Here is a 576,716-nt window from a genome sequence, read left to right as displayed (position 1 = left end):
TATCCTTTTAACAACAAAAAAAAAATCTGTGAGGGGGTGACCTAGCTATGAGTCCTCAGAGGTGAGGCATGGGAGCCGTTGAACTTGTGTCACACAGAGTGGCTAAATGCACACGTTGCATGTTGCAAATGTGATTAAATGGTGCCAGTGATGGGGTGAGCCTCCTCTGCATTGGGGGCTTCAGTTTCTCTTGTTTCAAACTTTCTTAGGATTTTCCCCCTCATCAACCCCTTACCAAATGACACGTTCACATGTGACCATAGGTGCTGACTAAACTCCTTTGTAATTCTGTTGAATTCCTTATACGAAATGGATTATGCTTTGGTACTGTATGTGCACAACCAAACCCTCTAACACCCAGTTTCTTTTGTCGGCATCAACCCTAATTTGACTGCCTTTCTTGTGCTAAAAACACAGCCTGATAAAGAGAAGAATTTGGTTTGACTCACATTTGGCTTGAAAACATAATGTTGGTTAAGGACCCCACCTAGGCATGTTTTGTAACAAAGATACCTCTCACTTTGAAGTGACTATTTATTGTGTTCTTTATAAAGGGCAGGAAAAGGAAGAGATGGGAAACTTAGATGCGTCGAGCATTAATTTTGTGCAAATATTTTTCATAGATGCTAACGTATTCAAACCTTGTAAAACCTGCAGTATAAATATTATCCCCTCCTCCCCCCCATTTTAACACAGGAGAAAATTGAGAGTCAGAGAGGTTAAGTAAATTGAACAATAAACTAATAAATAGCAGAGCCCAAATTCAAACACTAGCATGTCTGATATTTATTAGCCAAACTACACCTGGGAGGCCCTTGGGTCAGTTTAATTGCTATCAATGAATATCATGGACATAATGGAACTAGGGCTCCCTTAAAGGGAAAGCTCACTATATAAAGGGCTGTACCCATGTATATATTAAATAGAATCACAAAAGAAATCTTTCCCACCCCTATAGCTTGTGACACTTGAGAAAAGCTACTCACCAAACAACAACAAAAACAAGCCCAAACAAACAAACACTTTAAAAATAATTGAACTGTTTAAAAATCTCTTGCGATAACTGTCAGGAAACCTGAGAGAAAATATGTGTCCTAGGCTCAATTGTTTGGCAGAATCAAACATCTTTTGGATTCATACTTTGTGGGGGAGTAAATTGTAGGAGAATCTGGTGCTGTTAGTCAAAGTATCAGCATCTGGGTAGACTACTTAAAGGAAAATTAGCATTTCGCATTTCTGAGCACTAACCATTTTAGATGGAGCTCTTTTTGCTAGAGGCAAAAAGACCACTTCCAACTCTTAGCATCAATGGATTTAAGTTGCATAAACATTACATTCGCTTGCAATTGTTCCTCAAAAAAACCTCAGAAAAACTGTAAACCTAAAAAAAAAAAGTAGTACTCAGGCCTAATACGGACTCAGGCCAGAAGACAGCACCAGATTGCTGGGCAGCCGGAGGTGAAGTATTTCAGGAGGTGGGAGGAGACCTAGATTCCGCCCTATTAGCATTTCTGCACAGGCTCCAGGGTCACAACCAGCCGTGTGCCTCTGAAAATAATTTTGGAACTTTGAGCAGGCCATCCCTGGCCAGTGCCTGGCTGATGTTCTGCTGAGTGTTCAATTCTAGTATTGAAGCTATTCGTGTTCTCAACAGTAGAGGTCCTCAGTACCATAGCTCTTCAACTAAGGTGGTGAAAAATTATCCCTTGAATTATTTGGCATTCGTGGTCCTTGTAGAGCTCAGTCACTTTATGGATGCAGTTGTCTGTTAATAAATCATTAAATGAAAAATACTTAGGCCTTGTCTAACCTTGGCTTAAAGTTTCACAGTCTTGTGGAAAGCCAAATTAATGCATCAAAAATGAGTTAGCAGTGGGATATTTGAAAAACATATATAAACCATTTTCTGGAAATTTTGGAGTAAAAAGATCATGTTTTAAAAATACTTTAAAGTTTTTTGAGATAAAGGGCAGCAGAGATTTTTGGGGAGGCTTGGGGGTCACTTCTGGTTCTCTAATCACAGCCAACTTATATATTGTGTTTAGAACTATGGATCTACAACATACTTAGGGTGGGTTTTTTGGTGGTGGTGGGTGTTTTTTTTAATTTTCTGTCTATCAACATATTTCACTAAAAACATTTCCACTTGCCCTATCTTTTCACCAGAATCTGACATTGTCCTTAATTCCTCTGTTCCTTACTCTCCATAGCTAAGCAATCACTAAATCTTAACAGTTCTACTTCCTATATATTGATGGTGCCATTTCCCATCTCTTTAGCCCCCATGGCCCTAGTTTAGGCCCTTAACTTAGCTATTGTAATGGTTTTCTGACTAATCTATTTTCAATCTTATCTCCTTCTAAACCATTCCCTGCCTATTTAAAGAATTACCTTTCTAAAATGCCATTTCCCTGCTTAATATTTTCAGTGGTTTACCATCATGACTCAATAAAGCCCAACTTTTCTTAGCATAGCCTGCAAGTTCTTTTATAACTGTGTCCCTAACTACCTCTTCAGCTTTATTGCTTCCTTCTCCCTTCACCACAGCCCTCAAATCTGTGTTCCAACCTACAATGAGCTAGAGTTCCCCAACTACATCAAACTAGTTCAACCTTTCTGTTTTTACATGCTGTTTTTCTCGCTAATATTACTATTAATTCTTCTGTCTCTTCTTGTTCGCCTGTCAAGCACCTTACTCTTCCTTTATAACCCAGGCCCAGTATCTTCTGTTTCTTAAAACCTTTCCTGAACCCCAGGCACGGTTAGCTATTACCCTCTTTGTGCCAATACTACACTGTATATATTTTTCTACTAACACTCTCCATATTAGAGTAGGTATTTCTCCCACTAGATCATGCTATGGGGAGAGAGGGGCAATTTTGCTTATCAGGGGACATTTGACAATGTTTGGAGATATTTTTGATTGTCACACGGGAGTAGAAGCCCTAGTGGGTAGAAGTCAGAGATGCTGCTAAACATCCCGTAATACCCAGGACAGCCTCCCACAACAAAGAATTCAGTCAAAAACGTCAATAGTACCAAGGAGACTCAGATATGGCACCTACCTGCCAGCTCTGTCGGAGGAGGTGAGGAGGAACAATGGCCTCTGCCAGCACTTCTGTCTGGAAGAAAACTGCCCCGTCAGCTCTCAGTGTGAAGCCAGACAATTCAGTTCTTCCCCATGTGGCCTTGGCACCATTTGAGCTGCTGCCCCAGCGCTGGAGCTCAGAGCGAATGAGTCCAATTCCATGGTCCAAACACAGAGAAGAACCCTGGGCCAGCCCCTTTCCATCTCCACCTCCCAGCCCAAGAAGCAAAGGACATCAATGGTGTCTTTCTTTTACAAGATCTCTTGGAAACTGAGGTTCCAAGAGAAACAGGAGCCTCTGAAGAATGTGTTTCTCATCTTGGCAGAAAGAGCCTGGCACCCCAGTGCTAAAAAGTGTCACGTGGCAATGAGAGGCCTGGGAGCCATGGCCTATGAGAACCCCAGCAAGGGGAGAAAGTACAGGAAAATTGTCCTAGACTTGCCAGTGCATGGATTGTATGATCCCACGAGTTCTGAAGCCATCCACGAGAGTATGAAGACTGACCATCATCCAGGGCAAGATCCAAAGGAAGGGTTTGGTCTCCTTTTTCACAGATATCACTCTTCACACCAGGACTCTGTTAGATGCCCAGAATGACAGCCTGAGATGACCAGCCTTGGTCTTGTTTGGGCAATTGGCTGCCTTTCCTGGGTGGAAATGAAAGACATTTTTCACCAGTAAAGTTAAGCAAACTCAAGAGTCCCTCCTGATTCATTTACAGGACAGAAACCCCCAGGTTGCTGAGGCTTGCAAAACTACGTTTCGAGCCTGCTCTCCCTATTGGAGACAAACGAATGAACCCAGCTTCCAGAGTGAAGACCAGCAAAGAAACCCCAAGTTTTGCCCGCAGCTGAGCCACTGTCATCCGGGGCTCCTTCAGGACTTCAACGCAAATGAAATTCTGTAAACAAAGGGCCACAGGGAAAGGTTTCCACACAAGCACATTGCAGGAGGGCTGATAGTCCCCCTCTCCTAACTCCTCAGATGCTTCTGCTTGCCTCTTGTGATTGTAATAGAAAGGGAGATGTTGGGACGGCAATCAGTGGCAAAAATAATACTGCAGAATTGTATGATTATATCCAAAGTAAATCTAAATTGCTTTCACCTAGGCCAGTTTCTCCCCATACAAATTTGATGAGAAGGTACATACTTCCTTTAAAACATTTAAAGTCTGTGTCAACTCAGTACTTATTTCTCAGCTTTCACTTCTCTTCTATTTTTAATTTTATTTTAATGTCTGAGGCTTAGGAGAGTAACTGTTGCCTTAAGTATTTTTTTAATCTGCTATTGATATTTGCCATTTGCTACCGATACCTTTTCTTGGTAAGACATATTTAAAGTTGGTACCAAAAAGGTAGTTTGGAGGGGTAGCTTCAGCTTCTCATAATCTTCAACAGTCATTGTCTCCAAGATCGTTCCAAACAAGAATTAATAAAGAGAATAAAACCTATAAAACGTGTTGAAAAACCTCAGACTGATGGTAACATATGGAATAGTAAGAAGTAACATTTATTGAGAACATATATAATTTATTGAGCACTAAGTGCTGTGCAAGTATGATTTAATACAACAGCCCTATGAGAAAGGTCTGCTTTGTCCTCATTTTATAGATAGAAAGCTAAACTTGCCAAAGATGACCCAATAATCGATGGGACCAGAATTCAAAGCCATATGATCTGGCTTTTGGTGGCCAACATTCAGCCACCACGCAGTACTGCCTTGTTATGGAACAACTGATGGATAGGTTAGAAGTGTAAAAAAATAAAAATAAACAATACCAAGGTTGAGAAACGATGCCAGACTATAAACTTATGCCTTTTTTCCACTTGGGATCCTCAAGACCTAGATAAAAATTTGGGCACAAAATAAATACTGGTTCAATGAATGAAAAATTCTGTAAGATTCTCTGCAGGGAATCCATCCAAAGGTAGACAAATAAGGTCCTTTGAAGAAATAGCCAGAGCTCAGTTCAGTTAAGGTGTAATTTGAAATTTATTTTAAAATGTCCTTCATAATGCATAGAGAGATTGGATTAAAATTACGACCTGATTATGTGCCTACTTCTTCTCCCAAAAAATTATAAAATGCAAGAAAACATATACTAAAAAGAAGGAAAAGTTAACCAGATTACACATTTTGAAGAATCCCTGAAAGAGAACCCAAAGGATAAAAGGAAATAACCCAAGAAATAATAGAAGAAAGTTTCCTAGATCTAAAGGAAAATAGATGCTTTCAGATTGCAGGGACCTATATCAGAATACCAAGGATTAAGAAAAAGCTGAGAACACCGAGGATAAGCTAAGGAAAACAATCTACAAAAGAATAGATATCAACATCGCATTATATGTTTCATTACTAAAGCTAGATGCCAAAAGACAAGGAAACAATATCTCAATATAACCTTGGATGGCCAGACCCAACATTGTAAAGGTGTCAGTTACCCTCAAATTGCCCATAAGTTTAATGCAATTCCAGTCAAAATCCCAGTAAATTCTTTTCATGGAAACTGACTAGCTGATTATCAGTTATTTATTGAAGAAGAACTGAATGAGACCATAAGAGAACTATTTGATATGTGAAGGGAGTATAGCCTTGCCAGATATGAAAATACACTGTGAGCTCGTGATAATTAAAACATTGTGCATTTGAGCAAAAATAGACAGTTCAGTTAAGGGAACAAATACAGAGCTCAGAAACAAAGTAAACAAAATAAAAAATATGTACACAAACATATAAGATAAAATATGTAGAAAAATGGTAAAGAAGGATACATCAAACTATTAATAGTAGTTACATCTTGGAAAGGGAGTAGAATTGAGTGTAGTAAAAGGAAGAAAGGACTTTTTAATATTTATGTTATCAAATTACTTTTAAAAATTTTGTGAGAATATATTTCTTGTATAAATAATTTAAAATTTACATAAATGTTTGTAATGACACCCTTATAAAAGCAGTTATGCTTATTATAGAAAATTTAGAAAATTCTGAGAAGGAAAATAAAATAAAACTTAGCCTATAACCCCAAAAGACTGTTATTAACATTTTGATCTATAACCTGACAATTTTTTATTCACATATATGCATTGTGATCATCTGCTGTAACATAAAAATATTTGTGTACACTATTCCTTTTAAAAGGATATATATTCCTTCATTTGTTCAACACATACTAGGGGTACAATGGTGTAAAAGTATAATGTATTTCATCACTCTTCTATTGTACTTTTAAATTTTCCCCAATATTTTTCAGTGTTGAAATACCTCTATAACAGAATTCTTATTGTGATTATTTCCTGAGACTAGATTCCTAAATTGCTAGAAGTGTTGTTGCTGGGTCAAACATAATGTGCTTTTTCTAGGTCTTTGATAGGTATTTCCAAAAGCCTGTCAGTCAACTATTATTTAATAGCCACCAGCCGCGCTTCAGAGGACCAGTTTCCCAGTGTCCTGACCAACTGTAATTTTTAAAAATATGAATTTGATCAGTAAAGTCGGGCATTCTGTTTTTGTTTATACTTATCAATTCCTTGATTGTGAATAAATTAATATTAAGGATATTAACCCTTTGACAGTATGTTGCAACTTACACATAAGCTTTTTAGCCCTGAGCCATAAAATGAGATTACATTAGATTCCCATTAGAGGCCTCAGTAATACTCCTTACTTAAACATGCTATTAAGCATGTATTGTGCATTGTATGTGTGTGTATGAAATACATCACGTACAAAAAATACCATTACCATCTTTGCTTGTGATTGACTCACAAATCCCTTATTGAAAAATAAATTCATTTTCAATCAATTAATGATGTTTTAAAAATTAAAATATTTTCTGGAAAACTCCATTTTGGAGGAAAGCTTTCTCCATGAGAGATTAAAATCTGCCTTAGACTTTTACATGGATTAAGTTTTAAATTAGCATAGAAGAATAACAATATGAATCAATTTGATCAAAGAAAAAGTGTCACTAATTATTTAAACAAGACACTTATAACAGGGATTTAAAGGCAAAGAAGCGGATTTCCCTTGCATGTGGATCAAATCAGAAGTATCCCATAATTGACTCTTTACAAGACCCTGCTTCGGTATAATGGACTAGATATTAAAGCTCGAAGTATTTAAAGCTAGTTTCCGTCTTTCTCTAAATGGAGGCCCGCCACTAAGAGCTATTTTACAAGTCTGACACATTAGCTGCATCATGGGGAAAGACACAGGCTCTGCTTCTAGGGTCCGGAATTTCAAGTGCTTTCAATAGTTAAATGGTGTGAAATGGGTAACATTGAACCTGTGAGAAGCAATGAGTGCCTAAAAAATAAATTCCAGATGGGAAGTTTGATGGAAAGGGATATAGATACTGTAATGGTTCTTTCAATGAATTAATTCCAAAAAGAACTCATACTTTTTTTGTGTGTGTGTATTTTTAGCCAACTTACTTGTACATGACTTTGGGGGGAAAAAAACTAATTTTCTCCCTTCTATTACTTAACATTGTTTGGAAACAAAGGAGGTTTTGTAAACGATTGCTGTCAGATCAAACACAGGGGCAGAATAAGAGAAGTCATATAAGTATTTTATAACTTTCTTAGAGCAGTAAAGTCAAAGGGTCAAGTCAAGACCACAGCTCTTCCTTACAGTGTAATGTTAAACTAAATAACCAGCTGCTTCATACTTGATTCCCACTACAGGATGGAGGCTTCGGTACCTACCACTGCAGCACGTTATCCAGGGAAACATACCATATTTTAATGTATCCAGATATTTTGATTGCGCAGCATCTTTAGTAGTTCACGTACAAAATAACTCGGAAGAGGCATTAGAGGGTAGTGAAAAGGGTTTTAATGTTTGACTAGGTGTGGATTCAGATCCCAAATTTTTCACCTAGTAAATTCATGATTTGGATCAGATTACTTAATGTTAGGGCCTCAGTTTTCTCATTTATAAAACAGAGATAATAGTCATATTGTTAAAAGTGTTAAGAGGATTACGGAATTCAGGGTCTGAAAAGCACTAAGCGGAGTGGCTAACTTATAAGCCCTCAAAAAATCATAGCTGTTTTTATTCACAGTAAATACTTGAGGAATTAATTTTCTTGTAATTTTTCTTTCCAGTGATCAAAATAAAAGCTAATTTGTACCAAAAAGAGGTCCTATTTTGACACTGGAATACTGGCCATTCTTTCTCTGGTACAGAGTACAGAATATTGGAAAATATATATTTGCTTCTATCATTCAATACATATAAAGAATGGAATCAAGCCAAAGCAAGACCCTCACAGTGGGTTTTTGAAGTTCTAGCTTCATATCTTACCCAACACAACTGCAAAGACCACCAGCTCCAAGGTACTGCAGGCTTCCATTAGAGGGAGTCACCTTGGCGGGAAGAGGGACGCGCTCTGCAGCTCCCACCGCTCCGTTGGCAGTGCAGTAACTACCCATAAGTGAAAGGTGCTGGAAGAGTCAGGCTAGGGATCTGGCTCTGACTCTAACGTTCTCCCTGTTTTCATTACCAACTCTACTTTTATGGTTTAGAGCTTGGCTATAGTAAACTCCAGATTGAATAGACGCCTCAAATATACATCTGAGACCAGCATTTAGCCTTAAATAGCAGTCAAGTTGCCTGCAGATGCATTTTTTTGAAATGGGGCATAGGAAGGGTATTTTTTTTAAATGTCAGGCATCAAGCGGCCTCACAAATCATTTTTACGTGGCTTCCTGGAACGTCGTTTTTAGCAAATCCTTTAACAGGGGATTGACTCATTTGTGTAGTTCTTCAAAGGAAGGATTTTGCAGGTAGCTCTTCATGAGGCCTGCCACCTTCTAGCATTTGGGAGAAAGATCGTTTTAAAAGAGTAGAGATGTTTACTTTTAAGAAGTCATTGTTTGGTACCTGCAGCCATTAGCTCAGTAACTAAACTGCTGGCAATGTGAGGAGTAAAAGTGTGTGTCTGTGGAGTCCTGTACTTCAGCATTTATGGGTTTGAGATCCCAGGATTGAGCTGGCGTCGCCAAACTGTGATGTTTCAGAATCTCATTAGCATTATTAATAAATAGACATGGTTTCCTGTTAACCTAAGAGCTGACTGTGGCTTATTTTATAAGTATGAATTCCCTTGTATGATGTCTGCTTTGAAAGCAAACCATTTAGGCATTCCGAAATTATTTTTTGTCCCTTCATGTTGGCTTTTTGAAATAAAAATATATGTGTAATTTAGATGGCGTGTGCCTCTAACTAAGTTAAAACATAAGCAAATCTACTTAGCCAAAAAGCCAAATTTATTCTCATTTTATTAGGCAGGTGGTGTACATATTAGATGGTTTCCCTCTCGGGTTTTACATTTATTTCGTGTGTTTTTCTCTGAAGAACAGGAGTTATTCTGTCAAAAGTGGGGAGGTGAAACCTCGGTTAAGGGGATACTGCAAATTCTACCCTTTCAACAGAAGTAATTTATAGTTTCATAATATTCCAGAGTTTCTCTTTGTCTTTTACATGACAATTTATGACCAGGGCATTTTCATGTTTCCCTTACTCCTTGCTACAAGCCTGAACAAATAAGCTGTGTGCGCACAGGGTCTGTTTCCCCATGCCGTTGTCCAGCTATCGTTATTTTTTCTTCCCCTGACCTCACGTGACATAAGCTGGATTCTGCATTGCATTACTTTAATCCAGAAGGTACATAATGTGAAACTTAACTAGTGAAAATGAGGTTTTGTGTTATTTTGCCTAACACTATTCTTGAATGCAATGCAGTTGTTAAAAACCCAATCTTCCGAATATAGAGAAAAAGTTCTCAGCTGCCTAGAGAATATATTTATATCGTTGGTACACCTAAAGAATGACTTTTTAGACATTTGCCCTTGGGTTTTTAAAAATTTATTATGACATACAAAACCATGTAAAAAATTATACAATGAACACCTCTACTTACTGCCTAGCTTAAAAAAATGAAACTTAAGCCCGGTCAGAGTGGCTCAGCGGTTGAGCATGGACCTAGGATCCAGGAGATCACAGTTCAGTTCCTGGTCAGGGCACATGCCCGGGTTGCGGGCTCGATCCCCGGTCGGGGACGTGCAGGAGGCAGCTGATCAGTGACTCTCTCATCATTGATGCTTCTCTCTCTCCCTCTCCCTTCCTCTCTCTGAAATCAATAAAGATATTTAAAAAAAAAAACAAGAAACTTAAGAAGTGAAACATCAGCCATGAAATTGAAGCCCTCTGTGTGCCTCCCTCCCCGGTTACATTCTGCTTCCGACCCCCTAAATGAAGGAATCTGGTGTTTATCACTTGCAGGCATTTCTGTATGTTTTTAATACACATGTATGTATCCCTAAACAATACCCAGTAGTACTGTCCATTTTTTAAACTTTATATAAATGTTGTCATACTAGGTGCATTCTAATGAAACTTGCTTTCTCTCTCAACATTTTGTGTCTGAGATTCGTCCACACTGACACACATAGCGCCCACTCATCCATTCTCACTGCTGTGTGGCATGACAGTGCACGCTTATGCCACATTCATGAGTTTCCTGTTGATGGACAGTTAGCCTGTTTGTTTATTTTTTTGCTGTTCCTAACATTGCTACTATGAACATTCTTGTGTGTTTCTATTTGTGCACATGTGCAAGAATTTTCTGGAGCATATCTCAAAAGTAAATGTATATTTACCTTTTCTATTTATTGCCAATTTATTCTCCAAAGTGGTTGAACCAAACTATACTCCAACCACCAGGTTCTGTGTCACTATCTCATCAACACTTAGTATTAATAACACTTTTTTAATTTTTGTTAATCTGATGGATGTGAAATATTTCATTTCCCTGATTACTTAGGGAGGTTTAATATCTATTTGTTGGTTGGCCATTCAGGCTTCATCTTCTGTGAAATATAAGCTTATATCTTTTGTCCTTTTGCGGGATAGAGGGATTATTTGTCTTTTTCATACAGATTTGTAGAAATTCTTTATACATCGTGAACATTTGTCCTTCGTTGGGTCTGTGTATTGCATTTCTTTTTCTAGTTGGTATCCACCCTGTTCACCTTTCCTATGGTGTGTCACTTGATAAAATGAAGTTTTAATATTTAAAATGGTCAAATTTATTATTTTTTTCTGTGTAGTTTATGCCTTTTGTGTCTTAATTGCTATAGCTTTATAACAGATCTGGATTTATGATGGGACAAATTTCTGCACCTTGTTTTTCAAAATTATGCCCTTGGATTTTGAAAGTGTAGTTATTCCTGGCTTTTCTAATAGTATGACTTCACTTTGAATATCAATTTCTAGCCATCTGATGATTTCAACAAATGGGCTGAATATATCTTTCCTGCCTCTACTCCTCCCCTATTCCATCTCCATTTCAGCCTTTCTTCTGCCCTCTCTGGTTTTCAACAAAATGTAAAAAATTATGGTTATCTCTATACAGATTGCCAAATAGATGATCAGTTGCTCTATAAGAAGCCAAGATTCATAAATTTAAAATTGTTAATGCTAAAAGGAATCAGAGATTATTGACTTAAGCATTTTCATAAGTGATAAGATGCGAAATTTTTTTTAACTAAATCAAATTTCTCTAAGCAGTAAAAAAACTAAGCCATGATCAAGTACAAAAAACATATGCTTTGGATTCAGACAGTTCTTTCTCTTGCTAGCTACATTATTCAACTTCTCTAAACTTTGGTTTCCTCATTTATAAAATTATTTCACAAAGTTTTTGTAAGCATTAAATGTTAAATATCCTGCATGATGACTGCAGTCTGGTAGGCACTTAACAATGTGATTCTCTCCTCACCTCTATCCTAACCCTTTCCCTTGATGGTAAGCACAGTGCTATGGGAATACAGTCTTAGGGGATTTGGTAATGCCTCCACTGAAACTTGAAGAATATGTGGTAGTTAAGGGTAGGGAAGGGCCAAGGAACATTCTAGGCCCAAGGAACAACATGTGTTCACAGTCTAGTTTCCTCCATGTAGGCCACAGCTATCTTTTGGCAATTAAGAAAGAAAATTACTTCTGAGGCTTCTTTGCAGGTTATGTACCTTGGTAATGAGTTGGAACAAGGGGGTTGGCCCTCTTAATGAATTTTGGACTTAATGAATTTCTTGCATTTCCCCCCCACACAAAACATTTCAATTGGCCATGGGTGTGTGAAAGCCATGGTGGTATAGAGCAGTGGATCTCAACTTGGAGGGACCCCTGGGAATTCCTACGATCCTTTCAGGGGCCCATAAGTCAAAACTATTTTTTTAAACGATACTAGAACATTATTTGCCCTTTTTACTATGTTGACATTCGCACTGATGATTTGAAAGCAGTGGTAGATAAAACTGTTGTCAAGAACCTGTAGTAGTCATTGCATTCTTCAACACACGCTCACAGTGAAAAGAAACAAAACAAAAACACAACAGCTACAAATACAAACATCCAGTTCCACTTGAGAATATCCTCGATGAAGCAGTAAACATTATTAGTTTTATTAAATCTCAACTCTTGAGTACAGGACCATTTTAATGGTCTATGTAACAAAAAGTCCATAAAGCACTTTTGCTGTAAACCAAAGCACAATAGCTATCGCAAGGAAAATTATCATGCAGTTGTTTGAGTTGCAAGTTGAACTAGTTCCTTTTTTTCTTTTCACAAAACTTAATCTTTACTTGAAAAAATTACTCACAGACAAGTTATGGTTACTCATATTTGGAAGACATTGCCTCAGTGATGAAAAAAGGGAGCCAACGACTAATATAGTGTTTGTGGTCAACAATCAAAGTACAGCTTTCAAGCAAAAATAGAATTTTGGAAAACTAAGACTTTTTTTATATCAATAGTGATTTTAACAAGTGTGAATTTTTGGTTATTGTATAAGGAAATGTACCAACATTTGGAAGCTCTACATAACTCAGTGAACAAATATTTTCCAAATTACCAATGAAGGATGGTACAAAATCATTCATGGGTGAATTATCCATTCAGAATGCATGAGAGACCAATGGTTTTAATGTCATAGAGTACAAAAAGTATATTGATAAGATTCCAGATTCTACCTTGCAGCTAACATTTAAGGAACTACCACTTGTTAATTTTTGGTTTATCATCCAAGAAAAATCGCCACAATTATCTCAAAGGTTACTTGAAACATTTCTCCCTTTTTCAACTACGTGTCTGTACGAGGCTGCTTTTCTTCATATACATCAACCAAATTATTTCACAGCAGTTTATGTGCAGAAGCAGATATCAGAATCCCCTGCTGTCTTCTATTAAACCAAAAAATGTGAGAACTGCAAGTATAGAGGGAGAAAAAACTTCGGGATTTAAAGAATGAAATAACAGACTTTGGAATTATAAAATTAGAATTACAGGTGGAGGTTGAACACCGCAGGTGTTCTAACTATGAATTAGCAGAGTTGATGGAGTGTGTTGAACAAGGGCAGGATTAGAACGCAGTAAAAGATAGCACAGTGTATTTTTTTAAAAATCACTAGAGTCAGAACTGATGTCTCCTAATTCTACTATTAAGCAGCAGTTACTTCAAGTCAAGTAAGAAGTCACTTCCTTTTAAGGTTGACAGATTTAGCAAGTAAAAATAATACAGCACACCCTGTTCAATTTGAATCTCAGACAAACAGTAAATAAGTAGTATTAATATGTCCCTAATATTGTGTGCAATTCAAATCGAACTTGGTGTCCTGTATTTATCTAGCGGCCCTAGTTCGTTTTTCAGGTCTTAATTTTCTCACAAGTAAAATGAAAATGTAGGCTAACCTCCTATATCTTCCCTTCCACTGATGCTGTTCCTTGTGGTAAGAATTAGGAATATGTAGGGTGTTTGTGCTCATGTGTTTACTGAGAAAGACTCTCTTTTATTTTGAGGCTGTTCTTCTACCATAGTAATTCATAGCTTGCGCACCTACCATCTACAGCCCCATTTCTAATTCTGATTTTGTTATTTTGCATTCCACTGCTTTCTTCTCTAGAGCCCAAAGTTTATTCTCCCTCTATACCAGGTGTTATCAAATTTTTTGGTTTCAGGGTGTTATAATACTCCTTTTTTCATGAGATGACAGGTATTGTTTTTCAAATGTCCCTTTTTGGGAAAAATTTCTAGTTCATCCTTAACATTGTTTTGAAATTTTACTTGTATCTGGCATCTAAAACATTGGAAACCACCGCACTAGATGGCGTCTCCGTTTCCCCCCAGCCTTCACAGTCCGCGGACTTGGCCTTTGCAGTCAGGAGGTAGGAGAGGCACATGCACGTCCACCTGACGGCGGCGCGTCTCCAGCATGCTCCCTTCGCCACGCCGCGCTTTCCTTAGTGGGTAACGCGGGGGACTGACTCTTGCTGTCCTCGCCTGTGCTAGTTACTGGGAACATGAATGAAGTCACGCCTGGAGGTGCGCCGAGCTCCTCAGAGCGGCGTGTAGAAGGGCAGTGAGAGGCCATTCCCTTGTACTGGGAAGGATAGTTGAGATTTTAAGACCTGAAAAGCTGAGAGTATATTTAAACTATTGTTTTTGAGTTGCACATCTTCAGTTTGCTCCTTAACAATATGTTTGCTATGATTTCAGGAATTTTGTGATCTTAGTTCAGTGTTGACATTTTACATCCACCCCAGGACTCTAAGTACTCTTTAAGGAATGCATGGCTAATGTAGTAGAGAGAAAAGTCTAAAATCACAGTGTATCTAAGAGCCAAAAATTCCATCCTTTTTTATTGGCTTCCAATATTGGCCTTAAACAATATGACTCATTTTTCTGGAAACACCTGTCAACTTAAAACAAGCAAAAAAGACAAAGCCAGAATCCTCTAGAATTACTGAAAAGTCAGTCATCATTTCTAGTCTTCCACATTTATCATTGATTGTTTTTCTAGACAATTTCTTAGACTAGCCTTTCACCAAAAATTAAAGCTGATCCTGGGTGGCTGAGTTGGCTGGAGTGTCGTCCCATACACCAAAAGGTTGTGGGTTCAGTTCCCAGTCAGGGCACATACCTAGGTTGCAGGTTTGATCCCTGGTCAGGGCATGTAGGGGAGGCAACTGATCGATGTTTCTCTCTCACATGGTTGTTTCTCTCTCTCTCTTCCTCTCTCTCTAAAAATCAATAAAAACATATCCTCGAGTGAGGATTTGAAAAAATAATAAAAGCTAAATATGATGCATTGTGCACCGAGAATTCTTAATCCAAAGCCCCAGAGATTACCTGACTTGATTATTACACATACTCTGTCGTCTCAACCAAAATAGACTTCTTTTGAAAGGGAATCCAATTTCCAATGGGTTTAACCTAGAAAAACAGCAAAAAGCTAATAAAAGTTCAGAGGCTGGTCCAAGGAAAGCATTGTGGCTGCTACACGTTTGGAGGCCTGGCCCAGCGGAGAGGTTTGGGAGAGCTGCCAATTCCTCTAGTGAATTTGCTGTTCTCTGGGATGTGGGATGGGGCACCTGGTAGACTCCTGGCAAATTCTTGCCCAGGAATAAATTATACTAGAGTGCGTTCCTGTATTAGCAGAACTTGGAATAGTTGAGTTACCGGCGTTGTTAACAGACTTAATTTTTTGTAAGAAAGAGGGAGAGAGTAGAGGTAACCTCTCTTGCTTCTTCCTATACCCTCTTCACCACCCAAATTCGGCGTGTGGCCAATTCATATTCTGTGGCCCGTCTGAGAACCAGGTTTCTTCAGAAAAACATTTTAAACACCTAGAGTAATGCTTACTGTTTCTAGCTATTCTCTACCATAATATCCCACAGTAGGGTTTCAGGTATTTTAGCCAAGACATAGAAACTATAATCACTATTCAAACTTGACTTAATTTTTCTGTTATCAGCATCTGGGTAACCTCAGCAAGCACCAGATGGTAATGACCTTTCCTTTTCCCCCCTCATTTCTGAGATCTCTGAATCTGGTGCTCTAAGTTCTATTGTCAGGTTTAGCCCCTTGTGTGTACATATATTGTGTGGCACTGCATGGTAGATTTTACGTCTCCATACAGTGTAGGGTTCTGGTCAGGAATTTCTTCCTTCTGCTGGGTTTCAACCTTGTTTTCTTCGTTCTCAGCTGGATTGGCTAAAGACAAGGAGCTCGTACAAATTTGGCTGTTAAAACTATTAAAATGAGAGGTGTGTTTTTTTCTGGATTACTGCCTAGTATGTCTCAATACTTCTCTGAGTTCCAGGTTTTTTTGGCTGCTTCTCCATATCTTAGAAAAATTGATTGCACACTCTTCTAGGAGGGAAGTTCTGCCTAAGTGAATATAAAGAAAACAATTATAATACATCGTGATCTCCAGGAGGAAAGTAGACATCAACTATAAAATAGTAAACATCACTATGTAAAAAAGTCAGTGAGGCTCAGATTGATTCTGCCATGAGATGTCTCGTTTCTAGTATATTATGCACATGGGATCCTAACATCAGTTTGAGGCTTGGGAGGGCAAAAGCCAAAGAGAGATATTTTTGTGTAAGATGAACTTGGTCTGTTTGGGTATAGTAGGCCTGAACCACTGAGAAAGGCAGTGATTCCAAACCAACTCCCAAAATGACTTCAGAGAACTTGCCTCTCTGCTGCCAGGATGGCTCTCTCAGACTTTTCACGTGGACCATAGAAAAAAAATCAACAACTATTATCATTAAAAGTAAAATCACCTCATTGATTGAGGGCCTACCATGTGCCAGTAATTATGCATATGTTACTCTGTTCTGATAGAGACTGAATTGAATATGTACGAATGGCCAACAAGCACGCGAAAAGATGACCAACATCATTAGCCATCAGGGCAATGCACATCAAACCGCAATGGGACAGATGCCACTTTACATCAGCTAGGACCGCCAGAGTAAAAAAAAGCAATAATAACAAGTGTTGCATAGGCAAGGTGTGTGGATAAATCAAAACCCGTGTACACTGCAGGTGGGAATGTAAAATGGTGCAGCAGCTTTGGCAGACTGGGAGTTTCTCAAACCATATGTTATTATATGACCCAGCAATTCTACTACTAGGTATATGCCCAAGAGAAATGAAAACATATGTCCGCACAGAAATTCGTACTCAAATGTTTATAACAATGTTATTCATAAAAGCCAAAAGGTGGAAACAACCCATACAATGGAATATTATTTGGCCATAAAAGGGATGAAGTACTGATACAACATGGATGATACTTGAAAACATTATGCTAAGTGAAAGAAGCCAGTCACAAAAGACCATACATTGTATGATTGCATTTATATGAAGTGTCCAGAGGAGGCAAATATATAGAGACAGAAAGCAGTTAATGGTTGCCTCTGGCTAGGGTGTGTGGGGAATGTGGGGAATGAGGGAGTGATAGCTAAAGGATACAGGATTTATCTTTGAGCCGATGAAAATATTCTAAGATCGAATATGGTAATAGTTGCACAACTCTATGAATGTATTTAAAATCATTGAGTTGTACTCTTTAAATAGGTGAATTATATGGTTCGTGTATTATATTTTGACAAAGCTGTTAAAAAAATGCATCAGTGGCAGAGAGTACTATCATTAGAGCACTTACTTCTGTTATTAGAAAGCCAAACAAAGAAGCATCAAATAAAAATTCTCCAAATGTTTAAAAAGAAAAAAGAGGAAGCTAAATATAAATGAGCAAACAAAATAGGAACAGACTCACAGATCCAGAGAGCAGACTGATGGTTGCCAGAGGGGAGGCGGGGTAGAGGCCTGGGTGGAAAGGTGAAGGGAGTGAGAAGTGCAGAGTGGTGGTTACAGAACATCCCCGGGATGACAGAACAGCACGGGGACATAGTCGATAGTGCTGTGATAACTGCATGGGGCCGGGTGGGACTGCAAATATCAGGGGCATCGCTTTGTTAAGTATATGGTTGTCTAACCACTATGCCGTACACCTGAAACTAATACAGAATAATATTGAATGTAAACAGTAAGTGAAAAATTGAAAAAAAATTTTTAAGAAAAATAGTTAAGTGAGGTACAAATCTGAAAGTTCACAGAATCAGGACTGGCTAGAATCAAATCACTTAACATCTCATGTGTGGGAGTCTTTCTCTGTATCACAGGAGCTTCCATCGTCAACCTCAAGTCCCGTGTTTCTTTACACTTTAAAAAAAAATTATGACCAAGAGGTAAAGGATTTAGTCAATGATGACAATGAGTGGGGAAGGGGGGAGGGGGGAGGGGACTGGAGAGGGCGATTAAGATCCACAAGCGTTTACTGGGAACCTACTGAGTGTTTTGTGCTAGGCTTGTAAGGGACACAAAGCTGAATAAGGTATGATTTCTCTGGTTCTTGAAGAGTTTGCATCTAGGAAAAATTTGATGGAGTAAGTGACCCAGCTATTTGGGCCGAAGAGATGGAGGGAGGAGAGAATATCCATCCTGGAGTTTCTTGGCAAATGTGTATGTTTCATAAGGTTAAAAACATTGGAAAATGCTGACCTGACTGGTTACGTTCACAACACCGTGTGATACATGACTCTTTTCCACGTCTCTGGTCAGGTCCATCTGAACATTTAGAGTTTAGACCCTCCCACAAATGCAAAAATCTGCTTATATTATATGATTCTCCTTTCCTCTCTCCCTTTTTTCCTTCCTCTTCTCGTGTTGATCTCCCACATCTAAATGGAAGGCTTGAAGTAGAGTTCTTCCTGACCTTAATGATACCCAGCCCTATCTCCTAGGACAATCATAGTTTACCCTCTGGAGCTCCAAATTGGCCACTTGTTGTACAAAAGGCTTCTGTTGCTTTTTTCTTTCTTTCTTTCTTTCTTTTTTAATAGAGCCGGTAATGTTCTGGATGACTCTGCGGTTAACTCTGCCCTGACCCTGCAGCTCAGTGGTTTTATTAGCTGTGTGTTTGGCTCTGGGATCCTCTCTCCATAGCTATTGTCGTTATTGAGTCTCTTTGTGTCTCCAGTGAATCTCGCCTAAATCCCTGGCTGTTATCTGGCCTGGCTATGTGTGTGAGAAGTGAGTGCATTCTTGTCTGAAGTACGTCCTGACTGTCTCTGATAGCAGCCATTTCTGACCTAACTTTACTGGGTACTCAGATTGATATGATTAAGATTAATGAGGCTTACTTCCAGTCATGAACCTATTCAAGGGTAAACTTGTAAATCCAATAAGTTCTGAAGATGACTAGTTATGCTTACCTTTCAACCTTTAGGGGATTTGAGGAATGATTTATAAACACTCCTTTTCCCTCCAACAATATCATTAGAAAGATATCATGAAAGATACGCAGGTCACAGGATTATTCACAAAGTATATCATTTTGTTAATAATAATTCTTAAATTACATTTATGTGTTTGTACAAATTCTAATGAATGGTAGTTCAATAAAGTAATTGCCTGGATTGGAAAAAATAAAATTAAAAAAAATAAAAGTAATTGCCAAGAAGGCATGAAAACACACACCCCAATTAAAAAGTGTGTAGTTCTCATGATTACTATGACAAAATCCTTTCTGAATTGGACTTTCTTCAAAACATCCACTGAAATGACCACGTAAGATCATCTACAAGAAAGAGAGACATGAAAATTACAAACTTGCGCTAATGTAAAGATAAAGTTGGCAAAGGTGTAAGGATCCTGATTCCTAGTAGCTTCTCTGTTACTGTGTCTGCTCGTTCTGGAAAGCTAAGCTTTCCAGGTAACTGGCTGCTTGCCATTTAAGTACACTTTTCCATTAGTTTAACCAATGCAATTTCCCTGGCTTTTTAAATGTTTTAAGTTAATCTTCTTTTAATGCCTCCGAGCCATGCCCATGAATGTGGAGGCAGCATGACAGTAGAAAAAACACAGGCTCTGAAGTCAGCAGACCTGCGTTTGAATACTGGCTCCTGCTCTTAATAACTATGTGACCTTGGACAGAGTTCTTAAAGTTTTTAGTTCCAATTTCTCATCTATAAAAGGGGGATGGTAGAATCAAATGTAACGGTGATGATTTGAGGGTTAAGTGATATAATGCAGTGGTTTCTAAGTATTTTTCACCCAAAATTTTTTTTACAAATGAATTTTATGCAGATCCCCGTTGTGAACAAGAGCAAATGCTCTCTCTGAGTTTTTAAAATCATTGTATCTAGCGCAAAGCCTCACACTAGTAGATACAATTTAAATGACAGCGGTTTGGTGTTTGCATCACTTGATGTGAAGCTTTTATTCATTTTTATGCTTTTATTCTTATATCTGCCTTTTAATGTGGTTTTCTGTCCTCCATCAAACTGTCATTTGTCTCTTCTCACTGTAATCATTGTATTTGCTTCTCCCTTCTTTTAACTTGCTTTTTTCTAACCTACTCTGAATTTAGAAACCCAGGAGCCATGACTTAAAATTATGTGTCAGAGCAACCAAGTTCTGCATGAGGGTTTTAGACTATGCATGTGAGTAAAATACATGATCATGTACTTTGGGCTCAAACTTTGAAACACAAATCTTGGTTATTCAGATACCTTTTCAGAAAATGGTACAGTGGAAAGAATAAGATTTTGGGAGTTAGACAAGTCTGAATCTTAACTCCTCTGCTTGTTAGCTGTGTGGCCTTGGGCAAGTTACTTGATCTCTCTGAACCTCAGATTTCTCATGTCTAAAAAAGAGAAAATAAAACCTGTGTCATAGAATCACAATGATTAAATGAAGAAATATGTATGAAGTATATAATGGAGGCCTAGACACATGGTAGATGGTACATAAAGTTTTATTCTCTTTCTTGACTTTGCCCTTCATCTTTATTTTCTTCCCGATGTTTCTGGATAATTAAGTTACTGTCTCAGGTGAGATATATGCTCTCATGGTATAAATTTTGGAATTTGTTCGGTTAGGAGTAGTGGTGATACCATAGAAGACTGAGACCATGAGAAGCTGAGAGATGATGTCTGAATATAATTTTCCACCTATAAAAGAAAAAGGGAGGAAAAATGCCAAGATGATAAGGCAATTATGTGAGGACTATAGCATAAAAAAGCAATAGTACAGACAGTGGTCAGCCTTAATCAGGCACTATTGTGAGCTATCTATCTTGTTGGCCAGTTTTGACAAAATCTTGACTATATTTGTAAGGTGGAATCCAGTTGTTTTAAGTATCATCAACAGTTAAGGGTTTTGTCTGTTTGAACTTACTTTTAAAAGGATCTTTTGTTAGTGACTATATATTCTGAAATGAACTATATTTTATCAAATAGTTAACTTAAACATAAATCTATAAACACATCCATAGTAATAAAGAACACAGTTCTGACATTAGCAAAGGTGGGATGGCTCTTTGCTGGTCCTGTTCATTGCCTGGTAGTGCACTGTCAGCCCACATTCTGGGCCCCACGGTGTCCTACAGTCCTCACTGTTCTCCCTTGTTCAAATGCTTTTAACTAATTGCAGAGAGTTTTCATCTTCTCTGTCTGCAATTGCTCAAAATTGTCTTTAATTACAGTCTTTGGAACTGTATTTCCACATCTGCTCCTGATGGAACCAGTTAAAGCTATAACACAGGAAGGTCCTCTCTCTTTCACTGTGCACCCTGCAAAATGCAAGCTCCAGCCATCGCTGTCTTGCACAGTTTGATGCCTCTTGCTCTCACTCCCTTGTTTGTATTCTCTCCCTGTCTGTGTCTCTCTGTTTCTTTTTTTTAAGGAAAAGCCTTCTGCACTGTGCAGAAGAATTAATAGCTCCTGTGTCACACCATGTCTTTTTTCTGACTAGTGAACTAGAGTTTTGTTGTTTAGTTACTTCGGGCCCATATCAATGTGGACATCAAATATCTAAGCACACTTTACTGAATTATGAAAATTTTCCTGGCTATTTTTTGTTTGTTTTTATGTGCTTTACTCTATTGTTTCCTAATTAAATTCTGATCATGGACTGAAGGGTTTATAACACAATCTCTGAGGAAAAGGAAATTACTAAATCTAAAATTGGAGAAAGTATAAAAGAAAGAGAAATTAAGTTAGATAACTTGATTTGATTCCATTTTAAAACTTATATGTTCATTTGAACCTGGTTTGTACAAATTCCAAGGTACTTTTCTGGAGCTCTCAGTGATAAAGACATGAGGTAAGCTTTCTTTAGAAAGTGAGTCTTTTTTAAGGTATGAAATCAGCCTTTTAAGTTAAGAAGCCATAAGGTAATGAGGACTCCACCATCACCACCAGCCATTCCTTCTAGCTTCATGCAATCCGTGGAATAGTGAAAAAAGCACCAACCTTAGTATCAGGACATGATTCAAGCCCTGGCTTTTTACTTACTAGCTATATGACCGTGGCCAAGTCATTTAACCTCCCTGAACCTCAGTCTGTAAAATGGAGATAACTTATCTTGTAGGGATAATCTGATTAGTTTGCAAGACCATAAACTGTAAAGCACCATGCCAATAAAATTTTATTTTGAAGTCATCAGTTTCCATCCTCTCCCTTGGGTTCACTCCCGAGCGATCCTTCCAGAGCCAGTCCTCTTGGTTCTGAGCCTACCTCTTGATTCAGGGTAAAAGAGGACTACCCTCACCCAGTACTCCTTCTAGAGAGTGTCAAGCACTTTGCATATGTTACCTCATTCAATCTTCAGATCCTGTGAGTAGTTACTGCGAGGACCGGAATCCAGGCAGTCTGGCAAAGTCAGCCTTCTTAAAGCCACGTTGATTTGAGGTGGCTTTCAGGCAGCCATCAAAACCTGTTACTCTTGCTGCCACGAAGGAAAAGGATTCTGAAGGAGGTTTGCTTTCAGGAGGATGCAAACTCAGCACTAGCCAGAAGCCAGTGATCAATCCAAGGGGGGCCCTGGATACCTCAGGAATGGTGCCCTCCTGCATCCTGGGAAGGATTCACAGGAGGTGGCAGCTGGCCCTATAAAGACAACAGCTCTAGCTTGATGCAGCACCTCTCGGGGCCGCTTGAGGGTTTGAGACCAGGAGGCCTGGTAGACAGCAATCCAGGGCAGCACTAGAGAGCTTTGAAACCAGTGAGGCCTCCAGTCTGGGCTCTGCAGCCAGTCCAGGCCTCACACTGAACATCTCCAGATGGGCCTATATCTGAGCTGCTTTTCCTACCTGGGCCAGGGGAGGCCTGGGGAGATCTGAGAAGAGAAAGGGAGGCCCCAAAGTGAAGAAAGCTGGACAGGAAGTTTCCTAGCACAGCAGAGGCCTGCAGCAGCAACGGGAGAGCACTGCCCCCACCAGCACTCAGTGTTCTACGAAGTGCAAAGATTGTGTCAGCATTTCCATTTTAAACCTCTAATTTCATAGGCTTACAGCTCAAGTTGTAAAAATTCACTCTGGGCTGAAGTTTGGCATCCAGTCCCTTAGCAGTTCTTAAGCTGCATGCTCAAAAATGGAGACATTTCTAGTTTGAGACATTTGGGGACTTCTATAAACACCCCCAAAACTTCATGTGGTAAGAATGGGTTTCTAAGTGGTTGGTCTACAGTGCAGCAAAAGCCTGCCTCTGTAAATTTCTAGAAAATGTATTTTGAAAAAGTAATATTGTTCCTCCACCAGAAATGTGGATTTCCTACCCGCTGAACTTGGGCAGTGGAACTGAGTGGAGTCCAAGTTACTGCAGTCTGAGGAGCATGTCATGTGACCGTCACTGCCACTCACCACCAGGGGCTGAAGCTGTTCTCACCCTAAAAGACACTTGAATTTCCAAGTGGAAGCAGCTTTGGAGAGAGTTGAAGTCAGTAATTAATTCAGGTTTTTACAAGTTATGTGACCTTGACCAATAGGTATTTAAACTTCAATTATACTTTCCATACAGGTTTGCTACAAACAAAAAAGATAAGTCAACACAGCCTGCCATAGAATAGACTTATTGGTAGCTCAGAGAAATGAAAGTGCCCTTAGTAATTCTAACCTCTTCATTTTAAGATCTCCACTCATTCTACACTTCCCCTCACTGGCCACTAAAACTAGGAAAGACATTAAAAATATTAGGTAAACTGAAAAGTTAACCTCCCAAGCGAAAATTCTCAAGAGTGATATTAAAAATCCCCAGTCTGAGAAATCAGACAAGTGACAAGTAGCTAAGAATTCTACAGGCGTGGCAGGGGTCACTGAGAGTCGTGAGAACCTGAGTCAGGAGATTCACTCAGTCACCTGGTCTCCTTATGACATCCTGATCCGAGGGAAGTTTGGAGTCTGGTCTCCTCAAGTGCAGGGACTTTGGCAACTGAGGGAAAGGAGCAATGACAGTAACTCGGGTGTATGCCCCAGCTGAAGGAAGGGCAGAGCAGGAGCTGGGCAGCCACCATATAGGACCTCCCCATCCCAGGCAGAAGGTTGCCCCTGGTTCCCAAATAGTCCAGGAGACTTGGCGAGTCAAGGCTTATCTCAGGGTAGAGAGGCCATGCCTGGCTGTGGCGCCTGGTTTGGGAGCAAGGAGAGGAATCCACGGCTCTGAGCCCCAACCCCAAGCTGCCAACATGATTTCTATCTCTAGAAACAAGGTTTCTTTCTATCAACAAAGGGATTTTCAGAAAAATCTTCATTAATGGGGGCACTACTGAAATGTTCATGGAACATTCAGGGGTCGGGCAAACCTGAAGTTTAACTTTTACTTTTTAAATGTCAAAAGCAAACTGCAGATCTACCGACAGTTAACAATTTTACCTCTGCTGTCTAATCCTTTTATCCACTGTAAATTCCGTTCCAAAGGGAGTCATTAAGGCAAAGTAAAAGTGTCCAATGAATACTAACTGATTAGGGAGGGGAAGCTAGTAAGGTTCCTATGAAAGCAAATGCATTTCTAAGCCCTTAATACTATTTCTTTCTTCATATTTTTAAACCATGCATTCAAAGGAATGCGTATAAAGTATATATGAGGCAGAAGAGTAAGTAGACACTTATGTACCAAAACACAGGCTAGCGAAAAGGCCACCGTCCTACCCCCAAGACCTCTGCGTGCTCCTTCCCCTTTCAGGCTCTGCTCCCTCTTTCTGAATGCTCTGTTTATTACTCCTTACCTTTTCTTTAGCGTGTGGCTCTCCTATGTGAGTACATATCCCTAAACTATACTGCTCAGTTTTTTGCTTGAGCTTTATAAAAATGGTGTCATACTGTATTATTCTGCAGCGTACTTCTTTTATTCACCATGTCAATCTGCATGGCTAATTTCATTTTCACTGCTGTGTAATATTTCACTGTTTGACTGTACTGACCTTTACTTAACCACCGTCCTCTTGATAGACTTTTGGGTTGGTCCCAGTGTTTTGCTGTTACACACTGTTCTGCTTTGAGCATCACTGGACCTGACCCCAGGGAACATGGCAAGAGCTTTTCAGGGGGGTTATTTCTGCTGGGTCACAGAGTTCGCACATCTTCAGTATCCCAGATAATGTCACATTGTTTCCCAACCACCAACAGCGTGTGCTTGTTCCTGTTGTCCCATAGCCTTTCTAATTCTTGGTTCTGTTTGACACTTAAGTTTTGGCAGTCTAAGGAATGTGGAATGCTATCTTTTTCTGATTTTTCATTTCTCTGATTTCCAATAAGGTTAAGCATCTTTTCATGCTTATCAGTCGGTCATATCTGTTCTTTTGTGAGGCATGTGTTCAAGTCTTTTGCCCAGTTATCTATGAAACTGTCTTTTTCTTATTAATCTACGTGTGCTATATCTTTATCACTTGGTGTGTTGCAAATATATTACTGACTTGTCTTTTCAGCTATTTATGCTGACCTTTGATAAGCAAAGCTATTAATATAGTTTGTTACTTCTGTCTTTGCTCTTTTCTTACATAATTGTTTCTCAGAGGAGGGAAAATAAGCTGGAATTCAGTTCATCCTTAGTGAGTGGCTCCCCTCGTGCCTCTTGGATTGTATTGGTTGGGATGAATCTGGAGTTGATTCGGTTTATTTTACACATATTTTTACCCCCAAAGCAGGAGTCTGTCTCTAGAGGCCCTCAAAAAGTACAGGCTTTTGTTGATAACTTTCACCTGTTCTGGGGGAATTCTGCTTAGTGTCAGACAACCATTTGAGTTTCAGAAAGGTTTTTTGTCCCTGAGAGTCCGTAAGAAATTGTAAAAAGGAGTCCTCACGCTTGCTTGGGGCTCATGGTGGTGTAGAAAGATGGAGCTAAGAGCCTGGCACCCGGACCAGGTCTCAACCCTTGTCCACTGTAAGCTCTCAGGTTCTCAGTCTTCCGTCTGTCACATGAGGACACTTGCCTTCTCCCTGTGAGCATCAATAAGATGCTCACACGTGTGCCTGCATGACACACAGCTCTCAACAGTGCTTGTCCCTTTTACCTAAGGAAGGGTAGTCCTTTAACAGCAGTCAGCCTACTCAGCCCTCTGGTCTTTGGCCAAAAACCTTTCCTCTGCCCCTCTCCCCGGACTTGCATCTGCACATTTGGCCTATGTGAAGACTGTAGTAGAGAAATAACTGTTGGCCAGAGCTTCTGATTTTTTCCTTTTCTTTAAATACTCAGGAATATTAATACCATGTGCTTAACCTTTCCAACTCAGCTTACTCATCATGCTCCATATATGTGTCAAATGAAAAGCCAATCTTATTTTTACAGGCATAGAATCTTAGGGAGGATCACTTAGGACAAAGTATAACTGGGCATTCTGATTTTCATTTGGTCAATCACAAAGTTTCACTCACAAATGCCACATAGACTTTCATTCATATCCCCCCTTCTCTCTCCCTCTCTCTCTCTGTTTGTCTCTCACGTGCACACACACACACACACACACACACACTCCTGCACAGTATTTCTTAGTTACTATAATCTACTCAGAGTAGCCAGCTCTGATCAGAATGACTCAGGAACAGTGGTGCGGGCGTTTTGGCTGAAAAGCCTTCAGTCCCACCCTTCCTGCTCTTTGTCAGTCTCAGGAGCTCTCCAGGCCTTTCTCTTTGGCGAGGCTTTCCATCAGCCCTCCTCGCCCTGGCCAGCACCAGCACATGTGCTCTTGGCCGAGTGATGAGCTGCCCCAGCATCTGTACTGCTCATCCTTCTTTTAGTCCAACTTACTTTTCAGTAAACTGCCAACAACCTGGTCACCTAGAACCTCAGGTCATCTTTATAAGCCACTCGGTCCTTCATTTTACAATCTTCCCTGCCTGATCAGTTGCACTGGTACATTTATCACGTTCCCATTCTGAATTACTTCAACAAATTCTTCGTTCATTCATTTAATCAAAAAACATTGTGTTAAGTTGTACTTTTAAAAGTATGCTCTTAATTTACTCTTGCACAAATTATTGTTACAATCTGAGTAAGTCGTAGCACACCTACTGTTTGCTGTTGCATGCACGCTGCTTTTTAGCACATGTACACTCGGATACTTCCTCATGCTCCTTAACATCAACGCCCGCCTTGGATGTGGTGATTTCAATGTTTCTGTTCTCCTGTTTGCACCTCCAGTAGGTCTTTGTATATACAACTCTATGACACAGGTCTTACACTGTTTTGTATCACAGTTATGATTTTACTTGTGTTATTTCCTCCTCTAGACTGTAAGTGCAACCTAAGTGTCTGCCCGCCCCCTTTCAGAGATCACTTTCTCCTGATACCCTTGAGGAAAGGGAGTTGTGTTTCCAGGGTACGGTCTTGAGTTGCCCTTCCTCCACACTGGCCCCAAGGCGGGGCTGGGAGGAGGTTTCATTTCTTCTTATTGTCTGCACCCTTAGTTTCCTCCAACACCATCTAGGCAAGGCTGTCATGGAGAATATATTTTTATGAGACTCATAGGAGAGCTAACAACATAGCGCAGTAAGCAACATGGACATGAGTGTCACTGTCATAGAGTCTTCAGGCCATTCCTGTTACAGAGAATTTCCCCTCCACCCCCCCCCAAAAGAAACTTTCCTTTCTTCAATTCTAGCTTACTGCCATCTTCTTAGGCCCTCTTTTCTCCCTAGTCCTTCCTCATATCTCCAGACATCTCTATCTTATGGTCCCACCCCACCTCTTTCCCACTGATTCTCTACAGAAACCCAAGTCCTGTCCCTCTCTTCCCCAGAGAAATTCAGCTCTCTATCTAGTATATCGAGGCTGTGTTTTTTCCCAGCCAGGAAGTTCCATCAAAGTGTTTTCCTAAACAATAATGTTATCTAACCTGGAAATTAAATTTTCAACTTTCCTATAATAGAAGTGGCTGCAATCAGGTTTTCTTTTTTAATAGCATTTCTTTCTTACCACTGCAAATGTAAAGACCATATTTTATTTCGCATCATTTATAGCGCCTTGCGCACAAGAACTTCTAACTTTGCTGTTTTCACTCTTTTTGGCCTTATTTAACAAAAACACCTGCATTTCAGCATATGGAAAAAGGGGAGGGGCAGAAAAGGAAGGCAACAACATTGACTCCTAGGTGACCAGGTGATGGGTCAATCATCAACTTCTGCTTAGGACACTCAGAAGAAGAAGCTTTTTTTGTGGGGGAAAGAGTTCAGTTTTGAACGTGAAAACTGGAGGTATCCATAGGACCTCAGGTAACAATACCCAGAAGGCAATAGAAATACAGATGTTGATACTCAAAGAGAGAAGTGACTTGTCTCTTGATTTCTGAATCATTAGTGTATAAGGGCCCAAGTTGAGCTCTAACAGGCCTCATGCAGAATTCCAAGGAAGAAAGAAAAACCACAATAAGAGAGAACATGTTAGATGTAGGAGAAAAAACCTGTGTTGAAACATCAGGAGACCCAATGAATGGAGGAATTAGACACACACACCCCAAGAACCTTAGATAACATAATCATTATCATCCAGAGATTATTTTTAAATATGTTTAAGATAATTAAACACATAAAAAGAAGAGATCACAAAAAGAAAAGGCAATATTTCAAAACAAGACTAAACTGAATTGAAAAGGAATCACATTGAATTTCAAGGAATGAGAATGAAACATATTTCTTAAAATTGAGAGTTTTGACTGATTCTGTGAAAGTTGAAGGTCTTAGTTAAAAAATAAAATAAAAGGTTTTAACCCTGGAAGCATAACCATGACCCCTGATTATTACCCTTTCCAACTGCAGGCATCAAGCAACCTTCCATCTTTGGTTGTGACGTGCTTCCTGCCAGCAGACGTGGCATGAGCAGGAAGTGTTCTGAGTGAGCTGGGCATTCCTGTCAGTTCATCTCCAGGGCATTTGTCTCTCCTAAATGTTAAATGTGGCATTTTTAGTGATACACCACCAGGAGAGCAAGGTTCAAAAATGACCCAGTGAAACAGAAATTCAGAGGGAGCTTTCCCAGTAGCTAAGCAGTTAGCCCTGGAGGGTTTTTTTGTTTATTTGTTGTTGTTTTTTAATGCCAACTAAGCAAAATAAGCCTCATTTTGCTGCTTCAGGCTAGGGCTGTGGTGCAGGCAGGTGACATAATTCCCCATATGTAATTTCTGCAAGATGGATAGTGGAACCAGCACAGGTTTGGGGAGTCAGATCTGGATTTAAAGTCTGGTTCCACCAGTTAGTGCTGTATGTGGCCCAGGGTGGGCCTCCAGTCCCTCAGGCATCCCTCCCCTCCCACCTCCAGAACCCTTAACAAAGCCTGAGTACCCACCACAGTTGTACTCTCGCCCAGCTGAGTCCTAAGGACCCTCGTGAAATAGTAATGGCAGCTATTTACAGTCACTTGTGTCAGTCACTGCTCCAGATGTTGTAGGCACATTACTTAAGTTCAACCCTCGCCGTAACCCTGAGATACGTACAGATGTAGATCATTGTCCCCATTTTATTTGCCCAAGATCACTTACTAAATTGTGCTGGAACTGAGATCGGCACCTAAGCCTATTCTAGGTTCTTTCCACGACACTAAGTTGCCTGACTCGTGGTTTATTTCAATACTCTCTACCGTCAGCTTCCTTCGGAACAACATGTTGTCATGAACTCTAAAGGCTCACAAGTACACAGAGGGGCTCGGCTGGTTTTCTTCCCGGTGGCCGCGGTCTTCACTAGAGCCCTGTTTCTTTGCAGGTCTGGCTGCTCCCCTCAGCCCTGCGCTGCTGCCCACTCTTACTAAGCGCCCCTCCAGGACAGGCTTAGCGATGCTGCAGCTGTCGGAGAGGATGGAGGGACCCGGTAAAGGACGGGGTTCTGGGGAGCCATCCCAGGTACAGCTGTGTTTTTATGCCCCGGCACATTTGCGGAGTTGAGAGCACAGAGAAGTTCAGTACTTTGTGTAAACAAGGGAGAGCGCACGTGTCTGAGTGTAATTCCGACGGCATCAAGGTCATTTTAGAGCCGGTGGAGCTCTATTTGTCTTAGGAAATCTCGAAAACTTTTATAGGGAATTCGGAAAATATTTTCAGCCAGCAGGAAAGATAAAATCCCTGCACACAAAGTCCAGGCACGGGCCCAGAGACTGAACAGACAGACTGCTGTAAAACTTCCCGTTTAATAAGGCATTAAAATGCCATCGACCTGGACACATTAAAAAAAAAAGAGCTATGAAAACAAATACCATTCAAATAATTAGGATCTTATGCCTGAGGCCAGCCTTGATGCCAAGCAGGGACTTCCCTGCAGGAATCGGAGCTGAGCTGATCCCCCAAAGGAGGAACCGGCTAAGACAAAGACCACTCTGCGCCCGGGATTTTTCCCAGCCCTTCTCTGTCTCCTGCTCCTTTGCCTAAGGCAGTGCATTTGAAATAGTTTCCCTCCCCGCCAACATCTTGGGTGACTTTACGGTCCAGCAGCTCAAGTGGGCGTTCTGTGCGTGCTCTGGGCTCCGGGCTCCGGGGATTCACCGACTTGCCCTGGGGAAGGGCTGCGAGCACATTCCCTGAGGCCGCCAGAGGGCTGGTAGCCGGAGCTTGGCCTTTCTTCTCCCTAAAGGACCAGGGTGCATTTGAGAGCCCACTCTACTGGGTAAAGTGCCCCCAGTTGGGGTGAGGGTTGGAGAGTGAACTTTTGTTTAAGAGCGTGGCTGTGAGGGGAGGAAAGACGTCTTTTCTCTGGCTCCTGCAAATACGGAAGCTGCTGTAGAGTATTTCCTGCCGCCCGGGCTTCTTAAGAGTCAAGGCCAGGTGCAGGCGGCACATTTCATTACCCCACCTCCCCCTAGGGCTCAGCCCCAGAAACTGGAAAAATAAAGGACTTGCCTTATTATTTCTGGAGTGGTTATCGGTTTGTTTGGGGGCACCAGTGTTGAGCAGAGTTGCCTGTTATGAAGTGATGCTTAGCAGAGCTAACTGAATTTTATCAGATTGTGTCTCCGGTACACGTTGAGAGAACCTGGTATTTTTTGCCTTTTTATTTCTCTTCTTAAAAATTTTCCCATGAATTTGTGTCACTTACCAGTAACTTTCCTTAAAGGAGCCTGTAGAGAAACTTTGACTCTCTGAATGTGTTTCTCATATTTTATTTCTTCTTCCTCCCGTACATTTCCTTTTCTTCCAATAGAGTGTAATCGCCAGCAACGTTTGAAAATGAGAGGGTGGAGAAAGGGAGAGGAAAAGAAGGCGAGAAAGGAAAAAGAATGAAAGAAACATAATTAAAGCCTATGCCTTTTCTGGGGTTAATTTGAATTGGACCAGTTGGTTTCGTTTTGCAACACAAAAGAAAAATTCAGGCCTTGGGGCCTAAAACTTTCATTAAATTCAGCTTTGGTGAGTTCTAATAATGCAGCGGTTTATTAAAAGCGTGAAAACTGTCATTGCCTTCCCTAAGCAGCGGCCTCACGTTGTGGGTATGACTCACGCTTCCTCCAAGGCTGCCCGAGCTGTAAAGTTGTGGGCAGGATATTTAAGGTCCAGGGAACCAGCTTTTTGAATCTTTCTTGCCATTTGGCTGGGATCATGTCCCAATTAGCCGTCTTGCCATCCAGAGCAGTAGCTGGACAGCACAAGCGAGAGAGGCTGGTGCTTAGGGCTGTTGTAAATGATCAGTTCAAAAGAGTGGCATAAAACTTAGAACTTGGTCCGCGGCAGGAGTCTGCTGGAGGAAATGAAAGGATCAACAATCCGAGAGGAGCACTGTGGCCGATTGTTCCCGACCCCAGCCATGGGCTTTTCTGTGTGTGCAGGAAATTGACCTCGTCAAAAGCTGAGGATGCAGGCAGGGCAACGATAATGATGAGGCAGGTGATGCTGCTAAATCATCCACCTCTCGGAGCAGATGAGATTGCTCAGCACCTTGGCAGCCATTCCCCATTTTTAGTCTATAAAATGCAGTGGGGTTTTGCTTTTTTCCCCATGAAAATGCAAAAATGAGCATGGACTGGTACTAATTGGGTCAACAGGAGGCTTCGATTGCAATCCCTCTCATTTCTTACTAAATGTTTTGATGCCAAGCATCTCATCTGGCCCAAGGGCCACGCCTAGGAGGCTGGCAGCACAGATATTACTCATCCCTTTTTATAAATGAGAAAGCTGAAGCCAAGGAAGACGGAGGGACTTGTCCAATGCCTCTGAGAAGCTAGTGGCAGAGTTGGGACTTTCAGCAGTAGATTAATTCCCACTATCACTGAGTTTGGCAATGGGTTTTGGATAGAAGAGTGGAAAACTCAAGCTGTTCCTTCCTGGAGGCACTGGTGAAGATGGCTGGCTTCTCTGTTGGAGGGATACCCTTTCCTAAGTGTCCTTGAATGTTATCCTGAATCCTGGATGAGCCCCAAACCCCTGGAAGTGTGAGGTGCTGGGGGTGCTGGACGAGCCAAGTAGGATTCTTCCCAGCATGCCCCTCCTGCCCCCCTTTGGCATTGTACACCTCACTGCACATAGATCTAGGCTTTGGCATCTGTTAAAGGTGGCTTAACTGTGAGACAGGAGAAGCAATAAAGTCCTGAAAAGCAATAAAAGGAATTTCCCAGGAAAAGACGCCTCACATCTTTTTAGCATCTAAAATAACCTGAGCAGACTGGCATCCCATGTGGGGGAGGGGGCAAAGTGAATTGAGCACTTTCTTACCCCTAATTAACATGAGGAGAGATAGAGGCTCACAGAGATTAGGAAGACTTCTAATGAATGGGTGGTAGAGCGCCAGGCCCAGTCTCTCTCCACTCCCTCACTGTGCTGCTCCATCCAGAGCTCTAGTAAACCTTCTAGAGGAGGCCATGTAGAGCCCAGAGCTTCACAGTGACGTCTCTGTCACCCTGTGGTCTCCATGCCTTTTTAAAAAATCTCAGCTCCCTTCAGCAACAAGCTTTAAAGCACATACTCCCAATATACTATTTATTATTTATAAATTTACTTGTAAGTCATACATATGTACTACTGTACTGATATAGACTTAGCTATTGGAGGATGAGATTAGAATACATAAAGAAGTTCTAGAATTTCCCTCCATTCCCTTACTTTGGAGAGAGTCCTGCTGTAGCTTCAGACAGATCCACCTATTACTAAGAAATTCATGATCGCAGACATTGCTCATGGAATCATAGACCTTTCGTGCTGCAAGGGGCATGAGGACCTGCGAGGAAGAAGGGAAAGGAGGCTCAGAAGCGGGGCAAGTCCCAGGGCTAGCATGTGACAAGACTGGGACTAGGACCCACATCTCCTCACACCCAGCCCCAGGCTCTTTTCACTGCTCTGCACTGATAGCAAAAGAAGCCAAAAGCTCATTCTCTTGGGCTAGAAAATTACAGTTGGGTCTCCAGTGTGATAGGCCAGAGCTGAATGCCCGAGCCTTCATTGCTGTGTCTGGAGTAAATTCAGGTTCATCGACTGCCCTGAAGACACAGCCCTTGGCTGTTCAGTCCGAGCCACAGAGCATGTGGGCCAGGCCATTAGCACGTGGGGTCTAAGGAGAAGGCAGTGCTGTGCTATATTCGATCCTATTAAAAGCAGCTCACATAGTTTCCATCATTCCTAACGGAGCAACGTCATTTTACAGACCCAGCCCTTGCTTCAGGCACCCCAGCTAGGAACTTGTGGTGGAAGGAAAGTGGCTCCAGAATAAGCCTCCCAAGTCCTCCCAGGGAGCACATGTGACCAGGAATTGGGGAGGCAAGGAAAAGACACCCAGCTCTGCTGCCCAAGCCAAGCAGGGTTGGGGGCATCCCCAGAACTGTAAGCAGTTGTTTCGGGGGTACCTGGATTACATACTGACTCCCTAGTTTAAATCAAACTGGCCCAGCCTCAGGGAGAGGATGAGACGGAGTGCAAAGACAGCCCCCTCCTTAACCAGCCTGCCTCGGGGGGGAGGGCAATAACAACCCAAGTTTACACCCCAGTCATGGTGGGTAGTTGTGGGTAGAGGAGGTGATTGTAAATCTGAGCACCACCAATTATTCACTAACTTACATTTAGAGGAATCTCCAATTCCTTAGACCCAAATCTAAAGAAGGTTCAGAGTAGAGCATACTGAGGACCCATCTAGCTCAGTAGCTGGGTGCAGGTAGGCTGGCGGGGGTCATCTGCTGCTCGTCAGGCACCTGACGGAGAGGCGGAGGACCAAGGAGCACCATCATCTCCCAGCATGCACCTGTCCCAGGTGCCTGACATAGGGAGCCATGTGGGGGGCTTCTTGTCTTTGGTTTGGTTTTTCTCTTCTTAAGAGAGAGACAAGGCTAGTCCTATCCTGTCGTAGGCTGAGTGGTCTCCCGTGGAAGGGTTTGAGGGAGGGGACAATTTGGAATCCCTGGAGGAGAAGGAGATGTAGGGACATGGAGGGCAGACGCTGGAAATGGCCCTGATCTAGTATTCCTGCAGCTCATTTGCTCCTAGGAAGTAGCTGGCTAAGACACCAGAGAGCTGTCAGTGTGAGCATCACACTCTGGATGCAGACCTGTAGGGCAGGAGGGGGCTCAGATAGCTTTTCACCCCGGGGGATATAGCCTGCGGCCCTGCGGATGAGCTGCAGCAGCGCCCTGCTTCCTCAGCACGCCCATGGCGGCAGCCACAGCAGAGGGCTGAGGCTGCACCCAGCCGAAAGCGTAGTCGCCGATGCAGGTGGCAGTTTATCCTGAGCAGCCTCCTCAGGCAGTTCCCTGGCTCCACATGTCTGAGCAGCTATCACCCCAGGAGTGACATTTTAGTGCCCAGGAGTGCTGCTCACAGCAGCCTAAACACCAGAGCCTCACACAGCTAACACTAGAGGGCCGGCAGCCCAGCCCAAGGATGTGCCGCTGTGGCAGATGCTGCCGGGCCTGATGGGAGACAGCGAAGGCGTACAGATGTAAGTGCTCTTTAGGCGGTAGAATCTGTGTCATTTGGCACGTGTTGGGGGCGTGCAGGTAGGGAGTGGAGGACGTCCACACGGAAGCTCGGGTTTGACTTGAGCAGCAGGACATTCATTGGCTGGTGGTTCCACTCACCAAGCAGAAAGCAAGGGGAGGCTGGGCGGGGGTGATGGGTTCAGGTTCAAACAGGGTGCACTGGAGATCCTGACATCTCTTTAACAGAAATGTCCAGGAGACAGTCTGAAGAGGGAAAAGGGATGAGACTTGAGGTTCACAGTGTATGCTAGTGAAAGGAGCCACGGGAAGGTGCGGCGTGGCCCAGGGAGAGTAGCTAGTGGGAACAGAAGGCTAAAGCCCAGACCTTGACCCACAGCAGCATTAAAGGCCTGGTGGAAGAAGAGGCGCTTCAGAGGGGGATTCTGAGAGTCAAGAGGAAAGGGAGCAGGGTGAGGGGCCCGGAGTCCGTCTCCTCCACCTGAGCCGGGCGGCCAGCCTTCCCCGGGGTGAGTGCCGCAGTGCCTGGGCGCGGCTCTTCCATCCTTTCTTCTACTTCCGGCACCTGTAGCCTCACAACTTCTTTCCTTTTTTTCTTTAATTAAATCTGTTTGTTTCAGAAGTAATACATGCTCATTGTAACAAGTCGAACAAAGCAGATGTGCGAACTATTGGAACTATCTGAAAACAATTCCTCCTATGTCTTCTCTGTTCCCCTAACGCACAAACTCACACACACTCACATATACACACACACAAATACATGTCATAGGCTCACACATCACTCACGCACATACAGACTCACAGACATACAGACTCACACATCACACATATACCACACAAACATATATGTGCGTGCGCACGCGCACATACACACACAGAGGTTTTGCTTTGTATTTTACATAAATGGGAGACCATACATATTGCTCAGAAATTTTTTTTTACATAATTTATCATGGACATCTGTACTTACAGATTTCAGTCTTTTGTTGATTGCTGTTTAATGATCTGTTGTTTGGCTACACCAATATTTTCTTTTCCTTTTCAAATATTCTAGAGGATATTATGATCCTCTTTTTTCACTCAGTTTTAAATCAGTTCCCCATGTCATTAACTACACTTTGTAAACATAATTTCAATGACTATATCATATTCCAGAATATGAGTATATCATCATTTACTTAACCATAATTTACTTTCTGCCAATTTGGGGCTATGAAAAATAATACCACAATGACTATAATAGAGCATTAAGCTGTGTTCACATTGCTGGTTATTTTCTTTGCGATGTGCACACTTTTAGAGCCTTTGTCTGTACTACCAAATTGCTTTTTCCAGAAAGACTATGACAATCTCAGCAATGACTGATATTCTTAAATGTTCCTAAATCTGTTAGACAAAAGTAGTACTTTATCACTTAATTAGCATTTTAGATTATTAGGTTAGTTTTGTTCAGGTGAATCAACCATTTGTAGTTCTCATAAGAATGATCTGATCACGGACACCCATTGCTCTTGTTTTCTAAGTCCCCTTTCCTCCCTCACCACCAGCCCTGCCCCAGCCCTGAGCCCTCCTGCCCTTGGGCTCCCCCTCCTGTTTCTGGATCCCTTGCCATCTGCTCTCAAGCCTCATCCATTCCCTCCACAGCCCCAACGCTGGTCTCTCTCACTTGCTTCCGTGCTGGTGGGTGCCCCCTTGCCCTGCCTCCCCCAACCCCCTGCACCGGAGAACCAAGCTGGCCGCCAGGGTCCACCATCAGCTGGGTCAGTGCTGACCTGGGGCAGACACAGCAGGGCCCAGTCAGTGGGGGGGGGGGCACAGCTGGGCCCTAACCCTCTGGGACTTTGCACGACTCTGTCTCATCCTCTCTCTTCCCATTATTCTAACTTGGGCTTTAATTTTCACAAATGATACAATTTGGTGGTTTGGGGTTTCTGCAGGAGAATTTCTGTGATCTTCAGAGCACGGGGGCCTGCTTGCCCTTGTTAGAGAACAGGGACTCTGGACGCTCTGCAGACCCCGTCAGGCTGCGGTAATCAGCGGGGGCTGTTTGAGCTGCAAAGTGTAAACCTGGGCCTTCTTAGTGAGACTTTGCAGAAATCCCACTGGAGATTTTTCTGCCCCTGCCCTGTCTACTTTCTTTCATAATGATAAATGGCTGAAAAGAAAACTATCTAATCTCCAAACTGCTTGCTTTTTTTCTACTCTTCCTTCAAGGAGAGAAGGAAGCGCAGTCACATAAAACAGGGTCCTTCATCGCCTGCTTCTCAGGAGACGGCTCTTTCCCTTTTCATCCCGGGCCTGTTTCTGATCTGGGATGGGCTCGCACCGAAAGCTCCAGCCGAGCCCTCTAATCAGCTGCGACAGACGCTGCAGTTGCTTGGGTTGCCCATTGAAAATTGAATTGATTACCTGGCCCCTTTGCTGTTTTGTTCCGCATACAATTGCTTAATAGCTGTCACCTTGGCTCTCTGTCCCAGCCGGCTTGGGGCTGACTGGTTCCCATTACTCAGGATGGCCAGTGCGAGTTCATCACCTCCACAGGATGGCCCTGATTGATTCCGTATGCCTTGGAGACCTGTAATCTATTTGCATAGGAGGGAGGAGGGCGCTGGTGGGGGACAGATCAGAAATCTCTTGGCCGCAGGAGCTGCCAGGTCTTGCTGCGGAGCTCCCCATGCTTGAATCATTACCAGGGCTTCATGTCAGGGGTCTGGCCTCTGCTGACATAGCTGCTAATGAATTTGTAAATTTTTTAAAAATACCAAACACCCAGCCTGTCCTAACCTTCACAGTGGCCACCTGCCGCCTGGGTGGGGGCAGCAAGCAGAAGCCATGGTGCTTTTCTGGCCTGAGCCTGAGCCTGCGCTGGGCTTGGAGATGACAGCCTCGCCCTCCCCGCCCCCTCCCCGGCCCGCCAAGCCGAGGACTGGGCCTTGGAGGGAGACATCTTTCAAGTGAAATCCTTTGCACTGGGAACTACTTCAATTAGACAGCAGGGGGAATGTTAACATGCCCTCCGGCCTTTTAAGTGGGTTTTAATTTTATGTTGTAAGATAAGACACTGCGAGGCCGGGCTGCTGCTCCTCCAGCAGGCTCCATTAGTGGGGCCGGCCGAGGCCTCTTGACCTCTTGAGGCCCGGCAGAGGCTGGAAGTTGGTTTGGTTTTTTAACAATTTGTCAATCTGACCCAGCTTCTCTTCTCATTCTCTGCCGTGGGAGAGCCGTTGGGTGGCTGAGCTGCGGCTCGGAGCCTAGACCAGCTTTCCCTAGCGGCCTGGCCCTGGGCTAGAGAGCAGAGCCCAGGGGCTGCCTGCCTATGGCCTCTCAGATGAATGTGCATCGGGGTTTTTTTTCCCTTCCTAGGCAGGGCACAGCAGAAGCAGACACTTTTCATGTGGCAGGTTTCTGGCCCGATGATGTATGACCTGTTGGCGCTACTGAATAGTGCCCTTTGTTCCAGGGTATCCCATGTGCCCCCTTTTTATTGACTTGTTGATTCAGAGGGGCCGGAAAGTTCCACAAATCCCACTGCAGGCCTTGCTCTAGCCATGCCCAGGTGGGGAAGACCAAGGACCTCCTGCCTCCCAGAAAGCTGAGAGGAAGCTGTGAGCTGCCTAAAGGCAAAATATCCCTTTAGAAGCGGCTTTCTTTACCTGGGACCTAGGCAACTGTGTGTCTGGAGAGAGCCTGGGAACCCACAGCTAGCTCCCAGCCCTCTGCCCGGTTTCTAGAAGGTGTGGAGTATCCCAGAATGCAGTTTTCTCTCACCCAGAAAGAAAAGAGCAGAGCAGGTATGATTAGGAAAAGCCCTCCTTCCCTGTCTCCTGAGCCAAGCTTAGTTCAGTTTTCCTCTCTGATCAGCAAGCCCAAGGTGGGAGCCAAGAGCCAGGGAAGAAGGAGCCTGGCCTCCCTGCAAGAAGTCCAGTCCGAGAGAAGCCCTAGAGCCACAGGGCAGGACTCTGAGGAGACAGGAGATGAGGTTGACTTTTTACCCAGCAGGAATCCTCATCTTAATCCTCTGGAGGACAGGGCTGAAAAGGCACCCTTACCCTGGCCTTCTCTTCTCCTGGCTTCCCCTACCAGCCCGCATTGGAGATGGTGGGTGACAGTGAACAGCTTTGGAAAAGGAGCCATGAGGGGAGGGGCAAGAGGCAAGGGGCTGTGAGGAGAGAGACCCAACAGCACCTTCCGACGCCAGCTTCTCTTCTAGTCTAGTGGGACGAGCCCGCACTGGACTTCCTCTCCTTTCTGGCCGAGGCGTGGGCAAGCGGAGGGCTCCGCCGGGCCTGGACTCCTCCTCTCTGGGTGCAGGTGGCTGATGAGCTCACACATCTGACGGCGCCCAAAAGCCCGTCTCCGCGTGGAAGCTGCTCTTCAGCTCCTTTTCCGAAGCAGCTACACAAACCCCACTAAGAATTCCCTCCATGGGAGACCACCTCCCCCAAATCACCGGGTTGTGTGCTGACTACTAAAAGGTGACAGTTTCTTGTGTGCTGCTGACCCTGCCCTTCTGGAGTCTTTGTGGGCAGGAATCCACACCCATCATCGGAAGAGTAGCAGGAAGTCCACGGTCCAGTGGCTCTGTGGGTCCTCACTTCCCTCTGCACCGAGAGGCTCCGCGGTACGAACTGTTCAGCAGCACTAAGGGCTCCATCTGGCTCTTGAGAAAAAATATGAGCAAAAAGGAGGCAGAGCCCATTGCTGAGCCAAGAAATGACAAGTCAGGAGTAAAGAGCATCCACACACTTCACAGTTGTAAAATGGCTTTATGTTCCGATATGTAAAATAAAACGTCCATGCTATATAACAAAACACTTGAAGTTCCATATCCTGTTAGCTAACGTGTCTGCTAATAAAGTTTAATCTGTACTGTGTGTTTATATATATATTTATTTATTTATTCATTTATATATGTTTTTCTAAACCATTCTTAGTTTTTAACATCAAGTGTGTAATAAAAATTTAAATAGATGTCTTTCCAAATACCCCCTCCAACGTTTCATTTCTTAAAGTTTATTCATTTGTAAAAAGCAAAGCTGAATTTGACATGTGGCCTGCATTTGTGAGATATATATATATATATTTCTTTATTTATTTATATAATATATAAATAGCTATTCAGCATGCAAAGAGTTTAGTGATTTCCCAAATTGGATTGCAGAGTTCACACCGGCCGCGTGGATGGCCTGCTGATGTTCAACGCTAGAGAGCTGGGCTGAGGACTGAGACCCACCTCACTGGGGAAAGTGATCCTTGCTCCTCTGAGCACACTGGCTGGATTTACCGGAAGAAGGGAATGTTTTCTCAATTCTCATTTTTATTTCTGTTGGGCTTTCCTCCAGAGGCAAGGATTTTCTGGGAGCGGAACAGGCTCCGGAGATGCCTGGCGGCAGCCTCAGCACAGTCTCCTGGGGACGCTGCCAGGTGAAGCGTGTTTCATAATTGCCAGTCACAGGATGCAGATGGTGCCTGAGTGGCCGCGTCTTGCACAACAGAGAGAGGGAGCCTGTGCCTCGGGGACCGAGGTGGGGGGCTTTGTGCTTTATAAGAAAACCCGAATGATGACAGAGGTGCCATTGGTTGCATTTTCCCTCCTCTTTGAAGGAAAAAATTTTTTTTCACGCCCATCAGGTGGCACTTAGCACGTGATCCTCTCTGAGGATCAGCCCTCAGCTGTCAGAGCTCTAGGGATCAATTCTAGGCTGCTCACCGAGCAGCCGGCTCCACCCTCAGACTATGCTCTGTGGCTTAGCTAAGCCCACCTCTCGGGTCGTGTCACAGAACCTCCAGAAGCCAAGAGAGTGGGCCTCCGGCTCCCAAGCAAGGTTCTCAGCTCCCCTTGCAAAGAGAAGGTTAGGAATGGACGCTAAGATGTGCACAGAGCCCTCCCACCCCAGCGATGAGAATCCTCCCCCACCTTCTCCATGGGAGAGACCTCACCACCTGGCCCTGAGTAAGTCTAACATTATATTATAAAAATCTCTAAATAACTCACATGAACTCCCCACTGCCATCCCACCCGTGGGCATGTTCAAGATGTCAGAAACAACGGACCCAGTTCCTGCAGCCCAAAGCACTTAGGCAGTTGTGTTTTTCCCCTTGTCATGGCCTCAGATGTAAGGCAGCAGATCGAGGCTCTCCAAATACACGCGTGCACACACACATGCACACAGCCCACCCTTCAGAGTACCTTCCTGCGTTTCTTGGTAGTGCAGGCCACCCACCGAGGTTAGTACTGGGTTAACGTGGTCCTGGGCTGGCGAGGAGACTTGGGAGTCATCCGTCAGTCCAGTTCTCCACGGTCCCCATTCCTGAATGGTACTGTAAGGAAGCTTCCCGGGACAGGGAGAAGCTCTGAGAGTAGAGGAACTCGTTGGCGGCGTTCAGGTGTGGAGAGGGCGGCTTCCTCTCACACACCGCGGGGAGGCCTCGCTCCCTCGGGAAGGTGGCCGGGGGCCCCCGCTCCCGGCCCTGAGACTGGGAGAGCTGATTGTAGACGCTGAAGTGGGTGTTTCCTGGCGGCTGGGCGCTCTGAGCGGAGATGGTGGGCAGCCGAGGCATCATAGTGGTGGCGGTGAAGTGCGTGGGGAAGGACTGGTAAGGCACAGTCTCCATGGTCTGAACGCTGTAGCTGGTGTACGGCGAGACTGACGTCCACATGTTACAGCTCAGGGGGGGTGGCGGCAAGTCGTCCACCCCAGACACGCCGGCAATCTCAGGCCCTGAACCCGAGTACATACAGGCTTCCCTGGGGGTCACCTCACTGCAGTAGGAGGGGCTCAGCATCTGTTGGTCGTAGGGAGGGGGAGAGCGGAAGTAATGATCCTCCCCCACCGCAGAGGGAGCTTCCAGGTAGGAGCGCTTGCAGGGTAGGTCCAGGTGGCGGGCACTATCTGCTGGGAGACAAAAAAACCTTCTGGAAGAGCTGTCTCCACCAGCCCAGGGGTCAGAGTACCCGGCTGGAGGCCAGGACAGCCTACCTTTGTCATTCTGGGCCCGTCCTTGCCCCGTGTTGCCATGGCACTCCCAAAACCACTTTAATCAGGGACAGCTTTCATAAAGTGGCAGCAGCCAAGAAATGGTAAGACTGTGGGTCTTGCCCACAGGCCACGGGGACACTACATCACCAGGTCCTGAGTGATGTGTTTAGCCAGGAGGCCCACAGCTTTGATCCTTTGCCTTGACTCTCGGGGATGGGAAGAGTCCTTAACGTGTGCTGGCATTCTTAGACTAGACCCACCCTGGCCAAGGAAAGTAGACACAACTGCCAGACCAAACCAGGCCCAGAGGCCACATCCATCTGAATTAGCCAGAAAATTAAAGCCGCAACGCCTCTGCCTCGATCCTCAGGTCCAAGGAAGGCCTTAGGAAGCCAAAGCTACTTGCAGGCACATTCCTGTTGCTTTCAGAAGAGGAAATAAACCCTACACATGTTCAAAGACGTCCCATCAAATTGTCATTACACAGATTCCAATAGAGCATTGTTTACGAAGTTAAAGAAGAATGGGTAGGCTAATACGTGGAAGGTGACGTGTGCTTTTGCGCCTAAAGCTATGTGTGTGTCTTTCAACCTCCCCAACCGTGAGGGCTGGACTGTCTGGAGTGGCGCAGGCCCCCTGGGATCCAGGGATGACCCAGGCCCCGGGACTTGGGCAGCAGCCCGCTCCACAAACTTAAAAGCACTTGTCCAGCGGCTTATCTCGGCTTCCCTCCTTTTTTCTCCAGGGATTCATCCTGGGAGCCGTGTGTACACGGGGCAGGGTGGCCTGGAGGAGTGGGCAGGTTTGAAGGCCTGCGCCCACCTCTGCCTGTGTGGAGGCACCTTCCTTGATGAGACACACGCCCCCTCTCTCGCCCAGCTCTCTTCTTCATCCCTCACTCATGCCTCCTCTCCATCTTCAGATTCCTCCTTTCTCTCAAGAGCACTAAGCTCTTAACCTTGGAATGTGGCCCAGTCACTCTAAATCAGGAGTGAGCAAACTTTTTCTGCAAAGGGCCAAATTGTAAATATTTTAGGCTCTGTGGGCCATGTGGAATCTGTCGCAACTACAGGAGGTCTTTGAATAATGTTTCATTCAACATGATTTCATTATGACGTTGATGAGGAAAAGTAATCAATTCTGGGCCAGGGCCACTGTGTGTGGGGTTGGCTCGCTCTCCCCACGTCCCTGTGCGCTTCCTCCCAGGGCTCCAGTCCCCCCCACGCCTCAGAGGTGCGCACGGTAGTTAGATGGTCGTGTCTAAATCGCCCCAGCCCGAGTGAGTGTCTGTGTGCGTGGCCCTGCGATGGAGGGGCGTCCTGTCCAGGGTGGGGTCCCGCCGTGCGCCCTGAGCTGCCGGGATAGGCTCCAGCCACCTGCCACCCTGAACTGGAATAAGCGGGTTGGAAAATCATTCTCTCACTAGTTTTTATTCATCTTTCTTAAATGTATGTATAGCTCACATTTATTTCGTGTTTAATATTGATGTGTTTGGGGGTCTTTATTTAGAAGTTTGGTGATGTTTTCATGACCAGAAATATGCTGTGGGAACTGAGCTCTTATTTATATCAATTAGCCTGTGGTAACACTGGTTTCCTTATGCTTAGTGTTGCTTGATGTCGCAGAGCCTGTCAACGACATTTAAGTGAGGACTTGCTGTGCTCAGCTCTGCTGTCGTCACATGAGGTAAGTAAATATGAATGGCTGTGCTCCAATAAAGCTTTATTTACAGATACTAAAATTTGAATTTCATATAATGTTCACGCATCATGAAATAGTCTTTTGATTTTTTTCGACTATTTAAAAATATAAAAACCATTTTGTATGGCTCACAGGCCAAAACAAAAATAGGCAACAGGCCAAATTTAGTCCAAGGGCCTCAGTTTGCCAGCGCCTGGTCTAGGTCATTAGTTCTAATGGGACTAAGTTCTAGGTGGAAGCTCTGCCTGGCTGGGCTCTAGGAGTTGGACGGAGAGAGCATTCTGAATTGCAAGCAAAAGTCCCCAAACTCATTCCCAAGAAAATCTCAGTGACCCTGTGAAGTCGTCCTGTGTAATAACACTAATTAGCCCTAGTTTATAGATGAAGGAACCAGGACCTGGTTCCAGGCACAACCATGCTGGTTCTAGCTCAGGCTCCACTTCACACAGAAGCCGGCACACACGGCGCTGAGGCCTGTGGTCCTGGCCCCAGCCTACACCCACAATAGCTCATCTCCACTCTCAAAAAGCCTCTGCAGATCCTGGTGTGAGGGGGCAGAGAGCCTGTAGTCATGTCTCTAGGTTATCCCTGTGCTAGGATTGAGGTGGCTTTGAGAAATGACGACCCCAATCCAAAAACCTCTGGGCTGTGGCCCCTCAGCCTCCTCCCGTGTTCGGGGGCACGGCCCAGCTGGTTTCGGGCTGTCTGCCCACCCTGTTCTCAAAAAAGTGGCTGCAGAGCAACACCTGGAACTGGGGAGGGTCTCAGGGTCTGGGGACACCAAGGCCACAAGCTGTCTATGAGGATTCAGGAGGCTGCATTAAAAGCAAGAGCCAACATCCCTGCACTGAGCCTGGCCATGATCCCTCACCCTTCAGGCTTGCTCTCCCAGGCCACGTGTGTGTGTGTGTGTGTGTGTGTGTGTGTGTGTGTGTGTCTGCCCATGCTCCCATGTGTAGTGGGGAGTGTCTGCCAGGAGAGCTTCACCCCTCCTCCGACCCTCTAGGGCTTCTAGTCCAGGAGAGCTACCTCGTCTTTTCAGGCAGTGGTAGAAGAGGCTGGAGTCCCTCTGGGATGGGAAGGTGTTGAGGGGAAGGTCCTGTGGCTCTGCTGCGGCAAACTGCACGTGGGCCCCGTTCTCATACTGGTAGTGCTGGAGCGCCTGGTGCGGGCCGTGCAGGGGGCTGACGTCAGGCTTGGCCGCGAGCTGCGTGGAGACCAGCCTCTGCCTCATGATGCTTTTGGAGATCACCGGGTACTCTTTGCTGGAGCAGCGGGGAGGACAGTCAGAGCGAGACAGGAGAAGAGTGAAGGTACTTCGAGGTTTACCGAGTCCCAGTGCCTGAACCCAGCCTGCCCATCCCACCCCCGAGGGGGGCCCCACCTCTGCAGCCGGGCCACACGCAGGTCACTGTCGTCACTGCCCCGGAATCCCTTGGCAAAAGGGTTGTTCTCGATTTTCAGCTGTGTGATCTGTCAGGAGAGGACGCCGGGTAGCTGCTGGGGTAGAGGCCTGGGCTGGCCTCTGGCCCTCCTCCCCCACCCCAGGCACATTCAGAACTCATCGCAGGGTCTGGTCTGGACAATCACACACCCCAGCCCTGGGCTGGCCAGGAGTCTTGCTGGGTCCTCCTTGGCCTCACCATTCACAGGTTTCTGAGGTCCCCACCCTGGGCCTGCCCCAGCCTCACTGCCTCTGAAGCTGCACCTCTCGCCACCCTGTGGTGCCAGCATAAATGCTGCATGGTGTCGGGGGGGGGGGGGGCAGCAGCTGTACCTTGTGATTCTGGTAGGAGGTCACGGAGATGAAGGAAGTCTCTGGAAACACGTGGGTGCAGAAGGCTGTGTTTTTGGAGCCAAAAGCGTTGTTCTCATCTGCCTTCACAATGTGTAGCCGTGGCTGGTACTTGTGCATGGAGTTGAGGATGATCTGGAAGATAAGGGTCTTGTTCTGAGCTTCAGGTCCTCACCCCCTGGCCCTTGGCCTCTTTCAGCTGGCCCTAGACTGGCTTTCATCTCCTAAAAGCCCAGGTCCCAGCACCTGACTACAGGGACTGAGCCCAGGAAGTTCCTGAAGTTCCCATGTGAAGAACCAGGCCCCTGGGCCCCAAGCTCAACCCCCACAGCCCCTACTTGGCCTCTCTGCTCCAGCACCAATGCCTGACCCCAGGACCTCCCTCATGTTAGATGACTTCACTGTGGCAATGGAGAGCTTAGCAGCTTAAAGTCCCCAGTGAACTCAGCACAGTGTAATAGGTGGAATTCCGAGTTATAGGCAAAAATCCAGAGTGCCACAGACTCACTGTCTGACCTCAGACAAGTCACTGGACGTCTCTGAGCCTCAGTTTTTGTATCTATAAAATGGTATCATAATGCATAACTTACCTCCCTCAGGTTTTCCCCTCCAGATTGACTGTTCCCCTTGCCTCTCCCTCTTTTCTCCCACCTCTTTGCCCTATTGACCCCCTCCCTACTGCTTATGTGTGACCTACCTTCCCTAGAAATGCCCAAAGTGGGGGCTCAGCCCCCTCCTCACATTTGTCAGCAACAAAAGCAGCTTCTCAGCCCAGAAGTCTGTGGAATGGGGGAGGGAGGGAGCTAAGGAGAATGGTGCACTCTGACCTTTGTCATCTAGTCACTCCTTTGTTCATTCCTTCTCAGCTTTCACAGAGGCCTGCTGAGGGTAGCTGGGAGACTCAGCAGTATCCTGTCCTGAGACCTGCCCAAGGCCACTCACAGCCTAGAGGGAAGCTCCATCCCTGGCTGGAGTTCAAGGTACCAAGGTAGGAGACAAGCAAAGTGTTGAAATAACGCCAGAGGAATAATGCCAAAGGAGGCCAAAGGCCCCAGCATGCCGGGGGCGGGGCGGTGGGTCACCCTGATGGCCAAAGCTTATGAAAGAGCCCAGGAGGCGTGGCCCTGGTGCCCCGGGAGTAACACACAGTAGTGGCTGCCCCAAACCTGCTTCGTTCGGCTGTGCCCCACGGTAGCGGCTGCATCATGTGCCATTAAAATGTATTTTTTATCGTTGACATTTGCCAGACACACTCCCCATTGGAGGCAGGACCAGGAATTTGGGGCATTTTATCAGCACGGCTGCTTTTGTTAACCCTTTGGCTCCTGTCCTGGCTAGGCTAGGCTGGCCCTCAGGTCCCAGTCCCCTCTGAGTTCCTGTCTCTCCTTTCCCTCCACCTGGTGCTGAAGCTTTGTGAAAGACTTCACCTTTGAGTTACCAGAGTGCACAGAGAAGGGCCGGGGCCAGGCTCTCCCATGGGAAGTGGGCAGAAGCCTTAGTCTGGGGAGGCTCTACTCTTGTCACCTCCTGGGACAGGGACAGCCCAGAGCACAGGTTTGGCTGAGGAAGTAGGTGGCCAGGAGCTGGGCTGTGGGCTCTGGCCTTCCCTGGGTTCCTTGGTTTTGACCAAGTAGCTCTGTCCATCAGGAACTAGCTTTTCTGCCTCTGCACCGGCTATTACCCCTTAGCCCTCAGTGACAAACCTCTGGACCCTCTTGGGACAAGTACAGAGCTTCCCAAACCCCAAGCCAGGTCCTGTAGCTGGAGACCCACTGCCCGCTGGGGCCTGCTGGACAAGAAACACACAGTGAGACTGAGGACACAAGTCGTGCAGGGACAGCCCTGGTTCATACTCTGAACTGTCTCTTGCGGGGTTTGGGGACAGCCTCCTCCCTGTCTCCATCTACTTCCTCTCCATTTCACCTGTGACACATCTGGTCAGGTCACTCCCTGCTTAGAACCTTGTGGCTCATCCAGGAAGACCATCCATTGCTTGAGAGCAGGGCCCTTTGTATTTCCTCCTCTTGCCTCCATGTCCCCCCACACTCCTGCCAGGATTTAGGGCTCAATAAATGTCTTCTCATCATAATTCCACCTTTGATGGTTCCCTCTTGCCCCTTGGGATAAAGGCCAGACTCCGTAGCCCATTAGACAAAGTCCTTGATTGTCAAATGCATCTTCTACGGAAGGGAACTAGACAGGCTGATGGGGGTCCTGGGAAGAGAGAAACTGCCAGACTTGCAAGGGCAGGTAGGAGCCACTGGGGGTGCGGGGGTTGCAACTCCAGCCACAGAGGGCCTAGAAGCTTCTATGGATCTCTGCAAGTCCTGAGCAAAGCTCTTCCCCTCCAGTCGTCAGAGTCCCATCTATAAAGTGAGGCTTTCAACTAAGTGGTCCCCAAATACCCTCCTGACTCTGACAGTCTGGAACTTGGACAGGTGTCTGGAAGGCAGTCCCATCCATTGAACCGACGCAGATATAAATTGGAGCCTCAGTTCCATCGCCCCGGAGAATGTGAAACGAACTCAGTGACTCGTGCACCTGGCTTCACTTGGAAGTTCCTCCGGCATCACGTTAAACTGCTTTGCCAGAATCTCACATTTTTATTTGTTGCCGAGGATATTAGGCCAAATGGGCCAGCCACGTCAACAAACCCCACTACACGGCTGGTCTCGTCATCAGCGCTGTTTTATAGAAATGGGATTCATTATGTTCTGGCTGCGATTCAGAAGCCTGTTCTATTTTAACAACTGCGATAGCGCCAAACATTCATCTCCTCAAGAGATCGCCGTGGCAAGTTCGGCCAGTGAGGCCCAGATTTATCTATGTTAGCAACATGGAACATTGGGGCGCGGAGGGGCAGACCTTGGAGATCTTTCTAGTCCAACCTCCTCATTTTGCAGATGAGGACCAGGAGGCCTGTGGTGGGGATGTGACTTGCCCAAGGACACCCAGCTGGTTGGAGACAGGATCCTGAGAAGATTCCAGATGGCCTCAGAGAGAGTACACACTGCTCTTGACAAGCTCAGTAAGTGCAGTTGACCCTTGAGCAACACGGCACGAACTGCACAGATCCACTTAGACACGGATTTTTTTTTCAGTTGACAAAGCGGTTCAAACGGTATTATTCAGGGGCAGCAAGCCAGGGGCCCAGAAACTTTCCTGCCTTCTCTCCCAGTCCCAGCAATAAGAGCCAGTGTTTACTGAGCATATCCTGTGTGCCAGGCCCGGTGCTGAGTATTCTACACACATCGTACAATTCATCTTTACAACATCCCTGTACAGTAGGTGATATTATTAGCCCCATTTTATCAGAGGCTCAGGTGGGTCAAATCATTTGCCTAACCTCAGACCGCCAATGGGAGCAGACCCAGACTTGGTACTAATTTCTGAGCCTGAGCTCCTACCTCTCCCTGGCTGGTGAGGGCCAGGCCTGATCTGAAGTCGTGTGGGGCATCTATCTGTATGTCCCAAAGCCCCCAGCAAGGGCTCAGCACATTGTCAGGGCTCAGCAAATAGAGGAGGAAAAGAGGGAGAGCAATAGCTCTGGGTCCCCACTGTCAAGTTAACAGCATAAGCTTTGGGGGGATGCCACCCCTGGTGGAAGAGGTACCTTCTCTGTCTAAATAGCACCCCCTTTAGCTGGTCCAGTCATTCACTTACCGCTGACCAGCACCCACTTTTTGCCAGACACAGTGCCAGGCGCTAGGCCATCCTGGTGATTAAAAACCTCATGGTTTCCTATTTCATGGGAAGTCACACAGACATCCAACATCGAGCAAAAATCAGTGGTGAGAAAATGCAGTGGAATAAAGTCTGCATTTATAGTAGTAACAAGATGAAATACCAAATGAGAAAGGCCTAAGACCTTAGGAAGAAAACGTGAATACACTTTCGGAGACAAAAAGCAGACTCCAGCAAAGAGAAAGGCATTCCTACCAGTTTTCCTAAGTAAATTGATCATTTATACCGAGTCTAATAAATACAGGGAAAGGGGAGGCCAAAGGGGGTAAAAGGGGGCCAAATATATGGTGACGGAAGGGGACAAGACTTTGGGTGGTGAGCACACAGTGGAGTATACAGATGTGGTGTTATAAAGCTGTACACCTGAAACTCCTATGATGTCATTAAACCAGTTAGCCCAAGAAACTTAATTAAAATAAATAAATAAAAATAAGCTTCATTCTTAACACTGCAAGCTTACCCTAACGTTCATTTGAAAAAATACACAAGTCTAGCCCAGAGAACTGGAAAAGAAAAGCAGTGAGGAGAGCAGCCCTGCCAGGCACTAAAACCTATTACAAAGCCTCAGCAGTTAAGGCCCTGGCACCTGAACAGACACAGATTCGCCTGGGGATTTGTCTCCTGAAATAAGCATCTAAAGCAGGGAGGAGAGAGCACTAGTCAATTACTTGGTGTCGGGACAACTGGACAGCTCTCTAGAAAAGAATAAAAAAGTTGGATTCACACCTCCTATCAAATGCCAGAACAAATTCCAAAAGAATCATTGGTTTAAATGTAAAAATAAATCCATAAAACACTAAAAGAAAACAGAAGAAAATTCCCTTGTAAGTAAGAAGTGGGTAAGGGCTTTCGATGACTCACAATGCAGACTGTGTAAGGAAAAGACCAGCGCATTCGATGAAAGACTCCTGTGCAGGAAAACCACTACAGCAAAATCCCGAGACAAGGGACAGACTGGGAAACATATGTGCAACTCATATCACAGAGAGGAGCCAAGTCTTCCCGATTCACAAGAGCTCCTAGAACTGATAAGCAATCAAAAATCTAAGAAAAAAATGAGCCAAGGGTAAGGATAGCAGTTCACAGAGGAGGAAATACATATAAAAAAAGATGCCTAACCTCGCTCATAAAAAAGGAAATACAAATTAAAACTAAAATTGATATCTACATTTCACCCACCAGACTGGCAAAAACTTTTCTCTCCCACTGTGTCGGTGAGGCCACAGCGATGGCAGGAATATACATCAGTGTAACTCCAATGGAGGGCAGAATTACAAATGACAAATCCAAATACCCTTTGAACGGGCACTTTACTGCACAGATATAGTTGGCACAGGCATATAGTGCCACATGCACAAGCTTAATCAAAAGAGCAAAAATAGGGGAAAACACGTCCCTCTGTAAGGCCTGGCTGCATAATTTATGGAACAATCACATGGTGAAATTCTATGCGGCTGTGAAAAAAGGAATGTGACGCTCTGTACAATTGGCACGATCGCCATGATATGCTGGGGTGACAGCAAGGTGCAAAAACAGTGTTTGTGGTGTGCCATCATTCGTGTCCAAAGGAAGGGAGCTGGGATTCTGTATCTGCTTGTACAGGCGGAAAGAATCGCTGAAAAGATCAGTAACATTGGTTACTCGTCGCTGGGACTGGATGAAACTAAGTGGATGGGGGACCTGCATCTCGTTGTAGACATTTCGGTTTATTCCTGGTTTATTTTTAAACCATGTCACTGTATTTTCTATTCCAAAACAAATGTGACAGGTAAGTATACAATTGTCACTGTGGTAAAGACTAGGACGGAAAGGTGCTGGGGGCTCTGAGAGCCCGAGGGGGCCCTGGCCTGTGGCCCTGAGGAGTGGCATTGGAGCTGGGATCCCAAGCTCAGGAGGAACTAGCTAGGTGAACAGGCCTGCGGCCGGAGGAGGAAGCAGTACATGGAGGGGGCTGTGCCCATGGTACTTTGTGGCCAAGGAGCTGCAGCCCCCACCCCCAGCCCGGGATGAACTCGGCCTCTGGAACAGACTCGAAAGTCAAGTTCATGTCAGAAATCATAAACTGACCCTGCCCTCAGGGATCCGGGGGCCCTCCCCACGCGCTGCCGTGGGACCGCCCTACCCAGCGAGGCCTGCGCTTCCCCAAGCAGCGGCCCTCCCGCCCGCGGGGCCTGCTGGGCACAGGTCGGGGCAAGCAGGAAGGGACGGTGGGCACACGGCCCGCACAGCCAGCAGAGCCGTAGAAGTGGAGCCCAAAGGGGGCTGTAAGGCAGCTCGTCCCGCCCCAGCCCCCTGATCCTTTGTGCCCCTGCCGCCTGCCCTGCCCTTGGCCTTGGGCTTTCCTCCAGAACCCAGGGGTCGCACCCAGGACCGACCCCTCAGGAACAGAGGTCTTTCCCGGACTCACAGCAAAAACCCGCAAGGTGTTTTCTAGTCAGAACCCAGCTCTTTTCGGAGCATGTGGCCATGTGGCCTGGGGCTCCCTGCTCCGGAGCCCCCGCCTGCCACGCAGGACAGGCTGCCGGGCCCCAGCTCACCTGAACCGTGGACCCTTCTCCTGGGGGAAGGCTGCAGAGGGGAGGCAGCAGCTAAATGAAGTCCCTGAGGAACGGTGAGAAAAGTCCAAAGTCCATTTGGCTGGAGAAAGGTACTTGAGGTTTGGAAGTTTGTGGGGAAAATTGAAAATGTGGAGGTGAATTAGGCAGAAGAAAGGGCTTGTTGGGGGCAAGTTCACAGTATGAGATGGCGCTTTCCCAGGCTCTTGCACTGAGAAGCCAAGAAGGGTGACCTGGCCACCCCCTGGTCACCACTCCCATGGGCACAGGCCAAGGAGCAGAAAGCCAAGGTCCAAATAGGCCACTCTGCCCCGACGTGTCTAGGAAGTTAGCCCATCCTCCACAGCCCTCACCCGCATGGCCAAAGGCTGCTCCCTCCCCAGGGGTGCTCCAGACAGCTGAAGAGAGGACAGCTCGAGCCCTGGGTACAGAAAGACAGGTGAAGCTGAAAGAGAGCTGGAGCTGAAGTCAGAAAGCATGGGTCCAAGCACTGCTCCCAGCTCCTGAGACAATCACCTCATCTCCCTGAGCCCTGCCACCCGTAGGGGGTGTTAGAACCAATAAACTGCACCTGCTGGGTACATGTGGGGATGGGAAGAAAGAAGATGCTCTGCATCCCAACCCTCTGGAGAGAAAGCCCAGTTACTTAGTGTGGGGAATATCCCTATTGCCAAGGGGAGGTGAGCCCCAGGCAGGCATGGCAATGTAGCCAGGGGCAGCCCAAAATCACTAGCCTATCAAGCAGCCCCATTGGCCCAGACCCAAGACTATATGCAGGCTTAGTGCAAAGCCCTACGGACCCCCACAGAGTCAACAAAGATGCAAGCCAGGCTGGAAAACCCTCCTGCTGGGCTACCAAAGCTAAGTCTGTCTCCCTCTCCTAAAAATCCCAGCTTTTCAGCCATTTGACTCCCTCCCCTTCCACTTCCTGCAGAAGGTAGGAAGGTAGAAGAGTCCTCTCAGGCATCTCTGCAGCTGGGAAGGCTCATGGCAAGCTGTGCATCCAAAATGCTCACCAGAGTTTTGATCCCTGGGTCCCCTGGCCAGTCACCCAAAGATTCAACTCCTGCCAAGCTCTGTGCTCACCCCAGGGGTCTGTTCCCTGGGATCCACATGTGTGTGTGGTTGTGGACAGAGCCGAGCCTCTCAGCTAGGTTCCCAGTCTACACTGCAGAAGCCCAGGCTGGTGCCTCAGCCTGGCCAGAGGCCAGGAGGAGCTGGCTGGGAGCAAAGTGTTGGCCAGGACGGTGCCCAGGAAGACCTGGAAGGCCCCTCTCCCCTCAGTTATAAGGCCCTGTGCTCTGGGAGGCAGGGGCTTGGCTGACCCTTTCTATGGGATCGCTGGCTTGTCTCTGCCCCCACGACAGGTTGGGGCCACAGGAGCACATCCCACTGTGCACACCTGCACGTCTCTGCCACACGCCCAACAGCACCTGCTGCCCTGCATGGGAAGAGCCCGTGCTGCTCGCAAAGCAGGTAAGTCAAGAGTTAGTTATGTTAGCTAAGCATTCTCCTAGTTGCTTGTTTATGGGTCACCGACTCAGAAGAGAATGCAACAGACTGAGAAAATCAAAACGAAGAGCTGCTTGCTAGTTACATACGGGTCAATCAGAACCGCAGCACTGTTGGCGTTTTCCATGGGGAACTATGATTCACAGAATTCTGATTTGCACGCAGATCACCAGAATGAGGCATAAAAGAGGCGCATACCTGCCTGCACGCCCCACCGCGGCTTCCCCCACCACCCTGCACACCTGAGCGCTAGGTGTGCGGCCTGCTAACTGCATGGAGCCGCCTCTAGTGCACCGGCGCCCCCCACCCCCACCCCCACCCTGCACTTCCAGGGTAACCATGGGTAGCCTAGAGGGATAGGGCCTGTGCCCTGGCACATAATACCCCAGACTTCAGTTTGCCCCACGCACTTGAGCTAAAAATTTCCACATAAAAAGTTTTTTGTGGGCCTGCCAGGGCCAGATGGCGAAAGAATAAGCTTTAGCAGCCTGGATGGGGCGTCAACAGCAGCATCCGCAGGGCTTCAGAATCTCTCTTGCGAGAGCCAGGTCCCAGGCAAGGCCAGGAAGGAGCTGCCAGGGAGCCAGGGCGAGGCCTCCCGTCCAGAGGGCAGGCGGCTGCCAGGCCAAGCAGGCGGACACGCCAAAGAGGCTCCAGACTCACTGCGACTCCTTCTCAAGAAGGTTGACTTGTCTTATGCCCCAGCAAGGCCTAATTGGGGGAGACTGAAGCTGGGAGATCCTACCCATCATCGCTGTCATTGTTGTCATAGTTGCCTTTTGTTTAGAGCCTCCTGTGCGCAGGGTGCTCCATGCATATTCTCCATTTAATTCTCACAACCAGGAAAAGTGCATGTGGTCATCTTCCCTCGAAACTAGACAAGGAAACTAAAGTTCCCAAAGGCTAAGGAACTCACCCAAAGTCACCTAGCCAGTCAGTGCTAAGGGAAGGCTGTGGAGCGGTGGGACTGGGACCCTGCTCTCCTGCTGCAAACCGGCCTGACAAGTGCTGAAGCCTAGAGCTGGGTCCACAGAGCGGGTTCTCCGGGTCCCCACCCACCCATCCACCTGCAATGCTGCCCAGGACTCGCCCTCGAGCCCAGGTTGTCCCTTCTTACGTGGCCGAAGGGGTCCAGGTGGTTGTTTGTCAGCTTCAGCTTCTGGAAGGAGACCAGCTGCCGCATCCAGTGGGCCCCGGTGGCAGGAGAATCCGGGTGGACATAGAGCCTTCCTGGCATGGCGGGCTCAGCCTTCCCTGCCACCATCCTGCCAACAGAGCAATCGGGCCACAGCAGGAGATCACCCTGGGGTCTGGGAAGCCCAGAGTCTCTGTCCCCTCTCTGAGAGCAAATCCCCACAGACCTGAAGAGAAAAAATCAATGCTGGTCCTATCACATTGACAATTTAGGACTTTGTGGGTAGCAGGAGGGACAGAAGAGAGAGTGAAAGAGAAAGGGAGATTACAGAGAAATGCCATTACTTACTACAAGGAGTGGGGCGAACCACAAATGTATTATGGGGAGATTTAAGCAGCACTTACCTGTGTTACATAGACAATTTAGAAATGTTACAAATTATATTGTTTGGAGGGAGCTTCTCAGGGGACCTAGACAACTTTCAGGTTGCTTGCCCCCAAAACAATGCTTGCCCCAAAGAAATTCATTGGTAACTGTTCCCTCAGCCAGAGCCTGCGCTGAGTGCGAATCCAGCCACCGAATCCACCTAGCCTCTGCGGGCCCCACAAACCACCCACCATGGAGCCCACATCCTGGGGCTGCGGATTCATTTGATCCCTTGCTCTCCTTGAGTGCTGTCCTGGGCTCTGGGGGCAGAGAGGGCACCAAGGAGGTGGTCTCAGGAAATAGAGCCCATTGTTTATTTACCCAGCCCCAGTCTGGTTTTGCCCTTCAACCCAGCCCTTGCCAAAGGGTCCCACCATCCAACTACCGGGCAGAGGCCCACTGACTCTGAGTGGTGGACACACACTGCAGCCAGACAAAGAGGGAGTGAGTGGAGGAACAGGAGAGACGCCACAGAGCAGGCAGCTGGACCCCCCGGAAAACAGCTCCCGTCCTCCCCACGAAGCACTGCCAGAGCCTAAATCCTGGGGTGGGTGTTCACCTGTCACCCATAGCCCTGTCACCAAACCTGTTTGTCCACAGCTCTGGGGAGAGCACAGACCCTGAAGTCCACCAAACACCCAAACACTGCAGCTCAGTGCAGCCCCAGCCCGCCTGCAGCAGGTGTGCAGACATCTGCTGACCCCCCCGGCTACAGATCTGGACAGTCACTTGGACTAACTGGGGAGTCCATGAAGCAAACATCAGGTGGCGAGGGGGGTGGTGAATGGAAAGAGCAGCGGAGGGAAGGCAGGTAACGTGAGGGCCCCAGGTTCTTACCATTTGTTGTCACAGAACTTGTAGCGGTGGTCATCCGCAGGAACGATGTCAATCAGCAGGATATACTTGGTCTTGGGGTTCATGCCCGTGACTTTTACCTTGTAGCTGGGGAACATCCTCCTGGGGGAAGCCACAGGGTGAGGCGGAGGCATGGACAGAGCACCAGGGAAGAGGGCACAGAGTGAGCCAGGGTGCAGAAGGCCTGAGGGGCACTGCCCCTATAGCAAGAGGTCGTGGCACCAGTCAGAGCTGTGTGACCTTGTGTAAGTCACTTCACTCCCTGGCCTCAGCCCCCCTACACAAGGAGAGGGGTGCACTGCCACACTGGGGGCCAGAGCAGAAGACCTGGATGTCCCTATCAGCCACCTCTGTAATTAATGAGATGTTTCCTCAAGTCATGTTTCTGTGGAAACCCTCAGGCCCCAAACCAACTTGCAGGAGAACAGGAGAGTTCTGCTAGGTCTTTGGATTCCATCGGTGTGTTTAGCAGAAATGTTAACCCTGTGGGCACCTGGACCTGGCTTGCCCATGCTAACTGGGCACCAGGGGAAGTCAGTCCAGGAGCCTCCTAGAGCACAGCATGGATTCTGGAACCACTGTGCCATGGTCCACAGCCTGGCCCGCCATGGATAAGCTGGGAAGCCTTGGGCAACTAGCTCGGCTCTCTCTGTGCCTCGGTTTCCTCATCTCTAAGATGTGGATATTACTGTGTATCTCATGGGTTGCTGTATGGATTAAATGAACCCATGTATGACAATTACATGGACCCTACCGTGCTCCTCTCTCCACAAACCAGTGGGATGACCCACCTCTAAGGAAATGGATTCACCAAGAGACAAAGTTTCCCAGTCCCTGCAGCCCATGCTGAGACTTTCCAGGATCCTGAAGCTCAAAGAACATTCTAGAGCAGAGCTTCCCCAGACCCCCTGGCACACACACACATAAGACAGGATGTACGCACACCTGCAGGGCACAGCCCCGTCCCCTGGCCACCAGGTCCCCAGCACTGGACTTCCCCAGAGGGGCAGACAGAGCCTCCTCACAGTTGTCTCAGATATCCCATCCCTCCTAGATGATCGGCCACAAAAGTGTTCCCTGAGAGAGGCAGGATCCAAACCTAAGTGAAGACATGAAGGGCCACCAGAGCCAAGTCCCCTGAGCTGGGGGCATGCTAACCTGTCCCCTCCAGGAAAGCCAGCAGGTGGTCCTCTGACTCTCACTAAGCTGAGCCAGTCCAGGGACCCTCAAGAGAAGCTGTCCTGGACACCTCAGACGGACGGCTGGCGTCGCCCATTCTGTCAACAGGGGCACCGGCTTACCTGGACAGGGCAAGGCTTCCAGAAGGGGTCAAGAGTTCCATAAGCCGGCAGACCCCACAGCAAGCCCAAGCCAGGACCCTGAGGTGGGGGTCCCATTCCCCTCCCTAGCCCGGCCCGGCCGTGCCCCCTTCTTGCTGGAGGAGAGGCGGCGGGAAGCTGCGGCCGGGATGTGGGAGGCGTGTGCCCATGTGCAGGCACAAGTGCGTATGATTGAGTGGAGGCGCCGTGCGCCTGCGTGCATGTGTGCGTGCCTGGAGGCAGGAGGGAAGTTCTAGCTGCAAGTCTAGGGACTTATAAACCGTGTGGAAGAATTTGTCTCAGATGTCAATTGAAAGCATTTTCAAATGTCCACCCCACCCCCTCCCCAGGAATGGGGGAAGCGCGAGGGCTCAGGAACCCAATCCTGCCTCCTGCTTGCCAGCCCCGCCTGGCCTGGGGGCACAGCTGGAGCCCGCACCACCCTCTTTCCTGGCCCAGCCTCTCCCCTGGTGGGCCTAGCGCTGAGAGAGGGAGGCAGCAGCTGCTCACCTCCCCACCTCCCCGGGGGAGGGCCAAGCACCCCGTCCTTTCCAGGCCACCATTTTGTAACCGCCACGGAAACAGCCACAAAATGGGGCAGCCCTGGCCGCGCGTGGCTGCCCGGTACCAGTGCCCCGCGCGTGGCCGGGGGCTCCTGTGATCACTCCCGGCGGGCACGGCTTCCCCCAGGCTAGTGCCCACAAAGGAGGCCGCAAGAGCAGGCTCGCTGCGGCTTCAACAGCCTTCACCGCCGGGGGCCGGGTCCCTCCTCGCGCTCCGGCTCCCCTCGGCGCTCCTGCCGGCGGCGCAGGGGCCAGGCTGGCTCGGGGCTCAGCCGGCCAGCCCAGCCCGCGCGGGCCGCCAAGGCGGGGCGCTGGTGTCCTGTGACCGGGCTTCTAGGGACTGCCTGCGACCGGCTCCCGGCGGTACCTGTCTGGGGGAGGTCTGTGGGTGCTGGGGCAGGGAAGGAGGGCGTCTCCCCGCCTCTGCCTCCCCGCTCACCGGTTCCCCCCTCTTAGGCAGGATATCTGGTCTGAACGGGGGCTCGGAAGTCCTGGAGAGGCTCCCCTGGGACTCTGAGCTCCGGCCCTCCATGGAGACTATCTCCTCTCCGCAGGTCCCTTTGGTGCCCGCCTCTGGGCCCTGGGGCGCACACCCAGGACCAGGCACAACCGCATCCCCTCTGGGGGCTCCAGAAGGAGGGAGGCTGCCCGGCGTGGGGAACCGGCTGAGTGTGAGGGTGAAACACCCCCCACCCACCCCGCAGGCTGCTGCCCAAGCCGAGCATCTGCCCCTGGCCCCAGGAGTGGCTCGAGTCGGAGCCCAGAGGCGGGTGCGGGAGGAGCCGCAGGTGGGCTGCGCTCGGCCGGGGCCCTGGGCCTGGGGCCTGACTTCCTCCCGGCGCCCCTGCACCGAAAGGTCCTTCTGCTGAAACAGATGAAACGGTGGAGTGAGATGTATATTGTCTCTGTGATTTAGGACGTAAAATATACCTGAAAGCCAACACCTACGGCGGAAATGAGCACCTGGGCGTGGGGAGGGGGTGATGGCTCTGACGGCCGTGCCCACGCAGCCGCCCACCGGCGCCGCGAGCCCAGCCCTGGCTGGGGTCCCCCACCCTGCGCGCCCCACCCCCACCCCCTCCCGGCGCCCGCCCCGCCCCGCCCCGCGCTCCTGGTGCTGCGCCCCTCGGGCTCGGGGACCCGGGCGGAGGGCGTCCCGGGCGCACGGAAACGGCCCCGCCGGGGCATAAACAAGCCGCCTGCCCCGCCGGCCTGGGGAGGAGATGAAAGCCGGGGTTTCCTCCTCTGATCACGAGACAGGCTCTGAAAGGGTGCGGGGCTCAGCCTTTATCTACTTCATACTCGGAAATGGCTTTAGAATGAACTGCTAAGATAAGCTGCCTCGGACGGGGCGACGAGAACGGGTTTCGGGCATTTTGATTTTGGCAACAAACCCTTAAATGCAGCCTGAGCGGGAACAGGCGAGTTACAGCTGGGCTCAGAGAGCCGCCAAGTCCAAGCACCGCCGGGGGGCGGGAGCGCGGGCCGAGGGGCCGCCGGGCTCTCCCCACCTGCGCGGGGCCGCGCCTCTCACCCGCCGCAGCTCCCACTTCCCGGGGGGCATCGGGCACCCCGGGAGCCGCTACCTGTGTTTTTCCTTAAACGCAGGCGCAAAACCAAACTGAAGGGGTGAGAAGTCTGCAGAGAGGCTGCGAGGGGGGGGTGGTGACTGACGGGCACGCAGGGGGGCTCGGCCGGGAATGTTCTGTTTCTTTACCTGGGGGGTGGTTCCCCGGGTGCGTTCACTCTGTGAAAGTCTGTAGAGCCGTACAATTAAGAACTGTTCACTTTTCTGTAGGAATGTTCCACTTCAATAAAATCGACATTAAAAATTACGCACACCCACGAGCGCACGCGCCCCATGCACAGACCCTGGAGCCCAGAGTCTGCAAGGAACGGGCTGCAGACAAAAGGTGGGGGGGAGGGTTCCACAGAAAATCCCACCCATCTTTCCACCCCTAGTATCTGGGCATCTTCAGAAAGAATTCTGGATATGTGGGGAAGAGGCCAGGGCCCAGCAACCGAGGCTGGGTTTGGGGGCTGTTGTAGGACCCAATCTTTTGTAGCCAAATGATTTCTGAGGGCAACGGCACAGCTACATAATTTATTTCCACTTACACACACACACACACACACACACACGGAGTTTTCTAATTCACTCGAAGCATTTTTGAGAAATATTTTCCCTGAGGTGGGGGCAGGAGTGAGGGTGTGTGGAATGGATGCTGTTTTGGAAGGTCAGTTGCTTCTCTTAGATTCTTTTTTTAAAAGACATTTCCTTCTGATAGACTTTTGCTTTCAGAAAATACTTTAGAAAGAGATCAAAGCCCTCTCTCCCCAACCCACTTTCCCAGTGTCTTCAACCCTTACTTCTCTTATCAGCCGCGCCACTGAGCTCTGACGCTCTGTATACAGAGCGAGGGCAATTGGCTTTGAAGGCCCGGATTAGGCCAGGCCAAATCCCTGCCTCAGAAAAACAAACAATACAGGTTCAACAGGAGTTCTCATCGGTAGTTCATTTTTCAAGCGCAAATTCACTGTCACTAACACAAGCAACATTGAACCCAACAGGCTCTGAAGGCTGATAGTGGAGATTTATCTGGTGGCATAACCGTGACCTAGGAGTAGAGCAGTCAGACGGTTAGGAAATTTTCATTTTGGGGAGGTTTATATTTAAATTTTTGTGGAGCTCACTTTTATCTGTGTTTGGGAGAAAAATGCAGTTTCTCACATGGATCAAGCTTGGCAGGGATGTCAGGAGGCAGAGGAAGGGGTCTGTTCTCTGCAGTCAGCAGCAGGAATCTTCCAGTCTCTGGGGCCTGAGAGGGACCTGGCCACCTCTTATCCCGGACATCAGGGGCTCCTGAGCATTCAGAAATTGATGTGCCACGCTGTGGTTGGCATTTTATTCGCCAGATCAAATTGTTTGAGAATTCAAACTCACTCTCGTGGCCTTCAGACCTTCAAAGGCAAGAGGCCAGAGGCTTGTGACCCATGGACTCAAACTGACTTGAGAACATTCTGTTCCCTCTTCTCCAGGACCCGCCCTTCCATCATCCAGACAACAGTTATCACGCCCCTCACCAGCCAGGGCCTCCAGGGCAGAGCAACACCCCCGTTCAAAACACTGAACTGGCCCTATAAATAAGCAACCAAGGAGGCTTCTCAAAGTTGGGGTTTTGTTCTGGGGGTGGAGTAGCATCTGCTTGGCCTGTGTAGACCTGGTCATTGCCTAACTCTGCTTCTATCTGCAAGAGCCAAGTGCATTCTTTCTCTGGGGTCAGGGTTTATGTCCAATTCTAACAGTCTAGGAACCTATGAGTCAAGGTTTAGGAGAAGGGTCCAGGTCATCTGCTGAGAAATGGAAGTTCCCAGGAGGGATGCTGGGTGGCATGGACAGGAGGTTGAAGAGCCACAAGCCGCCTCCTGCGGCTGCCCATGAGACAGAGGCAACCGGGGGGAGGGGACACAGGGATCAGAGCAGTGAAAGTGGTCTCTGAAGTCAGTGGGCAGCTATGCAGGAGGGAAAAGGGTCTGTGAGAACTGGGGGGGAGGGAGGAGGCTAGTGACTTTCTCAAGGACTAGACCTGGTTCAAGAATAACTTTCTGCCAGAGAAATGAAAGACTGTGATGAATCCATAATTTGCCGACATCATCACAACCGTTTTTCAGTTATATCATCAGTCCCTGAGGCCCATCTCTAAGCCTTCATTAGGATCAGGCACAACAGTCTGCCTGGAGTGTCACCTCTGGAAGTGTGAGTGTGTTACACGCGCGCTCAGGCACGCATGTGGGGGGGGGGGAGGACCCAAGCAGATGCAGGAAACCCCCCTGAGAAAAATCACACATGCCTTTTGTTCAAAATGGCAGAGGCCAGGCATGCCCAAAGAACACGCTGGCCATTTATTTTCTAGAGACAAGGTTATTTCTGCTGCCTAAAAATGGAAGCTCTGAATCTTCCTCAGTCATAAATCCTTCCATCCACCACAGCAATTGTGAGAAATAAATCCCCCCTCTTCACACCTGTAATCCGCTCAGCAGCTGACCACGCACTGCTCAGGTGATCCCTGGGTTGAGTCTCACAGTGACGGGAAAAGAAAGGGTGGCAGGTAGATCCACAGCCACCATCTGTTTCCCCTAACACCGCCGAGCCCCAGGAAGTCTAGGGTCTTGCCCAAGTGCACTCAGCTAGGAGGAGGCAGGGCTTGTGATGCGCGGCCCCTACTGTCCTCAGTGACCGTCCCTCGTGGCACCTCTGCCAGGCTCCCCTAATGCAATCTTCTTCCCCAGCCCCCCAATGCAGCAGACTCAGGCCCTGACATCTAACTGCTCCCTCTCCTTAGAGAGAACCTGGGTGGCCAGCCCACTCCCTGACTTAGGCGTGAGGGCAGCCGAGGGCCCAGACCCCCACCCTCAACAAAACAAAAGGAAACCCCACGAGCAAGGCCTGCCAGCACCCCACACGCTGCAAAGCACCAGCTTTTTGTTTCCTTTGAAGAGCCTGAGCCCTTCAACAGAGTTCTCTAAAAAGCAGGGGGGAAACGCTGAGTGGATACCAGACATTTCTCTTAACTATGGTTCACATTATTAGCATTTGTTATATTAATGTTATAGCTGGTGTTTATTGTGTGCTTACATGTGCAGGAGGTGTGCTGAGTGCTCCCCATACAACTGTCTGAAGAAGGACCTATTATTTTACAGCTGGAGCCGAGAGGGGCAGAGACCCTTGCCTGAGGGTTGCCCAGATGGAAGTAGCTGAGCTGAAACCCAAGCCCCTGCCGCCTGACTCCAGAGTCCTGGCCCCCGATGCCTCACCATCTTGGTCTTCAGGAAACCCAGGTATGGGCCCACAGCCAGGCCAAGGGACAGTTTCACACCTAACCTGTCCCCCAAGGATCAAAGTGCAGCGCCAGTATGTGGAGGAGGTGCAGTGGGGAGGGGGGGGTGGGGAGGGGGCTCCTGAACCTGAACTTTCCAGCTTCTCTGTCTGCAGCCGGCTCCCTTCACCTGATAGCCGCTCTCCTCGCTGCCCGCGGCCCCCCACCCGAGACCTGCCCAGCCAGCCCCCCCATCGGGCCCCCCCTGCATCTTCCTCCGCTCCTCCGGGTTCTCTCCCACAGACACCAGCGCATTTTAAAGATGTTTCCACTTTATAAATCATTCCTCTCTGGCAGCCGCCACAGCTGCTCCCCAAACACCACACACAGGGCCCAAGGCTGCCTGGCCCTTGGGGGGGAGGGTGCTGGCCACAGAAAGGGGCGCCTTGGGGATGAGAGACTTGGGGTTCGGCTGATCCCAAAACATTATGGAAATAGGAAGACGTGTTCCTGTCCCCTTCCTCCATGGGTTGAGGGGCATCTCTAGGTGCCCCATCCGAGCAGCCCTGGGGAATCCTGCAGGTTCCCAGAAGGAGGGCAGAGCAACGCCGGGGCCAAACCACCGAGCACAGACTGGCAAGGAGACCCTACCTGCATCATTTACACAGTGCTGCCCACCCTCCTCCTTCCCGGGGTGCGGGGTAGCCCCCTGCGGCTTCCCAGGCCAGGTCCCGTCAGGACGCGGGGCTAAGGCCAGGGCTGTGGAGGGAACTCCGGTTGCTCCCCAGCCGGAGGCCCACAGGACTTCTTTGGGAGCCCCTGGGGATCCCCGCTGCCCCGCCCGCCGGCCCCCCGCCGGTGGCCCGTCAACCTCCGGAGCTGACCTGCCCGCCTTGGTGATGATCATCTCCGTGCCCGCCTCGTGGAACTTCTTCCAGAGCTCCTTCTCGTGCAGGCCCACCTTGATGTTCTCGATGGTCTGGGAGGGAGGCAGGGAGGGGCTTGGGTCGGCGGGCCCGCGGAGCCTCGGGGAGCGCACAGGCCGGGGGCCGCGCAAACCCTGCCCGCCCGGCCCGCCTGGGGCTTCCTTCCACGGAATTGTTCCGTGCCGCTGATGAATTTTTTAAAAATGTGATCAGTGGCGGATCCCCGTCCTTCGGAGCTGCACCTGTAGACGGGCCGGCAGAGGACACAACCCTGCCCCCGCAGCGGTAGGGGACCCACGTGCACACGAACGGAAACGCTCCCGGTGCCCGGGCACAGCCGCAGGCCGGAGGGAGGCGCGGGGACCCCCAGGGCCCGGCCCCAGCGGGACGCGCGCCCCGGACCCCGCGGCACAGCACAGGCCACGGCCCGCGCGCACACCGTCGGGCTCCTTGTCATCAGGTCACCCTGTGACCGTGCAGATGAAGTCCCCGCGGCCTCTGAGCCCCGCTCCCGCGCACACCCGGCCGTCCGGGTGGCTCTTCCCGCTCGGTCCCAGGCTTTCGCCCCCACCCCCTCCCGCCTCGCAGGGCCCTTGGAACTGGACACTTCTCCTGGGCTCCCGTCGCTGTCGCCGGGGTCCCCTCCGCCACCTGCCCCAGAGTCGCTCAGAGGGGTCCAAGTGGAGGCAGGACGGAAGCCCCTGCCCAGGGGAGCCCCGCCGAGCAGACAGCGCAGGACGCAGCCAGGTGCCCCAGGAAGCGAGCCCTGCGCGCCGCGGGGGGACTGGCACAGGCGGCCCTGCGGACGGCCGACGCCGACCTCTGCCCGACGGCGGGCGCGGACCTACCTGCTCGGCGGCGGCGGCGTCGGCCCCGGGGCCCGGGGAGCTGCCGAGCGCGGCTCCGCTGAGGTCGGGCGCGGCCAGCGCGGGCTCAGAGGCGTTGGCGGCGTTGGCCTCGCCGAGCCCGGGGCCCGGGGCCCGAAAGGCCTCCTCGCTCTCCGACAGGCCCTTATCCTGCAGCATCTCCTGCGGGAACAGCACACACCAGTCACATGCCCAGGTCCGCACTGGCCAGAGGCCCCCGTGGTCCTCTCGTGCAGAGCAGGGGGTGGGGGTCGGGGTGTCGTCGGGCCCGGCTGGGGAGGCCGCCCTGGCGCACGTGGACCCCGCCCCCTCCCGAGCTGCGGGAGGGAGAATATGCCAGGGCGGGACCCTCGCCTCCTCCCTCTGGCCTCCTTCTGGGTTCTGGACCTGGGAGGGTCTGCACGCGGCGAGGTCTGCCTGCCCAGGGTGTGGGGCTGTGTGATGAGTAGGTGTGGGGGGGAAGGACCGCCCTCTCGGCATGGCCCCAGCTGTACCCCCACTCGCTCCCTCCTGCCTGGCTCCAGTGGAGCCTAAGGCCTGGGTCTTTTTCAGCTGTTCCCTGGTAACCTGTGTTTAGGCTCAGTTTTGGGCCAGGGCGGACAGGAGAGGAGAACCAGGCCAGGAGGGCAGGACCCAGGCTCCTGGGCTCCACACCTTCAGAAAAGCTGGGCAGCCCCATGTCCCTGCTCACCCATCTGCCTTCACCCACTCAGACAGCAGTCAGGTAGAGACTCAAAGGCTTTTACTCCTGCACCTTCCCACTCCCACAGTCACCTTACGCATCACCCACATTCTCACACCCAGCCACAGCACCCTCCCACAGCCTCCTGGTCCCCCAAGCAGCCCCTCTCCTAAGGCAGGCCCTGAACTCAGCCAGGAGCCTCCCCAGCCTTGACCTCAGTCACCCGCACTGGCTTCCTCACACTTTTAGTTCCAAAGGGCTCAGCTCTGGGGCAAGGGACCCAGGCCCTTCCCAGCTAAGGACCAGGCCATTTGGGTGAGTCCCCTTCACAGGCACAGCCTAGTCCCGCCCCAGGGCACAGCCATCCTTCCCAACTGTCTAGGACTATTCACCAGCCTGCCCACGTGCCCGCTGGTCCTGGGCTATCAGGCTGAGAGCCCAGCCTGCAAGGACCTGCCTGTCCTGCCTCCATCACGGGTGTTAACCTGAATTATCTCCGCTTCTCCCTCTGCCTCCCTGCGCCTCTCCCTTCTTCTGGGTCTGGGCAAGTGCCGGTGGTGCTTTCTGTATGTCCGGCTGCCTCGCTATATGTGTGTCTGTGGCGGGATGTTCCCCCTTTCTCTTCCTACCCTTTTCTGTTCTCCCCTGGATCCCTCTGAGCATTCCAAAGGCCAGGCCCCTCACCCCTCCTGTCCACTGGCCTCCCCATCCCAGGGCCTAGACGTCGGCTCCCAGGGCCTCACAAAGTAAATAAGCCAAGTGCAACAGAGGAGATAAAAAGGGGCCGGGGCCAGTTGGGGCTGGGAAAAGCCCGTAAAGATAAGGCTGACAGCGCCGCTGGTCCCCAGGCCAGGAGCAGCAGGGAGCAAGGCGCACCGCATGGCCAGCGCCGGAACCGCCTTGGGCCACGTGCGGGGTCGGAGGCTTCCACTCGGAAACCCAGGAGCCCCCCGGGCAAGGGGACGCTGCGTGGCCAGGGTAGTTTCCAGCTCTGGAACAAGGCGCTGGGTTCCACTCTACCTGGTGCCAGCCGGGATGGGCGCCCAAGATCGGCTGCTCCAAGGTGCGGCGGCCCGCGCGGGGCCAGGAGGAGGGGCCGCCTGGCGCGATGCTGCCTTGGCCACTAGGTCCTCCCAGGGACACTTGTCACCCCCGGAGCGGTGCAGCGGCGCCCGCCGGCTCGCACCCGGGGCTCTCCGCCCTGCCGGGTGCGGAGCACAGCCGCGGCCCGACTTCCCCGAGGCCAGTCCGCCGCCCCGACTCGGGATGCGGGCTTCCCCGTGCTCTCCTCGGGGTTCAGCTCCTCTCCGGGCCGGGGAGCCGAATCCCGTCAGCTCGCCCACGCTGGGGCGCCCGCTCATTTCCCTCCTTCCCGCCTGGCTGTCCCAGGCGGGGTCCCTGCGGTCGCCTCGGCCCAGGCGCAGCGGGTGGGCGCCCAGCCCGGGCCGCCGCGCGCTCGCCCCTCTGCGGGACCCTCTGCGGCGCGGCCCGCGGCCCCGCGGCCTTGCTTGCAGCCGCCTCGGTTTCCAAGAGCAGCGCTTTTCTTTTCCCTCCGGATTACTGCGGACATTGTTCTTGCACGGGGGGAATTGTTACATTTTAATTATCTCTGTCGTCAGAGCGGTAGTCTGCTCAGTTCAATAACATTAAGAATATTTATCCTATCACATAGGTTATTGGCACTTTTTATTTTTAGTACTTTATGCTTAAAGTACTGGTCTGGTTTATTAATTCATCATTATTAAACATGGGCCCCTTGCTTTCCTGTCAGTGCTCCATCATTCTAGGGCCTGGTGTTCTAATAGGTCGTGTCAATCTAGTGTTATTTTAATTTTTACTCTGTGCCCCTAAAATGTTTCCTCAGCCTCTGTTGTTCTTTGTCACAGTTTCGAAAACTTATTTACCATACTTGTAACATCACTGTTCTTAATATTCACCTTAATTTTCTTCGCATCCTTATAACGCTTCCTGTTATTTTGCCTTTATTTGTTTTCTTAGTATTGTTCATAACACTCCAGGTATTCTTCATCACATTGTCACAATATCCTGTTACTTTGCCATTGTTGGTAATGCTACAGGTCTTAATTCACTAGTGATTTTCATCACATCCTTACTTGTTGCTGTTTTGTCATAATCTGTAATATTGCTACAGCTCTTAATAGCCTGGTTATTTTCATCACATTGGTACAATACTTCTCATTACTATACCATTATTTATACTGTTGTTGGGACGATTAATACCTTGGTCATAAATTGTCATATCACTCCAGCAATTTTACTTGCTGTCTTTATTTGTATTACCATTGCTCATAAGATTTGGGTTAATATTTATTTTAATAATTCATTATAGTATCAACAATAAATTATATGATAGTATTCTGTCAATTCTACTAATATTACAATTTTCCTGAATAGTATTTCTTACTCACAGTTCCCCTACATTTTCATCAATTGTTACACTATTACTATTTCTTATACTATTGCTATTGACTCTAATACATTGGTTCTTATCACATTGTTCCTGTATTTGGAGTTACTTTGTCTATGATTCTTTTAAATTTGTGGTTACAATTTTCACTTGGTTCTGAAAGTGACTATTACTGCATTGTCCTTTTAAAGTCCGGATACTGTATTAGTGAAGCCGCTTAGCCGGTTTCTTTGGTAATTGCTTGCTCACACCCTGATAATTCTTGATCAGCCAGCATTATTTACATAAAATGCTCCTTGCTTTAATTTTGCCGATATTCACCGTTCCTAACCCGGCCCTCTTTCCCGGCCTTTCCTATTCTGCAAACGCCAATTCCAAGGCTACCGCGGCTTAGCCTTGTTGCTTTGGGGTTGGCTCTGTCGCTTCTATGCTCTTGGGTCCCTAGACCCAACCGCCGGGACTTGGGCCGAGGCGGCAGCCAGACCTGAGGCACTTCTCTCCGCCCTCTCGCCTTCACCGTCCCCGAGGTCTCGGTCTCGTTACTCGCCCCTTTCCAGCTAATTCTCCCGACCCCGCAGCTTAACCCTGGGCTCGGGCGGCCCCCGCCCCGCACGCCTGGCTCACCCCGGTCCCCGCCAGAACCCACACTCACCCTAACTGCGCTGCCTCATGCGGAGGCGCCTGCGGCCCGAGTCCACTGCAGGCTCGGGTCCGAGGAACACTGGACAGCCGGGGCTCCGAGTCGGGGCCGCTAGGTCAGGATCCCTCTGCCCGCCGCGCCCTCGAGGCCGGTCACATCCCGGCTCTGGAGCGGGCCCTTGATCTCCGAGGCTGCACTTTGGGGCCTCAGCTCTCTCCTCCTTCCCTCCCGCCCTCCCTCCCTCCCTGCGGGGACGCCCCCCCCTCCACCTCTGACGTCGCTGCTGTCAATCAGTCTGCGCCTGCGGCCCCCGGTGGCGGGGGCCTCAAGGGTCCCCCGGCTCCACCGCCCCAGGACCCCGAGCCCGGAGCGGGCGCCCGCTCCCCCACCGCGCCGCCCGGTGCCCTCCCTGCGGCCACGGGCCCGCCGGCCGGGCCGGGCCGGGCGCCCGCATGGTTTAGATTAGAGGGGCGGGAAGCGCGGGCGACAGGCCCGGCCGCGCCGCGCGGCTCCCCCCGAGGCTCGACACCCGGGACGGCCCGCGCGCGGGCGCTCCGCCGGCTGGGGCCGCGTCCAGCCCGCCGCCCGCCCGAGCCCCGGCCGCGGCTCCCGCCCGCGCGCCCCGTCCCAGCCCGGCTCCCAGCCCCGGTTCCTCCCCGCCCGCGCCCCCGTCGCCGGCGCCCGCGCCGCGGTCGGGCGCTCCGTCTACCGAGCGCGCCGGCACATTCTCACACCTACAGGCTCCGGCCGCGCGCTCCGGCCTGGGGCCCCGCGCACCGCCGCGACGCCCGCACGGCCTGTCTGAGCGCGGCCCCTCCGCTCACCGGACCCTGCTCGTCGGGGCCCGGGGAGGAGCGGGCGCCGGGCCCGGCCTGGCGCTCCTCGGAGTCGGCGCGGAGGTCACGGGTGAGGGCAGGCCCCGCGCCCCGACGGGAGGCGGCCGGAGCGGCGCGGCGGGGAGGTGCTCCGCCAGCCTCCGAATCCGAGCGGAGGCCCAGGCTCCAAGGTGCCAGGCTTGGCAGAGCCTCTTGGGGAAACTGCAGCGAGGACCTGGACTCTGGCAGCAGCTCCCCGAGATCCCAGGGAGCTGAAGAGGAAGCCCAATGCCTGCTCCGGTCTAGGAAGCCCTGCTCGGAGCCAGTCGGCCTCTGGGCCTCAGAAAAAGAGGCTCCATCAGCTGCCTGGACTTCCCCGCACAGCCTCTGGCTCCCACTGGCTCCACTCACTTCTGTTTCGCTCTCTCGCTCTCTCTGCCTCCCCACTGGACCCTTTAGCCCCACAGCAGACAGACCCATGTGGACCTCAGCTCATTCCCAAACCTCCCAGCTGGACCCAGGCCCACAATGCTAGGTCAAGGATAGGCCTGCCCATTCATCTCAAAGGCCCAGAGCCCTCTGTCAATAGGATCCCCTCCCTCCACTGGTGTTCCCAACCTTTCCATCAGCCTCTGTTCCTGTCCAGGTTCTGACCTCAAAATCAGATTGAAGGGGACAGGAGGGAGAATTTCCTTCCCTGGGCGGATCTGTCTCTTTTCTAACGCTAGGAAATGGACAGCCAGCATCGGTGCCTCCCCGACCCCCCTGCACTCAAAGGAGGAAGCAAACCGCCTGTAACCCAGCTCCGCAGTGGGCCCACTGCCCAAGGATCCCTCTCTCCCCAGCAGTACAGACCCTGCTGCCCCATTTTCCCTCCATGACTTGTCTCCTGGAGTCCCAAACCCCAAACCAGGAAGGGGGGGTAAGATCTAAGAGGGGTGGAGAAGCTTAAACCTCCCTGCATCCTGCAGCTTCCCGAAGTGGAGAAAGGGAAGGCCCTGGTGTTTCGGGAGAGGGCAGGAGTCGTGTTTCCTGTGTTACGGAGAACTGGATGACACGCCTCAGCTTCTGCTCCCAAGCCCCCTCCCATGTCCTCTCCAGCAGCCTGTAGGGAAATCCCTTGTAAATAAAGCCGTATACAGACCAACCAACCAACCAACCAACCAACCAACTCCTGCGTGGGAATGGTGCACAGGGAAGGCAGTGAATCTCCAGGTAGCATGTGAAGGCCAGAGTTAGGACAGATCCTGGGAAGATTTTGTTGACAGTGATTGGAGGAAGTTCATAACGAGACCATCTAGTGCGGCTCTTTAGAGAAACGAGTGGAGGCTTTCTGTAAGTGCAAGGCTTTCTGGAGACCCGTGGACTCCTGGTCATGGTCTTTGGACCCATAGTTCAAGTCAATATTTGTTCGTGATGACATGGAGAAATGAGACATGGACGGGCCAGGCAAGGCTCTGGCGATGAAAAGGAAGACGCGAACCAGCCAGCAAGCAACGAAGCGAGAAAGGGAGGCTGTGTGCGCACCTCCATGACTGGAATAGAATATCTTATTTTGTTGATTCTAAGGCACGTTTTTCACTTTTTAAAAATATATCTTTATTGATTTCAGAGAGAAGGAGGGAGAGAGAGAGAGAGAGAGAAACATCAATGATGAGAGAGTCATCGATCAGCTGCCTCCTGCACGCCCCCCACTGGGGATCGAGCCTGCAAACCGGGCATGTACCCTGACCGGGAATTGAACCTCGATCTCCTGGATCCTAGGTCGATGCTCAACACCCGGCTGGGCTCACATTTTTCACATTTTGACATCTCTGAAACTGAGATACATCTTAAAATACACGATGTGTCATTGTTTAGTGTTATTTCTTCTGAGTGGTACGTAAAATAATGGAGTAGCTGACAATTGATGAAGTATAGTATTTGCTGATACATGGCCTGATCACTTATTTTCCAAAACTGATTTGAGGAGTTCAAGGTACAAAAACTCTTCTCAGCTAGGTAAGCAAATAGTCGACCAGGAGATGGAGGTTCAATTCCCTGTCAGGGCACATGTCTGGTTTGCGGGCTCGATCCCCAGTGGGGAGCGTGCAGGAGGCTGGCTTAGGGGAAAGCCCTCAGGTTTGGTGTCAGGCTCACCTTGGTTTTGAAACCTGGCTCTGAGTCCTGGCTCACCATTTAGCAGCTGTGTTACCTTGGGCAAATCCCTTACCACTTACATAAAATGATAATCATACCAATCTACTAGCTTATAGTGAGGTTTGGCTAAGTCAATGCATGTAAATGTCTGGCATGTGGTACATAGTTAATAAAGGTTAGTTCCCAAGTATTTTTAAAATGTATTTTATCCCATCTCTTTCCCAAAAAGGCTTAGGTGGTTTATAACCAAAATAAGCTAATAAAAATAGAAGTAGAAAGACAAAATAGGATAAAGCAAGAAGGAGAAAGGATATATGCCGTCACCAAGTGTTGACAAAGTTGCTATTATTGAGAGGAAAATCTGGCTTATCAGCAGCAGGGCAAATGGTAGTTCTCCATTTCAGAAATATGGAAATTATTTCTTTGGGGAACAAACTTTGTCCTGGCCCTAAATTTTAAAGTAGTTTCTCATGTAAGTTGTTATTCTTACATCTGTACAGAGTATTGCCATTTACAAAGTGGTTTCACAGCTCCTGTCTCATTTGATGCTGTGTTAATTCTATTTTATCTCCATTTCACGGATTCATTTACCCAAAGAAATATTTATCAAGTGCTTACTATGCGCCCGACACATAAACAAGAGGAAAGGCCAACTAACCGTTCCATTAGTTAGCCAATTGCTTGCTTGGCTAACTAGTTACTAACTGCAAATTCATTAATGAATGACCTGCAAACTTAGTGATTAATCACCGTCAGTGCAGAAAGATGGCTCGCCCAGAGCCTCGGGTGGGTTTGGTTGAAGATAACTACTTGAGCTGGCCCCGTAGGATAGTGAAAAGCCGTCACAACTTTTTTAAAAACCTAGGGTTTTTGGAGCATTTGATAAATTCCAATGTCAGGCCACATCCCAAACCAACTGAGTCAGAATCTCTGAGAACAGGAACAAGTTCGAGAACAGCAGCTCTAGGCCTAACGTGGGACTCGCATTTCCTGCCCTCCTCGCCTCCCTTGTGTGAGGCAGGTCATGTGATCCAACGCTGGCCAGCGAGGCCTGCGAGGAAGACTTGAGGGGAGGAAGGCCGGGCAATTTTTTGCTTTCTTGATGAAGACATAGTCTTCTTTTCCCCTGTGGATGAGATTCTTGGACTTCTCACCCGCTAAGACCTTGAGGCAGGAAAGATGAAGGCCAGTCTGCTAAGAGTATCAAAGCAAAAAGAGCCTGGGTTCCCGAGGGCGTCGCTGAGCAGGTAAGCCAGCGCCGGCTGCTGCTGGTAAGGTGAGGGGAAAGCCGTTTCTTGACACAGCTGTTAGTCTGGGTCTCTGTTACTTACTCTGCTGAGAGTAGGTCCCAGCTCAGGGCTGAGCGAGTCCTTAGGTGCCCTGTAGTGAGAGATACTTAGCTGAGCGTCTGTACGTGCCCTTGTACATGGGCACATGCCTTCCCTCTCAAACCCGGGGAACAGGATCCCTCCCCACCGCCTTCCCAGCCATGTTATTCTGCGTGTGCTAAGATACAAGGAAAGGGTGGGTAAGGCAGCAGGGAATTTACCTGCCCCCTGTGGCTTTGCTGTTACCCAGTAGCCCCCGACCTTTGTTCTGGGATCCCCCAGCCCACACCCCATTGGGATTAGCGAGCTCAGGACAATGGGGTGGAGGCAGGAGTCTGAGCTCCTTCTGGAAACCGGAGGGTGGAGCAGGGGGTGGGGAGTAGAGGGCAGCTGCTGCTGCAGGTGCTTCCCTCCTACACAGATGCGGGTCTGTTCACCTGACCTCTCACCCTGGCTCCCAGGCCTTCTCCCACAGAGAGAATTAGGAGAGTCCAGTGAGGAGGAACTGAGGACTGGGCTGGCCTGATCCCTGCCCCGGGTGGGGTGAGGTAGGCCGATCGGAGCCCCCGAAGGACTGAGGGCGAGGCTGTGAGTCACCAACAGCACAGGTGGGTCCCTGCTGTGACTTTCATTTGAGGCACTGCAGACAGGAGGAGCGATGGAACCTGGGATTCCGCAGTCGGGGCGAGCAATCTTGCCCTTCTGCCCCGAGCCCGTATCTGCGGGTGGCCTCTCGGCAGGTCGGACTTTCCCATCACAGGACCCTCCTCCAGCTAAACTCCCCTGAGACTGAGGATGGTGTATCTGTGAGAGCCGAGGAAGGTTGAAAAAAGTAAGTCAGGGGAACTACTTAATTACCCGAACGCCCTTCCCTTTCTCCCCTCTCTCCCCTCCGTTCTGCCTGAGCGTGGAACTGGCTCCTACTGTGGATCCTCAAGGATTTTTTTTTTTTTTTTTTGAGTGAGGGGCTAAAACAAAGTAGAATTCAAGAACGAGAGGGTATCAGAAAGCCCTTGGAGCTCGAATCTAAACCTGAATTCAGGTCCTCAGCAGGCTGTTGGGAGAGGGACCTAAGCCTTGATCAGCTGAAAACCTATGTTTCCTCATCTCTAAGGCGAATTGAATAATAAGGGCCACCTGATAGGGTGGTAGAACAGAGAAAGGATAGCATCGATGAAAGTGCTTTACGGGCTCACCATAATAGCCAACACGTATTGAGCACCTACAATACGCCTGGCGGGTTCCAAGCGTTATCCACATATTCTCTCCTTTCGACCTGACCACCCGCTCAGACGGCACTGTCATAGTCCCCATTTCACAGAGGAGGAAATCGGGCCACATGCCCAGGGTCCGCCAACCAGGATGAAGGGGGACTTGGCCCCCATTAGCCTGGATCTTCAGCGCCCCTACTTTAAATACACCGCTCCACAGCCGCTTAACCCAAGCTGGCTTCCTTCGTGGAACCAGGGGACCAGTGCCTCCCCGACAGGGCTGTCCCCAGACTGTGAGATACCCCCGGACACGAGCAACATTATTGTAAACAGGGCTTGCCCAAGGTCTCGGGGGGAAGAAAGGTGGCCATCGCCCCGATAAGGCTCCAGATCTCAACTAGTCCTGTTCATTTTCTAAGAAATAAAATACTAACCCGGAGACCAGAGACTTAATCACCTCTCTCTCTGTTTAGACTCCCACAGGAGAGACTAGTACATTCTTCCTGTCCCAAGAGCACCATCCCAGCGGCCTCCCCCAGCTGGCCTGGGAAGGGCCGGCAGGACCCGGGAGGCGCTGCGCCCTCGGCAGGGCACCGGCGGTGGAGCAGAGGGCCCTGCGCGGCCTGCAGCGCAGCTCCCCGTGCGCGGAGCTGGCGGTGCTCACGGCCCTTTGCAGCTGCGGCACCGGACTAACCTGGGCCCAGGTGAAGGGATGAAGGCGCTCTCTCCTGGAACCCAGCCCTCTGCCCTTCCCAGCCCGCTCCCTGGCCGGTGCGGGAAGTGCCTCCTGCCGTCTAGCTGCAACCTCTCTTGCTGCAGTCGGCCCTGTCTGTCTCTAAGAAACCGGAGAGACGCGCTGGGGCCCTGTGAACGGGTCGGGCCTCCAGGAAGTTTCCATCCCTCACTCGGCCCCCGGAGCTGGTTGCATGGAGCCGGCCGGAAGCCCCGGGCCCGCGCCGTGCCAGCCCCGACGGCGACGGGCACCGACAGGCACCGACCCGCCCTGGGCCCGGGAGGCAGAGCCCAGCGGGCCCTGGACGGAGGGCAGGACGCCGTCCCGAGGCCCGGCCCTCGCGTCCCTGCATTTTCTGAAGGTTCTCCTTTGAACACGGTCCTTTATTTATTGGGCTTCATTTAACCTCAGCCATGTCCTCCTGGGATCATTTATTTGGAAACTGCCACTCAGCCTGCTCTGGCATTAACCTCATAATCCCACCGATTTCCTCCAAGCGAGTTGGGGGTTTTCTCGACTTCTTCCCGGGCCGGTAGCGGCTGAGTCCCCGGTTCTGGTCATTCCTGAGGAAGAGGCCCCGGGCTCCGAAGGGCCTGCCTGGGGCACCGCCTGGGCTCCCGGCGCCCGCCGGCCCTCCCCAGGCCGCAAGGGACGGACCCGTGAGGCCACCTTGGATACTGTGTGTCAGGTAAGCGGCGGAGGGCCCGCCACCACCGCCAGGAGCTCCCCGAGTGGCCCCTGAGGCCGTCCTTCAGCTCAGAGAGCCTGGGCTTCACCAATCACAGCGCGAGTCGGCCTGCGACCCCGCCCGCTCCGCCATCTTGGATTCCAGGGCAGCGCGGGGGGCCAATCACGGAGTGGGAAGCGGGGGAGGGCGGGGCCGGGCCCGCCGTTCGCGCCCACGTGGCCGCCCGGCCCGCGCTTCCCGCCACCTGCGCCAGAGCCCGGCCCCTGTCGAGCTGCAGCTGCAGCTCCCAGACGCCGCTCCAGCCCGTCGCCAGGGGATTAGTGTCCGTCTGTCGGTTGGGACAGCCTCAGTGGGGGTTGTCCGGGCCCAGACGCGGGCCTCCCCTTCGCCAGGACCACTTCCCCAGAGTCCAGCGTGGGCAGCCGGGATTGTGTTGGGGGGTCCGACGACCTGGGGTGCTGATCGACGCCAGAGCTGAGGTGTGGGGTGTGGGGTGACAGGAGGCCCCCTCCCCACCAAGCCCGAGCCACATGTGCTGGGAAGTTCATTTCCCCTTGTTTTGCAGAACGGGCTCAGGGATTGACCCCAGGAGTGACCCCAGTGTCAGGAGGCATTAATGATCTCCATACGGGCAATAAACAGGCGGCCCGGCCGGCTCGGGGTGGGGGTGCCCGGGAAGGGGCCGCCTTATTAGCCTCCCAGTCGCTCGTGGGCAGAGGCTTCATTAGCGAGGCCCCCACCCGCCGCCCCTCCCCCACATCCTCGCCATGGGAACGGGGTCCGGCCGGTTCCCCTGCTCCTCCTGGGCCTCCTCAGGAGGCAGCCTGTTCGGGGCGCCCCCGGCCGTTTGTCCCCTCTGACAGACTTCTAGCTGGGTCCTGATAACGTCTACTTTTTTTTTTTTTAAAGAAGCGTCCAGAGGCCAAGCCCTCGCACCCTGAGTCCGCTGGCCTTTTTGTCCACAGGAACCAGGGACAAGGCCTTCCTCAGCTCGGACTTAAATCTCTGCTCCTACTGGAGCCCCGCTTTCCCAAAGGGCACAGGGAATACATAGGTGGCCATCAGCCGAGGGGTGGCAGGGGCGTTGCCACCGGCCTTTAGCCACCGCCTAGGCTGCTGAGGTCACGGTCTGATCTGCGCATCTCTCTCCCCAAATCTGCTTCCATCAGGTTGGTTCCTTGCTCTAGGCACAGGCTTCAGTTTCCTTATCTGGACAGTTAGTTCGCTTAAGATTCACCAAACACACCTGCCGGGCACAGTGCTAGGCGCTAGGGGAGCGAAGCCGAGGAAAGCTCAGGCCCGGCTTTAGGGGAGCTCCCAGGCTAGTGCGGGAGAGAGACCTGGGAACACATGCAGCAATAAAACGTGTCCTGGGCTGCGAGCTAAGTCCATATTGGATGTAACGAGACTACAGAAAAAGGGCATAACCAACTCAGGCTGCCGCGTCGAGGACGGTTCTGCGAGGAGCTGGCGGGTGACACCCAGCCCGCCTTTGAAGGACGACTATGCCCGGGATCCTGAGAGACCGAGGCGGTGACAAGGGCACAGAGGCTGCCTGCGGAGCGGTGGGGCCGCGGTGGTGGAAAACGAAGCTTCACGGAAAAGTGAAGTTTGGGAAGGACCTTGTAAACCACGTTAATAACTTTATTGAGACAGCCCTCGCTGTACGTGGAGCTCCACGGAGACAGCCCAGGGCAAGTGAGAGCCAGACAGGCCCTGGGCGACTCCGAGCGCTGCTGAGGAAAAGTAACTAAATATGGGCACAGGAGAGCCTAAGAAGCCGACACGCAAGATATCATCATACACATTGTTTGTGCACACTTGCCAGGGAGAGCACCAGAAGCAGCACCCGGATGCCTCAGGCGACTTCCCAGGGTTTCCTAAGAAGCGTTCAGAGAGGAGGAAGAGCATGTCTGCTGAAGAGAAAGGAACATTTGAAGGCGCGGTGCAGGCCAACGTGGCCCGCTGTGAAAGAGCATGGAGAGGAAGTCCAAGGATCCCCGTGTACCCAGAGGCCTCCTCGGGACTTCTTGTTTTGTTCCAAGTATCGCCCCCAAATCAAAGGGGAACATCTGGGTCTGTGCATCTGAGAAGTTGCGAAGGAGCTGGGAGAGACGTGGAATCAAATCGCACTGCTGCAGGTGACAAGCCTGGAGCAGAAGGCTGCTGGGCTGAAGGAGGAATATGAAACGGATATTGCTGCACACCGAGCTAAAGGAAAGCTGATGTGGCAATAAAATTTAAAAAATAAAATAAAATAAAATAGGAGTTGTCAAAGCTGAAAAAAGCAAGAAAAGGAAGGAAGATGAAGATGATGATTGGCTCTAGCAGTTTTTATTTTTCTTGTCTATAGAACATGTAACCGCCCTGTACACACCTCACTCCTTTTAAAGAAAAAAAAAAATTAAGGCTGTGTAGGATGTGTTTTGAAACTGTACAATGTCTTTTTCAGTAAAGTTAACACAACTGAATGTGTCTTTATCTAGCCCTGTCCTGGTGATATTTCCAGTAGCTACTACTCTTGCCCGGTGCAGTATGGGGTTGCGAGCTGGCCTGGCTAGAAAGTAGGTTCTTGTCGGTGCACAGCACAGCTTAGTTCTCTATGGGGATGAGAGTTTTCTCATCTCCCGTTGTCCCCGATACAGCTTATACGAAATGATTGTTGTTCTGAACACCTCTCTGTAACTAAAAATTAAAAGGTTGCCCCTGTTTTGTTGACACTTTCTGAAGGTCTCTCAGTGAATACAATTTTAAAACAGTGCTATTGTCCTTCTCATAGGCCTGAAATTGTTTTTCTTGATGGGCAGCTGGTCTTTTGCTTTTGGCCACTTTGAGTCACTTGGGTTATTAGTGTTTTTCTTGTCATATAGCGAGCTGATAAAAGACTTACATCTACACACCCTGCGTGTGAGGAGGGTAATAAAAGTTGAATTGAGCCCCCCCCCCAAAAAAAAACTTTGTCTAAGGGCAATGGGAAGCCATAAAGAGCTTTTAGTGGGGAATGGGGCTGGACTGATCACAGTTATGTTTTAGAAGATGACTGGTAGTAGGGTGGGAAGATTTTGGGGTGAAGGGTGGCAGCAAGAAGACCAGTGAGGAAGGCAGGGAAATGATCGAAAAATATTTAGGAGAAGCGGAGTAAGAAAGAGGAGTTAAGAATGTCTTGAGCAGAAATTAGACATTTGTGATTTTGCACCTCTAAGGTCCACTCCCCCTTTTCAGGTTCAGAACCCGTTTCATTTCAGTGTAAAGAATCATTCCCTTTGGGTACAGTTGGATGGGACCGTCAGGGATGGGGCCCTGCCCACTCCCAGCCAAGACCTGCTAGATGCTCTCCTTCTAGAATCCTGACCTTGTGCGTAAGGGCCGGAAGAAAGAACGGATAGGGGTTCAATCGTTGTCTTCAGGCCTGGGCTTCCTTACGCTTGCAGTATAATTAATATTCGACACACATTCCGTGGGACGAGGCATTCTTGAGACACCATGATCTTCAGCGTCCGTTCCCTGAAGGAGCCGCCTGCCTGCACCGACTGCTCGGCACCCCAGCGCTGCTCCCTCCTCCCTCGTTTCTGAGCCTGGGTCTTCAGCCTGGCCTTCGAGTTGATGGCTGTTCTGTCCTTCCAAAAACTGCCCTCAGTGCGCCAGCCAGCCAGCCAGCCAGGTGCGTTTCAACAGCAGAACCCTGTCTGGTCGTGGTGACATTGAGACGAGGCAGTGGGTGTGGCAGAGATGGGACTGGATTGGGAATGTAGGGGCTAAAGGGTGGGAGCACATCGGCGCCTGGCGGGTGCATGCTGGTCGTAGAGGGGGGCGCTCGGGGACAGTTCACAGGAGAGAAGAGGGGGCCGAGAGCAGGGCCTCGGAGGGTGTGAGAGTGTGAGAAAGCATAAAGCAACCCAGCAAAGCGACCCAAGAAAAACTGGTTAAAGTGTCGGCCAAGAGCGAGCACAGCCCTGGCAGAAAAAGAATTTTCTCAGAGCAAAGGAGAGGCCAGCAGAGTAAAACACTGGCACAGGTGGCAAGAAGGAGAGAGTAAATGACAAGGGGAGGGAGGCGGTTAGATGTCACGGGGGACGCCTGGAAGAGCACACTGGTGCAGGGGGGAGAATGGTTTCCCTCCTTCCCAGACAGCAGGAAGGCCAGATGCGCCGGCTGCGGAGAATCCGGGGGGCCAGCAACCGAGAGAGGCTCGAACTCCCATCTCCCTGGGCTTGTGGGAAGAGCGATCTGCTTGCCTCCTGAAGCAGCCTTTTCCCTCATGGACACCGGGCAGGTAGCCCCTGCACTGCCCTGAAGCCCTCACCACCCGAGGGCCTGTCCCGGGAGCTCCGTCTCAGACCCAGGAGGCCCGAGGCCCTGCTCAGGGGCTGAAGGCGGCCCGCTGCTGTCCTGGGCTCCTGCAGTGGGCTCCCCTTGACAGTCCTCCCTTCCCATCCACTGTCACCAGCATCCAAACTCATCCAACTTACAGTCTGATGCTAACGCCCTCCGAGGTTGAGCAGCAAAACCCCTTCCCATCCCAGTCCCACCTGTCAGGCACCAAAGTCCCCTGCACATAAGTCCCCACAATGGCCCCCACAGCCCTGTTTCTGCACCTTGTTCACACGACACCCCCTTCTCTCCTTTGATTTCCTGCCCCTGTGCATATATCACAGTTTCTGAGGAATCTTCACATACCTGAGCTCATAGCAGCCCTAAGGAGTGGAAAGAATACCTATTTTACAAGTAAGGAAACAGGCTTGGGGAAGTAAAGGGACTTCCCCAAGGTCACACCACTAGGCCTCTGCAGACTTCTGGATCCCAAATGCCAGGTCCCAGATTTGTGAAGCTCAGTATATTGTCACCCCCTTGCCAGCATGGGGCAGGCTGTTGGCTACGTGTTATTTGGCCCAGAAGGGCCTGGGGGCAGCATGGTGCAGTGGGGAAGAGCTTGGCCCCTGGAACCGTACAGCTTGGGTGTCACTACCTTGGGCAACTTAGCCTCTCTGAGCCTCAGTTTCCTCCTCTGTAAAATGAGCAAAATAATACTTGTTTACTTCATCAGATCATTAAATATTTGCGGAGCATTTAGGACACTACACCGTAAATAGATTTTCTCAAAAGCAAACAAGTGCCCAGATTTAGGGAAAATGGCTGGTGGTTGAAAAGTCTAGAGCGAACACTCATCCGTTGTTCCGTTGTCTGTGGTGTTGCTTCTGCCTTAGAGTAAAATATCCTCTTTTACAGGATCTGTCGATCACAGCAGGGTGGAAAGGAAACAAGAGAGAGAACCACTGTCATCAGTTTGCCAGATTCCCTTCATTTTTTCTTCACTTTTAAAAAACCATTTTTTAAAAATTATGAAATTAAACAGATCTAGACCAGAAGTCACTCACTGACCTTTCAGATGAGGGATGTTGTCCACCCCTCAGGTGAACCGTTTGACCACCCTTTGTGCATATTTAATCATTGGTGTCGAGCTTTTATAATTTCCCAGGGTTTTCTTTTTTCTTCTGAATTCATATTTAGTCCATTACCTGTGCTCTTGACTACTTGCAAGAGCAAAGAGTTGGAATAACAGAAATGTTACTCAAATTATGGCCGCTTGCCAAATCGTGTGTATGGTGTGATCCAAGTTTTACAAAAAATTCATTATATCTCCGCAGCAATCCACAGCGAGGTGCTGTCCCAGAGAAACACCCAACTGTGGATGTTCTTCTTTGTTTTCTTTGGCTCATCTGTAAATTTTCTGTAATGAGCATGTATCGATTGCTATTTTAATAAGAAAAATAGAAATGGGAACAATAACGATAAATAATAGCTAACCTTAAGTATTTATCATATGTCAGTATGCTACATACTTGGTATAAGTTCCCTTACTGAATGCAACAACATAATAGACACTACATCCACTTTTTAAATAAGCTTTTTATTTTATTTTGGATAGCTTTATAAAAAGGTTGTGAAGATAGCACATAGATTTCCCATACAGTTCACTATAGTCCCCTCGTTGTTAACATCTACATTAATATGGTGTATTTGTCACAACGAATGGATCAATATCGATACAACATTATTAACTGAAGTCCATACATACTTCATTCAGATTTGCTTAGTTTTCCCCTAATGTCCTTTTTGTGTTCCAGGACCCCATCCAGGATCCCACTTCACATTGGGCATCATGTCTCCTCAGGCTCCTCTTGGCTGTGATGGTTTCTCTGATTTTTCTTGTTTTCGATGACCTTGACAGTTTTAAGGAGCGCTGGCCAGGTATTCTGTAGAATGTCCTTTGCTTGGGGTTTGTCTGATGTTTTCTCAGGACTAGATTGGGGTTATAGGTTTGGGGAAGGAAGGCCTCAGAGGCGAAGCACCCTTCTCATCCCATCCTATCAAAGACACGTGTTATCAAGATGATGATATCACTCATGGTGCTGACCTTGACCCGCTGGCTGAGGTAGTGTTTGCCAGGTTTCGACTATGCAGCTACTCCTACCCCCCCCCCCATTCTGCAGAAGTTGGGAGGAAGTCACTGCAGAGCCCACACTTCGGGAGTGGGGAGTTATGCTCCCCTCCTCCGGGGAGGGGTACCTACAGACATCCTTTGGAATTCTTCACAGTAGATTTGTCCATTCTCCACAATTTATTTATTTATTCAACATTTATTTATATCAGTACAACCTCATGGATGTTTATTTTATCCTTTGAGTTAAAGTCCAGCACTATGTGAATTACTTTGTCGCTCAGCTTATTACAGGTTTGGCCACTGGGTGCTCTCAGCTGGCTCCTGTGTCCCTTGGACACACCATGGCTATTACCCGCCTTTTACAAATGGGATGGAAAAGCTGAAGTTGACAGAAGAGGAACCGTAGCCCAAGGGCCTCACTGTTGGTAAGCAGGGGTCCTTTCTAACTTCTGGGTGGCAAGTAGGACTGTTATACTCTCCTGCCTCCCCCCCAAAATTATACAAACATATACATATACATGTATATGTTTTTAGGAATTTAGGAGTTTGGATAAATTTTTCTACTTACAAAAGTTTTCTAATTTTTCTTAATCCATCATCTATGGCTATGCTTTCTTTTCATGCATGTGACTATCTAGTTTGTTCCCACAAATCCTGTTGTTAGGTGTCTAATTTTATTCCAATAAATAACATCGTTAGACACTGTAAGTATTCCAAATTTTTGCTAATGTACACAACGTAGGTCTGTGGTTATACCACCCTGAATGTGCCCAATCTTGCCTAATATACACAATGTAGAGAAGAAATCGTTAACTATGAAAGAATTATAAATTTTTTTTTTTTTTTATATCTTTATTGATTTCAGAGAGAGGAAAGGAGAGGGAGAGAGAGAGACAGAAACATCAATGATGAGAGAGTCATTGATCGAGCCCGCAACCCGGGCATGTGCCCTGACCGGGAATCGAACCCGATCGCCTGGATCCTAGGTCGACGCTCAGCCGCTGAGCCATGCCCGGCCGGGCAGAATTAGAAATTTTAAAGTAGATTTAAAACATCTTGAAAAGATGGATACAAACGCTTAAAGATATCTAAAGGCTGCAAACCCACTTCCTAAGGAACTAAAAATATGAAGACTTTCCAAACATCAGCTGCCGGTGGAAGTGTTCATCACTTCACAACTGCCTGGAGCCCCCTGCAGCACCTGCCTCCCCCAGCCTCCCTCAGGCACCAGCCTGGCCCGCTTTGGACCCCTGCACACCCACGGCTGCCCCTGAGCCTGAGGGCTGCAGGCGGAAGCAGGACCCCCGAAGGGAGGCTCCACCGGCCCCCCGCATCTGGCCGCCGCTCCCCAGCCCTCCTCCCGGACGCTCCAGTCTCGGCGGGCTGAGCGCACCCATGGGCCACACCCCGCTACCTGCACCCACGGTTGGCGCTTGGTGAGTGGCTGCTGCCTGACCTTTGTGCCTTCCAAAGCCCTGTCACATCCTTCATGTCCCCTGGCCCTCCCAGCAGCCCTGTGAGGAAGGAAGGACAGGAACGGTGCCCCCCCCCCCCCCCCCCGCGCCCTCTCAGCCTGGGGAGCGTGTTCGCTAGTTCACCAGGCGAGCTCGAGTTCTCGGGCCAGCGGATAGAGACACGGGCGCATCAGAGGGCTTACATGTGGGGTCCAAGCTGCAGAATCGCTTAATAAAACCTTTATCCTTCTGCAAGGTGGTGGGATCGGGGGAGGCAGAGCTGTTTTTTGGGTTTTCCCAGGATGAACAGCCAGGTCAGGAGCTTCTGAAGGAGCAGAGTGTTAACTAGACGGAGAGACCATCTGGGAATGGAGGGGAGAAGCTGATGGATTCTCCTTGGCCAGAGGCAGGTACACGGACGAGTGACCCTTCACACTCCCTTCCAGTTCCAAGTCCTCTGATGAGCTTTGGGCAGCGATTCCCACCGAGGCCTGCGATGGACACCCGGTCAAGCGCTTTCTCTGCACTTACCTGATGTGAATTTTACCGGGGGCATTTGTGAAAAGCAGAGATTCCTCAGCCCTTTGGGTGATTCTGACTGGGCAGGTCAGAGACCAGCGCAGATGGTTTTAGTATTTGTAACAAGCACCTCAGGCGAGTTTGGAAACACTGAGGAGGCAGATTCAGATTCTCTGCCCTGGGCACGCTTTTCACCCTGGCTCCTGGCTCCTGGCTCCGAGCGCTTGGCAAGTTCTGTTAGGATCCGGGCCTCCTGAGCCCGCAGCCTGCATGACCCACCTCCCGGGGCCAACCAGATGCCTGCACGGGGCTGGCCTTCGATACATACCTGTGGACCAAATAAATTCCCAAGTAGACCGCTTCACATGCAGGACACATATCCTGTTTTTATTAAAGTGGAGGATGCAGTATTTAGGGTCCAGAGTTTTACAGAATTTTCTTTTTCATTAACTTTATTGAGATCTAATGTACATGCAATAAATCACACCCATTTAAAGTATTAATTGGATGAGTTCTGACAAATGTAAACAGTGGTGTAACCACAACCACCATCAAGATACAGAATATTTCCATCCTGCCCAGGAGTCCTCTCCTGTCCCTTTTCAGTCAACCCTCCGTCTACCCCAGCCCCAGCCAACTTCTGGTTCTTTCTGTCGCTACAGATTGCTTTGCACTCTCTAGAGTCACATGGAAATGTGTCAGTACAGTGTGTAGTCTATGTGCCTGGCTTCCTTCATTCGACATAGTAATTTGCAATTCATCCATTTCGGTGGGTAGCCCAGTACTTTTTATTGCTGAGTAGTATTCTGTTGTATGGATGTTACCACAATTTGTATATTCAGTCGCCTGTCCATGGGCATTTCGATCATTTCCAGATTTGGTTATTGCAAATGAGGCCTCTGTAAACATTTGCAGACAAGTCTTTGTGTGGACATATATTTTAGTTTCTCAGGGAATTGTCTAGGACTGGGATAGAGGTGGCCAGGAGTGGAGACATCCATAAAACTCCTCCCTCATCTAAGTCAATAAACATTTATTAGTCAATGATGTGCCAAGCCCGCACTGCAGGCTCGGAAGCCCAGGCAAGCGGGCTCTCTCGACCTTTACGGTGTGGTCAGCGCGGTGGCAGGAATGCCCATGCGGAGTGGCCGGCCCAGCCAGAAGGCCAAGCGCCTCTCACACCTTCGACCACATTCCACCTCAAAGGCTCCATTCGGAATGCAAGTGTGAGGGAAAGTTTTTAAGGGCTCAGAGGGAAACACTTTTGAACTAAATTATCATATCCTTCCCCCCCTACTTAACACCAAGGTAAATTTCCCTGAGAGATGGGAGTTTCCACCGGGAGGAGACCCTTCCCACTGGGACAGACCCTTCCAAGGGAGAGCGAGCTTGGGCAGGGCCTGTGGGCGATCAGAAGGCAAGGTGTACAGTAGTTCACCCATATCCGCAGTTTTGCTTTCCATGGTTTCACTTACCCACAGTCAACCACAGTCTGAAAATAGTCAATGGAAAATTCCAGAAATAAACAATTCATAAATTTTAAATTGCGTACCATTCTGAGAATCATGATGAAACCCCTCAGGGTCCCACTCCACGCCCTTGTCAACACTTGGTTTGCTTTTACCAAAATTCTAGCTGTCCTAGTGGGTGTGAAGTGGTATCTAACTGTGGTTTTAATGTGCTAATAATATTGAACATATATTCATGTGCTTATTGTTTATTTATACATCCTCTTTGGGAAAATGTCTATACAAGGTCCTTTGCCCAGTTTTCAGTTGGGTTGTTTGTCTCTCTCTTGTTGAGTTGTAGGGGTTCCTTATATATTCTGGACATTAAACCCTTATCTGATATGTGATTTGCAGATTTTTTCTGTTGGTTGTTTTTCACTCCCTTAATAGTGTCTTTCGATACACAAAAGTATTTAATTTTCTGAAGTCTAATTTATCTATTTTTTCTTTGGTCTCTTGTGCTTTCAATGCCATGTTTAAGAAAACATTGACAAATTCAAGGTCATGAAGATTTTCCCCTCTGATTTCATCTAAGCGTTTTATAGTTTTAGCTCTTAAATTTAGGTCTTTGCTCTATTTTGAGTTAATTTTTATATACAGTATAAGGTAAGAATCTAACTTCATTTTTTGATATGTGGATATCCAATTTTCCCAGCACCACTTGTTGAAAAGACTGTTCTTTCCCCACTGAATGGTCTTGGCACCTTTGTGGAAAATCAGTTAACCACAGATGTAAAGATTTATTTCGGGACTCTCAATCCTATTCCATTGGTCTATATGTCTATCCTAATGCCAATGCCACACTGTTTGGATTACTGTAGTTTTATAAGATGTTTCACAATTGTGAAAAGTGAGTCTTGTTCTTTTTAAAGATTATTTTGGCTATTTAAGTTTCCTTGAAATTCTGTATAAGTTTTAGGCTGGATTCTTACATTTTTGAAGATAACCCACTGACCCATCACTTTTGATTTTTAAAAAATTCAGCGTCGCATGTTGCAGTGGAGAGAGGTTCTAGCTAAACAGCAGACCTCAGAGGACCAATCTGAGCCAACAGTGCTTTGTGGCTGCCCATAAGCAAGTGATGCTGGGCTCTATTTAAACCAGTGCAGGAGAAGAGAGGCCCCCGTCTTCTGTGCTCTGCCTACTGAGGCCCATGTTTTTCTAGAGAGCTCTTGAGATCATAGATGCTATTTCCAGGGACAGAATACTATATACAGTGAATAAATCTCATTAGTGGGGAGCAGTTGAGGAACTTGGGGAGATGACTGGGTAGGGATAGAGGAAGGGGATGCATAATAACTTTTAAATATTTGGGTGGTCCCACCCTCACCCTTTCTCTCTCTTCTTCCACTTGCAAAGCAAAAGTTTTTCTCTAGAAGAATGAAGACAAATGATCAGGAGCCACACAAACTGCCCTGATTCTAACCATTGGTGCTGTTTGCTAACCATTAGACTAGTTCACACCTGGAACCAGCTGGCCCTTTGTGAAGTGCTGAGTTACCTGCCAGGGGCAGTGTTCAAACAGAGGCCAGGTGATGGACTACTGAGGCAGAACAGCAGCAGGAATCAAGGACCTGAGACTCTTCCAGTCATGGAGCAGGGCTTGTAAAACATCTTGTCTGAGAGTGTGGCCATGACCTCCTCCAGGGCATCCTCTCTGTGACAGCTGCTGCAAGGGAGCTGGAAATGACACGGCTGTCAACAGGAATCTGCTTCTTCAAGTGATGTTTCAGTATCACTCAAAAGGGAGGCAGGGTGATGTTCTGGGAAGAACTGACAGACATAGGTTTGAATCCCAGCTGTGTCTCTAGCTGTATGGCCCCAGCAAGTTAGCTAATCTCTCCAAACCCCGGTTTCCTAATCTGTAAAATGGGAAACCCCCACAGCTCTGTCCCATCCTCTTGCTTGCAGCATGTGGGCATGTGACCTGCCCCCGCCAATATCAGTTGCCCTTCCCCCACCCACTGAGTAGATCTGTGACCATCATAGGAACCAGTCCGTCTCCCCAAGTATTTGCTGTAGAAGAGCAGGCCTTTCTCTTCTCCTGGGGTTGAGGCCTGGGAAGGCCATCTGGGCCTCAGCTGCCTTGGGCATCTTTCCTGCTGTCTGGGGAGAATGTGCCCGAGAGCCCAGCCAATACAGGGGGAGTCAGGCTGAGAGCTGGAGCTAATGAGACACAGCCCAGACCAATCTTACTCCCTGGGCCCAGCTATGGCTGAAGTCCACTCCTGCTTTCATCAATTATGTGAGCAATAAATTCCCTTTTTTGGCTTCAGCTAATTTGAGTTGGGCTCTGCCAGTAAAAACCAAAAGAGCCCTGACCAGTCTATCTTTCTGCAGGGCAGGGAGCGGATGAAAAGTGGTCAGAATGTGAAGTATCTGAACCTTAGAGCACATGAGAGACCAGCAAGCCGGGTTTCCCGCGTAGCCATGTGGACAACAGTGGAGGGTGGGGACAGACTGTCGTGCTGGTTGTGAGAAGTGAGCACGCGGTCCCGGCTGGGCCACCCTGAGTGCTCCCTGCACTGCTCTGAGCGGAGCAGCAGGGCAGGCTCCCTTTCCCCTGGGCCACTGCTGGGTTTCTGTTACCCACAGCTGCCACCAGCAAGCTTCCTGTCCCATGAAGAGGGAATGACAGCTCACAAAGGCAGAGAGTGGAGAGCGGGGGACTTGTGTCCCCGGCCCCAGCTGCCCACACTGCCAAGCACCACAGGGTCCAATGAACTGCTCTTTTTCTTCAGTGTGACTGGGTTTCTGTCCCTGGCCTCTGAGGGATTCCTGACTAATGTGCCCAGAGGCCGGCTGAGGCAAGGCCAAAAAAGAGCCACAGGGACAGGGTTGCTGTGCAGCCGGGACAGTCTGCCCCTCATTCCTGGTGTGGGAAAGACCCATCCGTTCCTGCCAAGCAGCTCTCACAGCCAGTGTCTGGGACAGATGAGTCCTGCAGGGGGACGGACAGGACCAATGCAGGGCACCGATGCCACTCCAATGCCCTCTCCAGCTGCTTTCTTTCAAATCCTTTGACTAGACCCTTGCCTTGTCTATACACAGTGTCCTATCCAGTAGGTGGATCTGTTGTGATGAGCACTATATGGCCCCAGCAAGTTAGCTGATCTCTCCAAACCTCAGTTTCCTAATCTGTAAAATGGGAAAATTATACTGACTAGAGCTGATCATGGCTAACAAGCTTGCTTCTCCCACCTTCTGCCTTGTCCAGGGAGCTGGTTGGTGAGGGTGAGAGCATGAGTGGTCTGGGCTGAGACCCCCGACAGATTCGACAGGTGGAGAAGCACAGGTGGGGAGCCCTCTTGCCTCTGTGTGCCCCCCACAGCCCCTCCGCGTCTTCACTCACCTGTTAGTCACTCAACAAACGTGTGGGGCAGGAGCTCTGGGCCAGGCGCTGTGCCAGGAATCATGGCACCACAATGAACAAAGCAAAGCTCACATTCTAGTGACAGAGACAACAAGTGAAATAAGTAAAAAATACAAAGTGTGTCAGATGTTAGTAATTACAACAACCAGAGGAAGGAGGAAGATGGTGGACAAAGGTGTTACTATGTCACAAAGGATGGCCAACAGCGGCCTCTCCAAGGAAGTGCAGAGAGGAAGGGCATGCCTGGCATGTTCAAGAAATGGCAAGGGCCCAGCCGGTGTGGCTCAGTGGGTTGAGCGTCATCTGTGCACCAAAAGGTCGCCGGTTCGATTCCTGGTCGGGGCACATGTCTCTTCAGGTGAGAATTCTCACTCAGACCCCTCCTGCTTCTGGGGAAAGACGGATGAGCTCTGGGGAGAAAGGGGCACCGTTAGAAGGAACAAGCCCAAGCTCTGTCTTCTGCCTCCCTGGCCTTTTTCTCACTTGTGGAACCTGCGCTGGGCTCTCTGAACCTCAGTTTTCCTTCCTGTCAATGGGGGAGGAGGGACAGCTACCCCTCAGCTTTGGCCCAGGGCCTGATGGAGCAGAGGAGGCAGTGCCTTTGTGTGATGGGGAGGGGATTCTGAGCCTCTGACCTGACACCCTGGGACCCAGGCCAGAGTCCCACCCCCAGTGCTGATGGAAGCTGCAGAGTGGCACCGGGAGGAGGGGACACAGTAAGTCAAATGGGCCTTACCCAGCCTGGCCCGGAGGGAGCCCTGTGAAGGTCAGTGTCCACCAGTGAGATGGGGAAGATTTGGAAAACAGGGCCCAGAAAGACAGGTGCCCCGGGAGCCCTGAGCACCAGGTCGGTGTGCAGGACCAGCGTGAGGTCCTGAGGAGGAGCCACACGCATGCCACACGCCAGCCTGAAGCGCCTGCTCAGCCAGGAGCAGGGCGCAGCCTCGGTGTGAGGAAAGGCAAGTCCAGCATGCAGCTCGGCTCTTCTCAGGAGTATGGCACTGTGGGGGGTCCGTGGGAGGGAAACTGGGGACCCTGTGGGAGGCATTGTGTGGGGGCACTGCAGGGAGCAGAGATGCATCAAACTTAGCCCCTCCTGGGCCCTCCAGGGCAGAGAGAGCACGGCTGTTTGAGGTAAAATACACTGGCTCCTTAAAGCTCATGGCAGCCCGGGCGGGGGCGGGGGCGGGGGGGGCTCCTTCCCACTCACAGGCGAGGGAACCAGCTCTGGTCCGAGAGGCGGAGCCATGTGCCCAAGGTGGGCCAGCTGAGCGGCATCAGAGCCATTCGGAAGCCAGGTACGGGCCCGCAACCCAAAGTCTTTCAACTCTGGCCCCTGGAAAACGGAGCCAGGCAAAGAATTAAAAACTGGCCCAGCAGGGCACACAGGGAGCCGCCCGAACTCCCAGCTCCGTCTCAGGGTTTGGCTCCACTGTTTACCCCCAAGGTGGCAGCTGAGGAGGTGGGGCATGGGGGTGGTTCCATGACCCCCAGAGAGAGGCCGGATTAGTCCCGGACCCTGCCCCCACCGCAGGCCAGACAGGCTGCAGGCGTTGGGTTTGGGGCCCCCGGGAGGCCCTCTAAGGAGTCAGTTCCTCTCCTCCCCAGGCCTCCCAGCCACCTCTACCCCCTGGGCCTGCCCTCCTCTCAGAGCTGCTGGCCCTGAGCAGAGCTCACAGCTTTTCCTGAGCTAGGGCTGGCGCCCCACTTCCCCATGCAACCCAAACCCCCTGCCCCCGGCCTCTGACCTGGCCTCCCATCGTTCCAAGCTCCCTCTCCATGATGCCTTCCTCGTCTTCAGGCAACGTCCCCGCGGGCGCATGAAGCGCCTGCTCTGTGCCAGGAGCTGAACTCAGCCAAGAGTCTGACCCAGGAGCGGGAGCCAGCAGAGAGGGACACATGGGGACTGCGGGGGCCCAGGACTGGAGGGAGGAAGAGCCAGGTAAGGCATGATGATGGAGGACTTTTGACACACACCTTAGAGAACAACGAGGCGTTTCGGGAGACAGGAGGAGGCGCAGCGGGCATTCCGAGCAGAAGGAACGAGGGTTTTCCCTGTCTTGCAGGATGAACAGCCCAAAGCGTCCTTGGGGACCTGCCGTGTTCCAACCCGGCTTGTCTGTGGGCACCCTGAGAGGGGACAGGGCCAGGCTTCCTCGGGACCCCACAGAGCCCTGAGAGCGAGGGGCTTTGCGGGAGTGTTGGATGGGACAAGTGGAGACTCTCCCACACTGAGGTCCTCCTCCTGGGTCAGCCTGTCCTGCTGAGTGCGAGTGGTCAGGACACTGCGCACTACTCTTCGTGGCAATCAGGGTGGCCACGTTTCACCTCCTTGCTCTTTGTGGAATAAAGAGACACGAGTCTGTTTTAAAGATGAGGACACTTGAGGCTCAAGGGTCAAAACCACAGAGCTAGAGATGCAGCTGGGATCTGAACTCAGGTCTCTGGCTGCACAGTCACAGCTCCTATTCACCGCCCTCAGTGTTCTTGTCTGGCAGTAGGACCTAGTCGTAAATTAGGATGGAGGCACAGAGAGCAAGCCTGGGGCCCCCAGAGGTGGCAGCCAGGCAGGCTGGGAACCCCCAGACCTGAAACAGGCCTGAGGCAGGAGGGTCCGGGCCTCCAGAGGAAGCCAAAGCCCAGACTCCGGGGCTAAACAACTCCACATCCCCACCTAGTGGCCAGAGGGAGTCACTGCCGCAGCTCACAGGCGACACTGATCCAGGTCACCTGCAAGCCCCAGCCGGCAGGAAAGCCTCCTCCCTGGGCCAGGGCTCCTCGGAAGAGAGAGGAGGCCCCATCAGTGGGCCTCCACTGGCGTTCATTGCCCTCAGGATTTCTCTGCAGCGATCCAGTCGCCTGTGGGAGCTCTGTTCTCAGCTGCAGACATCCCAACGCCCAGGCCCCTTGGGTCAGCCCCTAGCCTAAACCTCCATGCCTAGGCCAGGTTCCCCAGGCTCAGGGACTTGGCAGCGTGTCATCCCAGATGGCAGGATCCCATTGGCCTGCACTGGCCTCCAGGGCAGGAGGGGCCACCCAGCTCTGGTGGGTTCAACCGGGGCTGCTGCCCAGGGTGGAGGAGAATTTGCCAGCTGGCCCCCAGGCCCCTATCCTTAGGCTCCTCTAGGCTCCTCCAAATGGAGGGGCAGGAAAGCAGCCTTTACTGAGCCAGGAACCCTTATAAACAGCATCTCATTGAATCTTCAAATAACCCCACGAGCTAGGTACACTAGTACCTCCATCTTGAAGAAGCCATGGGGAAGGGTAAAGTAATTGCCTAAGTCACACACTCATTGAATATTAACTACAAACGACATGATCTGCGATAGACACGGGCACCTCCCTCAGGAGGGAAACAGCTGAAGGGAGCTTCCCAGAGACGCGCCCGGTGGGCTGAGCTCAGAAGGAAGCGGACAGGAAGCGATTCCAGGCGGTGGGAAGGGGTGCGAGCTAGAGGCCCAGGGCGAGGTCAGCAAGATGGACCTAAACTCCTGGGCTGGCGGGTGCACAGTGGGTGGGGAGGAGGCAGGACTCCTGCAGGCCCCGCAGCCAGGCGAAGGAGGGTGGCCTGGGCTCCAAGAGCGCGGGAAGCCTTGGAAGGCAGCAAACGGCAGCAAGAGCCCTACCTCACCCATGTTTCAGGGAGGGCTTAGCTGGCGGGAAAGGTCGGTGGGCAGATGTGCTGGGAGGTTCCCAATGGTCCTAGGTGGAGGGGCCCCCCCCGGAGTTGGGGGCAGGGGCAAGGTTGTTGCTCAGGCAGGGCTCAGTGGCAGCAAAGGCTGAGGCCAGAGGACAACAGAGCCCAGAGACTCACCCGGCGTCCCTGCAGATCAGGGTTTGAGGGTTTGAAGGCCTGGTTGTCCGGGGCCCTTAGTCCATTTGGGCTGCTAGGACAAAATTCCACAGACTGGGAAACTTATGAACAACAGGCATTTATTTCTCACAGTTCTGGAGGCTGGAAGTCCGAGCTCAGGGTGACAGCAGGGTGAGGCCCCTCTTCCTTCCAGATCATAGATGCCTCTTGGTGTCCTCACGTGGTAGAAAGGAGAAAGGATCTCTTTATAACAACAAAATCCCATTCAAACGGGCTCTGTCCTTGAGACCTAAGCACCTCCTGAAGGTTCCATCTCCTAATACCATCACCTTGGGAGTTAGGCTTCAATATGAATTTTCAGGGGACACAAACATTCAGACCTCAGCAACCTGGAGGCTTCTCCTACAGAGGCAGGTCCTCAAGCAAGATATCTGCCCTCCATGGCCCTCAGTTCCCCAGGAGAGAGAGGAAGCCCCAGTGGTAGGGACTATGTCCTTGGCCCTCAGGGGTTCTCTGCAGCTGGCTCCAAGTGGACTTGGGAGCAGGGCCTCTGGTCCAGGGCCTAGGATAGCATATTGTGCAGGGACTGGGTGTGGGTCCTGCTTCTGGAGGTAGGAATTCATTCATTCACTCATTCATTCAGCCAGTGCTTTTTGCACTCCTGCCATGTGTTAAGCAGTTTTAGGTCTGGGCACCGAGCAATAAGCAAAACAGACACCAGACTACCTTGAGGGAGCCAACAATCTCCTAGGAGACAGGCCTTAAACAAATATACCTCCTCCCAGAGGAGAGGTGGCAATGCAGAGGAGTGGGGTGGGAAAGGGCGTGGCCCTAGCAAACTTGGGACAGTATGTGTCTGCCTGCATTTGTGTGTCTTAGTGTTTCTCTGTATTGTGTGTGTGTCTGTGTTTGCATGTGGTTAATGAGTGCCTCTATATAAGGGGTGGTCCACATATGTATATATCTGTGTGTCTTTGTGGGGGGGGGTGTTAATGTGCTATGTGTAAGTCTCCATGTGTGTGCTTGTATGTCTCTGGGTGAATCTGTATGTGGGGGTCTGTGTGTAAGTGGTAGGGTGACCTTCTGGGAGACTTGTTCAGAACTACACGGTTTCTCAGAATGTGAGATATCAATACTAAAACCAGAACTGCTGTGGCACACTGGGACAGTCGTGGAAGGCCAGAGCTGGAAGGGTGGACGGTACCTCTGAGAGGGGAGTAAGACCCAAAGTTGGGGCAGGGTCTTAGTCCAGGGCTAAATACATCCAGTCCCACAAGAGCCTGTCACAGGGGGCTGGGCCAAATGCCCAGTGGACAAAGAAGCCCCAGGCCGTAAAGCAGGAGCTCTAAGGGGTCCAGGAAAGAGCACAGGCTTGGCGTCAGCCTGACCTTGGTGTGACCATCATCTGCTTCTTAGCAACTATGTCCTTGGGCAGGTCTGAGCCTTGGTTTTCTCCTCTGCAAAATGGGGATAATCATATCCACTGCCCAGTGCTGAGAATTAAGTAAGAAAATGTATGCCCAGTGTTAAGCACACATTTGGGGTTCCACAGCTCCGCTGGTGAGGCTGAGGAGAAGGCGCCGTGGGGCCAGAGGATATATTCTCTTTGGGATGGAAATCATTAACAAGGAGAGCAAACATGATCTGTGCCTGAGCTAAGCGCTTGCCATGTGACATCTCAGGCAACCCTTCCACACCCGTGCTATTGTTTTACACAGGAGAAGCCCTTGGCAGGCCTTGCGGGGCTGACCAGACTTGAGGCCACCCTGCCCTGTCTCCCAGACTCAGGCTGGGTCAGGCTGCTTCTCCCATGGACCCGCCTCCTGGCCCTGCCAGAAGGGCACCCGCCCACCCCTTTGCCCTTTCCCAGCCGGGAGGCTGACTCTCACCCATCATCACTTCATCAGCTAACATTTGGCAGGGCCGGGCCCATGGGATTGTGAAAGAGCCCTTCCTTTATTTACTGGGTGGCCTGGGGCGCTTCACTTCCGTTCTCTGAACTTCATTGCCGTGTCTGTGAAGGGGGGTTCGTAATCCACACCTTGCCAGGGAGGGTTCAGTGAGACCCCATATGTGAAAGTGCTTTCAACACACAAAGCCTTCCACACAGGTAGGGAATTAGCCCATTGGGTGCCCCCCAGGCCTGGGGCACCCTTAAATATGGGGCCTGCATGTCCCCCATCAGTATTCCCTTCTCTCTTTAGGAAGAAGTCTCAGTCAGGCAACAGGCTGTGGTGCTGGCCGCCTGTCACCCTCCTGTGCCTCTCCTGCAGCTTGCTGGGGGTGAGGGGGGTGAATAAACATCCCACCAGGAGCGGAGGCAGCAGAGTCAGCCAGGTCCCTAAGGGTTTTAGGACCTGGAGTGTGATTTTCTAATTGTGAATTCATCCTGGCCTGTTCCCCAAGAATCTCAGTGACAACAGCCTCGGTCTGTGGATGACTCTGCCAACCCCCAGGCTTAGTTTCTCAAACGTTAAATGAAAGTAGAGTCCCTGCCTCTTACCTGAAGAAGCTGAGGCTGGGGATCACTGGGCACCGGACCAAGGTCGACTGGTCAATCACAGATCAATCTGATTTTAGTCCAAACCATTTATTTTCAGGAGGAGGATTCTGGGGTCCAGAGAAGAAAGTCCCATTGTCCCGGGTCGCATAGCCAGAGCTAGAACTTGACGTGTCCCTGTCCCCCGTGCTTCGGCAGGCGGTGGATGTGTAGATAACCACTGCATTACCAAAGGTTTTGTCCTACCCTGCGTCCTACATGGGAGGGGAAAGCGTTGGAAGCCTAGGGTGGGAAGACACCCCGCTGGGTCCACACAGCAAAGCTGGGGACTGCGCTGCCGTGGAAATGATGGGAGCTGGTGCGGACTGTGTGCCTTTAGTTCATAATTAAGGAGATGATCTCCAAGAAGGCCAGAGCTCACCTGGGAACCTTAGCCGTCCGCTGGAATCAGGCTTCCAAACCCCACCCCCAACCAAACTGGTGCTGGGCCACCAGCCTCACACCCCCAGCACCGCCTTCAAGCCTGACCCAGACCTTGGTGTCCTTTAACCCAAGGGAGGGATTCTCAGGCTGACCCTATGATCTCCCTTTTCCACCTCCTCCCACTGAAACAGCGCAGATCCCAAGCCCCCCCCCCCCCCCAAGGCCCGAGGGCAGGTGAGCGGAGCCAAGGGCTCGCCCCAGGGGCGCCCATCCTGCACGACCCTGAGCTCAATCTTGAAGACCAGGGTGGGGGAGGTGAAGAGCTAGAGAAAGGAGCCTAGTTGGACCTCCCACCCTCCCATCCCTGCACCCCTGCACCCCTGCACCCCTGAGCCGGCGCCTCAGGCCAAAGCAGTTCTCTGGCGAATCCAAGCCCCATCGCCCGCTCCTGAGAAGCCAGGAAGGCCAGGGTTGGGCGGCCTCCTGCCCTGAACGGACCCGAGGACCCCAAGCCCAGCAGGCACACAGAAAACGGCCGGGCAGGGCGTTGGCACCGCAGGGCAGCGCCAGGAGAAGGGAAGGCGCCGCCACCCTGCGCCTCGGGCGCCCTGGTGCACGTGTCCGCAGCCCCATTCCCCTCGGCGGAGCGCCTCCGTCCCTCGGCCGCCTGTGCGGTCCCTGGGCCTGGACCTACGTCAGCCTGTGGGTTTGTCCCGGTGCCCGTCTGGCCGTGGGTCTCTCCGGCCACCTCTGGCTCTCTCCCTGGGCGGGCTGTCCGGCCGCCGGCCGCCCCTGGCCTGGAGCGCCACCTCGTGGGCGCGTGAGGAATTGCCGTTGCCCGCAGTCAGGGCCGCTGCTGGCCGAGCTGCGGAGGGTCCCAAGGAGGGGGCAGGGAAAGAGGGGCTGCCGCAGGCTGCGGGAACTCGGTGCTGGGGCGGGGGGAGGGGCGGGGCGAGCGGATCTACACCTCCAGAGAGCCCAAAAGGAGCTCCAGGAGCAAATCCGAGTCCCAGGCGCGGTTGGGCAGAGACGTCAATGCATTTAGTGAGGGGTGGCCAGGCCGCATTCCCAGAGGGCACCCACAGCTCAGGGTCCTTTCCCTTTGCCCCCTTCCCCGGGCGCTCACAGGTCTCCCCTCTGCTGCCCAGTCCCTGGAGCACGGAGTGTTTGGCCACTCGCTGGACCTCGGCTGCCCTACTGGTGCTCCAAACTTTGGAGCCGAAGACCGCAAAGGAGGGAATGGAGTGGGACTGGGTTTCCCAAAGTGGGGGGCGGAAGGCAGGCTCACAGTTTAAACCTCGGTCACAGGGAGACGGTGTCTCTTGAACCGTCGTAGGGCAGGGAGATTGGGGGTTGGGAGGGGGAGGGGGACGGGCTCTAGCTGGGGCTTTCACCTGTGGGTGTCCTGGGTGTCACCAAGCTAAATGCGCCCCTCTGGATCCAAGGGGTGCCCTGTGTGGGCGTTCGTGTTACGCTGGGGAGGTGGGCCCCAGTGCTGCGCTCTTCCGTAGGGCAGGGCCACGCGGCTAACACTCAAGGTCTCTCCCCCCAGCATTGGTCTGGGAGGTGGGGAATGGGGGAGGGAGGGATGGTTTGAGGGCTCGAGACACTCGGATTAACCGAAGGGGAAATGAGGTCCCCCAGGTCTCGGAATCCTGGCTGCCTAGCCACTAGGGGTCCCACAGAGCCCACACCTCCAGTCTCCAAACTCCCTCTTGACTCGGTCGCAATCCCCCATCTACATGCACAATCCCCTCAGACCGCACAGCCCCAGGCACAGAGCCCCAGTGGGACGCAGCAAGTCACCAACAAGCCTCAGCGGCCCCTCAGTCCCCGTCACCCCTAAACATGCCCTCCGCACAGGTCCGCACGCTGGCGATGCTGCCGTCTAGGGCCCCCGGTGCCAGGCCCTGAAGGGTTAAGGAGGCCTTGGGGCAGGGGAGCTGCGGGATGCCCGGAGCTGGGGCTAACTGAACAAAGGGGGCTGAAAGGACTGGGGCTTAATTGGGCCAGGGGGCCGCCTGGCCTTTGTCTGGGACCAGCTCCCGCCGCCAGCCCGGTTCCCGCAGCCGGGACCCAGTAGAGCAGGGCGGGAGGCGGGGAGGAAAGCAAGGACGAGTCTACACCGCACTCGGGGCGCGGGGCCTCCAGTATCACTTCAGCCGACCCAGACCCTCCCGCAGCGCCCCGCCCCGACTGAGCGGCGACCCTCCGGCGTTGGGTCCCCACTGCGCCCGCGGCCCCGCCCGCGGCTCCAGTCGGGTGCTGCCCCCTGGTGTCAGCGGCGCGCTTCGCAGGCTGCTGTGGACGCGCCGCCTCCTTCCAGACGCACCGACGGCCAGAAACCGAAGGAGCGGACGCACTCCTCCTCTTTGAATCTTACAGGCGTTTCCAGCCCAAAGCCCCCTTGAGCAAGTGCGCTATCGACGAAGGGTTCTATCTGGGCTGGGAAAGGGGTCTCTCCGCCGCGCCCCGTCTTGGGCAGCCCCTTCGCTGCTCTGCCCGCCTGAAGCCCGGAGGGAGGCAGGGAAGCGGGAGCCCGCCGTCTAGGGGCCGGGACAGTCTCCTTCGCCCTCCCGCTCGTTCACCAGCCCAGACCACAGCCAAGTGGAGCGTGGCCAGGGGCCAGCTCCCTCCCGGGAAGAGACCACCAGTTCTCCTTCCTTGCAAATGTGTAGGCTCAGGAAGGTGTCCTGGGAGCTCGGAGGCCAGGACACTGTCAATTCCACCTCCACCTTCACCCTTTCTCCACCAGAATCACCGTCCCCTGGCGTCCCTGGTGAGTCGAAGGCCAGTGCCTGCCACCCTGTCCAAAGTGCAGAGGTGGACAGCCTGCCCGGCAGGGCGTCACGGATCCCTAAGGCTTAAAGAGAGAACTGGGACTCACAGATAGAGACCAGACTGAGGGGTGCCTGGGGGAGGGGTTTGGGGGCTGGATGGGAATGGTGAAGGGATTGAGAAGTACAGGTTTGTGGTCACAAAGCAGTCACGGGGAGGTAGGGCACAGCACAGGGAAGTGATACAGTCAATAATATCTTAACTGTGCGTGGTGCAGGTGGGTACTTGAAGTATCCGGGAACCACTTTGTAAAGTATGACTCACCACTACACTGTACACCTGAAACTAATACAAAATAATATCGAATGTAAAAAAAATATATATATATAAATAAAGTCACAACCAGAGAAAAAAAGGAGAACTGGGACGGAGGTGGAGGGGTCAGTAAGGGGGAGACCTAGGGGTGGGCGGAGGAAGTGGCCGACTGCCCACCTCCCACCCTTCCTGCTAGCGCTGGGGCTGCAGACGCTGTTGGCGGGGAGAAGGGGGGAGGGTGCCCCCGCCCAGCTCTCAGGACGAGGGCCGGGCGCAGTTGTCTTTGCAGGAGCGGGTCTGGGGAAGGGCGGGCCTAAGGGCGGCTGATACAGTGGGACTCCCGGAGACTCCCCAGCCAAGCCCATTATTATATAGGGGGAAACTGAGGCAGGAAAGGGCTAGCCTACCACCCACACTCCCACACCTCCGAGAGAGATTCAGATGAGTTACAAGGAAGAACTTTCGGGCTAAACTTTGCCACTCTAGTCAACAGCCCCGACACGGAGAGGGTGTTTCTTTTTGAGACTCAGGAGGCACAGAGATGGAAGAGTTCTAGGGTCTGCCGTACTGGGGAAGCCAGGCCCAACCCCTCCTTGGAGGGGAGAGAGGGATCACCCACCTTACCAGCCCCCCCCCCCCCCAGAGGCGCTAAAAGGGGACGCGTTTCCACTAGGGTGCCCCAGCAAGGGAGCCGGGAGCCCACGGAGCGGCTGGAGCGGCGGACGGAGGTGAGTGGCCAGCAGAGGGAGCCCGGGCCCCGGCCTGGGGCGCAGCACGCGCTGGGAGCGCGGGGGGCTCGGGGGCTCGACGCCGCCTGGCGCCTACTCGCCGGCCCTGGCCCGCGACGGCGCCGCCCGGCCTCGCAGCTCCGCCCGCCGCCCGGCCTCGCAGCTCCGCCCGCCGCCCCGGGGTGCAGCTGCCGCCGAGCCCTGGGTCCCCGCCTCGGGTCCCTCCTAGTGCGCCTGCTGCGCCCCAGCCCCGCGCGGCCCACAGAGCGCACAGCGCCGGTCACTTCGCATCGTAGCGTTTTATTGTTTTCTCTCATTTTTTGTTTTTGTTTTTGTTTTTCTTTTGTCGTTTCGTCTCGCTCCGGAGCGAAAAGTGAAAACCTGAGGTGGAGCCAGCGGGCCAGGCGAGCAGAGCCCGGGCGGAGGGGCCGAGGGGCTGGGCGGGGGTGGGGGTGGGAGCTCATCCAGGGGCGGGCCTTCTGCAGCCGAGGACGCCCCCCTCAGCCCTGTACAATATAGATGCTCAGGTGAAATGGAAGAAAAATTAAATGCTATGAGTTAATCTCTAAATATTATGTACACAGCAATGTACACCTTTGAATAAATTAATACCAATTTGCATATTCTGGGAATCTTAAAGCTTATTTACACAAATTACCATTTATTTTATAAATATCTTTTTTTTTTTTTCTTCCCTGGGAATCAAGGCAGAAGTGCCACTCCCTCCGCTGACCCAGGGGTGGAAGGGGCGCCTGCCTCTTGGGGACAGGGCTGGGGGGACTGAAAGAACAGGTCCCTCCCGGCTCAAGTCTACACTGACTTGTCTTCATGGACCCCAGCACCCCTCACCCCAGATTCTCATACGGTCCAGGCAGGAGGCCAGGGCCTCTGGGGCTCCCCTCCAAAGCTCCCACCTCTAACCCCTGCACCTTCTGGCTCCTGAAGAGACCGCTGGGCGGGAGATGAGGTCTCCCCACAGCACCGGAGGACCTGGACGATGCCACCTTGACACGAGCAAATCTGGACCGAGTCCAGTGGCCCCAAAGCGACTGTGATCCCGGGAGCGGGGTTCCGTGTGAGGTTCAGGGCAGTGTCCCAGGCCCCCCACCCCACCCCCGCTGGCTGGTCAGGACTCTATTCCGGCTGCTGCAGCCCGCTTTTGCTCCTTTATTTAAATAAATACCCATTCTGTGCTGTACAGGTCCCAAGCAGCAGGCGCAGGCAGCCCGGAGGCCAGCGTGGCGGCGGCGCGGCTGGGCAGCCCCCTCACTTGGGCGACTCCCTGCCGGGGGAGAGGGCTCGCTGGCTCTCCAGCCCACTCACCAGTCTCTGGATGCTCTGCAGTTCGCTGGCCGCCTCTTTGGCCGAGCCGCTGGGCGACAGGGCCCCGCGGGGAGGGGCCCCCACTTTCCGGAGCGCCAGCTCGGGCAGCGGGCTGGGCTCCCGGCTGCCGCCGCCCGCAGCCTTGGAGGCCTCGGCCAGCCCGGCGGCGAGCAGGCCGGCGCCGGGCGGCACGGCCACCGGGATCTGGTAGGGGCTGAAGCGCAGCCGCGGCCGGGCGCCGCCCAGGAACGGGCTCCGGGACAGCGAGCCGGCGGCCGCGGCGGCCGCAGCCGCAGCGCTGGAGGCCGGCAGGGCGGAGGCGGCGGCCGCGGCGGCCGCCATGTAGGTGTAGGGATAGGGGAAGAGGCCTCCAAAAGTGGGCATCGGGATTCCCTGGAAGGAACAGAACGACGCAGGGGTTAGGCATCCTGCCTGGGGTGTTCGGGGTGAGCTGGGGGGGGGGGTGCTGCAAGGAGGACTCCCTGCCCTGGGGTTTCAGGAACAGAGGCCAGAGCTCAGGTAACTACCGCCCCAGGCAGCAGCCAGGCACGAGGCAGTAATGCTATGGCCGACCCAGTTACAAGGGGCGCTCACTTCAGGCTGCCGCAAAGGCCTGGCACCGCCGAGCTCTGTGCCAGCGGGAGTAAGGGGAGGGACATTCCAGGTGGCTAAAGTAGCACAGGCCAAGGCCTAGAGGGAGGACGCGGCCGGCGTGGGGCCAGGTGGCAAGCAGGCAGCTCGGCTGCCTTTGGAAGTCCTGCTCACCTGGAACAGCGGCCTCCCCGGCCCTTCTACCTGCAGGTGCCCCAAAGGGCCGAGGCAGCCCAGGCAGGGAGGAGCTCTGTAAAACTTCCCCGCCTGCCCACCTGCTCAGAGGTCTCTGCCTGGGCCAGGAGAAGGGCGCAGATGCCAGTCAGTTTATAAACTGGCCTGAATATTCTATAAAGAACTCCTGGCGGCACCTCGGTGGCAGCTGAGGAAGGAATGCAGTCTTTGCCTGTGCAGAGCACAGTAGCCAGGAAACCTTGGATAAACACCGCCTGAGTCCGTGAGGCCCGACTTTTGGATTATCTGACCTTTGAAATAATGGCTCACTCCCCAGAGTAAGTGGGTATGGGGAGGAGGGCAGGGAGCTGACTGTGCGGGGCTTCTAGGGAGACGCAGGCCTGGCTCAGGCAGGAAGAAAAAAAGTAGCTTAGTCAGAAATGAAAAAATATCCTTCCTAGAAGGTCAAGGCCTACTGGGCATTCAGATCTGGAATCCCAAGTTGGGAGGAGGGAGGTTGGCATCAGATCTCCCCATTTGGCTCTGCCGGATGGCCAGGGGTGGGCTACCCTGGCTTGGGTAGTTAACCACTAGAAGTGTAGCAAGTGATGCCTCCTGAGTGCTGGGTACTCTCACCCTGGCCTTGCACCTGTTGACCAGGCTGTGTCTAGAAGCCGTCACTTCCCCATGACCTCTACGGTGCCCATGATGGTCACCAGAATTTGTCTGGGGAGGAGGCACTCACATACATACAGAACCAAGGGTTCAGTTTCCACCTCCAGGCCCTGAACTCCATTTTCCAGAAGCTTCCTTGCCAGCTCAGAGCCCTAGGTATGTGATGTTAGTGCCTCGAACACTCACTCCACACCGCCCCTCCCTGAGCTCTGTTTAAAACCTATTTAAACAGAATCTCTTCTCCCCACTTTAAAAATATTTGCTTCTGAACCCAAGGAGCCTTCTCAGACCTGAACTCCTATTTTCCTTCCCGTAAGATACGATCTCAAGGGTTCAATTTGCCAGAAACCTCAGAGGGAAGAAAATGAATGAAGAGAATCCACATCTTTCCACAGGGACTATTCCACCCAAGCAACCAAAGAGGCCGCTCTCCTCACCCGATCTCCTTATTTTGCTGCTGGCCACGGTTTAATAAACTTTCCCCTGGGAGCTCAGAGTTTCAACCTGGGCCTGGGGAACTGAGCTCCTTTTCCCTGAGATGCGTGGCTGGGGGAGTCAGGAGGCCCGAGGTGGGGGAAGGAACAGCCCTGTCCTTTGTCAGGTCAGAGGACTTCCTGGAGGGCCTGAAAAAGACACCTGGACGTGGGTCATTTTGGTGGTCAGTTGCCCAGAAAATATTGCAAAATGTCCTACTGTCTTTGTCCAGCCACCCTGGCCTTTCAGGGACTGACAGTGAGCCAAGGGTTTTTGTTCCCAAGAAAAACGTCCTGAGGCCAGGAAAGTGGAGTTCACAAAAGCCAGGGGCAGCCCCAGTCTGTCAGAGCAGGAAGAACCTAATGGGTGCCTCATTCTATTACGCGGTTATTGGGAAGAAAACGGCCCAGAGAGGGGAAGGGACTTGCCCAAGGTCACACAGGATTCAGGAGCGCCCTGGCCAGACTCCGGACCTACAGTGTTACTATCCCTGCGCCTAGGTGGCCTAGAGAGCGCACACCAGGCCCTCCCAGGCCCCAGGACCGAGTCCTTGCCCGCTACAATCTCAGCACCTGCGGCCCCCTTCAGCTCCCCGCCCCCCCTTGCTCCCCCCCCCCCCCCCCCCGTCGGGACGCCGCCAGGCCGCAGGCCTTACCTGAGATGCCAGCATGTGCTGGGAGAGGTGGAACGGGAAGGGTGCGGCGCTGCTCGCCGCACTGACCGCGGGTCCCAGCCCGCCTGCGTCCAGCCCGGCGGTGGCCCCCGGCCCGCCGCCGCCAGTGCCGCCGCCTGCCACCGAGGCGAGCAGGTGGCCCATGCCCATGGCGGAGAAGGCTCCGGGGCCCATGGCGAACTGTCCCGGGTGCAGGAAGAGCGGCTGGCCGGCCCCCAGCGGCCCGAAAAACTGCTGCCCGTGCAGATGGCCGGAGAGAGCCAGTCCCGGGAGGTGGCCGGCGCCCAGGGGGGACGCACCGTCCGTCTGTACCACCAGCGGCGCCAGGCTGGGCTCCTTGCCCTCACCCGCCTCCTTGCGCCCCTCGTCCTTGCGCCGGGCGTCGGCGCGCTCCTTCTCCAGGCTCCGCGGCCCGAGCGGGCCGTCCCCGCCGCCCTCCGCCGGCTCCCTGCTGGTCTCCGGGCTGCGCCGCTCCCGGGCGCGCTCAGGCTCCGTCAGGCGAGGGGGGCTGCCGTCCGGGGCCGGGCTGCGGCCCAGCGCGGGGCGCGCGCGCTCCTCGCCCAGCCGCTCGGGCTCGGGGTCGCTGTCCGCGGCGAACGCCTTCTCCTCGGCTGCGGGGGGAGGGCGCGGGGTTACAGGGCCCGGGGAGAGGCGGGCGCGAGGGCTCCCCGGGCTCCCGGGGCCTGGGAAGGCCTGCCGTCGGGAGGGCGAGTCCAAGGCTCCTGGGTCCTCGTCGGGCGAGGGGCAGCGGCAGGTCGCCCAACCCGAGACCCCTTATATCCAGCGGGAGAAACCGAGCCCAGCAGCTTCCTTTGCTGCGGGAGGCACACAGCGCCGGGGGCCTAGCTCCGAGTCCAGCGGATCCTCTGGCCACGAGGGGCCGTTACGGGGCGTCCAGGCGGGCAGCCCCATCCCGACGCCCTGCTGCCGCTTCCCCGGCCTTAGGGTTAACCTGACGTTAACCTGGCGGACAGCAAAGGGCCCGCGCCCCGAGGAGACCCTCCCCCCTCCCCCACCTCCGGTCCGACCGCCTGACGCTCACCTCTCGTGCGGTGAAGGCGGAGGGGGCTCGGCGCTGCCCCCGGGGACGGTGGCGGTTCCCGTGCCGCGGGAGGGTCGCAAGACGAGGCGTCCGACTCGGCGCCGTCGCGCTCGGGCTTGCAGTGCTCCTCGTACAGGCGCAGAGAGGGCAGCGTCAGCTGCTTCCTGGGGATGAACCGAGGGAGCGGGTCGGCGGCGCTCGCCCACCCCACATCCTGCCCTCCAGGCGCCCGCCGCGGGACAGGCCGGCCACCCCTCACCTTTTCTCCCTCCTGCCGTTCCCCGTGTCCCTGAAGCCCTTGGCAAACGGATTGTTGTCGATCTTCAGCTGCGTGATCTGCGGGGACCGAGGGAGCGGCGCCAGGTCAGGATGCGGCGCTTCCAAGCCTGGCCTGGGGCATCCCGAGGTCAGCGGCTGCCAGCCCAGAGGAGAGCCCGGGAGTGTCCAGTTGGTACCCTCCCGCCGGGGATGGGCAGCTCTGAGCCCAAATGCGAGGTGAGGCTGGCGGGGCGGGCCTCTAGGAAAGCGACAGGGTCTCTCCTCCGAAGTATTCGAGGCAAAATCGCTCCACTTGCACACACAGGCCCAAAGCTGTGCGCACAGAGTGGAAGTCTGTCCGAGCACGCACACAGGCCCAGGCGCGCACACAGGCCCGGCAGGCACCTGAGCGGGCGCACAGAGACCGAACAACAACAAAGGTCCGTGGACACATAAAGACGGGTCCCACTCACGGCCCGCACACACCAGCACACACGCAAAACAAGCGCCTACAGAGCAAACGAATAAACGTGCCTCCGCGCGTATCTAGGGCGCCCCAAAGGGTGCGCGCGTACGGGAGATGCATCGGTTCACAAAGACAGACAGAACGCCCCTCGGGACACTCAAACATTCTCGTTCACCCGAGAGCGGTGCACGCGGGCACCGACCTAACGGGCGTGGTGCTCTGCCCCTTTAGAGAGAAGGGGTAGAAAGGCAGAAAGCAGGAAAAGCCCTTTGGCTTGAAGGAAACGTCTCTAAGCACCTCCCCAAGAGGTCTGGGGCCCTGGCCCGGCCCAAAGGCTTTGGGGCTCGGCGTCACCTGTCCCGACCTCTGGCTCCCCTAGGAGAGTGAAAACTAGGCCCCAGGTTCTTAGCGTGGGGTTCCTAGCCTAGGGAGAGCCTGGGCACATTGCCTTGGGCACACTCTCTGCATTTAAATTCCCATCCCTGAGCCAAGAAATAAACGAATGAAATGTAAAATTGTCAGTGCTGCCCCGAGTCTCTGCTAATTGCTAAGTAAACATCCCCACCTCAACCAGCGCCCAGCTGTTGCACACCCCAGGGAGCGTGTGTGTACGTGTCGTGGACTTGGGAGGGAGCCTGGGGGGTTTCGGTGGGTGCTGCGCTTACAGATGAAAGACTTGTGCTGGGAGCGGGGTGGGTGCGGGGGGTGGGGTGCCCGCGGATGTGAGTGGGGTATGGGAGCCCGCACGCTGCGGGGGCGTCGGCGCAGGGCCTGGGCCCGCCGCCCACGCCCCGCACCTTGTCGTTCTGGTAAGCAGTGACGGCGATGAAGTCGGTCTCGGGGAACACGTAGGTGCGGAAGGTGCTGTAGGGCAGCTTCAGGATGTCGTTGGCTCTCACGATGTGGAAGCGGGGTTGGTACTTGTGCATGGAGTTCAGGATGGTCTGCGGGGAGGGCGCAGGTCAGCCGGCAGCCCTCGGCCTTTGGCCCGGGCATTTCTAATCTCTGGGGACCCTACCTCTTTCAATTTCTGCCTCTCACATGGTTCTGCTTTCCCTGCTCCCTCCCCCGCCTCCTTTGCTATTTTCTCCTGTCTTTTCTGCTTTTTTTCCTCGTTTATAATTTATTTTATTTTCTCTTTCAATTTTCTTCAGTTTTTCTCTTTCTCTATTTAAAAAATATTTACCCCAGTTGAAAACAGAAATAAAACTAAATAGAAACCCTCCACAACTCCACTCTTAACCTCTCTTCCTGGGCGTATTGCTAAGCCCTAGTAAACCCACGGAGAGAAGACTGGGAACTCTGGGGCTCACCGGCTGCCCTAACTATGAATAGGCAGTCCCTTTTGCCCATGAACTGCCCCATCCCATTCCCTGGGGCCCTGGCTGGGGCCCTGGCTAGGGCAGAAGCCGAGAGAACCCCCAACTCTCTCCTTCCGGTCGGCATCTGCCTGTGGGAGGAGGGAAGGGAGTCTCACAGAGGGTATGGGGAGCTGATTTAATTTTCAAATCTCCTAGTTTGGGGAGAAAAATGGGAACACCGGTCTTGGGGAAGGGTGAGAATAAGCTGAGGTCATGGGCAGGTCTTCCAAGCTCAACGTCTAAAGACCGGTGGCTGCACAGCGGAGTCCCAGGCGCACCTGCATCCCACTGGTCACCAGGAAGGGCTTTTCCAAGGCCTGACCCAAGCCGAGACTGTTAGCAGCTTGGAACTACCCGGCCGTTCCCCCGCTTACAGAGCAGAGCCCTCTGGGCCCAGGCCCAGCCGGCATAAACCACTGGGCAGTGACCTGGGCAGGGCACCAGCGGGCCCCTCTGGGAAATGCCCCTGGTTCACTCTTCAGCCCTGGGCTGCCGTGCTAGGTGCGGTCTCCGGCCCCCCATCCCCAAGCCTGTCCCACACTCACAAAGCCATGTTTGTCGGAGATGTTGTTAGTCAGCTTCAGCTTGTGAAAGGCCACAGGCTTGGCCATCCACTGCTCTCCGGTGGCCGGGCTGTCCGGGTGGATGTACATGCGTTTGGGCATCTCCGGGTCGGCCTTACCGGCCACCATCCAGCGAGAATTATGGAATTTATACCGGCAGTCATCGGCGGCCACAATGTCCATCAGCAGGATGTACTTGGCCTTCTTGTCCAGACCGCTGACTCGCACCTTGAATGGAGGAAACATCCGCCTGCGAGGAAGGGAAAGGGGAAGACTCGTGGGGCCCAGCTCTGTCCCTGGACTCTCTCCCCAGATGCACACCACTGCCTGGAGCCTCCCCGCCGGGGTTTCCCTGGGGCTGCTGTCCTGCCCCCTTACTGCTGCCTGGGAGACTCCCACCTGTGGTGGTTACTCCTGGAAAATCCCATTTCTGCTGCCCAGACCCTCCTACTGTAAGACTTGCCATGGCCCTACGCTCAGATCTGGTGACCCTCTTTCACCCTCATCTGAGAGGAAATGTCCAGGAAAGAAACCCAGACCCTCTGAAAATACAACTGCTTCTCTTGAATCTCCCTGAAATTCGTTCAGGAGGTACACCCACTGGGACGGAAGCGCCCGGAAACAAACTCAGAGGATGTTTGTTTGGGGGACTGGGTTACAGCGCCCAACAAGGACCCTGACCCTGAAGGTCCAGGGAAGCGGGCGAGCCTGAGGCCTGGACTGTCCGCGGCCGGGTGGAAGGGCGGAGGGACGGGGCTGTGGTTTCCTCCCGGCTTCAAGGCCTGGAGGAGTGTGCGCCCGGGGAGCCGCGCGCTCCTGGGCCGGACCAGGCTCCCCGCGGGGTCAGGGCCGCGGCTGGGCCCGCTCCACGCTCGCTGTCGGGAGCGGAGGGGTCGGCGGGGACCCGCGGGCCGGCCCGGGTCTCCCGGGGTGCGGGTCCCATTCTGGGGTCCAGAGTCAGAGGAAAGTCCGGGAGACGCTGGATCTCCCCGGGGCTCCAAGCCGGACTGGGAGGCGAGGGGCAAGGCCGCGGGGCCGGGAAGTTGTAGCGGAGCCCGAGACCCGCCGGGGCCGCGCGCGGGGCCTCCTCGGCTCCGGGACTCGGGACGGTCGGAACTACTCCGGAGGAGCACGTTTTCGTTCTACTTCATTTGGGAGGTTTTGATGTTTCAGGTTCTTAAAATATCGCTCGGTGCCAAACGAGAAAAGTCTCTGGGCGGCCTGTGGGAGCTAAGCGGCACCGGGCCGGAGCCGGGAGCACCGAGCGGAGGCTCGGCGCCGGCCGGTGCTGTCGGGTCCCCCGCCCGCCCGCGCGCTCCGGCCAGCGGGCCGCCCTACCTCCCGGACTTGGTGATGACCATCTCGGTGCCCAGCTTGTGGAACTGGTCCCACAGCTCTTTGGCTTCCAGCGTCACCTTGGGGTCGTCCTCCACCTCGTCCTCGGGCTCCAGGCTCTTAAGCGAGCGCAGATGCGCGGCGGGCGGGTGCGGGCCGAGTGCCGAGACGTGCAGCCCCGCCTCGGCCGCTGCCGCCGCGGCCGCCGCCGCCGCCGCCGCCCCCGCCAGGCCCGGGTCGGGCAGCGGCTTGGCCAGCGCGCCGGGCGGCAGGGCGAGCGCGGGGAAGAAGGAAGGCTGCGCCGCCGCCAGGAAGGCGGACATGGGGAAGTCGGCCGGCCGTGGCGCGTGGAACGGATGGTAAGCCATGGCGCTGGCCGCCAGCGCCGGCTCTCTCATCGGGACATCCGGCCCAGGCGCCTGGGGGCCGGGGCCGGGGGCGCGGGGCTCGGACCCCCGGCCCGGGCGGCGGCGCGCGAGTTGGAAGGGCGACCCGGGTGGCGAGCGCGGCGGCGGCTCCTCCCGCTCCCCGTCCGGCGCACGGCGAGGGGCGCGGGGCTCTGAGCGCGGGGGTGGCGGGGGCTCTGCGCGGGGCTGGGCTGGGCTGGCCCGCTCCGGCGCCGGTGACCACGCGCGACTGGTTAGATCTTGTCGTGATCTCTGGAAAACTGTGACTATCTCACATGTCCTGCCCTGCTCGGATCCCCTGCGCTAACGAGCCAGGCCCCCCTTGATTGCTGATTTTACGCTTTTTGGACCAATTGTGGGTCTCCGGGGGCGGGGTTTTGACAGCTCAGGCCAAGCTCCGGCCGGGAGGGGGGGCCGGGGAGAAGGTGTCGGAAGCCTCAGCAGTAAGAAAACATGTCAACAGAATAAAATATTAACCAATGACGGGCCAGCGGGCCCCGAGACCCCTCCCCCTGCCCCGGCCCCCACCTCGCGCACGGGCTGGAGGCTGCCTGCGCCGGGACTGGGAAGCCCGGCCGGCCGACCCGGCCCGCCGAGCTGGGCCCGAGGCGGGGGCGCCGGGGTCTCAGCGCCCTGAGGACGGACCCCCGGCCGCACGCCGGCCCCAAGTGCAAAGCATTGACACGGCCCCGAGAGGAGAGGGGGCGCCCTCCTCCTGCGCCCGGCAGCCTGGACGCTTTGGCCCGTGCCCCGGCTTGGCCTCCGACCCCGCTCCCGGCCGAGGCGCCGCCCGGGGGCTCAGGAGGCTGCGGGTGCTGGAAAGAGAGGCCGGTGGGCGGGAGAATCGGGAGGCGCGGGCGGCGGAGGTCGCGGAGCGGAACCCAGGTGGCGGGAGCTGGTGAGTGGAGCGGTGGCAGAGCCTTGGTGGGGCCGGCGTGGGCGGGAGCGTGACGCGCGGCCTTGCGTCGGGAAACGCTGGGACCCCCGAGCCCGCGCCGCGCGTTGCAGGAAGACTCGGGAGGAACCCGGAGTTCTGGGCAAGCCGCGAACTCAGCAGGTCTGCGTCCTGACCCAGCTCTGGGCCCTCCGAGGGCCAGGAGATTTGGTTCTCGGGGCCAGGAAGGGAGCGCACCTTTCGCCCAGTATAAGGCGGCAGCGCGCGCGGGCCAGTCCCGGCCCCCAGATTCTTGACCAGCAACCCAACTAATTTTCGTCGCATCCGGTACCAGAGGCACAAGTCTCCCTCATCCTAAACACGGGCATCCTCCACCCGCTCTCTGCCACTTTCCTCGAGTTTCCAGCTCCCCAGCCAGCAGTGCTGAGTAGTGGGGGTCGGAATGCCTGTGCGCACCTGTGGTTGAGCGCTCCCCTCCCCGTGGCTGAACGCACTCTTCCTATGCAGGTTTCCAGTGTTCCCCCACCCCCGGGTGGGGTGTGTGTGTGTGTGTGTGTGTGTGTGTGTGTGTGTGTGTGAGAGACGCCCAGTCCTGGCGGCGCCCTCCGTGCGCAGCGGGAGCGACAACTTCAGGCGTGCTCCTAGGGAGGGAAGCGGCCACACACCTGCCTTGAATTCGCCTCCGGCGCTCAGACTGATTCCTGGCGCTCGCGTCCCGAAGGACAAGACGGACCACTCACTAGACGTGGGTGACTCCTGCCTGCACAACCCATGCAAGTGCGGGTGAGTTCCGCGGCACGCAGGCCCTGTGCCCGCGTGGTGGGCGCGCACAGCCCACATCCGGCGGTGTCCCGGGCAACCCTGCCCATGTGCCGCGCACGCCCAGTCTCAGGGCACTTTGTCGATGCGCACTTGGGTCTGGAATGTAAAGCCCGATCGCCAGGAGCATTTCGGGGTCTGGACCGGCCGGAGCTGTTCGACCTCTGGGACCATTTTTCTATGTTTCCGATCCGGCCCTGGCGCTCTGCACCTCCCCTACCCAGCGTTCACATGGGCGCCGCTCCCACAGGGTTTTTCTTCACGACTCGTTCTTGGGTGGGCTGCGCCTCACTTAGAGCCTCCTCTCTGTCCAGAACGAACATTCGACTCTGCGCTGTGCAGTCTACGCAGCCGGGGCAGGATCCGTTGCAACTTTGAACAGGAAAAGCCCTGTCGGGTCCGTCTTAGGCAGGGTGTGGCCCCTCGGGGAGGGGTGTGTGTGGACAGGTTTGCGCAGTTCCCGAGGTGACCAGATAATAGCCAGGACAGTAGCTTAGCCGCGAACCCAGGTGCGGGCCTGGCCTGGAAATCCGTGAATACCTTTGCAGAGCCGTGTATGTACACGTGCTTTCGTACTTGTAAGAATGTGTGTGCACCTAACTGTGTGCAATTTGGATCTTTTCCTGGGGAAGGTCCGGAGCTGGTCCAGGGGTTCAAGGCCCAGAGAGTTTGGTAGACGCTGGCCTGAGTTATTTGCCCAAGAAACCCAGTGGCAGCGGTGCAGCAGCTGCATCTGGGGACCACGGCCCCACCTAGCCACAGGAACTGGACCACGGACCAGCCCTCCAGCGGCCGCAGGCTCTTTCTGGGCCGGGGCTCCGCCGGCTCTCCTGTCCCGCCCTCCCGCAACGAACCCGAGGTTCTGCTACAGCCACTCTCAAGATTCTGAATCTGCCCCCCCCAGCCCCACCGCCCCCCTCGCCAAACTCTCCAGCGAGGAATATCCTTGGTTCATCGAAAACGCGCGCGGGGGAGGCTGAGGCGGCCCCCCAGCTGCTCGGCGCGCCGCCCCGCTCCCGCTCGGCCCTCCCCCACCCCGTCTACCCCTCTGCCCCGTCCGGGGAACTGGAGCCTCTGGGGGGTCCCCGGGGCTGAGAGTGCCTGTCTCTTTAAGAGGCCCCGGGGGGCGCCTCGCGAGCCGCCCGGGGCTGGAGGGGGAGGGCGCGGGCGGGGGCGGCTGGCGCCAGGCGGCCCGGGCTCCACAACAAAGCTCCGGCCCCTGTCACTTCGCATCGGCCCGGCCCCGCAGACGGGCGGGGGACGCGCGCTCGGCCGCCCCTCCCTCTCCCGAGCCCTCCTGCGCCCCGGCGTCGGGCGGGCGCGGGCCTCCGGCCTCCGGCCCCCGGCCCGCCGCACGCGCCCCGCGCGCTCCGCGCTTCCGCGGGAAGGAAGTCCGGCGGGCGGCCCGGGCCGGGGGTGCCGCGTCCGGAGCCGGGCCGGGCTGCCCGTCGGTCTTGGCCCCTTAACCTTTTGTGGGGTCAAGGGCCACTGCTGGGCCTTCTGGTCCCCGCCTGTGTCTTTAGGCTGCGTGACTGCGCGTGGGCCGCGGAGCCTGCGTGGGGGGCTTGGGGGCGTTCGGCGGTGTGCGGGGAACCGCGCGCCCGCGGCGGGCGTGAGGCCGGGGTCAGGGCGCAGCCGTGCAGGACGGTCCAGGCCGAGCCCTGGCGCTGTGCGTGGCCCTGTGCGTGTCGCCGGCCGCGGAGGCGCCGTGCGGGTCCTCGCGCGTCGTGTGCGTGTGGGATGGGCGGGCACACAGAGTAGCCTCCCGTCCCCGGCGTCCGGGCCGGGCCCGCGCCTCCCGGAGCCTTGGCGCCAGCCAGCCCCGTTCAGCGGCCGGGCCTGGCTCCCCCGCGGTCCCGGGCCTGGCTGGGGCGGGGGCCGAGGCCTCCCTGACCCCGGCCCACAGCCGCCCGGCCTGTCCCGTCCACTTAGACAAATTGCGGCTGACGGGCGCGTAGTCTCTCTGGAGTCGCCGCCCGCCCGTCGCCTCCCTCCCGACCCAATTACCCCGCGCACGGCCGAGCCCCGCGGCTGGGACGGGGCGGGGGACGCGGGAGGCGCGACCTCTTCTCGGCCGCCCTGTGGCACCGGCCTTGGGCCAGGGCGGGCGGCGGGGCCGCTCCTTCCGAGTCGGTCCGGGTTGGCGCCCGGGCAGCCGCGGCCTGTGCGGCCGTGTCCGACCGTCCAGGGACGCGAAGGCGAAGCCCCGGCCTGGCCGCACTGGCCCCGGACAGACCTGGCTCCCAAGGGGCGTCGCCCTGCACCTGAGCCCGCAACGCAGGACGTGTCCCCGCCGGACTGTGGATGACTTTCTAGAGTTTTGGGGATCCCGTAACCCCAGGAGCTCCAGACTGTTAGCTGCTCTGGGGTCGAGGTCCTTGGGTCCCATCTGTCGGGTCGGGAAAAGTGAGGTGCACATATCTGTGAACCTGCGTGTGCGTGGACGTGCAGGCGCATGAGATCGGGGGTGTGGGTGTCTGGGTCGCAACAGCCTGGCCGGGCCATGCCGCCCTGTGGCTGGAGAACGGGGCGAAGCGCAGGAAGGGCCCCTGGGACCAGCCTCTTGCTCAGAGGGGGCGGGGCGGGTCTGCGCGGAGAGCTCTCGAGGCTCTTCATTCGCTTTTGGAAACGCTTTCGCCGGGAGCGGGCCGGGATTCCCTGGCTGCGCACCGCCATCCCAGCTCCAGCTGCCCTGCGCCGCCTCCCCGCTCCCGGCTCCAGAGCTGGCTACCTGGCCTGTGGCACCAGCTCTGGGCCTCGAACCAACCTTTGGCCCCTTTGCCCCGCAGCTTCCACTCTGCTTGCTTCCGCAGTGTTGCTCTTATCCGCAGGGCACGCTCCCCTGTCCTCCTTTACAGATGAGAACCCTGAAGCTCAGAGCAGTGATTTACCCGAAGCCACATAGCTACCGGTGGCAGAGACCCTGGGATCTTAAAAGGGAGCAAGGTTGGTATCCACTCCTTAGAAGGTGCTGATGTCACTGCCGCCCGTAGCTACTCCTGCTCATCCAGGAAGGCAACACAGACTCCAGGGCGCCACCCTCAGGCTGGGCTTTTGCTTTGAATACAAGGCATTCATGACGCTCTGTGTGCCCCCCAGAATTTCCAGTTCCCCGTCTGCAGGAGGGAGGCTGCCTTCCCTTTTACACAGGGACTAGGAGCAGCTTCAGAGTCGGTCAGGGGCCCTGGCTGGTGTGGCTCAGTTGGTTGGAGTATCCATCCCATACAGGGAGCGGTTGTGGATTGGGTTCCTGGTCAGGGCACATACCTAGGTTTTGGAGAGGGGGAGGGGGCTTGTACAGGAGGCAACTGATTCATGGGTCTCTCTCTCTCCCTCTCAAAAATCAATAAACGTATCAGGTGAGGAGCTGGAAGCTTTCAGGGCTAGGGGATGGGGGTGAGTGGATTCAGAGCCTTGGATCTTGAAGGGGCACTGGTCAGCTGAGAACCGGGTCCTCTAAGGGAACCGGCCAGGGCATGTGAGGCAGCAAGGAGTAGATAGGCACCGGCAGATTAGCTGTGTGACTTCGTGACCTTGGGCAAGGCCCTGGCCTTCTCTGGGGCTTAGGCTTCTCTTTGCAAAATGAGAACCAAATAATGCTTCTAGGTGCCTTCTAGTTTAGAGATTCTCTGGTCTGTGAAAATCAGAAAAATCAACATTGAGAAACCATTTCCAGTCCCAGACCGGCAGCTGCCTGCTCTGGCCTCCACTCGCTTCCAGAGGAGCTGACAGAGTGCTTGTGCACCTAAATTTGCCTTGGGACCACTGGGCCCGTTCTCAGGTCAATCCCACACAGTGCCCTCCCTCCTTCAGCTGCCAGCCCAGCTCCCACCAGCCTCCTGGAAGATCATGAAGATGTTATTTTCCTCCATCAAACTGAGAGGATGTCTATAGTAATTTGCCCGTTGAGCAGGTAGTGCTGTGAGAATCAGGGAGGTCACATGGCTTCCTCAAGGTCACAGGGTCAAGCCACAATTAGATGCGTGTTCTGATGGCCTCCTAGGTGATGCCATCGAGGTGGTCTGCTGGGGGTGAGGCAGAGATTGCCCTGGTTGTTATCTCTAGAGAATAGGAGGGTGGTTGTTTTATGGCCATTGGGCAGTGAGGTCCCCCACCCTGGGGCCTAGCTCTCACTTCCAGCTGATTATAGGCTGTGGCAGGGTCCATAACCTCCCCAATTAGTCGGGGGCCAGGCCCAAGGCCTCTCTGATAACCCGAGCTCCAGTGGCAGCCGCTGTGGGGCCAGCTTATCTGGCCTCTCTTATCCCTCCCCTCCCCCCACACACTCAAAGAGTTGCCCTGGCTGTGAGCAGATGAATAACTAGATTGTCCTGCAAGCTCAGCCGGCAAGTCCAGCCCTACACCCACCACTTTCCCTGACTGGAGGAGGCCACAGCTGTTTTGCACCCCCTGGAGGGAAAGGGCTGAGCCAGGGAGGACTCCTGACTCTAAGCTGCCAGGCCGGTCCCTGCTCAGTTGGAGAGAGCTCCTGGCTCTCCATCTTTGCCCCACCCACGTGCCACAGGGTGGCTTCAGAGGGGCTCACCCTTCCTAGAGCTCTGGACTCATCCCGAGGGAGCCAGACCGCGGGTAGGGGTAGTACTCACAGGCAGCCTCGTGGCGCCCCTCCCCCCGCCCCTTTCAACTGAAACACTGCTCTGGCTGGGGGTGGAGGCTGTGCCTGACACATCAGTGTCCCCAGTTCAGCCAAAACGGAAAGGCTGGTGCTTCTCCGGCAGCCCCCACTGGCTGTGCCCAGGCCTCCTGACCTTCCAGCACGCCTCACTCTGCCATGTGACTTCTCACCCTGCAGGTTCCTTGGCAGGAGGGACTGGCTTCAGCCACCCTATGCAGGGCCATGCACTCAGCCTACAGAACCTAGTGTGATTCAGGGCCCCATTCTCCTAACATGCCCAACTGATCGGGTAGAGGGAACTGAAGATTAAATCTCTCCTCAGGTGCCAGGATTGGATGGGGTGGCTGTGAAGGGGGCAGGGGCCCAGGAGCTGCCCCAGCTCCTGCGGGACAGTTAGGGGGAAAGACCTGCTTGTTTGTGAACTCAACTTTTCTGTGGCTGTTACATTAAACTTCACCCCAAACCACACCTGGCTCCGTGGGTTTCCTGCGATCCTCTCTGGGGTCTCAGAGAAGTGGGGACTAGGGCTAGCATAATTCTCCTTCCTGCTCAGCACCCTGTTTTGCTCCCCTTGCTCCTGTCTCCTTCTTGCCTGTCACTTTAGGTCCAGAATTGGGATGAGGTGGGGGAACAAAGGTTCCAGCCAGGTTTCATGAGAGACCCACGTTCACCTGACCATTCTTCAACCTTCTGAGCTTGAAAAGAGAGGCAGTTACCAGGTGCCTGCCCTGAAGATAAGGCCAGAGTCTTCAACAGGCTCTCCCTTCCAGAGCAGCCCACCAGCACATGCCCAGGACCTCACTGTGACTGCCACAGCCAGGGAGTGCCAGGCCTGTGGTGGCCCCAAAACTCACTGGCTCTATAACAGGCAGGAAGGTTGGAGAATGGACTTAAAGCAGGCCCTGCCCAAATTCCAAAGCAAACATCTTCCTGCTTCCGGTCCCCTCGAGACTCCCTCAGTTGCACCATGTGAGGGCCAGGGCCGTTGGGAGCAGGGACACACAGTCAGGCCCACAGGACTCTGCTTGGCACTTGGAGAGGACCCTGACCCCAGCAACTCAGGGATGGACACCAATTGCAGCATGGTTTATTGGACAAGACGTGCACTTTTTGACAGGGCCTCAGTAACCACGGTTTCCTTCACTGAACAGTCCAGGACCAGGGTAAAAGGGCTTATAGACAAGAAAGACAAATCCTTCCCATGAGCCAGAGGGGAAAGAAAAGAGGAAGGGGGGCTTCTCCTTTCTTTCTCCTTCCCTAATACTCTGGGCCTCAGTTCACCCCATTCCAGAGGGAGGTTGACCAAGGGAAGCTGGGCAGTGCGTGCCACAGCCAGGAGTGGGCTGGGGCTGGCCGATCAGGGTCAAAATGCCTGCCCAGGCCATCCACCCTCTCCCCAGCCAGGCCCCCCATGGGTATGGTTAGAAAATACAAAAGCGGATCCAATGCAGGACATCATGTGCAAACAGAGGAGGGGGCAGAGCTTCTGCAGTCTCTCTCGGCCACAGCCCTGCTGACAGGGGTCAGAGTGCACCGAGGTGCTTCAGAGAAGGGTCTCTTCTCAATCCAGGGAGGGTGGGTGGCTGTTGTCACTAAGCTTGGGGAAGGTGGTTTGCGAAAGAGGAGCAGAGACTGAAGGGGAGGGCCGGAGGGGGGCTTTTCCTTCCTCCAGCACGTGAGTGGGCCGGCCAGTCAGAAGCAGGTAGCTGGTACCTAAGAGAAGCCGGTAGGGAAGAGGCTGAGGGGCTGACTCTCGTTGGTGGGCAGTGGAGATCGGTAGCCATCAAAGTTTCTTGGGATGCTGCCACTGGTGGAACCCGAGCTGTTACTCAGAGTCTCGATGCTTCCCTCTCGCTGTAGTTCTGCAAGACAAGAAGAGGGCCAGGCCCGGTCAGAGTGCAGTCTGGTGGGGTGGGGCATACCCTGGGCTGGGCTGCCTGTCTGGAGGCACCCATCTGGGTCCATTTACATCCTTCATGCTCCCCAGAAAGGACAGGTGGCAGCTGGGGTCACAGGGAGGCTCAGTGGAGAAGGGAGAAGCTCCCTTGGCTGGTGGGCTCCAGTTGTTCCCTCCTTGTGGGAACCCCTTCAGGCCAGAAGTATGGCCACCCAGATGATCTGTCTGGACCGCACTGTGGACGTGTGCCCACGCCTGCACACATACTCATGCACAGCCAGCATGCTCCCCCAACTCCAAGAGTGGCTCTTGTCCTGGTCCCGCAGGTCGGGCAGGAGGGGAGGAGCCAGGACACCAGAAGGACTGCAGCTTCCCTCCTGGTCTGGCCCTACCTCTCCTCCCCTGCCGCAGACCTTCCCCCCAGCTCATTCTCACCCACACAGTCTGCCCAATGGCCAGGCCCTGTTTCATCTTTGGCACCTCTTACAAGATGTCCTATTTCCCTGCAGGAGGGAATGCCTGCTTTGAGAGGGGCCTACTCCAGTGGGGAGAGGGTTCCTGCTTGCCTGCGGTGCCTCCTGTCTTTCTTCCTCTTAGCCCCCACGTCTCCTGGAGCCCCCCCCCCAATGTACATGCTCAGTCGACCTGGGAAGCAGGCAGGGAGGCTCCCACCCCCTCCTCCAGCTCTTCCCTGGCCCCGCCTGGCACAGCCATGCTGCCATCTTGGATACAGCATCTGGTCCCATCTCATTTAGCTGTGGGCACCTTCACTGCCCAACCATCTCTTGGCCCAAGACAGGTACGGGGTGGTGGGTTGTGAATAGACTTCCTTGGATGCTCAATGCAAGGAAAGAGAAGTTACTTCTTGGCTTTTGGAAAGTGGCCAGCACCTATCCCCTTTCAGTCCCTCAGAGTGGGCTCTGAGATGTGGTCACACACATCCCTAAGCAGACCCTGAGGGGTGTGGCGACCTGCCACCTCTCCTTCCCCCAGGTACACCTGTCTTGGACTGAGAGGTCTTGTGTGTCCACCTCAGGAGCTCAGGACCTCAAGGCAACCATTTGAAACAGCAAGGTGTGTTCGAATGCTCCACTTATCAGGCCTGGCTTGAGACCTTTACCTCCAGCTCGCCCCCACTCCCAGGCCCCCTGCCACCGCACACACGTAGCACAGCTGGCTTTGGTTAGGGAATGGGTCATGGCCTTTACTCCTTGGCTGGCCAGTACCAGCCAGCCAGGAACTAACCACTGACCCCCACTCGCCGCAGGCTGCCCCGCAGCACTGAGGCTGCCCAAAGGCAGCAGCCACAGCGTGGAGCGGGGCGTCTGTGCTGCTCTCCTTCAGAGCAGACGTGAGGGGCCTTCAGGCTACACCAGCCATGTCTGGAAGGCTGTGCCCTGACACCAGACCCTCTCAGCAGATGGGAGCATGGAAGGAGGGGACACAGGCTGCGGTCCCTGATCTCCAAGAGACACTGGCTTCCCTGTTGGGCCCAATCCTGGGATGAGTAAGAGTTACCTAGATATGGACAGAAAACATGGTTACTGTGTGGGCCCTCCTCCTCCTAGCCCATTCTTCAGTCTCACCCTAACTTGGGAGTATAGGCCATTGTGCCAAGAGAGGGAAAGCAAAGGATAGACCCTGGGATTTCTATATGGAAGCTTCCAACTCCAAGAAAGCTCACTCCATCCCCTTCTTTCCCACAAGCAAGCAGAGGAGTTTGTGAGAGATCTCTGAGGCCCCCATCTGATTTCAGAGCCCTCGCCCTCACGCACAGCCATCCTGGCACTAGGGGGCGCTGACAGCAGGGCCAGGAGGGCAGGAGAGGAGCACGGGCAGTTAAGTAGCAAGAAAGGCAGGGGCTTCCTTAGGATCTGGACACCAGGCCCAAGGAAGAAAGCCCCAGATGAAGGAGCAGGAAAGGCCACTAGGATGGGGAAGGTTGGCCCCTTTCCAGAGCTGGGGGACAGGCCCAACATTCTCGATGCAAAGTGCCGACACATCCACACTGCCAAGGAAGCTGAGGAGACCGGATCCCGGGCCCAAGCGCGGCACCCCCACTGTTCCTTGGCACAGGCCTACAGCAACCCCACCAGCAGCCTCAGTGACCCCACCCCACGAGTCCAAGCGGACGCACCTCATCCCATCGTGTGACCGTGCAGGCACAGAATGAGTTGGCTGCTCTCGGGGGCCAGGTGTAGCCTGAGTGGCCTTGCTCATGTTTTCCCTTCACCACTTAGGCCTGGGTAAGCTGGAAGTGGGCAGGCTTCTCCCTTACCCCATGTCCCAGGGTGAACAAGCTCTCCTGAATTTATCTCCCCTGTGTCTCCCCAGCCTCTCCCCCTCTCTTCCCACTGCCATTGCCTGGCTAGGCCTGCACTTCCCACCTGGATAACACTGATCTCCTGACCTCTAGACGCCCTTCTCAACCCGCCACCACACCAAAGCCAGAGTGGTCTGACTAGGGCACAAACCCCATCTTGCTTTCCCTCTGCTTAAAAACCCTCGACTCCTAACAGTCCCAGGATAAGTTCTAAAATCCTCAGCACTTTAAAAAGGCTTTCCATGGCCTGCCCCAGACCTCACCTCACTAATGTCACTTGTTACTGAATTTGAGGAACAAAAGTAAAGAACTCGAGCAGTTCTTAGATGCTCTCCAGGCTCCCTGGGTCCCCAGAAAGCCTACCCATCCTCCAAAGCTTAGCACAGTGTCCATGGCTCTGTGAAGCCATCCTGTTGCCCTGGCACAGCTGGCCAGGCCCCACCACACTCTGTACTGGCTCCTGCCCCAGGCCCCCTAACATGCTGTGCACACCTGCTCACGTGCGTGTCCCCATCCAGGTGGCGAGCCCTTCGGGGGCCTGTTCTGTGCCTTATCTCTATGTCCCTAGTGCCAACCACAGGGCCCGGAAAATAGCGGGTGTGCAGGAAACATTTCTGGAATGAGTGAATGAGTGATGTGGTGAGGGGAGGTGGGGGTTTCTTCAGCACAAACCAGGGTCTGGCTGGTCTTGGCCTCTTTGCTCCATGCTGTCTGTCAAGCCCCCAAGACAGAACAATGAGCGTGTGTGGGAGCACGTGAAGGAGGGGTGCACACACGTCCCCCCTTCGAGTCAACCCGGCCGCCCAGCCCTAGCAGCAAGCGGCAAATGGAAATGTGTGGCCTTACCTTCCTCCATCCCGAACACATGCTTTGTTACTGTTGGGTTGCTCACGGGCGCTGGGCTGTTGGCATTGTTTTTTTTTTCCTTTTTTTTTCCCTTGTGAAAAGAAAAGCATTGAGGAATCTTTTTGGATAAGATATGGATCAAGAAGTACACGGGTCTCTGCAAGCAGTGGGACAGGGCGTACGGAGGTGTGGGGTGTCACGCTGGGAGGAGGGACAGTGACATGCATGTGTAGGGGTTGGGGGCCAGTCAGACTTGCGGGGGGATCTCAGGAATGGAACTGTTGTGACAGAGCCAAGACCCCTTTCAGCGTGGGGGTGGGGGGGGGAAAGGAGCCACACACGGAGCATGAGGAGCAGCTCTGGGAAGGGGACAGAGGGGCCCTGGCCCATGCAGTGCCGGATGGCGCCCCATGCAGGTGGGTTGCTGGGAGAGGAGACAGAGACAGGCTGCGGAGTTTTCGGGGACGACTCTGGACGCTTTGACTCAGTGGCCCAGCTTTTGGCTGCCCCCCCTCTTCCCCCACTCCCAAGATCCCCAGTTTTGGGCAGCTCTCCTGCGGGTGAGGTGGACCTGTGGGGAAAGCCTCAGAAACCTGCCAGGGCCGCAGGAGAGAGCGCTGGGGCCCTGTGATGGGGAGCTAAGGAAGCATCCCCAGCAGCCTCCCCACTTAGGAAAAGTACAGCAATTCTGGCCGGTGAGGCTGTTCTCCAGGCCTCAAAGCGAGGTCGGCGATGAGGACTAGCTCCCAGGTAAGTGGCTGACCTCAGGCAGAAGATAATCTCATTGTGGCCTCACACCCCCAGTGACTCTGTGCACCTGGGAGGTGGGTGCTGGTCTCCCCGCCTCGCAGACGGCAAAACCAAGGAAGAGTAGGAAGCCACTGGCCCTGGGTGCACAGTCCCCGTGAGAGAGAACGGCTGCTGGTGCAGGTCCCAGGACAGAGAGGGTGCCAACGCCAGGCACCCAGACCGGCTCCCAACGCCACCACTGGCTGTGCTCACCCACTCCCTGCTGGCTTTACTGGAAATGGGCCTGCTACGCCTGGGCCAGAATGGGGTCGGGGGACAATGGAATGAGAGCAACTGAAAAGGAGGGGCCTTGGCTCTCATGAAATAAGCAAAGGCATGAGAAATCTCCATGCCCACGCTGCCCTACCCTCTGCGGAGCTGGCAAAGTTCAAAGGCGTCAGAGAGGCGGCCGACCTCATAGGGAGAAGCAACCCTGGCTACCAGGGCACATAAGCCGACCCAGGGAGGAGTCGTTCTCATCTAGGTGAGGAGGCCTGGGCAAGGCTGGCTGCACACATCCCCCCACTGCTGGGCTGCGCCGTGCAGAATGAGGGAGCCCCTCTGCGTCACCCCTCTCCCCGCGTCCCACAGCGGTACTATGGCCCCTTGGTAAAGGCAGGAGCAACAGAACCTGCCTCCACCTCAGGGAGGCAGAAGACGCCCCTCTCTGTGGCCTTTCCCTCTGGAGGCTGGTCCCCAAGTCTGCTTCAGCCTTGAGGTTCTCCCTGGGGTTGTCCTCTCCCCTGGGTACAGACCCTTCCCTCCCTTGAGGCCACCCCACACCTGCAAGGCAGGGGCTCCTGGGACAGATTAAATGGAGGTCTCTTCATGAATCAGTCACTTCATAAGCACCACAGACTCTATTCCCCAATTCCCTGGGGAGGGGGCAAAACGCTGAGGACACAGGGCCTACGTGAGCTCCGGGGAGAGCTGGAGGAGCACAGGTGGGCAGGAGACCCCAAGGGAGGGTCAGAAGTGAAGTCCTACTTTGGGCTTGACCTCCAGGCCTCTTCGAGGTGGATGGCAGTGGGGGCAGATGGCCAGAGACCCCGAGAGCAGCCCCTTGACTCTGGTGGTGGGGGCATTGGGGAGAGCCTGTCTCAGGACTCAGAGGGAGGCCTGTTTCTGGGACCTAGGGGGGTCCTGAGGGCAGTGCTGCGTGTGTTTGGGAAGAGGGTCCCCGGGACCCCTGGTTCAGTGCCAGGAAGCTCCGGCATTTCCCTCCCCACCAAAGGAGCAGCACCTACTGCCCGGCCCTCTGGTGGGCTCAGTGGCTCCAGCCAGCCTTGCTCTGTGCACTTAGAGCCTCACCATGTTGCTCATTAACGGGATTAGCAGAGCGCTTTTATTGGGCCCTGGCTGCAGTCGCACACCCCAGTCCCAAGCTAACCACCCAAGTGGCCTGGTGGGAGTAGGATGAGACCCCGGGCCAGTCTTACCCTGCACCCACAGCCTGCTCACTTTTGGCAGTGAGAAGGGAAAATGCCCCCGCCCCAGGGCCCAGGAAGCGGGGGGGGGGGGGGGGGGGGGGGGGGAGGCGTCCGCCCAGGTTGGGGAGGCAGTTTAGCAAAGTGGGTGAGAGTACAAGCTCCAGCCCCTGCCGCCTGGGAGACTTTAAGCAAGCTCCTCAACGTTTCTGTGCCTCAGTTTCCTGCATGCGAGGATAACAAGGTCTGTTTCATAGTGCGGCTGTGAGAATTAAATAACGCATGTAGACTGCATCGCAAAGTACAGCTTCCAGTCGGCAAATGTGAGTTCCATTGCTGTTGCAATTGTATTAGTGATGTGGTCATCCGTGGGACCTCAGGGTCCCGCTCCACCTTCCTCCCCAGCAGGTGTCTGCTGTCCAGTCCCCCACCAGCTTGCCCTCTACTGGACCTTGCAAAAGATTCTTTTTAATCAAGAAATGGCCCACGGAGGAAGATGGCAGATATGTGTTTATAGCTTTCTATTTCCCTCCTTGCCTCTTTGTAAATACCCTCTTCCAAGCTGGAAAATAAATTTCCAACCCTGTTGACGTGCATCGATTTTTCCCTCCTGTGTGCGCCTCCCAGTCCTCCTCTGTCAGCAGAGTCTGTGGTTAAACCCCTGGCTTGGGTTGGGCTGAGTGGTACCCCAGGGGAGTGGGTGGTCCCAAGGCATAGAGCAGCCAGCCAAACTGCTCCCTCTTGCCCAGTGCCTGGTTCGGAGGAGGTTTGCAAGCAAAAACAGTCCCAATCCCCTTCTGCTCTGAGGGTTCTTGGCAAGGGACTCAGGTAGGGGTGGGGTCCTCTAAGAAGTTAGGGATTTTCAGCATCTTCCCTGGATGGGATATATGAAGAGGAGACCCGGGGACACAGGACTGCTGCAAGTTCAGCAGATGGATCCAAATGGGGTCTGCTAATGAACTTGGTCAGCAAGGGGCCTGCCGACAGGGCCCAGGATCAACTGTGCAAATTGGAGCTTGCAGAGAGAAGCTGAGGAGGTGGGGCTGGAATGCATCTTGCGGGGCTCAGCAGGATGGGCACCTTCCTGGTGCTGGCCCCAGAAACATGGCCCAGGTGCCAACTAGGAGGTGGCCCTGGTGGACACCAGTCCTGGGCCTGGAAACTGCCACTCTCTCTTGCAGACTGTGGCAGAGGGAGGCAGAGGTCTGTTCAGGGAGACAGAGATGGAGTTGGCTGAGAATGGTTCTAGAAACACTGACAGCCCTGTCAGAGACCACACTCTAGGCTGGAGCCAACCTTAGCCCCAGGGCACTTTTTAGGAGGTTCAAAGGGCAGCAGTTAATGGAGGCAGCCTGTAGGGAGGCCTTGCTTTTCTTACACTCAGACCCCCCTTCCCTGCCACCCCTCTCCACAGGGACACCTCCAGCCGCTGGGCTTGCACAGGGGCCAACAGACCAGAGATCCTCTCTGTCCAGCGTGGAGGGCTTGGGGGATGGGGGCTTGTGCTCCCAAGGATCCATCAGGGGTTTCTGCTCCCTTCCCAGGCAAGCCTGTGGAAGTCCGAAGGAGGGCAGCTTCTTGAAGCTGAGGGGCTGAAGATGAAAAGGCTCCTCCACATTGAGATAATAGGAATGCCGCTTGGGGCTGATGGAATCTGGGAGCAGATGAGAAGCGGGGCCGCTCTGGCCTGGTTATCTCTGGGCTTGACACCTACGTCTGAGCACAGAGCCCTGGCCCGCCGACACCACCTACTTCGCACCGCACACACAGCCTGGTCTGAGCCCCGCAGCCTTCCCACAGGGAAGCACCTTCCTTCCTGGCTGGAGTCTCTTTCAACCCACAGGGCTCCCACAGGGTGCGTCCTTCCTTCCTTCCTTCCTTCCTTCCTTCCTTCCTTCCTTCCTTCCTTCCTTCCTTCCTTCCTTCCTTCCTTCCTTCCTTTCTTCCTCCCTCCCTCCCCTCCCTCCCTCCCTCCCTCCCTCCTTCCTTCCTTCCTCTCTCTCTCTCTTTCTTCTTTCTTTCTTTCTTCTCTCTCTCTTTCTTTCTTTCTTTCTTTCTTTCTTTCTTTCTTTCTTTCTTTCTTTCTTTCTTTCTTTCTTTTCTTTCTTTCTTCTTTCTTTCTCTCTTTCTCTCTCTCTTTCTTTCTCTTTCTTTCTTTCTATTCTTCCTCCCTCCCTCCCTCCCTCCCTCTCTCTTTCTTTCTTTCTTCCTTGCCCAGCTCTTGGTCCTGATCCTGGCAGGTACTGAGTCCCAGAGCATCACAGTATGAGGCCGGACCACACAGCCTGCCCTGCCCTCCATTCCCCCTGCGCCCCCCGACCCCCCGGCCCTCTCTGCTGGACCTGCTGTGTGTGTGTGTGTGTGTGTGTGTGTGTGTGTGTGTGTGTGTGTGTGTTGGGGGCAGGAACGGAGCATTTGAGTTCACAGCCCAGCTCAATTCCTTCACGGCTTTTGAACACCTGATAAGCAATGGCCACAGGTAGGGTATCCGCGGGAGAGGACGCTGGCCTGGTTGCGGCTGGAGCCATTTCTCAGGTCCCTCCTACAACAGCTGTGACGTGACAGCCGTCCCAGACAGGGGGAGACTCAAACCAGAAACGCTGCCGCTCCCGCTCCCGGGAAACCCACACTACCCAGGTTCTCCCGAGTCTTGGCCTGAAAGGAGGAGGGACAAGATCAGCCACTCAGACAACCTGGACCAGCAGCCCCGTGCAGGGACCCTCTCAGTGCCACTTTATCAGTATGACTCAAAGTCCTGACCAAGACGGAGCACATCCTGTCACAACACATTACACACGGGGACAGCAGAGGCTGAGCAGGCCCGGCTCGCGTTTCCCTGGTTCCGAGGTATTCGATAAGTCTGGCTGAGGCCATGCTTAAGATCAGCCAGATGTAGGCGCAGGCCTGAGCTGAAGCTCCCGGTGGACGGCGCGAAGGGGGAGGACTGTGCAGGAGGCAGAGGATTCGCTGGAGCCCCAGTCCTGCCGCAGACGTGCTGAATGACCCGGGCGGGTCACTTCGCTTCTCATCTGCTTCATCATCTGTCAGGCGGGAAGGGAGGGGCCGGTCTGGCAGCCTCACCGGGCGTGTGGGGATCTCGGGGGAAGAAGATGCCAAGGGGCTTTAAGAAGCAGAACACACAGGAAACACGCGTAAAGACCACTCTGGTTGCAGTGTGCCCTGGTTAGAAGGCCAGCTGTGCCAGGCAGGCCGAGGCCCCTGGAGCAGTGCTCCTCACCGGGGAGGCCTGAAAGCCCTTCCTAGCTCCAGGTCCTTGGCACCACGCAGGGGGCAAAGCCGCAGCAGATGCCATCCAAGGTAGACTCAGGGCTGGGCAGCCTGGCACTGTCTTTGGTGATAGAAAACGCCCAGCTTGGTGCTGTGACATGACTTCTTTGAGTGCACGTCTGCCTGTGGGGCGGGGGTGGGTGCACCCACCAAGGGAGGGCACCACAAACATGCCCACTCAGCATGGCTATGAAGAGACAGGGCTGGGAAACTCTCCTGTGGAACTAGCTGTCTGGCAGCCTGCCTTGACCTGCCCATTTCCTAAAGTCCAGCCTCGAAGCTCGGGCGACCCCACCCGGCTCCCAGGTGGGTCTTCCTGAGCTGCCCTCCGGGGCTGCGAGACGGCACAGGGGCCTGCAGACCACAGGAGAGACGCTGCTGGCCCGACGGGCCAGAGCCACATCTGGTTCTCATTCAAATGTCCAAACGTAATTAAATTCTCTACGACGCAGCGGAAGAGTTTGGTAAGATGTGGCTTTCCCCACTTTCCATCAAGGTTAAGAAATCAAAGCCTCTCATTCCACCAGCCTCCCTGTCATGGTCTGTCCTACCCTACAAAGGCAATGGCCTGTGCTCTGTTTTCTAGAGCCGATGGGGCCGGACCCAGTGTGGGGGTACACAGAGCCTCCCGCCCCCACTGTCCCACTTACCCACCTGAAAGGATGAACAGCTGAGACCCAAACAGCAGGCTCAGGACTGAGCAAGTTAGTGCGCTGTGGTGGGTGGGGGCGGGGAGGTGAGCGCCCCGAGGAGACAGCTGCTGCACCCAGGCTCTTCTCAGTGACATGCCAGTGTCCTCCTTCCACTGCCTGAATGGGAGGCACCTAGTAACGCCCTGCCAAGATCCCTCCTTTGTCACTCCTCAAAATAGGAAACACGTAAGAGTGACACTTCTGGGGTCTCTGGTCCAGCTCCACAGCTTCCTGCCACCAGGGCGGGGTGAGGCGGCCCCTTGCAGCTCCGCATCTCACCTTGCAGCTCCTCCCCTACGGATGCTGGAGGACCGGAGGGGAAGGCCAGGAGCAGCCTCTGAGCCTCTCAGGGCGTCCCTAGGACTCCGTGTCTCACAGGGTCGCCGGTCATCTCAGGCCTGCGGGGCTCTGAACTAGTGAACAGGCAGCAAGCAGGGTCCGCGCTGCAGACCTGGCAGGAGGGGGCGGGGGCCCCACTCAGCAGGACGGAGGCCGTGCCTCTCCTCGCTTCCAGAACGTCCTCGAGACAGGCTGCCTTCCCAGCTCCCGTTCCCAGCTGAGTATCTTGTTTACGGCTTCTTTTTACTCCGGGATTTACGACTTTCATAGTAATGGGTTCCATTCTGCTTCCTCTGCGCCTACTATTCTAATTACTGTCGTACAGGCTTTACGAGAGTTTCTTAATAAGTCAGGGTATTTTTCCTTTAGAAACAAACTGTCCCGCGAGTTAATGACTTATAGTGGGTGTGGATGCTACCCAGAGACACATGGAGGCTGGGGAGGGGATGGCCGGGGGGGGGGGGGGGAGAATCTTCTAGATTAAATAAATAGAGCTGCGTGGGGGTCCCTTTAAGAATCTCGGCCAGCTCCCCTGCCGGAGCCCCCCACATTCCCGCCACAGAACCACGACCACGCTCAGGCGGCGCACGTGGCATTTCTGAGCCGAAGAAGACTCACCCGGGAGCAGACACACGCCCAGAAGCTGGTGTGAACCACCCGACCCCAACATCACCGACCTGGCTCTAAACAGGAATCATTTTGTGCATTTGGTTCCACATGGTAGACTTTTTTTTAGCTTAGTCATGGATTTAATTTAGTTTCTTGTTGGCATTAGTGCCAGGCCCGTGTGCCTGGCACCCTCATGTCAGTAAAGCAGGTTTTAAGGAACTGAACCCCGTTCTTGGGCCAGTCGTCCTGGGCCGAGTCTAGCAAAGAGAACGGCGGTGGGGCCAAGGTCCCCGCGGCCCCCGTCGGGGTCCCAGCCTGTGCCCTCGAACCCACGCTCGGCGGCGTGCAGAGAAGCACAGGCCTCTGTTCATGGCCGCGGTGCCGCCTGCCCAGATGAGAAGCCAGGCGGAGCCGGGTGAGCCTTTGTGCCCCGTTTGCAGACTGGCTGCTGGTGCCGGGCCTCTATTCCTTATTCAATTCCACTCGCTCGGAAGAGCCTTTCCACCTGCTCCTGCAGGAGGAGTAACACATCTAGAAATGCAGTTCCACTTTGGCGTATTAAGATATTGATTTGCCTGTCGAGTGGAAGTGCATTTGTTCTGTCAGCCCTCCCGCGGCTGGGAAGGGGTTAACCAAATGTTTATCACAAGGCTGGCTTCAGAGTTGAAAGTAATGTGATCAGTAATGAATTTTGTGTTACATTAGGTTGTATAAATGGACAGACAAGCGCAGACAACAAGTGGCCAGGAGTCGGGGCTAATCTAATGATGTAAGAATAGAGACAGCACCAATTATACCAGGGGCCAGCTCCAGGCTCCTGCAGGGACTGCAAATGAATAGGTACAAATCAGATTACTCCCTGATAGACGCGCTACAAGAGGGGCAGTCAGTGGTAAATGCATTAGGGCCCAGCGACCTCTCTGCTCTGCACAGCAGAGTCCGAAAATTTGACTTCCATCTTAAAAGTGGGGGGGGAGATTCTCAAAGAAACTCTCGTGGGGCGAAGAACAGCAACCACTCCCATCCCAAACCAGTCCCTCCCCACTGCCAGAAGGTGCGTCCTGACCTCTCGCCCTCACTCCGAGGCCTCCTGAAGCACCAGCACCAGGGGGTAGGGAGGCGAAGCTCCTGAGGGACGAAAGAGCAGCAGGGACACAGCCTTGCACGTGGGCGGAGACAGGAAGTTACATACCCACACACTTCACAGCCATGTGCCTCTCAGGGGTGGTGGTTTCTACTGCTACATCAAGGGCTGTGTCTGTATTGGAAATAAAATATGTCTTTAAAGAGGATCACAACATGGACCTTTAAGAGAGCAGCGAGAGCCAAGATCAAAGGGAGGAGACATCAAGATCTGGTCTGGCCACTGAGAGCTTTGCAGGGGGTGTGCATGGTCCGTCCCAAGGCACAGCAAGCACACTGAAGGTTCTCCGTATTTCTCACCGGGTTAAGCTGGTATCGCCCTTCCCTCTGTGGCTTCTCCCACTCCTGCCTCCTGAGTGCCTACAGTCCCTCCTGCCTCACAGGGCTGGGAGCAGCGAGGGGTGTGGAGGTGGAGCTGCCCATCTTGGGTAGCCCCTCAGGTTTTCCGCCTCCTTTTGGATGTTGTCGAAACCAGGCCTGAAGTTCAAAGCTGCTTGGCAGTCAGGCTGGGCTGCTTAGACGAAGATCATGGAGACGTGCTCAAATGCATGAACTGTATGCTCATACTCAGCTCTTAGTGGCTCAGGGGACGAATAAAGTATGAAACCAAAGACTCTCCAAGCCTTCCAAGAACCCAGCCCATGCCCAGATGGAGGCGGAGGCGCTGGTAGGCTTAGCTTCCCCCCCGCTACCCTGAAGGCCTGCACCAGTCACACACATCAAAGTGGAGATGTCACGCCGGTCCTGGCCAACTGGAGCCTGGAGAGGGTGGGAACATGCCAGTAAAATGAGCGCGGGGGGCCCAGAATGGAAAAAGTCATCCTAAACAAATGAAGCAACTGGATGTCGGTTCTCCCCAAATTCAATTAAGCTCATGGAGGGGTGGAATCGCAAGCTATCGAGCTACGTGAAATAAAACATATGTGGGGTGGAGGAAGTCGGGGGATGACTGTGAAGCCTGGTGTTAGGGGATTCTGCCCGTAAATTTAAAGGTGTCTTATGCAATGGGCCTGCAGGTCGCTGGGGGCAGGGCTAGGGTAGAAAGAAAGTGGGCAGGAAGAAATCACCGAAGATCAGACGTTGGACAACTGATTCTGCTATGGGTGCTGGGACATGCCTCCTTCTGTTTGATTCGACCGGATTGGCATGGCTTGGCCTTCTCTGTACAGCACTCTCTTTGCTTTAAAGCTGAGGCTCTGGATTCCTAACGGGTCAGAGGGTTATTTCTCACTTTTGTTTTCTGTGTGTATGTATGTCTTCCTCTGTTACCAGCCACCAAACCTAGGGGGTGGTCTGCATACCTCAGGCCGTCTTCTGAGGAGGCAGGGGGTAGGGGCAGGGGCAGAAATGAACGATGGGCATTTAACCATCCATGACTGGTGCTCAGCTTTGTTCGGATCTCACACCTCACCGAAAGGTCAGTGGTTAAAGGTGAATTCTCTGACTGAAGAGGAGGAACAGAGAGAAATCCTCCCTTTTGTTAACCATTTACCTATGTCAATACCTCCAGAGGAGGGCCCTTATCTGTGGGCCCCACCGCCTTTCCCCACCCTTGTCCAAGCCCACACATTTTTCCACAGGAATTCCTGCTTCTGGGTTGGGGCAACACCTAGGAAGGGGACTCTGAAGGTTCCCCCATGAAGTCACATGGGCACTTCTTCCTTGTTGACAGAAATCAGCAAGATTTGGTTAAAGAGATCAAAGTAGACTCTGGGCAACTACCAAATGTGCAAAGGAGAAGGGGAGAGAAAGAGAGAGGGAGAGAAACTATTTACCTGGAATCAGATTTGAGATCTGGCCAGAGAGGAACAAGTGTCTCTTTTAAACACTGTAATTTTTCCCAGTGCTCTGGCTGGCTTTCGTTTACCTCTCAGGAGCCACAAAACCCCATCCAGTCATTCAACAAACATTAACTGGAGTTCAGCTTGGCTCTCCTCCCAGAGCTGGATGCTGGGCAGGGAGGAGGCTGATGGTTAGAGGTAAGAAAGATGAATTAGACTTGGTCCAAGGAACTGGAATGGGGTTAAGTGAGACCCACAGTATGGCTGAGGGGGCACCGAGGGACCACTGGGGCTGAGCCTCCCCCAGTGGCACACAGAAGGGAATCAGCCATTGCTACTTAGTGGACAAGGCAGTCTATGCCATTTGTCCGGGACCAAGTGTCCAGAGTAGGTGGTGCAGAAGCTCGGCTGCAGGGTCCGAGAGAGCTTCACAGAGGAGATTGGAGATTTGAGTTTGATCTAAAAAGGTGCCTGAGCAGAGGGGGAGGGAGCAGGTACTCTGACAGAGCCAGGTGAGCAGGGCATGCGCTGGGGACGATGGGATCATTGTGACAGCCAAGTACATTGCGTGAAGGTAGTGATGGTGAAATATGAATAAGGGTTATTGTGGAAGGGGAAGTGGGAGACCAGGTTGGAAAGGAAGGTGAGGAAGGCCTGTAATAGACTTGAGATATACGGGCCAGTGGTATGGTGGCCAGGACAGAATAGGGGTAGTAGGTAAACATTTACTAGATGTACTGGTTTCCCTGTCCCATGGTGTTAGAGAAGAAATTGAACCAAGGAAGGGAAAGGAAACTGCCCAAGGTCACAGGCTTCCCCGGTATCCTGGTGTGGACTTCTAAACGCTGCGGAAAAGACAAACAGAACAAGACATTCTCAGTGGCAGTCGCTGGGTGCTGGGAGCCGCAAGACTCTCAGATCCGGCCTTTCCTACCAGCGGAGGGTAGCTAGGAACAGGCAATCTGACACTGAACTGAGACACAAATAGCAACACCAACAATGCCACCCATCACCCCCCAGGAGCAGCTGCTCCCTTCCGCCCGAGCAGGGTGCTGTGGCCTGCGGGTGGCACTGGGCTGGCTGGCTGGGTGCTCCTGTGCTTCTGGGGCTTACTCTCTTCTCCCCACCCTCAGCCATCAATGGCATCTGTTACTGGGGAGTTTGTACTTTTGTCTCAAGTCCTGGAAAGAGCATGGGGTACAGGCAGGGGACCAATCTGGCGTTCTGCTTGTCCAGCTCAGCTAGGTGGGCCCCAGCGGGCGGCGGCGACAGGAGCCAGGGAGGAACAGACCCCAAGTCCAGCACTGCCGCCTCCTCTAGGGTTTTAATCTCTTTGAGGGTGGGAACCACATCTCACTTCTTCCTCAGATGTTCAGCCTAGTGTGTGGGGAATCAGAGGTGCCTACAGACAGCCTGCCTGCTGCTGCAGCCAGACAGGATGTGCGGGCCCACCGAGGACGCCACTGAGAGAAGATGCTGGAAGCACTTTGTAGAGGGACCGTAGAAGGAGAATTCCAGGGCCCAATGAGGTGAAGCAGAGGAAAGGACCTAAGGGACTAAGTTGTTTGGGTGACAGTGTTGGCCTGAGAGTGGGGATGTCTAAAAGATAAGAGAATTAATTCATTGCCCTGATGCCTGCAATTGTCACCTGGTCATGGGGCACCTTGCGATGGGAGGGGGCAAATATAACATGAAAATGCCCCAGCCCTCAGCAGCAGGGCAAGCAGGAGGCCCACTGGAAGAGCTAGTCCTAGAGGTAGGAAAGAGGGTCCACACACCGGGTGCACATCTGGTCAACCCTGAAACGATAGCTAACACTTGTTGAGAGCTTAATTCCTATAGTCCTGAAATGGAAGATGGTATTAGCATGCACGCGTGTACACACACACACACACGCGTGCGCACACACATGCAGTGCTTTCAGCTCATCTTTTGCAGACCAAAGGCAATCAACAGATATTTGTTAACTAACTCATTGAAATCTTGACCACTTAAAAACTGCAACTAATGTTCAAAATGCACTTTTACTGTTAAGAAGGAAAAAATCCACAGTCCTTTCAATAAGTAAAAGGTGTTTCTGATAAAACTTTGGAAGAGCTTTAGTTGAAAAGACTCTCATGGCCTTTTCTGCTGAGGAGTTAATCCACATATAGGAAAACTCAGAGGACTGTGCAGAATAAACTAGAGTACTGGCTTCCCAACTGTAGACAGCGATTCACCGATGTATTGTGAAATCAAGTTAGCGGGTTGTGACTATGTTTAAAAAAAAAAAAAGAAATAAAATAGAAAGCACTAGAATGCGTTGCTCATAATAGTGTTTTGTGAAAGTTTCATATATTTGGGTAAAGAAATAAGTGTATTTCTGATAGAAGGTAAGAGGTGGAGACTGAGCCCATGGTGTGATCTCCAAGAGTAACTGCTTCTGGACTAGAAGAGCCTGTTGAAGAGACGGCAGACAGGAAAGATGAAGGCTTTCTCCCTTCAGGGTGGATGGTAAAGGGGAATGAGACAGTGTTCCCAGGACTGCAGGAAGCTGCAGTCATGGGGAAGAGACAGTCCCCCTTGACCTTGAGACCTGACTTAGTGAGCTCTTAAGAGTCAACACAGCAAAAGGAGGCTCCAGCAACAGAGATGTGTCGAGAATCCTTGAAACAGCTGACCGGGGCCTGGGAATGAGGCCTGGGGCTTTCACGGTTGGATGTGAGAGAAAGCAAAAGACAGAGACAAACTTTAGCTCAACAGTGATGGAAAGAATTGAAGCCTAAAGAGAAAAGGTACTTAGTATGTATCCAGGTGTTTATTAAAACATTTTTTTGGTATTAGGTTATATCTTTCCCTAGACACAGAACAACTGGAAAAAGTAACTGTTTTGCTTATTTCAAAAATTCTACTTTTCTAGAAAAGGCAATTTTGAAAGGAATGTCTGCTAAGCAGGAATTAGTCAAGTTATTTTGAGGGGGGGTGATGGAGAGACAGGGGGGCTGCGGGAGACGGCGTTCCGGGCGGAGGGAGAAGCATGTGCAGAGGCCTGGCCGCCGGGCGGGGAGTTTGGCCGGGCTGGAGCCACAGGGACGGAGCAGCAAGACAGGAGTCTGGGGACAGGGCAGCGGCTGGTCACGAGGCGCTTTGGACACAGTGAGATGGGGGGGAGCCCGGGAGGACAGGGCAGGGAGGAGAGGACTTCAGTCTGTGGAGATGTGGAGATGTCAGCAGGTGACTGTCCAGATGGTTCTGGAGCTGAGGAGAGAAAGCAACCAGGAGGTTGTTTGGAAGTGGTCAGCGTGTGGATGGTGTCTGCGGCCACGGTAGCGGAGGGGATTGCCCTGTGCTGAGGGGTAGGAAGAGGACCAAGGCAGGGCCTTGAGAAATACACGTAAGGCCGACAGACAAGGAAAACTCAGGGCAGGGACTGAGAAGCGGCCGCAGGCAGAAATCAAGCCAGCGGAGTGTTGGTGAAGCAAGGTCAAGGTCACGGAGTGTGGGTCACAGGGCCAGGCTTGGGGTGAAGCGGCTTCCTTGACAGTGTTGAGGGAAACTGGTGAGTGGCTGTGGTGGTTGGGTGGTCTGGGGGCAGGGACAGGAGGCGGGGGAAGGTTGTTGCAGGAATGTTTAGGGTCTGAGTGCAGGAAGTCAAGAGGTTTCTCAAATGACGACCACCACCGAGCCGTCTTCTGAGAGTGAGAGACAATAATACGAAGAAAAAAAAAAATCAAAAAGAATAGCCAAACTCTTAGAGGCCCAGAGAGCTGGGGAATCTCGAAGGGAGTAAAAACAGACCACGAGCTACAGCAGTAAGCAGGGGCTGTAATGGGAAGACTAACGTCTAGGTTGACTGTAGAATTCATTCCTTCAGTAGTTACCGCACAGCCACGGCGTGCCTGACACTGTTCTGGGCACTGGTTTCTGTGCGGAAGATGAGTGGAAACTGAGACTAGAAGAGGGTAGTAGGAAAATGCAGAAGGAACAGAGGACTGCGAGGGCTCGCTGGAGAGTGGAGACCATACATTCGTAGGAGCACCAATCTGAACAATTTGTGATTTTTCTCCAGCAACCTAAGCGTAAGAGCAGTTAGACTGACCTCCATTTGGAATTTTGCTGTGCGGGGACAATGGAAGCATGAACAGGGGCGAGGGGTGTGATGATATTAGCAGGAAAGCAATCGGGCCGGTTGTTTTAGAGCCGGACTTGCAAGTCACACACATGTGATCTGATTAGACTAAGTGGTCAGCAGCCATCAGGGAGCCCAGAACTGACACCTGCCTCACAGGCTCACCAGGCTTTAACACAGACCTTCTCAAACTTGAACATGCATAAAGGTTTTGTTAAATTTAGGTGCGGATTCCGTGGGGCCACGTGGGGTCTGAGATTCCGCATTTGTCATCAGCAATCGGGCCTGGATGGAGCTGCTGGGTCACAGACCGCTCTGAACAGTACGGTTTGGAAAGGCTTTGCTGCACTGGCGGGGAGGGCTGAGTTGCACCATAGAACAGCTTACCAGGGGGGTGCTGGAGTAATTAATAAGTCGATAAGCTGATGTCACTTTCTCAGGAATTCTGCTAGATGACTGACATCATGTTGATAGCTTAAAATCGGCCATAATGAGTTTTTCCATGACAGAAATCCCCAAATGCTACCAACCAGGGCTTTCCTGCTTCCCTTTTGAGAGCTGGGTGTTAAACATTTACCAGCACGTCACTAGCTAACCCTGCAGAAGAGTGAGGCATGCTGTATACTGGGCTTCGGGGTCAGGGGCCATGAGAGCATGCTCCATTCATACCTTGGTAAGAGGCCAGCAGTCCCAGTGGCTACACTAAACCTAGTGTCTCCTGGAAGGCACTACAGGGGCTGGTCATCTCTGGTGCCTAACAGGGCAAACACTGGATGTCACCCTATCTTATGAGCCACCCACAGAAGTGGGGTTGGGGGAAGAGGGAGAGAGAGACTGAGAGGCTGCCATGGGCCAAGGGCGATCTGCTGGAAATTCTCATCCAGCGTCGCACTGTATTTCCCTGGCTCTCTCTGGGCAGCAGGCTCGCTGGCATGGGGGCTGCTCGGCTGCCCTGTGAAGGCCCCGGGCTGCACCACCAGGCCGACGCTTTATCTGCGGTTCTAAAATGTGAGACATGATTCTCAACAACGGCAGAGGGAAACCGGTTAACTTCCACACTATCTGCTTTACTTGCTGGCCTTGAACTTCGAGGCAGAGCTTTAAAAAAAATTAACTACACATTTACTGTGGTCCATGAAGCCCAGAAGAATCTCTTTTGCTGGCAGTAGGGGAAGGAACATGAAATCCTTCTGCTCAAGAAGGGCATCCCTATTTTTTGACCCATGGGTCATGCAGTTTTAATTTCCTCTCTCATTTTTTTTTTTTAAATTTCATGAACCTGCTTAAGGCCACAAAGTCTCTCCTGAATCCCTCAGCTGCCTGGCTGATGACTCACTGCCAGTTTTGCTCAGGTTACTAACTGTTTGTGCCAGGCTGGAGTCCCCAACCCCAACTGCAGGCACCTCTGGACCTGCTTGCTGGATGCCGCTGAGGTGCTCCGAACGGTGTCAGAGGACAGCTGCTCTAGCCCCTGGAAGGGCGGCTCCCGGGGAGTGAGTGCCAGGACACTGGGCCCTGGTTTATGTGAGCTGGGCTGGCCAGGGGCCCCAGAAACTCATGGGAGAGGCTGTGCCCTGAGCGAGGCTCAGAAAGGGAAAGTGTTCCTCGCTTCGGCCAGCTTCCCAAGAAAATGGGGTTAAAGCCCCAGGAAGTAGCAGAGCTGCTCCTCAGCTGGAGAGCTTCTGATGAGGGAGAGTGACAGTGTGCATGTGTCAGGACCTGCACGAGTGACTGGGACCTGGCTATGCAAGAAGGCTGGGCCTCAGAGGTGGCTGTCTCCAATGGCCTTCTCTTCTCTAGCTAAAGGGCTTTTGTCCCTTTCTTGCACCCATCCTATTCCTATATAAGCACTGTGGGCAGGCACGAAGCTAGCACTGTGGGGAGAAAGCTGAGCAGGGTGTTTCTGTCTTCTTCATGCAGGAACACGGGGACTAAATGGGATGAGGAAGGGGAGAGGAAAAGCTTCACTGCTGAACCCCAATATCCAAAAGACCCAGAGGATCCGCTGGGAAATGAGACTGTGTGATAACGTCAGGCATTTCAAGCCCTGCCCCAAATGCTTGGACTCTCTACATCTAGCTGGTCCTGACTCCTGCCCCAGGGTTGTAAATTGCTCTTCTCTGGGATCCCCTTTCCAGGTGGGCACGTGGAGCAGGGAAGGGGCACTTCACAGTAAACGCAAGCAAGAGCGGGAGGGCCTGCAGCCAGGATCCGCTAGACCCAGTACGAGTTCCCGCTGACCTCAGGAAGCTTGGGAAGAGCCTGTGGGGCAGTCTTCCTTGGGCATAGAGCAGTCACGAACAGCACAGATTTCTACAGTGGAGGTGCTTTGGAAAAAAGAGAGCAGGTCTTTCCTAAGTGCATGCTCTGTGTGTGTGTGTGCGTGTGTGTGTGCATGTGTACACCTGCTCACTGGGGCAGGGCTCACCCATCACCTAAGGATGTCTTCTGACTGCTCTGTGGATGCAAGAAGCCACCCCAGGCCCCAGTTGCTGGGCCCTCTCAGAGGCAAGACAAGGTGAAAGGCAGCAGAGGAGAAGGCTGCTGGCGGGCTCAAGCCATCCCTACCTGCGTCATGCACGTCCCCCCCCAGGTGCCAGGCCCCACTGACCCCTGCCCATCTGTGAGGCACCAGCACGGCAGAAGCAGGCGTGTTGCCTTAGCACTCGGTGCCTAAGGGTTGCTGAAAACCTTAGAGGTTCCAAGGAGGTCCCTTCCCCTGGAGAAGGCATCCTTCTGGGAGCCACTAACAGAATACAGCTGTGTTTATTATAACATTTTTTGTATGCATTATTCCACCTAGGAGGAGTCAGTTCCAGGGGAGCTCCCCTTTACACAGGGTTTCCCATTACTGGAAGCATCCACAGCAGACGGCAATCAGAGTGCTAACTAAAGAAATAAATGGTTAAAACAAACGTACACCCTCTCCCGCCAAAGAAGCTCCACACCAGCAGGTGCCAGTCGTGACCAAGTCAGGCCGGAAGTGTGATGCCACGTTACCTGTTCCGGATCCCACGACGTCCCGGCTGGGCGACTCGGCCATGGCGTCAGCCAGCCGCTCCCGCAGGCCCTCCTCGGTGTGCTCCATGGAGGACATGTGCCGCAGCCCGAAGCCCTCAGGCCAGCTCCCGCACACCTCCAGCAGGGTGACGCTCCGGTCGAAGGTACCTGCAGCACAGGGGACACCGCACACTGAGTCCACGCTGTCAGAGGCCATTCTTTTTGTCTACCCACCACCAACTTCCCACTTGTCCAGGGGCCTCTGTAGCTCTCCTATAGGACGGATGAAGGAGAGGACACTACAAACCATGAATGTGGGCCCTGCCTGGGCAGCTTAGTTGGTTAGAGCGTCGTCCCCATATGCCAAGGTTGCAAGTTCGATCCCAGGTCAGGACACATACAGAATCAACTGACGAATGCATAAATAAGTGGAACAATAAATTGATGTTTCTTTCTCTCTCAAAATCTATTAAAACACACACACACACACACACAAATGTGCAGGGCAGAAAGAAACAGCTCTGCCCCTGGATCAGAGAGTGTACACCTCCAGGAAATGACCTCCATGCTGTTGGGTGAGTGCGTTTTTCAACTGTTTCTCTCTGAAGTCTCCAGGGACTGCTCAGGAACTAGGTCAAGGGCAGGGAACTTCCTTCCCAGGTTCAACCAAGACATCGCTACTTTTCTCTGACACAATATAGCTTACCCTTAAAATTCACTTAAAACGAGGGTTATAAAGCTTAAACTAAAAAAAAAGAAAAAACTTTCTAAGCTACTATATCCTATAACCTATACCACAACTCTCACTTTACATTTGAACTTCAGAGACCTTATGGCCCCAAACCCAACTGCACGTTTGAGGCTGACTTGGTTCAAGAACTCAGATCTCTGTTGTTACAATGTAATAACTATGTAAGGTGCCAGGTGGGTACTGGAAATATGGGGAGGGGACACTTTGCAACACATATGACTGTCTAAGCACTATGCTGTACACCTGAAAATAATACAAAATAATATCGACTGTAAACTGTAATTGAAAAAAAACAATAAAAGAAAGATCCCTGATACTTGATGGATGTAGAACTCATTCTGCTCCACGGCTGTAGCATCCCAGCCGCCCAAGGGCCTGTGCACAGCCGGGGCCCTATTCGGGGGATGCCAGCAAGAGCTGGGTGATAGCATCTTCGGCAAATATCTTCCCTTAATCCGAAGCTGCTCCCAAATTCCAGAACGTACACCGTGCTCTGCCGAATGCCAAGGTTAGATTTTACACGCAAGCTCACTTCAAAGCCTCCATTTAAATTATTCTACTTTATTATACAGCAAGTCTTCTGTGAAAGCTTATTTCATCCACTCTCTCTTGGAAAGAGATTACAGTCATGCTCTGTTGCTTTAAGCACATACCATTTCCCCAGCGATTAGGTAACCGAATCCACTGCATTTATTGGGCTCGGTTCCTGCCAGCACCAGGAAGATGGGGGGAAAATGCAAATGCCAATGTTTCCCCGAGTTAAAAGTACACGCAACACACACTCTTTATCAGGCCTTGCTTCTACTCTTTGATCAGCCGTCACAAACTATCTCCCCTCGGCAGTCAGGACTGGGCAGTGTCAGCGCACACTCTCTGCCAATGACAGGTGGTAATAGAGAGGGTGCGAGCCCCAGCCCCGGCAGGCGGCCCTGCCTCTGATAATGGCCGCAGCATTGAGGTGATAACCGTTAGTAAACACTCCGACAGCCAGCGACTCCATACATCAGCAAAGAGGCCAGATAATCCCGAGCTCTCCTGACCAGACAAAGGCCCGCGGCCAGCCCGCTGGGATTTATATGTGTGGCAAGGGTCATCACTGGCTCCTGAATGTCATCAGCCAAGTTGGGCTTTGATTTATCTCTTACCTAATTGTAGGGGAGACGCTTGGGGCTGGGAGAATTGGCAGGATCTGTTTGTCTCCCCAAGAAGAAGCCCACCTTGGGAGCGGGTTGCTGGGGACCGGCTTCTCAGGTAGGACATGGAAGTGGGGAGTTGCCCTGTATCACCTTCTCTGTCCATCAAGTACGGTCAGGACGTGGGTCTGGGAGGGAGGGAGGCGCTGGGCAGTGGGAGTGGGGTGCTCTGAGTGTCAGCCCTCCAAGGGCCCGCCCTGTGCAGGAGTCACAGGCCGGCAGTGCCCAGCCCAGAGCCACCGCTCAGCCAGCACTAGCAACAACCCAGGGGAGCCCGGTCCCCAAGGACACACAGGAACTGATGACACAGGTTTTTGATTCTATGATCCACTCCCTAAGTGGTGTTAGGCGAGTCCCTCTATCTCCTTTTTCCATCTCTGAAGTGGAACTAATAACTCTCTGTCTCCAAGGAGGGGAGAGATTAAGGAAGGTCCCTGCCGGGAGTCTGGGCTCCCCACCGCTGCTCCACTCTCAGTTGACAAGTTCAAGGTCCGTAGCATCATTGTTTCTCTGAAGAGTCTGCCTGGGAAATCTACGCCGAGTGATTTCCAAAGGAGAGGATTAACAATAAAACGTGGGCGCTCCTCCTCCCTGCGCAGTCAGGGCTGAGGGGCGGCTTTCATATGGACAGAGATGTCCCGGAGCCCGGGGATGGGAAGGGGATGGCCTTTTTTGCCTCGATTCACAAGAGCAGGGTGCCTGCTCCCAGGAAGGTGCTCAGTCAGTGCTGCTGAGAGGTCAGGGCAGGTGAGCTGACGGCGGGGCCAAGGGGAACATCAGAGGCCCAATCAGTAAGCAAACGAAAAATTCCAGTGAGATGTTCTATCAAGAAGGGTTCAGGTGAGAGGGTGGGCCTGGTCCATGACAGGTGGTGAAGGCCGGAGGAGTCTGCAATAATTTCATGAGACAAAGCAACGGTATGTATATGCAGGAGAAAATCACGAGTTAGTGGAGAGTGGAAATGGGGCTGGACCTAAGTACAGGCTCTAACACATAGCAGCTGTGTGGCTCTGGGCAAGCTCTACCCTCCTGAGCCTCTGATTCCTCACCCGTAAAAATGGGAAAATCATACAATCCTGTAGGGCCATTGTGAGGATTGCATGAGGTGAATGTAAGCGTACCTGGTACATGGTGAGGCTCTGCACGTCCTGAGTGACCTCACATGTAAGTGAATCATGACAGGTGTGTCTGACTTTATGCCACTTGAAGCATCACCAGACATCTGCATGATCACAATGACCCTGCAAAGTAATCCAGGTACTGCCCCGGTTTCGGAAGCTCAGAGTGGTTGGGTGGCAGGCTTGGAGTCTCCATGTGGCAGACTGGGACACAGGCTCCTCATTCTCGGCCTGGAGCTCATTCCACCGGCTCTGCTTCCCTTAGCTGCACCCGCAGGGAGAACTGTTGGATGGGGAAAGCGCCTCTGTCCTTCCTAACCTGTTCTGAGGACTCTGGTCCCCTTCAACCTAAGCCTGTTAAACACCCTTCCCCCTTCCAGCCAGCGCAGGTTCCTCGGAGGATCATGCCCACGTGGTGAGTCCTTCTGTCTACTGGATAGCTCACGGGAGACAAACACTGATGAAGGTCTGTTCTCTCTTAGCGTGAGGCCGATAGGAAGGTGTGGGTGGGAGGCCGGCGATACAAAAAGCGTTCCGCAAGGGAGCATTCAATTGTTGCTACCATCCTGTCTCAGAGGATACACTCAGTGGTCCTGCTTACGTGCTAGGAGTCCCAGCAGAGGCTGTGGGTCGCCCCCTTCCTTGCCTTGCCTTCCACCCCGGCCGGGCCAGTGTGGAGTCTGCCAGTCCTGAAGAGAAGGGCTGCAGGTGTGTGTGTGTCAGCAGGCGCTGGGGTTAAGAGGCCAGGCCCTCGGAGGGTGAGGTCACCTCTCGGCTCTTAGGCAACTGCATGTCTTGTCAGCGTTGTCGGCACAGCTATCATTCATCTGGCCAGCCCAGAGACACTCCATCAGATGGGCTGGCCCTTTGAGTCCCATTACGGGGGAAAGGGTCAGTTTCAAGGGGAGAGGACACTTAATGCAGGCTGTTTGCAAAGCACAAAATACACGTACTTAGAGACAAAGATCTTTTGCCGAAGCCGCGCTCTGCTGTTTAAAAAGCCCTCTCACGTTTATTATTTCAGTTAACTCGCACACTCATCAAATATTGATTAGTGTCCACTATGATATGAGTCAAGCACTGTACGGAGGGATGGGGACACAAAGGGAGCCAAAAAAAGAAAAAAAAAAAAACCCTCACGGTCCTTCAGGAACTCTGGGAAGCTGCGATTATCACCATTTCCTAGATTTCCATTTTACTGAGGCTGGGAGAGCCGAGGTATCTTAAGGTCCCCGGTTCTACATGGAACAGTCTCCCCGATGCCGCCTGAGAATCCTCGCCTCCAAGGGCTGCCTCCCACCCCATGAAACCTGGAGAGACTATCCCAGTTATGACGCGCGCTCCTTCAGAGAGTCTGATAGTACGAAAGGTTCTTTACCTTTAGGGCAAAGCTGATGAGAGCTATGTACTCCCCAAAATGTGTGTTTGCACACATAAAATTATGTAAGCAATTCTGGGGTGTTTGCGATCCCCCCGAAGTCCATCCTTGGATCCCAGGGTGATTAGATCATTCCCACGGTGTTACTCCCAGACTGCCTGACATTATTCCCGTGATCCACTCTCCAGCCTAGTTTAGAAGCTCCTCGTGGGCTGGATTCCCCCCGATCCTGTAACAAGCACAGGACTTTGTACAGCATGCTTGCCCAGAACACGTTTGTTGATGGACCGATTATGACCATCTGACAGCTGCTTTACGGTCAATTCCCATTGGGCTGGACCCAGAGCCAGAACACCCAGGGCCAGCATTGGGAGGAACGAGGCGGAGATAGGCAGAAAAAGGAGCTAAAATTAAGTAGGAGGGAGGAAGGAGATTATACGTGAGCAGAAAACAATGTCACAATACCCTTCTCCTGCCTTCTCTGCGCTTAGTTTAGATCTGTGATTTTGGGAATTGGAAGAACCCAAGCAAACTGCCTCGGACGGCACAGAGAGCCCGTCTCATGCAGGTGAGCCTCCCGGATCCTGCTTCCCAGCCTGGCATCCAGCATTACACTCTCTCCGCAGAGGAGAAATGGGTCAGGTTACTGGGTTTCAGGAACCCACCGAAGGCATGCTGTGACAGCTGGTAGGCTGGCAGCTGCTGGTGCTGCCAGGGAACACGTGCTCTGTCTTTTGTATGCCATTGTTGAGGGGCATGGGAGCCCAGAGGGTGGAGGTGGTATGGGGGAGACGGGATGCTCCTTTGAGCTGATAGTGTCTAATCACGCCCGGGCTATTTAGGAGACTGTGGCACAGCCTCCGTTTTGCATCAATTAGGTTCAGCCCAGGGTTTGGGCCTGACGAGAGCCTGTTGATCAGATTTCCAGCCACCAGGGAGGCCAGGCAGCAAGCACAAAACTTGTAATTAAACAGCGTTCTTCACGACGTCAGCCCTGCTAGGTGAGAGCTCGCGGTAACAATGACGTCCACAATAACTAAGAAACGATCCCCGGCCCGATGAAAGCAACCGCCAGAGCATCCCCTCGCCTGCCCTCCAGACGCGCGCAGCAAACTGAGCCGGAGCGCGGTGCCGGGCCGGAGGGCCCCTTTCCCTGCACTGCAGGGTGGCTCCTGCAAGCACCGGCTGAGGACAGGCGCTCTACTTGGTGCTCGGATGTGGCTGCGGGCATCTTTCACGGTGTCAAGATGCACTATGTCATGACTAACAGAAAGCGGTCACTGTGGGAGGGTGAGGAAGTATGAAGACCCCATATGTCCTTCTCAGTTCTTTCCGGTGGTTCTCAAAATAATCCTAACCCCATGTGCAGAGACTTGGTACAGAGCCAAGGGGCCTAGACCCCGGCAATCTCTTAGGGCTCGGATTACCCAGCGTTCGCCTAACTGTGACAAGGCGCTGTGTTCGTCCTCTGGATGTCCATTTGGTTCTGGGGTTTGGATTTGGGGGTTAGTTCATTTTTTGAAGGATTTACTACTCTAGTTCAGACGCAAGAGAAAGGAAAGGAGAAAATGTTAAAGCTGGCAAGCCAGGCCAGGAGATGCTGGTGTTCCAGATGTGGCGATGTCGTGGACATCTGTTCTCACAGGCCCCCAGGGCCACTAGTGGCAGGGAATTATTCACTGTTCATCAGAGGTCCATGAACGGCCAGCCACGTGTGGCCAGCATATCAAAGGGCCCTGAGCCAGGGAAGAAGAGTTAACAGCCATGGAGATACCAAGAATTTCTTTGCGATTTAACACAGAGTGGTAGCTTTGACAACGTTCACAACTCAAACTGCAAAGGTTAGAATGTAGATTATAAATTGAGCCATCTAGGTTGGAACTGGAACTCTCCCGTTAACTTCATGGTTACTCCGGGTCTTAATTTCCCCCTAACCACATGGAGGAGAAATGGGCTAATAGTGCCAATGTCATTAATAATAATACACTAACGGTAATTAATGGTGAGGTCATGTTGATGTCTCCTAGGGTAAAATGTACCAAATTCCATTTCCTATGAACCAGATAACATAGCGAAGTAGTCACACCATAAGAATCTAAAAAAAAAAAAATTTTTTTTTAACATAATTAAAGGCACATGGTAAGCAGAAAACTTGGGTTCAAATGCCAGCTCCGGCTATTGTCTCATTGTATGACCTTGGGAAAGTCATTTAGCCTCTTTGGACCTTGGTTTCCTGACCTACTATAGCGAGTTAAATGGGGTCCCCCTAAAAGATTAGTCCATCTCAGAATGTGACCTCATTTGCAAATAGGTCTTTGCAGGTGTATGCTCATGAGAGAAAGGAGGGGCAGGTCCTAGATGCAGAGGGAAGAGGCCATGTGAAGACAAAGGCAGAGAATGGACTTAATGCTATGACAAGCTGTGGGACACCAGGAGCTACCAGAAGCTGGAAGAGGCCCAGGAGAATTCTCCCCTGGAGCCTTTGGAGGGAGTGTGACCTTGCTGACACTGTGATTTCGAAATTCTGGCCTCCAGAAATATGAGAGAATAAATTTCTGTTGTGTTGAGTCACCAAGTTTGTGGTAATTTGTTATGGCAGCCACAGGAAAATGACATACCTGTAAAACAGGGGAACAAATATTTGCCTTCTAGGGCTGTGTGAGCATCCAATGAGATACACATGAAAGAGTGTTTTGTAAAGTGCCCAGGGCTGTTCAGACACAGAGGAAGGCCCTGGGGCTCTGCGAGTGCTCTTCTTAGGAGCAGTGGGATTCTATGAAAGGATCAGAAAGTAAAGAAAGTGACTGGGGACACCTCTGGGCCATATGACAAGCAGCTAGAGGAGTGATACTGGGTGAGGAACAGTCACATCAGCTCCTAGGCTGGGCAACTCCATCACAAGAGCTGAGCGGTTCTGTGTCATTACATAGCAAGAGCCTTTGAGGGGGAGGCACAACATCTAAGGGGGTATGTGTCCCCGACTTCTCTGAGGATGCCTGCAGGGGGCACAGGAGAGCGGGGGAAGGGGCCTCTTAGCTCTGAGGTTAGGTCCCTTATCTCCCCTGAGCTCCCTACATAGGGTGGGGGTAGGGCATTTCAGCTCCTTAAAATTCTTCAATGAACAAACAGAATCATACTCAACACAGGTAAGGATGAGATGAGAAAGGCTGCTGTTGCCAAGGAATATTACTGGCATAAACTATCTAAAGGGTAATATGCATTAAGAATGTTTTAAAAATATGCCCACTACTGACCTAGGTAGTCAGCCATTTCCAGAAATCTAGCCCAAGTATAGAATCTAAGATGCCAACAAACCTTCGTGCATAGAGACGCTCGCTGCTGCTTTAACAGAGCCTTACAATAAGGTATTTGTTAAGTAAATCATACATCGGCCTGGCAGTGGAATATTAGGTAGTCATGAAAAATTATGTTTATAACAGAGGAGATTTTTAGAGATAATGTTAAAGTAAAAAAAGCAAAACAAAATTGTACCGTTAGTATCACCGAACAATGTAAAGGAAACAAAAATCATTTTAAATGCCTCACGACAAAAGATTATTAACTACGGTTGCCTCTGGGTAGTTGGGTTATATGGGACTCTGTTCTTTATGCTCCCTAAAACTTCTGTTATCTGCATAAAATAAACAGACATTAAGAAAAAGCTGGGAGAGAAGAAAAGATGTCCTGTGACAGACACACTCATGCTGTCCTGTGCTTGACCCCGCTGGGGGCAGGTGAGCCGGCAGCTCCAGGCCGTGTCTGACTCGTCCCCCGGGGCCGTGGCTGGCTGCACGCGATGCTGACTCATCCTGTGCACATCTGACACACTTCCTTTTGATCACATCAGGAATGTGCACCAACTTGCGTGAGAAACGTCACAAACAATCCCACCTCGCTACAGATTTCATACATCAAATCAGAAAGGGCCAAAGAGCAGCTCTGGAAGGGGTCGATTTTTAAATCAAGTCCCTTTGCCTTCACCTTTGTCCCTGCCCTGCCCTTCTCCTTCCTATATGTCCACTATCTCTTGGTTAGATAGGACACAGTTTCCTAGGGGACACCCTTTCATGATTTTCAAGGAAGGTCTGAGCCCCTCACACATCATTAGGTCACTGAGCAGGGCCCCCGCCTTTTGCCGAGAGCCCAAGAGATCAGTCGTCATTGCAGGTCCCAGTAGGAGAACTTCCACCAGCTCCACCCTCGGACCTTGTTTGAGGAGGTGCCTCAAACGAGAGAGCTTCCCACGTCAAGCTGACACTGGCATTTCCCAGACAGGATCCCAGAGACCCTCTCCTCCTCTGCTTTAAACCTGGCACAATCAAGGCTTCTCGCCGACCAAACGGGAAGGGAACATTCATTTTGCACCTAGATTGCAAAATATGAAAATATTCCCTTCAGGATGCTCTGGCCTGCTTCTGAGGGTGCAGAGAATGTATACACAGCACTCTGTTACAGGACTCCTACGATGAGGCTCAGAATACACTGCATCCTCGGAAAAGTAACAGCTACTTGGATGGAAAAACCCCATGGAACAGTATCTCTCAAGACAAGCACGCACACAAACTGGCTTTTCTAGGACAGTTCCAATTCCCAATAATTACTTCTGTGACCAGATCAGATATCAGGAAAGGCAAGAGAGCTCACATTTGCTGAGTGTTTATTTGCGCCAGGCATAGCCACATTGTATGCATTACCTCAGTGAAATCACCCCAACAAGTCTACGAAGTTGGTGCTGATATCCCCATTTTACAGATCAAGAAACTGAGGCCGAGAGAAGTAAAATTTTTGCTCAAGATGACAATATCAAGGGTATCATCAGGATTCTAATTCTAGGTTCATCTGGCTCCAAAGCCTATACTTTCCCCATTAAAATCTATGCTAAATTTCCATTTTGAAAATACAGCTACAGTACCAGTAAGGGGGTTATCAGCTCAGTCCTCCTATTCCAGAACTTTGAAGTTGCTCGTGCTATTGGGCTGTAAGGGGGTGGAGGGAAAAACCCAGCTACAATCCTGTGTTCATCTTAGAAGAGATTTCTAAGGATATTCCACTTTGGGGAGGTGGTCTCATGGAGGGGCAGGGAGTGAGCTCCCTGGAGCAGCAGGTCTCTCATGGAGGAGACTGCCCCACTTTCACAGACTTCCCTGCACATTTGCACATAATGACTTCGTTTTGATTGTGGGATCCCAGCAATTTGTACCAGAGGCAGGGCAGACGAGGGAGACTCCATTTTACACATAAAAATACTGACGCTCAGGGCGGGTGACTTGGCTCAGCCACCTTAGCTCCTTGCCTCACAGGGGAGCTGTGAAGTTCTGTGAGGCTCCTCAGTGAACAAACCGCACCCTATAGAGAAGCCACCATGGCTGCCCGAGGTGGGGGCAGAGGGGGATGGCCGGGTGGGCTGGGGATTGACCTTGTTGAGAACTTGCCTAGAGCCTGCTCAGGCCCCTTGTCCTACAGGGACATCCCTGGCTTTTGGCTTCATTTCCCGGTCTTGCAGCCGGTGGGGCGGGGGTGCGGCTCAGTGTGGTATCACCTAACTTATCACGCAGGGTGTGTTTGGGGCTTGCGGGACACCTGAAAGCATGGGGTGCCTGGGAATTGTCATTTCCTGTCTTGACACATCCGAGTGTTGGTTCGGCCTTGGCTGGTCACATTGACTCAGCAGCCCAGGCGTGGAAACCAGGGAGCGCGCAGGGAAGAGTGGAGAGGCTGGGAACACACAGGGGGAGCGATGAGGCGTGGAAATCTCCAGTGATGGTGATCCCTTCCCCTGCGCACTGCTCTACCCAGGCCTTCCCCGTAATCCTCAGCGCAGCCCCGCAAGGCAGCTCCCACCAGTCCCCGTTCGCAGCTGAGGCGCAGAGCTGGGGGTGAAGTGAGGGGCGCAGTGTGGCCCGAGAAGCCAGGCCTGCGCTCTGCCCCCCGCCTCTGCACCTCAAAGTACCTGGGAGCCTCTCAGGCCCAGACGTAATACATCAGAAACTGCATTAGATTCTGATCTCAAGGGACCTGTGTGCACTACACCCGGAGAGCGCTGCTGACACTCCCCACCCTGGCCTGTCCCCAAAGCATTTTTCAGCTGTTGGTCCCTTCGAGTATATCTGGTTTCAGCTACTCATTTAAAGACAAGGAAAGCGAAGCCCAGGGAGGGGAGAGACGTGGCCTGCGACAGGAGCAGAGGAAGCCTTGGTCTTGCCAATCAGCTCCGTTCCATCCAGCGACTTTATCCAGTTACCATTCCATTGCTGTCTGCCCTTCCTTTCCTCCTCCCTCCCCACCCACAGCTCAAGCCTCAAACCCTCAGCTGCCAGTCCCCTGGCCTCTCCCCTCAGCTCCAGCCTTGTGTTAAGTGTTAACACAAGTTCTAGGGCCTGGGGTTAACACTCTATTAAGCAAACAAAGTTCCTACCTCCCGCTAACAGTCCAGGAGCCAAGTGGGAGTGCGGGGCACCTCGAGGCCTTGTCTGCAAGCTGCGCAGGGTGGGCCAGGGCCGTGGGTTGTCCCTGCCCTTTCCCCTCTGGCCTGTAGGAGAGGGCTGGGGAATCCTAGCTTTCCTTGGAGGGGGCTCGGCTTAGGCCTCGTAAAATGGCCACTTCATTAGTAAGTGTGAAAATGCCCAAATAACTGCTAATCTGGCAATGACTTCCCTCCACTCCTTGGTCTCACCGTGTGCCAAGTCTGGCGCCTGTGGGCAGAGCAATTCCTAGGCAGGGGCTGGAGCCTGGGGCCAGGACTCCCCCCACTTGTACTCCACTGAGGCCAATCAGGATGTTATTCATTTCCCTCGCTGAGAAGGAAGTTCAGAAAGGCCAGAAGAGCCTCCTCGACCCTGTCCCTGTGTAAGAAATGCCAATCCCTCCCATGAGGAGGAAGCAATATATTTTGTTTCTGCTGCAGTCATGCAAGGAACAGGTTTACAGAGCGAGCCCAGAACGAGCATGTCTGTGTGTGTGCAGAAACCTCTCTCTTTATCTTTGGTCCTGGGGTACATGGTAGATTAGAGGAAGATCACAGTCATCCACAAGGAGAGGGGGGGAAAAAAGCCACGGCGCCGAGGGGCCTCTGGGAGGGGCCTGGAGACCTCCTGTTACCATGTCAGACAGACAGGGGCCTGTCATCTAACCTTGAGTTAGGGGTAACAGCTGAATGAAAGAATTAAGTTCTCATCGTGCTTCATCTGAGTTTTAGAAATGCCTTTAGGGTTGAGAAGCTACTAGATACAGCTTTCACATATCCCTCAGGCTGCAAATAAAAAAAGTAAATTAAAAAAACACACCAAGCTGTGTTTGTTGCAGAAACACCTACCAAACAGCTCTGTGAACTTGCGAATTCACCAAAACTCTCCTGGGCAAGTCATTTACCCTTCCTGGGCCTCCCTTGAAAGCGAAGAGGCCTGGATATGAGCTCTATACTCTTCTGATGGAGGAAGGGGCTCTCCTGCTCCCAAGATCCACAATGGGTATTGGTGCCCGTGACCGGGTGAGCCATCCTTCCTCTTTCTACCTGCTGCCCGTGGTGTCTACCGTCAAGGCCCAGCAGCAGCAGCTTGTACCCTGTGAATCTGGGAGCAATCTTTTCTCTTCATCTAGAACCTTCTTATCTCTTATTAAATCGTTGTGAGATGGGGGTGGGGCCCGACCCTTTGGAGAGATGAAATGGTTACAAGGTCACTGAACTTCTGTTGGTGGAAGGAGCGCTGGGCTAAGAGTGGGAAGCTGAATGCTGGTTCCGGCTCTGGCACATTCTGGCTCTGTGACCTTGTGCAAGTCACTTAACTTCCAGTTTTCCCCACTGTAAGAGAATAACAATAACTCTAGTCATTACTGTTAGCTATTCGTAATTTTCAAAACTATGCTGAGATTCAAATGACAGTGCATGGGATGGAACCATCAAGACTATCACGTGTAATCCGTACGTGAAGTACTGATTTTACTCTCAGAAGCCAGATGGCCTGAGACTGGTGCTTTCGCCGCTTGCCTCCAGATACGCGAGGCGCGAGGATAGCGGTCAGCTGTTTGGCTTCTGGAGGAGTGGGAACGTCTGCGAAGCTCAGCGAGCACTCTGCTTGTTTCTGAACGGTGTTTCGGGCCCGGCCCCCAGTAGGGGGCGCGCGGGAGGCAGCCGATTGGTGTCTCACTCTCACATCAATGTTTCTCTCTCTCCCGCTCCCTCCTTCTCTCTCTAAAATCAATAAAAACGTAACCTCGAGTGAGGATTAATAGGAGAATATTAAAACGAAAGAAGAACAAACGGAGGTGGTTTAACCTGGAGAAAAAGAGTGACACAGCTGCGATTCCAGTGTGCAAACATTTAAAGAGCAATTCTGTGGAAAAGGAAATAGGTGTGGTTTTTGTTTGTCTGTCTGTTTGTTTTGTGGCCCAAGGGGCAAAACAGGACACAGGGAGAAGAGAAGGAGCTGCCACATTTCAGACCAACAGGACAAGAGGTGCCAAGCGACCCGACAAGCCACCTTCTGCAGCAGGCTCAAGCTCGAGCTCCTCCGTGAAGCCTCCTGGAGTCACCTGGGCAGGGCACGGTCCCTCGGCCGCATGCTCACTCTACCTGCACACCCTCTGACATGGCACGCAGGGGACTGTGACAACGTGGTCTGTTCTGATGTCTCCTCCTCTACTTAGCACTGCGAGATTTTGCCTTATTTTTGTACTCACAGAGTCTAGGAGAGGCAGACGAGGAAACGGTTAAAGTCTCAGGCTTTAGGGCCCCTTTTCTGTCACTTAATAGTTGCATACTGTTGGGCAAATGAGTTAGCTCTCCTGGTTCAACGTAGACGGCCAAAACAAACGTGTTCAACACAGTGCCCGGCGCCACTACCCCGGTGATCTCCCAGTGCCCTGGCGAAGGTCTTCCTTCCGTTTCTGGAAGAAGCTGAGATGCAAAGAGACTTTGCATTAGGCCTCTGGGCAGGACCCTGCGGCCGGGATTTTAGACCTCTCATCGAGGATTCCTCTCAGGCATTTGAAAAAGGTTTTGTCCCTGGTTTTTCAATCATGCTAAAATGACCTGACAGCAAAAGGAAGTGGTCTCTTCTCCGAGGAATACAAATGTTCTTTGTGAATTACATCACCTCTTCCGAAGGAAAGACCTGATCAATCAGGAGAGAAGCTCAGAGCCCACGAACTCGGCGGAGAACAGCGCCCCCCATCCCGTCTCGGGGATCCGCGGACCTTCTCAGTCCGTCGCTGGACTTCCAAGAGGCCTGTGGCATTACACCCCACGGTCACCTTCGCAACAACAACTGCCAAACGCTGGGAAGGTGTGATGCTCAGGTGCGTGACCAAACCAACACCCTCGGCCTTGTAATTCACTGACCTCCACACACCAGTGACTTTCACCTTCATTCCAGCGACTCGCTCACCTGGATCTTGCACTTGGTACTTCCAGTATTTTAAGCAAGAAATCCCGCATTTTAATCATAAAACTTCCTATCTGTCGATTTCTCTCACTCCTTGTTCTCTCCAAGGAAGCCCCCGGAGCCCTCCCTATCACCCCATCCACAGGCTCCCTCCTGGTGACACTTTTTCACTGTCCACCCCGGTGTTCAGGGCTCACAGGTCCAATAACACCCTCACCATCCCCCCATCCCTGCCCCTCCAGGTCTGTCGGCTGTGCCTGCTTTGCCAGCCACGCCCAGGATGATCCATCCGACCACTTGAAACCTCTGCTCCTCCTGGGCTGCTGAGCTGCGCCGCAGAAAACCACACACTTGTGACGAGTTTATCAGCCAGGCCCTCCCCGCTCCTCGGCCTTTTTTTTTTTCCTTTCTTCCATTTGTTCCTTGTCAGTTCCCTCCTGTGTTCCCCCCTCTTCTCCAGCTCCCCACACCTGTCACAACTCTCTCTCTCATTCTCGGCAGACGCCTGCCAACTCACTGCCTTTGGGATTTCCTTTTAGTTCTTTCTTTGAAAGATTCCGAAGTCCATGCATCTTCAAAGTGACCCTAGCGTAGGAGTGACAAGCACGAAACACAGCCCCTGCAGAATCGCCCGGCCAGCGGTCAGGCAGAGCGGGACAGAAGTCTCCTCTGACCCGAGGAGGCGGGACGGGGGTGTCAGCTGGGGCCCAGAGAACAGCTCTTCCCGCCTGTAGTTTCCCACTGAATACGTTCTGGGGGGGTTTCGATTTTGCCCGTGTCACTTCCACTCTTCATCACATGGCTGGTGCCGTGTGAGGCTGAGTGGCATCTGAAGGTGGAAGGAAAAGATGATCACAACAGCGCCGTGAGCCCCAGGAGATGGGTTATAATCCAGATTACCCTGTGCTGCCTCCAGATGAGAAGGGACAGAGCAGTAATCATTCCGTGAGATCTGCACACACGTGTGTGTGTGTTTATTTCAGAGTCATCTCAGTAGTCAGAAAATACCTGTCCAAAGCGATAAGCAAGGTGCTAGAGGGACCCCACAACTCTGCCACAGTTGCTACGTTCCTGGCTGGCCTGGCCCCCTCGTGTCCAGGCTCGTTTCCCCCACTCCCTCCCTCATCCCTTTGGTTAAGCACAGTGAGCCTCTCTTAGTTCCTCCAATATACCGAGCTCTCTTCCATCTCTGGGCCTTTCCATCTCCGCCTTGCTCACGCTTGATGGTGGCTTATACAGAACTTCTTCTGGGAAGCTCTCCCTGGCCCTCCCCTACATTAGGTCAGGTGCCCCTGCAGTGCGCTCTCTAGCAGAGCCCCCCAAACCTACCTCATCCCAGCACATGTCACAGGACTGCTGGTCTGCCCGCTTCCTCTACTAGAAATAAGCCCCGCCAGGCAGTGAGATCATCTGTCTGGTTCTCTATGGGATCCCCACCTTCTCTAATGTCTCTATCCTGGCAGGAGAGAATCTGGTTTTAGGTTTGGACAGAACATGAATATCAGTGCACAGAGAAAGTCCTGGTGAAGATGAAGCTGGGCCTGCGAGGGACTCTGTCTCAACAAGAAGACCTAGAGGTGATGTTGGAGGTTTCACAAGGCAATGACTCCAACTCTCAGCACAGGGTCTTGGATAAAGGGGCCCATGTCTCTGATAAAGTAGAAGCAACTGGAAGGAGGTTGGCCCTTTAAGACCAAGGGGATTTAATGGCAAAGGAAGAGGCAGGCTGGTAAACTCAGGCTCCTCTAAGTAATGAGCGTTCACCTGTTCCAGCTCCTGTGAGACTCTCAGACTCAACTGCAGTGCTCTCTCGGATGGGAGCTTGGTGCTGGCCTGGCTGCACCCTCAGCCTCCTCTCCAGGCTCCTGGCCCCAGCTCCGGCTCCGGCTCTCTCACCTGTCTCTCTTAGCCCACCCAGGACTTCCTCTGGCAAACCAGACTTCATCTGGCCAACTATACCCTGGCAAGCCTGCATCTAGCCAGGTCCCCAGTCCATCTGGAATGAGCTGACTTCACCAACCAGGCACCAAACAAAGCCCTGGAAGAGAGAGGGGGGAGGCAGGGCAAACAGAGAGGATGCCCCATGGAGGCTGCAGAGCTGAACTGAGCAGAGAACACCACCGCAGATCTGCTTTCCTCGTTCCAGGCATAATGCCCAACTGGCACGGTTTTCAGAGGAATTAAGCTGCTTTTGACTTAGACTGAGGATAATCACAAGTTCTTGGAGGATAATATTGAGACGGGAACTGTCAGGAGAGGTATCTGATCACGCTCAGACCTGGTAGAGGAACGGCAGTGGGATGGGGGATATCGTGCCATCCAGCTGTTTGGCACAAACCTCTGTACACGCTCCCTCAACCAGGACTTCTCAGCTGGGCTACTTGGCAGAATCAGCGAGGGAGCTTTCAGCTGTATGGAGGGGCAAGTCCTGTCCCAGATCACAATGTGAATTTCAGCAGCACCCTCAGCCTCCTCTCCAGGCTCCTGGCCCCAGGCCTCAGGGTGCAGACTGAGACCTGGGCAAACCCATCTTTAAAAGCTCCCCAGGTAACTCGGAGGTACTCCCCGTGGCTACAAACCATGAGCAGACCTCTGCTCCTGGCTAGGGCAGGGTACTGGCCTTGGCCAGTGTGCTCATGAAGGACCATGGCATAGAGAGCTGACGGGGGCAGGGCAAGCAGAGAGGGTGCCCAAACCCTCCAGTCTGCTCAGTTAAACTGGTGCCAACCCTCCATGAATCAACCCACCCCAGTGGCCTAGGATGAAGTAGCTAAGAAGAGGTTACTTTCTAGAGTGCGAAGGAATGTTCTCATTTCCCTTTAAAAGAAAATCTCTTCATGCAGCGCCTGGACAGGGACCTCCAGCCCTTCGCTGCATTTATTTCTGCAGTGCAGTGTTCATCTCTGTGTGCCCAGTGCTGTAACAGGTGACCAAGATGTGCCTGCTGAGTGAGTGCACCACTAAGACCACCTTAAGCCTGGGCTCTCTGCCCATGCGAGCGGCTGGCCCAGTGAGGAAGCGGGATGGGGGAGCTCATGAGGATGCTCATAAAATGACCATCAAGTATCTGCCCTCCCTGCTTGAAGGGTGGCTGAGAGAATCAAATAAAATAGAAAGTGAATATATTTCCCCTCTCTAAAGTGACATATTTTGAGAAATATCAAGATTTCCTCTGAGGACCCTGCCCGCCTAGCAGTCCTTTCCTGTGGTTGATTTCTCTCCCACATCCCTTAGACTCTTGGGATGTATGTTGACTTAGACTGAGTTGATGTATGTCCTCAGTGTCCTCAGAGATGCAGACTTCTCTGCTTTGTTTCATTAAACCCCCAGCTTTGATGGCAGTCTCACAAGATTATACCGGCCACTGCCCCTCTCGTCCAGTTCCCTCCCCATCACACCTCTTACGCTTCCAAGATTTTTGTTCCTGATCTACTATCACTCTCCCCCGCACGAATCCTGTCAAAAATTCACATTTTCCAACCGCCTGGCCTCTCAGCTCCTGAAGCCCCCCACTCCTAGCACTCCCCTCCTTTCCCTCCGCCACTCACTGCCATGGCCATTCCTTGGGTACAACTGACAACAATCTCAAACACTGTCCTGATCTCACTATCAAATACTTCGCCCTGACCACCAACTCCAACAATCCCTCGGCCCCGCCAAGGTCTACAGTCCATTGATCTTGCCCCGCCGTGTCCTCTCCTCCCACCATATATTCAACCGATAGAATCAATTCCTCGCCCACGCTCTCAGCGTCCGCACCCCTCTTCCCCTTTGCTAATTATTCTGGTAAAACAGCAACCCTGTTAACTCCAGCTCTCTGCCCGCTCCCTGTCCCCATGCAATTACTTGTAGCTGGGGGAAAAAAGCACACCGTGCTAACCGGTCTTACTTTAAAATTTATGATTACTAACTCCACGTGGGCCCTGAACGCTGCCCTCTAATCATATTTCCTCAGCCCGTTTGCTCGCCCGCTCTGCTGGATGATGACTTCATGGTTGCTCCTCTAGCCTCAAACTTTCAGTGCCTTCCCCACCATTCTCACATTTAGCTGAGGGCCTATTATTGCTCCATGAAGCAGACTGAAGCAATGAGACGGGAATTGAAAGCCCCACTGCTGCACCTGCCCACCCACCCGATGCCCAGTCCATACCTTCTCCCTTCCCCCCACCAGGGCCAATCCCTCCACCTATGCACTAGATCCCATATCCTCTTGTCATCATTATGTTAATATTTATTCCATTAAAAAGAAAGAAAGACCCTCTTGACTCCACATGCCCCTCTAGCTACCACCCCATTTCTCTCCTTCCCTTAAAACTCCTGGGAAGAGATGTCTAGACTTGCTGTCTACAACGTCCTTTGTCTCTTTCTCTCTTTGAACCCGCTCCAGTCGGGTGGTGCCCCCACCTCTCCACGGAAGCTGCTTTTCCATGACCTTCCCATTAATAAATCCCACAGCCGCTCCTCAGTTTTCACCCAACCTGACCTGTCAGCAGGTCAGGGGTGCATTTGACAGAGCTGGCTCCCCTCTTCACGGGCTTCCAGGCTCCCGCCCTAACTGGCTGTCCTCTCATCGCTCTAGCTGCTATTTCTCGATCTCGTTTGCTGACGCCTTTACTTGTCTCCTCCGCCTCTAAGTGTCGAGATCCCCAAGGTTACGTGCAAAGCCATGATCCAGTCAAGAAAGGACCGGGTGCCAGGGGAAGCCCTTCAGGCCCCTCCTTCCCGTGTCCCCATCGCGTCCTCATGGCCTGGGTCAGGAGGGCGCAAGTGCCCGGGGGCGCTCGCTCCCAGAACCAAAACCTTTTCTTCGCTGCCTTGTCAGGGGTGACCTGGGGACAGAAGGAGAGGTGGGCGCCGGGGGCGAGGTGGTGAAACAGACCCAGGGCAACGGCCAACTGCCACTGTTAGAACCGGTATTCGGGCTGAGCTGCACGACACGCCTGCCAACCGTCAGCTTCTACAGCCTCCACGGGAGACCTTCCCAGGAGGTCACGCGATGCCTCTTGAGCAGGCTGATTAGTAACAGAGTCCAAAAGAACATGAGAAAATGGGAGAGTCAGATGGGTTTTTCCAACTTTTTTTCTTTTTTTTTTTTAAACCAAGACGTTAAGCTTTGGCTCACTGGGAAATGAAGTTGAAAGAGGGACGTGACTGCCACGGAGAAGAGAAACAAAGTTCATTTTATTTCTTATTTTTCCTCTTTTTTTTTTTCCCCCCCCTTGGTAAGGGCACCAGACAGGCTTCCCATCTGAGGATTGATAAGGATTTGCCTTGGGATGCTGAAAAAAATAACTTTTCTCAGTGTCACAGGGGAACATGTATTTTTCCTGGGAAATGGAAAAGGCATTAATCAGGGTGAGGGCAGAAGGCTCTCCTCCCACACAGGCCTCTTTGCCAGACCCAGTGGGGACCAGCCATCTCCTGCCCCTGGGATGGGCCTTCTCCTGACAGGCCGGGTTGTGCCTGACTCACAGCTCCAAGAACCCCTACCTCCACTAGGCAAACAAAGCCAGAAAAACATCTGCTACCCCTAACCCTCCGCTTCCCCAAAGAAATGATTAAAAAGTTAAAGAAACACTTCCATATGGAAGAATCCTATCCCAACAGGTCACCACAAAGATACTTCAAACACAATAAAACAGGAAGAGCTAAAAAAAGCAGAGAAGTTCACAGAACCCACACAATCTTTTATATAAGAAAAAAAAGAGCCACCCTAGCCCTACACAGCCCAGGACTTTACACAGTTCAGAACACCAGTTGGCAGTTAAGTACGTCCTTAATCTGCTCAATTTGCTTATTACAGTGAAGGTTTAGAAGAATTTGGGAGTGGTGGCCAAAAATATGGCCATAATCTCTATTCCTAAAGTAAACTCAGAAAGCGAATTAGCTTCTTCAACTGAAATATTTCAAAGCTGAAAGCTCCCCCCTCCGCCCCCACTCCTCCAACCGAGTCCTGCGACCAGCCACAGTCGCTTCAAATCAGAACCACTCGAGTGGAATTCAAACATTTATTGGGCACCTCAAATAAACCAGGTCCAGTACTAGTCACCAGGATCCAAAATGAAACATGACATTCAACCTGCCTTTGAGGTGCTTACAGCAGAGATGGGCTCCTGAGGTTCATAAATCAGAAGCCAGGGCCCTGATGGAAGGAGGGACCAAACATCAGCAGTGAGTAAACGCAGCACCGCGGAGAGCACGGTGTTGGAAGCACACAGATCTGGCTGCTTAAATCTTAGCCCTGCTATAGTCAGGTGATGCTGGATGAGGCCCACTGAGCCTCCATTTCCTCAACTAGAACATGGGGCTGGAACTGTCTTCCCGACAGGATTGGTAGGAGGGTGAACAGAAACACACAGGGGCATGCCACCAATTGTTGATGCCAGGAAGACTTTTTTTGTCTCTAAAGTCTTGTGAAACACTGAAAGGCTTCAGCGAAGAACCCTGCGGATACGCAAGGCCAGAGGGGAGGCCCTGGACCAAAGAATGACCTTTAAGGAGTGAGAGCAAAAAAAGAAAATGGAAACAATAACACCAGTGAAAAAAATCCCCCCGATTTCTCAGTTTAGGTGAACTAGAAATCGTCTTTTTTTTTTTTGAGAGTAACAAAAACAGAGGCAGTTCAGAGCTTGGCAAATCAAAGGCCAAGGGAAGCCTGTCAAAGCTTGGCGGGGAGATGACGGGAGCACTTTGTTGCTCCAGGGGGAAGACCTGGGGCCGGGAGGCTGGGCAGAGCTGAGCCTCCCCTCCAGGAGGCTGCAAGCTGACTTCTTCGGCTACCTCCCTTGGGCCTTAAATTGCTTCCTGAGGGGAGGACCTGGCTAATGGTTTATTTACAACAGGAAGAAGTAATTACCTTGGAGAACGCGGACTCATATACCTCACCATTAGCCAGGAACACCAGCTCTCTCCACCAATAACCCCCAAAGATATATGAACCAGCAACTGCCCCCATTCAGAAACACCGCCATCACTCTGCTCCCCACTCCCCTAGGTGAGGTGATTTTAAACAAAGCACGAGAAGGGGAGCCTGGGCAGCAATTCCAGGCTGTGAGGTGGGAAAACATGATGTTATTTTTGGTTCTGCCATGGCTCTCTTTGTGTGACGTTGGACCCTTCTTGTGAGACCCTTGTCCTCTATGGGCAAATGACACGACTCATTCATGCCCTAAATCTAGCTTCCCCGAAAGAATGCTGTCAGTAACATCAAAACAAACAGCAAACGGAGAGAAAAGCCTTGTGGGTGAGTGGAATGGAGCAGCAAAGGACACAGGACAGCATTGCCAGGCAGCCAGGCTCCGAGTGACCACCTCACACCTCCCAACTGGGAAGCCAATGACCTGTGAGCGAAGAACTGGCAGGGCTGCTTGCTGCCAGGGTAGCTGGGCTGGGGGTGGGCACAGGTGAGTCAGGTTTCTAGAAAGACCCACAGAGAACGTGCCGGAAGCTCTCTATGGGGAGAAGGCTGACAAAGACAATGGGAAAGACGCCTAAGGGAACTCAGGCTGTCTGTTCTGATGTTTAATATCCAAGAACTAAAGGCAGAAGAGGTGCAAAAAGCTTAATAGTATTTGTAGTTCAAATTAAAGTGTTCAAAGCCCCGTTAGAGAGCAGGGTAATGTATGCAATGACATCTGGGACTGTAATCAGCAAAGCACTTTCAAGAGCTGCCAAAGCAAACAGCCAAATAACAAATCCACTTTGCAGATCATCAATCTGGTCCTGGACTTGCCAAGGTAAATAGTACAAGGCTGAAGTTTGCTTTGCAAACCAGGGAGCTGGGAGTTGAGCGAGGCCTTGATCCAGAGCAGCACCGGTGGGGCAGGGCCTCTGGAGCTCCCCTCGCATCAAGAAAGTCGACAGGCCCCACATCTGAGCAGAACGCACAGAGGAAGCCAGCAGGGCGGGCTCTCCGGGAGTCTGAGCAGCCCTCTGGGGTGAGGTCTGAAGACAGCTGTCAATCTGGTAGGTGGCCACAGCCGCCAGGCTGGGCGGGGCCTCTCGGGTACCTACTCTCCAGCCCAGACTCCGGCCAGACTCAAGTCTGTGGATTTCAGAGAAGAAAATCTGGCCCAAAGTTGTTTTTTCTCCCTCTCTCCTGGTCACTATGAAGGGCCATGAATTCCCAGTGCTAGGAAGGCACTACTCAGAGGATTCAGCACCCAGAGGAGGAGGCAGCCCCGGGCCAGGAATCAGCATGGATGCTCTCTGGGACAGCAGGTTCACGGGGACCCTGTCTCTCTGCTGCTTCTGAGCCTGGAGCAGCCCTGAAGGAGCAGTAGCAGAGGGATACCCTTTGGTCATTCCTCTCATAACTGGAGAAAAGCAGTCAGACCATCTGGACAGACCCAGGAGACCCCCGTCTCTCTATTTCTGCACCCAGCCAGCTTTACCAGCCTAGAAATATAGGCCATTTCTCTCCTCTACCCCAGACCGCCTTGACGCAAGATGCTTTAGTCCCTGAAGAGCAAGATCAGGGAGATTTGTAATTACATATTTATTTATGCAATTATTTGTTTAATGTCTGTTTCCCCTCCTAGGCTGGGCTAATGGCTTCCTGACTGCCTGGGTCTCTCCATTAGGGCATCCCCAGGGCCCATTGCAGGGTCTAGTCCGTAGGAGGCCCCAATAAGGGTTAGGTAGCTGAAAGGGGAAATGAATGAGAACTACAATGTACTGAGCACCTAGTGTGTGCTGGGATGCTCATCTCGACACACGGTTTTGTGTTTGTTTATTTGTTTCACTTTCAATATTATTTGTATTGGTTTCGGGTATATAGATAGCACAGTGGTTATACAATCATATACAGTGTTTCCCCCAGATATTTCCAACACCCAACTGGCATCATAAATAGTTATTGCAATATTATTATTATTATTTATACTTTAAATAATTTTTTATTTTTCAATTACAGTTGACATACAATGTTATATTAGTTTCAGGTGTATAACCCAGTGATTGGAAATTATGAATCTAGTACCCATCTGACGCCATACATAGTTATTACAATATTACTGAGTATATTCCTTGTGCTGTACTTTACATCCCTGGGACTATTCTGTAACTACCAATTTGCACTTCTGAATCCCTTCATCTCTTTCTCCTAGCTCTCCATCCTGCCAACCCTCCAGCAACCATCAGCCTACTCTGTTAGACACATAGATTAAACCTTAACAAGACTTTGTGAGGTATTATTACTACCCCCATTTTCCAGATGAGAAAACTGAGGCCCAGAAGGCAAATAGCCATTTAATTAGACTTCCTTCATGTGTCAACATTAATTAATTGGCAATAACTCCGTTTGCGGGGACATGGCTGCTTGGATGGCCCCTACACCTTGCATCTTTGCATTTCTCACTGTGTGGGGTTCAGGGAAGCAACGAAAGAAATAGCTTTTGAATAACTGGCAAAGAAGAGCAGTCTGATCTGCTTATATCTTACTCTGTTAAGGAGATAGGGCAGAAACATCTGTTTGGGGTCAGAGGGAAGAGGAGGTAGTCCCGAAAACTCAGGTGCTTTGACTGAGGACACGCTATAAATCAGCTCTGGAAGCAGGGCTCAGCCATGAGGGCAGAAGGGAGGCCCCGCTCTCCGCACCTGGGAGGAATTTGCTGCTCTGAATTTACAGCGCACACAGGCCCGAGGATTTTCATGGAAGAAGACTTGACTAAAATGGGGCCTCCTAAGGAAGGTTTGCCTATGTCATCTCAATGAGAAAAACAAATGGGTCAAAAATGATGGAAAGCTACGAGGGAGGTGATGTGCCCGAGGAAGAGCTCCTTGGCCTGTCCCAGGTGCCCCTGGGTAATGACAGTGCAGGGGCCGGGAGACCTTTGTTCCTGAGTGACAGAGGCCCTGTGCTGGATGCTGGCTCAGGTTTTTTCTACCCAGAGACCAGCTTCTGCTCAGGAAGCCCAGACTGTAGTAGAGGTCTCAGCCTCGGGTACTGGGCCAAGGCCCATAAACAGGGCAAGCATTTAATGGGCACTAATAAATACCAGTTGCTGTTTTAATGAGCTGTCCTGTCCCCGTGACACTTGTTTTTCCAAAAATTACAATTCAATATTCTTTGGAGCTCCTTTGCTGTATTATGGGTAAAGCATTGGCTCAATGCTTAAATATTTTCTGCCATAAAACTCTGTAAAAAAACAAAAACAAAAAACCAAAAGAACAAAAACCCTCTGTAACACAGGCATCACTCCATTTTATAGATAAGGACACTGAGGCTCAGAGAAGTTAAAGGACTTGCCCACGGTCATCCAGCTTACCCTCACCTCATACATGCTTTTCCATGACTTCCAAGGAATTATGCTCACGCTCTCCCCTCAACCGCTTCCCGGAGACAGCTTTGACATGAGCTGGGAAGCACCCTGTTGATTGCTTACTGCATCACGATCATCTGTTTACACATCTGTCTTCCTTGCTAGACTAGAACATCTGGAGGGCAGAGATTGTCTCTGAGTACCTTTCTGAATCCCCAGGGCTTGGGGCCCTAGAATCTGAATCTTGAGGGTTCATCAAATTCTGTGAATTTGAATTAACATTAAATGAACGGACTGATGAACGCGTGCAAGTACGCTGACCTTGTTTCTCAATCAGGAAAACAAAAGCACCAGAAAGGTTCAGGGACTTGATAAAGCTGTGTAGCTAGTCTAATGGGCAAAGGGAGGGCTCTTGGACTCAGGGACTAGGGGCAGCGGAACGTCGGCTGAGAGGAAAGTATCCTATCGGCGATGATGAGGCAGAGGCCCGCCTGGCTCACAAAATGCCTCTGCTTTGTCCTGGGCCTGGCTTGAGGTCATGGACAACTATTGCTCATGAGAACTGGTGCCTGCTGAAGATTACGGGTGGAGACCAGTGGCCGGGCACAAACCCCTTTGAAGATGGAGCTTTTCCAAAAGCAACCACCATAGCAGGGGTGGCTGGTGGGGTCCGAGGGGCCAGCGGCTCCCTGTGCAGTCACTGAACGTGTTCCTGTCACAGGGATTTCATTCCTATGCTCACTCAAGTGTCCCACATGCCAATGGAGGTCCAGGGACAGACCTGAGGTGGCACCGGGGAGATCTGAATCCCTAAAAGCACCTCGGTGGGGTCCGAGTGAAATGGCTTTGGGGGCCGCTGGGCTGCAGCAGTGGGCGTTTGGGGAGGGCCGTAGTTCAGAAAGAGCGTTGGACCTGGAACAGGAAGCCAGGAAGGGCGCTGGCTTTCTCAGCCTCTTCTCTGCAATGTGACTTCTTCACGGGGTGGTTGTGGGGACTGATGAAGAATTTGAAAGAACTTTGTAAAATGGGAATATACTCTTGACATGAGGTTTCTCTTTCTGCTGTGAAGTGCTTCCCCTCCTTTCAATCTGTAGCCATAAAGCGGATCATCAGTCTACTCGCCTCTCTAGGCACCACCCTGCTGGAGAGGGGGGAAGCTGATCTCTAGGGGGGCGAAGGGAGGGGAAGAGGGGGTGTTGGTAGTCAGAGCAAGCAGTTAAGGCCTGGAGGACTCCTTACCTGACAACCACATGTTGCCTGGCTAATGCTAGACACACCCGAGTCCTAGTGGGGCTGCTTCAATGAGTCCCAGGGCAGTAGCTGCTCAAAGGACACCCTTTTCTCATGCCCCTCCAAACCCCAAAGAGCAGCCCATCTGGGTGTCTCTCCACAGGGCCGTTCTAGAAAGAGAAAGAGGGGCCCCAAAAGGGCAGCCTACTTCAGAGATCCAGCCAACGGCCCAGCTCCAGGGCCTGGCAGGCTGGGCGGCAACTCTCCGCGCACTTGTCTGAAGCAGCCTCGCCCTCCTCATGGGAGGTCGGGATGCGCAGGCCACGCCAGACACACATATGGAGGAGATTAGCCCAACATGCAGAAGAGACAGACCAGCCCAGGGTGATACATGGAAAAGGCCGGTTTGGTAAAAACCAAAAAGAGTACACCACCCAAACCCGTCGTGGGCTCAATACGGGCGGACAAAGCTGCTGTCAGCCCTGCTCCGGGCCAACAGCACAGGCTGTACACCTGCTACGTGCCGAGCACACACCAGCAGGCCCGCGCCAGGTGGCATGACAGCGTGGCGCTGAAACGTGTTCTTTGTTCATGGTTTTCTTTTTTTTTTCTTTTTTTTAAATCCTCACCCGAGGATACTTTTCCCCTTGCTTTTCAGAGAGAGGGAGAGAGAGAGAGAAACATCAACGTGAGAGACACATCGATTGGTTACCTCTCGCACAAGCCCCGACCGGACCAGGGATCAAGCCTGCAACCGAGGTACAGGCCCTCGGCTGGAATCGAACCCAGAACCTCCAGTCCGCAGGCCAACCCTCTAACCGCTGAGCCAAACTGGCTAGGGCTGCTCATGGTTTTCTTGACAAGAATTCCTTTTTCATTCTCTTACCCCTTAGCAGTAGGATAGACAAAGGGCCATATTTATTTGAACCTTTTCCTTCTGCCAAGGTGAGCAAGGGTATTCTCGAACAAAGGGAGAGGGGCCCCTGGCTGCTTTCTAACCCCCCCCCCCCCACTCCTAAGGAATTTCAGAAGCTCTGGTGGTCATACCCTGTGAGAACCTGAGTCAGGGAACAGGATGTCCTAAAGTGAAACAAGCTGGAGGAGGCCTTCCCCATGCCGTATAAAAGGGTGATTTCTCTGAAGATCAGCAGGAAGCTTTGGATACCGACCAGCCAAAGAGCCCGCCTCTCACTCCCAGCCTCCACCATCTCCATCCCCCTACCCTTTTGTCCTGAGGGTTCTCAGGGTTGCTACTGTCTCACCAATATTTCTCTTGCCTTTCAGAAAAGATTGGAAGCTCCTGATAGGCAGGACAAAGTCTTATAAGCTTCTACTACATCCAGCACCTACAGTAGGTTGTCAACAAGAAGTATGTGTAGAACACCTACTATGTGCCTGGCACTGTGGTAGGCACTCCAGACAGGACAACATTACAACTCCTAACCAAGAGATATGTTTCACCACGATTGCAGGATGTCATTGGTAGCAGAGACCACTCAACGCTACCTGCTGATTTTGCAAATGAGGAAACTGAGGCCCCGAGAGGGAAAGTGATTTGTCCTGGGGCATGCCATCAGCAGAGTGAGAGTGCTGGGATTGTGCTCTATCTCCGGGAGAGTCCTCTGTGCACTTTAGGTGTCCCCTGTGTGTGCACCAGCATGTGTTGCTCAGGGATGACCATATCTGAACAACCACTACAAACTTTGAATAAAGTCAATGCCTACTGCCAACCTGCTGTGAGCAGAAGACCACCTCTGCAAGAGTTCTTCTGTCGGTTCTGCCCTTTCCTACCTTCTCCACTCCCTTATCTCTACATACTATACATTTGGCTGTCATTGAATTCTCAACCCAGTCTCACCACATGTCTTCAAAATCATGACCATTTACATTTATTATATTAATTCATAAATATCCCCTTGACTATAGTCCTATTGCTTCTCCAAACAGATTTTGGGGTGCCTAACGGGAGAGAGATGTCCAGCCCACCTTTATATCACCTCTCATCCCTCTCTCCCCCTCCTCCTCCAAGGAAACACCTGGCCCAAACATCTCTTCTGTGCTGAAGACCCACAGATCCAACTCCATAGACGTGGAGTCAACATCTTGACATTTCCACAAAAACTCAACGTGTCCACGCACCCTTCTCCACATGACTGGTAACTCCAGTGAATGGAGTACACAGAGTAAAATAGGTCAGAAAACTGGGGACCATCCTTAACATCTCCTCCTCTCTCACTCACCGCTACTGACTCCATCACAAAGTCCTGTTGATTGTGCCTCCTAAACAGCACTGTACCCGTCCACGTCAGTTTTATTGATACCGGCCTCATCCAGTTCATCATCTCCTACTGGACTTCTGTAACAGTCTGTCTTCCAGAGTGATCTCTACAAACTCAAATATGACCATGTCACTCTCCGTGGAAAACATGCTTCCCGTTGCTTTTAGGCTAAGACTAAAATCCGCCATGTGAGCAGCAAGGCCCCACACCAGGCTGTTTTCCTGAGCTCCAGCCACACAAGCCCTCTTTCACCTTGACTATTGCCCCCCCCCCCCGCGTCCCTGCCCCCTTTGCTGACTTAACTCATTTCCTCGGGGAGACTCTCCCCAATACCCCTTTCAAATGGTCTCAGACCACATGGAATTTTCCTTTCATAACACTTCACACAATTTATAATTGCGTTTATTTGTGAGATTATCTGATTAATGTCTTTCTCCCTCCTCAGACCATAGACTTCACAAGCTCCATTGTGTCCAAGTACAGTGCAGTTAATAGTACACACACTAGCATTTAATAGACATGTGATGGATGTTGACCTAATGAATGGTGGGCGCTCAGTAATGTATGAAAACACAATTTTTCCCATCAAGGTTTCCTTGCTGAATATTTTCGCCGGGTTTAATCAGATAGTGTGAGTCTTTTGGTGGGAGAGGCATTCAACACAACTGGTTCCCAGATGACAGTCCCTAGGGACCACCCTCTACTGTTTATCTTGCCACAGAGAACAGCAGAAATGGAGACACTCTTTTCAAAAACACCTCCTTAAAAGAGCCCCTGCTTTGCAGAGTTGGCCCATCTCTCTCTTGCGAGTCAGGCCTGTTACTCCTGGAATCCAGCCAGTCATTCTTTGAAAAAGAACCCCCGTCACTTTAAGATTTTAGTCCCTTGCTTGGGCCATATATCAATGTTCCTTGCTGCAGTGGCCATGCTGCCTGCTGTTCAAATTTGTCCAATTAGACACAGCCCCACAGGGTGGAATTCAGTGTGAAATGTGCCTGGCACTGACCAAGAATGAACTGGTGTGTCGCTCCACGGCTCAGCACAGCCCCCGGGGAGAGCCAGGACCGGCTTACCGCCCTCTGGGTAGTGCCCAGAGCCCTGAGGCAGGGGGTCACCCTTCCCATCTCTGTGAGGCCTAGAACTGCAGGGCAGGGCAGGGCAGGGCAGGGCAAGGCTGCCCGAGGACCTGTGGGACGGAGTGGAGGTTAGTGTCAGCCCCACAGACATGAACCGGTCAGGGTGTTGTTTGTAGGGCTGAGAGCTCCTTGCCAGCTCTCTGTTCAGCACAGAAACCAGCAGGCGGCTGCCCCTTAGATGCAACTATGCTACACCTGTGGTCAGGGAGACACAGAGTCGCACCTTCCAAAGCCTCCAACCAGGAACTCGATGGGTGGTGCGAGGAGGGGAGGGGGCTCCTAAAGCTCAGGCAACGTGCTGCGGATGGGACCCTAGTGGAGATGTGTTTTAAGATAAGAATTTTTAACCAAAAATCTCTTTTGCAGTAACTCTCTAGTTTATTTTTTAATGGGTGTTTTTTTTCTCCTCAAAAAGCTCAAATGTTTCTTCTAAAAACTCATGGAATTCTTAGAACATCAGACTCTTGAACTAGGACAGACTTTAGAGAGCATCTCATGTACACCCTCATTTTATAAACAATATGAGCAAGATGGGGGAGAAGAAAGAACTCAGCCAAGGTCATATACCCAGTGCCTGGCAGGGTCCGGGGCCGGTTCCTGCCTTACTGCTCAGTGCTGCCTTCCTTTCCGGGCTAGTTCAGCTGACTTTTTTTTTTATTAATATGTCTTTATTGATTTCAGAGAGAGGAAGGGAGAGGGAGAGAGAGATAGAAACATCAATGATGAGAGTCATTGATCGGCTGCCTCCTGCACATCCCCCACTGGGGATCAAGCCCGCAACCCAGGCTTGTGCCCTGGCTGGAATCTAACCCTGATCTCCTGGATCCTAGGCTGCTGTTCAACCGCTGAGCCACGCTGGCCGGGCACCAGCTGACTTTTTAACACACAGCCATCTCTGAGTCAGGATATATATAAATACACTAGAGTCAGGATATGCTAGAGCTGAGGTTATTTGTATATATCAAATATAATATAGTACATAAAGGCATATGTAAATAGATACATTGATTATAAACACATACATCTAATCCCAGTTTTAGTTTCTCTGCGTGACCAGTTCACATAGCAGCGGTGGGCATCACTTTCATCAACGTGTACAATGAAGGAGGTATAAGTATTCCAGGCCCCTTTCATCTCTAATTCATTCATTCATCCATTTGTTCATTCATTCATTCACTCCTTCATGGAAACATTCATTGAATACACAGCACGTGTGGGACACGGGGGGTACGGAGATCCAGGGAGGAGGAGTCCTCAGCCCGAGAGGACGGAGAGCCACGGAACGGTGCGCGCGCCAAGCGCTCCAGCAGAGGCCTCCGGGTGCCCTGGACCCAGGAGGGGCCCCGCGGAACAAGGAGCGGGGTTCCAGCGGGAAGCTGGCGTGAACGGGAAAAGACCCCAAACACCTCAGACGCCAGCAGTTCCGCCCTTGCCTCGTACCCAGGCTTTGACAGTGAGTTATCATTTTCCTCCAGGAAGAACGCGCCAACGGCAAGGGAAAAGCGCCCGGGAGAAGGGGAAACAGGGCCAGGTAACGCACGGCGGGCCGGGCGCGGGGATGAGCCGGCTGCTTCTGCTGGACAGCTTCGGGCGCGACCCGCCGACGGCCCTGCGGCCTGGGGACTGCGCCACGGTGACGAATGGCCTCCGGAGGAAGCGGGGTCCACGGAGGAAACAGAGACCCACTTTTGGACTCAGATGCCATATGGAGGAAGGAACTGGGGGGCTTGGTCACCTATTCTTTCCCCAAACTCGCCTCCCCGCACACCCTCAAGTTTATAATTTTGAGAACACCTAAGATTTCTTAAAAGCGCTTTTTCCACGATCAACGAATTTTCTCTTCCAAAGCAGTTCTCCAAGGTAGGGAGGATTTGGTCTACTGCTACATCTGATAGGGCCACGCCTGTCACTACGGTTTCAGGGAGTGTCAGAGCTGAGACTGGAGCCTGGGGCTGGAACTCCTGCGGCCCACCGCTCGCTGCTTCCCGTGTTGCAGCTGAGAGCTCCCCACATGCTCATGTTCAACCAGCGAGGCCGAAGAAGAGAAAACCAGCAGGATGGGTTATGCATGAGTCCTTCCCCTGGGGAAGTTTGGGCTCTAAACAAGAGTCTTCTCATCTTTAAAAGACTCCCTTTTGTGAAACGAACAATTGGCCCGTGGTCATCAGCTGTCTGAGCGACTGTCGGTTACAGCAAGTTTCCCCATGTGATGCTAAACCCACGTGACCCTTATCCTTTTGCCTTTTTCTTTTTTTTTAAGCCAACAGCTTAGCAGCTCAATCAAATTAATTGTGGTATTTTCAAAAGGCATCAAAATAGCCACAATTCTCCCTGAAAAGAAGGAAGGCGCCTTGTTTTCAGGAAAAGATGTGCAGTCCTCACTCTAGAGGCCTCAAACAGATATTCATCCCATGACAAATCCCCCCTTTCTCCCAGAGCCTTTTTTTTTTTTTTTAAAGAGAGACTTAAAAATATCAACACCAGTAATGAGACGATATTCCCAGCTTACTTCTGGCCAAATTTTATTTTCAGCTTCAAGTAACTGGGAGTTCTTTATGGTCAAAGACAAAAAAACAAGAGGCTGGAAAAACCTCATTAAAGAACTAACCAACACAACTCACTTGTTTGAAATGAAGTGGAGGCCGGAGAGAGGGGGCGGCGGGGGGGGGGGGGGGGGGAGGCAGGAAAGAAGAGTGGGAGGCACAGCGAGGCCACGTTCTTGGCCAAGCCTCAGGCCTGAAGAAAGTTCCCAGCCGAATTGTGGCTGAGTCACACCCTCGCTCCTAAGAGGATGGCGGAAGGCTTGGAGGGACGGGTGTGACCTCAGCGGGCAGGCCTGGTCCTCACCAAGAGGGATGAGAGGAAAGAATTCTTTCTGTTCTTAAAAACTATTCAGTTGGGCAGCTTCCCTAAAACCCAATCTTCTGGAGACTAGCACCTTCCCTTGGAGTGAGCCCTGTACACTTGAGTGGGCTATAGAATGAGCGAAGTGCCTTCACACACGAGCCCATTCCTGCCTCATAATGATAACCTGAGTAAATAAGTGGGATTCGGTGTTATTATCCACATTTTACCACTGGAAAAACTAAGGTGACGCTCAGAGAGGTCGCATAATGAGCCCACAGTCATAAAGACCGCAGGGCCTAAAATTCAGCCCCCCCACTGGGGCTGCTCCTGCTGTTCTCAACGGCCTCCCAGCCAAAGCACGGGCCAGAATGCAGAATGCTAGGCCAGGCTGACTCTCAGTCTAGAGCAGCCACAAGGACAATCTGCCGGTCCTTCTTCCTAGGGCTTGTTCCAGTGTGAAGAATTCCTGATGGCAAGGCCCAGATGCCAACCTAAGTGACACTCAGCAGAGCAAGGTCCCCTGAAAGCACAGCGCGCCTAGAGGTCTACAGGGCTTTTTACATCATCTACAGGAGGAAAGGGCTGCCTGGATAAACCTCCTGCCATCTGAGGCCAAATGGCCTCTTCCTGGGGGTCATCAGCCACTCACCATCACTGCTTTGGCTCATGCATTTCTTTCTGGCCCAAGGACCACAACCAAGCTCTTTGAAAACGGTCCTGTGCTCCCCAAGAAGCCAGAGGGTGGATGAGCACAGGGAGAGGAGGGTGGAGAGGAGGGCTGTGGGTCCATCTCTTAGAACCAGCATCTTTCATCTTTATCAATCTTCTCCTTCCTTGGGTTAAGGAAGTGTGACCATTTAATTTCATGCCACATCCATCCAGAGAACCAGATGTTAGAAAGAAACTGAGAGCCTATTTTAAACAAATGAGCAAAAACTGGAAATTGGAGATACCATGTTTTTAGTTAAGTCCGTAAAGCTCATTAGGAAAAAAGGAGAAGAGGCCCCAAGACACTAGATGAAGGATGCAGAAGACGCGAGTTCTAGTCTCCGCTTTACTGCTTACTTACTGTATGATATGGAAAAATCTTACATTCTCTGGGTCTCTTTTTTAAAAAAATCTGTAAAATGAACTAATAGTAATAATCCCTGCCTACATCACAGTGTGCTTTCAAAATCATCTGTGACAACGTATATGACAGCCCTTTGTAAATGCAAACGCACTGCACACGTGTGATATATTATTGTTAGGACTGAAGAACTTATTACATGTTTCAGGCAGATTGGAGAAATCCTCTTTGCCCATTAAGCAAACATATGAAACATCCAAAGCAAATATTAGAAAGAGCCTAATTACACCCTCTGGGTCCTGTCACTAAAGCAGGTAAATGGTTTGTGACTTAAAACCAGCAAAGGAGAACTGGGCTGGAAAGAGAGCTTGGAGTCAAATATTTCCTTTCGCCGGTGTTCTCTGGCTGAGAGTCCCAGGAACAAGTGAAGAACCCGAGTCTTTTTGGTTTGAAGTATAGCTCTCTAGGAAGAGGCTGCCTGATGCAGAAGGAAAAACAGGGGAGAGGGAGAGAGAGAGGGAAACATCGATTTGCCGTTCCACTTACTTATGCATTCGCTGGTTGATTCTGATATGTGACCTGACCAGGGATCAAACCAGCAACCTTGGTGCATCCAAAGACGCTCTAACCATCTGAGCTACCCGGCCAGGGCCCATCCTTGACCTCTTATGCTCTTGGACAGTTCTGCGCGCACCGTTGCTCCCATACCTGCTCTCATAATCTAACCCAGAAATACTTCTCTTCTCTCAATTCCTATCTCGCCTATTTATCAGCTTATTTATTACACCTCATCTCCTTAGCTGGACTGTGTATGCTTATTTGCTATTTCTTTATTGAAGGAATGGAACTAAAGGCTAGAAAAATTGCAAAGATACACTTGTACTTTTGAAAAATTTCTCATAATAAAGTCATAAAAAACAGACTGTTCTCTGAAAATTGAGTTTGTGAAGGAAAAAAACATTTAAAACCTACCTCAAAGATACATACTACTTTTCATTTTAATAGAATTATGGTTATTTTGTCTGACCTAAGGCTGGAAGAGACACAGTACTGAACTAGAGAGGAAAGAGAAACAACTTTAGTCAATGTCAACACGACAAGCCATCAGAAGTCTGTGGCTTATGAAGAAGGAAAAAAATAAGATCTCTTAAATGGACCGAGATGGCCTGGCAAACTTCTGAATTTAATCTTGTGATAGACTATAACAAACAAAAGGCCTCTACAGCGTTGTGAGCAAATTTATAAGACTCTGATCAATACATTTGACATATTATTTAATTATAATCTTTAGTGACAGAGACAATATGAAAACCTTGCGTCAACATTCTGACAGTGGAATAAATAAATAGAGATAATTAATTATTCCTTATACTAATCCCAGCAGAACTGTAAATTATTAGGCCAGCCTGTAGATCTGAATTCTAAGGTTTCCTTAATATGACAAGAGTTTGATGTAGGGGGTGTCATATCGCCAATATTACGCTTTTTTATGAGAATAAAAAGCTCTCTGTGGATTTCAGGTTCAAATGGTCAGCATGACCCCAGGTTGGTCGTGGCTAATGGCTAGGATCTGTACATAGAAAAGAACTGTGGGGAGGGAAATAGGCCTGAGGCAGAGGCAGAAGGAGTTGAGAATAGCTGCATTCTTCCAATCTTAGAATCTCAGAGGTGAAAAGGCTTTGAGAGATCTCCTAGCCCCTCCCCATCATTTCTCAGAGTGGGAGGATGATTTTTAGAGAAGAGAACGGATAAGCTCAAGGTCACATGGCTTCCCGCAGACCAGGTCCAAAGCCCAGTTTCATGATAGATGGTAACTATCTATCTACGGAGAGAGCTCCAGGAGAGAGCAATTGCTGAGGTGGTCAGCTAGGACACAGCCAACATAACTGTGGCGATTATCATACCAGCAGCAGGAATGTACTCTCCAGCAAGGGCCGAGAGAAATTATAGTTAACATTTAACATGACGGGACCAACATCAAAGGCGCTCCAGCTGGACTCTAATATGGGAGATGAAACTGCCAACGCCAGCAGAAAGCTGCAGGTGGACAATTCTGGCTGGAAACAGCCCACGTCCTCAGAGCAGGAGCGGTCTCCGGAAACCCCACACAAGGCGGCCGCCTGGCCGCAGGGCGGGGAGAAATATGGGAAATAACCTTTCGTCTGTTTGTGGTTCGATGTGCTATTAAGCCATCCGTCCCTTGTTAATTCCACAGGACACTTAGGCATGGCCACGTCTGCCACTTAGGGGAGGAGAGTGGGGTGTGGCTGCTGAGGACAAGAGGAGAGGGAGCCGGTGCTGCCTGGGGGTTTCAGGAGAGACTGTAGCTTGCTGCAACAACAGGAGAGGAAGGGGGGAGATGGCTGCTGCTCAGATGCCACCAAGGAGCTGAGATTGGACCCTGCACATCCTGGAGCTGGAGAAGGGAGGCTCCGATTGAGAAAAGTCAGTTAATTCTGGAATCTCTACTCCTGCCTCAAAAAGAGGCAGAATTCAGCTTCAGAAACCTTACTAACTTCTGGCTACAGCCATCTTCTTAAACAAAGGGCTGGTTCCACCAGCGGGGAAATTCTCCTGGGCATTTTTTAGCAGGTTCTAGTCCCTTCCAGCCAGGGGGTCTGGTCCCAGTGTGACTGTGGAAAGAGAGGAACAAAAGGCAGGACGGAGCTCTGGCAGCTTCCTGCACACTCAGAAGGCCTGCAGCACAAACATGCCTTTGCTGTCCCTTTGCCACTTGGTTTGACCTGTCAGGCCTGCAGAGCCAGCTCAGTCAGGGCATCCTGGTCTCAGTCAGAGCAAGTTGGCCTGCTCCGCCTGGCTCTTCCCCACCCCCAGACCTCACCCAGGTTCTTCCAAGTCTGCCCTCAGTTGAGTGGAGGGGGAGAGAGTCAACATCAGGCCCCCCACCCACGGCAGACCACCTAGAGGCTCCCGCACTGAGCCTCTGCACTAATATCTAGGTTTTTGTCCTACCCCTGAGGAGAAGTCCACCAAGCTGTGCACTGATTCCTGCCTCAATCAGCTTTAATTTTCAGGGAACAAGACCGTGCCTTACCCTCCACCACCGCTCTCCTGCCCCATTGAAGCATCTGGCTGGATTTAAATGTGCAATTGAATTGAGGCTCCACTGCCAGTGACCCCTAACGCGGCTACTACTCTGCCAGCCCAGATGTCCACACAGGGCCATTTCCTAGGGTCCCCATCACTCCACGACGCCAGGAATGGCACCTCCCGGGCCCAGGAATTGTCCAGTTCATCAGGGTTAACTCTCAGCACAGGCGTACAAATAAACAGATACTTGAGAAAGGCTTTCTGCTGATAATAAAAGTAATCAGTAGGCGAATGAATGAAAGAATAAAAGTGCAGAACCAGTGAGGGAATCAAGAGGGCGGCGCAGGTAACAGCTGTACCCGCCGCCTCCCGCAACCACATCAAAATTACAACTAAAATACGGAACCGCCATCACTCAGAGCCTCCTGAGATCTGGCTGAACAGAAGCCCCACAACCAGGGAACTGAAGGAGCACCGAGACGGGAGGAGGGGCGGAGACGCGGGCGGATTGAGGCTGAATCCAGGAATATGAAGATCGTATAAGGAGCCTCTGGGACAACTTCAAGAGGCGCAACATTCATATTATTGGGGTGCCAGAGGGGAAGAAAGAGAGCAAGAAATGGAAAACCTGAAAAAATAATTACAGAAAACTTCCCCTACCTGGGGAAAGAAACAGACTTACAAGTCCAGGAAGCACAGAGGGTCCCAAACAAGAGGAACCCAAAGAGGCCCACAGGAGGACACATCATAATTAAAATGCCAAAGGTTAAAGACAAAGAGAGAATCTTAAAAGCAGCAAGAGAAAAGCAATTAGTTACCTACAAGGGAGCACCCATAGGACTGTCAGCTGATTTCTCAACAGAAACCTTGCAGGCCAGAAGGGAGTGGCAAGAAATATTCAAAGTGATGAAAAACATGGAACTACAACCAAGATTCCTCTACCCAGCAAAGCTATCATTTAGAACTGAAAGTCAGATAAAGAGCTTCATAGATAAGAAAAAGCTAAAAAGTTCATCATCACCAGTCCAGCACTACAGGAAATGTTGAAGGGTCTTCTTTAAGAAGAAGCTAATGAACAAAAGAATCTTATGAACTAAATAGATCCAGAGACATTGACACATGCGACAGACGACCATATTTCAGAGGGAAGAGGAAAGGGGGGTGGAGGGTGGGAAGAGATTAACCAAAGAAGTTATATGCATATATGCATAACCCATGGACACAGTCAATAACGGGGTGAAGGCCTGGGGAGGGGGTGGGAGCAAGGTGGAGGGGGTCGATTGGGGCGGGGAAATGGGACACCTATAATACTCTCAACAATAAAGATAAATAAATAAATAAAAAAGCACAGGACCTATTATTAGGCGGTGCTGCCTTTATGGTGTTTTATGACATCCTGTTACATGTGGCATCCCTGGGTGGGCTCGGGAGAACCATCCCCTCTCTCACTGGCCTGTCGGCTTCGTCCTGAGCTGGTGAGGTGGCAGGAAGACAGGGAGCAAAGGCGTCTTAAAAGCCTGGCACCAAAATGCAAAAATCAATCAAATACCTGAGGGGAGGGAACCACTAAATACAATATAAAGGACATAATATATAAAAATATATTAAATATAAAGAGAAGACATTATACTTAGGAAACCTGACATTTTTAGGAAAATCAAGTAGCGAAAGCCATTTATTTGAATGCTAACCCCATCTAGAATTTACAGGAGCCTCCCAGACCTAACGGGATCACCGCGTCCGAAGGGGAAAAGTGCTTGGATCGTCCAGGAGCCGCTGCAGAAAAGGACTGGCAGTGGCTGGGGTTCGCTCCTTGCACAATCGATCGCACGCGTGAGGAATTCCTTAGGGGGAAACAGCTAAACATGATTTAAGTTGAGACTGTTAATTCAATAAACCTAAATGGCAGGAATTGTTGTATATTACCCGCAGGAACGGAGCACCGCGCACGGTCTCGCACGTAAGCCTGAGTAGGTGTCTGACAAAGGAGGGCGAGGGGCCACCCCCCCCAGAGAGCCTGGCTTTCTCTTCGGAAGAATCAGCTTCTTCTTTCCATTTATTTCTCCCCTCCCTCCTTCCCTCCCTCCCTCTTTGCCTTCCTTTCTTTTTATCGGACGCGAAGTATATACAGCTCGGTGATTGTATCTTCTGCTGCTCTAAGAATGATTTCTCTGGCTTTCCCCCCCGAATGCATCTCCCATTCGGCACATATCTGCCAAGCACCTGCTATATATCAAACACTAATTCTAAGCTCGAGGGACTCAGAGGAAAAGATAAAGTCCTACTCCTGAAGTTCAGTTAAACAGAGAAACAGGTGAACCGCGCGGGCAGCCAAGGGCCCTCTGAGCCTACCAAGGGCTGGGGGGGAGAGAAGGTGGTGTGAAGGTGTTGCCGCTTGAAGTGACTCTTGAAGGGGAAGCAGGTGGCACCTGGCAGATGGAAGAGAAGAGGAGGTGAGCTGAGGGGGTGAATAGGGGGGACATCGCAGGGACTGGTATGAGCAAAGACAAAGGGGCATGAGACAGGGCTCAGAATCCAGGCCCACGTCGGGGAGAGTTGAGCAGTGAGGCTGGAGGGTGCTCAGGGTTGGGGAGATCCACTGGAGGTCCCTGGCTCATACCCCTGACTCTGTCACGAACCGGTGACTCTGAGGAGAGAACACAGGCACCGTGGCGGAGGGTCAGACCCGAGCCCATTCCGCAGGCCTCCCGGGCCTCAGAACAAGGAGTGAGGAGGGCACACCACTGGAATGCTTGGGAGACGATTAAAGGCATTTTCTAAGCAAACTGTTCCTCAGATGGGCGCAGAGGAGTTCCAACATCAGACAAATATAGTCGCTGCTCATAGCATTCAAATCTGGAATTCCCTCTGGTGGCCGAAACCAACATTTCTCACAAAGGAGACCAGGACAAGCCCGGTCTGTAAAGAGCATTATCCACTCCCCGTGTACAATTTATTGGCTCAGCATATCAGGTTAGCAAGCTGAAATAATTAAACATCAGGCCAGCTGTTTTGGGCAATTAGGTCACATTTTTCATTTAGGAGACCACACAACGGAGAGGAGAGAATAGAGAGATAAGACCTGTGTTTTGATTTACTGAGCCTCTGCTGCAGATAAAGCCTGGCTTTTTGGAATCCTTCAGGCAATTACTATTTCAGGCTTGGCAAGAACTTGAGTCTGAAAGTAACTATTGGGCTCGCGTCTTGGCAAGACTCGAAGTCACTGTAGTTGTAAGGTTGTCCCAGGCAGCGGCAGAGGGGAAAGCCAGTGGCAAGGGGAAGCCAGGAACTGCAGAGCCATCAGGAGGCTGGGCTGCTGCAGGCTGGGAGCTCAGAGGAGGCCAAACTTGGTTCTCCCACAACATGTTCTTAGAGAGGGAATGCGGTCAGATGGTGAAGGCCCAGGCCTGCTCGCTGGGATTCTGTGGTTCCCTTTCTGGCATCTGCTCTTGTCGCTTCTGTGGGCACTGCTTACACCCCCCTGCCTGAGTGTCCTTTCCTGTAAAAGAAGAGGAGGGCTGGGCACGCTTATGTTTGGGGGGGAAAGGAAAAAAGTGTGACTGGCAGGTAGCCAAATGGTACTGGTTTAGTACACACGGCGGTGGGCGAGTTGATGTGGACATCAGGCGCCATAAACGTCAGTCTCCTCCCTGCCACTCCCCTGGATGACAAGGTGACTTTGGTCTAGTCACTTGCCCCGTCTGGGCCTCAGTTTCCATAGCATTAAACCAGGGAGCTGGACTGGACCAGAGGCTCTCGAAGGACCCTCCCAGCTCGGACATTCCACTCTGCTAAGGCGACACAGAAGATAAATCGCCGGGCGGAAGGCAAGCGAGTTTTTGTTTGAATGGAAAAGAGAAAAAGCCCGCGTGCTGCCAGCTGACGTCCCCCACAGGATTCTGGAGCCAACACTAAGTATGGGGTGGGGAGAGTGGGGCCGTCGGAGGAGACAGCAGGCCCGCGTGTGGTCACTGGCGACACTGTACTGAAACGTCTCTTGCTCTAGCTCGTCCACTTAATTGGGAGCTTGCCTTTTCAGCTGTATATTTTTATCCTGTGCCCTGGAACCCAAACCATTAGGTTTGGAGCCAAAGGCTGCTTCTTGTTTAATCGTTAACTGCCTCGGCTCTGCGGAGCTCGCCCCGCCGGAAGGTCCTGGGCCAGATGCTGCACCTCCTCGGCGAGCAGGGCTCGAGGGAGGGTGCAGAGCTGGACCAGAAGCCAAGCTCCATCCTCTAGCTTTGGAAATAAATCCCCTCCACTGTCTGGCCCACACAAATCTCAGTTCAGCCGGGCCTCTCCTGCGGGGTTATTCTGGTAACAAAATGCTCGAGATCAGCAATTCTTTTCTACTCTTACCCACTCTCCTCCAGGAGCCAACGGGGCTATTCCTTGGGCTCCACTTTCTGAGTCTGAAATGTGGTTGAAAACTAATATTCCAGATGTTTCCTCGTATTTTAAGTGGAACCACAGAGCAAGCTTCCTGGAGGAAGGCAGCATGGCACAGTGGAAGGGCCGTCTTCGGAGTCAGACAGGCGTCTGAATAGTGGCTCTACCCTTCCAGGCTGCACGGCCTTGAGCAAGCGATGATTCGTTGAGCCTCAGTTTCCTCTTCAATGGAAATAACACTTCCACTGCCCGGTGGCAACCTTCACGAGGACAGAGACTTTCTGATTTGTTCATTGTGTGGTCTATGCCTAATACCGAGTAGGTGTCTTGATTAATCCATGTGGAGTCAGTGATTTCAAATCTCACAGGATTTCGAGGAGACGACGAGAATCCAGATGTGAAGTGTCTCACCTTGGACGTAGCCCTTGGAAAGTGCTTTTTCTACCTGAGTGACGTGGGTGCTCATTGAGGTAATGAAGAGAAAAGACAGGCACTGAGAAAGTGCTTTGACTTGGGGATGTTTCCTAATAAATTCAGAGCTGACCCTCGAGCTCTCACTGAAGCTCTCTCTCGGGCAATGGAAAAAGAAGCCAATCAGAGTCAGAGCCAGTGTGTCACTGGTGGTGGTAGGAGGTCCTTTGGTAACACCGATGGCTTCCTGGCCTTCGGGTCTTCCACGGAGATTCACGAAACTAGACCCGGGCACAGACACCAGGTTTTCAAGGGCCCCTGGCACACTGGACTATTGTTCCAGGACAGAAACAACCAAGAACAAAATGATGAGTGGGATTTTCCTTGCACTGGCCACAATACATATGTTTGTTCAAGAAAAAAAAGTTGGAGCAAGAAGACGTGGATGTCTGCCGCTAAAGAAAAGCCCGTTTGTGCCAGCCACAGTGGCGAGATTGTTCAGGGAGTTCATCCTGAAAGTCCAATTACCCCAGCAGCATGGCCAAGGTCAGTGTCAATTTGGGGTTTGCCAACACTCCAGCCTCTCGCGTACCAGATGTGGATTACACCGGGCATCTGCCTATGGGGGGCCCGGCATCCACTGGACTTTTTACCCACCTGGCTGACACCACCTTTCTCCTGTTCCTTCCACGTCCTTGGACAGATGTGTCTAATGGACACCTCCACAGATACCAAGGAACCGTAAAATGGAGAATCCTGGATTTGGATCTGAATCCACTGTTTCTAGGGGTGACTCAGAGAGAACACGTTTAAGGAGCAAGAGATCCAAAGATTCCCCTGTTTTGACTCCAACAGAGCTCCCAGAAACCACAACAGCCTAGAGAAGTCCAGGTCTTACAAGGCTGAGTTGTGAAGCGACCTGTGTACACCACCAACACTTGACTTAAACATGTATCTTTTCAACACAGGACACCAAGTTCCCTTCTGCCCTGTGTTTCAGGGGGATTTAAGAGCAGCAATTTACCTACAAGAAGTTCTTCAAGCTCCCTAGAAATTAGTATATACCGACTTCTCCAAACACTGAATAATGAGTCCTAATATGGATTTAAAAAACAAATATCTGAAATTTTCACAAACCAAACAGCCTGAATAGAAAGCCCAAATTTGGACTTTGAAGGACGTAACTCCATCAACCACAGTAAGATCCCATCTACTACATAGAATCTCTGATGGGGTTACTAATAAAAATGTATCAAAAGAACATTGATTTTAAATCAGTATCATAGGATAAATCTCTATATGTGCTGATATGTAGAGCAAGTTAGGTCCTCCATACAGTATGAGCTCAAGCAAGCAAAAAAGGATAGATATACATATATCACATTTATATACATTCACACAAAATATGCGAAAATAATAATAGCTAATATGGCATTTACTGTCAGGCAGTATTTTTTGTGTGGTGGGCAGGTAGTATTTTACATGTTCTGCAAATGTTAACTCATTGATCCTGACAACCCCACGATATAGGTAAACTATTTAATGGATGAAGAAACTGAGGCACAGAAAGGCTAAGTCATTCGCCCAAGGTCACACAGCTAGAAGAGGCAGAGCCAGGAACTGAAGTCAATATGGACAACTCTAAACTCCATGTTCTTATCTGCTGAGCTAAACTGCCCTGGAGGATCTAGAAGATCTAGAAGATCCTCAGATGCCACTTGGAACAAAGCCTTCTCTCTTCTTCATTCCACTTTCCTCCCAGCTGCCCTCCCCAAATACACACGCACAAGCCAGCAGAATTGGGAGCCCTATTTCTCTCATAGTGTTTGCCACTGGAATGATCTTTTTAGACAGAATGAGACTTGGTCTTGGAGGACAGGACATGGAGGCCTCTTCCTCTTAATTGGGGTTCACAGCTTAGCTTGATGCCAGGGCCCGGGGGAAATGCTGGTTTCTGAGAGATGGTTCCCATGGAGCCCAGGGAGAGATCTGAGGTTCTAGGATGGTCTCAGTCCAGATTACTCAGAAGACCCTTCAGCACAGGGGCTGGTGGGTCAAAGATGCGGGAGCTCCCACAGAGCAGGGAGGAAGGGCTGGGAATCCGGGAGGAGGGAAAAACGTGATCTCTGATCCGTTCCCCCGGCAAACCCACGGCAGGTCCCCCAGACAACTGAGAACCAGAGCTAGGTTCATTAGCCTCTGAGTTCTTATATTATTAGTATTAACCATATGGACGGCAGTGACTAATTCCTGCCACATGGCTGGGACACGGCTTCCTTATTAAGGCGGTAACCTACACGCTGTCGTTTTTATAAGGAAAACTGCTTTAAGCATAAGCTCTCCCTTAATTTTATACCTTCAGCTTTAACCACCGACACTCTCATCCGCTAGTGTTCCTGGCTTCCTCCCCCAAATTCCCATCTGGCCTCACGGGCGGCTTCTGACAAGGGCATGTGGACTCCGGGGAGGCTCCCGGTTTCCCCGTCTTCTCCTTCCGCTTCAACCCATAGTCCCCAACAGGCCACCACGTGCCCACAGCGGCTGCGTCGTGATCCAGGCCCTCCTGGAGGGGTCGCCTCTCCAGCTCCGCTCTTTGCCCAGAGCCCGACGCGTGGCTTTTCCTTGGGAGCGGGACGCGCTCGGGCAGAGGGGCAGCACCTATCAGGCCACCGCCCACCCGACACCCACTTCGGGTCCCGGCATGCGTCTAAGCGGTCCCCGCCGCCTCCCCTCGAAAGGGCAATCTGGGGAGGGACGCTCTAGAGCTTGGTATCCCTGTGCTCTCATCTCCCCGCACCAGCTCTCAAAACACCCCCCACCTCTCCATAACCCCTCATTATCCTGGAATGAGCGAGGAGGGGAGAAGATGATTCTGGATATTTTTTCCATCTTGGGAATTTTGAGAGATGGTTGCAAATCAGTCAAAAATCATCTAATGTCCCTATAAACAGTCTCACACGGGCTAAGGTTCTCTTTTGCTCCTGTCACTGAACCCAGGGCCGAAAGCAGCATGACTTCTTATTGGGGGGCGGGGGCGGGAACCAACCCTTGTTTGGGTTAGAATCATGGACTCCAAACGGAAAGAGGATTCCATGCTGAGACCCCTCAGACGATGGGACAGACAGGTCCTCAGAGTCTCTGCCGGGGGAGCCCACAAGGCGGGATTGAGGGGACACGTAGAACACTCCCCCAACCTACTTAGACTGTGGTACACAAACTTTCTAAGTATAATGTTGCCAGATTCCGGTGCATAAAAAAAGTAGCTGAAGAAAAAAAAAAACTCTAACCATAAATAATGCCAAGTAATAAAGGAGGTGAATGTTTCTGTTATTAGATTCTTTCATTGTATAAATCTGTTTAATAAGCTGGCTAGGAATCACTGATAGAAAACAGACTTAGTATGGTGTTACAGACCAACCCGTTCTAAGAGGCCAGCGTGGGAACTCGTGCCAAGTTATATTTTTCTGTTCTTAACCAATGCAACTTAAAATGTAATTGTTGTTTCCTTGTTCAAAAATGGAAAATGTCTTAGGAGGCTGTGTTTAGAGGGAGTAGAAGGCTTGCTCCGTGTCACAGGCCACTCCTCCCTCCCACCCCATACTCACTTGAACTCACTTTACCATATTTATAGATCACGCTGTCTTTTGTCTTACTCACCGAGGAAGGCTGGGGTCTGTGCATGACTCCTACTTTTTAGAGTCCTATTTCTCAACATTTATATGCGTGTGTTTAGAAAAATCCCTCCAAATATCCTCCTTTTGACCCAAGAGCCATGGCAACCACTTTGGCTAAAGAAATTCACTGAACACGAAAGGGGGTGGAGAAGGGGTGTGACAGGATGGTGGGTGGATGGAGGGGAGGTCCCCGGGGTCACATCCATCTTCCAACACTATGGTTTATAACGGCTTGTTGATGTTTTCCTGGGGTTGGTTCCTATCGTCGTGATGGGCTGTAAAATGAAATGCCATCAGCTAGCTGAGGGCTTGAGTGGAAATATTTACCAAATGGCATAAACAACAACACCGGGAGTCCCCACATACTCAGCCGCGCTCTCGGGGCTTGGCCAGTGGTACTCACACTGCTGTTTATAGCACAGCGATGCATAAACTTCACCGCCTGGCCAGGCTAGTTTCTGACCCTGGTTCCCAGGCCCCTTTTTAGGAGGCCCACACACAGCTAGACAGATAAAGCAGACGGTAATTGGATGAATAGGTTCTTTTTTTCTTTTTGTTAATCCCCACCCGAGGATATTTTTTTCCATTAATTTTTAGAGAGAGTGGGAAGGAGGGAGGGGGACAGGGAGAGAGAGAGAGAGAGATCAATGTGAGAGAGACACATTGACTGGTTGCCTCCTGCATGCACCCCAACCGGAGCTGGGGGTGGAGCCTGCAACCCAGATATGTGACCTTGACCTGGAATGGGACCCGAGACCCTTTGGTGCAGGGGGATGGAGGCAAGCGGGAGAGGGAGAGGGGGTAACACTCTACCCACTGAGCAACACCAGCCAGGATGGATGGACTAGGCTCTTTATCGACTAATTTAATTCATGTTTGGAAACTTTAAGCCTCGACAGCATAAAGGCACATCATTTGGAGTTGTGCACAGAACGGTGCTACCTCTGTGACCACGCAGCAGATGCTGTGCTACACCCTTTACGCAGGCCACGTGCAAATGCCTAACAGAAGGTGTTCAAGTTAGAAGGAAACACTTTTTTTTTTTTAATTAAAATTAGTATTTTTATTGGTTTCAGAGAGAGGTAGGGGGAGAGAGAGATAGAAACATCAATGATGAGAGAGTCATTGGTCAGCTGCCTCCAGCAAGCCCCCGACTGGGGATCGAGCCCACAACCCGGGCATGTGCCCTGACCGGGAATCGAACTGCGATCTCTTGGATCCTAGGTCGACGCTCAACCACTGAGCCACACCAGCCGGGCAGGAAATACTTTCAATTTAGTTATTTTCCAGCAAGTTGGCCATGAAGTCCCCTTCCAGAACGCTGGAACGTAACCCCTTCCAGAACACTGTCTGAAAAAGGGAAAAAGTAACTCATCACAAAGCACTGGGGACATGAAATTAGAGGCCTCTTGGTCATTTTGGGGATTTGTACAGTTCCTTTGTTTCTGAGTACTCTTTTTTTTTGGACAAAACCCCATTGAGGGAGATTGGGATTATGGCTATTTTACACGGAGAGGTCCCAAACGCAGACGATGACGTTTAAAGGGGACCATTTAGTAATGTAAACGCAATGATGATAGTTAACAATACTGTATTGTATATTTGAAAGTTGCTAAGAGGGTAGGTCTTAAAAGTTCTCATATGGAAAAAATTGAAACTAGGCGAGGAAATGGATGTTAACCAATGTCATTGTAGCAATCACTTTGCAATATATGCATATGTTAAATCATTACGTTGTACACCTTATGCTTATACAATATTACATGTCAGTTATATCACAACAGAACTGGAAACAGAATTAAAAGGGGCTGCTTACGTGTTGACCTGAGGCTAAAGGAAGTTGGTTCAACATTTATTATACTTGCATGGAACTGGGGAAAGAAAGGATGGGTTAGTCTTCTCTGAGATTACTCTCAAAGAACTTGAGTAAAATGCACATAAATGCTAGTAAAAGTAGAGGGGGGGGAAATGGGACAAATTACATGTTATATTTTTTTGTTCCCCAAAAAGCAAACTAAAAGCTGACAGAAAATGTTCTTTCTGGGAACAGTCCCAGAGGAATTAGGTGGCCGAGGTAGAGTGCGGTGTACTCTTTGTGACCGTGGGACGGGAACCAACATTCAGCAAGTGGCAACCCAAGCCCCACCCTGCGCTAGGGCCTGAGCTTCACCCCTGCTCTTCTGATTCAGTGGATTATGGGGAAAGAGGTAAGAAAAACAAAACCACAAGAATTTAGCAGGAATGACCCTCTGATGAACTGTCCGACCTTTGAGAGAGTCACTCACAGAAGCCGGGGCCACTGGCCTGGAGGCTCGAGTGCCACACTGGCCTAGGGACCCAGAGCTGCTCCTAGGAAGAGCTGGCGCCAGGAAATAGAGTTAGAAATAACTGCTCTACTTAAGCCTGGGGAAGATCTGAAGTTCCATTAAGAGAGGACTGAGCCCTGGCCAGTAGCTCAGTTCGTTCCGTCTTTAGAGGGACAGGGCCTGTAAAATGGTAACCCTCCTGAGATGGGTCACATTTACCTGTTACTTTTATCCTAATGTGAATAAAAACTTTAGAAAAGGATTGTGAAGGACTATGGAGAGAACTCGAGGATATTAGGCAACTGGAAGACATGCTGGAAGCTCAATACCCTATGGGAGTTGTCTACCTGTATCAGGTACCTTGAGTGTGGACAGTTTTATGAAAGCCCAGAGGAGTTGCAACCTATCTACTTCCCTACCCTCCCTACCCTCCCTCCCTCCCTCCCTCCCTCCCTCCCTCCCTCCCTCCCTCCCTCTTCAGTCCATCTGTCCGTCTGCCCGACCTTCCTTCAGATGAGACTTTCTAGAGGAAGCAACATATGTACTGAGTCTGCAGTGTGACTAAGAGAGGAGCAGCCCAGGCATCAAATACTGACTCATGGGAAGGTCTAAGGACCCTGGTGATGCCGAAGCATTAAACCCAAGGCAGGAAGTGGCCAGCCTGTGGACAGAGAGAGGCGGGAACCAGACCAGGGACGGGCGTGGTGGCCACGCTCAGAGGCTCGGCCTTCTGGCCGGCACGCAGGGAGCCTCTGACAGGCTTCAGACAGGGCAGTGACAGGCCGGACCGCAGCCGGGCAGCGGTAACAGGAGCGAGGGGGAGGAAGGGCAGTGTGCGAACTTTCAGGGAGAAGGGTCAGCGGGAACCGGTGCTCTGCGCGTGTGGAGAAGGAGCCATGGCGAGGACGGCCCCGTATTTCTAGTTTGGTCGACACTGCGGTTGGCAGCGCTACAAGCTCCGATCAGAAAATGCCGACAAGGGCGCCACTGAGAGTGGAGCACAGCACGAATGGGTCAGCCTAGGGAAGTTATGCCTGCTCGCCATCCAGCCACCCAACAAGTATTACTGAGGACCTACTAAGTACCAGGCCCTGAACTCGGTGCTGGCATCACAGAGATGACTCCCCAGCCTCGCCGTTCGGGGGGGAGGCAGGCACGTCAGCAGGGAGCTGTAGCCCGGTGTGACAGGTGCCCCACAAAGTGGGAACAAGCGAGGATGGGGCCACCGGTTCCACCTCGGGCCCTGCAGAGCCAGAGACAGGGAATGGCCCAGAGAGAGGGTGAGCGCCTGGGCCCTCTTCCGGTGGGCCGGTCACCCCCCACTGTCCCTGCTCCCTAATAAAGAAGTCAGGGGCAGTAACGAGCAGTGACAGCAGGAAGGGAAAGCACCCAATCCCAATTAACAACAGGTGGGAAGGCTGTCAGTTCAAATCTCCATCCCGGACGCCAAGCGGAGATGGGCTGAGCCCAGAGCGGGACGCGGACTCTAGAAAGCCTACCGCACTGATTGCTGGGCGAGGCCCGTGTGTCCCTCCTCGCCCTCTGGCTGCTCCTCCGGCAGCCCTGACGGTCCAGGCCGCTGCGTGTCCCCGCACATAGGCCTTGTTTACATTCTTTCCCCACTCTCACAGTGGAGGGGCTTTATTTTTATTTTTATTTTTATTTTTATTTTTATTTTTATTTTTATTTTTTAGGCAGCTCAGAGGACACCCACAGCCTGGCCTCCTGCAGCAGTGAGCAGCTCTGGCTCCCCACAAATCCTCCTCATTTTCTCTCAATAAGATGACATTCAAATGTTACTTGAAAAATCAATAATAGCCCCAGCTTTGCTGTATCAGCAGAGCCGTTCGGCACACAGGGCACGAGCTGTGGTGCTGGCTGATCCAGCTCAGAGGTCCCATCCCCGGGCAAGCCCTTGCCTTTCAGGGCCAACACGAGAGGCAGGCTGGGGAGCTCACGCACTTTGGGGTTCCTCAGCCAGCCTTTGCTCTGAATATCTGAGAACCACAGGCGGCTACGTGGCCCCAGAAGGGGCCTTGCAGATGGTCTTCTCTCAAAGCCCTCAATGCATCGGCTGGAAACGTAGCAAGTGATCTAGACCCTGGCTCCTGAGCCTACAGTCAGAACGATTCCATTTCACGGCCTTCCTATACAAAGTCTGAGCTACTACAGGATTCTCTCAGATAAAAATACACCCAGGGCCCATAACTGATCCTATAAATAAAGGGTCATATAAAGTATATCTTTTCTCTCAAAGCTGGGAAAAAACCCCACGTGAATTCTGGAACCCTGCCACTTACCCATGTAACCTAAACTCTCTGTATCTTAGTGTCCTTAGCATTAAAATGGGAACAGCAACAATATGGACTTTCTGAGTCTGCTGTGAAGATTAAATACGACAGCCTAGGGCGCTAGGCAAAGAGACTGTTTAAAATTTGTGGAAGAAAACTCTGCGTCTTTATTTCCAGTCCCCAATTCATAATAAAGAGAGTCTAAAAATGGCCATAGTAAAAAAAAAAAAAAAAGAAAAGAAAAGAAAAATTTGCATTTCATTATTGGAATGGTGTGGTTAGCATGTTGAAGATCCTATTAGATGGCACCAATTTTCACATTAAGTGGACATGAGTTATTGCTGAATACTTGAGGCTGTCCCTGGAGATTAAGACATCGCAGCCACAAAAATGGTCCAGTCCGATCCCATGGTATGTCTTGATGTCACATTAAGAGACAAGATGAGAGAAGGCAAGTTATCCAGCAGAGAGCACAGGAGAAGCCTGGGAGCAGGGAGGGGGGTGGTCTGGCCCTTTCTCCTGGCGAGGTGAGAGTGGGACGGGGCAGTGGTAACGAGCTGATTGAATGCGCAGAGAACCTCGAATTTTTCTTCCGATCAGTTGACAGAAATAACATTTCCCCAGCAAGATGCTGGGTGGTATGACCATCACAGGATGGTAATAAAGAGCCCAAAGTGGTTCTGATTCACCTAATTCTAGGGGTGATCTGGCTTCCTTTTCATTTACCACTTAAAAGTCCCTTATGTGAAAATATAAAATTGCAACATACACATCTGTGAGAGGGGTGGAGAGGGAGCAGATTTTTCACACAGTAAAAATATTATTTCTTTCTGCTGAAAGGTCCTTTAGATCGTAATCCCAGTCAGAGGTTACTAACCCAGGATCCACATGTCCCCAAGAGACCTATGGATAGAATTCAGGTCTGTGGAGTTGGATGGAAAAAAATTCCACCTGTATTTTCGCTAACCTCGAACTGAAATTTAGCACTTACATCAATTATGAAAGTAAGCAACAGTCGGCAGTACCTGTGACTGTCACCTATAGAAATCAGCATTTTTATGGCACATTACTATTGCTGCAATTTACACCAGGGATTGGGAAACTTTCTGTAAAGGGCCAGATGGCAACTCTTTTAGCCACTGATAACTAAATAATCTCAGTCCAACTATTTCACTCTGCTGCTAAAACATGAAAGCAGGCAGGGATGATATGTAAATGAATGAGCATGGCTGTGTTCCAATAAAACTTTATTTACAAAGTGGTCTGTGGGCTGTAGTTTGCTGACCTCTGGTGTACACACATTCTGACTTTGAAATGATAGTACTGATTAGTTCTGGTTAATTGACTACGTTAAAAGTAAGTACGCATTATTATATCATAAATTTGTGGGCACAGAAAATGTTTTAATAATTATGTTCTATACATTGAAAAATATTCTGAGAAGGGGTCCATAGGCTTTACCAGGTTACCAATAGTTCATGGTAGGGACATTAAGATGGCCTGTCACAGACAGATGTGCTTATTTCCAAATGACTCTAGTGACAGGAATGAAAAAGCTCAAGAGACAAAATCAGAGCGGTAGAAGACACTGTCCATTGAAGCCACTCAGATAGGAAATAAAAAACTCCCTGGGCTTCTATGGCGGCTGATGGGAAAAAAGGCATTTTCCCCCCTATTTACAGCGACTGCAGACAGAGCAGAGAATTCCACTTTTTGTAAATTTTTTCTCCCTGTTTACAACAGCACTGTTTCCATCTTGCCTTCTGATGCTATCACTTTTATAACCTCACCCGAGAACATGCTGGCGGGGGGGGGGAGACACTGATCTGCTGCCTCCCTCACAGGCACCAACCAGGGATGGAACCTGCAACTCAGGTATGTGCCCTGACCGGGAGCTGAACCCTCAATCTTTGGTGGATGGGACGACGCTCTGTCCAACTGAGCCACCTGGCCAGGGCCCCACACTATTACTTTTTGCCGCTACACATTTTTCTGAAGCGTTTACAGTGAAAATCTGTTACTTAATCTCCATGAGTTTATAGACTCCAAATTGAAACTGGCCTTCCTGATGATTTCCTTCCCCAAATGTCACCTGAACGATGCCTGCTGGGATGTTAGGGAGCAAGTTTTCTCTTTGCAGTTTCTCTTTAGAAACCTGAAGCTGAAGGGAGGAGCAGGGGAAGAGTTGAAGGGGAGGAAGGGACGTGGGGACCAGGCATCTCTGTGCCTGATCAAGGTTAAAGCTCTACGAGAATATCCTCAGGGTCTCGGACAGTGAAACCAACAGAGAATACACATCTTTCTCCTGGAAGATGGGCTGCTTTGTCCCCTGAACGTAAGTCCTGTCTAGTTCTAATAGAGCAACAGCAAAATACAATGTGAGGAGAAAGCACCTTCTGCTTAGTACTGTACTAAACAGCTCTGGGTTACATTTACAATTTTAATAAACTGATTTGTCAAAACTGTCAGAATCAGGGGAGATCATCTGGATACCAGATGAACAAAAATATCTGTAATTATAAGTTGTCCGTTTTTCTCTTTCATCTTCTATATATGTATCTGTGAGCAGCTACATATTTTCATGCACGTACATACACATAAATTTTAAATCATTTTTTAAAACCTGTCATAATAAAATTCAGGAGAGTGGAAAATACAGTTCTCATGGGAGAGCAGTGGGACTTGAAGGCTAAGCTGCACTCCCTGTCTTAGGACCAACATCTTTAAGCTGAACTATTTTGTCAGAGCCAAAACATTTCAGTTTCATTACCACCTGGATGGTTCCCAGTCCTTGCTGATCTCTCACTTGCTGTGTGGCCGTAGGCAAGTAAGTAAACCTCTCTGATCTCTGATATCTGTGTGTGAAATAAATATCCTGATATGTATTAACTGCCTCACATAAGTGGTACAAGTATTAATGAGATTCTTTTGGTAAAGAAGCCCAAGCCTTCTGCAGAACTGCCATGAATTTGTCATGAATGAATGAATGAATGAATGAATGAATGAATGAATTCAAATACTTATCCCAAGTTTAATCAGAATCTCATCTTTTGCAAGGTGTTACATTATGATACATGACTACTTTTAGCTGGAAGGTAGCCTTCGTCTGAGGGCACTGAAGTCTGTTTCCATAGGAGGGGTGAGAGGGGTGACAGGAAAGATGGGGGGTAGAGCCGGAGACATAGAAATTGATGGAGCGTGCGTGCCACCTCCTAGGCTGTGAGATCCCTTCTGGGGCCTTGCATTTGACTCCTAGGTGGAAGAAGCTTGGAGAGGCAGCGGGAGAGTCATCAATGCCCTTTTTCATCATTATTCTCAGGCTAGAGAATTTGATCTAGAATTTGAACTCAACAGAGGAGGAAGATGCTGGAGTGAGCCAGTGTTGGCATGGACAGGACGCTTGGGAGAGTTTCCACATACTAGAGCTCAACGTCATCTTCATTTTATTATTATTTTTTTAAATTTGAAGATCATAAGAAGTGCAGGCTCTAGATGAGGCTAGCTAGGAAGCTGAATTCTTGGTGGTGCTGGTGGTGGCGGTGTGGATAGTTGATGTTTGAACCTGACATTTTAAATGAACCCTGATGGGTTAAAGGCTGCTGGGAGTGTCTCTGTGGCAATTTTCTAGCCCTGCCACAAGCCCGGCACCAAGTGTGCTGGGAAGTACAATTTACAGAAGTATTTTGCTGATGTCCAGGCCCGGGTCTTTGGGGACGGAGAAGAATCTGCCATTCTAAGCAAGACGTGTCCTTTTCAAATCAGAAATGGACACAGATATAGAATAATAGAGCTCGCAGTGACCCTAGAAACCTGTTGGGATATATTCCTTAACTTTCTGGAGAAAGCTAAGATCCAGAGAGAGTAAGTGAGTAGCTTGAGGCTCCACAGGAAGCTTCTGATGAAGCTGGAGGGTGTAGCCAAGTCAGTCTCCAGGACTGCTAATCCGCATCAACGGCAAATGCTAATCGTGGTCCTCCTTTGATAGTATTCTCTCTGGACTTTCTAGAAACAGTCTTTTAAAGAAGAGATGAAACACTTAACTATAAAGAAAAATGAGAATATGTTACTAACAACGGATAGAATAAAACATTCTTGAAAGCCTAGCCACTGAGCAGAAGTTCTTTGCAGAAGGAACACAAACATCTGTAATTTTTCTAGACTCCCTATTTCATCTTCCCTGTCAGACTCGGCTCGCCTTGTTTTATCTCCGTCCATCGGCCACTGGGGACCCGTATCGCATGGACCTTTCTAGTGAGAACACCTGGGCTTGGCTGCCCCCTGGAGCCCTGCACCTTTGCCTATCCCTACAGGGGCCTAGGTCTTTGCTGACTGCTGCTTTAATCATTTCTTAATTTGCTTAAACATCTGGTCAAATTTTGGAAATAATCTCAACAGGAGGGTTTATGCTAACTTCTCATGGATATTGAGAGTTTCCACATGCCTCCTCTCTCCCCCTCCTGCATGCACACACACACACACACACACACGCATGCACACACGCACAGACAAATGGCCAAGGATCGTGAGACAGGCCTAGCCAAGAAAGAGAAAGTCAAGGGGTATGACGCTGGTCCCTCTCTTGGTTGCTCTTTGGGCTCCTAAAACGCAATATGCTACAAAATAAACATACCTGCTGGCCTCCATTCCTACCCTTTCTCTATGAATGGCACTGCTTTCTGCTCAGCTGCCCAGCCAGACCTTGAATAATCATCCCAGGTGCCACCCTCTCTACTGCATTCTGGTCACAATACGCCAGTGACCCTCCCGTGCCCTGAACCTTCTCTCACATTAGCACCTCCTCTCGTTCTTGCTGCCACCACCCTACTTCCGACGTTCATCACTCAACATTAGGTGAATACAGTAAGTGCCTGATGGTTTTCCTGGACCCGGTCGCACCCCCACCTCAATCCATTTTCCACACTGTGGCCGAGGAGGTTTTCCTGAAACACATATCTGATCATATTGCCTTGCTTAAAATTCCACAGGAGGCTTCAGGCTCCCCACCACGACGCTCAGCTCCTCATGCTCAGCCTCTGTGTCTCACCTCAGCTCCTATTTATGCCCCACATCCTGGCCTTTCGGAACTAAATGAAGCTCTGTTTGTGCTCTGACGTCTCTCGTCTACGGGCTTTGTCCATGCTGATCCCTCTTCCCTGCTGCCTGGCCAACTCCCACTTGTCCTTCAAGCCTTGGTTTAAGCAATCATTCTTCAGGAAGGCTCCCCTGGCACACGGTTGGCGCTTAAAAAATGTGTTGAATAAATGAATGAACCAAACAAAATGGTCGAGATGTGTTCTAGTAAACACCCCTCTTTCCTGCAGAAGCACAGTAATAACTGCAAAGGGGAAGGAATGAACGTAGGCCGGGGAATGAGAACCTTGGCCAAAGGTGACGTCAATATCATGGCTTGGGCAGAAGCCCCCCGTTTCAGGTGCCTTTGTCAAAATCTCCCTTTACAAAAGTGAGACAGAATCTGAAAGGATAGTCTGTCCACAGCACACCTGACGCTTGAACAATAACATAAGCTTGGAACCATCGGGAACCATCCAAGCGTAATGATCATGGTACTTAACTTCACTGATCTTACCAGCAATTGTCCTATCAAACTGTCTAGAAATTGAACGCAAGGTAACCACAAAGAACTTGGAGAACCCAAGCGACCTCTGGGTTGCGGCTGTTTAATCCGACTGGGGGCATGAGGGAGTGGTGGAGGGAGATAGATTCTGCCTCATATGATGATGACACACATTTAGATTCTGTGTCCCTGGAAGGGGGGTGGGGGGACCACACCTCATCTTCAGAGAAGAAAGGGAAATTTTCATGACTCTCTTAGGCCAGTGCAGAGGCTCTTCGAGCAACCGTCACGTTTAAAATTCTGATGATCTTCAGAAACTTCAAATGGCAACAACAGACATCTCAGTAAGACTGGTCTTGAGCCGAGTGGCATCAGCAACAGATGAAAGAACTTTCACCTGGAAGCCACCGCCTTGGAAAAGCAGCTCCCTCCACTACCTCAGAGACAGAGAGAGACAGCTGCCCTCCTAACAGGCTCTCTGTGTCTCTCCTTCGCCTTGGGGATAATGCTGGGCATTGTTCGTTTCGGAGATAGAGGCCTTTACCCCCCCCCCCCCCAGGAGCCAGACTGCTCTCTGGCAGAAGTCTCCATCACCAACACCTCCTCGCCGCCATCACCTGCTCCTTATAAACCACTTCACTTGAGAATTCAGTCTTAGGAAGGAAGAAAGGGGTTTCTAGCTGGGCTGCCCTGTAATCCAGCACGATCATTCCAGATGTTTTGACTCACTTAAAGGGAGTTCCTTGTCTGGACTGTCCATCTCAGGCAGCTTATTAGGGAGCGTGCCCTCCGAAGGTTCAGAGATAAGTCTCAGGGGGGAGCGCATTCCCCTATCAAGGCTTCATCACCCAGCAGGGGCTATTTAGAAGCCGGGCTTCTCAGCTTGTCTCCTCCACAAAGTGACACCAAGGCCCTCCTGTCAGCCACAGTCTTGGGCAGTGATGTCATCAGCTTCCTGGGTCATGTGGGTGGAGGCGGTCTCAGTTTCTGAATTACTGAGGTGCCTAAAAGCTTCACCGGCCGGCCATCCTGAAAGTACCATCAGAGCAGAGAGAACGGTCTTAGGGGCAAAGACCTCGAGAGTAGGAAACGAACCAGAAGTCTCCAGAGAAACTGCCTCATGACGCCTGGAGGGGACCGAGCTCATCCCCAAGCCCACGGCACCAAATGCGGGCTAATCCCAGCGACGGAGATGGGACAGAGCCTGTGGCACAAAGACATGGAGCCGCCTGATTGTGTTTTAGTGACAACACTGTCTAAAGAATTCTCACAAACACAGGCCCAGGAAAGGTGGAGAAACATACCCAGTGGGATCAGGTGCTTCCGCCACCCAGCCTCGGCCCACACGTCAACAGTGCTAACGACTCGGGGCCTTTCCAAGCCAGTTTGCCCACCAACCTCTGAGGCAGTGTGTTCAAACAGCCTTAGACAAAAGCTCTATTTTTTTTTTTTCCCTCCCTCCCCAGGCCTCCTGAACTCAGACTACCAGTGTGGAATTTTTAAATAACGAAAGGAATCCCGAATGCCACGCTGTGGGTAGCTTAACTTTGCTTGCTCCTTGTATGGCTTAATCAAACATTTAAAGATACGTGGGACGGATGACTCTTCCCAGGCCGGTGAGAAGTTTTGGGTCCCTCGGATAAAGAGGTGACAGACGGGTGAGTGTGGGACGTGACAGGGTACTACCCACCTGTGGCCCAGCATCAAAACAGATGCTCCATTTCAGGTCTCTTTTCACACGTAACGAGTACTCACTCCCTTATGGGTTTAACGGCAGTAGTTGGGTGTCTCGTCTATATATTTATTTTCTTTTTTAATGATGACTTATTTGGGTGACTGGAAGATACAAGAATGAAATGCTCTAACCTATTACTTAATTACTTTGACCACAGACACAATGGACCTACTTTCTAGCAAAATGAGTTACTGCTTCGAGCAGATCTCGTGAAGCCTGCTGCACATAATGGGATTTGTGCCAACGACTATATGTAGTTCCTCCTATCGCCTCACCAGCAGCCTGGTCTTTTCTCTTTTGCATGGGACCCTTGGTGATCCCGGCCACCTGGCAAGTACATGGGCAAGTATGTGAGGGTTGTGACATGATGTCTCAGAAATACTTGGTTTGAGCTGTGACAGAGTAAGAAGACCTTGTTTTGTTTTCTTCCATGAGTTCTCTGAGCCTTACTTTTCTCATCTTAAAAATTAGTCAAGAAGCCGAAATTAGTGATTAGTTTTTTTCTCCATCTCAACGTATCTGAGAGAGATGCATCTTTCCCCGTACGGGTGGGAACGCTTTTTAAATCGGAGGGGGGAAGGTAAGAAAGAAAAGAAGTTATCAGGATCCCCTGGATTGGAAGAATAAGGGATTTTCTCAAGTTATAAGTGAGATTTCCAGCCTAGAGGATTTCTAATATCCCTTGTAAATATGAAACCACGGCTACCTCCATAATCCACCATCCCTTAATTTTCTCTCTGTTTGTTCCCCAGCGAGGCTGGGAGCACCTCTTTCAAGGCTACATCAGTGATATTGTTCGCTAGCCTCGTGGCGGGCTCTGAGCTTGCTTACAGAACGTGAGTTCATAGAAACGCTTCTCGCTGCCAAATCTTAGACGTAATTGGCGCTTATAGTTTGAGAAATCTTTATCAAAAATATTATACATATATCAAGTGCTACATTTGTCAAAAATAACTCCCCATAAATGACTCTTTTCTGGCGCATGCGATCACAGGTTATTGCTTAAGTTTCTATGACTTAATTGGAGATTTTTAATCACCGAGGGTTCAACTTTGCAACTATTCTGTACGTACCGATGATGAAAAACAGACATCCCCAGGCAAATTTTAAAAAATGAAACCCACATACTTTGTTACTTACATGACATCACGTAAGTGATGGTTCGCAAGGCCACGGCAACTCACTCAGCGAGCCCAAGGCCCGGGCGCGCAGGCAGGGGACCCTCTGCGGTCTCCCCGCCCGGCCTCGCTCACTCCGTTCCCCAGCACGCAGGAGCCACCCCCCACCCCAATTTCTTTTCAATCAAACTAGGGAGCTGTCCTTTTCTCTTAATTCTCTGCAAACCTACCTGGGGGTGGGGGGGCAAGAGAGAGAGAGAAATATAAGAACTGCTGTGAGAAAGTTCAGCGGCAAAGGAGGAAAGCGGGGGGTAGGTGGTGTTGGAACTCATCTAAAGAAAACATGGGGTGATCCTAGAATCCTAGCCCCCCGGAGGGGCGAGGGGGCGCCAAGTTCTGCGTTTCTCCTAAGTGATCCCAGCAGCTGCAGCATGTTCTATGTGGCAACTCTTTTAGGATCTGAAAGGGTTTTCAAAGTCCTGCTGGCAGCTGCCTCCTGTCGCCCCACTCCGTAATGATTGAACCTCTGTTCCTTTTATAGAGTTGTTCTTTCCCTAATAAAACACTAAATGCTGGTCCGAGCAACTGTTCCAGGCTCGCTGGATGCAACGCTCCCTCCCTCTTCCTCCTCGCCCGACGTGCTTTTCTTTCCCGGTCACAATGGACCCCTGTGCAGGCCGCCGGGGCAGTGACCTGCTGCCGCCCAGGCAGGCACACGGGCGTGGAACTGCGCGCACACACGCACACACACAACACACACGGGCCCCGCCAGCCCCTTCAACCAAACCTGAACTCCACATGCATTTCCAGCTATTTTAAGAGCTGCTACTTTAAATCTGGGCAGCCGTCCTAAACACATGAAAGCGTACGCGGAGCACAGGCTGCCATAAACGAAGAACCGCAATCCATTGTGTCAGGAGCCTGCAGAGGTGACACCTTCAAGCTGTTTGTCAGAATCAAAGCTGTGGCTTGTCAGCTTTTGGATGGGAAGTTCGGCACAACAAGCGGGTTTTTTTCCCCCCTCGGGCAAATATGAACCATATTTTAAAGGTGTGAACTCCTTCCCGACTTCGAAATGCTGATGGAAACACCACCGTACCGGCCGAGGGATCGGCTGGAAGCGGGATCCTTGCTCATCTCAACCGTCACTGTCCTCCTCCCAGCCGTGGTCTGGGATCCCCAGGGAGAAGGCGCGGTCCCCCTCCCCGCATCCAGTACAGCAACATTTGAACGTGGCTTTTGTTTTTAGGGTTTTCGTGACGGCTTTATGTTTAATCAGTATTTTTATATTTCCATTTAGGATTGTAAGCTTCTCAAGAGCGGGAGCCTGGGTTATTCAGCTTTCTGTCACTGGCAGCTAGTAACATGCCTGGAATGTAGTAGTCGTTCAGGAAATGTTTGCTCAATAAACAAATGAAACCCTGAAAACAAAATGGACTTGGCGGGTGGGTGGCTGTAACGTTGGCAAACTGAAAATGTGCCCCCTCGGCCGCATTTGTTCCCAAGATTTTGAAAGCTTTTTGCTGGGCTCTTAATGAGAGAATCCTATCTTCTTAAAATAATTCTAGTTCGGTAATGGCCATTGGACAATAAATAATAATAATAATAAACACAACCAGAAAAAAGCTTCAAGCTCTAATGGATAGTAAACAAATTAGAGGCCCCCAAATTCTCTGTACGGCTTTTATTTATCTTAAGATCTCTCCGAAAGTATAGCTCGCATTGTTTTGCATGTGTGTTGTTTTACTGAGTGCTAAGCATTTTATTTAAACGGGTGTATTTATTTTTATTATGAAAAATATTTAAAAAGCAGATAAAATGTTATCATGAACCCCTATATACCCATCACCAGCTTTAATCATGATCAATTCGGGGCCACTCTTACTTCATCTATATAAATTAGGTTTACGCTTGAGTTTTGTGACAAACGGACTTGCCTAGAGCTCCCCAATTAGTTCATAATTACAGCCAACTTTCTAGTTTTGAGAAACCTCCCACTCAGAAGGTAGAAGTTTTGAGCCAAAATATGACATTGGACATGGATGCAGCTGCTTAAAATATGTCTTCATTAAAGTCAGATGAAGGAGATAAGCCCAGTCTCGGCCTCCGATGAACACCAAGTTTGCATTTTTTCTTTTAAGTATAAAAGTAGAACTCCAGTGCCTTCCATGAGCCCTTCTCACTCACACACACACACACACACACACACACACACACGAGTAAACACCCCAGTTTCTGCACAATTTCGTTAAGAGCGTGTCTGTCCCCAGACCTTTTGGTCATTAGCACTCACACCTCCTGTTCCCAGGTTCTGCGCTCACTCTTTGAAGAAATCCGAAGGCAAGGAAGCGGGACAGCAAAATAAACGCTGCAACAAATTGATTTTAAAGAACAGACCTTTATACATCTTTTCATTTTTATGGCTTAAGATGGTGCAAAAATGTTACTTACTCCCTAAACAGTTATTAGTCTCTGTAATGTAACATAGCAGATACTTTCTAAATCCTTTTAGCCTTCTCCCCCTTACTGGAAAGATCATCATTTCTTTTTTTTATTTTATTTCAAAGTGGATTTAATAAAGAAAAGGAGTGCTGTTAAAGTAATACGTGAGGCTCTGACATTAAGCAGTGCAACCCTGCGGAGTCGGCAAGAACAGGGTCTCTAATCTCCAGTGATTTATAGAGGCTCTTCCTTCATCTCTGTACTTGGGGAGGGCCAAAAAGTTTAGAGACAGCCTGGCGTCCCTCTTACTCCACACCACTAACTCCTGCTGGCCAGTCTGCCAGCGGAAACTTTTAACCCTGTGGCTGCCGGCCGACAGCACACCCATTAAAGCCGGTTTATTTGCTTTCGGAGGCCAGAGCGGTGTCACGTTGCAGTAATGCACATGGAGGTAAACATCCCCGTCTGACACTGGGAAACTGTAAGCAAAGAGCAAAAATGGAAGCTGAAAGCCAAATTGGGCTCACGCGGAGATGACTGCGAAGAGTCAGAAGAGGGGCCCCTTTTGGAGAGTCGGTGAGACTCTGGTGGGTGAGCACCCCCACCTCGCCGTGGAGTGCGCCCGCGGGGGCGCCTGGCTGTACTCTCTCCCCTGTAAGGCCCAGCACTCGGAAATACAGCTCAAAGTTCCAGAACATGATTAGAAGGGTCGGACAACATTAAGAGTCTGAAACAAAGCCGTTCCCGTGAGTGGACTGAGGGATGGGAAGGAAGGCGCCCTTTTCCCGGGCCCTTCCCAGAGGCAACGTGCACAGAAGGGGCAGCTGGGCCTGTGTGGCCACCGGTCCTCGTGGAACTCGGAGGGCTGAAGGGTTGATGCTATGCCGCGGACACTAGTCATTTTAAATACTGTTTTGGTTGATAAATACTATGAGCATATTTCCTCACCCTCTTCCTCTGTCCTCTAAAACCAAAATCTCCTGGTCCAAGGCTCCCTTGAACACCAAGATGCCTGCAAAACGCCAGCCACCACCTGGGCCTGCGCAGTAAATGGAGGTTCTTAGTACCCCCCCCCCCGGGCTGGCACACCGCGTCTTGAGAGGCCTGGCAGATGGGGTGGTAGCTCCCTTCCAGGCACGTCTGCATTAAAACTGTCAGGAAACTTCTCGGCCCTCTGGGAGGCCATACTTTGTGGGTGCCTCAGACTTGGTTCCTCATCTCTAGAACCCAGATAAGGAAGTAGTCTTCCTAACCATCAGGAGTGAAGGAAAGCTTGGAGTCAAGGTCATGGGCTAGACCGCATCTTCTAAAAGATCAGAGCACCGAAGCTGCCCGACGGGATCTAAAGCGGCAAGTGCGTGCTGACCTACAGCTAGGACATAACCTCAGGCCCCTGCCGCCTGGGCCGCTCCTGACACAGACAGATGCGGAGCCCCACTTTAAGAGGCTTTCTGGAATCAAGTGCACAGGTCAAGAAGACTGACAACAATCAATATCACTCACTTTGGGGCTGGAGATGGCACGTCAAGGTCACGAAATTCACAACTGACAGTAGCAAGAGCAGACAGCAAAAGACCTCACACCCCCTAGCCACAGCCCAAGCGTTTTCCGTGATTTGAGAAACTGGTTGAGCGCCTCCTTGGATGGTGGGGCTCGGGAGGAAACTGAGGCAGAGGCAGGAAGCCACTTGCTCGAGAGCTCACGCGAAGCAGCGAGAACGTCAGCGCCGGGGCCCTGGGCTCCGGGCTCCGGGCTCGCGGTCCATCGTGGGACCCGGAGGAAGCTCGCTGGCAGCTGAGAGCTGGAGCTGTGGACATGTCAGGCCTGCGCTGAGTCCTGGTTCCTGTCTTTGGCAAGTGACTTCAAGTCCAAGCTTCAGTTCACTCTTCTTAAAACAGTAATAATAATTGTACCCATGTAAGGCCATGAAGAGTCGATTGAGAGAGATCAAAAGCCTTTAGAATGAGCGGTACCTGGCACACAGCGCACGCCGGACAAATGTTCTTAATTATTGTTGTTGTTGTTATTACCGTTTTTCTTCAGAAATTCGTGCTGGTCCCACTCAAGGCAAAGGGCTAACAAGTACAGCCTTCTGGAACAGCACGTGGCCCTCAGGCCGACTCCAAGCTGCTCTGAACCGAAGGGTATGGCAGACAGCGTTCCCCGCGACAGCCGCCACCATATGCCGCCTCGTTCCTGCCACATTTGGTTGTGATTTAGCCCTGCGCGGGCCTGTGCCTCAACTAGACAGGGCTCTTCTGGGGCGGAGGCCACCTACTCCCAGTCACCGCTCCAGTGCCGGGCGCCGTAGGTGAGTGGCCCACAAGCATCTGCTGAATTAACAAATGAGTGAATGAAGTTTAAAGGCCCCAGGAAGCTTTCTCTTTCCTTCTCTAGCCAGGATTTCTAGGTTGTAACTTGTCTAAATGTGCTGCCTTCTCACTGGAGTCAGCCCAGGGCAGAGTTTAGATACCAAACATATTTACGGTCAAACCTCTGAAGGTGACTCGCGCGCCAGGAGTCCCTGTGTGATGCTTGGGGCGACTCTCTCAGGCTGTGAAGTGAGTATTTAACACATGACGCTTCTTAGCAGCGTTCCCACAGATGCCTGCGCACTGTCAGTGCTGTTAGTGTGAAAATCCCTATTTTGTCAGGTTATTTTTTCTGTCCCAGCACCAAGCAGCAGCAGGCTAATGTGAGAAAATCTAGAGAAACTCCTTCTAGGTCGGGTTGTTGTCAATGGCCTAAGGGTCATACACACCATGTCCCAGTCCTCCTCTGGTGGCCCCCTTATAGGCTCACACGAACCAGAGGCCTTTCCACACGCCAGACTTCCCGGGCCCGGGAGTAGGAGCCCATCAATAAACCCAACCGCTGCTGCTTGGCCTCATCATGATGACTTTCGAATGCAGAGTCTGAGGATTTATGAACAAGGAGAAATGTGTCACATCCCCCACCAGCCTCACCAAGGGCCAACTGCAAAGACCTTCCCTCCGAACCCAGCAAAGCAATCCCAGAGGATCCGGGAAGAAGTATGTGGAGCTAAGAGCTTAGTGGCGGTCTGGTGACTCACACCCACACACTGGGCACTCTCTGGAGGAAATTCCCACCAGTCATTTCCTCTTATGAAGCATTTCTGGTCAACAACTGAAAAAGGTGCCACAATATTCTGACAGCCAAAGGCTGGTGCTGGCCTTAGGCCTCAGGTTCCACAAGGCAAGCTCCAACATTCACTTGATTTTTTAATTTTTTTTTTTTAAAAGACAAGCTTCCCAAGTCTTGAAAATCAGAAAGTAGTGGAGCTCTAGAATGTAGAGGACTAGGCTGATTCACCCAAAGTAGGGTCCAGAAATGGGAAGGAAGAGGTCAGAACCTGGAGGCCCAGCTGCAGGCTCCTCACCTCCAGGAAAGTGCTCATCCCCAGCTCCCCGCTCCCTCTCCGCCCCTGATAAACAAGCCTTATCGGCCACCCACACTACTTCAGTTAGTAAAAGGGTTTAGGAATGTAAATCACACTGGAGTGAAGTGTGATCCTAATTTGCACTTAATCAAAGCCAATTAGAAGTACATTATTTACACGAAGCCCATGCATCTCAATTATGCCTAGCTGCAGCCCAAGACAGTTTGAGTCCAGACCTTAATTCTGCTTAATTAGAGAAGTAAACATTTTCACTGAGTCAATCCCCCAGTCTGGTCTAGAGCCTATGGGTAAACTGAACCAAGCACGCAGAGCTCCTCACTCAGGGCCAAGAAAGCGTAACTGACACTTGTTGGCAATCAGCAGGAAACAGAGATAAGCCCGATTCAGGCCTGGGGGCTCCTCGGGGCTGGACGGCAGCACTGGGTTCCCTCTTTTACACCCACTCAATAGCATATTTGTTTTCTCCCTTTTCTGAATTTTTTAGCAAGATAAACCACAACCTGGGGGGATGGCAAAGCAAAGGGCCTCAATTCAGCTCTCAGCTGATCTGCTCATTTCTCTGGCTCGTGTGGTCCCTGGTGTACTGGGATGAAGGTGGTATCAGGGTAGCTGGTTTGAAACAGGAGGGAGCAGAAGAGGCGCCCAGGTCAGGGCGGGGCAGGGGACTAGGAGAGAGCAGCTTAGTCTGAGCAGAGACGGAGTGAGAATAGGAATTTAGGGGAACAAGGCTTCTAGAGCCAGGAGGGGGCCTTGGTGACAACTGCTTGAGGACGTCACTCACCCATCCATTCAGTGAATAGGTGTTGGGCTGTACACTGGGCACCAGGAAAGCTTCTGCTGCCCTTTCTGGGGCGGCCTCGGGGCACTGCCCTATGCCTTGCCTTGCCGGGCCTGGGCAAACCCCCTCCTCACTTCACTGGGGAGCGAGGGTCTACGGCTCTCCAGGCAGAGACCCTGATGGCTCATCTGAAGGTTCCTCCTCTCCACGCTGACAACAATCAGCAGGGCCTCATGGGAACAAATAAATACCCAGGCAGATGGAAAAGCCTGTAATGCAGCGAAGCCTAAACAGCATCCTCCAACTGGCTCAGGCAGAGAAAAGAAAAATAGCAAAGAAATGCAGCCGTGGGCTGCACGGCTCACTCCGAGGAGCCCAGAAGCAGCAGAGATCCACAAGGCTCAGGTCACCCCACCAGGGACAGTGAAGGCTGCCGGGGAGGGGGGCCAGGCTCTGACGTGAACTCTAGTTCCCAAGTTCTAATCGCTGAAAAAATCAATGGGCTCTCTGATGTCATTTTGGTATGTATCCCCTCTAAATCCAGGGGCCACCCCTTTGTCGCCCTTCGCCGCTGCTACCTCCTCCGAAGCAGGGGCAGAGGGGGGGAATGAAATAAACACAATATAACGTACTTGGCACGGAGTGGGTGGTCTGGGGACGGACTAAGAAGCCAAGGCTAATTAGAATCGTCGGCCCCTTTCCAGCACAAGTGGTCCCATTTGTTCTGAAAGGACCAGGAAGCGCCACTGAACATCCCAAAGGCCCAACTGTTTCCAACACAAAGGTGCAAAATGAAGTGACATGACCATCACAGCGCCCGCTGTGACATCACAACCCCGTGGTATCCCTTAGATATAAGGCGCCACGGGCTGCCGTGTTTTGAATTTTAATGGGGCAAATTACAAATATATGTATTTCCAATTGTTAAAATTCACTTAATTACATACTTAAGATCTCTGTATTTCACTTATGAAAAATTTACCTCAACAAAAAATGTTTAAGGCCCCGGCCGGGTTGCTCGGTTGGCTAGAGTGTTGTCCCGAGAGGGCAAGGTTACAGGTTTGACCTCCAGTCAGGGCACATACAAGAAGCAACCAATGAATGCATGAATAAGCGGAACAACAAAAAGATGTTTCTCTCTCTCTCTTTAAAAAAAAAAAAATCAATTTAAAAGGTAGCTTAAAAATTCACATTTTAGGTAGATCAAGGGATGATATAATTTGACCAACTTGTTAAACCATAATGGAAACAAAAGTAACAGTGTTCAATCCTTTTCAGACTGAGGTCTAGAAACTTCTAGAAAGGTTTGGTCCACAGTACTCTGCTGACAGACTTCCTTCTTTTTTTCAAACCAGCTCTTTTATTTTATTAACAAGTCCCAAACATAACTTTCCATAACTTGGTCATTTGACAAGTGCTTGGAGCCTTCCTGGGTCAAGCTAGGGAATTTTCCCTCGCCGCCACAGGAAGTCACATCTGTCTAAGAGTAAACCAATTCTAGTTCCCAAAAGATTTTGCCTTTGAACTCTTTTGGCACAACCCGAAGGAACTGGCTTCTCCGTCCTTGGATATTAACCCAATGCCCCGCCCACTTATCCCAGCCATCCACTCTAAAAAATTACTAATCGGGACACTTAGGGAGAACTTCCCACTAAAGGTGCAATTCCTCCCCTGCCCCCTTGCGCAGCTCCCAACCAGGAGGCTCAGTAAAGACTTCACATCGGCAAGGTATTCCCAAAGAAGCAATAAAGGAAATTTCACATTTACGAGGTTGGCTTTTTCTAGAGACCAATTTTATTTCAAACCTGAGGCCAATTAGGGAGAAAATAATAGAAGCAGGTATGCATAGTCCAATGTTCTAACCTCAAGGTCCCCCCCCAAGAAATCATATACAACTGTGTTCACCAAGAAATCATCCCGAATAATTATTTTACAATTTAAAAAGCACTTGCGCCTGGCCAGGCGTGGCTCAGCAGTTGAGCATCGACCTAGGATCCAGGCGATCGGGTTCGATTCCCGGTCAGGGCACATGCCCGGGTTGCGGGCTCGATCAATGACTTTCTCATCATTGATGTTTCTGTCTCCCTCTGCCCCTCTCCCTTCCTCTCTCTGAAATCAATAAAAACATATTTAAAAAAATAAAAATAAATAAAAAGCACTTGCTCACCTATTATTTGATTTGCTCTTATTAGATATTCACAAAAACCTAAGAGGCAGGTATACAGTAGATAACAGGTATGTCTATGTTACTGTTAGTCAATGAGGTCTTCCGAACAAAAACTCAGCATTTCTTTCACTATATGAAACAGTCTAAATGGAAAGAGGATTAGGAAAAAGTTCTTGAGCATCTTTACGCGTGCAACCTTCTGGTAAAAAGGAAGTTCTAGAGAGAAGAAAGTACAGATTTATCATAAAAACATAGGAGATTTTTCTAATCAACAGAGGAAAGTTATCCTAAAGTATGGTGCAAACCTCAGAAGCCACGAAAAATTACTGATAAATTTAAACGAATAAAAATTTTAAATATTGTATGGCAAAAAAAGTATCACAAACATGTTAAAAGATATTGATGAACTGAGGAAAATGTTTATAATACATGTGACAAATAAAATGCTAATTTCCTTCCTATGGAGAAAGCTTCTCCAAATCAATACAAAGACTAATGACCCAATAACCATAGAAAAATGAGTGAAGAACATGAATGGAGAGCTTAAAAATATGGAATTTAAATATGAGAAAATATGCTCAATGACAATCTAAGAGAAATGCAAATTAAAATGACAATGAAATATCACATTGACCCTGATAAGCAAAACCCAGAAAAATCTGACAACGTGATCTCTTGGAAAGGTATCGAGAAACAAGCACTCTCATATCGGTGGTGGGAGTATAAATTAGTATAGCAACTATGATGGACAGTCTGGCGTTAGATAATACAATTACAAGTGCACATACCCTTTACCTTGGGGATTTTACTGCTGAAAACGAATTGCACAGCTACGACTACACACATGGCCAAAGATGTAAGAGGATATTTACTTTAGCATTGTTTATGATGACAAAAGTTTGAAAAGCATCTGTGTCCAACAATAGGGGTTCTAAGTAAATTACGGTAAAACCTTACAATGAAAAACCACGCTGTCTCTAAAAAGAATAAGAAAACGCCATAAATGCCAAAAAAGGAAAAATCTCCAAGATATATTGACATATAATAAAAGTAAAGTACAAAAGAATGTGCCGAGTAGGGTGTCCTTTTGAGGTACAGGAAAAAGGATGTTTGTGTGTGCACAGAATATCCTCGGCGTGACACACAGGAAGCTGGTGGCCGTATCACCTCTGGGGAAAGGCTGGCCGACGGGCTGGGAGCCTTCTCACGGTGACCATTTTGCGACTGATTTTCTGCTTTAACGGCATGGTATGTAACACCTATTCAAAAAGCTGGAATACCATGGGAATAAAGAAGGCTGACGAATTGGGACTTGCTGGAAAAAGGCCTTTGATCTGTTAATGGTCCAGATAGACCCCTACGGCTTCACCTTTGCTGCCCAAAGGAGCAGGCATGTTTGAAGAGAGCCCACAGAACCCCTGGCTCTGGTATTGCCCATGTAAACACTAACCTGTGATAAGAATGTGCTTGCGGGGGCCACTTCTTGCTGGGCGCGCACACACACACACACACACACACACACACACACACAGTACCAGCCTTTCATGTGACTACACCTCTTTTCCAAGCTTGTCTATCCATCATTTCATCAAATCTTGACACATTCCAAGGAAGGCACTTTGATTCCTTCCTGTTATATAGATCTGTATATCGAAGCTCAGAAAACTTAAGCTACCCCAGATACAAAATCTTAAATTGGTAGAGCTGTGACTCAACCCTCGATCCCCTAATTCCAAAGTAGATATTCCTTCTATCATGCCAACTACCAAACATTGCCTTCTAAAGATGAGTCTGTGACTACTCTCTCCCCAAGCTGTGTTGATTAAAAGCAATGAGGTATGTATGTTGCTCCTACAGCTACCTGGATGCGTGGCATCCAACAGCCTCCTGAACTTCAACGAATTATAACCACCTTTCTCTGGATATCCAGGGCACTCGAGTGTAAAGCAGGGAATGTGGACTATAAGAACTCTGTGATCCCTCACAATTCTACTCTTCAATGAGATAGAGGATTTCTTGAGTTCTGCTGACAGCGAGGAGAGAATTACCCCAGGGCTGAACATTTAACTAAAAAGAAGTTTTAATTACTTAGAGCCAAGCTCAGTAAAGAGTTAATGTAGAGAGAGACTGGGAGAGGGACAAGGGGTGAGCCAAAGGAGGCTTAGCAAAACTCCCATGGTCACAGTCACCCAGCCAGCATGGCGCAGCCAAGCCCTAAGTGGCTTGTGGTTACCTGCCCGGCTTTTTTTTTTTTTACTCAAGCAGAGGGATCAGTGCCACCTCACCATGGAGGCCCAATGGCTTGGCCCACTATTTTAAACATGGTTTGTGGTCTATACCAAGATGGATTGAACAACTCTGTATCCTCCAAGGGATTAAGATAGACTGTAACATATGCTTATCCCAATGGCAGTGATGGGGACTAGTGAACAGACATTGGGCCACATCAACAATTAGACCCAAAATTTTTCTCAAAATATCCTCTGCAAGGCCCCAGCGAAAAGTCTGAAAAATACTAACAGTGCCTGGGAGCACCGTCATTTTAATAATATTGCCTTCCAATCCATAACACAAGGTGTCTTTCCATTTATTTAGGTCTTCTATAATTCCTTTCAACACTCTGTGTTTTTCAGAGTATAAACTTTGCACTTCCTATGTTAAATTTATTCCTAAATATGTTCTAATTTTTTTTGATGCTAATAAAAAATAAATGGGATTGTTTCCTTAGTCTCACTTTCAGCTTGCACAAGGCTACTGTACAGAAATACAAGGGACTGTGCATATTGCTCTTCTATTCCGCATCCTTGGTGAATGAGTTGCCTTTTGCAAGGTTTTGTTTCTAAGGCTCTTAGAAACACTGAAGCATCGTGGCGGCTTTGTTTTTGAATCAACTGAGCTAAGGTGGAGCTACATTTCCCAAAATGTCCTCCCCTGTATGACTGTGAGTTAGGACTGGCTATAAGAAAAATATATAGGAGATGCAGAAGGTGGAAATGCAGCAGCAGTCGTTACCCTCTGCTGCTCGTGTGCTGGCCAACCCACCAGGCCTGCACACCCGCCAGCCCCCCCAGGCATCATCCTTCAGATTCTCCAAGTCCCAGGCCCAGTGTGCATGCAGCTGGCAGGGAGCAGCGCCAGCTCTGCTGCAGGCCATCCATGTTATCCAGGCTGATGGCACCGAGGAACAGGAGTGGCTTCCAGTTTACCCCACGGGTTAGTTTGTCCTTCCCCTCTGCCACCTCACAATGAAGGTTCTTCCCAACATCAGCCCTGATCTGTACTCAGGCCCAGTGAGAGACTCAAAGGCCACAGGGATCTTCAACAGCTTCCACAACCAAAGAAGGTCACGCAGAGATCCAATCATTCTCATTCTGTACCAGTGGTTCTGCTTCTGTGACCAAAACCTACGCTATTTATGTTATTCTAAGTGGTACCGCTCTGGTGCAGGATGTTGAGGGGACAGACTGAACACTGGTCAGGACAAGGGGTGTATGGGAGCTCTCTGTAGCATCCTTTCCATTGTTCTGTGGACCTAAAACTTCTCTAAAAAATTAACGCTATAAAAAATATGAACTTTTAAAAGGATAAATGCCACAGTATTCCACTTATTTGAGGTATCTAAAGTAGTCCGACTCAGAAACAGAACGTAGAATGCGGTTCCCAGGGGGCTGGAGAGGGAGGGAGGCACAGCAGTTGTTCAACGGGTGCACAGTTTCAGTTTTGCAAGATAAAAAAGAAAGCTGGAGACCTGTTGCACAATCGTATGCATGAAGTCAAGGATGCTGTACTGCACACTTCAAAACAGTTACGGTGGTAAACTTTAAGTTATGTGTTGTTGTTTTACCAGGAAAAATAATCATTGGAATCTGGTAAAGGGAAAGCAAAAGGAAACTAAAAAATGTGGTGACGGAGGTGACGGTGCTATGAAAGGAGAGGGACAGACAGGCAGATGACAAACACTATCATTTACTATATAATTTTATCTTCCCAATGGGAACAAGGATATGCCTTAAAGATAGACTCTAAGTCTTACCCATTTTCATGTCTGGAGAGTCAAGAGAATCTTTTGTTAATAAAAGCACTGAATGAGTAAACGAATGAATAAATAAATGCGGAACAGGTAGGAGTGGAACAAGTAAAGGTGCTAACTGTCCCCAAGATCAAATATGACTGGGGTCCTGTATCTTCACCGAATGACAGATCTGTGGCCTGAGTGACATTACAAGTGAGTAATAGTTTCTCTCCAGGCACGAGATGTAGGACATGATGTTAAATATTCAAGAGATACATGACCTAGTTTTTCGGGGGGGTGGGGGGGTTGGGTTTTCAGCGAGCTCTGAGCATACACGGGCCTATATAGGGCAGGTTCGTGGACACAGAAGGGAACGAGACCATAGGGAGCAGAGTCTTTTACTCTAGGGTCATGTTTCGGGTCAGACAGTCCTTTCTTACATAGCCCTTCCTGGCTCTGCTCTGGAAAATTCCATGTTTCACCTCCTTGCCACCACCCTCCTTGAGTTCGGGATCAGACTGTAAGCCTGCGGGCATTCCATGCTTCTTGCCAGGGATGACACTTTTTGGCAACATGTCATTCATTCATTTATGTATTCACTCACTCACTCACTCATCCACTCACTCATCAACCACGGCTAAACGCTGGGAATTCAAAGGTAAGTAAGATATGGTTCCTCCCATTGACAAGCATGGAACATGCAAGAAAGATCTCCTTTAAAAACCCACCCAGCAGTCATCTGTCGGTAAGGGCCCTGAGTATTTCTGAGGGACCAGTTAATCTCGTTTGACTTTCTAAAGAAATACAAGCCTTGATATCAGTACTGACTGTTTTTTAAGTTACCAATCACCGTGGCCATTTAAAAATGATCTTTCCTATCTTAGTAGAGAGGGGACCAGAAGAGAAAAACCCTTGCTTTGGGAATTCTGGTTTTAGAAAGAACATGTGGGGTGGCCCCATCTGAACGTATCTCTGGCTGGAGATAGTTAATCCCTGGCAACATATGATGTGCGTGCGTGAGGACACTGTTTATTCCAGCCTTTCTGCAATTTACAAATCGAAACAAATAATGGTGGAGACATTTGCAACTATGGAAAAAGGGTGTTTACAAAGTGGGAGAAAACAGACTAAATAGGCTTAGATTACAGAAAATTTCTAACACGGCACGGGATGGACTCCATAACAACACAAGGTGCAAAGGGCGATGAGTCAGACTTATTGTAGCAATTAGATCTTTTACAAGATTTCCTAAATATGTCAGTTTCAGAAAACAGTATCTCCGTGCAAGGTCATCTTGGTGAACCCTGGGGACGCTAGACGGGAAAATTTTCCTAGGCCTCTTGTTTCCTCTCTCCACCCTGAGATATAGCTTCTCAGATACCAGGTCTTAGTTTAGTGTTAAATCATTCAAGCTCAAGGTGCTGCTCACACTTTCCTTTGGAAACTAATTCTCCTTTCCCAAACCTTTCCTTAAATGGCATTGCTCACAGCGAGTTTCCTTGTGACAAGCATGAGGCATGCAAGAAGGATCTCCTTTAAAAATCCACACAGCAGTCATTTTCTTTGCCCGCTAATGGGCTTAGGTCTCTCGCTCTCTCTCTCTCCCTCCCTCTATCCCTCTCCCCTTCCCCTCTCTCATCATTTTTAAAACTATTTATGTCCTTCACCTATTGCGTATCTTCTCTTTTTAGCGCTGAATGTCCTATCTCACTCCCTAAATACTGGCGTAAAAATGAGGTCAAGTCCCAAACTACAATCCTTAATTTGCTATCTTGGTTGTTAACAGTGTTCATATGAAAAAAAAACACCCGATCGCTTGTTAATGATCAAAAGGGGTCTGTCTGCCTAGAATAGATATCATTTTAATGAAAGTGAAGACAAGTTTCCCCATGTTGAAACTGACCCTGACTCCAGGGCTTTCATATGGGTTTCATAACTTTATAAAAACAATAACCAAACAGCGACTCATTAGAGAAGAGGAAGGGAAACAGTTTCGTATCCATGAAAGGTGACACTGGGTTTTCAGAAGATAAAGACATTTATCTTTTATGGGGTGGGGGAAGAATAACTATTCCCCCCGCTCAGTTGGCAAGAGAAGGTGTAAGTTCACAAGCGTGTATTACAAAAATAGAACAAAGATTTTTTTCAGGATAAAGGTAAAGACCACGATCATTCGCTCTTCTCACGCAAAGCCCAAGACAGCACTGCACACCAAACCCTGGGAAATACACTGCTTGATGGGGGGAAGAATGATGACCTTGTGCCAGGAAATCCTGCCACTCATTTCTGTATCAAATGAGCCCGTATCAATAACTGCAGGCATGAACTGGCGACCCCTCCTTACAGTCAACACGAACCGGAGCCAAGACAAGATGGTAGAAACCAGGTCCACAGAAGCAGAAATTTGGTCTAGAATATTTTCCAGGGAAAATGTTGATTAGATTTTTATTTTCTTCTTTGTATAAGCAGGAAAGAATGGAATGATTATCTATTATTTATCAGGCACTATACTATGTTCTACACAGCATCTCATTTAATCCTGAAAATATCCCGGTGAGGTTAAAGCTGCATGTAGCTGCATGTAGCTTTCATTCTTGCATTTTTACTCTACATGATGAAGATATCATGATTTAAAAGAAAAAATCTGATTCTTTTATTTGCCTGAACATTATTGTATGAGTCTTCTTTTATAAAACTCAGAACTTTCCATGGAGTATCTACCTAGGGGTGGAACCGAGGGATGCCAAAAATATTAATCACTGACACTTAAATAGTGCTCATTTTGTGCCAAACAGTGTTGTCAGTGGTTCATACATATGAACTCATTTAATTTTCACAATAACCTTATGAGGACTCTGTTATCTCTGTTTTTTCAGATGAGAAGTAGTCTGGCGCTAGAATCTATGCAGCTTCACTAAACATTGCGAATTACCTTCCAAAGCGGTTACACCGATGTACACATCTACCATCAGCGAGTTCCCACATCCTTGCCAACGCCTGTGGTCAACGTTTTTAAGTTTTGCTATCCGAACACGAAGTTCTACGTTTCTCCTGCGTGAATAACCATCGGTCCCGGCACAGCTTATTGACTAGTTCGTCCTGCGGCCCTAATCTGTAACGCTCACTCTGGCATATTTCAAGTTTCTACGTACATGTGGATTCCGTTCCTCTGCTTGTCTGTTTCTGTAACAATCTCATTCTGTCTTATGATCGTTTATAATCCATTTTAATATCTGGCAGGGCAGAAATTAAATGAGATTCTAATAAAAATCATAATAGGCCTGTTGGTCTCCAAAATTGTTCTTTGCTGTTTTTGACCCTTTGGTCTTTCCATGTGAAGTTCACGATCACTTTGAACATGTTTATTGAAGAAGCCTGTCCTGGATACTCTCTGATGGCTCCTTCAGATCCGCTTTCCTCTCTTCCCCACTCTGCTCTGTCCCCGCGAGTCTGTCCTCCAGATGCACAGCATCCACCGAGGGTCCCTACGTCCTGGATCCAGTCAGCGAGTCCAGGGGAGGGGCATGGAGACGGGAGGAAAGGTGGGCGAGGGGGTTTCCCCTGGGCTTTCTCTCCAGCTGCTCCTCTATCAAACTCCCCTAAAACCCGGCGACGGCCCTCGCTGGGTTCCCACCGCAGCTCCAGGCCTTGCTGTTTTCGGGCCGGGTGTAAAGGCTTCTTGCCATTGGCCTCTTAGTTTCCCTAAGCTTTGTCCAAACTTCTATCAATAGGCCCTTCATTAACTCTCCTCAGTAAACACTTTTTTGTGTGTGCCCTTGGTTTCCTGCCAGTCTGATTCAAAACCTATTACGATTCTCATTGAAACTGCATTGAATTTCTCCATGAATTGAGGATAACTGACAAGTTTTAATAGTCTTCTGATTCACGAACACGTCATATCCACCTATTTAGGTCTTCTTTCACCCCTTCGATTTACTTTTATGACTCTTCTATAAATGTTTCGTGTATCTTTCCTAAGGACGATTCCTGGCTTCTTGGTGTTTCTGGTTGTTACTGCAAATAGGATCTTGTTTCTAACTGGTCATTGCTGGAAGGTAGGAACCCCATCCACTTCTGTATCCAGCAACCCCGCTGAACTCTTATTAATTCCAACAGTTTGTCGATTCTCCTGGGTTTTCTATGTAGCAAATCCTACCATGTGCAAATAGGTCATCTATATTTCTTTCTTTCCAGTTCATATATCTCTTACCTCTTGTTCCTACTTCATTGCATTGGCTAGTATTTCCATACAGGTGTTGACCAGAAGTGACGCCAATGAGCACCTCTGTCTCATTTCTCTTAGCTTTCTCTTCACGAAGGAAAACCCCCACAGACCCTAAAGCTATGCCTCTCAGCTTCTATTATACCTTTAAATAATCATCTTCAAATTAAAGTGCTCAGGTGTCACACGTGTCAAAAAAAAAAAAAAAAAAAAAGGCACATGCCTACTGTGTGCCCTGGAGATTGTGCTGTAACATTTAATACAGAAATGACAAGCCGCGTGACAGTCACGGTCTCCACCGAAACAGCACCCTGTGAGTTGTGAGCCTTGGCTTGGGGACACCTCATTTAAACACTGGGGTTCAACCAATTCCTGTACAACCCAATTCTCATACCAGAATTGCAGAGATGGTCACATCAAACGTCACATGATTTACCATTTTAGCTTTTGAAACCGGGGGAGGGGGGGGAACATGCCGAAAAGAAATAAACAGCTCTTTTTTGTTGTTGTTTTAATGAATGTAATAACAGAAGAGTAATGAGGTTGGAAAACAGATGTGGACAAAGGGAACACGCGTGCTACAGTGTGGCCCACACAATCTGGAGGGGAATGATAAAAAAACTTTACAAGCTGTTTTGAGTCTTGAATTAAAAGTAGTAATCAAGCGGGGCTGACTTAGAAAGGGTCAGGGGGTAGCATCCTGCAGCAGAAAATAAGCAGAACTCCCTTCCCTTAACTGTCCCCTGCCCAGCGGAGTCTGGGAGGGAGGATTTTCCCGGGCAGCAGCCTCTCTGAACATATTCTTGATCCAGCGGTTAATAGCTGCCATCTAACCTCCCTTCCCTGTGCCCCCGCTCCCCGGGGAGGTGCTTCCCTAATGGGTTGGCTCTTTTGAGTCTGGTTTTAGTCTCCGGCTCTTTATATTCTGATGGGGCACCTCGCTCTCTTTCTATGACTTCCAGGCAAAATGTGTCAGGTTAGATGAATGCGTCCGATGCCGGCCCGGGAGGGCCCTCGCCCTCTAAACGATTTCTTCCCACACCCTTTTCACCGTGCTCGCCTCCTCGAGTGCAGGACAGAATCTCAACGTAAAAATATCTAAATCCTCAAAGAGGGGGGGGTTTCTTAAACTTGAACAGAAGGCAGTAAACTTTTACAGAGCAGAGCAACACCAAGAGGAACCCGCTGCACGTTGGTGAACGGGAGATAAACCTTATCCTGTTCCCAAGGAGATGAACCGCACAGAGATAATGTCCCCCCCGCGGGCATTGTCATTAATGGTGTTCGGGGGCAGGATCGGCAGACACTCATCGGTTTACCGAACCATGCGGGCCGGACAAAGCGGTACTGTGAGAACGCGGCGGCCGCCGTCCCACTGGCCTCGGAAAGCTTTCAAGCCCGACTCCTGAAGTCCAGCCAGCGTCTAATTTTACCCGTGAGCTCCAGGAGAGGGAGGCTGGTGGGAAGATTACAGAGTTCCCTGAAGCTCTGACCTACGACAGGAAGAGAGTTGTCAGCCTTCATGTCTCTCACCCTAAATCCCAAGGAAAACAGCAGTGGCGGGGCGTTTTATAACACGTTCCCATTGTAAAATTGCATATTTCGGAAACGCGATGCCGGCTCCCTCCTTTTTCCACGGGCCTCGTCGTGTCAGTATAAACAGATGACCTTAAGATAAATATTTTTTTTACTTAAGCTTTTCGATTCCAATTTGTCCGACGTACTCGGGCTTCTCTGGGTTTGCTTGCAAAACGGTAGAGATCCAGTTTTGCAAGCTGGCCGGTGCCGCCGCCCCCTCGACCCTGATCCACGCGTTAACGTCCTGGGACTTGCCGGTGATGTTCGTGTGAGGTGCCACGGTCATTTCAGCTCCAGGGCCATTTTGAGCTTTTTGCAAACGGTGGGGGGAAACAGGGCTGTGAGGTTAAGGCTTGGCTCTGGCATGTAGTAACTTGGGCGTTACTTAACTTCTCTAACACTTATCTGTAAAATGGGTACAATAGGGCCTACCTCAAGGGCTGTTGGGAGGATTAATGACAATCTATGTTAAGCAACCTGCACGATGCCGGCCTCACAGAGCAGTTCGATAAATAGCACGTATGGCCAAAGTGACAGAAAGCAAATCCACAGTTCTGTTCAGTAAAGACGCCACAGAGCAACACCCCCTAAGGAAAAAGATGACCTCAAGTGCCCCTAAAAGCACTGGGAGGATCAGCCAGCAGGGCAGCAGAAGTGATAGCGAGTGTCTGGTGTCCAGGGAGATCTCCAGTGCGATCACCCCAGGCCAGCAGTGGACAACTGCCCACTCCAAGGCTGGTGCCCTGGGAAAGAACATGAGCCTCTTCTTGGAGGTAGGCTGCTGAAAGGGGGAGAGAAAACACACCCAACGACAACAAGAGGGCCAGTTCCCGTGGGTGGAAAACTCAAAGGCTTCATTAAAATTCTTATGCTGACCAACGTGCTTTCTGGTGGAGCAGTTCACACAGTAGCCAGTAACCCAAGAAGGGACCACGGCTTCGGCAACCTCAGCTTCTCCTGCGGTAAACGGACGACCTGATGTTCTCAACCTCTGTGGACAGGGACTGACAACTGCTATACTATTAAAGTCAGAGCCGGACGCCAAGAAGAACACAACACACACCGTACGGGAACATTGTCCATAACTCCGGGTCATCCTCTGGCTAAATTTCAATGTTCTCAAATTCTATGTGCCTTTGAGGAGAAGAGAGATCAACACAGATTAGTTCTGCAAGTTCTGCTTACAATCCCCAGCCTCTTCCAAAATAAAAAAAGTAAATAAAAAGTAGTTACTAAGCAACTACAAAGTACCAGGTATTGCTGCTCCTCTATCCCCATGCACCACTCTTCTGCCCACTAGAAGGAAACATTTAGAAGGCGCTCAGATACCAGAAAGCTTCTTTAGTATCCCACGGGGAATAACACGTTTGCTTCTGCCATTCAGATAAGCTGTTTAGGAGAGAAGGGCGGTGTATACTCAGACCCTTGGGTTTAAGAAGGAAATTCATCTTTTAATCAGAATGAAATAAGAACCCCCAGGAGCTCAAGGCTCACCACATCTGTCTGTTTAGAATGGATTAATGAAATTAAGAGGGACGGCAAAGCCTTATCTAGGGGGAATTACAAATACAAATCCATAGGCTGGAATGGGGTGGAACAGTCAGTCGTCCATATTTAGCTGGTGTTCTGTGTGTGTCTTCCTCAGAGTAACACCTGGCTTTCCAAATAAACAGCAGAGGTCCCTGTTATATCAGCTGAATCTACTAAAATTATTATCAATAAGTCCCCTGTTTAGAAAATCACAGCATAAGGGGTGAGTATCCTCTTACTTAATCTATATTTTATTACAGTCAAGGGCACCCTAAATGTTATTTCATTTTATCTACACAATGACACCATGAAGTAGACATGATGGTCTACATTTTACGGAGGTTCAGAGGGTAAAGTAACTTGTCTAAAGCCAAGCGCTAGAAAGGGAATGGCAGACCCAGGATTCCAACCCAGGTAAGTCTGCCTCTAAAATGTGTGTTGTTTCGGCCACACCACGCCACCTCCCAGGAACCACGTTGCATGTTACATTGGATATTTAGAGGCAAGAAGTTACAATCCCCTTTCCACAAGGAGTTTCAAGTCTGAGTAAAAGATAATCATGACCTATAAGTAAAAACAACAGAAGACAAAACATGGTCTGTGCCACGGGAGGGCAGTGATTATTAACGACACAAACGCTCAACGAGAGACAGTTTCTGATCGGAATGATCGGGCAAAGGCTCTGAGGAGGGTGGGCACTTGGCATAACCCTGGAGACGTGAGCAGGAATTCTACAGGCGGCTAAACAGGAGTGGGAGGGACACTGAGGACAGGAGGGCTCTTCATAAAGTGAAGATAAAAGCAGGGAGGTGGGAAGGCAGAAGCTTGCTCAGGAGAGGATAGATAGATAATTAGACCTGGCACGAGCAAAGGGTTCGCCTAAGGAAGAGGTGGGAGGTGAGGCAGAAAAGACTGGTTTGAACCAAAGTGAAAATGGGGAGGGAGACTTCAGTTTTCTATTCTCGATGCCAGGTGCTGTGCCGTGTCATCTCATGGAGACTCACTAGGCTCCCTGGAGGTGACCCACTCATCACATTTGTACAGAAGAAGAAACAGGCCCAGTGGAGTCCCCACATTTACTGCAGAACAGAGCCATATTTGGGATTATTTCATTGTTCCCAAGTGCCAGGCTCCTCCTACTACACTGGTACCTGAAACAAGATATTAACAAATTTCGATTTCTATTATGTGAAGGTGGCAACACATCATCAAAGTTTTTGAGGGGAAAAATATTTTGACGTGATCAAGCTATTTGCTCTGTGGGGATAAATAAGGACTCTCCTGGGTCGCTGAAGGATTCCATTCAAAGGAAGGTAACCTGGTAAAACGTATTCTTGAGGGAATGACCGAGGACGTGGGTGGAATGGCAGAGTTCCCCCCTTTCTCAGAAATATGATTGTATCTCTCAGCCCTATTGGTAAGGGGATGACAATACTGACCTCACAGGTTTAGGTTTAAAAGGATATGAAGTGGGTAGAGATGCTCTGTAAGTATAAAGCATAATGTAAATTTTTTAAAAATCTAAAATTCTTGATTTGATAGAGAAAGCCCCTCCCACAGAACCTGAGCTCACCCCTAGAAATTTCCCAGAGACATACTACGTGTAGTAACGAGGTCCACCCCTTACTTGTAGGTGCTCAAAGCCCATCTGTACTGGTCGGGGCTGAGGCTGAGGGAATGACTCTGGGTTCCTGTGCCAAGGGATACAAACAACCCTAAAACCCACAGGCCCCTTTTGAAACGGTTCTTTTTAATGTGGCTCTATCTCTTGTTCACCTGTGTATCCCACGCACCCCTCTCTGGCCCAAGACTCATTGGTTTTAAAGGTAAGAAGTGGACATCAACCTTGGGTATGTACCACTCCATGGACAAAGACATTACATTTTTTAAATCAACAAAAAGAAACTACTTCTTGTCTTTAAGATGGAAGGCTCAATGACCCCATGCAGTCTAATCCAGCTCAGAGTCACTTGGAAGGCGCTTTGAGACACAGCACTTTCACATTAAAAAGGAAGCCTCAATTACGTAGTGAGCCACTGGCCCAGTCACCCTGTGACTACCAGTAGAGGTTGACAGTGGGTGGAAAATATTTCCTACCTGTAAAAAGTAAAGGTCGAAGTCAGAAAGTACATTTGATAAACTTGTGACTCGGAGTTTCAGAAAATAATCTCTCAGTCTGACCAGACTTACTTTTCCAGGGAAAAAGCGTAATGTAGCACCCCGTCTCTGGTTCAGAAGAAAAGTTGCATACAGTAACTTGGCGAGAAAACCATCAAGGCCTCAAACCTCCTGAGAGTCAAATCCCACCTACTTATTATTTTATTAGGTGTTACTGAACATCTGAACAAATTGCCAGGACTTTACTACAAATAGCTCAGGGAAAAGAAAGCTGTGGTAAGTAAGGTTGTCCACACGAGCGGCTCTGTCAGGAAAACTTTAGCCCCCAATCCCTACACACAAACACAGTAGGGTCACAGTAGCAAAAAAGCGTTTATAAAAGTCTTCCAAAGAATGAGTTTTCTAATAGAAAAGCTTCAATGTATATACTGCACTTAAGCCAACTACCAAGACGGAGGCACAAAGCCAAGGCTACTCTGACGTCAGAAGTCGCACTAATACCGGGTGCAAGGATTGTCCGTTGTGGTTCCAGAGAAGGACGGGCAGACTTATGGGTATTGATGACATTCAAAAGTCTCTGCCCATCGCCTGGCCGGCGTGGCTCAGTGGTTGAGCGTTGACCCATGAACCAGCAGGTCAGGGTTCGATTCCCGGGCAGGGCACATGCCCAGGTTGAGGCTCGGTCCCCAGCAGGGGGCGTGCAGGAGGCACCCTGTCAATGACTCTCATCATTGATGTTTTTCTCTCCCCCTCCCTTCCTCTCTCTAAAATCAATAAAAACATATTTTAAAAAAAGTCTCTGCCCATGGAAATCATTGTCAAACTAAGTAGAAACATAGGAAAGTGGGCTGTGGAAACTAAAGCAAGTATATTGTGGAGGTGTTTGGAAGGCTGTAAGGGAAAGAAACTTGGACACATTCACCCGAGCTCTCTTTTGACCTTGTCAGGTGACCTTGAGATGAGTAGTTACCTCTCGAGCTTTGGGTTTACTCTTTGGAAAATTGGGAACGTGATTAGTTGAAAAGGGTATTTTTGACAAGCACCAGAGAAGGGGAAACTCTGATATTTTCCTCCGAGTCTGTGGTAGAGATGAGGGTTGGAGAATCGGTTCCAATCTCCGGCGGGCTCCAAACCAAGCAAAATCCGAAACTTCAATAAGTCATTGTGCTCTCGCTGTGACAGTTAGAGCTCTTTGAAAATCTGCTTTAATGCCTTCAGAAGAGATCTAGATTAATGAAGCTGAAGGGAGTCCCAAAGAGGACGGCACCAGGAAAGAGAGGGTGTCTGACACGACGGGGCTGTTTCAGTGCACCCAGCCAATACCAGAACGTCACATCTCAACGGGAAAAGCTAAATATTCTCCTGAAAGGTTGGGGTGAACTCACGGTTGACTTTTCTGGGCTGATGTTGTAGTTTTCTTGTTGGTAAGTACACGAGAGCTTTCCAGCAACCAAATACTCTACTTAATCTGCTATTTAAAGCAGTCCAGTTACATTTTCTAACCTCACCAACGACTCGATCAACATTTCAGAAAAACAGGAAACCGATTTGATACTAGGGAAAAGGAGAGATAAAAAGCCCAAGGAAAAGACAATTGAGGCATAAACTAAGAAAGCAATTCCACTCTCTCAGCCAGCGAGCCTTCTATTAAGCAGAGAAATGTGCTTGTCACAGTGTTCAGAGCGACCTGAACGTGAGCCTTCGCTGAGTGGTGTTACGGGAGGCCTCCGAGGCCCTGCTGAGGGTGAGGCAGCACAGTAGCAGCCCAACAGGGTTAAATCTGTTCAAGGTTTTAAATAAAAAGCAAACATCCACTTAACTTTTATAGGGGACTGTTCTCTCATAATGCCAAAGGCAGGGGCGGGCTCTCTTGCCGTTCCCCTCTCGGCTGTCTCTGTGCTGACACAGGAACAAGGTCACGCTTGGGGTTTTAGACGGGGTCGCGGGGGCCCGATGTTGAAGAAAGAATAAAGGATCTGGGTCTGGTGGGTGTTATCCTAAGGCTCTCTCTCCTCCAGCTTCCTTTCTATACATAGAGGCAAGAGCTCCGGCCGGTTCCGAAATTAGGGAAGCAAGACACAGGCAGATCGCTTTATCTTTCTGAGCCTCGGTTCTCCCACATGTACACGGAGAAGGCTGGACTATAAGATATAATTACTCAATTGTCTCCCAATCCCCTTCAACCCAAATTACACAATGAAGTCAGGAAAGCAACCCCTCCCCACAAACACCACCACCACCGGCCTCTACACCTCAGCTCCGGGCTGGAATCTGCCGGCAGGACTTGATGAAACACCGGCCAGAGGTGCTCATGACTCAACGTCCCCTAAATTCTGCCCTTCAGTCCTGGCTGTGACAGTCTGCTAGTGACCGAGGGGACACCCCACTCACCCAAACCCAGACGCCCGAGGATGGCTGCTGATAGAGCAACTGTAGAAAAACAGCAGTAATAGTAATGGCAACACAAACGATAGTAATAATGCCAAATAAATGCTATCACTAATAATAACAATGGCTAACATTATTGAGCCTTTCTATAGGGCCAGGCACGGTAACTGTTACATATATTTATTTATTCGGTCAATCCTTATGAGTACTAAACACTGACTTCTTTTTTTAAAAAAATTGATCTTAGAGAGAGGAAAGGAGGGAAGGAGAGAGAGAAAGAGAGAAACATCATTGTGAGAGAGAAACATCGATGGGTCGCCTCCCAACTGGGGATCGAATCCACAACCTGGGTCTGTGCTCCGACCAGGAACTGAACCCACCCCTTTTTGGTGTGGGGGACAATGCTCAGCTAACTGAGCCACACCGGCCAGAGCCATTGTCTCCATTTTGCAGATGAAGAAGCTGAGGCTCAGGCACAGAGCAGAAAGGCAGGTCATAGGAGCTAATACTAGAGCAATAAACCACTGGTTAGCCAAAGTCCCAGAGGGAGGGGGGTCCACAGGGCTCCCAAGCAGTAGAGCACGCTAAGGACAGGACAGAGCTCCTGAGACAGAAGGCTTAGCCCACTGATTTACAAAGGCCAGCGGGTTTAACGGGCAGAGCTGGGAGATTCAGATCCCACTGCGGAGGCCGCCGCTGCAGGCTGGCCCTTTCCTTGTCCGTAGCCGAGGGCAGAGGAAGAGATAACCTTTAAGGCCCTTTTCAGCTCTGACATTCTCCATGAGGGGCCATGTTTCATAAGGACTCAGCAACAGTTTGATTCCCAGGCTTTTTTTTTTTTTTTTTTTGGTTCTTCATTTCTATTTTAAAAAATTGCATGTTCCCGTGGCCCTGGAATGCCTGCCTCCGGCCCCTCTGGAGCCCTGGGTTATGTGAAAGCAGCCGTGCCAAGCTGGCCCATGGGCGGGGCTGAGCCTTCCTGGCCGGCTTGTGACATGTTCCTGACGTACTGTGTGGTCAAGGAGCTGGAACCGGGGGGGCTGAACAAGGGCCAAGCCTTGCACTTCAGCTTCCTGACCTGGCAGCCATTCAGAGAGACCCTGCTAAGTGCTATTTCCTAAATACACTCTCTTTTCATAACAATCTTACCACATTGCCTTCCTTTACAAGCGCTCTTAAAAAAGGGAACTGGACTCCTTCTGGTTAATCTACACAGACTACATTTGGAAACCATCAGAAACTGAACTCTAAACAAAACGTTATTAATGTGTTGTAATCTGCCCTCTGTGTTGCAGATGAAAAGAAAATGTTTTATAGTTTCAGAGCATACGTTTTAATTGCCTTTTAAGAGTGCATATACTTTTAGTACTTAGTGTTATAAAACTGTAGTATCTGTTTCTTGATAACTGTTGAGTGATCTCAGCTATTTTTATTAGTTTTCTCCCTTACCCTTTTCTCCCTTTTTCTCCTAAAGTGCCACCCATGCAAAGTTCCCTCAGATCGAGCTTGATAGAGGGCCCACGTATTTCAGATCTTCGTTATAAATAGCTCCTTAACAACCTCCACCTCACTATAAAACACTTGTTCCTGAAAACGAGTTCCATAAACAAAGATGGAGTGGGTAGCTTTGTCTAATAATCCGGTCGAGCTGGGAACCCAGCAGTCTAGCCCTTTCCCAGTTGCCATTGCTTTTTTATGGGGGCCAGATGACCTACGCAGATCTCATGCTCTCGCTACTTTTCTCAACTGTACAGCCCTGTCCCAAGAGGCTAACATATCAGTCATCAACCCAGACGTTTCAAGGGCAGAGTCCTGGACACACCAGGATCCAGCCTTTTCTTCGGCAAGGAAACCTACATTCATTAGAATCAGGCCTGAAGTTAACTGAGGGATTGGACTCTCCCCCAGTTTGTCACCAGGCTGACAAATCCCTGGAAGGCCAGGGCACTTTGACAGTGTCTACTGGGGCCGAGGCCTCCACTGTCTCACCTTCCAGTTGGTCAGACAACGCTCAGCTCTTGGACCAGTGATATAAGACTGAATCACGGGCTCCCAGGAAATGAAATGACCTTTCTGAGCTAAGGGTTTCTTGGGGGCAGGCCAGAGGGTGAGGGAGTTTGGCCATCTGAATGACCGGCTCGGAGGAAACAGCAGAATTGGGCGTTGGTCTCCTAAGTGGTCTAAGCATTAAGGACTCCCCGCAGTGATCTGAAGTTCCACAGCAGCAGCCACAAGATGATAAAAGCTTTCCAGGATTATCCACTGTAGGACAATGTTAAAAAACCAGATTCATAGACTCCTTGGACTGGAAGGGCCCACAGAGATGATGTGGTTCAGGTGAGGAAACCAAAGCCGAAACGGACAATAGCTGCCCAACATCTCATGGCCGAGGCGCGCTTAGGAGCCTGCTTTCCAGTTCTGCATCCTGGCTCTTCACCACCCGCTTCCATCGGGAAGGAAAGAAACCATCACGAAAAGGAACTCCCTTTAGTTGTCCAAAAATGGGAGCCTGTGCCCTTTAATTTCAGTGTCGTTTCAGAGATAGTGATCTTCCTTATCTCAGACTAACTCAAATGTTTCTTGCGACGTCTCCAGTGTTTCCCTAATGCCTTCATGACTCACTGGATATTATGGCTTGATACAGTACAGAGCAGCACTCAGTTACAACCTTAATTTCTAGAGCGATTTTTTTTCTGGAAAACAAGCCTTTCTCTTGGCCCTCTTGCCATCAAAGCTTGCACAATATATTGAGAATTCTTCCAGTGGCTCAGCAGGCCGGACTCCCATGCACTTGGGAATTCACACTGTCTGAAGGGGCAGTGGTTCACAAATCCACTCCTTTAAAATCATCGAAACTTACATTTTAAATTGGGTTTCCTTCCCTGCCTTCCCTTTAATAATAACCCTTTACTTCATACAGGTGCTGAGGAAGAGAAATGAACCGGGAACATGAGACCTTACTGCATACAATCATGAGGCAAAGCTCTCTGCTGGGCCCAGGGTGCGAATGTTTCTAAAACGTCTACCCATCAAGGCCATTTCTCAGCCTTCCCTGGTTCTACAACAGCGGCTGTCATTCCGTAACTTGTCTCCCGATCCTCTTCCCGCCTGCCTCATTCAATTTCTGATTCTTAATCTCTGGGGCAGGTGACATTTTAAGACCCTTAAAAATCAGCTCAAAATAAAGCTTGGAACAATTGGGTCTTCGTATTTTTGGATTCCATGGGTCTACCTACCAGTTCCATACAGTGTGTCTTTCCTCCTTCTGAAAGACCCCAGATTAATGGGTTGTAATTATGAAAATATTGGGCAGAGAACCACTACTTAAACATCCTTGGAAAGAACGTCTACCACCATTTTACAACCACTTCTAAATAAATTCTCTTCTGAGATCCCGGAAACAACATGACCAGAGTTTTCCTTAGATGAAGGGAAGGCTCTTCCATTCAGTAGCTCTGTAGTAATTGCTCCTAAAACAAACTTGTTTCTTCAGCCAGGGACACAGCTCTATGTTGGGATACTAGACCTAGACCCATTCTGCTGCTGAGATCTCTCTCCTTAAGATTCCAGCCATAGAGCTTTTGGGTGTGTTTCGTGACCTTTTGTGCTAGCAAATAAGCCTTTGGAGGATTAGAATGAACTTTTCTCATCCTAGATTAAGGAGTGCTCTACTCTGGGAACATTAGAGAAAAAAAACACACATCCCAGTCCTGAGCCAAATACCCGGTCTAGTCGTGCTGATAATTCTTTCAACGTTCTTATTTTAAAAATAGAAAGTTTTCGGGAGTAGTAGAGGAAGTAGGGAAATATACATTAATCTGAACAAGTTTTTCTCTTAAGATCAGAGGAGAATGAAGTTTTATGTTACAAGTATTTGAGAGTATACCACTGCTTTAAATTACCCCAAGTGGTTTCAAGTTTTAAAAGTGAACATACTGCTTCCAACTTCTTGACCCACACATCTAAAGTAGTCACCCTCCTTGTCCTGTGTATCCTAATAGGGACTCCATAGAATATTCAATGAAGTCCTGGTATCATGTGTGTTAGGAGCCTTAGAATCAGTCTATCGGAATTGGTCATCTGCCACAAAGCTGGCTAGATCAGTTCCCACAATGACACGCTCCTGGAATGACCACGGAGGGGCTCGGGTCCCTGCTGCTTCCTCCCTGCTGAGGGAGCCTCACCATAGGGCCTTTGCCCTCTGGCCGCAGATGTCACCTGTCCTCCCTAGGCCCCAGGCTCTGTGGAAATTCGTGCCAGGCTGGGCTTGGACCCTCCACCACCATTATCTTTATGAGTTGTTTTCTTGGCAATGTCCTGGTGAACAGACTATAACCACTGAAGGGAGTAGTCCTTTAGATTTCCTTTTTTTTTTTAAAGTAGTATCAGCCACAACTAGAAAATCATTCCTTTACGTTTGGACAAGGAACACAGGGAGAAATTGTATTAAATCATCCATTCCAACTCAAAAGCAAAAGCAAGCCTTTAAAGTGCTTCAGTTGTTAGACTCAAATACAGCACCACCCGTGATAGGCACAAAGAGGTGAGATCGGACGAAGTTCCCTTGGCTGCCTTGATGGGGAAAGGATTCGAGGAGGGATCAGGAAGGCAGCAAGCTCTCCAAAAAGAAGCTAATTCCAAAGAGATTTCCAAGTCAACATCCAAACCAAAGAGATGTGGAAAATTTCAGAAAGGCATCCTAACAAAACATCCCAACGAAGCACCCTAACTCCTTTTTGCAAACCCACAACTGGTAGGAGCAAAGTTCCAATGCGACAGCCTTTTAAAGCAGCAAGTTAACAACCACCAGTGTGGTCGCTCTTCCAACATTATTTTCTTGGAGAATATTAAATGGGTAGGTAGGAAAGCAAACCCAAGAAGACTGCAGTTTACAAGTCCTGAGGCCTGGGAGGTAAAATGCATGGAACCTAGGAGCGGGGGCCTCACGGTAGAGAGAAATCCAACCTTCTTGCATAAGGTCGCGAAGATCTCTGGCCGCTCATCAGGCAGAGTATATTGCTCTGTATTTGCAAAACTGCTCAATAAAATTTTACTGGCAAGGCAAAAGGAGAAACATCTGCTCTAGTCAAGAGCAGCTGTGGTCAGCAATAAGGCGGCTGGCACCGGGTCAATGCTGCTCTTGCTGGTAGGTGGTATTGTGGTCACCAGTAATTACTTTGGAGAATTTCATGGAGTCAAGGATAACTAAATAGACAAAGAACATTTTATTTTACTTTCTATCTTTAGCCCAAGAGCAAAAATCGTGACATGTTGTACAGAATTCAGAAGCCCAATGCAGTCCATATTTTTCATGGAAGAACTTTCTACCTCAAAGACTGGAAACCCTTAAATGTAACTATTTCAAACAATATGTTCTTGACAAGGGACCTCTCATTATTTCTGATTGAACAGTTCCTGTAGATTGCATTAGTCTTTAAGTGTTTCCTTCTGAAAGATATATTATAGAATGCTATAAAGAAAATGTGAAAATTATATTTAGCAAATCAATAAATGGTTCAAGTTTCTAAAAACCTCATCTTTATCAAATTTGCAATGGTATCTTCAAAGTTGAATAACTCTACAATGAGTAGAATTTGGAGTGTAAATAAAAATCTGTTCAATGCACGCAGTTGTAACAATTTTCCACAGAATGATGAATATCAGAAAGTAGCAGTTAAATTAATATACACTGTACTTAAAAAATTAAACACTTGGGAAATAACCTTTTGAGCCACTGGAAAATGACAAAGTTAAAGACACATCAATCAAGTTAATTTCAGTACCAAAGCAATGCATTTTTCCCACTAGAAACTATATGGAAAAACAAATTAACCAAAATGGGACTCCAAATGATGGGATAACATCGGGCTCGAGGAGAATTTCATGATTGCTTGTCAATTAGGTTATTCTACATACACACACTCAAAGGCAAAAGTAGCCCCATTCATTTTTTTAAAAGAAAAAGGAAATACGGTTACCAACCACGAGAGAGGACTTGCAACAACAGCTGTAATTCAGTGCACGGGCCATGCCGGGTGAGCCATGTCCACAATGTCATTAGATATGCTATCCCGATACAATAAGTCCACCCCCTGACCACTGCGACTCTTAGAACGTCCTTAGGTAGTTTTGGAAGTAGAGGGAGAGATCCAGGGACCAATTTCAATCTACAGGGTTCAGCAAAAGTAGGTTTATAGTCGTTCGTATAGAAAAAAAATACAGTAATTAATAAATAATAATACAAGAATAAACTGTTTCTTCTGTAAACCTACTTTTGCCCCACCCTTTATTTTAAACCTATTCCTGACCCAATCGTGTCCAGAATGCTACCTTCAAGAGATGGGGCGATGATAGATACAGGGCTGTCCTGGGACCTAAAAGAATCCCTGGTCAGTATGTGAGGCAGGCCAAATCGGGGTGTCTAAGTGTCAGCCCTCTCAATCACCGTGGGACCTTGGGCAGACCACTGGAACCTTCAGAGCTTCAGTTTTGTTCACATGTCAAAGGAGGGGGCCTCCCAGCTCTAACTCAACACTGAGTCCACAAGGACTAGGTCTCCAGACCCTGAAGAGCTGCCCCATCGGCTCCCCAGCCCTCATGACTTCGCATCAGGCGACAAGAGGAACAATCTCCTGTCCTGTTGTCTTTCAAATAAGTACTAAATTTAGGTGTTCCCTTGGGAGGGAACTGTTTTCCTATGATGGCCCAGCATATAGTTGTTAGGATAAAGCCAGCTGACGCCGCTGAAGAGCAGGCAGAGAAGCACTGTGCAACTTTGATTTGCACACGTAGTTTTCTACCAGAGAGAAAAACTGTTGGATATCAGTTTGTTTGGAAACAATTGTTTCACTTTTTTAAATAAGCAGTTTTATGCAGATCACTGATCTTTGCTTAAATACTGCCTAAAATTAGCCTATTACACTGTATTTAGAAAGATAGTGAAATCACAACTTCTTTGCACTGATAGTTAAGTCTTAAAAGACTCTGGTCCTTCCCATCTTGTAAAATGTTGGATAAGAAGAGCCATTCTGGTCCTGGATGCACTTACCACTGGGAAACCACCCCCTTTCATTAAAACACACACCTCCTGAGTCTTAGTCCATTACTCTGAGGTTGCTTAGTGTTCTTAGAAAAATTAAGCATTCATTCAACAAACATTTTTTTAAACACCTATGTGTTAAATGCTGTTAGTAGGGAGGGAAAGTACAATTTTTGAACAGTTTTTACCTAAGAACTATTATTTTATTAGGCTTATTTCCTTTCTCTTCTCTTCCATCATTAGCATAAAGAGACAGCTACGTTGGTGGTGGGGTGTGTGTGTGTTTTAAATCACAACATGAGACAACAAGCAGAGAACAACAGAGCCAGAGGACAATAGCTGCAGGTGCTGGGTGGTCCAACAGGCTGACCCACCAGCTTTGCCAACACCTCCTGTACACCAACATGCTGGTCACGCAACAACAGCAAATTCCTCGCTGACTTTCAAAGTCGCTTTCAAACCTCTAATGTCAAATCTATGAATTCAGTGTGCCGACTGTATGAAGGGTCCCCCAAAGATAGCCTAACCGGATTGCAACTGTGGGCTGGGTTCTTCTGAAGGGTGAGGGATGGGGCGGGGGAGCGCGAGTTGAGCGAGAAGGCGCAGAAGCTTTCTCATGGCGAGGTTTCTTTCATGCCAAAACAAAGGAAAATTCCCAAGGAAGAGTGGCATATTGAAATCTAATCAAAAGCCTAACCTATTTTTGCCCTCAAATTCATCAAAATCATTTTAAGAATAACAACCCTCTGTGCCTTTTAAGAATGCTTCTTTGGGGGGAACGTTTTAGTTACAATAAACTTCAGTGTGTGGGGGGTTAATTTAGGAGAAGTGAACCCTTTAGTCGTAGAACTCAATAACATGGGTAAAAGAATTTGGTCTACTGGATAAGATAAGATCTGTTGTGAACGTCTTACGGCGTGTGTGGTAAAACTGGTAAGTTTTAAATGAGCATCAGCTACAACTCATTCCTTTCAATATCATGGTGTAATGGAAAGAATAAGGCCTTTGGAGTCAGAGGAAACTGGGTTCAAAGCCCATCTTCTTCTCTTAGGCTGAGTTCTCTTATCTGTGAAATAAAGATAAGATTCTACCTGACAGGATAGTTGTGAGGACAAGAAATTATGCATTTAAGGTGCTTACAGGAGTGCCGATCACAGAGTAGGCATTCAATAAATGGTAGCTCCTGCTATTATCATCAACGTCATTACTATTATTATTATTTGAAGTGACATGGTTATACTTCCCAAACATCCAAAAGATGCTTTTACCTACACCAAAATACCTGTCACCACGACCAGGTAACTGCCCTCCCAGAAAATGGCAATCAAAATATTTCTATCACGCACATATTTAAAACTCAGGCATAAGACGTAGGCTTGTGAATTTCCAACACAGCAGTTATGGCTTCACAAACCTGAGTGTTCTTTTAAAAAAACATATTCACATTTAAAAGGTCAAGTTGTAAAGCCATTTGATTAAAATAGTAATAAAAGAGTAAACATTAACCCACAACTTCTCCTTTGGTCTTTACTATTCCAAGTGGTATCACCTCCAGCATACGTTGCACCTTAAGACATTTTAAGATTATCTTGATTAAAATCTTCCAGTTCTTAATTTTAAGTAGGGAAACCTAATCTCCACAAGCCACGTTGAATACTTTGGGCATGATCTAGATCTTAACAGGAGCATGTTATCCTCTGCTACTCCTGAAACATTAACATGTTGAAATACGATCACTCAGAGTAAACGAAATTCCCTTTTTATATTAATTTTAGAGCCACTGACAAAATGCAAATGATTAACACCAGAAAGGAAAAATGGCTCATCATGAGGCCACCCTAGTTTCCAAAAGCACCGTAAGTTATAGAAAGTTTATCTCTAGAATTTCAAGTTTTCCCAAAGGTTTTGGAGCTATCTATCTGCTCAAGGCCTTGCAAATTGAATAAAATGACAAAGCAGCCCGGCCAGCATGGCTCAGCGGTTGAGCAGAGACCTAGGATCCAGGAAATCACAGTTCGATTCCGGGTCAGGGCACATGCCCGGGTTGCGGGCTCGATCCCCAGGGGGGCCTGCAGGAGGCGCCGATCGATGACTCTCTCATCATTGATGTTCCTGTCTCTCTCTCTCCCTCTCCCTTCCTCTCTCTGAAATCAATGAAGATATATTTAATAAAATAAAAAAAAGAATGACAAAGCAAACAAATAAACCCCCCTGAAAACACATACAACTACAGTCAGTACGTCAAACCCAGTCTTTCCTCTTGGGCACGGAACCATTCTTGATAGTAAAGCCCTTCAAGCTGGTATCTCCTTTCCAAGCTCGCTATGCAGAGCATCTGTTTGAACCCAAGCTAAACGACGATGTCGCTGCTAATGAACTCCCACTCCCTGTAATACAGTAACCTGCTCTTTTATTCACTCTTGCTTTTGCATTTCAAAAATAAGCTCCCTAAACCAGCACCTCATTTCCCCTAAGAACTGTGAACTCAACCTACATGCCATCCATAGGAAAAACTGACACACGGATATGCTCTATCGCTTCTATTGCTTAAAATAGCCACTGATACATTTAAAATTCTGAAGTATCCCAGCACTTGGATTTCTTATTTGCTTGTCTGGACTATCTGCAATATCCATTTCGATCTTTGCTATTTCTAGCCACAAAGCTATCACAGGAGTTGGCCTTGGGGCCCTGAGAGGAAATCTGGCTTCCACCTCTGGGACGCACGTTTCAGTGCTTATGTCTGACTGACCCTGCCAATCACCCCTCCCAGAAGCCACAAGCCTGGCTTACAATAACAGAGTATATCAAAGAGGACAGGAAAGAAAACAGGACGGTGGCAGGGTCAGCGGAGGATAAGAGCACGGCGAAGACGCCCTGTGCAAACCGGGAAGTGGGGAGCCATATACTTACTAATGGTATCAAATGCGTTTCTCAGAAAAGGCGACGTCATAAATGCGCATAAGGCCTAACTGCCCGTCAGCTCTGGACTCCCGGAAACACACTGTCACAAGTAACCAGGACAGCAGGCTGTCCCGCTATGATGGAATTGGTCAAGAAGAAACCCTCCTGTTCCCCTGGACTTGTTAGGACCCGTATGCTTAAACCAGCTCAGAGTGTCGATCGTCGTAACTGTATATTGGTCCCCAATATAAAGATCATTCGTGGAAAGTAAGTCTCTTCACTATAACCATCTAATTTAAGAATAGTGATATCCCGTTAGAATCCAGTTTCTTGCCTCCCTATAAAAACACGCCTAATCCATTCTGCACTATGATCAAGAGCAAATTTAAAAGGCATTGAGAGTAGAATAAAAAAGTAGTTAAGAGCTGGGGATCTATAGTCAGTCTGGGTTTTTGAACCTTGACTCTGCCACTTAATGGGCTGTGTGATCCTGGAAAAGTTACTCAGTTTCTCTGAATCTCAGTTACTTAGCTTCTCTGAATATCAGTTTTCTCAGGGAATTATCATGAGAACTTGATGTCCCAACGGATGCTAAACTTTCAATATATGTTAACTTATTATTATTAAAAGTAGCTATATAAAAGCTAAAAATAACTTTGAATAGCTCTTGACTTACCCACCTGGGCCCCTCCCTTCGGCCTGGCACTCTCAATCAACATTTTCAGACTTCTCCTCTACTACTTCCCTTCACAACCACTATCCATTTCCTGCCTCTATTCCTTTATCTGTGCTGTTCCCACTGCATAAAAATCACTTTTTAGAGCCACCGTTAAAGATGCAAGCCTACCTTCCTTCGGAGTTAGTTCAATGCCACCTTCTGCAACAAGTCTTTATTTATCTTCCCCATTCGCCTTCACTAAATTACTCATATCGGGTAACCTTTGATAACTGACTATTTTATGCCATCTCTTACACCCATTTGTACAGAGTATCTCGCACAGGGCTTTGTCCGCAGCAGCACTTAATAAACGTTGGTTCAAGGAATAAGGGAATCACCATTAATAACTCTCTAGTATAAGATCTAAGAAAGCAAGCAGCTTGCCCTCGCCCTCCCCCTCCCCACGGGACACCAGGAAAATGCCACCGTCTCCTTAACTCTGGCTGGACGGGAGACCAAAGTCGCCAGGAGCCCGGGCTGCGGCAGTTGGCACTTTCCTCTTTGCATCCAAGGAGTTAAAACTGAGTCCTGGGGAGATAAAAATCTCTGCTTTTACTGTTTAGTGAGGCTGCCTGACAAACGAAGACCCAGCTGCAATTGTAACATTCCAGGCTCGCAAGGCGCCAAGTTTTACTAACTGTAATTTACCGGGTCCGACTGCTGCAGTCCAAATTCTTGTTTGGATAATCAGCCTTTGTTTGAATATGTTCAAAAACAGCGCAGGCTAGCATTAGCCTCTGGGTATGTCATGTGAGCCGATTACCCTGTGGCTCCCGGTAGCAGAATCTCATACACAAGAGGGGGATTATTTGCCTGGTATTACTGTTGCGCTAACATATAATCAGACCTTTCCCTCAGTCTCCACATCTCCTCCGCAGCCTCCCCCAACCTTTTCACTCCTGTCTTTCTCCCCCCCCCTTTTTTTTTTTTAATAATTCAAAAGTCTTCTTTCCAAGTTCAAACAGAGTTTAAAGGTGAGAAGGTCAAGAAAGTTTCATGGCTGAGGCTGTTGAGAAAGGGGTAGGACTGGCTGGGGTCTCTAGCTCGGTCCCTGCTAGAGGCTCAGAATTCTCATATTTCACTGTATTTCTGCAGCGCCCAATCGCCTCGACACAATCTGTTTGGAATGAAATTAAGCCCTTGTTAATCATTTTTAACATAATAGAATAATAGTAACTCTACCTGCCAAACAATCATTTCATACATAAGCAACTCAAGGGGCTCATTTGTTTGTTAAAAAAAAAAAAATTAAAAATCCAAATTCTTAAAATTGTCCGTTTTAATTGAAGGATACTCATTTGGGATCTGTCCGCCAGCCTGCCCGCAAGTCATTTGGCTACAACTAGCCAAGGAAGATTCTGGAAACTCTGTGCCCATCCTGTCGCCTGGGCCTTGTCTGGCTATGCTTCAAGTGCCCAAATGAGTTAACACACTAAGAGTGTTTAGGACGGGCCCTGGCCGGGTAGCTCAGTTCGTTAGAACATTGTCTTTATACGAGAAGGTTGCAGGTTCGACCCCGGTCAGGGCAAATGCAGGAATCAACCAACGAATGCATAAATAAGTGGAACAACAAATCGACGTCTCTCTCTTTCTCTCTTTCTAGTCAATCAATTCAATAAAAACTCAAAAGTGTTTTAGGACAGTACCTGGCTGTCAGAAAATGCTAAAGAGTATTTGCTATTATTATCTGGAGGGGGAGACATCCTGACTTTAAGATACACTTCTAACCATGAATGGGAACAGTGCTGGCTCGGAAAGGCCGCGCATGGCTCGGGAAAGGCTGGGAGGATTAGCTGGCCCTAAGGGGTTGGTGAAAGGATGCAAACTGGGAAACTGCAGTGGAGCCCTGAGCTGGTCTGGAATGGAAGGTGTAAATCGGGCCCCAGCAGCTCCTGCATTGCTAGAGGGAAGCCCACCAAAGAAGGAAACTCCACTCCCTGGGAGGGAGAGCTGTTTATTTTGCAATTAACAAGAGCAAAGGAACACTTTCTGAAATTTTTTCCTGGAAGGCTCAGGATTTAATCTTCTACAACAGTTTGGTATTGAATCTGCAAGGTATTAGCTGCGATGACAGGTAGGAATGAGAGCACTTCTGAGCCGGCTCTGGTTAGAGAGGGGGACTGAGGGAAGCAAGAAACACCCTTTCGGGGCCAAAATTCCAAACTGCAGGAACCCAGGATTTGAGAGAGAAGAGGAAAAAAGAGGGAGCTGTACACTCGAGCTCAGTGGGAAATATTCAGGAAGCGAGGTCTAATGATCGAAGGCTCATCATTTACTCTGTTCTTGCTCCATGCATTCTGAATTTCCGTTTCTAATAGTCTAACGCTTAGACCTGTGCTTGTCTTTAATATCAAGGAATTATATCTTCTTCTAACTTAAATCATACTGTAATTCAAGATCACTTATTCCCTCCCCGATGTGGGTACTGAATGAAAAAGAAACAAACACCCACTGATTTTAATAATGCTCAATTCAGATTAATTAGAATTATAGAATGCAACAGCTGGAAGAGCTCTCGAAAGATCAAATAAAGTAGACGTGCCTCTGGGGCCAGAACTGGGGCCAGAGAAAGATGTTCCCTGTACCCACCATTAAGGAAACATCTTCACTGATACCTGTTTTATACATTGGGGTCCTGTATAAAGTTTCACTAGAAAAAAAGATTCCGTTGTTGGAAAGGAGGGTCTAAGAGGAAGGTCTTGAAAATCAAAGAGCTGGTCCGATCCTTTCATTTTCAAGTTGAAAAGCATGGGGCAGGGAGGTTGTGACTTGTCCAGGGTCCCTCAGTGAGTGGACAGAGTTAAGGCCAGAATCCCGCCCCAGCCTTCCAGTTCGGCATCATCTACATTTTCAAACATGTCTGTTGCTCCACTTTTTAGGGGAGCCCTCCTTTTACCATGTTTTGATCACAAGATTGCAACCTGAAAAGAAACCCTTCTTTAGAAATATTTAACTAGCACAGTCAGTCAAATGAACAATCATTTTTAGATCTCGACATCGAACTAAGATGAGCCTGGTTGATGGCCATCTTTAGTTGTAAAAATCACTTCTGCGAAAGCCATTAGCCACGGAGTGTTCTGGGAAGCTCGGATTTTACAACAAAGCCTGTAAAAGCCCAGGGTCAGAACTTTTCCCCCCCAGGGCTCCAAGGTGTGAAGCTTCGAAATGAAACTCTGGGCATTCAGGACCTTCCCAAGGAGCTCTAACCCTCACCACCTCTTATCCCTCATCCCTCAGAGGGTACTACTAGATAATACGGAGAAAAACAAACACACACAAAGAAAAAGAAGTATTTTTAGCCTCTTGTTAAGTGGCGACAAAGTTTATCACACTCCCACTCCAATTAGTCACACAGGTTTGTCCCAAGGGAGAGCAGTCCAGCCACAGATCATTGCAAAGGAATGACTTCTCAGAGGCTTAAAGCAAACACTTAAGCTCACAGTTCCATCTGGAAATATAGTCAAATGGAAGCAAATTCCATGAAATTCCAAACCCATGCGGGCAACATCATTTTGTATCTTACAATAGCAGCTCAGGCGAGCTGCCGTGGTCTGCTAAATAGATGTAAGACTGGGAAATAATCATAAAGAAAATAATGTGGAAAATGACAATTATTTCCACTACATATCATCTCAAGGGTTGAAGATGCTATAGAATAACGTAGCGACAGAGAGAGAAAAACTGAGACTAAAGTAGGGCCTCCAAAGAATTTCCCACCATTTCATTTTTTTTTCCTTTCTTTCCCTCCTTTTAAGAAAGAGAAAATGGGTCCTGGATCCCCAGGATGAACCTCAGGACTTAGGGTTTTTGAAGATTTTCTTCACAAGCGAGAGGGTTCTCAGGGCGGCACCAGCTCCTGGGCCAGGAAATGAGTTACTTTCAAGGGTCTGCCAAGCTGCTTGAATGCACCCGAGATTCCTAGTTGAGACTGTTTTTCTGTCCATAAAAGAAACCCCTACCCCCTGCCAGATAATGATTTTGAGGGAAATTAGACCCCTACTCAGTCTTTTATTTTTATTTTATTGATTGATTTTAGAGTGAGAGGAAGGAGGCGAGAGAGACATCGATTTTTTGCTCCCCTTATTTATGTATTTTTTTCATTGGTTGACTCTTGTATGTGCCCTGGCTGGGAATCGAACCTGCAGCCCTGGTGCATTAGGATGATGCTCTAAACAACTGAGCTCCGTGTCTCCAGTGACAGTAAGACCTGCCTGCTTATCCAAAATAATTTGTTTCCAAGCTGTCTGGGAAACTAAGCACGCTGTACACGAACAACACAGAACCACTAACTTTGCGGAATGTTTTAAAACCCACCTTCTTACTTCTTTTGGAGACAGGACTCCTCAACGCCCACGTGCTTTTGTGTTGTAGATTTGTAACTCAAGAGAGACATGGGTCAGGAACAGCTTTGCACTCCCTGAGTTCCTGACCCTGAGCAAGTGCCTGAACTTGACAAAACTTTGTTTCTTATCTGTAAAATGGGAACAGAAGAGAGCGATAAAAAAAAATATAACCTCTACCAATATTTGTGCTATTGCAGCATTTCTGGGGGTATGTAGTGTTGGGCCAGGGAAAGCTATTTTGCTTGAAAGTTTTAGGAAAAAAAGTTAATTTGATAGACAAGTGACTTATATATCAAAACAAACATATACATGTAGAAGAACACATAATAGTAAAAAGCTAATGTTAAGATAAAATCCTGACGTCGAGCAAAAAGATGTGTCTCCAGAATTGACAAGGGGGACACAAAAGCATCTCTCTCCTGCGTGGAAGCACCTTCAATGGGGAGAGAAGTTTTAGAAGCACAAGGATGCGGTTCGCCACTGAGACCAGGGCTGCCTGAAAGAAAAATTACTGTGTTTAGACACAGAAAATTGGTCTGCGACTTAAAAGGTGACAGTTTTCATTCTTTGGGATAACACTCAATGATTCTGGAAAATACTGTGCTCATTGGACCTTTTGCTCTAGTGCTTTCAAATCCCTTAAAAAGATACTATAAATTATGGTTTCCTGTTAAGGCAGCTTCTCTGGTTAAAGATTTCAATGTGTCTACAGTCTTCTTGATAATTTCTCAACACTACTGGGGCTTAAAAGAATCTCAAAGCAAACCGATAAGGGGTTTTCCTGTCTCTGAACTGCTGCAAGGCTTCAACTGAGAGTCAGGTCCTACAGACAGAGTCACGCTTTCCAAGGAGGGGAAGGTCCTACCGCCCTTTCTCCTGAGCCTGGGGGGCGAAGCAAGAATATGCAGAAAGGAGTGAAAAAGAGACGCAAGCTTACTAAAGCACAAGGCCCAGCTCCTCGGCTGGAAACCTGAAAGGAGTGGCTCCGGCTGGGAGGGAGGCCAGTGCCCCACCTGAGGCTCCGCCTCTGCACTTATTTCCTGGGGGTTCACTCCAGGGTAAGAGGCAAGTGTGTTAACATCACTGCAGGAGCTGTTCTTCCCCTTATTCAGCTCAAGGACGCAAAAGCTCAAGGATGTATCTGCACAACTCCCTTTCTATGTTTGATCTCAGTGTAAATTTTACATAAAACCATGGAGAGAGCAAAAGAAAACCATTAGAGAAAATATAAACAGCATGGAGAGTTATGTTTCTGAAAACCTCTCCTCAGAGTAGCAAGAACTTTCCAAGTTTAGACCAGCGAGCTCTACCCTGACCAACCCGTGTAACTACAGAAACTTTGCCTGGTTTCTTCCATCTTGGCTCCCGGCCCTTCTCTCAGCCGGTGACCTCAGGGCAGGTGAAGTCTCCCCAGCACCCAGGACAGGCTCTACCGTCTACCTGCTCCTCTTATCTTATTCAACGGCAAACGCAAATTCCCTCCAAACCTTAAGTCCCTTTCTTTCTCAAATCTCCCCCAGGCTCCAGTGTTCCTCTGTCCTCAGTTATAGTTTTTGGTCTGAGGGACATGCTTAGGTTATAATAACATTAGTGACTAACACCTACCCCCAGAGGCCAAATGAATTCTCTTAAACTGGGAGCCAGGGGTAGATTTCAGGGGAGGTCCTGAACCCCCTGAAAGCATATTCAGCTTTGTGTGTGTATAAGAAGCGTCTGATCACTTTTTCTGGAGAGGAGTCCTAAATTTCAATAGCATCTCAGAGCAGCCTGTGACCCCAAAATGTTAGGAACCACTAACTTGGTCTTTCTAGGTTTAGGTTTGGGACATGCACCACTCTAGAACAGTCTTGTGAGGGCTCATTCAGATAATTCCTCTACCCACGGCTGAAAAACTAGTCCAGCCAAAATCTACCCATCCCGGCTAACAGTATAACATTGGCATAACTATAGGGTAACCATAACCTATATAAAGGGGCTGAAAATCTATGGGTAGGCTCCACTATATCACATGTAAATGTAAAAAAAAACCCCACCAGATCCTTCAAACAATCACTAATAATTGAGCTTTCGCCCTCCCTTTCTTGGTTGCACCCATTAAACAGGAATAAATATCCCCTTCATCACCGCCCTAGATCATGCTAAGGTCTTAGGTGGCAAAAGAAGCTGGGAGAGTAAACTGATTACTTACATCAAGTACAAGCACCTATAAGTGTTTCTGGATTGTAGGGATAAAATGTTCTGGGCTCCTTGATCCAAAGAGATTTAAGGATCTGGTTTCAATTAGATGCTTTAAACTAGTAAAACTACATCCATAAAGACACTCTTACAGATGAACTTAAAACTAAGATAATTAAGATGCTGATGAATTCCACTCTTTCCCTTCTCCTTTATCATCCGTTTGAATGGGGGAAAAAGGGCTTTATGATTCTGGGAACCAATGGTGGCAAAATTAAATAAATTTGTCTAGAAGGATCTCAACAAACTGTTACTATACAGTGAGTCTTTGGGGAGGAAGCGTACCAGTTCATGACCTCTGACACAGCGGCCACTGCCTAAAACCAACACAAATGTAAAAGGTAAACTCCAGAAGGAACTGGAGTTAGATCAGCGCCGGGAAGGGAGACGGCCACTCAGTAAGCGGAAAAGGGTCGCTGTTGTTTCTAGCACATAATCTGTGCTCTTCCGAGGGAGTGAGACCTGAACACAAAGGCAGTCTCGTCGGGAAAGAGCGCACGGGGCGAGGAGCATTACGTCTCCCAAAAGACGCCAGAGGAAACCTCGCCTGCCCGCCAGGATGCCTTGCCACCAGCGATGGCTTTTATTCTGCATTATCGCTAACTAATCTGCGGCTGCCTGAGAGCACAATGTGTCTGAATTAGCTTCCGGCATGTCAAAAACACCTGCGAGTGGCAGCTACGGAGAGCAGCGTGGAAGGGCTTCTGGGCGCCGTCCTGGGGTTCTGTGCTCGCAACCCCAGGGCAGGGGCGCAGAGGGGCGGGCTCCGCACCGAGGCCTGTCGGCGCCTCTGCTCGGGCGGGCGGGGAGCATGCAACACCGCACGCCCCGAAGACTGAGCACGCACACAGGGACGTAAGGTCATTATAAAGGTAATCATCTTTATACAGATGAAGCGGCAGCTAGAGACACGGGGTTAAATAAAACACACCATTCAAGTCCGTTTCACCGGTTAGATTTTATAGACCAGGGGCCTGAAGGACAGAGGTGATGGGAACAAATATGCTGAAGGTCACAGAGGGAAGAGGCGGGTGGAAGATTCACACCCCCACTGACCCGCCGACTCTGGAAAGGTATGAAACACGGCAGAGTGCTCAGAGCCCTACACTCCCTAGTCCAACTTACTTTTCAAATGTCCTCTGGTGGCACACCCTGTCCTGCAGGCAAACCTGTACGTAAAAGAAAGAAACGCACGAACACGAAGGGGGGCAGGACCCAGGGCAGACGGGAGCGGGACCAGTCTGGCGGCTTGCAAACCCTCCAGGTTCCCATTACTGAATTTTTAATTGTTTTGAATATTTATATTTAAAAAAACAGCTCTGAATTTGTCACAAATTGAAAGCAAAATTAATGGGTGTGGGGAATACATTCCACAATCGCCACCAAGGTGATTTTACAGTCTTCATTTCAGACCGTAAGAGAGAGCCCAGATTCTCAGCACTGAAATTTACGGTTTGACCAGCCCAGGGATGCTCTTTCTTTCAAAGGCTTATGCGAAGTCCTTATTTTTACCATGTATTACAGCGCCCCACTGTTCCTTCACGTCTGTCATTGTATGTCTTCCATTCCTGCATCGATGTCACTATAACTGCTAACAAATTCCCTAAAATTAGGCACGTTCAACGTATGGGGAGGGATTGTACATACTTATTGAGCACCAGGCATGTAGATACTTAACAGAAATAGTAATATCAGCCCCTTCTAACCAAGCACCTCACTGTGTGCCCGGCACTGTGCTATAACGCAGTATCTTATTTAATCCTCAACGAAATCTTATGAGTAGGTTCTAATTCTCATCATATTTTTCATTTGCTCAGTGAGGACGCTGAGGCAGAGGGAGGTAAATCCACTTGCTAGTTAGCGACGTGGTTAGCTTTCCAACTCCGGGGTTCGTACGCTCCCCCAATCTACTCTCCCATAGGCCATGTTCCTGTGGTGTTTTTTCCCTTTATGTCCCATAGAATTCCTGCCGTTTTCTTTATTCAGGGCCTTGCAGAAGACCCCAAACACAGACAAATCTAATAAAGCCTTTTAAAAAATGACCTTAGTTGGGGTAGGAGTCCCAAGAGCAGCAGAGCAGCAGCAGCTACAGGAAAGGGGCGCCGCGGCAAGAAAAGGGGGACGCAGGCTCGGGCCTTCCCAGGAACCCGTTTCTGAGTGCCTCCCAGGGGTGCACTGGCTCGTTTTTTTCTTCAACCTTGATAATCAGATTTATCCCTGAATAGCTGAAGTCATGCCTCTGCTGGTGACAAGAAGTTAAGAATCTTAAATCTCTGAAGGACAGATGATAACCCAGCGCTATCAGTTTGGATTGAGGAGAGAAGGCTGTGAAATGGCCTTAAGTGTCTGATAGGAGATTTTTCTCGGCAGCCTGAAGAAAAAAAAGAAGAAAACAACCTGTGGAGGGTGATAATGATAAAAACCGATTCTAAGCAGGGAGAGCCTGAAGTGAGGGCCTCTCTCCAACACTAGAAGGGAGTATTCTTAGATCTCCTGAGAAGAGAAAGTGATGGAGAGAAACCATTATAGCAGCTGATGCCTGCACCGACTTCCAGACGCTGAGGTTCTGCTAGGAACCACACTTTTTTTATTTTTACCGGGGTGACAGCGGTTAACAGCATTATATGTTTCAAGTGTACGATTCTATAACGCATCGTCTGTATATCGCACTGTGTGCCCACCACCCAACATCTAGTCTCCCTCTGTCGCCGTAAATTTACCCCCTTTACCCCCTTCACCACCCTTCTGTTGTTTGTGGCTGTGAGTCTGTTTGCCTGTCGCTTCCTGCTTTATATCTCACAGGAGTGAAGTCATATGGTTCCTGTCCTTTCACGTCTGCCTTATGTCGCTTAGCATGACCTCCTCAAGGTCCACCCAGGCTGGCGCAAGTGCAGGGTCTCACGCTTTCTCGTGGCTGAGTAGTAGTCCACCGCGTACACGCACCGCAGCTTTATCCAGTCATCCATCGGAGGACACAGGCTGTTCCCATGTCTTGGTGAAGGACACTTTCTAAATAGAACGGACATATTTCCCTCAGGGGAGCCCTTTGATTGGCCTGGGCTCCTCAATCACACTAAAAACTTCAGTGTTTTAGGCCCCATTTTTTTCCCCTTCCATTCTTATCAGCTGCTGCCCTTTGGGTATCCTGATGACCACGGACACAGATATCAAGAACTGTCTTTGGCACTACCCCTGGGAGGTCAATATAATCTTTCTTTTCTACCTCATTTCACTACCTCATTGTCTTAGTAAAGAGGATTCTAAGAAGAGAGGATATCCATCCCCTTTCATCCTAAGATTTGAGGTTTTAGGTTACTAGCAGGGAGGTCAGTCACTTTGTTACATCTGAAAATCAAGTACTAGAACCAAAGCATGTGAAGCAGCATTAATTCATTGTCCTTTAAATCTTAAAGATGTGTTTCGTAACAGGAGAAGAAAAATCCCAGGGTATCACAAAACCACCAAACGCTGTCCTCATGTATGGAAAGCTACTTCCCTTTTTTGTGTGCCCGTTGGCCATTAAATAAAACTCTAAAATGTGGGAAAGCTAGAAAACAGGGCCTCAGGGCTTGGTGTTCTCCAAATAGATTCCCGTGACTCCATCAAATGAGAACACTTCAGTTTTAATGACACACCAGGAATTTTCTCTGAAAGGTTCTGGGAATGGCAGACTTATTCCTGGTTAGACCCTCTCTCTGGCCCTGCCAGCACCCCCCCCCCCCCCAAGCCCCGCAAACCCAAATTATTTTTCCTGCCCCCAACAGGATGGGAAGAAAATGTCCTTAGGAGACCTTTCCTTTTTTATATTACACAATCTCATCTCTGGAATTCAAGTCCTAGGCCTGCTCAGCCCAAATAAGAAGTGCTTGTCACCAGGAAGGCGGCCCTCTAAACAAGCAGCAGCTGGATGCGAAGCGAGGGCATGTCAGCCCGGAGCAGCAGCGGGGCTTTCTCACGGCAGCTATTTGCAACCCTCCAAGGAGCTACAGAGGCTGCCCATTAAAACCCTGTTAAAACACTTCTGATGTTGTCAGCAGCAGAGAGCTGAAATAGCGCAGCGATCGCCGAGATGCTATCTGCCGCCAGCAATTCAGTGGTCCTGTCAATACTATGACCAAGAAGGTATAAGATAAGCAACAACCTAATTTCTACATCAAAATTTCATAAACTCCCTGAGCCGGCAGCACCAGTCCTGTGGGCACACGGATACCAAACCAACGGTCCACCTTGGGGAGGGAAAGGCCTCTATGTTGAGGTCTGGCCCCAAAGTCCTGACCCTGAACATTGCTCAACTCTCAATGCTCCCTAGGAAATGTGCCCAGAAAGGAATCGCTAGAATGTTCCTCTCCGGGGCACTACTGGAGCACGGGGTTTCTGGATAAGGTTCCTTTCTCAGAGGCTGTATGTTGAGAAGATAACTTGCTCCACCATCAGCTATGAAGAGTACAATTTTATTGACAAGGCTGTAGAGCCTGCCCGACTTCATACTTCACTGCTGTTTCTGGTTTCCTCTGAAAATATTAGTTACAGAGCCTAGAATTCTAATTCTTCCTTTATCAGCAAACATAAAGAAGTTTAATGACATTTTGGATTCAGGTTGCAAACAGCAGGTTATACAGGCAAATTCTAATGTTTTAGAAGCACAGATCCTACTATCGTTCCACTTTGTAGCTCCTTCTTTTGGCTCCCTTAAATCTAATGTAGGGAGATGAGCGGGTAACTTGCAAACTGGTACACTTCCGAGGGTGAAATGAGCACCCCAGAAAATTAAACTGGCACAAGTGAAAGGGGAGCTGGGCAAACCAGGCTCTGTGGTCAGGCTTGCTAGGTCCCTGTCCCCAGGGCACACTGAGGCCTGAAAAGTTATGTGTTGAGATAGGAAATGCATAAGTGGCTATTTCCTCACAGAACTAACAGCGGAACGGAATAGAGATGTTCGGCCCACCAGCTGGACGTCCTGCTTGCCTAACAACAAACACCAGGCTGTCGGACCCACAGGATCACGCAGACAACTGTGCGGACCGGGCCCTGACTCCTTAGGGGAAGGAGCCTTAACAAAGCGATTACAGTGCAGATGCAACGACTCATTGCAACTTTACATGTGGGATCGTAGGACAGCCGCAACACTATTCCATAAAATCTACCAGAAGCCAAGGGCAGGCTGGTCTCAGGGTCCTTTCCTCTGGCTCTGTGACAGATCCTAGAGGACACACAGAATGGAGTTTGGGTATTTTCCACTTTGTTAGGAGGGAAGAGAAAAATTTAAGGTAATGCCAACGGTAGAATTCAGACTACAGACTTTCAGGTAGGGAAGGGAGTGCTTCTTAACCTTCTGGATGCTTCCAATCACGATGTTAATGAGCTCATCGCAGCCCAGGGATGGGGCAGTAGGGAGGGGACTTCAGGCTGAGAAAGTCAGTGCAGCCAGCTCCTGGGGTGCTCTGTTTAATTTCTCACCATCCAACATTGAGCATTTCTTCAGTTAGCTGTCTCAGTTCTCCTTGTTCTGGATGGGTCAAGATCGTGACAGCTGAACTAGAGTGTAAGCACAGCGATATTAAACGGAGAGCGACTCAGAGAAGATCAGACATTCCCAAGAATTGGGGCGGCAGGCAGTCCATGGGCAGGAGCCGATCACAGCAGCGCTCATTCGAAAGCATAGAGGCCTCTCAGAGGAGCAATTAACTCAGCAACCAAAACTATTTTAGAGGAAGTTCTGACACTTTCCTTTTGTCGTTTATCTTGTGCCTGGCATTAGGACTTTTTTAAAGTCCTTTTGAGGAAGGGAGTGAAAAAGGCTTAGAGAAATATGAGACACTACATGATCACAAAAAATATTTCTCAAGCACATTGGCAAGTCAGCGGAATCTGCCTAGTGCTATCAGGTCTACCTGAGATTTTTAAAAAAAGGACTTTTGGAGTGTGCCCAGGTATTGGGAACATGCCCTTCACTCATGTGTCCACTCACTAGCTCCCAATAACCACGGCAGGGAGAAAACCATTTGTTCCTGGTTATCTTTTTCCCCAGAAAGGTTTCCTATAATTTACATGACTAGGGCAAGCCAGACTCAGCCACAATGATTTCTGGCTCACAATATGCTTACCAAATGCTTCCAAACCAGTGTAAGGACTGGAAATCATTCAGGTGGGGAAGGAACCCATTCTTTTCAGGAATCCAGATTTTTCACTATCGCAAAAGACAGAGGACACTCTAAAACCAGTGCTAAGTTTAAGCTACACGTGGCAGGCACACTACTTGGCGGAGTGAGGATCTGGAATTCAGATAAACGAAAACCTGTGTGAGTGTGCTGAGACTCTTCGTGAACAGATGCAGTTTTACATTCTGTATCTTGGTGGAAATTATCTTACCTCATATAAAATCAACAGATATTTACTGACTTGCCTAGTTCATAGGTTACAGTAATATATACTATAATTCTACCTGTGTTACTTTAAACTTCCACTTCGGGTAAAGCCAATTCTGAAAGAAAAAAGCTTCCCCTTCCTTACTGTGTATACTTAAGTTAAGGCAAATCCGATAAAACGGTGACATAAATCCCAATAGCAGCATCTTCTGTTGTAAATAAACACATATCGACACCACTCTAAATCTACTCATGTGTCACAGGCCATGCTCAATTTCTGGACATCCCACGACACACGAAGAAACCTCCCTTCTACGTTAGAGTTGAATCGTGGGAAATGGGAATAGAAGATTCATGTTGAGCTGCCTCATCTGAAAAGCTGCTATTCCTCCACAGGAAGGGAGATGCCTATCAGAGAGATCCCTATGAAATAAAAAATAAAGTCAGTAAAATATTCAGCAAAGTGTTCTGAAATATAAGGGATCTGCTACTGAAGGAACCAACATAGAACTATTTTTTTAATATATTAGGAAAGTGGACTTCCATATGACACTCTGAAAAGCAAAGAGATCCAACTAAGATAGAGGATTTCAAGTTCAGCTGCACACGGGAATCATCCAAAGTCTAAAAAATACTGATACGTGCACGCTGACCTCCCCTGCTCTGAGCATGGCCTGGATACAGGGAGTGTTAAGAGGTCCCCAAGGAATTCTGATGTGAAGCCAAGGTGGAGGCCCACCAAGAGTCACTCTGAGGGAGCCTGGATGTCATGAACTAAGGGGTTTGCAAGTTAAGGAGGCAAATGTGAAAGAGGTGGACATTGGGAGGTTCATGGTAGTCTTCCTCGTTTCTTTTAATTCTAACAATTTTCATGGGAGCTCAAGTAGCTTTAAAAAGATATTCCTGTGTATTCTAGAATCAGCAGCATCATGGACATTGGTTCCCGCTCCATGCGGGGGGAGCATTGCATGCAAAGGTTTAGAGACTTGCATTCAAGTGTTGCCTGCATTTCTCAAGTGACATAGCAATAGAATTTCTAGTAGAGAGGACCTAGAGGGAAGGTCAGGAATAGTACTGTAGAGACATGACGTGTCAAAGGACAGAGAGCTGGTTAGTAACAGGGGCAGATAAAAACGCACACTCCAGATTCCCCATCGGAGCAAGGAGAATCAACTAAGCACGACCATGCCCAGGACTCCTACAATATTTTCACTAACTGATGGGTTTCAGAAGAGGCTGTTTCCCTCTCAAAACAGTTAAAGCACCAGAAACAGAGAAAATGTATCCCTGTCCTCCACTCTCAAGGAGCTAGCTCCCTGAACTGAAAAAAAATTAGATCAAGGCCAGGAGCAGATTAGGAAGAACTCTAACCGGCTACATGTGAAATGAATCCTGGTTGGTTCCACTCCCTGCTTATCTGCTCCAGCTATCAAAAGAGATCCTGACTAGTTCCTTAAGCTTTATTTAGTGGCTATAAGAAACATGCAGGCAATATTTCTTTTTCTTAGAGGGTAAGCCTGTGCATTAAATATATGCGAGGGGTAAAGTTTCTGAGATGAAAACCAACCACAAACTTGCTATTGTTAGATACATCTGTATGGGGCATTCACAGCCAGAGCACATCCTTTTGAATAGCTGGCTTTCAGAATTTCCAGGAAAGCCACTGCTAATTCCAAGGAATGGTTACAACACTGTATCCCTGCAGTGGGAGTGGGCTTAGAAAGCAGTCATCCTGTGAGGTTAGTTGGGGTCTCTAGCCTACTCCAGCCACTATTCTCTTGCATTCACCCTAGGAAGCATTTGGCTGCCAGAGTTCCTTACCCATCCCTTTGTACTACATCACCACAGACTTTTCTGGGACAATTACAAAAAGGCAGATGGCAGAGTTTAATATCTCATTCAGTCCCTTATAGTCACATACTAGGGGCTGCTATGGTTTGGTCTCAGAATGTACTCAACCACATCCAGAAAACTCAAAATCTGTGAGTTCTAATCTAGTCCCTGGCACATGTCTATCTGTCCATCTGCCTGTCCATTCATCCTTCATCATTCTTTCATGACTTTCAATAACAATTGTGTGGTTTTTTTTTTATTTTTAAAGACATAAATCTAAGACAGTTAAAGGTCAGGAAGAGAGATGAGCTATACAACGCAGAAGAGAGAATTCTTCCAGGAACTTGAGGTAAGGTGGTTATTGTGCTACTTTTGCTTCAAATTTCCTGTCAACTAAACAAATAATAAAATTCCCTTCCCGCTTTACTTTTCTCACATGGAAAATTTATGGATTACAATTAAAACAAGGAAAGAAAATGAACACCTATTTACACACTGAACAGTTTGTGGGTTCTGAGGAACGCAGGAAAAGTGCGACATGGGTCCTAACGCAAGGAAGTTAACTAGCTGGTTGGGATTAAGTTCTAAGACATGAAAGTGTTTCTACACAATATAGTAAAATAGGTATTAACGAAATAAGGAATAAACTCTCAGGAAAGGAAGGAAAGACAAGAAGGATATAGTGATATGGGCAAAATTTCCCAAGGGAGCCCACAGAAACAATGCTAACCAAACGCTATTGCCTAAAGTGGAAAATCCACACAGATCACTTCATTATTTAGTGTGATTTTCAAAAACAGGCTAAGAAATAAAAATTGGAAACTAGCACTTGGAAGTCTAATAATTGCCGTGGTTACAGTTCAGGCTGGTGTAATCTCACTGACCAAAATGAGGCGAAAATGAAGGCATCATGGCTAACTCCATGGAATTGATTATACACACATACATACCTCTATTTTATACACATATATGTCATGTTTATATATTTATACATATATCATTTTTATATTATTATATATAATTTTTATATAGTCAGATAATATATAAAAATAAAGTGTGTATATGAATTTAAAAACTTTATTCCATGCTTTGTCTTATATTACAGATTTCAGATAGCTCTTTGAAGGTATAGATGAATTCTTTGCTATAGACAGAGAATTTGGGGGTTCATTACATATATCATCTTATTTTAAAACTATTTGTGATTCAAAAGAAGGTATCCTTCCAGTGGAGCAGGTCTCTTCACAGGTAGACTTTTTATGGGCAAGACACGGATAGTCTTTAAGGAACAAGTTGAGGATATACATTTGTCAAGCGTAGAATATTCCTACTAAGTTTTACAAATGACAGAAAACAATGGTGCACCAGTTCTTTCTAACATTAGCTGCTTTGTTCCTCCTCACAGCCTCACAGAAAAGATTATTTGCAACTCCTCACATCCTTACAAAATATTCAGATTCTTCAATGAAATGTGGTTCCCACATTGTGGATACACCCACACAGCAAACTGCAACAGTGAATGAAACAGATTATAGTCAGATCTCTGACAATATTAACTTTATGCTAAGGCCCCGCTCTGGTGGGCAGCTTTTCCTCCAAATCTATGCCTGAACATTTTTACCCAGTAAACACACTCTGGACCTTCAGAGGAGCTGCTGAGTGGCGGCGATCTGAGTCCTAACGTTTCATGTGTGGGAACAGACTGCTGTAAGTACAATGGTGGTTCCCTGGCTGAAATGGCAGAGGCATTTTTTTGATGGTGAAACGACCTGGATGCAAAGAAAAGATCCTGAGTCTAATGATGCATAATTCCTGCTAGACCAACGCACATCTGCAAAACCAAACTCGGGAGAGCCTGCCTACCTCATGTGGCCACCTCTGCTGTTCTGGATAGTGTTCTTTTCAGCCCGCAGCTCTTACATGAGGCAACACTAACTTTAAATCAGCCTTCCAACAGCTATTCATCCAAGGAGGCCAACTCCAAGGGCCTCAAATTGGGCAGCTAAGAAATGTGCGGCTAGAGACGTGATGAAAGAGGTCAGAAGGGACTACTGGGAGGGTGGCTCTCCAGTGGGCAGGAGAGTGTCTCAGATGCTTAAATGCTCGTTGGAAAAGTCTCCCAGTCAGTAAGGAAGCACATCCCAGTAGGGACAGCCAAGTGGGCCATGGTAAGAACAATGACTCCTGACTGTGGAGGGGAAAACTGAAGGGGAGCTGGTTCTAGCAATTTTTTTTTAATTAAGTGCTTTCATGTCATTCCATTTCTTCATTCATCTCACCCCCACCCGAAGGCCTTTTCTCCTTCCCTCCCCCCGGGCCAGGCCCCTGGCTCGGAGGAAGCTGTGGGCAGCGAGGACTCTCCCTCACTTCATCATCTCTGTGGGCGTGGGTCAAGCTTGGCCTGAGACGGACGGGAGAGGGGAGCCGTTCCTTCGTCTCCCCGCGATAGCCCACGCGGACACATAGCAAAGAAAATGCCCATGGAAAGTGGACTCCCCGTTTCCTTTGGGGCGCTCCCGAGCGCAAGACGGACGGTGTGTTAGCAGCTGGAAACCTCCCTTCCCTTTGGCTCCTCACTCAGTTACAACTCAGGGCTGGGGAAGCACTATGATGCTATTGAAGAGCTGCCCCTGAAACCGCCTCTGCCACTCCCCTCAGCGCCACCCGGGGAGGCGTCTATGCCCGGCCCCGGCTCACAGAGCAATTTCAGCGACAGGTCCTAGGGGAGAATTTAGCGAATCTGAGGCCTTCACTGATACTCTGCGACTCCTGGCCCCAAGGAGGAGCCGGGGACGCAATCCAGAAACCTCAGGTCTTCACGCTGGCCCCGTCTTTCAAGGCTTGACCCCTTAGCAGGAGTTCCGGCTCTCATTTAATACCTGTAAAGGGAAATTTCTAATGGTTCTGAAGAAAGCCTTTGGAGTTAAGGAGCTACTCTACCGCCAAAACTACAAATTTCCTTATTGTACAACAAGATCACATCTACTGGGTGACGTTGCCTCCCAGGGGTAAATTACTCCCCTGCCTCAGGGATGACATCAGCTTATGGCAATGGCGTCATCATCACGTATCAGGTCAGGAGGTACAATTGCTCCTCATAAGATATGGATCGGCTCTGACCGCCCTCACATTCTATGCATTTGTGAAACCATCCTACACGTTCTCTCTGCAAGGGCGGAAACAACTCCCAAACCCAGGGGCTTTCATGCATAATTAAGGCTCTCTCCAGGCCTTCCCGCAAGGGCAGGAGCCTGGACCCCATTCCACTGGGTCTCTCTTCGGCCTCTGTAAGAAGCAGTGGCCGCGGCTCTCCCCCAAATGGGCCAGGGAAGCCACCTCAAAAGGGTGGGTGCTCTTCACAAATGGACAGGAAACAGAGAAGACGAATATTGGGCGGATGACAGATCCCTTAACTGGCCTTCAAGATACGAGCTGTTCTATTAAACATAGGGCCATTATGCGGGCCGGCCATCTACTTTCAACCTCAGAGTGATTAAAATGCTGGCAGGAAATGAAAGCTCTCTATTGACGGCCCTTCCCTGAGGTCCTAATTTCAAACCAAATTTTACAGCACCACACAGGAACAAAGGAAGCCCAGTCTTCCAAGTCTTCTTTTTGTCACTTTGGACAAAGACACCCCCTCATACTCTTCAAAGAACAATGGTCTCTGTAGAGCCACAGCCACGCCAAGAATGGGCACAAACCATACAGAAACACATTTTAAAAATACATTTTACACTGCCCTTGACATTTCGGATAAATAGAAACCACTGCACTGAAATTCCAACTATTTCATCGTCTCCCTCCGCCCTTCCCCTTCATAATGAGAATTTCCCCCTTCTCTCCATCTACTTGATCTTTGACATTTTGGCCTCTGTGAATGGAGGGCACAGTCAAGTAGCCAAATGAATTAATTTTTCAGATAATTGCACTTTATTAAAATCATCACTGTCACCGAGACAATCGCATGATTTTCACCAAAGAGAAAACGAGGACGATGCCTACCAATCTTTCCTCGTCACTGAGCCGTCTCCAGAGCCACTTCCACTCCACAGTCCCCGTCGAGGCCGCCAGGGAGGCTACGCTATCAGAACAGGGGCTCGATTCACCCGCCGTTGTTTCGGGGTGGCCCCCTTTTCCCCTCCTTCTTCAGCAAAAACAGCTTTTATGTTTTTACTGAACCACTTCAGATTCACTCTTCCACACAGTGGATGTTTACTTGGACTTGGCAGGCTGAGAACAGCTGGTTGTTTCCTAACGAATGGAACATGAGACCATATGTTTCCACATTTAAGCAATTTCGAACCAGAGGTATAATTCTGAGTGGCCTTTGTTGAAACTGTACATTAAATACCCAAAGGATCTGCGCTATATAGGAGATTCAGCCCCCCCTCCCCCCATTTTTAGCACTTTTCTCTTAGCAACAAAACCACTCCACACCACTTGGATCCGAGGCCTGCACCACTTGGATCCGAGGCTCGCACCACAAGTTTGCAGAGAGAGCTCACTGGCGAGCTGACGACGGCTCTGCTGCAGGGGCAGCTGCTTTTTAAACAGGAAAAGACAGCTAAGCACGCTTTCTCCTTCCAGTTCCATCTGGGAACAAAATGTGTCTGAGGCCATCTCTGGGGAGCATCCACAACACGGGTACCTGCTTTCGTCGCAGAAGCACAGACCGAACAGATTTGTAAAAGGGGGGGGGGGTCTCTGACGTTAGCATTTAGGATGACCATGCCCTTTGCTTCTGCTCTTCCATTATATTTACTTACTTATCTTATTGATGGCGGGGGGGGGGGACACTGATTTGTTGTTCCACTTACGTATGCAGTCACTGGCTGCCCTGACTGGGGAGGGAACCTGCAACCTTGCAGTATTGGGACCACGCTCTAACCACCTGAGCTATCTTGCCAGGGCCTCTTCCCTCTTAGAATATCTGCAAGTCAAGCTGGGCTGATGAGATTCAAGTTAAACTTAAGCTAAGGATAAGAAATGTCCTAAACAAAAGCACTTTTTATGAAACTTACTGTCTTAGGCTTCTAATGAAACTATCATATTTCTTTTTTAAAATTTACTTATTTTTAAATTGATTTAAGAGAGGAAGGGGGAGGAAGAAAGAGAGAGAGAGAAACATCAATTGGTTGCCTCCCATACACACCCCAACTGGGGATCGAACCCACAACCTGGGTATGTGCCCTGACCGGGAATCAAACAGGCAACCCTTCGGTGTACGAGACGATGCTCCAACCAACTGAGCCACGCCAGCCAGGACTCACATTTCTTTTCATTGGTACTTCAATGTTAATCATTAATAATGTTAGAAAACAAAACTATGGATTTAAAGCCAGGCTGAGTCAGAGCATTTAGCAAGGTGTTAGTAAAGCACCAAGAAGACAATTCTCTTGTTCCTGGAAAGAGAGCTCAGCTTTAGAAAAAATGAAATACAGCAAGAAGTCCAATATATATAGGTAGGCAATACAGTTACTAAATGCCAAGTACAGGGGAGTGGGATAGGAAGCCACCAGCCTCTGGAAAGTCAGGGTCCATGAGACCTCCCCATCTTGACTTTAGAGCTGAAACACTACATAGAAGTCAATACATTTCTTTATAGGCCATTTTCTAAAATATTAAATGAGGGTCATTTATTAAGAGGTAACAGGTAAGAGGTAAAACTATAGGTGAAAACAGGTTATTTCTACCCTATATTTAGCGAGGCATTTTTTTGAACTTGATTTTGAATTCCGAAATGTCCCAGTCTTTATAAGCTTCTGCACCTGTGGCTGGATATATTTGTCAAAGAGGACTTTAAAAATAGCCCTATTTATTATCATTACGGAATATTTTAAAGATAACAGAAGCAATCAATATTACCTCCATCCAGGTTCTTATATGAAAGTAAGATGAACAATACTAACAATATTTTTCTTTCTCTGATTCTACTTAAATACAAGGATCTTACAGATAATTTCACAAAGCCACTGTTTTCAGCCATGTTACTAAGAAAATCTCAGCAAAACCAAAAACGTTATCCCTTCCCCTCCCCACTACTTCCCACCAAACAAGACACAAAAATGTATATACATTATTTCTTAGTTTAAATCTTACAACTCCATGAAAACTCTGAGAAACAGACTGTCTGCAGCTGAGTTTCCTTGAGCCCTGTGAGAGGGCAGGTTTCCTACTCTTGTGGGTTCTGGGGCAACACAGGGATTGCTTGGGGCAGGAATGGGGGAGAGAGCAGTTAATCCATGCTTTTCAGACGCTATGCAGCTCACAGGAAATAGACACAACGGTGTTCACTGCAGTTTTGTAAAAGCAAAAATTCTTAAGCAACCTCCATAGGGGAGCAGTTAAACAAATTGCAATACCTCTATAGGACAGGATGCTACTAGAAAGAGCTCGGTGGTTAGGAGCACAGGCTAAGGGGCCAGAGCATCCTGGTTTGAATCTAGCCTTGGCTTTTACTGCCTTCGTAACCTTGAACACATTTGTAATCTTTCTTTAACTCAGTTTTCTCATCTGTCAAGACCTATATCCTAAAGTTACAGTAAATGAATTAATAGATACCTGCCTTTAAAGATATCCATTATTATTAATACGCAGACAGTAAAAAGAGTAAGGCAGATCTATACATACAATTCGTATTGACAAGGAGATAATATCTATAAAGTAAATTGGTGGGAGAAAAACACAGGCTGGAAAGCAGTAGATAGAGTAGTATGAGGACAGGAGAAGAAAATCTGAATTTCTGTCCTTTTGTTCATGCAGCAGATAAAAGTTTCAGGAACATCTCTGCTATCTTTGGCACACTGTAAGGGTTGATGTGCAGCAAACTTGGAAACGTGCTGAGAACAAATAATACTGCATCTTCAAATAAAGAGATGTTCAGAAAACATACTCAACTTGTCAGTTGTTTCCCTAGGACCTCTGTTCTTTCAAAAGAAAATTATTTTGGATCTATAAAGAATTCTTTAAGTTAAAAAAGTGGATAGAATCAAGGGGAAAACTGGTACATTCATAGCTGAAAGCCTCTCCATAATTTTCTAATATCAAAGTGAAGTTTTAGTTAATATTATAGTTATTTACAGTGCCACAAAAGAACTAGCATTACATATACATACACACACACACACACACACACACACACACACACACACACACCAAGATAAAACATAGTGTTACTTATTGTACAACATAAAGTTATTCTCAGCACTCAAGAATCACCTAGACAGCCCTGAACCAGGGTGTATCAATTTTAGGCTAAAAACAAAGGTACAGTTTAAAATCCTGTTTTAGAGGCAATGATTTGATTGTGTTAAGTAAGGCTTTTGCCAAGATTATGACTAACCCCACACGTCTTGAATTGTGCAGGATTCACTCATTCATTCACTCAACATTTATTAAGCACCTATAACTAGAATGCTAGAAACTGAGGAGCTTGCACAAACTCTTACCTGGCTAAAACCTATGCTTCCCAGGTAAATAAAACACCTACATAAGTAAAAGAAAACTATAATTCAAGAATATGCTCATCTCAGTTGAGTCTTTAGGTGGGAAAGAGATATCACCATTTATTCTTTAAAAGCTCCGATTCTACTGATCTGATGAGGACAGACAGTGTAACAAGCTTTGGAGCAAAAATTACCTTCTTAACATAAAGGTTTTCTTTCTGACTGTGTCTACCTAAAACTCTGCTCCTAAAATGGCTCATACCCTGAGAATACAAAGACTATTCATCTATTAAGTACTTGGGTAAAAGCAGGTACATGCCATAGGTCCTACAGAGCTTAGGCACCTTCAAACCAGCCATTTAAAGACTAACGAGAGTGGGAAAAGCAGGCCAGGCGAGGGTCTAAAGACCATGAAAGAAGCATATTCTCTGATGAGCAGCCCTTTCCCCTGCCCCCTTCACTCTAGTCTAGACCAACGGCAGGGGTGGAAGCACTACAGCATGTGGTAGCAATCACAAAGACCAATTTGTTCTGAGCATGTCAAGGTCAATGACATTATGGCTGAGGAGACGGTCTTGAGCACTGGAAGTCTGCACTAGTTCCTGAATGTCACACAGGATCACCTATGGTGTTTGTTTGCCATTTCCTTCATCCTAGCTCTCTGAACAGCTATCTTTCCTGTAGGCTTTGGAAACATGCGGCAATGGAAATACCTCGTTCTGGTGGTCTTCTGTTGGTCAACAAATAAATGCTATTGATGTTGACAATGTGGGAGGCCCACCAGGAAGTCCAGCTGGATTTGTTGAAATAAAGCAATTTTTCCTTCCTAAGACACATTTTATCAGGGAACTGGCTGTATCCAATTTAGAATATACTCTGTCTGTTCTGGCTCTGGAAGACAGACAAGGAGGAAAGGAGGAATATTCATTGGCTTGCTTTTGTTGGTCTGCTCTTTTTTTTGGTTTCAACCTTTTTGTTAACAGGTAGAAAAGAGGAAAAGAGCACTTCTTATATTTCCCAGACAGATACGTTCCAAAGAACGTCACTTTTTTCTAAGACAGCCTTATAACCCTGCCCCATTTTAACAGTAGGCCAGGAAAATGAACACAGGGGCCATCTACTTCCTATCTGTCGGAACTTCTGACTTCATTTCTTCTTAACATGAACCAAAAGTTAGCCTTTGGACTTCCTAAATTTTTTTTATGCTATCACTCTTTAATTTTTCTTTTTTTAAAAAAATATATCTTTATTGATTTCAGAGAGAGAGAGAAACATCAATGATGCGAGAGTCACTGATCGGCTGCCTCCCACATTCCCCCACTGGGGATCCCGCAACCCGGGCATGTGCCCTGACCGGGAATCAAACCGCGATCTCCTGGATCCTAGGTCGACGCTCACCCGGCCAGGCTCTCTTTAATTTTTCTCCCAATTGTTCTTGATGTTTAATGAGTCCCAAGGCATTTTTTCCCCCATTCTCAGCTAATGCAAAGGCTTAACAATGCAATGGAAATCGGATTTAAAGAAAAAAGCCCCGGCACTGTGTTTTCGAAGGTAATGATGTTCTAGAAATATTTCATGGAAGGGCCATAAACTCTGTTTTTAAGAAAGTTACGATGAAGCGACAACAAATGTTATTTTTAACGTGGGTATTTTAGTTTTAAAAGATTCCACTTGGTGTTTCCCAAATTCAGCGTTTCACATAATGGTCAGGCTAATATGAATGTGGGAAAAAAAGACAAACCCAAACATGGAATATTATTTTCAAAAAGTAGTGCACTCAATGTAAAGGTCCAGCAGACTCTGCTATCTGCATGTCCCTGACCCCGTTCACATGACCTTTGTCCTATTTATAGAAAAGCAGCAATTCCCATTTGAACATACAGTGATACCTTGTAGGAGAGTTCGCCTGAGCACAAATAAACTTGGGGAAAGCGTTGACTTAAAAATAAAACACTGGAAGAGGAGGGAGGGGTTCCGATCCCCCCCTCTGTGAAAATTTCCGGAAAAGTTGTAAACAAAGGCAGGTTTGGCTCGGGCGCTGAGCGGCTCTGGAGAGCTGAAGGGGATGCGGAGTGTATGGAACCTCCCAGAGTGAGGAAATGTTTGTAAAACAGTTAGTAAATCACAGGCAGCCGAGGTCACCGCGCCGAGCAACCCGAGGGACACGCGGCCAAAACCCCAGCTGTGAAAGAAGGGGGCCCCGGACGCTGTTCACGGCTTGAGCCCCATCTGAATGCTCTCTGGGGTGCCCTCCCTGCCCTTTCCCCCGCGGTCACTGCACAGCTCCGACGGCTGGGCAGATCATTAGCTCCGGGCCACAGGGCCTGGCTTTCCATGCCCGGCGGGTGCCCAGTGAGGAGGCCAGGGCCCCGAGAACGTCCTCTACAGAGGGACACTGAGCCTGTGGTCCTAGGGGCAGAGCTGCAAGTTCCAGCTGGAAAGAAAGAATCACACTTGACCTGAGGAAAAAAAAAAGTCTGCAGAGAAAAACAGAAGGCAAAATCCGTAGCTGAACGTTTCCATGAACGTCGAAGTACCTTCTCAGGCCCTCTTTGATCACTGCCCTCCCTGACTACGGACGGTACCATCTGTCTATTATTCTTTTTGTGATTTTACACAGATGACGATGTGGAAACTGTTAGGTTCTGCATAAACTCTCTCTTCGGTGCCCCGTTGTCCCCCCAAAGTCAGGAAGACGGGAAGAAAAATAAAGTCAGAGCATTAATGAGCTGCTAAGGGAGCCAGGAGGAAGACGCACCGGGAGGCTCTTCCCAAGCACTAGGCAGAGGCCCCTCCGCCCGATGGACGTGGCGCTCTCCGCACCACCCTTCACTCCGAAAGGGATTCGGTGAAACCTGCACGGTCTTCCTCTGCACCAGGCTCAATCTGTCCACACAGACTGTCACTGCGCACTTCAGCCACGCCGTGAGCGAAGGGTAATCATTAGGGGCTTGGAAATCTTCTCCAAATGAGAAATACAGTCAGAGATGGAAAGGTTTACTTTTTCAAATATTGAATAATAAAAAAGATGGAACAGACAAAAGCATGTAGCCACAGATTACAACCAACGAGTGATCAAAGATGGACAGCAAGGTGCTTACATTTATAAACGAAAGAAAAAGTCTTGAAATTGTATTAGTCGACTTCTCCGGCAATCAGACATAATTTAATGTGAGCCCTGATTCGCAACAGAGGACCAGGACCACCTCAGTCACAAGGCTGAAACTATAAATATAAACTCGCTCCTGGAAAATGCAGGGCCCTGATTGCCTAAACTGAAACAGGACAGATACATAAGAATCAGCTGCACTGCTGAAAGGCTACTGACTTAGTTTTAAGTTGGTCGGGCTGTCTCTGTCTACGAGTGATGCATTTCTTTTACTCCTTTTAAATACTCAGACCATGTGAGAGCAACAGAAGATGTACTCTGGAGTTGTTTTTCTGGGTTGGCGTTGAGTCAAACACACTCTTCGCTCATCTCTCACACTTTTGTCATAATGGCAGGCCAGTGGTGATACCATATAATTCTCAGCTTTGCTTTGTAAAAAATTAACGTGGGCTATGCAAAGATCAAACAAGATTTGGGGCCCAATGCATTCTTATTCTAACTAATGGAGTAATTAGCCCAGACAGCCTAGAGCAGAAAATCAAGGAAAATCAGAAGGGAAAAGTCAACTCTTTGTTGAGAGCACTGCTTAATGCTTTGAGTAATGCTTCAAGGCAACTGAGAAAGGCACGGGACTTCAGAGCCAGATCTGGGATCAACTCCTGGCCTCAACCTGATTTGCCGTATTAGACTGGTCGAGTCATTTCAGATATGGTCAGTTTCCGGATCTGCAAAATGGGATTCAAAAGCACTACCTACTAGGAGTGTTGATAGAACTAAATGCAACGCTTCTTTAAGTACCTGGAATGGTGTCCGACACATAAGCACTCCAAAATGTCAGCTACCTTTCCTCAACCACTCCCCTCATGTCACTGAAGGCTTTCTTTAAAAGTTATGGCTTTTTTGGAATGAACATGGGACATACTCCATGAAGGGAGCCACACCATTCTCTCTCACCATCAACCACAACCTGGGCACCGAGTCTCTGGGGCTTCAGGCCTCTCACTTCCTCTAGCACCACATATGTTATGGTCTAAGTCAAAAGGACTCCTTCAAGCCTCAGAGAAGAGTGCGTGCCCCCCAAAATAAATGGGCTTGACTCAAACTTTGGATATTTAGCTATTTAAACATGTTGCTCACAGCTCATGTACTCAGTTTGAGGAATTCCTCTTGGCTCCTCTCTCCAGTGGAAATGGATGGTTTCCACATTACATTCCTTGCCCCCTTAGTCAGCTGGCAAGTTGGATAAAGTAAAAATAAATTCAGAACAAACACACACACATACCCATATTTCAGTGCTATTGTGACTCAGACAAGTAGGTGATTACTACAGGATAGAGGCATGATTATCGATCACAGGCCTCCTTGCCCCGATTTTGCTACTAGTAGATATTTGTGAGTATAAGGTAGTTTGCACTTTGAGAAGAAATATTGATGTCATTACTTGATTTTAAGTTTGGGTTAAAATTTACCTTGGTGTTTTTTTGTTTGTTTGTTTTAAAGCAAGATCTCATAATTTTAATACTACTAAAAGGCAACTGCCCTGGCCCGGTGACTCGGTTGGTTAGAGCACTGTCCATAAACCAAAAGGTTGCGGGTTCAATCCCTGGTCGGGGCGCACACGGGAGGCAACCAATCGATGTTTCGCTCTCTCTCTGTCTCTAAAAATCAATAAAAACATATCCTTGAGTGATGATTAAGAAGAGAAAAAGGACGAAAAGACAGTGAATAATGGCCTATAGTTTCTTACCACTTGTCCTCCCTTGCCGACTGGCTATGGGTATGCTGTACCACCTGCGTGAGACTCGAAGGCACATACCTGTCCTGCTAAAAATGGCTCAGAGCTTCTAACTTGGCTTTAAAACCCTATGTGAGAGTTTTATTTTTTTCTTTCTTTCTAATGTGGATATTCTTAAGCTGAGGCAGGGTTTGGGAGAGGTGTTCTATCAACAAAGTGTACTTTCCAATTCTATTTGGAATTTCAGAACGTGATTATTAGGCTCAGAGAAGGTTCTCCACCTGAAGAATTATCAACTCTGTCCAACTGTACATGGCCCTATGAGTGTGGCAAGGAAATAAGACCCCAAGACTGGCTGAATCAGAAGCAGGAAAGAACAAAAAAATATTAGTATCATGGGAGAGCCAGCAAGTCGGTCAAATAACTGAAGATACTGAGCCACCACCCTGGTTGAAAATCAAAAGAAATCTGCTCCACTTCCAAAGCCTCTTCAGTGGGAATGACACTGCAGAGGATCAGGAATGTCACTGCGAAGGATCAGGAATGTCACTGCGAAGGACCAGGAATGTCGCTGCAAAGGAGGCGAACATCCACAGCCGCTCTGCCATTTAGTTTCTGCTCGACCTCGGGCAAGTTGAGGACCTTTTCTGAAGCTCAGTTTCCTCCACTGTGAATGAAGATAAGCTCTCTCTCATTAAGCTGATCTGGCTCTAAAATGGTAACTAGTATGCTTTGCTCACAGTAAGTGCCACACGAATGGCAGTTGGTACTATTATCAGATGGCATTCTAACCAGGGGGGCAAGAAATAATAAGCTGACTAACTAATTGTATTAACCCCCTTCTCATTCGCTCAAACCCCTTGCACTCTGATGTCCTAAGCAAGTTGTGTTGTGACCTAAATAAAAATTTTACCACTAGGTCAAGAGTAAGTTCTAAGTTTTTTTGTGTTTGTTTTTTAAAGAGGGTAAGAAATGAAGGGGATCTACTTCCAACTGCCTTAAACAGGATGCTGCAGTTCATTTTGTTAGATTTTTTCCCAAGCATGTTTCTATTTAAAACCATCTTTTTGCATGATTCTGGAAGAGAGGGTATAACTAAGTCTTATCTCGTCCAAAATTGGTGTTTCCAATTTCCTTACATAACAAGGCTTGAATGTTGTGGAGGAAGTAGGCAAAAACAAAGTAACCGAGAGAGATCAGAAAGCAAGAGACCTATAACCTGTAAGGTTAAGAGGTTATGACCCGAGGGCCCTGAAGTAAGGTGGAAGTCTAGAAGGATGTTTCAGGTACTTTTAAGCAACGAACTTTATGGGGCTTTTTGAAAAGGGCTCGAGATAGGATCTAATGCTTAGGATGACATTACTGGCATGAATACACTTAGAAAGATCATAGGGACCCCATCGAAATTAACCTGTCACTGTCGTTTGAGAAAGGAGCTGTAGTATTAGTAACTCATTACTCTTTGCATTTGCTGTTTAAAATCGAAGTGGTCCACCCTGAAAGTATTTCTTTGGACTTGTCCATTGTAGTAATTATCCTAGTCCTACACCTTTGGCAAAGCACAGCCAGGCCACAAATCCAAAGGAAAAATACATATGATTAGACAACCACAATGAATCACACACACGCACCCCTAAAAAATGGTGTCAATCACATCCTGAATTTGGTTTTGATAGGAAGTTGAGAGGAAAGTTGCGCTCAGTACAATGTTAAGGTGTCATTAATGGAACACTACGTGCTGGTTTCTCCCTTGAGTTTTACTAACGTTAGACAGGGAAGCAGCTACAGCTGTGGCAGTGTAGAGGGGGAGGAGTAAAGCTGGCTGGTGTCATATACGTTCCATAAAATAGGACAGACATAAGCATCTGTATTATGTGGTTGGACATGGTATGCACATGGCTAAAAGAGGGAGCGGAAATAGAAGGAAAAAATATCTTCCTGGTATATCCCAGCAAATCATAATACATTAAGGATTGGGAAAGTTTTTTAAACAATAAAAATAAGATGCAGGGCTGCTTTAACAAAATTCAGGAAGGACAGCCTCTACTGAATACTTTCTTTTTTTTTTTCCATAAAGAATTACAAGATAGAGAAAATGTTTGTTTCAGTTACATATTATTAGTAATCAATCTATAGTAAAATATATTAAAAGTCTTTGGAGCTTGTAAACATATATTAAAGACATTAGTCATCAATGATTTCTAAGTATCATTATCTTAAAAGCCCTAGAAACGTGCACCTTTCTAACTTACAATTATGTTCAAGTAATCTGCATCAATCTAAGGAAACGTTCAGACTCTCCGAGTCAGGAAATTAAACCACTCGTTCTTAAATTCTGAGCACACCTCTAAGCCTGTGTCTTGCTTTTATACTGAATGTTCATAGATAAATGCTAAGAAAATCTTTGAGACAAACTGAACAGTATATGCGGATCACACAGATTAACCAAAAGGTAAGTGCACAGAAACAAAAAAAGGGCCTGTGAAGGGACAGAAGAGAGTAGGATTTGCAGTGACAACACCTTTGCCACACATTCACTGTCCTACTAAACGTAACTGATCTAGTATGGAAATTAAGGTAAGAAAAAGTGCCTCCCCCCAGGTTGCAGGTATTATAGAAAATGTTTAAATGGGTGATGAGTTAAAAATCAGCATTTCCTGCACTTTAATTTCATGTCATCAAACATCTATTAAATACCGATCATCTATGCAAGACCAAGCATGAACAAGACCTAGTTTTCTTGACATGGGAACATTTAAAATTAAGTAATACGTAGATAAAGGGGACAGATTCTTAACACGCTCCTAACATACTCACCTCATTGCTTATTTATGGAAATATCCGACTAACGCATCATCTAAAAACCATCAGAATATCTGTGGATGCTTGAGCAACACTCGCTCTGGTACTATTGTACCACAGAACCAAGTCAAGGGGGAAGTCAGGACAGTCACAAGGTAAATCCGAGCGCATCTGGGATCAGCAGAGCCCTGATCATGTCAGTCTCTGCAGGTCCCTCTCCAGCTTCGCTCAGCTCTTCGCACTCAGCGGTGTGTCTGTGGCCGGGACGTGCCCAACCTGATTAGGAGCCCCCAGCGCCCCCAGCCGCTCGTTCTACCTTGGTGATCTCGGTAAGATGAGAGGAGGTATCAGGGCCGATTGCTAAAGATCCTTCTAGTTACGACATTCATTCTACGAGGAGAGCTGAAATGTTTGTTTCCGGCAGATGATTACAAGAAGGAAAATGCATTACTTTTGTGTCAGGCCCGCGCATTCCTTAAGACCACATCTCAATTTTGGCAACAGACCCTAATTTAGGTCTCTGTATGGATTCCAGCATCATGAGCTCATCCTACACCTTAAAAAATGTATTCATTATGTAAGCATTCCCTTCAGCAAACAGAAGGCTGGAGAGCAGGAAAGTGCAGCTTGCCATTCAATTTGGCTCCGGCAGAACTTTCCATCACTGGGAAGAGGCTGCCCATGTCTAAATAATGAGAGCAAATGTTTCGTCCTCATGGTGGTGTCTTTTATTTCACTGTCACTTTGGAGGGGTTTGAAAGTCACAGGCTGTCCACCTCTGGTTCTTGCTGCATCAACAGGTTATAAAAATAATACTTCGCCTCCTGGAATGCAACCTTAAGATGAACTCAGGAAAATGGTATTCGTTTTTCTGTTGGATATATTAGATGTGCAATAACGATGTATTATAAAGTAAATCAAATTACAAATATGAACCCTATCCCTTGGATAAAGTCCTGGGAGCGAGCCAACACCACAATTATTATCTTCTCTAGCATTGAATGTTCTACATAAGTGTTTGGAAGATGTAAACAGGACATAAATCTGAGATCGGTTCTTCAATCTGTCTACAAATAACCATGACATTATATATAAACTGTAGTTTGGAGCATATATGCTCTCTGTTTAAGCAGTTAAGAAGTGTATCAGACACTATGATAAACAGAAAAAACGGAGCGTGAATACCGATAAATGGAAGCCTTCCGTCTCGGAAAGTCTTCACTTATTTGATTAAGTTAGGTGAAAAACAGAGCAGTCATGCTTGTAGCCTTTCTTCCTTTCCCCTTTCCTCTGCTCTTTTCATTTCTAATGCGAATCGGAAGTCTATGTGGAGCAGTCTGGCTAGCCCCAGTCTAACCTCCCCATCTGGAAGGGGGCTAACCAGCCTTGGGGCTACTTTCAACCCTTCCCAGCTGTTAGGTTGGGGTTTTTTGTTTTTGTGGGCTTGAGAAAGCATATTTATATAAATGATTGCCATATCCTTTGCCAGCTGTTGACCCTGCTCTTGTCCCGGTTGGGGCATGGTTTTCATTTTTAGCGGCCACAGACTGGAACTGACCCTGATGGAGTTAGCACGCTATGCAAACAGCTTTACGCGCTATGGCTGTGACAGTTCAGACAATGGACGCACAGTGTAATCCAAGGGACCGGTGTTTCCCTTTGGGCAAATGTCACAGAATCCAGAGCTGGAAGTATCAGTTGAAAAAATAAATTCTGAGATTCACTGTTATGGAATAGCTCCTCTCAGACGGCAGCGATTTCAGCTAGATCAAGAATTTAGCAGCGGCAACAAATGAGTTTCCCCTTGTACATAATATGAGCCTGCAAAGCTCTCAGATAGGCCTGCAGAGGCAACTGTCTCTATAATCATACAAGAGGTCAAAAGAAGCTGTGTTTTCAGTTTTTAAACTAGGTACATATGCTTCTGATGTTAATGTCCATGAATAAAAGAAATTTCATCCTTGAACCTTAGTAGGACAAAAAGATAAAAAAATCAGTTTGGGTTTTGCTCACTGCTATAGCTTACCAATAATCAAGCCTAGCAACCCAATCAGATCATTTCTTATGCTCATAATCAACCAAAATAAATCGATGTTTAATCTTCAGATAACCCTAGTCACAGTGAACTAGAAAGTTTAGAAATATTCCTAGGGTGAGACCAGTTGGGGGAGGGGGACCCACAGAAATGAGAAGGGAAATCCCTTAAGGACAGTTTAACCTGGACAACCAATATTCCATGTGCAGTTAAATGGGGATAAACTGTATCAAGGCCTGGCGGCCACAAGCACAAACAGTATATGTGAAGAATGAAGACATTTAATTAAAAAGAAATTAGTCATTAATGTTGAGAGTGATATACCTCACAGAACTGAAGATCTGTACAATTTGATAATTCACAGGGTCATTCCGTCATTGCCAACAGATCATTACTAAGAGTCTAATTGTAAAGGGAAAATAGCAAGATAGCCTGTCAGAAAGAAGTCCTGTGTTAGGTTCTTGCCCTCTCTTCGAGCCTGCAGGCTGGCTGGCGATAGCAGATGGAGTCTGCCATACACCACTGTAATTAAAATGTGAACCTCATCTTAGAAGGCAGAAGAGAATAGCTGACACATAGGGAAGCCGGGAGACAGAAAGAACAAATATTTCCTGCCATAGGCATTTTCAGTCTTTGGAAAAAACAATCCAAAAGGAAATGTAGCGTATGAATTTAAGCGTCACGTACTTAGCGTACGTTTCAAAAATCCTCGGGAACTTGAGCTCTAGAACTGCTTTAAAGGCAGCTCAGAATTTTAGTCAGCTTCAGCACAGTGGAAATCTCAAGTGCAGACGGAATGAACTGGTGGGATCTATGCTTCTCTGTACTCTGATTAATGACAAAATCTATGACATTACAAGGCAATATTTTCTTTCTCTGGTGCAAATATATTTGTGATAATGAAGAAAAGAAAACAAAGCCATTTGTTGCTTATAGCATATCCTGACTGAAAATGTCATACCATTGGTACAAGCTAATGGCATAATCTCCAGACATACATATTTTTTTTGGTAAGGATAATATATAATTAGATTTTTAAAAATTCAATATTATATCCCATGTCTTTTATATTTACTTTGATTATTGATATATTGAGGCTTATTTCTGCCATCTTATTTTGCATGATCTGTTTGGGTTCTATAGATTGCATTTCTAATAATGATTTACCCTTAATTTTTATCATATTGCATGTAACTATAAATTTCCCTAAGTTACTCAATATCACAATATTTGTCCTAAATATGCTTTAATTGCCACTTGCATATCACATTTCCCTCTGCATTTTCATTTTCACGGTGAAGTACATCTTTAAAGGATTTTTTTTTCCCCAGCAAGAGCAAGGCAGTGGTACTACTGTGTGAAAGTACTGAATGATCATTTTAGCTGGGTATAGAATTGTAATTTAAGAATTATTTTTGTTCAGTACTTTGGGGTATTACTCTATTGCCTTCTGCTATTAATTAATGTCACCAAATAGAAATCTACTATCTATTTTTCATATCTATGTAGGTAATATGTCTTTTCTCTCTACTAGCTTTTTAAAAAGCAATGGTCTTCAATTTTACTATAAAGCATGTAGATATGAATTTATGTATATTCTGTTCAATACTCAAGTTGTTCATTTAATCTAAGGTCTAAATCTATTCAATTCTCTTATATGAATATCCCTTCTTAGTCATTCTCTCTAATTATTTTAGAACTCTTATTAGGTATATATTGAAGTTTCTAAACTTGTTCCTTAATTATTTCACATTTTTATCTTTCTGGGCTGCTTTCTGAGAACTACTACTCAGAAATATAGTTTAAAATTGCTACTGGGTTTTAAAACTTCAATGTCATTGTTTTATTGCTAATATTTTGAAGTTATTCTTTTCCATAGCCACTTGTTCTTGTTTTGTGTCATTTCTGCTGGCTTTTGTTTTATAATTTCTTGTTTTATAAAGCCATTCCTTTATCCTTTCGAGATTCTGAAACATAAAGGTTTTATTTTCAGGTTGTTTTATTATTTTCCTTTTATCTGAGTGACTTCATCTCCTGTTTGCTGACTTTACTGTCTGTTTTTACTGGTATTAATGTATTAGTTTATTTTATAAATTTTAACATTTTATTTGTAGGCATATCTTAAGCAGCAGTTAGAGTGAATTCTTTTCACTTTCTCTATGAGTGCACCATACCTTGTCTTCTAGTTAAATGGTTGCCTCAATTGAGCCCCTAAACCTCCAGTACAGAATCTGGTCTTATATTAGGGGATGCAATTCTTGGTAATATGGGGGGAAATCCAAATCAGAAAATGAGTCATTGGATACAGGCTGTCTTTATCTTCCCACCTCCCTAGGCATGCGGTTTCAAAAAAGTCTTAGCTCTTGGTGGCAGTCAGCAGCAGCTTTAATTGGTATCCTTCTGAAGGCACTACCTGGCCCCAAATAGAGCACCCTGCAGAAGTCCAACCCCTGGCCACTGAGCCGTCTTTCAGACACTAATACCCACAGTCTCTACCTCTTGGCCCCTTGCATTTCTGTCCAAATTTTGGTACATGGAGATATCTGTCTTATTTTTTAGCTTTGCCACATCTTCTAAATTCCCTTTTTTGTTTTTTCCTTCTATTTTTCCAGTAGTTTATCATTAAGGTATAGACTTATAATATCATCTTTACTGAAAGAGTTCCCCAAACCAACATTTTTGTGGTCTCTAAGTCATTCGTCTTTTGATTTTCCAAGTCAGAAGGATCTCATTTATATCATGGATACTTACATATGCAAGCCATGCTGAAAAGTTATTACATGCAAATTCTTTCTTTCTTTCTTTTTTTAAAATCTGCACCCAAGTATATGTTTATTGATTTCAGAGAGAGAGAGGGAGAGAGGCATCAATGTGAGAGAGAAACACTGATCGGCTGCCCCTTATATACTCTCAGACTGGGGATCAAACCCACAACTTAGGTATGTGCCCTGACCAGGAATTGAACCCACAACCTTTTGGTGTACCGGACAAAGCTCTGACCAACTGAGCCACCCGGGATTCATATTAAGCTCCCCCCTCTTCCTCATGCCTGACACCCAGTCACCATACCTGAAAATGTTTACTCCTGAACACTTACCCATTTTTTATCCCTCTGTATTCTTCGCCTTTCGTTTTCATTTACCACTGCCCTAGGCCAGGCAAACACTCTAAGTCTCTCTTAGTCTTCCTTTGAATCTGCCTTTTCTACAGCTATCAAATTGCATTGAAAAAAGAAAGCCTGACGATATCGCTTCTCTCCTGCTTAAAACCCTTCTCCATTCCTTACAAGACAAAGTCCAAGCTCCTTCACTAACACACACACACTCTTCTGGGTTCCTCCCCTGCAGTTCCCTGTCTAGGAATTTCTATTATGGCAGCGTCAGCCTCCCGATGTGCCCTTTGAACATGCCATGGCTTTTCTTGCCTCCAGGCCTTCTCTGTGCTATACTGTCCCCCTGGATTGCTACCAGCCCAGCACCTCCTAGGCCTGTAGAAAGCTTTCCCTACCTCAACTCCAAGCATGGAAAGGAACTTAGCAACAAAGACCAGCCCCTGTGGGGTTTGCTGTTCTTTGTAGTATAATATTATTAGAAATACAGTTGATTTTAATCTCTCCATTATCATAGGCTTAATATATTTGAAATTTTTACGTTTCTACTTGAATTTCCTCTCCTATTGCCCATGAAGGTCAACACTGTGCTCTGAGAAGTCTGCACCGAGGACCTTTTCCCTGCGTGTTGTACTTGGACCCATAATGTAGCCACTGTATGCATATTCACGGGCTAGGGCCTATGTGTTAAGGTTGTAGGAAGCAAGCAAGCAAATCACCACTAGCAATAAAACATTTTAAAGGCAAGTAAAATCTCTTTCTAGTAATCAAATGGGCCAAGATGCGAGAGAAACAACTTTGGTACAAAAGACCCTAGCATCGACTTAGCTCCTAGAGCAGGCTGTGGTTTACACCACAATGTAAACGAGGAATTGTGTGGAAATTCTCATGGGGAAATCCCACAGGAACACTTGTTAGACAATCACTACTGAAGCTACATGATAACAGGTGATTCTTTTTGCTGAAGAGGAAAGAGAAAAGAAAAAAAAGATCTCAGATATCAGGACACCAAATAAATAGATCCCTAAAGTTAAACAATAATAACAATAAAACTTGCTAGTTTAGGGGCTGGATATTGTTTAATACCAAGAATAGCAAGGAGACCGTGCCAAGGGAGAATGGGTCACTGAAATCCTAAAATTCTGTGGTGCGTTTGTTTGTTTGGTATGCAAATACGTGGAGGGGAAAAGCCTCACAAGTACAGAAAATAGCATTTGTACACTGGGAAATGGATGTTAAGGATAAGACACTTTTAAATCTTAAAAACAGTTCACACTGCTTCATGGACTCGGAAAACGGGCTAGGAAGGGATCTGGATAGAAAACAACACCTTTGTAAAAATTTAAGTGAGTAAAATTCAGTTCGGAAAGAAGAAATTCTTCTAAAATTGAGTAAGATTAATTTGGCGTGTTACACAAATAGGAGGAAATCTGCTAAAAACGAGAAAAAAAAGGGGGGGGGGACTTAGCTGCTAATCTTAGGTTAATAGCAAATGACCCCATCCACTCTTAACCTCAAAGACTGACCTCTTGACCCACAGCCAGTGGCCCTGTTCAGAAACATGTTGCCACCAGAGTCAATAAAAAGAGAACGTAACGTGCTGAAATTGTTACTGCTAATGACAAGTGACACACACTTTATACTGCCAGTGAGCAAAGCCACCAATAAATAACCCTAAACATGTTTGCGAATATTTTCCTGGATTTCAGTTTCCTGTCCTGTGTCTATAAATTTTTATTTATCTACTTATTTATTTCTTTAGGAAGAACGATAGTAAAATTACCATCCTCAGCTCTTGGGAGCTGTAGGGGGAAATTTGTTAAAGTAAGGGAAAACCACATGGGTAGATGTATTGGTGATCAGCACTACTCAATAATTCATATCCACGCTCTCATTCTCTGGCATGGTCTACGCTAAAAGACAAATGGTAAGAGAGGAGTTTCACAGACATACCAGAATTCTAGCTTAGGACACATCACAGACATGAAGTCCAGAGGCAGAAAACACTAAAATCCTGGTAGAATATTTTGAGTAAGTTCTTAAAATCTTTTAGTGAAGGCTCTATCTTGATGTCTCTGATAATGCTTAAAGTCTTGGATTTGGTTGATGTTGGCAAGTCGATTCTATAAAAAAAATAAATCAACATTATATAAAAAAAATCAACACAGAAAGTGATAGCACTTCAATATTTTTGAAATTTTGAAATCCCCAAATAAGGTTTGCTTCAGTTTTGCCCCTTCCCCACATACATTGCATAAAATATTTCTGGAAGGATAATGAAACTGGGAATATTGTTGGCCTTCAAAGAGAGGAATTGGGTTGCTGCGGATAAGAGTAGAAGAAAGATTTTTCACTATGCACCCTTTGTACGTTTTGAATTTTGAATCTGTTAAAAATGAAAGATATTAAAAATAAAACAAAAAAATAAAATGAACAAATAACACAAATTATGAGCATGTCTATGATCAAACTCAGAAAGCAGGAAAAAACATCTTTAAGAAAAAAAAGATATGAATTACAGACAGGAAGTAGGCTCTGAGTTAGTCTGCATGTATACACTAGTAAAAATAAAGGTAAAATATAGGGACAGATAACTAATCCTAATAAAATAAACCTTAATACACAGGTTATTTCATAGAATGTGAATGAATCCACATTTCAGTTATAGTACAAATAAATAATAATTTAACGAAATAGAGAGAGCAGGGACACTACATTTTTTCAAAATAGCTGGCTATTAAGTAGAAAAATAAAATTATATTTCACCCACCATCCTACTCCCACACCACTCCCCAAATAAATGTACAGATGAAACCAAATTATGTATATAAAATTATGAATTGTATATTTTTCTCATATTTTGTCTTTTCTTATGATTAGGTATTTCCAACTTGAAGATGAAATGAAAAACGAAGGCTTTTTATCAAAACTTATAACTTGTAGACAAACAAGAGCATAGGAAATAATATAGTCCACAATTCTCAGAGATAAAATTAAATTATGTTTAACTAAAAAAGAACCAGTTTCTCTCCATTTCTCACTCGGATTTTTCTTTTTATAAAATGTTTTCTGCTCTGAAGTTGGTCAAGAGTAAAAGATGCTTTGACATGGTTTTAATTGATTCGTTTTACGCTCAGAGGGAGGATAACAGTGATATGTGAAAGGATTTTTTTCTGTCTTGCACACATCTCTCATTTGTCTATCTTAATTCAATTAAAGGAAATAAGGACAGTTTGACCGATGAATGAACCATATTTTAACCAAGGACACTTCTATTTAAACTGGAGTGTATCAACCACTGTAATTGTCAGTTAGTTACTTCCGATCTCTAACTTTTGTTTTGAGAGGTCACAGCATGGTCATGGAAGAGAACATATTAGAATATGGATAAGTATTTAAACCACTAGCCCATTAGCCAGTCAAAGAAAGAAAAAATTTTAATTATTACTGGCTTAAATGGAGATAACCCCTTTTCGTTGTGCTAAAGGCCTATAAATTCAAATACAATAAAACTTTTTTAAAAGTTGAAATAGTAGGCTCAAGTTTTATTATGCCGCGCCTTATAGGTTTTGGTAAGGAGTTTTGTTGTTGTTTTAAGTAGTTTTATGGGGCATTAATTTACTTTCCGTTAAACTTACCCATTTTAAGTGTGGGTTTGATAAAGATTTTTTGTTAATATACATAGTATGTAATCCTTACCACAAACAAGATATAGAACATTTCCATCCCTCCAAAAAGTCTGTTCATGCCCCTTGGAAGTCAATTCCTTTTCCTCAACTCCTGGCCCCTGGAAATCACTGCTCTGCATTCTATCTCCATAATTTTGCCTTTTCTAGAATTTCATATAAATGGATCATGCATTATGTAGTGTTTTATGTCTGTCTTTTTTCACTTAGCGTAATGCTTTTGCGATTTATCCATGTGGCTGCGTGTATCAATCAGCAGTCCCTTTCCTTGTATCGCCAAGTAAGGATCTAACACAATTTTTTTATCCCTTCACCAACTGATGGACATTTGGTTTGTTTCAAGGTTTTGGCTATTATGAATTAAGCTGCAACAAACATTCAAGTACAAGTCTTTGTATAAACATATGTTTTCATTTCTCTTGGGTAAATACCTATGAGTGGAATGATGAGATCATATGGTAGATGTATGTTTAACTATAAGAAACTACCAAACTATTTCACAAAGTGGCTATCGCATTCTGCATTTCCAGCCATAACGTATAAGGGTTCCACAGTTTCTCCACATCCTCAATACTTGGTATTATTAGTCATTTAAATTTTAGTCATTCTTGTAGCATATGATATCATTTCTCTGATGACTAATGTCAGAGCATCTTTTCACATACTTACTTGTCACTTTTTAATTTTCTTTTGTTAAGTGTCTGTTCAAATGTCCCTGTCTTAATTGAGTTGTTTTCTTCACTATCAAGTTATAAGAGTTCTTTCCATAGTTTGCACAAGATTTCTTTACTAAATAGTCAATTTGTGTTACTTGCAGTACTTATGTTGTATAAAGTCACTGGGAACACTGAATTAGTGAATATTGAAATTTCCTAGGGGAAAAACAAAGTGAGGTTCCTTCGAGCCTCTGCTCACAACATTATGTCAAATAAAATGCCAATCACATTATGTGGTTCATTTGCTAATGTCTCATCAGCTTTGAAAACTAGTCTCAAAAGCATTGAAAACCTGCTCATCCACCTTTTTCTAACACTTAGCAGATATTTTTAAGATTCTTCCACAACCTCCTGATCTGCAGAGCCTTCATTGCAAATTTAGCACTTTTCATGCTGTGTTATCTTTTGAAATGTGCAAGCCAGCCAGCCCTTGCCAAGAAGGGTACAACGTTTCCTGACCCAGGGTAACGTGACTGTAAAGTTCTTTGGTTTCAGCCTCACAACAATGCTGCCCACTACAATTTTTGTCAGTTGTCACCTCCTAATTCCACTTTCCATCTTTTCCATCTAGCTTTGTCACATACTCTAGCATTTTCCAGAGCGGCCTCGTGTACTGACTGGAGAATTCCCTTCCTTTTTCTGTATACACCCTATTGTTGATTAACCGGCACTGCACACACAGCCAACAGCCTTCTGACTCAGGCCTGAATGGAGCTTAAGGAACTCATGCATTTTCTCCAAAAGGCACATCACAGCCTTCTTGCGCTTAGGAACGCGATGCTTGGGGCCATTTTAAACAGCAAAATCACCAAGAAAAAGTGCAAAAAATGCAAAAACCGCGACACTAAATAGATCACCAAATGGATGTTTGTTTATGAAAGCTGAAACAAGAAGACAGAGTGAGTGTTGCCTCGTTCAAAGGCAGCTGGGAAAGTTTGTGTCAGGCAACTGAAATTTCTTGCAGCTCTGTCCACGTCTGCACACGAAAGCACAGCGAGTATTGATTTGGGGTTACAAAGAAATTTTAGTGAGTCGGTGAATTCACAAACAGGGAATATGGGAATAAGAGGATCAACTGCGTATGTTCTGCAAAGATTTTCTTCCAGTCTGCGGCTTGCCTTTTCATTTTCATAATAGTGGTTTTCCAAGAGCAAACATTTAAAATTTTTTATTTAGTCCAATATATCAATAATTTTTATTGGTTCAAGGTTTTGAATTCTATCTAAAAATCTGTGCTTAATTTAAGAACAAAGAGATATGCTCCAATTTTTTTCTTTTTAAAGCTTTACAGTTTTAACTTGCTCTTGAGATTTATGATCCCATTTAGAATTAATTTTTGTATAACTTTACCTGTGATTTCCCAAGGGTAAATTACTTTTTAATTATTATTAATCTCAGCGAAGCTCATGTAGAGAAATAACAAACATATGTTTATGATTTTTATGAGTTTGCTATACAATATTCAGCTTGAAGGATCATATGAATTAAAATATATTATTTATCAATATAATTAAATCAAAATACACTTATTTTGAACTACAGAGATCAGGAGAAACTTCTTATTTGTAACAACAATTGAAAACATATTTGTCTAAAAACCACACTTAAGACCAGGTTTAGGACTTTGTGCGTATGAGCTCTTGACAGTGAATTTTCTTATAGTGGACACCTCGGCAATTGACATATGAAACAGCAAATTTTCAAAGGATGTGTTCTTTTCTAAAAGCAAGAAACCATAAATTTTAAAATGAAAGGGAATTTCTTCATGGAAAACTGTAATAGCAGAAATTTTTAAATGACATTCACTTCTTGAGAAAAGGAGTGGGAGGGCCTTGAAAGAAGGTTTTTCTATTAAGAAAACATTTCCTTCAACAAGTTACAACCAGCATGAACACACAGGAAAGGTCAGTTCATTAAACAAAAACAAAAAAAACCCAACCCTCTAAAATGACACTGAAAGTAACGGTGGAAGCTGGTGTTCCACACGGAGCCCACAAATTCAAGCCAAGATAAAGGCCAAACAGCTAAAAGGAAAAGGGTCCAAAGCCATAAAAACTCACAGACACAAGCACCACTATGGTGGTTACCAGAAGGAAAGGGCGTTGGGGGCAGGTTTGACTTTGGGTGGTGAACACACAATGCAATATACAGATGATACATCATAGAATTGTACACGTGAAACCTATATAATTTTATTAACCAATGTCACCCCAATAAATTTAGTTTAAAATTTTTTTAAATAATAAAGTCCTTTAAATAAGAATTTAAAAATAAAGGAATGAAATACTGATACATTCAGTATGAATGAACCTCGAAAACATTATGCTATCAAGTCAGAATCAAAAGACTACATATTGTAAGACTCCGTTTATATAAAACATCCAGAGAAGACAAATAATATCTAGAGACAGAACTCAGATCAATGACTGCCTAGGGGTGGGGTGGAAGCAGGGTTTCATTCTTCATATCCTTCTATTTCCCTTCTCAACTACCGCAAAACTGTTTTCAAATTTTATGTTTCATTCATCTCTCAGGGCAGCTTCTGAACTCTGTGAAGGTGTAGTCTCTACCACAATGGTCCCCTCTCACTGAGCCAATAACATGACCTAAGTAACTCACATCTCAGAGCAGCAACAGTAAGACTGTCCCCACCGAATTCATGCTGTAACTCCCAGCTTTATCATCATCCGGCAACTCAGAGAGAAACACCAATTGGCTGATTTTTTTTTTTCCAAAGAGAAAAATGACTGCAGACCATCATTAGTTGAAATATTTAAGCTTTTGGTTGTGTTAATACCCATAAGACTGTTTCTGGGGGCATTGGTCAATAAATGGTTGAGTAAAGGCTCAAAGATAACATCACCTACAGCACTGAGTGGATTCTCAGTTCTCGGAGTTGCTATCAGAATTATCTCATGGCAACTCCATGCCTTTGTTCTGACCTGCTTAGAACCCTTCATTTGACCACTGCAGTGTTTCAGGCCTTACCATATAAGCATGGCCTCAGGCCAGGATCCAATCATCATCTCTTGTTCCTCACCAGTCATGTCATTAATTAATTAAAATTTTATATCAGATTGCCATTTTTTGCCAGGGACCGTTCCAACTGCTGGGAATTCAACGACAGAAGACAAGGCCCAGCTTCATGGAGCTTATATTCTATCCTTCGGCTCTAAATAGGCATCTTATTTACACATCATTTTATTCTGCAAGCAAAGCCACCTGGGAGATTGGACTGCTGGTTTTTGTTCCACTGTATGGACACACAGCCTGGGACAAATGCTCTCTGACAAACAAAAGTATCAGCCAGCACTTACTGCCAAGGCCCATCACGAGCTATAACAGCATCCCTGAGTTTTCTCATACTTACAAGGCACACCTGTTCTTCAGGTGACCTGACAATCAACTCTGGGATATGCTGGGGACGAGTGACAACTTTCACTGTTTCTCTCATGTCCTATGACAACTCAGGGTCAAATTTTAAGCCACATTACTTCTACCCAATGGCTCCCAATTTAACAGTATCTTGACTCAGTATTTATTTAGTATTGCTTGTTGGCAGAAGAGTTTAATCTCTTCTCTGTGGCCATAATCGCTTTCTTGGTTTATCTTCCAAGATTTTTAAAAAATGAAATAATATGTATCTTCTCAGACTACTCATTAGAAAAAGAAAAGAGAATATTGTAAAGCTCTTGGGATTAATATAAAAATGTACCAGGGCTTCTCTGAGCTTTTAATCAGGTCTTCACAACAAGTCGCCTACACTAATGACTTGATGTTTTACAAAACAGGGAACACTGAACCTGGTCTCAGACACTGGAATATTTTCAATACTGAGAATTAATTTCATAGCAGCTCTGTGCGAGTATGTCTCTAAAACACATCCCAGATAGCTACAGCCTGCAAACGTGTTTTATGAAATTTCATAGCAAATACAAAGGGCCCTCCATGATATACAACTGAATATCCTGCTCAAAGTATCTCAAGTGAGTTCTAGATGACAGAGGCCACTAGGCATGGGACAAGTTGGGATGTGAGAAAAGGACAGTGACATGCCACCTGAAAATTTCTAGTAAGGACAGACATTCCCCCCTGCCCTCTGTAGCTCCTAAGGTTGTTCCCGTGTTAATGACCTCACGCAGCAGACAGGTCCAGTCTTTCTGCTTTTCCTTCTTGTGGAATGATTTCCCTAAAGCCAATGTTGGGCAAAATGCCACTAATGCGGCCATAAAGCCCCCGCAGTGCCTGAAGGGGGAGGCAAGAGATAGAGGGTTAGGTGGTAATCAAGCTTACAGATTAAAGCTCACGAAAGCTACGAGATGAGCACAGCTCTTGGTGTTTATTAACTCTCCTAGCACTGAGCGCTCCTCCCCCACCCTCATGGCACAGAACACAAAGGTCTTTTCATCAACCAACCTCAAAGGCTGGCCTGCTTTAACTACACTCCCAAGAACAGCATCTCGACTGGAGTTTTCTTTGGTATCAACCACAATCAGGCAACAGTTCCCACTTTTCCACATAACGTTAAAACTATTCACGTTTGCAGACAATGACATTTTTCTATCCATGTACTGACATCTGCAAGGGACAAGTGTTGTAGGCACAATATTACAGACAGAAGACAAACAAAAGCCTTTGTCTGTGACAATAGGAGGCTAGCATAGAAAAAAGTTAAAATAGCAACAAAAACCAAACCAAAACCAAAGCTATTTTAAGAACAACAACAAAAACAAATTTGATTGTAATTTAATGGTTTATAGCAGCACCTTGTCTACTACTCACCCCTCGGAGGTGTTGTAAGGATTGCCTCCTCCCCCGCCCCCATCAAACATGAGGCTGGTTGGCCCACTTTACCAGTAAAGCATCTCAGTCACTCAGTGCATTAAACCAAACCCAACAACTCCTCTCTCCTGCTCGAATTCCCCAACACAAGCCCAGGGAAAACAGATACAGAATTTTTAGAATCTAACAACTATAGGACTTCTGCAATGAGCTAATGCTCATGATTTGCAAATGTTCACCATCTTCGTGCAGGGTGTGTAAGCTTCACCCATTATTTCTACTTTTTTTGACATCTTGAAGGGCTATACCCCAGGTTGTTAAATTTGGGGGTACTAATCCCCAAGGGACATTATTTAATTTTAAGCCATAAAAATTTCCCACCGCTATTTGATCAACTATATTCCTTCACCCTCACAACTCACTTAAAAGTTATGTAAATTATCCAGATGAACAAAAACAATTTACGATTATAACATTGTTAAATGAATTAGATAACAGTGACTACAGCTTCCCAATTATAGATTGAGACAGATAAATTTATACTTTATTGATAGCAGGACCAGAAAGCCCTAATCGCCAGCGCAGTCTGGTTTCTGGAGGGTAATGACCCATCTCTATATTTATAACAACAATCTCATTCATCATAATTCACATTAAAGAAAAAAAAGAACTCTAGTCAAGCTAATGGAGGAAACGTGTGAAAAGTGATTGGCTGGGTAAAACTCTCTATGCAGCTGGAGGGTCCTAATTGATTATATTGTGCGGCAACTAAGCTTTCTGCCTAGTACAACAGATCTTTATCTAACTGCATTTCAATTGATTTTCACTGATAGTCTTCTTTCTTATGTCCAAGGCTTAAAGTACTAAACTAATAAAAGGATAAAAGACTTTGTAATACAGATTTTGAAATATAATGTCCAAGCAGGACTTCCATGAAATAAGACGGCAAACCAAGTGTGTACAGCCCACCAAACAGCCAGAGGCTGTCGATTTGGGAGGCAATTTTAAAAATGTTTAAGATTGGAGTCTGCATTTGCGAGTCCGAAAGCAAAACACTAACCTAAACGTTCAAAGATACAGATGTCTAATGTCTACTTTATTTTAGGACATAGAAATGTAAGACAAAAGATGATCCATTTAGTAGCTATTACACCTGCTCTTATGGAATATATCCATTCTATTGGTTTAGTACAGAATCAAATGCCCTGGATTTGGTTTTCTCATTAAATAGCGATGGGTCTGAAAACAAGGTAGGTAAAAGGGCTAGATAATGTTTACCTTCCAGGTGAAAAACCTACTGGATTAATTGGAACACAAAGCCAAAAATCTCAAAATAGCATTGCTGAACAAAATTTAGAATAAAGGAATACACTGCCATCCTTGACAATTCAACAGTTGAACTGCCATACTATAAACTGTGCATATTTAAAATGTAAAATTTGATGTTTTGACTTATGTATACACCCATGAAACCATCTCCACAATCAAGACAGTGGAACACATCCATCACTGCCAAAGGTATCTTCAATGCCCCTTTATAACCCAATTCTCCCCTCAGGTCACCTCTATATTTAGGAAACCATCCATCGGCTTTCTATCATCATAGGTTTGTTAGCATTTTCTCGAATTTTATACAAATAAAACCATATAATATGTATTTGTTTGGTCTGGTTACTTTTACCAATTTATTTTGAGATCCACCCATGTCATTGTATTTATCAAAAATTCATTCCTTTTTATTGCTGAGTCATATTCCATTTTATGGATGAACATCAATTTGTTTATCCACTAACTTGTCCATGGACGTTTGAGTTGTTTTCCGTTCTTGGCTACTACAAACATAACCACAGATAAATTTTGATGGATGAGTCTTTGTACAGACACGTGCTTTCATTCTTCTTGGTTAAATACTTAGGAGTAGAATGGCTAGGTCATATGGTAGGTGTATGTTTAATGTTTTAAGAAACTGGCAAATTGTTTGTATGATTCTATATTTCCAACAGTAGTGTAGGAGAGCTTAGGGTACTGTATGTCCTTGCCAAGACTTGGTATGGTCAATGTTTTTAACATTAGGCAACCTAATAAGTGTGTAGTGGTATCTCATTATGGTTTTAATTTGCAATTTCCTGATGACTAGTGACGTTGACCATCTTTGCATGTGCTCATTTGCCATCTGTATTTCTTCTTTAGTGAAATCTATTCAAACTACTTGATCAATTTTTTATTTGGTTGTTTCTTTTCTTATTATTGAGTTTTTAAATATTTACATATTCTTGATAAAAGTCCTTTATCAGATATATGGCTTGAAAATATTTTCTCCCAATGTGTGGCTTCCATTAATATTTTCTCCCAGGGTGCAACATTCCAATAGTATCATTGTAAGAACAGATGTTCTTGAAGTCTAATTTATTATTTTTTTTCTTTTATGAACCAGAGTTTTGGTTTTGAAACTAAGAATCTAAACTTTCATTGACTTTCTTTATTGGCTTGTTTTTATTTAATTGATTTCCACTTTGATTCTTATTCTAGCTTGTTAAAATGGGAACTGAGGTCATTGATTTGAGACCTTTGTTTTTTCCTAATACTGTATGCATTTAGTGCTATATATTTCCCTCTAAGTACTGCTTTGGTGCATACCACAAATTATTTTTTCTTTTTTTTTTACTGAGGACATTTTATTTAGTCATTTTGATTACAACTGAAACTGTAGGGATTCAAAATTAACAACCTTGCCTGTGAGCTTCTTACAGACACCAGAAGAAGTTTCAACCTAACGTTCCACATTGTTCTGCGAGGCTTTATCCAAATGAACCTTTATGAGCTGGCTGCCATCCAGTTTCACTCGGATTCTCTTGCAGAAATTTCACTTTGGAAAGCCAAGTCCTCCAGGATCATATAGTGCACAGCTATCTGAGTGTGGCTCCTAGGACATTTTTGCTTATTCTTTGTATGGCTTTTTCGAGTTGGCTTACACAGAATTCTCCTTTCAGTGACAAAGACAACATGTTTCCCACTGAACTTTTTCTCCAACTTATATACCAGCTAAACTTGGATTGTTCTGGAAAGACTTCAGTTGAGGAACAGGAACAAAGATTATAACTTTCCAACCTCCACCAACTTCAATTTCCTTGGCCGCTGTGATATTCAACTCCCGTAGCTGGGCCTTGAAGCCTAAGTTCATCAGCTCCAGCAGAGCTTGGGAGATCCCACATTCTGACTCCTCCGGCTTCTTACCTTTGGGCTTCATGATCTTGGCGCTTGAACTGAACATGGCCTTCTCCTTGGTGATTGCCAGCCTGGGAAGAGCTGTATCCCACAAATTTTGATATGTTGTGTCTTAGTTTCATTTTCAAAATAATTTTTATTTTTATTTCTTCTTATATCCATGATTTATTTAAAAGTGTTTCGAAATACATATTTGGGCATTTTTCCAAATATCTTGTGGTTATTGATTTCTAATTTAATTGCAGTTTGGTCAGAGAATACATTTTATATGATTTAAATCCCTTAAATTTATTGAGGCTTGCTTTATGACTCAGAATATTGATTAACATAGTAAATATTCTGTGTGCACTTGAAATGAAGATGGTTCTGCAGGTGATGGAAGATTTATATATATATATATCAATTATATTAAGTTGATCATTAGTGTTATTCAAGTCTTCTATATCTTCGATGATTTTTTTGTCTATTCTATCAATTATTGAGAGAGGAATGTTGAATCTTCAACAATATTGTGTGTTTGCCTAATTCTGCTTGCAGTTCAGTTTTTGTTTCATATATTTTGAAGCTCTGCGATCAGGCATATAAACAGTTAGATTTGATAGGTCCTCTTCATGAATTAACACCCTTAACATTATAAATGACCCCTTATTCAGCAGTAATATTCTTTCTTCTGAAGCCTACTTTGTCTATTAATGTAATCACTGCTGCTTTTTTGGTTATTGTTAACATTGTCATTTCCATCCCTTTACTTTTATCCTATCTGTGTTTTTATATTTAAGTAGATTTCTTGTAGGCAGCATATAATTGAATGTTCCCTTTTAATCCAATCTGCCAATTTCTGTCTTTTAATTGGGTGTTTAGCCCATTTACATTTAATATGATCTTTTTTTGTATGGTTGGGTTTCAGTTTACCATCTTGCTATGTTTTCTATTTATCTGGATGGGTGTTGTTCTCTTTTCTCTTTTTCGTTCCCCTCACTCCTTTTAGATTAAATAAGTATTATTAGAATTCCATTTTATCTAATTTGTTAGCTTATTAGCTATATAAATATTTGTTATATTAGTGATTGCTTTAGGGTTAATATATCTTGTAACTTATCAATGTTTACCTTTAGGGAATATTACAACACTTATATATAGTGTAAAAAACTTACATTTTCCTTTTTACCAACTGGCTTTAAGCAATTTGATTATGATGTGCTTTGGGTCTTACTTTTAAGTTTTGTTAGGCAGTAGAGTAAAGGAGATATCTTGCCCCACTCTAGAGGCAAAAAACTTCTGAGTGTTCTCTCCATTTGTCTGAAAATTTTAAGATTTTTCCACTTTGGCTGGTAGGAAAAGGAACTATTTCCAGCCCCAAGTTCCACTGAGTTCCAATGACTATTCCCTCTAATATTTTAGGGTGACTCTTTCCTGGCCTTTGGGACTTTTTCCTGTGCTGATCAGTACTCAGCTGAAGGCTTGTAAGGCATTCTCTGCAGAACTCTAGAGCTCTCTATCTGTGCATCTCTCCTCTATGGTATGCTACCCTGTGAATGCCAGACACCTTGCCCTCCCCAAACTCCTAGCTTCATCTATTCCACTCAGAAAGACTGCTGTGCTCCACCTGGGTTCCCCCTTCCCACAATATGTACTGGCAATGAGCCCGGACAATTGTAGAACACACTTCATTTGTTTCCCATCTCTCAGGGATCAATGTCCTTAATTGCATGATACCCAATAACTTTAAAACTATTGTATCATATATTTGCCTAGAATATTTGTTTCAGGTGGTAGGGTTAGTCTGGTGCCTGCATTCATTGAAGGCCTTGCTTGTAAAACTCTATGTATGGAGCACCCAATTAATCCTTAGAAAATGAATGTTAATTATTTCACCTTCATTAAATCAACTTATAGAAATCGAAAGGTACAAAATCTATTTTAAATGAGATTCGTAGGAAACTGTTCAATATCCACAAATATTATTTTTAAAAAATTTCATCACATTATCACCGACACAACTGTCTGCTTCTCAAATGGTGTTTAACATCTGTATAATAAATGAAAAAGCGTATTAATTTTTATGATTTTGTGTTTATTTATGGAGGTTGGTATTGAGAGACTCTAAAGTACACTGAGGAATACTTAAATAAAAGAATGTGGTCTCATAGCACAGTTAGGGTATCCATGTGCAAAACTCCAAACCTAGTTCTTATACTTCTATGCAAAGGATTGGACATGTAAGATTGTATCTTCACCCTAGATTTCATAAAAATTGCTTTTTAAAGTGCTTTAACATTTTGCTTCAAGCAAAATACTTTAAAAGTTATCTAAAAGTAGGCTTATTAGCAATTTATGGTCAAAATAACATATACTCTCTAAACATAGGAACGAAATGGGTATTACAATTGTTGCAAAAACACATTTCTTGATTGTAAGGTCTTAAGATTAAAATGGAATACACTCCAATTTTTAATAGTGGGTTAGCTGACAGCACAATGGGAATCCCCGTATGTTACTCCCTAAAACAGATAATGGTTTTATATGATTAGGTAAAGAACAGGCCCCTGCGTAATATGCCTGCGGATGACAACATCTGCATCCACACATATCCTGAGGGGTGAGATTTTCCATTTTGGGGCACTCAGAAACTAGTCCAGAAATCAGCCTACGCTACTCTAGAGCTCTCAACATCATATATTACTTTAGGACGTTAACTGAAGTAAACAAGTCATTTCAAAACCAGACTATATTGTAATTAGAATATAAGGCATGCGAAGTTATATTTACAATGACTATGTGCCCTCAGAAGAAGTTAATGAACTGAGGCTGACCTTGATCGTTGACTCAGATCCTGCAGCACAGGGCAGTGCCTGCTCCCTCTCCCACATTTGCCAGCCTTTGCTACAACAGTCATAAATTTGCAGTCTTGATCTCTCAAGCATATCATACATTTTTTGACCCATCATTAAGCTTCAAGCTTGTGGCCTAATTAAATTACTGAGGAAAGACACTTTGGAATTCTAGACTTTGGCAGGGGAAAAATTAGAGATAAACATTTTAAAAAGGTGAGAAAATTACAACCTAATCTCCAGGCAGTCAATAAATGATTCAAAGTCACTGTTCAAAATAAATTTTATTTGATTGCCTTTTATATTTTATATTTTCATTTATTTTTAATATATCTTTATTGATTTCACAGAGAGGGAGAGAGAGAGAGATAGATAGAAACATCAATGATGAGAGAGTCATTGATCGGCTGCCTCCTGCACGCTCCCGACTGGGGATCGAGCCCGCAACCTGGGCATGTGCCCTGACCGGGAATTGAACCCCTATCTCCTGGATCCTAGGTCAATGCTCAACCGCTGAGCCAGGCCCGGCCAGGCAGGAACAAAGTTTTCTCATATCCCACATTGATAAGAACACAGTAAGGATTCAATAAATCGCTACCTATTTCACAAAATAAGAAAATGCTCAGAGGGCTGTAACCTAGCATTTTGAGGCCCTACACAAATTGCCTTTTAGCTAGAAGTTGTTGGGAGGGAAGACTGATGAAGCCATCAGTTATATGAGCTACTTAGAGGACAAAAATATGCCGTGAAAGAATCCCAGCTTGAAAACCTGCCAAAGGGAGCTCCTGGAAAAGGTGTTTTGTTTTGCAAGGCTGAAAAGGAACTGAGCGGAGGCATCTCCTAAACTAGCAATAATGGAGGGAGACTTATCAAGAGACTCAGTTTCCTTTGTACATAAAGAAGCCGAAGGTGCAGTTACCTGCTTCAGGTATGATCGTGACCATCACAAAGAATGAGGCAGTGTCACATGGTAGAAAGACAGTATTTGGATTTACAGGTCCTCAGTTTAACGGCCAGCTCTAACACACAGTCATTAAGCTGAAATTACTTAACAGCTCTAAGCCTCAGTATATTCATGTATAGAATATAAAATGATAATTACTGCCTGAGTTCGTTCAAGGATTGAGGCAATGTAAGTGAAAAGTTCTCTATAAATGAGAATAATTTTTTTTTAAATCACATAAATGCTCCCAGGAGTAGGTATGGGCAAGCTAAATATTGGTGGGCAGTAAATGTGATTTTCTGTTGAGCGTCTGAGTTCTTAGGTGAGTTTGTCCTAATTCCTTTGGATCCCAGGGCTTGCTTTGAGCACTCTGGGCCCTGATAGGGCTTCCTCTGGAACATATCAGATAACCGAAGAAACTACAAGGACAGGAAAGGACATTGAAAGGATTAAGAATCCAATGGGCGGAAACCTTCATGCATTCTCCTAGGCTCAGCTCTGATTCTTGCTAAGGAGAAGCAACAAGGGACCACCACCTTTCAGCCTGAATGCCCACAGTAAGGTTTCTGTGGTTCGGCATTCTCAAAACAGACCATGAAAGTGGTCCAAACAGGACAGAACATGTTGGGGCTAACAGAACATTCTTATTAATGAAGCGGTATCACATCTGTCACAGGTTGATACTAACATATAAGGAACTAGAAACTAATGAAGCACGTTTGATACAAAAACTACCCTGAACATAATCTGAAATTTCTTTGATGATTTAGAAGACAGTTCAATATTGTGTCACTGTTTCAGAATCACTATACCCGTGATTCCATGGTATCTTCACTGCCTTCTATTAAGGGTTTTATAAATCTCCCAATATTGATGTCTCCAACAATAAAAAAGTCACATCCTCATCATTAATTTCAGTGCCTAACAATATGGTTCCATCAATGAAATCTTCAGTTTAGTTTTGTTTGTTTGTTTCTTTGACTCCTAGGTAAATGGAATATTATCACAGTGAAATATTCTTAACCTATATTCCAGAAAGGACCCTGGAATGAAACCTTTAATCTAAACTAAGTAAAGAATTGGGCAGCTTCATACTGGAATAACGTATTATATCTATTCCTTCAAACCTAAAATATCTTGGTCAATTGTCAGGTTAAAAGAAACTATCTCCTGATAGTTGAGAAGAGCGGCCCCTAGATTTTATTTTATTATTATTTTTAAAATATGTTTTTATTGATTTTTTTTTTTTGATAGAGAGAGAAAGGGAGGTGTGAGAGAGAGAGAGAGAGAGAGAGAGAGAGAGAGAGAGAGAGAGAGAGAGAACATCAATCAGCTGCCTCCTGCACAGGGGATCGAGCCCGCAACCCGGGCATGTGCCCCGAACCAGCAACCTCTTGGTGTACAATCAACAGAGCCACACGGGCCAGGGCCCAATCCCCTAGATTTTAATGTAGAAGAAATGTCTTCTTCAATAATACTTTTTATGTGTGCTGCAGTGTTTCACTCCTATAATGGGGACAACACGGACTCTGGTAAATACACTCTAGGTGTTCACTATTATATTGAGCAATCTCACGGTGTTCAACCAAAATTTGTTGAATGAGTGTGAGTAGAATGTTGCCTTGATCTTTTGCAAAGTAAGACTAAGCGTCCAGAACTATGTGTAAAACTTGAACAAGGTATGTACGCATGTAATTTTTAAGAAAAAAACTCTAACACCTCATTGGATCTCTTGAATGTCTCAACAGGAAAAGGCAGGGACACTAAGAATGTAAGCAATACCCTGCTCCTTCTCGTATTCCATCAGGAGTGGGTCCTCAGGTTCCAGCCTTGGCGACAGACACAGCTCCGCCCCAAGGGGGGCACCATGACACCGCGTCGAGTTCAGAAAGAGAAATATGTCCCTCAGCTGGTTTACTTATTATTTTTGTTTTCAACAACAAAAAGCTGAAAACGGCAAAAAGCTATCAGAGAAGTCTGCTAAAATAAATGCAGAGTCCAAAAAACTCAGTGAACCATACCAATGAGGTTTATTACTGGGATCATCTCAGCCTTGCTGCTGTACCGCGGGCTGGGCCGCGGGAAAAGGTAGTGAGGAATTCAGCCAGACGTCGCCAAATAAAATAAGGGATGAGTGTCTGTCCTTTCTCCACAGCCACACAATATGAGAAAATCCCCTTCCTGTGGAGGCGAATGCCTATGAAACATCTATTTGTGGGGAGTAAAAAGAAACCCAGCTGTCAGGGGCACTTCTGCCATTCCGCCGAGAACCCTCCCTGGTGAAACGGTTCCCGACCTGCCCCTTCTCGCCGAGAATCAGAATCTTCACGGGCTTCCCCTTTCTGTGGGACCCATACGCACTCCTCTAAGATCTGAGGCTCCACACACATCGCAGTCTGTTTACTCACCCAGGATGTTTTCCAGTAAGAGACCTTCCATTTTTAGTTAAGAAAAAAAAATAGAGTGCAGGGCCAGGATTATACACCTATTGTTTGGGGGTAGTAACGCCATCCACATACAGACCAAACTTTATATTATATCCACCAAATTCTACAATTAGCCTGTATGTGTAAATCAGTTCTCCATTTATCTGGCTATTAAACTCAAATTTAGGATTTTTTTAGCAGAAGGAATCCAATTGAGTCTTGCATGAAATGTGTGTGCCTTTTACCCCTAAGAGAGAGCGATATAATTGAATTCTGTCCATCACAGCGGATCGGTGCTGTTCTTCTTTGTCCAGCAATCACGTTTGTAAAGCACAGGGGAGGCTGTACTGATACCTTTCCAGAACAAGCTACTAGTTAAATATCAGCTGAGGAGCATGAGTTCAGCCAGCCAGACAGTGACTCAGGCACCATGAAACTGGATTTGCGGAGGCTGGTGTGTGTGTTGGGGGGAGGGGGGCGACTACGCTCACCACTGCCCCCAGCTGACATCACCTTTCCAGATGGCTTGCTCAACCATTACTTAGATTGTTTCAAATAAAGACATCGTCTGTCTTTTCTCTTAGAAATGTGTACAACTAGGTGCAAAATGAAAGAAAAAACCCCCACACGGGTATAATCACACGATCCATCAAATGTGGCCTAAACCTATAGGCATATTTGATGGCCCGGACTCTGTCTTTTCAAGAGTACACTGAAAAACACTGGGTCCTGTGATAATGAAATAAGGAAACTGCTTCGAATTAAATGCAACAAGTAGGCCTTGTAACATGACCAAAATCCATCCCAGGCTTCTTCTCAATTCCGAGGGCACCAAATTCTTCTTTAACAATATTTGATAAGAAATGCTTAACACTTTTCCTGTATTTCCTGTAATTACACATTTATAACAAAATGTGGATTTACTTGACGGCCAAACCAAAATGTTTCATTTTTGCTCTCAGATTGCAACCCTTGCTGCTGAAATACAGTATACTAAAAATGAAATAACTTTTCCATTTTAATGTGGTTATAAGCTTCCTGCGAGGCAGCAACCTAATTGAGACTTTTGATGTGAGCTTTTTTAAGACATGCTATCCTTCATCATCTGCAGAGTATTTTAACTATAGATCTCTTTGCAGTCTTCCCAAAGTTGACAGAGGAAGGGGGATGGGGTGGGAGGAGGAAGGCCACTTTATCAAAGTCAGTGGAAATACAAGGTATTAATTATGTTAAATGAAGAAATATGGGCATTTGGTTACTTTTGTGGGTCAGAAATATTTTAATCTGTCGCTGCCAGCCAGCTGCCTCTCCCTGAACCCCTGTGCATTTATATCAGTTGCAGGAACACATCAAAGCTCCAAAAAGTGAGGAAAGCAGCCACCAGTAGGGCCTCTTCCCATCCCCCACCAAGGTCACAATTTTAACCGGAGCGACCACAGTGTTATCCACGACCATCAGTAATAAGGCCATGACCTTTTTTTTTTTTTCTTTCTATTACGGAGGCATAGACTTTAGAGAAAATGGTAAACATTTAGCCCAAAGCAACAATTTTTCAAAAGCCCGAGTAAATGGAAAGTAAAACTTTGGTGATACTTCGAAAGGAAAACAAGTGGTGCATTAACTGGTGCACTGGCAGCGCAGCTGGCCCACGCGGGCGCCGCCAAGTGAGCCAAGCGCGCGGCCCAGCAGCGGAGCCGCAGGCAGCAGCCTGGCTGGCGGCCTCGGTGCCGAGCACGCTTCATTAAAACAAAGCTCGGGAGCTCCGGCTATGACCAGCCAAGGAAGCCAGCAGCGATCACACAGAGGCAACATATTCCCTGTAGGACCCGGGCAGGGACTTCTACAAGGTTACCGAGGAACGCTCTAAAAATCCACTCTTTAATAACGTTTTTCTGATCAAGGGATCAGATAAGTTGGTAAGAAGTCAGGCCACTCTAATGTGCAAGAATTGCACACCAAAAAACCCAAAAAACAAAACAACAGCCCTGCATTAGACCATAAAAAGCAACTTTTTAGTGAATTGTACTTCCCTGCACTTCATTTATATTTTTGAATCCAGTAGAACAGAATTTTGGACAAATGTATTTATAGATGAGTCTATTTTCAATATATATTTTTATTGGAGCCAAAGATAACTGGACATATTTTTCTTCTACTTCAACTGCAGAAAATTTGCAAAGGAATTAATTGAACAATGCACACTAATTTAAAGAAACTAATCCTTTGTTTATAATATACAGACAATTTATCTGCTCTAGATCGGGTTCTGAGAGTTCTTATGGCATATTTTTTTTAAAAAGGAATTAATCAGAATAAGGCAGGAATAAACCATGTTTGTCTTGAAACTTACATTACAGGTAGAACAGGGGACATCTTTTAGGTCAAAATACAACAAACAAAACACAGTATCTAAGCCCACAGGACTCCAGTGAGAAGACGAAGGCCCTCCCTTTCTTTGCCTGCCTCTGAAAAGAAAGGACTGAAGCCAAGACCCTTTTCACTATAGTTGAGTCACTGCAGCCTTACTCAGATGTTTGCGCTTCAATACAGTTCTCCCTCCTCCAGGATGCTGAAAACGCACAAGGTCTCTGTAGAAAGGTATTCACCGCAGGGCTGCCTGCACTTTTTCTAGTCTTAATTCAACAAAAATCCACACATCAGGAGTCGGCTTACAGGCTGGTTTTAAGTCAGGAATAAAAGGATTTAGACACATTTACCTGCGATCCCCTCACAGTTCTCTTTCTCAACTCACATACTACGCCTTGGAATAAAAACAGAGTGATAAGAAATTTTGCTCTTGTTGACAGAGGTAACCACTACCACCAGCAGGAATTTCAAACTCAACCAGACGAAACCTCTCTGAGCTGAGGTTGGGAACACCTTCTCTGATATTAAACCACAGCAACGTTCAATTTGGAAAATAAGCAGAAGTGAACATATTGATTTTCTGTTCCTATGTGTAATTCTTATTGAGTAATCAAAGGCAAGAAAATTCCTAGCTGAGGCAGTGAAGACTATAACTCTGTTCTCAGGCTTTAAAGGAGAGAAATTTATTAATACGTATGGATTCATAAGTTTGTGCCCTAAATGAGATAAATTATGGCGACATATATTTTGATTTGTTGATGTTAAATTGTGTCAAGAAACTATGCAAGCTGACATAGAAATAATTTCTCCTTATATCTACAACACGAAAAATACATTTCTGGCAATAAAATGTGAATTGCAGAGCAAATTGCTGAGCCTTTAGCATTTTTGTTATTTATCAACCTTTGTATTTGTTGGTATTTTTTAGGCACATAAGCCCTGTACTGTACACAAGTGTAGCCAGACTAGTCTGGCTTTTCCCCTGATGTCTAAACAGAATTCCTTCACTGGGGCTTCCTTGCTGCCTCGTGGACTATCCCTTTCTCCCTTGGAGCAAATATCAGTCAACCAGCTATTTGTGCAACTTGAATCTCATTGTTAAGACATGAGCACTGAAATTATTCAAGTCTGGGTGAAGATAGTCTGATATTTGATGAAATATTAATGCAATCTCTCTAATCTTAGTTAAAGTTACACTAACAAAATCAACCACACTTATAATAGCTACATGAATCCAGTAAAATACATTTGAAAAACATACCAGCCTTGTAGGACTCACTCAATTTTTAAAATGACTCGGAGATTTAAGCTTAACTACACGAACGCAGCCGATGTTGGATTAAAACAAACACCAACCACAAAAAGTCATGCACTATTCTGGCACTCCTTCTAAAAAGGGAGCAAAAAACTTGGCATAAAGGTGCGGGTATGTATCAACATTACAAGAGACCTGGTGGGTCGTGTAAAAGGTAAGAAATCATCTCCCAGATGCTTGAAGGACGAGAGAATAAATCTTTCCGTGAATGTAGAAGAAAAAAAAAAATCTGAGTATAAACAAAATAGCCATGATTAAATAAAAGTTTAGGTGATTGAAATTGACTAGCATTTTACAATATTAATGCTAATGGTTCATCACAGTCTTGTTTGCATTTTTAACAGCTCCCATTAAACATTAAAAAAAAAAAAAAAAAAGACATATGCAGGAAGGAGAAGCAAAGAGAAAACTAACTGAAGTCATACATTGTAAGGATGGAGACAGACGAAACATCACATCAGCCAGAAATATACGATAGCAGCTTCCAATGCTGGGTCAGGAAATAAGGTAGTTAGAGAAAAGTTGCAATCTAAAGAGAAAACACTTTTAGGAAATGGCAAAATTAAAACAGAAGTAGATATGTAAAATAGATGAATGAAGACAAGGTCTTCCTGCACCAAGGGAGTTGTTTAGGAGAAACAGTGTCCGTTTGTGGCCAGCGATAATACTTTCCATTCAATAGAGTTTGCAGCTTGCTGATTCATATGATTGCAGGCTGGCGCCCTGCTGGCGAGCCTCTCCACTGAAATTAAATCCACTCTCTTCAGTTATAAATTATAATGCTCTATAAACAACACTCCCATTGGGAATGGGGGGGGGGAGAGAGAGAGAGGGGAAGAGAAGGAGAGGGAAGAGTGGAAAAAAAAAGGGAGGGAGCAGGGAGGGAGAGAGGCAAAGAAAGAGCCGGAGAGGAGAGAGTTTCTGCACGGTCCACTCACTGTTTAATGCTCGGCTCTTCTGCAACAAACAGTGAGAGCAGGTCTTGCACAGAAAGCACGCCTACGCTGTTTGATGTAGAGCCCAGAAAGCAAAGTGGGACAGTAACGTGAGGCTACGAGGAAAAGCACTTAGAAATCAATGAGTCTGCAAGAAGAAGAAAAGATAAAATAGATTTTTATGCATGGATTCCGCCCCCCCCCCCCCAAATACATTATTGGAGGTATCTTTGCAGTCCCAAGGGAAAACCAAAATAAAATAAAATTCCCGGTTCTAGTTAGAGAAATTAGATCTACACACTGTGCATCTTTTGATACCCAGATCGGTCAGAAAGAGTCCCTCCAGATGCATGGGAAAGCAAAGGAAACGCAGAGAAGCAAAGACTCAATCAGGCCCAAACGGCCACAGATAAGGAGTCCGGGCCAAAAGGAAAGTTCAAGGACTCGATTCCCCAAAGCACCCCGAGGTGAACCCCATTGTTTTGCTTTTTATGAATATCTATTTCTGAATTCAGTGTGAAATTTATAGGAAAGTGACACCTCAATTGTTCGACGTTGAAGAGGGTTTTCCTGTGTGTGTGTGTGTGTGTTAAAAGTGGTTTAAAGGTAGTTTGAAAAGTGGGGAGATAAAGCAAATATTCCGTTTTGGCAATTGGCTAAATCACTCAGGAAAGAGCCCATCAGAGGGTGGGTTTGGACACACCAGTTTCAGGGTATCGGTCTATATATTTCAGCTTTCTTTTGTTTGTCTGAATGTCTTTTAGGAGGGATTTATGCCCCAAAGAGGGGTAGAAACAATTATTGTCAGATGCTAATTAATATTCCAAAGACTCCTGTCCACAGGTTACTTATCAACCCCAGAAGGACACAGCCCCCTATGAAAAACCACCTCTGAAATTCCTTATCAGTTCTTGAGCGTGGACAGGCGCCGGGAGGGGCGGCAGACCTGCAGGTGAGAACACCCCCAGGACAGGGTCCCCCCCACACAGACACAGAATTCTCTGACCATTACTCTAATTCTCCTCCCCAAGTAACAAGATAAAAGAAAACGCCAGCTTTCTGCTGAAGTCCCAGAACAAAGTAAAAAGAAAGGTGACTGAGGTTCCGGTTTGCGACCTCAGGTAATTTTACTGGACTGCAGTCCAAACCCCGAAAAGCAGGCCTTAGAACTGAAACACTGCCCCCAACCTTAACCCGAGCTTTAGGGAGAGAAACAAGTGGGCTTGAACTCTCTTGCTCCTTTTTATGTGTCTGGCTGGCTGTCTGTCTCTCTGCTTCTGGTTGGGGCGCATACCAAGTAAATTAGGTGAATCTCAGCAAATGCTTTTCTTCCTTTGCCTGGTGAGCTTGTTGGGAAAAGTCATTTAAGTCACTTAAAACAATCCCATGAAAAGTAAAACTCAATTCTGAAATAAGAGTATAACTTAGAGCTTAAAAAATAAATTAAATAAAGGAAACATTAAAAGATAAATGGAGCAGGATGCTCTGTGGCTGAGGTAATCTGAGTGGAAAGGGAAGGAGGGTTACGTTAATAAATGATTAAAAGGCCTTAACAAGGGCCTATCAGGTTGACCAGGAAAGCATTCTTCCCCCGGCTCCTCCTGGAGACCACCTTTTTTACATTTGTCCTCGGTGCTGATCAATATGGTTTTCATTTGCTGATTTCCATAATGCCATATGGGATCTGCCAGCCTGACCTAATGAAGCTAGAAAGAGCTGGAGTCACTCGAACATTCTCGCCTGCATGACCGTCGCCAGCTCACCAAATGCCTGTTATCTGAAAGCCAATGTTTTTCTTTTGCTTATTGACAAATCCCAGAGGTGTTTGACCCTAGACAGAAGTAAAAGCTCAGCCTCGGGTGGCAAATTTAAATTAAGAGTCAAGTTAAATATTACACTTCTTCTGTAGGCTTTTTAAATTTGGGGGGGGGGGGGGCACTCTTAACACTGCAATTTAAGCTTGATTAAATAGAGAACACAAGATTTAAATGCAGATTATCCATTTCTGAACACAAATGCTCACCTCTGTTGATAAAGCAATAAATCACAAAGACTAAAGCACAAATACTTTATGATGCCACCAAAGCCTGAGGACATATTTATTGCTCCAATTCAAGTTTTCCTATAAATATACCAATTTAGTTGACCCACTACTATTTGTGTCTGGTAACTTTTGCCAAAATTCATATTAAACTGTATGTTTATTAATTTTTTTACTCTGCCGAAGTTTCTTTAATCCATGCTCCAGGATGCAGAAACATTTTTTATCATATGTAAGGTTCTTATACTTTTTTTCTCACTGAATAGTAAAACGAGCTTGTTGAGGTCATTCACACAAGTGAGCTGCACACACCTTCCCTGATGCCTGAAATGCCCCATTGAAAATTCTCTGTGTTGTTTATTGGTCACTTTTCCAAACTCAAAAGACAACTTCAAGGAAAAGTGCAGAGAGGAACATATTTCTGAAACGATTATTTTGTCTTTCGTAAGTCAAAAACAAACAAAAACCAGTTGCATTCAATTAAAGAATATTTCACATTTATATTTTAAAAATTAAAGTATATTTGGTGCCAGTACCTTCATTCACAATAAATTGTATTCCTTTTCACATTAAACAATGAGTATTCTGGTGATTAACCCAAGTCACATTTTAGTTTCTCAAGAATAGTATGGGGTGGGTGAACACACAATTCAATATACAGACAATGTATTACAGAATTGTACACCTGAAACCTATACGATTTTGTTAACCGATGTCACCCCAATAAATTCAATAAAAAAGTAAAAAGAGGAAAACAAAGAAAGAAAATAAGCTCCTTGAGACAAGAATGGCAAGTGTTTAATTTAACACCATTCCTAGCACCTAGATTAATTACCCACAATTAATTTTGTGGTCTGACTCATTTGAGTGTGGCTCAGTAAATAGTATTACTCTCTCTTATTTCTTTCCTTTAACTTTGTTCAGCATTTACTTGAGAATAATTTCTGTTTATAGACACATTCCTACAAACAAAATACAGATACAAATCTACACAGCAGAAAAGAATCATTATGTTGTTGGTCTTGAAGATCAGTAATACCTTGATGTGTATATGTTTTCCAAAAAGAGAAATGTGCTTTCCTGATGTATTTTTCAAGACCCATTTAGCTTAATCAGTCAATAAATCCAAAATACCTTAAAAAAAAAAAAAAAAGGGAATATTAAAGTTAGCAGTGGCAGTTGTGTTCCAGGACTATGAAAACAAAATCACAGAATTTTGCCAAGAAATCTGAGTTCTCCCAAAAAAGGTGAATGTGTCATGGCTGAGTCAGCGCCCAAAGTTTTATAAGTAGTTATATCTCCAAATACTGCATTTGCTCCAACTCTCATTTCACAATCTCTGCTTTATTACATAAGTTTTCTGTTTCTGTTTCCTTTTCTTTGCCCTCCCTTCATCTCTCCCTCCTCTTTTCATACATGGTCATCGGGCAAAGGGCATGGCTGCCTCAAAACAAGACAAAATAAAAGAAAACTAAACTAAAGGCAGGCAGCGGGACAGGAAAGGCCCTTCAGGAGAACGGAGTGGTCCTGGGGGACGAACACCGAGCTGACTTGCTCAGCCCTTTTGCTTCCCTCCTCTTAAACAATGGACTGTGGTCTGTCCATGTTCCTTGCTCATAGTTCATTATCAACAGTGAAACGATACTAAAACCATGAGACCTTTAAACCGTCTAGTTTCAGAACACGATTGTTCAATTTGGTTGTTGCAGGTTGGTTGTTACCTCCTTTGGAAAACAGGAGCAGATCCACCAACACGTGGGAAGATAAGAGTTCAGACATCACTGTTACTAAGGAATCTTATAAATGGGGTTGAGGTCTGATATAAAAGTTAATAATGAGGGGAACAGTGAAGTTTAGCAAAAAAACACACACACAAGAAAACAGCATGCCGTGGTGCATTGCAGGAACCTTTCTCTGGGGCTCTCAGATTTTTGGTTTATGGTAAAAGCAAAGAATAAAGAACAGGTCAGGGCAGCGAAAAGGACCAAGCTACTTTCTCTTATGAATTTCAAGTCCAGTAAATAGAAGATGTCACATTATATATTGGGGGGGGGGAGGTCAGATCTTTTAAGCACAGAGTCATCTGTTTCCCTCTGATATTCATAACAAAAACAGTAACACAGCAAGAAAACAGGGCACTCTTGCCTAGAAACGAACCAGGAGAAAGACAGGAGTGATAGTCTCCGTCTAGTGGGACTGGTGGAGACCACCTGCAGGAGATTTAGCTAGGAACATTTTGCTTTACCTGAACCATGATGACCACGCTGGGAGACAGGTCCGATTGACACTTTCCTCCCTGATAACACGATGGTAACACTAGGTCAGCAGAATGGCCGAAAAGGCTCTCACTCTCACATGGATGGATTTGCAATCAGAGCAGACTTCTAAAGTGGGGTAGTGGGGGGGGGGGGCAGGAAAAGCCACTCCGTTTGCAGGAGCACCAGGAAGGGGAAGAGGCCGGTGCACCCTTGACGGGGGGGAAAACGATTAAGGTTTCAGGGAGCTTTAGAGAGCTGGAGAGGATGAGAAAAACTGTGAGTTACAACAGCATGACCGAAGAAAAAATTTAACAGAAGGAAGAAGGAAAGACATTAGCTCCTGAGATGCTCAGGCAGCACAAATAACAAAGGTTCAATAATAAGTGGCTCCCTTACAGGAAGAGCAAGTCTCTGGGAGGCTGTTTGTAGATCCATTGTCTCAGGTGAGGCAATGTTATCTTTCCTGCTTTCTTTGTAGAGGGAGGTGTCCCCAGCCATCTAGAGGCCACTCTTCTCTCCAAACAGAAAATGACCAGGCAGCTGCAAAATTGGGATAGTTGGTTTTTTGGTTCCTCTTAGAAACATAACCACAAGATTTTACACTCTTCATAATAAAATGAAACATGAAGCTCAGGACTGGATCACTTGGCCCTTTCTCTTACCTCCTCCCAGTTCAAAATGCTTCCCACCTCTTGGGAGCCAGCATTCTCTGAGGTCTGCAGCTGGGCTCCATGCCTTCAAACCTCAGCACCATCTCCTTTGGAGATGTATCCTTTCTTGAAAAAAATCTACTTGGTCTACCCACCACAGGCCCTCCACGTCTTGTCATAACGCTGCTTTCCATGGGCAGACAGGCTCCTAGGCCTTCTTGTACTATCACTTTGTGGGGCTGGCGCCTGCCACACTTCTGCCAGAAAGTTCGGTGGGTCTTAGGGACGTTCACCATGTTTCCAGGAGCACAATCAGCAGGGACAACTGTGGTCCACTGTCATCACCCCTGTATCCACAGCACTTGCACGAGTGCTTGGAACAGAGCTGCCAATAAAATATGGATGCTGAATGATGGGCATCTTTATTTTTTAAAAATATGTTTTTATTGATTTCAGAGAGAGGAAGGGAGAGGGAAAGAGATATAGAAACATCGATGAGAGAGAGACATCAACGGGCTGCCTCCTGCACACGCCCTATTCGGGATGAAGACGGCAACCCGGGCCCTGATCTGGAATCGAACCGGTGACCTTTTGGTTGCATAGATGATGCTCAGCCAACTGAGCCACACACCGGCCAGGGCGTGATGGATATCTTCAGAAGCAACGAGAGAATTTTCAGAAGTCCTTAACATGTTTTATTGTTTTTTAAGTAGCAGTATAATTTAAAAAGTAGGAAAAACAGGAAGAAGTAGTAGCAGTTGCAGTAGTAGCTGTGGTCCCATAGTCTTAAGTGACAAGCTGGGAGTGTAGGTGAAATCCAGTGGCTAGATGTGGCTACACACAAATCCGTGGCTCAAGGGCCTTATCATCAGTAGAGACTGACTCTCCTTCCACGGGGCTCCCAGGGATCTCAACTACCGAAGAAGGTTTGAGCAGGGGTGGAAAACCAAGATCTCGAGTCATGGAAGGATTTATCGTCAAGGTTAGCAAGTGAGAAATGAAACGGCGAGGTAAGTGCCTTATTAGTAAAGCAAAGGTCAGGCCCAGGTCGGGATGGGTTAAGACAGAAGAGCCCCGTTACGAGCTCCAGGAGCCGTCTGCATGGCTCAACAAGGCATTCGAAACCTGCCTCAGTTTCCTTACCTCTGAAATATCAGCGACCAAATCTAATTATTGGAAGTGACACAAAGGAAACCCAGATATAACCAACAAGCGCGAATTAACGAAGAAAGGTGAAAAAACAGATCTGCTGAAGGCAGATCAAGACAAAGACTACTTCTTTCATTCCTTGATCTACTGTAGATGCTACACCGGCGGCTGACTTTCTCCTTCTAGAGCGAGCGGGGCTCTGACACGCATCTCGTAGGATTGTTCCCACTTTTCAGTCCACGTGGGTGGTGGTGATTATTTTTAATGCATTCCTACTTCAATAAGTCATAAATAAGCTTACCTATTCAAATGACCACAATAAATGATGAGAACTAGCCCAGCGACCCATAAGCAGCAAAGACCCAGAAGGCACCACTTAAGACATAAATTGCCAACAGCAAGCTGATCGGGTTTCATAAATCAGGGCAGCACTGGCCCTACCGAGTGGGAATGAGCGCCCCGGTAATTGCCGCCTCCCGGCCGGCGCGCTGCAGAAAGAGCCCGGCGAGCACTCCCGCTGGCCAATCAATAGGCTCCTCTGACCCTCCCGGCCGATTACAGGCTGATTGGCTAAGCAAACAAAGAATTACTGGCTGTTTAGTTGGGACTTGATTCAGGCCTCTCTCTTCCCCTGTTTCTCATTCTGGTCCTCTCCTCCCCGCCCCCTTTCCTGTTCGGAAAAAACATCTGCAAACACCTGATATTCATCTAAGTCTCTGCAGTTGTACAGTCTTGTTAAATTGTTACCACCTTTTCCACAAGCAGTTTTGGCAATTAACCTCATGGCCAGGGACTTCAAAGAAAACAACTGTTGAGTTTAACCTCTCGGAGCTACCATAGATTCTTTTATGATTTTTCCTGAAACACTTTCATCCAGAGAGAGAAAAATATGCAGACTGATAAAATTAATGTTTATTTTAATATTCGGTTAATTTATTGAGAAGGCAAACGCCTCAGACGTCTGCCATGACGCCGTTGCGCTCACTTCTCAAAGTCTCCACAAAGTGGGGTTTTATTTTAATTTACATTCCCCGCACATGTGTGCTTCTCTGCTCTTCCACAAATCCTACATTTGCTGGAATCCCAGGATTTGATACATTTGACCCTCTCCTGCCCCTGTTCACAAATCTCTCATATGTTTCGTAAAACTGTTTAAAAGTTCAGAATGAAAAATGCATGTAAAATTACTGCTAAGCACCGAAGTTGCCATTAAAAATCTATTTTCATTTTATATTTTTTACCCCGCATAGATACACTTTTTACATTAAAAGCAAGGCTAATCCCCAACTCTCACGAGAATAAACTACTGGCAATAAAGATCAAAATATATGACTGAACAAGCAATACAATTCTTCTTGAGTAATCTTGTGGCCTAAGTGTTTCAATGCAATTTATGCGATGTAACCAGCTTTTTACAGCTGTATATAATAATAATAATGGGCTCCATCGCACCAGCTGAAGGCCGGTTTGCGGAGGTGTGTTAACTCCTTCAGGCCACAGAGTTCATTTAGAATTTTAAGAAAAGTGATTAACTATTTAGTAGATCCCGAGAACTACTGGTTTCTCCTCTCTGGCAAGGTCAGGCCTTGTAAAATTGCCACTAATACTCTTGTCACTCTTAGTGAAGCCTGAAGAATGCTATAACCAACTCAGAGTATGTGCGCAGCTTTTCTGGAAGTACCAAGAGGTTGAAATAATAAATCTGCAGCAAAGGCAATCGAGCTTTTGTTTGATATTTACAGCCACCAATGCCTTCATGTTATAATTAATTCCCCCAAAGCCATAAATAACTGTTCTCTGAAGATGACACTCTACAGCACAGTCTACATGATGTGATAATTTTGTTAAGGGCCTGGCTCTCACCGAACAGCACTTTTCTGCCAGTACTTTCCCCAGCACCACTCCCACGAGTGCAGGGGGGAGCCCAGGGAGCATGGTAACACCGAGCCGAGGGAGCACAGTAACACCATAATTTTGGGGATGAGACAGATCTCGGGGAGAGTTCCATGTCTGCTGCCTATTAGCTGTGTTGAAAGTGGGCAAGTACAAAGAACTGTACCGGTCCTGTAGGGATACAGTGAGGCTAATATGGGGTTAAGTATATAATGTTAAAGTCGCCAACTTTTATTCGGCCTATATTGCTTTAAAAATCAGAAAACAGCCATAAAAATGTGAATTTCCTGTCTCTCTGTACTAAATGGAAGGTCTGGCAATGCCAAGCCCACATTTCTGCAGGGGCAGCCCCCTTCAATGAGGGTAATTTGCTCTCGCCCCCAAGTAACATGGCCATTGGGGCATCTGAGTTTCTGAGTCCTCTATGAATAGTTTAAAACAGAGTGTGGAACAGTGTCAGCACAAAATGTTTGGTACCTAGTACTCAATAAGAGGTAGGCATTATAAGAACTACTACACCAGATAAAATCAGTTAAAGGAGGTTTCATATATATCAGCGAAACATTTTATGCAGCAGAGACTGTATCAAGCTCTGGAAATAAAAAAATTGCCTTGTTTGTGTGTGTATATATATTTATGTGTGTGTGTACATACATATATATACATATATATATATTTGGAAGGTTCAAAAGACTATACACACACACACACACACACATATATGTTTTCAAAACCTTCCAAATAGCTCTACTGGCCTAAAATTCCTATAGCACTTTTCCTCTGGAATTTCGCACCTACCATCTTGTCTCGGTATTTGCGCCCCCAACCAACGTGAAAGCTCCTCGAGCTCTCAAGCCTTGTTGAGAATAAAATACTTCTTTGACAAGAACCACATGATTTCACTCCTATGTGGGATATAAAACAGAAAGGAACCAACCAACAAAACCAACAGACTTACAGACACGGACAACAGAAGGGAAGGGGTGCGGGGGACGCTGGAGAGGGTAAAGGGGGTCAGACACACGGTGACGGAAGAAGTCTCAGGCTGTGAGAGGTGAGCACACAATGCGACGTACAGATGATATACAGAGAGGCCTTTACACTTAAAATGTGTATAATGTTATTAACCAATATCACCCCAATATATTACAAAACAACTTATAAGAAAGACGATTATAAAAAAATACCTCCCATTCAGGCAATTAGGGAACTGGCCAGCCTCAAACAAGGGAACAGGTGAGTTATACTTAAGAATACTTGTTGAGAAGCAAAGGCCTGTTTTATCTACTTTGATATAAGAAACACCCATAATCAGGAACATTGTATACAACTAACTGTAGGAGTAGAGGTGCTTGCAGTGTTTTCATTTTCTTTAGTAAGTGAATGCTCCCCTCTGAAATACTGTTTAAAATACCAGTTTTCATAACAAACTTTACACAGTTCAAAGGTCAACTTTAATTCAGGGTAATCACGCATTCCGGGTTACCGGGACCCAAATTCGGGACTTGGTTGTGTTATCGCCCATAGTTCCATCCTTTCCCTGTGATTGTGAGGGTTACAGGAAAAGAAATGTAAAAACACGGTCAGTGCAGGAGCAATCCTAGCACCCGGACCTGCCCGTCTGGCTCAGGATTCGATCATCGTTACTTTAATGACGGTTCCACGTTCAAAGCCACGAGAACAACCTACCAATTTGATTAGGTCGTTTCAGACATCTGGGGAGGGAGCGGATAGAAACACACCTCAGAGGTCAGTCGTTTTAAACAATCTGTACTCGAAAGCAATTTTCGGACTGACCCGGACTGGCACAGCAAGTGCGTGTGACCTTCGCTGCGGGGCAGCCTCGCGCCAGCTGTCTGCCTGGCGTCTGCTGCGCGTGGAGACGAGTCCTCCGCAGAGAGGGACAGGACACGTCTCTGCCAGGGAGATAAAAGGCGCCCTCAGATTCCAGGAGTATCTCCGAGGCAGCCAGGGAAGCTCTGGCTTTCCCTGCGACCGAGTGGCCTGGGCCGAATTTGGGGAGGAGAGGGAGAAATGAAGTATGTCATGGACATGAAGTTCCAATCAGACCCGGCCCGTCCCCTGTCCGCCCTCGTTAAGGGGACCTTCACATGAAACAGGCCTCTGCGGAGGGGAAGCGGCTCCTGGGCGTCCTCGCGGCAATGGGGACCTTCTTCTTTCTTTTTAAAAATTTTGATATTCTTTGTCAACGTTACGGGGGAGATATCTGTGCTGAACACTTGAGCACGGTTTTTCAAGTAACATTAATTGGCACGAGGGTCTGGTGCTATGCCGCACAGTTCAATGCACTCCCGCACAGATCAGCAAGATGGCTGGAAATGCCTCTCCCCGTCTGGTTTTCATCTCCCAAGTCTGTGTACTCAGCAGAGTGTGAAGAGAGCCTCTCTTCTCTTCAGAACAGTCTCCCAGCGGCCCTGGCCCAGCCCCCACTCCCTCTCCACAGCCCCTGCAGCAGAGCACAGGAACTGGAGCAAATGCTTTTGTGAATTAAGAGATCTTGTGAGCGTAAATTTGGTCAGGCTGCTCCTTTCTGCAGGCCAGACCCCGCTGCTGCCCCAGGATGTGAACTGTCAGTTTGCATAGCTGGTGATGAGTTGCAGAGCCATCAGCAAAGGTGAAGACGGCAGAAACAAGAGAGATTCAAGACTGGTGGAAATCATTTCACAAGGAAAATTTCAGCCATCAGTGGGAGGAAGCTTTGAAAAATGCTGCCATTTCCGAGTCAGAATGAAGGAAAAATTAAATTACTGCCGGTGAGGCGAGCCAAAGTTGCATCTCCCTCCAGGGAGGGTTTTGATAACGGTAAACATTTGACAGCTGGCCTGGAGTTATCTTGTTCTAACAGTTGTTATGGTCTAAATGAATATTTCTGATAAGGGAACAGAAAGCAAAATTCAGGCACTTTGAAATTTTTTATGTTTTAAACCTTATGGTGGGGAGCCAAACAGGTTTACAGCAATTTGTCACCGAGGGCCCACTCCAAATGCTGTAATGACCCTGGTCTGGAAATCTTACCGGTATTATTATTTCCGTTAATCTATGTGAAATTATTCTTTGATGTAAATCAACTTAGTAAGAAATTATCTTTAACCTTTAGCTTCCTCAGCAACTCAAAAACAACTCCAATAGTTGACTTGGAGGAGTCAAGGAAATGCAGGGTTAAGTAAAGCAAACATAAAAGCTCAGGAACACGCAGAGAATGGCTGTGTTGTTCCAGTGAGGTTTTTTGCTCTCAAGGGTCAAGCATTATAAAATTTTCATCTGTCACAGATTTTTTTATTTTATGAAGAATATTGGGCCAAACATTTCTGAAAGGTAACATAAACAAAGTAGCCAGCATTTTAAACTTAAGAAGGACGGCTTACTGGGTGCCTGAGGGTTCTGCATCACCCGAAGATGAGGCACAGTCGCGTGGAGGGAAAGTTCATTATAAAACACTTGCTCATTCCTACATACAGCAGGAGAAAATAACTGTGAGCTGTTGTCTGGAGCGTTCCAGGTCTTCACAGGCCCTGGATCTATGGTACCTAGACACACGCGGAAGGCTCAGGAGAGATGGGAGGGAGTCCCATTGCCTTACATGGATTTGCTGGTCCTGAGAAGACTATAACCCTCTCTCAATCTACTTTTTTTTTTTTTTTTACTGAATTTATTGGGGTGACATTGGTTAATAAAATTATATAGGTTTCAGGTGTACAGTTCTATAACACATCGTCTGTATATTGTATTGTGTGTTTACCACCCAAAGTCAAGTCTCCTTCCATCACCATTTATCCCCCCTTTACCGTCTCCTCCCTCCCTCCCCCCCTTTCCCTTTGTTAATCACCATACTGTTACCTGTGTCTATGAGGGGTTTTTTTGGCTTAGTCCCTTCATCTTTTTCACCCAGTCCCCAAACACCCCTCCACTCTGACAGCTGTCTGTTCTCTGTACCTATGAGTCTGTTTCTATTTTGTTTGTTAGTTTATTTTGTTTATTAGAGTCCACATATAGGTGAAATCATATGGTACTTGTCCCTCTGACTGGCTCATTTCACGTAGCATAATGCTCTCCAGATGCATCCATGCTGCTGCAAAAGGTAAGAGTTCCCCCTTTTTCACAGCTGAGTAGTATTCCACTGTGTAAATGGGCCACCACTTTTTATCATTCTATCATTCTACTTTAAAAAAAGAATGTCTACATTCAATTTACTCTGCTACAGACATTCCACTGGATGGGCGTTTACCAGTGGCCAAAAAGCCGGGGCAGTGGCAAAAAGCAAAGAGAAGAAAGGAATCAGGAGGCTGTCCTCTGGAATAAACAAAAGCATAGGACTTATTTTCAGAAAAAAGTTTATAAAATTGAGCTTTACACTTGCCTAAGACATAACTGGTACAATGTCAGTGTGAACTCAGTATTTAGCATTCCAAAACAAATTCATTGAGCATCTGCTCGGTGCTACAAACAGAGGGTTCAGTCCAAATCCTCAAGCAACAGTAAGGAACACAGGCCAAGGGAATCAGCCCGCCTGATTTGTAGGTGTCCTATCTCTCTGTCACTTCCACTTCAAATGCATTTGCAAGCACAATGTCCTATCGAAGGGAACACTTTACCCAGAGTCTTTCCCTATTTTTTTTTTTTTAAATCAGAAAATCTACCTTTATTCCTGTATTTGCGGGAAGTAGGAGTTTCATTATTTTTTCCCCAGGGACCCTGCCTTGCCTTAATATGAAAGTATATAAATCGATATTAAGGTATGGTATTTTGAGAATGTTTCAAAGTAAGGTCAAGCTGGTGTTAAAAACCCTACTAGCGGAGGCTAAACTAACAGTCTGGCTGAACAGTCTTAAGGGCAGCTGACTCCAATTACTAAGGACATCCTAGCGATTTAAAAAAAATTTTTTTTTTTTTTTACTAACAAGAACAATGCAAGCAAGTCTTTGAGTTGAAAAATAAAGTCAAAAAGAAGTTACTCATAAGAGAAATTAGAAAAATTAGACTAATACAGCAGCTGTCTTGGCAGCTGACGGGCAACCTCACCTTCAGCACTGGAAAAGCTGGGTTCTTTCTTTAACAAATAGAAATGAAGGACGTTCTAGGAGGGAACAAATGCTAGGGGGGAAAATGTGCCTTTTGACTAAAACATCCAAGAGACTTTTGCATAAGAAAACATCATTACAAAATCATGAAAACAGTGCTTTCAAATAAAAATTTTAAGCCATTATGGAGAATTTTGAGCATTCACCAAAATACACAGGAAAATGTAATAAAAACCAAGCGCTCATCACACAACTGTTTAATGGGAACTTTCAATAAGCGCATAATGTCAAACACAGGTGATTCAAGCTGTTCGCTGCTGTCAATTCTTAAAAAAATTCAAATGTCTCATTCTTGGTGGAAGCATCTAGTTCTCATATACCAGCGTGGGGCCTCGGGGCATGAACGCTCCCTGCCCAGGTGAACCAGCGTAATGAAAAGTGGCGGTGGCGGCAATGGGTCTGTCACTTGGCTTCGTGCCTGCGCCATTTCAGTATTATACTTTTGCAAAAAATCACTCCCATGCATAAAGGACAGGGGGGCATGCTCTTGCTTAACATGTGTCAGGACACTTGCGGATTTAGGACAAAACATACCTTAAATCGTGCACCATAAAACCACTGCGTCACAGTCTGTAACGTGCCCAGGGTCATTCATAAGGAAGAGAACTGATATAAAAGTTTTATGCAGCATTATATACCTATTCACTTAAAAATCACAAACTAGAAGCTTTCCACTGATTTTTAATGAGTATTCTCTTCTCTTTCTTTGGCATTCCACACTTGTATAAAAGTTATGCTTTGATGGCCAAAAGCCAGAGTTCTGTTTCTCCAGAAAAAAAAGGAAAGGTTAGCAACTTTTATGTGGTTTTACAATCAAGTCTCTGTTGGGGTGATTACCTGGTAAATGTCTGATTGTGATGAACACTAAACGGGGTTACTTTTCTTTTGTCTTTCCCCATTTATTCCATCCTGCTGCTAGAATAATCTTCCTAAATGCATCACTTACCCGCTCAAACACTTTCCACTCCTTGCCCTCCATTCCAACTCTTCCACCTGCACTTTCCTTTCACAGTCTGGTCCTAACCTCCCTAGAGAGTTGGGTTGTCCACAACTTCCCCTCACATATCTTTCCCTATATATTCAAAGCAGATTCCTGTTTGTCCCCAAATTAGTCCAGTATGTGTGCCTTTGTTTCCTGCCAATAAGAGTCCCTTTCCTCAATCTTTAACTATCAAAATCCTACCTCTTCCACAAATTCGAGCTCAAATGTCATTTTCCATACTACATTCTCTGATCACCTCAGTTGGAACTAATCTTTCCCTCCTGTGTACTCTAAGGGGACTTTATCTGCCTCATACTATGGTCACTGGAGTTTTATTTTTATCACCTGAATCCCTAGATTCTGGGGATCAGGGAGCATGCCTTTTTCATTTATTGTAACCCTTAAACACGGAGCATGGTGACACTGATTCACAGTAAATTGTCCTACATATTTGAGATCTAGGAAACCATCAGTAATAGCATTTCATCTTTTTGGGTAAGCAGTCCACACAGGAATCCTTTGAAGGACATTTCTAAATTAGCTCACCAACTCCCGGACAAAAGCCTCCACTGAGCCCACATGATATACGCACAGGATACAAATGGAGCAGCCAATTCTCTCTCTTGACAGAGTGACTAAGAAACTGAAGAAGGAAGACACATGTGTAAGGGAAACACCAAAACCACAAATATGGAAACAGTATTTGTGAACCTCTTTCAGCTAGATCACAAACATCTTTAAGCTTATCACACCTTCTTACACGGAGCAATGCAGGAAATGGGGAAAGGAAAAAAAATCTTAAAACTTATTTTTTATAAAGTCATCCAGATTTTTAGATTAGATCATATGTAACTCTAAGGAGAATTATGTATAATCTTTAAGAATGCACCTATTGCCCTGGCAGGTTTGGCTCGGTAGTTAGAGTAACAGCCTGTGGACTGAAGGGTCCCGGGTTCAATTCCGGCCAAGGGCATGTCCCTCGGTTGCAGGCTCTGTCCCGGGCCCTGCTCTGGGCACATGCAGGGGGCAACCAATCGATGTGTCTCCCCCACATTGGTGTTTCTCTCTCCCCCTTCCACCCTCTCTGAAAAGCAATGAAAAAATACCCTCAGGCGAGGATTTAAAAAAGAAAAAGACAAGAAAGAATGCACCTATTGCTTTTTAGCCTTTGGGCTAAGATCAAGTGAAGAATACATCTGTATTTTAAAACTTCAATCACTAGCAATTAATACAAGGTAAGTGCTGGTGCAAAGTAAACATAAGTAAAAAGTTAGCAATAACTCTTGAAGATCCAAGAACAATAAAACTCACGTCTGTCTCCATTATAACTGAGTTGCTTTTATCAAGATCTAATAGATTTAATGAACACATACAAGCAAAGGCATAAAATGGGTTTAACTATAACTTGCCAAAGATTACAGCTAATTGAGTATGGCATTTGAAATGAAAATATACCAACTTAATCCATTTTTACTTTCATCATCAAAATTAAAATATTATGGGTATAAAAAGAATATTCCAATGCATTGAATCTTCTGAAAATACTCAGCAATCTACCCAGGGAAGGGAAAATGTTAGTTTCCTGCTGAGTTACTAAATGTAGCCGTCATTTGGACCAAGAGCCAAAAAACAAATGTTCTAGTAAAAAAAAATCTAGAATTTCAACAAAGCAAAAGTCTCTTACCCGAACAATAATTCTTATACACCTAAAACAATCAAATACACTGCATTTTCCACTTTAGTCCTCAATGTCTCAACACTGCCCCTAAATGGATAATTTATTTTATCACTTAACAATCAAGTCAAGAGAAAAATACCAAATGGCTTACTAGATGTTCGGAAATGTTGCAGGAGCACTGCAAGGTGAGTTTAGCCCACCACAGAGCAATTCTGTCCTTCTACACGTCACTGAGGTATACCAGTAACCTTTCAAACTGTACTGGGAAAGTAGACAGTCCTACATTTTCTATATGTACTCAACACTGGTAATTTATTCAATATGAACCCGGGGTCTCCGACCCCTAAGGTATTTACTGGGGTTAAGCTTAGGTTTGTGGTTTTGTCAAAGCTGAGATGTCTAAAGTTGTGCTATTTAAATGTCAATAAATTAAAACAGAATCACAAATCCAGTTCCTCGGTTACGTCAGTCACAGCTCCAGTGCTCGATAGCTACATGCGGCTATCATGCTGGAGAGCTCAGGCCCAGAGCGTTTCCCTCATCGCCGAAAGTTCCATTGTCCAGCACTATTCAAAAGGTGACCAGCCTTCTGATTCATATTTGCCTTAGCACTACTGCTCCAAGGCAGAGTGACAGGCAGAACTAGTAATGCCACCTCTCGATTTCCTTGTTTTGTTTTGTAGGCTGAAAATTGGATTTTTATATGTTTCAGAATAGACTGCCTACCACCCGAGGACTGAAAAACATGGAAGAAGGAAAAAGTGGCCCTTGGTGGATGCAAAGAAAACACACCAGCCAAAGCAGCTACGACTACAACAAAGCAAAAGACCCACCATCGTCCACAGAGCATGGAGGCTGTTCTATTGATAAGAAACAGGATTTAACATTCTGAACAAAAATAATGCTCCTGCTATTTAGAAACTGCTCATATCTGCTATACGCACATTGTCCTTGATGGGTGCGTGCATTCCCACTGAACCAAGAACTAGGCTTCTGGTGGCGAATGGCTGGCTGTGGAAGGAACACAGGCTTTGAAATCAGACAAGAGCCAAGTCATCGATCCCTTTATACACACTCACTAGTTATGTGACCTTTGAGCAAGTTACTGAATCTTTTTTGTGTCTGCATTTACCAACAAAGAAAGAAGCAAAGATGAGGTCAACTTCCCCGATCTGAAGTCAGTGTTAAATAAGGTGATGTCTTTGGCAACAACTAGTACAGTACATGAGACAATCAGTTGCTCTGACAATTGCTCGGGAAGGCCCAAAAAGCCCACAATAATAATGTCACTAATAACAGCTGTTAGTAAACCAAGTCTTTTTATGAAAAAGAGCTTTATTGAGATATAAATAATACATCATACAAATCACCCATTTGAAGTGTACAGTTTAAGTCTTTTACTACGTAATTCAACATTTACTCAGTGTCTGTGATGGGTTAGTGACCATGCAAGATGCTAGGGCAGTGGTTCTCAAATGGGGACAATTTTGTCCACCAGGGGACATTTGGCAATGTTGGCAGACTTTTTCGATTGTCATGATTGGCAGGGGCAACTAGTATTTAATGGGTAGAGGTTGGGGATGCTGCTAAACATCCTACAGTGCACAAGACAGCCCCCACAATGAAGAATTATCCAGTCAAAAAGCCAACAGTGCTGACGCTGATAAACCCTGCCCTAAGGACACAAAGCCGAACAAGAGACAGTATCTGCCTTTCCAAAGCTTACTGTCTAGTGAAGGAGTGAAAGGTGGGAGCAGAGCACAGGATGTAAGGTTGCAGGAAATAAGAGGAAATGCTTAAGCCAAAATATTGGAAGACAAACAGGAACTTGCCAGAGGTTCTTAGGATGGAAAGGAATATTTCATGTAGAGGGAATAACATGGGAAAATACTTAGATATGTAGAAAGCATGCTAGACTTTAAGCAGTTCTAGCAGCTCGGGATGGGCAGTTCAGAATGGGTAGAGCCCAGGCTGTGGACCAGAGAGGACTGGAGACAATGAAGGGGACAGGTACGCAGGAGCCAGGTCATAAAGGTTCCATACGGCCTGCTGGAAAGTTTGGACGTGATCTTATCGTCAGCGGTCGACAAACATCTTCTGTAATGAGCCAGAGAGGAAGCATCACGGGGCCCTGTGGTCTCTCACAGCTGCTCCACTCTGCGATCGCAGGAGAAAGCCGCCATGGACAACACATGAATGAAGGGACGTGGCTGTGCTCCATGAAAGCGTTATTTGTGAATTTCATATAATTTTCAGGCTTCATGAAAGAGTCTTCTTTTGATTTTTTCCCCACCATTTAAAACTGTGAAAACTATTCTTAAGCTGTGGGCTGTCCACAAACAGGTGGTGACCGCAGTTTGCCCAGCCCTGCTGTAGCAAATGCACAGGAGTTCAAGGTGACAAGTTAGCTGATCAGATACAAAAGAGGGTGCTTCCCTTCAGGTCTCTGGAAGTACTGACCATCTTCCAACTATTCCTGCTAAAGACCAAGTGGACTTGGGCCTAAATTTTCTCAATAGGTTGCTTATAATACTTCCAATGAGATGGTTTGCTAACTAAACAGTAAAAAGCTCATTTCAGGCTACTGTGGTGAAATGGCATTTACCTAATGCAGATATAAATTTCTTCGTAATTAGTGGGCACTTGACACTAATATAATCTGATTATTGCAGCAAAGTCATCCTTAAACTAGCTCCTCAGTACTAAAAAGGTATGTCCTTGAATTAAGCAAATTAGGGCTAAGTGACAAAAAGTACTAGCTCTGAAGAAACAATTCCATCTTTATAATCATCTGTTACAATAAAGATAACACCAAGTTCCTCATGGTGTCGACATGGGTGTCAACAGGGTGCTTGGCACACGGGTTAGGCGTTCTCACGATCTCTGGTAGTCCTGATATTATCCCAAGTCGGATTCCAGAAACTTCAAACTACTGGAAATTTCTTATCTTAATTTGAAACTATTTTTCAAGAGAGAAGTCCGATAACATGAATTCAAATTGTGAAGAAAAAATATCACTTTTACTAATTTTAAAAGATGTTTTATTCAAAAAACTGTGTAAGGAAAAGATACAGATGCTAATCTGGAGAAACAGTTCTTTAAAAAACTTATTGCTTCATGATTCCAATTTTTTATTGCTTTTTTTTTTTAAAAAAAAAAATGTTTTTATTGATTTTTAAAGAGAGAGGAAGGGAGAGGGAGAGAAACATCGGTCGGCTGCCAACTGTACACAGCCCGACTAGGGACCAAACCCGAATCCTGGGCCTGTGCCCTGACCCGGAATCCAACTGGCAGCCTTTTGGTGCATGGGACATCCACCAACTGAGCCACACCGGCCAGGGCCCAATTTTTCATTACTTTTAAGAGCCACAATGGTATTCTGTGACAACTAAAGCCCTTTGTAATCTAAACAACTGTCTTTTACATCGGTGATGTGGCTGACTCTTAATGAATAATTATGATATTGTCTTTGGGACAATAAACATATGTCAGAAGTATTGTTTTGAGGATTAATTGATCTGCTTATAATTTAATTACACAGTGCCTGGTATATAGTATATGCTCAGTCAATGCTAGGTTTCATTAGCTTGAAATGTCACTACTTCAGTTTCCCTCTAAATGTCTCACAGTAATAGAGTCCTCCCAGCTTTATAATACTTTCCTACAATTCAAGAGCGAAAAGAACCTAGAAATTGCATGATCCAGCTCTCACATCATATAAATGGATTGACTGACTGAAGACCCAGAGAAAGATAGGAGAGCTTGGCATGAAGAGCGAGGGCCCTGGAGTTGGACATGCCTGGTTTTGAGCCCTGGCTAACCAGCTTGTCGGCTGAGTTAATTCTGCCAAAACCTCAATTTCCTAATTTATAAAATAGGGATTAAATGAAATAACACTCATAAAGTACTGAGCACAGTGCCTAACACATTTTCTTTTTTTTTTTTACAATTTCTGAGCTGCACTGTTTATTTTGCTGCTTGAAACCTAAGAGACAGTAGGCCACTTTAATTAATGGGCTTTCACCTAAACCTTTACTACACTGCAGAAATATACAGACACATCTTTGGAGAATTGACACCTTACAAAATGCAGTAAACATTTTAATTTATACATGAGAAAAGGCAGTGTTCAAAAGGATAGGCACTTCATGACTAGTCACTGCAGGTTATTTGTGAGAGAATTTCCCTAATGCATATTTTTTTAAAAAATCAATAAATGTTCACTAGTATTACTGATCTTAATCTTCCTATTATGAAATTATATTTCCTTTGCCCATCTTTGGAAGAAGTGTGTGCAGACTGCTTCTGTGTTTGTTCTGAACTCAACTCCTATTAACAACACTAACCAGCCACAATGGACCAAGCAGATGATTTAAGACACTTATTTTGCAAATCGGGCAAACTCGACCTCTCACTTTGTGTATGAATCCTTCAGTATCTCCCTCAAGTTCAAATTACTTTACAGTCTTCCAATGCTCCAGTCCCTCCAACTCTGCTCCACTGGTCCGGGGAATACATGTGAGAAAATCATGCTAAATACGCGTATGAAATACTTTGTTAAAGATTACACAGCGAGGAACAAAAGGCGGGGTTCCTGCAGATTCCGAGCAGTTGTGGGCCAGTGAACGTCACAGAAAGCAGCCTTCCAATTCATTTGCTTCAAAAGGCTAAGGAAATAGCCTATTTCCCTTTCCCTCTTTTCTATCGGGTTTCTCTGATGTGTTCCCAGATACTCAGAGAAAGATTCAGATATCCGTGAAATCTTAATATGCCTGTCTGAAGCCAGGAAAAATAAAGAACCGGGTGCCAATATTTAAGACCAGGAAGAGTCCATCAGTACTTGAGGGGGAATTGCGCTCGGCCTTGGAAAACTACTGAGAATCTCCTGCCCCCAGTTAACGGGGAAGTGCTGTCGAATGGCTCCAATTTGCACGGAATTCTACTACCCTGGAGCGTGATCCTGAAGTAATCCTACAAGCTTGGCAATTAGTCCAGCAGCCTGAATCTTCATCTGTTCCCAGATGAGCTTCAGCAATTTTTGGCCTTTCCTACAGCCGCCGTCCCTGACATCAGTTAGGCTAGACTCAGCCCTTGACCTTGCCTTTATAGCTGCAGAAGAGTTCAGAGGACCAAAGCTCAACAGAAACCACCTAAGTGCGAAAGGCTTTACCCGACGTCGCTCACCGAGTGCTCTTCAATCCTTCACGCTGATCCTTAGTCTCGTATGTTCTTCAGGACGGGCGAACTTCAGATTCTCCCTGTGTCTGAGAAGCATTAAGCTCATAATGTGTTGTTGTTGCCTTGTTAACTTGTTTGTTTTTGTTTTCTTACATGAGAAGCAAAAATGCCACAAAGGCCCTAAGGATGACGTCTGTCTTTGTATCAGCTTAATTTGTCTGGTTGGATTAGCCTAAAATTTCCTTTAGTTTTAGATATTTGACAAGGTTCTCTATGTACACTGAGACCTTCTCCACAAAAAGGAATTCACTTGACTGAATCAGAAATTACTGCCTACTTCTGGAAATCAACCGTTTCCAGATAAATCAGATGAATCAGGGGTGGTGGCATTTCCTGAACTTTGCTTGGACTCTTTGGTATTTTCCCGTTAGTCCATGTAGACCTGCTAAGGAGTTTCTTATTGACAGGCGCAGGGGGTGGGATCGATCTTCTGTTTCTAGTCTTGCCTCCGAGGCACTGAACAAAGCACAGAGCACACGAACCAGGTACACGCACAGCGGTTTGCTCTTGCTCACCCAATACTTCAGTGCCTCATAGATGCCACGGTACTCTCTCTTTCTCCATCCCCAAGTGCTCTGGATGTGGTGTTTTGACCAGTCAATGTCATTCAGAGGCTCACTGTGTAAACCTGTCACAAATCATCTATACCCTTAGCATTAATTCCAGTGTTAAGGAATCTTCTGAAAGAAGACAGAATTTTGGTTAGGTTTGAACAGGGCAGTGGATTATAGAGCTCACATAGCCACCGATGATGGGACTACTGGTTTGGCAGATGCCTGAAGACCCAGACCAAGCGATGAAGGTTATTTGCACAGTTCCCACCTAGTCCCAAGCGATGCTGGAATGGTGGTGTCCTTAGTTATGGACACAAGCTAGATTTTAAACTTTTGGCCTAGTTGTGACTAAAATTACCAAGTGAATGGGAATTTGTTCTTTCCTACTGGCATTTCTGTCTTGCAAAAACAAGAGGAAGGGAAAGTGATTATAGGCACCTAACATCAAATTTAGTAAAAATCACTGGGGTGGAAAAAACCCACCAGAAGTGTGATTTAATGATCTGAGAAATTAGGCAAAAGTGTCAAGTCTGAAGAATTTAAAAATGGTTATAGGTCAAAGCATTAAAAACTTCTTTGGGGATGGAGTGGCTACCCGGGGAACCTGGTGAGGAATCTGCCAGGGGTTAATTGCAACCCTGCGTGAAAAGCAGTTAACAAGTGAGAATTAGAACACCCAGGAGGGAAAGAAGAATGTTTCCAGTGCCATGAGAAATAAACAACAAAGGGGAAATATTTCCTTTGGCTACCACCTCCTTCTCGAGAGCGCAGAGGAGCTGCGGGGAATGCCAAGCACTGGTTTTCTCTCAACTCCCTCTGAAACATTTGTCTTCATTACCACTCTTTTTAATCAGGGCGCCTTCATGAGTGTTTCTGCTCAGCCCCTACGGGGCGGCTCTGGTCTGCGATAAATCAGAGTCCACACCGCAAGTCACTAATCAGCACTCCCAGGGAAAGAAAAACAGAGAAGTGCAGACCACGATGCTGAAAAGGCCTGGGGCACACAGGCCTCAAGGAAGAAAGGCCTTTATGTAGAAATAATACGTTAGTGAAGGTGGACTAGGACTGCAACGCTTAGGATTTATTTTAAAATCTCAAACACAGATTTTTCACACTTAACGGTAAGAGTCTGTAATAGAATTTTGTTTTCACAAAGTGAGATAGATCAGGAGCTTGCTTACTGAACAGTAATTTGTATCCCCAGCTTAAGGATTTCGACACCTAATTCAAAACTTAGTAAGACCGAGGAAGAGGAGCAGAAGGTAAAATAAAATAATTGAAACAATCAGAGTCGGAAACTCTCCTTCTTGTCTGTTCAGTGATGTTAAGAAATAAAACAATGACAAACCAAAAACCTACCTTATATCTACCTGCCTATGACAGAGTGTGCATGGCATGGACTCTGGAAAGAAACCATGGGTGACACTTAGCCCAACACAAGATGCTCTGTAGCACTCAGGACAACACTCCTACCTAGGAGCCAACACCCGCTGATGTTTCAACTTTGCCGGCATGTCATTGCTTATTGTCTGTGAAAGCTGATGGCATGACAGTGTCACCTCACTATGGCCTGACAAATAGGGACCTTGTCCTCACAAAGAGGAGCCCCCCTCTGAGGCAGTCGCATCTATCCAAAAACACTAGTTTCCTCCACGCCAGTATTATTAAAATATAACTGTAAAACATAACTAATGCATGAGCATCCATCCAAGTGACGGGCGCTTCCTGAATCTAACTGCAGAAAACAGCCTCCTGCTTCCAGAACCCTCGTCCCCGAGCTCGTGAAGGAAAGGCTCTCCTAAGGCCCCAGGAGGCGCGATTCTGGACGCTGACTTCAGGGGCCGGGATCTGAACCGCTTGGAGCCCGACTCAACGAGCAGGTCCACTAGGCTCGAGTGCAGGCGCTCAGAGGGGCTAAGCAAGAAACCTGGGCCGAGCCGTGACTCTTCAATCAGAACGCCGGGACCCCTTGCTGCAGAACGGGGTGCCCTCCACGGTCCTTGGAAACCGGAGTGACGCGATTGAGGTGTTTGAGGAAGACGCTATGGGAGCTGTGCAGGGTACATCGAGGAAGGGGCAGGTCAGAGAGACTGGTATTTGTGGGACCAATTTGGATGCTGCTGCAGTGCTCGAGGCTGGAGATAATTAAAAGTCAGTTTTGCGGTTACTCTGATAAATGGGGTTCCTTGGGTTGTATTGATTACTCTTTTGGATACAAGAGAATTAATAGTAATAAGGAAATTGTACCAGGTCGGTTTCTCATAATTAATTGGGGAGATATTTTTTGAATTGTTGGTTTTGTAGGCGCTCTGGAAGTCAGAATTGGGAGAAATGCTTATGCTATTATTGTTTAGTATTAGTAAGCATTTGAAAGAGCTTTAGATAAAAAGGGGTCTATAGTAAATTTAGAATCAGTCACATAAACTTAGTGCAGTTGAATGTGGGTGTTACAGCCGCCCACCTGATATGTGATGAGGACACTGGACGGATGCTCTCAGGGTGCCACTCCTGTGCCCTATCCGGGACCTGCCAGCTGTGTGAGCCACAGAGAGTGTGGGTGACAACGCGGTGGCACACAGCACCGCCCTTACAAACAGCAGCAAACCAAGGAGTAGAAAGTGTCGGTGGCCTTCGTTAAACGCAGGTATGGATGTAACTGAATGATCTGCTGTGAGAGACGAGTAAGTCTGCCCCACACACAAGTATGGCTTCCGCAGACCTGAGAGAGTGGCCTACAGAAGAAATAAATCACACCGTAGTTTCTAAATACAGGTGCCGAAGGACGCAGAGGAGTTCACCGGGAAACGGTGGGTGTCAGGCACAGGCTCCAGGACTGAGGGTCTGCACCTCCCTGACCAGGACGCACCCACGATTTCCTCCGACGGCCCGCGCACGGTTCCTCCGACGGCCCGCGCTCGGTTCCTCCGACGGCCCACACACGAGCAGCCGAGCTCTCCTGCTCCATCTCGAGATGCTTGAAGGAGCCTCCTGGCCCTGGAGGTTGCAAATCAAGTCCGGCTGCTATGAAGCAGCCCCTCTCAGCCACATCCCCACTCCTGACAAACACCCACCCACTGGCAGGCCTGAGAGACACATGGCGGCCAGAGCAAGTTGTCAAAATGTATCATTATAAAACGTCCATCTTCCGAAAGTACAAGCTTTTGCTCAATGCGGCGCTTTCCTGGGGAGACAGCTCTTGGGGAGCTGCACACGGGCGGCCGGAACGGATGGGGCTCGCTCCTGCAGCCGGTGCCAACAATCACGTTAACCAGGCAAAGGCGAGCGACGACGGTGGCACGTTTCACCGAAAACAAAAACCAGTGACAACTACGTGCATCAGTCCTCTGCTTTCAAAGCAGCTCATCCTTTTTAGCGCGCCTCCTTTGGCGGAGAAAACTGCCCGTAAGTTACACCCCCCCCCCTTCAGTTCCTTTCTTACGCTCCCGCCCCAGGTGCCCAGCCTCCTGCTCCACGGCCTGGGCTACACGGAAAGTTCACAGCTCTTTGCCTGATCCCATGATCCGCTATCAAAACAGCTCTTTCCAATGTGTTTCCTGTCTAGTTCTGCGATTGCGTGAGTGTTTCCTTGGCTGGATCAGCTGCCAAATTAAGTCCCTTTGGTAGAAAACTGCCGAGAACTCAATATAGCCCTGTCTCCCCTCCACCTTGGGCTTGACATCGGAAGTGGCTTAGGAAGTACTCTAATGGTTACCAAATTTTTGGAAACTGATTTAACTTTTCTGGGCTAAACATGTGTTTAGGAGAGACTGCATCACTAATCATCACTTGACCTTGTGACAGACCAAAAGTTGCTGATTGCTTTTCCAAAAAAAAAAAAAAAAAACATAGAAAAGAAAAAACTCAACTTCTACCAACTAGCACAGTGATGTAAATGCGAAATCATGCTGCGAGATGACTGCAAACATGCTGATTTCCAGATGTTTGACAAGACAGTGAGGAAACACCAAAAAAAGACAGAAAAGAAAAACCAGTGAACAGTTTCTGTCACAAAGTCTGCTGGGTTACTTGCTTTGTGGGGCTTTTACGCCAGCGACTTAGAAGAGAAAGGCACTTAGGGTTTCTTGAATTCTAATCCATCAATTATGGGTAAAGAGAACTCTGCCTTGGAAAACGGAGAAAATTTCCCAAATCTATTATTATTCCTGTGATTTGCTTGAACATGTATTTATTGTTGCCCCACCATTCCGTTAAATAAGCTTGTACACCAATCCAGTGAGATACGAATCTTGAACAGAGCCATGCACATCCCACTAACTAGCCCCTCTGTATATCAGCCACAGATAAAATCCGATTTAAGTCAAAACATAACATTGCTCAGGCTGTCCTTGTCGCAGGGGCTTCTTTCTTATGGACTCATCCTTGACCCACACTGTTCCTGGTGGAAGTCTTCCAAGAAAAACTAGATTTAGTTGTCAGATTTACAGTATCAAGGAATCTCTAAAATGAATGGGTTCTTTAAAAGAAAAGCCAAACTCTGGGTAATTACATTCAAATTCCTTAATCACATTTTCTGAGCTCAGAGGGAATTGTGGTGTTTCTTTCCTGAATACCTTCTCCAGAGCCACACAAATGCGGTACAGATTCTTCCTTCAAATGCATCTCTAACAGGACGTCCCCTTGGCAAAACGTTCGTTCCAAGTGCATGCTTCTTAAGTTTCCCTTTTTGTGCAGCTAGAAGCTGTGTGTGTGTGTGTGTGTGTGTGTGTACACGTACTCCAAAAAAAGAAAAAAAGAAATGTAGAGCATCTCAGGAATATCGGCAAGAATATATTTTGCCAAATGGTAGACATTGTACAGTTTCATAATATTGCCTCTGGGCACACATGAAGAATGTACTTCCCATCCCTTTAAAGTCACAGCCCAGCAGTGTCCAACAGAACCTTCCATGGCAATGGAAATGTTCTACGTTTAGTTTGGTCCAATACGGTGGACGTATAATATGGCTAGTGCAACTGACAAACTGAATTGCCAATTTTGTTTAATTTTCATTAGTTTAAATTTAGATTGTCAAAAGTGGCTAGTGGCTATCGTATTGGACGGCGCCGTTCTAGACGCTGTTCACGAATGGTGAGCAGAAGGGACCCGTGGGAGTCCTCCAGTGTCCCTGTTTCCCTGTCACGATCACCTGCAATAATTCAACGGTGAAGCCTTAGTGAACCTAGATCCCTGAGTGGAGAGAGCACGGAGAAGAAAGCCCTGCAATCGGACAATAATTTAACGAGAAGAGTCATAAAATGTGCAAGTAAGAAAATACAGCAAGTGCGGATATTTGCAAAGACCTTATGGGTCAAATGTTACCTGTGAAAATGTCAAGAAGCTCCTACTTCACGTGTACAGGTGGTGGACACAACTGCTCAAGCAGGCTAGAGCTATGCTCTAAAGACGTGCCAGAGCCCTGGCCCGTGTGGCTTAGTGGGTTGGGCATCGCCCAGTGCACCAAAAGGTCGCCGGTTCAATTCCCAGTCGGGGCACAAGCCCAGGTTTCGGGCTCGATCCCCAGTAGGGGGCGTGCCGGAGGCAGCCCATCAAAGTTCCACTCTCACACTGACGCCTCTCTCTCCTTCTCCCGTCCTCTCTCTATAAAAATCAGTACAAAATCTTTAAAGATGTGCCACACTACAAAACTTGGTGCGTATGAGCAAGGGAGGGTAATGCAGGGCATTGTGCTATCTGCGTGGAAAACTACCTCAAGAAGCAATCACAACATAATTTATGTTTTTTGTTGCCATGGAAGACTTTCCTGTGTTCAAAGTAGTAAAGCTACATTTGTTAGTAATATTTTTTCCCACAGAGAGAAAAATCCCCTAGTCGTGAAAGAGTTAAAGGAGACCAAAATTAGACACAGTTCATGTTAAAGGTTAGAAGAATAATCAGTCATTTGAAAAACACTACATAAACATTTTTCCGGATGCAATTTTCAGTCCAAGGATACATTTCCCAGTAGAAATCAGCAGCTAAAAAGGAAATCATTTCGTCTCCATAAGTGCCAAATTGTATCCTGATTTTTCCTGGTCTGGCTCAACTTTCAAAACTAGTGGTTCAACTTCTGCAATCTTTCACCCGATGACTATGTAAACACATCTTTATAAGACAGACATAATCCTTGGGTGGGCCAATTTATGTTGGATTATGAAAATACTTAAAATACAAAATCGTATAATGATTGTTGTCCTTTGGTTTTTTTCACTAAAAGGAAAGAAAAATCCAGTTAACGTAGGCAGCGGTTCATGTGAAGATAGTATGACACATATACATCGCTTTCTCTCTTTCCAATCTCTGAAAAGTAAATATTACTGACAATGCAGTAAGGGCCTGCCTCATATTCTGGCAAGGCGATATGTAAATGAAGACTCTGCAGATACACCTCCGAAGTGCTCACAGCATACGCCGCACAACTGGAACGAATTCAGCTACTCACACGAGGCCAGGAAAAATTCTCACCCTTGGAAGTACTTTGGATCTTCTGTATTCGGTCAGAGGTTATAGAAACATTAGTTTTAAGGATAAAGTAATCTTAAGTAAAAACCAAAGATTCATTCAGAATTTATTACTGCCTCCGATTCCTATATATCTCACGTTATTCAGAACTCTCCATAAAACAATGCAAGCGGAATCTTGATAGCTAGGAAAAGCCATAAATTTTCAGTCTTCATAGAAAGGTAAACTCTGCTCTTTCACTTCTCCCTTGAAATTCTAGAGCTTTTATAGTCAACTACAAAATACATCATGAAAAGCCTACCTTCCACATTTAGCATGTAGAAGGGGAAGAATTTAAACTTTTCCTCCCATGGATAAAGTTATGTAAAAGAAGACATTTTGGGGGAGACTTTGGAGAGTGCAGGATAAATTACAGCTGTAAGATCTGGAAAAGTTTGGTTGAATGTTCCCGGCTTTTTACATCTGTGTCTATACATTCATGTCTGGGTAATAGTGCATCTCCAAAACCATTCACAGGAAAATGCTGCAAAGCACTCCTTCAGGAAGCAAACCTAAAGAGCTGCAATCATAAGCATCTCATTTCATCACCGGTTGTCGGCAATGACATCAAATGTTCATAATTATATTCACAAAAGTTATTCTTAGCAATGTTGTTAAAAGTTAAAGCAAGGGAAAGAACTGAAAGCGGCGTAACTCTACGAATTTCCTTTAATTTATAGTGTAAGTCCGTGAATAATTTTCTAATGGCCGTATTAGTCCTTCATCCTTGCTCGTGAGAAAACAAACATGTCACCGAAGCAGCATGAAGACAGACAATGGAAATGTTCCACAGCACGCGGCACATTTTCTTTCATGTGCTGGAAGAAGCTGATAAGCGATATACTTTTTAAATTCACAAAATTTTAACTGAGGGCAAGGACATATCAGGACTGCATTTTCCTGTTCAAATGTCTGGTTCTGCCCAAACCAGCATGAGGAACTGAATTAAATATTTTTATTTAAACTCTAATTTGAAAGACATAAAGCTTTTAACCTTTTTGCCAAAATTTTAAAAACCTTTAATTCTTCTGAAAATAAAATATTCATATAGACATTCAAAACAAAAAAAATCAAAGGTCTATTATTAAAAACCCAGCTTTTAAACAGAAATGTTTTGCATTCCTTTCTGATTTAAAACACTCTCCAATGAAAGCCACCATTATTTATAAGTGAAGAAAGAAAAGGGAATCTGTCTCCCCTCTTCCCACTCCTCACTCTGCCATTGTCACCTGTATCTATTTCCAGGAAGCCAATATTCATTAGGGTTAATCTGCCTACTAAATGAACAAACAAAGGGTTTCTCTGTCACTGAGAGGCCAGGTGAGCCGATAGCATCTTCTGACACAGAAAATCATCTGTACCACACGGCTCAGGAAATTACCTGCTGCAACCCCACACCTGGGATCATTTGGCAGGCAGATCTCTAATGTTGAGTAATATATGGAAAATGGACTATTACCATTTTTTTCAAAGGACTGAAAATCTCCCATATTTTACAACAGAACATTTTTATGCAATCAACTATATAACTCACAAGGAAAATTAGTTTTAAAAAAACCAACAAGAAAATTTTCTGTGTTTATCCCCTTAAAAAAAAAAAAGTAGATGTAAAAAAATATTGCCAAAGTACCAACATGCAACGAAATAAGAACTGGTACAACAATAGCAGTATTTCTAAAGGATCCCAAGATGTTAATATAACAGTTCTAAAATAGAATGTAGTCAACAAACCAAAGAAGAAAGATATATCATTATAATCCCTACCTTTACACTGATATAAATTCAATTTATGTAAAGCTACATGCCTTTATTTGTTAATCTATTAAATTGATAATACTGCCTCCCCGTTTCCCTGTGAGGAGCAGAATCATAACTCTCGCTTTCCTATAAAAATCATTTTTCCAGCTAAATAATTCAACCGGAAACCACTGGTGGTAAATAAACAAGCACAAAATAAAAATAAAATAAATGAGGTCAAAGATATATGACCTCCCTCCAAATGTGGAAGAAAAAAGAAATATATCCTAGTTGCTAGTTTTAAATAACATTTGATAGCCTGATAACTATGAGGTGTAAGAAGATAAAAGAACTGGAGGACTGATTTGATTAGGCACGGACATTGCAGCAACAGAACTCATCTACAAAACAAGAAAACAGAGTGATCGGGGATTATCACCTTCTCGAATTTAGGTTCAATCCAACAGGAGGGCCTAGGACACAATGAGACTAAATCTGTCAGCTTGTGCACCAATGAGATCGACCACTGTGCCATTGTTGACACATGGACCATTAAGTGGCCACAGCTGGTGCTAACTTTATTCAACTTTTAATAATATGCTCGCAGAGAAAAGAAGCCAAACTGCTAGGCAGAACATCTATCACTCTCTACAGGGACTAGAGACTGGAACATAATAAGACTTAGAAAAGGGCTAGTTAACATTTGATAAGTGCCTACTGTGGGTCAAACCCACATGGAACAGGACTGGGTTTGCTCAGAGGAGATGAAAAAAAGAGACGGTCTTTGTACACAGTAGGTGTTATCATTATTACTACCTTTGAATTTCGTAGCTTCTTAGGGTTCCCCGGTTGTTTTTCTACTGAGTACATCAGATATATATCAGATACAAAAAACTTTTGGGAAAGGTGTCCATGGGGGGAAGGAACGGGGCCATCAATGAGGAAGGGGTGAAAACGAGGGGCCCTGCCCCACGTACACTGCACCTGAGTGGAAAGAATTAAGACTGACTCAGAACGTGGGATCCTCGCTCGTTTTTATCTGTGGGGCCAGGTTTTCTGAACTCTGCCATTTCAACAGAAATGAACGTAATGCAAACTGTATGCGACTCCCATTAGCCACGAGCTTATGCTGTCGTATTGACAACAGATGCTACCTATAGGAATGCCACACATACATGTTTCAGAATTTATTCTTGCTGAGAGGTTTTCTGGGAATACGTGGGGAAACTCAGCATGTCAGTTTAGGGAAATGTATATCATTTCCCTTTCAAGATCCTACAAAAACATATGGGAGCAAGATAATGTTTGTCCTGACCTGCCAAATCCTGGGGAGCTCATCTCGAATTCGCGTCACATTCCTGAGGCCTAACGGCTCACCGGGGCCTGTGCACCAGCAGATGTGTGAAAACGCATGTCCGCCGAGAGCTGCCTCCCGCCCCACGTCGGAGGGGCTCCCCCACAGCCGGCACCCCGGCCCAAAGCTGGAATGGTATTTCCAAGTCAAGTCGACCTTCATTTAAGCCGGTGTCTGGACAGAAAAATTCGACTGACGGGTGTGTTGTTTGGCTCCGAACCAAGAGGAGCCGGAGTGAATGTCAGACAGATTTCGGGAGGCCTCCCGCGCTCCCCTCCAGCCCTCAAAGCGTATCAAAGGCTCCGGGACATGTTTCCTTGCTCGTGGGGCAATTTCCAGCAATCACATCTCCCATCTCCAGCACTTCGCTGGAAGGGTCATGCGGCTTCTTTTAGTTGTGATTAAAATGGGGGGGTGTTTTTTCAGTACTGTTCCTAGTTCACTATTTAGGTTGTGGCAAAAAAAATATGCTGAAAACATTAAGGAAACCAAACTACCTTTCCATACTTTCTTTAAAATTTCCTTTTGTATAGAGAAAGACTCACAGAGAGCAGGCTGACAGCTGTCGGTGGGGGGCAGGTTGAGGGCGTGTGTGTGTGTGAGTGAGTGTGCAGAGGGATTGAGCAAAAAAGGAAAAGCCTCATGGACACAGACAGTGTGGTGACTGCTGGGGGGTGGGGGGTAGAGGGGGGATGAGAGGTGATGGGAGGAGACTGGACTGGGGGTGGGGAACGCGCAATAACGTGGAGATGACGTGTTGTGGAATCGTGCACCTGAAACGTGTATAATCTTAACCAGTGTCACCCCAATAAAGTCAATAAAAAGGAAATACATTAAAAAAAGTTTCCTTTAGTAAAAATAACATGTTGGGAGGAGAAACAAGAAGGCGGCGCAGGTAACAGCTGCACCGCCGCCTCCCACAACCACATAAAAATTACAACTAAAATACGGAACCACCGTCACTCAGAGCCCCCTGAGATCTGGCTGAACAGAAGCCCCACAACCAGGGAGCTGAAGCAGCACCGAGACGGGAGGAGGGGCGGAGACGTGAGCGGATCGGGGCCGGATCCCGGGGACGCAGCCGCGGGCCCACACCCGGTGCCTCGGGTTAAACCTGGGAGGGAATCTCGGCGGTGGGGGTTTCCTGGAGGAGTGAGGGTCCCAGCCCAGGGCTCCAGGGCCAGGAAGAGAGGTCCCCACAATTTCGGGCTGTGACACCAGCGGGGACTGTCCCTGAGGGTCGCGGAGGCTGCGGGAGCCCCAGCAGCTCCTCTTAAAGGGCCCGGCACGGACTCACGGACGCTCCCTCTGAGCCCAGCGCCGGGAGCAGCCGGAAAGGACCCGGGACACTCGGGGAGGAACTAACCTGCCTGAGATCCGGGCGAGAGGCGGAGGGCGGCTTCCTCCCGGGCAGAAGGGCTGGCGGAGGCCATGGCTCCTTGGGCGAGTCCTCCCCGCACAGCCGGCAGGCAGGCGCCATACTTGAATCGCCAGCACCTGACACACCTTTGGCCCCGCCCCGTGACTCCCGGAGGCCCCGCCCCTCCCCACCTGCGGCTCAGCCAGGCCATTTCCAGGGGCTTTTCTGTGCAAGTGGCCTCTGGAGCCTCATGCTCAGGACTTTCCTAAAATCTCTCAAACAAGCAGCAGCAGGCCCCATACGGCTTGATAAGCAGCCCCAGGCCTGGCACTAGCAGCCGCTGCATTAGCTCATAGCTGGGCCTCTCCTGGACACCTCCAAGCCCAGCACAAGGAGCAGCCAACTATGGTTTGCTGTGTAGCTCACACTGGGTGGCCCTGGGCAAGGCACTGGCACAGGCTGACTTTGCACCTCCCGGGAGGCCCCAGAGACAGTGCACCCGGTGGTCAGACTCGACCACACTGGATTACAACCCTACCACATCCACGAGTGACACTCAAGGGGCGCACTTGGTGAACACCAAAGCCCCACTGAAGTAAATCCTGCTCCATAGGGGTGTCTCCAGCATAGCAGCTCTTTGGCTATAGTTGCAGCTGGTCCTCACAGCTGATTGGCCTGGAGGTCAGTTCCTCCCAATGACACCAACAGCAACCAAGGCTCAACTACAACAGGTCAGTGCACACAGCCCATACAGGGGAGCACCTAGAAGGCCTAGCTCAGGTGACTGGGGAGACTGAGCCACTGGACCTTACAGGGCACCTATTACACAAAGCCACTCTACAAATGCCAGGAGACATAGCAGCTCTACCTAATACATAGAAACAAACACCTGGAAGCAGCCAAAATGTGGAGGCAAAGAAACATGTCATGAAGGAAAGAATAGAAAAAAATCTCTAGAAGAGGAACTAAATGAAATAGATCCAAGCAAGCTAACAGATACAGAGTTCAGAATTTTGTTTATAAGGATGTTTAAGCAGACTATTAGGGAAATAACTGAGAAAATCGATAACACAATGAAGTACCAATTTGAAATGAAGGCTACAGGAACTGAAATGAAGAATAATTTACAGGGAATAACAGTAGAGTAGAGGACGCTGAGAATCAAATCAGCAATTTGGAACATGAGGAAACAAAAAACACCCAACCAGAAGAGCAAAAAGAAAAAAAGAATCCAGAAATATGAAGATCGTATAAGGAGCCTCTGGGACAACTTCAAGAGGCCCAAAATTTGTATTATTGGGGTGCCAGAAGGGGAAGAAAGAGAGCAAGAAATTGAGAACCTATTTGAAAAAATAATTACAGAAAACTTCCCCTACCTGGGGAAAGAAATAGACTTACAACTCTAGGAAGCACAGAGGGTCCCAAAGAAGAGGAACCCAAAGAGGCCCACAGCAAGACACATCGTCATTAAAATGCCAAAGGTTAAAAACAAAGAGAGAATCTTAAAAGCAGCAAGAGAAAAGCAATTAGTTACCTACAAGGGAGCACCCATACGACTCAGCTGATTTCTCAACAGAAACCTTGCAGGCCAGAAGGGAGTGGCAAGAAATATTCAAAGTGATGAAAACCATGGAACTACAACCAAGATTACTCTACCCAGCAAAGCTATCATTTAGAATTGAAGGTCAGATAAAGAGCTTCACAGATAAAAAGCTAAAGGAGTTCATCACCACCCGACCAGCACTACAGGAAAAGTTGAAGGGTCTTCTTTAAGAAGAAGCTAACAAGCAAAAGAATCTGACGAACTAAATAGATCCAGAGACATTGACGCATGCAACAGGTGATCATATTTCAGAGGGAAGAGGGAAGGGGGGTGAGGGTGGGAAGAGATTTACCAAAGAAGTTATATGCATATATGCATAACCCATGGACACAGTCAATAACAGGGTGAAGGCCTGGGGAAGGGGTGGGAGTGAAGTGGAGGGGGTCAATTGCGGGGAAAATGGGACACCTGTAATACTTTCAGCAATAAAGATAAATAAAAATTAATTAATTAATTTAAAAATAATAATAAATAATAATATGTTTTTGAGCCTCGTAATAATAAGACAAGCACACTGTAAAAAAACTTTGGAAAAACTTTAAAGACAAAAATAAAAACTGCCCATAATCCCATCATTCAGAGATTAGCTGCTATTCACATTTTGGTTTGTTTCCTTCGAGTTTCTTTAAAACACACACACACACACAAAACACTGTGTATATGCATAACTACGTTTTTCTTAGAAAACTATACAGTTTTCTGGAACTATCATGAGTGGAATTTTTAAAAATAATTAGGTCAGCTAATTAGCTTTTACTGATTTATAGAAATAGGATAGATGTTTTGCTATTTACCATGTATCTGATCAGTATAGGTTCTTTAAAAGTTGATGCTCTTGAATTTTCTAAATAAAAAAATGATGTCTACAAAAGACGAGTCTGTAATTTTACCTCTCCTTTATGTTTTATATATTACAGCAGGGTCTGGAATTTTCAGAGTACCTGTATAGTAATGGTCATGGGGCGACGGCCTTCATCCCAATTTTAGAAGGAATGTCAATAGGATTCCACATTAAATATAATGCTGGTGTTTGATTTAAGATGGTGATTCTTTGTTATTTGAGGAATTTATCTTTCTATCCCTGTATCTCAGAATCAATCTCATAAATAAACGCTGAATTTTAACAAAGGTCCTTTCAGCATCTACAGAGATGATCATGTTTTCTTATTGGACCGATTAATACTATATATTCCAACAATAGGTTTTCTAATACAAGACAAATCATATTTAGTCATGGGAGATGAATCTCATCCTGGGATGTTCAGTTTGGTTTGCTGGCATTTTGCCTGAGATTTATAAATCTAAAGTCAAACGTCAGGTTGATGCACAATTTTCTCTTTTTGTATGTTCCGTTTCTTCAGTTTTCGTCATTTATTTTTAAAATCCCCTTTTATAGGGCATTAGAAAAATCTTGTCCTCAATAGGTGTTAAAAAGTTCCTGAATGCTAATGCTATTTATTATGAAATAGGGAAAGGCAAGAGGCCGCGGGCTGCCAGCGCGGAGGTGAGGTAATGGCTTCCACGTCGCTGAGCTGTCAGCCCCGCTTAGTGTGGAGGGCTGTTGGGAGACACAGCCAAGCAGCCATTCAAAAATATACAGAATAGCAAAGTAATTGGCAGGCACGAGAACGGCCAACTTTTGGAAGATCATTTAAAGATCACGATGCCTTTTTTTTTTTTGAATGTAGCCAGGTTAGGGGAAAAACAGACCACATGCATTTCAAACAGTATCAGAATCTGGAGAAGTCAGTCCCTAGCGTGGTCAATGTTCTCAACCGTCTCAGAGCTCATGGGAATCCTTAGGGTCGGTACTAGTTCGCAAGCGATTCTGAGTTTGCGAGAGAATCTATATAGTGACCTGGAAAAAGAAAATACTTTGGTCTTTGGGACAGGTTCCCTACACGGGGTGCTACATCCCTAAGCAAGAAAACTGCAATTGCGAGATACTCATTCCACAAAGGAACTCGATGGAGGCAGCAACTCAGATCACCTACCACATCAGAGATGGTAACAGATTTTTTAAAAAATCCTCGGCAGAGGATACATTTTCACTGATTTTTAGAGAGAGAAGAAGGGAGAAAGAGAAACATCACTATGAGAGAGAAACATCGATCGGTTGCTTCTAGTAGATGCCCTGACCGGAATCAAACCCACAACCTAGGTATGTGCCCTGACCGGCAGAACCCAAAACCCTAGACATTTTATACATCATTGATGTTCCTCTCTCTCTCTCTCCCTTTCCTTTCCTCTCTCTGAAATCAATAAAGATATATTTAGAATATACATATATATATATTAATATTCTGTTAAGGATTTTCTGCCTCTATTGAGAGTCGTATATTTTTTCCCTGCATTTTGTTAACGTGGTGCACCACACTGATTGACTTAGTGATGTTGAACCATCCTAGCATCCCTGGAATAAATCCCACTTGATCATGATGTGGGATCCTTTTCATGTATTGTTAAATTCGGTTTGCTAATATGTTATTGAGGATTTTTGCATCTATGTTCACCAGGGATATTGGCTGAAGTTTCTTGTAGTGTCCTTGTCTGGCTTTGGCCTTGTAAAATTAATTTGGAACTGTTCCCTCCTCTTCTATTTTTTTGGAAGAGTTTGAGAACTGCTATGAATTCTTCTGTAAATGTTTGGAAACATAAAAACCAAAGATTTATATATAGGAAATTTATTTATTCTTAATTAGCATGGTAAAAAGAATTTTGAAACCAAAAAGCTTAATAGAAGACTAGACAAATAAATGATTCTGAGAATATAATCATTAAAATATCTGTTTGGAATAATACTTAATGACTAGAAGGAAATCTACTGATAACAACAGGCACTAAGAAGTTATATATCAAAATGCTAGAAGAACAGTATCTGTGGAACAAAATTCGTTTTTAAATTTTATTTATACCTTTTTGTATTTTCTAAAGTTTCTAGGAAGAGCATATACACACAAGCAGGATGAACTTCATTTAAATAAAACACCAATAAGTGACATGAATTTACCCAAACTTCCCTCCCTCCCTCTCTTTCCCAAAGGGGACCAGCGCCAACGTCCCCACCCCCTCCCCTTCTGTCCCTTCTCCCCAACACTGAACCCAAGAAGTCCAAGGTTTTCCTCTGGGGTCAGCACAGTCCCGGCTTTTCACGGGTCTGGTTTTCTAGCCACACTCCACTTCACTTTTATTAAAAACCTCACAAATGAAACTCGGCTCCTCCTAAGTTTTTCTGTGATCATTTGGTTTAAAGAAATGAAGTTCTGAGCAAAACAGAGCCCAGGTCTTGGGGTAACCGCGTGGGTGGAACGCCAGGCGGGTGCGAGGCAGTTTTTCCCAGTGCTATGCCCTGCGGCAGGGTAGTTTTCAATAAACATAAGTAGGGAATATTTAAGTAGCACCCAATTTACTTTTTATTCTCATAAAAAGGGAGGGATGAAAGAGTGGAGGTGCAGGTATGGCTCCATTAAAAGCCACAGCTAAGCCGACAGCGGGAGGAAAGCCATGGAGGTCACCTGAAGCAGGGATTACACAGCTCGTGACGATAAAAAATTCATGTTTCCTCTTCTCAGCTACGCCTAGATTTATGATATAATCCCGTACCCTCTGAAGGACATTACTTCCTCGGGCCAGGAAATCCTGAAATTTCTACAGTGGTTCTTTCTCTACCTGTTAGAAGCTCACATTAAAAGCTCTCTGCTCCACGGCTGGGCAAAGTGACTCTGATAAGCAAAACATAAGCTAAAAGTTTTAAGCATTATTTTTTATGGAGAGGGCAAATATTTTCACTTCATTAAAGCCTTAAGATACCCTTGGGGAGGGGAGGCTTAGCTAAAGTCCTTTAACGAAGCACGAACAGGTAGGGCAGGGCAGAGTCTCCCACAAGGCGTCATGTGATGCCTGAGCTGGGGCTGAAGGCCCCGACAGAGATCCTCAGGAAATGAGACTCTTCTCGGACCCAATAAACGATGAAGTATGATATTAAGTGTAGATGTGAAAAGCCCAGATCTCAGACCCCCAAGGTGGCCTGACATAGCGATCACGAACGTTTCAAAGCACGTGCCCCACGTTTTCCAAATGAAGCTGTCGAAAACAAGCCCGTAATGTGTTGTCCTTACTTCCATTTTGACGGAAAAGTTTCTTTAAAATAACAGCAGAAAAGTGTGTCTTGGTTACTCCTTGGTCAACAATTTGTCTCCCCGAAGCCTGGAATTATGCTTAAAACTCTCGGCATCGCTGCCAACAGGGGCGCGGGCGGGGAGCCGGAGGGGGAAGGAGGCTATCAAGCCCACCCAACTCCTGGAAATTTTAAAGAAATGACAAAACTTTCCAAGGGAAATAGTCATTTTGGTCAATGAAACCATTTGTAACTTTAGAGGAGTTTTTTCTTTCCCTCCACCATATCATAAAAAAAATCCACACGATGCTCTAGTAGGCCATAAAGCTTTGGTTTAAAGAAGGGTCAACAGAGCTGAAACCACTAATGTCAGACTTGGAGAAGGGAGAGTGGAGGGCAGTGACGCCCCAACACTTTCATGATCCCAAAGAAAAGTCTCACCCAGGCTAAAAACTATCTGCCAGATGTCTGCCAAGGACCAGTTTTATAGCCCTGCGAAAACCTCCTGTGCATATAAGGAGCGTTATAAAAATAATGGCATCGTCAGCATCCTTGGAAGAGTCTTTCACTTACAGATGTAAAAGAGAATTATCAAAATAGAAAACTAGAAGCTAGGAGGGAGAAACAGAAACAGAAGACAGACTAAAACAGAGACAGCGGGGGAAAGGGGGAAAGAGAGACAAAGACATACCAAGACAGAGTCAAAAACAAACGTAAACAGCCAGTGAACAGGCTCAGGAGAATGGCGGCCCCTCTGGCAAACCCAGGCTCCCCTTCATCTTTTGTAGTCTGAGCAAACTGTACTTACATGAAAAAACAAACTAGTTTGAGGTTCTTCTTTTTAAAGATAAGCTAGAGGAGCTAATGCCCGTTCTGTAGTCCCCGCTAAAAACCCTATGAAATGGTTAACTTGGGCTCAGTCTAGAAGTCAGCGTATTTCTCATTACGCCACAGTGATGATGACCTTTCCTTCAAAGGCCTGTCGGAGCTGCCTTACGCACCGCAGACGCAGCCAAACGTTCAGTACAGGACCACAGATTTTCGAATCAGCGGGGTCTTTGAACATCTAATCTAACAGACTGACTGTAGAAATCAACCGAGGGTCGGGAAGTATCATACTGTCAAAATCTAAGAATAGAAAAACCGAATGGTAGAGAAGGAAGGGGCGGGATACTAATTGCTGGGATTCAGACCATTGCCTGAAGTATCAGGATCTCATCTACTAGAAAATATCCTCAGAGAAAGTCAGGTCTTAGTTATGAATGCAAGACCTGGAATGAGGCTGCCTGGCTCCAAGCTGGGCCCTACCACTTTCCCAAGTCTGATTCCTCAGTTATAAATGAGGCCAACAGTGTGGCCGTTCTCCACAGGGTGGTCATGAGTAATAAACATAATATACTTACAAAGCAAAAAAAACGTGGGGACACAGGAAAACCTATTATGTTATTGAAATAAAGCAACAAAAAGTGAACTAACATTTAATGAGTCCTTGTTTTGCACCTGGACTGTGGTCAGAAGCTATATAACTATTAATTTTCACAACCTAAGAGACAGGTGTTTCCCTACTCTTAAGGACAAAGAGACTCAAGGTCATATACCTGGTCAGCTACAGAAACAGAAATGAACATACATTGGATCACTAGGCCTGTGCACTTCTGTTCCACACCTTCTGCTATTCTAAAAATGCATTTATCAAATATGTATTTCAATAAAGATCTATATTAAAAGGTTCATGGCAAACAAATTCGGGTGGCACTGTCAAAGTGAGGAGGAGTATATGTATGTGTGTATGTATAATCTCCTTATTCTGAAAAATAAAAAAAAACATAGGATTTTTGTGAAGAGTAAAGAGGGTAATTTATGTGCAATAGCCACAGTGTTAAAGCAAACTACGGTAAAAACTCCACCATCAATAGCAGGAGCTGACAGAAATATCACCCCGGCCCTTTAATTTGTTAGTATTTTGATCATATCAACCAAATAGAAGGCAAAATTAAGTTATCATTTTGCAGATGAAAGAGAGACATAAAATGGGCCAGTTCAAGACCCCATAGGCCCTGAGTATAAATAGACAAGAAAAGCAAAACTATTTATCAGGCCCAGTCGGCATGGCTCAGCCGCTGGGCATCGACCTAGGATCCAGGAGATCACGGTTCAAATCCTGGTCAGGGCACATGCCCCAGTTGCGGGCTCGATCCCAGTAGGGGGCGTGCAGGAGGCAGCCGATCAATGACTCTCTCATCACTGATGCTTCTATCTCTCCCTCTCCCTTCCTCTCTCTGAAATAATAAAGATATATTTAGGAAAAAAACCTATCAGGTATACTTTATATCTGGGCTCTTCTTTTTAAGTTTATTGAAAACTCAATTATTATTATTCAGAGTTTGAGGTGGAGATGTATTTCTGAGTAAAACTGTACAAAAACAAAGAAAAAAGAAAGAAAACAGTAACTTTAACATATAAAAACACAAGCCAGGTGGATGGGGCTCGAACAGCTCTTAGAAGTTTCTAAGCAGCTAAGAGCTCTTAGATCTCGATGGCACTACACGGTGCGCCGCACGAAGATCCACTGGGGATCCCCACTCGCGTGCTGGGCCGTGACAGAGGTCAAGGTGCCAGGGCCATTCGGAATCAGGCCTTTTTTGGCTTCTTCTGTGCTTTAATCCATACTTTGAAAAAGCAATTAACCATATTTCTAAGAGAAATATAATCCCTTTGCCACCCTCTCCCAGCCCCCAAATATTCAAGCACCAGTACCCCTTTAGTTTGCATTTCCCCACAAGCAGAGGGAAAGGAAACGCAGCCCTGGGCGATGCCCATTCTTCAGTGAAAGCCTTTTTTCAGCTTGAGAAAACACTGCCTGGTTGAGAGTGGCTTCCGCGCTGAAAATAAACGTTTCTGCTGGAAGGGTAAGAGTCTGCGAGCTGCGGAGGTATCTGGGGGAGCCACGAGCGCCACAGTCTCCAGTCATCAAAACCTCACCACAGAGGCTCTGTCAGCGGCCCCCTAAAACACGAGCCACTCGAGTGCTGGTGCTTTCATGACTTCTACAACACACATATTAATTATTATGTGATATAAAGAATAAATAGGGATGGCTCCTACATCAGATACACCCTGCTGCCGGCTGATTGTAAGACATCACCAAGGTAGGCCAGGCTGCTCAACAGGATGTTCAATGCCCTGGAAAAAGAGCTTTCACAGAGTCATATCTATGTTTACCACCTACTAGCTATGTGACAATAGACAAGTTACTTAACATCCTTTAACCTCAGCTTCTTTATTTGTATAAACAAATAAATAAGCAATAATAACTTGCAATAATAACCTGTCAAAATCTAAAATATTACATTAGGTGTTAAGAGAGCTTCGTTCCTGTTTTGCGTGGGTAATACATCCACATGTTCTAAAAGACTGCAGGGGAAAGAGGTCTCCTCGCTCTGTTCCCTCGCCACGCACTCCGAGGAGGCAACTACTATCTCTAGTCAAGTGCGAAAATTTGGTTTCAATATCCCACGCTGAAATGTTGAATTCATTAACATTTATTGAGTGCCTATTATGTGTGAGAACCATTCAGGGTGCAGGGGGGAGTGCAAAGATGAGTTCACAGTCTAAAATGGGAAATGGCTCCCAACTAACTTTAATATGAGGTGATAAACACAACAGTAAAAGTTTAAGAACAGGGGGGAAAGCAATTAATTGAATCGATGGGGGTGTATTGGAATAAAGAGTAAAATTAGGAACAGGTTTCAAGGCAAATGAAAAGTTTCAGGCAACCAAACCAAAAGTCTACTAAGATCGCTCTGGCTTGGGCTCTCTGATTCAGGAACTGGGACCCTACCTGGCTATAAAAACACTGATTAGAGGTCTTCACTCACGGCTACCAATTTCTGACACTGGAGAAGTCAGCTGGCTAAGAGGAAGTCAAGGGATTACTGTGGATGCTGTAAGTGTCCTCTTCAGGGAGAGAGAAACAGAGGGTAAAGGAGTCTTTTCTCTTCCCAATCATGCAAGCATGCTTTATTTTTATTTTTTATATGTCTTTATTGATTTCAGAGAGAGGAAGGGAGAGGGAGAGAGAAACATCAATGGTGAGAGAGACATTGATCGGCTGCCTCCTGCATGCCCCCCACTGGGGATCGAGCCCACAACCCGGACATGTGCCCCAACTGGGAATCAAACCTTGATCTCCTGGATCCTAGGTTGATGCTCAACCCCTGAGCCACGCCTGGCCGGGTCATTCTTTATTTGAAAACTATATAAACTCATCTACAGAAGGGATTACTAACTCAGAGGTTATTAAAGTTTCAAGTGCAACTTTTGGTATTTTCTATAATCTTCACACTGAGAATTCACAGAGTAACTGTAGTCTTTCCAATATTCTTAGCACACCAAAATAAGACAGGTTTAAGACTCGAGGGACCATGTCCCATGGGGCTGCCTAGAGCCAATGTCATTACCACTGGTGGCAGTTCTTCAACATAACTTTCTGGCTTCGTGGAAGTAAGGTCACATCCCCATATGCCAATATCCTGCGCCCACGTCTAAGATGGGCAAGCTTAAAAGGCAGCCCCGAATATCCATACAGGGATATGTCACAAAGTCAGCCTAGTGTGACCAGAGACAAAAGCAAGCCCATTCCTTTCAGTGGAAGTTTGCCAGGCTTGACAACGGATCCCAGAAAGCAGGAATTCGCTCCAGTTAATCTTTATAAAGATAAACCTTCAAACACAAATTTCCATGGTAGCCTAAGACCAAAGCACAATTGAGTTGAGGGTCATAATTCTTTTATTTTTATTATCTGGTTATATAAAAGCTATCAAAGATGAGAAACATACTACTTTAAAACAATAATGCTTTTAAAAATTAACATAAAAGATCATCTGAAATGCTCTGCAAAATAGTTCAACTCATCACACAGTTTACCAAGGGCCCAAACCAAGGGATACGGTCGTAAACATAAGGGCAACCCTAAGAAAAGACTCTAGGTCAAGATTAGGTTTTCTAGGTTTAAGTGAGGGAATGAAGATATAAAGATACAGCATTGTTAAATTTTAATCACTTTATGGCATACTTAAAGTCTTATTTTTATGAGAAATCAACAATGCAACAAATATTGATTATCTGCTGGCAGGCACCACTACCAGGCATGTGGAAATACAAAGACAGCCCTTGTTCTCAAAGAGCCCTCTATTCCCCCTCTTATCACAGCATCCTACCCATAGGGTAATCCAATAATAACGCCATCTTAAGCCAAGTAGTGACAGAGCCATCAAGATCCACATCTACTGTTAAATCACTTTATGCCTGCATTCTTACTATTTTTAGGTGGCAGATTAATCTCAATAAAAATATACATAAATGTACTGGTAAAAATAGTGACTTAAGAATTGCTACCAATGTCATCTCCTTCTGTTCACTCTTGTCCATGGATCATGGGTGCCACTGACACCTGCTTACCCTATTTCTTTTCTCAGCATACACTTAGCTACAGGGGGAAAAATCAAACTCAAATGTGTTATTATTTAAGCTATACTTCCGATCCAGGTATTTGGATCAATGAAAAGAAATTCTATTTTGGTATTCAAAAAATCCCAACCAGAAGCTGCATAACATTCAAGTCCCAACTTTCGCCAGGTATCAGGATAGCCTCGGAGGTGAGATTTAGACGTCAGCACCCCAAATCCTAAAGCTACAATGTTCTAATCCTATAAGAATACCATTCTGTGATTAGGATGATAGCCCTCAAAATACTGTCAAGTATAGAAAGAGGGACAAAGCCTCTATTTTTCTTCTGCCCATTCACAGCTTGGCCCCAAAGTTCTGAAGATAAGCATTTTCTGTAACAACAAGCTACCTTTATAACGTCCAGATAATTATAGGTTCAGGTCAGGAACTCTAGACCATATTGATTACATCTCTGCAGAAAGGAGCCTCCAGCGCTGTTTGTATCCACTATAACAGGGACGGCTTTTAAGTATCTGTGACACTAAGAATTTTCAGTCCTATCAATGCCAGAAATGGAAAGCCAATGACCAGTCAGGCCTGTCAGTTGTTGCCTGAAGCAACAAGGACAAGCTGGGAATTCATCCTACTGGAACTTCCTCTGCCAGCTGCATTCACACATTTTCACCACCTGAATAGCTGATTCTCTTTAACTCCCACGTGGCTCATTTCAGCATGCAGTGTTCTGAAATGAATATTTGATCAGGCAGGGTAAAAAGAGGTCGGGACTTATCTGAGGTGTCACCATAATGCACTTTAAGTAAGTCTAAGTATCAGGAGCTGGGTGTATTAGGTCCCACTCTTTGCCTATTTCTGAAATGGGCCTGTGATCACAATTAAATATGATTAAATGAGAAGAGCCATGTGAAAACACCTAGCACAGTGTTGACCACATAGACATTTACAGATATCTGTTTATCAATAAATATTGGTCTCCCATATCTTTTACTTGTTTTCTTAAAACAAATATCCTGATGATTCCTCACAGATCACTGGGAGACAGGGATCTCATGCTGCCAGAGAAACTTAAAAATCACCCGAATGGTGTCAAAGCTCTAAATCGTCACCCAAGTATGACCCTAACAAAGAGCACACATGATTATTAAAATCGCTTCGTGGTTTTTAGGCTTCAACAGTTTGACCCCGATATGCCTAGGTGTGGTTTTCTTAGTGTTTATCCTACTTGGGGTACACTGAGCTTCTTGAAACTCTGGGTTGATATCTTTAATTAATGCTGGGAAATTCTCAGCGCTTCCCTTCATTGCCCTATTCTTGCCTTCCTGTCACCCATGTGTAACAGTTGCGCATGCTGGACAGTTTAATATTAACCCCCATGCTTCTCACACTGAGTTCTATTTTATTTCATTATTTTCTTCTGTCTCTGCTTCAGTTTTGATAATTTTTGACTTGTTTTTGAGTCTCTGATCTTTTCTCCTTCGGCATTCAGTCAGCTGTTAAGCCCATTCAATGAATTATTTAAGGTTTAGAATGTCAGTTTGGTTCTTTTATGGATTTTGTCAATATTTTCCTCATTCTAATAAAGAAATGATACAATATAAGGGTGTAGAAGTTCCAATATAAGAATGATACAATATAGAAATGACCATTTTCATTACAAAAACCTATATCTAATATATTATTTGACAGTGAAATATTAAAAGCTTCCCTCTAAAATTAAGAAGACAAGAATGTTCGATATTATTTCTAGTCAACATTGTGCTAGGGGTCTAAGCAAGTATAATAAGGGGTAAAAAGAAATAAAGGATAAAAAGATCGGAAAGAAATAAAACCATCTTTATTTTGCAGATAACATGATTGCATAGCAGACAATTCAAAGGAATCTACCAGAATTAATACATGAATTTAGAAAGGTTTCTGATACAACTTCAACAGGCAAAAAAATGCTGCATTCTATATACTATAAAAAACCTGAAAGATGAAATAAAATGCACTATAACAACACCAAATCACTGAAATAAATTGTACAAAATATGTTTCAGACTTCTACATCGAAACTTAACAAATATTAGGAGAAATTAAAGAAGGCTAAATACATGGATAGCTATAAAAGGTTCATGTATTGGCAGATTTAATAATTATAAGATGTCAATTCTTCCAAAGAGTTTTGGTTTATGTGCATTATATCTATCAACATTGAGAACTTTTTAACTCATTGAAAAACAACAGGAATCCCTTCATGTATTAACACAAATGACATTTTTACTTTTGGGATAGCAAACTTTGCAACAGACAACAGGCAGATCCTGCTATCAGCTGTGCACCCCGCCTGTCGCGATCCGTTGTTCTGGTGGAGTATGTGAGGAAGCCGGCCTCACTCAAAAATGCACCTGGCAAAGGCTGGGGCCTATTCAGATTCTGAACCTCTTCGGGTTCTGGGGATATTTTTCTTGAATATGACACTTTCACAAGTTAGTTCCAATGATTCCTGACACCCTATCAATGAACTCTTGTCCTCTCTTATATGAAAATCCTTTTTCTGACCTTACCCTTGGAATGAGTCCGTTCCCCACACATAATTTTGTAATACCATAAAATTGGTCATTTGGAAAATATTGCAGATCTTCCAAATGTTGATTTATTTTATCATGTGACATAAAAATGTCAATCTAGTTAATATCACCATCAGAAGTGTCTTTAAATATTAGAAATCTGTGAAGCAGACACTGGAAGATACAGGTGTATACGTGGTTTTCAAATTTCCAACTTTCGATTAAAGGCTAGAATTTTATCATCGGTAATAAACATGTGCGCTCCTCTCTTTGAAGTGCCTGGCTTGCTTCGTTCACTTCTGAGAAAATGCCTGCGGAACACCCATGTCTGGTAAACAGTTTTGTCCCTTGAGGTACGATGGTTGCTGGGTCAATCCGCAGCCATCGTTCAAGTGCCTTTGCTCAGGACAACTGTCATGCACTGTGACGTGCAGAATATTAGAGGTGCGCACGCGACAAAACTTAGTAAAACTAATTTATTAAATTTTAAATTCTTAAAAAGCTTTTGTAATGTAATAAATGTCACAATTTTCATTGTATCAAAGACGCCCTTAAGGAAGCCTAGCTTTTCTCTGAGCCCGTGAGCAGCGCCCACTGCGCCGGGGCCCCACCCGCCCCCACCCGCCCCCCGCCGCTGCTCGGCACCGGCTCACCACGGCAGCACAGTCTTTTTAAGGAGCAAATAATAACTTCATGTTATTACAAAAATCATTTCCGAGCAGACTGCCTGAGAGTGTCTTGGGGACGTCCCCAGGCGCCCCGACCACTCGGTGAACTGCTGGATGTGCACCTATGCGTGGGGGGAGTGCGAGGGACTCAGGACAGCCAAGATGAAACACAAAAGCGGAGACAGTAAACTGTGGGATTTCAAAACTTACTAAAAAGCTACAGCAATTAAAATAGTATGATAATGGTGTAAGGACAATATAAATCAATGGGGCCAAACAGAGAGTCCAGAAAAAAAATATGATTTTTTTTTTAAAAAGGCAACACTGACATGCGCTGGGGGACCGGCAGGTCTCTTTGAAACCCGGTGCCGGAGCAAACGGGATCCGTATGGAAGAGACTAACCCTTGATCCTGGCCTCCTAGCAGAATAAAAAGTAACTTGAAAAGGATCAGAGGTGTAAACACAAAGGCTGAAATGATACAATTACTAGAGAAAAGCATCCCTCCGAGACCAGGAGAAAGGGGAGAAAAATTTTGTGCAAAATGTAAAAGGAAAAACAACGAAAAAATTGGGCTTCTGTTTGTCAAAAACACCAAGTGAAAAGGCAATAAAACGAAAGAAAATATTTTCAAAACACCTGATAAAAGACCCGCACCCAGAACACGGAAAGAAGCCCTGAAATTCAAACAGCCAACAGACCCAATGAAAATCAGTGAGAGATTTCACAAGGTCATTTCAAAAGAAGACATTCAATGAGGGGTGAGTACACAGGGCGGGGCACAAGCAGGCTTAGGGCTGCTTGTGTGGAAAATACGGTAATTAATAACTAATAGTACAGGAATAAACTCTGTGCTTGGCACACTCACGCTATGAACCTCCTTTGCCCGCCCTGTGTTCAGGGAGCTCAGTCAGTAGCCATCCGAGAAAAGCAAGTTACAGAGCAGTTTCCATTCCCCAGCACGGCTCCCACCCGCTGCTGAGTGCAGGCTCCGGGAGCCTCTCTAGGCACCTCCCAACCGAGCTAAACGCAGGCCTACCGGGCGAGGCAACACTTCCAGTCCCAGGCTCATGCCCCTAGGACATGCGGGCATGTAAGGCAAAAAAATAAAAGATTTGTACAGGAAAGTTTAAAGCAGCTTTATTCATAATAAGCCCCCAGCTGAAAATAACCGGATAACGGGCACAGAAACTGTCTTATATGCATACGACACTGCAGTGTTTTTAAAAATGAACTAGTGACACACGTCACACCTGGATGAGTCTCCAAAACGTTGAGTAAAAGAAGCCAGACACAAAAAGGGGGGTACAGAATGATTTCATTTACATGAAGTTCAATATGCACAAAGCCAATCTAGGATGATAAAAGTCAGGGTGGTAATCTCTAAGTCAGAGGCTGGAAGGGGCAGAGGGAACTTTCTAGAAAATATAGATATTCTAATTTTTATCTGAGTGGTGATTATAAAATTCAAGCTGTATGATTAAAACACATGCATGTTCGTTATATCTAAATCATACCCTAATTTTAAAAAAATTCTTCAAACGTGAGCCCTGGCCGATGGCTCAGCTGGTTGGGGCATCGCCCGTACCCCAAAAGGTTGCAGGTTCCATCCCCGGTCGGGTGCGTGTGGGAGACAACAGATGGATGTTTTTTTCTCTCTCTCCCCCTTCCTTTCTCTCTAAAAGTCAGTGGAAACACATTCTCAGGTGAGGATTTAAAAAAATAAAATAAAATTCTTCAAAGGTGAGCCAAAGCACACGCTTATCGGTTTTTTAAGCTGGAAGGGAATCTGGAAATAGCCCACTTGGATTCCCTCCTTTTATGGAAGAAAGCCGTGGGTTTTGAAGCAATATGCCAGGAGGCAGTGACAGGCAGAGCTGAGCCTAGAACCAACGATTCCAAAGTTCCCAGCCACTCTTCTTTCCACTACACTTAGCTTCCAACACAAGGCTTTTCCCAGGAACAATTATTTTCACTTTGATTATTTGCTTTAGCTTTTCTCTGACAGTTCTCAACAATATCCAGGGGAACATCATGAGCTCTGGTTCCGACCGGCTGCCCGGGTGAGGTCCCAGGCTGCTCTCTAATTGCTCGCTAGGCTCCCACATCCCAGGGAGAGAGGCTCTTCTGTTTGTTTCTAAGTTTATAGATGACACCTATAAGCCTAAGCCTCTCAGGCTCCTGGACACAATTTAAAATAGTGTGGCACTAACAGTTTGACACTAATGTCACTAAGACAAATGGAATTCCCGGTTCAGACTTAAACAAATTCTAATACTGCCCCCAATATTGTCCCTCTGCCACCACAGTCTCAGGCAACAGACTACATAAACAGTCCAGCCCTGTATTAAAGATGTAGTAATAAAGGTACAAAGAAAGAAAAGTGGGGTCTTTTAGTCAAAAAGTCCCATGTAAATATGTGGTGCCGTGGAGTGTCAACAGTGGGGAGGCTTCCGTCAGTTCCTCCTGACAGTGCTCAGGAGAGCCCTGAAGTCGTGGCAGGGAGCTGGTGCTTGCGATAGAGAAAGCAAAGGCAAGGTTTTAGTTGACACAAAGATTTATTCAAAGAAGCCATGTGTCATCAGAGAAAACTTTCCCAACAGCTTCTTCTACTTCTGCTTACAGTTTCTTCATCTTCGAGTGGGGCAATCATTTCTTTCTTAATTGTGCTGAGCTAACTTTTTCCACACTGTTAACTTGAATTTCATCTTCTAACATCCTATAAATATTAGAGAGAAGAATGAGAGGGATGTTTAAGTCAGAAGGAGAGCCGGGCTCAGCCCAATCTTCATGGGCTCAGCAGGTCTTCCTCTATGTTCTTAATCTCTAAAACTTATTTTTGGTCCAGTACAGACCGTAGGTCTTTTCTCTATGTTCTTAATCTCTAACACTTATTTTTGATCTGATACAGACCATAGGTGTTCACTAGATTAGAGTTGAAATAATGCATAAACTTGCTCAATCCTAATAAAATAAAAAAAGCCAACTTTAATATCTGAGTTTGAATATTTACTGGCTGTTTCAAGCATAAATAGTGTCAAAGTAAAATTACTGACCTCCTCTCCCCCATCTGAGGGTCTGTTCACAGGCCAGGACTAAGCCTTCTTTTAATTCCACCCCCATCCATAATCCTCTTACTGATCCCACACAGGCTCTGTACCCAAGGTACAAGAATGCTTGCAGTTTTCGACACCTTATAATCACAAAGACTATCTGGAACTCTATTAAATGAAAACCACATCATTTACTCAAATATTTCAGTGCTTCTAAAGAACATTATGGCCTTTATATCTGGAAATTATTTTAGGCAATAATTTGAACACCTCCCTGCCAAAAAAAAAGAAAGAAAAAAGGTGAAACAAATTTCTGCATAGGAAAACTTAAATTCCTTTTATGGATGCAGAAGAATGGAGAGGTAGGTGAAGATAACTTGTTGGAGGTTTTAGCCAAAGTTCAAGGCCATGATTATAACGTCATCACCTCTGTCACTCAGCTTCAGTTTTAAAGTAACCGAGCTTGGTGGCCTCACCACGGTGGACTCGATGAATGGTGTTTCTTAAAAGCCTCTTTGTTTCTTACCACCAGCATCTCCTTAGTCTCTGATGGTTTTAAAATACGGTGACTAAGCTTGTCTGCCTCGGGCTGGGATGGCCACTGTGGGTGCCGTGAGACAGGCTCGCCAGGAAAACTCTTCCCTGCACCAGGAGCTCCTCTGTGGGGCAAGCGCCTGCTCCGCAAGGAGGCCCCTCGGCAGACACTCACCTGCGGGACAATCTCCCTGTCGCCTGCCCCGGGCCCATCGTACATCTCTAATAATAAGTGTTACCTGTTTTATTAAGGGTCTCACGCACTGAATGCCAAAAACAAAAAGCAGGGAAAAACAATGACTGTAAAATCAATCAAATCAAACCAGTTTGGATTTTTAAGTCATTGTCTTCAGTAGACAAATGATTTTCATACTGGTAAAAACTGGGTGCTAGAAAATTGTCTCCGGAATGAATTTCATAGAAATTATTTAGATGCCTTCGATTGGACAACAAAAATCGTATTTCTCTTGAGTCAAGGACAACAGCAAACAGCAGGTCTGCAACTCCGTCCCTGCCTGTTGAAAGGCCCCTGGAACACTCGGCACCTTATGTAACGAAGCCTGTGCCACAGATAAGGGCTCGTTTTCCTTATGTCACCATTTCCCGTCTCCTGCGTCCCCTTCCGCAGCACTGCGCCTGACGCTGCTCCCACGCTGCTAGTCACACTGTCCTCTATAAAGCGCTTACTTCAGTAGGGTCTGACCAAGATGTCAAACGAGCCAGGAATAAATCTGTTTTTCAATCTCAGTTGCTTTGTGTTCTCTCTTGGTAAACATCAATTCCCACAGTAAAACTACAAACCGGGACAGACAAACCAGATAAACCAGGTCTTATGAGGTTCTCCCGGTGGGTGACTCAAAAGCAACCAGAGTTGTTACTAAGTCATCCCACGGGTACGGCCTACAAGGTTTGGAACAAGAACATCAGTCACCAAGGCGGGGAACAAAGTTTCAACAGGACACTGACAGCTATCTTTCCACTTTCTCATCAGGGTCCTACACCTATATCAAAAGGAGGACACGTTATAAAGGACAAGCAATGGGAAGAAACTCTTAGGTGCCTAACCGAAAGGAAGGTGCAGAGCAAAGACGTAGGGAAGCGGATGCAGTGCTCTGCCTAGGAATGCTGCCCGCAGTTCAGGCAGTGATGCGCATTAGCTGGGCACAGAAACGGAGCAGCTCCTTCAAATCCCGCAGGTCCTGGGTAGCTTGCGGGTAACAGTAAAAGTCAAGAAGGGGACACCTCACAATTATCTAAATGCAAGATCTTAGGTAGGAGAGTGTCTTTTTGAATCGCCAAGATCAGATGAAACATGTTACGGGAGTAACACCTACTCAGTTATAAATCTGCTGAATCTAAAACACACGTTTTTATAGAGAGACCCTAAGAAGCTGGTTCAGAGGTATCTAAAGGCATAGAGTTTACACCTAAGTGATCTAAGTTAATAATTTAAAACCACATATCTTAGGAAATGTGTTCTATGGGAAGGAGTGAAGCCCAGATATTCTAGATGAGCAAGAAATTGTGAAAAAAATATTTCTTAGCAAAAGTAGCACAACTCTGCTGATCTCTCTTAGTTTCAACAGAATAACATGACCAGATGAACACACAGCTATCTAAACATAACACGCAGAGCCATGGTTTAAGTGAAATATTTTCACTTTGAAAACTCGTACCATTATCCAAAGATGTTATCATATCACAATGAATTTTTAAATTCCATGACTCTGGAAAGTGACTGCATGAAAAATAATTTTATCACCACTAGTTTGGACAGAAAAGAGCAAGAGCTGTCACTAAAATAGAGGGAGAGCTACAAAATGTGCCACAGGAACAATTAAAAAGATAATACATTTTGCTGTACAAATTGCTCAAAGGTAATAAAAGGCAATGACGCCCCATCAGAGGAGGCGCCACGCTGGTCGCATCTCTAAGCAAAGGCAAATCGAAATGCCAAACAAGCATGTTCACAGCAGCAGCCGACTCCGCTGTGTGGGTCGTAATCAGGGAAGCGCTTCCTGGTTCAGGAGTAGTTACAAAAGCTTATCAGACTCCTTTAAATAGAAGGATCTAGAACAGAATTTTCCCATAAACTTTTCCTAAAGGATCCAAACCATTTAGCTTCTATCATGTTAAATACCAACAGAAAAGTAAGTCTTGTTATATCAGTGTTCCTATCAGATAAAGTAGATAAAAGTTTCCCCAACAAAACACTATTCACTCATTTAAAAATGTGTAGGGGTCCAAGCCATTGGAGAGGCAGAGAATTATTCAGAGAAGTCCAATTCCTCACCTGTGGGGTCCTTTAGCTTATAGTTAGAGAAAGCACACACATGTCATTGCTCTGGCTTCTTCCAGAAAGAAACTAGGGCTTTCTGGAGTGAAAACAGTCCTAGAAAAGTAACAATCTAGCTTGGTCACCAAGAAGTCCTTTCTCTACTCAAAAGATTGGCACTTTCAGGCAGAAGCTCAGAGCCGTGGAACAAGAAATACCCTAGAAACTCCTACAGCGTGTCTCTGATGGACATGTAAGTGGGTCAAGGGAAAAGATCTCATTCCTTATTCGAACATCAACTTTAAAACTCTTCTCGCAACGGAGTTAAACAAAACTAGCGTTCTAATAGTACACTGAAGTTGCTCTCGTGGCATGAGACAACTTTACCAAGCGCTAAAGCTGAGACAGTGCTGCATGATAAATGCTTTATTACCTCAGTCTAGAGCGCTGAGTAGGGCAACTTTTAATAACATGCATGGTAACTGCTTTAGGAACACGTATTTCACGTGGCTGGTTGCTAGTCACTTGGCTCTAAAACAGTCATAATATGGCAGTTTAGGATGTTTAACAAACCCCAACACAGTCTACTACCGTAATCTTGAATAAAAGACTTCCGGTTAAAATACACCATTTCCAGGATTCCCAATTGCCAGTGATAACTCCAGATGGGCTGGATCTGTTCGCATCCTCAGATGGACACGACCAAGAAGATTTCCTGGTGAAGTCGCCTATCGCGACATCTCCCTGAACGCAGGGAAGCGAGGAGAGAGACATGTCTGCGCTCGTTTCCAGGGGACAGCGTGGCTGCCATGCTAAATCCGAGAGCGAGTGTGAGCCCCCAAAGGAAGAGTCTACATGAAAAACGAAGGCCAGCCCCGCCCTGGCTGTGGACAGCTCAATCGGACACAAGGTGCAACCCACAGACCAAAAAACCCAGAGAGACAAGAGACTGTACAGAAGCCATCAGCTTTCAAACTTCAAAATCCACCCAGAGACAGACTCAGAAACGGAAGCCTTGGTCTTTGAAAAGTGACCTTCACAAATCAGTTCTGTGTTTGTTTCCATTTTCCTTCACAGTTTAAGCCTCAATCAAATCAGCAGTCTCCGGGGATTTTAAAATTGCTGTAGATTAAAATCCTCTCTGACTCAACTGTCTTACTAATGCCAAGTATTTAATAATTCTACTTGTAAGGGACGTCTTCTGATGAAACCCTGCTGTACGCGATCTTCAGATGCTCCCCAGCTGCTCCCGAGCATAAAGCATCGCTGTCCTTACTTTCTTTATCGCTCCACTTGGAGATGAGAAAATTATTACAAACAGTCTCTCTATTTGGCAGAGCCGGCAGAAAACAGTTTTACAATACTGATGTAGCAACTATCACCTAAGGAAGGCACCGACCGACTTCCAGGTACTAATGATACATATTCATGGCCCGGCTCCAAGGATAGGAAGTTAATAACTGTGATAGATAGACTAGAGTTAAGTTAATGAATTTCTAAACTTTATGCTTTCAATAATAGAACCGTTTAAGCCTTAGCATTTGGACTCTCTCCTTCCACAGATCAGGCACTTTGATACTCAACAGGTTGAGTAAATTGAATCCATATATTGTATTTACGTTCTCTGTCAAGGTTGCTTCTCCACATTTGAGAGATCAAAGGCAAAGCAGTCATCGGCCCTGTAGCCTTCAATACTGTGTTCATTACATTTAATCAAGTGCCAACTCCACCGCATCATTCACCAACCTTAACAATATTTAAATGCACGGCACTGTTTAGCAACAAATGTAGGCGTAGTATCGTTTCAAAACACACACACGCACACACATCCTAAAACAAAACAAAGAAAGGCAAAAAAACTATCATTCTTTACATTGAGCAAGAAAAGAAATTTTTAAAAATGCACAGAACTACCCAATAAGCACTTTGGAGGTGGTTTTTCTACCTGAGGCAGCATCAATCACGGTGGAAATTCCCCTTCGGTCAGAGACGGGACGGGATGACCCTGGCATGCTGACTGGGTCAGAGCGCACCGGCTGGATCCTGCAACGCAATTTAATTTAATTCACATATGTTACCGGCATCGAAACTGTCGCTTGCTACAACAGACCTTAAATCAGGAATGCTGGACTAGCCCAATCTATTAAAGAACCATTCATTCTAAAATTAGACAAACAGGAGAGCTGCAGTCCCTGATTCTTGCACAAGGCGAAAGCACAGCAAATATTTTCTACACTCCGGACCCCCTCTTCTCTTTGTGTATTATTTAATAGATTTTAAGTGAGGGATTGAATACTTGACGTTAATGTAGAGAAACAAATGAAGTAGAATGGGAGAGGAAACAAAATACTTTATACGGAGACCTTTGGCTTTTGCAAGGGGCAAATATAAAGAGTTTTGAGAAAACCTCTAATTCATGAACAGCGCAATAGCTAGCAATGCCTTCTGTAAAAGGCAGCAACACTAGGAACACACTTTTTAAAATTCATCTTTATCGTTCAAAGTATTACAGATATTCCCCCTTTTCCCCCTTGGGCCCCCTCTACCCCACCTCCGCCCCGTCCCGAGGCCTACAGCACTGCTCTGTCCATGGGTTATGCATAGATGCACGGAAGCTCTTTGGTTAATCTCTTCCCGTCGCCCCCGCCCCTTTCCCTCTGAGATTCGTCAGTCTGTATTAACTCCCTTGAAATCCTCAATGAAAGTTATTTTATATGTGACAGGATAGCAACACTTTTGGGATGTGACTGCCAGAGGTTTAGCTAGGATCACTGCTATCTGAGTTACTTCCATAAAATTACCCACCAGCACGTAAGAATCAATTAGAGTCTCAGCAGGACGGCAATTCACTACACACGATTTCAAGTTGCTTACGCGTGGTAAATCTATAAGCACCAAGGCTCTTTTTCTAGCTGCATTAGGTTAATATTATGAACATAAAATATCTGTATGACTAAATGGTCTGGGCGTCCCAAGCAACGTAGAAGAATAAAAACTTGTTATGACAACATATGCGGGCACTTCGGAAATCTGTTTATTCAACAAGTATTTGCTGAATATTAGTCATACATCACCATTATTCTAGGATCGAGCAGAAACAGAGCATGAAATACAAGGTGTGTGGTCCAGCACATGGACATTCACCACTGATGCACAGGAAACTAACGTGTGAAAACGGAGGCGGTGATAAGAGCCCACAATGAGGAAGAGGAGGACAGGCGAAGGGCCGGCAGGAGATGGAGAAGATGCAGCAGCACCAGGGACAGGGCGTGCACATATGCAGCGGGCAAGAAGTGCCCTCTCAGCACAGAGCTAGAGGAAGCAGAGCCTGGGCTTGTGACTGAGCATGGCAAACGCAGGCGCCGCGAGGGGCACCGTCTGGCTGAAGCAGCGAGTTCATAGTGGATATTGGATGGAAAGAAGTTGGTAAGGACCATGGGACAGATTACAGAAGCCTGAAATGCCAAGTGTGGGCTGCAGAAAAAGAGTATGTAGTTATTGAAAGCACACTTTAAATATATGCGCATTTGTTATAGGAAAGAAAGAAGTGGAGGGGAGGGGAGGGACAATCCATTTGATGGAGTAATACAACTTGGAAATGTAGTAAGTTAAACTGCCGAGCAAACCTGAACGGCAAAAGTTAAAAAGTTTACAGCTGCATTAAAAACACGCCCTAATAATAAAAAGCATACTTTGTAAACCTTGTGACTCTTACATGTGGGGATCAGAGAATATATATGATGAAAAATATATATATAGATTATAAACTCTAAGTGAATTTATATCAACACTTTCTCATTCAAAAACTTTTCAAAGCCTGAAAGAAGAAATCTGCAGGATTAGGACAGATGTAGTTCAGTTGAAAGATGAAAAACATCAAACGATCAGGAAAGGAGGGACTCATCAGGCTGTGGGCCGTCAGAAATATGAGGCAGGCAACACAAATGGGATGGCTTTAAAAAGTGTAATGACTATTACATTTTGTGAAATATAATCCAAATATTTATTGGACACAACGAGATCCCACATAAGATCTCCAGCGACAATAAGGAATCACAGATTACAGAGCATGAATTCTGCAACGCGACACTGTGCTCCAAGGGGAAATGTTCATACTGCCTAAGATGCTCCTGACACGTGAGCATATTAATCCAGTCACGTGACTCCCCTCCTTCTTATTTCTTACCTGAGACTGTTGAGGTCAAGATCATCCGTATCAAAATCCAAAAGGGGCTGCGGAGTATCACTTGGACCATGAGACTGCAACACAGACGAACTGGAGGATATGACTGTGGTCTGGCCTGAGGGATGGATGGTTTTGAACTGGAACTGTGGGCCCATCCACAGACGCCTGTGGGGTCCAGTGTGCGTTACAATCTCTACCTGAAACAGATTAGGAACCTTGACTCAAATGTATTACGACCTCTGAGAGCCGTTCACAATCCCCCCGTCCTGTCTCTGAACACAAACATTCTCTAAGAATCTCATTTCGACCAAGTGAAGGAGGAACAGGACACCCACAATCAAAAGGCGGTAATTCACTGTATCCCTCCCTCCAAGTTTTCACATAAATAAACAAAATTTCATTTTGTGCATACACATGTATGTATGTGTATAGATAGATAGACACACACATACATACATACATATGTAAATACACACACACATACACAAACACATATAAAATGCACACATATACGAAACAAAAATCAGATGAGAGTAAAAGGGCCAGGTGCCTGTCCTGTCTCCTATGGCTAGCATCAGCTCCCCATGGACCACCTCTTCATTCATTCTAGACAGTTCTTACCACTCTGTGGGCACGCCCTCAATACTACACCTAAAAATCCACAGACTAAAAGTAATTCCTTCACTGAGGACCAAGCTCATGACAAGCCTGAAATTATTCTTGAATTATCCAAAATAATTTTCAATGCCCAAAGCCCTGTTTAGTTCCACAATTAAATATTACAAAAATTACTATACTGCCCTCAAAATACCCCATAATCCACTTTTAAATTAAGAAAATGCTGTTTTCTTTAATTAGATTTGTCTTCAAAATACCACTACTTATTTAGAGTGTTTTCTCAACTACCATGAACAGTGACACAGGTAGTTTAAGGTCCACAAAGTGGTAAAACCAAAATGCTTTATGAATTTCATGCTTAGTCTATGGAGGGGGCTGGGAATGCTGCCAATATTAAATGAAACATTTTAAAGACAGAGTGGAGAGTAGAAGACACTGGGTAAAACTTGAAAATATAATTTTACAAATGAGCCCCGGGAGTAGGAGACTACCCCCGGAATCCTCTGGTGAAAGACTCTTCCTCGGGGCCTTGTCACTGCGACACGCATGTCTGTGAACATGCTTTATGGAGCCGGCTTCCCCTGTGCCTTCCTCTTCCCCCAGCTCCTCTACATTTAATCACATGTCTCTGATCGCGGTGATTAATTCTTAACAAAACATAACTGAGCAGGTGCACAGAGCAGCTCTGTGTTTGTAAGTCCTAAAGGGCAGGAAGAAAAGCGCATCACGTTCTTGGAACAATATTCCCGATCCCAGCGCTCAGGGGGGACAGGCTCCGATTCAGGACAGGGATTTCTGATGAAAATCAGGCCACAGATAGCGGGGCCTGAGCGCTTGGAGCTCAAGGCCGTCAGCGCCCCGGGCCGAGGGGAAGGGACCCGGCGCGAGGCCGCGCGGGCCAGATGCGCCTGCCCGCTGCCCGGTGGCCCCTGCCCGCTGCCTGCTGCCCGCTGCCCGCTGCCCCCTGCCCCCTGCCCCCTGCCCCCGCCCCCTGCCCGCTGCCCCCTGCCCCCTGCCCCCTGCCCGCTGCCCCCTGCCCCCTGCCCCCTGCCCCCGCCCCCTGCCCGCTGCCCCCTGCCCCCTGCCCCCTGCCCCCGCCCCCTGCCCCCGCCCCCTGCCCCCTGCCCGCTGCCCCCTGCCCGCTGCCCCCCGCCCGCCGCCCGCTGCCCACCGCGCGGCGCGGGCCCTCCGCCCAGGGGACGGCGCGGGAGGCAGCGGTCCCTCTGCCAGAATCCCCCCTCCTCGCGTGCACTGTGCTCTCCAGCAGGGCGCCCCGTACGCCAGGGACGGGAGCTCTGACCCCCTCGGGAGCTTCCCGTGGAACGTGTCGCCCAGAAGCAAAGCGCGTCTCGGCGCCCAGCTTCCCGGGGGTTTCTCGGGGCGCCAGGAGCAGGAGCGCCGCGGGCCGCGGGGTGGAAACCGAGACCGGCCGCAGCTCCCGCTGCCGTCAGCTCGGGCAGACAGAGCAGCGCTCGGAAGGAGCCACCCGTGATCTCCTCATTTTGAGGCCTCCCACTATCTTTTATTCCAAAGCCCCGGAGATGAAGCCGTGAAGCCGGCCGCACCTGGCGCGGGGACGGCCGCCCCGAGGCCGCTGGAAGCAGCTCCGCGTGAGCGCAGGAAGGAACCCGCCCCATCGCGCCGTCGCCCCGTCGCCCCGTCGCCCCGTCGCCCCGCCGGGACAGGGCGGTACACAGCCGGCCTCGCCTAACGGGACTGGGCCCGCGAAACAAACCCCAGAGGCTGCTGAACGGCTTCACTGTTTTAACAAGGCCAATTCCCATTTTAATCCAACGTGTCCATCTAAGATCCAAGGTCCTAGGGACATAACTGGATTGTTTGAAAGATACGTATGTTTTATGCCCTCTGTATGAAAGCTGATGTACACACGTGTGTGTACAAAATACAGGTGTATGTATCCCTGCAACAGCATTTATGAGAAATTCTTAACATGGAAAGACAATTAATTAGTCTTCAGCAACCCTAAAAAGAGGTCCCAGTTCTTTCCACTTTCCTCTACGGAAAATAATTTTTAAAATTCAACAGTAGAGCAGACCACGGATTCCTGTTTTCTTTCACTCCAACAGGCCAAACATTTCAGAGTCTTACCTGAGAAAGCCATTCTTCATCTTCCTGTCCACTGTGGTCAGAAGCTAAACTGTCATAGGACCCGTGCCGAGTGATGGGCCCAGGACTTCCAGGGGGAACCACTATAGGAAAAAGAAAACATAAACAACTTCAATCCATGCAAGGGAAAAATGAGTGTGGGCACAACCATCCCGGATACTGTGGTACTTTATAAGACAAAGCATGACATTTAATGCACAAAGGTAATTCAAATAACTGATGAGCAAAGAAAACTTAATTTCTTAGAAGTAAGAAAGATCTTCAATTAAGAGTACACTTTAGCCTGGGCTGGGGAGTTCAGCTGGTTAGAGCATTGTCTGGATAAGCCAAGGTTGTGGGTTTAAGCCCGGGTCAGGGCACAAGACTCAGCCAATGAATGCACAAATAAGTGAAACAACAAATCAGTGTTCCTCTCCCTCTCTCTCTCTCCCCTTCTTTCTCTCTCTAAAATCAGTAAGTAAATTTTTTTTAAAAAAATGAACCACTGAACACATTAAGAACCCCTTCACCTGTAGGATACAGGCTTAAAATACAAAAAGCCTACTTTCTCATACAAAGAGGAAACTTTGCTTAGGCAAAATCATAATTTGGCAATGATTTATTGAGGTTTCTACTATGAACCAAATGTTGATCCCAATAAAACACAGCCTCTTCTTTTCAAAGTCCCATACTATTTATTTGCTTAGTTTTATTATAAAATAGACTATTTTCATACCAATTTTATAGTCACAGCAAAACTAAGCAGAAAATAGATTTCCCATGCACTCCCTACTTCCATATACCATCTTCACATTAAAAGAGATAAAGCAGGTAAAACTGGGGGGAATAGAGAAGAGAAAAAGACGGGAAAAGGGAGGAAGAAAAGTGGGTTTTAAAGAAAATGTAGAAAAAATAGAAAAGAATGACAAACAGAAAACAGTCTCCTAATTTCCGCCACCCAGAGGTGTGCGCATTTACTTCTACACGCGCATTTTCCTTAGGCTACGTTCCTGAAAATGAAACCAAAGGACATGAGCATCTCTAAATTCCTTCGTGCGCATTCCCAGAGGTGAACACCACCAGCAGGGACTGAGAACGCGAATCTCACTGCGCTTTGGCCGGGACAAGGTATCTTGAAGAACTGAATCTTAGTGAAACGAGAGAAATGAAGGAGACAGAGTAGAAGTAGAACTCAGGGCAAGATTTTAAAGGACACATACTCACAAGACACATACTCACAAGCACCTTATCTTAACTCACGGGCAGAGAAGAAATAGTACCTAAGACAGTCACTCATCGGAGGGGGAAACAGTATTCAAGTGTAAGACTGTTTGCTGTGAGTTCTTCAAAATCACAGCTCTACAGCTGACAGGCATTTGGCACAAGACGCAAGTGACCATCAAAGCATAATACTCGATGTCTCGTGACTCTTTAATATCATGAAGGAACGAGTACCATAATAATAATCTAATTAATATTTAAGCATCCTCTTGGAAATAATTTTGGTGTATATTACAAAACTGATAAGCAAAAACTCAGTTGTTCCCAAATCATGTTACCTTTCAAATAAATAAATTTTATGTTAAAAGTCTCAGGACAGGATATAACAAGAGAAACCCTCAAACCCCCAATCCCTAAATATTAGTCAAGAAGGTGACTAAGGACAAATACCTAGAGGTCAGGACATACTTTGGGAAGCAGCTGAGGGCAGAGAAGATCTTAAAGAGGCCACGGAAGAGGTCACCCAGATATTTGAGGGGAGAGTGTTACAAAGACAACATCAAGTACAAAGATTTTGAAATGGGAACAAAAACGAAATGTTCCAGTGATGCCAGGAGGCCCGTGTAGCTGTGTGTTGAGGCCGCTGGAGTGGAAGATTAGTCAGCAAGGCAAGGGGGGCAGGGAAGGAGGACCAGCAGGTTGTTTAGGGTGTTCAAAAAAAATAAAGTGAAGGTAATGTGATGAAAGATATACACCCTTGTATAACGAACTAGTGCCTAACATGAATTTTTCCAAGAGTGTATCTTGCACTCTACACATGCGGGGGCAGGATGGCGCCTGTCGCAGAACGAGCGTTCCTACGTATTAAGGAAATGATGGAGTTTTGGATTCTGGACGAAGTAATGACACCAGAATGGCTGGACACTGACATCCATCATCAGGACGGGGTAAACTTAAAAATAATCCAGGGGCCGGGATGAGGTAATGAGTAGGACTATAGATAAAGCAAGATTAGCTATGAGCTGTTGAAGCTGGATGATAAGTGTATGGAGAGGCCTTCTACTATTGTTTTCTAGTTTTGTATATGTTTGGAAGTTTCCATAATAAAAAGTTACGTAAGAAAAAGGAGACCCTTCCTCCTGCTGCTCTTCTCCTCCTCGCAGCCTTCCTCTGCTTCCCACAGAAAGTGGTAAAAATAGCAAGTACAGATCTATAAAACATTACATCTGAATCTTGAATTCTAAGTGGAATTGTAAGCAGAGTTTCCACACCTTATGTTCACTTAAAAACAGTTTTCCAATGAAGCACACTCTGAAGCATTCATAAGTACCAGGTCTGGTGGATGTTGTTTTTCTCAACATGAAATAAATAGCTTTCCTTTTCCCTGAGATTTCTTTACATTTAAAATGTTCCCCCATCCAGGCAGGAAGAACACTGCATCTTTACTATCTTGGGGGAGCAACGATACACCAGGTCATGATGAAAAAAAAAATTCAAAACCTTGACCCTGGAGTAAGAAAAAAGCCTGACTGTGTGACAAGAACAAAGCTTCCATGCTCTCTGACCACTCAATTATTAGGAAAGATATTCTGCAATTGGAACGAGTGTACTGTAAACAGAAAGGGGGGTCCCAAGGAAAGGTAGGAACTGACAGAGTCCCAGAAGGAGCTTCAGGGATGAGCAGCCGTGAAGGATCATCTTAGAGTTCAAGGAAGCGGTGCGAGCGCCCACGTGGTGCGGGAGCAGAAGCGGGGGGTGCACCCAGAGCATCTGCGCAGCCAAGTCTGAAACAGCCTCCCCGAGCTCCCCATGAATCAGCGCAGAACATTACTGTGTGTCCAAGAGTAACACGAACACGTTCCAAAGAACTGACAGGCTTTGAAGTAGAAACAAGGAGGAACGCTGCGGAGGCCTGTACGGAGCAATAACCAGCGATCAGGTAGGGAACTGGGGCTTCTCGGTGGCTACAAGGATAAAATGTCCCAACTCTCCCGTCTCGCTATCTTTGCGCTCTCTAAGCCCTATCAAACTGAGATGCAATTTTGGAGGGGGTAGTAATTGGTTGAGATTAAATTTCTGCACATTTGTTAGAATAAAGGTGCAAAAAAATTTTTTAAGCTAAATAAATAAATAATACATATGTAAATCTTGCAAGCCTGAGTTTAACGAACAAACATGCATACATACCTAAAGAAAAGGGTTTAGTATGTTTTGCATACCAACTGTTCTTAGATAATTAATAAACCTGAGACAGGAGAAGTATGGAATTTTGAAACTAAAACATCTGCCATGTTCCACCCCTCCCCTTATCCCTACTAGTAAAATAATTTAAAACAAGTCTATCCATCTAACTAAAATGGACACACTGTCAATCTACTTTAGAAAGTGCAACCCCCAAAGTGCTGCCTGGACACAGGCACTGGATACGGACAGATCAACAAGCCAGGGCAGGGCCTGCAGACCACTATGAGGAAACTGAGCCAGACTCTGTTTATAGTGTGTCCTCAGGAAAGCAGATCATGCTACTAGTGAGTAAATAAAAGCTTTAAAAAAAAATCACACAGTGTATTTTACTGTCTTACAGTGATATATGGGGAGGAGGGGTGTATACGTGTGTTTCTATATATATTTTTATGTTTACGCGCAAACAAAAACCAATGTGCTTCAGTGCCGACCTTTGCAAATTAGTCCTGTTCATCTAAACCCCCAAAGAATTCCAAGTCAGCACAACAACGTAAGTAAAATACTGAACAAAAAGTTAAATGGTCTTTTGATAATGCTTCTAAGTCTGAATTCCACATAACAAAATTTTCAATATTCCAAAATGGAAAACATTAATTAATAATGTAACTTCTCAACTCTATAAAAAGATCTCTGGTTTTGTATTTTTACATGTGTTTTGCACCATAATGTAAGGATCAACGGGTATAGAATTTTTACAAATTATCCACATAAAATATATCATTTACGAGTTAGAGGAAGTTAAAAGCATGGATTTAGATCTGTTAAAACTACAGCTACAAAGTATTAAGCTGTTCAGATAATAATTGCTAAATTAAAGCACTATAAACGCTGCATTACCAGGCATTGAAAGTGACTCTGAAGTCTCCTTTTTAACATGGGTTTATGGAATGGATATAGATTAACACTTGTAGGTTAGGATATGTAGTTTGAACCAAGGTTCCAAGAAGGAGTTATTACTAGTGCTGGGGAAATGCTAACCTGTTGGCATTTCAGGGTGTTTTCTTCAAAACAGTCACAGTATATCCTCAATTTCAAGGAATCAAAGTCTTTCTAAAATACCCCAAATTTAACAGCTGGCTCTCAGGAACTTAAGTTCATCTGCAACAGATCTAGACTTCTGGTTAGAAAGCAGAAGATAAGTTTTTATCATTAGTATATTGAATATACCTTATATTAGGGCAGGTAATTACTTTTCATAGTGTGTTCGACATGGTTTAGGTATTCAGGAAAAAAATAATCTAACCATGGAGTTTACAACAGAATACACAGAGTCTAGGTGTTCCATTAAGATGAAAGAATAAAAAATTATTATTATTTGCTCCCAGCACCGTTTGCTTTTAAAGCAATGAAAGGAAAGAGATTTGACAATGTGTATCAAAGTTAAAAGACTACCCACATATGGGTTATAAGCATCCTTTTTACACAAACTAACACAAAGCATAACATTGAATGAACTCGGGGCAGTGCTTATTCATAAAACCAAGGAAGGGGAAATCCATTTGGTTCTGTTCTGTTCTTGTTCTGTTCGCCCCTCCACTGCCTGAGCTCCCAGTAATAAATTCTCTTAGCTGGAGCTCTGGAAGCTTCAGAGGACACAGCTAATGAACTACAGGTTCTGCTGCTAGTGAACTCCGTGCTCCCAAATCTAGGAGACGTTAAAAAGCTGTTCTACTCCCTGAAATGAATCTCGATGCTACTGAATCGGAGAAATCTGCTTTTAAAAATAAGAGGGGAAACGCTGATCCGAATGCCACTTAGTTAACCAATATAAGATTGTAGACCAACTATAGTTAGATAAAAAAATTTTTTTTAAATGGTTATTTAGTATTTTATGTGGGATACAGCTCTTGGCTTTAGCTTCTGGTGAAAACCCTAAAGTAAGCGCATGTGCTGAATATCTAGATCAAGAAAGAAATTTATGGAGTCTTAATATTGAGAACCAAAGATAGATCTTAAGGTTTTTATCTGGAGAAGTAAGTGTGAGCTGGGTGATGCTGGCAGCTGAGGGGAGAGTGGAATACAGTAAACTTCAGGTTCAGGACCAGCCCTGGCTTTGGTTTCCCCCTGCTCTCCAGCGTCTCCCCACCAACCCTCCGCAAACAATGAAACCCTTGCCACACTGAAGTCCTTGGTGGAGCCCTGAGAGCTGAATAATGTCGTGCCAGCACTATTCTACTCGGGCCTTCAGGATATTCAGGGGAACATGTTGCCTTTTTCTAGCAACAGAGAAATTTGTGAGCTCAATGACATCATGCTGCCTTGAATGAAACAGCTCAGGCTCCAAGTTCACCCAAAGGCCAGCAGTGATAAACTCTCATCCAAGGACAAACTTCAATATAGTTTTGGTCCTTATTAAAAACAGCATTTATAAAGCAGCCATACAATAAGAGAAGGCTCTTTACCAAACTCTGTTTCTGATCAGAAAGCACTCAGGACCTGAGGAAGAAATTCTGCTTGGGAATGTCGTTTCTTAGTACAGAAACGAAAATCTGCCTTTTAAAAGCAAGACTCAAAAGACAATCCAAAAACAAAACGGTCTCATGCACGTCCAACGAACAAGCAACTTACAAAGGGGAAACACAACAGGCAACAAACACGTGCAGACGGCAGTAATCGGACACTTGCCCATTCAAGTGACGCTTCCACACTATCGAACCGGCACAATTAAACCCTGGCCTTGTTTTTTATGTTTGGTTGGTTTTTTTAATTGATTTCAGAGAGAGGAAGGGAGAGGGAGAGAGAGAGAAACGTCAATGATGAGAGTCACTGATCGGCTGCCTCCTGCACGGCCCCTGCCGGGGATCGAGCTCCAGCCTGGGCCTGGGCCTGGGCCCCGACCGGGAATCGAACTGTGAGCTCCGGGCCCAGAGGTCGACGCTCCACCACCAGTGGGAAGGCTCTCGGGTAAAAACACACTAGCTACCTTAAGGAATGGGTAGCATTCTCGTTCCTGTGAAGGGCCTGGCTCCATTTCTACGGAAGTCTAGAAAGAAGTTTTCCCTCTGATTTCTAACTGTCCCAGCTGACATGTAAAGCCAGTCACTGGCTCTCTCACCGAGGGGCTGAGCAACAGCGCTGCGCGTGACGGGCTGTTCCAGTTGTGAGGCTCCGTGTCCTGAGCAGCTGAAGCGCCACGATCCACGCAGGGAGCAGGCCTTGCCTCTGCGGCACAGTCAACCGACCTGGGCCCTTCCCTGCACGCTGTGTGGTCCCATAGACGCTCTCTAGTTAGTTAATAAAGTTTTCTAGCAGTTAGTCACTGGAGATCTCTGGTGTCACTTTTGTTTTATTCCACATTCCCTGAAGAACGGTCACAGGCAATACACAGTTAGAAAAGTGACATCCCCTCACTGCCTGTGAGGTGACAGTGAGTAACTGCAATGCTGGGCGCATCTTCCTGGCCCTGCCCCGCCTTCGTGTCCCTGCCCCCAAAGTCCTGGGCAAGATCCTCACAGGAGACAAGCACCAAGAGGCCTTCGCTTGTTATTCCTGCTGCCGTACCAGTCACTGCACATCTAGCACGTGGCCAAGTTCTACCTGCAGGGGGTCTGAAGGGTTCGCCATTTAGTTGGGCTCCTTCGTCATAACCCTAAATGTCATCAAACACAAAGGCTTCATGCCACAGGCAAGACCGGCTCCCCCACCAAACGTTTCAAACTGTCCCAATTTACTTCTGAGAACTGAACAGATGGCAACAGTCCCTTCACAACATTTTCAGTGGAGTTTACCTGGAAAGATGTGCGCAATGCCTGTTTGATTCATAGCGCGACTGCATTCTATAGACATTAAAATAAAGCATCAGGAGAGCACAGTCAGTCCACCTTACTATTTTAAAGACGTATATTATGACTGTATAATACCTTCCTCGTAGATTATGGATAGCAACTCTGTCTTACCACAGTTTATATAACCTACCCAGACACAGAAATCTAAATAAAAACAAACCTGTTCTTATCAAAGCTCAACTTTAGTTACAGCAGCGCCTCCTGAAAGGGGGTGAGTGTGGCTGAGGACAGGGATGACTTATTTTCCACTGAATATTCCTTGGTACCATTTTAAATGTGTATGCCCTCGACCTGATTAAAAATTAATATTTATTTTAAAATTAGTGAAAAAAGTACACTACAATTGGAATGGTCAGTGTAGTCAACCCAAGAAGTCATAAAAGTAAAACAAAGGAATCAGATGCATATCAATGAATGACGGAAACCAATGCATGAAACAAAGTTGAGCCCACTGCATACTGAGTCAGGTATAGTCTCCCTATTTTCCTAGGTTTAGTGATATTTTCTTTAAATGGGGTGTGTGGAAGTCCTTCCATACACACTCTCACTACATATATATCCAGTTATCAGTATCTCCGTAGTTACACATATCAAATACAGGGCCAACTTTTAACAACTGCTCAAGTACACACGGTAGTGTGTGTTCTTGTTGAGGGAAATGACTATTTGCTGGAAGCTAGAAGCTCTCCTAGTGCTGATTCTATGTAAAAATAGGAGCTGTAATCCTTCAATAGTGGCAACTGTATTCTCACAGCTAACCCTGTCATTTAGATGCATTTCTTTCAGGAATGATCAATTCTCCATTCTAATTTTAAGAAACATTGCAAAATATAATATCTTCAATCAGAGACTAAGATGAATAGAAGATATGCAGAAACTATTGCAAATTGATGTCTTGAAGGTAAGAAATCACTGTTTTGGGTCATTAAACTGGATTAAGTCATCAATGTACCAATTTGTGCAAGTGGCAATAAGCCAGTTATTGCAAATTTCTGGTTGATGCCACTTATAACAACTTGGTTAAAGATCAGAGTCTAATGTACTCAGTCCAACCTCCAGAATAAAGTCTGACCAACAAAAATAAGGGGGGGGGGGGGGGAATTGTTCATAAATGGAAAAATGGCAAAAATTACTTTTTGTAAAGAGTTAATGCAGCTCCTTCCATGCTCCACTTATTCAATATCTAGGATAAGTCCAGATCATTATACAGCAGGAAGAATTAAGTAAAGATTTTCTCTTGCCTAAGCAAAAGAGGCAAAGTTCTCTTGGCATGGAGAGTTAAAAGCTTTTAGGCATGGAGGACATCAACATTTTCAACCTATATACTGAGAACATAATTTAAAATCTTTCTAAACAATCATTAAGGACCCACAATGGGCTCCATACCATATAATGAAGAAACTAAATGTTCAAGATTTACCTCTAAATAAAGCAGAAAATTCACAGAACCAAGAAGACACAGGAAAGAAAGAGAGAAAACATCAGCCCACAACCACACATTTTCCAAGGCTTTCCCTTCCCTCTACTGATCCACAATGTAAAACTATTGGAACAAGTTATCTCCACAAATCATTGCCACTGTGCCACCTATAAGTTATGCAATGGCATAGCAGTTACTTCCTTTTTAGGTCCTTACCATTAGATGCATATTAAAGTATTCATGTATAAAGATATAATAGTGGATGGCCTTCTCATAATACTTTATACGCCTTACATTAAAGAGAGACAGAGACAGAACTGGAAATGCCAAATCCATGTTTTAACCTAAAGAATAAATTGCCTCAATTAATCACATCTTTACCTAGTAAGCTCATTATTTTAAATTAAATTTTCACAGGAAACATGCAAGGGATGGTTCATCTCAGATATCAACTATATCATGTCACTCATCTAGAGTTTCCATAATTTCTGTATTCCATGTCTCCTCAATAGAATCATTTTTCTCATCTTAATAAACGTCTATGTATCCTGATCAGAGGCACCATATAAAGCTATCAAACAATGGAGAAATATTACTTTGATGAGAAGTCACAACACAAGGAAGTTACAGACATTTCAGGACGCTTTCCATGTAGTGACAGAAAGAAAGCACTTTGGGCCTCAACTTTACATTCTTTAAAATACCCCTGATGAATCAGAAGGTTTCATTTTATAAAATATTGGTTTAGTTTCATATTTAAAGACAGGTATGACACAACCATGGAAGAACCACTGGCACCTGAAAAACAGCCTTGGCAGGCCAGCAGAGTGCCTGAGAGAAGGGAAAAAACCTAAAACACTAGCCTCAAAATAGTCCTTGTAAATCTCAGCTCTGACCCAGACTTGACATCATGTAAGGGTGGTTCTGATGCTCTTCATGTGGTCTTGAAATACAAAGGAAGCACAGAAGGGAAGGCAAGAAACAGATGGTCTAAAGGCAATGAAGGCAATTCAGTGTTTCTTGTCTCTCAACCAAGTTCCACAAAATCACATGGCAAAAAGCCTCCTGTCATATGACAGCAATAAGGAGAACAGATTGGAACTGTGGAGACAATCTATGGCGTTCACCCAGCCCCCTTATGCCTCGGTCACCAGGCTGGGTGCCTCCAGTAAGAAAGATCATGAGGGAAAAGAAATGTTTTTTAAAAAGGAGAATTTCAGTGATGATAGAAGGTTATACACCATCAATAAGAATTGCAAGTGCAAGACGGACACACAGATGCAATTAAGAACTGAGCAGGGCCCGGCCGGGCGTGGCTCAGCGGTTGAGCATCGACCTAGGATCCAGGCGATCAGGGTTCGATTCCCGGTCAGGGCACATGCCCGGGTTGCGGGCTGCAGCCGATCAATGACTCTCTCATCATTGATGTTTCTCTCTCTCTCTCCCTCTCCTTTCCTCTCTCTGAAATCAATAAAGATATATTAAAAAAAAAAAAAAAAAAAAAAGAACTGAGCAGGAAAGCTAAACTACAAAGTTTCCCTGGTAGTTTCTACTTTTCTTAAACAATATTTCTAAAAACAATAGTTCTAAAAACTATTATGCAGTCAGGAGAGCCAGAAACATAGAACACCGCAGAAATTACTATTTTTTATTATTCGAAGGACAGTGACTAAGAGCGACCCTTCTATTAATGGCAAAGAGGTGTAGGTACACATATAAGCAGCACTACCATAAAGTAGAGATTTTTCTTTTAACAAAATCCATATTTATATAATTATATTTCCTATGGTAGAGAGCAGCTATAATTAATGGATCTCCCTCCTCCTCCTAATGCAGCCATTTGTCAATTCAAATGCAGAATGCCCAATCAATTTTGATGTATTTAGTAAGCAATTTGTCAAATGGCGCTATAACCCAGTTAATATATTAATTCTTGTCCTGGAGCGAGTTCTGACAGCGATGTCGTTTTCTGTAACCGGTTTCCTCGGCGGCCACACCTGTGTGTGGCACTGTCTGAGAGTGTGCCCCAGCACACAGCAAAACCACTCTTCTGCATTAAAGACACCGGGTTCTACTGGCCAGTGTGGCTGCCAATTCATTATAATAACTGGGTTTCTTGGAATCCCTGTATGTCTCCCATATTTTTAATGAAGTGACAGGTGAATGCATGTGATGCTAAATGCAAAATACGTAAGCTTCTAAGAGAGAAAGGGGACTTTGCTAATTAAGTGTTTACAAACTGAAACCGCACTTTCATAACCAAGGCCCCTATTCTCAAAGTTTCTTCACGGCAACTGGAAGAAGCGGCTCTCAGTCGTGCCTTTTCCTACCCCAGCGACTTCAGGAAATGACTGACCCCTGTCATTGCCTCACATGGGCACCGGGCGACGGCCACACAGCTAGCTAAGGAGTCAAGGCGCTTGGAAGGCTGACCCTCCGTTCACAGTGGGAAGCTCTGCACACAGTAATTTTTTACTTTGTAAATGCATTTCGTCCACTAATCGCCATGCTATCTCCATCTTTCCCCAAGTCTATCTACACGTCGGCAGCTGGAGAAAGAACCACAAGATGTGCGGGGCTTTCTGGCCGGTGGTCCGCATTTATATACAGAAGAAACCGGCCGGTAGTAGCCAAGGAAGGGCCAAGTCCTTTCCCAGGCTTTTCAGTGGGAGATTGGATCACCAGCTTGGCCAGGGCAGAGGACTAGCAGACGGGTTTTAACATGTCCAAGGTAACATCCAGATCCACCCGGCACACTTGGCAGCCACTTTCCATTCACTATATCCTAAACTTTCTATATTTCTCTATTAGGAACTGCGAAAGGCGAGGAGGCAAATCCTTTTTAGAAACCAAACCGGGGGTGGGAGGGGGGATATTTTTGAATCAGAAAGCAAGAGAAAAGGGAACAGGACATTCACCTTCCAGACACTGGGCCTCCCTTAGCACCTTCATGGCCCAGGCCAGAGCAATGAAAACACTGCCAGGGTGATCTGGCGCGAGGTCGCGTATTTAAAACCTGCAGCGCGTCTAGTCCCCCAGGCGAGCAGACATCCCATTGTCCCGTGTGTCGCTGAGGAGGTGCCTGCGTGTCAGAAAAGCACACTGAATGTCTTCCAGTGGCCCGGGGGCAGAGGTCAAGTATTATAAATGGATAATGAGGCCTAATGCAGCGCTGCGGGTGTGGGCAGAGGAAGGGTCAGTCCTCAGGCTTTTATTTCCTCCGCGCACTTAATGGAGTCACACGATTGACAGAAATTCCAGGGGAGGCTGAAACCGGGAGGAACAGCTGTATCCAGCTCCGACAGACAGACGCAAACAGCGACCCCGAAACGGCGCCAGGACTCCCGTTACCACCAGCAGGGCAGACAGGATCCCCCCAATTCCCACTTAGTCATTTGTTAGCAATTAACCTTCCCGACGGAACCGACGGGACCGATGGCGCATCACGCCACGCGCTCCTGCCAGCGCCGCCCGCCGCAGCCTGCGGGAGGCTCCTTCCCGGAGAGGAGGCCCGGCCCCGCGCCCTCGGCGACAGACCACAGTCAGGGGGCCGGGTCGGTGCTGAGGAGCCTTACCCCCGGCTGCGACGGGGCAAGCGACACCAGGAGCAACGGTACTCAGGGACCAGAGGCTTTATGACCAATAGATTACTTCTTTTTAATCTATCAGGATCAATGTCCTATCCCAGTCAAATGCCAAGCCAATGGCAATAAATATTAATAGCATCAATGAAAAAGATGTATACTCTCAATTGCACTTGCAAAAAAAAAAAAAAAAAAAAAAGCAGGTCCTAAAACAACCAAAAGAAACTGGAAGCTGCTAATATCACCAGAATTTTGAAAAATAAAAAAAGACATTTAAAAATACAAACAGGCCATTATATTTGTTTCATTTTTAAGAACAATTAGGAAGGTGGTTTGAAATGTCAATTATTATTTATTTTCCAAACAAAATACTAGTAAATAATACTTTAAAAGTACTAAAGCAAATGACAGAAAGGCAAAGATTTACTTCAGAACGAAGTATAGGTTGTTATATTGTAATAATAAGGACTTCTGATGTTGAAGCATCTCAACAATAAATCAGCAATGACAAAAAACGCCCGTGAACTGCTCCACCGGTGTGAAGATCTATGTAAAGATATGAGCGTCAATAAGCAGCACGTGTCCCATAAACACAAAGGGAAAGAAGGGAAAAGGGTAATCTAATCCAAACTTTTCAATCATCATTTACAGGGCTTGCAGGCTGCTGATAGTACTCGCCTTTAACTCTATGACATCTTTCATTGAAAAGGAAAATGCATTTAAATTTCATAATGTTCTCAGGTTATACAACATGAATGTGGCTAAATGCGGGCCCATATGTCTCGAGCTTCTAGTCTCTTGGAGAAAAACGCCATTCGTTTCACTAAAATCATTCCTCTATGGAAGGACAGGTGTCAGTTGATAAAAATTAAATATAAATAAGAAAAACTGTCAAGCACATTTCGATCTGAAGTGGCTGCTGAGCTGCCTCAGATATCTGGGCCTGGACAGAGCGGTAGGACACACCCAGTGGCCAACAATGGACTATAAACACTCTTTAAATAAGGCCTACGTTACAAGTTACAAGCAAGAGAAAAACATTTCATTCTTCCCCTTCCACCCTTGCCCGCTCTCGGGCAAATATTTATTGCGGACAATGCCAGGAAATGCTGCGGAGCGCCTCGGTCCCACGCGGTGCATGCCGCGCCACGCCGCGATCCAGGACGTCAGGCGGCACCGAGTGACGCTCAGGGGACAGCAGCTCAGAAGGGCGCTGCGTGGTTAATTGCTTTTCCAGGGCGCTGACAATGACGGCGGCAGGGACGGCCGACATTTCTTTTTTCCTTTCTGTATCCATGTGTTCAGAATGTGATCACCATTGTGTTGTAAAACCGATAGAAACAATAGGGTGGTAAAATATTCTAAAATGGTTCCGTTCCAAACCCAAAAGTTTGACTTTCTACTACAAGGGAAAATGCTCGCTGTTTCTGTTCTCGTGTTTGTAGCTGGTAGGCCAGCAGCACAAAATTTACTTGGGAGTCAAGATCTCTGGAATTGAACCCTAACTACGCTGCTGACTTGTGCTTTTCATACTTCTGTACATAAGATAAAGCTCAATACCAACATTAGGCACACTCTACTTCATTATATATAAACACTAAAATAAAAGTGCTAGTGAAGTCCAAGAGATTAGTAAAGCAGTTCATATTTTTAAAAAGCAGATATATCAACAGACAGCCCAGCTATTCAAAAGAAAAACAGAACTTAGTTCTTATTAGTATAATAAAAACTAAGATTTTAAAATAATATAGAATAAAATTGGGATATCTGAAACAACAGTGAAATGACACGAAAATACCCATGATTTTTACTATTAGCAAAGTCATAAGCACTACTAATACTATTATGGTTTGTTTCCTACATTTGAAATTAAAATAATGCTATTTTCAGAGATCAGCAAAAATAAAGATGTCAATTTTTTCCCCCCTAAACAAACAAACAAAAAACAAAACCTAAGACTTTCATCAAAGCAACACTAACGCTTCAAAGCGCTGTTCCAGTTGGCGATTTCAGAATTACTGTCTTCTCACACACCATGCTACCTAGGGTATCATAATGGAGCCTCATCTCTTCTCTCTGCCTTCTCTCAGGGATAAACTTATTTCACAGAAAGCTTACATCAATTACTAATTATATACTATGCTCAAAAAAATCTCAGAAGGAGCTCAAATCTACAAATAGACATAAGGAAGTTTTGGGGTTATTTCCCAGATCCTACTGAACACTGCTACCAGAAAATATACTACATGCACCAAAACAGATGAAACACTGTCACCACCAAATTTCTCTCCTATTCCAGGTAACCTATTTCTCTTAATGTTTCTATGAATGACACAACCTAGTACCCAAGCCAGTCATCATTTCCTCCTCAATTTTCTTTGTCACCTCAATTTCTCTGAAATTCAGCCGTTTTTCTCCATCCCCACTGAAATTATTTCCACTAATAAACAACTTCTCCAACCTTTGAATTTCTATATCAAGTAATTATTGATATTAACAGAACACTTATCGCAATATATTATAGATACTCATATACTTGGTCCTTATTTGTATTTATGTTAGGGTAATGAGTCAAAAGTAAAGTCAGGACAACTGGTATAATATAAGATCAAGATAATACATAAAAGTTAAGCATCTGAAGTTTAAAAAAGAATTGTGATCATACACTTCCACTACTGGCCACATATGATAGATAGATTTATATTATCTCCTCAAAAAACTAAATTAGCCCTAAGCAAAAGGCTGTTATGAACCCCAAATAACAATGCTTAAAAATAAGCAGATTACATGGGAATAAAACTAATATAAATTGTCCAAAAAACAATAAGCATAGGAAGAATCAGAGTTATTCCAATTAACCTGAGTGTGCCCTAGGAGTACAAAACAATCCACCACGCAGCAACATGGTATTGAAAATGCCCAGCATCCTTTCAAAATCATTAGGCACATAAAGACGCCGGGGAACACAACCCCCAGCAAGGAGAAAAATCAGCCAATAGAAAAAAGCCTCAAGAAATATCAGGGAGAAAAGAATTAGCACACTGAGGGGAGGGTGGGGGGGGGGAATAGAGGGGATAAATAGTGATGGAAAAAATAAAGCAAAATAAATTTTAAAAAAGAATTAGCACGCACTGATAAAATGAGGAGAGACCGAAAAACAGATGCAAATGAGACTTCCAGAAATGAAAAATACATGTGAAGGGGGAAAAATGAATAAAATTAATAAAAGGATTGATATATCTGAATATGTAGAAATACAAACTATACAAAATAAACAGAGAGGGGCAAAAAGAATTTTAAAAATTGAACAAAGAATCAGTGAGCTTGGAAAATATCAAGTGGTCAACGTACATATAATTGGTGTCACAAAAGGGACTGACAGAAAAAATATTTGAAGATATAATTGCATAAATGTTTTCAAATTTGATGAAAACTATAAATCCACAAATCCAGGACTCTGAAACAAGCCCCAAGCAGAAGAAAACCACAACACTTTATGGCTTCATTTATTTTTCTATATTATTTCTGTGTTTTTTCCTATTGTTTTCATGTTTTCTATTTCAGTGATTTCCACTGTGACTTTTATTATTTCCTTTCTTGTGCCTTAATATGCTCAACTTCTTCTAGTTTCTAAATGTGGAAGCTTAGGTAACTGATAACAGAACTTTCTCTCTTATAAAATGGGCTTTAGTTCTATAAATTTCCCCTTGAGTTCTGATTTAGGGGCCATCCCACAGATTTTCTACTTTTCCTTAAACTTTTTATTTTGAAATGATTACAGATTCTTAAGAAGCTGTACAAATAGTACAGCGAGGTCTTGTACACCCTTTACCTAGTGTCAAAACCCAGAAACTTCCATTCTACAATCCACAGACCTTATTCAGAGTTCATGAGTTTTACAAATACAACTTTATACACACACATTTTGTGCGACAGAGGATGTGTGTGCTTGTGTAGAGTTCTGTTCCATTTTATCACTTGTTAATTTGTGTAACCCTTACTACAATCAAGATACAGAACTGTTTCCCCACCACAAAGATCTACCTTACCCTTTATAGTCACATACATCCTCCCACTACCCGGCTCTAAGAGCTGATCGACATTAGTCTCTATAATTGTGTCATTTTGAGAGTATTATATAAATAGAATGGTTTTTTCTCCTGGCGCTTTTAAGATTTTTTAGTGTGCAAAATTTGAGATTGGCTTTTTTCACTTGGCATGGTGTCCATGAGATTCATCCAACTTGTTGTGCGTATTTATACTTCCATCAACTTTTTATTTTTTTTGCTGAAGAGTATTCTAAGATACGGATGTGTTCTTTTTTCTTTTCATTCAGCACAAAATAATTTCTAATTTCCCTTTGGATTTCTTCTGTGAACTATGTATGACTTAGAAGTATGTTGTTTAGTTTCTAAATATTTGTGGATTTTCCAGAGATCTGTTATTCATGTCTTACTTAATTCCCTTGTGGTCAGAGAATATGCTTTGTATGACTTGAAAGCTTTTAAATTTATTGAGACTTGTTTTATGGCCCAGAAGATGGTTTAGGTTGGTCAGTGTGCCCTGTGCACTGGAAAAGAATGTGTTGTTGGGTGGAGTGTCTACTTAGTCTGATATTAATGTGGCAAGTATAAAGCGTGTTTCTCCTGAGCAGCAAACAGTTGGGGCTTATATTTTTATCCAATTTGACAATCTCTGAATTTTCATTAGGATGTTTAGATCACTTATAACGGAGTATTTATAATGAGTATTTATATGCTTAGGGTCACCTCATCTTGTTTGTTTCCATTTTATTTCCTTTCTTGCTGTGGGCCGCTTTGGATTGCATTATGCACAACTTTAACATCACAGTCTGCCTTTAAGTGATGTTACACACTCACACACACAGTACTATAAAAGCCTTACAATAGTAACGTCCCACTTCCCACACTCCTGGCCTTTCTGCTACTGTTATTAATGTGTTTGTGTGTTTATCACACATTCACATACACACACGTTTTAAAGACCACAATACATTTGTGTCTATATAAATAGGTATATATACAAACACACATACATTTTAAAAACCACAATGCACTGATACTACTTTTGTGTTCACAGTAAGTTATATTTTTTAAAGACTTGAATAACTACCCAAAAAACACATATATGTTCTAACCATTTTCAGTGTCCTTCGTTCCTTTCCCTCTGCTGTTACTTTCTTATGCTTAAAGGACTTCCCTTAAGACTTCTTGCCGATAAATTCTTTCATCTTTTGTGTATCTGAAAAGTATTTTATTTTGCCCTCATTCTCAAAGGTATTTTTGAGAGTACAGAATTCCAAGTCGGCACTTGCTTCCTTTCAGGACTTAAAAGAAACCTGTCATTCTCACTGTTCCTCAGTACATAACGTCTTTTTTTTAACCTCTGGCTGCTTTTAAGATTTTTCTCTTTCTAAATGACTTCGAGCAGTTTGATAATTATGTGCTTTGGTATGGTTTTCTTCGTGTTTCTTGTGTTCTGGGATTGACTGTTCTTCTTGGATTTGTGGGTTTATATCAGATTTGCAAATGTTTTGGCTATTTCTTCTGTCCGCGCCAATCATCCTGATGCAGAGAGTCTGGTCTCAAGTTTTTAATTTTTCTTGCTTTCTGTATTTCATTTTTGATAACTTCTCTTGGCCTATCTTCAATTTCATTAATATTTTCTTCTGCAATTTCTAATTTATTCTTACTCTTATCCAATACAGCTTTCGCATCTAGACTTTCATATCTAGGACTCTGAGTCTTTTTAATGCCTCCCACATCTCTAACTTTGTAAACATATGGAATATACTTATAATAACTGTGCCAGTGTCACCACTCGTGACCCTGTGTGAGCTCCAGGCACCGTGCCCGCTGAGATTCTCTGCAGTTGCTGCTCCTCGGCTTTGGGTATTTTCCCACGCCCATCAGCACTGGGTTGAACACCAGAAGCGGACCCTCTGCAGATGTTGAGAGTTCTCATTCTGTGCTGATCTATTCTCTCTAATAACCTGTCTGGCTAATTCTAGGTCAGGAATTAACTTATACAGTAAACAGGGCTCTGTGGGTCATACCGTTTCTGTACTATCACTCGGCTCTGTGGTTATTATTGTAAAGTGGCCACAGACAATATATAAATGAAATCATGAAGTCGCTGTTTTCATAAAACGTTTTTTACAATAAGAGTTCATGGCATTTTGCAGATGGGGCTCTTCCTTGGTCTTCCTTGGTCTTGGTGTGCTGCCAAGTCCACATTCCACTTGGATTCGCCATCCCTGCAGCACAGCCCAGAAAATCCTTAAAGGCGAGAAACTGAGGCAATTGCAGAGCTCGCCTCATGAGTTTCCCGTCTCTCAAGGATCCTTTATTCCCTGATGTCCAGTGGCTTGAAAACAGAATATTGCTTTAAGCTATATTCTGGGGTTTTTGTTGTTGTTGTTTAGCTACTATTGAAATGGAACTTCAAGAAATACTCAATGAAGTCAAAGCACATTATGTTCACACACAAATCCAACTGAAACACATTTGTTTGAAAGATACCTGTTTTAACCATTTTCGATGCCCTTCATTCCTTCCCATCTGGTGCCAAAGGCTCTCCCCACCTTTCCTATACTGCTTTTAAAGGTAGAGGAAACAATTACATTCCCAATAAAACACAGGAAGGGCCTATAGATCCCAGTCACCTTTCGATTGTGTATCAACGCTGTACTTCTGTTGAATGGTCTTTTGTTACTATTTAACAAAGAAAAGTCCATAAGCTCAGGGAGGAACTTCTCATATACGTAAGGATTATTTTAGAAAGAAATCTGACCTGCCCCCAACAAAGCTAGTTAATGTCAGCAACTTAAAAATACTGCTGTGGCCCAACTACCTGGAAGAAAAGGAGGAAACATTATTTCCCCCGTGAATACAACTTTCCCAAGTCAATTCAGTAAGCCCTGCTTTTAATTTACAATTTGGGAAGCTCTGAAGCCAACTAAAAAACAAGGTTATCTACTTTAGGATCATAGTCAAAAATGCCTATTTTAGAAAAGGCATTAGAAAAAAAATCACTAATCTCTGCTATAATCTTTTTATAAACTATTCCCAAGATTACTTATGGCCGAGGCAAAACATTTCTTGATAATAAATTCTCAACTTTTACCTTTACTGAGATATACAGCAAGATTAGATTAATCAATCTACTCAAACCTTATGAATTTGCTATTTGACCTTTTTTTTAACTCACTCAAATCGGTAATTCCTAAGGCTCATCCTACTAAAGAGCCCTCCCTGCCTCCCTAGGGACTTCTGGAAGGAGCATTCATTCTGCTCTGATTCAGTGATACACCCAACTTCTTCAATTGTGTCCCATTCCACTCAAGGAATCCACGTAGGAAATGCCACTAGTTACAAAAACAAAAGGTGGCACTTTTACTTACTTCACTTTAAAGTCAGGTAAGAAGTCTTTAGTGTTTCGGGGAGGCTTCCCTTTCCCTCTCCCACCAGTCGTGCGTGGGCCACACATGCAGAACTCTGTTCAGCAGCCAGCAGGGTATCTATTAGGATTGCGGGCGGGAAGGGGAGTGGGATTCCTTGCTAAACATCCTGCTCTCCTACTCTCTTCTCCGAGACAGTCTCTTTCCCATTCCCATGTCCATCATTCTTTGTCTACGACTATTATTATAACTTCCCGAGCTTGCACAAGTGGGCTTCGCTTGATCCACGGATCCAAATACGACCAAAGAAAATGCCTACGACGTTCGTGAAGTTAGCATTAGAGTTTGACTCCAAAAGGTTATATTTGAAAGTGCTTTTAGTAATGTATTTATCAGTAGTCTTCAAGGTAGGAAATAAGAGGTGATTTTCAACATGGTTAAGCAAAACAGAAAACTTTCAAATGGCCTCGGGAAGGAGCACTGGAGAGAAGGCAAGAAGGTGACAGGGAAGTCTTCGAAGCGAGGTTCTGTTTGCGCAGAGGACGCAGCAGTGGGCGGGTGAAGGCATCCTCTCTAAGCCGGCTCCAGCATTGTTTTTTCCAATTGTATTTCAGGCTTTTATTCCTCTGACGCAGATGGCCATGTTTTGCATATTTAATTGCTTCCATCGTGTCATATACAGGCATTTCAGGACTCTCAATCAAATAGCCTTTCTTTATGTAAGAAAACGTGACTTTAAAATCCAGAAGAATTCTGTCTCAACACTCTCAATGTAAAGAAGCAGTGTAACAATTATTACAAAATTACCTCTCAGGTGTTTTGTTTTGTTTTACCAATTAGATTATCTCTATAGTAACACTTCACAAGATAAGAAAAAGCATATTAATTATGGTCCATCACTTGGATAACAGATATTACAGCATGACCAAAATCAGGTAGCCAGAACAGGCACTCTATTAGGAAGGCCCTGAAGTCTACTATTCAAAAATACGCACTTTTGAGGTGAGAAACAAAGGTACTGTTTCACTGTATTTAAAGGACTTTAGCATCACTTCATTGACCATAACAACTTTAAAACTGCAAGTATTATCATTGCTATTCTGTATTTATCAAGTTATTGAGAAATGGATTGTAACTGGAACCCAGGCCTTTTCATCCTTACTCCATTGCTAGTCCAGCTGATATTCAAAAGGTCCAACATGAAATGCATTATGCTTCATATTTTAATTAGAAACCACAGAATCATCAGTGACGACATTCTTTCAAACGATCTCTAATTCCTTTCTCTTCCAACTCTGCTCTAGCTCACAGAGCTGGCCGTCCCCTCCGTAATCCAGCCTTAATTAAAGCCCTCTCGCGGAGCTCCAGGATCACCCGCCTCCCCTGCCGCCCCTCCTCGGAGCCTCCTGCTACAACGCGGCCAGAGCCATCTGCCGAACAGCAGCTCTGACGGTGTCGCTCCAATGCTGGGACACACCTGGCGGCCTGCTACTGCCCACGGTGGTGGATCTTAAACCATGCACCTGGGGACTTTTGTAGTTCTAAGAATCGGACAAAGGTGTTCAGAGCTGCTAAAATGAAAGAATATCAAGCAGCTTAATTTGTTGGAACAAAAAAATTACCGGATAAAGATAGCTGCATTTTGTTTTTTACCAGTATCTTTTTCTCATGTTTGAGAAGCTATTTGTCTATTGAACAGACCTACCAAAATAACAAAACCAATAATCCAGTATTAATCCTGAAAGGGTCAACTATACTGAACAATTAGATATTTTCACCCATGATGAGAGGGTGGAGGAAAACGGTCTCATTATTTTAATTAGATTTTATATAAATGTCATGTTTTTTTCCTAATTCATACGATAGAGTTAGATATATGCTTAGATAACCTAGGACCTAACAACTTTTATGTCCTCTGCTTTCAAACCAGAAAACTACTTATATACTACCCCTTCCTATAAAGGCTTTAGCATCTGAAGTCATTGCTCTCACAGTTCAATGTTAACCCAACTCTTCACTGATACGCCCATCTCGTTTCATTTTACTCTTCCACTAAAAACCTACCTCCTGAAATACGGTGAATTCATTGAGGACAGAAGCAGCATACTATTGTCATTTAGATCACAAGTGCCTGACACATAGAAGTCACTCAAGAAATACATACTGGAAAAACCAGTGAGTTCAATTATGTAAGAGCAAAACCACCAACTATTTGTTACAATTATGGAGTCTCAAGACCGCCAACTATTTGCTCTACAATTATGGAGTCTCATAACTTTAGAGCAAAGTCAATAAATTTTCTCTGTTTCCAGTTTAATACATAACACATTATAAACATAAAATAAAAGTTTTAGAAATATTTTACTTCATGCTGTATAAATACAGCCAAGTGACATAATAAGTTCAATACAACAAAACTCCATTAAAAACATGTCGATGTTGATTTTTAGGAAGTTTCTTAAAAACATGCACTGCTCAGAGCCATGATGTGAAATTAAGGACCTAGTCAATTCTCCAAAGCTGAGATATAATTGTGAAGAATTTTTAATTCTATGACAATAAACTGGAAAATAAATATTAAATTGTCTTTCCATGCCTCCCCTACAAACGAGGCTTTCTAACTCAATGTACATTTTCCCCTTACGTGAAAAAAGAACTTGGATCAATCTACAAATGTAAGGGCTTAGATATGAAAGTAGATGAACAAAAACCCAATGGAGTTGCAATCACTACTTCATTATTGCAAGTAAAATTCTACTAAGAGAAAAGCCTGCTCATACAGTTTTCACAGTTGAAAGTGCTTACTTTTTTCATGTCAGAAACAAATACCAAGTTTTATGAATTTTATTACCCTAGTATCCTCTCTCTTTTTTTAAAAATTTTAGAGCCCCCCAGATACTCCCTATCGGCTCACTAACTGCAGGGGTGTATCGCGTGGGCAGGGAATGCACCAGCCAGAGGCATACAGAACGTGTGCTAAGTCTCATGGTTTATGTTTGTAGCAAGGATCTCACTGCCTCCGTCTCACTGCTTATGGCTTATGAACGATGCACCAGTGGTAATATGCATGATTGCATTAAAAATCAGCATTTTAAGATGAAATCCCAAAATACTGTATGGAAGGAGAAAACCAAGAACTACTTACGGCCAGCAAGCAGGAACTGATAATACTGTACAGCATCTGCGGCGAGGAGCAGAGGGTGGTTTGCATTAAATGGTGGCTGCAACTCATTCCATTGAGGAGTTCTAAGGAAACAGCAGCGGAATATTAATATTTAAGTTAATAGATGATATGTAAATCACCACCACTGTCACCACTTACAGACACTGATGTAAACTCACACAATCTTTGTAGTCATTAAAATGAACTTGTTGGAGTGCTGAAACCTGAAACGCGAGGCCATCTGCTTAGGAAGAATAAAGAGGTGGCAGCGAGTCCCACAGTGGCACGGGGCCAGTATCAGTTAAAGCAGGAGACCCTCCCACAGGGCAGACAAGACACTCAGAACACTGGACAGAGAGGAGGCGCGGAATTCAAGTGTCACAGCTGAGCAGGTCTCACTGTACCAAATTTCTGGGAGTTGTTAGAGCTCTCTATTCCCAGAATATGTGTGTATTTTCCAAGAGAATAAAGCAGGTAAAAATGGTTGGGAAAACATAGGTATGTGAACGGTTGACTTATTATATAGACCTAATCACCATCTGAGTTCCAAAGAAGCCACATATTTCAATAACGCTGGTGCAGTGATTTTAATTAGATCTGCCTCCTCATGAATAACTTGATAAATAAGATATTGATCAGGTCAATGTAGTGCAGTGAAGTCGCAGTAAAGAATACTGGAGCCTTCAAAAATCAATATAAGAATATTTTAAAATGTCGAAAAGGAAAGGGATCATTTTTGTATCCATTTTTGTCTGTTTCCTTCCATACGTATCAGGACCAATTTTTTTCTGTCTCTCCCATGCTGTTCATTGTACACTATACTGAACAGGTTTCACTCTAGATTTCACTTCTCAATCCTTATTAGCTTATAAAGATTCTAATGATTATGTACTGTGAAGAAGGACTCTGCTTCTTAATAAACACTTCTACAGTCTTAACCCATATGTCTTGGGGAATCACGTGAAAGGAAACCTTCCAATCTATTTATGTTAGTTTCTATTCCCTTTAATGGCTGACTCAAGGTACTCTCTATTTTCAGTGAGCATGAGACTGGGAATAAGGCGAAGCACTAGAGCACTGTACGTGGAAAATGAAAAAAAAAAATCCTAGAAAAGATAACGCAAAGATGCAAGGACAAAGGAATTCAAAAGGAGATATTCTCCAAGGCATACACCAAAGACAACTGAAAACATATGACCACATAAAATTTTGTACATGTATGTTCTTAGCAGCATAATTCACGGCAGGTAAAAAGTGGACATGCTAATCAACTGATGAATGGATAAACAAAATGTGGTATATCCATGCAATGGAATATTATTTGGCCATAAAAAAGGACCAAAGTTCTGATACATGCTACAACATGGATGGACCTTTGAAAACACTATGCTAAGTGAAGGAAGTCAGATGCAAAAGGTTACATTTTGTACGATTCCATTTATATGAAATGTCCTGAGTAGGCAAATCTATAGGGACAGAAAGTAAAATGAGTGACTGCTAATGGGTTTCTTTTGGGGGTGATGGAAACTGATTGTGGTGATGGCTACATAACCTAGTGAAAATTTACTTTAAATGGGTGAACTGTATTATGTATAAATTATGCCTCAATTTAAAAAAGGAAAAAATTATCAATACATGCCACAACAGGCATGGATCAAAATAATTTTGCTGGGTGAAAGAAGCAAGACAAAAAAAGAGTACATACTCCATGACTCCATTTATATAAACTTCTGGAAATCATAAAGCAATCTATAGTGACAGAGAGCAGATAGTGGTTGCCTGAGGCTCCATGGGAGAGGCAGGGATGAAGAAGGGCAGGAAGGAGAGATTAAAAAGAGGTACTATCCAACATTTGCAGGCGACGGGTATATTTATAATGTTAATTAAATGATGGTTTCCACAGCCATATACCAATGTCAAACCTTATCAAATTATACACTTTTAATATTGTATACCTCAATAAAGCTACTCAGAAAAAAATGAAAGTTGTATATTACTGTAATTATAAAACAAATTTTTAACAAACAAAAAAAGCATAAAGAACGGAGGTACTACCTAACCAGAGTCCAGCTGGCTCGAGGTGATGTCATCATTTCCAGTGGGGTGTCATCGCTAATCTTGGGGGCAGTGCTAAGCGGCCGTGGCTCCATCATGTGCTCCACTAAGGTCCCGTAGCAGCTAATAATGTAGAGAGACTCAACTACAACTTGTTTGGACTGATCTACAGACATAAAAACAGAACCTGGGTGTTAGATAAGGACATAAAATGAGCACAGCATCATTTTTAAGTTATTGACCTTCTCGTTTCTTCCTGAGGCTACTGACAGAAAACAAGAAGGCAGGAATTTTTTTCACATGGGGTCTGCTCCTTGTCTAAAGGTTGCCTCTTACTAAGTATAAACCAATGAATATAAAAAGTTCTATGCTGTGAGAATATTTCTTAAATCTTAAGCAATGTATTTAAAGAATGATACAAACATGCTCAAATTTCTAACACAGTGAAACAATATTTTCCTTGTGCAATATCTTGTGTCCCACGTGAAAAGTGGGTGCTATCGGGTGGCCAGGGAAGGAGCGCGGCGGGGACCAAGGCACAGCTGGGCGGGCGTGCCAGCGAGTGCACGGGGCTCTTCCTGTGCCTCAGTGGGCCCAACTGCTCATCTCCGCGCTCTCAGCAAACTTTCTCTTTAAAATTTCTGTATGCAAAGAAACAAACAAATGGAAACTCACACACCCTCCTCCCCCAAATCCTCTGCCTTCTTTTCTCCCCGTGGGACCAGCGGCCCCACGGTACATGAAGACCGGTGATACCTTTGAGGTCAGGTGCTGAATATGGACCTAAGCCAGTGACTTTGGACGGAGTACACATGTCCCCAGTACCGAAACGGGCTGAGTCCTCTATCTCGGGTTTTACAGTCAGCCTGGGAGCCTAGGAAGCCGCTCCGAATGCCTGGCGGGTCACCTTATCTGCCCGCCGGAGGAATTCATTACCGCCGATTTGGGGGAATGGCTAATGACAGTCAGCGGGACACAAAGGAGTAGCGAGTTAAAAGGGTAATTAGAACAGAAGGGAGAAGCGTTTGAAATCGAGCTTCACAGAGGGTTTTCACTGGCAACAAAAAGTCACTTCGATAGCATCAGTCAAGCTAAGGAGGGAACAAAAAAATACAGATGGGATAAGAAAATGGCAGGCCCGCACACTGTACTGGACCCGGGCGCTCAGGTAAGGAACCTGCCGTGCCCGGGATCCTGTTTCCGAGGCGAGGGTCACTGAAAGGCGATAAGGGGGAGAGGGCTGACGTCTGGCTGCCAGTGCCAAGCGCAAAGCAGGGCCATTTTGCCAGGAACAATGCGGCCGGGGAAGCCTTCAGGGGAGTGCCGCGGCCTGTGACCCAGTTTAGCAGCACTAAAATGAGGGGAAATCGCATTCAAAATGAAGCCCTCGGTCTGTGAATGTGGGCATTCTCTTCTACACAAGATCAATCAGCAATCACATACCAAACAGTCATTACATAAACATCTTAGGTATTGATCCTGACGACCAAAACAGGGAATTTTGAAAAACTATGTAAGTTCAAAGGAGCAATGGTTACCGCAAAAAATGACCCTTATTTCTGAGTGGCAGTCTGTTTTTATCTTTTAATTTATAATATGGCCAAGTGTTGTTGATTTTTTTAAAATCAAGATTTAGCATCAGAAAACCCAGTTTCAAACTCTGATACCATCACTTACTAACTAGTGCTTTTAGCTGAGATATTTAGACTCGCTAATCTCAAGTTCTCTATCTCTAAAATAGAGATAGCAAGGTTTCCCTCTCCACACCTCAGAGGTGTGAAATTAGCTTGTCAAAAATGTAAAAGCTGCACACATGTAATGGCATGGAGTTGGCAGCATCGAGAACACCTGGAAATCGTCACCAACAAAGCAAAATAAAAACACTCAATGGGCCCGGCCAGCGTGTGGCTCAGCAGCTGAGCATCGACCTAGGATCCAGGAGATGGAGGTTCGATTCCCGGTCAGGGCACAGGCCCGGGTTGTGGGCTCGATCCCCAGTCGGGGGCGTGCAGGAGGCAGCCGATCGATGACTCTCTCATCACTGACGTTTCTCTCTCTCTCTCTCCCTCTCCCTTCCTCTCTCTGAAATCAATAAGGAATATTTTTTAAAAACTCAATGGGCAATTTATGTCACGTGTGTCGCGCCCGAGGACAGCCTTTCTTCTCGGGCAGGCTCGAGCAGCTGAGAAGAGACATGCTTATCAAGTGGAAAAGTTGGTTTCTAAGCCATTGGGCTCAAGACGATCCAAGGAGAACAGCCATGCATTTTCCTCAAGAAACCAACGTTACAAAAGGCGGGTCTCACCCGCAGTGACATACGCACCTTTTTCTCTCTTCAGACCCGCGTTATTGGCAAACCACGACCTGGACGTCCCAAACACGGCAGCCACGCAGAACTCCCCGCCCACTGACTTGCTGGGCGAAATCTGCGGAGGTGGTTTAACTTTGCTTAAAAAATAAAACGACAGGAAAAAACGTTACCGGGAGGAGCTCACAGTCCCCGAGACAGTGCCATCTCCCTTCAGGGCCCCAGCATTCCAGCCCCCCCGGGACATGCACGCTGCCCTCCCGACTGGGCGCCGGGGCCTCTGACAGTGGCGGCTTAGGCGGCCAACAACAGTGAGCTCCTTTCTGAAACGCGTGGTGGCGCAATCCAAGGCACCTCTCAGGCGGGCAACTGCCCGGAGCTTTCGAAGTGAACAGAACCAGCACACAGCTCACGATGATAAAGGCGTTTACCGTTCATTCGGATACATCGATGCGGGACTGAGTTCAGCTGAACGCAGGCGGCGTGAGTGAACGTAGCGATGCGGGGACACAACGAGGCCCTGAAATTCACGCTCGGGCCACAGCGCTACGTGGTCAGACAACGTGGAGAGGCCCGGTGCTGCGATGCAGTTATACTCGCTGGTCTTCCAATTTGTTTTTTCTTCATAGGTTCGTGGAAATGTGTCTGTTTTTGTTCTGTTTCTCATATATTTGAGGACACATTAAGCAACTGCCACTATTTCACATAAATACTATTAAAAAGCACTAGCTTTTCTATTTGTTTGCCCCAAGTCAGCTTTCACACCATCGTCTTCAGCTTTCATATCATCAGGCCTTTCGTCTTCGTTCAGATCCTATATTTCCCTTTGGATCTGTCAAAGGCTCCCCCGGAGCTCCTTGGCAATTCTGCCAGCCACCTTAGATAAATGGTGGCATTCTTTTCTCCAATTCGTGGACCAGGGGATAGCCTCACCGCACACTGGTCAAGACCACAGCCCAGCTGGGGCACGGGGTGACGGAGCTCGATGTTCCTGCTCTGCTAGTCAGTCTCCAGTGTCGAGTAACATTACTTCCACCTTGCTTCGCTCACGATCCTTTATCTCTTTATCTTTTAATAAAGTGTGGCTGGATAGAGAAGGATTGGTTTTGGAGTGGGGAAGAAACCTGAATCTGAATCCCAATGCTGCCACTTACTACTGTGTGACTTTTGGTTAAGTTATTTAACCTCTCAGAGCTCAGACTACTAGTATGTAAAATAAAAATAGTAATGCCTACCTCATAGGGTTATTATAAGGATTGATGTATTTGTTCTCAAAGTGTGGTCCCTGGCTAGGATGAAAATAAAGCACCACCTTGGAACTTCTTAACATGCAAATATCCATCAGGCCACACCCCAGACCTACTGAACTAGAAAATTCTGGGGGTGGGGCCTAACAATTTGAGGGGGTTTTTAAGAAGCCCTCCAGTGCATTCTGGTGGGTGCTCAGGTTTAAGAAACACCGCGTCTGGTAAAGTGCATAAGGCTCTAAGGGCAGTGCCTTCCCGTGTCATAATACTCAGCAATGCTCACTCTCTCATCTACAGCACACCTAGTTTTTAAAAAACTAGAGTTTGCTTTGGTGATCCCAGTTTCCCGTTCCTCATGACACCTGCCATCGTCTCTCATATATTTTATTTCCCAAGCCTCCGGTTTTGACATCTTCCTGCTGGGAGAGCACAAGGTTTGATCAGAGGCCACTAAGATGGGTCTCTTCGGTCTCTACCTTGCTAACAAATCCACGGTAGTGCACACTGTCATACGTGAGAGGGTTTCTTCCTTCCAACGATAACACTTCTGAAGCACTTTGTACCATTACCCATAAAGATCGCATCCATGCCTGAAGTACAACTCCAGTCACAGTCAGACTTCCACTGACAGGCAATAAAGACAGAGTGGAAATGAATCTGGTTCTACAGTTTCACACAAGTACACTAACCTTTGCACAACTGGAATAAACTACCAACCGAAAAGAAGAGTCCCCTCCACCTGAACAAATGTGCACCTTCCCGGGGCCCAGCATCAGACCTGTTCCTTCTGGTTACGATGCTCCCTGTTGTACTAGATCAGAACGTAAGCTCTCCTTCAAAGCCTTTATTTCCATCACTGAACTGCTCTCATAGAGCTGCTAAGTTCCTGTAACTCGCATCTTTTAAGTTCCGTCGGTCATTTTTAATCCTTAAGAGGCCGAAGGGAAGAGGAGACAGAGAAAAGCCATTGCAGAATTTTTTGAAAGGTGTTTCCAATTGCGTGACTGTGATTTCACTACAATCGCCGTCAGGAAACAGTAAGACGGCAACATACAAATAAGCTTCACAAGGACAGGATTCAAAGCTCTCTGCGAATTTCCGAATGTCATATTTGTTTTTGTTTTTTTAAATCATGTGGTAAGCAACATGATAGAAAACAACTGAGCACGCCACTTCTTAAGAGAGACTATGGTGGATCTGGAGTATGCATCCTAAACAGACTTAAAAATATTTGCTACTGGGCCAGATAGCGACCTCTATAGCACAGCAATAAAGAGTAGAAATATGAGAGGACATCAATTTACTCTCTGGCCATGCAAAAGTATATTCCATACGTTTATTAGCTTACAGTCTAATCTGCCAAAGTCAAAAGCTAAAATCTCTTACACTTCTGTAACGCTGCATATAACTCAGCTTCTGAACACAGAACTAAAAAGCATTAACACAGTAGCATTTTACATAAATTCGTTGTCTCCTGCAGAAAATAATTTACAAGGAAAGTATGCTTAAAATTATGTAATGATTCTTTTCATTCCTACTCTTCTTTTTCCTCAAACGGGCCCTTAATAAATCATATTAGTAAAAAAGCTTGTGTGTAATAAGTAATAAAAGGAGCGTTCATCCCTCAAGGAACTGGCTGCCTCCCGCGTGACACGGTGCTGTGTGTCAGGCATGCGGCATATCTGATGAACATATTCACGGCAGGTTATTTCTATCCTCAAGCTACATTTGGAAGGACGATGGTATCTAAGCAAAATAGAACATAACGATACGTGTGTCTGTATATATAAGACTGCCAGAAAAAATTAAAAGGAGAAATAATCTAAAGATTACTGTCAATAAAGTAGCTCCTGTGTAATATAACCAATGGGAGAAAATTTAACTTTGACTCAATCTGCCCTTCCTCCTGAGTTTTAAAAAGACCAGGACGAGGAACGTGGGGTGGACGCAGAATCGGACTTTTCCAAAATGACCCAAAATATTTCTATTGCAAACTAACCTTTTGGTAGCAGAAAGATAACGCGCTGAAAACTGATGCGTATGTGAAGGGAGTAAAGGCGGAGAGAGCTGGCCTTGGAAGTGGCGGTCACCTGCAGGCTGCGGCCCCGCCGCTCGGGAGAGCCTCCCAGCGCCAGCCCCTCCGAGCCTCTTCCTCTCAGCATCTCCCTTTACCCTCTGAAAGGGACTTAATGAATCCCATCCCAAAACACTTGCATATTAAAAAAGAGTACCTCTGGGTGTCTGGGCGCCTCCTCTTATTTATTCATTATTTTATTAAATTAAAATATGATATAAAAACTGAAATTTCAATGTATACGGGTGTCCAGAAACTCCACTGTGCTGCTTACGGTTCCGAATTAGGACAAAGCACCGTGCCGGTGCTGACGCTCCGCACCCCGAGCCCAGCGCAGAGGGCCCCACGATAAACAACAAAAACAAGATTTTGGTTTAACTGTGAGCAAAACGTAAAAGAAAAGACGAAATGAATCCAACTTTCGCCCAATCAGGCAAAATAATGACCATTAGACATTGTAATTACTAAACTTGACACGAGATAACAACGAAATCAAAAGGAAAATAAACATACAAAGAAACAAAACAAATAAGGTGCTACAGTAAAGCCCAGGAGTTTAACTTTCTGTCATCTCCCCGGGGAGGTTTAACCCTCTAGTCATAAGAACTAGAGTGGCTTTGCCGTCGGGTTCTGGGGACACGGCATCAGGACATCTGTAAAATCATTTACAAACACCATTGGAGTGAACCATTGGCTCTTCCTGTCCTATGTAATCCAGTCAGATTAACATATTGAATTTCTCTTGCCTGTTTCTTTCCTGCACCGTTACGGCAAAGAGAAAACTAAAACACCAGCAAAACTCTGTTGCTAGCTGCTTTAGCGTGCCGGCGAAACGATGCCCGTCTGGACAGTTTCGCCGGGTCCCACAGAGGGGCGAGCAGTGGCGCACGTGTGGGTGGCAGGAAGAGCGGCAGCGGGCGCGGGCGCCTCTCGGGGCACAAGCGTGGGAAGAGCGACCCGCAGGCAGAGCACCGTTTCCTTCCTTCCCCGCGGCGAGCGGGCCCGGGCAATATTCCGGGTCACACGCCAGGCACGGCGCTGACGCAACAACTGCAAGCGGTACAATGTCCTTGTGTTAAAGAAACAATTTTCTTTACAGTCCACGCTGTGGTTAGTTTTGAAAAGGAACTTAGAAGTTTTCTCTCACTTTCAGCTTTATTTTTCTAAAATAAGAGCAAAGAGGCAAAGTATTTATTTTAAAGGTATTAATAATGTATCTAAAATTATTCTATCACAAATTGTTCTTAAAGGTCTAACAGATTTATGTGAATTTTGCACATAAAAGAGTCTCTTCTTCATGTAAATCTTTCCTCCCCAAAATATGAAATTATATTTTTCATATTCTCAAAAGAACAAGATAGTTTAAACTATTTATATATCGATCAAATGAATACTCTCAGACAATGCGAATTAAAACTTTAAATATAATTTGATATTTATGTTTTAATTCTTCTTTTAAATTAACCTTACATAATACAAGCACAGGTTATGTGTAAGGGAGATATTCAAATGAATTACCTTTTGTCCACACTGTTATATATGTATTTTTTCTTCTGATTAGCAATTAGAAAATAGCAGCAGCTTAAACACAATACTAGATGTACACTAGAAGCTCAATAAATACTTGTTACTTATTTGTAATACTGAAAGCAAAATTCATTTTTAAAAGTTCACAATGGTATTTCTCTTCAAATTTCTGTATTAGAAAAGTATATCATATGTGTGATAACTTTATTTGATACAATCATTCAAACTCAAATATCCTAGAAGATACATAATCTTTGGAATGTATAAAATAGCTGAAACGTTGAAGATGGCCTACACAGCTAACCTTCCAACAAGTTTATTTTCTTATCAAAGGGAAAGACATTATTTCAAACTGACTCATCGGAAACTTCATGAATTTAAACAGTTAAACCAGTTTGTCAAAGAATGAAAAATCGGTAGAAATTGTGATCAAAAGCAAAATCTTACTTAAACATAAAATGCTGCAACTTGAAAGTAATAAAAATTTTGTATGAAATTCATGTACCATTTTAAAAGGAACTGTAAAAATTTCATATTCTTCCAAAATACAAATATTACCCTACAACTGGAAGTACTATAAACATATTTATTTAGCACACTGTTTTATTTCAGAAGTAAATAAGACATTCCCAAACTGAAGGCTAAATATCGTGGAAAAATAGCCAAAACAAAGAAGCTCTTATAAACAACATGAAAGTTGTCAAATTTATATTCATTTTGCTGCCTTAATTTGAGGTTTCATTAAGAACTTAATGAGAAAAACATGCACCGCTAGTAAAGGAACGCATTTGAAAGGAGGATCTTGGAGGCTAGCGTAAGTGACTGAAAACGAGTTTCTTGTGAGCTAACGATGGCATCAAACAAACCACAAAGCAGTCTTCTAAAAGACAGGCAATGATTTAAAAGTCCACTATATTTCATATATCCCTTTCTTTAATCTGGCTCTTTTAATCTTGTTTCAACCTCAAATCATTTCTGGTTGACAAGTGCTTTTGCTTAAATTTGAGGAGCACATAAGCTGTTGAAGGAACGGCCTTTTCTTATTTAACATACAGCACTTGTGACTCCATCTTTAGTTCTGTGCTGAGACTTCGGTCCTTATTTACATGCCGAAACTCCTTGCTTTGTACTTAGAGTGAGGCATTTGTCTCAGGGTGGAATTTAATGCTAAGTTTAGTCTGCAGAGAAATGCTGTTGTATGTTGAACCGGGCATTTAAAAATCGACTGCTCACTATAAGCTCCTAAGCAAGATTCGTGTATCTTATTTGTTTTTTGAAGAAATCTGGTTAACAAAAGGACTAAAGAGGGGCTTTCATGGCATTTTTATTCACCCATGCCCTGAATTTGTTTAGAATACTTTCAAGATCTGTGTCCTAATTTTGATGCTACATTTCACGAAGGAAATCTTTATGTCTGTCACCCTACTCTTAGGTGATAATGAAATTTTCAGATGTTACTGTGGCATAGGAACGCCAAGATTAGTTTTTGTCTAATTATTCTTTGTCTAAATATTGCCTTAAAGTGATATTTAAGCTTCTTTTTGTCTAATAAAATAAAAATTATTGGAAGGTGGGGTTTTCCCCCCCAGTGTAATGGGACAGTGTGAGTGACTCCAGTAGCAGTTATGAGAATTACCTATCTGTGTGCAGAACTCTTCTAAGTATTCTGAGTAAATCTTTAAAATTGATATAACTTACACTGCCCAAAACTTCCTTTTGCCTCATTTACTCTTAAAAGCTAAAAAAAAATAATCTAATTTAAAGTGTCTTTTCAGAATTGATATTTTTTTCCTTTAACTAAGAAAGGAAACAGCAGCAGCAGCTAATGTTTCTCGAGCTCTTCCCTGTTCTAAGTGGTTTAGGCTGTTGGCTCATTTCATCCCCACAGTGAACCTGAGGAAGGTGCCACTGGGAACTCCACAAACACACCAAGAAGCAGAAAGGCTTCAGGACATTATCCAGGTCGTACAGGTAGAAAGTGCTCGAGCTGGGATTTCAGATCCAGGTAGATTGATTCTGGAGCCCTGACTTGCAATCATTATGTTAAACACACTACACCGGGATCTAAATACATTGTACTTTGCATCTTTACATGAAAGCATTCCTTGTTCTTCTTGTCTAAGACAGACAAAGTTGTAGTTTATGCACTGTTAGGTAAGAATTCTCCAAAATAAGTAAGTTACTATGAGTAGGTGCTATGAACTCAAGATAATAAATTATTTAGGAGCTTTTATGTGACACACAAATTTCCTCATCTTGTAGCTCCTTAAACACCAAAATTATTCAAAACAGAAGTGACTCTTGTTCCTTTGGCACCAAATAAAATGCAGTAAAATTTTATAGGGTATTTATAGTATACGTTAAATATATTTATATTTCAAAATAAATCATGTCTTCCCACGTTCAGCATGATATGTAGGGAACTTCTATTACTATAATACTCAGAGCCTTAAACTTGGGTGTCAGCCTGGTCTTATATGCTAGCATTATGAGAGAACTCTTCTAATTTCTTTTTCTTTAATATTAACCTGTGATTTTTTTATTTGACTTTTTAAGAAATAAAGAAAACTGCTCTTTTAAAGCTTCATTATCATCAACATTTGTGTTCCAACTACAAATTACTCAGTACTTCGGTGCATCTATCTGTGATCAGGCCATGCAACTGAAAACAACAGTACAAAACAGTTACTTTCTGAGAGTACAACAAATGAATTAGGCATGCGGGACTGAACTGGGACTCACCATGGAGCTTTTATGGAAAAACACCCCGCTCCAAACAGATAAGGCCTTCGTGGAAAAGGGGGGAAAATGCACAAAAAATTAGAGGAAAACTCATTTAGCATTAACAAACACATGTATAGCATACTGTTATAGAGTATGGATAAAATAACTGGAAAAAAAAAAAGAGTAATCATTGGTAATTCTGCTGTAGATATTAATGAGCCAGATATAACCAATAAAAATGATGCGTAGTAACAAGTCCCTTGATTTTCATAGGGTTAGAGATTTCAAAATGTTCTATTTCTCCCCCTTCTCTGGAGCAACCCTGTAGGGAGGGTTCCTAGGTAAAATAAAATACGTTTCACTTCTGAGGCCCTTTAAAACAAAGTACAAGTTAAATGGCATAATCGGATGGAGAAAAGAGTGGGATCAGTAGCAACAGATGTGTGGTTGTGTGGCGCCAAATGTTTAAAACCAGCTAAAGATAACTCAATAAAAAAATCCTGTGAGCATCGGCTGCTCTTTGCCGGTTGCAGTCTCAGAGCCATAGAAGGGAAGCACATATTTCTAAGCTGCTAATTTCTAGTAAATTGAACTGCGTATTGCTGGTCAAAGGAACAAACACTAAATACAAGAAGTATGATTTATTTTCATTTAGGGTCACATTCCAGGAAACTGGCCTTTCTCTTAATAGTGATACAAGAGACCGGCTTCCTCTACCTGGCCTCCGCTGGGCGAGGCTGGAATCAGGAAACTGAAGCCACAATTGCTTGTTTTAAATACAACTGGGGATACAAAGTCAGGCTTCAGTGTTCCACACAGTTCTTAATACTCTGTTCGCAGTATTTAAGACGTGCTGCGCACATTTGCACACCAAGATCGACTGATCTAATTATATCCAGAACAAAATGTTGCTGTAGCATCTGACATTTGGAAGGAAGACATAACAAACGGGGAAGGGAAGCATACGGACAAAACCGGCATGTTTTCTTCAGCTTTGGTGAGAGGGACATTTCAAAAGTCCTGCTAATCAGCATTAATCTCCCAGTGAATTGAGTATATCTGGCTACAAACTGAAACTTGAGGATAATGTTTTCACAACACTACCTACCATTCTGAGGTTGAAGCACAGAGCACAGGAAGGAGGGAACAGAGGAATTAATAGCAGACGACAGAGTGAGATGAAAGAACTGAGATATGGGGGGGGAAAGAAAGAAAAGAGAAAAACTTTACAGAGGAAGCCTATGCCAAGCAAGGCGCTCTCTCACACAGTTAATGGTAAGGCCACAAATGGAGATATAGTGGCATCATTCTCACGTAAAACAGTGGATTTCAAACCTTTTTTCTGACTGTGACCCATAGAAATATATTTTCAGGTGCAAGCTGGTGTGTACATAAAAACGCACAAACTGAAACAACACAAATTGAAACGACGACTTAACGAATGTGTTTTGTTTGTAGCAGCCTTTGCTATTTTCTCTCTATGCTTTGTAAACATTCACACCCGGACCCAGTTACGGGGCAGTTAATGCACGTCCAGCGGGGCGGGCCTGGGGGCCTCGGGCTCCAGGCCGCAAAGGGGCTCCGAGGCCTCGCCAAAGCTGCGTGTCTGCGGAACCAGTAGCGAAAGTGCATTTTGTTCTGTTTCATTAACGAATAAAAACGTCACAATCCGCTCTTCTGATTTCATGATTCACTAATTACATCAGAAACAAAATGCTACTTCGGCTCACCCTGCACCGTGGCAAACACCTATTTAAATAACTGAGGCCACGGGAAGACTCCCCTCTCTCAGCAACATGGTGACGCCGTGCAGATGATCAGAGAAGGCTGGGTTCCATACGCTGCGTGAGCCCAAGGTCACCTCCCAAGCGAAGAGGCTTTTGTTGGCTCACAGTACCCAATGCCCTTCCATTTTCTTCATGCTGCAGAACCTGAAATAATCAAATGTTCACATGATTCTGACAGGAGTGCCCGTGATCTGGAGCATCCAGGCCTGAGTTGTTCTTCAGTGTGTACTGTATGGACACTGGATCGTCTCCCATCTCACTCCAAATATCAGACTACAGCTCATGCATTGCCAAGAATTTGTAAGTTTTATCTTAGTTCTTTGTGACTTAAAAGGCTTTGCTATGACTCCCAAAACCAACCAAATAAAAATGAAACAAAGCCTTAAAAAGTTTCTACATTTCAAAAGACTAGCTGATGTTCCCCACAAGTAAATACCTTTTTCCAGGTTTAGGTTTTTTTATATATAAAGAAGAAACACAGCCCTGCTGGTGTGGCTCAGTGGTTGAGCATCAACCTAGGATCCAGGCGATCACTATTTGATTCCCGGTCAGGGCACATGTCCCGGTTGTGGGCTCGATCCCCAGTCGGGGACGTGCAGGAGGCAGCCGATCAATGACTCTCTCATCGCTGATGTTTCTATCTCTCCCTCCCTCTTCCTCCCTCAATAAAAACCTATTTTTTTTAAATAATAAAATAAAATAAATTTAAAAATAAAAAAGAAACATGTATTAGCCAAATTAAACACAAATTTTAAACACTCTCTTAGATTTCTTTCCAGGCAGTAGCTGCGTATTATCAACAAGATTTCTAAAGCCATGTCCTTCCCCATATCCCAAAATTCAGTTGACTCTCCAGACGCTGCAGTCAACAGGCCTACACTAAACAGCAGCATTGTTCAGTTTAAGGACGACAATGTGTGGTTTCCACAGTTCACAACGTTAACCCAGTTGTCGTGGGTTAATGTTACCCCTCTTCAAGCGAGTCAGGATCTACTGGGTGGCACAGCTCGGGGGGCAATCGGAGGGCCGGGGAAACGGGGTGAGAACCCGCTTTAGAATGTGCACTTGGCATGCTCCCAATCTACGCTCACCCGCTTCTTACCCACTCCCACAAGCTGGACCTCTGCCACGGGCATGTAAGAGAAGAGCCACAAGCTCCCAGGAATTAGAGCGACTGACGTAATTACGGGCTTCGTACGGGCAGTGTCAGCTGTTCTTTTGAAATGTGCCCGCTTCATCTTTCCTCAATAGCAAAACTATGAAAATACACAGTCACCAAGGACAACTCCACGATCCAGCTGTCTTCACCTTTGACTTTCTCCCCTCCCCCAAATCCCACAGTTGTACTTTTATATGGGGGCACTTAGGAGGGAGTAGAGTATGAGAGTGGGAGTCGATGTTGAATTAAAATGGTCTACGTCAACACATGCAACTCAACGCTATCAAAGTCAGATATTAAAAGTGTGTGTGTTTTCCAAACACTATTAAGATTTAGCAGATTTAACAATCCTGCTATATAAAACCTATTCACTTTGTCATCAATACATCCTTTTAAAGCTGAAATCTGAAACACCAGGTCTGGCCAAGAGACTAAATATCAAGAAATATTTACTACAGACTTATTTTACTGTCCAGCATGAAATGACTTGGCCGATGGTTCTCAAAGGGTTTCTTCTGGAGATTCTCAGAAGGCAGGAAGGAATTGTGTTTTACATCAGATCATTAACACTACGCACATCTTTAAACTCAGATGCATTTTGTGGAATGCCACAGAGCACCACAAAAGCTTTGGTCTTACTAGAGAAAACAAGGCAAATGTGAAGGTTTCTTAAATGTAAATAAAAAGTAAAACAAGATTTGATTTGAAATCCTCTATAACCTGCCAGCCAGTGTGGCACAGTGGTTGAGCATCAATCCATGAACCAGGAGGTCACGGTTTGATTCCCGGTCAGGGCACATGCCTAGGTTGCAGGCTCGATCCCCAGCAGGGGGCGAGCAGGAGGCAGCTGATCAATGACTCTCTCTCATCATTGATATTTCTCTCTCTCTCTCTCTCTCTCTCTCCCTCCCTCTCGCTTCCTCTCTCTGAAGTCAATAAAAACATATTTTTTTAAAAATTCTCTATAACCTGACTCTAGTGCTAAAAAAGTAATAGTAATGATTAGGTTCAATCATCCGCTGAGCTAAAGAAAGAGTTGGAGTTAAAGAAAAAAATTATATTAAACACATTCTAAAAGTCCTATTTTACCACTGATAACATACTATGAGAATTCAGGCACCATCACTTAACAGACATCAGAATGAGCCTATATAAATATTAAATGTACTGAAGAGAGACTATACAGCATCATGTGTAAAACTGTAAAGCCACCTTCTCTAGCAGTACCTTCCAGGAGCTCCAACGGCTCTGCTACATCCCATATGGCCCCTGTGAAGGAGCAGCTGAAATGAACTCACATGCATATGAGTCAGTCCTCGTGTCATTTTCCAGTGTTACTTTTAATTTTTCATTAATTTTAACTGCTTTCTACGAAAGAGACCTATAGCACTGTTGGCTCTCAAATTATTGATCGGCAGGGCAAACTGAAGCTGAAACAGACAGGTAAACTGTCCGATTTGAGATGTATTCGACAAGCACATTTAAATTACAAACTCAAGATTTCCATTAGAGAAACATTAGATAATGTCCACATTCTGGCAGACGTGGCAGAAAAGAAACTAGAATGGCATAAATAGTCAAATTTCTGCAGGAAGTTATTTCTGACTTTTAATACAGCATATAATATACTTTACCCCCCCCCCCCCCAAATCCACAGGTTTATGGAAAAATGGAACAAACGATGGTGTGGTTGAAGTAAAAAGTTGAAAACTCAAACTGTGGTAAGAATATTGCATATGTAGACATGCCCATGTCCATTCCAGTGAAAGAAAACATGCCGCCCATACTTTTATACCTGGAACCAAACATTTCCAGCTTAGCTATCAAGAATTAATACCTTGAGCAGACAGGGCTGGGGGTGTGTGGAGAATCATCATGTGAGTCTTTCTCCAAATCCTCCCATTTAATTCTCAGAACTTTGCCTACACGGTTTGGGGCTCAGGCCAACCTGTCTAGACAAGGGAGACCTAATGGAACCAGAAGGAATCGGCCTTCTTCAAGGCCTACTATGTGCCAATGTCATTTACTCACCTTCGCAAGCTCTGATGGCAGGTTTGGTCTACAAATTTCAACTAGAGATAATCCAGCAAATGCTATTAAATGCTGCCATTTCTAAATAAAAACCACTGTCTGTGTTTCCTGGGTGGAGCTCTTGCTCAGCACTGGCCCAGGGCTCAATCGTGAGTGAGGCTTAGACATCGGGCGATGGGATCAAAGGCATGGTGGGAACTCAGGCACTACGAGGCTGACAGATTATCATCTATACCTATGAATTTTTATTATTCAGAAGAAGAAAGTGACCTACGACACACTGGGAATAGGTGGCAGAACCAAGGGGAGAAGCAGCCAGGGCTTCAGTCTCCCAAGTCCATTTTCTGCCTCTACAATTACCTAACCTACATCTACAGGGTCAGGCCCAAGGTTCCTGATGCCTACCTCCAACTGCTCACAAAGAAATGAATAAATAGAAAGATGGGGGGAGGGGAAGTGAGCAGGAAACTGCTCATTTAAGGAAAGGGAAACCTACAAAAACCAAATCACCTCATGTTTACGTCACTAATACTGGTCAGCTAGCTAAGAGCAAGGAAGTCAGTTCATTCCTAATTTCTCTATTTTTTTATTCCCATGAAATTACTCGGACCTCCTTCTGAAATTTATTATTCTCTGCTTGTGCCCATGAAGTGATGTGTATGTTAGAGCAGGCAGATAAAAAGACATGCGCTGAGAGAGGTTGCGAGAGGCAGCTGGAGGAAATCAGTGCAAGATGTGACAAACTGAAAATAGGCAATGGAGGCAGTGGCCCCTCGGCGAGCAGGAGAGATTCAGAGCCCTCCAGGACGTGGTCTGCCCGATGGCATAACGCCTAGTCCTAGATGAAGGAGCCTTAGAGCCTAAAGATGCATTTTACTGAGACACGAGGGAGGGGGTGACTTGCTCCTTGCCTAGGGGCGTTCCAATCCAGGGGTACAAATCCTCTGAACTCCCAAATATCGGGGCACTCGGGGCGGTCTCAGCCAGCTGAGCTGCCCGCTCAGGTCCTATCTGAGTGTATTTCTTTCCTATAAATAAATCCTCGTCTGTTTTGCTGTCTTAAGTTGTCTCTTGTTTGAATTCATTTCTACAAGCAAGAACTGGGGGCAGAGATGTTATCTCCAGCCAGAGATCCCCTTGACCACTGCTGACACGTATATAAATAATTTTAGATTTAATCACATAAAATTAAGCATATTGATAATTACTTAGTAAACTTTCACATAGATAGGCAGCATTTAAAAAATCATATCACTTACTTTAAGACTCATTAATTCAACAAAATATCTATGAAACGATGCTCAATAAATCCCTCCTATGAAAACTTACCCCCTCCCAAACAAGAAGCAGTCCCTTAGCACCTGGTTCCACTTTTCAAAGATGAGGAGAACTCCTCTTATTTACATGTGATAAAAACATGATGGAGGCCTTCAATCTCAGGCTGGTGAAAATGGACTCTGTTTGAATGAGTGTTGAACCAAATGATTCCTAGCACTTCCTCGGCCTTCATCAGTGCACACTGTAGTGGGGTTAAGCAGCAGCTGTTGCCAAAATAGGCCTCATTTCCTCCAAGTGCTGCTTCAAGGTACAGAACATGAAGTTGTAAATACATCTGTCTTTTGCCATTTGTAGTTCTACTGGCCTTGTGCATGTCTTGGAGTAAGACAGATGGTCCCTGACACCACACAGGCTTCCAGGGATATATATTTCCAAAAATAAGAGGGCAGATGTGAAATATGGGTAAATACACATTTTATTCCCTGAAGGTTTGAGTTGAGACTGCCATCTCCATTTGGTTATTTAAATATAGGATATAAGGCAATCCTTAGAGATCTCTGTGCTAGAAATACAACCTTTTATGCTTATTTTATGCCTTTATGAAAATATCTAGGACATGGGACAAATAAATGTTGATCTAACCTAAGGAGGTATATAATTTTACTAGATAAATTATCAGGTACATTGGAAGTAGTCACAGAACATACATGTCTATACATGAGAGTGCTATGTTCTCTTTCTACATCACCCATGTCTGATATTTCTCATTACTTACATTTTTTAAATGCTTGCAAAGGGATTTCATAGAAGCAGAGTTAAGAGTAAATTAGAATTTCCAGAATGAAAAGAGACCTGAAAAATGAAAAGCCCATTGGCTCATCACTCTGGGGACGTTAATGCGTCGATCAAATCTCAGTAAGCACAATGAAACTGAGTGGAAATAATGCAAAGGAGCTAAGGGCCGTCTTGAGAACTGGTCATAGTAAAAGTTTTAAAAATGAAAATAAAATAGAACCTTTCAAATCTAATGGGATGAAATATAATGAAACAAAATATCTGGGATTTGCCTCAAATATCTGCATATGTCAAACATGAAAATTCAGGGAATGTGTTTTGTTCTTGCAAAACAAGTATTACTTTCGGTAAGGCACACACATGCATTTCAGTGTAAATGCTAAATGTTAAAGTGATGAAACCACATATTACATTCTGAAAATTCTATACTCAAATGTTCGGGTGAATCGTAGGGAGAGAATGATAAGGGAAGTCGCAACAGCAATTTCCGAATATAATCAACAAACTCTTCAGAAGGTGGCTCAGGGGCACGAAGTCTGTAAGCTGGCAATAGCCCAGATACGAACACTACCACTGAGGCGCCCACGGGTGCCTGGGATCTGCGCCAACAGGAGGGGAACAAACAGCAGCAAGAAAGAAAAGAGCCTGGTGGGGAGGGGACGACAGGAGGGGGCGATGGGGGCGCTGAAGTCACCACAGACGCGATATAAAAACTGAACTAATAAAACGAGCTCAAGATCTCTTCTCTTGACCGTGTACTATGGTTTTATAAGAGAATATCCTTGTCCTTAGAAATGACATACTGAAATATGTAAAAATAAGGGGCTACTAAGTCTACAGGTTACTCTGAAACAATTCAGGGAAGACCTGGGGGTGCAGACGGCCGGAGAGAATGCGGATAAGGAATGTGCGAAACTGTTAACGCTGGGGAATCGGGGTATAAAGGAATTCCTTTTACCGCTCTTGCAACTTCTTTGTAAGTCTGAATCTCCTTCAAAATCTTAAATGTTCTCTCCAAACACTTCAATACAGGACATGCTAAAAAGAATTCAAAAGCTTGGCAAAAATAATATGGTTTCATAACTGAGACTGGCAGTCTAGTAAATAATAACGCTACATATCTCATGAATACTGATTTCAAAGCATGTCATCCAAATTCATATTTTTAACTCATTAATAAATAATTGTTAAATTATACTATGAGAGTCTAATATACATGCTCTAAAAAAATCTAGGAATTGTCATCGAATTTTTAAAGAGAAAAGGATACTAGACGTATCGGGGCGATCGTTTCATAAGTTATATAGATGTCTAGCTACTACGCTATATATCTGAAACTAATATAATACTGAATGTCAATTGTAATTGAAAAATAAAATAGAATAATTTTTTAATGAAAAGGAAACAAAGAATTAACCTAAGTTCATTAAGGATGGCAGCATAGGAAAACACTAGATGCTTCATAGTTTCTACCTATCTAAGGGCACAGAGAGAGTGAAAAAGAGTGAGAGATTTTATCTTTTTATTATGGAAAATTATAAATATATACAAGAGCAGACTCACTTTGAATTAAATTCCAACATCGTATGATTTCATGTGTAGAACCTGTCACTATAGAGAAGCTTATTTGAAAGAGTTAGCTCTTTGCATTATAAAATAGCATAACTCTTGTTTCAAAAATAACAACCATAAACACTAGAAAAAAATCTAAAATTAATTTCAAGAACAACAATTTTGAATATTCCTTCACTTAGGTTCAGGAAAGACACACAGACACTCCCAAGCAGAACTGTACAATGCTGATTTGGGACCTAGGTTTGCTGTACTTTTCCTCTTTTCCCCTTAATATGCAACAAACAATTTTATTTCTAGATTCAGCAAAAGGATCATTTTATATACAAAAACCACTCAACTAGGGAGAGGGTTAATTTCTGTGTTCTGGTAAAATCTGTACCTCAAAGGCCTCATCCCTAAGAATGAGTATTTCTTCTCACAAAACTGACCTTTGCAAACACTTTACTATCTAGCAAACATATGAAGACAACCAATAATTAACCTATGCCTTTTGTTGAAAAGGCCCTAAAGATTATTCAAAGCCAAGATAGGGTTTTCTCCTGACTAGTTGAATATAGACTTTTGAGATAGTTGTTCTATTTCAAATTAGGTTAAATCTGAGGATTGCTTATTGATGAAAATAGGTAATTTGCCTATAGACATAAATATATTTTCTGGTACAAATGGGAATTCAAAGTTAATACACAATTGAATATCTAATGATATCTTAGACACAGCATTTTATTTTCAGGAACCAAAAGAAGTGATAATTTTCTATTTCTAACAGATAAGAATTTTTTAAAATTTTAAATTTCTAAAATATACACAAAGCTATGAATTGAGGTGGATCATCAAGTCTTTGAGGATGTTAATGCCCAATCTTGAGAAAAGCCCAAATCTTAGGACTTTGGCTTTTGAAAACTACCCATTTTTTTCACATTGTCCTGACACTAATGACAAATTATTGTATGTAAATTATACCTCAGTATAGATGATTTTTTTTTAAAGTATTAGAAACATGGTTGTCATCTAAAGTTCTCTTCTTAGAATTTGTGTCAGTCAAAATTTGGGAGTCACTATAAATCCAGATCAAGAAACTGAAACTGTACTTTCAGATGAAGCCACAAGGCAGCAAGTATAAGACTAAGTAGCTAGATCTGGTTTTTATTAGGCAACACTCGTTTTCACAACTTGTCACTGCTTTGTTTTTTCTATGCCTGTGTGCGTACAGGGTTGTGTGTAAGTGTGTTTGTGCATGTTCTATGCTTTGTACTTAATCTGCTGCCATTAAGTGTCATATGGGCTGGAAATGAAAAACATAAGCAAAACCACCCAAACAAAAAGTATGTTTTATTTCATGCATTCAATCCTCTCACACAGCTATTAAAGAAGTGTCAAGCCTGAGGCCTTACCCTGTTCGTTTGGTGATGGTCCCCAGCGTCATTGGCTGTTTGATTTGTGCAAGAGGCATCAAGACCATCAAGCTGGGGAGAGGAGAGAGCCGAGGGTTGCCCGGGTTGTTGTTGGCAAAATTATTGTAGGAGTCTTGGCTGTTTAGTTTTCCTACAAAAAGAAAAATAAAGAAAAACATCACCAAGGGAAGTTTCCTTTTCTCAGAGGGTTTATACTAACTCCACTAATCATTTAAGAAAGTTATCCCAGGCAGAACTGGCTCTAAGAGAATCATGATTATATGGATAAGGGAAAGGAACAGTGAATACTAGTTACAGCAGGTGTGACGTGATCATAAATAGAGACTTGAGTCTTTGGGGATGGAGGAAGAAATGATACCCAACTGGATAGATGTTAAATGGTTATACCAATAATTAGCATAAAATTTAATTATAATGTTACGGTGTTATAAAGAAATGCAGAGGCCCCAGCCGGTTTGGCTCAGTGGTCAGGGTGTCGGCCCGCAGACCAAAGGGTCCCAGGTTCAATTCCAGGCAAGGGCATGTACCTCAGCTGCAGGCTCAACCCCTGGCAAAGACTGAAACATGAGCGGAAGGCAACCAATCGCTGTGTCTCTCACATTGATGTTTCTCTCTCTCCCTTCCACTCTCTCTGAAAAGCAATGGAAAAGATATACTCCAGTGAGGATTAAAATATATATATGTTTTTAAAAACATAAATACAGAGTAATTTTAAGGTATGAAATGTACTTTTAAAAATATATATAATGAAATGAAATGAAATGAAACAAATGAGAGCAGATGAAATAAAAAATCTCCAAAGTTTAAATGAAGTTTACCAAAATCTTACAAATATGGGTTTAGGACTTTTTTCCTGTTTGTTTTATAACCAGTGCCCTCAAAATATTACCTTTAATACCTATCACTCTAATAGTATGATACTTGAAGCCTGAAATAAGGCAAGACCCAGGATCTCTCTCACTTTTTCCATTTAACTGATATCCTGGCCTAATGACACGTTTTAAGCTACATTTCGTTGAGCTGAAGCGTTAAGCCAAATTGTACCGCTTCCTTATCATAAACAGAAGTCAGCATAGTCACCGAAAAGAAGGAGACCAGACGATGACCAGGGAACAAACTCGCATAACCCCTGTTCGGTCACCCTTTTCCAAGGAAGCATCTCTGAAACAGCACATAATGGCTTTTCAGACGACTGGAGACAGGAAAGGAACAGGGGGCAATGGTCCTGAATGCCTCTCCCCTCTGAAGAGTCGGTGGTGCGACGCCCTTCCTCGACGGTGCGCAGCCCCTAATGCCCCTCGCTACTTTCCCACGCACCCCGGAGGCTGGTGCAGTTCGAGTTCAGTTTTGCATCTGGAGGGGGACGAGTTGAGGTTCGCTGTGTTCACTGCCTTGAAAAGGGCCGTCCAGACGGAGGAGCGAGCGGGCAGGGAGCAGATGTGCGGGGCCTACGCTCTGAAAGGCGGGCGCACTGTGAGGAGGGCAGGAGAGGAGAGACGGCCTGGGCACGAGGGCCACGCGGAGAGCAGGGGCGGGAGGCACGCTCGGCCTGGGCCGCAGCGAGGAATCCGACTGGAGATGCAAACGGAAAGTGCGGGAAGACAAAGCGATGGCAGGGTTAGAAAACTCTTCCCGCGGAGGCAGCGCAGGGAGAGCTCGGGTAAGTTCTTCAGCAAGGGGACGGGGCACGTCCTGAGATCATGAACTTCAGGGTGGGGTGAGCGGTCTAGAGAAACGAAGGGACTCGCTGAGCAGCTGCGGGGCTTACCCTTCGCTGGCCCGCCAGGATCGAGGACAGCCTCACAACAGTGCAACAGATGCTTCAGACCTGTCCCTCCCGGCCTGCGACCCTGCTGTCGAACGACACCCAGCATTTATGGGAGCTCACCCTTGGTGTCTGAGTTTACGATGTGGCCTCTGGAACCCAGCCCAGCTGAAAGGGTGAAGGAGGCTGGGTGGGTTTTATGTTCGTGAGAATAGAGGTAGTGTCTGTCTTACGCAGCAGTCCCCCGATCCGAGGGGGATACATTCCAAGACCCCAGTGGATGCCTGAAACCGCAGACAGAACCATACTCTACATATACCAGGTCTTTTCCTACACATACATAGCAATGATAAGGCTTAATTTAGAAGTTAAGCACAGTTAAGAAATTAACAGTAATAATAAAGTATAACAATTACAACAATATATTATAAAAATTGTGTGCCAGTGGTCCCTCTCTCTCAAAATATCTTACTGTGCTACATACACAGCACAGATATGCTGGACAAAGGGAATAGTCTCGACCCAGGCAGGACGAAGCGGGAGAGTCCATCACACTAGTCAGAACAGCACGCAATTTAAAATGTATGAATTATTTCTTTTTGGAATTTTCCACTTAATATTTTTGGAACGAAGTTGACTGCAGGTAAGACAAATCGCAGAAAGCAAGACTGCAGGTAAAGGGGGACTGCTGTATTTTACTGGATATGGCAAGCAGCTGATAAAGACAACTTTAACGGAAGAATAAACGTGTTAATAAAATGGTCAACAACGGCAAGGTTCAGGAAGGCAAACAGAGAGAAAGCCTCTAACTCTGCTCATCTCCAGTAGGGCAGTCTCAGGAAAGAGGTAAAACAGTCCAATGAAAGGGATAAGAAAAGGGGACATTGACAAAACTGGTAAAGATAACGGACTCAGGACACAGAGTTGAGGACTCTGCGGCTGAGAAGACGACACTGACAAGACGAGGCCCTGTAGCAGCAAAGGTTTCATTCAACGTTCATTCCTTCCCTGCACACTTTTTGAACCCGCTGGTATGAGGCCCTGCTCTAGTCCTGAATGAGTAAGTCCAAGGGACTCCTAAAGAATTCGTAACTTAATGAGACAGAAAGATAATTTATAAACAAAAAATGTTTAATGGAAGAAAACACGCTAATAAAGGTATCTGCCAAAGGTCTCAGGAACAAAATGGAAGGAGACGTTTTTATTGTTATTGTGTTAAAGGTCAACTTAAAAAGGGAGATAAGGTATAGAAATTTTGAGCATAGAGGAAAGAATTCGTATCATCTTACCTTTACTTTTCTACTAAGAAGTTAGAGGGTAAGATGAGAGATACGTGGATCATTACATCAGGAGTTAGGAAAATCAGAGAACTAGCTTAGACAAGAATCTCATTAGCTGATGCAGAATGATCTACGTGTAAAAAAAAAAAGCACACTAAAAAAAACATCAAATTTAAAAGTGAAGTTCATACTCAATAAATCAAATACACAAAAGTTGTACGATGATCCTTTCTTCCTATTTCTATTGCTCAAAATCTTTGGCTACAAGTTATTTTGCACGATCTCCTGTGTCATGGATTTTCTTTGCAAATGCGGCTAGAACCTAACAAACGTCCAGATTTACCCTCCACAAAAACTGGAGACCACTCCAGAGCAGGGGCCGTGTCTCACTAACCACTGACAGCTCAACAAACGTTTGCTGACTAAATGATGGAAATATATTTTGTTCCCATATCCAGGAAGTTCAGGAAAACTTAGCCCTGCGAGCTGCAGAGAAACAACTCTGGAGGGGACTCAGAGGACGTCAGAGGATAGCCAGATGCTGGAATCCATGGCTTTCACTACTCTGCTTAGTCTCATGTTGACTAGGCTGGGAGCCGAACTTTGATCACTTTAAGAACAGATCTTCAGGCGCTTGCTTACGGTTCTATCGAGGCTCAATTTCCAGTCCAGAACTTTTCCTTAAGGGTTCAGCAGGAAGAAACTTGTAGCATCCCAAGTCTTGCATGTGACTTGGTCTGTCCCTCTGTTTTATGCTTCAGTTTCCCTTTGGACAGAGAGACAGTAGCACCGTTTCTTTGCTGCACCTCCCAGGCATATGTATATGGTAGTAACAGTAAAATTAAAAATTTTGAGACCAAGGAAGAGTCACTACATAAATTTTACACGTAACCTTCACTAACGGATCTTTACGAGACTTTTTTTTTTTCCCATTATACAAGTACATTGAAAATAGCAGAGGTTGGTTAATTGTAGCTTTAGTAGTGGGATTCATAAAACCTTAAAATAGATGTACTATCTCACACCCCATTATACTTTCAAATTCCAGCTGGGACAGGACCTGTAAGTGACAAATGTCACGAGAATGGATATTCTCACAGTATTTCTGGCACATCCAAACAGAGGAAGTCCCAAAGATCTCATGAGAAAGTAAGCTCCTCTAAGACTCCCATCCCAGTTTTTTGGGTTTACTCTATATAGATAAACTTCCACAAGCCTCAGGCTCTCAGGTCTTTATCCAAATCCACTAGTGCTTTGATCCTTAGGGTTTACCAGTCCCCACGATAGACGGAGCTCCTTTGGGGGGGGGGAATTTCAAGTTCCAATAAAATGGTTTCTCAATAAATTAAAGCAGCAGTTCTATGTGAAAATAGGAAATCATGTGAAAGTCAGAATTTATAAAGCATCTCTTGGTGTTTAAAGCTATGAGGCTGTGTTTGAGCTTCAGTTGTTTATGTTATTATTGTTTTTAATGTTACAACAAAGCACTAAACCAGAACAGTTCACATCGGGGTTTAACCACTGACTTTCTGTCTTTACTTGAACAAGATTGCATTTTTTAAAAACCAATTATGAAAACAAGCTCATGTGCTTTTCAAAAAAAAAAGTTTTCTACCTTTTTGATGACGAATACCTGCAGATGCCTCATACACTAGGGGAAGGAGCTCTCCGCGCCCGGGTTAATACACGGCCCGCCGTCTGCGCGCGAGGTCGACGTGGTATGGAATCTGCTTACTACAAGTTTTGGCAGCTCCAAAACGCCAACTTCTCGTCTACCTATTGTCCCAAAGTTTGTTTTCCAAGACATTCCCTACTACAGAAACACGAAGGAAAATGGGTTAAGTGGAGGGTAAAGGCAAAGACTGAGACTAACAATGGGCTTTGTTGCTCCGCTGGAGAAACCGCCTGTCAGGTCGGCTTTGCAGAGAGAGGCATATTCCCAGACCAGTCATCATTAACGGACTCACTTCCACAGGAAAAAAAAAAAAGACAGAGTCTGAAAACTCCGGACAAAAGAAATCCCTGCAGACAAAGTAAAAACAAATTAAAAGACCCATTATAAAACACAGATGCTACAAGGAAAATAAACTTTCTAAGATTTACTGGGCTTTGACAAACTTGGACATTTGTGGAAAAGACATCAGCAACCACGCGCAGGTAGTGCGGCTGCCAAGCGGGCCTCCTTTCTGTTTTATCTTGACCCTCTCCGCAGAAGCTGCCAGGCTGGTATTCCCAGCTTCTGAACGCAGTGATGTGAGAACATGTGCAGGTGGCACACTGCCAGCTACCAGAAGCTTCTCGAGCCGGCGAGATCCTGACATTGTTGACCATTTCACATGATGCGAAATATTAAAGTTAATAGCAGTGTGTCTGTACCTGTGGATGCATTTCTTCTTAAATGCAAACAAGAGGAGAAATAAGACATAAATGTAATTATAGGCCTCCTCCCAGTTCTTCCCCTTTAAAAAGTCTCCCTGTCCTACCAAATCGTGAAACAAAGGGAATAAAAGCAGTTCATACAGCATTAAGCAATCAAGGGGTCGGAGCTGTGAATCAGAAAGTACCTTAAAAAAGGACCCTATCGGTGAGAAAGAGAAAAGCTTTTTGTTACCAGTTTCTGGAGGCGCAACCTGCAGACTGTCGTTAGTGCGAGTCCAAGGAAGATTGTAGTAACGCAGGGTGTAAGACACTAAGAACTGCAATGAATAAATGGACCCAATGGCACCTTCGGAGGGTGAAGGAGCACTGTCCTTGGTGGTCATTAGGGACACGGGGATAAATATAGCAACTGCAAGGATTAATTTGTAAAAAGGCAAAAGGCCCCCAGGCCGTGCTGACAGTGCCCTGCAGGAGGGCGCTTTTTTCACCCTTATCGTGGACACAGGCCGGCCACCCTTCGGGCGCCCGTTTTCTGAAGGGTCACCGCAGCAGCCTTCCTGTGCTCTGCGCTAGACTCCGACAATAGCACCCTGCGATTCTGTCGTCATCGCCTCTCCGACACACCCATCCACAGGATCCACTCCTGCTCTAGGAGTTAAGCCTCCCGGTCGGCGTCCATGGGCTGCTAACGTCTTGAATTCTCCCACTGTGAAACTGGATCAATGAGGCCCACTGAAAGCCAGTGTGGACGTGACACCCTGGGCTCCCGAGAAGATGCTGCTGTAAGAAGAGTCCTCCCCGCAAGTGTCCCATTCTTGTGCTCCTTCCAACAACATCTGCACTCTAAGGCGTCTACATGATGCCTATTCCCTACATATCTTTCCCAAATAAAACCGGGTAATGCGTTCACAGGGGGCTTTTCCTGTGCTTTTTGCTTTTCACAGAAGACCAAAACTTTGGGTCTGCTTTTAACACCCTGCTGTGGGATTGACAGGGATAAAAATCTAAAATATACCAGTTAACTCTGTAGTAGTTGAAAGCTCCCCACTTCTTGCCTCTGTTTAAAAAAAAAAAAAAGAGCACCATGGTAGCCAGTTTTGAAACAATCCGTGGGAATCTGGGCTCTGCAAGGTTAAAAACACTGCTCAGCCCTTGCTTGCCATCTAATTTAACATTAAAGCTTTCTCAGCCAAAACACTCGATAATTATCTAATCAAAACCAAATAAAAATCCTTTCGGAAAATATAAAAAGTACCCTGTGCAAATGGGAATTTCCTGAATGGGGGACGTTTGGGGGTGGGATGGGAGCCTCTATCTCTCTCTTTTTCTGCGCTCCCCCGCCTCTCCTGGGTGAGGAGGACAGGCTTCCAGCTGCGGCTCCAGGCCACGCAGCGGCCTTTCCTGACCTTTTCTCAGGCGTGTTCCAGCATAATCTGTAATCTGCCCGAGTGGGAAGGGGCAGGGGCAGGGGCAGGGGCAGGGCCGCGCTGGTGAGAACCGGCGCCTCTGACCCACATAGCAAACTGGGCGGAAGCGACGCCGCTCGCAGGGAAACCGCATCCCACGCGGCTCCCGAGAGGCCGCGGGCGCGGCTGCCCCACAGCGTGGGTGACGAAGCCCCGGGTGGCACGGGGGCCAGGGCAGCTCCGACGAGGCACCGCTGGTCCCTCCCTGGGACTTGCTGCGCGGAGTGGTGGACCGTGACGTCAAAGCGCCGCAGAGCTCCATGCACTCCAAGCAAAAACACTGCTGCTTTTTCACGTGAACAGTTAATGGGCATTTCTATAGGTACTCGACCTGGAAACAAGAAACCAACCTTTTTTTTTTTGCAAGGTGGGGATTGGGGAGGTTTTTCATGGCACTGTATCACACAACACACAGCCCAGCCCCACAGAACTTTGCACCGGCGCCTGCTTGCTAAATGTCGGCGGAATTCAAGCTTCGTGTTCTAGAGAACAGACCCTGCACTAATGATTAAATGCATATATGTTTGTGCAGATATTTATATACACTTACATAAATACGCACATTTTAAAATAAACAATTCGCTAGGTGGTTTTCCTTTTTTGGCTTGAATACATTTTACCAGTTAATTATTATCTTAATGTGCTCACCACTATTACATGTAAATGTGGATATTTTTCCTTCCTTAAATCTAAACTAAACTCAATAAATTTAGAAAGTTTATATGTAAATATTAAAAGTCAAAAGGAATTAACTGTTGCTAAAATTATATGTAGAGTAAGGAATGTCTACAGCTACTCCAGAAACATGCTGAAGCAGAATTAGAACTAGGAGCCCTGGGATGCAAAAATAAGCCAGGCAAGGGAGATGAGAGCAAGTTAGAAAAAATATTTAGAAGACACCAAGAATACAATGGGGGGAGAGGAGGAGAATATAAGAGATATATATTCCAAAAAGTTTCAGAGATGAAGGTGTACGGGGACAGGCAGTGAAACACACTGCAGGAAAAGCTTTTGGCTATATTTCCTCTCCACTGTATCTGTGGCACAATGCAGTCTTAATCACACAGATTTATAAAATGACTGGACTTTGTAAATTTATAAAATGACTGAACAAAATCTGCCCCCATAGGTGGGAAGCTCATTGCTGTCATTTATTTTTCCTGGAGCACTCCAAGATGCAGGATAAGGGAATTTATAAGAGCTGATGCTCTTAATATTTAAGAAGTTTTACAGTTTTTTCATTCATTTTAAACATTAGGATTGCAGTTTGCCACTCTTTTATCAATCAAAAATCAAACAAAATAGTAAATAGACTATAATATTTAACAACAGAGGGGACAAAGCAAACTCTTTGTATAAAATAGAAGAACAAACCTTGGGCCTTTTTTGTCTAAGTTATGCCTAAACTTAACATACTTAAATACTCTCAAAATTTCCCTCTTTCCTGAATCTAGCTCAAGTAGAGTTTTGGAACTAAGTGTTAAGAAGTGACGACTTTTTACCTTAGTGAAAAATCCCCAGAATTAAAAACCCCATAATCTAGCATCTCTGAGACCACATTTGGGATTAAATGAGCTCCCTAAAGTATAAATAAACCCTCATCAAAATTCATTTTTGAAAATACCCCACACCCAGTTCTCCCATGGTTATCTCACAATGAATTCTGTAGCATGTCAACAGAGCAAACAGAAGTCCTTGAATGTTCAAGGAAAAACACATAGAAACTTATCGGCATCACCCAACAAATGGAACTTTATTACTTATACTTTTAAGCATATAAGAGGTGGAAGAATTGAGAGCTGGTTTTGCAGAAAATAACTGGACACTTCATAAGATAATATATAAAATAAGCTGGAAGATTTAATTTTTTTAGACTTGGAGGAGTCAAATTTAATTTAACCTTTGCAGACCTTGTCTTTTCCAAATACATTAAACATTGTATCCTTAAGGAAAAATAAATATTAAAGTAAAAATATTTTCTGCTGAATCACAACTATAGCAGTAAAATATAAGCAACTTCACTAAAGATCTCTTCTCCCCACAGCCTCCTTCCCGCCCCCGCCCCACGGAAGCCGTCCCTCTTTTTACCCATGCCTGTTAAGGATATTTTCTGGCTCTATTTCAGCATCATGACTCAGGTCATGAGAAGTGTCAAAGATGCATTTCCTTCAGATGGGAAACTGCAGCAGATTTTTAACAACCATACAAAGATGGGAGCACAGCGCAAAAGGACCAGATCAGCACTTTTGACAGCAGGGGAGATAAAACCTTTCATATTCACATATATTTTATTTCCAGCTTTTCAATATCTATCAAAATATGCTTACATGTTCTGCTCTTGAAGAAAACAGGAAAGCCATGCCCCACTGAGCTGCCTAAATTATCAAAAATTTGAGAAAGAGAATTGTATCAATAAGTAGTAAGTCCTTATTTTCTAAACTAATTTTCCAAAAGCAAAACCGTGAATTTCCCAGTGGACATAGAAACTCCTTTGAGGAAAGTCCTTGGGAGTGAGAACCACAAGGAGTGACACCGTGATCACATCTGGGCACCTGAGAAATGCTGGCCTGCTTCCCTGTAATTCTTCTGCTTAAGCAGAATCGCTTTCCCTTAATCAGCTGCATCTTTGCCAGAAAACCAAATTCATTGATCAGTGTTGTTGTTTTACATTTTCTCTCACCCATGATCTTATCGAACGTGGATACGTTTCGATCCACTCCAAAATTAAAAATGAAATATTACCAAACATTTCCTAAGCATTCCCTACTAGAGACGGTTCTGAACACTGCAAAGGGAATGGCCTGTCTCTTCTGAAGCTTCCAGCAGCAGCGGCGGCCACTGGCTCCACTGTCCCTTCAGAAATGCCTCATTCTAGCGTCCACGGGCTCGCCTGCAAAAACACAGCCTCCGACGTGAGCAGCTTTTTCAGTGAACCTTAAATCCTTTCCCTTTACTCCTCCTCCCCCAAACCCTAAATGTCATTTTAGGCTACGAGCCTAGCACGGTAAGAACTGTACCAAGTTTCTGTTTCTCAGTCTGTGTAACCCTGGCACAGCCGTGACCCTGCTTCCCTTGCCCTTTTGTGGTTTACAAACTATAAGCCAATAGTCGGATTTTTACTTCCAGCTCGGATCTGAAGTTCAAGACTACTCATGGCCGTTACTCTCAAGTCTGATCGCTTCTAAAGCTGTTCATCTGGATCACTCAGACACTGGTCATTCTGTACCTGAAGAAGGCTAATTTCTCCACTCTTCTTCCTCTCCGATTTTTCTAAAATCAAATTTTGAAAGAAAAATATTTCGATGGGACCTAACTAAAACTTTATCACTTGTCTTCCTCCCTGGAAGAGTTAGGCAATAGTAATATGCAAATAGATACACCAAGTCCTTTTGTTATTATAATCGCTAAACTAAAATAATTCCTTGAACAGGAACTTCTAAGTTTATTGCCAGAAAGTTTCCACCACCTCAACCTCCCCAAACACAGGATTCATTTATGGGGGAAATGGCCGGTCTCAGTGAAAAGTGAAATACAGATCATATTGATTGGGGCACCCTAATAAAATTACCAGGTCCACCTGACAGACCGCTGGCACCTACCAGCTGGTATGACCTACTGATGCTCAAAGGGCTTCCAGTCAGTTTTGGGTACAGATTTGTTGACTAGCTGAATAAAAATAAAAACCATGAAATAAATTAATATATAATAAGATGTAAAAATAAGAATGATCAGCCAAGGATTCCTAGGTATTCAGGTCAATATTTTGGTTTAATCAGTCCAAGATTGGGTCTGGATATCAGTACTTTTTAAATCTATCCAGGTAAGTTATAACATCAATGGAGAACCACTGCTCTAATATTAAAGATAGCACTCACAACAACAACAAAACTGGAAAAAGTCAGGGGAAATAGGAGATGATACAAGGAGCAAAATACGCTTCAAAAATTATAACTCTTTCTCAAAAAATAAACTATTATTATGTCTGTCAAATATGAAACAAATGTGATAATAAAAGAAACAATCAGAGTAAATAATATTAAAAACACGTTGCCAAAATAAAAATGCAATAAGAAGGTTAGAAGATTAACTTGGGGACACCCTCATAAAGTGAAACAAAAAGGCAAAGTGACAGAAAATAGAAAAGAAAGTTAGGGGTTTGATGCAGGAGATCCATTTCCAACTAACATGATTTCCAGAAAGGAGCCAAGCAAGAGCACAGCAAGGCAGACCCTATGAAGAACCGAAACAAGACGCCTCTGGGATGGGCGAACAGGGTGCCGTTTTTTATTATAAACTTGTGGTATTACTCATTTTTTATAATAAGTACATGTATTACTTTGATTAAATTATATTAAACAGTTAAACAAAAACAGTAAAACTCTAATAAATGTTAACAGAAAAGAGAAGCGGAGATTAACTATAAGCCCTAATAATGTCTCGATAGTGGAGTTTAACCGTGCTGGTCCCATAAAGTAGAGAAGTGAAGTCCTTGAAAAGCAACACAGAGAATCAAAGAAAGGAAAGTTTTAGAGTTTGCAGATACCACTTAATTGATTAACTAAAAAATGTCCCTCCATTTAACTACATAAATTTATTCATTGGACCTAGGTATCTGGATGGAGTACTAAAAACAGATATTAACTGATAGTAATATAGTTCAAAAGTCCAATTGTCTAAGAAGATGTTGAGGAATAAATCATAGAAAACGTAATAAGAAGGAAGCTGGGCTGTTATAAGATCTTATAAGACGTCAACATCCACAGTACACCAGGTTCATGCCAGGGTTGCTCCGATCACGATCACAGGAAAGTTTAGAAAAGATCGCCCTCTAGAGGCCTGTCTCATTAGCCATTTAAAATCAAAACTACCGAAACCCCGAGTCTATGATTTGCCAATGTAAAAAATATAAAGAAAATACAAAATATTTCATGAGCAGTAAAAGGCAAAACAAGAAACTCCAGGGTACCTTCAATTGCTAACTACCTTATCTGGCATTTATTTTAAGGGAAAACTTTCAGAGAGAAAAAAATGTGGCCTATTCCAAAGGAAACAGATGAAAAGATAAACTATTCAAGAAGAGTTTAATCAGTTTTTATAGCACTAAATTTTAAACTATAATTTAGAGATAATATAAGAAATGTTAAAGATACTCCACAAGTAATGTTATTTTCCTCAAAAACAATGCTATCTGCACTGTCCTCTCACTTTTGCTATGAACCTAAAACTGCTCTATAAAATAGTCTATTAAAACTTATACTCTTTTTATTTAATAGATGGTTTTTTTCAATTAGTGCTCCTTAAATGAAAGCACCTTGTTTCAGGTATCTCTTTTCAATCAATCCACTTTCCAAAGAACTCATCTGCTCTAAGAAACAATAGGAAACAACAAAATATTTAAATATGTATAATTTTGGTGTACGGCACATGCAAAGATTAGGATAATGTTATAGTAACATTTTTTAAAGAATGCTAAAAGAATTTATGAGAAAACAAGTTCACTAGAACAACTTTATTAGACCTGAAAACAACCAATTAAAATCAAAACTTCATCTGAGCTAAAACAATCAAGTACATGCAACCAGTACAAACCCAGGTACTAAACTAAGACAGCCTAACAGAAGACTTTCATCCATGCAACATGTATATACTATATACATACTCTGTGTCATATGAGGCATAAAATTTAAAGCAGAGCTACAGTGCACATGATTGATTTTTCTTGGCAAAAATTAAAACATACAAATGGGAACTTCAATCCACAAGTAAACAGTGATGTGGAAAGAGAAGTCAAGAGACATCACATTCTGATTGTCTTAAGTAGGTGAAACTATATAAGGCTGAAACGTGTGGTTGCTTTGTATTTACAGTTGTGATGTGGTCTGTATCAAGAAAACTACTGATCAACAAAAGTAATTACAATAAACCATCATATAAAGGCTATAAACAGAGTTTCTGAGTGGTTAAAAAAAAAAAGGCAGCATCCAGACGCTAAAAAGAAAAGTGATGCTACCAGTGATTGAAAAGCACTTTTACTAAAACATGGAGCTTCGCGTCCAAGGAGGTCTCGGAGCCTCCTCGTCCACTCCCATTCGGAAGCAGCAGGCTCTGGGGTCCCGAGGCGGGGGCCGCGACTCAGGCCTCCCCCGGAGGGCGCGCACCTTGGCGGCGGGCTCAGGCCCCAGTAAGGGCGCCGGTAAGATGTTTCTCTCGCGCATCGGTTTCTCTCCCCCCCTCCTGCTCTCTCCAAAACCAATGAGAAACATATCCTCAGGTGAGAGTGAAAAAAATTAAAATAATCAAAAACAAAAGGCTAAAAAGCATTACACAATTAGGTCACAATTATATTTTTCATTTGCTCACTTTTCAGTGAATTATTCATTTATCCTGTGCTCTGGGTAAGAGCCATAACACAAAAATATGAAAAATTACTCCGTCCTCTACGTCTCCTCAGTAAAAAGAATATTAATGGTGACGCTGATGGCAGCAGCCAATCTTTCACTGAGGGCCTGACGCGTGCCGAACGCTGTTGGAGGTGCTTTCCGCCCCCCAGTCACTCTGTGGGGGGGTGATACTATTTCCCCCCCTCACAGAAGGTGGAGGCACAGGTGGAGTAAGAGCACGGTTAGGGAGTCGGGGGGGACGGGCTCCACCCCACGCAGTGTGAGCCCTGGCCCCCCACCCGCTCCCCCAAGCAAGTCACAGCTCGGTGAGGGGAGTGTCAAAAATAAGGCTCTTGGGGAGAAAAAGGGACATCTGTAATATTTTAAACAAAAATAAAATTAAAAAAAAAAAAAAAGACATGCTCTTTTACCTTATGAGAGATATTTAACTAATTAGTCTTGGTATGTTAGATTACAAGGGAAGCATTGTCAAATGAGAAATGATGTCAAACTTTCTATTTGTATAAAATTCCTAAAACTCCGGTATGCCCTAGTATAAGGTTATCAGTCATAATTTTAAAATGCATGTCACAGAAATAACCAAATTTCCTTCTCAACTGCATTAAAATCAACTCTTACCATGTCTTTAACATGAAAAAAATTTAAAAATTGAAAAAAAATAAAGCTCAGCTACACGAAGTCAGACCCACTACATTAAGCGGGGGAGACACCAAAGCTAAGCTGAGCTTGAAAGGTGTGTTCAGTGTTTACCTGGACAAATGACGGGAAAGCAATTCAGGTGTAGAAACGGGACTGAGGCTGGAAAGCAAAGGCAGTAATTACACTTGCTTGGGACATTAAACCATAGTGGAGGAAGGGTTTCTTCATTCAGGCATAAAATACACCAGAAATCCTGACGGCCATCCCATCAAAATATAGCAAGAATCCCATTACACTACTCGGAATCTCCACTATCAACTCTGTCCAAGCCTCATCTTCTCTCACTTGGATTTTTGCAATGCTCTCCTAACTGGCCTCACCAGGCTTCTACCCTTGTCAACCTACATAAAGACTGTGCATTCTTAACACAGATCTCCATCCTGATCCTGCCAAAACACAGTCTCATCATGTCACTAGTATTCGCCAAATTCCCCACAGCTTCTCCATCTCACTCTAAAAGTCAAAGGTTGACATGATCTGGCCACATTTCCTCTCTGATCTCATCTTCTACTCTGTGCTTCTACTACTGTGCTTTCTAACCACACTGGCTTCCTAACCCTAGCCCTAGCCCTAACCCTTGAACACTCCAGGCACATTCCCAACTCAAGGATTTTACACTAGCTGTTCCTTCTGCCTGGAACATGTTCCCCAGACATCCACATGACTTTCGCCCATACTTCCATCACATCTTTGTTCAGATGTCAGCAACTCAGCAAGGTCTGCGGGAAGCACTCTAATTTCCGACTGCGGTCCTCTCCAGGCATTCCCTATTCCCCTTCAATTCTTTACTTTTCTTCATAACACATCTATCTATCTACCTACCTATCTCTCTATCTATCCTCTGTATCACTCACAGCACTTACTAGAAAGTCAGCATCATGGGAACAGGGACGTTTTCTCTTGTTCACTGCGATATTCTTAGAGCTCAGAAACAGTTCTTAGACATAGTAAACACTAAGTAATAGTTGTTGAATAAAAGTATCTTAAAGATGTTAAAATGAATAGCAATGTCACCATGAATGAATAGCTCTTTGTTTTGACAAGTAGTGATTTAAATCTAAATTGTTTTATTGGGCGAGGGGTTGGTAGGGGGCATGGAGAGATTAAGCAAAAAGGGGGAAAAACAGAAAGAACTTAAGGACACCGACAACAGTGTGGTAATTGTCTGGGGGGGAGGCGATGGAGGTGGAAGAGGGTATGGGGGGGATAAATGATGATGAAAAAAAATTAAATTAAAAAAAGAAATCAATAAAATAAAAAATAAATTGTTTTTATTAGAAGAACTTCTAAAGATGTTTGGAAACTTGGCTCAAAGCTTTAGAGTCTACATTTTATCAAATACCACGCAAGGTGCAAAGATACAAATACAAATAAGACCCGATCTTCATGGGAGCTGGTCCAGTGGGAGAGGCAGGCATGTCAATGAGCAATCAACATGCTGTGATATAATAAAAGTACGTGCGGGGTTTCATATCAAGGCTGCCGCAGGTGACACAGCATCAGGAGATGTTGAAGAGGGGCTAAAGAGACATGGTATTTTTAGCTAGATCACAATGAAGTAGGGGTTTAGTAGGCATCCAAAGGGGAACAATTATTTCAAGTAGAGTCAAGTATACAATCAGGAAAGGTGCCAAGAAATGAACCCACGTGGCATATTCAGGGAAGACAGGTGTGGTGGGACAACAGCTAGAAGCAGGGCGGGAGCTTCTCTAACTTTCTACAAGGACGGTGAAACACGGCGAGATCTTAAGCAGAAAAGTGGAAAGTAATATTTATGGGTAACAAAGGAAATGTGTATGAAGTAAAAGAGGCTGGGGGCTATTGAAACGGATGAGGTAAGAAAAGATGATTGGGGTTCTTAGAGGTTTTGAGCCATGGACTGCTTGGTAGTTTGGGAAAGCCTGTGGATTCTTTCTCTGAATAATGCTTATAAAGTATGAAATAAAATACATAGAATTAAAGGAAACCAACATGCTGTGATATAATAAAAGTACGTTCGGGGTTTCATATCAAGGCTGCCGCAGGTGACACAGCATCAGGAGATGTTGAAGTATAGCTATCAATACACTTAAAAATTAAGTTTTGCTATAGTAATATATGTATAATAAATACTAAAACCAGTAATATTAGTCATAATATGCAGTAATTTCAAAGCTGATGAGCATAAACAATATTTCAAAATATATTTCAGTAACTCAAAACATTTCAAGATATATAGTTCACATATAATGTGATATAAAACATCTGTATGTTTATTGGTGACAATGTCACAAGTACCACTAACGTTACTGCCGTGTGTTGTCTACATTCATAGTGAAAGGAAACACTTACTTTCAGTTAGAGGATAGTAAACATAAAGATGTAATTTTTTTCATATCCATGACCATGGATCTTAAATTAAGCACCCCTCACATAGACTAAGGTCAAGGCAATAAGAAAGGAAGAGATATTTAGAGAGAATATATTTCAAATAAATAAACGTATTCTGTTATGTAAAATAATGTCAAGTAGATAAAATAATCCTAACCTACACTGGACTGACTCCAGAGAGTAAAAAGGAAATATCCCTATATCAACTGTTATTTAACAGTTTCCTTTACTTTGCTAAAAAGAGCACAAACAACGGTAATACCACCAAGCATGATTCATTTTCAAGATGAATCCCTCCCTGTTCAAAGTTTACATTGTTTTTGACCAGCATCAGACTGTTTATCCACACAAACTGTAAATACATCCTTTTTAGAACTAACCAACAACAATGCCCATTTTGTTTTGACATGTGAAATACAAAGAGAACATGAAGAAAAATGACCATCGCTCTAATGTCGGTGCTTTAAAAATAAGTAAAACTACACAGAGTAATGGGGTGAAATTCCAACATAATAAAATTTTAATAAGTGTTACGAGGAGGGAAATGCCTTCTGAAATTCCGCGCTTTCAAAGGAGAATGTTAAGTGCAGCGATATTGTCGAACAGCCTATAATCTCCTCTCCGAGATGTCATCCGAGAGCTTCACGCAAAAATACGAAGAGAGCTGTGAGCGATACAGCTGAGAGAAAATAGTATATTTTGACTCAGAAATTCAAGCATTGCTCTTCAACTGTATGTTCTTTTACAAATGACAACTCCTTAATTGATTGGTACTTTGTACCCTTAGCAAAAATACATTCCAAGGAATGTGTTCACAGTCGCTTAACATCTACCTCCCCTTGGAGCAGAAGGCGCGGGGCAGGGACGCCGCTCTGGGCACATGGCGCCGGAGGCCTCGCGTGGGACCTGGGGGAGGGGAAGGAAGGAGAAGCCCAAAGCACACTCTGAAGGTGTGTGAATGGAAGGACCAGAAACCCTAAATTTTCTACAAGTACATCTTGTTCTCTGAGCAACCTGAGTCTCTTTTCATAAAGTGTTTAGTAGAATTTAAATAAAGAAAAATATTCACCCCAAAGAGAAAGGTCCTCAAAGAACGGACAGTGTCACCTAATTATATGACAAAATACTTACACTAAAAAAAGTAATTATCGAAGTAAAAGTTCTTGCAAATGGCAAAAAGAATATGTATAGTGCAGAGCTTTCAACATCTTTTAAAATTCTAAATGCTTTTTAAAATGGCTGTTTTCACCTAGGACTGATTCTGAAAGATTTTCACCCTTGAAGGTCAGGAGTCACTAATTAAGTTAAATACACATGAATAACAATTGTTATAAAAATAATAGAACCAAAACATAAAACATCATGTGAGGAGAAAACAGAGGTCCCAGGGTTTTTTTAGTTACAACACAATTTCTCCCCCGGATTCCAGGTACCTCTGTTTTTTCAGGCTATCTTAAAACTTTCTACAGAAAATATCTATCTAGAATTGGTTACGTATTATAAAGGATACGTGTTCAAGCAGAAGCTAAAACAAACAAGGATAGGTGTATTCCTCAAAGAACTGCAAAGGGGCACTCACACTAATACTTGTACACACGTTTGTATCAGCACCAGTAAGACAGCTAAAGGGTGGAAACAACCCAAATGGATGAACAAATAAAAAATTGTGGTATACACAAGAAAAGGAGTATTATTCAGCCATAAAAAGGAATGAAATATTGACGCATATTACAACGTGGCTGTACCTCAAAAAAACGTTATCCTACAGGAAAAGAGCCAGAAACAGAAAGTCGCACATTGCGGGACGGCAGCTACATGCCACCTCCAGACCAGACAGACCCGCAGGGTGGAAAGCAGGCTGGCGCTGGCCAGGGGCTTGCCAAGAGAGAAACGGGGAGTAACTGCGGAATAAATATTCGGTTTTCTTCTGGGATAAAGAGAATGTTTTGGAACTAGGGAGAAGTGGTGGCTGCACAACTGAATTGTTAGCATGTAAATGGTTAATGTTATGTTATATGAATTTCAGACCAATTAACTATTGTTTTCTGTAGTAACCATAAGCTCTCTCTATAAAATTCCCTAGTCTTAAAAACTTAAATCAGTCATCTGTCAAGGAGAACCTGCAATGCTCTAGAAAAAGTGCCATCCAATTTCAACAAATATTTTCTGTCATTCTGGTGGGATTTAAATGGTACAACCACTCCGGTATTAAGTACCAAAGTCAAGGTTTGAATATAGTATAACCCAGCATTTCCACTTAAAAATGAGTACATATCTACACCAAGAACCAAGTACAGAAATTTTCACTGCATCATTACACACAATAACTCCGCACCAGAAACTACCTAAATATGCATCAACAGTAGTAGAAATGATAAAAAAAAAAAACAAGTAGAGTATAATTGTACAATGGAATATGTGGGAGCAATGGAAATAAATCAAGTAAACCTATACTGAACAACATGAATTAATCTCACAAACATGGTGTTAAAAAAGCTGAATTTACCAAAATATACATTCTCTGCAATTCCATTTATATGAAAGTGAACAACAGTATTTAAGGGTACTTCCTTAGAAAAAAACTATTTTTAAGAAGAAAATGATTACCATAAAGTCCAATTCATGGTTTTCTTTTATGGAAAAGGAGCACAAAAGGGGAGCTCTAACCCAGCCAGGCCTTGCTCAGCGGTTGAGCATCAACCTAGGATCCAGACCGACATTCGATTCCCGGTCAGGGCACATGCCCAGGTTTCGGGCTCGATCCCTAGTCGGGGGCGTGCAGGAGGCAGCCGATCAATGACTCTCATCATTGATGTTTCTATCTCTCTCTCTCCCTCTCCCTTCCTCTCTCTGAAATCAATAAAGATATATTTTTTAAAAGGGGGGAGGGAATTCTAGTAATGTTTCATTTACTGGTTGTGGTGAAGTAACACAATTATTTTCTCTAAGATAAATTATTGAACTATACAATTTGTTTTTCCTGCAACACATTGGTAGAAATCCCACAGAGATGTATTTTAAAACAAAATACTGATGCTGCTCTAAAATACATATGACTCATGACCATTCCTCTCCAACGATGAGTATTTCTTAATGAATTATACATAGTATTTGCTTTGGTTAAAAATAAAGTTTTCTGGAAAAGATCTATAGATATGAGATTCAACCTCTACATTTATGAATATAGTCTTGAACTTCATATTCCATAAAAATGGCAAAAGGAAGCATTGAAAAGGCTAGGGAGGTGAAGCAGCGTGATAAAGACTGCCATTATTATACTGGCTTCAATTAAATACATTATTTAATAAATTAAGAATGTCCAAAATGAGCCTAAGACCTTGTCTTTGCATGAACACATTAGGAAAATGGGTTTATTTTTGTCCCAGATCTTGAAAATTACGGTTAAGGGTAGGAGGACTGCAGGGCTCAGTGGAGAGAGAAAATTCGGTTTACCATGCAGAGGCGATCCCGAAGGGCTGCTGGAGAGACCTGGAACGGGGCTGCAGCGACCTCCCTGCTTAGACGTCAGCTCTTGTTCAATCTCCTCCAGCCCAGCACTCTTCTGGAAGCGGCTCATGCGATTCACGACTCGTGGTGACATGTGTGTTCGAACACAAGGCTGGCCACCATATGGGTTGATTGGAAAAACATGGGACGTCCCCCGGAGCGTACTGACCACAACCCAGCGACAGTCATGGCTGAAGCAGATGTCTTGTACCTGGAAGCAGACGTGGAAAAACAGAGACGTGACTGAAACTACTTGCATTTATCTAAGAGCATCACACACACATCGCCAAATATGATTAGAAATGTGTGTCTCATTACCAAATTTACCTAAGATCCAGTTATAAATAAAAAAATTTTATTCTACAGATGAGTTTCATGATGAATAGTGATCAGAGCTCCGTATCAGGGATTTGATAAGATTTGAAGTAGGAAATTCCACCCCTTGCCTTCTACAGTGCAGTCAGAAAACAGGACCTACACAGTTTCACACTATAGAGCTATAAGAAAAGATGAGTCAGGCTTATTTCTCTAAATGAATTTTCCTTCTAAAAAGCAAAGACTAGTTAAAATAAAAATATACACCATACAATGTTGATGAGGTAATAAAACCCAATCATTCACTCAATAAATATTCATTGGGTACCATGCTAATAAGTACTAAGAACAAAGAGGTAAGAAATGATACCTGGGCTCACAGCCTACCAAGAGGAAAAGACACATAAGAAAAATTTGAAAATATAATATATAAAAGTGAAATAACTATCTTATCTATAAGTATTAAGAAATAATTAAAAAATAAATAAGTAATTTTCTACTACACAAAACAATCATCAAACAGTGCTTTTAAAAAAAGGCCCCAGACAATGTAAAAGTCTGGTAGGATATAAGATTTCTGTGAGCGGGATTTAACAGGAAAAATGTATGTATGTGTGTATAAATATATGAATACATTAGCTTCATTACAACATAAGCTAAGTAAAACTCCCCTAGCAGTCAAAGAAGCCAACTTTCCAATATATAAGATCTTCAAATAAGCCTAACACATTAGAATTCTAATATTCCAGAAATACTGCACAAACCAAAGCTATAAGTATTCATCAAAGTACAAGTCTCTAAAAGAGCCTGAAAACTTTAAAATAAAAAAGAAATTTTAGTCTGATATAGCAAGACAAGACACTTCATTGCTAGACAAAAATTATCAATGCAAGGATAAACCCAAATTCAACCACATGCCTGTCCATTTCAATTACTGTGATAAATGACACGTTAATGTTATAATTAAAGAATCTCCTGAAAGCTAATAAACTGAACTCCCAGGAATTCTAGAATTGAGAATAAACAGTCATTTCACAGGTGTTTTGCCCCTGTACTTTGCTTATGATAACTCTCAGCTAAAATGACTTCTAGAAAAGCAAGAAAAAAGGGAAGGGGCAGGACAAAGAAAAATGTAAATAGCCAAGCAAGAGAAAAGACACCCAGTACCGGACACATTTAATATCATAATATCAAATGCATTAATTAACAAAAGCCGGAATCAAATATATAAAGAAAAACATCTTTAGGCTTACTGAGTAATTTATGTTCCATCACCGTGGAATGAAACCATGTGATCTAAAACCTTTTTCCAAAACACTTATAATCAAGACCACTTCCTGATCTGTCAATGAAAAGGAGTTTCCCGCTTTCATTTTAAGAATAGTTCTGATACGAGGTGGTGCTAACAATCAGTATCAAGGCAGGAAGACAGAATTCAACCTAAATGCTTATTTAGGAAACTGCTATTAGAGCACTGAGTCTGCTCTACGACCCTGAAGACACATCAGGGGACATAAGTGAGCAGAGAAGGGCTGCTAAAGATATTAGCTGTCATGAGACTAGAGCAAGTTTAATCCTTTAAATAACATTACAAAAGATAAGTCACCTACCCACAAAATACAAAATGATGTAACTGTTGGTATTATCAAACAAGTCGGCTGGCTTTTCATGTATCAGTAAAAACAAGAAAGACTAGACATAACGACAAACTAGTAATAAGAAGGTGATGTCATCTGCAGCATTTTTAGGCCTCAATCTTGGAATATCTATAGTTAAGATTTTCTCATCACAAAACAGGAGAGCTATTTGAGAGTTGGATCTCTTATTTGGCTCTACACTAAGTATCATGGCAAATAACACCGACAAGGTCAGGCAATTGTTATAATTTTTTGCAATATAGGTCTACTAATGAGAAATATGGAATCCTTTTGTAGAATATAATATTTTGCTTACTTGGGACTCTAAGATAGTATTATCATCATCAAATAGATTCCAACGCTCATCTGAATTATCTATTTTTTAAATTGTCATTGATTTAATAATCCAAGAGAACATTATATAGCAGACATATACTCATATGGAATAATTATGTCCATACATAAATTGTATATTTAACTCACAAAACAGGTTAAATTCAAATTACATATGAAACAAGAATAACTGAGCACTAGAATTAAATGTCACTACATATAAGCATCTAAGACGTACAAATCAGCCTCTTACAAGACTCTAAATTTATGTCACAAATTCACTCAAAACCCAATTAACTAATATATATCAGTGATTAAAATTTAGGGTTATTTTAACATCCTAAATTCTAAACAAGATCCATATTATGATTCAATAGGTATGGAGGGATGGGAGAGACATGACCGAGACAGCTGCAGTTTTAAAACACTCAGATAAGGACTCTGACACTAACCTAGAGCCTGTAACATAGAGCTAAAAAATATAATAAAGTGGCCAGAAATGGCAGTTCCCCTAAGTCCATATCAAACCTTAGACATTATATAAAAAATACTTTTTTAAAAAATGAAGTAACTCCCGATACTATTGAATCTCAACTATAATTGAAAAATAAAACATGAAATAATAGCAACGATTGCCTAGGGTGTGAGTGAGTGGGGCAGAGGGTGTGACTAGAGAGGGCAGGAGGAACCTTTCTGGGACAATGAACTTCTATATCCTGACTAAGGTGATGGTTATACAGATGTACTGAGTGGATGGCAAATCGAACACCCATCTCCAAACTTCATTCCCTCACCTGACACCACCACAGATAATTCACATGCGTCTGCCCAGCCTCTCTTACAGTGAGTGTTGACTTAGCTGCAATCACTCAGACAAAAGCAGGATGCTACTGCAGGATTCTGGGAAAGTATCCACTTTCCTGATAAAGGGAACTAACGTCACTGACGCTGTCCTTTCTCCCCATCTTACCACCCGGAATTCAGAAATGTCCAAAGCAGTGGCAATACAAAACAATCATGAGGGAAAGAGCAAAAATGTCAGAGACATTGTTGAGCAATTGCACCCAACCAGCAGCATCCTTCTTGTAACACGAGAAAAGTAAACCCTGATTTTTTAAAAGCATTGTTAAATGTGATTTTCTTTCTGTGGCCAAATACATGCCTAATGACTCAAATACCAATTCCCTTTCCAAATCTCTCAAAGAAAAAGAAAACTCAAAAAGCAGAGAGAACTTGGATAAAAAAATTCTCAAATCCAAGAGCACTATACTTTCAGAAGCCTGTAAGAGTGACAATCAAAACCATAAACATTATCTACAAAAGCCACGATACAGAAGCAACCTAAGTGTCCATCAACAGACAAATAGACAGCGAAGACATGGTACATATATGCAATGGAATATTACTCAGCCATAAAAAAGAATGAAATTCTGCCACTGGGAAAATACGGACGAACCAAGAAGGTATCACGCTAAGCGATGTTCCCCACCCCTGGTTTAAAGAAACTGTCGCTACCCGGTTGTGATATACTCCACTTTGGCAAAACGTTACCATTGGGAGAAACCGGGTAAAGAGCACATGGGATCTTTCACTATTTCTTACAAGTACGTATGAATCTACAAATTATTTCAATAAAAATCTGAACTAAAAAAAGTGAAAGGATGCCTTGCGAGCGCCGCAGAGCCAGCAGTGCTAACGTAGCCAGCTCCGGCTGCGGCCGGCAGAGGTGAGGGGTGGCCACAAACGCCCCCGACTTACGGGTTAAACCGGGCTGTGTCGGGAATGGGGCAGGAAGGAGGGGGCTGTCGTGCCAGGACGCTCCCTGGAGGCTACAGTGCCACTGCCCGTGGGGAAATAAGCAGACCCAACAATGGCCAAGTGGGAAACAAAGGGCAAGGCTCCCGGCTTCGCCGAGAGTATCTGTAGGCCGGCCTCCCCGGACACCAAGAGCGGGATCCTGTGGCCACCGAGAGCCGGCACTGGAACAAACGGCACGTGCACATTAAACACATTAGTCCATGTCCTCAGAGGAGGAGAGACAGCCCAGAATGAGGCGCGAGCAAAGTTCACAGTGGGCAAGAGGAGCTGAAGTGATGCTGTGGAAGTCTAATTGGTATCAACGGCTTACATGCTGGCGTCAGAGGGTGTCCTCTGGGCAAGTACACAGCGGGCCACCCGCCAGGCTTCCCGCGTTGCGCAACAGGAACAACGGAGCCCAGGGGGAAGTTAGGCGAAGACAGGCCGCTCGGTGCTCGGAGGCGCGGCCCCAGCACCGCGCCGCCCTGCCTGGCCCCGCGGCCAAGTCCACTTCCTCCGGAGGGCAGCTACCACCCGAGGCTCCGGGGCTCCCAGACCCCGTGGGAGAGGTCACCTCAAAGGTGACGAGGAACAGCGTGGGCGGGCCCGCAGGGCCTGCTGGGCAAATGGAAATGGAACGTTCCAGGCTGCGCTCCCCCTGGCCCTAGCAGCACCTGGTTTTCACGGTTAGCTGATCACCTGCCCCCCGCCGGAGCAATGCCACTGGCCCCACAGGCCCTTTTCCCACAGAGCTCCCTTTCAATGAGGCAAGGGGATGGTCACTACCCTAAGACAAACTCTGGAGGGACAAATGTAAGGACCAATCGGCACAGAATAATGGAAAGCTGTCACCTCTACTTTGATTGAGGGGTCCCTGTAACTGTGGGCCAACCATACCCATTTGTTTATGTATTGTCTTTGGATGTATTTGTGCTACGATGAAGAATATATTATAAGAATTACATCTCAATAAAAAGAATGTTTTGGGGGGTGGGTCTGAGAAAAATCAGGATCATGGAGTTGCCATGGTTAGCAAGTAAAAATACAGAAAGTCCAGTAAAATTTGAATATTGGTAAAAGCATAAAATGGGCAATATTTGGGACATACTCATACTGAATTTATTTATTTTCATCTGACCTGATCATCAAATACTATCAATTAATAATTATTAAAAAGCTGGATTCTTTTCCCCTTGAGAATAAACATACTAATCATATCATTTTGCAGGATCGTTCTGATAAAGTAAAAGTAACACTAATCTGATGTGCAGATGTTTCCAAAGCAAGTTTACCATTTATAAAAATTAGCATGTTAAGTACAAAATGACTTGTGTCTGCTTGAGTAAGACATTACGGAAGTATATCAACAAAATATTTTAAGGTTTTACAACACATGACTTTGCTGTTGAAAACTAGGAATATTTTTCTAACTACATATGTGCTTTATGAGGAAAATTACTGTCAGATGCAGAGGATATCCCAAGTCATAGATCACAAAACAACTTAATTCAACATAATTAGATCCACATACTTGAGGTTTTTTTCCTCGCCTGATTAAAGTATCCTCAGAGTTCTCGGAAGAATCCAGAACGGCATGATTCTGAAGTACTCAAAGATGGACAGACAGATCACATGCCACACAGATTTTATCATCAGTGTTAAACTGTATATATCATTTCAAAGTATGGTTTTCAGTAGAAGCTTATAAAATTAATTTTATGGTCATTAATTGAGTTTCCTTAGATCTTGATGTTTGGTGTTTATAAATTCCCAAGCTCCTAAATTACAAGCTGTGACAGAGAACAAAATAACTTGAATAATTTCTATCTGGTTTTCCTGTTAAATAGGAATAGCATTGAAAGTATCAAACATCTGTACCTATAAACATTCCTCCATGTGCAAGGCACTGCTCTAAGGGTTAGAGAAAAGAGTTTAAGTATGGTCTCTATTTCCAGGTGGATGTGTAGGTAAATTAAATCATAAACAATGCCAATGCAAAAGAGGTATCAAAAATAGGTGTAAGTGAAAAGAAGGTCAGTGTAAGTGTTTAAAATATTCAAATTCTTTGAGGTAGAGCTTACACCAGTGACTAGTGAGGGCAAGCCTGGGATTACAAAGCGAGAGCTAAGAAAGAAACTCAGAATACACGTGTGCCCGGCAGCACAGTGAGATGTTAAATCATTATGTAAAATCTCATATAGTAACTGAAAACTTCCATACGAAAGGAACAAAAACAAATGGTAACTAAACATGACAGCAAGTTTGTTGTGCCAGAAAGTAAGGACGTTGTCTAAGAATAATGCAGATATGTCAACAGGACACAGATGCCAAGTCAATCAGCCAAGTCCAACTGGCCAAATCTAGGCTATTCTGAGCATTAAAGTAATTACTGAATGATATAACCCATTGAGTAGGAGCAGCGGCCATTATTAGACGAACTGATACATGTAAATAAAAGAATACACAGCTTGACGAGGAAGGGAATATTTATAGTTTTAAGTTTCTCCTTAACCGGCTGCTCACCGTGGGCGCGGCACACGGGGGCAGGCTAAATGCCCATCTCCCGGCCTTCCCGTGAGGGAGGCACATTTGTATCCTCTAGAAGCTGCTGCCTGAGGGCCCAGCTTCAAACAGCGGCAGCTGGGGGTTGACTAAGATGCACCCCACATTAACAACTGAAGCACAGAAATTATATAATCATCTCAATAGGTTAAAAAATAATAATTTGAAAAAATTCAACACCCATCATAATAAAAAAATCTCAACAAACTGGGAACAAACATCAATATAATAAAGACCGTATATGACTAGCCCGCAGCTAATATCACATTCCACGATGAAAAGCTGAAAGTTCTTCCTCGAAGATCAGGAACAAGGCAAGGATTCCCACCCTTGCCTCATTTATTAAACAGAGTTCTGGAAGTCCTAGCCAGAGCAATTCGGCAAGACAGAGAAATTAAAGGGGTCAAACTGGAATTCTTCAATAAAGAAAAACATTCCCTCGTCAACTACTTGATTATCTTATTAAATTGATCCAGGAAAGGTACATGCTGGGTACTTTCCCTTTAATTATCCACGTTCAGAATGGTTAATAAACAAGCCACCTACAGTAATGTCCAATGCTTCCTTTTAAAATATCATTCTATACCCACCATGTGTTTCTGTATGTTTAAGATGTTTCATTCTACTATAAAAATTTTTCATGGAAATTTATGACAGATCACATTGTAGACTACTGAGAAAAGATGGAGGAGTCAATAAATGGGGTTGGGTCAATGAGCTCAGAATAAAGCACATGCAGAAGTATTCTAGTAAATGCATAACCACAGGCTCTATGAAACAAAAGTATATTTGGGATTTTAGGCTATTAAGATAATATCTCATGTCCGGCCGGGCGTGGCTCAGCGGTTGAGCATCAACCTAGGATCCAGGAGATCGGGGTTCGATTCCCGGTCAGGGCACAGGCCCGGGTTGCGGGCTAGGCAGCCGATCAATGACTCTCTCATCGTTGATGTTTCTGTCTCTCTCTCTCCCCCTCCTTTCCTCTCTCAAATCAATAAAGGTATGTTTAAAAAAAAAAAAAGATAATATCTCAGTATCTACCAAGTAATATTAAGAATATTAAATACATGTAAAGCACTTAGCATGATGTCTAATACAAATGCTCAGTAAATTATATATACAGATGCCTGTGTGCATGTGCACATGCGTGCACGTCCTCACGTATATGTACACAGTGATGTACTGTTAAATGTTAAAAAATGGCTCCCTAAAAAAAAAGATTTACTGATATGTAGTGTTTGCTGATTTCCATTACGTAAAAACTCCTACTGTGGATGATTTCACACCAATGTAATGTCACTACATCCGGAGTTGGGGACAGAAGTGCACAACTGATTCTCACAAGCCATTGTAAACTGAATAATATCCATAAAGTCACATACACTATAGAACTCAATTATTTCTGTGCATATGTGAATATGTATGTGCTTTCATGTATGCGTGTGTGTGTGTGTGTGTGTGTGTGTGTGTGTGTGTGTGTGTATCTATGCATGCATGTATACAGAATCAAAATGTCTAGAAAAAGATCTGGAGAGATGGATATCAAATTGGATGACAGGATTGCTCTAGAGCAAGAAATGGAATTAGAGTAGGAGACGAAAGATAAATGAAACTTTTGTCTTAGCATTCACTGAATTGTTTACCTACTGCTTATGTATTTACTGGGTCAAAATGCAGTAAATTCTTTTTCCTTAACATTAAGCTCCAGTATGATACAGGCAACCAGCTAGATAAGATGTCGTGTCACGCAAAGAAAACCTTCTGAAAAATACACCACTCACTTTGGCTTCGGTCTCTCCCCGGTGGAGAGTGTAGAGGTGATGGACCGCGCTCTGCGAGGAGGACCAAGGATGGGTCAGGATTTGGAAGACATGAAAGTCATGGCCGAGGGTGTCTGTTGTGACGAGAAGCATTCCTGCAGGACACGCCAAAAAACGGGCGAAAAAAACACCGTTATGTATGTGGATGAAATATTCTCACAAAGTACTCACCATGCTTTACAGTGTTGTCGAAGAAAAAAAATTACCAACACTATAAGAAAGTGTTTGCAATAAAAATGAAAACAGTATCTTTTTCCTGTATGAATAAAAAACGTTAACGCCACGTCAGTACACAACAGTGAGAACGCTAGCTTTATGGTGTTACCATACAACTCGCAGAAAAGAGTTTTACACGCCTGTACTTACAGAGAGTTCACAAGCACTTTCAAATGGCGGATTTGATCAAACGAATGTGAAAATGACTTACTTCCATGGAACCCATTCCCACTTTTTGCCATTGCTCGAAACCTGAATTTTAAGTTCCAATTTACCTACTAAAACAACTACTAATACCCTAGTTAATTCACCAGTTTAAAACTTGTCTCCACCCTGGCATAATTTTTATGGAACTGCCTACCCTATCCTCACGGAGCAAGTTTTTAACTTTGGAGATGTCACAGCTATGAATCCTTTGCCTAATCCAAAGCTGCAAAAGTTTTCTATATTTTCTTGTCAAAATTCCATTTTGTTTTATTTTACATTTAGGTCTACCATCCATTTTGAGTTAATTTTTACATAAAGTATATCAGACAAGTTAATTTTTGCAAATGATGTCCAATTGTTCCAGCAAGATTTCAAGGAGACTATTCTTTGCCCGTTGACTTCTTTATCCTTTATGTGTTATCCATTGTCAACTTGCAAAGATCAAGTGGCCATATTTGCACAGGTCTTCTTCTGAAAGCACAGTTCTATCTGCTCGATTTCTGTGTTTATACTTTCCTTGATAACACACTTTCTTGATTATTGTAACTATGTGGGAAAGCTTGAAATCAAGGTAAAGTGAGGCCTCCTTTTCTGAACTTTTTCATCATTTTGGCTATTCCAATACCTTTGCCTTTCCAAACCCAGAATCAACTTTTTTGATATCTACTAAAAATAATTCCTAGGATTTGTGGGAGAATTGTATTAAGTCTATAAATCATTTTGGGGATAATGGGCATGTTAACAATGTTCAGTCTTCTTAGATCAGAAGACGAATACATCATATTTCTTGAGTTTTTTCTTTTTGTTCAGCACACAAATTATATTTTCTTACATCTATCATAAATGGTGCTATTTATTTTATTTCAATTATTAATTTTTCCTTGCTGATATACGGAGACATAATTGACATTTTTTTATATTGACTGTATATTCTACCAGGTCTAGGAGTTTTGATGTAGATTACAAAGAAATTTTCTGTACAGACAATCAAGGAGCATGTGAACAGACATAATCTGACTCCTTTCTTTCTAAACTACATGCCTTTTCTTTCTTTCTTGTGAGTTACTACATTTTCTGGAGTAAACAAGTGTAGTAAGAAGCAATATTCACACGTTGTTCCCAGTTTTAGAAGAAAGCACTCAATCTTTCAGTACGATGCTAGCTTAAGTTTTTATTAATGCCCTTTATCAACGTAAGGACACTCCTTGCTACCCCTAATTTGTTGAGAATTTTTATAATGAACCAATGTTGAATTTCTTTCAGTGCTTCTCTGTAACTATTTGAAAGTTAAGTGGTTTTTCTTCTTTAGTCGATTAATATGGTGAATTTTAATAATGAATGATTATCAGATGTTCAACAAGTTCTGCATTCCTGGGATAAGCTCCACTTCAGCAAAAAACTTTCTTATATGCTGCGGGAATAAATTAGCTAATATTTTGTTGAAGATTTTCATGTCTGTGTTCCTAGGGTATAGTGGTTTATAGTTTTCTAATAATATGTTTTTGGCATCATTGTTGTGAAATGCTCCTCATATTCTCAATTTCTAGAAGAGAGTAAAGAAAACTATTATTTCTTACTCAAATGTTTGGCAGAATTTGCTAGTAAAACTACGTTGGCCTTCTGTTGGAAAATTTCTCAATTTTTTTAATTTAAATTTTGTTAATTTAAAATTTTATATATTTTATATTTTTTAACTTAAATTTTCTTCTTGGTTGAATTACTTTCTGTACCTCAAGGAAATGGCCCTTATTAATATTTATAGGGTCTGTCTTTAATAATGTCAACTCTTCCATTCAGGATATCAATAATTTGTGTCTTTTTATCTTTTTTTTCTTGGTCAGTCTGGCTAGATCTTTTCAAGGAAACCTATTTTGGTATCATTGATATTCTCTTTTCAATTTAAATTACTTTGTTTTAGACAACAATTGGGGTCTAGTTGTTTTTTAATTCAATCCCAGACTTTTAACTGGTGTTTGTAGTTCATATACATATAATTTATTTGTAGCGTTGAATTTATATCTACCACCTTATCATTTCTTATAATTTTTCCGTCTGTGTTAGTTTCTCTGTCCTTACCTCCTTCCCCCTTTTTGGATAATTTTGTTATTTTTAATATCCCATTAAGTTATCTATTGACTTTTTTGATATATCTCTTTATTTAAGTTTTTCTTGGTAGTCCCAGGGATTATCATAAACACACCTTAATTTGTGCCTATTTATATTCTGTCCAGAATTTCTATTTCTCTCTGGAAACAATGGCTTATTAGCATATTCTGCTGTGCCAGAAATGGAATTACATTCTTTTTACTGTTCAAACTTTTCTTTGTTGAAAGAAAAGATTTGAAAGAATATTAAGCACCTGTGGGAAGATAAGGTAGGCATTTCAATGGAAAGATGAAGTATATCTGAGTTTGCTATTTACTTGGCTAATGTAAGGTACAGCTCTGCTCACTACATTAGATTTAAAAATAACACACTAGCTGCCAGTGCCCTGGTTATTTCCAGAACACATTTTAAGTGATGGAAAGTGTTATTTACTGAAATCTACTTCAAATCTGTAACAGTTTATGTAACATTGCCTCCCAACCTGCGCCTGGCTATGGTCATGATGTCAGAGACATACTTTACATTCTTGCCATACTGCTATTGTTGTTCAAACAATCAATTTCCATGGTTGGGCATAAATGCTTGGTTACCCTTTTGTGGACAGTATCTCTTCTCTCCTATTTTTTGCTGAGTTACACTAAGTGTGCGTTGTCACAATTCCACTAAAAGGTTTTGACTCTACTTTCCCACAACAAAACTATTTTCTGCACATGACAAGCCATCCAATGGAAACATCATTCTGACGGGAACTATGATGAGCCTACATTTATAACACAAGTATATTACTCCCATTCTGAAGACAAGCTTCATTTCTTTTAGACTCATAGGTCAATATTTTACTCAAAATGAGCATTCAAATAAAAGTTCCTATTAGCCAAATCAAGACAATTATTGTTTAACAAATGAGAGTTCACAAGAACACTTTCAATATGCTCCCAGCTTTTGAAATTGACATTAATTCCTAAGTTTCTAATATGGAAACAAATTCAGATTTTTAGAAGAACAGCCCATTGAAAATGTATCCTTAATGTCTTCTGTGTATCCTATCTCAAAGTTTTCTTTTTTTACTTCTCCACACAAACTTCCATAATCCAGCAATAAGCTTAATTTTTTTGACAAAACTTTAAAATGATGGGGAAAAACTGAAAGAGCAAAGAGGAGGAGAAGAAATAGCTTGTGTAGTGCTATTCAACCATGTGCTTTCTTTTAATTTATAATTTCCTCTGTTGCACACATTCTGCTGGGAGAAATGACAAGCCTTTTTTTTTTTTTTTTCTAGAAAACAAGTTAAAAAGCAGATATACATAAAAGGAAAAACTTGTACAGAGTAGACTGTGGCTTGAGAACTATTTATGCAGCATCAGAAGACTAAACCAGACTAGCCTGGCCATAAACTAAACCTACGCCCCAAATGAGGTGCCAAGCCACAGAATGCATTTGCGTCATCTGGGAACACAAGGGAAAGAAGGACTTCTAATTATAGGGCCTGGAAGCGGAAGCCTAGAGTGATTAGCTGTTTAGGCGCTGTTGTATGTTTATCTGGAAGCTTCCTCTCCCTCACTCTCTGCCTCAAGTTTGATAGATGAGCGTTAGCATTAGAGGGTAGAAGCTGAAGCTACTGATGGTACATGGCGTTCTCCAAACCCTGAGACTGGAGACTGAACATTAAGGCTTTTGCGGCCTCATAAGAGCATAAGTCTTTTCAACTGGGCGTCAGCTGGTTAGCCCAACAGGCAAAATTAAAGAGAAGCAAACCTTCACTGGGCATATGCTATAAAATCTTGGAAACATGAGTAGGTATGTCTTTTTGCCATATCCTATTTATAACACCTACCTAATTGTATGTTTCTTTATCACATGCACACATATGAACTGGAAGACAAATTACTAGCTATTCACACTCTCTCCAAAAGGAGACATAAGCACTGATATTCCGGGTCAAATGGGAATCTTTGCAGGAATTCAGAGTATGTCACTCATAAAAATAATATTGTTTTGGTGTTAATTCTTGTGAATTTAACACTTTCCCATAAATACCTGTACAGATTGAAACTTACAAATGATTTAATTATTTTTAAAGTTACTAGTCAAATTAGTAAACATAAAAGCAAAGAAAACAGAATCCTACCACTGATCAAAATCTATCAGGTCTTCAAATTACATAAAACCACAATAATATCGTAGCCTGCTAAAGTCTGATTAATAAAACCTTTAAAATGAATGTGATTCTTGAGAGCAATGGTCTCAAAGCCTCCCTATGAGCAGCATCAACATTAGCACATTTCTTAAGCGGCTTAAAGATGCTAATAATCAAACTCTACATTGTCTTCTTCTACATTTGTGGCCCAGGACATATTAAGAATTTCTTAAATTTATGCCCGATAATACCATTAAAGGCAGTGAAACAAACACTATCAAAGGAACAAAGGACATGACTTATTCGATCCCTTCCAAAAGCTGCCCATATCCATAACCAAGATTAATTAGAACAAAATTTCTGATGCGGCTCTCATTCATTTGTTCCCTGGGGAAAAGTCCAAAATCAACAATTAGCTCGCTTATTTTATGACTTTTCAATTCTATTCTCCTACATTTGTAGGGGTTTGAAGTTAAATGTCCTCTTTACTTAAATAATTAATTTGTTTTCATTCTTTCACTTTGTATCAAGACATTTTTACGGTTCCGAAGATATCTTTATCTGCATCCGATGGCTTTTCATAGTAAGTGCTCCGTTCTAGATGTCCTCACGTTAAGTGTACAGTTTGATGACAAGAATATACACCTGCGGAGCTACCATGATCAAGGTGGAGGACATGGGGGGAAGCGCCCTTGGGTCCACTTGCAGTCCATGCCCTGCCCTCTCGCGGAGCCCCAGGCAGCCGCTGGCTGGCCGGCACTATGGATTAATATCGCCTGCTTCAGAGCTCCATGCAGACGGTATCAGCTGTATCTGTCACAGATGTAACAGTGTAGGTGTGTGTTCACGTCTTCACACAGCGAGTGGCTCCCACCGTTCCTCAGTCCCTCCCGAGTCGCTGGCGCCTGGCTAGCGGGCCGGGCGCCGGCAGGGGTGGGGACGGGCCCGCCTTGCTGACGGGCGCCGGGACCCAGGCCGCCCGGGCACTCCCGCGCGCGGGCCGTTTTGGCCTGCACGGGGCCCCTCTTCCACGAAAAAACATTTAAAGTTCTATTTTATGACTGCAGTTGTCGGTTTTCATTGTACGTTCAAGCATTCCATTAACCTGAAAGTTTACACGCTTTCTTGCTTTGAGAAGGAACTGGCCATCCTGGTGGGGCCCTGTGCCCCGGCGCTCGGCCGGCCACGCCCGCGGGGTCCCCTCCGGCGCGCCCGGGCGGGGCGCAGGGGACACAGCAAAGACAGCCGCCCTCGCGGGTAATCCGCTGCGCAAGTCAAGTTCGTCGCGCCCGTCATTTGACAGGATGACAAACCGCGGGAGTAACTGCAAAGCTATAGGGCCGTCCCCGTCTTGGGGGAGAGAGCAGCAGGCCGGGCGGCTGCCTCCGCAGGTGTGCGAGGCCGTGCGCGGGACTGGCCGCGATAAGCCGCAACGGTGAGAGGACCAATGTGAAGCCACACACTCCTGTCAATCTGTGAGAAGTTACAGATACTCACAAAAATCAAGACAAGGTGTTTTTCTGACCACCTGCTGTGATCAAGGGTGGGGGAGAGCTTTGTGCATATTAAAAAAAAAAGCCAACTTAAACTCTTTTAATGATTAAGCCAAGACCACCATCACCTTTCAATCTACTGCATCTAAGTAACCAGAAAAACGTCAAGTCTGTTAAAGATACAGTCAAGCACCCAAAGGGCTACATGTTTAATCTGTTTTACTAGAGACCTGACATTCATTTTCGCCTTATTAACGGATGGAAAAACAACCTCCCTGCCAAGGAAGGGTAATTATGTAAAATGTAGATGTGTTGCACTTCACAGCTCTCAGCTACTTAGCTGGCAGAAATGACGCCTCTGGAAAGCAGATCAATTATTTACCGAATTAAAGACAACAGGTCTGTTTTAGAAATGCCAGACTTACTGCAGAATTGAGAATTTCTTTCTTATGCTTCTAATGTCCAGCTTAATTAATAATAAAAAAAACTACTTTTTTCTTTTATATCAAAGGCAATATAATTAATAATATGCAAATCTAGTATACTTAGTTGCATAAATATGATATAGTTTCTACAAGATACTTTTAATAAATATCTGTGACATATTTTGATCTTAATTATGTGTGATATGGATCTGCTTTTACTCTAATTTGCCATCATGGGTCACTCCCCCAACTTAGGGAAAACAATTCTGATTCAAACCACAATTAGAAATGAGTTGGTTTTATTCAACAAATGGCTAATTACATTGAATTAACACCTTATCTCTGCCCTGCCATAGTTTCTCCATGATTACAATGATAGGAAATAAACCAATTAATTAATGTGATTATTCCATGTATACATACTCACTGTGTACTGTGTGAAAATTGAGATGCTAAAAATACCTGGGACAAAATAAAAGCTCATCTTTCACAGAAAACATTTCGAAAAGATGCTCTTGAGGAGTATAAAGAAATTAAAAACTAGGATGAGGGAATTAATGATAATGAAAACAGCAACAGCTAATATTTATTGAGGTCTCAGTATGTTTTAGGTATTGTTTAGGTACCATTATTGGCCCTCATTTTATTGATGAGGAAATTACAGTACTGGGAGTGATCCAAGCAGATGAAGTAATTTGTTCACTAAGTGAAAAGGTGAGGGGGCGGGGGGGTTATCAGGTAAGTCTTCCCAAAATAATATTTAAAAATGGGACTCAACAGATAAATAAGAGTTAGCCAGGTCAAAAAGGATTCTGGGCAGGGGGAAACTGATGTAACATGTTTAAGGAACAGAAAAATATCTACCATGGCTAAATGCTGGAGAGAAAATGTACACCAGGTTGAAGCAGTCAGTCACTTGCACCAGGATTTTGGATAATACACTCAGAGCAATAGGAAGTTGTTGAAAGACAGAAGTATCATTAACATTGAACATGTCTTACAAAACATCCAAATACCTTAAAATGGAATTAAACACATGGAATTAAGTATGATGCAACAATCATAGCAAAAGAGAATAACTTAGAATTGGGGTGTGCTCAAATAAGATAAAAACTAAGAGTAACAATGATTCTCCAAAGTACGGTTATGGGTTGAATGTTTGTGTAGCTCCAAAATTCTGTATTGAAACTCTAAAAACACAGTGTGGCGATATTTGGAGATGAGGTCTCTGGGGAATAATTAAGTGTATATGAGGTCCTAAGGGAGAGGCTCTGATCTGATAGCTTTAGTATCCTTACAAGAAAAGAGCTAGCTCTTTCTCTCTCCCCCTGCTCCCTTGCACCAAGGAAAGGCTGTGCAAGCTCAGATGGAGAAGATGGCCATTTGCTAGCCCAGAAGAAAGACCTTACTAGAAACCAAATCATCCAGAACCTTGATCTTGAACTTCTACCCTCCAGAACTGTCAGAAAATAAATTTTCTGTTGTTTAAGCCGCCAAGTCTACAGTATTTTGTTATGGCAGCCCAAGCTGACTAATACACGGACAAAGGTTACTGTCTAAAGCCAGTGCCCTAGAGAACACTTTACACGCTCGAATGACCAGCTAGAGGCTTTTGCACTGAATTAGTAAAATCACAAGAAGCTGTTGTTCTTGCTCTATAACGAAAACAAACTGATAAACAACAAAAATCAAAGCGTTTAAAAAATCTATTTGAAAGCTCAGTATGAAAAACCTAAATAGAAGTAGCTGTTCTCACCTCAGACAAAACAGCAGGAAACAGAGAAATCCATAACAGGTGAGGGTAAGGAGAATGCAGTAACCTTTGGGAAAACTTCCGATGACTCCATCTGAGCTGACACCACAGATTAGGATTCTGCCCCCCACGAAAAAACTAAATTGAAAGATGGGGGGGGAGAATTCTACCCCTCAAAAAGTGTAACTCTGTATGCAAGTGATCGAGATCAGATTAAAAATGGCAAAAGCTGTGAACAAAGAAAGAGAGCTGACAGTTCCTGGGGGGAAGAAAAGTCAAACTAAAATATTATCTCTACCTGAAATATTCCTCAAAACTATGGGCAAAACACAGATATTCCCAGACAGAAAATAGCTAACAGAGGTCATCTTCATCAGCAAACCCAGAAGTAGCCCACAGAAATATTGCTTTACTGAGAAACGTGCAAAAGGAATTCAATGGAGAAAGGGCAGTATTCTTAAAAAACGATTAAGTAGCAACTGGATATCCCATAAGCAAAAAAATAAATAAATAAACCACAACCTAAACCTGATATGCTATATAAAAAAAACTAACTCCAAATCGATCACAGATTCAAATGTACAATGTAACATACTATAAAACTATTATAAAATTACATAGGAGAAAATCTTCAGGCCCCAGGTTAGCGATCATTTCTTAGGCATGAACACAAAAACATAATTGCTAAAAGAAAAACCGTATTTGACAAAAAGTGAAAAAATTACTCTGCAAAGACCCTATTAAAAAGATAAGACAACTTCTCCTTGGGAAAAAAAGATTTCCAAATCGCCTGTCTTACAGAGGACCTATAGCAAGTATAGACAAAATAAAAAATGGTGAGATTATTAAGTGCTGGCAAGGATGCAGCGAAACCACGCGGAGAGGATTAAAGGGACGCCTGAGGACAACGTCTCACCAAGGAGAGGGTACCCCTACAGAGACAATGTTATAAGAAAGGAACAAATTCTGGAGTACAATAACTGAAATGAAAAATTCAACAGAGGGGCACAAGTAGCACATCTGAACCGGAAGAACTCAGTCGAGATTACCCAGCTTGCAAAAAAAGAATGAAAAAGATTAGCAGGGCCTCTGAGACCTGCGGGGCGCCACCAAGGAGGGAGCCCATGAATCGCGGAGTCCCAGAGAGAAGCGGGGCGAAAGCAGCACAAAGAATGTTTAAAGGAATAACGACTGAGGAGTCCCAAATTTGATTTTTTTTAAAGCAAAAAACATTAGGGTAGTAAAATTATGCCATGTGATCCTGCAATGGTGGACACATATCAGTATTAATATGTCAATCCCCGCATAATGTGCACCACCAACAGTGAGCCCTAATGTAAACTAAGGGTTCCGATTGATAATGACGCACCGATACTTTAGTTATAACAAAACTACCACTGTGGTGCGGAAGGTTGGGAGGGTGGGAGGGTGGGAGGGAGGGTGTGTGTGTGTGTGTGAGTTCTCTGTACTTTCCACTCAATTTTGCAGTGAACCTAAATCTGTTCAAAAACAAGTATTAATTTTTTTTTAAAGTTCCCTAGAAAATGTTATTCCTTGTGTATCTGAATAATTGAAAGCAACAAACTTCCACCACCCATATTGAATCCGCCCAGATCTAAGCATGGAGGCCTTTCCGCACTTCTAACCAAATCATAAATGTTGCCATTAAAATATTTGTTTTAATTTGGGACTCAGAGTCACAGCTAATAAACAAGAATGGGGAGGAGAAATTGAAAAACAAACTGAATGCAGCTGCTGAACTAGAAGTTTCACAACTCTATTTAATGCATCCCTTCATTTCTTTTCTGAGTAGGTCCCATACAAAACCAAACCGCATGCCACTGACTCACACAACCTACATTTTCTCCTTAATTCATTTTGCAGGGTTATTTCATCATTACATTTTAGATTGCTTTTACAATTTCTCAGGAGGTGGACAACAGGTCTGGATTATTCTTGAATTTTGATGTCCAGGACATTTTAATAATTCTGTCATCTAAAAATATGCCTCCCTAAAAAGAAAAATGAAGAAATTTATTTATATTCCTGAGTATTATAGTGATATATACAGGTAAATTGGCTAGAGAAAGGTTAGGCTTAAAAAAAAAAAAATCAGTACTTTTTATATGTTTTAAAACTTGCTTTTTGTTTTAATGAACTTCCCTAAACTTATTTTAAAAGTGTTCTAATAAGCGCTGCTGTTATTATTGCCCACACTACAGTCCCTATGAAAAAGCCTTTAACCAAATAAAGAATTATTAGATGGTCAAACCAGTTGAAACTTATTGATATACATTTAGAAATATGAAAAAATAAAGAAACTTAGAAATGTGTATGGATACATGTAAAGAAAAACTGGGAATACAACTGGACAATCTACAAGGTATATTTTCAAAAAGGCCAATTTAAATAAAAAATCTTAAGTGCTGTGAGGACCACTTAAAATCGGAAGTAACAAAGATAATTCAGCCAGAGAACAGAAAATGGCCTCATTTTATAACATAGGTAAATTTACAGAGGAGGACACACAATGATTGATAGAAAATTCAACATTTGTTGTCCTAAAAATATTTTTTTGAACTATAACATAAATAAATGGAAAAAATAACCACTAGGCCTCGAACATTGCATACGTATGTATTTATATCTTAATCGGGGAGGGGGAGGGTGAAACAAGAAACATGATACAGAAACCTGACAAGCAAAATAAAATGTCACCTAATGTTAGGAGCTGGATAATAGTTGGCCACCAGAGCCATTCTCTAAGAAGCTGGTCAGCTGCTGACCAGTTTAAAAAAAAAAAAAAAAAAATCAAGGCTTTCAAATCATTGCAAATTAAATATTTTATATACACACACTTGCACCATACTCAAGCAGTATCAGTCATATTCTGAATAGCAAAAAAATACTCAGAGCTGAACAGTAAATAACTAAGATGAATTATAAGCAATTGCATGAAATCTCTGCCTACCGGCTTCCATAAAGATTTTGCAAACCAATTTTGTGAGTGGTTGCTGAGTTATGACCCCTCCATTTAATTCAAATATTTAAACAGGTACAAAGCATTTTTAAAATGCTGCAGAAATGATGACACATTGAAAAATATGTCTACCACAGAATCCACTGGTCAGTCCGCAGTATAGACTCTGCATCACACCCTATGTCGAATGTGCGATATTTTCTTGCCTCTTTCACTCGACTAAAGTTTGTTCATATGCCAGGCACTGAATCATTATTTCCTAGCTAAGCATCTTTTAGGGTCCAGTTTCGAACTGAATTCCTGCTGCACGTTCGGCCGTAGTCAAAGGCCAAGGCGATGGTTAGCTCCTCCTCGCCGGTGTCCCAGGGCCACAGAGACTGTCCTCCTTGAGGCCCCGTCACACCGGCAGGCCCCAGGCAACGACTCTCGGGTTCGCTGAGCCACCACCGAGCCAGGCAGCGCACAGGAGTCGCTAGGGAGAGAGCTAGCTTCCAGCGTGCGAGGGAAAACGGCTGGAAAGAAATACTGACGATCAAAGCCACTTTTAAGAGGATGACAAGCCAAGCCAAAGACAGGGAGAAAATATTTACAGAACACCTATCCATAAAGAACTCTCAAAATTCAACAACAGGAGAAACAGGAGGACGGCGTAGGTCACGGCTGCCCCGCCGCCTCCCGCAACCACATCGGAATCACAACTAAAATACAGAACCAGCATCGCTCAGGGCCTCCTGAGACCTGGCTGCACAGAAGCCCCGCAGCCAGGGAGCTGAAGGAGCACCGAGGCGGGAGGAGGGGCGCAGACGCGGGGGGATCGGGGCTGGATCCCCGACAGAGTATACCCCAAGAGTGAACCCTAACCTAAACTGGAATTCAGAGGATAGCTAGGCAAACAAATATTTAAAGACATGATTGCTGCAAGCGGTCCATAAATGCAAAAAAGTAGGTATAAATATAAAAAGCTTAAATCTTACCATAAAACACAAAATGGGGAGTTCAAACAGAAATCAAATGGCAAACGTAGGTCAAAATTATGAATCCAGAGGGGAAAAACGATGGTTTTCTAGAATTAACTGCTAGACAATGAAAGGGACAACTCCATTCTTTGAGTTATATAATATGTTATTATAACCGAAAGTTATAGACAGGAAAGGGATACAACTTTCAGTGTCTGAAGCTTCTGGCTATGGTAACGTGCAATACGCATTAATACAAAGGAGACCTGACATAGCTGATGGCCTATCAAAATGAGTCCTCCTGGTTACTCCAAGGGAGTGCTGGAAGGGACGGAACTTCCAGGCTGTGTCTTCAGATTTAACTTAATTCCCACAACATTCAGAGCACTTCAATAAATCTTTGTCTTCATTAATTAAATCAATCCTACTGATCAACAATCACTACAAAAATCTTCCTCTCTATCAAAAAATGACTAATTAAGACACTACAAGAAAGATTATTCAAAGTGCCCTATTTTACCCTCTTACCATCATTCTTTATTTGAGAAGAAGGGAAAGATGGGTCTTTCCATCAATTTTAACTAACAGGATCATTTCTGCAGCATAAGATAAAATGGCAGTCTCTTCGGACCCATCAACCAAAGAAATAAGATCTGAAAAGACTGTAAATTTATGAAGACTAGTTCAGCTCTGAAAGCAAAAGAACAATTTTATTTTATTTGTAAACAAAGCATTCCAGAATGGAGTGGAATTCCACCACTGGAAGTATTAAACCAATGCCAAACTATGAAAGTTGGTAATCAAAGAGAAAGAATTAAGCATTTAATCTCTGCCTTTCACATACAGGGTAACTGTGGTTCATTCCTGGTTGGCGAGAGAAAACATTTTTTTGATAGAATAGCCGATAATCACTGCAGAAAACACAATACAATTAGAAAAACCAACATTGTACAGCCTTCAGTGTAACAAAACTTATTAAGTAAAAAGTTGTTTCAGAAATGAGGCCAAAATAACACTCTGCAGATTCCTTGCTAAGCTCCACAAGAGAAAGTGATCTCCAATACGCAGACGTTTGATGGCTCACTGACCTCTCCATGTGATCAAACAAACTGCAAGACAACCTGATGCTATGTGTCTCCTGCCGGGGTGAAATGATGCAGGCAGCAATACTTAGGACCTTAAAATAAAATCCTTGCTCTGAATGTTATTTAAAAGCCTCTTTAGGGAATAAAGAAAACATTATTCTAATGAAAAAATATGACCAGTGCAGAATTTGCATAAGATAACTGGCCTGGGCACTGCAAAAAAGAAAAGGTGGAAGTTTTAAGTTGGACTAAAAGGAACTCGAAAGACGTGACAAAATGGAAGAAGTGAACTTGAATTACAACCTGGTTCAAAGCAGCTGGAGAATGCTATTTTGAGACAATTGGGGAATTTTTTATTTCTAATCCTTACCTTCGGACGTGTTCATTGATTTTAGAGAGAGGAAGGGAGAAAGCGGGAGAGAGCAAGAAAGAGAGGAACATCGACGGGAGAGAGAAACATCGCTGGTTGTCCCCCGCAGGCACCCGGCCGGGGACTGAGCCTGCAGCCTTTTGGTGTATGGGGTGACACTCCAACCAACCGAGCCAGCCGGGCAGGGCCAAGCGGGGAATTTAAATTATAGTTTGGATATTAGATAATAAAGTATGTTAGTTTTCTGAACTAATATGTAATTTTTGGTTATACAGGAGGGGGTGGGTCCTTATGCTTAGGAAATGCATAGTTATTTGCAGTGGGTGAAATGGTATAATATATGGAACTTACATTCAAATGGTTCCGCATAATACACATACGTATATATCATACATGCTAAAACGTGAACACCTGCTTAATGGAGGTGGTGGTACATGGGTCATTACTATACTATCTTTTAAATATATGTTTATGTTTGAAAGGTAATAGGGGGTTCCACATTGCTATAACATCTCTCCTTACCAAATGCTTTAAGAACCAGAAAAACAAAAACATATTTATAAAATGTTACAAAGTTAAAAAGAAACTTGAAGTTTTAAAGAAAATTCCATTCTCATCCACGAATATGTCTATTGAAATACTGAAGTTCTTGGCTTAACTATAATTCAGAAATTAAGGCAACTCAACAGCACTGTTTACCTACTGCTGCTTTCACCCTTTTATTATGAGTAGAGCTAACGTTTAGACGGTTTCTAAATTTTTATTATAAATTCATTCATTCAATAACCAGTTTCCAAAGACCACTTACTTTCTGATATACACTGACACACCGAAAAGCCAGATTCCATGTGTCATATTTTCCATTTCCAAAAAAATCAATTGGAAAGCCCATGATATAAATGGAAAGAAGAAAAATAAAAGGACATACCACTTGTATTAAAAGCCATACAGCAGACTGGTTTTTCATGAGCCGGGAAGTGGGCCACGATACCATCGCTGTCAGAGTCCTCGCTCACGAGCACCTTTACACAAAGAGAGAGGCAAATGGAAGTCAGCCTTTAGTCACCAAGGACTGCGCGCGAAGACACACACGGCGACGCCACATGGCCCTGACCAAGGAACATGCTTCCACTACACTGGAAGATCATTCTTGTCAACATACGGTGAGAATGCCGCTTCTCTTTTCAGTGTACAAGCCTCTCACCTCCTTGGTTAAGTTTATTTCTAAGAATTCGTATTTTTGAAAAATCAACAAAATTGACAAACCCTTACTTGGACTAACAAAAAAAGTAAGTTAATCTTAAAATGTTACATATTATATGATTTCACTTATATAACATCCTAGAAATCACAAAATTATAGAAGTGGAGAACAGATTAGTGGTTGTCAGGAGAAAGGGATAGGGGTAGGTTGAAGGATGGGCTTGAATACAAAGCGGTGTGTGTTCAACAGTCCAGTGTCTTAACTGCGGTGGATTATGTTCATTGTGTTAATCTATACATGAGATAAAATCTCACAGAACTACACTCACCCACATACAAATACGAATGGATGCAGGTGAAACAACTGGTGGGAGGCGAGTAAGGTCTGTGGCCTAGTAAGTGTGACGTGCCACTGTCCATCGCCTACAGCTGGAGGAACTGGTGAAGGGCACATGGATAAATGAGTCTACAATTATTTCAAAATTTAAATGTAAGCTGCAAGCTTTTGAATTTCTCTCTGAGAGCTGATAGATAGTATCTCATTGTAGTTTTAACTTGTCTTTCTCAGATAACAAGGGAAGTCATGGGCATAGATTTTATACCATTTGTTTGTTTTCTGTGATATATTTGGGTATTGCACATTTTTGTATTTTAACTCAGTCTTACAAGACTCCCTTTCCTTTTATGGATGTTATAACCCTGTACCTCTCCTTCCAACACAATTAGTATTGAGTACTCTAGTTGATGGTACTAATACAGAAGCCATCCAGCAAAAGGCACATCAATCTTGGTGCAGAGCAAACCCTCATACCACTACGCAGGGTTCTTTGAATCTTCTCTTTATGAGCTTCACAGATACAAAAACCAGAGACTTTTGGAAGGATTCGCTCCATTGCATTAGCACCTTGCCTAAAGCGTCAAATCCATAAAACCAGAGATATCCCAATACAATTGTCCTAAAACATGTAATTTTTACTCACCAGTTAACTAAGCAGTATGAACCCCTAAATATATTCAGTAAAAACACGACTATATTAAAACAAAGCAAAGCACTTTAACTGATACAGAATGAATACGCCTCTAGCATATGAACAAAACACCTAAGGAACCATCAAATTATTACGAACAACACATGTACTCAAGGCAAGGTAGCTCAAGTTTATGTCATCGGTCTAGAGCGCTTTTCTTTGATTAGACTTTGCCACATTGCTAACTTCAATTATATAAATGTGTAACTTATCCTGGGCATGAAATGCTTCTAAATAAAATATGACGGTAACACAGATAAAAATGTACACAAAGTCAACTAAATCCATTCTTCCTTAATGCAGTTACCACGCAATGATCCCGTCATCATAAAATCAAACTAATCAACTTAGTATCAGAAAGATGGTGAGTAGAATTTTATACACCACCCCTGAAAACATGAAAATATCTTTATTAAAGGCTCGATGGATTTAAACAGCAACAGTGAACCTAATGTCAGCTTGAGCTCCTGCGATGTATATAGAAAAGGAAACATTACAGCTGAGGTCAAACATCAGTGGGAAAGGGCTAAAAGTGATAAATCTATGACATTAACCACTGAAGGTTTTTTTTAATACAATCCAGCATAACCTAAAAACAGCCCTGTACTCCAACTGAACTATTTATCAGAGACAAAAATGTCTTCTTGACAAAAAACAGATTCACATTAATAAAAGAAGGGAGGACGGTATACACTGAGGAAATCTTGTTGCTTTAAAAAATATTTATAATTATTTCAAAATGCACATAGCAACTTACCATTTATTGACCATCAACCTACTTCCTGTCTTATAATAGAATGTTTAAATCAAGTTAAAACTTTAGAATATAAGTAGGAATGAAAAGAAGAGTATGCTCCCGACAAATAACAGAAAATAGAAAATTTCAAACTGATTAACACTATTTAACTTTACTACTTACTATTTAACACTATTAAACTAACATTTCTGAGTCTTATTTCCTGATAAACAATTTGTTTCAGGTGTTACCAATGAATTTATCACAGAAAAATTAAATTTTGCAACTGCACAATCTACAGTCCACTTCCATGTTCCAAACCTGAGAATTCCATTTTAAAATTATAAAAAGTTATTGAAGAACTGGGCGGGGGGGACACACATTTGAAAGCATAAGGCCTACTGACATGCTTTTTATAAAATTCGTTTAATTTTGTCTTTTACATGCTCCTACACTTAAACATAATAAAATAATGAGTTACATCTCTAGTTCATCAGAGATAATGAGAGATAGCATTTCCTCCTTTTAAATGACCACAAATCTGTCTGTCAGCAAAGGCTAGATGTTTAACAGACATGCTTACACTCCCCACACTAGACAATGCTGAGAAGGCTTGTTACTACTCTCAGTAAACGTGGGTGGCCTTGGAGGTGAATTCATTAAGAATCAAAGGACAAAGGAAAATAATTTTTCCTTTAACACTCATAAAACACTAAAGGGTTTATATACTTAATTCCAATTTAAAAAGAGAACATCTGTAGGTGTCCATCAACTTGAGCTAATTAACACAACTTTTTAAAATGCCATACGGTCAACTGAAAAGTTTGCTAGCACTTCATTGAAAAGAGTTTTAAACAAGAATACAAGTCCATAACATATTTGGTTAACCACAAAGTTAAGATGGGTGAGGTAGAGAAATATTATTATTCAGATTTCAAATAAAATACAATAACCAAATTCAATAACCAAAAATTTCAGAGATTTTTTTTTGGGGGGGGGGGTCTTTTAATTGCAGTAGACTCTTTTTTTTTTTTTTTTGAAATGCCACTTGATCTTACTACAGGAATTAGTACATGAGTAGCTGACAAATGTAATCTTTCAATAAGATGTAAAAACATATATACTGGAAGCAGATTTTTCTCAAAAAAGCATCCAATGTTTAGGGTTAATACTTTAAAGGCTCACATATTTCTAAACATTATATCCTGAAAACAGAATTAAGTATATAGTCCATGTAAAATTTTTTTTTAAAAATTTAATATGTCTTTATTGATTTCAGAGAGAGGAAGGGAGAAGGAGAGAGGGAGATAGAAACATCAATGATGACAGAGTCATTGATCGGCTGCCTCCTGCACACCCCCTGCTGGGAATCGAGCCCACAACCCGGCCATGTGCCCTGACCGGGAATCGAACCACGATCTCCTGGGTCCTAGGTCGATGCTCAACCGCTGAGCCATGCCAGCTGGGCTAAAGTAACATTCTTATTTCACAAATGTGGCTCTACTCCTATCTTATTTCAGTAGATATAAGATTTTATTTTATAGCAATGATCACAAACTAACTGAATTTTAAAATTACTTCCTTTCAGAAATGTATTTAAAATCTAAAACTCTAATACACAAAAATACATATTTATGAGTACATGAGGAAAAAAACTAAACCCAATTGGTTTCTTATCAAATAGATTTAAATGCCAGCATAATGTATTTTCCCATGTTTATAATCACTCCTTCTAAATGTTTCTGAGCCTAGATTTTTAAAATCTGTTTTATCTGAAAATATAGAATTTTACAATTGGCAATTATCATGTATATATTCTAACATATACTTTGAGATTTCATGTATTTGTTCATATTTATAAGAAAATATCTGTAATAAAATTGGATATTATTCACATTACTGTCACTTGTAACCATCATAATCAATTATTTTTTTTTACATTCCCCCAAATATATAAGATCCTGTTATCTTCTATGAGCAAGCATCTGCTTTAAAAATAAATTATTATTATTCTGATTTAGGTCCTAACAAGTCCCATTTAAAAAGTAGCAGTAGTATTAAGAACAGAACAGTATAAAGAGGTATGTAATTTATTTGTGAAACAAATATCCTGATGAAGAAATAACAAGAGAATCCCTTAGAACCTTAATTTTATCTTCAGGTTTGATACACTAATAGAATTTAAAATAACAGGTTCCAACATATTACTCATCCTTTTGTTTGGGGGGGGCTAACCTGAAATAACCTCGATTTCTAGGAATCCAAATGAACAACCGACAGGCCAGTACACTTGGGCGGGTCTTAGTGGCCTTACCTGGCCCTCTCCGACTGTCTCCGTGTCTATCACGGTGATGACGCCGGGGACCAGAGGGCTCCGCCGCGAGTTGCTATGGATGGCCACGTCATCCTCCGTGGCCCCCGAAGGCAGCGTGCCCGTCAGCTGAGTCACCACTTTCCCAACCATTGTCAGGCCAGTTTTCAGAGTCTGTACAATGAAAGGTAGAATTTATAAATAACTTCATATCAGTATTTGGCATCTAAACAGAAACATGCATATGTTAATTCTCCTACCCATTAAATTCTTTATTTTCTTATGAGCTTAGAGGTAGCAGTGAACTGTCACACAAATTCAGTCTGACTTTTCGTGTGACCTTAAATTCCGTATCAGTTTGAGTGAATGGTATCAGTACGGCCCCCAAAGTCGTCATGGTGACGATAAAGCCATATGTAAATAATTAAAAAGCCCTGTTTCACATAAGGATATAATTTTCATAAAAGTTATTTTTCCCTATTTAATATATATAACTTAAAATATGTGACATAGTAAGATGTAGGAACTATAGGATATTCTATATTTTGAAAATTTTAAATCTAATCTGAAATCTATTTTTTAGCATGAAAATGACTAGGATGCTGGTAGAATCCCTATCTGAAAAAAAGACCATGGTTCCAAAGATAATCTATAACATGCTGTTATATAATATTGTACATCAAAATTTAGATTGTGAAAAGTACAGTCTCCATCCAACATACTAATTACTAGATGAATGAAATATATAAAATTAGCAAAGAAGGTTCTTTTCTCTCTGATAAGGGCAAATAATTCAATATAATGCTTCTAAAATGCAATTTCGATTAAAGATAACTTAAGATGCTTTAAAATTACATTTAAGTTGCACTTCATTCAAAGCAAATAGATAAAAGTAACTTGTGTGTATTTTTTTATTTGATGGGTATCTCATCTAATTAGTCTCGTGTGCATTAGCAAGCAATAATGTCAAGGTAATGTTGGGGGTGGGTCTAAAAGGAAGAAAGGTAAAGCAAAAAGCAAATTATGTGATTCATAAATAATGAACAAGGATCTAGTCACTATTGCCAAAATAAGTAGTCTAGATTACATGGGCATATCAAAAATTATGTATAACAGAGACACATTCAGAAATGATTTTTCCAACTCTCGTATTGTGAGAAAAAATTATGAAAATACTTCAAATTACTCTTCAGTAAGATGACTCTTTAAAAATACTTATGGGAAAATAAGTGTTATTTATCAACAATTAGGTTAGAATTTAAAAAAGGAAATGCATTTCCAAAGAAATTTTCCATTAAAACACCATATAACTAACAGTAGTAATTAATGCATTATTTTACTGTAGCTATGTTCTATGGAACCTTTACTATGAATCTGGGATTTGTTAAGGCTCTAAACATAAGTGCTCTCTGTAGATTTCCTCAAACACCTCAGTTTAAGAGAAAACTGAGGCTACAGAAGTTAAGTAAAACAGCAGCTCAAACAGCTAGCCAACGACAAAGCCAGAATTTGAAACTAGGACTATCTCCAAAGCTTGGTTTTAACCACTGTCCAGTATTTCCTTGTAATCTATTCCTGTTACTACTTGTGATCTCACACTTCATGATTTCAGAGCACACATACATACCCGGGAGGGGGTGGGGAGGGAGACCATAATAGTGTATCTTAATAAATACTTAAATAAATGACCAGCAAAGCCATTTGCTAAATTCAAGCAAAAAGATATAACTTACAGCTGTCTGAAACCAGGAAAAACCCACAAATCAATTGTAACTGTTTTGTTTAGTGCTAAAAACTCAAACTGCAGTGATTATAAAACACAGTAACGTTCCTCAATTAGCAGCCAAACATTTGTTTCAATAATTCACAAGAAATGACTTACACAGAGTCTGTTAGATTGTTGTCAAGAAAGCCTCTGAAGGACCAACAAAACCAGGCGCCACAGTGTATTGATGTCAGAGGCTGGCCAGGAAGTCTTATTAACCTCTGAGATGCTTCAGTTGATGTACTTACTCCATTACTGCTAATGGAGATGCTCCCACTTAAACGGAGCTACCCCTTTATCAAAGAAATGCCTTTCAGGTTTCAAGTCTTAGCTTGTATATTCTCTCCATCTGCCCTTGAGCCTATTACTTCATGCTCTTATGCCAATGAATAGGAATAAACTTAAATAACTGGAGCACACAGAGAGTGGGCAATAATGTATCAAAGCAAACCACAAGATAAAGGGAAAAGTTAATATAAAAGAACTAGAAAAAACTAAGGGGGGCCTAAGGGGGAAGGTAGTATATTTCATAGTAAAAGGCTCATATTACATGAAGAGTTATAGATATTTCTCATAAAAAAATAAATGATGACTACCAGTGGGGTCATCTTATTAAAATTTAACAGTCATCAAATCTGCACTCTGTATAGTAAGTGACAAGGTAATACTATCTATCACAGCTTACTAACTTCCAAGTAAGGTCTAATGCAGCAGGAGAGAGGGGTGCTAGGCATTTTCTACATTAGTAAAGACCTTTGCTTCTAGGAGAAATTTGTTTCCATGTCACATCGATGAGCACTAGTGCCCAGAAGCAATATATAATGTTATTTAATAATTTTTGTATATCATATTTGGGCACCTAAATCCACTGTGTAATTACCTTTGTCACTACATTTCAGTAGAAAGGAAATGTGCGTACCTGATGATTTCCCCAAACACATACAAAAACGGGTAGAGGCTAAGAAAAAATTAGGAATTAAAAAATCTAAATAGGCCAAATGGAGATGTTAATTGAGATGGAGTGTCCTCACAACCTGAGGTATCTAAATTAAAAAGTTCATTACATACATAAATACGAGTATTCACAGGGCTATCTAAGAAGACGGAACATAGGTTTATATCGAATGTGAGATAATCCACTATGACCAAAACTTCAAATCAGCATAGTACTGATGCAGTTGCGCTGCAGACAGATTTGCCAAAGGGCCACCGGTCATCTTTAACCTTTCCCGTGCCGTATCAGCTGTCCTCCCTGTCCATTAGCGCTAATGGTGCTGCTCTCACAAAACCTGTTAGTTGTCATTAAGAAGTTATCAGATAACAAGAGAAAATAGAGGCATTTTTATTAAATCAATTGACCGCACTGGGGTTAAAACACATTAAAAAGAAAACTGAAATAGGACAAGTTATAGGGGTGACTAGAAAATATGGAACAAGATTTTATAAATGTATCAAAATAATACAATTTGAACAATTTCAATATTAACTTTTTCCTTTATTACCACCAGAGAGAATTCATCACTATTGTATTCTGAAGGAAAGACAAATTATTTTGAAATTCAAAGGGGGGAAAAATCTAAAAGTATAAACTTTAATTTTAAGTGCTATTTGAAAATCCAGAAATTGTTTTAAAATTTTTTTTTAAAAAAGAGTACTGCTGCAGAGATCCAAGTATATATACAGTTAACATATTTATGCTTACAACTGCATAGTGAGAAAAACAGTAAAAACTTAAAAATTAATCCTTCTATATAATAAAGTGGTTAACTGCCCTTTGTGAAGCCACATAAGAAACTGTCATCAGAGAGAGAGAAATCCTAATCTTTCCGAGAAAGTGATACAACGATGAAGTGAATGTGAATTTACTTTAAGATTAGAAAAGCATCTTCTCAATGATTTCCACGCTATAACTCAAAAAATATTGTATTACCTAGAAATGATAAAAATGGCAAGAAATAAGAAATTTTCTATTTTCAGTGATAGTCTAGGGAAATCAGATTAATCCTCCCGATGGAAACTAGTACGAAAACTGGGTAGAAATTTTTTTTAACCTCTACTTGAAGATGCTGAATACTTAACACGATCGCTGAAAGTTCCGAGTCCCGAACCCCAGAGAACAAGGAGATCCAGGCGGGAAGCAGGGCAGTGCGGCCGAGACGCCGCTGATGACCCCAGAGCGCTGCCAAGAGGCTGAGTGGCGTTTCGGTAACGCGCGAAGTGCGCGGGCCGCTCAAGAGGCCAGCCTGGCGACCGTCCCCTCCGCCTCGGGTGGGAACGCAGGGGTATGCAACAGACACAAGAGCGAAGCAGGGAGCCAAGTATCTCAGAGATATTTCGGTGAGCACTATATTTAAGTCCCTTAAGTGATCTCAATCCCTGAAATTCAGTTAAGATGTTCCAAGGCTGACAGTGCCGCAGGACTCTGGTATCATCTCAAACTCAAAATTGTTTCTCAAGATTTTTGAAATAAAGTCTGGCAAACAAGGAGTCAAGACTTCATAAATGAGGACCGGCCGAGACGAACAACAAAAATACACCAAAAACGAAACCAAGTATTGGAGTTATCAGAAGCATACTTAGAAATAACCATGTTTACTGTATTTAAACAATTTGGTAATTTGAAAAAAACTGAATTCTAGAGAATCAGAAGTTATCAATATTCACTAAAGTATTTCATCCATGCATATATGTTTGATTTTATCAAACTGTTTTTGTAAATATATTGAGATAATCATATCTGTTTTTCCCTTTAATCTGTTAATGTGGCAAGTTACACTCATTGACTTTTGAGTAACAAACCAATCTTACAGTGTGGAATTTTCCCAACTGGATTGTGCTGCATTATCCTTACCATATATATTTTTTTCCTTTTTTCTGCTAGCTTTTTGTTGAGGGTTTTTCCTGTCTATGTTCATGAGGAAAGACAGGACTACGGTTTTCCTTTTTCATAATGCTCAAGTTTTGGTATCAAGGTGATCGTGCATCACAAAACAAGATTAGAAATCATCTGACCCTTCTTTTATTCTATGGAAGAATATTTGTAATTTAAAAAAAAGAAATGGGTGGCTTACGTTCACGGTTCTATTTTCCCTTCATTTTATAAACTCACAAACAAGAACATGAATAAGCATTAAAATCAGGCAAAAAGCAATGAACAAAAATTAAACATTAACCACTTCATTCAAGTGCTAATGGAAGAATTTTAGACGCTGCCGGAGCTAACAATGCATTTCAATTAGCACTAATTTCACCGGTGACCGGCGGTCCCTGGGAACTGACTGGGGGGTGTCGCCACCAGCCCGTTTCCTCTGGCTCCTCACAGTTCCCCACGCTGGGGCGAGAGCAGGAGGTTGGAGCCTGTTCTTTTCAAAGCGCGTTTAGCCTCGTCTCACTCCAGCGAGTCCACGCGGCCAGAGTTAAACAGCTTAACAGTTCCTGAGCAAAGCAGGTCACTTTCCAAAAACAGTGCCGGCCAAGAAGAACTGAAAAACCGCCCTCCGTCGCACAACTGGAAACCGTTCGACCCGATAATACAATAAGCTATCCTGATGGGAGTGTGTGGCACCTAAGTATAAAAAGATTCCAATATCTGAGAAACGGATCTATTGTAAACTAACGGAGTCCCCCTGATGTTGCCTCATTGCTCTGTCTCGGATTTCTCTTCGCTGGAATAACCATCGTGATTTTGGCATACACAAAGTAAGCAACTGTTTTAATAAAGATTCTGAAATCCAAAACAGAGACTGCTGTAAGCACTGACATCCAGAATTCACCTTCTGAGTGAGAAGTATTTAATGCTCCTCTCATCAAACCCAGGAGCACTTTCTACAGCGCACCGTGGAAGCATTTGCGATCGACCCTGTAGTATTCTTGTATTTGTTTTACACAAAAACAGTGTGACCTTTGATTCCCTCCCTGTGGTTTGCTTTAAACTGTTGTTCTTTTCTGAATAGTTGTGCTTTTTATTACACGCTGTCATTTAGATTCGCTGTGTCACCCCTATTATTAGAATTGTTTTGTTGTATACTGCAGAATTCAAAAGGATAGTGATTATAAAAATACCTTATAATCAGCATAAAGTTTACGAGCCACCGTCAAAATTAACTCTAGTGCGCACACAGAAAGAACTCACGTGACAGGCATGCAAGGGGCAGCCTGTGACTTAAAGGAATCTGAATGTGCTAGGGATTGGACTCGAGCTTTCGTAAGGAATACTATTTTTTCACATCCAAAAGATCCATAAATGTGCAAAGATGCAAAGGGACATCAGTGTCGGTAGAATAATAAAAATTACACACAAAGAATCCAGAAGTCACCACTTCGGACGTGGACAGCTTCTTTTGAAAGTGGGATTAATTACATAACAGACTTTAACCTAAAATTGGATCGCTATAAACACCATAAGCATTACAACAGAAGCTGAAGTATTATTTACGAACCTTAAGAAACTAAATGCCTAATCATTTAGTCACCAATTCTCATGAGTGACAAAATAAATCTGACTACTTAAATTTATTACACTTGTGAATGAAAAGGGCAGAGACCATCTCAGTCCGATTCAGGGAAGAAACTTGATGATTACTCTGCACAATCGCCACTCCCGGAGACTACTGGATACTCACTTTAGCAGCACTAATGACCGTGGCAGTGTAAGACTGAATGTTGTCTCCACAGGCTCCACCACGGGACTGATGACATCGAATCAACTGGAAAAAGAGAGAGAGAAACCAGAAAGTCATTTCTATTAAACTGTTTAACTCTACGGGCTATTAGGCCAGAGCTTATTTACCAGGCGTAACGATGGCGGTGGGTGGGAATGTTTGCACGAGTATATTTCATACAAACAGCCAAAAGCCCGGCTCAGACACTTTTAGCCCTTTTTATAATCTACTGGTGCCACTCAGGCCGTTTCATGCTCCAGTGCGATTTTTAATTACAAGATGAATCGTCTTGGAGAATTCATAAACTCTGAAATAGTAGAATTTGGGCTCTGGCAGCCTTTCCACAAATAAAATTTAAAAACATAATCAAAGGACTTAGACATGACTTCCTAACATTAAATATTTAACATGCTAGCAAATTAGAGGTTTTGTCCTCTTAATTCCTACATAAAGATTATAGAAGGAAACTTTTGAGAGAGACAAAAGATTGTGCCGTATTTTCATTTTCAACTGTGTCAGTGGAAAAGTGGCACGAATCACGCATAAATCAACCATGACACATAGTAGCTATCCTTCCGAGGGCTCACTAGTTTTACCCTCAGAATGAGAAAGACGGGCCCTTATTCGTGTCTGATGTAAATATTATCAACCTGCCAATTTTCAAAGTGAGTCACTAGTTTTACAAGCATGATTCTCTCATGTGCTGAGAAATAAACAGGAATTAAATTCTCCACTGCTCCTACATTCCCTAAACTTAGTTTAATATATATACACTGCCAAATTTTTACATTCAAATTTTTTGTTGCTGTCAATCTTCACCCAAGGATATTTTTTCCGTTGATTTTTAGGGAGAGAGAGAAGGGGAGAGAAACATTGATGTGAGAGAGACACATCAATTGGTTGCCTCCCACAGGCACCCTCCCAACCTGCGCTGGGGATCGAACCTGCAACCCAGGTATGTGCCCTTGACAGGGAATCAAACCCGAGACCCTTCGGTGCTGGGGCCGATGATCTACCACTGGGCCACACCAGCCAGGGCGCATTCTAATTTTTAATGAAATAACAACAATTGAGCATTAGAACAGCTCCATGTTGTGATATAAATTACTGCAAGCCCATAGAGTTCAGAAAGAATCTACCTCTCCCAAAACATAAGAACAAAAACACTTTATGTCATTTAAAACCAGGTCATTTGATAAAGATTCATGTGTAAACCTTTTAATCTTTTATTCTAAAATCAAAGTTTTCTTCTTCACTAACGTTGTATGAAAAAGCAATCCCTCAAAGCAATAGCAATACATATGTTATGATGAAATAGCTTTAAAAGTCTGACATGAGACATCCCACTGCCACACTCAATGGTGGCTCACGTCAAGTTCAAGGTCAGTGGTGAGGAATTTTCCAAATGACAGGTGATCAGCAGCAAGTGTGGTTTCACATAAGGGAAAATAGAGAGTTTGAAAATGACTGTTTTAGTTAATAAAAAGAATCTCACTCTCTCCCTCCCTTAGTCATTCATTCATTCACAAACATTCAAAAGAATTAATTATCCCTCTGCTGCCTCCTGCCGCAAATGCTAGGAAAGACATTATCTTGGAAATACCATCTTTTTTCTGCCTTAGGTAATTCTGTAAATCCCAAAGGGTAGGGACTTATTTGCTCTGTGGTTTCTAAAACTACTTCTTGTACTTACCATATCCAGGCTTGTGTAAAAAACTATTCAATAAATATTTTTTAAAACACCAGAAAAAAAACAAAAAAAATTATAATCTTCTTTGAAGTTGAATTTTTTTTAGATTTCGTTCTATATTCATTCACATGTAGAGCAACAAATAGCATAGAAAGAATTTCGCTTTTTCTTTCTGAAAATTCAAATATGCCTTTTGCTTTGATTTGGACATATACAAAACTTTCAGTGTATAAATATAATATCTTCATTTACTATGATGACCTTAATCAACAAATAAAATTAATGAACTAGCCCAACCAGCGTGTCTCAGTGGTTGAGCATCGACCTACGATCCAGGAGATTGAGGTTCGAACCAGTTCAATTGCTGGTCAGGGCACATGCCTGGGTTGCGGGTTCGATCCCCAGTGGGGGGCATGTAGGAGGCAGCCAATCAATGACTCTCTCATCTTCGATGTTTCTATCTCTCTCTAGCCCTCTCCCTTCCACTCTCTGAAATCAATAAAGACATATTTTTAAAAAGAAATTAATGAAATAACTGGAAAATTCAACAAAATGTGAGCATCTGTGATTTAATTATTAAGACAAATGGCTGAACCCTTGTTTAGATTTAGTTGTAGACAAATAGTTAAAGTAAATGAAATTACTCTATGCCTCGGGTTCCCAATCTGCCAATAAAGACAGAAGTCATTCCTGCCTCCTGACTCCTAACTACAAAGAGACTACTCTGGTAGTATCAATGCTATGTTTTACAATTAATGGAGTCAAGTTCTCTATAAAACTAAACGTAGAAAATTACAGTTCTGTCCAAATAATGATCTTAAGCAAGAAGAGAGACAGGACAATTATTGGGTGTCCAACTAAAACCAAATCAAAGAAAACAAACTAATAAGTAAAATGCTCATTACTGGTTGGTAATCACTTTGGGAAAATTCGGGAACACTTGCTCCATTACCAACAATCCAAACGTGGGCCCTGCCTTACCTTGTTTTCTGCATACGCGAGCCAGCGGTTCCCGAGAGCAATAGGGTTCATGTTGGGCCCTGGACAGGGATAGCAGCCTGGAAAATGTCAAATGGCAATATTGAGAAATGTCTTAATAAGTTTTCTGTTGGTGCACCATATTGTGATGCCATTAAAACAGAACAAACAAATGCTTTCATTTTTTTCAAGTTTCACATAAAACTCCCATAATACTAGTCATTATTTTAATAGCTAAATGAGGTCCTATATTTTTTCCTCTACAGTTTTCCTTTGGTTTTGACTTTATTCAAATAAGAAGCAAATCTGAGAAGAACTGGTGATCACTTTTCATAAACACTGTGCATTTTATAGTTACTTTGTAGAACAAGGGAGAGGGGCTAAGAAGAGACATTTGAAGTTCATAGGTCTGCAGCTTCATAAATGAAGCAACAGTGTTTGAAGGATACAGCTGGTTGGGGAATTTAAGGGCAAAAGATAAAGAAGACATACACCTAAAAGGAATGAAAATACTATGGGGGGGAGGTGGGGACAAGCGCTTAAGTCTGGGGCCACAGAGGAGTAATCCAGAGAGGGTGCCCCACTAGAAAGATGCCGGCAAACTATTCACACAGCCCACGTGTCTGCCTTAAGCACTCAGTTTCATTCTTCTTGTCTCCAGTCTAGCCAGTAACAAAACAGTAGAAAGGATTATTCTGAGGTTCGTTCAACAAGAAGAAATCCCATATTCCTGACAGTGGGCACAATTGAGGCATGGAAACACCAATGCTATCTTCTGGAGTTCTACTAACCAAGAAACACAAAACTTAGTCAAGTAAGTGATGCCTGTCATCCCAGAGGCTCTCCTCTCCTCTCCTCTCCTGGCTGTACCAATAAAGTCTCTCGAGGCTGTCACCCTCATCTGTCAACTACACAAAGTAATATTCTGCCATATCACAAAACTGCTTTTTTAAAAAAAAATTGTCAATTAAAGTTTACATTCAAAATTACTTTGTATTGGTTTCAGAGGTAGAGCATAGTGGTTAGACAATGATATATTTTACAAAGTGTTCGCCCCGATAGTTCCAGTACCCAGCTGGCACGATCCACAGTTATTACAATATTAGTGACTATGTCCCCGTGCTGTTCTGTCATCCCCGGGGTGTTCTGCAACCACCACCCTCTACTTCTCACTCCCTTCACCTTTCCACCCAGTCTCCCAACCCTCTCCCCTCTGGCATCCAGTCTGTCCTCTGTATCTGTGAGTCTGTTTCTGTTTTCACAGAACTGCTTCAAAGCGACTAGTCGAAAGACTGCAGAATCAAAGACTGCAAAGGGCCTAACCTAAGGCACTCCTGGTTTATCATTCCAAAAGTATCTAGTTAATATTTTCACAAATGTTCTTCTCTAAAACGTACACTAGGGTATCAAGCTGAAGTTATCTATTTCACAGTTTAAGTCTCAATTTGAAATCTAAACTTATACGATCATGAGGCAAACAAGATTTATATTAACCTTTTCTTCCCATGCGGAAAAAAAAAAAAAAAATTACGTGAAACACATAAGCGTAATAGCAAAATACAGCATTTCTAAATTGCAAGCTGCACTGCTCGCACACCTGCTACCTAGCAGAAGGTCCCAGTCTACGCTACTGATCCTAAAAGGAATAATCGATGTAGGACAGTGTATTCAAAAGCAGACATTAATTTTAAAAAAAGAAAATAATTAACTACTTTGACATTTACTATCAAAAATGAAAATAATTCGCCCTGGCCGGTGTGGCCGGTTGGCTGAGCGTCGGCCCGCACGCTGGAAGGGGGCGCGTTCCGGGCCGGCTCAGGGCACACTCCGGGCCGCGGGTTCAGTGCCTGGCGGGGCGTGTATGGGAAGCAACCGGTAGATGTTTCTCTCTCAGGCTGATGTGGTTTTGTTTTCTCTCTCCCTTCCTCCCTCCCCACACCTCCCCTTTCCCCAAAATCAATAAAAAATATATCAAGTGAAGATTACAAAAAACTTTTAATACATGTAACCCATCTGTAAAATGGTATACTTATTATTTTTGTTTCTTTATTTTCTGCCTTCCTCCCACTTGATTAGAGGGATGTGTTAAGGGCAAGGATTTGTGTCTTTTCTGTTCATTGTGGAATCTCTACTGCCTAGAACAATGCCTGAAAAACAGCTTAATAAAGATGTGTGAGTAAATTAAACAACGCACCTAAATTAAAGCATATTTATAAGGTACTGGCCAAAAAGTCATCTACATAGAAAATTTTTCAAATAGTCAAATAGTATGCTCAGCTAAGAGCCAGATGCTTTATTTTAAAGCCATTTTTAAGAGAAATCTTTTTGAAATGTATATTCCACGGTTCCCTGAATTCAGAGAGCCTTGTGAGAGCAACAGTCATCGTTCTGAAAGGTTAGGGGTGTTCGCGAGCACTGAGGAGCGCGCACTGGTGCTGCTTCCATTAGACAGGAGTGTTCGCTTCGCCTCCTTCACCTCCATCTACTTTGAGATTTTGTTTCTAAAGGAGATTTAAAAACTTACAAAAAAGACAATGACCCTAAAAGAAGGTTCACATCATATATATATATATATAAAAAGGCATCTGGAGCTTTCCAATTTTTACACATCATTTTTTTAAAAATTTATTTCAGAGTTTAAAGGGGTGTATTTGGGATATTTGGGGTTTTGGGAAAATTGACCTCTGAGTGACTGGCATATTACCGTATCCACTCAGCGCTAATTATGGACAAATATTATGGACACACACACAGGACAAAGGCCCACTAAAATAGTACAAAGGCAACACATTCCAACAACTAGTATGTCGTATTTAGATAATAGATTTCATTAGTATACCCCCATTGAGTACACTAATCTTACTCATACAAAAATGTACTTTTGTATATGTGTATACGTATATTCCACAGGTATTTTTAAAGCTAGAGAAATGAGAAAGGTCCATAAGAAAGTTTCCCCTTTAAATGTCATTTAAATAAATAAATAAATAAATAAGTAAATAAGAATAAATACTTGTGAATTGTGGTATTGCATAAGAGGTAGCTAATTTCCTGAAATTTAAAGTCAACACAATCTAACTCTCAATTCTGATAACCTCTTTGCCTCACTAGATCCTAATAAATATCTTCTCCTTTCTAAAACAAAAGGATACTAAGGAAAAACACAGTTAACAATTCTTTATTTTACTTTTTGAGTCAATGTTTTTAGAAACTCAGTGGACCTCAAGAATTATAGTGTATTGGAACAAAAGCAAATTGTTTTTCTTCTCTTCAAAAACATTTTACAGCTGGAATCAGCAGAACATCAGCCACTCAGCACTATCCCAACTTTATAAGCATGACTCCTTTAAAGATTAACTGTTGCTTCCAGCTAAACTTCAAAAACAAGTGAAGGGAGAAAAAAACCCAAACCGCTATAATATTTAGGACTAATCCTAACATGTTTACAATGTTTGTGAACAAAGTAAAAGAGAACTAGATATTAAAAAACTCAGATTTCCAAATTTAAATAAAGGTATAACCCAAAAGAAGCACACTAAACGAAGATTCTTCCACTACTAATTTAAAAAGCACATGAGACTGATACAATTTAGATGGCACCATTCCAGAATCTGGGTCCTAACGGAGAGTTGAGCCGAACTCGTTTTGAAAAACAAAGAATTTAACTACTCTCTGTTAACACTCTGACTTATTTTTCTTGGTAAGGATAAACTCAAAAGATTTCAGATCCTTTCGGGGGGAAAAAACACACAACCTGATGTCTGCATTTATGGTCAACTGACTTTTAACAAGGGTACCAAGACAAGTGAATGGGGGAAAGAGTAGTCTTTTCAACAAATGATGATGGGTCAACTGGATATCCACATGTAAAATAATTAAACTGAACCCTGACTTCACACAGCATACAAAAATTAACTCTAAATGAGTCAGAGGCTTAAGAACATATATGCATAACCCACAGACACTAACAACAGTTAGTGTCAGAGGGAAGGGGAGGTGGGCAGAGACGGGGGGTGGGAGGGTGAGGGAGTCTTGGGGGGGGCATCTGTAATAGTGTCAACAACAAAAATAGTTTAAAAAACGAAAAAGCGAAAAGTATTAAGCTCTTGTAACAAAATACGGTGGTGAATCTTCATAACCTTAGGTTAGGCAATGCTTTCTTAGATATGACTCTAAAAATAACAAGCAATTTTCAAAAATAGATAAATAGGACTTCATCAAAACTAAAACTTTTGTGCCTCAAGGGACACCACCAAGAAAAAGACAACTTAGAGAATTCGAGTTTTGCAAAACATGTACCTGACAACTGACTGTATCTAGAATATACAGAAAACTATTACAATAAGGAAAATACAAGTCAATATAAAACTTGACAAAGCAGGTATACGACGGAGAACAAGCCGTGAGAAGATGCCAACATCATGAGCCATGAGGGAAATGCAAATTAAAACTACAATCAGATACCACTTCACGAGACTAATAGGATGGCTATAAACTGGAACCTTCAGACACTGCTGGCGGTTATGTAAAATGGTGCAATCACTCTACCTGCAGCTCTTCAAATAGAGCAGGAGAGAATTACCATATGACCCAGCAATCTGACTCCTTGGCACATACCCAAGAGAAATAAAAATACATGTCCACACAAATACTTATACCCAAAAGAAATGAAAATGTATTTCCCCATAAAAACCTTTCATTCAAGAAAGCATTATTCATAATCCCCCCAAAATGGAAACAAACTAAATGTCCATCAATTGATACATAGATAAAATGTGTTATTATACATACTATTATTCAGCAATAGAAAGAAACGAAGAATAACATTCCACTGTCTGAACACACCAGTTTATTAACCCACTCACCCTCTGAAGGACAACTTGGTGGCTCCTACATTTTGGCAATTTGAATAAAGCCACTATAAACACCATGTGCAGGTTTTTTAAGTGGACGTAAGTTTTCAGCTCCTTTGTGTAAATACCACGGAGTGCAACAGCTGGATGGTTATGGTAAGAGTATGTCTAGTTTTGTGAGCAACTGCCCAGCTGTCCTTCAGAGTGGCTGTGCCACTTTGCATTCCCACCAGCAATGTATGAGCTTTCCTGTTGCTCTGCATTTTTGCCAGCATTTGGTGCTGTCGGTATTCTGCATTTTGGCTTGTCTAATGGTATCTCATTGTTGTTTTCACTGTAACTTCACTGATGACCTACGATGTGGAGCATCTTTCCATATGCTTGCTTGCCATGTTGTTGAGTATCTTCTTTGCTGAGGTGTCTGTTAAGGTCTTTGGCCCATAGTTTTAATCAGGTTGTGCCTTTGGTATTGTATCTAAAGTCATCACCATACCTAAGGTCATCTAGGTTTCCTCTTGTTATAGTCTACACATTTTATACGTCTGTGTACTGCACTTAGGTCTGTGATTAAGTTGAGTTAATTTTTGCGAAGGATGTATGGACTATATCTAGATTCCATTTTTAGTACACGAATGTCCACTTGTTCAAGCACCTTCTGCTGAAGATACCTTTGCTCCCTTGTGCTCATCTGTGAAAGATCTATTTCAGTGCTCTGTATTCTGTTCCACTGATTCATCTATTATTCTGCCAATGTCAATGCCAAAAGCAAGCCCTAAGACAAACTTTTGGCACTGTACATTTTATGGGTTGGATAAATGTATAATGACATATACCCATCACTGTAATATGACAGAGTATTTTCACCACCCTAAAAATCCTCTGTGCCCACTTATCATCTCTGCCCTTCCCATTCCCCCAGCAACCACTGATCTTTTAACTATCGCCATAGTTTTGGAGATGTATTTCCTATAATGTCATATAGGTAGAATCATATAGTATGTAGCCTTCTCAGGTGGACTTCATTTAGTAATGTGCATTCAAGATCCCTCCATGTTGCTACCTGTCTTAAGACTACGGTATCAAGACAGTGTGACACTGACAAAAGAAGAGAGAGACGGATCAGTGGAACAGAATAGATGCATTTCTCAGAATATATCCCCATGCTAAGTGGCATACGGCTATACTTGGAATCATACAATATTACAGCTTGTGTTGTTTTGAAGACTTTTCTTCTAGTTATATACTCATTATAGAAAAATTTGGAAATAAATAATCACTGTTATTCCAAATAACAAATAGAGTTAAATTGCTCAATTTAGTAAACTAATCATTACCAACTAACACTGATTTTAAAAATGAGCTAAAAAATGTCAAAACATTTTGGACATCATAAAATATTTTCTATTTTCTTCAATGGGAAAAATACTGTCTGCTGTACATAATGCAAACGCCTTGACTCGTTAGAGGAAGCATTAATGGCTGAGCTGATCATGCCATTTCAACCTGCTGCTTGCAGACGTACACACAATCTGAACTAAAGTCATTTTAATTTTAATTTAAAACATATTTGTTATAGGATACATAAAATATTAACAGAAATAAAAATTAATAAACATGAAAATGTATCCATCATTCTAACACTTCAACAGATCAAATCCGTTTCAGTTTCTAGCGCACATCACCGTTCTTTGGCCTTATGCGATACTCAGACTTTCCCTGACAGTATGAGTAGAAGTATGTGTTCAGCTTGTCTTAACATTATCTCATAAGCATTTTACACATTGCCATAAAGTCTTCATAAGTATCGTGACAATAAATTAATCGTATATGTTAAAAAAAGAAAAAGAAACGACACGAGTTGAACAGTACTGACATTCAAGGCTAAATGGGTGGGAATAAAGTTCAGGGAATAAGAAAGTCCTAAGCTGGTTCACTGCACAAATTCGCCGCGTGTCCACCGTATCGGGCACCAGGCTGTGAAACACCGGGCCGCCTAGGCCACTGCATGTACGAGGGGAACCAAAAGAGGAGGGAGAGACTCGACTTTTAACTTGAACTGGACTTAGTTCTCACATTAACGTCCTATACTCTTCTTTAAAAATTTGCCAATTTGCTTCTAAACAACAACAACAAAAGCTCCTCTTTCCAAAATTAAAAATAATTGTGCCGTTTAAAGATCCTTTAAATTCATTCCTTACATTGCTAATTCATCATTAACATAAATGAAGAACACATACTAATACTAAGAAGTAACATCAGGACTATAGGAATAAATGCTCCTCCCCCAACTAAAAACGGGGCCAATGGGAAGAGTTACTTACTCACTGTATAATCCTCCGGTCTCTCTGGAGACCTCCTATCTACTTTTCAATTTGCGCACACTGGAAATGACTGCTAATGACATCTATCAGTCCTTGTCTTTTGTTTTCTTAGTACATGGGTTTTAGATTTCCACATCAGACAGCTGCTCAAGGCCACCTTTTCTGTACAGCCAAAGACAAAGGTGTCTCCTTTCTCATCACACTGGCTTCGTTCCCTTCCCAGTTCCCTATCTGCTCTCTTTACCTGATCCTTCTACCCTCTGGCACAAATTCCCAAGATGCTTTCTCTGATGGACACAGCTGTCTCTACTAATTTTACAGTCCCGATTCATACATAACTAAGGTGCTCACAATTGTGTTACACAAGAGCTTTTCAAAGTATTTTAGAAATTAAATGCTTGCACAATGAAAACAATATCCTCATAGACCAATGGAATAGAATTGAGACTCCAGAAACAAACTTACATTTATATGGGAAACTAGTTTTCAACAAATTAGCCAAACGCATACAATGGAGAAAAGCAGGCCTTTTCAAAAAATGGCACTGGGAAAATTGGAAAGCCACAGGCAAATGAATGAAACTAGACTGGTATCTGTCACCATATACAAAAATTAACTCAAAATAGATCAAAGACCTAAATATCAGATCTGAAACAATAAAATATATAGAAAAAAACATAGGTACTAAATTTATGGATCTTGGTCTCAAAGAGGAACTTTATAAATTTGATCCCCAAAGGCAAGGGAAGTAAAAGCAAAAATAAATAAGCAGGACTACATCAAACTAGAAAGCTTCTGTACAGCAAAGGAAACCACCAACCAAACAAAAAGACAACCAACCAAATAAGAGAAGATATTTGCAAATAACACTCAAATAAGGGACTAATATCCAAAATATGTAAACAACTCATACAACTCAACAACAACAAATCAAGCACTCCAATTAAAAAATGGGCACAGGACCTGAACAGACACTTTTCCAAAAACATATAAATGCCAAAAGACATATGAAAAGATGCTCAACTTCACTAGTTACATGGGAAATGCAAATGAAAACCACAGTGAGATACCTATGGCCTCACACCTGTCAGAACAGCTATTATCAAAAAGTCAAAGTACACGTTGCCTAGGATATGAAGAAAAGGGAACTCTCATACACTGTTAAAAGGATTGTAAATTGGCTTAGCTACTATGAAAAACAGTATGGTAGTTCCTCAAAAAATTTAAAATAGAACTACCAGAAGACCTAGCAATTCTACTTCTGGGCATTTATTCAAAGAAAACAAAAACACGAACTTGAAAAGCTATACGCACCCTTATGTTCACTGCAGCACTATTTACCATCACCAAGATATGGAAGCAACCTAGGTGGCCATCGATAGAAAAATGGATAGAGACTATATGATGCACACACAATGGAATAGTACTTAGCCATTAAAAAGAATAAAATTTTATGATCTGTGACAATATGGATATTATGCTAAATGAAATAAGTCAGACGAGAAAGACAAATACCATATAACTTCATTTATATGTAGAATCTAAAAAAAAATACACACACACACAGGAAATATAGACTCTAAGAATAAAGTTAAAATGGAGTCACAACAGAGATGTCTGATTTTGCAGAAGCCAAGACACACAAATCTCTGACTAACAATGAACAGCAGATTATTGATAAGATGTAAAGACAAATGCTCAGGAATACCTGGCATCTGAATCTGGCTGAAATGTTCATATTCTGTTCTGATTCACTCCTCTGTAACCCACATATTTGAAAGAAATGGCTACATTCACACATGGTTCCTTAGGCCTATTTCTCTCATTGTTTTAATTATAATGATGAGCAATACAAACAGAATGTAATATATTAGTGCATAAGACCTGTATAAAAAAAATTAAAAACTAAAACAGGTCATAGAATAGACAAAGCTCCCATGTCATGTATATACTACATTTGTGAATAAAGATGTTAACAAATATATGCTCCCCGACATTTTTAAATTTATCATATAACAATAGAAGATCCTATCTAATTATCTACATTTAATAATTATTAAAGCTTCACTAAATTTCTGATCAGCATAAAATAACTGACTGATAACTGGGCTAATGTACTCATTTGTTCAAGAAATATTTAATAAAATCCTACATTGTGCCAGCCAACGGCCTGGAGATACTAATGTAAATTTGTGAATGGTGTACATTAGGCTTTGTGATAAAAAAAAAAAAAAAAATCTCAATAACTATGATCTCCATTATTATCTGTGTAGATCTCTGAGAGAAATGAGTACAAGCTCAAGGAGATAGGCTCTCATATTTTTCTTCATAGTTTACAAAATGATAAACTATGTATTATAGTGAGTTATTATATTATGTTATATGTAATATAAAAATAGTATGTAATCTATGCCCTTACAGGTAGACTATAATGTATTAATTATATCAAGAACATGAACTCTTACAGAAAGGAACACTGTCTGCTATCCAGTGATGAATACTGATGAATACTGTGTAGAGCTGCACTTTTTCAGGAGATGTAGGACCATGACTGGGATTGCCTGGTCATAACAAAATTGAGATCTGTTCCAACAGAACCGAGTCTGAGCGCATACATATCAGACTCTGGAAAAATAGCTATAGCTTCAATGGTGAAATGTAGAAGTTAAAACATTAAAAAATGAGAGTGAAGACTACTGCTTTTTCTAGACTATAGTAGAAAAAAAATTCTAATCAATTCCTGCTGGAGTTTCCATCCTTCTGGCTTGCCCTACAAATCTTAGACTGGTCCATTACCTAAAAAAAATCCCTCTCCCTTTCCCTCTCCCTCTCTACGTGTGTGTGAGTGTGTGTGCATGTGTGTGTTTAGGTCCATATTCTATGCTTATTTCTGCACTTCTAGGCAGCAGTAGAAGTCGTAGGAGGTGGGGAAAGGAGGAGGGAGAGAGACAGATACACATTTCACCCAGATTCAAATCCCTCACATACAATAATACAGTTACCTCAAGCATGTTATGACAATTAATTAAACAACTGCTTTGAAAGTACAACATAGCTACAGGGACCTAAATTAATCACAGCTACTCAAGGAGAGCTACGGAGGCAATACAGTACAAGGCTTGCTTAGAAATATGAGGAAAAAGTGTTGTGGGTTGAAAATACATACTATAAAATTATAGTGCTAAATAAGACCTCAACAGAAACACAGGAATCTACCAAAAATAGAATGCCATGAAATACTGATGTTATGATTACAATTAGCTTGCTGATTCTATCAAGTAAATAGTATAAACTCAAACGCATATAATAGAAAATACATCAAGTTGGTACGTACTTGTGACAAAAAATTTTTTTGTGAAAGTACAGCTATCAAAGGCAGCGATTTTCTCCTGTAAGACTACGACGAGGATCCTAAAATTAGAGAGAAACATAAAAGAAAATGTGACCGTGACAATGTATGAACTGAATCATAAATAAGTTAAATCATCTAGATTTAAACAAGTATCTATCCTTACAACTTAAAAAAAAAATCAAGCATTTCTTATATGTTTACACTAGAAACATCTGCCTCATAAAATGTAAAAATATAACCATAAAATCCTTAATAATCAAGAGAGACATTAGAGGAAAAAGAGTGACAGAGAGTAACCTACATCTCAAAAAAATGTTTCCCTCTGAACAAAACTTTATCTTCACTCATTATAAATCAAATCAATCTATCTTCATTACGAATGTATGAGATCAATAAATTGCTTGCTATTTACTAAAAGTGTTTTTCCACTTCTGGCTCAAAGTCCTGGGACTGAACATAAAATGGATTTATGTAACTTGTCACTTAGAATTATTGCTGAATTTCCCAACACAGGAGCAAAAAAGACAGAAAGAAAACTCAGACAACTATTATTCAGCATAAATGAGTCATTTGATTGACTCAATAGATTAAAATTTAATCAGACTCTATATGAACTATATTTCTCCCAGAGCCCAAGATTTACAAATAATTAGGCAAATAATTTAGTTATAACTTTTTTAAAACTGACATTCCTATAATATATCCCAAATAAAGTTATCTTATAAACTGCACTTTAGAGCTGCTCCTTGCAAGACATCGACATAACAGGCAAATTTCAAAGTTATTTTTAAAAATCAAATAAAGGTTACAATTACTGTTAAATATTTAACATACTCAGATATATGCTTTGCCTTGATGAATGCTAAAAGGAAAAATACATTTCATCTCATAAACCAGTAAACACAGAAGCACATAGGTTATATATACTAGAAAGCCAGGTGATACAAATAAAATCATTCCTCAGCGCCTTTGTACGTTTGCTCAGATACTTTCTATTCTTTTCCATTTCATTTTCTAAATGCTGGTTCTGATTCGCTAAACTTAACTCAAAATTCACTAATGGGTCAAGACTAGAAATTGTACAACGTTCGTTAAGAAATCTTAAGAGTTACTCCATTTAGCAGAATTCAGAGGTGTTTTTGCAACTTTCTCTTTTTAAATGAACTGAAGGCAGGCAGTGACACCGGGGGAGCTCTCCACGCCCGGCAGGTATGTTACCTTACGGAGAACACGGGGAAGGCTTACCGCTTGCTGCAGTGCAGGTCGTAAATGGGAGTTTTAAACTGGATGGACTTGGCCGTCTCCCCGGTGCGAAGCGAATAGAGGTCCACGCAACAGTAGGGTGGGCTGGTGCTGGAAAGACAAATGTCATTGGTTTTCCAAAGGCTGGAGGGCCAGCAGACCTGTGTTGTCTCGTTAAAATAACCTTAAAGCCTGTACTAATATAAGCAAACCGATGCGAGCTTTTGAAAACAGATCATAATATACCCCAATCACCTCATTGCAGGAATGTAAAACTGGGGAAAGAAAACCAGTAGGGGGAAAAGAAAAGCAACAACAGTGCGACGCATTCACTTAGTACTTCAGAAAAGAAAAATCCTAAGGTTATCTCAGTAAATGCAGAAAAGCACTTGACAAAATTAAAAGCCTAATCATTAAAATCTGATAAATAACCTGAAAACTAACAAACAAAAGCTAGCAATCACATATAATGGTAAAATACTGAAAACTTCCACCCTAAAGTCAGGATCTAGGCAAGGATGCTCATTATTGCCACTTGCACTAAACACAGTTTAAAAGGTCCTGTACATAAGGCACAAAAAGAAATTACTACAAGGAAGAAACAAAGCTGCCATTATTTGCTGATGACTTGATTGTCTAAGTATAAAACCCAATAATAGCTGAAATCTGTAAGTAGAACTATATATTCAGACAATCCCACAAAAAAGACAAACCATTAGAATTAGAAATAATATATGAATTTACCAAGGTCACTAGATACAGTAGCACCTGTATTTTTATAAATTAAGGACAATTATAAAATGAAATTTTAAAACAATATCATATACTGAATATATTTTAAAAAACAAATTATCCACATAACTACAGAGATGAACCTCAAAAATATTATGCAGTTAAAAAAAAAAGTCCAGACATAAAAGTATGAGCCCCTTCCAGTGCAAAGCTAGAAGGGCAAAGCTGTAACAGGAAGCCTATCAGTGGCTGCCAGGGCCCAGGGAAGGAGGGAAACTATAGAGTATGAAGTGGCATGGGAATATTTTTGGGGTGATGAAAATATTGTTGTGTCTTGATTATGTTGGATACTTACATGACTGTATACAACTGGCAAAACTGGGGGGGGGGGGGGGGTGTCTAGTAAAACCTCAACTTCAATCTCTAAAATTACCACAAGGCAAAAATTCTTTTCTTAATGTTCCCAACTAATTAAACCACCCCTCTGCTGAGAAGCAATGAGTTAATAATGAATGAAATTTAACATTTTGCCAGGCCAGCTGGGAAGTGAAACACAGCTTGTCACCTTCAATTAGCAGCTCATTACGGCTACTGGTACACTAGAAACTTGAATTCTGATCATTTCACTGGCATCCATACAATGTCACAACTGAGATTCTTCCTGCAGAAAGCCTTCAATGGAAGTAGACAAAACAAATGCAATGAAGGCTGTTCAGAGTTGACTGAACAAATCTTGATAGAACTAAAAACTCTATCTGTGGAAAAACCCTCTTATTCAATGCCTAATAGAAAAAGGTAATTCTTTCAAATAAGAGTTTTCAGAAAGTCACACATTCATAAAGGAGTCACGCTATCTGCCAATAACACAATTGTGTACACGCCTGACATATCCTTTTGTTCTCTACTTTCTCTCTTTTTAAAAGCCTTGACCATTTCCCTGGGACACAGCAAGACCATCTTAATTTTCCCCATGGGCAGGCTGCTGAGGAAGCTCTCGGTGACATCAGCAGTGTGCGAGCCCCAGAACAGGAAGGACGCGTGTTCCACTAAAACACACAGGCATGACATAAGCTTTTACTTTGTATGCTAGTACACCCTCCACAGTGCCACCAGAAAACAAGACAACTGAAATTACGTATCAGAGGAGCAGAGTGGGAAAAATGAAGAAAAATTAAAACAGCTTATGATCAACAATTCAATTTAACCAACTTATAGATGACTCCACCCAACAAAAGCAGAATTTACTTTCCTCTGAAGTGCTCACAATTAAGAATTATAAGCCTGGGGACCTGTGGTCTATTCCATTACCTCACACTCAAAAGTTACAAACTTCAAAAATCTATCTATCTTGTTCAAAGTCTCACTAAGTGATACACTTCTGATCATTTATTCCTGTTTCAGAATCTATCAATGATGCCCCACAGCCATAGAATCAAGTTTGACCTTTTATCTAGGCAAATAAAGCCCCACGTAATATGGACCCAATTTTTTAAATATTTAGTTTACATTTCCTTCTTTCATACACCTCGCCCTCCATCCAGTCCATATTCCATTGGTGGTTTTTGTGCTCAAGGTCTCTGTTCCATCCCCACCTCCACACCTCTAATCTTCAGGATGACTGCAACGACGCCCTCCCAGCTCCAAGCGCTGCTGCTTCTTTTGAAACCTCGCAATACTCCTGCCCATAGGCTCCCTTAAAGGATCCGCCAGCCACCAGCGACTTCACAGGAGGTCCCACCCACCACCCCAAGGCGAGTGGGCAACCTAAGGGGCCAGGCTCTTTCCCACACCCTCCCTGTTAGTCAGGCCAGAGGCGGCACTGGGACCTGTGGTGAAAGTGGTGGGATATAGATGTGCCTATCACTCGCTTCTGTTAGAGTCGTACTGATCAGAGAACTGGTTCCAAAGTAGAAAAGCAGACACTGAAAAATCTAAGCCATTGGCAGTTGTTTTATGTTTTATAATTATTTTTAAATAAAGGAATACTAAACCATACGTAAAGAATGTACCCACCTACGGTGAACACCTTGGTGAATTTTCATAAGGTAGACAGACAGACAGACATATGTAGCTCCACCCAGATAGGGAAAAACACTCCCAGTGCCTCAGAAATGCTCCTCATCCCCCTTCAGTTCACTAGTCCCCACCCTCCCTGAAGTCACCACTAGAGACTCCTCGGTGGCCTGACTAAGGGAGCGGCCAGGTGGGGGAAGCCTCCACGTCAAGGAAGCACAGGAGGCCTCCAGCAAGGAGCCAGCAGGACACCAGGGCCCTCAGTCCTGAACCCGCAAAGAAATGAACCGAAGGCTGGAAGTGGATTCGCTCCCAGTCAAGCCTACAGACAGAACCCAATTAGGCCGACACCCTGACAGCAGCCTTGTAAGGCCCTAAGCTCGGGACCGGGTAGCTGCGCCTGGACTGACGAGCTGCAGAAACTGTGAGATGCTGTCTGTTGTCTTAAGGCATAAGGTCCGTCCTAATTTATCTATTCCCAAGAGGAATGGATAATCAATACATATCTTGTCCCTCTTCGCACACAATGACCTTTAGATTCAAGTGCAAGTCCAAAGACCAGACCGAATTTCCAAATTTTTTAATTGAAATTATAAAAGTTTGTCCTTCTGCCATTGTACTACTTCAAAGTATCAGGTAGAAAATTAAATTTCAGCACTGTAACTGAAGTTATGATTTACTGTTTATATTTTAATCTATCAAATTAATTTCTTTCCATAAAGTAGTATATGGACAATTATGTTAAACTAATACACCTTTAAATAATTTTTTTTAATGTTACCAATATAAACTATTCTGAAACAAACCTGAGTGGGTGTCTATTTTTCTGGTTCTTCTGGAACACACTAACATTGCTAGTATCTGACTTACTTTCATTAAAGCAGTAGAGACAGTTTACAAAATAATAAAACTGGAAAATTACTGAACATTAAGCACTTTAAATCAAAAAAGTTATTTTAATCTTAATAACTTATATCAGTAATTTATTCTTAATGAATTGAGGTTACACAGTTTAAAAGTTTGACCAAATGTATATAACCACATCATTTGGTTGAGTGATCATCAGAATTCTCAATCCATTACTTCAGAATTGTTTTATATACAAATAACACTATTCATGTTATAAACACGGGGAAATATTCTGACAGTCTGTTTCAGATCTAACAATTACTATTTAAGGAAAGAGTCAACAATACAGTGAGGTCGAGCCAAATGAACCACAAACGGGACTATGAATTGGAATAGAAATTAAGGTTTTTAGGTATGTACAGTTATGTATTGCTGTTGAAGGACACCTTTTCATGTTAGAATTAATAATTCCTTTTCTATGTCAAAAACTAGGTTATTAGCATCTAGAAAATGATGAATGGCCTGGGTATCCTGAGCCTTTTGTAAAGGGTTAGTATGACGCTGAGTGCTTCAGCAGTTTTTTTAATGCATAAAGAAATGATGATGGGCCTTACGCTTTACCTTTGAAATTTAAACACTGCCTAAAAATGGCATATTAGCTCATCTTTTATGCTTTGTGGGGGGAAAAAATTACAAAGAATACAATATTAAACTCCTACACTCAAATTTATAAATATCAAGAATATTAAAATTTTGACTCCCAGTCTACTTCCAATTTTTACCCTAATATGCTATTTGCTTTATATTCATGTATTTTATTAGAATCATAGCCATTTCTTACCTTGGACAATGTTTTCAAAATAATTTTTTGGTAATGCAATACAATGAGCATCACATTAAAGCAATGTGAAATATGGCTTTTATGATTTGAAAATCCTAAACATTAATACCATTTTCCTTTACAAAGACTTTTATTATTTTTCTTCATGATATTTAACAGATTGAACCAAAATTAGGAAAAGCGGAACAAAGTATTTGAGAAAGTGACATTTTCCAAGAATGTGCATGTATAAGTGAAACACAAAATAGCAAAGACATTTTAAATCTACCACAAATTGCAAGAAGCATGGAAACACTTATTTTTAAATGGGAAAAAGCTGTACAACCTTCAACATGTGTTACTGAATCTAATCCTTTAAATATAAGAGGAAAATTTTTGATAGAATTACATTATTTGTATTCTGATGCAGCTTCTAAACAACAAAAGCCCCTTGGTTGCGTTTTTCATTAAGTAATTAAAGAGAAAAGGCGAAGAAAATGGAAACTTAACCATATTAAAAGCTAAATTTGTGATTAGCCTAGTTAATAACAACATTTTTCTTCTGCAAAGCCCTGAATAAACACCAGGTAATTAAACCTTCCAACAAGCCCACAAGTTGAGAGAGCGGCAGCAGTGAGGCAGGAAGGAGCAACACGCCCACAAAAAATCAGGAGGTAATCTCAGAACCGGGGTGGAATCAGATGCTCTTCAGTGGGTATCCGCATCTCACATACAGCAGGACAGGAAGCCAAAGGCATACTACAGTAGGCTTTTTAAAATAAGTTTATATTATTTGCAATGAAATACTAAGATGAGTTAGAAATACTCTACCTTTAAGGAGAATTCAAAATAACTAGCTGTTTTTCAAAAAAGGGATAGAACACCAAGTTAGAATACAAGGAAATATGTTTAATGTGTCACAGTGAAAAAAAAAGGCAATGAAAATTCAAACTATGAAAGATGTTACAGGAGACAAGAAAAGTCTGCAGTTTACTTCATATATCCATGTATGAATAATATAAACATATATATAATTTATATATATTTATGATATTATTTTCCACTATGCCTACACAATCTTTGTCCACTAAAAACCATACATAAATAGAGCACTTAAAATTTTATTAGGGCCCGGCCGGGCATGGCTCGGAGGTTGAGCATCAACCTAGGATCCAGGAGATCAAGGTTTGATTCCCGGTCAGGGCACATGCCTGGGTTGCGGGCTCAATCCCCAGTGGGGGGCGAAGAGTAGGAGGCAGCAGATCAATGACTCTCTCTCTTCATTGATGTTTCTCTCTCTCCTCTTTCTCTCCCTATCCCTTCCTCTCTCTGAAATCAATAAAGACATATCAAAAAAAAAAATTTATTAGGAAAATTTTTCAAAAACGTTATTGTATAGCAGAGATCCGCAAACTATGTCCCAAAGCCAAGCCCCACTGCTAGTTTCACTGGGCCATAGCCACACCCACTTGTTTTTTATTTTCTAAGGCTGACTTCAGTAGTTGCCACAGAAACCATATGGTCAGCTAAGTTTAAAATATTTCATATATGGCAAACAAAACTTCACTGATCCCTGATCTATAGTGTTGTATGCTTTACACTGTCTTTCTCAGGGTCTTATAGTATTTGCTTCAGTTGTTGTGGGGGAAATGAGGTGAGCCTGAGTTCCTGAGACACAGGAACTCAACAGTAATATATCTTGGGATTAACTATTCTGATTTTTTACGTTTCCGCCATTGCATTACTTTGCCTCTCCTGTTTGGGAACTATGCATATGTTCTAATTTTCTTCCCATTCTGCTCAAGCTCCCATTTTCTATCTGTTCTCCCTTCAGTGCCTTCCAACTTCTTCACCAATTCTGTGATGCACCTGTGGGATCTCTTCCATCTATTTCCTCCCATAGGCGTTCTCTCTCCTACCACATCTCCCCTCCTTCCCTGAGTGCCTATATCTGTTTTGTGCTCTTCCGTCATAGAGAAAACTGATTTATTAAATTACAAAAATATTGTGAAATATTTGTTTACGATTATTAAATGCTTCATAGCAACAGTGTTCTACTGACTGTTCTTCATGTACCAATAACATCTCATTGAGTTAGGTTTTCCGTTTTCCCATTTCATGTATGTTTTCAAAGATAAAGTTGTTCATAATATTGCTTATTATGCTCTAATGACTATAAGATCTGTAGTAATGTACCTCCATTCATTTTTTTTTTAATGTTTTTATTGATTTCAGAGAGAGGAGGAAGGGAGAGGGAGAAAGAGATAGAAACATGGATGATGAGAGTTATTGATGGGCTGCCTCCTGCATACCCCCTACTGGGGATCGAGCCCGCAACCCGGGCATGTGCCCTGACCGGGAATCGAACCGTGATCTCGTGGATCCCAGGTCGATGCTCAACCGCTGAGCCACGCCCAGCTGGGCGATTCATTCTTGATATTGGTATCATTTGTGTCTCACTAAAGGGTTACCACTTTTATTAATGTTTTCAAAGAACTAGCTTTTGGCTTAACTGATTTTTTTCTGTTTTCTTTCATTGACTTCCATTTATTATTTTCTTCCTCTCCTTACTTATTTGAGGTAAACTTTCTCATCTTTTTTAGATCCTCAAGGTGAACAGTTTTAGATCTTTCTCTTTTCAAATGAGAGCATTTAGTGCTATAACTATCTCTCTGTCCCCTTTTTTGGTTACACCCCAAATTTCTGATATGCTAGGTTTTTTTTTAACCATTCCATTTTCCTGTGAGTTCTGCTTGACCCATAGTTTAATGTCCAAACATTGTACAAATGTTCCAGAGATGTTCGTTATTGATTTCTAATTTAATTACATTATGCTTACAAAACATACTCTATTGTTGAACCTTGCTTTGTCACCCAGCATATGATCAGTCTTGGTGGATTATGCACTTAAAAGTGTGTGTCTGTAATGCTCTATAAATATCAGTTGAGTCAAACTGATATTATAGTTATGTCTTCCATATTCTGGCTGGTATCCCGTCTACTTGTTCCATCTGTTATTAAAAGAAGAATGTTATCCTCCAACTTTAATTGTTGATTTCTCTATTTCCCTTTCAGCTATAATAATGCTCCACGTACTGGGAAAATTCATGTATTTTGAAACATGTACCTGAATAGTCTTTTTAAAAGATTGAGCATACTCGAAAAAGAACTTATGTTTGCCAGTCTTCTCCCCTGCAGAAATGTTAGATGATCAGATCGGTTACACATAAGCAGGTATTCCTTTCTAATAGAGGCGTTAAGTAATGCTAGAGTCAGAGGAGAAAGAATGTAAGGTAATTCCACATAGACTGGATTAAAGTTCTAGTGAAGCAGAAGGTTTAGTAATCTGCTGAAAATAAAAGGGCTTAAACAAAGTTACGAATGTTTGGCAAAGCTAGTTTGCCATCTTTTGTAACATCTATGAAATACATATACCTACTAATATGAGTTTCACAATCAAAATCTAATACAGTAGTTCAATTTTTCTGACAACTGCAAAGAAAGGTAAAATCTCCACTAGATAAAAGGGAAACAAGGTTAACATGCAATCATTTGAAAATGGAGCAAAATCTCCCAAGTCTCCCAGAAATTATCAAATCTCATTTCCCAATAACACAAAGTACAAGTTTGTCAGCTTGTCAAATATCTCTCCTAAATTAAAAATCCAGGGATCTGCCACTCCCCTGTCCCAAATAAATAAATCAATATCAATAAGAATTCAAACATTTTAAACCTCTCAACTGGTTTTAATTATACCAATGGGGTACAAGTGAAACATATTCTAATTACTTTTCTGCATAACCTGTTCTAACATGAGTAGTATATAACTGCGCCGACATTTTATCTCACCCTAGCCATTTTGGCTCAGTGATTAGAGCGTCAGCCCTCTGACTGAAGGTCCTGGGTTCGATTCTGGTCGAGGGCACATACCTCAGTTGCAGGCTCGATCCCCGCCCCGGTGGGGGCACGTACGGGAGGAAGGCAACCAATCGATGTGTCTCTCTCACACTGATGTTTCTCTCTCTCTCTCCCTTCTACTCTCTCTGAAAAGCAACGGGAAAAACAGCCTCAGGTAAGGATTACAAAAATAAATAAATAAAAAATAAACACAGAAGAGAGAAAAAATACGAAGATTGAAAGTGGTAGCCTTGCCTTCAATGGCATCAGGTCTCCAAAAAAATAAAAACAAAACATATCTGCCTCTATATTTATGCAGTACATATTAGAATTAGCCATAATTACAGTGTAACTATTATAGTGTATTCTTTTAAATTAATAATTCAGAATATCAAAATATCACTAGTTTATAATTTTAAAAGGTCTGAATTTAGTGGGTCTAAATTCATGTATCAGAGGGATACAGAAGTACAGAGGCAAAACAGATAAGTTAAAGTTAAAATTGTGCTTAATGATTACGAAATACATCATGAAGTTCCTCTTTTAAAAAAGTTAATTTTCAGTCATGATATTATAAAAGAACTATGAATAGTAAACAAATATATTTTTTAAATTTATGTTGTTTATGGTAGAAGCAATGACACTTCAGCAAAATCTCGCTTGGATTTTTCCCCCCTAAAAAGAAACCTAATTTATAACCGCTTATCTGTTATGATAAAGAGAGTATATATGGAAGCATTCTGCGTATCAGCAGATACCTATAACCACAGTTTAACTGAGAAACAGGGGATACTTGAAATGAGAACACTAAGGTCTGGCTTAGTTCACAAAGGAATGGTAATTACACTAACTCCTGCCAAGCAAGCACAGAGGCCAAATACACTATACTGTGTAAAAGCATATGTGTTTTTATTATTCCAGTGTTACCCTGAAACTTTATAAATGTGCATAAAGATTGAGGATAATATGAAATCAATACAAACCAACTTACACATGTCAAAGAAACCTATAGTTCATTACAGCATTTGAGACACATTGAGAAACGAGGAAAAGCTCGTCAGTAGGTTATGAAATCTACTTCTCAAAACCAAAAACACCAAAATGTACCAAGAGGGTGTTTAGAAAAGAATATGTGTAAAAATCGATTACTTCTCTTAATTCTCCTCAGTACTTAAAATGACAATAGAAAAAATCAATTCCTCTAATTTGGCTTATTAAAGTACCAAAAAAATAATTATTTGTACACCATAGAGTGTGTTTGTAAGTTGGGAGGAATATTTACATCCATACTGGCTAAGCGGTTTCACATTCTGTGACGTGATAAAGCGGCATCATGTCACTTCTTTCCCCCGTCACTAGCAGCTGAGCTGCCCACAGTCTTCCAAGCCCACAGAAGCCCCTCCTCAGGACACAGTGATAGGTCTGCGGGCTTTGGAGATTTTAAAAGGAGCTAAGAACAAAATATAGATACTATCATACACACATATTTGTTGTACAAATAATATCCATTTATATATACACATCAATTTAGCTAAATCGTGGTATCAGATGAGATTTGAAATACTCATAATAATAGGCAAAGTTATTTCATAGTGAAGTATAAATTAAATTGCAACAGCTCCAAATGCCTAAAGATATAGATATGACTAAGATATGAGTAGTTTTTCACTGTTAACAGTATTAATAAAAGACTGCTTTTCACATAGGAGTTAGAAGAAAAATGTTTTTCTTACTTGGCTGCTCTTGTAAAGGTAAGTGGAATGTGGCGGGGGGAGGGCAAAAGCTGTAAAATGCATATATTATACCCAATGTAGATAACCATAATTTTGAAACGATATACTAGAAGTGAAAATGTCTAATTGCCTTCCACTGATCAAAAATTTTTTATAAACATATGTACTGAACAAATTAAAATAAATTCTTTGTAACATCATTTTGAAACGGGGTCATTTAAAGAAGTAACCCTCATTCACAATTACAAATAAAACTACCATATGAACGGTCATCGATGCAATGCAAAAGCGTAACTACACAAAATGCAGAACACTAAGGTTGTATTAGAGCGATCTGTAACCACAGCTTAACCGCAGCAAGATGTGAATTCTGACACAACCGTGTAAGGAATTTTCGATCTCATTATGAGGAATAAAAATTCTCTCTACTGCCCAGAATCCAAAAAAACCTAATAACACACTACCTTTGCAAACTAAAGCTATTTCTGCGCAACACCTAAATAAAGACTGCCAACGTAAACGTCTACCCACGGGAAACCATTCACGTTCTTGCGTTTCAGAACAGTGCGCTCGTGTTTTTTCACGAATTCTCTCGAAGGGCCTGGGGAGGTGAGCAAAGGGCGGGCGCCGGGCCAGAGCGGGGCGCCTGGCTGACCAGGGCTGCCGTGGCCAACGGGGACCGCGCTCAGGCCTGGGAGCGCTGAAGCAGGTGGTTTTCCAAGAGTTACTCTTCTTATTCCGAAAATCTGTCCGAGCCGGGAAGTTGGTGACAGATGGAGGGAAGGACGGCGAGTGTCAGAGAAAGGCCCCTCAGCCTCCGGGGCAGCGCAGGGGGCAGCGCCCACCTCAGCCCAGGGCCAGGCCGCCAGCGCCCCCCAGCCGGCCTCGCCCGAAAGGCGCGTCAGGGCGACGGCCCGAAGCCGGCCGAGCGCTTCTTCTCACTTACCACAAACAACTCCTTTACGTTTTCAGCCTACGTTTTAAAATAAGGAAGAAACTTTAAAAAAAATGAAAACAAGCCTACCTCGGGCAAGCCTCAGTTCACTGGATCTATGTCACATTGATTTATAACAGTTATTTCTTAGGGGCTAAAAAAGCACACACAGATGCAAACAATTACTCTATTTTTGTAGGCAACAAGTGAGGTGGGTGGTAACTGAGAAATTTTTTTAAAATCCTGTCACAATATTCTGCTTTTTCTTCAGAAACCCTCCTCACACAACAAACGTCTGCCACATCAGAGAATTTCCAGGGCCCGGAGCGCCACTTTGATTCCAGACCGCTGCAGGCATTAGCAGGAGGTAATTAGGGTAAAAAGTTCAGCCACAGGCCCATGTCTCGAGTCCTGCCAGAAAGAAATTTCCTCTCTCGCCGCTCTCTACTGTACCCTCCCTCCCAACCATATTGGAAACACATTGATCTCCGCAGAGTTGGTTCCTCTTGTAATTAACGTGATGGCGTTTACAGTGTTTAATAATCTGCAGCGGCCGCAGCCGTCTGGTCTCCGCGCAGGCCGCGCTCGCATTGTTCCCGGGGCGCTGCTCCGCTTGGGGAGCGACACACGCACACACACATACACACACGCGCACACACGCACACACACGCACGCACACGCACGCACACACACATACACGCACACACACGCGACAAGCGTGCGCTGCAGCTGTTTTCACCAAGCTCGCTGGCATCAGAAACCCCGGGTTTTCCTCCTCGCTTGAGGAAGGTGCAGGGACAGACTGACCCACAGATGCGTCCGGAGTGTGGCCTCCGAAATGTTTCAAGGGAGTGAGAGGGACAAATACGAAAACAGTTTAAAGTAAAATAGAAGATGCTGCTTCACGACATACAAACTTATCATATTTGATTGTTTCCAGAGAGAGAAATATGAAGCGTTATATTTAAGTAAGTGATAAAACCGAAAGACACCACACATTTAAGCACGTATAAGTTTAAAAAACAACAATCCCCAAAGGTACACTCAAAATACCGTCCCTTGTTCTGTGTCCCATCTCCATTCCTCCCACTGGCACATTCACCCACAGCCCCCCCAGGGCTCTAATTAATATGCCAGTCATCTCACAATAACTGGCTTAACCGTCTTTGGATATTGTGTTTGAAAAACAAGATGTTAATAAAATTACTTGAATGCTAAGAAAAACCACTCCTTATAACAAGTGATTCTAACATAGGATAAAATCAGTTAATACTAAAATATACATTCAAAAAACAACAATAAAATAAAATAAAATCTTGCCTCTAGGATACTATGGCTGTGGCACTACCTTATTGAAGCCAGAGAGCTTATTTTTAAAATAGTAATCTGTTTATAAACATAAAATAATATTCAAGGCGTTCATCATTTTTTTTCAGGTTTCTTTCACAAAGTGTAAGTCCAAAAGAAGTTTTTCTTTATCTTTTCAAATTCTCTTCAAGTACTTGGACCTCTGTAACCTAAGATGACTAACAGCCTTGCACATAAAAATAAACAAGGAAATTGTGGCCCTCTGTACCACCCTGCACAAATACAAAACCCAAAATCTTTTAGCATTAAAAACAAAAACAACAATTTCCTCTACCATTTCACTTAGCATGACCTTTCCCACAAAGTGACTATCCAGGACTTCCCATTTGTCCTTCCCCCTCATGATCTGGATGGCTTCAGGAGTCCTGCCATCTTCCAGGGAAGTTTTCCTACTAGACTTGTGTCACAACATCGTGTTGTGACCACTAGAGCTGGATTTACACTTCTAGAGCATAAAGAAATGCTAATTAGGGTGTTCAATCATTGGAATACTAGGAAGAGATGCTGTAACAGTAGCTGAAATGTAGTCAGTACCCACAAATATTTCTTGAAAGAATTTAAAGCTCCTCTTAAAAGAAAAAAAAAACACATTAAAATAAAGCATTTATTTGAGACGGCAGCCTAGGTAATCTATAGCAAACATTTTAAAATCATATACACCGGCTATGATCTACTAGTAGCAAGCAAGGATTCTTTACATCTTAATGACATGTGTAGTAATTTACTGTCAATTATATTGATGTGGTCATTGATTAAAACAAATTTAAGTCTTAGTGAAAGCAAGTAACCTTTCTCAAATCCCAAATGCTTTGATTCAAGAAAATTGTCAAGTCACAAAACTAATGAGACTTAGCAAGATTTTATTCTGTCTAAATGCCATACAGCTACATCAACAAAACACTGTCCCCCCACAATTGTGAAATAACACTTGATTTGGAAACTGTCATGGATCCCAGAACGAATTACTTCAGGTCCGTCATCAATTTTGTCCTTAGCATTATCACAACACAACTGATCTCTTTTCCAGGCTTGTTCGCTGTGCACATGCTCCGTCCCACCAGGAACAGAGTAAGTCTGCCTGTATGGAACTCCACAAAGTCAGAATCTATGCAGATGTTCTCTGCCTTTGGTTTTCCTTTAATTTGCAAATCTTGTAATCTAAGCCTGAAGCTGACTGTACCAACATTTAAACCAGTATAGCAGTATCAGCCAAAAACTCAATCTGTTTTCTATTTATATGTCAAGACTGCATCCTTTTGGTGGCTGAAAAAACTGTTGTTTTGAAATGATTACACAGAGAAACTGCAAGCCCGTTAGTAGTTTTATGTGCTGGTTCTAGAGGGAAAGCTTCACTTTTGAAAGGCCTTTAGTTTAAGATGCAGAGCAGAGGAAAAGGCAACTCTGAATTCAGACGCCCACCTTTATATTTTAAACTCCATACTCAAGTCACCTTAAACTACACAACAGCAAAGTATCTCCCAAAAAGAAAGACCTCAATGATGCTCAGAGACATCACTATGAAGGAACGTGCTGCTTCTGCTCAGTGCGAGGAGGGCAGGGGGGATGCATTAAGAAGGGGCCCGAGAAGACTACTGTGTGCGACAGGTAAGCTCACTATCTTGACTGGAGTGATGGTTTCCTGGGCATATGCAAACGTCAAAATGTATCACACTGTACACTGTAGGTGAAGTTTGTCATGTTTCAATTATACCTCAATAAAAATATATAAATATAACATGAGGTTCTTTGGGGGGATATAAACTAATTACCATTTTCCAATGAAAGTAAAGGGCTCCTTTTCAACAGAGATGCTATCAGGTACAGTACTGGGCAAGGACGTGAAGCCCGACAGACCTGTTGCACAAGTAAGGGACGAGCTGGGCATGGCCACATTTCTCCAATAGTTACGCAGGATGGCTTTATACAGACTTAGGCATATATTTGTTCTTCATATGAATATGAAAAGAAGTCCTTGGTAAAGAGTGTTCCCTGGCTGCCCTTCGTATCTTTCTGAGCCAAATAACAGGAGGTGCACCTAATATGGGCCTGATGCTTTACTAAATACTCAAAAGCATTGCCTTATTTAATTCTCACAGGAGCTAAGCATAATAATTTATATCCAGGTCTGTGTGAATCCAAAATCTTTGGCCTTTCCCTTATTCTACACAATTCTATCCATGGATTCAGGATTATCAATGAATATTACAGAGTACCAACACTAGGCTAAATGCACATAGAAAGAAGATTATAGAACCTGAAATGAAAATCAGGTCCATTATCCATAAATATTGCTATAGGTAGAGTTCCTGTGAGATTTAAACATGACAAAAGTGGCCACTGAAGGCCAATTGTCATCCAGAATATCTTAGTGTCGAGATTTGTCTTGAAGGCTCACACACGATACCCTCTGGCCATCTTTCCTTATGTCAAATTTCTAGAAACTCCTGTAAAATGTCCTAACTAATAGCTCAGGAGAAATGACTCTGTAGACCTGTACATGTAACAAGAAGCTATGATGGTTTTCCACATGGAGGTAGTCAGAAAGAGTCCAAGTGCATACCTACTGCAGTCCAAGGCAAGGTCAGAGCAACACAGTTCAAGGGAGAGATCACATGAGTTACACATGTAATTTTAAATCTTCTAGTAGCCACATTAAAAAAAAAAAAAAAAAAAAAAAAAAACTAGAAAAAAGCAGGTGAAATTAATTTTTAGATATTTGACATAATATATCCACAGTATTAGCACTTCACTTGTTCAATAGTCAAATTTGCTGGAACAGTACATGAAGGCAATATCCAGCCAGCTTAATATTCAGGTGTACAGATCCTAAAGGCAAAGAGAAGAGGTACCATTCTCTCAACTCATCGCTATGATAGACTTTCAACACCTACTTTCTGATTAAAGGTTCAAAACTTAGTGTGGATTCATTCCCCCAAGGACCTCTGTTAAAATCAGGTAGAACCACAGGAAAAGAATAAGACGTGGCTCATGAAAATACACTTCTCTGCAATGTCACTACTATAGTAAAACGTCAGGAGAGATGGTCTCGGTTTAATAAAATTTGTGGCTAATTTTTGTTCTCAACAAGTGTGGAGTCAGACAGTGTAGGAAACAAACCTTTCCCAAGTGCCTTCTTCATCTATGCCTCCCCAGCATTCTCAGGGGCAAAATCTCACAAAGCTCAACATCAGATCTTGACATCTGCCGGCTGCACTTGAAGGCCTATTTTAAGCTTTAAGCTTTTCCCACTTATGATTGATATTTTAAAATACATATTAACAAAATATGCATATATTAGGATCATGTACATAATAAGATAGCACTAATATTCACTGTCAAATACAACCTACTGTAATATGTTAATAAGAGGCAAACATAAGCAAGGTGCAAATAAAAACAACACAACCCGAATATATTTTCCAATGTGTTTGAGTGTGTATATATGGTCACCGAACTCTGAATCTCCAAATATCTTTGAAAAACAATACATAACAACAGGGAAAGCAAACGAAATCACCCCTAAATCATACTGCAGCATAGCTAGAGAGAAAAAAGCCAACAACTTTATTTACGTAGGGAAGAGAGGCTTAAATATTCAAAATTGGCAGAGCCTTCTCCTGAGCTGGCCCAGAGCTGAGCAGGGATTACTTGAAAAACAAGGAGGGAGTGCAATGGTCCTAGTACTGGCAGAGCACAGATAAAATCACCCAGTATTTACTCCCAGAAGCAAGGGAGTAGGGAAATGCTAAAAATAATAATAAGTCTGAGATCACCTGGATCAAATCCCCAGAGGCAGATTATTTGAAAGTCAGGGGATGGGAACATGTGCAGGACCAGAGATACCTATCAGGGGAATCACATCAGACATGGGATGTATCCTTGGGAGTTTCGTGGTCGAGAAAAGAGCTGAGCATAAGCGTCTTATCAGAAAACCAGAGGAAGAACTGAAGAAACTGGCCCAAGGTACCATTTATTAAAGAAACCCTATACTTGACCATACCTACAGGAAAAGACACACTCCTGCTAGGAAACCAGGTAAAGCACCCAAACCTCTCCAACCACAACCCTGAGTCTCTATAAAACTGACTGTTAATGCTGCCCAGAACAATCATACTGAGTTTATTATGAACAACAAAAAAAGGAATAAAAACATTCCCACAAAACTACTGGGAAACCCGAGTTTTATCTTGATGAAAATATCCCCCCAAAATCCCACAAAATAAAAAACTTAACACAATAGCACAACGCAATTACCCAAACATGCATGCCTCACTTAGTAACTTTAATTTGTTCCTGAAAACTCTGCCACGAAATGAGAAGGCATTAAGTGGAAAATCATTTCCATTACTTTGAATGGCAAAAACTATAATGAGTTCTATCCCAATCCATATTTTCACAGAGAGTGAAAAATATGTTAACTGAATACTAAAAATAAGTTTATACGACCAACATTAATTTGAAAGTAAATATAGATTAAAGGTCACTACTAAAGTTAAGCTACTTTCAGGCAGACATTCAGCATCAGAATCGGGAATGTTCGATGAGAATGATCTTTTCCTTGACACTATGAGGAAAAAAACACCATGACATAGACATAAAAGAGGAATCTGTATGAAAAAAGTACCAGGTGGGAGGCTGACTGCCGTCTCCTAGTTTGATAATATTAATCCACCACTCACTGGTTTCAGTCCTCGTTGGGTGTATTATATACGGTTTCAGTGTCTCAAATATCATGACAGCTTCTCATGACATGACACGGTTTCCTAGGACATTCAACCAGTCCAATAGAGTAAGCTAACGCTGGAGAAAATATACTTTGTTTTAGTCTGTGTTTATTTTCAATCCTCTTTATAAGATCATTGGTAAAGCTTTCATCCTTTGCTTCACTTGCACCATTTCTCCTCACCAACTTTTCAACCTTCTCTCCCTAATTTAAGTCTCAGCTCTTCCTTCCACCCCCGCCAAAATACCTTTGCCTTCTTTCTAAGGTAAAATTCTGTATTTACTAGTAATATTAACATTTCTTCCTACACGGTCCAATTTTTAATCAGGATTGTTACTCTGATCGCAGGGTTGCAGAAATTTCCTCCACATGTTTTGCCCAGAATCTCGGCCGTCGTGTGGAATTCTGCCGACTGGAAGTGCGCTGCCCCTCCAGACAGCCCCGCGTTCTCCGCACCCTGCCTCGCGTGGGAGACCGGCCCGCACGCCACGGCTGCGTCGGGGTCCCTGCATGTCCCGGAGCCCGCCTCTGGCTGCTGGGGGGTCGGGCCCGAGAGCCATCGGGGAAATGAGGGGAGGCTGCAAAGCCCCGGGGCTCGGCTGGGAGGGGACTGCGGACAGACTGGGCGCCTATCAGACACCACGCCTCTGTCCAGCTACCCTCCTGACAGGGCCCTCTGCAGGCTCTGCTAATGGCTCTCTCCCTTGCTCAGAAATGGTCAAGGATCTCTGCTCCTACATGTCTCACTTTATTTTAATTCTCTTCAAATTACCCCACTTGAGTATGTGCTGGAGCACCAAGCACTGGAAGGATGCCTAAATCTGTGTGTCTGCAGAAGCAACACAGCCCAAACTGTGAAGCCACCAGACCTCACAAACACGGCAGATGACCATCGGTCAAAACGGAAAATACTCAGTATCACATGCAAGGGCTCCTTGACATTTCGTGACAAAAAGAAACCTCGCATCCTCATGATCCCCAGCAGTCTCCCTTCCACTCCTATTTAAACAGCCCTCATTTCCCTACATACAAGTTGAAACAGTCTCTTTATAATGCTTCAGGGCTGTGAAAGTGCTTAACCTCCACCTAAGTAACTACTGCTCTAGAGCAGTGGTTCCAAACACCCCTGGAATTATCCCAATCCAAGATGACCTTCTTGGCAGTTTGTAACAAAACTGAAAAAGATATTACTACTGTGAACAGACTGTATTATATTTAATAAACAGTCCTTAATTTTGAAATTAAGTCTTTACTTCTATTTAGCTATAAAATTATTTTGCTTTTTTCAAAATAAATGTAATATAACAGATACTCATTTATAGGTATGTCCTTGGTTGCCAAATTTTTCATTTTTCTGACTTGGAAATATAGCCGCAGAGTGCGTATTTAATAAAGGGCAAGAGATTCCTAACTAATTGAAATAAAGAAGTTTTCTCGCCCTTACAAGAACTTCCCTTCACCAAATGGATATATGATGAGAGTCTGTGGTTAAATTACATGATCTTCAAGGTTCTTTCTACTTCCAACAGTCTATGTTTCTCCATGTAAACATCACACCTCCAATCCACACACTGTGTGTAACATGATGGGAGTATACTAGAGTAACCATTTTTCAAGGTCTACAGTCAGCTGTTGAACAATATTACTCTTTTGCAATTATTCATAATACCCAACAAGATCTTAACCACGAACAGCCACATTACTGGAACTGTCTGGTATACAATAGACAATGAACTTCAGTTTCCTAAGAGAGTGTATATTCCTTAGTGTACTGTCCATACTTCCTCTCCCTCCCTCAAACTGTTACATAAGGCACTGACTTAATCCCTGGATCAGTAGCACAATAAACATTATCTCCCTCCAAGACCTTAAATGGCTTATCTGGAATGATTATGGAACTGCCTCTTACACACACACACACACACACGAAAGAATGAAAGAACACATCACTGGAATATCAAAATAAGTGGCATTTTAATGAGTAGCATGAATGCAATAAGAGCCAGTATTTTAAATTGTGGGCTAAAGCATAATGTGTTTATACCTACAGGGTGAAATATGAGGAAGAACTGGGATTATTTCCATAGCAACTCTCAATTCTTTGAAATGGTACTGTAAATTTATAGAAATAAAAATTATATTTAAAAATTTTTACTTTTCCCAAGAATAATTTAACAGGCAGTATTAATTGTGAATATAAGCAACTGACAATGTCCAAATTACCTGGTAACCAATTAAGCATTTGCCAGGGAAACAGATGGCAAATGACATGTCTTGTACCTCTCCAAGGGGGAAGGAGGTCCTAAAATTTTGGAGATGCCAATAGCCTGGTTCAATACATATGGTTCCTCAGATTAAGAGATTTTCTCAAAATCTGCTGACTGGCAAGTAAGGCAAAGGCCTGGGTCCACAACAAACTGGGACTGAACCTCCCTTAGCTTCCGTTTCCTCGTGTGTAAATTGAGGATAATGTGATCTCCTCCACAGGCTTGTTGAAGATTAAACGATGTTACATAATGGAAAATATTTAACAGACCTGGTGCATGGCGGGCGCTGAACATTTGCCTTCCAGTCCCTGGTGCTATATTAGCACAGTCAACAGGCAGATGCCTCATAAAAAAAAGATTGGGTTATAACATTTTCTTTTTTAATCCCAGGAATTGGGAAACAGATTCTAAAAGAATTCCCCATAACTAGGTTTCTCTGCTGTTACATTCAACTTTAAAGTTACTAAAAAGTGTCTAGTGTATTTGACATTACCATCTGCCAACCTACTGCTAACACTTAACATATATACATATTCACAGATCGCTTGCTAGGATTAGAGAGAAAATTCTATTCACAACAATTGCAATATGACACTTAACAAGAAACAGAACACAGTTCTCTATGAAAATGTCCTTGAGATTGTAAACATTCTGACGAAGATGCTACATAATCAGTTCACCAAATAAATACGTGAAAACAAAACGAGTATTTTCCAGCAGCCTCTTGTATTAGAAAGAAAGGTATAAAACAAAAGAGGAAAAAAAGAGAGCATGCTGGAATAGAGTTTACACATACACAGGAATCACAAGGTACCTACCCTAGAGCTTAGAATGCATGAAATGGCTTATGAACTTCATTCAAGTTTCTTTGCATATATTTATCAATAATCATTATTAAAACAGCCCAGCAAGTAATACAGACATACAGAAGTCTATTGCCAGAATGATTCCCCTTCTATGACATAAACTGAAAAGAAAAAAATGGGAAGAAGAAAACAAGGATCTACAATAGACTTTTTCTAACAGGCAAATGCCATATTAATCAGGACTATATTCATTGCCCCGTGCTGATTAATTTCCTGTGTCAACTTGGCTAGGCCACAATAATCAGATTTGGTCAAATATTATTCTAGATGCTTCTGTGAAGGTGCTTTTTCTGCCTCCAGACTGGAATTGCAACTATTCTCTCGGTCTCCAGATTTTGGACTTCCCAGCCTTCACAATTATGTGAGCTGGTTTTTTAAAATCTCTCTCACTCTCACCCTCTCTCCACACACACACACACACACACACACACACACACACACACACACACACACACACACACACTCCCCTCACATCCTATTGGATCCTTTTCTCTGGAGAATCCTGACTAACATCATCAGATTCATCCCTCAGTAAGTTATCTCATCACTGACTATAAATAATCACCTTACCGCCTCTTTTTTACCTTATTTTTTTATAGTAATATCTCACAAAATGAATCCTACAGAAATAATCATACAGTTAGCAGGGTTAATAAGAAATAAAACATTGCGCAGCCAGGCATGCCTCAGTGGCTGAGCGTCGACCTAGGATCCAGGCAATCGGGGTTCGATTCCCGGTCAGGGCACATGCCCGGGTTGCGGGCTGCAGCCGATCAATGACTCTCTCATCATTGATGTTTCTATCTCTCTCTCTCTCCCTCTCCCTTCCTCTCTCTGAAATCAATAAAGATATATTAAACAAAAACAAAAAAAAGAAATAAAACATCTTTCAAAAACTACAAGCCAAACTCAGCAGGTAGCTGAACGTCTTGCACAAATACATCTTTTTGAGGGGTGTCCCCAGGTCTGCGTGCACCCGGGTTACAGAGGGCTAAAGAAACATCAGGAAAAGTGAAATCAACTGTTTCCCTTCACTGCAGTAGCTTATTTCCTCTGCGGTGCCCATTCTCTTTCGGCTCCCTGGTCAAACACATCAGTTCCCTGGTTCTTCTGCTGACTTGAATGCGGTGTTGAGTTCCTCCTGCGAGTTTGGTATTTCACTTTTTGCATCTCTTCAACTCCAGAATGTCCATTTGGTTTTTCTATAATTTCTAACACCTTATTGAGATCCCCTATTTGTTGAGTCATTGTTATCTTACTTTCCTTTAATTCTAGACACATGGTTCATTTACTTCTTAGAATATATTTATAAAAGCTGCTTTAAAAATCCTTGTCTGATGGAAGCAGGGATCAGACTGACCAATGTCAGAGGGATGGAGGAGGGCGGGTGGGTGGAGGGGGAGAGAGTAACCAAAGAATTTGTAAGCATATATGCACAGCCCAAGGACACGGGCAATGGTGAGGAGAGGGCCTGGGGAGGGGGTTGGGATGGGGTGGAACGGGTCATTGGGGAGAAAAAGGGACATCTGTGACATTTTAAACAAAAATAAAATTTAAAAATTAAAAAAAAAAAATCCTTGACTGTAGAATTTAACAGTGGAGATCATCAGGAACAGCTTCTATTGCCTGCCTTTTTTTTCAATATATCACACTTTCCTGTTTCTTGGCATGTGTCATGATTTTATGTTGAAAACTAAACATTTTACATAACATGGTATAACAACTCTGGCATGTCTTCCTCCACAATGTGAAGTTACTAATGCCTCTGCTTGGTTTTACTTTTCTTTAATTCTTATTTTATTTTAAAGCCTGGTTTGCTAGGGTTGACCCTATGTCTACATAGCTTAGTGGTTAGCCAACAATTCAACAGAGAATTTCTCAAATACTCTAAGGCGATAACAGACTGTCATCCTTTCCAAAAGAATCTATGTCATCCTTTCCGGAAGAATCTAGGCAGCACATTCAACATTCGGAACATTTTCAAGTCTCCCCAGATTTTGGTTTCCCTGGAGCCTTTCATGGATCCCCTGCACATACATGAAGCCACTGCCCTCACAACCCACACACCCCCAAGACTGTAACTCCCATGAACAAGGCTGCTGGCCATGGCAACACCTGCCACTCCAAGCTGAACGAGCATCTTCCAGCCACAGCAGGGAAAGTGCCCGTCCTCATGACCTTCCCCGCTCTTGAAGAATCAACCAACTTGGAAGGGGAAAGGGTGGAGTGTGATGGGAGCAGCTCCAGGCATGAATGCCACAGATTCCCACTGTTATTACTCAAAGTTTACCAGTTTCTCAAACATAAACACTCTCCAGATTGTTGTAAGCCATTCAGTTCCAGAGCACTGAAAAGGTTGTTTTGCCTGTTTTGCAGATGACCTTAGTTCTAGGTCACAAGCTTTCATCAGTCTTAAATGTATTTACACCAGTTTCTGTTCTACCATATAGCTTTAGAACCTCCTTTGGAAGTCCTTACTCTTCTACATGTACTTCAAAACCTTCCGTTCCTTTAGATCGAGCACATGCTGCACCTTTCCATGAGGCCTTCTCCCCTTAATCCATGCACACGGATCTCCACCTTCGCTGAATTCCTATCATATATCATTATTTCATAATTATTTTCTGAGTGCTATATACTTTTTTTTTCCAGCCACATCCTTAAATCTTTGGCACAAGGAATTGAGTTTTCACGCTTTGGCATCCTATCCCATACCTGGCAGAGTGCTAAGTACACAGTAAACTGTTGCCTACTTCAACCCCAAAATTCACACTTACAACACATGTAGTCACACCATCTCCCTACAAAGCACAGTCAGGACTCTAAGATCTAATCAGGTTATACCATTAACGCATTTCCCCCTTCTCCACTGCATCCATGATCTAAAGTGCAGGCTATGAGCTGAAAGCATGTGACAGGGGCCCCTGGTTGCCATGCCTAATATCCATGCTAATCATCTTCCTTACTAACAAAACTGGAATCGTTTCCCAGCTTTCCTTGCAGTTAGGAGTTCGAGTTGAGGAGCTGCACTAACTGAAAAGTCAGTAGTCATCTTAAGATCATTAGGGAAATGGGAACAGAGGGTCAGCAAAGCTTCCCTTTTGAAATCACAATATAAATTTTTAATCATGGTTCAAAGAATTTTTAAAATTTCCTTACCCAGAAGATCCAGTGCTCTTACAAACACCAAGGAGGGGCCTCTTTTCTGCAAAGCTGTCACACTTCTGAGCACCTGATAAGGAACATAAAATGTAAAACAAAACTTTGAGAAGTATTCTTATATAATGCCCATTATTTTCATGCTCTCAGAATATTTAAAGCCAGAGAGATAGCAAAACATTCACTATAAGTTGATATAATTTATAAACTTGATTGAGCAAAAACAGAAAAGGTATAAATAAAACTATTTTTAAAAACTGAACCAGCTCTTAAAATACCTTTTTTTAATTGGCATCAACTTAAATCTTATACACATTCTCCATGAGATCCAAAAAATCGCCTCAGCTCTACCAACTAATTCCTAGGAATAGTATAATCTTGATGTCAAAACTAAAAAAAGATAGGTCAGGGCCAGAAAATTATAAAATTATAGGCCATTTTCAAACACATAAATGTAAAAATCCTTTTTAAAATAGTATTAAACTGAATAGCAAAGATTAGAAAAAATAAAATCTTATAACCAAGTTGGGTTTACCCAAGTCATAGTAATAATTTTACATTACAAAACCAATTAATGTATTCATCATATTAACATTTCAGCAGATGCAGAAAAAGCAATTAAATTATGTACCTAGTCATGATAAGGGCAAACTAAAACAACGGAAATTTTTCTCATTCCCAATAATGATTATCTACAAAAGACCTGCAACAAATATTATCACTGGTAATGCTTCAGAGCATTCCCATTAAAAACAGGAATAACACAAGGATGCCCAATGTCACTGCTCCCATTCAACCCTACACTGGAAGTCCCAGTCAGGGTAATAATAATAATAAATGAACTCAACAACATTACTGGATATGAAACCATATAACAGCAGCAACAAGCAAAAAAATAAAGTCAAGAAATGCAAACATATCTAAGTCAGGAGGGGAGAGGAAGGGGGCGGGGAATCTTGTCACAAGCTACACATGGATGAATCTTGAGGACATTATGGTAAGTGACATAAGCAAGTCGTAAAAAGACAAATACTCTATTAGCCCACTTATTTGAAGTTTCTGGTCAAACACATAGAAAGAGAAAGTGAAATGTTGTTACCAGGGGCTAAGGGTGGAGGAAGATATGGAGAGCAGTTGTTCAATGAGTACAGAGCTGCAGTTTTGTAAGCAGAGAAGGTTCTAGAGATCTGTGCATGTATTTAACACTACTGAACTGTACACTTAAAATTTTGCCAAGATGGTAAATTTTGTTATGCAATTTTCACTACAATTTTACTACAAACATTTTGAAAGAGGCAGAAATAAGTTGCGTGTGTGTTTAGATACATATATACAAACATATATAGATATTTTGATACATTAAGCACTAAATGCATAAACATATAAAGATATACACCAATTTCAAGACAGGGATATACCTCTCAGGAGGTTAGGATGAAAATATCTGGGAGATAGCTAGGGGACATTCGCACTTTTTAAACAATATTTTGTTTCTTCACTGGGTGGTAAAACACAACTATAAGGCTAACACTCCATTTTAATGGATCACTCCAAAGATAATGAGGTTTTAATACAGAGGAAACAGGTTAATGGTTACACATTTAGACTGTGACATGACATAATGCTTTTAAATTGTGCATATAGCCCGGCCGGGCGTGGCTCGGCGGTTGAGCATCGACCTGGGATCCAGGCGATCGGGGTTCGATTCCGGGTCAGGGCACATGCCCGGGTTGCGGGCTAGGCGGCCGATCAATGACTCTCATCATTGATGTTTCTCTCTCTCTCCCCCTCCTTTCCTCTCTCTGAAATCCATAAAGATATGTTTTTTAAATAAATAAATAAATAAATTGTGCATATAGTAATCACACAAAATAAGACAAGTTCTATTGCCTGTTGGCAGCTCTATTATCAACACCAGGATACGATGGAGATCAAAACCAAAATCACAATTCATGTCTATGAATAAAGTTCTTTATAACTATTTAAGCTTTTTAGGAGCTGTAACAATCAGCGTTTAGGTCTTTACAAATCATTAATAACTATGGATTGTGTGCTGTTACCCCTGCTAAACAAATAAATCAGATTTCACGAGTAACAATATGACTTGAACGAAGCACAAGTTAAAAATTAACTGGTCGGAAGCCCACAGCATTTGTGCTTTAAATTAATTATAACTGAACTTCATCTATAAGCAGCCCAACTCCTCACTCCCACCCATTTCACCTTCGCCTTTAACAAAGGCTATTTTCCTCCTGCTTCCCGGTGTCTGCAAGGGCCTTACAGCCTGTACCTGCACTAAACGTACCAATCTGACATGTTGATGAATGAAGCATTGTGGCCTTGAGATGCAAATAATACTGGCAGGAATGGTCTCTCAAGCCTGAATTCAAGAACTCCATCGGTTTAGGGGACCTGGGCTGTCCTGATCGATTCCACACTAGTACTGCTGACAGCGCTGTAGGAGGTCAGCCGCCTAATACTTACTAAAGACTCATACTCTTCATGGGTATTCAGAGAAGGAATCCAAACAAAAACTTTTAACCACAAAATAAAGCCCTAACTTGAGAACAGCGTAACCGCCGATGCACCTAGTAGTAAAATCGTGCAAATAGAAAGGACCAGAGTCTACAAGAGGCAAACAAACAGTAACGTAACCTCCAAATTTATTTGAGACATGTTCTGCAGTTTAAAAAAAAAAAAATGTAATTTCAGAGTTGGAAAACTATGCAACAAAACCTTAACTCTGCATTGTGGATAGTTTGAATAAATACAATTTTGAAAGTGTCAGCATAAAAATTCTACAATCTCATGAACACTGTAGCTATTAACCTGATTTTTCATGCAATATAAGTAGTAGCGTGTACTCTCCACGATGCCTAATGGAGTCATCACCCTCCCATAATGTAATCCTCCAAATTGTAGAGGATTAACTTTTTATATATAAAATGGTGTTTATTTGCATGTCCAATAGAGAGAAAGATGTGACACACGCCTGTTCTACAGCAGTTAGCAGAATGCAGCACGGTGATTGAAATGGAAAGCGGCTAGCCAAATCCATCAAATATAAGAACTATTGCAACCCTGTTGCAAAGTCCTTTTGTTAAACTCCTTTTATTCTAAATCCTTTTAATTCTGTCCTATAACACTAAAACATTTATAAAAAGCTTAAAATCCTAATAAATCTCACAATTAAAGTAATGAAAATGGGCTTGCCCACCAAGTCACAGCTCCTCTCCCCCTGAAAAAAATTCAAGACAGTGTGCATGTCAGAAAATGTTAAATAATATCTCCCACCATCCATGCCATTGTAAACTCATTTAAAGCAATGAGTTTGAGCTCATAAATCAGCCTTACAGATTTCAAGATAGCAAATAGAAACCACTTCTGTGGGGATCCAAAAGCAGATCCAGATGCAAATAAAAAGCCAACTGATAATGAAATATTCCAACTCGACTCTTTTGATGTTATGGATGGTGTCTTAAGTATAAATATTTTACACAAAAGTATGCTAAGGGTAGTGAATTATAACTGAGAAAATTTTTTGCAGAAAGACTCCATTGAATAACTTAATGCATTTCATCAGTTAAACCATTTCCAAGTCTTCCATTCCATTTTATTTTACTGAAATAATTCCTTTATTTTTTAAATATCTTTATTGATTTCAGAGAGAGGAAAGGAGAGAGAGAGAGACAGAAACATCAATGAAGAGAGTCATTGATCAGCTGCCTCCTGCACGTCCCCTGCTGAGGATCGAGCCCGAGACCCAGCAGGAATCGAACTGCGATCTCCTGGATCCTAGGTCAATGCTCCACCGCTGAGCCACGCAGGCCAGGCTGCAAGAAAATATTTCATTGTTTCTCTACGTCCAGTTTTCCTCATAGATTCTCTTAATGTGAGCTTAAAGTTGTAGTCATATATTGCAGATCTAAATTTTAGCTAGAAAATCTGACTCCGTTGTCAATTTATAGTCAATAAATTTTATTATGTGTCATTTTAGATTCTGTTCAGGTTTTCTTCCCACTAAAAATTTCTACTTTCTTACAAAGTTTTCCATTGTCCGCTATAAAACAATCTCCGTTATGAACTGAATAATCTTCATATAAATTTCTTTCCTAACCAGAGGACTATGTGAGGAATTTTTTAAGACAAAGATGAAGTGGAAAATGAGACGAAGAGGGGGAAATAAGAAAATAGATACACACGCAGCAGGTACCATCAAGCAACCACAGGAAAGAAACAGGACAGAAATCTCACTGCCCTGAACAGCTTTACCTAAATACGACCACCAAAGGCATCTTTGCCATTTGCCTCAAACAGCCAAAAGATGTGTATACATGTTAGCCTCCACAGTAAATTCAAATAGTTTAAAATATTAAAGACAACATTTTTTCATTATTGCTAGCTTTATTACCTTCCCCCGTACGTTAAAATGTTCCATATGTGACGTATCCCTTAACATTTAGCGGCATCGTATTATTTCAGTTTGATGATCAGGCCTCTTGTGCTCTTTCACAGATTAAACTCATCAGACTTGAAGAAGCACAAAATTACAAACCACCCATTTGACAGAAGAGTAAACTGATATTAAGAAAGGTTAAATAACTTGCCCAACAAACGCCACGTGTGACCCTGAAAGACAGCCCAAATATTCTTCCCTCTGCCACCCGTGTTCACTAAAAATAGTAGTTATATAAAATCATGATCAACTTCTCCACTTACAAACAAAATTATTGACAAAGGCTAACGCACTTAATCCCTTCGTGCTTTAATTCTCTCATCTGCAAAGCGGGGATAAGTACCAATGCCTCGCATGGGATTGTTATGAGGATTTAAAAAATAATAAATGCAATGGACTAAGCAAGGTGCTGCAACGTGTGAGAATTCAATCAACTTTATGCAACTGCTTTGTTGCTGGCAACTCTACTAGGGTGAATCCATTCATCTACTTTCTAGTTCCAAAAAAAATATGGTTCACACCCTGGACCCTTCTCTTGCTCTTCCTACCACGATGCCAGCACCTCTCCAGGCCACGCACCCTCACGGGAGTACGCCGAGCACACCTCTGCCTCAGGAACGCTGCATTCTCCGCTTTCTGCTAGCAAATACCAGGCTATGCCCTAGTGCTCTATATAGTCCATCTGAATACTTTTTCAGGTAATGCTAAAATATTTTCCAATCGGAAAGGTCATTCTCCATCATGCTCTAGCTCCCTACCTGATTTCTCTCTCTTCAAAGCACTTAGCAGAACCTCCTATTACACACATTCTAGTCATTTATTTACCTGTCTCAGTGCCTTCAAACGATGACTTGAACTCCATGACACAAACACACTTGTATGAGTGTTCATGACAGTCTTATCCATAACAGCTCAAAACTAAACCCAAACTCCATCAACAGAAAAATGGGTAATTTAGTATATTCATACAGTGGAACACTACTCCACAATAAAAAGGAAAGGCACACTGACACACATCATCAAGAACAGAGAAAACTACTCCCTCTAAAGTAAAGAAACCAGACAGTAGGTGCCACTGGAGAAGATGAGGGTGACTGGTTTATAACCTTAATTCTGAACTTCTATTGCCACATCTGTAAACCAGAGATTCTCCCTAACTTGCACATAGCAAATGATTAATAAAAGGTAGCTACTATAATAAACTAAAATAAAATGAAGGAATTCTGGAAGAGAGCTGATATTTAAAAATAAGTGAAATCACACAAATCTTTAATCCTACACTAAACATAGCAGGCAATTAGTAAGTAACAATTAGCAGCCTCCCTCGGTGCTATAAGTTAGTTGAAAGGACACAACAGATAAGCAAAAGTAGCATTAAAGTCATCCCTCCTCACTTATCAACAGAGGTTCCTAGAAGCCTAGGAATTTCTGGACTACTCAGGAAACCAGTAGACATGAAATAAGAAAAGTAAGTGACCGGCATGAGGTTCTCTTTTGAAGCACCCAAAGGTTCATAGAGATCATCTTCCCTTGGCTGATCAGCAAGGTTTCAGGGAGAATGCCAAATTGGAAGTAGGGTGTCGGGGGATAAGAATATTTGGGTAAGGAGAGGAAAAAATAAAACATAAAGACAAGAAAATACAAATGAACTACTATAAGGCTGAAGTCCAGACAAAGTATGTCCAGTCGAGCTGGAGAAGGGCATATTCAACTGAACAGAAAATAGAGCTGATCAGGTAGGAGGGCCTCTGGCTCGTCAGTTCTCTCTCTCAGCTCTCTCTTAAGGCTCCCTGCCCATTCTGTCTCGGCTCACTGGCCTCCTCCTCGTCACTCCCAAATGTGCAACGTGTCCTCCCTCCTCAGGGCCTGTGCGCTCTGCCTGGAAAGCAGGGGAAGCCAATTTCACCCTAAGTTCCTGGTGAAGATTTGACATTTGAAACTATACACATAAGTGATTTGTAAGAAATCAAACTGAAGTTTCAGTGAAGAAGGAACCTCTGTTAGGAGGTGAATACATATTTGGGGTGACCCTATCCTCTGAAGAACTGACGATTTCGTCATCATGAAGTGTCTTTATCCCTGGTCGTAGTTGCTCTAAAGTCTTCACCCAGTATTAATACAGCCACTCCAGCTTTCTTATCACTAGTGTTTGCATGGTAGAAATTTACCATCTTATTACTTTAAATGCATTGGTATATTTTCTTTTTTTTAATCCTCACCAGAGGATATTTTTTTCATTGCTTTTCAAAGAGAGTGGAAGGGGGAGGAGAGAGAGAGACAGACAGACAGACAGACATCGGTGTGAGAGAGACACATCCATTGGTTGCTTCCTGCATGTGCCCTGACCGGGGCTGGAGACCGAGCCTGCAACCGAGGGACATGCCCTTTTCCAGAATTGAACCCAGTCCGCAGGCCAGTGCTTTAACCACTGAGCAAACCCAACTAGGGCTGCCTTGGTATCTTCACACTTAACATATATTTGTTATAGACAGCATATAATTCAGTTTTGTCTCCTGATGGATTAAATGAGTCTTTTTAATATCCTATTTCATCCCTTCTATTGGCTTATGAACTACACTTGTTTGGTTTTAAATTGTTTTTTGTTTTTATTGGTTGCTCTAGAGTTACAGTACTCATCTAAGTTACTACACTCTATTTTCAAATAATAATATGGTTATTTCACATATAATGTTAAGACTCTTATAACAGTGTATTTGTTTTTTAAACCATTGGTTGTACTCATGTGCTGCGTAATTTTTAGCTCTCGTTTAAGGTTTAAAAAAACAAACTGGGCAGTGGGTCTGAGTTTCTTTTCCTTTAGTGAAGGTCAGTCTGTTTTCCAGCTACATTCACCTGGTGCTGAATTTCTGAAAGAAAGTTGTATGTGGAGCATGGTGAAGGCAATGACAGGAGAGGGCAGAATGAACTTAAAATATGCCATCCGACGAGATAAATGAGACAGAATTTTCCAGAATTGTATAAAGGAAACAATCCTGTGATCTAGGAAGCTCAATGAGTCTCTGGCAAAATAAAAAGAAATTCACACCTGGAAACATCATCAACCCTGTCACCCACCCACTACCAAGTAGCCACTCTCCTAATTTTGTGCTTCTCGCTCCTTTGCTGACACGCACACCCCGAGCTGTATTTTTACTTTTCACTTTTTTTTAATCCTGACCCAGCAAAAGGGAAAGGGGATGGAAGAGAGACAGACAGACAGACAGACATGACTGGCTACCTCTCACATGCGCCCTTGACCGGAACCGAAACCTGGGACCCTCAGTCCTCGGGCCAACGCTCTAACCACTGAGCCAAACCGGCTAAGGCTACTTTTCACATTTTAATTTAAGAGTTTAATATCCGTTCATGAGTCTGGTTGTTGCTATTAACTAAAAAGCTATATAACTTTGCTTGGCTTCAAATTAACTTCTCTCCCTATTTCACCAGAAGTGAAAACAACAGAAATTCTAAAATATTACCAGAGTAAACCCAAAGATACATAACCCGTATGCAAGACACAGTCACAGCAGCGAGTGGAAAAATTTCAATGAAAACTAGGTTAAATAGTAGGTGCCAAGAAGATACTTCAAATGATAACAACTGAGGCCTAATCCTCTTGCTTTTAAGACTAAAAGAATCACAGGCAAAGGAGGAAAAAAGATGCCATTCTCTGAAAGGCAAGAATCCTAGTCGTCCCTTGATGATAGTAAGAGGGGAGGGACGTTTAAGCCTTCTTTACCTATTCATGAGATCAAAAGAAATAAAGGAATCCCTTGGTGTTTTTATCATTTTCTTTTGCTACTACATCTGGCACCAGAGAGAAAACAGCACAATTAAAGCTATAATACCTCTTAAAATTCCTCTATAAATGCTTGTATCTCTTAAAGGGCCTGGGATTCAACTTCTCCAAAGATACACTGAATTTTAAACTACCCTAAAAAATCCAATCCCAATTTATTTATTTTCTTTATTTACAAAAAGTCATACAGAACTCTTACTGTGTATCAGGTGCTGTTCTAAGCCATCTTAAAGAAAAACTACCCAAAACTTGGAATTAAAGCAAAATGTTGAACTTCTGCATCCAGAATGGACTAACAGGGATTGGATTTAGCCTGTTGCTAGAAAACTTAAGACACGGATAAAATGTATGAAAAGAGTTTCCAGACACTGAACAACAGGTAGCATGGGACAGCGATCCTCGAGACAAGGGGAACAACTGGTATGAGCCCTCTGAATGCCCCAGCATGCTACTCATTTATTTAAGTACTGTCAATGGCTGCTTTTGCACTGTGATGGTGGGGGGAGCTGTCATGACAAATGCTATATGGCCCACAAGCCTAAAACATTTTCTACCTGGCCCTTTCAGAGTATGTTTGCACACCCCAGCCTTAGATTAAATTTAGGCTATTCCAGGGAAGTCAAGTAATTTACGTGTGTCCCAGAACAAAGCCCAAAAATATTTAAAGGAATACAGAAGAGCAGCCCTGAGCAACATTAAATTCACAATGTGTGGCATCCAAACAAATATTTCGAGGCATGTAAGTGAGTAATGCCGTTTGACCCATATTAGGGAGATAAATCAATCAACAGAACAGAGTGACACTTAAACCACTATGAGGAGCACACTCCAACTATTCAAGAAGGTAGGAGAGCGAAGCATGTTAAAAAGGCCTGGGAGATCTCTCCGCACACACACACACAGACGCGCACACACAACTTGTAAAAATGGGAAATACAGTGTTTGAGATAAAAAATACACTGGACAGGTAAATGATAGATACTACAGAAGAAAACATTAGGAAACATGAAGAGGCAGCAACAGAAACTACTGGAAACACAAAAGGGAAAAAGGCTGAAGAAAATGGACAAACCTATGTAATTTTATTAAACGATGTCACCACAATAAATTCAGTAAAAAAATTTTTTAAATGAACAGAACATTAGTGAGTTGCAAAATAGCATCCAGTGGGCTGAAATACATGTAAAGAAGGGAAGAGAAAAAATACGTGAATATGCGCTGCGAAAGACACTGTCAAGAGAGTAAGGCAAGCCCAGGCTTGGAAGATTTCGACCCCCTCTCTCCAAGGCTAACAGAATAAGCAGAGACAACCTGCGTGGGCACAGGAGAATGGAACAAGAGAAGCCACCTCCTGGGCCATAAAACAAATCTCAGAACACTTAACAGGACAGGACTCATATAAACTGTATCTTCTGATGACAGTGGGATTAAATTAGAAAGTAATAAAGGAAAGATATCAGGAACACCTCTCAAAACTTTAAAAAACACACATCCTTTTAAATAAGAGTGAGTCACGGGCAAAAATCCCAAGGTGCCCTAAAAAATGTGTTTAAGTTAATGACAAAAGAAAAACAAAACTCACAAGCTATAAAAGAAAAAGAAATCTGCAACTTGGAAATTAAAAATGAATTTAAAAATTAAAATGTGAAAACTTCTGAAAATTACAAAGGTCTGGTTCCGAAAAGCCTGAATGTACACTCTGGGAGGACACTGATAATGGGGAGGGTCTGCATGTGTAGGGGTAGAAGTGTATAAAGGAAATCTCTGTACCTTCTCCTCAGTTTCGCTGTGACCCTAAAGGTGCCCGTATTTAACGTTCTAAGGAACTGCCAAGCTGTTCTCCAGTGGCAGTCCTGTCTCACATTCCCATAAGCCCTGTGTGCAGTTCCAATCAGCCCACGTCCTCACCGACACTCATCACGCCCTTTCGTACACAGCCACTCAAGCGGGTGTGACGTGGACAGGGGGACTTCTCACCGGGATAGAAAGGCTCTCTATTTTGATTGTGGTTGTAGTTACATAACTGTATCCATCTGGCAAAACTCGTCAAGTCATACACTTAAAGTAATGAGTTTCGCTGTATGTAAAATTATTTCTCAATAAAGCTCAATGTTTTCTAAAAGGCTTACTTAAAATAACTAAGACTTAGTAAATAATGAGTTTTCGCTTTCACACCTAGGAATGTGTTATGATAAATGAACACAGATTCCCAAGACCACAACTTGTCCGATTCACTAAGACACCCACATGCTTTCTTACAGTTCTACAGTAAAAGGCATTCAAACTGTGCTGATAATCATCAGCATCTCCATTACAAGTCTGTTTATTTGGGTCACAATCATTAAGCTCACATGTAATTTAGTTGCTTCATGTTACACCTTTGTTTTTATCTGATCCCAGATATCCGTCCCTAACCCTTTTGAAGTACTTTTAATAGTTTATACGGAGTCCCGCAAAAGGGAAGCGACATTTCTTTTAAAGAGCTGATCTAATTTGGGGTGAACGTAACCTGACTAGACTGCAGCTGTCTTTGTGACATACCTTATCCTGACAGCTTAAAATTTAAAATGCAGTTATGCAGGATAATGGCTTTCCTATATACTGTCTCCGTACGGATTACTTTTAGTGCTCTCCCCCTGTGGACCAAACAACCAAGGACTCCGAGTGCCATGAAAACACTGGGGCAACTGAAGCCATTTTAGAGCTTCCACACGGGAGGAAAGATGGAGAAACAGCTACTTTTCACATATTTCAATGAACACACAGCTGTTTGGTTTCTGCAGAGACATACCCAAGAAACACCTAGATTTGGTCAAAAGTGTGTCCCTGTAATACTGGAAAAACCAAATACTGGGAGACAGCAAGGTCTAAGAGATCAAGGGACAAACTCTAAAGTTCAAATGCCAGCTCCGCCACGTCCCAACCACGTGTCTTCACGCCAGTCACCTAACCTCTCTGAGCTCTAGGTCCCCTCGCCAGCGAACTAGGGAATGGTACTCACCCCGCAGAGCAGAGGCGGCAATGCGGCGATAGCGCAACGACCACCTGGCATTCATGTGGAAAAACCAAGCTTTATTCCTTACTCGATTCGCCTGATTTATAAATTTACTTCCTCTCTTCTGTTCAGTATACGTCCCTCTCACTATAGCCCCTCACAGGAAAGGTCCCTAATTACAAGGTTCAAATAGGTATAAACTGAGAATACTCTTAGATCAATTTTGCAAATTCAACACCATGACATCACAAAAACTAAAACACTGAAAAAGCAGCACTTCTAAGACATTCTCCCCTAGAAAGACTATTTCTCTAACCAAAAACCATTAACGAAATTTAAGATGGACAGAAGAGAGCATCTGAGATCTTGCTCCCTAGCACATGGTGTCAGTGTAGCTCAAAAAACACATAAAAATTCTCTACAAGTTTGAGCATTTCTTACATTGACATAGGAGGCCTGGTGCTTCATGCTGGTCAATGACCAGTGGAAATGAGTCCTCATTAGCCAACGTCTTGCCTTTAGCACCAGCAGCCTCTTTGGAAAGGGTCCCTGAGATATCTCTTCAGAATAACTGGAGCTCTGAGGACATATTCAGTCTGATCACCATCATATAGACAAAGAAACAGGTCTGGGGAGATGATGTGACTTCCCCCCACACCATATAACTATGACGTGGCAAAGGCCTACGCAGAACTCGGGCCCGGGGGCATGCCTCCCTCCAGCTGCCCCCCTGCCCTCTCTTTACACGCAGCCCTGGGAGCTGAGGCGTGTGCAGGCTGCCAGGTACATGATGGGGACAGAAGTCCTGCGAGGCTGTTCCACAACAGAAACGACTAGAAATACAAGCAGCACAGGTCTTGCCAAGTGAGAATAAAAGTACTATATTGAGGAGTGACTGACAGCTCGCCCAGCACGGCCGGCCTGCCCGAGGAGCTGCTGGTTTGGAGTTCAGTAACAGGCCAACGCCTCAGTCAAGCAGCAGGAGCTCCCGAGGGAGCTGAGAAACAGGAACCCACCCAAGGGGTAGGACAGTAAAAAGTTAAAACTCGGCCCATCCATATGGCCCCGGACAGCGAAAAAATAAACCACGGCATCCTGTTAGAGGGGGATTCACAGAGAAGGCGGGCTCCTGGGACTAAAAAGAAAGGAAAAAAAGATACAAGACATAATAGACGGACGCTAAGTACTATACCAACTCTGTATAGTTAAGAAGCTGTGTATCTTCAGAATGACCTTGATAATAAAAATCTGACACTAAAACAAACAAACAAAAAAGGCAAACAAGGAAAAGATGAACAGAACATATGTTCCCCGGTTGTAATTTATCTAAGTCACAGGCTTAGCCAAATTTTGTAAAAACCTAAATTATCCCAAGTAGTAAAGGCCTCAGTGATAAAGACTAAGTATTATGAAGAAAAAAAAAATACACAAGGCAAACTGAGAGGTAATTAGAGCAGAAAACATTACAAAAGCTTAAATCTCACAGTTTGGCCATTTAAAATCTCAATAAGCCTGTTTCTTCTTTGCAAGACACTGGTGATGACTATAAGCAAATGTCAGTCAGCCTACTTTTGGAAGGTTGCTAGTGTTTTGGCTGAACACACTGTGTGTGTGTGTGTGTGTGTGTGTGTGTGTGTGTGTGTGTGTGTGTGTGTGTGTGTGTGTTACAGGATTTGCTTATTTAACCATAGTCATTAAAATTTTACAGGAAAAAAAATTTACGACAAACCTTCTGGAGAAGTTAATCAAAATTTCCGATTTCATGCAGCTGAACAAATCCAACAGCTTTTACTTGAACATGACAAAAACCACCTTTAAGTTGTTTGAAAAGCATGAAACAAGTAGTTTTACTTTAAGAAAAATAATGAAAACTTGACACCTATTTGAAAATTGACAAAAAATAAGCAAACGAGAAAAAGCTATCTGCTCATGTTTGTGTCTAGAAAACTAATTTCAGCCATTTGTGTCATTAAAAGCCAGTAACAATATTTTTGACTGCATGGCTGGACTGTTTACAATATTACAAACTTCAGAAAATGCTTGGCATTTATACTCCACTAGGAAAAAATGGGTTGGATCTTAAGGTTTTTTTAAACCTTTTAATATTTTGAGATGTGAAATTGCAAATTCCTTGGGTAACAGAACAAAAAATAATAGTACCTTTCCAGCAGTGAGTCACAATGAAATAATCTACAAGAAATAAGCCAAGTTGGCTACCCACTATTTTGTATGAGTATCAGAAATTTGGCTCATAGACACTTAAGGACACTATATCTCCAAAGAATCCAACTAGTCTCTGAATAGAAACCCTAGCTTATAAAAATTTATTCTAAAATATTCTTACGTAGGTACTCGGTTAAAAGATAACAAATAAGGTTGAATCTGCATTTCTCAAAAATCTTGTTCAGGTTCAAGGCCAAAATGATCATCCTTCTGCATGAGCACATGCCTAATATAATTCCTAATACAATTATAAGCTCTATTAAAGTCAAAACAGTGTTACCCATTTTGTCACTGACAAATGATTTTTTAAAATGCTTTACACAAAAGTATAGTTATAGTTTCTCTTTTGTAAGATATTGAATAAGTTGACTTTGGGGCACTGTTCATATTCCACATATTCTGCAAGGCACTGCACAGAATGCACTACTCCTGTGATTCCAAACACATCACAGCAGCAAAAGGACAGTAACAAAGAATAGATTTTCAAAACAAAAAAACTCTGAATAAAGACAATTTTATCTTTCTAATATTTACAACTTTTCTTTAAAAATATTTTTATTGCTTTCAGAGAGAGGAAGGGAGAGGGAGAGAGAGAAAGAGAAACATCAATGATGACAGTCACTGATCAGCTGCCTCCTGCACACCCCCTACTGGGGATCGAGCCCGCAACCTGGGCATGTGCCCTGACCTGGAATCAAACTGATCTCCTGGCTCCTGGGTCAACGCTCAACCGCTGTACCACACGGGCCGGGCCTTTTATTTATTTTTTCTTGCCTTATTGTATTAGCTAGGGCCTGCATTCTTTGGTAAATAGAAGTTTTGACGGAGGCCATCCCAAATTTAAAATATCACTACTGAGTATGGTGTTGGCTTTAGATTTTTTATAGGTAATCTTTATCATACTGACGATGTTTCTTTCTATTCCTAATTTGCTAAAAAATGTTTTTTTAATCATAAATGACTATTAAATTTTATCAATGGTTTTTTTCCACTTCTGTTGAGAGATCATATGGGTTTTCTTCTTCATTCTATTAATATGGTGAGTTACAATGATTACTTTTCAAATGTTAACCCATGTTATAGGCCTGGAATATCTGTCACTTGGTCCTGATGTATAATTCTTTCCATATATCACTGGATTCTATTTGGTAATATTTATATGTAAATTACACCAAGGGAGGGAGGGAGGGAGAGAGGGAGGTAGGTAGGTATTGGGTGTGTAAAAGTGAGGATAAAAAATTTACATGCAAAAAAAAGAAAAACATGACAGCAGAGCAGAATTATTTAATAGAAGAGTTAGTAATCCTCATTGAGACAATCTCCCCAAAAGGACAAAAAACAAATTAATTTTTAATTAGTCATTCTAGGGAGTGTAACAGCCAAATAATACAAGTACCAGAAAGAGGGAACCAAAAGAAAACTTAGAAAACATCAAAAGAGCAATTTTATTTTTTAATTTTTTTAATATATCTTTTTTGATTACAGAGAGAGGAAAGGAGTGGGAGAGAGAGAGATAGAAACATCAATGATGAGAGTCATTGATCAAGCCCGCAACCGGGCATGTGCCCTGACCGGGAATCGAACCCCAATCGCCTGGATCCTAGGTCGACGCTCAACCGCTGAGCCACGCCCGGCCGGGCTCAAAAGAGCAATTTTAAGAAATTTCCTCAAAATTATGTGTAGTACCTACATTTCCACATTGAAGGGGCCCTGGCAATGTATGGACCAAGAAACAAAATTGCAAAGTTTCAAAACGGTGGGAACAAAGCCAACATTCTGCTGGATGCTGGAGAGAAAAACAAGCCAGATACAAAGAAAAAGGTATGAAAATGGCTTCAGACTCTTCACCTGTAACACTAGACCAACGCCTTCAAAATTCTGAAGTAACGTTACTTACAAACAAGTATTTGTTACCCAGCCAAATTATCAATCAAGGTTATGGAAGAATAAAGACATCTTCAGACAAACAAAATCTACCACACATCAGCCCCAGCCAGAGTGGCTCGGTTGGCTGCGCGCTGTCCCAGGAACCAGGAGGTCACCGGTTCGATTCCCGGTCAGGGCACATGCCCAGGTTGCAGGCTCCATCCCCAGTAGGGGGCGTGCAGGAGGCAGCCAATCCTTGTTTCTCTCTCCCTCTTCCTTCCTCCCTCTCTAAAAAATTAATAAAAAAATTTTTTTAAAAAGATCTAATACACATCCTTTTTCAGGAAACTTCTTAAGGACTTATTCTGTCAAAATGAACACATAAAGCAAATGGGCAAAAGAGAGGAATGGGGTACTGTTTTTCCATTACAAATTTTATGTGATCAGTTGCATATATAACTTTAATGAAAACAAATGTAAAACAATTAGCCAAATACAATAAATGAGACATGTAATTTTTGCAAGTCATAACAGGACATTTAGCTATGTGAACTTACATTTTAAATCTAATATTTTTTAAAGTAAGCATATTATAGTAGTGGGGGAGTCTTTCTTTAATTAAACAAAGTAAATTAAACACACTCAAATCCTACTAGCAATACTAACTTTTATAGCTTTATACTCTCTCATGAAGAATCTGCCCAAAGCAAAAAATTGAAAAAAGCTGAACATTCATTATTGACATAAACAAAAGAGCTTCATAAATGAAATGAAGGGGCGGGGAATTTTCCTCTGTCAATTGCATGCAAATGAAACAAAGACGTGGCACAGTCCTTCAGTAATAAAGTTCTTCTTGAGTCTAACCACCCAAAGAGAGAGCTGACTATTCAAAAAAAAGGCTTCCAGAAAATAATGTTCTATACTCGTCTTTGTCAAAAGACTTCACCAAAACAAAAATACAACCGAAAATGGAGCAAGGGAGTGAGAGTGCAAAGGAGAGACAGAAAAACAGAGCTGAAATCTGTATATGCCACAGAGTTCAACGACAAGGAGAGAAACTTCCACATGACTTCAGGATACTGCCTTACTACGTCCACCCTTCCCATGTCAATTAGGCAGATTTAATCACCACATTAATCCCTAACATATTACTTATGCACATGGTAGTTTTAATAAACATTCTCACCAATTTAGAGAATTAACTGCTTAAAGAACTATAACAAGAAATATTTCCCTACTTCTGGATAAACTTTAAAACATAAAGAATTAAAACATTTTAATACCCTCTTCTTAAAAAGGTTTTCAAGTACGCAAATAATATTAATAGCATTGTTTTCAGCGCCCATGTGAAAACACTGAGTGAACACAGACAAGTTAATGAGAAAATACAGCATTTAGAAAGCTCAGATCACTAGAGTCAGGAGTTACTTAGGCATCCAAATAGCAGATTTCATTTTAAAATGTACTTGATTTTTTTAAAAAATAAAAATAAAGCATGATACTTAAATACAACATTAAGAAGTATTAAAGCAGAGATCCAAGGTCAAAAGCCAGAAGCTGTACTTCTGACATAGCTGGAAATGCAGGCAGCAGACTCATCTATAATCAAGATGATGATGAAAAACCAAGCTCTCCGAGGCAGCAAGCGTAACTGTAAAGCAAAGCAAGACACAAGAACAACAGAGACCTGGGGAACCCCCAGCGCAGCGAGCTAAACCAGGCACGTAACAAAAGCGGCAGTCAGCAAGGAAGGGGCCTGCAGGGGCCATGCCCCGAAAACCGGGAGAGAAGAGGCTTGGGGAGAGAGCCAGCCAAGTCAGGGGCTCCATCAACATCAAAGAGGGTGAGATAAATCAAAAGCACTGCCGAAAGTGAATGGCCATGTTGAATTGGTTAAGATCACCTATTTCCATCTCAACGGACGGGACGAAGAGTTTATCTTGGGGGAGGAGGAGGGGTAGAGACGCTTGGAAGAAAACAGACTTTAGTTATCATTCTTGCTGTCTGTAGTCCAAGACCAATAAAAGAGAAACTCTGAGTGATTTGTTTCTTCTTAAGGGCTACACTCACCAAACTGCGGAGCAGGCAAGATTCTAGCCGCTCGAATTGGGCCATGTCGGACCGAAAAGAGCTCCTGTGCTTCCCCACTGATCTGCAAGAGAAGGCAGGAAAATTTTCAGTAAACGAAAACACCGGGCAGAACATTAATATATGAAAATGAGATCTCCTAAATGTTACCATCATTTATTGTCTCAAATGTAACACACACACACACACACACACACACACATATTTATGGTTAATCATACACATTAAATATATTCCTAATTAAGTTATTAATATCTTTCGAAAACTGTAAGAGCATGCACTTGATATGACTAGCAGAACAAATGGTCTGTTCTGGAAGTCTCTTTAATAAACCACTAGAAGTCAGCACAGGTCCTGCAGGACTGCCTTCCATTTTAAAGCAAAGCAACTATGATTTTTTATTAGTATTCAGTTTCCCATACAAGAAAAAAGATAAATACTCTTAATTATTTTCAAAAGTAGATCTTAAATGTTGTAGTAAATCTCACAAATGTATTGTAAAAGAGAAAAGGCAAAATACATTGCAAAGAACACTGAGGTGAAATGTCAATGACCTAGTTACCCATTAGGGTTCTGCAACTACCTGTTAACGACTTTGAGTAAATCATTTAACCTCTATAGAAATTTTTTATATTCCTTTTTCTTTCTTGAACACATTTTAATAAAAGTTGTATATATTCAAGGTGCATAATGGGATGAATCAATAGACATATACATAGTAAAATGATTACTGCAGTCATCTCCTGAGAGTTACCTTTTTTGTGTGATGAGAACACCTGAAATCTACCTCTCAGCATTTTTCCAGTATTCAATACAGTATTATTAACTATAGTCACCATGCCTGAACATCAGATCTCTGGACTTATTCATACTAAATGACTACAACTTTGGACCCTTTGACCAGCATCTCCCCATTTCCCCCACCTCCCCTCCCCTAACCCTATTCTTTTGCATTTATAAACTGAGAAGGTAAAGGTGCTAAAAGACAAAGGTACTTTTAATTTCAATATTCTATGAATAAAAAATATGGAAGCATCATTAAATGTCATCATTTTTATTATACACATAACACTATATAATGACCATTTATTGAGTTACATCAGATTTATTACTCAGATATAGAGTACAGTAACCCATTAATCCACAAGTAAAAGGGATATACTAATACATGTGTCAAGTGTGGAAAAACAACTGTTTCTCAAAATTAGTGATTCAAGAGAAAAGTTTGTTGCTAATTGAAATATTGAGTAGATTAAATTTGAATTAGTTGAGAAAGGCCTTCCAGACTGCTTTAAGTGGTAATGTAGTTCCCAATACATTTTTATTTTTTTCCCAATACATTTTCATAATTGTCAATTGTTTGATGGAATATGTAATATCAGATAGGGAAAATGGCAAACATTATACAACTAGTTCCAAATACTCAAAAACTTTAAACAGATATAATAATGATAAACATTCAAGAGAGGAAACATGCTGATGGTATTTTTTTTAAATAGGCCTGCCAGACAAGCAGTTTAAGATATCAACAGTGTATACATTATAAAATAAAAGGCTTATAAATCTTCCAATATTAAACTATAAATCTGTAGAGCTGCCTTTTAGATTAACTACTTTTTTAGATCTTCATCTTCTATCAGAATTTAAGTGCAGCAACCTATAAATATTTTTGTTTCTTATAAATGTTAAATTATGGTAATGCCTAAAGAGCCATCATACTCATTTTGCTTATAAAAATTATTACAACTTATTTATTGGCCACAATGGCAAATCCCTCTAATAGCACCTGGGATGCAGAGATATGAGGAACGCTTGGCTCTCAAACTAACTATGCAACAATAGCACCACCTATCACCAATTAAACACAAAGCCTATAAACTCAGCATAGCAAACTAAGAATTTTCTTTCTACAGATTCCTTTGAGAACATGAATTTTGTAAATGAAAACCATGGCCATTATATACTGTAGCTCTTAAGTCTACATTTCATTATTATAGAATAAAATTTTAAATTTAGAAAAACCTCTAAAAGTCCTTTTGTTTGACACCCAAAGCAGTAATTACACACCGTCTGACATCTAAAAATCACCATCTCTTTGATTTTAAGCATACTTTCACTGAAGGGATGTCACTAATGTTATCCAGTTTTATTATAGATTCATTATTGGCTCTCTCCACCAAACATGCCAAGTCATTTACTTTTGGAAAATAAATTGTCTGTTGGGCAATGGATAAATAATACTCTTCTTCAATATACATATTATTTCTTATATTAACAAGGAAATAAAAAATAGAACTTGCATTGAAATTGTAATCAGAGTGCTGAAAACCACTTCCCACTATCACAAATAACGTTTATACCTATAACAAATCATAGTACTCTAACACAAAATCTGCCCTATTCTATTATTTCCATATGCCGCAGGTCTAGCACTTAACTTTTGGTTATATCAAATAAAGCCCTAAAGTTTAAAAAAATTAGTCAGGTTTAGCTGAGCTGCTGTACTAAATTACACTAAATAAAAATAAGAATGAAACGAGCCTGCCTTGGCATACTCACAATATAACAAACATTTGTTATCACTGGACTGATACATAAGAGCTTACTTTGATACAGAAAAACCTTCGGAAATCTCAACACACAATGTTTTTCAGAGTAATGGCTTTCAAAACAAACCTAAATGCCAGCTCCTACTCTAAACCCCTCTTTAAATGTACAGCAACAAACAGGTAGGAAAAATAACATTAGGACTGATTATAAAATGCTTCCTCACATTCATTACCCGTCCTTTACTGCCTCTAAGTTAAAGGTCCTAGAAGCTTTGTTTAATTATAAGATAAGGGAAGGAAGAGGGGAAGAAACATTGTCACTATTTATAGACATTTGTGAATATGTTAAAATCAAGATTGGTATAAGCATAATTCTAAAGTATCCTAAGTGAGTCATAAATGTCAGGCTTCCCAGAGAGAACAGTGTGTGTAAGTTCTATCCTGGACTATTCTAGAACAAAGACACTGCTAAGAACGTGTATACAGATAAGATGGGCACATTTTAGAAAGGACACAGAGGATGGACATGTCCTTACAGGCTCTGCTTTAGCTGCCGTTTTCGAGTGCCTCTAATATTTTATACAGTATATGTTCACTGGTAATTTTGCTCTCAAGTAAGTGTCAAAACTGATTACATTTATTAAAGGCTTTCAAAGCGATTTTTAGGTTTCTTAAAGAGAGCTCACTGAAAATGGCAAAGAACCTCAGGGATGAGGATTTTCTAGATCCTAAACAGAATCACCAGGAGCTGTAAATTCACTTTTAAACCAACAATAATAATAAATCCAAGGGCAGAGCTACAAGGAAGGAGCGCACCGAGCAATGTTCCACCTTCCTGGCAACTGCGGTTACTTGGGGAGAGGAGGAAAGCTCTCCAATCGCTCCTCATGGGTCTTTGCCTTTGTTCTTACTGGCATTTTAATTTCTGATGACAGACTTTTGTTGTTTGGAGCATAAACCGGACGTACCAGTTTGGAGGCACAATAAGGAGAACAAAGAATGATTTGTTCACACTGTAGGAAAAAAATCTTTTCCAACCATAGAAAATAGCTTTCGCATGGTGAAAATATGCAAATTACATACCAAACCAAAAAAGATGGGGGGAAAGTACAAGTTTAGAATCTCACAACTCAATCTAAGGCAAGAGGAAATTATAACAGCCGAGACAATAATACATACAGAGAAAAGGCTATAAAAGTTGTGGGAGAGCTTTATAAGGGCTTTTAGAGAGTTCTAAAAGCAACTGAAGGTCAGCTAGCCCTCAGAACCAAACTGGTTTCTGAAACCCTGATGGCCCTTCGGACATATCTGACTGCAAAATAGAAAATTCAATCAAATACCAAGGATAATAACACTGATGCTTCACAACGACGCAGAATCAGGACAAGAGTACACATTTACTCCCCAGCTACCCTTCAGACACTGGCCAAATGGAGAAGTGTGGTCTGCAATTGATTCTTTTTAGCAAACTTTATTAAAAGAGGACAGACATAAAAATAACGCATCAATCATATGCATAGGTACAACTTAATAAATTTCCAATGTTAATACACTTCTGTTACCAGCACAGACATAAGAAACAGAACATTAAGGGGCGTCCCCCACGCCCCTTCCCAGTCACAAACCCATCTCAAAAACCATAACCACTATCCTGAACTTGTAATACTTACATAAGTTTTACTTGTAAAACTTTATTTAAATGAAATCACATGTTATGTATAGTAGTTCCCCCTTATCTGTAGGGATATAGTTCCAAGACCCTCAGTGGGTGCCTGAAACCATGGATGGTACTCAACTCTGCATGTACACCATTTTTTTCCTATAATACATACCTCTGATAAAGTTTAATATATAAATCAGGCACAGTAAGAGATTAATAGGAACGAATAAAATAAAGCAACGATAACAATATACAATAATCTGAAAAAATTTTTTTCAGATTATCCTTCAAACCAACTGTAAAAACTTGCCAAATACCTCATTAATTAATGAGTTAAATAAAACTTATGACACATGCCCAGCCAGGCGTGGCTCAATGGTTGAGCATTGACCTAGGATCCAGGCGATCAGGGTTAGATTCCTGGTCAGGGCACATGCCCGGGTTGGGGGCTCCATCCCCAGCAGGGGGCATGCAGGGGGCAGCCGATCAATGACTCTCATCATTGATGTTTCTCTCTCTCTCTCTCCCTCTCCCTTCCTCTCTCTGAAATCAATAAAGATATTTTTTTTAAAAAATATTATGACGTGTCCATTTTATAGTTGTGAGCATCATGATTTTACCATTTTTAAAATAATGTCATAAAAAATACTACTATAAATATTCTTGCACATGTCATTTGGTGGACACATTTCTTCTGGGTGTGCTAGCTTCTATATTAGAAATATGTGCATATTTGGTAGATTTTAACAAAATATTTTACCCGTTACATTTCCACCAGCAATGTCAGAGCTCTGCCTGCTGCTCACCCTCTCCAGCAGTTAGTGCCGGCCGGCCGTTCCGGTGGGTGTTCAGTAGGATTCACACTGTGGTTTTAATTTGCATTTTCTTCATGGCTAAGGAATTGCTTTCATATGCTTACTGGAACTTAGTTAAACTACTTCATGAGTGACTGTTAAAGCCTCTTGCCCAATACAGTTGCCTGATTCTAAAAGATTATGGATTTAAATTTATTGCACCCAGTGAACAAAATGTATAAACCAGTCTCTGGAAAAGCAAGGCTCCTCAAACTAAACAGAGCAGCAGTCTTTATTACAGCAGCCCTCCTCCCGGGCAGACGCTGGACGACGTTTGTCCGAAGGGCCTGGATTTCCAGAGGTGTGTGCGCGCGAGAAGCAATACCGACCCTGAGTGAGGTCCGCGAACCAGCACGCAGCTCCGGAAAAAGGCAGGGCCTCCTGAACCTACCCAAACTCGTTTAATTCCAGATCCAGTCACGAGCAACCTTTCCACCCAACTGAGGTACAAATGCTTGGATTATACTAAAATGACATCCCGTGACATAAAAAAAATATTGATTTGTAAAAACTTCATATAAAGGTTCAAAGCAAATTCAGTCGCTGCTAAAATCGCTGTTTCCCCATAACTCAAGCAGTTTCAACACGAATCATAATGATTAGCAGTTCTTTTTCTTCACAGATACTTTAACAAGCTTTAATCTTTAGAAGAAAAAAAATTAAAAGAAGTACTGATTTACCTGTTTTTCAAAATGGCTACATCTTACGTAGCAAATCACTTCTAGGCTGGAAATATGAATTAAAAGACCAAGCTTAAGCCACCAGACACGAAAGACAACAGCAAAAGAATTCCTCGTGTGTAACTCAAGCGCATCCTGACTTTCAGTCAAGTCTCTCATGGAGCCCTGGCGGGTGGCTCGGCTGGCGGAGGCACCGCCGCATGTGCCCAAAAGGCTGCAGGTTCGATCCCCAGTCAGGGCGCATTCGGGGAGGCAACTGATCGATGTTTCTTTCCCTCTCTCTCTCCCCCACTTCCCCTTTCTCTAAAATCAATAAACATATCCTCGAGGATAAAAATCATATATATATTTTCTTCTTTCATGTCAAAGTTCTCTAGACAATAACGGCTCTGGTTCCCCTAGGAAGTCTAAAGCAGTAAAAGCAGTCAACAGGTGGGACCCTGGAAGGTTTTTGGTTGTTTTTTTCCCTCCCCAAAATAATGGCCTATGGCAACAATGCCAAATATGTACAACATGCCAGTTCATCAGTTACAAGTATCACACAGCAACAACATCAATGATTCTAACAGTTTATAAATCTGACTTCTGTTTATTAACTATACAAATTTGCTAAATCTGAGTTTGGCTTTTAAAATAAGGGTGATGACATATCTATCTAACAAGGCAACTGTGTTAAATTGTGTATTTAAAATACATAACACATAGTTGGCACTCAAAAGATAGCTAAATCAAGAAGATGCCTGCTGAATGAATGAACTGATAAATAACTGAGCCTGTACTGGCCTCATCATTCAATCTCAGTGGTATTTAGTGTAATCTGCCATTGCCCCACTGTTCTCAGAGCATGTTAATATTTAATACCTGGAAATCTGTTAATGCCATATCACAAAACACACTTCGGTACAACTCATTCTTGAGCCCACTGATGTATTGCTTCCTACACTTTACCAAGATGATAAGCAGCACCTCGTCTGTGCGCCAGTTTTTATCACACTAATCGTCACACTCCTGCTTCAAGGCCAAGGCAGTATCTCCAGCCTCTGGGACAAATGCCCCACACTCGTTCCAACCTTTAAGTGTTTATATGATGTTTTTACCTGCAACAGGTTTTCTTACCAACAGTGACGTAAAAACAGCCCATGTAAATAAACAAATGTAGAGTTATCCATCTTTTCTAACTGTTTCACATGGACTAACTGTACACACACAACTGAAAAGAAGTTCCTTAAAAAGATCATCATTTAGTCCTGGCCGGGAGGCAAAGTTGGTGAAATGATATTGTCCCAATAGGCCAACATTGTGAGTTCGATCCCCGGTCAGGGCACATACAAAAATCAAGCAATGAATCCATGAACAAATGAAACGACGACTTGATGTTTCTCAGTCTCCCTCTCTCTCTCTATCCCTCCCACCCCCGGCCTTCTTCTAAAATTAATAACTTTTAAGAGATCATCGTTTATTAGTTTTAAAGTTCAAAAGTAGCACCAAATAAAACTTTTTCATTAAGGAGGAAAATGTTGACTGTGGACTTTAGTTATTAATACTGTGTCAATACTGATTCGATTTTCAAATGCACCTCACTAGTGTACTTTCCACTAAATTTTTATATAAAACTAAAACTGTTAAAAAATAATATATACAGGTGGGGCAAAAGCAGGTTTACAGTTGTGAGTATGCAAAACAGTTTATTCCTGTATTATTATTTATTAATTATTGTATTATTTTCCTTATGAACTGTAAATCTACTTTTGCCCCATATATAAATTTTAACATTCCTTGATACCCCCTACCCCCAAAATAGGGCTAAAAGGTAAAAAATATACAGAAATGGAGGGAATGAATATAAAATGATGTCTTATACTAAGGAATTCAGTTCCTAAAGCAACAAAAGGGCCTCACGTAGCCTATTTAAATATATAAGTATATAGTTATCACTTTGCTGTTTCACATGTACTAATCATACAGACACTGCAACTGAATTGATGAAGTCCCTTAAAAATTTTTTTTCATTACTTTGTTTTAACTTAAAAAGCCACAAGAATAATTTTTTTAATTAGGGAAAAAAGGTAAAAGTAAAAAGAGAGATGGGGAAGGGGTGGGAGCGATCATCTTCTACACTAAGGTACTCGGTTACTAAGCAACAAAAGGACCCCACCTAGCTACATGGGTGGTTATTATAACTACAGAGCAATTTCTAATAAGAGCTGATAGTCTCTCTCTAGAGTTACCCTGTGAGCCAATTCGCAGATATATTTTCACTTTAGACATAAATAAACAAAGAAAAGTATTCCCAAAAAAATAACCAAAGAGGTATCAGAATCTCCTATTAATATAACTGTATTCAAAACCATTTCAAAACTCAGGCCTTTTTTTCCTCTAACAAGTCTCACTGCCAGGGGTGTATTTTCCATATTACAGCTCTACTCCAACAATTTCAAAAACTTAAGATAGCACAGTCTGGGGAAAGCATTCCTAACAGTAAAAAGTAATTCTTTTGAAAGCTTCCAAAAGGAGGAGGAAAAGGGAGGGGACACGGTTTCTGCTTTATTTTTGCTCACCTAACCGCAAACGGCCAGGGTAGGGTGTCAGTCTCTCTCTAACCTGCTCCCCACGCCGCCAAGAGGAAAAAGGCAAACCGCGGAAACCACTTAAAAGGCATATTTGTGAGGGCTAACAACTTGGACAACAGATATTTGCTAACCACACAGAGCGGACGGCAACTGAGCCTATAGTTTGGTCTTGACGCTAAATTCAAAATACAAAAACTTGAGGCAAAAGGAAGTGAGTTTCACGAACAACGTGGAAAGCGCAGAACACGAATAATGAACAGAACTTGTCATCAGCTGCATACGCCCCCATTTCTGCGCACACACAGAGAGGAGTATTTTAAGGCGACTTTAACCTTTCCCCTTCAGCCTGATTTTTGAAAGGAAGATCAAAGGAAAACAGTTTAAACTCACACGGGCCTCCAGTTACGAAACACAGATTGAGACATTACACTTCAAAACACCAGCCATTACTTCAGCACCACCAATCCAAATACCATTCCGGGCTTTGAAGCAGCCCTAATGGTATCTTCCATTTGCAAGTAACACTTCTGTAGTCAAAAGATCTTACTCGGGGTAGATGTTAATGTAAAACCACTCAGACTACACAGACACACACGCCTGGAGGCAGACTGGAAGGTGTTCAGAAGTCAATGTAACACCATTACAGAGAGTGTCGGCCTAGCAGCTGTCATAAACACTTCATACTCACTCAGGGACACCAACTGGACTCCCTTTAACTCGTTATTTCATTTTGTGCCGAATGTGTCCAGTTGAAAAGAGAGAGAGAGAGAGAACAGTGGTACGGATTAGCCAATTTTGGCTTATAGCCTTTTTCTACTTTTAAAAGACTGAGTCTGTCATATTTTATTGGGATTGTAAACCTATCCTGATATGATCTGTTGATGGAAGATAGTTTTGCAATAGATATCTAACCGAGGAGAAACTGATCACATTAAGTGAAAAAAACACCCAGGTTTTTCTTTTGTAAAAGAGATTCACTAACTTGTAAGATTCACAAGATGATTAAAAAAAAAAAAAAAAAAAGTGACTGACAACCCTGATTGTAGTAGGCAGTAGAACAATTAGAACTCTCTGATTTTGCAGGTAGAGGGGTATAATGCTACAACCTCTCTGGATAATGCTAGGCAATTTCTAATAGAGTTAAATATATGCCTAACCTACAGCCCAGCAATTCCTACTCTTAGATACTTACTCAAGAATACAGTGCATATATGTACCGTTACATTCATAGAAGCTTTATTTAGTGCAGCCAAAAGCCAGAAAAACAAATGCCCATCAAAGGAATAGCTAAACAAACTGATATATTCAATCAGTAAAATAAAAATACAAACTACTGCTACATGCAACAACATAGATAAATTTTAAAAATACAATGAACAAAAAAGACACACAAAGGAATACATACTGTGTACCTCTATTTCTATTAAGTTCAATACAGGCAAAACTAATCTGTGGTCAGAATAGTGATTGCCTTACCTGAAATTAGGGGCCATACTGACTGGGGGACTTACTGAGTAAGAAAATGTCTCATGTAATAATACATGTGCACACCTATGCATACACAGTTATGTAAATGCACACGCAGAGTTAACCTACAGACTTGAGATTTGTATATTGTATGTTATAACAATTTTTAAAAAGATATCTATCGTAAATAAACTGTGATATATCACACAATAGAATATTATTCGGCACTAAAAAGAAACGAGCTATCAAGCCAAGAAAAGACATGGGGGAAACTTGAATGCGTAATTACTAGTGAAAGAGGTCAATCTGAAAGCACTACCCTGTGTGATCGCAACTACATGTGTGACATGCTGGAGAAGCAAAACTATACGGACGGTACAAAGATCAGTGGCTGCCAGGGGTCGGGGGGGAGTACAAGGATTTCTAGAGCAGCGAGGAGGCAGAGCACAGAGGATACTTAGGGCAGTGAGGCTCTTCTTTATGATACTATAATGGTGGATACATGTCTATACATTTGCGAAAATGCACAGAAAGTACAGCACCAGAAGTGAACCCTAAAGTAAACCATGGACTGTGAGCGATAATGTGTCAGTGTAGGTTCATCACCTGTATCAAACGCACCACTCTGATGTGGAATGTTGCCAGTGGGGATGTGTTTGTGGAAGCAGGAGATATATGGGAACTCTCTGTACTTCCCGTTCAATTCTGCTATGGTATAAAACTGCTCTGAAAATAAATTCTATTTTTTTTAAATGTTATATAGCAAAGAAGCTGAGCTACTTAAATATAAGCTTTAATTTATTTTTTTTTTTTAATATATCTTTATTGATTTCAGAGAGAGGAAAGGAGAAGAGAGAGAGAGAGAGAAACATCAATGATGAGAGAGTCATTGATCGGCTGTGAACCCACAACCCGGGCACGTGCCCTGACCAGGAATCGAACCCTGATCGCCTGGATCCCAGGTCGACGCTCAACCACCGAGCCACGCCCGGCCGGGCTAAGCTTTACTTTTTTTATCTATAAAATGGGAATATCACTAACTAGTAAAATTGACAGAATAAACAATAATAGGAAATGTGCCTAAAATAATGTGTGGTATACTCTATTTAAATTATAGATATTTGTATTAATACTGTGAAGCCTTACAAAGTAGTACAAGTGTCAAAACTCCCCCAGGCATCCCATCACTCCTCACTGCTCTATTGCTCTCTATTCGTACCTCCATCCGAACATTAATCTCATGGGCTAAGGTTTCTCGACCTCAGCACTATTGACTTTGGGGCTGGACGATTCTTTGTTGCGAGAGGTTGTCCTGTGACACTGTAGGATGTTTGGCAGCATCCCTGTCTTTTACCCACTAGATGCCAATAGCAACTCCCAATTGTGACAACAAAAAATGTCTGCAGAACTAGCCAACTGCCTCCTTGGGGCAAAATCACTTCCATTTGGGAAGCACTGACGGACGACTGCAATTATGTAGTGACATTTTGCATAAGTAGAATATAACCTCCCGGTGGTCTTAAATTACATTTGTATCTCCTAACACTTGGCATAGGCCCTAAAGTTTCAGCGTTGCTGAATGGAAAAATTATTAATTACTGACAATAGGGATTTGAGGAAGGGACAGATCACCAATGGGGTGGAATGACAACATACAGCAAGAGATTACAGAGCTTAGTTTGGATCTTTCTGAAATTGAGTCTCTAGCACACTTAGATGAAAATATCCAGCAAAAGGCTGACATCTTAAAACAAATCTATTAAACATACATGCACATATACGCACATATGTAATATATATAAACATACATATGCATATACATGTATCTTACTAACTGCCAGATAATGTAGTTGGCACAAGAGATTTAAAGATCATTAAGACAGGATCACACACCTCCCCCTAAACTTCCATCTTTGAAAACCCTCGAGCCGGCCCGGCCGGCGTGGCTCAGCGGTTGCGCATCAACCTAGGATCCAGGAGATCGTGGCTCTATTCCCGGTCAGGGCACATGCCCGGGGCTGCGGGCTCGACCCCTAGCAGGGACTGTGCAGGACACAGCCCATCAATGACTTTCTCTCATCATTGATGTTTCTACCTCACCCTTCCTCTCTCTGAAATCAATAAAAATATATTTTAAAAAAAATTTTAAACCCTCAAGCCCAAGGACCCAGTGCCTTTCCCTTCCCCCTCTCCTTCCCTCTCAGGCATGCATCTCCTAAACTCGAAGGGTCCCCACCAGACTTGCAACCAGGGGAGCAAAGGGCAGAGGCAGCTCATCTGGGGCTAACCCCCTGTACCTGTCCCCAAGGTCCCCTTTTCTCTGACTCTCCAGTGAACTGACAGCAGCCCTGCCTTGGCTCACTTCTTTGCCATAACGTTTCCAGAGAGCCGAAGCGGCCTCACCCAGTCTCCTGTTGCTGCTTCTATCCTAGGCCCTTCCTTGTTTCACTGTCTCCAGCTTTAATAAATGTACTCTCAAAACAAACAAACAAAAAAAAAGACATGACCACAGTTCTAGGGAGGCTTACAAAGAATTCTCCCAACTGCTTATGTAAACTCAAGATTCCCAAAAAGTACTGGAACGCACGTCCAAAGTGAATCAAAAATTAGGAAACCAGAAATTTTCAGTTTTGAAATTATTGCAAAAAAAAGAGAAAAGAAATTATTGCAAAATAAAAATCCCACCATGAGCTACACACACATATCCACCAGAATGATTAAAATTTAAGACTGGCAGTACCAAAAGACTGAGAGTGTGGAGCAAATGAAACTTGCGTACACTGCCGGTGGAGGTACACACTGGTAAACCCCTGGGGAAACTCGGTGATTCTTCCTAAGGTGAAACGTGCACACCCTGCGACACAGCGAACCCACTCCCAGGTCCATGTCCTGCAATCGTCCACCACGAAACACGCAAGAATGTTCACAACAGCTTTATTCATGACACTCAAAAGCTGGAAACAATAAAAATTTTCTATTTGTTGTACACCAGATTTTTTTAATGTGCTGATTTCGTGATAAAATACTACACAGTAGAAATAAGAACAAATTACTACTACACACAATTACACGAAAGAATCTCGTAGCCATACCGTTAAGAGAAAGCAGCTAGACACGAACGAATACAGACTGTGTGAGCTGCAGCCATATTTTCTTTAGGAAGCTCAAGAACAAAACAACAATCTGCGGTGACAGAAGTGGGAACAGTGATCGCTCGGAAGTATGAGGACAGTATCGGGGGGGAAATGGCATGAGGGACTCTTCTGAGCTGCCGGAAACGCTCTGTAGCTTAATCTGAGTGACATACAGGTTATATACATTCACACAAATTCAATGTGTATGCTTAAGATCTGTGAACTCTACTCAATATATTCAATGAATTTCCTAACAAACAAAAAAAACGCCTCCACAGACTCCTAAGTCAGCTTGTGTCCAAAGAATATTCATTTCAGAGTAGAAAAACATCAAAACTACTTCAAACAAGAAAGATTCCAATTTACCATAATAAATTTCAAACTCACTTGAAGCAGACTGCCTATATTAAATCAACAGAAGCTACATAGCGCCACTATTAAAACGTAAGTTAAGAGGAGGGCAATATAAGTTAGGATTAAACTTCAGATGCAAGACTTCTCTAAAGCAGCACTTTAAGAAACATGCTCTAGAAAAAACTATCTTCCTCCACTAATACGGGTGGATTCCAGAAGCTACTTCAATATTATTCATGACAGCCAACGCTCTTCTACCACAGACAACTAAAGAACCACCCATTCCTTCTACTTCCAGTAAGAAGAAACTGGACCAAAGAAAACAAGGCCCTATTCTCAACAAAGGCAATTTTTTCCAATGGGGTCCATACTCAAGCTTGTTCAGCTCGCCAGTTACCCAAATCACTGACTTCACATTGCTCCCAAAAGAAACCCATTAAAATGGTTCCCTGGCTAGCAATCTTGACATGGCACGGTCTATTGGCACCCAACTTTAATAAATAATAGACTAATTGGTATTTCCCTCAAATATGCCTTTGCGTGTTTTCCCTAAAGCTTTAGGGCAAATATTTCCTTTCAAGGGTTGAAAACAGCTGCACTTCTCTTAGCTCAATATGTTAGCGACACCTAGTGTTCCATCTTTGAAATGCGATATTCAAAGTTCCAAGAAAACACTCCAAATGACAACTTAGTGAACCTATAAATACACTGTTTCATACAATGCAACTGTTATCTTCTAGGTGATGTGATGAATACATTTTCAAGTTTTTTAAATATATGAAGCATTTCCAAAGATGATGAGAAAACTAAGTAGCCATTTAAACACAGCAAAAATATATAGAAAAATATCATGAATTTTACAAGGTACAATCTTGGATTTCTTGTCCATTGAAAATTTTAAATAAGAATGCTTTATTACTTATGATACAGAATAATTTTTGCCTTATATAATTGTTGTGTTACAACTTCAATTTACTTAGTAATTAGTAACTCAAAAATAAAAAGGGATATAATATTACTATTTTAAGGCATACAATGATTCACCTGCCTTATATAATTGTTAACATGCGTCTAAGTCTAATAATCAAATTGTACTTCTTCTAAAACTATGCCACCTTCCATACCAGATAGCACCAGTCCCAGGTCAAGACTTGGAAATGTCTTGGACTCTTCTCTTCTGAATGTTTCATCAGTTACCATAACAACGAACTGAGTTCAGGGTCTCAACATCTCCCATTTAGAAAATGTTGGAAATGACTCCTAACTGGATTCATAATCTTTTCTTTTCCCTTTATTCTTTATTCATCCTGCTGCCACTGCAAAATCAATCTTTATTAAATATGGATTCGGGAATGTATCTCTGCTACACAAAGATTTTTAATGAGTTCATACTGGCGGAAAGATTAATGTATCCAACTCCTCATCTTGCACTTCAAATCCCCTTGAAATTTTTATCTCTCATCCCATGTCCATGGAGAGAGTACAACCACTAAAATGAATGTTAATAATCACAGAGATGTTATTTGTGTTAAATTAAATAATACATGACTCCACAATGTCTAAAACATACTCGCTGTCATAAACAACTCCTCCTGCAACTGGATCCCCTGTTGATAGTGCTTGTCAAACCATGTTATAAAGGTCCAATTATTTTTATTTATTTCCATTCTGACACAGAGAGATACTTCTGTAAACTACAAACACATGTTTGGATGGTGTGCAACTGGCAAATCACTATAGGCTTCTAAAAGCTTACTCTCATATTCTGTACTTACCTCGTTGCATACAGCAACAGACATTTCATGACCAATTTAAAACCAAACTTACTATCTTTCCACCCAAATCTGCTCCTTATCGGATCTTTCCGATTTTTACAAGAGCCCTCCATCCTCTGTTCAGAGTCTTCCAAGTGGCTTCTACAACTCAATTTTTTAATGGTCAAAAAATTTGTACAGAATATTCCTAAAAGATATTCAAATGGCCAACAAATACATGAAAAAGTGCTCAACCTTATTAGTCATCAGAAAAATACTAATTAAGACCACAAGGTATCACCGGTCGGAATGGCTAAAATTAAAAAGATGAGCCACTGGCGTTGGCGAGGATGTGGAACAGCTCACGCACTGCTGGGGGGATATAAAACGGCACAACTGCTTTGGGAAGAGGTTTGGAGTTTGTTATAAAACTAACCACAGCGCTACCCTATGAAGCAGCAGCTCCACTTGTAGGTATTTACCTAAGAGAAATGAACACGCATGTTTACAAAAAGATTTTTTTTTAATCTTCCCAACAGCTTTATTCATAATAGGAGAAAGCTACAAAAAGCCCAGCTCCCCATCATTACGAGAAGGAATAAACTATGGTGTTTTCATACCTGGGAACACAACAGCAGTAAAAGGAAACAAGCCACACGGGCGCATCTCAGAAACATCGCGCTGAGCCGGAGCAGCCTTACAGGGAGCGGCGGGCCGCGCATTAGCGCAGGAAGCTCTTAAACGAGGGGAGCGAAGGCACAGCAGGGGAGTAAGAACGGGGTTTGCTTCGGGATGGGGTGCAGGAGGAATTCATTGGGCAGGGGCAAGTGGGGAAGTTCCTGAGTGATAATCCTGTTCTGTATTTTGGCAGAGACTGGGGTTATTTAGGTGTATGCACCTGTAAAAGCTCAGGACATTTACATACTAAGATTTGTGTATTTGTATGCAAATTTTACTTAACAAAAACCAAACAAAGATTGAACTCCAGTTAATAACATGCACACAAAAACAGTTAATGGAAAGCAGGCTGATGTTTGCAATTGACCCTGAAATACGTCTGAATAAATGGACAGATGGATACGAGGTGAAGCGAATGTAGTGAAATTTTAATGCACAGTCTAGGTCGTGGGTATATGTGTTTTCACTATGCAGTTGTTTCAGCTTTGCTCTGTATTCAAAATTCTTGAAGCCCTTGCCATGGCTGACCACCCCTCAGACATCACCTCGCAGCACTCACCCTGGCCCACCCAGCTCCAGCGAAGCTGCCTCCTTGCTGTTCCTGAATACAGAAACAATCCTACCACAGGCACTGGCTCAATGTCCCTCCCTCAAATGCCAGAAGGGTCACCCCTCCACGCCTCTGCTAAGGGGCCAGGAGAGAGGCCTCCCCAGACCACCCTGAACGATACAGCAACGTCCACCGCGCCACCAAAACACCTGCCACCACCCAGCGCGGCACAGGCTTGTCTGTCATCTCCACCACCCTCCAACCCGCCTGCCTGGAATGGCGATTCCATAAAAAGCATGGTTCTGTTTTGCTCACTGTTGTTTCCCCGGCACCTTGAACAGGCTCTGGCATGTCCAGGCAATAAATCCTGGCTGCGTGAACTGAGGAGATGAGCGAGGGAAGTATCGATGGCTTTACAAGCGCACAATCTGATGATTCTATCAAGAGCCTCGGTAGGTCTATGTTGATTGAGCTCTCCGAAGCACATGATCATAAGGATATTTATGCCAATATTCTTTAAGAAGAAGAAAACTTAAGAAATCAAAATCAGGGTCCAACTATAGAGAAAAGAACACATCTACCTAAGATCCTCTGACTTCACTGTTTGCTGTTCCATCTCGCCCTGGCTAACTCTTAACTTCGGTGCCACTTCCTTATTATAATATTTTATTATTTTCTTCACATTACAACTTAAGTTGTAAGTTAGTTTATTTTTATTTAAATCTATCTCTATTAGAGCAAAGATCATGTCTATTTTGCTCAAAATACACATTTTATCGCTGACCTGTGTTGAATAAATGAACACCAACTAAGTCCTCATAGTTCATGGCACCAAGCCAAACTACATATAAAACAGGGAGAGAGAGAAAATGGAAAATGTAAGTATGATACTTTTAAATAACTGAAACACATACTGAGATAATAACAGCTAATAGAAGTGAAGGAGTTAAGAAAGGAAGAGTCACCCTTGCTGGTTTAGCCCAGTGGTTAGAGCACCGACCCATGAACCTGGAGGTCATGGTTCGATTCCTGGTGAGGGCACAGGCCCCGGCTGCAGGCTCGATCCCCAGAAGGGGGCATGCAGGAGGCAGCTGATCGATGATTCTCTCTCATCATTGATGTTTCTCTCTCTCTCTCTCCCTCTCCTTACCTTGCTCTGAAATCAATAAAAAAAACATATTTTAAAAAACTGAAGCAAAACTGTGCTATGGTTTAGACAGGGACTGAAATTCTGCTTACTCAAAAAGCTGGAGGAATCACGCTACCTAATATCAAACTATACTACAAGGCCATAGTCATCAAATCAGCATGGTACTGGCACAAAGACAGATATGCAGATGAATGAAACAGGATAGAGAGCCCAGAAATAAACCCACGCCCTTACGGCCAACTAATACTTGACAAAGGAAGCAAGAACACACAATGGGGTAAAGATATTCTGTTCAATAAATGGTACTGGGAAAATTGGAGAGGGCTGGATGAAAAAGGTGAAGGGATTAAACAAACAACCCCCCCCCCCCCCAAAAATCTCAGACACAGACAACAGTAAGGTGATTACCAGAGGGAAAGGGGGTGGGGAAAGTGGAGAGGGTAAAGGGGGGATAAGTGGTGATGGAAGGAGACTTGACTGGGAGTGGTGAACAAACAGATGATGTGTTACAGAACTGTACACCTGAAACCTATATAATTTTATTAACCAATGTCACCCCAATAAATTCAATAAAAATTTTAAAAAGGCAAATACGATTTATGGTCTGCAAAGATCCCTAAGAACCGGGATTATTTCTAGGTTGACCAACATTAGCTCCCCACTGTCTAGCATATGGGAACACTTAAATAATTACTGAATAGCTGACTAGTGATAAACAAGTTTCAGAAGGGTTTAGTTAGAGTAATGCATAACAGTCACAGTAGCCTATAAAAGATGAATATTTGACGGTATATCATAGCCTTTTACAATGAAAACTAAAACTGCCAAGCTACCTGCATGGCATATCTTCTGCGATCACACTGGGAAGCAACGACGTACAGCTCTTAGATCACGGAGCCTGAAGTTGAAGTCAGAAAGAACTGAGTCTGAATTCCAACTCTTCCTCTTACCAGTTGTGTGACCTTACCTCCTGTAAAACAGGGTGGCTTCTACCTCACAGTATACAGCAGATGAGATAACGTGGATATAAAGCTCTCTGAACGCAGTAAGAGCTGAATGAATGCACCAGAAAGAGCCTGTGTTCCCAGACTGCCTCCTAATTTCTGAAACAGTCCTCACGGGGCCACAGCACTGCCATAGTAAACAGCTGGTCAATGAAAATTCCATGAAAAGATTATTCAGGTCTCTTAAAATACAATCTGGGCATAAGAACGACTTTAAAGAGGTAATTTAAATTACTCTGAAGACCTTTAACTTACTCAGAGCTAAACACGAGATACCTTTGTAACTATTAAAAGGGATACCTCTAATTATAACCAAAACAAGTGCGTAGCCTGAGTACCGCCAAAGGAATGTGCTCAATCCAGTCAACACTCCTAACCACACAAGCTCAGCCTTCTTGTTAAAGCTTGAGCTTCCTCTTTGCCTTTAAGCCTGTCAACAAACAGTGTAATGGATCAAAATGTAGTCTCTATTAATAAGAAAAAGTTATATTTATAAAATCCACAGAGAAACAGTTCTCTTGGTAGGAAGAAAAATTTTTTAAAGCCACAGCCAGAATCTTCTACCTCTGCAAAATAAGGCCAATCTTTAAAAACAAGAAATACAAAACCCCAAGTCCTAAATACCTAATAATATGACACATAATTAATTACATGATTAGATAGAAGACCAATGTTCATCATAAATGATTTATCAAAGAACAAATACTATTTTACTTAAAATGTTAAAGAATTATAAAGTCCAATGTACTGGTTACTTAACCCTTACACCACTGACACCAAAATCCTGCACTCAAGAATATCCTGATTTCCATTAAATTTGCGGCAATATATGTTTGCTTATAAAATATTTTAAGAAGTAACCATATTACCCAAAAGAAAAGAAAAAGGCAAGGGGACTTCTAACTGGAATACACACGCACACATAAGGGGTTTCAAACAAGTTTGGTGAATGCATTTATTAAACGTACAAATTAAAATTCTATTGGTCCCACACCTCCAACTGCAAAAGGACCACACAATACAAGTCCCCTGTCCTCCCCACCCCCACCCCCCATCTACTGAGGAAACTCGATGCTTAGGCCATGCCAAAAACCAGAATATAAATAAGTATAACCCAAAGTATGCGATCCCTACTACACTTCACTGAGCTGTGATCCTACCAAGCCTCTTCCTCGTTCAGGACATTTTCTTTTTGGTCATCCCAAAGAAGAACATGAAGGATTTAAAAGGCAAACTGAGACCATATTAGGCAATTTAAAATATTTATCCAAGTTGGAATTTACCCTACACAGATACACAGATATGAAATAACCTTTGTTCAAGCTCGTGTATTGCATTATTGTTTCTAATTCTAAAAAAGAACACTTATGTTTTTCAATAACAGGGAACAAGTTACGTAAATTAAGGAAATCCAAACAGATTATACACAGTTAAAAAATTCAGCGAAGCATCTCTCGGAAAACTGACTTTATGAGTAAAAAACAGTAAGGTACAAGGTAATATGCTCCCATCTGTTAGAAAAGAGCAGAGTGGGAGAAATATAATACGTGTATGTATATGTATGTGAGTATATATATGTATATTCCATAAAATATAGCTATAAAGATGCATAAGAAACTAGAAAACCTGGTTGCCTCAACGTAGAGCAGATGGGGAGCAAGGGTTGGAGGGAGACTTTGACGCTTTTATATCTCCTGAATTTTGTACCAAGTGAATGTTTTATCTAATTCAAAACATTGATTTTTTTTTTTAATGATTGCTAATTTTTAAAGGAAGTCCTTTGTAAGCCTGTTTAACCGCCTGTAAAATGGGAGGAAAAAGTAGCATCTACTTAATAGAGTTACCACGACAAAAAATGAGATCTTGCATGTGAAGTGACTCCCACGATTCCTGGCCCACTTTACAAAATCACTTACAGCGTCTCTGGTTCCCCAACTGTCCCTTATTCCTTGCGCCTTGTGTGGTGCTGCACACACGGCAGCATCTCGAGCAGCTACTGAGAAATAAGTGGATGAGGCCTTTCTGAAAGGATCACCAGGGCATAGCAGCCACCACGCCGGAAAGTGCCATTTTAGGGAGTCAAGCGTCTTCATACTTACAGGGATGCTCCAGACCTGCATTCCATCACTATAGCCGATCATCACCAGCAAAGGCGGCTCATTCCCAGTGCTGTGTATTTCATGAAATTCCAGATTCCTTGATGTATCTACATTGGAAGTAAGCAACAGAGAAATTAAAAAGACACCATGCCAGTCAAGAAAGCAACATACTTCTTCAGTGCCGTTAGTGCTACAATTGTTTCCATTGTTTCCCATTAAAAAATAAGTGCAGAAGTATTTGGAAGACAGCGTTTAAAAGAAAGCGAACAGGAAGCTGAAATCCTAAAAACAGTAGTTTTTTCATTTAAACAGAGTACCTACAATTATCAGCACAAGTAAGGTTTTAAAAAATCAAACTCTCACTAGAGAACTAGGGAATGTTAACATCAGAAACAAAGCCACCTATAAATAACAAATGAAAATGAAATATTTTACCAAAATTAAATAAATATAACTATGAAGTATAATCACCTAGAACTTCTAATATTTGCAAATTCAGCAATGGAAGAAAAATTATGTTCCTTTACATAAAGGAATTGAATCTTGATGTGTCTGAAGACACGGGGCGTGTAGTCCACTACAAAATAATTATATGTACTTGTATGATGAACGTTTCCAATTTACATCAGTTAATATTTACCACCAGTTATATAATCAGTATTGTAAGATATCCTTACTGAACCCAATGTTTACACCTCAAAAATTACTCCTTCTAGCATTCTAGCCTCAGTTCAGTTTTATCTTCCATCAAGTCTGCTCACCCGCTTCCGTTATGACTTTCTTTGACTTTCTTCAGCCCTCCAGTTCACTGACACCCTGCCTTCTCCCTGCAGACTCATCTTAGTCTTTGATCAGCCGTCTCAGTAATGTCTGTCAATAATCTACATTCTCTTATCTCTTTTTGTAGGATCTCTGCATGGCATCCAAAGAGCAAAACCCTATTCCTAGATGAACCCAGCCACCCTCTATCCTAGTGTGTTCTAGGCAGCCAAGTACTGATCCAGAAAAATCACAGAATTGGTACCACTATAAATTAAATTATCTCCACGAACTTCAACTGGACCCTCAAAACTGCACACCAAATTTATTCTGCTTTCTAGAACTTATTCTATGATTACTTCAATGACTTTCTTAAACTCTGTCCAGGCCCTGACTCCACCCATTCTCTCCTCACTCACGCTGCACAGGGAAACTAGAAACTGCCCGCTGCCAAAGGCAGATGTGCATCTGTAGCAGCCTCTTCACCTTCCATCCTACTACAAATAGTTGTCTTTCCTTCTGTCTAAACTCAACCCCTCCATCTGTGCTTTGGATCCCATCCTCCACCACCTCCTCAGGAGCTTTTTTCCAATCATTCCTGCTATCTTCAATTCCTTCCATGCTACTGGATATTTTCAATGGGCATTTAAACATGCTCGGGTGTCTCCTATCTTTTAGAATTTTTCAAACAAATCAGTACCGGGGGATTTTTAGATATAAATGACATAGATAAAATTAAATTATGAAAGATAATGCAGAAAAGTTATTTTCATGATCAGAGTGTAGGGAAAGATTTAACAGGACACACACAAAACTCAGCATAAAATACTGACAAATTCTACTGAATGCTTTTTCACATTAAAGTAAAGAACTTCTGTTAATCATGAGCCACTCTTACCACCAGAGTGAAAAAGCAGCCACAGGGCAGGAGACTTGTACTCATCCAGTACACATAACAATTAAAATCAATATGAAAAAGAAATCATTAGAAAGATAGGCAAGAGACACAAAAAAAAGCACCTCAAAATGAGGATATTCAAATGATCAATAAACACGAAAAGAGCTCAAAAAGTGGCTCGACCTCATCTGCTGTAATCAAGGAAATGCTAAAAACCACAATGACAAAACCTAGTGAGGTGGAGCAAAGGGGTGGCCTATGTACTGCTGGTGAATGTAAATCAGTTCGACTTCAGAGAACAGCCTGACAACTTACTCTAGTTGTCTTACGCCCTTCGGCCGAGCAGTTCCACTCTAGGTTTTCTTACTCATTCGAAGCATGAGCACAGGCACAGACACTGAGAGACGTGCACAAGATTATCCGCAGCAAGATTTGAGAAGAGCCAAGAGCTACGTCAATCCAAATGCCCATCAACAGAATGGACGAGCACAGTGTGGTACTGATACAGTGGAATACTACACAGCACGGAAAAAAGAATGAACTACTGCCACTCACCAGACACGGACGAGCCTCACAGACATAATGAGCAAAACAAGCCAGACACGAAAGACGATATATTGAATAATTCTATCTATATGAAATTCCAGGTCACCAGGCAATTAGTAATATTCTACTTCTTACCCGAGGTGATGGTTACATAGGTGTTGGATTAGTAAAAATTCATTCACTGATGTATACTTTTGTTTTGTGTTGTTTTCCATGATACATTTGCACAATAAATAAGGTTTTTAAAATCATAAATTAAAGCAATAATATTCCTCTCCCTTTGTGTGACTACAGCACTCTCCTCTCCTTCTAGAAGCTAAATTCCTTGACTGAGTTGCTTATAATTGTCATCTATTTTTATCTCTCATTCACCCAAAAATACGTTTCGGGATGGTTTCTGCCCCTAACACTCCTTTGAAGCGACTTCTGCTACAGTCGCCAATAACCTCCAAGTTGTTGTTAAAGAGAAAAGCACAGGCCAAAAATGGCACCCTAGGTGACCCCACTGCTTCAATTAGTATCTGCCAGTGACCTCCTCAACATGGGTTTTTGGGTGTCTCAATAGGAGAGCAAATTCCACTCAAAAATCATGATTTTCTCCCCACACCTGGTATTCCAGGGTTCCTCTCGGTGACTAGCAACATCAAGAACCACCTTCTTCCCTCCCTCCAGCAATAAATCTATCACTAACCCCTGTCTTCCTGAACAGCTCTCCTTACACCACCACCCTGTCCCAGCTGCTTCTGTTCCAATAGCACAATGAGCTTCCACCACTGCCCATCAAACGCCATACTACAGTCCGAGTGCTCTCTTTAAAACAAATAATGAGCCCGGTCAGGGTGACTGAGTGGTTGAGCATCGACCTGTGATCCAGGAGATAGAGGTTCGATTCCTGGTCAGGGCACGTGCCCGGGTTGCGGGATCGATCCCCAGTAGAGGGGGTGCAGGAGGCAGCCGATCAATGACTCTCATCATTGATGTTTCTATCTCTCTCTCTTCCTCTCTCTGAAATCAATAAAAACATTTTTTTTTTTTTAAAAAAAAGCATTTATGTGTTAAAAAAAAAGGAAGGATATATGCTAATAAACAAGGAAATTTGAGCCATAAAAAGAAAATGTAAAATATAATAAGCTTTCAAAAGGAAATACAATGGGAAGCTTACATATCACAAATAAGCACCCCTACATGTGAATGCTTTATCTCCCATAAAGAGGCCCCAACAGGTTGTCATTATTGAACGAACCAGATGGTACAGAATCCAAAATTCAAAAGAAACCAGTTTGCAGAGATGATACTTGGCCTCTCTCATCCTGGACAGTAGCTTTTAAAGGAAAATACGGCATTATATTTTAAAAGTCTAGAGGAGACAAAAACTCAATAGTATGATACCAATCAGGTTCAAACAGGAAATTAAAACAGCTCAGGGTATTTATAATTGGGAATTTAATGCACACAACCGGTTAGCTGAGAAGCCAAAAAACAAACTGTGAGGCAACCTAACTGGATTAGCAACAAGCAGGATGTCATTGCTACCCCTAAGCTAGGAAGACACAGGAGAGTGCAGAGTGCCGAGGTCACCTGGTCGAAGCTGAACTGCCAGGCAACCCCCAGGACAGCCTATAACCACAGAAAAAAGCAGCCTCTGACGGTGAGCAGGGGGGGGAAGAACACTCTTTCCTGTCCCATCGGCCCACTCAGTTTCTCACCAGCGCCTCTCAAACTCAGCCAGAAGGTGGCAGACATGGCAGCCTGGGAAACAGACTCGGGGCAGCCCCCTCACCCTCTCACGTGGGACTTAAAGCTTAAGGCGAGGCTTTATGTGTTACACTTACTTTCAAACTTGTACAATGTCATTATTAGTTCCAATGAAGTTTCTGTAGTGCGGTTATGCTACTTTTTAAATGAAACATGAACTTATTTTAAAAGCTAAAATGTTGCTGAAAGAGAAAGCGATCTTACTCAAGGAAGGGTTCTCTTTTGGAATCAGGTCAACCTCAAACACACATTTAATTCATATGCCCCAAAAAGTTAAAACCATACCATTTAAATCTGCATTTTCAAATCTGACCCAGACTATTTTCTCCTTCTCTTCTGTTAGAGGTGTTCCACTGTAAGCCTGCATAGTAAACAGAAACGGTTGAATAAAAATATTTTACAGCTCTTATAGTACCGATGTTCAAAACAAAGAGTAGCTTAAAGAAAGCCAACCCTGCCCCTCGACAATGTCACCAATCCTACCTCTTGGAAACTAGCACATTTTGTAATATTTTTACTCCCAAAGAAAAGTTATCCAGGAGTCTGATAACCGTGGTAAAAAAGAGGGTTTTTAACCTTTAACGAAGAGCAGAAGGCCTGGCAGGGTGGCTCAGCCGGGCGGAGTGTCATCCCGCACACCAAGAGGCTCTGGGTTCAATTCCCGGCAGGGGTACACATGGGAGGCAACTGATCCATGTTCCTCTCTCATATCAACGTCTGTCTCTCATTCTCTCTCCCATCCTCTCTCTCTAAAAAATCAATGAAGAACATATCCTCAGGTGAGGATTTTTAAAAAAAGAATTGCAGAAACCTAAAATATAATGATCATAGCCTATTAAGAAATATCGCTATAATTCAAAGGCACTCAAAAACTAAATCATCCCCTTATATTGGTCAACAAACAAGTCTTAAAAAAATAAACAAAACTACCACAGGTATCTATTTGGTTCCCATGTATTTTTGATCAGGCAATTACACTGTACCCAGAATTTCAAGAACATTACTTTTCTACAGCATAGGAAATATAGTCAATAATCCTGTAATAACTATGTATGGTGCCAGGTGGGTACTAGAATTATCGGGAGGAATCACTTCATACATTATATAATTTTCAGGCTATACACCTGAAACTAACATAAAATAATATTGAGCCCGGCCGGGTGTGGCTCAGGGGCTGAGCATTGACCTGGGATCCAGGCGATCGGGGTTCGATTCCTGGTCAGGGTACATGCCCCGGGTTGTGGGCTCGATCCCCAGTGGGAGGCATGCAGGAGGCGGCCCGTCAATGACTCTCATCATTGATGTTTCTGCCTCTCTCCCTCCTTCTCCTTTCCTCTCTCTGAAATCAATAAAGATTTTTTTTTAAAACTTAAAATAAAAATATATACATACTGAGTATCAACTGTAATTTAAAAATAAATTTTTTAAATGTACTCTTTGAAATTATAAATAGAATGATAGGACAATATATATATATGACCTCATTTTTCTAAACCACAAAACAATTAAAAGGTTTATTTGCTTTTCTCTCCTAGGCTTAAAAATATAGCATAGAAACATAATAAATTCACTTGTTCACAGTCACCAAAAATAAAAATAAAAAGGAGTATTACTTTCGGCTTGCCTCGAGCTGGAGGGCACGGGTCAGTGTTGGGGGTGGGGAAAAAAGTATTCTCTGATCCAGCCTCTCCACTCAACCTATCAGCTAGTTCCTACGAGCCCACAAGGGTCACAGAGATAAACATCAACTGCCCTGAAGTCACAGGAAGCGCCAAGAGTACTCATCGGTATTCAAAGGGAGTCATCTCTCCATAAAGCAAGTGTTTTTATTTTTAAAAATGTTAAAGACTGTGTGTACTTACAAGCATTTAGAAGAACAAAAGAGCTGCAACACTTTCGATTATAAAGTGGTTCTCAGTTCAGAGAACTATTCTTTAACATGGCATATCAGAACCATGTTACACATGACCTGCTTTAAATTTCCATGCCAATTTAGAGCCCCTGTACTTACCAAAGTTAATGGTCATTGAAAATACTAGTAAAAGACAGTCACTTTCATAGATTTACTCTACACAAAAAATCCTTATGATCTCAATTGTCTTTAAAAAAAAAAAAAAACGAGAGCGGTGTTCAGGGCAGCTTATCCTGTGGAGGAAACCCCACTATAACCAACTTTATCTTCCCCCATCTCAACCTTATCAGGCTTTTTCTTCTCAGCCTTATCTCTTCCTCTTCTTCCTCCCTCTCGCTCTGGACATCCTTGAAAACTCTCTTTTTACAATTTTTTACAATTTTTTGAATAATTTTAGATGACCAAACCCAGTACAGAAAGTTGTCACACGCCCCTCGGCCAGATTCCCCAAATGTGGGTGGTACCTTTGTCGAAACTCTGACACTAACTGCCGCGCTACTGTTAATTACGCTCCAGGTTTTGGGGGATTTCACCAGTTTTTCCACTAACGTCCTTTCTCTGCTCCAGGATCCAGCCTAAGCCGCCACCTCCCCTGAGGTCAGCTTCTTCCTTCCTATCTGGGGCTCTCCAATCTGGCGAAGCAGTTACATTCCGTGAACATTCCCTCCCTCCAGCTGACTCCTAAGGCTCCTATCCCCTGCAGCACTGCCGAGCACCCTCCCAGGCCTTTGCAACATCCATCTGAAGATGCTGTCCTTTGATTTCTGGGCGAGAAGCAGAACGAAACAGGATGAAAGACGCCTTTGGGCCCACTGGGATCCCTGAGCTTTCCTGTCCTTTACTCCAAGGCTGGTATGCTTGCGTTCGTCTCCAAGCTTTCCTCTCTCCTTCCCCACACGGTGCTCTCTCCAGAGCCCTCCCGAGAAAATTCTGGGAAGCTAATGGAGGCGTCCAAGGGTTGCATCCGAGGGTCTGCACGCAGAAGGTGTATGACATCGCGTCGCTTTGCCTCTCGGCTTACAGCCTTTGCCCATGTTTAGATATTTTATTCCCAGCGAGGCACAGACTCACCCAGGGCCCATCTGGCTCTCGCCTGCTGTCTCGAGGAGGTCAGTGTCCTACCAAACTGATTATTAGCATTCCTTCTCCAACCGACACCCCCCTAGCCCTCCAATTCAGAGCCATGACTGACAGGGTTTGCTTATTTCTCCTATTCCTTGTCTGGTTTCTAACACATCTACACATTCATGAGCGCAAAGTTATTGTTGAATGTGAAAAGACACAGCCACGATTGCGGTAGATACGTTGTTTTATTTTTTTCCCTACAGAGAAAACAACTTCCACTGGGTGCTACATCGGAAGTATAACTTTAATAGCAGCAAATTATTCTACAGGAATAACATATCATAATTTGCTTGACTGCTACTGACATTTGGACTGACTACAATTTTTGACACTGGAAATGTGGAATTTTCAAAAGCAATGAAATGAAAAGATCTTTATTAAATCATTTTTTTAATAACTTTTCATAGTACAATTATTAGATGGAAGGGCACAGCTAATCAATGCCCTCGCTACGAGCCATCAATGACATCGCTTGGACACAATGGGAATTCAATCTATTTGTGAGAGCTGAAGAAACTGATATGACTAACACATTTTCTCTCTTTGGGGGCTATTTAGAGACCTCGAGAATAATTTCCAGGCTCCATGAATTTGATGATTCCCAGAATAGAGCAGGAGTAGGAACATAATATCATCAGCAAAAAATATCATCTTCCAAATGGCTGACTGCAAAGTACCAATGGGGGATTCTGGATTAAACGTGGAAAAAGACTACGCTGTACACCTGAGACCCATATAAAATAATATTGAATATAAATTACAACTGAAAAGTAAAATTTACATTTAAAAAAAAAGAGACCATGAGTCACCAAATCCAGCCTACCACCTGTGTTCATTAAGTTTTACTTTAATACAGTCCTACCCTTTGCTTTACATAAAAAGCAGTGCTGAGTAGTTGCTACAGAGGTTATGTGAACTGCAAAAGCTTATCTGGCCCTTTACAGAAACAGTTTGCCAACTGCTACACTAGACCATGAAGCCTTAAGGATAGGCACAGAGGATCCCCTCAACTTGACACAGTGCCAGATCCATAATGGGTGCTCAAGTAAATGTCTGCTGCCTGAATTTTTTGCTTTCTTTCCACAGTAAGCAGAATAATGACTTGCATAACATAAATTTCTTGAATGAATATTCTAATTCTTAGATCCAGGACTATGACTTTACTTCCACAGTTACTACTCTGCTCCAAATCTTCAGTCAATTGCATAGATTAACCCCTTTCTATTATATACTAGTCATAAAAAACTAAATTAATCTTCCACCTTTTGGCATTTTTACCCTATCAGCTTTAGTAGCCTATTTTCAATCTATTACTCAATCTAGTAGTATTCCTGTTTCTCTAGCAAAGTCTCCAACTACTCCCTCAAAGCCCCTGACACAGCATTTCTCCTCCAGCCAACCAACACTGCTTGCTATGCAGGGCTTCCATTAGCACGAAAGTTGCCTTTGTAAAAATTTGATAAAGAGGCACTCTAGGGGCAGGCAAATTACAAAAATTTTAAGTGCCCCTTCCTTGGAACTAGTCTCATGCCAGGGCTCAGGGCTTACGAGAAAGGAGCAATTTATAGAAGACCTAAGCTTGGCCTTCTCTGCAGAATACAGGAGGCTCTCCAGCCACAGCAACTCTGTTGCCTTCCACACTCAGCTAACTAGTTTCCTTCAACATCAAATACTCAACCTTTCCATTCATTTCCATTAATGCTACTTCCAATGACCTTTGGAACTTAACCTTTTCACTCTTTCTTTGCTATGCATTCCCTTTGCAATTAAGTATTCTGTCTGTACTACCATGTGTAACACTAACTGATATATTGCTATTATCTCTGGCTGTTTCAAGAAATTTGACTTCCCTTATTAAACAAGTTCCTCAGGAAAGAAAGCCATGCATTTCTCCTTACATGCCCCGCAGGCCTGCAAACCTTGTCATTGTGACCTATTTTCATTAAAGCTGACTGAATGTAATAAAGAAATACCAACATTCCTTGGTACTGTCCCTTATCTGATGCATATTATTTGTTGAATACAGCTGAAACCTGGATTGCAGAGTTTTCTAGGACCCTCTCATAAAACCAGGCCGCTGGATCTCTGAGTGTCGTTTTTGAACAGGGCAGTTACAGCTACGTTAGCAGTCAGGGAACACTGACATCACCACAAGGAGAAAACAGAAACCTTCCCCTTCTATAGTTCCACTAACCAGTGCTTCCCAAAGCTACTGTTTCACAAGAATCATCTGAGATTCTTACTATAGACACAAGTTACTAGATGCCACCGCAATTCCACTGAGTCAAACTCTCTGGGAGAGGGGCCTGGAAATTATTATTTTTTACAAGCATGCCAAGTGATACTTATGTTAAGTATGAGCAACAGTGCACTAGAGCTGATCCCAGAAGGGCAGCTCTCTCATTCATCTCACATGGAAATACAGGGAACAGTAAGGAGCTTACTTGCTCACAGGTTAAAGTAACAAGGCACACTCTGTGGCATAACAGTACTGCTCAATATGAAAGAGACATAGATTTGCGCTTGGTATACAGGAATTAGTTAACGTAATACCTAGTCAGTGCAATGTAAAGCACACATTGCTTGTCTCACTTCAGACCGGCACCATTTAACCGGGACAAGAGACGTATTTCGCAAACAGAACCCAACTAGAGAGTCCCAAGTCCCATCTCTCAAATAACATCTCACCTTGATTTCTCTTAGGAGAGCAAGTCCTGAGGAATGATAATCGTGCCACTGTCAGCACAAAACTAAGGCACATCTAATAACAAGTAAAATTCCACCCTACCTATGTTCAGGATGCTAAAACATCGAGTATTTTTGAAGTTGTGATACTAGTATCAAGTTCAGGAAATGGAACATTTCCGTGGCTCCCAGGCCAATGGTAACATCTACTGTTTCTGAAACCACATAACACTTACCTGTGGCACAACATCCTGTAGAAAAGTCACAACACTTTCCATGTACGACTGCTCCCTGTAAAGGAGAAAATTGGATAAAATTTATCATGACAGCTTAAGACAAACATGGAAAAGCTCTTTCTACAAGGCCTAAGAAACTCATTCATAATATTTTTTAAAAGGGGGGGAAAAGACCAACTCACATCACATGATAATTCTGCTAAGCTTTCTCGGTTCATTGTATGTTATTAAATGCAAATGAGATCTTAACATTTTTAAACATTATGTCTTCTGAAAAGTTATGCTCTCTTAATTTGATGTAGGTAACTTCTAACTCATACTTGAAGGAGTGAAGACAGAAGACTTGGCTAAGGCAAGCTCTTCCTCTTGAGTCAGAGCAGAATGCCCTAGTTAGAGCAAGAAAAACTGTTGCTGATGACTTGGTATTTAGTGGCCTTCTCTTTAAAGTGGTTATGAACCTAGTCCCTTACATGTATAGAGAAAATTGAATCTGTATTTTTCTACAGGTAACTTTTGCCATAGGCAAGACATGGGAAAGTATTAAAATGCACAAGGACACTAAGATATTTTAAAGAGGAAGTATATAGATATCGGCAAGTAGAGAAATAAAATTCTTCAAAATGTCAAATCAAATTCATTCCAGAGAGATGTGGAAAATTACACTTAATAATGAGTTATCCTAAATTCTCTTTTAAAATATACCTTACATACCTATAAAACTAAGCCTAAAAAAAAATTTTTTTTTTATTAGACCTGTCTCTCCAAAATAATTTTTCCACCACTCCCTTAATTTACTCTGCTTCAGTCAGATGCAACTTCAATTCCTAGATTACACCAAGCTCTTGTTTAATCAAGACCTTTACACCAGCTTTCTGCCTAAATTCCTTCCCATACTCTGCCCTGCCTTTCATATCTCCAGCTAAAGTGTTGCCTCCTCAGAGCAGCCTTCCCTGATAGCCTTATCTTACTCCCATTGTCATTCTCTACCATGGCGCGCTGCACTGATCAGAGCCCTAAGGACTTTACCTATGTACTGTTTCCCCCACTAGAATGTAAACTCCACTACAGAAAGGAATCCATCTCTCATATTTACCTTGTACCTCCAGAATCTATAAGCCTGTACTTAGGCCTGGGTAGATGCTCAGGCACTGTTAAAAGAATGCTAAATGAACTGAAGCGTTTTTTTAAACCACAAAAAGTATGTATTGGGTAACAAAAAGCAATAAATGTTGAACACGGTGAGACCGCATAGACAAACTGCCTGGATATGATCCAGGTTCCCCTTCTTGCTGTTACTAAGAACGATTTACTTAATTTCTCTCTGCTCTGGTCTCCTCACCTGTAAGATGAAGAGTGAAACAGGACCTACCTCACAGCTAACAACATGTTTAACTTATTGCCATGGTCCATAGTTAGCAAAGACATATAGCCTTGGGAAATGCAGGAGGAGAAAAAAAGGAAGTTTTGCGGTAAAAATATCATATTCCACATGTACTTTTGTTACTCTGAGAAGACAATCTTTATGTAACATGCTAAACTTCCCAAGGGAAATAATCTAAGATGCTACAATTTCCTTATGAACATTTTAAAAAGCAGAAAACAAATTTCACCTCCTTAGCCAGGTACTGTAGGGTCTTAGTTGCCCACCTCGACCTACTTCATATAAGTCAAATTTCCTATATTTCATTCATGGAAACAGTTTGCCTTTCCCACATCTGCTCACTCTATTCCATTTGCCTAAAATACACCCTTGATTCTAACTGCCCAAATACTATTCAATCTTTGAAGTACGCTATAAATGTTAGCTTCTTAATGAAACCTTTTCAGGTCTAAAATACTAAAATACTCCCACTAAATACAAAAAAATACTCTCTCTAAATTCGCATGCTGTTTGATTAGCATCTTTTTTACTGATTATAGGGATTTCAAGCATACATATCTTAAAAGCATATTAGATTATATGCTCCTAGAAAGTATACACATGCCTTGGCTGGGTGGCTCAGTTGGTTGGAGCACTGTCCCATACACTAAAAGGTTTCGGGTTCAATTCCTGATCAAGGCACATACCTAGGTAGTGGGTTCAATCCCTGGTCAGGGTGCATACGGGAGGCAACCGATTGATGTTTCTCTCTCACATCGATGTTTCTTTCTTTCTCTCCAACCCCCCTTCCTCAACGCATCCTCGGTTAAGGATTAAAAAAAAATAAAATACATATGCTTGGTCAAGGAAGGCTTAAAATATAGAAATGTACCCTTTATGACGCTGACTTTGAAATTTTCTACCTATGACCTCAGTGTAAGAAATATTTACATCACGTTCTAGTAAACATACATGAATATATCGACGTGTGACACAAAACAATGCTAACTCTCAACTATATTTTCTATTACATTCTATTTTCGTTTTTGAATAATGGTCCTGATCCAATAAACTGATTTAATAACCCACTAATTGTTAAACCTGGAGTATGAAAAAGACATCCCTCTTTAGGATTTAGCTTGGTGCTTTTCCTGTACTCTGTAAAAGTGCTGAATACATCAACTTGACCTTCCAATTATTCCTTTTATTTGAGCTTGGCAATGATATTTATCATCCTGTAAAGCCAAAATTAAATAGGTTCTACAAAAGTAATCACTGTTCAGAAAAGAAACCTGAATGTTAAGTCACTATTCTGAGTAATTTTGTCTTCAGTTATTAGGCTTATCTGAAATTTGCTTACGTGACAGCCTGGGGGCGAACCACAACTCCACCAGTACAACGACTGGGTCTTCTGGGGGAATCTGTAGCCATGGCTTCATGCACAAAACCTGTTTCCAGAGCAAAATTAGAAAAAATGGATCATTATTGTTGGGAGTAGGGAGGGAGGTTTATGGTTGCTCACTAGAGATCCCTTGTCAAAAGTGCCAAAATGTAGGAAACTTTCCCAGCAATTTCTATTACACCAGAAAAGAGGGAGGACAGGAGGTTTTAAAATTTTTAAATTACCAAGATTTTTTATTTGAACCAAACCTCAGAAACCACAAAACCAGTTAAGACTCTTGCTGGACCCTTTGATCTGTTAACATAAATTAGAAAGGTAAGGAGAACCAGATCATGGATGGGAAGTCTAGCACAGGATCACTTTATAAAAACAAATGTGCTACCTTAGTAGCCAAAATTTTAAAACCCACTGAAATCTTATGTTGAGACACTGAAAATACACACACTGTACAATATTTCAAGACCAAACAGGACAGTAGGGTAACACCATCCAACTAAGGCTGTTGGTAATCCGTGAGTAAGAAAGCATATTGTAACTGTGTGGTGATGGATCTTAACTAGACTTACTGTGGTGATCATTTCACAATATACACAAATATCAAAGCTTTATGTTGTACACTTGAAACTAATATAATGCTATGTGCCAATTATATCTTTTAAAAAAAAAGACAGCATGGTCATAATGTAGCAAGATTTTTTTCGATCAATTTTGTTAACCCCCTGCTATCGGAACTTAATCACCAGAGTCTAAATCAGTAATAAAAACTTATATTGCATTAGAAGCCCCTTATCCTTTCCTGTCACATCACTGAGTCCTGGCCCCTAAATGTCTAATAAGCATCTGAATCATTGGGGAGGTTTTAAGAGCATGGGGTGTACTTGGTTCGGGTTTAGAGGAGGACTGACAGCAATATTAAATGTCTCTTACAAGGCTCGGGAGAGCCCACAGCCTGGCACGAATCTTGAAAGCCCCTAAACCCCTCACTTCTAAGCAGAGAGCATTCTATCACCTTATTTGACACCTGTGAAACTGAGGAGTCCCATCTGCTACAACCAAACACCCTCTGCCCCAGCTAGCCCAGGGACCCCTTCCTCAATGGGTACCTTCCCCTCCAGCCCCTCAGCCCTCTCATTTCCATACCACCCTTTATTTCCAAAACACAGCCTCCCAAGAACTGTCCTGTGAGGGCCCTGTCTCCTGAGGATGACCCTGGCCAGTCCCTCAGGCCCCACTCCCCTGAGACACACCAGCCCCGCGCTACCCACTTAACCTCCAAGGCGGAGGCACCGCTGCCCCCGGCCGCCCTCTGGCCCCTTGCCCTTCCTTCCTCCCCTCCCCCTCCGATCTCCACAGCTCTCCCACGCCCAATTCCTGCCCGCCGAGCCCTCTCCCCTCACGCTGCTCGCCCCTCGTCCTCGCCAAGCCTCCCCAAAGCCACAGCCCCAGCAGCCCTCTCACCGGCCGCCCCGCCGGTAAACGCTGTTCTCCAGATCAAGCCTCACTGTTTGGAGTCTCCCCCTCGTGATTGACGGCTACCACTTCCTACCACGCCTCAGCGGAACTACCTTCCCAGCCAATCCCAGGAGCAAACTGGCTACGGCCGGGCACCGCCCCAAGAGGTCAGTTTCGCCAACCAGCAAGTAGAAAAGAGACGGACCCGCCTCCTGAAATTAGCCAATCCGCTGGGGCTCGAGGAAAAACAAAACAGTATGTAAATTCGGGGGAAAGAGAGGTGTCAGGTTCGGTTGCAAAGGCTGGCCGGCGGGGAGGAATCCCGGACATGTCGAGCGCCCTTGGCAGACAGCACCCTCGTGGCTCTGTCCCAAAGCATCGTGCCCCAGACTCCGTGCACCTCACCTGAGCGTCTGAGGCTGGGAATCCGAGGACCCGGGACGGGTGTGTTTACATGGAATTCTCGCGACATCTGGGTAGACGCTCAGAGCACGTGGACATGGCAGCTGCCAATCACTCTTAGCTGGCCACTCATCCATTCGGAACCCGCCTTCTGCCCCGCCCTGGTAGATGTGTTTACCTTCCGGGAACCTAGGCTGCCTGAGGGTGGTGGGCAGCCCGGGAGCCAAATTGGTTTTGGTCTGAATGGGTGGTGCGGCAAGTAATATTGTCCATTTAATCTAGGTTTGTGGACCTCGCCTGACTCCTTCTTTCCTGGCTTCTACCTCTCCTAAGGAAGAGATCAAACTCTCGCCGTTGTTGTTTCGTCATTTACATTTCTGTAGAGTAGTGATAACATTTATCGATTTCTTGAACAAACGCTCAGTAAGTACAAAGGCTCTAAGAAGGCAGGAAGAATGAGAAAAATACTGTGGTTTAAGCAGAGTTAATTAAATATAGAAAAATAGTTAGGAAAGGTGAGCAGTAGCCAGATGGACTATGGTCTTGTACAGAATTATAAGGAGTTTCAATTTTATTCTAGGGTGAGAATCTATTGGAGGACTTTCAGCTAGGAAGTCTCATGATCGTATTTACATTTCTAAAAGATCATTCTATCTACGAAACAGAAAATAAGGAGGTGTGGTCTAGAACTGAGCCTAGAAGTGAAGCAGTAAAGGTGAAAAGTCATGAATTTCAGAATATTTTGGAAGAGAGAATTGAAAGAACTTGCTAATGCTTTGGATGGGGGATAAAAGGAGAAGAGAAAATCAAGGAAGATGCCCCTGTTTTGAGCTTGAGCAGCTGTGCGATGACATTTACAGAAAGGATGAACACTGGTAAAGTTCCACATTTTGTTTTATATTTCAGATATTTTTTATTTCTTCAAATTTATTTATTAGGAGTGACTGAAATAAAAAATATAATCGAGTCCCATCATCATCATGGAAATGGCTTTAAGAGAAAATTAGTCAGATGAATATTATTGCTTCCCATTTTCAACCAGTAAATAGTTGCCATTGATATAGGGATGAATTTCTCTGCCTTGGTTTCATCCTTTGTAAATTGTAGAAAGAATATTATGAGCCTAATAGGATTTTTATAGGAGTAAATTTAAAATTCTTGGAACCAATTAGAAATTTCTCCAAATTAACTAATTACTAATTAACCAATGAACTAGTTCTAAGCCCTCCATTTTTTTCTCTACAGAGATGGTCTGTGATTCTCTCATGAGCCTTCAAACGGAGAGAAAATAAAATTTATGGTAATCATTTTTTTAATGGAAGTAACTTATGAGTGCTTTAGCACACATTGCCAGTTCATGAGTCATTTCAACAATCTGTTCTTGTGACGGAGCAATGCCAGCTAGCAAACGCATTTTCAATGTAATAGAGTGAGTTCAAGCCAGAGTTCTGTGTTATTCCAGTTGCTACAATGTCCATTATATTAAGTCACTAATGACTAAAATTGCGTCTTCTAAAGTCCCCAGGGAATTGTCAGGGCACTATCTGTATGCAAGCCAAATTTTAAGGTCACTTTATATTTTATTGTGTTTGTTTTGATAGGATTCAGATTCTTTTTTTAGCCTCAAGCAAACTATTAGCCTCACTTACCCTGACCACCAGAAACACGGATAATACACAATTTAAGCAGTGGTGAAATAATCTGATTTCACATACAACTATGGTGAACATTAATATTTTAACTTTCAATGACGTAAAAGGAAAAACAAAGAGGTTAAAAAGTCGCCATATGATTTATCATTCTACCCAGGAAACCTCCTTGAAACGAGCCTCAATAAATAATTAAACCAAAATTTTTTTAAAAGGTAAAGGTTTGTAAAGTAGGACTGTAACAGGCAAGTTATGAAGTGTGGTTGCCCTTTATCTCTCACATTAATACTACTTTGTAGCTGTTCTCTAGTTGATTAATGTGTAATCCTATTGTATATTTAGCTAAAATGTAAGCTCTTTAACAGAAGGGATTGTTTCATTTCTAGTCTCCATAATGCTCTATTCACTAACAGGAAGAATTACATGTCAGAACCCCAACAGTTTATCCTGAAATCTGGAGCTGGTATTTATGATTAAATATACCAGAAAGGAAAACTATTGGCAAAGACCAAAAATTAGTTACAACTCTTTTAATGACTCTCAGGACATAATTTACCTTCCCCATATGTTACCTTCCCCAGTTAACCCTGGATAAAACCTCCTTTAAAATCTGAAAAAAATTATGATGACAGAGGAGAGTTGGCTTCACAGTTGTGAGTACACAAAACACAGTTTATTCTTTATTATTATTTGTTAATTATTGTATTATTTCCCATATGAATAACTGTAAACATACTTTTGCCCACCCCTGCATTTAGAGGGAAAATACACTTACAACACTTCACTCCATTAGGGCAATCTTCCGAATATCTGGAAGATGATGAAAATAACATTATTATTTGTTATTTTCAAACCTAAAAACCCTATATTCTTTATAGATGGTGATGGACTGCCTCCAAGATGATCAAAAATCACACCCACCCTTTAGTAGTATTCACGGCGTGTGGCTGCCCCATGCATTTATCAGATTCAGCAGGTGTGATTAATAAAATGCAGCCTAATTAACATGGCACTTCTGAGGTTACGCTACAAAAGACATTGTGGTTTATGCCTTGTTCTTCCTGATGTCGCCTGCTCTGGGGGGAAGCTAATGGATGTGTTGTGAGCAGCCCTGTGAAGGGGCACATAGAGCAAGGAACTGAGGCCTCCTACCAACAGGTACGTGTTGTGGGAAGCAGATCCTCCAGCCCTGGTGAAGCCTTCAGACGACTGCAGCCCCGTACGACTGATTCCGAACACCCAGAAACTGTGAGATGTTTATTGTTTTAAGCTGCTAAATTTTGAGGTATTTTTAAGCAGCAATATGTAACTAATATATTTTAATCTTGGAGGAGTAAGATAAATAGGTCGAGAACCTGTTCTACAAAATCTTGAAAAGAACCAGTATGTGAATGTGACATTTTGATATGAAATACGTATTTTGGTTTTTGTTCCAGGCTGCTGGCTAGAGCTCCTAAACCATTTGCCGTTTCCTAGGTATTTAAAGATGTTAGGAACATCTTTTGCCTTTGGTCATTGAACCTTTTCTGACACTGAGCTCCTAAACCCCTTGGAATTTTCTGATAGGAGCATCTTTTGTTCTTATGAGGTCACTCTCAGTGGACTCCTAGATAGCTTCAGGATGGGGGCTGGTCAGCAGAAAGAACAAGCCATGATTAAAAGTTGAATTTTCAGCCTCACCAGACCACTTCCTCCGAGGAGGGGAAGAGGCTGGAAAAATAGTAATTATGGCTACATGGTGAAGCCTCCATAAAAACCCCTCAACCATGGGATTCAGAGAGCTTTCAGGTTAGTGAACACTTACATGCCAGGTGGGTGGTACACCTCAAACCCATGGGGACAGAACCTCCTGCACTTGGGACCCTTCTGGACCTCACCTGATGTCTCTCTTTTTATCCTTTATTATATAATAAACCAGTAAACATGTTTCCCCGAGTTCTGTGTGTTCTAGCAAATTATCAAACCTGTGGAGGGGGTTGTAGAAACCCCAATTTATAGCTACTTGATCAAAAATATGTGACTTGTCCAGCCAATATAGCTCAGTGGTTGAGCATCAACCCATGAACCAAGAGGTCCCCAGTTCAGCTCCCAGTCAGGGCACATGTCTGGGTTGCAGGCTCGATCCCCGGTAGGGGTGTGCAGGAGGCAGCCAGTCGATGGGTCTCTCACATTGATGTTCCTGTCTATCCCTCTCCTTTCCTCTAAAAAAAAAATAAAAAATAAAATATCAAAAGTATATGCGACTTGTAATTGGTATCTGAAGTTGGGGCAGTCTTGAGAGATTGAGCCCTTAATTTGTGGGATCTGATAACTCCAGGTAGGTAGTGTCAGAACTGAATTGTAAGACATCCAGTTAGTGTCTGCAGAAATTAGAGAACTGCCTGGTGTAGGAGAACCCATACATCTGGTGTCATAAGTATTGTGTGAATAAAGGAAGAAATCGTGTTTTCCTTTTAGTGGACATAGTTAAGAAATGGCAAAGTTATATGCCCCAGACTAGACAGAATACTAAAGAATGAGGAGACTCTGTGATGTACTGATACGGAAAGCATCTTCAAGGGATAATTAAGAGATAAACGTGTATAGTTGCACATCTATGCACAGGTTATCACTGAGAGAACACATAAAAAAGGGGGAAGATGTTGGCTGCCCTGGGGACTGCGGTGGGGGTTTTTCATTATGTACCATTTTATACATCATGAATTTTCCATCATGCAGATCTGTTACATAGGCAAATACAATTTAATAAAAATAGAAACATTAAAACACTTGTGATTACATAACGTCTTCAATGCCTTAAAGAATAGGTCTGAACATAGCCCAAGGAACACATACAGAAGAGCTCATTTTAGCATTTGCAATTAAGTGTGTCAAACCAATGTTTCCAGCATTAGATGGCTACTCGGATGGTATGTAATTGGGTTCTATTGCACTAAAAATGTAATCTATGAAAGAATTAATGTTGTGGCATTTTTGCATTAAAGAATACTTAATTCATTACTCGAGTCAAATGGAAATTTTAATTTCATATAGACATAGGATTAGGTTATTGTCTTTAAAACTACTGACAAAAAAAGTGAAAAGTAGCTAAATGGATTTTCCTTTCTTTTAATACACATTCAGATTTGTTCAATTTCTACTTGGTGCAGCTAACCTGGTATCACAGGTCTAAAAGATGGGGAAACCCTTCACAATAAATTGACTCCAAAAGTGTCTTCTAGTTGCTATGTCTCTCTTGGAAAGATCTGAAAACAAACTATTATGCAAAAATCCTTTTAAGATTTTTATATTTTTATTTTAGAGAGATGGAGAAAGAAACATCAATTTGATATTCTACTTACTCATGTATTCATTGGTTGCTTCTTGTATGTGCCGGGACCCAGAATCAAACCTACAATCTTGGGTATTAGGATGATGCTCTAACCAACTGACCTATCTGGCCAGGGCCCAAAATTCCTTTTTAAAAACTAGCCACAATTAAGATTTTACCCAGACCACTGGTTCTCAATTTTCTTATATAAAACTGGTATGCTTCCATTTGTGCAGTACCTAACATACTGTAGGTACATAATCAACTCTTCAATCTTTCAATGAGAGGTATTGTGCTAAGTTAATAAATTTTAAAAATTTCTCATTGTAGAACAATTCACCATACCAAAATGACATACTCTTAGTGTTTTAGTATTAGTTCCTCTTAGTTTTTCCTGTATTACCAAAGTATAGTTTTATTCATACTTAATTGCTACATGTCCTCAAGTGCTTACAAACCATAACTGACTTAACATATTCTTACTGTTTAGACTGTTTTGATGTATTCTAAATTAAAATTAAAGTCAAGAGTACAAAAATGAACATTGCATTTAAGTTACTCTAAAAGCACGATCATGGCACAACAGAAAGTTAATATATATCATTAAAACCAACAACAAAAATCCAGCAACATCACCAACAATTCACTGATTTATTAGATGAATAAACATATATCCATGTAATCAATGAAAACTGTACGATATATAAAATAATTTAAGAAATGTTGGGAATTAGCAGCACCATCCATTATTGAAATAGCAAGAAAAACTTCACATATTTTATGCAAACACTAGAAGAGGGTAACTACTTTAAGACCTAATAATGCCACTGAATGTCCTGGATAACTGAGATGGGCATCTTTTTAAGGAAGCACACCTCCTTCTATTCCAAATATTTAATGAGTATATCTGATAATTAATTTTTTAGAAAAATGCTACTGAAATAAGAGAAAATGCATAGTATTTTAATTAGGACAAGGAGACTAATACCCAGCTACTTCTGCTTCTATGAAAAATTTAGTTCTGAATTATGAAATTAGAAATAAAAAATAATTTTTAAAAGACGAGAGTTGTCTCTAAGAAACATTAAGTGGAACACAGGTCACTATGAAAATACATCACTTTTCCAGTTTGCTTAATAATTTACTTTAAAAAGTTGTATAGTTTCATCACAAGTGACTTAATAAGCATCTTTAAAAGTTTAAATGTATTTCTAAAATCTAATAGATTCTTTTGATTTTTTAAAAACCTTTAGCCCTGTTGTTATATTTACTGTGTATCAGAGTGAAAGACTGAGTTTCTGTGAAGGATACAAATTTATACACATTTTACAGCAACGTATATACCCTAACATCTACAAAATTCACATTTATAATACAAGCAAGTACAAGGCCAGGATTAAACTGTTGAATCCCAAAAAAAAAATCAAACTGGGTACTATTTTTATTTTTATTTCGTTCCTTGAAAAAAAGTTCAACTTCGGCACCATCTTCAAAAAGCTTTATATCCTAAATTTGGAAAGAAGCCATTTTCCAGATATAATTCAGCAAACACAAACAGTTTTTCTGTGCTGGTGAAGTAAAGGATTTCCAATTTTCTTCTGGCCCCTGAGTCTGCGTCGCATGGTAAGTTTAACAGAGTTCTTTCGCTGTGAGGTTGTGGGGAGGCTTGCAGGCTGAGCACTGCTACTTCGACTTAAACCATTTCGTCTATGCTTCTTCATAAGAGGGCCAGAATTGGATTCTTCTAATGTCCTTTTAAAGTTTGCTGGAGGGGTTCTTTCAACTTCTTGGGCCTTCATTTGACCTGAAGTTGACATCTTTAAATTTTTTTGGTCCATGATGGTGTTTGTTGAATTGGTAGGCACAAGGCCAACGGACAGGCTATTATTCAAAGAATCGTGTATCCTTAACGTCAGGGCTTTAGTGCAATTTTCTTCAAGTGGCTCTGGATCTTTTGAGGGTATGACTGCAGCCTGGACATTCCCTCGAGCTATCTCAGCTGGGACTTCTAAGTAATTCTCTGAGAAGGCATTACTACGGACAAGGGCAGGTATATGGTCCTTAGAGTTCAGCCTTGACCAAGGGTCCTCCTCCAGTGACTGAAAAACAAGAAAGTTAACCAAATAAGAAACCATTTATCCTAGAACTCAGCCTGACCCTTGGGGAGATGAAGGGGTTTCATTAGTATAAGTGACAAATCTGGCTTTTTCCTACTTTCTATAATTTCTGAACATTTAGTAGTGTGGAAAATGTGAAGTGAAACATTAAAGCAACGTCATAAGGAAACTCACATTGTTGCTTTGCACCCATCTCCCAAACACAAGATACTGTTCTGTGATTTGAGAAAAACAGGACTCATGGGACCCTACTAAGCATGGCTGGGGCAACTCTCAAATAAATAAGTGAAGATCATATAGAAACTTTCAGGTATTGTTCTTTAGAAGCTTCACAGGTGACTCAGATATGCATCACTCCTTTAGCTTGTACTGCTCAGAATATCCTCCCATCTCCAGAGAGAGAACATTCTTCCTATCACACCCAATCTTCCATTATAATAATACTTTATAAAGTCATTGTCTCATAGTTTCCCAAGAACAGAGATTAAGCATAAATACTCTCTCCCCCCCAAGTATATAACATTTTCCTCAACTGCTTCCTCTCTTCATCAAATAAGACATTAATATTTTTTTTTTTACCAGAAAACAAATCTTTTTTATTGAACACAACTAGGGGATTAATATATTAGGAAAGGCCAAATAAACACTCTTATAGAATGGTGAGAACATATTATCTGGTGTTCCTCTGATATAAAATCCCCTATGGATAAACACTTTTCAAGAAAGTGCTATATTTAAAAAGCATATTTATAGAAAGAATGTTCCCTTTAATGTTTCTATATAAAAAAAGGAGAAATTGAAGTCACCTAAAAGCATTTCAATTTAACCATATAACCATGAACATGCTTTACTGAAAAAAATATATTGACTTTAGGTCCAATGGAGACTGAAGATGAGAAACCCAAGTTCCTAATTTGGTACTGTCCCAAATAGATTGCTTCTTCTAAGAACATACTTTTGCTTTCTGGGGTCATTGGTTCATTTATTTATTTTATACTGCACAGTTTGTTGAAAGCTGAATTCTTCTTATCTGCTTTAAAACTGACTGGATGGTGGGCAGCAACCTTATTTCAAAGTACCAGTGTGGAGAAAGGATAACAAGACAGTTTCTGTTCTAGAATAGTATACGGTCAAACTGTATACTCTCTGACTTTCAATATTATCAAAAACAAGAGATGTATGTGAGTTTATCCCTCTGAATTAGGTTGATTCCAATACCTACCCTGGTCACAAGCATGTTCTAGCTGAGCACAGAAAACTGTATCTAGTCATAAGTAATTGTTGACCAAGAGTTCATCCTGCTTAAATATAGAAAAAGGATTTGCAACAAGACAGGGCAGCAATAAATTCTATAGACAGAAGGCTTCCAACTACCAAATAATCACATCACTAATTTAGGCACAAGAAAAGGGTACTAATCAATGTACTTATAAAAATAAAACATACTGTTCTAGTTTGTATAACAATGTCAGATGTTAGATGAGATTACTTTATAAAAGAAAAAAACAAAAACAATGGGATGATTTCAGAGGTAACAATTTATTGTAATTTCTGTTGTGCTATGTCTTTTTAAATTCACAGATTATTATTCTGACTCTACAGGTGCGCTGGCTTTTCTTCCCCCCCTTTCTCATTGAGCTTTTCCTTTTCCTTCTCTTTTTATTGACATTCTGTGGTAGTAATACATTGTATCTGTTGGCACAGGCTTTACTACTTAGACTCATCCCAGATTAATTAATATCGCTAAGCCTTCTAACATGTTCATAAAGCATTTACGATATTGAGAGATGACCTCCTAACAACATATACTTTAAAAATTTCACTACTTCAGAGATCACTTTCTCACTCCATCTATCAATCCAGCATTAAACAACTAATTACAAATTGTTCCTAGATAACAACTGAATCTAAGTGTTAATTTTCTGAAAGACTTCTCTTCCTCATTCTGAATGAGGAAGAAATGCATGCAATAGTAATATATCATTAACCAGAGGTATTTCTTTTCTTTTTTTTAATATATCTTTATTGATTTCAGGGAGAGGAAAGAAGAGGGGGAGAGAGAGATAGAAACATCAATGATGAGAGAGTGATTGATCGAGCCCACAACCCAGGCATGTGCCCTGACCAGGAATTGAACCCTGATCGACTGGATCCTAGGCCGACACAACCACAGAGCCACGCCCGGCCGGGCAACCAGAGATATTTCTACTAATCTGTCCCAAAACAAAGATCTGACTACTGATTTACCTTAGATTCAAACAGAAGTTGACATGTATATAGATCAGGGGTGGGGAATCTTTTTTCTGCCAAGGGCCATTTGGATATTTATAACATCATTCAAGGGCCATAAAAAATTATCAACTTAAAAATTAACTATGAAAAAAGCTCTTAGATTTATTGAATTTCAAGTCCCACCTGCGGTTGCCTTGACAGGGTCAGACCAAATGATTTTGCTGGCTGTATACAGCGGAAGCCCAGACATTCGACACCCCTGCTATAAGTAGATAAACCTAGTCTCAAATGCCTAGTCTAAAGGTGGGTGTGTTTTAAAAACCATTCAAAACTAACCAAAATGTCATTATATTTATCTAGATGTTACCAAACATGGGATTATTATAACTGAAATAAATCAGAGGTACTAGTTAGCACTCACTGTTAAGTCAATTAAAGTTTTTTAAAAAGGGGAAACAAAACAAAACACAATTTCCTGTCTGACAGGTGTGGCTCAATGACTGAGTATTGACCTATGAATCAGGAAGTGACGGTTCAATTCCCAGTCAGGGCGCATGCTGGGGTTGTAGGCTCCATCCCCAGTAGGGGGCGGGCAGGAGGCAACCAATCAATGACTCATCACTGATGTTTCTATTTCTTTCTCCCTCTCCCTTCCTCTCTCTGAAATCAAGAAAAACACATTTTTTAAAAACCCACACAATTTCTTGGGCAGAAATTAATTAGCCTTTATTTACTTGTTAGGTCAGAGCCAATAATACTAATTATTCTGAATGGCTATAAATATTTTGCCATATTTGGGTGGGGCCAATTGGTTCACAAAAAACCAGGCCTACATATAAGTTAGTACATACACAAATCTCATCTTTACTTTGACTACTAAATCATTATTTCTCCAAACTTTAGAAATAATTTTAAAATATGTACAATCTATGTATAATTTTACTAACTCCAACCAGCAGACTGCAATCATTTTTATTTCAGATCAATATTAAGAATATTTATTCCGCCTGGCTGGGCATGGCTTAGCGGTTGAGCGTTGACCCAGGATCCAGGCAATCAGGGTTCGATTCCCAGTCAGGGCACATGCCCGGGTTGGGGGCTCGATCCCCAGTAGGGGGCATGAAGGAGGCAGCCAATCAATGACTCTCTCATCATCGATGTTTCTCTCTCTCTATCCCTCTCCTTTCCTCTCTATGAAATCAATAAAGATATATTTTAAAAAAGAATATTTATTCCTATCAAAATATCTTCTGTCCCCTCACCCCTTTTTCCACCCTAATGCCTCCTCCTCTATTCTGCTTAAAAGTCAGTAATTCAAATACAATACATTAGTGAACACAAAAGTGATTAATACATTCAAATTCAGAAATCGGCAAATAATCGAATGAACATAAGCTCCTTCACAACTCTCAAAAGATAATGAAGAGCCCGGCCAGGCATGGTTCAGTGGCTGAGCATCAACCTAGGATCCAGGAGATCGTGGTTCGATTCCTAGTCAGGGCACATGCACGGGTTGGGGGCTTGATCCCCAGTTGGGGGTGTGCAGGAGGCAGCTGATCAATGACAACTCTCTCATCATTGATGTTCCTATCTCTCTCTCCCTCCTCTCCATTCCTCTCTGAAATCGATAAAGACATATTTTTTTAAATTTTTTAAAAAATACAATGGAGAGACTTATTATTCAAGGCTTTTCAAAGAAAAGAAATTATTACAAATGTACATAGTGTTAGAAGAGGATCAATAAGTTCCAAATATTAATAGTTAATATTCTTTTAAAAATATTGTTAATATTCTTCAGGGGCCATACCTAACCAACTTTCTATTAGGTGCTATATACACAGTTGGCATTCAGATTAGTAAGTAGGTATTGGTGTGAAGATGGCTCACTGACAAGAAATTATAAAACAAATATTCATCACCTTCTTGAACCTAGTTCAAATCCAAAGTCTTATTATATAAGAAATCTGAAAACTGTTTTCAGGCAACACTAACCAAAGAAACTCTATTAAAACAACTTAAATACTATAGAACTGTATACCTTGACTGGTGGTGTAGAACTTGGGGAAGGAGTCCTAAGGTTGGTTTCTTGACTATTATAGGAAGGGCTATCAGTCAGGTTCAGATAGAGCTCATCTTCATTGGTGAAATTTCCCTGACTGTCCACTCCTGGAGAGATGCAGATTACTATGGCACTGGTATTATCTGCTCGAAGCATACGTTGCCTCCAGCGGCCTAGCGCTCGATTCACAAGCATTTTGGCACAAGATTGTCCATGCTCGCCACCCTGTATTTAAAAGGAGAAGGAAGTCAACCACTCAAATTCAATCACCACTACATATGTATCAAATTAAAAATTAGGTGTTCAATATGACCTAAATTAATTAAATTTCCAAAATGTTAAACGTTATCCACAGATCCCAGAACTACGTTAAAGCAGTACTACTCTAAATTTTAGTAAGTAATAAAATAAGGCTTCATTCTGTGGTTAAATTTCACCTGTATTTTCATCTTTTTGGTAGCAAGAAATCTATCTTCACTGTAACATTAACTACATAGTTATTAAGGCAAAGTTATATAGAAGTTCTCTAAAAAGCAAAGTAAACATTAAGTTATTATAAACAATTCACAAATGAAATCATCAAGCATGGGGGAAAAAATAACTAATTACAGCTCCAGCATATTTCAGGGGATCTAAAAGGCTGTGTGTAAAGAATTTATATGCAGCCCGGCCGGGCGTGGCTCAGCGGTTGAGCATCGACCTAGGATCCAGGCGATCAAGGTTGGATTCCTGGTCAGGGCACATGCCCGGGTTGCGGGCTCGATCCCCAGTTGGGGGCGTGCAGGAGGCAGCTGATCAATGACTTTCTCGTCATTGATGTTTCTCTCTCTCTACCTCTCCTTTCCTCTCTCTGAAATCAATAAAGATATATTAAAAAAAAAATTAAAAAAACAAACGTGAAGAGAGGTGGACATAGACCTTATAACTATGACCGCCCCCCCAAATTGAAACTCATCTTCTCTCAGGGATTCCTCACTAATCATTGTTGCCACACATTCTCTTTCATTGCCAACTTTGCATCAGTTTAATTTTATTAAGGGGCTTCTAATAAATAGAATCCTCACATCCATTTTCATCTACCCTCTGCTTAATATTCCACCCTGCAAATACGTAAGCTATCCAAAATGCAGCTTTTCAACAACTCACCACTACCAGACAATAAGACCTAACTTCATAACAGACTATTCAAAACCTTTTTACCTCCTATTCTCCAGTCACATCAAGCTACTTGTGAAACTTGAATGTCATATTTGTCTCTCCTCTTTGACTTTCCACATCCTATTTCTTTGTCTGGAAAACTGCTCTCTCCTTCTCTAATCTATTACCAAGTAAATTCAACCTATCTTTAAGACTTGTTCAAATATCACTCTCACCCATGAAACTTCCTTATGCAGTCTTCCCCAGCTTCCTATCTTCTCCCTGTTTTCATAACACTTGTTCTAAATATTGTCGTATACATACTTCCTTCAATACTCATTCTAAAAACACGTTAACATTTATAAATAGATTCTTCCAATCCACTACAAACTGGCTTTTGGTCTCATCATGCCACTAAAATGTCTCTCTCTCATCATTAAAGAATTCTAAATCCAAAAGACAAAATGATCTTTATTTAATCTTTCTTTTATATCTGGTGTCACTGACCAAATGCAACATGCTAGCCCCAAGGTTGTAAAAATGAATCAAGACACAATTCTTATCTTTAAACAACTCATAATCAAATAGTATGGATAGCTATTTACATATCCTATTTGAAATAGGGTGGAAAATGCTCAGCAAGGGCCATATTCTATTTACCTTTGCCTTCCCTGTACCTAGTACCTAATACGTTAGCTGAGTAAATGAATGGAGGCAATTTAATACAAGTTCTTTTATTTTGCCTCCTTTTCATCCCAAAATATAGTTTTATCATTTCTCTCATCATAGAGAAAGATCATCTTTTTCAAGAATAGCCTATCCCCTTGAGACTTTGATTCCAGTTATTTCCATGTGCTCTGGACTTTTATCCAATCAATATCCCTTACTTCTCTTATCTGTCAATCTTTCTCTTAAGACTACATCTCTTTCAAGACCCTCACTATGTTTCAAGCTAACAATGGCACATTCCCTTGTCTTCTTGAACACTCATCACATCTATTTCCTAGGTTCACAAAGTACCTTTCATCACCATTTCAAATCTGTTAATGCCCTCATCACTTCAACTGGCACTTTTCATCCTGGAAGGTCACTAATAAAATATCCAAACTGTAAAACCCATTCATCTGCCTCTAGTTCTTTACAGAATTTGACACTGTTGACAACTACCTCCAAATTCTCCTTGCCATCAACAACACTGCATTCTTCCAATTCTCCTTACTTTGTTATTGCTCAGAATAAAGAAAAAATCAATTTTCAAACCAATCAGGAGGAAAAGAACTTTCTCGCTGATGGCTGTTTCTAGGTTTGCAATTGACTTAAAAAAGGATATTCCGGGGTATATACCTGAGAGAACTAAAAACACGCAAAAATTATTCAGCCATAAAAAGGAGTATAGATAGAAGCAACATGGGTGAAACCTTGAAAACATCCTTAAGTGAAAGAAGTCAGACACAAAAGACCATCTATTGTATGATCTCATTTATATGAAATATCCAAAACAGGCAAATACATAAAGACAGAAAGATCAGTGATTGCCAGGGGCAGAGGTTATGGGAGATAGTGAATGACTGCTAATAGTAATGGGCTTTGTTAGGGAGAGCACTGATGAAAATGTTCTGGGATTCGATAGTGGTAATGGTTACACGACTTTCTTATACTAAGAACCACTAAATTATACTCTTTAAAAGAGAAAATGTTATGGTGTGAATTGTGTCTCAGTTAAAAAAAAAAAAAATTGGTGAGGTTTCAAAGCCAGTAAGTTGAGGGCTGTTCGTAATAAAGTGAGTGGTTATGTGTTTTGTTACCTAGTTTTATATATTTCCTATCTCGTTCCACTAAGTGAGCTGCAAAATCTATGTTTTACTTACTTCTAGAGCCAGGCAAATGCAAAAATCTACTTACAGTGAACAAAAGCACAAGAACAATGAGTACACAATGATACCAAATTACTGTGTCACTTCTCACCATCATGTATTTTTTCTCCTCTTGGTCCTGGCACATTGAGATGGCATCTTGAGGTGGAATCATATTCCAAAGTCCATCACTCCCCAAGATAATATACTTGTGCTTCTGGGGATCAAGAGTGTGAACACTTGTGTCTGGTTCAGGTGACACCACAAATTCACCACTGAAGAAATCGTAGCTCCACAAATCACCTGTGGGACAGGGAGCAGAAGTAGCAAGATGTATTATTTCCAAACTAGTAGTATCACATCAACAGATTAAAGGAGAAAATCTACATGTTCAGATCAATAGGTGCAGAAAAGTGTTTAAAATTCAAAATCCATTCATGATATTTAAAAAAAGACTCCTAGCAAACTAGAGATTTAAGGTAACTCCCTTAACCTGATAAAATAATGCCTGTACCACTACTTGTCTTCCAGTATTATACTGGCGGTCCTTTCTAGCACAGTAAGATAATAAAAATAAATCAGATATATAAATCAGAAAAGGGAAAATAAAACCATCCTTATTTGCAGATAGTTTTATTTCTACATGGGAAACAAAAAAGAAATTAGATAAATTATCAGAATAGATACATGTATAAAGGTTGTTAAATACAAACCCAATATATAAAAGTCAACTCTATTTCTACACAATAGCAAGAAATAGAAAATATAAAATTATAAGCAATTCCATTTACAACAGTGAACCAAATATAAAGTACTTAGAAATAAATTTAACAAAAGGTGTGATAGTCTGTTATGGACAAGATTCTACAATTAGATTCCTTTTGGAACTAGAGAAATAAATGGAGAAATAAACTATATTCATAGGTAGGAAGACTTAACATTATAAAGATGTTAATTCTTCCAAAAATAACCTATAAAGTCAATGTAATTCAAACCAGAATCCCAAAAGGATTTTTTTAAAGATTTTTTTAAAACTGATTTTTAGAGAGAGGAAGGAAGAGGGAGAGAGAAACATACATGTGAGATCAAACAAAGAAGAATCAGAATTGGGCCTTGAACTAAGTTTTTACACCAAAACAGGAACAGAATGCCATTCCCATACATACTTAAGGGAGGGGTCTTGGGCACTGTGGTATATATTGTTGGTTATTTGTTCAATGGCCACTTCCCTTTTGTCCTCAGTAGGGACAATGGGGGAAAACCAGAGGAGAAAGAGGCCTTTCTTCTGATTTCAGTTATGTTCTCTGCTTACTCCTGGGACACGTGGCCGCCAGCCAGTGCACAGGACACCCAGTGGTCCTTACCCCTAGTGAATTTCAGCACCCCACCCCTCTGTGGGTAGTCTCCCACAGAGAGCTTTCCAGCAATTGTTGCCTCAACAAATCCATTCCCAAAACTGCAACCAAAACCATCTCTTTAAAACACAAATTTAAGCCCCGCCTGCATAGCTCAGTGGTTGAGCGTGGACATATGAACCAGGAAGTCATGGTCCAATTCCCAGTCCAGGCACATGCCCAGGTTGCGGGTTCAATCCCTAGTGCAGAAGGCAGCCGATCAATGATTCTCTCTCATCATTGTTATTCCATTTCTCTCTCCCTCTCCCTTCCTCTCTTTGAAATCAATAAAAACATATTTTAAAAAAACACAAATTTAAAATGGATGGGGTAATGGCTATACAACAATGTAAATGTACGTCATACCACTAAACTGCACACTCAAAATGGTTAAGACAGTAAATGTTATATGTATTTTGCTATAATTTTAAAAACACACACAAATCTAGTTATATATTTCCCACTCCGACTCTGCAATAATTTACTTTTGTTTGTTTTGTGGTTACTGGGTTTTTTTTGTTAACCCTCACCTGAAGATATTTTTTCACTGATTTTTAGGGAGAGTGGAAGGGAGGGAGAAAGAGAGAGAGGGTGAGAGAGAAAGACTGATCTCATATCATTTGGTTGCCTCCCACACGCACCCCAACCCAGGACCTGGAATTGAACCTGTGACCCTTCAGTTCACAGGCCAATACTCTAACCACTGAGCAGCACTGGCCAGGGCTACAGTAGTTTACTCTTGTTCTTAAGATATCCAGGCTATAAAAATGCATTATTTTATCATTTTACCCATGCCTCTTATTCCCAATATCTCTGTTCCAGCTACACTGGCCTTCATCAGAGTCCTTTATATTCACCATGCTTCCCCCATCACAGAACTGTTCACAAATGCAGTTCCTATGCCTGGAGCAAACTTTCTACCTCTCTTAACTTCTAGTAATTCTTCAGACCTCAGCTCAAACATCATTCCTCTGGCCTCTCCAGCTAGGTAAAATACCCCTATTTTAAGTTTTCTTTAGCACATATACAAGTACTTAGGAGTTGTAAGTTAAAGTTCTTTTTGTGGTCATTTGATGAATGTCTCTACCCCTCTTTAAACTGTGAGTTTCCATGAGGGAAAAGACTATGTGCTTGGCACATACTGCCCTCAATAAATATCTGGAGGACATCTATAATAGTATCAACAATAAATAAAAAATAAAATAATAATATAATAAAAGTGTGTGTGTGTGTGTGTGTGTGTGTGTGTGTGTGTGTGTGTTCAAAGAAATGATTTGCATCCTGGCCAGGTAGTTCAGTTGGTTAGTGTGTCATTCCAATATGCCAAGGTTATGGGTTTGATCCCCAGTCAGGGTACCAGTGAATGCATAAATAAGTGGAACAACAAATCCACATTTCTCTCTATGTGTCCCTTCCTCTCTCTCTCTCTCAAATCAATAAATTTTTTTTTTAAGTTAAAAAACAAATAAATGATTTGCAACACTCATGCAATTCCAACAGGCAGCCACTAGAAGGCAGCTTTGCTTCATTTGTATTCAAGTAATCATGTTAATTATCAGTGCCTAAATGGTACCCATTTTTATAAGCAAATTTCTTTCACACACAAAAAAGGGGGAAAAATGGCCATAAATCAAAATTATATTGCTAAATACTATCATTTAACTTACCATGGGCCAATAAATATTATCATGCAGCAAGTTAAACTTAAAGAAAACTAGAGCCATATTTCTTTAAAATATTTTTACCCCAAGTGCCAGAATAAGGACCGAGGAAGTAATGTAACAGATCATTTTTTAGCTTAAATGTTCAAGTATAAAAGGTATTCTTTTTTAGGAGAAAATGTGACAGTAAAATAAAGAAAAAAACAGAAGCCATTTTTTTCATAACTGAAACAATTTCATTGCTTCTACCCAAGTCCTTTCATATCAAGATTCATTCATTTCCATGTATTTGTTTACAAAGTTATGTTAAAATGTTGTAGGACATTACTATAGCATTAACCATTTACCTCCCACATGGAGTTTTCACTGTTCTAGTGGACCTTTCCTATCAACTGCTATTATTCCTTCCCTTTTTAAAATAACAAACCCTCTCTTGGCCCTATACTTTCTGCTCCAGCTAAAGCCTCATTTCTCTCCTTTAAAATAAAACAACTAGGAAGAGTGTCTAGACTTGCTATATCAAATTTTCCGCCTCTTGCTCCAACTCCAATAATGACTGAAGTCTCACTATCCTACCAAAAGATAGTTTGTCAAAATCACCAATGACCACCCCAGTTGGTTTTGCTCAGTGGTTAGAGAGTCAGCCCACAGACTGAAGGGTCGCAGGTTTGATTCGTTGCAGGAGGCAACCAGTCGATGTCTCTCTCTCACACTGATGTCTCTCCCCCTCCCTTCCACTCTCTCTAAAAAAAAATCAATGGGAAAAATATCCTCAGGTGAGGATTAAAAAATAAATAACCAATGACCTCCATGTTGCTACTAAACCCAATGGTCACTTCTCAGTCTCCCCTTACCTGAACTATCAACAGTACTTGAAATACTTACCTTTTTTTTAAATTGAGGTAAAACTGACATATAATGAAACACCTCCTTGAAACACTTTCTTACTTAGCTTTCAGGACATGCTCTCCTGAATTTCATTCTATTTTACTTGCAGATTTTTCAGTCTTGTTTTGCCTTGTTACTCCTTTTATACCCCCAACTTTTAACAGTGATAGTATCTCAGGGTTCAGTCATGGCCCTTTCCCCATTTCTACCTACACTCAATCTCTTGCTGACCTCATTAAGTCACAAGTCTTTGAACATCACATCACTATTCTACTGGCTCCCAACTGTTAATCTCCAGCCTAGACCTCATCTACAGTCAATTCCATAACCAGGGAAGCCAGCTGGACATCACCATTTTACAGCTGGTAAGCACCTCTAAGTTAACTTGTCAAAAACTGAATCCATTAAAGCTGATGTTCCAGTCTTTGCTGTATCAGTTAATGGCAACTCCTGCCTTTCAAGCTGCTCACTTAAAAAAAAAAATCCTGCCCTGGCCGCTGTGGCTGAGTTGAGTGTCTTCCCGTGCACCAACAGGTTGCAGGTTGGATTCACGGTCAGGGCACATGCCCAGGTTGCAGGCTCGATCCCTAGCAGGGGGCATACATAAGGCAACCCATCAATGGTTCTCTCTCATCAATGTTCCTATCTCTCCCTTCCTCTCTTTTTTTATTTATTTTTTTAATATATCTTTATTGATTTCAGAAAGAGGAAAGGAGATGGAGAGAGACAGAAACATCAATGATGAGAGAGTCATTGATTGGCCGCCTCCTGCACGCCCCTGACTGGGGATAGAGCCCACAACCCGGGAATGTGCCCTGACTAGGAATCTAACCCCGATTGTCTGGATCCTAGGTCGATGCTCAACCGCTCAGCCATGCCCGGCCAGGCTCCCTTCCTCTCTTAAAATCAATAAAAACTTTTTTTTTTTTAAATCCTAAGTCACTCCAATAAATTCAGTAATAAAAATAAATAAAAACTAGTAAGGTCATTTGCATTTGTTGTTCCTTCTGCCTAAATTCTCTTGCCCAAGACACTCCCAGGTCTCAACACCTCATCTTTATTCAAATGTCATCTTTTCAGATGCTCTCTGACCATCCCATTTAAAATTGCACCCCCAACCCCATGACATTGTTTTATTTTTCATGATAGCACTTTTCACTATATAACACAATATACATTCTTTTTATTTATTTTAGTGTATCATATGTTTCCCCATACTAAAAATAGAGTAAATTCTAAATTCCATAGGTCCAGGAATTTTTTACTGTTCTGTTCATTGTAGAATCCCCAGAACCTAGAACAGTACCTGGCACATAGCAGGAACTTAATAAATATTTAGTGAATGAACAATCATGAAGAGGTGGTAACTCTGTGTGTGGTTTTAAAATATGTGCACAAATTCTTTGATACTCTTTTTTTTTTTAAAGAGGTACACCTTAATTCCTCTCAACTTAAGGGCGGGCTAGACTTAGTGACACAGTGCTAACAAACAAAATATGGAGGAAGTGATGATGTGTCAATATGAAACTAGATCGTAAAAACACATTGTAGCTACTACCTCGCTCTCTTTGGATCACTCATTCTGTGGAAGCCAGCTGCCATGTCCTGAAGACACATCATCAAACAGCCCTACTGAGAGGCCCACAGGGCAAGGAACTAAGGCTTCCTGCCAAGAGCCATGTGAGTAAGCCATCCTAGAAGTAAATGCCCAACCCCATTCAAGTTTTCAGATGATCACAGCCATAGCAGACATCTTGATTGCAACCACATGAAAGGCCCTGAGGCCAGAGCCACCTAGCTAAGCGACTCCTGGCTTCCTGAGCCATGTGAGATAATAGATGTTTTAAACTGCAAAGTTTACGAGTATTCTGTTCGATAGCAATAAGTAACTAGTACAGTGGGATTTTAATAACCTGATATAATCACTTTGGGGAGGAACTTAGCAATATCTAATAACGCTGAAGATGTACATATCTATAGATTACTGAGCTTTCCAACTGGTATGCCTTGGATGGGTTGAGTGAAACCTTGAGTCAGAAGGTTGGGACCCAGGTGGCTAGAGCCTTTAGGCTAGTTACCCCCAGCCTCAAGTAGCCTCCCCTGTTTATTGCAGAAATATTATCATATTGTATGTGTCCCTTAAAGACATCTCATACATGTATGCAAGGAGATATTTATTGCATCATTTTTCATAATAGCAAATGCATGGATATAACCTAAAAGACCACCCATCAAGCTGTGGAAGAAAATATAGTTTCAGAATGAAACTGAATGTACAGCAATGGATTTGAACTAAAACTGCATTTATAAATATGGATAAATCTCAAAAACAATGCACAATGAAAATAGCAAGTTGAAAAAAGAAGGTATTTTTGATTATGAAGAAAAACTAATCCAAAGATCAACAATTTTAACATTATTACCATGGACTCTGAGAACAATGAGACCCTCAAAGTCTTATATTCTCTAGCTTCCTACCCAATGTAGAAATCCATGCTAACCACAACGGGTAGCCATTTAGCCACTTGAACACTTCTTGTGAAGGAAAGACCCACTACAGTTCACAAAATAATGTTATTTACATTTTATCAGCTGCAATAATTTGTTTTGCTGAGCTAAAAAATCTGCTTCTCTTTTTTATAGCTCTTTACAGCTACTTCTTAAAAAAATCAGGCTAATCCCTCTTCTAAATGAGAGAACTTCACAAATATTAAGCCAGCTGTAAGTGTCCTCAGTATTTCTATTCCAGGCTACACCCTGCAAATTTATGCTGTGTAAGTTTAGGAGAATAGCAGCATCATATAGTGGGAAGAGCTTATATTCTTAAGTTAGACAAAGCTGTACTCAAAATGCCAACTATGTGTACTTGGTCAATTGACTAGATCTGCTAAGGCAGTTTTTTAACTGATGAACTGGAAATAATTTCTACCTTCCTGCCATTTTATAAAGTGTAAAAATGAAAGAACATATAAAGCGCTTCTATAGTACCTGAGACATTTTTAAAAACCCATCCAATTAAGTAGTTTTCTTTCTATTATAATATGATCTTAGAACCATCTCCAATGTGGTCACCCTCTGGATAAAGTATGTAGTGGCATAACCATTCCCTTATTCTAAATATTCTACTGTATTACTGCATTTTAAGACTGCATTATTTATTTTTTATGACTAAATTATACTTAACAGTGTTGTATTATCATAAACACGAGTAATCAACTATAAAAAATCCCTAGTTCTTTTTCATATGAAATGCTACTATGAAAATAGATGTCTCCCAAATAATGTTCTGAACTTAAGTCTAGTATTCCAGTGTCTGTTAGAGAAAAGAGGGCAAGAAGGGAAAAAAATGGTGTTTTCTAAGAATAAAAAATATTTTTTAGTAAAATTTCTTTAGAATAAAATTTAGCACATCCAAGGTAAGATTTTTATATTGGATATGCTAGTTAAAACCAGGTAGACCAGAAAGTATTTTTTTTTGTCATGGACAATTTACTTTTCTACCTAAAGAAAAAAAGAGCTTTGAAGACCCTTAAGAGAAATAGAAGTGGTTGAAGTAAAGAAGGACATTTAAAAATAGTTTTAAAGGTAGTATCAAGCCTAGGCATACATTTACTTCCCTAAGTATAGATGGGAATTAGCAAAACACTGAACATAACTCATGATCAAAGAGCAACTGGCATTAAAATATAAACTTTAACCTTCCCCTCAATTAGGTTTAAAGCATTTAATATAATAATGTCATCACATTTCTACCCCCATTATGTACCGAGTAAGGATTTTGAATCTCTTTTTGTCACTGTATATTGTAGAAAATCCAGTATGATTTCACCAAATGTAAGTTGTACTTACCAAGTGCTCTTGCTACTGCCAGAAAAGGAATCTGGTCAATAACTGTACTCCTTCTAACAGGTCCATTATGAGTGAGCCGAGGTCGTTTCCAAACTACACGATTCACCCCAGACTTGTTCATCACACTAAAAGACAGAGTTCACATAAATACTCTAAATGATCAAAACATAACAACTACAGTAGTTCTATGTGTTAAATAACTAATAAAATTAGATTACATTATCACAAAACAATGACAATCTGTTTCAGATACAAAGATGCATAAGCCAAAGTTCCTGTTCAGAGAGGAAAGATAAAATAGGGTAGATTACGATGAGGAGAATTTGAAGATTACTAAAGTAGGCTAAACAGAATGGAATGGAAGTAATGAAAAATGTGTAGATATTATGTTAAAAAAAAAAGCAAGATAACCTGATAATGAAAAAAATTGAGGAGAGGAAGAAGAAGAGGATAGAAATGAGAGGAATTAAATAGTGATAGAAGAAATTAAAAAGAAAGGGTTATATAATTTTTGAGGGATTTGAGAGTACTCAGACCTTTAGTTTTTATTAACTATATCTTTATTGATTTGAGAGCGAGGAAAGGAGAGGGATAGAGAGATGAAACATCAATGATGAGAGAGTCATTGATCAGCCGCCTCCAGCACGCCCCCGACCTGAGATCGAGCCCGCAGCCCAGGCATGTGCCCTGACTGGGACTCGATCCCCAATCGCCTGGATCCTAGGTCGATGCTCAACCACTGAGCCACGCCCGGCCAGGCTAGTTTTTATATTTTTGATTTGAGGAATTAATAGGCAATACACCTCAATAGAAATACCTATGTGTTTAGATATTTCTGTAAGTAGAAGTATAAGATTACAGTGTGGAAACAGATTTGTAAAAATGTAGATTTAGGAATTACAGAATAAAAAAAAAAAATCCTAGAAATTTGGCATAGGAGCAAAAGAAATCTATAATTAGCACCCTGAGGAGTTAGTATACTCTAAGTTGCCTAAAACATGGAAATATGGCCAAGTCTTGTAGCAAAAAAAGTTCTAATCAAAAACAATAGAGATGGGGGGGAAAACCAATAGAGATTGGTCTCTCAACCTGTGCCTAGTATTATTGAAATGGGAAGCTGACCCTTAAATCAGTTTAATCATAATCTACCTGAATCTTTTTAAAAAATCAATAGACGAAAAATGTTCCTACGGAAAGCTAGAAAAGTTGGGTGTAGAGTAGCAAAGCGTATTTCAAGAAACAATATTAGGTCCATCTGACAGATACATGCATAAGACAGAATGAATCATTCCCAAGAGTCTCAAAGACAGGTGACATTAAGATAATATAATTAATCTTCTTACTCAGGTCCCATGTGCACCCAGAAACCCTTTGATTATAATCTGAAATTTTATTTCACCTACAACAGGCCACCTGACAATATGTGGTCATCTTGTCAGTTATTTTTCTCACTAAGAAGTACTATGACATCCTGATGTATGAGTCTCTTATTAGTTTACTATGTTGCCTTTGAGTACTACGACTCTACTCCCCTAAACTGAATGAACAATGAATCTAAACTGGCTTCAAGATATGGAAAACTGATGACAAGGGAAATGATGATGACCACCTCCAAATGAATGTCACTATGAAATGCCTGCTGTACACCTCAGCAGCAGCCAGCTGGTTATCCTCCATCTATGACTTTTATATCTCTGCTCTAACTTCAAAGGAATAAAGATACTAGAGAGAGAAGAAATAACGAATGGGATAAAAATCCTAAGAGAAGTAAAAATAAAGGCATAAACCTTATAAATGAGAAAATAACAATCTTCCTCCGAGCAAAACAAACAAACAAACAAAAACCATGAATATGGCAGATGGGTCAGCTTCCCATTTCAATAATACTAGGCACAGGTTGAGAGACCAATCTCTATTGGTTTTCCCCCCCATCTCTATTGTCAGTCTTCTTTCTAAAGTAGAAAACAAGCTCATCTGATAAGGGCAGGCCAGGAGATTTGAGCAACTCTGTCTCATGAAACTTCCTGCAATGATGGAAATGTTTACCCTGCACTGTCCAAATATAGTAGTCACTAGCCCTGTGTGGCTATTGAGCACTGCAAATGTGGCTAGTGCAAATGAGAAACTGAATTCTATTTGATTTTAATTAATTTACACTTAAATTTAAACAGCCATATGTGGCTAGTGGACAGCACAAGGGAGGAATGAAGCAAGTATACGATGATCAGAAAATATTGTCAATGTTAACACAGAAGAAAAATTCAAGCCCAGCCGGGCGTGGCTCAGCGGTTGAGCGTCGACCTAGGATCCAGGCAATCGGGGTTCGATTCCCGGTCAGGGCACATGCCCGGGTTGTGGGCTCGATCAATGACTCTCTCATCATTGATGTTTCTATCTCTCTCTCTCCCTCTCCTTTCATCTCTCTGAAATCAATAAAGATATATTTAAAAAAAAAAAAAAATTTCAAGAGAGTTGCTCATTTACTATCCTTTTTGAGTTTAATTAGCAATTCTGAAAGCAACACTGTTCTAGGTCATAACAAGGGTAAGACTATCAAAGGCAGTCATTTTGTAATTTTATGCTCTCTTCCATGCTGATCCTCAAAAAGCAAATCAGAAAAAAAAACCCTTAAAAAGATAAAAAAAATAAAAAACACAAATCAGAGAATAACGACTAAATCCATCATTCAGAAAAATCTATGAAACGTAAGAATTATAGAAGAGATACCAACATTCTGCCTTCCTAACACCTTAAGCCCTATTGGTCTTTCATAAACCTGCTCCCTAAAAATAAGACCCAATACGTAAGTAATTATAGTAGCTACCCAAATTGCTTCCAATATAACTCTACTAGGAGCTCACTTAATATCTAATATTAAAAGATATTATGGTCTCTAGGTTTCTGAGGAACAAAAGACAAAATAATGGTACTGATTAAAGCTTTAAATCAAGAATCAAAAAACCAAAACAATGTTATAAGAAATGCTGCTTTTATTTCTCTCCTCACTCCTCTGTATGGTTGGAAGGCATACACAAAAGAACAGCCTGATATGCAGAGAGCTGACTGAGCAGCAACAGAAGGCTGGAAAAACAGAGCACTGGCCAGTTGCCTAGGGTGAGACAGAGGGAAAGGAGGAAATAACTTATAATAAAACAGCTCAATTTATGCAAAAAGACACCTGCTCCCAAATAGCAAAGAGCATCTGTCCAATTATCCAGATGGTATTTTAAGAGATAACACAGAAAAACATAAACTCAAAAGGAAGTTAAGAAAATCAAAGAAAATATAATTTAAAAATTCATATAGAAAAATAAAGAAAGAATAGTCAAGAAAAAAATATTTTAAAGATTAATGAGAAGGGATCAGGCCTACCAGTGTTAAAAACTATAATATAGCCTCAATTTAAAAAGTATGGTACAAGCCCAGCCAGGCATGGGTCAGCGGTTGAGCATTGACCTAGGATCCAGGAAATCGAGGTTCGATTCCAGGTCAGGGCACATGCCCGGGCTGCGGGCTTGATCCCCAGTCTGGGGCATGCGGGAGGCAGCTGATCAATGACAACTCTCTTATCATTGATGTTTCTCTCTCTCTCTCCTTCTCCCTTCCTCTCTCCCCGAAATCAATAGATTTTTTTTTTTTTAAGTATGGTACTGGTACATGTACATACAGTATAAAAAAATTAAAAGCCCAGAAAGTCCCAAATATAAACAGGAATTCAGTTTATAATTACAAAGCCCACTTTGCATGACTACCAGCAGTGTCATGCAAACTGTCATACAGACTGACCTTCACACTCAAAGGATCAAATAGATTATAGCATGAAACCAGGCTCATTTAACTTTATGGGATATAGAACAGGAAACACAGGATATGAGCAAGCAGCTTCAATCATGTTGTTTTCAGCAATGACCCTTAGGGAAATCCAGGAGCCATTCTGTAGCCTCCCACCTCCAAGTGAGCTTCATATGCCATAGGTGAGTCTCATATGCCTCAGGAATCAGTCTCTCTTTTTTTTAATTTAGTATTTTTATTGATTTTTAATTCTTTAATTTTTTTAAAATATGTTTTCATTGATTTTTTTCAGAGATAGGGGACAAGAGTGGGAGACAGAGATAGAAACATCAAGAGAGAAATATAGATTGGCTGTCTCCTGCACACCCTCTACTGGGGATCGAGCCTGAAACCCAGACATGTAACCCAACCAGGAATCGAACCAGTGACCTCTTGGTGCATGGCACAATGCTCAACCAACTAAGCCACACCTGCCAGGCTGTTTATTGATTTTTAGAGAGAGAGGAAGGAAGAGAGAGAAAGAAACAAACATTGATGAGAGAGAAACATCAATCAGCTGCCTCCTGCACACCCCTCACCAGGGAACAACCTGCAATCCAGGCAAATGCGCTGACCGGGAATCAAACCAGTAACCCTTTGGTACATGGACAATGCCCAACCAATTGAGCCACACCGGCCAGGGCAAAAATCAGTGTCTTTTAATAGCCCAGGACTTCTTGGTCCCTGCACAAATGGAACTGCATGTACACAGGGCAGCTGAGGTCTGTGCTTCCCAACAGAACTTTTTGTCCATTCAAAATCTTCCCTAACTAGGTGCAATTCCATTCAAGGGTCATTCTACAATAAGCAATGTTGCCTTATACTAGAACTGACATTCCATATTTATCCTAACCAGAGAAACAGTCCTAGAAGAGGGTAAACTCGAGGTCAACTTCCCATTGAAGAAGGGTTGTATGCCTGGTAAACCTAATTTATAAGAAAAAGATGTATAACTGTTCAAGTGGTTACTAGTGACCATCGAGAAAACAATTAACTTGTTTCCATACTACACAGCTTAGGTTTTAAAATTCCAGAGAGTCCAGCCAGTGTGACTCAGTGGTTGAGTATCAACCTATGATCAGGAGATCACGATTCAATTCCCGGTCGGGGTACATGCCCAGGTTTCAGGCTCGACTCCCAGTATGGGGCCTGTGGGAGGCAGCCAATCAATCACTGATATTTCTATCTCTCTTGTCTCTCCATCTCCCCTCCTCTCTCTGAAATCAATAAAGGCATATTAAAAAACAAATAAAATAGAGTCCTTTAAAAAAAAGAATGTTAATTCTTTTTCTTAGTTTATTATTGCTCTGAAAAAGACTATTTTGATTTACTAAAAGCAAGAGAGACAAGTAATATCATAAGTCTCTCATTAGAATGCTTATTTAGAAAACATTTAACCTGCCTTAGACCCTCGATTTTTACAAATAAGTATTGGAATAATTTTTTATTTTTCTCATGCTATTTATCCCTCTTATTATTTTAGAATAATCTTACATTTTAGTTTGTATCATAAAAATATCATATTGAAGTCAATTTCAGCTCATAGTTTATAAACTACATATTGAGACAGTAAGTTGAAACAGAAAAGAAAATAAGAAGAAAGGTTTGCAGCACGCATGACTTGGAAATCAAAGAAAAAAGCTGAAGGTTAATCTCAACAAAATTCTATTCCTGAAGTCAGATTCAAACTGTTCTATTCTGGAACTCTAAGGGCTGCTCAGTTGAAATTGTGAAGGTCATGCTGACCATTACTCAGGTAAAAGGTTTTCAACAAATACTTGTATATGTTGTTACTTGAGTCCTACTAAAATATTATTTCCCTTTGGAGCCATTATCAGAAAGAAAAGTCAATTCAAAGTAATGAGATAAATATGAATGCACATGGGTACTTTATCGGGCAAACTAAAAACCTGTAATACCGAGGAAGTAACTTCATCAAAAGGGAGAATCAGGGCAATCTGGTTAGTAAAGCAGAAAAGGACTAAATAGAACGAAGAGAGGAAGACAAAACAGCACATGATTACCTCCCACCAAGTCCTTCAATTCGTTCCCTTTCCTTGGGAAGTTCTGGCTTATGGTCCTGTGTTACTTCCACAGCTCTGACGAAATCATCCTTCGGGTCATCCTGAATTCCAAGAACCACACCTGAGTCACCCACGTGAGCTACATACATCTTCATGCCCCGTATGATGACCACACTGGCTGTTGTCCCTGATGTGCTGGGAAGACCAGTCATAGTCTTTGGCCATTCTGCTGCAATAAGAAATAAAATATTTTACTCTTCCAGGCATAAACATTAATGTGTTTTATTCTGATACATTTAATGTATCATATGCTGAATTAGCATGTTAAAATTTTAATTGGCATTGGAAATTTTTTTTTTAATATTTTGAAAGCTATTAAAGGATTTGGGTTAATCCTTTCATCAATACAGGGTGGGGCAAAAGTAGGTGTACAGTCGTGAATATGCAAAACAGAGTTTATTCTTATATTATTATTGAATAATTTTCCATACAAACAACTGTAAACCTACTTTTGCCCCACCCTGTATATCCAAGGAACAATGCTAACATATCCCTAACAAGACCTTTATGGAAAACTTTTAAACCAATGAACCAACAAAACAGAACAGTGAGCAGAGAAACAGACCCATGAATATTTAGAAACTTACAAAAAATGGGACAAGATAGAAAAGAAAACTTTGAGTCCCTGATGTCAAACACAAAAAATCTTTAGTACTTGACCTTCTTAACTCTTGACCAATGGACTGTGGTTGTGCTCTGTAGCCCCAGAATTATCTGAGCCATTCCTTCAGTAGTTATTCAATGTGGGTATCTCTTTCTTTGGTGTACAGCTACTTGTAGAATGGCCACATATCACTTAGAAGGTTAATAACTAAACTTGTATCCAAAAAAGAAAAAGCAAACCTGAAGAAATAGGTCTCAAATATCAGAAGCCTGGATACCTCCACAAATCTAGGTAGCAGTTTCATCAGGGCCCTGATGCTGGATGCATACCAGATAGCCAAGCCTGTATTTCTTTCAGTAAAGAGAATAAATCAGAAACAGCAGCTGCATTTGGAATCACCATTTGATTATAATCCACTGTCATTTCCCAAGGGCTATCAGACTTTTACAATGGTCAACTACAGAATGCAATATATAGGATCACTGTCCCTGATTTCATGTTTCAATGGTGACATCAATCTTCTCGATTCTTTGAGAGATGTGATAATGCTTTTAACTTACTATTTTGGAGATTGTCTTTGGTGGGGTGCTTCAAAGTCTTGCACTTGGACTTTTCTACCATAATAGGCTTCCTAACCTGTCGATTAAGACCTATGAAGGGAAGCTATTAGTTATGGTGGTGATTTGGCAACTAAACAACCTGTTGGGGAAGTGAGGGATTTCATTGGGTTTGAAGTGGGCTGGATTCAAAATCCTATTTAGTACCTGACCTTCTTAACTCTTGACCAATGGACTATGGTTGTGTTCTGTTGCCCCAGAATTACCTGAGCCATTCCTTCAGCAGTTATTCAGTGTGGGTATCTCTTTCTTTGGTGTACAGCTACATGTGAAATGGTCACATATCACTTAGAAGGTTAATAATTAAACTTGTATGGTTTTTTGGGGTTTTGTTTTTTGTTTTTTGAATCAAATACATTCTTTTAGCCAAATAATTCAGCTTTTGAGATTTTTTTTCCCTTAGGAAATAATCCAAATGAAGGAAAAGCTATGTTGCTTTTATTTTGCTTTCCTGAAGGCTTTTACATCTTCGTACTACTGTGGCATTAGAATTCTGTAAGAACTCAGCATAGTGATTAGGAGTATGATATATTGGCTGGGTTTGAATCCCAGCATCTCCACTTATTACCTGTGCACTCTTGGGTGAAACCTCTTTGTGCCATAGTATCCTCATCTCTAAAATGGAGTTAATGATAGTACCTACCTCCTGAGAGTTAAATGACTGTATATATTAATTGGTACATGGTAAGTACATAAGTATGCCAAGTTTTAAATTTATCAGAGAACATTCTACAATGTTGTGTTATAAAATTTTGTTATAAAATGTATTAGTCTTTGTTCTAATGATTCATGCATATTTTCTTGTTTAACCTACTTTCCTTAAGTTAGAGTTCATATACTATCTGATACTGTCTTTTTAATGTTCCTAGATTCGTCATTTTTTAAAAATTAAAAGACTCGAATGTAAAGTGGAAAACAAGAAAGACTAATTAAGGAAAGCAAATTTTAAAAATGTCAGTTCCTTAATGTATAAATAGTATACACTGCAGTTTCAATCAGAACCTCAACAAGGTTTGTTTTTTTAATTTTGCAAGATGCTTCTAAAGTTTATCTGGAAAAATACTTAATAATGAAAAAAAAGAATTGGGGGATACTTAAAATCCCTATTTAAGTACCATAAATAGATGAGTAGGATGAGTCTAGAAATAGAGCTGAGACAAAATGTAGCATATGATAAAAGGTGACATTTCAAATGAATAGGGAACACATTCAGTATTTTTAGATCATTGCAGCATATCTCTTTGTACATATTAGTGCCTTTGACCAAAAATGTGATTTGAATGTTAATATTGTGTCTTTAAATATCCTTTTATTTTTAGCTTTTTTTATCTTTTTCATTTTGTTTTAGGTGCTTTTTGCAAACAGTCGAAGTACTTGCATACTGCAGGTACTTATTTTCTAAATGTGCTTAACCCTTCTTTCTGGGAGTTCACCTCATTTACCTTTATTGTGATAACAGATCTTTTTAAAATATGTTTTTTATTTTATTTATTTATTTTTAAATATGTCTTTATGGATTTCAGAGAGAGGAAGGGAGAGGAAAAGAGAGATTGAAACATCCATGATGAGAGAGTGTCATTGTTTGGCTGCCTCCTGCACGGCCCCTACTGGGGGTTGAGCCTGAAACCCAGGCATGTGCCCTGACTGGGAATCAAACCTTGACCTCCTGGTTCATAGGTCAACACTCAACCACTGAGACATGCTAGCTGGGCATAAGAGACTTTTTATTTTGGATTCTTAGCTGCAGAATCTGTTCTAGCTTGTTTTTTTAAAAAAAAAAAAAGATTTAGCAAAAGCTATAGTTAACCCACAAAATAATTGAAAAGGGCTAAAGAAACATACAGTATATACTAGGCTGAGCTTCTAGAAATGATGACTATAACCAAACTACAGAACTGGATGGGCTAGGGAACTGTCTGCTGTGATCTATGCCTGCAAAACTGATGCCTTATTTGTTTCCTTTTAACTTAAAAAAACTGTGAAACATAACATAGCATACATATCGAAAAGGCCATAAAACATAAATGTGCACTTTACTGAATAATTATAAAATGAACACCACCTGGTTAAGAAAGACATAATATTGCCTATACTCCAGAAACCCCTGAATGTCCTTTCTGATCTCATATTTCTACCTTCAATAAATCAACAAACAACAAATGTTGGTGAGAAGGTAGAGAAAAGGGAACCCTCCCTTGTCCACTGTTGGTGGGAATGCAGACTGATGTAGCCACTATGAAAAACATGGAGATTCCTCAAAAAATTAAAATGAAACTGCCTTATGACCTAGCGATTCCACTTATGGGTGTGGGTGTGGGGGGGGGGGTGGGGGGGGGTGTGTATACACATATAAATATATATCCAGAAGAAACTTAAAACGGTAATTTGACAAAATATATGCACCCCCATGTTCACTGCAGCATTATTTACAATAGCCAAGATATGGAAGCAACCCAAGTGCCCATCAATAGACAAGTGGATTAAAAAGTTGAGGTACATGTATACAATGGAATACTACTAGGCCATAAAACAGAATGAAATTTTAGTTTGCAACAGACAGCATGGACAAACCTAGAAGGTATTATGCCCAGTGAAGTAAGTCAGCCATAGAAAGACAAATACCATATGATTTCACTTATATGTGGAATCTAAAGAACAAAATAAATGAACAAACAAAATTGAAACAGAGACACAGAAAACAGACTGAGGGTTGCCAGAGGGGAGGTAGATTGGGGAACTGGGTGACAAAGGTGAAGGGATTAAGAAGTAAAAATTGGTAATTACAAAATAGTTATGGGGATGTAAAGCACAGCATAGGGAATATATATAGTTAATAATACTGTAATAACTAGGTATGGTACCAGGTTGTGGGGGAAACCACTTTATAAAGAATATGACTGTGTAACCTCTATGGTGCATACCTGAAACTAATACAAAATAATATTGAATATGAACTGTAACTGAAAACTAAAAGAAAAATACTTCTCTAATGAAATCAGCGATATTAACAATTGTGACATTTTGCTATTGTATAATAAAATGCATGAATATTTAGAAGATCTGCATAATTCAGTAACCCAATATTTTCCAAATGACTAATACATCATGTCATAAAATCATACCTGGGTAAAAAATTTATTTTCAATCTTGCAAGAGAAACCAATGGATTTTAATGTAAAAATGACAAAAAGCTCATTCATAAGGTTTCAGATTCCACTTTGACTAACTTTAAGAAACTAGTAAACAATACCCACAATTATCTAAAAAGATTAATAAACTATTCCTCTTTTCCCTACTACATATATGTGTGAGGCTTCCTTTTCTTCATATGCTTCAACCAGACAAGACAGAAGCAGATATGAGAATACTATTTCAACATTTATTTGGGGGGGGGGGTGTGATTATTCTTTTAAAAATATATTAACGTAAGTTTATTTTTTAGAGTAATAATTTTTTTAATTTCTCAGTTTAAATCTCACATATAGTAGTAAATACAATAGATGTAGCCCACATAAAGGCTTTTTGTGGTTCTCAATCATTAAAGAGTACAAAGAGTTCTGAGAGCAAAAGTTTGAGAACCACTGCTATAACCCATTGAGTACTACAAAATTAGAAATAAAGGATGGATGTTTAATTCCAAAAGAAACAGAACTCTTCACAGAAAACATACTGACTTAGAGACTTAGGAGTATATTTTTCAGTTACCTTTTTTGGAAAGAGGGAGGGAATTCAAGAAAATGGAATATTTCACTGTATCCTGGGATAAAAAGCAAGTAGATTGTGATAAAAATGTGTATAACAGATAAAACTGAATAGGGAGTCTGAAGTTGGACTGGGAAGGGCTTGGCCTACAGATTATAAATATAGTTAGTTTGTTCTACAGAAAATAAGGACCCATCCATGAATTTGGGACTGAAGTACCATTTTTTTAAAAACCTGAATCTCCTGTGTCAAGATTTCCATTTACTCAGCATATTCTTTTTTTATTCAAGTTTTAAGGATGGAGTACAAAGTTTAGCTGTGGAATGAGGCAAACTTTAACATCTGACAGGTACATAAGGCTCTCAAAGCTTGATTCAAAAGGTAAATGTACATCAAAAAACATACACGTTCACATTTGTCATGATCCCTGTTTTATTAAAAAATTCTCAAGTAACTGGGTTTATACTTTATCCTTTCAGTTAAAAACATGGCAAATTCATATTGCTTCAAATCTACTGCTATATAAACAGGACTCAAAATAGTTCTGTGTCTAATCTTCCTCTATCTTGTCTTGCTGTCCACTCCTAGTTGCACTGCAGACAGCATAATGACATATTTCTGGAATATACTGCAGTGCTTTCAGCACTGCTCTGCCTGCACAAAAACAAAACAAATCCATAATAGGGGCCTCTGGGATTGGATGGGAAACGCCTCCAATAGGCAGACTGGTTGTTCTATGAGTCAATCAAATTATTCTTGGCAGAAAGCCAGGTAAATAGAACACGGACTGAAAGAAGCTAGTCTACAATTCTATGGCAATACCTTTCTTAAAATACTCTGTGTTTGACCAATCTTTACACCCTTCTCTGTGTCTCTATCCCTCTGCTAAAAAGAAAGTAAATTATGCTACCATAAACCAGAGGATCTTTTAAATGACATAAGTATTTTCTCTAAAAGAGATTCATGCCAGCCACAGCGGCGTGGCTCAAAGGTTGAGCACTGACCTATAATCCAGGAGATAGAGGTTCGATTCCCGGTCAGGGCACATGCCGGGGGTTGTGGGATCCATCCCCATCAGGGGGCTTGCTGGAGGCAGCCGATCAATGACTCTCATCATTGATGTTTCTATCTCTCTCTCTCTGAAATCAATAAAGACATGTTTTTTAAAAAAGAAAAGATTCATGCCACCATTCAGAGCAATGGAAAAGCAACTATAACTCTGTATGATATAATTCGTTGGCTACAGAGACACTGGCTGCTTTAGAAAACATTTAAAGCTTAGGTAAAACTACAACTAGACCGAATTTTTAGCTATTAAGGTCTCTATTTCCTTTTAGCATACCAGTAAATTCCCCTTACCTCTTGCTACTTTGACAGGCTGTTACAATTTACAAGTACTTTTAAAAGTAGGAACTGCTGAGAACTATCTGACAGCATACAACTAAGGCCAACTACCCCGAAAACGGGTACTGTACTTTCTAAAAGCCTGGCAGAATTTAATGTGGGCACAGTTTAAGATGTAACGATGCATTTGGCGCTTTTGTTTTTCATAAGCAGTCCAAGCATAAAGATCCTAAAAACATTGTACAGTCAACAAAACCGAATTCCTTTCAAGACTTGAAGCCGCTGGATGATTACATTTTAGCCTTCCTAAAATAGCCAACAGTTTACTCCAACTATGGGCGACCTGGGGTCAATCTGGAGAACTGACACCACGATAGGAGGCAACCGATAGGGACAAGTCCTTCATGAGCAAAAGGATGACAGGTCCTAAAGGAAGACTAATTTTTGCCATCTCCCGCACAGGCCAGACAACAACCTGTCTTCAGTTCATCTTTTGGGAAAAATCTGGCGCCAGGCTTCAAACACATTTTCGCCGGCTGCCACCAAAGTGAAGCCGCGGAGGGACAGGCCGGCTTCCCATTGATCCCTGGAGGGTGGAAAGAAGGCGAGGAGTGGTTGCAGGGAGGCAGGAATCCTTTCCCAACGCCACTGTTTGCCTGGACCTCCACCCCGGAAAGTGCTGTTAGACCAAGAGTCTTCATTTCCAGCGACGTGCACTTTGATGGGGTTCGGGGCCCACGCGGTGCTGGCGCTATACAAGCCCCCCAACTGCCTGAAAAAGAAGCGGGCGCCAAACAAGCCAGGGAACTTACCCAGTTTCTTCCACATGGCGAGGTGACAGGCGAGGAAGCCCTTGCGGATGGCAGCGCAAACCTTCGCGGGCTCGGATGAGGTAAATCCCTTTTGCTTCTTGATGAAACCCCATAAATGCTCCCGGGCAAACTGTGCCGCCTCCCGCCCGCCGTGCCCGTCACACACGGCAAAAAATGCCACAGAGGAGCGGCGGCGGCAGCAGCGGCCGGGAGCCGGCGAGGCCCCGGCGTCCGGGGCAGGGTCGCGAGCCTCTCGGGCTGCCACCGCTGGGCCTTTCCTCGAGACTTCGCCGCCGGGAAGAGCCGGCGGTGACGGCTGCGAAGGCGACGGCTGAGAGAGCGACCGCCGAGGTGAGGGTTTTTCTTCAGCAGTCGGCTCGGGCTCCACCACGATTTGAGTAACGTCCTCCATGTACTTCCTCCCGCCCTGGTCGGAGAAGACGCTCACTCCCAGCGAGTACAGCCCCGCCATGGCCGGCTGGCCGGGATCCCGCCGGTCCCACTCAGCCCGCCGAATCCGGCGGCGGGAGACACTCTCCGCGGTCGCCGGCCAACTATTGTTTATCTTCGACGCCGCCGAAAGGGGGAGGGGGCGGTCCCGGCGCGGGAGGCGGTGGGGCGCGCGCTGTCGGGACTTGTCCGCGAGCGCTGGGCCGGAGCGCTAGGGCAAGAGGAGCGGAGCAGCTGCGCCTGCGCGATACGCTTCCTCCGCCTACCCGCGCCCACCGCACAAATCAGACGTTCTCCTGGGCGGTCGTCACTCGGCTTTCAGGGCCCGACCAATCAGGGCTCGAGTTGGAGCGAACCCGGCCTCCGCCCCCAACCCTTGCTCCTCCCGTCAACGGTCGCTCTCCGTACTCGGCGCCGGCGCCAGGCCCGCTCGCGAGCCGGTTCGCTCTCGTGGGCGTTCTCGCCGTCCGAGTTATCGGCGCGGGCCGAGCACCTATCAGGGAACTTGCTCTGTCACCTTCTGCTCTGTCCCCGGGGTCGTCACGCAGCCTACTGGCCTCGGCGTTCCGCTGCTCGCCTTGCGGGGAAAGCGCTGTAGGCTCGGGCCTCCCACGAATCTAGGGGAAACCTTCCATTCCTTTTAAGTGAAATGGCGGGAAATCTCACTTCGGTCGTTTGCGAACAGGCTGGAAAAAGCGTTTCACTGTAACCTTGGCTGGGGTGGGTCAGTCGCCCGGGCGTCCTCCCAGGCGCCAGGAAACTGCCGGCTCCATTCTGGTCAAGGGCACGTTGCCACGGTGGTGGCCTCGGTGGGGCGCGTGCGGGAGGCAGCCCTCGCCCTCTCCTTTCTCTCTCTGAAATCAATAGACATATTTAAAAAAAGAAAAAAGAAAAGAAAAAGAGTACCGTGGCCGGTTTGGCTCAGTGGTTAGAGCGTTGGCCGTCTGACTGACGGGTCCCTGGTTGGATTCTGGCCAAGGACACGGACCTCGGTTGCGGGCTCGGAGGGGGCGCGTGCGGGAGGCAACCAATGGATCACATCGACGTCTCTCTCTGCCTTCCACTCTCTGAAAAAAGCAATGGGAAAACGGTATCCTCCGGTGAGGATTAAAAACAACAAAAATGTGTGTGCCTCTTGAACTCGATTTGGGTGAGGTGTATCCAGCTGGGAGTGGAGGGAGGCAACGTGCTGTGGAGAAAACGGTATTTCCACCGTCAGCGGCTCGGTCCTGTTTCACATAACTAGGGATGTAGGAGACTTAAAAGGGTTTTATTTTCATTATTCACAGATCTTTTCAGCTGCTATTAAACGGACTACTTTTTCTAACAAGCCCCGCGTACAGCGTTTGACTCCTTTGGCAGCATCACTTCACGTTATCACTCAGTAACTTACCAAACCCGCCAAGCGCTCCAGCTCTAACCGTCGTTTCCTCGCCGTCGCCCAGCAGGTTACGATCGAAGCGCTAAAACCGCTGCACGGATTTCCACAGAATTAAACTAAGCCTCAGAGTGGGCAGGGTCGCATGTGCCCCGCAGCAGGCGTGCCTGTGGCGAGTCCGTTTTAAAGTTCACTTTTTCAGCTTATGCCACGTCGCCGTCAGCTCCCCTGGGGGCACTTCGCTGCTCAGCCTCGGAGACTTTCAAATGGAATGATACAGAAATGGGAATGGAAAGGATGTTTATACCAACAATTCACACAAGACATGGAAAAAGGAAAAAGCCAATAAAAATAAAATATAAATAAATATAAATACCAATAAAAACAGAAATAAGCAGCGGGCGGGTGTGGCTGAGCTGGTGGCGAGCCGCCCGCTAGACTGGGGCGGGGCCCGTGCCGGGTGCTCATCCCCAGGAGGGGCGGGCGGGAGGCGGCCAATGGGTGTTTCTCATTGATGTTTCTCTCTCTCCCCCTCTCCCTCTCTCTAAAAAATCAATAAAAACAGCGCTGGCTTCTGCAGCACATAGACTAAAATTGGAACATACAGAGAAGATTAGCATGGCCCCTGGGCAAGGATGACACCCAAAGTCGTGAAGCTTTCCATATATTTTTTTAAATCAATAAAAACATATATATATATATATATATATATATATGCAAAATCAGCTCAAAATGTAGAAAAATCTGAATAGATCACATAAATAAAAAATGTACTCAAGGATATCTCCTACACCAAAATGAACTAGACCAGATGGTTCCCGAGTGTTAACATATTTGGAAAAGCGAGAGAGCGAGGTGTCAATCAAAGAACTTACATGCGTATATGCATAACCTATGGACACAATAGTGTGGAGAAGGGGGGGGGAATGGATGCCGGGTGGAGGGGATCAATAAGTGGAAAAAAGGGGGTATCTGTAATACTTTTAATAATAAAGATAAATTGTTAAAAAGAAAGAAAGGGATATGTGGAACGGTATGCCTCTTCCGCAGCACAGCATAACCACGTTATAACTAGACAAAGTGCTCAATTGGGTGCCCTGGCTAATTAACGGTGCCCCCCCCTTTAAAAAGAGAGAACAAAAAAGAAAACTTGGAAAAAATCCCAGCTTGTTTTGAAATAGGATCATAATCCTGTTATCAAAACCTAACAATTGTAGCACTAGAAGGAAATCTTTAGACCATTTTTTATAACTATAAATACAAAAAGTCTAAATGAAATATTAGCAGTGTTATCCAGTAGCCTCCATACCACAAGGCCTGCAAGGGAGAACAGTTTGCGTCGCTCTATATTATGCATCTTAAACAACTTATCCACCTTCCCTCCCCCTCCAGAGGTCACAGGAAGATAGTCTCATCATTATAATCCTTTTCACTCAATTGCAACCAGTAGCTCCAGGTCATCCATCATTTCCCTGATTAGCATCTCCATGCCACCCTCTACTTCCATTAATCTGATTCATGACCCCAACCATCCTAACCACTTCATTCTGTACTTTAGATTTCAACATCTGTTATCAGCCATTTCCCCTTTATTCTCACCTCTAAATGTTCTCATCAACTTCCTGTTCCAACTGAAAGCGGGTGTATCATCTAGCAAAACCACCTCCCTTGCAACTTGTCAAGTACAGATCGTTCTTCCTCTCACAGGTCTTCTTATCCTTGCCCCTCATGTTGCCTCCAAATCATTTTTCTTCCTCCTTCAAAAATACAAGCTCTTTTAAAGATAATGCCAACTGCTACTGCAGGAGGCAACTGATCCTTGGTAATGCCCTCTTCATTTGTTCATGGCCCACTGTCTTCACTTCTTCCACTATTCTTGTCACTTCTCAGCCATTTTATTTTTCAAAATGTTATCCACATTTTCCATCCACGCCCACCCTGGCTTCTCAGATCCTCATCGTTCTCTTCATGGTGAAGTGGCCCTCTATACACTATTAAAGACAATCCCTCCGTTGGTATTCTAGATCCTTTCTCCTTTCTCCTCCTTGTGAGCTTTGCTCCACCAATTATCCTTTCTTGCTCCTATTTCGTCAATTTCTTTTTTTCTACCGGGTCATTTCCTTCTGTGTACAACACATTCAAGTTTCTATTTTAACAACAACAACAAAAAGACTACTTTAACCCGTATACTACCCCATTTCTCTGCTCCCCTTGACGGGAAAACTTTAGAAAGAGTTGACTCTGTGAACAACAAGGGGCTACATGCTAACATGACTAGCTCGGGGAAGGCCTGCGTGGCGGCCTTGCAAACTCAGGTCCCTAAAGTAACCACAAAGGATAGTCAGAAATTAAATATTTTTAACTAAAAGCAGTTTATGGTGGGTAGTCATGTTCTAGGCTGGTATCTTCCCTGACAAAGGTCAATCTTCACCTTAACTGAGCCTGTCTATTGTCTTTGTGCATCTACGATAACGTATCTTTGGAATGTTAAAGTAATTTTCCTTTTTCCTGAAGCCTCAAAGTATTGGCACCGCTCAGCGGAGACCACAAATCCCCTCACGGTTACTGAGTTAATTGTTGACTATTAACTATCCTGCACCCGCCTAAGTAAAAGAAGCATGTGTCTATCATTTTACTTTTTATCCAATCCCAGAGGTTTCCCTGCTTTGCTTTCTCCCGCCTCTCCAACCTATCACCAATGGATTTCATGTAACCCACTTACGTCTCTTCGTTTGATTGTAACATATAAAATAAGGTGCAAAACTGCCATTCTCGGGAGTATTATCTCAATCCATTGAGATTTTGCTTCCCGACAATTGTTGACAGTTTTCACTCAAACAAACTCACAAAAATTCTTCACAGGTTTGAATGTTTCTCAGTGTTGACAACTATCTAAATTCTCCTTCCAATTCCTACCTCATAACTTCTCCTTAACCCAATCCAATAAAGCAGCCACCCCCATCATGCCACTAAGACTGGTTTTGTGATAAACCAGACTTCTCTGTTTCCAAATCTAATGATGACTTTTCTGTTCTTACTGACTTCTGTCCCAACCGAAGCAGAAAGTGGAACCATTGTTTCCTTCTTGAAACTTAAGAGCAAATTAAACTATTACTTCTTTCTTAAAACTCTCCCCTTGGTTTAGGAGACCACACTACGCTGGTTTTCTCCCTACTTCATTGACTGATCCCTCCCCTTCTCATTTTCCTTTGCTGACTTCTCCTCTGCTTAACTTCTCATGGGCTCTTTTCTCTACCTACACACTCTCTCTAGGTAACATCATCCAGAACCATAGCTCTAAAAACTACCTGGGGATGGCTCCCAAATTTACATCTCCAGTCCTAAACTTTTACCCTGAATCCCAGATTCCATATACAACTGCATGACTTGACAGTTCCACATTGATGTTTGATGGGCCTTTCATCTTAACATGGTCAAAACAAACTCTTGATTTTGTAACCGTAGAAGCAGCTCAAAATGTCCTATCCTATTTAACAAGATGCCAAGTTACTTTTCAGAGACAACAGACCAAAAACACATGTCTTGCAGCTGAAGCATGCCCAGAGGAGAGAATTTTGACCTCCAGCTGCACCTGGAAGCAAGCTCTTGCTCCCCCACCACACACAGGGAACCAGAGGCCTGGGACACAACCTGAGCTTGAACACTGCAACCCTTTCAGAAGCAAAGGGTCTACTGTTCGGGAATATCTGGTGTTGGTGCCCCTTACCACAAATGGC

General features: G+C 44.4%; 4 protein-coding genes, 1 non-coding gene and 3 pseudogenes across 10 annotated transcripts; 3 read left to right on the top strand and 5 right to left on the bottom strand.

The window, feature by feature from the left end:
* The first annotated feature begins 3,248 nt into the window (after positions 1–3,248).
* Positions 3,249–3,996, top strand: LOC107530966 (protein maestro-like; annotated as a pseudogene).
* A 35,867-nt stretch (positions 3,997–39,863) lies between these two features.
* TBX4 (T-box transcription factor 4) lies at positions 39,864–68,266 on the bottom strand. Of its 4 annotated transcripts, XM_087826258.1 has the most exons (9): positions 68,074–68,266; positions 64,294–64,473; positions 63,404–63,498; positions 55,803–55,922; positions 54,522–54,669; positions 45,576–45,728; positions 45,183–45,271; positions 44,828–45,063; positions 39,864–42,013 (listed from the first exon to the last, which is right to left on the bottom strand). In XM_087826258.1, exons 2-9 carry the CDS (start codon positions 64,468–64,470, stop codon positions 41,394–41,396), a joined length of 1,638 nt encoding a protein of 545 aa, XP_087682384.1. In that variant the 5' UTR covers positions 64,471–64,473; positions 68,074–68,266; the 3' UTR covers positions 39,864–41,393. The 4 variants fall into 4 exon arrangements, with proteins under 4 accessions (XP_087682384.1, XP_087682382.1, XP_087682383.1 ...); XM_087826256.1 differs by lacking the exon at positions 68,074–68,266 and having other exon boundaries at positions 64,294–65,459; XM_087826257.1 differs by lacking the exon at positions 68,074–68,266 and having other exon boundaries at positions 39,864–42,010; positions 64,294–65,459.
* Positions 68,267–76,731: 8,465 nt separating this feature from the next.
* LOC148091289 (high mobility group protein B1-like) lies at positions 76,732–77,727 on the top strand (annotated as a pseudogene).
* Positions 77,728–99,130: 21,403 nt separating this feature from the next.
* On the bottom strand, positions 99,131–108,239 carry TBX2 (T-box transcription factor 2). Its single transcript, XM_087826255.1, has 7 exons — positions 107,768–108,239; positions 106,412–106,679; positions 105,303–105,449; positions 104,041–104,117; positions 103,782–103,945; positions 102,722–103,350; positions 99,131–100,545 (listed from the first exon to the last, which is right to left on the bottom strand). Exons 1-7 carry the CDS (start codon positions 108,160–108,162, stop codon positions 100,096–100,098), a joined length of 2,130 nt encoding a protein of 709 aa, XP_087682381.1. The 5' UTR covers positions 108,163–108,239; the 3' UTR covers positions 99,131–100,095.
* A 7,347-nt stretch (positions 108,240–115,586) lies between these two features.
* On the bottom strand, positions 115,587–535,677 carry BCAS3 (BCAS3 microtubule associated cell migration factor). 3 transcript variants are annotated; one of them, XM_016203603.2, is made up of 24 exons: positions 535,613–535,677; positions 534,113–534,200; positions 531,393–531,447; positions 525,720–525,795; positions 521,477–521,583; positions 500,956–501,037; positions 483,547–483,619; positions 460,189–460,296; positions 458,926–459,002; positions 448,421–448,497; positions 445,711–445,794; positions 439,327–439,497; positions 434,975–435,068; positions 420,280–420,413; positions 411,801–412,065; positions 391,967–392,117; positions 374,394–374,518; positions 372,071–372,236; positions 369,998–370,098; positions 347,182–347,282; positions 344,455–344,651; positions 342,214–342,311; positions 136,764–136,931; positions 115,587–116,383 (listed from the first exon to the last, which is right to left on the bottom strand). In XM_016203603.2, the coding sequence occupies exons 2-24, from the start codon at positions 534,181–534,183 to the stop codon at positions 116,235–116,237; spliced, it is 2,730 nt and encodes a 909-aa protein (XP_016059089.1). In that variant the 5' UTR covers positions 534,184–534,200; positions 535,613–535,677; the 3' UTR covers positions 115,587–116,234. The 3 variants fall into 3 exon arrangements, with proteins under 3 accessions (XP_016059089.1, XP_087682380.1, XP_016059097.1); XM_087826254.1 differs by lacking the exon at positions 535,613–535,677 and adding an exon at positions 127,924–127,989 and having other exon boundaries at positions 534,113–534,197; XM_016203611.2 differs by lacking the exons at positions 115,587–116,383; positions 136,764–136,931 and adding an exon at positions 334,403–337,125.
* Positions 276,164–276,742, bottom strand: LOC107530029 (small ribosomal subunit protein eS7 pseudogene; annotated as a pseudogene).
* A 5,912-nt stretch (positions 535,678–541,589) lies between the features above and the next one.
* On the bottom strand, positions 541,590–571,795 carry PPM1D (protein phosphatase, Mg2+/Mn2+ dependent 1D). The gene is made up of 6 exons (XM_016204766.2): positions 571,152–571,795; positions 564,013–564,241; positions 558,158–558,282; positions 550,478–550,668; positions 547,355–547,600; positions 541,590–543,066 (listed from the first exon to the last, which is right to left on the bottom strand). Exons 1-6 carry the CDS (start codon positions 571,621–571,623, stop codon positions 542,509–542,511), a joined length of 1,821 nt encoding a protein of 606 aa, XP_016060252.2. The 5' UTR covers positions 571,624–571,795; the 3' UTR covers positions 541,590–542,508.
* Positions 571,796–573,543: 1,748 nt separating this feature from the next.
* Positions 573,544–573,649, top strand: LOC148091288 (U6 spliceosomal RNA). Its single transcript, XR_015715958.1, has one exon. It is a non-coding gene; the product is annotated as a U6 spliceosomal RNA (small nuclear RNA).
* Positions 573,650–576,716: the final 3,067 nt, after the last annotated feature.

This window comes from Miniopterus natalensis, chromosome 17 (genome assembly GCF_054644295.1).
Source record: "Miniopterus natalensis isolate mMinNat1 chromosome 17, mMinNat1.hap1, whole genome shotgun sequence".
In the NCBI taxonomy this organism is placed as follows: Eukaryota; Metazoa; Chordata; class Mammalia; order Chiroptera; family Miniopteridae; genus Miniopterus; species Miniopterus natalensis.
The sequence above is the reverse complement of the archived record's forward strand: the minus strand, read 5'-3'. Positions and strand labels throughout refer to the sequence as shown.

What these genes read in the sequence shown, in the direction of transcription:
- TBX4 (XM_087826256.1), bottom strand. Translation starts at nt 64,791, where the DNA reads ATGCCGAGAGGGCGGTCCTTCCCCCCCACACCTACTCATCACACAGCC. An exon ending in ACGCCGCCGCCGCCGAGCAG is followed by an intron (nt 63,499 to 64,293) that starts GTAGGTCCGCGC and finishes CCTCCCTCCCAG; the next exon opens with ACCATCGAGAACATCAAGGT. An exon ending in AAGTTCTGTGACAACAAATG is followed by an intron (nt 54,670 to 55,802) that starts GTAAGAACCTGG and finishes CTCTGTTGGCAG; the next exon opens with GATGGTGGCAGGGAAGGCTG.
- TBX2 (XM_087826255.1), bottom strand. Translation starts at nt 108,162, where the DNA reads ATGAGAGAGCCGGCGCTGGCGGCCAGCGCCATGGCTTACCATCCGTTC. An exon ending in CTGCTTACCAGAACGACAAG is followed by an intron (nt 104,118 to 105,302) that starts GTGCGGGGCGTG and finishes CGGTCCCCGCAG; the next exon opens with ATCACGCAGCTGAAGATCGA. An exon ending in CCGCCTTCACCGCACGAGAG is followed by an intron (nt 103,351 to 103,781) that starts GTGAGCGTCAGG and finishes CTCCCCCCGCAG; the next exon opens with CCGAGGAGAAGGCGTTCGCC.
- BCAS3 (XM_087826254.1), bottom strand. Translation starts at nt 534,183, where the DNA reads ATGGCTACAGATTCCCCCAGAAGACCCAGTCGTTGTACTGGTGGAGTT. An exon ending in ACCATCACCAAACGAACAGG is followed by an intron (nt 374,519 to 391,966) that starts GTAAGGCCTCAG and finishes TTATTTTTTAAG; the next exon opens with CAAAGTTAAACCACCTCCGC. An exon ending in CGTCGTGGGATCCGGAACAG is followed by an intron (nt 127,990 to 136,763) that starts GTAACGTGGCAT and finishes TTTCCAATACAG; the next exon opens with ACACAGCCCTTGATGTAGCA.
- PPM1D (XM_016204766.2), bottom strand. Translation starts at nt 571,623, where the DNA reads ATGGCGGGGCTGTACTCGCTGGGAGTGAGCGTCTTCTCCGACCAGGGC. An exon ending in GGCAGTAGCAAGAGCACTTG is followed by an intron (nt 550,669 to 558,157) that starts GTAAGTACAACT and finishes CCTGTCCCACAG; the next exon opens with GTGATTTGTGGAGCTACGAT. An exon ending in GTTCTACACCACCAGTCAAG is followed by an intron (nt 543,067 to 547,354) that starts GTATACAGTTCT and finishes CTTGTTTTTCAG; the next exon opens with TCACTGGAGGAGGACCCTTG.